Source organism: Canis aureus, chromosome 10 (assembly GCF_053574225.1).
Source record: "Canis aureus isolate CA01 chromosome 10, VMU_Caureus_v.1.0, whole genome shotgun sequence".
In the NCBI taxonomy this organism is placed as follows: domain Eukaryota; kingdom Metazoa; phylum Chordata; class Mammalia; order Carnivora; family Canidae; genus Canis; species Canis aureus.
The window spans coordinates 22,897,033-23,467,892 of NC_135620.1; the positions used below are offsets into that span (position 1 = coordinate 22,897,033).

Genomic DNA, 570,860 nt, shown 5'->3' on the forward strand with positions numbered 1-570,860 from the left:
GTCTCATACTTTCCACCTCTTTATCTTTTTGTGTTGCGTTGGGAGCACTTGTGCTGCCCTTGATTTCGGTGCTGACATGCTGTGGAGTGTATTTATTGAACTTGCTGTTTCTCTATTTCTCATTTATAGAAGTTCCCCTTGGCTCTTTTTCATCTCGGCCCCTTTTTTTGGCAGCCTTTTTTTTTTCTTTTGCGGTTTTTGATTCCTTCTTTTGATTTTAATCATTTTACACATGTTTTTATCTCAAACTATTTTGGTATCTGAAGCTTTTTTGGGGGGGTTTATCCTGCTGTTTCTGAAGTCTGCTGAACCTTGCTCATGGTGGGTTTTTCCTCGTGCATGCTTTATTGTGAGCTCATATTAAACATAGGTTTATCTTTGAGAATCCTGCATGGCCTGGATGGAAGGCATGTCCCTTGAGAGGGGTTTTGTATTTGCTTCTGCTAGGGCCTCCCTGGGGACCCTGGCCCAGCACCAATTGTTAGGCCTCTTTCTCACTTTGGAGATTCCTGAGCCACAAGGGTAGTATAAATTTGAACTCCAAATCCACGTTTGGTAGGGCCATGATTGTGAATCTTCACAGGAGGTTTATACTGCCATCCAGATATGGAGTCAGGTGTTTTTCCTTGTTTCTCTGAGCCAGTGAGTGAACTTTTTCACCTTCTTTCTTTGAGGTGTCCCTTGGAATATCTCCTATTTATTCCAGAGTCTCAGTTCCTTGCCTTGCTTGGCTGCATGGTTTTCTTTCTGTTCCTACTTACAGAACTCCAGCTCCAGGTGGCTTGTAATGAATATATCTTCTGATTTATCTTTCTCTTTTTGGTAGCTTTCAATTCTTTCAGCCCTGCATTCATGAGTATTGATTATATTTTCTCCAGGATCATAGGTGGGACAACATTGTTTCTTTTTGGTAGTACGGTTCCCTATATTGGTGGGAACAGAAGTCTTTTTTAAAAAAATATTTTATTTATTTATTTGAGAGAGGGAGAGAGAGAGAATGAGCAGGAGGAGGGGCAGAGGGAGGGGCAGACTCCCTGCTGAGCTGAGAGCCGAGGTGGGGCTTCGATCCTAGCACCCTGAGATCATGACCTGAGCAGTAGGCAGTTGCTTAACTGACTGAGTCACCCAGGTGCCCTGAATAGGAGTCTTTTAATAAGTATTTTATTTTAAGATTTATTTATTTATTTGAGATGGGGTGGAAGGGGAGGGCAAGAGGAAGGTGAGAGAATCTCAAGGAAAATGCCCTGCTGAGCACAGAGCCCCACGCAGTCTCAATCTCATGACCCTAAGATCCTGACCAGAGCCGAAATCAAGGGTTGGATGCTTATAATCGACTGAGCCACCCAGGTGCCCCTTAATAAATATTTTAATGTAAGACATAACATGATACAGAGAAGTGCAAATAATAAATGCACAGTTTTTAAAGAGATTTTATTTATTCATGAGATACAAAGAGAGAGAAGAAGATACATATAGGCAAAGGGAGAAGCAGGCTCCCCCCAGGGAGCTGATGTGGGACTCAATCCCAGGACCAGGATCATGGCCTGAGCCAAAGGTAGACGCTCAACCACTGAGCCACCCAGGCATCCCAAATGCACAGTTTTTTTTTAAATAATAAATTTATTTTTTATTGGTGTTCAATTTGCCAACATACAGAATAACCCAGTGCTCATCCTGTCAAGTGCACCCCTCAGTGCCCATCACCCAGTCACCCCCTCCCCCTGCCCTCCTCCCCTTCCACCACCTCTAGTTCATTTCCCAGAGTTAGGAGTCTTTATGTTCTGTCTCCCTTTCTGATATTTCCTACCCATTTCTTCTCCCTTCCCTTATATTCCCCTTCACTATTATTTATATTCCCCAAATGAATGAGAACAAAAACGTTCGTCCTTCTCCGATTGACTCATTTCACTCAGCATAATACCCTCCAGTTCCATCCACGTTGAAGAAAATGGTGGGTATTTGTCGTTTCTAATAGCTGAGGAATATTCCATTGTATACATAGACCACATCTTCTTCATCCATTCATCTTTCGATGGACACCGAGGCTCCTTCCACAGTTTGGCTATCGTGGACATTGCTGCTATGAACACTGGGGTGCAGGTGTCCCGGCGTTTCATTGCATCTGAGTCTTTGGGGTAAATCCCCAACAGTGCAATTGCTGGGTCGTAGGGCAGGTATATTTTTTAACTGATTGAGGAACCTCCACACAGTTTTCCAGAGTGGCTGCACCAGTTCACATTCCCGCCAACAGTGTATGAGGGTTCCCTTTTCTCCACATCCTCTCCAACATTTGTTGTTTCCTGCCTTGTTAATTTTCCCCATTCTCACTGGTGTGAGGTGGTATCTCATTGTGGTTTTGATTTGTATTTCCCTGATGGCAAGTGATGCAGAGCATTTTCTCATGTGAGTGTTGGCCATGTCTATGTCTTCCTCTGTGAGATTTCTGTTCATGTCTTTTGCCCATTTCATGATTGGATTGTTTGTTTCTTTGGTGTTGAGTTTAATAAGTTCTTTATAGATCTTGGAAACTAGCCCTTTATCTGATACGTCATTTGCAAATATCTTCTCCCATTCTGTAGGTTGTCTTTTAGTTTTGTTGACTGTATCCTTTGCTGCCAAATGCAGTTTTTAATTAAAAATAATGATCATCACCTGATCAAGGAATAGAACATTGACTTTGTGCTTTTTCTCAGTTGCAGTCTCTTTTCTCATGATTCTGACTTTTGTGACAATCTTTTTTTATTTGCCTCTCTTCATAGTTTTTTTTACTTATCTGTGCCTCTGACAAAGGACAATTTAGTTTAGCTTTGACGGCTTTTAGGCTCTACTTTTGTTCGACATTATGTTTTTAAGACTTAGAATACTGTGTGTAATTGTACTTCAGTTTCATTGCTGTATTCTGTTACCTGAATGTATCATGATGCTGAAAGACATTACAGTTGTTTCTGGTATTTGCTATTACAGCAAATGCTGCATGACTCAAGGAACATATGTCCTGATGCATGTAGGTGTGGGTTTTTATGGCGCATCTACCTAGAAGTAGAATTGCTGGGGCATAGGTAGGACATGTTTTCAACTTTTTAAGATAATGCCTGTTTTCCTTTTTTTTTTTTTTTAATGCCTGTTTTCCAAAGTTCATGTACCACTATATACTCTACCAGCCATGGGCAAGCAGTCCTGTTGCTCTACTTGGTCACTATCCTTTGTTTTTATTAGCAGTTTTAATTTTTCCCTGTTAGATTGGAATGTATTGGCATCTGAAAAACATGTACATTACTTGATTTTATTTCATTGACTTGACAGCTGATGTGAATGAACATCTTTTTATGTGTTGGTTGGCTATCTGGGTTCGCTTTTTGTTCTTGTTGGAAATGCAAGAATATATATATACTCTTATAACTTAAAATTTTTTTTTTTTATCTTGGAGATGCCTAAGTGGCTCAGTCAGTTAAGTGTCTAATTCTTGATTTTGGCTTAGGGCATGTTCTCATGGTTGTGGGATTGGGCTCCATGCTGGGCATGAAGCCTGCTTGAGATTCTCTCTCTCCCTTTTCCCAGGGCCCCTGCTCCTAAGCTCACTTTCTCTCCAAACAAAAACTAACACCCCCCCCCCTTTTTAAAGATTTTTATTTATTTGAGAGAGAGAGAGAGAGAGAGAGAGAGTGCTTGCGCACAATTGGGGAGGCAGGTCAGAGGGAGAGGGAGAAGTAGACTCCCCGCTGAGTACAGAGCCCAACATGGGGCTCCATCTCAGGACCCCGGGATCATGACCTGAGCCAAAGGCAGACACTTGACTGAGACACCCAGGCACCCCCCATAAAACCCTTTTAAGGGATCCCCGGGTGGCTCAGGGGTTTAGCGCCTGCCTTTGGCCCAGGGTATGATCCTGGAGACCCGGGATCGAGTCCCACGTCAGGCTCCCGGCATGGAGCCTGCTTCTCCCTCCTCTGTGTCTCTGCCTCTCTCTCTCTATGTCTATCATAAATAAATAAATATTTAAAAAAAAAAAAAAACCCTTTTAATCTTAATCACCCAGTGCTCATCATGACAAATGCACCCCTTGATCTGCATCACCTGTTTCACCCCCCGCCACTTGTATATATTTACCACATCTTCTTTATCCATCCATCAGTTGGTGGATGCTTGGGATTTTTGCATAATTTGGCTATTGTAGATAATGCTGCTGCAAACAATCAAGGTGCATGTATCCCTTTGAATTATTATTTTGTATTCTTTGTGTAAATACCTAGTAGTGTGATTGCCAGATCTAGGGTACTTCTAGTTTCTCCTCCTCCTCCTCCTCCTCCTCCTTCTCCTCCTTCTTCTCCTCTACTTTCTCTTTCCTCCTCCTCCTCTTCTTCCTCTTCTGACATTTTGAAGAATTTCCATATGGTTTCCTAGAGTGGATGCACTAATTTGCTTTCCCAACAGTGCAAGGGTGTTCTTCCTTCTCTAAATCCTTAACAACACCCATTGTTTCTTGTGTTGTTGATTTTAGCCATTTAGCCATTGTGGTTTGGATTTGTATTTTCCTGATGAGGAGTGATGTTGAGCATCTTTTCATGTGTCTGTTGGCTTATCTGGATGTCTTCCTTGGAGAAATGTCTGTTCATGTCTTCTGCCCATTTTTGATTAGATTATTCACTTTAGGGTGTTGAGTTTTATAGGTTCTGTATATGTTTTGGATATTCTTTATGAGATACATTATTTGCAAATATCTTTTCCCATTCACATAGGCTGCCTTTTAGTTTCATGAATTGTTTCCTTTGCTGTGCAGAAGCTTTTCATTTTGATCAAATTCCAATAGATTATTTTTTATTTTGTTTCCCTGGGCTCAGGAGACATATCTAGAAGGGAGTTGCTATGGCTGATGTCAAAGAGGTTATTGTTTATGTTCTCTGCTAGGATTTTTATGGTTTCAGGTCTCACTTTTGGTCTTTAATCTGTTTTGAATTTATTTTTGTATATTGTGTCAGGAAGTGGTCCAGTTTCATTCTTCTGCATGTTGCTGTCCTGTATTTCTAAAATCATTTTGTTGAAGAGACTTTTTCCCATTGGATATTCTTTCCTGCTTTGTGAAAGATTATTTGACCATATAATTGTGGGTTCATTTCTGGGCTTTCTGTTCTGTTCTTTTGATCATTGTGTCTTGCTGCCAGTAACATGCTGTTTTTGATCACTACACTTTGTAATACAAGTTGAAGTCCAGAACTGTGATGCCTCCAACCTTTTCTTTTTCAAGGTTGCTTTGGTTATTTGGGGTCTTTCGTGGTTCCATACAAATTTTAGGATTGCTTGTTCTAGATCTGTGAAAAGTGCTGTTGGTATTTTGATATGGATTACATTAAATGCGTAGATTGCTTTGGGTAGTACACACATTTTAACAATATTTGTTCTTCCAATTCATGAGCATGGGATGTCTTTCCACTTCTTTGCGTCCTCCAGTTTCCTTCATCATTGTTTTATAGTTTTTAGAGTACAGGTCATTCACCTCATTGTTTAGGTTTATTGCTAGGTAGCTTACTGTTTTTGGTACACTTATAAATGGGATTGATTCCATTTCTCTTTCTGCTGCTTCATTATTGGTGTATAGAAATACAACAGATTTCTGTACATTGATTTTGTATCCTGTGACTGCACTGAATTCGTTTATCAGTTCTAGCAGTTTTTGGGTGAAGTCTTACGGGTTTTCTGTATATAGTATCATGTCATCTGCAAATAATGACAGTTTTATTTCTTCCTTACCTATTTGGATACCTTTTATTTCTTTTTGTTGTCTGATGGCTGTGGCTAGGACTTCTAGTACTATGTGGAATAAAAGTGGTGAGAGTGGATATCCTTGTCTTGTTCCTGACCTAAAGGGAAAGGCTCTTAGTTTTTTGAGGATGATGTTGGCTGTGGGTTTGCAATATATGGCCTTTATTATGTTGAGGTATATTCACTCTAAATCTACTTTGTTGAGAGTTTTTATCACAAATGGATTTGTCAGATGCTTTTTCTGTGTCTCTTGAAATGGTCATATGTTTTTTAAAAAAAGATTTTATTTATTTATTCATGAGAGACTCACGAGAGGCAGAGACACAGACGGAGAAGCAGGCTCCCTGTGGGGAGCCCAAAGTGAAACTCGATGCCAGGACTCTGGGGATCACACCTTGGGCCAAAGACAGATGCTCAACCACTGTACCACCTAGGTGCTCCCGGTCATATGATTCTTATTGATGTGATGTATCACGATTGATTTGTAGTGTGTTTGCACTTTTTTGAAGTGCTTTATTCAAGTTTCCTCTCTCAATTTTCCATTGGATCTGTAAGTCTTTTTATTATTGATTTTTGGGAGTTCTTTATATATTTTGAATATTAGTCATTTGTTATGTGAGTAAAAAATGTCTATGATTTCATGTAAAGAGCATAACTTTTCAATTTTAATGTCACTTTTCAAGTGTATTTATATTTTTTTGGTATCTTTTAAAAGAAATTCTTTCAAAAGATGTTCTTTATTTTCTTCTAAATGTTACTTTGATTTTATTTTATTTATTTTAAATTTTTATTTTTATTTTTTTATTTTTTAAAAAAATTTATTTATGATAGTCACACAGGGAGAGAGAGAGAGAGAGGCAGAGACACAGGCAGAGGGAGAAACAGGCTCCATGCATCGGGAGCCCGATGTGGGACTCGATCCCGGGTCTCCAGGATCACGCCCTGGGCCAAAGGCAGGTGCCAAACCGCTGCGCCACCCAGGGATCCCCTAAATGTTACTTTAAAAATGTACCTGGGAATGATTTTTTTTGTATAGGGCAAGATTTTTTCTTCTTAAGGATATCCAGTTGCCCTCATTCCATTTATTGAAAAAAGTTTCTTTCCCTCACCAATCTGCAATCTGCAATGCTATCTCTGCTACCCCCTAAAATTTCCATATATTTATATATTTATTTCTGATTCCTTCATTCAGTTCCACTGATCTTTGGCTAATGTTGCTCAATTTCACATTGTCTTAGTGACCATACTTTTATATTAAGTCTTGTTATTTGATAGGGAAAATCCCTCCAACCCTTTTTTTTCTTCAAGAGTTTCTTAGCTATTTGTGGCCTTTCAGACTTTGAAATAAATTTTAGAATTGGCTTGTTACAATCACTTCTTGAAATTATGATTGAGATTTTAGTTATTTTGTAAATCAGTTGGGGAAATTTGATATCATTCTATTATTCAGTATTTCAGTTTATTGACATGGTCTCTCCCCTTACTGTCTTTACTGTCTTTCATTTAGAGTTCTCTCCAGAGAAACTTTGTGTATTTTATTGATTTTATTCTTGGGTACTTTGGAAGATGCACTTGTAGAAGTATCTGGGTGACTCAGTCCTTTAAGCATGGAGTCTTGTTTTGGCTCAGGTCATGATCTTAGGGTTGTGAGATAGAGCCCTGCATCCAGCTCCATGCTGGGTGTGGAGCCTGCTTAAGATTCTCTCTCTCCCTCTCCCTCTGTCCCTCCCTGCACCTGCCTACCCCATGTACACTCTTTCTCTCTCTCTCTCTAAAAAAAAAAGAACAAAATAAAAAATGCAATTGTAAGTGGTATTTTTCAAAAAATAACTATTTTTACTGTTTGTGCTGGTATGTAGAAATATAATTGATCTTGTATAATTTTTTTAATCCAGTAACTTTATTGAACCCTCATAAATTTTAATAATGTATCTTACATATTCATTTAAATTTTCTCCCTACATGATGGTATAATCTTCTTTATTTCTTTCAGATCCTTATACCATCTATTTAATTTCTTATCCTATTAATCTGGCTAGGATTACAGTGTACAGTACTGAATTGAAGTGGCAATAGTGGGATCTTTGTCTTATTTATTATATGGAAGGATATCCAGGATATCTTGTTGTTTCTCTTCTTTTCTCTTTTCTTTTCTTCTTTTCTTTTTTCCTGCTGCAGGTTTATTTGTACAAGTAGCACAGGAGAACACTAGCCTCATGCAGACAGAAGAGCAGGGGTCATACCAGTCCTCATATTGGCAGATAGAAGCTTCTACACTGGAGGCTTTGTGGGGGCCTGGGAAACTCTGGGAGCTTGAGCTGCACCAGGGAAGGGGCTGGAGCTAGAATTTGAGCCTTGGCCTTGGCCTTAGCCTTTAGCCCACAGAGTCTGAGATCCTTGGCAATGCAGGCATGAGCACATTTCCTGAGCTTGGCATAATAAATGTAGGCAAGTTGATTGAGCTTGTGGCTGCAAGCCTTTGAGATCTTGGGCTTGACCTCCTTGAGCTTGATGAGGCTCTTGACAGCCTCAGCACATGCACTCATGGCCTTGCTGTTGTTGGCCTGCATCTTACCAGGCTCCTCTTTTTATCATGGTTCTTGGAAAAATGTATGTTCCTCAGAAATGTGGGGTCTACCTCCTTAAGAGATTCATATCTTTGTGACTGGGGTTTCTTGATGGCATTTCTGGGCCATTTTCATGAGCGGTTGTGCATGGTGTTGTTTCTGGACTTGGCCACATCAGCACTGAAGTCCACAGATCCTGAAACGCTTAGGATCAGAATGGAAAGAGCTGAAGAGGAACATTTTCAATGTCTTACCATGAAGAATGTGTTCTGTAGGTTATCATGTCATTTGAGAAAGTTTCTACTTTGCAAAGAGGAAACCATGAATGTGAATGAATTTAGAATTTTTTTTTCAATGCTCTTACTGCATCCCTTAAAATGCTCATATTTTTCCTCCTTTAATCTGATAGTGTAGTAAATCACGTCAATCATTTTTCCTAATGTTGAATCAGCTTTACATTTCTAGGATTAATCCAATGGGGTCATAATGCATTATTCTTTTTCGAAGCTGCTGGATTCAGTTTGCTGATATTTTGTTTAGGATTTTGGTATCTATATTGTCAGTCAACAAGGCTAATGATTTTCCCTCTCTTGACTTGATCGTGTTGAGTTTTGGTCTGAAAAGAGTTATCCTAGCACCACAAAATGAGTTGAGAATTATTTTGCTTTCTTTCTCTTCTTTGGATGTGTTTGTGTAAATTGGTGTTCAGTCTCCCCTAAACGTTTGTTGGCTTTCATTAGTGACACCTTCTGGGCCTCAAAGTTTTGAAATTTTTAAGATGTTGAGGTAATGGTAGTTTCCCTTAGAGCTGTGAGAAATCCTACCGAGAGGTCCTGTGTACTCTTCTTGCCCTAGCTTGCTCCAAAGGGGATCCATTGCAAAAACCACAGTATAATATCACAACCAGGGGACTGACATTGATACGATCAAGACACAGTATTTCCATCACCACAAGGATTGCACGTTGTCCTTTTAAAGCTACTTCCAGTTTCCTCCCACCTTTGTATGCTTTTTAAATCGCTGATGACTGTTCATATGTTCTCCATTTTTGTAATTTTGCCATTTCAGGAAGGTTACATGAACAGAATCATATAGACAGTTGACAACCTCTCGGTATTGACTTTTGTGCTCAGCATAATTCTCTGGAGACTCATTTAGAATTGTTGCATGTGCCGGTAGTGTTTTCATCTATACTGCTGAGTAGAGTTTGCCAATATGGATGTCCCACAGTTTGTTGAATTGTTCACCTGTTGAGGAACATCTGAGCTACTTCCAATTGTGGGCTGTTTTGAATAAAGCTGTTATGAATGTTTGTAAGTGGGTTTTTGTGTGAAGATAAGTCTTCATTTCTGTGGGAGAAATGCCCACGAGTATAGTTATTGGGTCAAATGGTAGCATATGCTGATTTTAAAAAGTGAAACTGCTCAGTTGTATCTGTACCATTTTACATCCCCCCTGCAGTGTATGAGTGAGCCAGTTTTTCTGCATCCCCACTAACATTTGGTTGTCACTAGCTTTTACTTTAGCAGAGTAGGACTTAAGCAATCTCATAATGTATTGTGGTGTTTCATCGTGGTTTCCATTTTGAATTCCCTTTTGGCTAATGATGCCCATATTTTCATGTGCTTGTCTACTATCTGTATATCTTCTGTGGTAAAATGTGTTAGATTTTAGAATTCATTTTCTCTGCATTTTCCAATTGCATTTGCTTACCAGTTTATTTACTATGGATTTTGAGTGTTCTTTGTGTATTCTAGATTCTAGTGTTTTGTTGGAGGGGTGGTTTGCACATGTTTTCTCCCTGTCTATAGCTTGTCTTTTCATTCTTCTAATAGTATGTTTCACACAGTAAAAGTTTGTTATTCTGAAGAGTTCTAGTTTATCATGTTTCCCTTCATGGATCGTGTTTTTGGCATCAAAAAGTCCTGAAGGTACCCCTGATCCTGATGAGTGTCTATGTTTTTTTTTTTTTTAAAGTTTTATAGTTTTATCTTCAATATTTAAGTCCATCATCTGTTTCTAATTAATTTTTCTGTAAGATGTGAGGTGTAAGCTGAGGTAGTTCTTCTCCTCCTCCTCCTTCCTTCTCCTGCCTTCTTCTTCATCTCTTTTCTCTCCTTTTTCTTCCTCTCTTCCTCCTCTTCCTTCTTCCTCCTCTCCTTCTCCTTTTTTCCTCCTCCTCTTCTTCTTCCTCCTCCTCCTATAGAAGTCCAATTATTCTAGAATCATTTGTTGAAAGAGGCTGTCTTTCCTCTGTTGAATGACTTTTGAACCTTTGTCAAAATTCAGTGATGAGAACATTCCCAGTTACGTAGCCTCATTGTCATATCATCCAGGGTCCAGTCAGGAGGCTGAATCTGTACCATTTAAACAGCAGAAATTTATATAAAGAATCCTTAATTAATGTCAAGTGGTTAGCTACTAAGAGATTTAAGAGGATTTTTATGGAATCCCAAAATACCATGTGCAGAGAAGTTGCTCATACCCTCATGCAGAAGAATGGACCGTGAAAGAACTGGGGCTTAGGAAGTCACACCCCATCTCTCCACGAAGGGTAACATTCAAATCATTTCAAGGAGGGTACGGAGACTCTAGGGACACATGGCCTCCCAGTGTTGAAGATGCTTACTAGAGGCAGTGAGCCACCATTGGTTTGCTAGTTGGGGAGACAATTGCCTGAAAGGGTGTGTGGAGCTGTAGCAGAAGGGGCTGCTAAGATGTAGGAGTGTGGGCTGAGGGTGCCCTGATCCAGGTGAGGATATGGCCTGGGGCATACCTGCCAGTGCAGCTGGGCTTGTGTGTGAGGGCTGCTGACATGAGTCCAGCATGTCTTGCCCACACCAGTCCTCTGCTTAAGGAAAAAGAAGTGTAAATGGATTCCAAAAGGACAGTGCCTTCTTGCCACTACTGACTCCTATTGTCCCCCAGAGCTCTCTGTACATAAAGCATAACCCTGAGGCAACCAGCACAGAAGAAGGGTTTCTAGAGTTCGCTCAAGTTTCACAATGCAGAGGAAAGAACAGTGGCAAACAATAAACTGGTCACTGGTATACCAGTTTTAAGGAAAGGTGTATTAAGGCTCTCCAGAGAAACAGAACCAAGAAAATATATGTACGAATGTGGGTAGGTGTCTGTCTCTGCTTTGTCTATCTAAAGGAATGGGTTCACATGGTTGTGGAGGCTGGCAAGTTGAAAACCTGCCAGGTGGGATGGCAGGCTGGAGACCCAGGAAGAGTCTGTGCTGCAGTTTGAGTCCAAAGGCAATTTGCTGGTAGACTTCTCTCTCCTTCTAAGGAGGTCCCTCTTTTTTTTTCTGTTAAAGCTTTCAACTGATTAGATGAGGCCCACCTGTACTATGAAGGGTAATCTGTTTTACTCAGTATTTAAATATTAATTTACTAACAACACAGAAACATCTAAGATAATGTTTGACAAATACCTGGGTACTCTGGCCTAGACAAGTTAACAGTAAAATTAACAATTACAGAAGGCACTTAGCCTTTCACCATGAAATATGCTGCGAGCTCTAAGTTTTTTATAGGTTCCCTTTTTCAGGCTGAGGATGCTCCTTTCTGTTACTTGATTGCTGAGAGGTTTTTTTTTTTTTTTTTTAAATTTTTATTTATTTGTGATAGTCACAGAGAGAGAGAGAGAATGAGGCAGAGACACAGGCAGAGGGAGAAGCAGGCTCCATGCACCGGGAGCCTGACGTGGGATTCGATCCCGGGTCTCCAGGATCACGCCCTGGGCCAAAGGCAGGCGCCAAACCGCTGCGCCACCCAGGGATCCCGAGGTTTTTTTTTTTGATTGTTTTAATCATGGTTAGGTGTGGAATTTTATCAAGTTCTTTTTCTGCTTCTACTGATATGTTCACATGCTTTTTCTGTTTTTACTCTGTTGATATGGTAAATTACATCGATTTTCAAATGTTAATCCAATCTTACATTTTAGGATAAATCCAACTTGATCACGATAGATGTATTATTCTATTAATATATTATTGGATTAGAATTGTTAAAATGTTGCTAAGGAGATTTGTTCTTGTTCTTGAGAGATAACTGTGTGTGTGTGTGTGTGTGTGTGTGTGTGTGTTTTCCTTCTAATGTTTTCTTGTCCAGTTTGATACCTATATATAATGCTTGCCTCATAGAATCAGTTGGGAAATGTTCTTCCCTATTTTTCTGGAATAATTTTTGTAGAGTTGGTACCATTTCTTAAATATTTGGCAGAATGTACCAATTGAAACCATCTGGCCTAGAGTTGTCTTTGTGGAAGTTTTCCCTTTGGGAATTAATTTTCTTCACTAGATTTAGAGCTATACAGGTAGCCTATTTCTTCTTGGGTGAACTTTGGTTGCTTGTCCTTTTTGACTAGAGTGAGAATTTGAAGACCTAAATGTGAATTTATATCAATATTTCCAATATGTATTTGAGTTAATAGGATTTTTCATGAAATTTTTTGAAATAACACTTTTATCTTTCTTCTCTTTTTTTTTTTTTTTTTTTTTTTTGCACTTCTTTTAGCTCTTAGTATGACCCTCCTCCTTCTAGGGATGAGCAGTACACTGTGCCCAAGTACCTTGAAATGATGATTTTCTTTTTGGGATGTCTCCTGTTTTGTATATTGCTGAGACTTTTTTTTTTTTTTTTAAGATTTTATTTATTTATTCATGAGAGACACACACAGAGAGAGGCAGAGACACAGGCAGAGAGAGAAGCAGGCTCCACACAGGGAACTTGATGTGGGACTCGATCCCAGAACTCCAGGACCACGCCCTGGCCCTAAGGCAGGCGCTAAACCTCTGAGCCATCCAGGGATCCCCCTATAGCTGAAACTTTTCTTTTTATTTTTTTGCCGAGACATTTTTAAACTGCATTTGAGGCTTAAGGTTTTCTTTAAAGATTTATTTATTTTTTGTTTGAGGGAGAGAGAGAGAGAGAGAGAGTAAGGAAGGAGGGGCAAAGGGAGAGAGAGAGAGAATCTCAGACTTCCTAGCTGGGTGCAGAGCCCGCCTTGGGACTTGATCCCACAACCCTGCGATCACGACCTGAGCAGAAATCCAGAGTTGGATGCTTAACCAACTGAGCTGCCCAGGCACCCAAGCCTTACGATTTTTGAGTCACATGGGTGGTTTGAGTGTGGTCTGTGGATGTGATTACCAGTTCTCAGGGTCCCCCCACAACTGCTGCCCCCAGCCCCCCTGTGCTGAGGCAGTTTTCCTCCCAGCTCCCTGGGGCTGGGGCAGAGACCAGCCAGTAGACCTCTAGGTCACCCTTGGCCCAGGATGTAGCCCTCTGAAGCCCCAGCCCCTGTGGGAGGTGGGCTCCCGCCAGGCTCCCCGCTGGAGTCAGTGCCCACGTGCCCACCAGGCTGTGGAAGGAAAGCTGGAGTGGGGCCGGACAGATGCGAGCTCTGGGGAAGCTGGTGGCCTCGCGGCCCTGCTCCTCGTGGGTTCTCTCTCTTCTCACCTCCTCATTATCCAAGAAGGTGTTCTCTTTAAACACATTTTCTCTCCTGCATTATTTTATTTTATTTTATTTTTCTCTCCTGCATTTTTAATGCTAGAATTGTTGGGGGGCATCGGATCTGCCATGTGCTCGGGGAGGGAAGCTGACCCAGGTTTGAGGAGGGAGACCACGAGGTCTCCCACCCTCCCACCCTGACCGCCTCTGCGATCTCCTTCCTCCCGAGGCGTGGGACGGAGCGGGCACCCTCGGCCCTGTGTCAGCGGCCACTCCTGGCAGACAGGTCTCCACCCCGGGGGTCCTCCTGGGTCTTGCGGGCCCCGCGGGCGAGGGGGCCTGGGAGGCTGCGCCTGCTCGCGCCTGTGCGCCCCCGAGTGGGTGTCCCCGTTCCCTGTTCCTCCTAATCCGGAACGGGCGCGCTCAGCTTGCTGTCGAGATTTTAGAAAATAAAAACAACAAACAAATGTATAGACCCCCCCCCAGCAACCCAGGTCTGCTTATGGTCCCAGAATTCGGTGGGGACCGCCTGGGCCCGGGGGCTGCTGCCCCTCCCGAGCATTCTTTGACGGAAATGTGAGTGTGCAGCGCGGGTGTCCTGATCCTGGAACAGGGTCGCTGTGGCCACCCGGCAGGGCGTGAGCGAGCGGAGGCGCCCGGGGGCCCTCAGAGGCTGCCCCGCGAGCACCGGAGCACGGGGCGGCGGCTCCTTGCAGGGTCCCCGGGCCTTTCCGGGCGGCCGGCTCTCCCCTGTGCCCCGGGATGGCCAGAGGCTCGCGCGGTCTGCGCGCCGCCCGCGGTGTGGGTCCTGTGGTCGTGCCCCCGCACCGTCCCCGCCGCCGCCGCCGCCGCCACCTCTTGTCCGCGGGCTGCGTTTCACCGGGGCGTGAGGCTCTGGCTCAGGAGAGGGCCAGTGGCCGGGGGAGAAGGGGAGCGGAGGAAGCAAGCTCATGTTCTTTGGGTAGACAAGGTGATAACTTCGTGCACGTAAGGTGCTAACCATCTGGACTTAATAATACAATGTGCTATTTATTGCATAAAATAACATTTAATTTTTCCAACTTTGATAATACTTTGAGATGCAGGCATAGCCAGGCCTGGCTAAGAACTACAGCTCCAGGGCCATCTGCTCGCTACCCTCCAGTTTTCTCTCATGACCCACCGGCCCCTGCCTATTGGGGTATTTGGACCCAAACCTGTCCCAATCTTTCCTCTCAGCCCCCCGGGGGCCTGCCTGTGCCTTATTTCTCAGATCCCTGTTTCCTGTGTGGATATTCCCCTTTCTCCAGAAGCCCATTCTCTATCCTTGTCTGGGTATGTCCTTGTCTCACTACGTGCAGTCCCGGCTTATTTGGGCACCTCATTTGACTTGTCTCCTGCCCCTGAATCCCCTGATAGGAGCTCCTCTCTGGTCCTCACAGTCGCAGGGCTCCTAGGACAGGATCCGGACCATGTCAACCTCTGCCTGCCTCCTCTAGGGGGATCTGCTTTCTCTTTCTTTCCTCTGATGGCTCTTGGTGACGCCCTGTGGACACCTTCCTCTTGAGCAGAGTAGGGTGATCCCAGCTTCAGGAATCTGGGTCCTGGATGCACATTCACTGTATGGCAGCTTCTCTCTTTGCTTCTTCCATGTAGCATGGGCAGCCTCAGCATCCAGGGCCGTGGCTGCAGATGGTCTCCAGAGCGCAAAGGATGCTGTCTCTCCCATAGCCACATGGTGCTGGCCACGCTGCCCCTTCACCGAGCCTCCCGTCATGTGGTTGTCCTGCCTGTGCTGCCAGCATTCTTGCTGTTCTCTCCTGGGCCAGCCCTTTATTTTTGTTGTTTCTGTTGGCAGGCAGGCCCTCACGCTGCTATTGCTCACTTGGGCCTTCCCAGTGACTCCCACTTCACATCATCCAGAAATGGATGGACTTCACGCCAAGTCCACTTGCTTGCATGTCCCATGCAAGCAATCCCATGGATTCTGTGTGTCAGCGGTTTTTCTTGGGTCCATTTGGTTCCTGCAGACCATGGGCTCCACGTGGGCAGGCCATGGGTTCAGAGATGGTGTTTGGAAAATGGTGGTTGAACAAGAGAGTGGCCACACGGTGAAGGCCGTCCGGTGTGCTGGTTGTGGGCAGAGCCGAGGAGTTGGTCCTCCCCCGAGGCCTCCCGAGCAGGGCTGCGTGGGGTGGGTGCACACGTCGTGTACAGAGATATGTATCTCTGAGTGGCCTCCTTACAGCCTGCTCCGGAGGGAGTGGCTGGATCACAGTATAGGATGGAAAGTTCTGCTACCTGTCTGCGGCGGGTCCTGTTGCAGGCTGCACCTTGGCCACCCCCCGCCCCCACCGCCGGCTGGCCTGGGGCTGGAAAGCAGAAAGGACATAACCAGAGTGTGCGTGGTGATAAGCCTGGCCTCTGTGGGCAGCGAGAAGCTGACGACTGCTGTCTGCTCTCTACCCAGAGTTTTGGGCTTTTAATCATGGGCATTTCCTCTTGCTTGAACCCCAAATCTTGAGGGCTATTCTGGGCAGTTGGCTTTCCTGAGGAGGCAGTTAAAGCAGAGCAAGATCCCTCCCACACGTGGGCTGTGCCTCTAGGCGGTGTGTGGGGTAGTGAGGCTAGAGCTGCGCCTCTGACTTGTGTCGTGTGGGTACTGCAGGTGGCAGGTTTCATGGTTAAGAGCACGTGTCTTGGCCATGTAGACTTGAATTTGAATCTGGCTGTGTTGCTCTGAGCTTTCATTTCCTCCTCTGAATTGGAGATCACACCAACAGCTACCTTGCTTGGATAATGGTAAGGTTTATTTACTTTTATTTTTTAAAGATTTTATTTATTTATTTGTGAGAGACACACAGAGAGAGAGAGAGGCAGAGACACATGCAGAGGGAGAAGCAGGCTCCGCACAGGGAGCCTGATGCAGGACTCGATCCTGGGACTCCAGGATCACGTGCTGGGCCAAAGGCAGACATTCAACCACTGAGCCACCCAGGAGTCCCCAGATTTTTTTTTTTTAATTTAATTTTTATTTTTTTAAAGATTTTATTTATTTATGAGAGACACAGAGAGAGAGGCAGAGACATAGGCAGAGGGAGAAGCAGGCTCCATGCAGGGAGCCCGATGTGGGACTTGATCCCAGGACCCCAGGATCATGCCCTGAGTCAAAGGCAGACGCTCAACTGCTAAGACACCCAGGCGTCCCAACAGTAAGGTTTCAGACTTGTTCTTATTAAGTGTTCATTGCAGCACCTGGCACATAACAGAGCATTCCTCCAAGAAAGAGGAGGAGCCGCATCTTGTTTATGTCATTGTGATGATTAATTTTAGTGCCAACTTGGCTGGATCATGGTGCCTAGAGAGATATTTGGTTAAACGCTCTTCTAGGTACTTCTGTGAAAGGAGTTTTTGTCAGTGAGATTACCATTTAAATCAGTAAACTTGGAATAAAGCAGATACCCTCCATGGTGTGGGTGGGCCTCATCTAATCAGTGGAAGGGCTTAAGAAAAAAAGACTGACCTCCTTGGAAGAATTTAGCTAACAAATTGCCTTTGGACTCAAACTACAACCCTTTCCTGGATCTCCAGCTATCAGCCTACCCTATAGACTTTGGACTTGCTGTCGTCCCTAATTGCATGAACTAATTCCTTAAAATCTCCCTCTTCTCCCCACTTAACGCACATGCACATGCACATGCACACACACACACAGGCACACACTCTATTGGTTCCATTTCTTTGGAGAATCTGCACTAATAGTCTTGGTGCCATGGACATGAAGCTCACCAAGGTCAAGGATTGTGTCTGCTTCGTGCAGCCCTCTATCCCCCACACCCTGCACGGTGCTCACACATAGTAGGTGTGCCACACTGGTAACCTGGTGATTACTGAGCACTTTATACATTCTGCAACTTAGCTGGATGGTCTGCCCTGACAAGAATACAGAGTCACTGGAGTTATGCGTCGGTTAGAGCTGGTGCTAGTTAGAGTGTGGTGAATTGTAAGCATCGACCAGGATAGGTGAAGAGAAGTTTTGAACCAGATGTTGGTTGTACATGTTGGGAGCTGAAACTTCAACATGAGGGAAGGGAGTTCTAGGGTCAGATGCTTGCCTTTGTCCACAGCTCTTTGGAGCAGGCGAGAGGAGAGGCCACTTCCCTTTGCCCTTTGAGAACCTGCAGGATGATGGAGAATGAGAAGAAGCACCTGCGTGGTCCTGCCTTAATCCTTTCTCACTTTACCAACTGCACACAGACTGGCAGGAACCGAAGTTCACTTTTCTCAAATTTTATTGTAAAATCCTCAGAAAAAGAGCATTTACAATGACAATACTTTACGATAATTTGTGAATTGTCTTCATATCAAGTGGTACTGCAATTACACGGTGTGTTCAATACTGTGCAATACATCAAAGTAAACATAAACTTATTTCAAATGCCACATACAGTTACTGTGTTGGTACAAATTTCTACTAAAGTTGATGTATTAAAAATAATTTATATATACTTTATAAAGAAAAATTCACATGTATAGTAATTACAGGAGGCCTTTTGAGAAATACTGGTGATTACAGAAAATATATTTTGGTGTCTACACAGCAGCTCAAAATAATGTATCTGCCTTGAAATAAGAAATCTGAAAGAATTCTGAGGCAGGAGAGGATGAGAATCTTAACGGGATGAAGGATGTGCCTGTGACTTTGTATCTTGAGGGCCATTCCACTATCCTAGAGCATGAAACAGTGTGTGTGATCACTCCAGCCACACGCCACTCCCACTGCCATCTGAGATCACTTCATGTGGCCTTCAGAAAGTGTGACACGCAGCAGGGAGAACAGTGGGTGTGATGGGGCCAGGCCAGGCATGGGGGCGGGCCAGCGACAGGAGCCAGCCTGGGTGTGCCGTGGGGTGTGGGGTGGCAGCTTATGGACCTGTTATCCCGCACCTCTTTGAAGCAGCTAAAGTAGCAAGGGACCCGCAATTCTTAAGCCTGTTGCAGATGTCACCCTGGGGAGTGGACAAAGGTTTAGATTTAGGGAAATTTTCTCATGCAAGAGCACTCGGGCCCCATGATCAGCCAAGACTAGTTGCCCTTCCTCAGAAACGAAGCTTCAGTCTTGAAGAGTGTATCCTTAAGAACTCCGATCCTGTCATGGTAACATGTGGTGAGGTCACCATGCTTGGGGTACATGCGAGGCAATAGTTATTGCTTTGTGGAGTGCAGGCTAACCCTTCTAGAGCCCTCTAGGATATGGCTCACATTCTCTAGAGCCACAGAAGAAAGAGATATTTCCACATTAGTCAAGAGGAGCTTGGAAAGAGGGGTGTGTGAATTGTGGGTTTGTCCAAGAACAATAATAAAAAGTACACGGTCAACACTCGCTGCTGGCTAACGAAGCCTTGCTGTCAGTTTTGGAGGCCAATCCCTTCTCTCCCCATATTTCCATAATTTCACATATTGTGTTTGCTTAAATCCCTATTGCTGCCCACAGCTCCAAAGAAGGCGTGAGTCCATGTTTGTTGGGCTCCCGGTGTCAACAGTGTGGCTGGTGCCTAAAGCCTGCAGACTCCCAGTAGATGCTCACATTCTCAAGTGACCTGGCAGGTAATCTGGTGTAGACAAAAGCAGGAAGTGGCTTACACTCCACCAGGGTTTTGGGGTCTTGTAGTCACATCTTGACGACAGGCACCATGTATTTTCTCCTTTGAATCTTCTAAGCCTCTCCCTGTTTTATAATCTCTACAATTTGGGAGAGAAACCACAGCAGCTTGTGACTTTATTGAACAAAACTGCTCTGCCTACATGCTAGTCTGGGAGCAAACTGAAGCCAAGAGCTATGAGTGACTTCTTATTTGGACTTCAAAGCAAGATAGTGGCATAGGTCAAGGCCATTGGGAGGGCTGGTGCGACAGCAGGTCAGTTGCCCCTCACATCGTAGGAGCTGTGGCACGGTTCATGCGCAGGAGGCCTGAGGCATAGGAGGGGAGCCAGAAATGCAGGCAGTAAACTGGGAATGAGAGAGGTATCGCTCGGGCCCCCTAAGGAAGGAGGCTTGGTGTGTGTGGGGGGGCAGGTGGCGGTCATCACTATCTATATTCCTGTCCAATGGTTTCTGTTGACAGCAATCCACTTCCCTGATGATTGTGAGTTGGCTCTGGTCTTGGTCACCTCTTTTGGAAGGGCTGTGAACTAGGGCATGGGGGGGTCATGATTCTGGGTAGAAAAGGGCCATGTCCCTGTGGGTTCTGACTGTACTTGGAGTAAGATGTGGGGTTCTGGGTGGGGGAGGACACCAAAAGACTTCATGTCAGCATTATCATCAGCCTCTGTCACCACTGGGCTCCCTGGGTGGGAGCGGCTTTCAGAGGGCGGGGTGCAGGGAGGAGAAGGTGAGGTAGATCGGTATGAGGGGGTGGGAGTGGCATCAGTAATCCGGAGGCTTCCTTCCAGAGGGGAGGACCTGAGACAGAGTTGTGGGATGTGGTGATGAAGATGGTTCAGCGTCTGCGGTATTTGAAGGAGGCACACAGTGAGAAATGAGTGGATGACATCGTAAGCCCCTGGTAGAAAAATATACCCAGAATGGATCTGTTTCATGTCTCCAATCTGGATTCTCCTTTAGTTCACAGGTTATTGGTCAACAGAAGAGAAGTTGTGGCCGCACAAAGCCAACTTCTTCGGGCTGCTCTCCTAAAGGAAGTCTCAGCAGTTAGGTTGGCCAGGGCAGCAGGCTGGTCTCTGCTTTATTTGGGGTTGAGAGCTGTCCTCCGGGCCCTACCTGGAGCTGGGAGCCCTTGTCTGCACAGAGGAGCAGAAGGGAAGGAGATGGCTGGGGTGCAGTGGGGTGGAGATTGTAAGGGCTGAGTTTCTGTCTTTGCTCATGATGCCTCTAGATCCAAGTTCCTGGAGCTTGGTATTAGTGGTTGGCTCCAGCCAGATTTCACTGGGCTCTTCCAGCTACTTCATGGGCTCAGGGAAGGTAGTAGGATCCTCTAGTGACTGGGAGACTTTGGGAAGAAGCCTAGGCCAGCCCCAGGTGGGGTTTCTGGGGTGAGGATGGTGGGATTTAAAAGGTGTTTGCTCCACACCCAAGCCTCCCATGCAGAAAGTCCATGCAGTTGCCTGGAAACTAACCAATCCCTCTTACCACCATCAATCCGTGGAGGGCTGGGCGGGCTTTTTACACCCAGAGGCTCCACGTGGGGTTCTGCTCATGTGGGCAGAAGGAGCATGCACACTTCTGTTTCCAGTCTTTAATGTCAGCAAAGTTGTCGATTATTTGAGTTGTTACAGGAAAAAAATATACTATGTTAAATTTTTGTGAAATTTTACTTCAAAATTTAGCAATTTTGAAATAGTTCATTATGAAAGTGGCTTTCTTATGTAAGATGAATGCTTCTGTAGTGTGACATATTATTAGTCGTTAGCTGATCTGTGTTCAGCAAAAGGATTGCTGGTGGGATTGGCTGCAAGGCTCAGCTACTGTGGTAGTTTCTTACACCTGTGACTTTCACACAGTGTTCCAGGGAGCCTCTTCTGGGGCTGGAAGAGGCAGGGGGCAACCTGGCCAGCTCTTCGCCTGCCTCCCACCCCAGCAGTTTTGTTGGTTGCCCTGCAGAAAAAGCATGTACTCTCTTGCCTTTGTGACTTTACAGATTTCACAATTTTCAAGTCTGCATTTCCCTGCTCCAATTCAGTAGCGTGCAGAACCCCGGCCATGGCCCTGAGCCAGCATCTCTGGTAAACCACATGGTGAGTTAGCGAGAGGCAGAGACATTTTTCAGACACTTAGAAACGCAAGGAATGGGGCAAAGCAATGGCTGCCACAGAGTCACTCCCAGTGCAAAAGGCCAGTGAGGATTGGATGGGTCTTTGATTTTTCAAACCCTGTGACCCAGAGGGGCTAATGCTTTGGCCTGGCAATTGCTAGGCTCTTCCTCAGGTAGTCTCGGAGACTTTTTTTTTTCTGCTAGGGGCTGCCACCATGTGGATTTTTCCAAAGGGAGAAGTTGATGAAAGTTGGAGAATTTCTGTGATATAAGTGGGAGTTTGGAAGTGAATGTGTCAAGACACTGAGAGAGGAATAAAAAGAAAGGGTGAGTGGTGTTGCCCGTCCATCCCAGCTCTTGTGAGACTGAGTATGTGGCTTTTGAAGTCCATTCCCCTCACCTGTAGCTCCATATTTTACCTGTACCCAAATCTGAAGTATGCCATGTGCACATCTGGACAGGCTCTTGGGAGCTGGAGGGGATGAGTGGTGAACCAAGACACACGGGACATGCCAGGAGACTAGATGATTTCAGGAAATCGGGGCAGGTGGTGGGGAGGCCGGGTGGGGCTGGGCAGTCAGGTGAGTCTGAAAGGGAGCTGTGCATATATAGAGCAAGGCAGGCTCTCCGTCTTCCATCTTCTCCTCCACGGGGCTGGTGATCGGCGGTACAGGAAAAGCATGGCCATGTTGCCAGGTGAAGGGAGCTATGCTGGCTGAGGTGTCTGGGAAGGGACCACCTCTTCCAACTTCAGAGGGCTTGAAATATGATCATTTAAGCCAGAAAGCACGCAAGTGTGTTTTGGCTGCTGCAGTGAGGAGGAAGGAAAGGGGGTTCTGGGACCCAGAGAAGCCTCTTCGTGGCTGACATTCTCTAACACGGGCTGTCTTCCCTGGGCTGGCTGGGTTATAGTTCCTTGGTGCCTCCCTGCTAGCCCGGCAGAGTCTGAGACACTGGGGATCATGCAGCACTGCCAGCCTGTATCCTTCTCCCTACCCACTCCCGGCATCCTTCTGAGTGTGGGCTTTGCAGTGTGTTACTAGGGATAGAAGGGCCCACGTATAAGAGAATCCTGAACTGTACTATCTGTGCCATGTTGATGGAGGGACTGGAGTCCTAGAGCTGAGTGTGAGGGCCACAGGCAGAAAAGAAAAGGATTTTTAAAACAGCCTACAGAACCCACCTGGACCCTACAGGTATCTTTGGGGTGTCTGTGTTGCACCTGGAGGTCACTGTTCTGTAGGCCACCCCCACTCTGCTTGGCAAGCCCAGTCTGCCCTGAAGCTGGAGTACTGGGCCTGGCTAATCAAACCTCCCCCTTCAGTGATAAAAAGCAGGCACGCAGGGTGTGTCCTGGTCTCTTTGCATCCCAACCCGGAACAGTCTTTGCCAAGGTGGTAGCCAGATCTGCGCTTGGGGCGTCCATGGTGTGGAGGGTCCACTATTCTTGGATGATCGTTGTTCTTTCTGGCTGTGGGGTGTCGGGGTGGTGACCCTTAGAGACTTGGCCTAAGGCAGGGAGGAATAGAGCTGGACGGCGGAGAGCATCTTTCTGCTTACTAGCGTTTCAGATTATAAAAAATTATCTTTTAATCAAAATTTCCAAAATAAAGTAAGTGATTTCCCCATCCCCCAAGATGCAAGAAGTCTTGTCGGCTCTCCCGCAGGCTGACACCAAGTCACATGGAAAGAAAAGCACGAAGCAGCTGTGCAGAGAAGAGAGGGTTCAGGACGCGGGCAGACGTGGCTCTCATGCCTGGAGCCGCAGCCCTGCTCCCGGGAGCCTGTTTCTGGGCCGGCCTTCGGGCCGCTCGTCAGGGCGAAGTCTGGCCGGACCCGGCGGTGAGGGGCAATGAGTGCATGAAGGCAACCGACAGAAGTGTCAGCCCGGAAAGCCGGAGCTCTGGTTCCACGGCGTCCCCGGGTGACATGGTGTGGAGCTGGGCACAGACATGATTCCTTTACACAGCAGCATGTGTTCTCACCGTAGCTCAAGGCATAAATCATACTTCCCAATGAAAATCCCCAATCTGGTTAGCAGCGCATACCTTATACTAGGAAACTTGCAGGGAGACCAGTGTTGAACCACGAAGCGAATACAGGTTTTGCTTTTGTCTGTAAAAATGTACAGGGCGCCTGCTTGGGGCTGCGGAGTGAGGACTAGGAGCTCGGGGCCTGGGCTCTGCGCCGGGCGCCTTCATACCTCGCCCACCCACACGGCCGTGGTCCCCCGCCTTACGCCCGACACCTCGCAGTGCAGGGTGCTTTGCCTCCCGTTGATGAGAAACAGCGACTCCTGGGCGGGCGTGAGGAGGTACTGCCCGAAGAGCCCGCTGTCCCTCACGATCCTGCGGGCGCCCCCCCAAGGCTGGGCCGGGCCCGCGGGCGGCTCCTGTAAGTTCTTCAGGGCGCCCATCTGCCCCGTGGACAGCTCCAGGAACAGCAGGTCTGGCTCCATGTCCGCACTGGCATAGACATAATACTGATTGCCCTGCGTGAAGGAGGGCTGGAAGGCCACGTCCGAGACGCCCTGGCTCAGTGGCAGGCTGTAGAGGGTCTGGATGTGGCCCTGCAGCGTGATCTCCTGCACATGCAGCTGGGGGCTGCTGGGGGCGGCACTGACCACGAAGCGCCCATCGGGGGACACATGGGGGGTGCCAGTCACGTCGCCGTTGGGGCCCACCACGGAGTCCGTGACGCTGTCGAGCAGTAGCTGGGCCGCGGAGGCCGGGGGGCTGTCCTCCCGGCACTGGATGAAGAAGTAGCCGCCCAGGTGGCTGTGGGCCATGGCTCGTGGCACGCAGCCGTGGCTCTGGAGGCTGATGGTCTTGAGGAGCACCAGTGTTTCCAGATCAACTTTGTGCACCGCGGGGTCCGACTTGTTGAAGATGAAGCCGAACCTGCCGAGGGAAGGTCTGAGGTCAGAGGTGGGCAGGGCATCTGTCATTCGCCTACAGGATTGCATCTTTTCCCTTCCCTGGACTGTAATCCTTCAGTGATCTAATAGCTTCTTAATTACATGTACCATCCTGCAGGGCATGGCTTCTTCCCTGATTCATCTATGATGTCAAACCAAAGGCAGTTGAGTTACAAATGCTCCTGGATTTATGCTTTCATCTCCAGCAGTGGTAAAGAAGGAGCCTGGAAGTGCCCTCCACAGCTTCTCCCTCTGGGGTGTCTTCAGATCCGCTTCCCTGAGGAGGTGCCAGCTGGGAAGCAGGGGCCCAAGCCTGGCGGGAAAGGCCAGGAGCCCTGATTGCCTGCTGGGAGGATCAGCAGAGGCCAGGGCTCTGCGGTTGTTCCCAGGACTAAATACAGAGTCAGAATGTGAGCAGCCAGTGGGAGCCAACGAGGACACACTTCCCAGGGGGAGCCCTGTGGAGGGGCAGCCTCTCTTGGGGCCCTGTTTACTAGGCCTGTGGGCCGAATCGCCTGCTGCAGGGCGGGCAGCAGACAGCTTTTACCTCTGCAGTCAGACGGCCACAGGCCACGGTGTCACTGCACTGCCCTGCCGGCTGCAGAGCCAGGCTTGGCTGGAGCCTCTGAGACACTAAAAGAGGGCAGTTCCTTCCGAGGGTTGTTGGGAGGACTGGATCAAACAGGGAGCTGGAGGGGAAGGGCTCAGTAGGTGGTAGCTGCTCACATCTGGACTCGGTGAAAGTCTGCTTTGGAGGTGGGTTGCGAGCTGCAGGGAGACCTGACTCCAGGCAGGATTTGGCTTTGATTTGAGAGCCTCTGCCTAAATCCCTGGCTCAGGGGTGCCTTTCGGTGCTTATGGATACCTAACTGAGCCTCAGAGTGGGGGAAATGCCCTCTTTAAAGCATTCTTAAAGAGCCAGAGCATTGGGGGGCACCTGGGTGGCTCAGGGGTTGAGGTCTGCCTTTGGCTCAGGTCATGATCCTGGGGTCCTGGGATGGAGTCCCACATTGGGCTCCCTGCATGGAGCCTGCTTCTTTCTCTGCCTGTGTCTCTGCCTGTGTCTGTCTCTCTCATGGATACATAAATAAATTCTTTAAAAAAAAAAAAGCCAGAGCATGGAAAGAGCAGGAGAGAAGAGCCCACTCTTAAAAGCAGTTTGAATGTAGAAGGCCACACATAGGCAATGTGAAGCCCGTAAGTTTGCTAGACTCCTGGCTGAATTCATGTTCTTTGGGGGGTTTCACCCTTTAGAGCCATCTTAGAAGCTCTTCCCAGGTGCTGTCTATAGGGAGGGGCTCATTAAAGGGCATTTTCATCCTTGGGCCCATAAATGGATGGGCCTAGTTTTAGAAGTCCAGTTTCAGTGTACAAAAAAGAGGTACTACTTGTTGGAGAAAGGGGTTTGATGGCAGACAAAAGAAAGGCATAAATAGTGCCCCCAAGACCTTTGGCGTCTCAGTGATTTTATGAGGGCAGGCTTTGTCTTCAGCAGTGGTGACTTTACAATAAGTGCTAGGGGTTCTCTAAAATGAATAAGCAGGGGGAGTGGCCAGGCTGGGAAGAGGTTTGCAGTTGAGACCATGACTGCCTTTATTAGGCTGTTCTTCTGGATGGTGATAAACAAGACAACTAGGAGGGCCTGTTTCCCCGCCTCTGCATGGCTGCTCTGGGGCCTCCTGGCCAGGGTCTTAGCTTCTCTGAGTCTCTGTTTCCTCATCTGTAAGAAGGGGTCAACACCACTTTTACTAGTCTGTGTGTGTGTGTGTGTCTAGTAGGTAGAGTGTGCTCCATTAAGCACAGTTGATTCCTTTCTTCTATGGTCCTCATGTTGAGAGTGAGACTTCCTGTCCTCAATGGGCCTCTGAAGGTGGTAGGAGCCTGGGTGCCTTCCTTAACTATGACCATCAAGGACTAGGGATGGTCCATTTCTCTGTCCCCTCACGAGGGAGCCCAAGGCCAGCTCAGGAGGAGTGGGAGAGACAGAGACGAAGGTCTTACAGTGGGCAGATGTAGCCACATGTAGGGCTGAGCTGAGTTATGGGGGAGCTTTGGGACACTGCAGGCCCGTCTCACCTGATATGGTTGATGATGAGGTTTGTTGGAGGAATAAAGAAATCGTCCACTCCTGCAAAAGGTGTGCGGATAAGGTGCTGGCCCTGGCCAGTGCTGGCTTCTGTGATCACCTACAACACAGAGCAGAAGTCCTCATGAGGGTCCACCCAAGTAGGGGCGGGAAATCTGGAAACATTTGCATGTGCTAGTAGGGACCCTTAGCAGACAGGCTGCTTGAGAGAGATGGGGGTGGTGGTGGGCAGGAGCAGAGTGGGAGCTACTTGGGAAGATCATACTCAGGGACTCATCCTTCTGGGGAGAGGAAGTGTTGGGACAGATGTGAACGCCTGAATCATGCCTCCTGCTCAGGCAGGCCTGACCCTAACCATAAGGTACACTGTCAGCCCCCTGATAGCATAGCAGGGACCATGTTGGGGCTTTCCAGAGAGGTCTCCAGAATAGAAAGATCAATCTGCTCAGAGATCATCTCCCTTAAAACTCAGAATCCCATCCAGGTCACCCTGGGAAAAGAGGGAGAGAGCTTTTAAATCACGAAAAAGTTAAATGGTGGAGTGATTTACTGGGTGGAGTGATTTACTGGTTCTGTATTTTCCTTTGGTGCCAGGTGCCTGGGCCCGTTTGTTGGGAATCTATCCTGTACTGCTCACAGAGGTGTTTCTCTGGGAAATGTGACTCCAGAATTTACTGGAGAAAGCAGGAATCCTGCAGAAATGCCATTCAAAGATGCTGCTCTTGCCATTTAAGCGCCTTGAAATTAGAATGCTGGGGATCGGGTCCAGTTGCAGAAAGGACCTGCTGTGAGAAATCAAGAACCAGGCACTGGCTTTTGTACAGATTGGGAGTGACAGCACCGTTGCCTCTGTTTCCCTGAAGGTAACACTTGATCCCCTGTGGCGTTGGCAGGAGGTGGCTGCAGCCGCTCTCTGGTGTGTAGAGGCCCTGCTGGGTCTGTGTCGGGGAGGAGCATGCCGGCAATGCAGCACAGAGCCCCGCGCCGTCGGGATGCCAGGTTTGGAGGTCCTGCCAGGAGGCCTCCTGCAGTCGGGCTGAGCATCTGCCCCTCGGCTACCACTGCCTTGGGCATAGGCCAGAGATGTGGGCCGGCCAGCCTGGGTCCCCTTGCCTCCTGCAGGTGCTCATCAGTCCCCAGTTCTAGGCCAGGGTCCTGAAAGGAGGGTGACCTGCAGCCAGATGAGGAGCTTGGCCGGCTGGTGGACCATTCTGGCTGAAAGGCCACAGGTGAAGCAGAAGAGGGGGAGCTAGCGCCTCAACACAGAGCTGAGACACTTTTCCTTATCTTGACATTGTGGCCGATGAGGGGTCTAGCCTGAGGCGGAGGACGGTGTCTCTTGGGGCTTTGTGACCCAGGAGGCCTGGAGTTCTGGACGTTCTTACCTTTTAAGAATAGGACTGCCTTCGGGCTCTTACTTTTATGGGAAAACAAACAACACGTGGCCTGCCTCCTGAGGCAGGGTTGAGGCCTCTCCCAATTGTGGTTCCCTTGCGGGCTGCTAAAGCGGGCAGGATGCTCGATCGGAATGACGAGGCCTGTGATTGTTAGCCTCGGGGCAGCTCCACAGTTGTAACATTGCATTAGGTTATTTTTCTGTGGTTTTTTAAAATGGCCAAATGACACTTCCATGGCAAGTGCATGGGGAAAAAACTCCTAAGTTGGGCATTAATACCAGCCTGAGGAAACAGGGGAAAATGTTAGAGAATTCCAGGAAGCCATATGATCCCTGTTTGAGATCAGGCCTGTCATTTCAGCTTCTAATAGAGATGGAAAATTATAGGCTGTCAGTGGTCAGTGTCATTCACGCTTCACCACGCTGACACCCTATATTCAGAGGTTACTTCATCAAAACGCAGCACTGCGGGCCATTGAACTGATGTGCGCCACCGCCTCATTGCTCTGACAAGTCTTGACTTCCTTCTTGGCCTGGCATCCTGGGACTAGTGGGCAAATGAATGATACGGAGGATTCAAGGGGACACCAAAGTTTCCTAAACTGGCTGCTGAGGGAAGTAGCTTCATTTCTAGAAACACCTTCAAGTGGTCCCAGCAAAGTTTTGTTTAACCAGCTCCTGAGTGTTGGATATTGAGAAACATCCAAGTGTTGGAAACATCCAAGAAATATCCAGTGTTGGATATTATTTTTGGCTTTGCCCGTAGAAACTGTGCAGAAACACATGATGTAGCTAATTTTTTGTCCATGTCCATGATCATGGCCTTTGGGTGGGTTGTGAAAAGTCAGGTTGCTGGATGCAGACTCACTGCTTTGAGGCTTTTGGTTCTCATTTCCAAGTTGGGTACCACAGGGCCGTGCCACTTGACATTCCCAGGAGTGTTTGCAAGTAGCAGTTGCTTTAGCCCTCACCCACAGTGATGAAGGCAGGTTCTTCAATCTGTTCACTCGTCAAGGCCTGGTTTCTAGACTTTGCCCTTGTGACGGTGGACATCGTGGTGTAATTCCCGATAGTAACCAACATGCTTTTTGTGTTTGGCCATTTAGGCAAAATTTGCTCTTGGTTTTGGGGCAAGAGTATTCATTAAGAAATTTCCTTTTTACGCATGTTTTTGGATATTTTTTATTAAGAATGTCTGCTGTATTTAATTAAATGCTTTCTCAGCATTTCTTGAAAATATCAGTTTTTTTTTCTGTTTTCATTTTTTTTTTGTGTTAAGACAATATTGCCTGATTTCCTCAAAGTGAACCATCATTGTATCCCGGGACTTTGTTCCCTGCATTAAGGTGCATTGCTGGACTCTATTTTTAATACCATATTGACCATTTTGCTTCTGTATTCATCAGTGAGCTGAGTCTATAGCTTTATTTTTTTATACAAATTTTTACAGCTTTTATAATTAAAATGAGGGTGGCAATTTAAGACAAAGAAGCTGTACATTTCCCTTCATGGGGTCTGAGACAGTTCAAATAATATTAAAATTATAGTTCGAAGGTTTGATAAAATTCAGCTGTACACTTTTTTGTGGCAGCTCTTTAATCTTTTCAAAAACCTGTAATTATTGTTCTATGTCAGGCTTCTGTTTCCTTAGGTTGGCTTTACTCCCAAGGGTGGGGGTTCGAACTCAAAACCCTGAGATCAAGAGCCTCTGTTTTATTAGGTCAGTTTTTTTTCCTACAATTTGCAAGCAATCATTCACTTCTAGGTTTTAAAACTTTCTGCCTCAGAGTTGTGATGTATTATTTTCCAAGTTTTTCTATCCTCCTTATTTGCAGTGACACTCTCTTCCCACCTCCTCATTATGTCTCCCTTTCTCAAGCTTGTGAAGGATTTCTGTTTATCTCTTTGTCCTGTTTTGTTTTTATTCATTTCCCAGTCTTGTTCCTTCTTACCACTCTCTTCTTATTCTCATTTCTTAACACAAGTACTTCTTCTGTGGGCTTTTAAGACACAGGTACTCTGGGTGCCCACCCTTCTCCATCTCCCATCATTCTAGATGTCTAAGAGTCACTTTATCATTGCTTTTGAGACAGTTTGTAATTTCCCTTGTAATTTCCTTTTTGATCCATAGTTATAAAGGAGTGTTTTCTTACTAGGTCATTTTAATTATTTCTAATTATCAGATACTGCTGCCTATAACGTCTACTTTTACAGGATTTGTTTCCCTTGTGGTTAATGATACACTTGTGTGGATGTGTGAAAAAACAGTTTTGCAGATGCAACGTTTATATTATAAGCAAGTGGTGTCATTACTCAATTTTCCCATATTATTCTTTCATCTTATTTGTACAATTTAAGTGCATTTTAAGTCAAGTTTTCCTTTATTTTTAATCACTCTTGTTTGAGGCATTTCATTGTTAATGGTGCCTGGTATCTCCTGGTGGCTGTTAAGCACATAGTATCTCTCTCTGTTTGCTGTTTCTAGTGCTTTCAACCATAAACCCTACCTTGCCTGATAACGAGGGGCATTGTGAATACATACTTGTTCATCAGTCCTCACTATTCCTGCCCCTTTAAATTCAACCTTTTATTCTCTTTATTGCATGTGTGTTTCTCATAGACAAGTTCTAGTTTGCTTCCTTCCTAACCCAGTCTGATTATCTCTGCTGTTCAGAGGAATCAGTTTGTCATATTTGGAATAATGAGACAGTCTCTTCCCAGCTGCTACTTTCCAACAGCATTCTCTGAACCTTCCCTTATCCCAATAAGGTATTTCTAAGTGGTTTTACTCCCTCTCCTTTCCTCCACTCCCTATGCTTACTTTGACTGAAATAATTTATCTTCCACTGCAGACTGGTATCAGGATTTCTCATTGAGTGTGTCTCTCTTAATCCAGACATCCTTATTTAGCACTTATTACCATTTCCAGAGAGTCTGTCCTCATCTGTCTTACTTCTCTGGGTTCATTCTTTGCAACTGTCTCCTCCTTCTCTTTCTTCATCTCAATGTCTCTGATCTGGTTCATCTGGTGTTTGTCTGGGATCTTTCCTCAATTCTGTTCCTCAGAGAGGGCAGGAGAGTGATGCGCTCTCTGAATTTCTTGCACATAGGGTTTCTTTGGTCCTGCCGGGGCTGGGAATAGGACTCTTGGATTTCAGCCCTGTAGATTCCATGGTCTGCCAGCTGCTGTGGCAGGTGAGAAACCCAGTGCCAATCCAAAGTTTTTTCCTTTATAGATAACCTAGGAAGCCATGCATTTTTTAGCTCATCTGCAGTAAATTAGGAAATTTTTGTCATATTTGGTTTCAGAAAAAAAAAATTTTTTTTGGTGCCTCCTCCCCTTGAATTACTACTGGAGAGGCTTTCCTGGAGCTGCCAGAAGTACCAATAAAAGTTATTTCCCTGGGCTCATGCTCTGCTGTGAATGACCTTTATTCAGGCTCGTAGACTCTCTAATGGGGATTTTTTATCAGCTCACTGGGGCCCAGGCTGATGGCATCCATCAAATGACAATAGTCTCAGCTTATAGGAGGTAAAGCAGTGTCTACCCCCTGGCCCACCAGTGGAGAGGCAGGCAGGCAGGCGGCCAGTCCCCTGGTGGAAGCTTCCGTAGACCCAGATGCCCCTTCCCTCTTCCCAATCTTGAGAACAGAGTGAACTTGGCTCCCTCTGTAGTCCTTCTCAGCTGGGGTTCTGAGATAATGAAGCTCTAATGTCTGGAGGCATCCAGTGTATGAAACAGATTAGCTTCTCTCCTGTGCATCTAGAATGGTTCTATGTAGATCTCTGGGAGAAATCAGGCATTCAAATCACTTTTTAAAGGGCTTAATCCTCTAGCATTAGAGGCTGTCTCATCATCCCTGATGAGAAAGGCAGAGGCAGGCACACTCAGCACAGGAGTGTTGACCTTCTCTGGCTGGTGGACAGGGGAATCCCACAGTGCTCCTGGGCCCAAACTGTTTCCAAGAGGCAGTGCAGTTCAGTGGCTGAATATTGGGCTGCAGAGCTTTGCTGCTGGATTGGACCATGGGCACATTACTGAATGTTTCTGTGCCCTAACGTACTGTAAGCACTCAGTAAAGGTGCTTCCATTTATGAGCACGATTGTGCTACTTTTCCTTCCTTATAGGCCCACATCTAGCATATGCTTTGACACTGTTCCTAGCCTGCTGAGCCTGAGGTGAGGAAAACCTTGGTTCAGGAGACACAGAGCCTGGGAGCCACATTCTGGTTGTCCTGACATCAGAATCTTATCCATCATCAGTATTATTGTCCTTAAAGGTAGGCCTGGCTGAAGATACTCTGGTAATGGTCTGTGAGGGGCTTTGGCTCAAGGCTGTTTCCTACTCCCTCCTCAAGCCATGATGGATACATTTTGGATAAATGTGATTAGCTACCTAGGGAAGCAAGAGACATGTATTAGGGACAGCGTCCTTTGTTTCCATGGGGGTGATGTTGGTCTCCGTGTGTTCAACATACCTGGAGGCTCGGGTGGGACTTGTGTATGTCCCCCCAGCTCAGGACCCACACTTGGTCATGAGACTTGTCATAGGACAGCTTAGCTGGCAGAGGGTCCACACCTATGGACTTGAAAAAAAAATACAAGTGGGTCATCATTATGAGAAGCTGACACGGTCGTTTCTGGGCTTTGTATACAAGACCATCATGCCTCAGGGAGAGGAAAGCCAACCTAGCAGCCGTGGCACTGAGCCTGCTTGGGAACCCAGGGCATAAGCCTCCCTTCTGGGTTTGTCTTTAGGGTCATAAAACTCTTGTCAGTAATTTAATCCCTTTTAAAAAACTTCTTGCATGTTTTACTTAACGGGACCCTGGCCATCTTGGCAAAAGCCCAAACCCAGAGGCTTTACGCTTTCCACTCAAGAATCAGCTGCAGTGTACTCTGGCCACTGCTCCCAGAAGCATCTGGGGCCTCTAGAGCCCTCAATGTCCTTCTCCAGGCTGAGATTCTGGTGAGGTGGCCCTTCCTCCTGTGCCAGCTGAGTCTGACTCTGAGATCATCTCTTAGCTTTGCTTCTACCTGTACATCCTTCCACTGGCGTCTCTGGGACCCACACTCTAGAATCAGGCAGACATTGTTTGTTGTTTTTTTTTTTTTTTTACTGCTATAACTGAAATTCTGCTACCCTTGGAGAAGACAGCCTCCCTGTGGCCCTCTCCAATGCTATTGTTTACTACTTCTTTATAACGTAGCTTTATTAAGTTCCAAAAGTCTCTTCCATTAGGTTCACAGCACTGGACTAGGGCCCCTGCTCATCCTGTCATTCTCTAGCCACTCCCTTTGTTAACCGATGTCAGCCTTCTGGGGGGTAAAACCCATCTGTACCCACTGGTCAAAACCTCTCTGAAGAATTGTCTGTGGAGTCTATGAATCTACTTTCTTTAATATTCCCATCGAGTTTCTGTCTTCATTATTCCACTGACCTGCTCCAGACCTTTGTGTCAGATTCAGAGATCACTTTGTGATCCTCCTTTCGGACATTTTAGCAAGATTCTACATGGTACTGTTCCCTTCCAGAAATGTCTTATTCTCTGAGCCTCTCATACCCCAAGCTTCTCTTCTCATTCTGACTGGTGAATGCTGGCATGTCTCAGGTCTTCATCTTTGACCTTATTCTGTCTACATCCTTTCTCTGGCTGAGTTCATCTAATTCCATGGCCTCAGATAACCTGCTGTACTCTGATGACTTCAGAACTCATTCCCCTGTTCATGACTTCCACAAATACAAAACTGAACTCTTGATCTTGCCCCTCTCTGCTCACATATATTTCTTCTCCATTGATTACCATCTTTGAATTTCCCTTTCACTTTCTTGCTCTAATTAAAAGCCCCTGAAGCCTCTTCCTACATTCATAAACTGCGATGTTCACTGCCTTCAGCTACTCCTCCTTGTTTCCAGCATTTCCTAGCTTCCTGGTTGCTTCCCTTCATTTGCTAGAGGCTTCAGGATCTGGTATGTTCTCCTTGTACCCAGGACTTCTTAACCCCACCAGCAGTAATACCATCTTGACAATGTCTCTAGTTTCTTGGTCTCTCTCTTTTAAAAACCCTCTTGATTACATATTATCTTCTAGCTACCCCATTTGCCTGCCCTCTTCACAGTAAAATTTCCCTAGTGTTTAGACTGTAGCCACCTCTCTCCTTTCTATTTACACTTCTCCTATCATAATTCATATTCTCATTCTGAAGTTGGTGTAGAGTTAGGAGACTGAAGAGCTAAACCAGTAATCTCAAATTCAAAACAGAGTTCTACAGTCTTAATATACTGAGGAGCAAAGAAAGATATGGAGGGGGAAAGATACTGAAGAACATACCAGGCTCTCAGTTAAAAACCTAGGCTGACCTCTAGGTCTAGGAATGAATCAAAGCAGAGTACGCCTTAAAAAACTTCATGTCGTGGGCGGGGGGTGGGGGTGACGGGCACTGAGGTGGGCACTTGACGGGATGAGCACTGGGTGTTATTCTATATGTTGACAAATTGAACACCAATAAAAAATAAATTTATATAAAAAAAAAACTTCATGTCAGGGCATCTGGGTGACTCAGTAGTTGAGCTTCTGCCTTTGGCTTAGGTCATGGTCCTGGGATTGAGTCCCATATCAGGCTCCCTACAGGGAGCCTGCTTCTCCCTCTGCCTCTCCATGTCTCTCATTAATAAATAAATAAAACCTTCAATTTAGTCTTGATTCAACTTAGTACTTGGTTAAAGCGACTCATTGTCTACTCTCTCTGGCTAGCAGAGGAAAGGGTAAAGTCTCTTTGGTGGTTGAGAGCTCTCTCAAGTCTATCTTTTTATATATGGAATGCTAAGCATTTAAAAAATTACTAGGCAGTACAAGATATAGACTATATAACTAAAAACTATTAAAAATACAAAAGAAACAGACCCACAAATGATTCATAAAAAGATAATTCTACTTATGTATATAAATTTGTAATTAAAAATAAATGCAATACCTCAGATTAAGAACTCAATAGGTTAAATCCATATTAGGCATATCAGAAGACAGGACTAGTGAACTGAAAGACAAGTTGATAGAACATACTAACATTGAAGCACAAAGAAACAAAAAAGGATGGAACGAAAGAGTAAAGGAGACATGTAGCACACAATGAAAATGTCTTTTTTTTTTTTAACCAGTTTCCAAAGAAGAGAGAATTCCAATCTGATGAAAGGTATCAGACCACACATTCAAGAACCACTAAAACTTTCAAATCAGAATAAATACAAAGAACATCCCCCTGGGCACATCATCGTAAAATTGCTAAAGATCAAAGAATCTGGAAAGTAGTCAGAAGAAAAACGATACATGACCTTCCAAAGGGTGACTGACAGTTGACCCACTAACAAAACAATGGAAGACAATGGAACCGCATCTTATAATGCTGAGGATAATTGCCACAGTAGAATTCTATATCAGTGAAAACAGTCTTTAAAAGTAAAGGGCAAATAAAGTTCTCTTCAAACAAACAAAAACTGTGAGAATGTGTTACTAGCAGATGTGCAGTAAAAGAACTATTAAAAAAAAGTCCTTAGTCACAGTGAAAATGATCTCAGATGGAACTGTGTACTTTAGGAAGGAATAAGGAGCAGTGAAAAAAGTAAATATGTGGGCGAATATAAATGACTATCAACTGTACAAAGTAATACTAAGCTCATGTGGGATTCAATTATAAACAGACTTAAAATTCATTCCTACAATCATGCAAAAGGCAGGAGAGGAGTTAAAGGAGTTACTGTTGTACTGTTGTTTGATCACTACCGAGGAAGTGAAGTCATAAATTATATGGGACTGTATGGAGGGAAGGAGGCAGGTTATAATCTGAGGTAGTAATAGCAATAATAGAATAAAAATATTGGACTAATCCAAAAGACAGTAAAAAGGAGAAAAAAGAACAGGTAGGTCAAATAAAAAACCCAGTAAGATGATAGATTTATCTATTATCTACATCATTAATTGCATTAAATATAAATGGAGCAAATGATCTAGGTAAAAGATCAAGATTTTTATACTAGATAAAGGCCAAAACCTAAACACATGTAACTTTATAAATGGACATAGAAAAGTTGAAACTGAAAGGATGGCAAAAATACAGCACGCCAACACTAATCAAAAGAAATCTGATCTGTCTAGACTAGTATTAGACAAAAACAGACTTTCAGGCAAGAAGCACTGCCAGAGATAGAGAGATTTTATAAGAATGAAGAAAACTTCGCCCTAGGAATTCACTACATTTTTAAAGCAAAAATGGATAGAATTTAGATAAACCTCTAATCGCAGGGTGAGACTTCAGCACACCTCTCAGCAGCTAATAGTGGACAAAGTGAAAAATCACTTAGAAGATCTGAACAATGCAGTGAACAAACTTGACATAACTGACATATATACAGAATACTGTACCTAACATTGGGACACACCTTCTTTTAAAGTGCAAATGAACATTTTTATCCACATTGATCCTAAGTTGGGTCATAAAGCAAGCTTCAATGAGTTTCAAAGGGTTGAAATTATTCAGAGTATGTTCTCTGGCCAGAAAAATCAATAACAGAAAGTCTTCTGCCCAACTGGCCTGGAGAAGCCACAATCCTGCTTATGTCCCAATTTCCCCTACAATGAGTGTGCACCAACGCATCACTGGGAGGAAAAACCACAACCCTGACAACTGGTCTCACTTTCTATTTATATCCACCATCCTTCAGCAGGCCTTTACATTCACTCAGCAGTCCTATCACCGTGCCCTGCTCAGTTCAGTCTCAAATGCACCCTTCACCTCTCTCCTCAAACCTCCAGGGTTGGGGATAATTTCCCCTCTTATTTCACTGGGAAAATACAAGCAACCACAGGAGATGTTCATCCGTCTACCACCAACTGTAACTGTCACCTCTTTGTAAGTGTACCTGAATATTTTCCATTTCCTTCTGTTTTATGAAAGAATGTGCTTTTATCTACAGCTAGCAGGTCTACTTCTCTGCCCTGGATTCCAATGACTCCTGCTTACTTCAATGATGCAGAAAAAAGGGAACGTGTGGAAGGTTTTTTTTTTTTTTTTTTTTTTTTTTTAATTTTTAATTTGTTTTTTAGCATTACACACATACCTATATACATATAAATGTTGTAATGTCACCTATTCTAAAAAAGCTTCTTCAGTATGCTCTTCTACCCACTGCCTCATTTGACACCCTTTACTTATATTTAGAGCAAACCCCCTCAAATTGGTTGTCTGTATTCACCATCTCTATGACCTCAAGCTTGTATTCCACGATCATTTTATCTACTCCTGCCAAGGTGATCCATGTGATACCAAATCCAGTGACTGACAGTTGACCCACTAACTGGTTGATTCTTAGTCTTCATGACACACAAACGCTCTCAGCTATATCTGACATCACTGACCACAAAGTCTTCCTTAAAACACTTGTTTTTTTGGTTCCTGGAATCCTCAACCCCCTTCCCCTCCCCAATTTTCTTCCTACCTTTCAGACTGCTCTTGCTTGGTCTTTTTGTTGGCTGCTTCTCTCCTTCCGGATCTTTGTGTGTTGGAGTGCTTTAGGGCTCCGACCCTGACCTCTTCTCCATCTGTACTACCTTCAGTGATTTCATCCACTTCTCTGGATCTAAGTTTGTATGGTGATGATACTCACACTGACATCTCTGACCTAGACGTCCTGTTGGACTCCAGATCTGTTTATCCAATTGCTTATTTGATAGCTCTACTTACATTTTTGTTTTCATTTTTTTTAAACATTTATTTAGAAAGAGAGAAAGAGAAACAGTGAGAGTGCAAGCAGAGAGGAAGGGCAGAGGGAGAGCAGCAGACCTCCTGCTGTGCATGGAGCCTGATGCAGGGCTTGATCCCACAACCTTGAGATCATGACGTGAGCTGAAATCAAGAGTTGGATACCCAACTGACTAAGTCACACACGTGGCCCAGCTAACATTTATTTTTATTTTTATTTTTTTCCAGCTAACATTTATAAATAGCAGTTTACACTTGGCAGGTCTAAACCCAAATTCCTAATTTTTCTGTCTTCCTGATCCATGGCCTGCATGTCTCTGCCTTGCCTGAAGTCTCTATACAGTACACTGGTTTCCTATTGCTATGATAACCTATTACCACAAACTTAGTGGCTTAAAACAACACAGATTTAATTCTCCTACAGTTCTGGAGGCTGAAAGTCCAAAATCAATTCCATTGGGCTGAACAAGGGTGTCTGCTGGGCAGTGCTCTTTCCAGAGGTTCTAGGGGAGGTGTTTACTTGACTTTTTCCAGTCCCTATAACCACATTTTTTGGCGTGTGGTCCCTTCCCCATCCTAAAAGCCAGCAGTACCCTAGTGTGCTTCAGTCCTTACACTGCCTCCTGCTCCTACACAGCTACATTTCTCCCTGCCTCCCTCTGATAAGGGTACTTGCATGTTCATCGAGGTAGGGTTCACCCAGGTAATCCCAAGTAACAGTCCATTTAGAAAACCTTAATTTAATCCTATCTGCAGAGTCCTATTTGTCCAAGAAGGTGACGTTCATTGGTTCTGGGCATAAGGAAGTGGGTATCTTGGGGACCATTATTCAATCCACCACTTACAGTAAATGGCATCACCATTCTACAGTTCCTCAAATGAAAAAGCCCCTAAACGACCTGATGTCCCTCTCTCAAAACTTATATTCAACCCAGCAGAGAATCTTTCCACATTTAAAACCTGTCAGGAATCTGATCAGTTCTCACCACCTCCACGGCTGTCTGCATTTCTTGCGTGAATTATTTCAGTAGCCATGACTCTGCTCTGCTTTGCCATCGGTTCTAAACAGAGCCTGACTTTTTAGTAATATAAGTCAGATTAGATCACTCCCTGGATGAAAAGCTTTCAGTGGCTTGGGCTGTGATTTACCTCTACCCTCACCATACCCCGCTCTCCCCGCTTCTCACTGTACTCCAGCCCCCACGGCCAGCCCTCTGCTCTCACACTGGGAGGCCCACTGGGCACTTAGATCTCAGAATCTGTTTACCTCAGAGCAAGAGCCAATTAAAAATAGTCTACCAGGGGCACCTGGGTGGCTCAGAGGTTGGGCATCTGCCTTTGACTCAGAGTGTGACTCTGGGGTCCCGGGACGGAGTCCCACATGCCTGTGTCTCTGCCTCTTTCTCTCTCTTATGAATAAATAAATAAAATCTTAACAAAACAAAACAGTCTTCCAGTTCCTCTCTCACATTTGACCTGTAAATAACTCTTAGAATTTACGGTTCTCTAACACTCTGATTTATGGCCTTTTCGGTCTAGAATCTAAATTCTGGGGCTTTACTGCTCATTCATGGCTGTTTTTCAAGACCCCAGAACAGCGCTTGGCACATAGTAGCTGGACACGAATCTTCTTTGCTCTCCCGGCCCTCAATCTGACTGCCTCTCAGAGGAGCTGGGCAGGGTGCAGAAAGCCAAGAGGAATGTAACAAGCTGTGCCCCAGAACCAGAAGCCCCCCACTGCCCCCTCCCTTAGAGAGATGTACCTGTAGAACTTTCTGAGCTTGCACGTCCACCACGAGGACTCTGTTCAGTGCTGGTTGGGCCACGTAGATGTACCGGTGTCGGATGTTCACTGCCGAGGCCCACTGGCATGGCTGGGTGGCATTTCTTTCCCCTTGGGGACAGATTTCTTCCTATAAAGGAGATAAGCTGCCATATATCTTCCTAATCCCTTGCTCCCCACTGCCATGCCTGAGTTCCCTCTCTCTTCACCCTCCCCTGTCCCTCTGTTCCTTCTCCAGAATCCACAAACCTGACACATGAGCCCTCCAACATCACCTGCTTTTAACATTCACCTTTCACCTGCTCTTACTCGTGAGGCTGTAACTCCCTCTGTGTGATTTTTTACCGGCAGCCACAGGCCTGCTTTCTTCCCCTTTGTGTGCACATTTGCCCCTCTCTGAATCCCCATCAGATAGAAAACTGTTAATGGACAGACTTCCCCAGGAGTGACCTACCCTCTGCTTCCTCACCGCAGGGTCGGCACCGTTCCCACCAAGCTCAATACTCTGTACTTCTCAGTTATTAAATTAAACCTGTGCCACTTCTTTATTTGAACTTGGGGCATCATCTGACACTGTGCTAGTCCTTGCTTCCTTCCCCCTGCCACCCCACCACAGTGGCTGCTCCTTCTCTGTTGCTTGATCCTGCTCAGTTTGCTGATTTCTGTATGTTGGAAAACACAGGGGCCACCGGATGACTTTTCCTCTCCAAAATCCACTCCCGTTGCTGAGCTCATCCAAACCTATCACATCAAATACCATCTATGTGCTTCCCACTCCCAAATTTGTTCCTTTAGTTAGAGCCTCTTCTCTGAACTCCAGACTTATGCAGGCAACCACCTAGCTCTACTTGGCTGTTTGATGTACAACTCCAACTTTAGAGTCCAAAATCATCTCCCAATTTACCTCCTAATCTGGCTCATCCCATTAACAAAATGGCAGCTCTGCTGTTTTACTTCTTTAGACCCAAACCCTTGCAGCCATCTCTGAGTCCTCTTTTTTTTTTTTTTACTCCTATGCTCAGCCCTCATCCACTGCATCAAAATCCATTTCAGCTTTACCTTCAAAAAACATTCAGAATTTGACTTTGCCTCATTGCTCCCTACCTCCAACACCTTGGCTCAAGCCATACTCTCTGTTGCCTGAGTAACTGGTTTGGAGCATCCAGGATGTACTCCCTGATTCCACCCTGGCCACCCCCACCCCCACCTGTTCTCAACACAGAATCCATAGGCATCACTTTAAGTCTGCCCATGTCCCTCTTCTCAACATGGTCCACTCCATTAACATTCCTTCTCACTCAGAATAGGATCCAAGTCTTCCCTGAAGCCTACAAGGTCCTGTCCACTCTGGCTTTTGCTACTCCTCTGACCTTCAGCTTTTCTTGCCCTTACCCACCATGCTCCATGTACATGGCATGCTTGCTTTTCCTTCCTCATGCCCCCCTCCTGCCCTAGGCCTGGGTGTTCATTGGCCTAGCACCACCGACCTACCTCACTCCTGTATCTTGCTGCATTTGTCATTTGCCACCTGACTTTATGCACTGATTTGTCTACCTCTGTTTAGGCTCTCTTCTGTCACTAGATTGCTCTGTGACAGCAGGCTCTGTGTCCATCTCCTTCACCGTTAGCTCCTTAGCACCTAGTAAAGTGCCTGGCACAAAATGAGGGCCTCAAGTATATTTGTTGAATGAATAAATGAGCGAAAAGGGGGACCTTCTTTTCCCTTACCTTCCATGATACACAGTCTCATGTTTTTCATCATGACATTGGCCCCCTCTGTCTCAGTCTCCTCGTGGTTCCTCTTAGTCTGCCTGTCCCTTAATTACTGCCCCCTGCCCCTGCCCTGCAGGGTTCTGTTCAAGTGTTCAACTCAAACCACTCACACACACCCTTGGTGGTCTTGTCTACTGCCCTGGCTTTAGCCAAGACCCATATGTAGATGGCTCCCAGATCTGTGTCTTTAGTTCAGAACCACCTTCTCCAGTTCCTGCCTGGTTCTCCCACAGCCTCCTCAAACGCAGCCACCCACCCCTGAGCTGCTCCTCTCCTCCATACCTGCTCCTTCTGCTGGCTCTTCATCAGCAGCTGGCCAGCCAAGACCAAGCATGACCATCCCCTTGCTGCTTCCTTCTCCCCTACGGTCTGCCACGAGTGAGTCACCAAGGACTATGGAGCCTCCTAAATCCCTGAGTTTATCTACTTTCCAGTTCTTTCCTAAATGACTGTAATCACTTTGGGGCAGAGCTTTTACCTTCTACCCTGGCCACTACCCAGTATCACATTCAATCCTCACCAACTACCTCAATTCATACGTGAGAAAACAGAGGCTTGGAGGGATTAGGTCACTTGTCTAAAGCCACTCAGCCTACTGAGCGACAGAGGTGGGCTATGAACCCAGGGGTGCCCTGCTCAGAAGCCTGTGCCCTTATCTACTACACGTGAGGCTTCCCACTGCACAGAGTGGATGCCTCACCCAGCAGAGATGCCCGAGAGAAGACGTACCAACTTCCTTCTTGCTCAGCGCTTTAACAAGAGGCTTGCTTCATGATAACCCTCTTGGGAGGTGTTTGGGCATTTTCTAGAGAAGAACACTGTTGTTTGGGGTTGTTCTATAGCTAACCGTGGTCCTGTGCTGCCTGAAAGGTCTGCAGGGCCTGTCTTTACTGTGTCTTATTCTAGCTTCTTAGGAAATGTGAGTTGTGGTTAGGATTTTAGAGATTACCCTCGAGCTACAGATTAGGTTATTGCAAATCTATGAGAAATTAGTGCCCATGTGACAGGGTACAATTATTTAAACCTAACTGCTAGAAATTAACTAGAACCACTCTTTCTTGATGGTTTCATGGCTACTGAGTGGAAGAAAAATTCATCAGGGGTAACACATCTAAAAAAATAATTCATATCAAACAGCCCAGAAAACAGCTGTTCCAGAGCTACAAATGTGAGGAATGCAACAGCCTGAGACACGCCAAAAGCCAGCACAGCAATGCAACAAGGTGGCTGCGGGAACTCACTGGGGCCCTACCCACTTCCACCATGAGCTCCAGCTCCATGCTCACCTGTTCATGCACTGTATGTCCCCAAGCAGAGGGCACGTGGGGGCTTGTAGGGGACTCTTCTGGGTTAATGCCATTGTTCTACCATCAAGTAGCTAAGGTTTTTACCTTATGCAAGTGACCACCAACACAAGGCCAAGTGAGAAACCAATGTGAGGGACAGAGCCCTGGGGTGTGGGTGTGGGAGGAAGCACAGTCTGGAGGACACCTCTGGACAGTTGGGTCTTGGGGGCTACAGGGGTGTTCCTGGAACTGCTGCCAGCCATCACCTCTTCAGCCTCTGTTCATGGTGCATTGCCACTGTGCAGTGGGCTTCATACTTTGTAGCACCTGTGACACTCAGGGCATTCTCATGCTTAATGCTCTCTCCCCTGGTTCCTTAGGGGTCACTGAGAACCTCCTCTATCGACTGGTTGAGAACCTCTTCCTTTTGTAAACTCTGTGATCCTTAGGTTCTGTGACACATGTTCTCCAGGCTTCCTTAAAGCTACTTCTTTTGCCTGCCAGAGAGCCGAGGACTCTCCAGCTCACCACTGCCTTTTCCTTCCCACTCCCCATCTTCTGGATGTTTCTATGCTTGTGTCCCATGGGCATCTCAAACTCAGGGCATCATAGGGCACCCTCAACTCCTTGAGGAGGAGACAATCTGCTCTGCTTTTGGGATCCCCAGCCCCAGACAGAGAATGAGCTGTATCCCCCTAACCTGCCTCTCTTCCTCTTCCTGAGTGAAGCGCACTGTGCCCCTCCTAGCAAGACCCTGGATTACGCTTGTGGTGCCCGTTGATGTCACCTGTGAATAACACTAAGATACACTCAACTATCCCCTTTGTCACTCCCCCTGGCTTGGCTAGGTCACTACCCTTTCTCACGTGGATGATCACAACATCCTGTGTACCTGCTTCTTTGCTGGGGCCCTGCACGTGTTCTGAAGCAGCCCCACCATGGCCATGCTTCACTTGAAGGCCTCCAGATGTCCCTAGAACTCTTAAGATAGAACATTAATACTCCTTGGCTTTGACCCCAGTCTATAGTCACCCTAATCTCAGGCACACAGAGTATGTGCAAGTCCCCGGATGTGACGTGACATTTTCTGCTTCTAGTGGCACCTGCTTCTAGTGGCACCTGTTTGGCTGTCTATTCACACTGCTGTCTCCATCCTTTCTCAGTGAACTTGCAGAGCAGAGAAACCCATCTGTAAGCCCTGGGTCTCACCTAGGGCTCTGTGCACGGAAGTCTCAAACAAGGAAGGACACCTTCAACTCTTAGCTTCATGGGTACTTTCTCTGGAGCCTTGGAACACATGTGGAACAACACCACACATAGCAAACAGAATCAGAAATCGAGGGGCACACATGATGTGAGACTGACTTTGAGGATGTTGTCTGTGTCCCAGCACAGACACTTACATAGCTCATGAAGATCTTCTCAGTGGGTTTGAGGTGCCTCTGGATCTCACAGTCCACGGGGTGCAGGATGATGATGCCATCATCGGAGAAGACATAGAACATGTTTCCCACACTGAGGCCTGGGAGGAGCAAACATGGCCATGGTTATGCATCGCCCTCTCAGCAGCTAGACCCCACCCTCCTATCCAGCTGCGCTGCAGGGTCACAGGACCTGCTGGGCACACAAGAAACCTGCGGTTTGGGTGCATGCGGTCCAGGCCCAATGTATAAGTGCAAGTCAAGGTGATGTGAGACGAGCAGGTGGTGTGTGGGCAGCATGAGGACAAAGTGCCGGAGGGCTCTGCAATCCCAGGCTATCCTTCCAGACACGCAACTCTGCCCTAGGGCATCTAGGACTGGCCACCAACACAAGTTTTCAAATATATGACAGTCTTGGCTCTCACATACATTTGATCTTTCCTATTCTGAAGTCAGAGTCTCCCTTGGTTGACTGTTGTCAACTAGTCCAGTCAGATGGCCCAGATCATGCCATAAAAGCAAAGGCTCTTATTTATTTTTTAAAACATGTTTGTCTATAGCACCATTCCCTGGAACATGGCCTAAGAATGCTGTGGCTGGTACTGCTTTGTGCCAGTTAAGTCCTGGCCTGTTGGTGCCAGCAAAGCCCTCCTTAAGGACAGCTGGCTGCCACCTGCCACCTCCACCTCAGCAGTTCCTCTGTGGCAGCCCCACGTCAGACAACAGGGCGGTGGCCTGGTCATGCCCCCTGCCTGCTCCCACCCCTGCCCAGGTGTGGGCCTCGGGGGAGAAATCTCAGACTAGCAGGGAAGTGGCCTTGGGATGAGCCAGTTCTGCCTCCTTATTATAAAGACATAAAAACCCCCGAGGTCCAAGGAAGGGAAGGGGCTTGGTTGAGGCCACCTGCATTTGTGCCAGAGCAGGGGTCCGGCCCCTGGGCTCTGTGGCATCACCGTACACCTCTCTATGAGAGGTAAACATGGCAAAAAAAAAAAAAAATAGGCAAGGTGTGAGTTCTCCCTTTCTCTCTCCCTCCCTTTATTTCTTGGGAAGTTAGAACATGCAACAGATTTCCATAAATGCTAAGAAAATTAAATATATGAAGAACACGCTCCTTCTTAGCATGCTGAGAAGCCTGGTGCATGGACTTGACTATCTGGCTAAGTTTTTAGTGTTAGAAACCAATACAAGAGGAAATAGGAGCCAGCATTCCAGCTGCTTCCAGTGGCTCTGCAGGCAGTTTTCTGGGCCCTGGGCCCCCAGGAAGTACCAGTGCCTGTGGTTCCCAGTGTGGCCCAAGGTCTCTGATTCCCTGACACAGGGATCTGGGCAGGAGGGGCTCTGGGCAGGAGGGGCTCTGGGCAGGAGGGGCTTGGCCACCGGGAACAACTTGACCCCAGCCTCGCAGAAGCTAGTAGGGCCTGGGAGCGCCCTGCCCAGGCTCCAGTGGGGAGTCCTAGGCGGCTGAGTGCTAGCTGAAGCGGCCACCCAGGCAGTTCCTGCCTCGGCTCCTGGGGCATCCTAGCTCCTGGCACTACGTGCTCTGTCCCCGTTTATCCTGTCCCAGTGGGGCCTGCCTGTCGATGCTTACCTGGCAAACGTCTCTTGCTCAGACCTATGGGCTGAAGTCCCTGCCAAACTGGAGACGCCAGGGACGGCCTCCTGGGACGTGGATAGCCGAAAGCTAGCAAGGCAAGCTTGAGAGCTCAGGGACTCGATGTGGGCTTGCCACTGTGGCCACTGGTCAGGCTAAGCACAGTGCCTTCCCCATAGCCAGCCACGGATGTGGGCCTCAACAAACGAGTGGCTTCACAGGAGAGCCAGCCTCAGGATCCAGCCCCCCGGAAGGCTCTGTCTGAGCATGGCTTCTCCGAAGGGGGCACGAAGGAGCTTTCCTTGCTGTGGTGAGCCCCCTCACCTCATTTCTCTTGTAGAGACCAGACAATTCCCTGCGGCCTGCCAGCCTGTTTGCTTCGGCTCCTATTGTTTTCCTGCCCCCAGCTTTGGGTTCTAGCTGTGAAGGGTTCAAGTGGCCGGCTATCTGGGCAGCATGGATTTGTTTGCCACTATGCTGTCCCGTGTGAGCGCAGCACCCGCCAGCACCGAGCCTGAAAGCAGCTGGTGCTGGGGGGGCGGGGGGGGGGGGGGGCGGTTCTCAGGTTGGCCTCAAGGTGGGGCCTCTATGGCTGTATTTCATACACCCCAGGGCCTCCTGCATTCTTTGCTGGTCTCCACTTTTGAAACTTGAGCCTCTTTGTCCTGAACTCCCTTTAGGAAATTATCACTTCTTAAAGATACAGAGGGAAAGCTGTGTACCTCAGGGGCCTAGGAGCTGGATCAGGGGAAAATTGTCCATGATGAGTGGCAGTTGCTACAACTTGTCTTTCCAAGGAATCCTAAAGCCTACTGGCATCAGTTCCTCATTTTTCAGGCTCTGCTTCTGTTTTGCTCTCAGACTTACTGGAAGCAGCAGTGCCTGATGTTCAGGAATTGTTCTGTGTCTGTGTATGCATTCATATGCGAGACTCTAGGCAACGCCAGGGGGAACATTCATGAGGGAAAAATAAGACAGGAAGTAAGCTGGCTTTTAAAGAGGGAGATTTTGTGCTTCACCCTGAAATCACATGGTGCATTCTGCTACTTCTCATACTTCTCCCTGACCCCCCCTGCATCCATGAAACTGCGGAACAGGTTACCTCAAGGGAATCTGAACCCTACTCTGGGCAAATGCACATGCACCCCACATAGTGACTTGGACTCTGTAACCCAGTTCCCATCTGGGCCTGCTATTTTTTGAACCGCATGAAATTGTCAGTACTAGACCATTTTTGATGTATAAAAATGGCAGCTTTTTAAAAGGCCCAACCTAATATCTAAAGATGGTTTGATACATACAAATTTTAAAAGTCTATTCATTTAAAAATATACCTGTAAATATACATTTACAGAAACCATGGCGGCTGTTTCCTTTGCCATTTCCTCAAAGTAATCACTAAACCCCAATACTAGTATCAGCTCCTAGACAAATGTTGAAGGCCCAGTCTGACCAGGAACCCCTGCCAAGTAGTCTGCTTCAGTGACCATTTCAAACAGCTTTAGATGGCAACTTCCTACTTTTAAGTTCTAATGGACTAGTGCCCATTAAAGGCACTAGCAGGGTTTATATCTGCTTCTCACTGTGCCACTTGAGTTTGACATTGACCTGCTCCCTCCCATCTGATCTTGTAGGCGCACCCCACTTGTGGGGACCATTTGGTATCTGGAAAAGCTGATAGCGGCACAAGGAAATATGGCCCATGATGGAAGCATGAACACAGGTGATCACAAGCACAACACAGAAGGAGCAGGCTTGGTACCTTCCTCTCGCCACAGAATGTTTGCAACTACAGCATCAGAGAATCAGAAAAGCAGGAACATGATTGAGAGAAGGAAAAAAGAACAATGCAATGTCAGCATTTTTATCTTAGTGATTCCATTCATGGATGTACTACTACCTAATCCATCATGTGTGGAGTCCCCACCACCCTCTGCCCCAGCAACAGCACTCTGATAGGATTCTGAATGTGGACCAATGTTTCCAGGTCTCAGGACACTTTTGATTTCTAATCAATCTTTGAAATCAGGATCATAGAAATGAATGGGATCCTCCACTTCTGTGGTTGACAAGGAGCAAGCACCATCTCTCCCAGAGCTCTTGGTTCACTTCTAGAAGCCATATTGATTTTCAGCTAGGATTCCCCTAGGAAGACCATCTGAAACACTTTTGACAGTCTCCTTTGATGATGAAGACTCAGAGTGGAGTCTTTGAACAGGGCAAGAGATCACATCTATCACCTGCGTCCATGGAATCACACCTGCAGAGCAGTGGCTACAAGGGAGGGCACACTTGGCACACTAGGCAGGCTATGATCCCTGGAGCAAAGGTTATGTGTGCACGTGTGCCCAGGCCACTTCCTGGGCCCCAGTGGGACGGCAGCATATGATACAATTATTGAACTGGCATCTAGTGTATCATATAGTGAATGTGCATCATTGGCTGCTGGGTGATAGTATGAGGACTGTGGTCTGTGGGTAAGGCCAGAGATTCTAGTCATAGGGCGAGTAGGAGGCAGACCTGGGGCTAGGGTATGCAAGCTTCCTTGTGGTCTTGGGCGCTCTCTGCTGTCCAGTGAGTTTCCCTGTCTCTGTGTTGTCTAGGTTGCCAGGGAAGGTCTGCTCACCTCTGGGCCCCCTCTGCCCCCAGCTGTGAGCACGGAAGAATATAGGAGTTTACCCCTGTCTTCAGGGGCTCATAGATGGTGGCTGCAGCCCCAGTCAGTTGGTCCTCTTGCACCCAACACCCCCCAACCGGTGCAAGAAGCTCAAAGGCAAGAATGGACTCACGGGTTTTTCTAGCCGAGTCTTCGATGAAAAGTGAGGAGATATCCTCGTCCACGCCCACTTCGTTTTTGGCAATGCAGGTATATGCCCCTGTGTCTTCATACCGGACACTGCTGATGTGGAGCTCGCTTCCATTGGCTGTGGGAAGGACAGTGCTCCAGATGGTCTGCTCTCAGTTGGGACCTTCCTCCTCCCTCCCATCTCCCTTCTATTCAGAGTGGAGAGGTTAAAAACACAACCCTTCAGCAGGGCTGGGGGCAGCCAATGCTCTTGTTGGGCTGGAACAGCTGAACTAAACTGTTGACCTGGGACCTGATTGACAGCTTATCATCACTGCATTCAGAAAGCCCACAAGACCTGTGTGAGTCCAGATAGCAGGAGAATTTGGGGAAACATTTGTTCACTCCCAACACATCTGACTTAGAAACACTTCCGCTGCTGGGGGAAGTGTCAGCTTGAACTTGATGAGGATAGCAGAAAGGCACTGAGGGCCGTTCTTACCTAATAGGGAGAGCTGTTTCGACATCTGGGTGGAGACATCCATTCCATTTTTCAGCCAAGTGATTCTGGGCATAGGAATGCCCTCTGCATGGCATCTCAGACTGGCTGCCACCCCGGGCTCCTGTGCCTGGGTCTCTGGATACACGCGGATGACTGGTGGCACTGCGGATGAAGTTGGTGCTGGTCAGAGAGGGCCCACACCTGGCCTCAGGCCTGTGTCTGGCCCTGAGACCTGCTCCAGAGGGTGGACCCGGAGGCAACTCTGCTGTTCTCTCTGTAAATAGCTTACAATCATCCTGTTCAGCAACTCAAGCCCTAAAAGAGAGGGCTATAAAATGGACTGTAAGCAATAAATGTGTCAGGCTGTGTGCCCTGTAATTCATGACTTTCGCCATTATTCTAAATATGATCAGAAAGACATCTAGATATTGAATGCTGTTTAGCTGCTACACATAAAGGGCAATAGCCGCTGCACATTTATTTCTGAATGAATAAAATTCAGATATATTATTTCTGTTATCGGAAAGCCATTGGACAGGGGCTTAATTTTTTGCAGGAAGTGCTTCACAAAGCACTTATGATCACTTTCTGGCAGTGCTACTAATTACATCACCACTCTGGGGAAGTCCATTGATTTTCCAGTGGATCATAGTTATTTCTCTACTTCTCACCCCCAGCACCATGGGTGAAAGGCAAGTGTGCCCTCCTTGGCTCAGCTATGAGCCCTGCCAGTCAAGGTCAGCACTGAGGATGTAACCTGGTCCATTCATGGGAAGAACACAGGTGGGTAAGGTATTGGCATCCACTACAGATGGTGAGATGGGGAGGAATGTGGGAGATGCCTGGAGGAAGTGAAGATTGTCTGGAGTATCTTCCCTCTCATCCCTAGCTCTGGGCCCAGGAAGTAAAATAATTATCATTTTCAATGGGATTGAGGGCTCTTACCTATCTATATATTTTACTTTACATAATTCCAAAATGGCTTCCAATTAGCTTATGTAAAGACCCCTGGATGTTAAACTCAACACACCTATTCTGGAAAGGTGGAAGATGGATTCTTCCTTAAATATGTCGCTACATTTTCCCAAAGGTATCTGGAAGCTCCTATTGTCTGATAAAAGAAAGTGTCCCAGTACTTTAGGACAGGGATTTTTCATGGGACCAGAGGTAGAACATGTTGATGCTTATGTAGAAGGAGGTAACACTGTTAATCCTGGAACATGAGCAAGATTTCTAGTGATCTAGCTTGGGAAGGCTGAGGACAAAGAAAAAACTTCATTCCCTTGTTGTGAGAAATGGACTGTGCAACTCCTCTCAAAACTCCTTAGGAGGCTTCTAATCCAATTAACTCAGTCTGAGTTTCAAATCTTTCCTCTGGTTCACCTATGGGGTAAAGCTGGGGGGCTCAGGAGAAAGCCAAATGGACAATCAGCAAAGGGTATGAACCCACCTTCAGAATAGCTCAGAGCTATTTCTGTAATATTGAACTTAGAGGCATCCTAGGACAAAGCACACAGAGACCCAACAACAACACAACCTAAATCATTTCCTAGGTTTTCTTTGTTGGCAGTTTTGGGGAAAAGTTCCAGGGTACGACAGAAGAGTCTTGTTGTAGATCAGGTCACTGGGATGGAGGAGGTAAATGGGGCTCTAGCTAAGACATATCTAGAGGGCTGCTTAGAACATGGAAGTGGATTGCCTTTCTCAGACTCCCTTTTGTTCAAAAAGAAAAGAAATAATAACTTATCTAGACAACTTCCCTACACTGTGAATTTGGAAGAGGGAGGAATGGGGTTCAAGTTGAATAGATAGTAGAGTTTTGATCAGGAAGGTGTAATTCAAGAGCACAGAGCTAGAACTGGGGGACCTAGGAGCATTGGACCAGTGGGGAATTGGAGAAGGTGGTAGAGCGCCCAGAGTTCTACAGTGTGGGTGGCCATGACCTAGGAGTTAATAAACTTCTGCTCTTGCTATATCACCATTTATTTATACAAGCCTGCCTAGCACACATAAAGTAGATCCAAAGAATGTGAGGGAAGGATCAATAGAGAGGCAGAAATGACTGAATCAGTAAAAAAAGACTAGAACTGATAAATAAATAAAAGATTTGGTTTGTTATATATATTAATAAGATAGCCAAATCTTTGACAAGTTTGATCAATGAAAAAAATAGAGAAAGAACATAGGGAATTAAAAAATATGAAAGCATTATATTTAATGATAGGTAATAAATCTGAAAATCCCAATGAAATAGATCACTTAAAAGGGAACATTAATGAAAAATCTCTCAACAAAGTCGATATAGAAGGAATGTACACCAACATAATAAAGGCCACAGATGACAAACCCATGATGAACATCATACTCAATGGTGAAAAGCTGAGACCTTTTTCTCTAAGATCAGGAATAAGACAAGGATGCCAACTCTTGCAACTTTTATGCAACATAGTACTGGAAGTTCTAGCCATAGCAATTAGGCAAGAAAAAAGAAATAAAATGCAGCAAAATTGGAAAGGAAGAAGTAAACGGTTACTATTTGCAGATGACATGACACTATATGCAGAAAATCCTAAAGACTCCACCAAAAAACTACAAGAACTGATAAATGCCTGTAGTAAACTCAAAGGGTACAAAATCAGTAAACAGAAATTGGTTTCATTTCCATACACTACTAACAGGCAATCAGAAAGAGAAATTAAGAAATTAATCCATTTGTGATTGCATCAAAAAGAATAAAATACCTAGGAATAACCTTAACCAAGGAGGTAAAGGACTTGTACTTTGAGAACTCTAAGGCTTTGATGAAAGAAAGTGAAGATGACACGAACATGCAAAAAATATTCTGTGCTCATGGACTGGAAGAATTACTATTGCTAAAATGTCCATTGTACTCAAAGCAATCCACAGATTGAATGCAATCTCCATCCAGAATTAGAACAAAGAATTCTAAAATTTGTATGGACCACAGAAAACCCAAATAGACCAAGCAATCTTGAGAAAGAAGAAAACTGAAAGTTTCACTCTCCCTGATTTCAAACTATACTATAAAACTATAGTAATCAAAGTAGTCTGGTACTGGCATGAATGCATGTGCGCACATGTGCGCACGCGCACACACACACACACACACACACACACACACACACACACCCCAACCCAAAAAACAAACCCATACAGATCAATGTAACAGCCCACAAAAAAAACTCCACGTATATATTGATCCATATATCCATGACAAAGAAGACAAGAACATACAATGGGTAAAACACAGCCTCTTCAATAAACAGTGTTGGGAAGACTGGACAGCTACATGCAAAAACCCAAACCGCACCACTCTCTTATACCATATACAAAAATAAATTAAAAATGGATTAAAGACTTGAATGTAAGACCTAAAACTAAAAAACTCCTAGAGGAAAATAGCTGGTAAGCTCTCTGACATCAGTCTTGGCAATCTTTTTTTTTTGGACATGTCTCTTCAGGCAAGGGCTACAAAAGCTAAAATAAACAAATGAGACTACATCAAGCTAGAAAGCTTTTGCATGGCAAAGGAAATGATCAACAAATGAAATGGCAACCTACTGAATGGAAGAAGATATTTGCAAATCCTACATCTGCTAAGGAGTTAGTATCCAAAATATGTTTAAAGCACCTACCCAACTTAATATTAAAAATCCACAATTAACCCAATTAAAAAATAGACAGGGGACTTGAATAGACATTTTTACAAAGATGACATACAGATCCAACAGGGATATGAAAAGATGGTCACCATCGCTCATCACCAGGGAAATGCAAATCAAAACCACAATGAGCTCTCACTTCACACCTGTCCGGTTGGCTAGTATCAAAAAGACAGTAACAAGTGTTGGTGAGAAAGTGGAAGTGGAAGAAAGAGAACCCTGAGCACTGCTGGTATGAATATAAATTGATGCAGCCACCGTGAAGAACACTGCAGAGGTTCATCAAAAAGTTGACAGTTACCCTATGATCCAGCCATTTCACTTCTGGGTATTTATCTGAAGAAAACAAAAACACCAACCCAAAGAAATATATGCCTACTGATATCACTACAGCATTATTTACAATAGCCAAGATATGGAAGCAATCTAAAGTGTCCATCCATAGAGGACTGGATAAAGGAGATACGTATCTATACAGTAGAATATCACTCAGCCATAAAAAGAATGAAATATCATTTGTGACATCATCGAAGGACCTGGGGAGTATTATGCTAAGTAAAATCAGACAGTGTGGAATCAAACACAGAAAGACACATGCCATATGATTTCATTCATACCTGGAATCTAAAAAGCAAAACAAATGAGCAAACAAAACAAAGCAGAAACAGATTCACAGATACAGGAAAAACACTGCTGGTGAACAGAGGGTGGAGGGCTTGTGGAGGGAGCAAAACAGGTGAGGGGATGAAGAGGTACACACTTCCAGTTATAAAATAAGTCAAGGGTACGTAATATATAGTGTAGGGAATAGAATAAACAATACTGTGTAACAATTGTGTCTGGTGACAGATGGTGACTAGATTTATCATGGGCATCATTTCATAATGAATACTGAATTACTATGATGCACACTGAAACTAATAGAATACCGTATGTTGATTATACTTCTAGTAAAAAAAAAAATGGAAACTTAAAAGTATTGAGAACTAATCAAGAAGAGAATATTTAAAACATTTTCAAGTGCTACTTTTCAGTTACACAAGATGAAGGAGTCCTAGAGATCTTCTGCATAGCATAAGGTCTATAGTCGACAACATTGTATTGTACATTTAAGAATCGATTAAGAGGGTAGATCTCATGTGACCGGTTTTTACCACAAACAAAAAGATAAGAAAAACAAAAATGAAGGGACACAAGGAAACTTTTGGAGGTGATAGAGACAAGTATTACTTGGATTGTGGTGATGTATCATGGGCATGTCCCATGTATACATGTCTAGTATACAAACTGTATACATTAAGTATGTGTTTTTTTGGTAAATCAATTACACCTCAAAAAAAGGTGTTTTTAAAAAAGTGCTACTAACCCCAAGATACCCTGAGTCGTTTCATAGGAAGTTTCTTTTGTACATTTAAGGAATGGATACTTCCTAGAGAATATGACAGAGAAGATGTTGCAGATTGTATCGTGAAGCCACTATAACCTAGGAACCAAAACATGCCAAAGGGAGCACAAAAAAGATGACTACGGACCTAACTCATGTAGGACTTGATATACCAAAATCCCAGGTGACATATTGGCAAATCAAGGCTAGCATGACCAAATATAATATGTTTCAATGGCTAACTATCAGGAAATCTGTAATTAATCACCTTCCAGATCAAAGCAGTCAAAAAGGAAAAATCATTTGGTTCTCTTGCTAGACAGTGAAAGGGCTTCTGAGAAAAATTCAAAATCAATTCCTTAGAGGAAAAAATCTCAATAAAATAGGAACAGAATGATATTTGTTTCCTACAATGAAGAATATCTCTATAAAAAGAAGAAATAGCACCATTCTTTTCAGAATGATGAAACATTAAGTTGGGAAAAAAAAGCAAAAAGGAAAGAAGGCAATATCAGACTCTCAACTTGAAGCAGTGTGATTGTCAATTGAAGGCAAGAAATGAGAAGTATTAAAAGGATAGAAAAAATTATATTTTACCTGTATATGCTCCAGATAATGAACCCCAAAGTAGTAAGGTTTAGTAAGTGACTGCAGAAAGGGAGCCAGTACCATAGCATATAAGACTAATAGCTTACTTACTTACTGACAGCAATCAGACAGAAAACACATTGGGCCTAAATGAAAAAACTGTAAAACCTCACTGAAGACATAAAAAAGACTTGAATAATTGGAGAGACATGTTCTGGGAGCTGAAGCTTTACTGTGGTTAAGAAACAAGCTACCCCAAACTAAGTCATGCATTTAATCTAATTGCAATTAAAATCAATTGGTGGGGTCTTGACATTTCTAAAACTTACATGGAAAAAAATGTGCAAGAACAGCTGAGAAATTTTTGAAAAATGAGAGTGATGATGGGCATTTTCCCCTACCAGATTTTACAAGTATGACAGCAGCAAATGCTGCAAAGCAGGGGGAGGTGAGGTGAGCAACAGGGGAGGGCTGAAGGAACCCCTACCTCTGAGTCAGGCGACATACTAATGGTCTGGATTGGTTTTACAAAGCTCTGTTGATTCATTCCATGCAGCCAACATTTATTAAATACCACCCAAGGGGCAGGTGTTCCGGACAGAGCAGGGAGTAAGAGCGTAGTAGCGCTTATCCACATGGAGCTTGGTGTCTGGGGGAAGGAGAGTCATCAGTGGATTCCAAGTGTGATGGGCATTACCAGAAGGGAGCTCTGGGGGCTTGCGGACAGGGGTGTGGGAAGATTTGCCAGAATAGAGCAGGATCCACTCTCCAACTCACAAAGGAAATCCCGAGCTTCCTTACACCTGCGCTGCTTGTCCCTTTACTGATGGTAGCTTTGTCTGTAGGACTGGGGACGGTGAACTGGCCTCTTCAGTGAGAGGGCCAGTGGTCAGCACCTCCTTGAAGACTGTCCTTTGTCTCAGCCCCGACCTTTGATAGAATCTGTGGAACCTACCCAGGAAGTTTTCAAACCATAGTGTATATCTGCATCCCCTGGGAGGGGGTATGGTTGTTAAAACAAACACTGGCCCCACACTGTGGTCTCTGATCCCGGAGGTCTGGGATGGGGCTGGAGGATCTACTTTTACCGATCAGGTTCTGAGAGAAACCCGGAGTCAAGTCTCACTTGGAAGCTCTGGAAGACCAATTCAGGGCTAACTCTGAGCTGAAATGCATGGCCCTATTCTAGAACAAAGTGAAACTGAAAGTCAAGGGTATGCAATAAGTCACTCACTTAAAAATATAGGACTATCTACTGGGTAAAGACACCTCCACTGGCAGGAGTTGAAACACTGCTCACAGGTGCTCACAGGGAGGGGTACGCTCTGTTGGCCATGAGGTCTCCATGAGCCATGCTGGGGGCCGAGACCATTCCTCCTTGGATCTCCATCCCTCCAGCAGGACTACAGTGAGGGCCTCAGGCCTCTGCATGCTCCATCTGTCCAAGCCCTCTCTTTCCAGTCTTGTCCTAACTCCACAAATAGGGATCATCAGGACACTTTTCTTTGTGCCCTCCATTCAGGGTCATGTTCATCTTCACAAGACGCCTGGGGCTCTCGGCCATCCCTCATCCCACAAACCTTCGGTGTATCTTCTGGAACTCATGTTCAGTCATGAGCAAAATGTGCTATATCCTCAAACCCTTGTATGAATGTTCCTTCACCTTCTCAAAATGGAAACCTGGCGACATTGCTTCTACTGCAGCCTCTTAAGGGGACGTGGCTCTGAGCCTCACCTCCTCCTGGAGTGGGCTGGGAGGTGGGGCATGTGTCCTCCTCTGTTCTCACCTTCCCTCTTCTGGTTCTGCATCGCCTGCCATGCCCAGCTGCATTCCAGATCCCATCCTTTCCCGCCTGTTCCAGGACATTGCCCTGGCACATCCCTCCTACTCCGGTGCCTTTCCCCCTTCCTAATGAGCATTCTCATCAGTCCATAAAAAGCTTTTAATTTCTATCTTGGAAAAAGCCCCCAGACCTCTCCTTCCCCCAACTTCTCTCCCCAGTGCTGCCCGATTTTTGTCCTTGGAAGCCTCCTAAAGAGTTGCCCATATCTGGGGGCTCTAATTTCTCTCTCCATTGCCTCCTGAGCCAGTTCCAGGCAGACATTTCCCCACCAAACTGTGGAAACGGCTCTTCTCCAGCCACCCCCACATGCCAAACTTGACCCAATGGCCAACTCTCTGTCCTCATCTCCCCCTGAGCTGTCCTCAGCATTGGGCACAGCTGACCACTGCTCCTTGGTCCAACCTGTCTCTTCATCTTCAAACTTAGAAACCCAACTGGCTGCATAACACCCAGCATTTACCATGTCTGCATGAGCTTCTGAGCTTCCTTCCTGAAACCTGCTCCTCTACCCTCCTCTTATTTAAGAATATAGCCAGTGTCCTCTGTCCAGATGTTCAGACCGAGATCCTTTGGAGGGACTAGTGACTTTCCCATTAAGTTGACAAAACATCAACTTTTCAGTAAGGCCTTCATTTGCCATCCCCTCTAGCATTTCTACCTTTTATCTGACTTTCCTTATCCCTTTGTGTTTTCATTTTTCTCCTTAGTCCTTGTTACCTGTAGACTTGCTCCACGAGGATAGATTTGGGTCTGCTCACGGTTTCCAATGAGTGGCCTGCAAGGGGCCTGCAGAACTCAGTACCTATATGTTGAATGTGGATTATGCAGACACTTGACAGATGAAGTGGCAGCAAAGGGGTGGGGAGAGCATTCTCAACTGGGGTCAAGTTCATGGGCTGGAGTATTTGGGGAGGGATGGGGGCCAAGAGATGAGGTTAGCAGGTGGTGGGAACCCAGATCACAGGGACCAGCCTGTATGTATGCATCTATGAACGTGGTCTATGGGCTTTTGCGGCCAAGAAGCTGCTGCCACCCTTCTGTGAATCAGTGACTAGGTCTCCTATCCTATTTGTCCTGATAGGCTTGCATGGAGGAGACTACGGGGGCATAGCCAGGCCAACAGCAACCGGAGGGACCCTGCATGCAGTCCTAGGCCCCCTGGCCTTCCTGGCTCAATGCCCTGCACAAAGGGGGCCTGTGCTGTGGAATGTAACTGCAAGGCACCAAGAAGCTCCACTGAGAGGCCCCTGACTTGACCACTTGCCAACTGGCAAATTGGCAAAAGGATTTTTTTTTTTAAAGCATCATCCCATCAGTAGTGGGGTGGGAGCTCACTCACTGCCCTGAGACCCAACTGTCCTCTTTACGCATGATGACAAGTCTACCAATCCTGCAGCTGGTGTGGCATAGGCCCCTGGCTCTGATGAACACCTGCTTGAGCAGAAGCTGTGACTCCTGCCAGAGCCAGAGCTCTGGATCCAGCTTCCTGCTAGGACAGGCAAGCTCAATAGACATAGGGGGTGTCAGAGACATGCTAGGAGCCCTGGTCCCCACTGGAATGGGGCCCAGTCAGACAAAGTCCTGCATTCCCACTGTGAGAGACCAAGGGGTGGAGCTGGAGACACAGCTTCCTGCTGGCAACGGTGATCCACCTGTTTTCCTTTGGCCTTACAGCTGTATTAACTCACACACTAAAAATCATTTGAAATTAATATATTCTGGGTAAACACATTCATTTTCTTTTAAATTTGCAAAACCCTCCAGTGAAAACATTTGAATATGTATCACAGAGGTCTGTTTTCTTTGGGAAACATGGATCATTTCCAAGGTGAAAGGCAGCATAAATATGTCCTAAGTAAGAGGTGCCTTCACAAAAATACCAAGCTAGAGTAATAAACAGATTTGGGAGAGGATTATTGTGTTTTGGGAAGGAATTGTTACTTGTCTGAACTGTGGGGAGTTCGAGGGTGTTTTTATTTTAATGGGTTCATCATTTATGTCTGAACTTCTCACTCCTTCCTATGAGGGCAATGCAGGAGGTTTGTGTGAAGTTATAAATCATGTCAGTGTTTGGGCCTCCTCTCTGGGAGGCCAGGTCTATGAGGAAGTTACACTAATAATTGGAGAGAAGTAGTTGTCTAGAAGGGCTCCCTTTAGCCGAGCAGGTCAAGGCAGAGTTGTGGACGGAGAAGCCCTCCCAAGATGGTGGCCTGGCCTGTATATGGGGTCTGGCCTGTGCACCAGGAAGTGGGGAAGCTCCAGAAAGAAGCATTTTATTCCTGGTTTGGCCAGTTTCTCTGGGTCTTGATTTTTTCCATCCGTATAATGAGTTGCATGCTCCCTGAGAGGCCACCAGCTCAGGCCATTTGTGTCCACCAACTATAGCTAAATGTGGCTTGAGACAACTGAACATCTCTCCCATATGTGTCCTGCTCTGGACTGTGAACTCACCTGTATCAGGCATTCTCCAAGCATTTTAGACAGATCAGCTGTCATCAGGCCTAGAAGGCAGGAGGTACTAGTGCTATTTCCATTTTACAGGTGAGTCTATTTGCCTTCCTTGTGTATAAAGGACAGATCAGTACAAGCCCTTGAACTCAGGTGTGTCTGGCTCTGAGTTCATGTCTTGACTCTGGGACAGAGCTGTTGCCAGCTCAGGTCTGCACCGGGCCTAGAGCAGAGAAGCCCCCACCCGGCTCCTGCTCCCTGGAGTGCTAGCTCTGGGTCTTGGGCTCCCAGGTCGCACATGAGCTCCCCAGCACATCTGTCATTTGCTTGGAGCCTTCCGAGAAGCAGGTAACTGGGCAGGGCCCTCTCTCTGCCCTTCTGCATTCCCAGCCCCTTCTCTCTGGTTGAGGAGAAGCTATCTGGGGGAACAGACACGAAACATCGCTCGCGGTATGCCCCAGATGATGCCTTAGCTTAGTAGGCCACAGGCCACCTGCCAGGCCAAGTGGGGACCAAACCAGACCTTCAATAGCACCGCTGAGCACCACACCATATCTCACCCTGGCAGCTCAGGGACCTTTTCCATAGTTTTCAATCATGCTTGGGATGAATGGCAAAAGGGAACAAACGCCCCAGGTAACTTTGGCTGCTGATTTCTCTCCCCCTTCTTCAGGAGACTCCTCGGCTAGGCAGCATTCCTTTTGTCCTGAGCACCAACAGTGCCCTCTCAGCCTTCCCAGCAGCTCTGCCTGAAAGCCTTGGCACCAAGCTGCAGCCTGCAGAGCCCCCTGCACCTACCGCCACTGTGGGCTTCCACAGTACGCCGGCCCTCCTGGGACCTGGAGCACCATTGGGATTCTGCACTGGGATGGGCTGAGCCCCACCGGAGCTGGACATCTGAGCCACACGGTTTGCCAACTTCAGTTCCACTGAGGCAGGGGTCACTGCTGTGGCCTGGTCATCATGTGCTCATGATGCCAGCTGTTTCCAGCCAGGCTTGAGTGCAGCACTAGGGGCAGAGGGGAATGAGGCAGGGTGCCCATCCCCTGCCCTCCCTAGGGTGTAGTCTGCTGCAGCCCAATGCTGAGCTGCTGAATGACCACATCTGTATCCGACACCCAGATTCTCCAATAGCAGTAACACTGTGCCCTGGTAAGGATGGGTATGGTAGGGCAGGGCAGGTGTCAGGAGTCTGAGCTCTGGAGTCAAAATCTGCTTGGCAACTGCAGGGCTGGGTCCTGGGATCCTGAGATCACTGCATCTCTCTGAGTGCTAGTTACCTCAACCTTGAAACAGGGATGGCACACAGGAGGTGTTCAGTAGAAGCTATCATAATGGTCTCTTTCATACCATTCTATTTTCAACAACTTCCCATCTTTCTACGTAGGACATTTCCCTTCTCTCTCCCCAACACAGCAACCTAACTTCTAAAATACTTGGAAAGCCTTGCATCTTATTCCGAGGTCAGCAGGCAGTGGACATCTGTCCTTGGGAGGCAACTCCAGGCATACTTTAGTAGGGCGTGCCCTTGAGCGGGCTGGTTAGTGGTCCCCCACGTCACCCCCAAGTGCCTGGGAGTCAGCCTAGCCCAGGAACCTTGTGGGCTACTGGAGCTAGGGCCACCCAAGTGACCTTGTCTGGCTGTCATGGGAGCTAAGCTCAAGGGGCCAAATTAATGACATAGGACACTATCACAAAGTACAGAGGTCCCAGCATGTTCCCTCCGACTGCTGATAGTGCTTCCACTGGAAGAGAAGCCTTCAATCCATCAGCAGTTAAGAAATGGATCTCAAGTGGCCTCTTTTGGTTCCCAATGGGAGGTTTTGATATGTGTGGACTCCCTTGGGTCAAAAGCATCCTCATTGGAGACTGGATAATGGCAGAGCTCCAGGGTGGGGGTGAGGGGTGGCTGGGGATGGTGTGAACAGGACTCTCCAATGCCAGCTGCACAGCCTGCTTCACACCTGGTGGGAGAGGCCCAGCAATCCCTCCTGGTGCTTCTGGGTCCGGGCCTTGCTCTTAGATTCAGAGCTGGGAGTGGCAAACTGGCTCATCCACATCATGACCTCAGTCTCAGAATTCTGGGCAGGATGGGGCAGAAGGGCACCCCGAGCACCATGGACTTGCCACTTAGTGTATGAAGGCACCTAGGACCAGAGTCTCTTCCTGAGGCGAGTATAGACTCTTACCTGTGACATACTCAGGTCCCTCCCCCTCCACAGGTGGCTCCCCTCCCCTGAGAGAGTCATTTGGGGGAAATAAAGGGGACAAGGCTCAAGCCATCTCCCTGTGGCACCTGCCCCCCACTCCCTGCACCCCACCCCCCGCCACACCCACCATTCTTGTGAAGTGAGGGCAGGATGCAAAGGGCAGAATTAAAAATCTGCGAATATTGGTTCATTTCCCTTCTCCAGGCTTGTCTGAGGACCTGAGGGGCCTGGGACAAACCACATAGAGCTGTTTCCCAACCAGTCACCAACACTGTACCATGCTGGGCATCACTTGCCAGTTTCAGATGGAAAAGCCCTCTTCCCACCGCAAAGCACGCGCTCTGCCCCTGCTGGAGGAGAGCCCTGCGCACTGCCTGCTGGCCACACTTCACACTGGCCCTAAACTGAGGTGGGGTTAACTCCCCCAGGGGCTGTCATAACTAGAAACTCCTGGGTTATTTCTGCGGCAATCCAGTGACATTATCACAGGCCTGCATTCAAGCCTGTGAGCACAGCTACAAAACCCCAATTAAATACGTCCCAGGTCAAGGGAAATACGAAGATATGGGTTAGCTGTGTATGGCTATAAAAATCCCTCAAACATCCTGTAGGGTAAATGTAGACTCCAGCTGAGCTCACCCAGGTGTCCTTAATGGCTTGTTACCCTGGTTCCAGAGTTAAGTGAAATTGAGCCTCATTATGTAATTATTCTTAACACCTTGCTCACTTTATCTCAGAGCAGAAGCCCTGAGCACCAGCTGGCACAGATGCTCTAGGGCTGACTTGAAGTTTCCACACTGACACAAGAACACCCTGCTTAGTGCTAGGCGTCCAAGAGCACAGCTGCTGGCCCAAGCCTGGCTGGGCGAGTCTAACTTCTCTCGGGTGTTGATCTGCTTTGCATTGTGATGGCTTATTTGTTCTGAGGGCTAGAGAGGCCAGGATGGGCCAGTCAGCAGTGTGATGCAGAGGTCAAAGCACAGTCCCAGGTCTAGGAAGACACCCACCAGTGGTGTGACTCCAGACCAATGGCCTTACCTAGAGATTTCTCCATAACCTGAGTTGAAACGACATACTGACTAGCAAAGTGCATGTGATGTGTTAGCACAGGGATTGGCTAGACTAAGTGCTTAGAAAACACTATTTTAATCGTTGGTGTTGTCATCAGGAGTTGTCATCAGGAGGGGTTTATTATTCCCAGCCTCTAGGAGTCCTGGCAACTCAGGGGTCCCTGAGAAGCAACGAAAACCTCCTGAGCCTGTTCAGGTTCTGTCTTAGCGGGCCAAGTGGAGGCTTGGTGAGCCTTTTGGGGAGGGAGATGGGAACCAGCCCCTGCTGGAGGAAGTCCTGCCTCCCTGGCCAAGTGATATGGGTGCATAGCACCCAGAAGAGCAGTGGTGTCTTTTAGCGTCTGCTACTCACAGGGTCCAAGAGCACAGCTGCTGGCTGTCACTGTGGCATGGGCAGGGCACATTCTACAGGGTTCTGCTAGAGCCTCAGCTGCTGAACATGACTAGCCCAAATGACTCACCCCCCGCACCACTATCACTTCATCAGAGGTGGCTTCTGGGTGAAGCCAGAGAAACTAGTTGGCTGGTTTTGCCCTTTCTCCACTGCTCCCTTTACTTCTGAGAGAGATGGGTTTTATTGGACTCAGACACATTTTTCAGATAGAATATAGAAGTGGGAAGGGTTGCTGTGAGCAGCATTTTGGGAACGCTTTGAGGGGACGACATGCATGGAGCCATTTACTAACCATTCACCTGCAGGACGTGGGTCTGGAAGAGCTCATCATGGCCGGAGGCATGGCAGGTGTAGTTGCCCATGTGGACGGTGGTCACCTTGGTGATGTAGAGGGAGTTGTCCTCTCCGAAGTCCTGCACAGGGTGAGGAAGACAACGAGGTTGGCCTCTCTACTAAGTAGGCTGGGAAGGAGAGCCAGTTGTCCTGCTTTTGCAGGAAAACAAACCCTGCAGCTGAGCCCCCTTGCTCAGCCAGAGCTGCCTGCAGGGCTGTGCCGGCCTGGGCAACAGGAACTTCATTGGTCTTCCTTATTGTCTGCCTGGAACTTGTATATCCACTTAAGGCCTCATTCACCTCTGTGGCCAGGCTGGAACACCTTCCCTGCTTGCTGCTCTCACTTTTTAAGATTGGAGCTCACCTCTTCCTCCTACTAATCCTGAGCCTGCTTGGCAGGTTTCCTGGGGGTTCTTATCCACCTGCTGAGAAGCTCTGCAGGATGGCCTTGTGTAGGGCTGGCAAGCTTTTTTTTTTTTTTATAAAACTCAACACCCAAAAACCAAATAATCTAATTAAAAAATGGGCAGAAAACATGAACAGACATTTCTCCAAAGAAGACATACAGATGGCTAACAGACACATGAAAAGATGCTCATCACTTATCAGGGAAATGCAAATCAAAGCCATAATGAGATATCACCTCACACCTGTCAGAATGGCTAAAAATCAACAACACAAGAAACAACAGGTGTTGGTAAGGATGTGGAGAAAAATCCTCATGCACTGTTGGTAGGAATGTAGACTGGTATAGCTACTTTGGAAAACAGTATGGAGATTCCTCAAAAACTTAAAACTAGGAACTACCTGCAGACCCAGCAGTGCACTACTAGGTATTTACCCAAAGAATATAAAACTATGAAATGAAAGTAATACACACACCCCTATGTTTATAGCAGCAATGTCCACAATAGCCAAACTATGGAAACAGCCCAAGTATCCGTCAACAAATGAATGGATAAAGAAGATGTGGTATACAGACACAATGGGGTATTTTATTCAGCCATCAAAGAAGAATGAAATTTGCCATTTTCAACAGTAAGGATGGATCTAGAGTAGAAGGCTGAGTGAGGTACATCAGAACAAGACTGATACCATATGATCTCACTCATGTGGAATTTAAGAAACAAACCAAATTAGCAAAGGGGAAAATGAAGAGAAAAAAGCAAACCAAGAAACAGACTCTTAACTCCACAGAACAAATTGATGGTTACTAGAGGGGAGGAGCCTGGGGGGATGAATGAAACAGGTGATGGGGATCCAGTAACCATACTACAGGGTATCTACCCAAAGAACACAGGAACACTAATTCAAAGGGATACATGCACTCCTGTGTGTACTGCAGCATTATTTACTATAGCTAAGTTCTGGAAGCAGCCTAAGTGTCCACTGACTGATGAATGGCTAAAGATGTGCTACATATACAAGGGAATATTATTCAGCAATAAAAAAAGAATGAAATCTTGCCATTTGGAACAACATGGATGGAACTAGAGTAGAATGCTAGGTGAAATAAGTCAGAGAAAGACAAATACCATATGATTTCACTCATGTGGAATTTAAGAAACTAAACAAAAAAGTGTAGGAAAAAAATAAGAAAAGAGGCAAACCAAGAAACAGACTTTTAACTACAGAAGACAAACTGATGATTACCAAGGAGAGGGGAGTGGGTGGTTGGGAGAAATAGGTGTTGGGGATGAAGGAGCTCACGGTGACAAGCACCAGGTGATGTATGGAAGTACCAACTCACAATACCGTACACCTCAAACTAATACAACACTGTGTTAACTAACTGGAATTAAAACAAGAATTTTTTTCCCTAAAGGGACAGATAGCAAATATTTTTGGCCTCATGGGCCATAGGGTTTCTGCTATTTAACTCTGCCTTGAACCACATAGATAACCATAATAATACATAAATTAATGAGCATCCATAAGCTCCAATGAGATTTATTTATTTTTAAGATTTATTTATTAGAGAGAGCGAGCTCATGACCAAATGGGGTGGGGGGGTAGGGAGAGAGAGGGGGGGAGAGGGAGAGAGGAAGAGAGAGAGAGAGAGAGAGAGAGAGAGAGAGAGAGATCCAAGTAGACTTGGGGCTGAGCCAGAGCCAAAGGAGAGACTGGATCTCACTACCCTGATCACGACCCTGAGCCAACACCAAGGGTCAGACGCTTAACTCACTGAGCCGCTCAGGTGCTCCCAGTGAAATTTATTTAAAAGAATAAGTGGTGGGACAGATTGGGCCTGCGGGCATAGATGGCCTACCACTGGGTCAAATCTACCTTCATCCCAAAACAATTCTAAGTGGCTTGCAGAGACCTGGATAACCCACGAAGGGAAACAGAACTCTGAGGAAAATGAAGGCAAACAAAATAGCCAGAGAAGGGAAATAGTTGAGGGGGGCGGAAGCCGGGGGTCAGAGTGCCCTGATAAGCCCCCCGGCTGAGCAGCACTGCCCCAGGGCCTTTCCGGTCAGGTGCATGTGCTCTTGCAGACCTGCACATGGCGTGGGCCCTGGCCAGGTGCCCCCTGCAGACATGCTGGAGAGTGGCATTACCCTGTGTTTCTGGGAGGCTCCTCATCAGGTTTGGGGTTAGCTAGCTCCTTGACATCTTTGAGGGGTGGTGCCCAGAGCCGACAAGGGACAGAGGAGGTCCTGGCTTCCTGGTGAGAAACAGGGCGGTGCACTGCCAGCCACGCTGGCTGAGGGTGAGGGGAAGCCTGGCGTGGGACTCCGGAGACTCAGATTTTAGTTGAACTCTGTCACTGACCAAATGTCCCCTTGTCCCTCTGGGCTCTGGTTCCTCCACCAGCAAGTGGCAGACAGTCCATGTGCCTGCCTGCCTCATGGGGTGCTGAGGAGATCTGGCAAGAGAACACACGTGAATACTTTCCCAGCGAGGGGAGCGTGACATACGTAGGGGTATCACTGGTTATTATTAACAGGACGTGCAAAACTCCTCTTGACCCCCTGGAGCCAACACCAAACCACCCCTCTTACCATTCCCTGTGCCCTTCTCCACAGAAGCCATCTGGTGGCGGGAGGGGGGGAAGGCCACCAGTCACCGCGGCACAAGAGCTGTGCCAGAGCTGCCATGGAGAAGCTCCCTGACCCTCTGCCTTGCTCACATCCTGAAGGGCCTCACTGCCACCATCTTGAGTCCTTTGAAGATGCTTTTTGGCTAATTAGCCCGGTGAGGGAGCGCGGGCCCAGAGAGAAGCTTGGGGAGGGCGCGGGGGTGGTGGCGGTGGTGTTGCAGGCCAAGGTGGAGCGCAGATGCACGCAGCCCGCTTTCATTATCAGGAAAAAGCCACACGACGCACTCCCACCAGAGTAAAGTATCGCAGAGGCTGCCAGAGCCCAGCGGCTTTTCTCTGAAGCATCGCTCTGTTTAAAAAAGCCCCATTCCTATCACTCTGTGGAAGCTTCGATAATAAAAATAAAACACCAGATAGCTGATTTGTCCTGTGTCATAACAGAGTCATAAAGGGTTCATACCTGAGTTGCTTAGGAAAAGTTAATGGTTAGTCAATTCTGGGCTGACATATTTCTGGTCTAAGCTGTTTGTGTGTCAAAACCTAAGTGTGGCGGAAAATAGATTTGGCTTGGAGGCTCCGTGGCGAGGTGGCGTGTCGAGAATAGGGCAGGGAAGTTGGGTGCGGTTCCCGCTTCGGGGACCCCTCTATACCTCACCTGGGTGGTTCCAGGGCCGACTCCATCCCCAGGAGCAATCCCAGAACCGCTAGCGGGGGGCGCCCTGGCACATTCCCTCGACTGCCTCCCCGGGCGTCGCGCCCACAGCCCATCCTCGCCCGAGGCCCCGAAGCCCCGAAGCCCGGCGAGGGTTCTGGCGGCCCCTCGCTCTGGTTGCCTCCTCGCTGAGGTCACGTGGTCACGGGCCCGCACGTTGCTCAGGCTGAGAGGTGCGCCAAGGCCGCGGTCCGCACCGATCAAGGGTCAGAACACCAGCTCCCAGGCTTCCGAGCTAGCCATGAGCTAGGAAGCTTCATATGGATTTGCCTTGGATGATCCTCAGGAAAGAAAACAAAACCCAAGCCAGAAAACGAAACAAAAGCCCAGGCCCATGGGGTGAGGAAGCAGAGCTCTCCTTCACAGCGTATTCAGGATCTGATCTTGTCTGATGACCTCACTGTGACCGGTGGGCCAAGGCTCCATCTTCTTATCTAGGGGACGGTGGGGACCCCCTCCCCTGCCCCTTCGCTCTGTCCTCCACGCAGCGGCCAGACCCTACCCCTGCACCCCGAGTCACAGCCCTAGAGGGTCTCATTGTATCCCCACTCCTTCCACTCTCCCGGCTCATTCCGCTCCAGCGCTGTGGCTCCTTGCTGTTGCTCACGAGCCAGGCATCCTGTGCCCTCCTCCCCAAAGGCTGTCAGTCTGGTTTGCACCCAGGCTCAAATGTCATCTGCCTGCCCTATCTGTAACCCCTACCTCTCACGTCTCATTTTGGGGCACTTACTGCCACTTCGCATACCATTTGTAACTGCCCCCCCCCCCCGCCCCACTAGGACAGGAGCTCCCCAGGGAAGGCAGGGATTGTGGTGCTGCATAGTGCTCACTGCCACGTCCCCAGTGCCTGGGAGGGCCTACCTCCTCATGGGCCGTCAGCAGATACTCTGTGAATGGATCAGATCACACAAGATCCGATCTGCAGGGACTGTGTTCTGGTTCTTTGGGTTTGACAACAGAGGCACCTGCCTCCTGCCTTCCCATCCACCTGAACATTGCCAGCGATATGGGGTCAAAATGAGGTGGTTGGCAGGGAGGCAGAGAACTGATCCCAAGAACGGTGCCCCTGTTTCCCAACCCCGTCTCTTTTTCCATGCTTCATTCCTCAGGCTGGTGCATGCTGGGATTGGCCAAAGAGAAGACTCCACTCTGAGCAGCAGGCAGAGATGGAAAAGCCCTTGCATGTGATCTCAGACTCAGCTGATGACTTTTGGGGAGCCCCTAGCAAAGTCATTTAACCTCTCTGTCTACTTTTCCTCATTGCTGCTGGCGGCAGGAGCATAACTCCTGGGTGATCACTCAGGTGCTAAGGGGTGTGCGTCCATTCTTCAAGGGCACTAGGGGATGCTGGATGCATTACGGGTCTCCTTTGAGCACCTAACTTGTTACCAGCCTATGGCTTAGGCTCTGGGGAGAAGCTGACTGTGGGAATAAATAAAATAATGTCTCTGGGCTAAAACAATAGGCATCATATAATTATAGAACAAAGTGCATATTGTTTTCTGGAACATGAATACTGGCTACTGAAATCAAATTTCCCTCATTGGATGTGAGGAAATTACTTTAAAATTGATTTATAAGAAGCTACATAAGACTAAACCTGTAATCCTTCCTCTCCTGAATGTTCTTTGAGATGTGTCTGAATGCTGCTATCAATGCTTGATTGCATCTCTGTAATTGTCTTTTTATGGATGGCTTTTTTGTTGTTGTTCTGATGCTTAGAAATATATTAGCAAAATCAAGGTTCCTTCCAGAAATAAACAGATGCCATATTAGACTATTCTTTGTACTGATGCACATCTGTCTTTGGGAAAGAGACAATTTTACTAAAAGGCATAGTTTTTGTCTTTTAAAAAGCTCTTTTGTAAGGATCTGCCCTTAATAAAGCAAGTAATTAAATGAGACTTAAGTATTAAACAATATTTAAGCAGAGGCAAGATGGGGGATGTTGTCATAGTGATACATGTGACTCAAGTCTTAAGTAATATTAAAATGAGCCATCAATGCTGAATATTTAGTGACTAAATGTTCAATGCAAGGACTCCAGGGTGATTGTAGAGTTTAGGTTAATGATACTGCCAATGGTACAAGTTAACACTCAGTTTAGAATCATTTATGCTGAGCTTTTCTGACTCAGCCCTTCTCAGGAGCAGTGCTTCTCAGGAGCCCTCTGCCCTGGCTCTCTTTGGGGAGGATGGAGTCTAGGAGAGGGTCTTTTCCCCATGCTGGTTTGATTCCAGCCCCTAGAATTCACTAACCCTAGCATCCCTCCTGCATAAACATTTTAACAGGAAAGCCCAAACACTGAACAATATGCAGCCCCTGGATGATGGCTGGCCTCAGAAATGTCTGCACCTCACATGTCCGATATCCAGACCAAGCAAGGACGAGCTGCATCCCGGGTGGGCACACACAAACATCCACGTGAACACATATAGTACACGTAAGCATGCATGGTATGCGCTCACAGCACCCCTAGCCCCCACCTCATGGCTCTATAGCTTAACCCCACACTGGGGTTCTCGTGCTCTGGCCACTTCCTTTCAGACCCTTAAAGGACATACTTGCCACTCTGCATGTACCTGCTCACAGTCCTTGTAAGAAGTCCCTGCAACTTGAAGTAATCCCTAAGGAGCTGCTGAACATCTAGGGTTCATTGGAGCAACCCGAAGTCGGTCATTTCTCTTGCTCATTCCCAGGCCCAGGCCAGGGAGTCACAGGTGTGAGAGAAGTCACTGTGGGGAGGGCTCCTGGCTTCCCCAGGACTGCAGGGAGTCTGGGGTCACTGGCTGACTCAGGTTAATATGATCATTCTCCCTCATGACTGTGAGTGCCAAAGAGGAGGCACCTCCTCTCTCTGTGTACTACCATATTGTCCCCAGCGTGCAGTTCAGTTGGTATTGCTGAACGAATGGAGGTGTGTCAGCCGACGGTGCTGGCTCTCGGGGAGCCCTAAAGCGAAGGGTAGTGAAGAAGTAACGTTATCCAGAGTGACGCCTGGCCTTCGTTTGCCTGGAGGCTTTGGCCATCAGACTGTCAAATATATGATTTATGATGGGGGCTCTGCCCCGTGCAGTACCAGTTGTGTCTCCTCAGGCGCCAGGGGCTAGAGGTCATCCATGTGAGTAGTACATAATCAAGCTCTAGTGGGAGCTCTGGACACCAGGTTTGGGTGAGCGTCCCTGGCTGGCAGTACCTCATGTGTGTGGTTATATATTGGTGCAGGGAAAGGACAAAGACTGCACCATGACGCACCAGGAGAGAACAACGGAAGCTCTGCGTCTGGACCCCCCTGGGTTCTGTGCCATGGGGCTTCTTCCCTTGGCTGATCTTTTGTTTGTTTGTTTATAAACCACAGAAATTTACTTCTCATAGTTCTGGAGGCTACAAGTCCAAGACCAAGGTGTTGGCAGATTTGGAGTCTGGTGAGAGCCTGCTTCCTGGTTCTCAGAAGGCTGTCTTTTTGCTATAGCTACATGTGCTGGAAGAGGCCAGGACTCTCCCTTTCTTAAAGGCACTAATCCCATTGATGAGGCTTCTACTGTCATGACCTAATCACCTCCCCAAAGTCCCACCACCAGATAGATACCCTTCCAATGGGGGCTAGGCATAAACATATGAATTTTGCTGGGATACAAATATTCAGTCTATGATATCAACAGATGCTTCCACATAAGCAGTAATGTACAAAGAATAAAGGAGCTCACATTCTGGGTAAAACAGAGAAACAGATTTCAGGCTTACACCCAGCCTAACTCTAAAAATAGAGTAAATATAGGACACAACATTTTTAAGCACAGTCTCTGATCTCTGAGAAAAGGAAAACATGAGATGATGGCCACACTCATTCCAGCTCTCTGTTAGAACTGCACACAGAACCAGCACCCAGGGAACTACAACAAGGGGAAAAGAAGTCAGAATACAGGGCCCTTGAGATAGCTGGAATTTGAGAGCTGGAGTAGCAGAGAGGACGGGGCTTTGTAGGAAAGCAGTACCAGGAATTTCCTAGGGCACCCTCGAATCACTAACATCCCGATGCTCAGGCTGAGATTCAAGGCCTCCCAGAGGACACGTCCTGGAGTTTGTGAGCTGAGCAGAGGTTCTAGAGATTGCACACTGTTGAGAGTGTCCAGGAGGGAAAGACCTGGGTGAATATCTTAGGCATTCCCTTGACTGATTGTAACCTACACTTATCCCCTGTAATAAACCGTAAATGTGAGTTGAGTCCTTCTGGCAAATTACTTAACCTGAAGGTAGTTTTGAGTACTTTCCACTCTTGTAATTGATGCCAGAGTGAGAGAGGTCTTGTGTGGACTGCTGTTTCTAACTTTGTACCGGGTTCTACAGTTCAATCAGGGGGATTCTGACCTGGCTGTGTGGATGCTGAGCATTAGGCCTGGGGGCAAATGTGAATGTCCAGGTGCACACAGGTGCCTAGGTACTTGCCCCAGAGAGCTCATGTCAGAGTCACCGCTCTGAGCCCTCAGCTTATCCACCCTCAGAGGCCAGAGGGCAGACACCTCTTGACTCCGGGACCCCAGGATGAGTGGTAGCTTGTGGGGCCCTCTAGGGAGTTTTGGGCCTTGGGTCCTTAGCTCATCAGCCTGGAATGCTCAGCTGGGGCAGGGAGGGACTCAGGTGACACAAGGCAATGCAGAGATCACCTGAAGCTCCAGACCACCTCTAACCTGCCACCTTCACCTGGGCAACATGCAACACTCCCAGGCGGATGCTCGATCAGGAATCTCTACTCTGAGAAGGCCCTATCAGCTCCTCTGACCTGAACCACACTCAGAGCCCTGATAGCCAACTGGCATTCTTGCTGTCCTTGAAACACTCCAGGGAACATTTGATTAAATTTCCTTTCATGGCTCATTTCAGGGACCAAGAAGACCTGCAAACAGGAATTTTCTCCTCATACATGTTTGAAATTCTTATACAGGCATACTTCGTTTTGTCACCCTTTATAGATACTCTTTCTTTATTTCTTTTTTTTTTTTTTTTTTTTAACCAATTAAAGGTTTGTGGCAATGTGTATAGAACAAGTCAGCGCCACTTTCCTGACAGTATTTGCTCATTTCATGTCTCTATCACCTTTGGTAATTCTTGCAATATTTCAAACTCTTCCACTCTTATATTTGTTATGCTGATCTGTGATCAGTGATTGCCACTCATCGAAAGCTCAGATGATGGTCTTTTTTTCCAACAAGAAAGTATTTTTTAATTAAGTAGTTACTTTTTTTAGACATATGTTATGGCATACTTAAGAGACCATACGGCATAAACATAACTTTTATATGTACCAAAAAATTCATTTGGCTCCCTTTATCACAATATTTGCTTTATTGGATAGTCACATTTTTGCAGTGGTTGGAACCAAACCCACAATATCTCCAAGGTATGCCTGGATACTGTTGGATGGAGTATAAACTGGGACAGCTTGTTTTCGAGGGAGATTTGGTGATTTCAATCAAACTGAAATCGTGCTCACCCTTGGATGTAGTCATTCTACTTCTAAGAACTTATCTTATAGACCCATTTACACAAGTGTGCAAGCAGGTGTGTAATGAGGCTGCTTATTGTACTACCAGTTGCAGTTAATAAAGCCTGCCAGTGGGCTGAATGTGAGCTCCCTTGAGTGGGGATGGGGAGGACAGCTGAGACAGGGCAGGCACTTGGGACTCTGCACCTAGGGTCTAGAAGCTAGCTCAGAACTTCCCTGAGGGACCCTATGCCTTTGACATGGGGCCCAATGTGATCACTGAGCACAAGTGAAGCTTTGAAGTCAGGACTATGAGAGAAGAGGGGTGACCCCAAAGAGACCACTGAGAAAGCAAAGGCCCAGTAGAGGCACCTGATGGGAGAGAGCCCTCAGTGAGTTCTACGGTCTGCAGGATCCCGGCTCTGCGCCTGTCTCTTGTGGAGCTCTGGCCAATATTCCTAGTGGCTTGAGCCAGATGTTCGTCTGCAACCAGGGTTTCTGATGTAAGCTGGAAAGAATTGGCCAAAGCCTTTGAGTGCCTCAAGTATAGTGTTTTCCAAGATTTTAAAACAAAATGTACCCAAGCATTTAATGAGATTATTTTAATGCAGAACCTACAACCTGTCTATCGTGTTGCAAACAGCTCTCCATGCTAATCAAACGCCTCTCATCTTTTTACAATGGATTCATGACTGGTTCATATAAAGACAATAAAAAATTAAATGAGTCATGAGCTCCTAAATCATTCTCTTTTGGTCTTTTTAATAAACTCACTTCCAAAGTGGAGCTGGCTGAGAGCATATGCTTCATTAGAGTTATTTGTTCCTCGTTTTATACCATTTAGGCATGGGAAAAAAAGTGAACCTTTTAACACATCCTTCAAACACTACCACAAATACTTTGTTCTAATGGGTTTTGTTTTTCTGCTTTTATCACTGTTCTCCGCCTACTGACATCTGAAAGCCCCAAATAGCAAGATTTGGTGAAGGAAAAAACCCGACAGAAAAGAGTAGCTCTTTCAAGTCATCGGAGATATACTGGGTTTGTTATAGACTCCCTTTTTAAAAAGACGAATACAATGGAAAAATGTTTCCTCTCCCTGAGACTGTCCTGGCCAGGCAGTTCCCTGTGCCATGCTCAGAGCCTCCTGCCTTCTGCTTTTGCTGGGACAGAGGCCAGAGGGCTAATGAAACCCTGCAGCGTGGTCCCTGTGGGGCCACCCCCAGAGTGGACACGTCCCGTGGGGGCCTGGGCACCATAGCGGGGGAGGAAGGGCCAGCTGGCCCCACGGTGAAGCCTTGGCAAGGCTGGGTGCTGGGGGTCATGTCCCCAGAGCAAGATTGACTGCAGCCCCAGCAAGTTCTGAGGCTCTCAGAATTACTTTATCCCCTTTGCTTCATGGAGTTGTGCCAAGAGGTAGATGGCATGCTGCTTGTGAAGAGACTGGCATTACACCTGGCCCCTGGACACGGGTTAGAACTCCTGCATTGACCCTAGCAAGGGTTCAGCACCTCAGCTTGATCTGTCATTGGGGATGTCCTCACGGGCAGGTCCCTTGTCCCTGAGGGTCATAAGGGATCAGGAGGAAGACAGTTATGAGGAGAGGGCAGGTGATACTGTTGAGGAAGGATGTGCAGACTAGCTTTGGGGACGTCACTTCACTTCACCCTGAGTGGTTGCTGAATGGTCTGGGCAGCAGGCTGAGGCCCAAAATGGGTTTGCACATTCAGTCCCTGCAGAAACTGAGTCAGTCTTCCCTCTCAACCCCCAGAATACTTAGTATGGAGGGCAGGGAAGGGGAAGGGGTGTGTGGATCTGCCCCTGAGACAGGCCCCCAAGCCTGGCTGTGAGCCTTCAGGAGACAGGGTCTGCCGGGGCGGCTTGCTGGGGAAGGCCAAGGCTCTGTGGCCCAGGTGCAAAAGCCAGGGGCCCGGTGGGATCAGGGGCGTTCCTCATTTCTCTGTGGGATTCTCATGTCCCATAGATCCCTGTCCTATCACAGGACTGTATGACCTCATATCCTGGAGAGTCCTCAAAGGCTAACCTCTTTGGTCTCCTGTCGGCTTGGGGCAGGCATCTTACTGCCTCCTGGGGGCACAGGGCTTCCTGATGACAGGCTTCCCCCAGGGGCTCTGGGTGTGGCCCCTGAGAGTGATGGAGCGCTCTTCCCCTATATGACAACATGTTGTGTGAGCAGAGCAGGGCCACAGGCGGGGTGAGCAGACCGCAGGCTCACACAGGAGGGCCTGGGGGCGGGGGCCGGTCCTCTGCCACGCCAGCACGGCACGCTCCTGGACACACCTTGGAGCTCCAGCTCTGGCCCAAGGCCTCCTCCACATCCCTTAGCTTCTGAGGTGGGGCAGTGGGCCGCGGGCCCCTGCAGGTGAGGTGGGGGGCCCCACGGCCAGGTCTGAAGGCCCCGGGACCCACGACGGCTTTAGTAAAGAAACCAGCTTGGCCAGGAAGTAAATTACAGGTCATTTCTCGTTAGCTCTGGGGAATGTGTCCTTGGATAGAAACTATTGATTCCTCATCAAACAGACAGAAGGAGGAGCCATAATCCAGGGCTCCCTTGCCTAGAGGCTGCTCCCCATCTCTGAGGGCTCTTGGTCCCAGTGCTGGTCTATCTTGGGGGTGGGGAGGGGGAGGAATTGTTTTCCCAGATGCAGCCAAGGGCCCATCTGTCCGTCCGTCCATCATCAGGCCCTGGGCTGTAGTGAGGCTCAGGCCTCCTGCAAAGGGTTGGCTGAGGCACACCAGGGGCTTGCTGGCAGCCTTAAGAAGTGGAGGGCACTGCGCTGAGCCCGGAGCCCTACACAGCCTGGGGTGCTGCTCCCAGTTCAAAGCCACTAGCCACTAGGGAACCCAGCAGGCTCCTTTCGTTTTGGGGCCTGACAGTATTTGGGGTTCTCCTCGGTTACACATGTAGTCTTAGTCATCATAGGATGACTTATGACTCTTATAGGATAAACTTCTGACCATGTCACTCCCCAGTTAAAAATCTATGGTTCCCATCATTCACAGGGAATGGCCAAGATCCTGTAGGTTAACATTCAAAACCTGTCAGGTTCTGGCCCCACCTTGCCCCTTTAGACCTCTCTCTTGCTTGTCCCTGTTGCTGGAGGCCAGAACTTCTCCCTCTGGCCCCCAGAGCTGGCTCCCTCTTTCTAACCTAGAATATGCCATACTGTATTATAATTCTGTGCTTGTGGATGCCTCAAACCCCTTGGGGCTGGGGAGGGTGTCTTTGCTCTACACTCTGGTTCACGGCTTACGAGTCACCAGCATTTGGTGAATCCAGAGGAGGACTCCCCTGTATGCCATCTGGACAGCCATGCACACGTCGGGTGGCTCATGAGTGCTCCTGACGGTGACACTGCTCAGTGGGGAATCCGAGAGGCTCCTTCACACTTGGCTCCGGGCTAGGGAGGTACATTTACTTTCTGATCAAATATTATTCTGATGCTTGAGGCATCCTTGATGTTTGCAAGTCAGAAAAGTTTAATTACATGTGTCATTAGGATGGCATTCTGTAATAGCTCTGTGACTGAATTCATTAACAGAATTCTTAACAGATAAGACAAGACAAATTAATATTTTGTTGCCCATGAAAGCTTCTCATTAAGAGAGCAGTGAAAAAGTGATTAATATTTTGTTGCCAATCAAGATGTCTCGTACAAATGACAAAGAAAGGAGGCTCACACCTCTTGGCGCTCTCTCATTTGCCTGTCTTGTGTTTTGTGGATGCAGCCCTTCTGTGCCAGGTGCTAATTACGGCGGGGTTGGGGGGTTCCAGCTGTGGCTGCGGTGGGCGGGGTATGTGTGTGTGTGTGTGTGTGTGCACACACCGAGGAGCTCTAGAACTCACCCATCCCCAGTCTTCGTTCCTTCGGGGTCACCTCTCTGTCCCCTACTCCCCACTGGGGCTGTTCTCCCCTGACCTATTCTTTTCTTTTTTTGTATATATTTTTTATTGGAGTTTGATTTGCCAACATATAGTATAACACCCAGTGCTCATCCTGTCAAGTGCCCCCCTCAGTGCCTGTCACCTGCAAAACTGTGTGGAGGTTCCTTCAAAGAGTTAAAAATAGAACTACCCTATGACCCAGCAATTGCGCTGCTGGGGATTTACCCCAAAGATACAGATGCAGTGAAACGCCGGGATACCTGCACCCCGATGTTTCTAGCAGCAATGTCCACAGTAGCCAAACTGTGGAAGGAGCCTCGGTGTCCATCGAAAGATGAATGGATAAAGAAGATGTGGTGTGTGTGTGTGTATATATGAATATAAATATATAATGGAATATATGTATAATGGAATATATATATATACACATATGAATATTACTCAGCCATTAGAAACAACATACCCACCATTTGCCCCTGACCCATTCTTGCTTCAAAGATGGCCCAAGAACCCGCATGCCTTGGGCCTACTTGTCTCCAGCCTGACCTCCCCCTAGGGCAGCTGTCATCACTGACTCCAGAGTGGGGCCACCACTTAGGAACACCTGCTGGGTGCTGGGCACGGGGCTAGGCACCTCACACAGCACATTCACCTGAAAATGCCCGCAGGAGGAGGACATTAGCACCCTCACTCCCACACAGGCTCAGAGAAGTTCACCAGCTTTCCCAGGTCTGCTCTGGCCTTGCTGGAGGCAGCTGGTCAGTGTGTCCCAGGCCGAATGTGAACACCCCAGGGTTGTATCTCCCTGCCTGGGAAGCTTCCTGGGGCTGCTGCTCGTTCCTTATTAGGGACTCAGGCTGCAGGGGCCCGGGAATGTCGTTCAGCAGCAGTAGCAATAATAATACTGATGGTAGTAATATAAGTAATAGTAGTGATGGGAAGGAGAGTGATAATAGCGTGAGACACCGTGTGCTAAGACCATCACATGTGTCTTCTCATTCAGTCCTCACACTGACTTCATGAGGCAGGCACTATTATTCATCCCTATGTCACACAGGAGGACCCGGAGACTTCGAGAAGTCAAGTGCCCTTTCCAAGCTCACTCACCTAAGAAGCCGCAGAGCCGAGGCTTCAACCCAGGTCCCTTTGCCCTCAGAGCCTGTGCTGTGCACCAGTAGGCTGTTCGGTCTCCCTCCTCGCCCACGGCAGAGGGAGGCAGGCGTGCGTGCGCGCGTGTGTATGTTGGGCAGGTGAGCATCCTGGGAGGCTGGCTCACGGGGCTTGTCTCTGGGCAGCACAGGGCTCTGCCTGTTTGCAGGCTGCTGACTTGACCACGAGCAGCAAGTGTTTGCCGGGAGGTAATAAGAGGCCATTAATCTCTAGTTGCACCCACAATTAACCCAAATTGCTAACCTCACTGTGAAAAGTAGAAATGCAATTGAGTTGATGCTGGAGGCATGTTCGAGGGAGGGGAAAAACACTCAAAGTAATTTAATTAAGCGGTGGCAAGTGCATTAAGAGGAGCTCCACCTCCGCCTTTATTTAAGTAGAGCACCAAGTAATGCACATGGATGTTCAGACAGACATGGGCAGACCTGTCCTAATTTTGAATTAATCACCACTGGCCAAATATAGTTTAAAGCTGATGCCCGACCCCAAGAGCTTTTGCACGCACAAAACTGTGCATCCCAACACACACACACACACACGCGCGCGCGCACACACACACACACACACACACACACCAGTCTTTGCAAACAGGACATTACCTCTCCTTGCTAAGATCTCAGACAGGCCCGAGGCATCTCAGGCTCAGAAGACAAAGCACTCTGCCCACCCAGCATCTGTCCATCAAGCACCCACTACGGTGGTACCGGTATTGATACTGGGAGATGGGTAGGATTCAGGCTGTACTCAGCACCGGAAGCTGCAAGGAAATCAATCTGCCCCACGTGACAAGGGTGAGAGAAGGAGACTCCTTGCCTGGCTGTGCCCAAGATAAAATCCCCACAGCAGCCCGCCTCTTGTCATCTGCTTCCCACGTGATCTCCTGGGTGCAGCAAAGGGCCTACTGAGTAGCACAGTCCCAACTTGGTGGTTTCTATAGAAACCACCCTAGGGTGGGCTTTCTCCTTACAAAGCAGTCTAAGAGTTGGAAGGAATCTTCAAGGTTATGGGGTTCAGCTGTCCTCGTCTGGCTAGTGGCATTGCTGACCACTGTCCCGCTTGAGCTTGTATGCCTCTAGAAATGGGGGACTCACTGCTTCTTATGATCGCTCACTCCATTTCAGGGCTGCTGTCATGGCTATCATGGTGTTCCATCTCAGCCGTCCAAATTGATTTCTTTTTGGGGAACACCCTGGCCCTCTGTGCTTATTGAACGTATGGCTCCTGCTGCCCTAGCACCTTCCTCACCATCTTAGAGATGTTAGTGGGAACTGATCACGCATCCCACAGGTCTTCCTTCCCTGGGCCAAGCATCCATTCTGGGCCAGTTTTCCTGTCCTGACCTAAGGAGACCAGGACTGCCCCCTCTTCTGCCTGAAACTTATATGCCTGTTACTCTGGCTAAGACCTGTTAGCTGTCCTGGCAGCGTCCTACATCAGTGACATCACTCTTTCTTCTCAATGAACTTCTGGGAAGCCACCTCACTCCCTGGGCCAAACCTGGGCCAATAAATATACTTGAATTATTCCCTTTTTTCTTCAAGTCCACTGGAAGGGGGGTACTGCCAATATTGGTTTTCTAATAGGATAGGTGGTTTAAGAAGTTGCTCAAGGTCATGAGGTTGGTTTGGGGTGACACTAGGAGCCCAGCCTAGGCTTCATGGACCCTCACAGAATGGAAGGATCCCCGTTGGTCACGTTAGGCTGCATGTGCTCAGCTGTTCTCTCTTCCACTCACCTCATCACCACATTTCCACATCTAGCCAACAAGGCCCCCACAGCAGGCCACTCTGGCCTGATCCCTTTCCTTCCACCTCCTCTTCTGGTGCCTGTCCTCTCGCTGACCCAGCCTGGAGGCTCATCCCAGCCCTCCAGGGAATCCCTGTTCCCTCCCCATGCCTGCCTGCATCCTACCCAGCTGTGGCATCTGGAATCTCCCCTGGCTCTTCCAGCCAGATGTCCTCCCCGCTCCAGTGCCTCCTGCCTGGCCATGTTTCCTGTGGGCTCGTGGTCCTTCCTCGCGGTGGGCTCCCTCACGCAGCCTGAGCCTCTCACCTCCCACTCCCATGCGCACTGCCAGGACTTCGCTGCTGCAGCCTGAGCCTACATGGAGGCCTCCTGCCCTGCCCGCTGTGTCTTCCCAGCAAGTGTGCCCTTGCCCTCTTGCGGGTCTGGCTGGCAGGCTTGCAGCTAACATCCAGTCTGTTCTCTGTCCTCAGTGGGACGTGGATTTTCTGGTACCTCCAGCTATCAGACAACAGACTTGAAAGGCATCAAACTAGGGTGTGAAAATCAAACCCTCCGGCCCTGCCACTGCCACAGGCAGTTTGCAGGCTACTTCCCTGGGGCAGGTGTGCGTTCAGGGTCAGAGCTGAGTGACTTACACTGATGTCTTCCAAGGCCATGAAGTTGAGGGCAAGCCCATTGCGCTTCCAGACGATGGGCGGCCGCAGGTCTCCACGGATAGCGCAGGTCAGCACGATGCTCAGTCCCACGGTCACTGTGGCCACGCTGACCCTCTCCTCGGGGGCGAGGCGGAGCTGAACCACCTCTGCAGGGGGAAAAGGAGAAAGTCGTCAGGGGCACATCTGGCGGGCGGAGTGGGGCCAATGGCCACAGGGGTTTCCTGCAGGGCAGGGGCCTGGAGGCTTTGAGGCTCCCTGAAAACTGTGTTGAACTCACTTAGTGTGCCATCTAAATGTACAGATGGACACTCCTTCGTGACTTATGAGAAACGTTCCAAGGGCTCTGTGAGTCAGAGAAATTAGAGGCTGTAGCTAGTATAGGGAAACCATCTGGGCTACGGATTTAGCAGTTGAGCTGAGAATGTGGGCTGCCACACGGGGACTGGGGAGCCAGATGTGCGGCGGACGCCCTGCTCTGTGCTCTTGGGCCTCATGAAGTCTGAGCCTTGCTTGGTGCAGTCAAGGTCTGCTGGCTGAGCTGACAGGTCTCTCATCCATCTGGGGGTAATTTAAAGGTTGCACTGTCTGAAGTCTGGGGAATGAACTGGCTGACCTTTGAAGGTTTGTTTCTGTCTGAGGATTCTTTGAACTCGGATTTGGATTTCTGTTCAGCAACCATGCAGTGTAGCCTTTAATTTTTTTTGAAGCGTACTTCGGGCTGCACAAATTTTTAATCCTTGCCATTTTATACTTGCTAACCAGCATTAAGACTGATCATTCTTGAGGCAAATGGGAAGGATCTAAAATATTTGCTTGCAGCCACAGGCTTTTAGAAATTTTCAGGATTTATGAGAAAATTAATGAGACTCAAGTTGTTCATGTACCAACATGGGATCAGGCTTGGAGGGAGAGTTACCAGCCTACTGACAGGATTGCCTCTTCCTTACTCTTCCCTCAGATCTACAACTCAGAGCGCTTGGGGCAGCAGCCCAGAGGTGGCATGAGCTGAGGGAGGCAGGCTGGCTGGCTCTGAGGGTCTGTGATTATCCGGGATGCCAACAAAAATGCTGGGAGCCCTACTCACTCTTACTACTCTTTTGGGACCTGGGGACCCTGCCAGGTGTGGAGCAAAGCACAGAGCTGGGAACCAACCTTTTTGAACTGTGTGGCCAGGGAGCATGTCTGTGCTCACACCTTCTTGCTCATGAGCACGGGGAGGAGAAGGTTGGGGGTGGAGGGGGGTGGGGAGGGAGGGGCAGGAATGAAAACAGTGGCAGCTGTGATGTACTGCAAAGTGGGTGAAGTGAGAGCAGGTGCAGTCAGGTCAGATCCTGAGTAGCAAAGCCCCTTCCCTGCCACAAACACTCCACGGCCTGGCCCTGGGCTCACAGAGATGAGCAAGATATACACTAGGTGCTTAATCAGTGCTTGTTGGATGGATGGATGAAAAATGGAGAAAATGGAAATAAGGAAGGAAAGGAGCCAACAGGCCGGTAGAGAGGGGACACTCAAGCACAGGAAAAATGTGACTCCCCGTGAAGGAGCCGCATGGGGAAAGATAAGCACCAAGTGATTGATGCAGACGCAGCCGGCATAATATTTTACAAACATTAAAGTGATGCATTTCAGGTTCCCTCTTAAATCACGTCCTGCTTGCTGCCCTCCCACCTCTGAGTCATGAGGCTTATTGGTTAGGGCAGGAGAGAGAAGGCACGCATCCTCCCTAGCAGGCCCTAGGCTCTGGAGAGTCAGCGCGGGCAGAGAGACGGAGGGAGGAGGACGTGCCACGCTGGTCTGCCTCCTTCTGTGCTGTGCTGACCCTGAGGATTCAGAACCCAGAATTGTCCCCGAGTGAAGAAGAGTATGCCTTCCTCATCAGATGACCCATGAGGCTCTGTGGAAATAGGCAGCAGACCCCCTCCTCTTCCCAGGGTGTTGTGGGGATGAGGGAACCCGTGACAAGGGTGTGGCTCTTGGCCCGTAGGTGAGGGGAGCCAAGGGGGATTCTAGAAGGGAGTTAAGCACCCCTCCCCCTCCCCCCCTGGGGTGAGCACAGGAAGCGAGGCACAGAGCCAAGAGCCGGGATTATGTGCCAGAGGCCCCTGGGCTCCTGAGTGGCGTGGACAAGTCCAACGGTTCCCAGCGCACGCGAGCTGGGCCGTGAGGTGCTGTGTACCTCTGAGCCCGAGGCCCTAAGGGAATGGCCCTGGAGCCTCCGGGGCTGCATCGTGCCAGCAGAGGCTGCGGAGGCCAAGCTGTTAGGGGACATCAGATGCTGAGACAGCCCACACCAAGAGCAGGACCTGAGACAGGGCAACTGGGAGTCTTTGCAGGGGGCACCGATGGTGGCAAAGGACACCTGCTTGCTTCTGTTCCACACTCAGAAGCTAGTGTGGGGGGCAGCTGGGGATGCTGGTGGGAACCAGAGGCATAGGGCCCTTTTCTTAGATAGAGCATTTCTTAATACGGACTTGTTAGAACGACCTGCTCAGACTAAGCTTTGCAGTGGACGGAACGTTCAGGCACGGTGTCCTCCCAGCGCAGGTGGCAGGGGCTGGCGGAGAAGGCATGCGTGTTACAGAAGGAAATCACGTTTTTGCTGCCTGATGGAGCTCTGGTCCAACTACACGGGAAAGGACAACGAAGCACTCAGCCAGCAGCCCCTGGAGGAGGCGGGATGTCCCTGGGCCAGAGCTCCTGTTCTCAAGGTGTGGTCCCCTACTACTGGATCGCATCTTGGGGGCAATGGATAGAAACGCAGATTCCTGCCCCTCCGCCCCAGGCTGAAAGACTCAGGTGACGGAGGGGTGGGGGTACCCTAATTTTAACAAGCATCTCAGGGGCTTCCATGGTACGCTGAGGCCTGACAACCACTGCCTAAAAGACGGAGGGGCGTTTCTGGGTAGATGGAAGGGGAGAGTGCTGGGGGTCCAGGGATGGGGACATGAGGTATTCTGGTTGGTTGGGATCTCATTTGCAACGTAAGACCTATGTGCAATGCAGGATCCTCCCTGTGGCCCCAAAGTCATGTACTTCAATCAGTTTAGCACAGGGCTAAAAACAAACAGGTAAAAACCCGAGTGGGAGGGCTTCTGGGACAGCTGGCTCCAGCATCCTTCCTGAGTGCTTCCCGGATCATTCGTATGTCTGGAGATATGCACTTTGCGTAGGAAAGGCTCATGCAAAATTAGAATGCGTGAATACTGACAGAACCATCATAATGCTGCTCCTGTCAGCTACACAAATATTAACCAAACAGCAAATATTTGGATCACTTAAAGTTTAATTAAATGAATGTTTTATTGGATTTAATTCATGTCAATATTCCCTGACTGGCTTAAAAATTCTGAAGAGATTCATTGCAACCAAAGCTCTCCTTCTGTCCTTCCTCCCAGTTATTTACTGTTCAACACACCTTCCCCAGGCAGGCCCCACTTCCCTGCTAAATGACCTCCCACAGTCATTTCCCAGAGTGAAAAATAGCATCATGGCCTGGGGCTGGAGTGGGCAGGGCAGATTCTGGACTGTGGCTCTGGACATCTACCTCCAGGCCTGGCTCTGCTGGTGACATGCCAATTGGCCTTTGGCAGGTCCCTTCCTGCTACTTGGCCTCAGTTCAGACATCAATAAAATTAGGGATCAGGTTAGGTGGGCTCTGGGGACCCATGTTGCTTTGGGCCCTGGGACTCTGAGTGCATGGTTCTAAGTGTACATGCCTGCAGGCCCTGTTTCACCCTGCCAGGCACTGGCTGGGTGCACCTTCCCTTGCCCCCCAGCACCACCTGCCTTTGCTCTTTGCCCATGTGCCCACACGGGCACACCAGTGACACCTCAAGTGGTAGCACCGACAGTTGCCAAGTCCCATAGGGGCTTCCCTGGGGATTCCCCCGGAATCCTTACTCTCCACCCCAGACGCCAACAGCCCCCTGTGTGCTCACCCCTCCAGATCGCCCCTGTTCCTGTGAGCACGTGATATGTTACCGCCCTGCTCAAAAGCCACCCACAGCTCCCATCACCCACAGAATTTAAAACAGTCCCTGACTGACCGGCCCCTGTCCTCTTCTCTTCCCATGTTACTTAAACATGGTACCCACCAGTCCCCTCCTATTCGTCCATTCTGAGACCCTAGAGATGACCTCAGGGAGGGTCTTTGGGATCTTGAAGTTTTAACACAAGGGGACACTTAGGTATTTGTGGAAGATTGAAAGACACTGTCCTTTTGAGTTTGGTAGGACCTTTTCAGACTTAAGAAACAGAAACTCTCAGAAATGCCGGACCACTTTAAGAAGAAAAAAGCAGGGTGGTCTTAGTTTTCATAACTGGGAAATCCAAGGGGGGGTGGAGGAGGCTGTAGAGACATCGGGGACCCTCAACCAGGCATGCTCTACTCGGCTGCAAGATGCCCAGTGGCGGTCCCACACTCACACTGTCCCTGTGCAGAGATCCCAGAGAAGGGGACCAAATGCTTCCCAAGAGTGCAGGCAACAAGCACAGGAGAGAACTCTGATCGCCAGACATGCCTCCTGTGTTCTTCCATGAAGCCATCCCTGGGGCTGGGTGGAATGGAGTACCATGCTGTCACAGGATTGTCCCACACTCTAGGCCTGGGTGCTGTGGCCACCACGGGGCCAGGTGCCAGGTGGTTGGAAGTGGGGACAGACGCCCTGACAGAAAGAGTACGTTGGGCCGACTGACACCCTATGACGCTCCAGAGGCACAGAGAGGGTCTTCTCTTCCCTCTTTCCCCTTCCCAGTCCCACCTGGAAGGTTTGCCACCGTGCACAGTGAAAAGGGGAAGGTAAGTGGAGCCATGCTGTGAAGACAGGGAGGGCCAGCAGAACTGAAGGTTGGCTCAGGTGGCTGCAGGCTGCCTCCCCTTCTAGGGGAGCTTTTGGGGACAGGTTGGTAGCAGTGCTGTGGCCTAGCACAGAGGACTCCATGGTCCTCTGGAGCCTCATGGTGTGCTGGGCACGAGAGGAGGGCCAGGGGGCCTGCTGTCTGTGGGGATGGCCCTAGCATGGGAGCAGTGACCACACACTTACTACCCCTGCCAGGCACACGTGTAGGCAGGGGACTCCGATCCCTGCACTCTGTTCCGGGGGAGAGGGAAGTGAAGCAGCCGCCCCGCAGCTTTCCAGAGCAGCGGCCTGCAGAGGGACCACTGAGGGATCCATCTGGCTGCTGGCTGTGGTTCTGGTGGTCTGTGGCTCCGTGGGCTGCTCTTTGGGAGGCTTGTCAAGGTTTCCAGGGGACCACGCCACAAGATCTGCCCTGTGCCCAGAGTGTGTGGGGCAGTGAGAGGGGCTGGACTGTGGGGCTCAGGGGCCCCGGTGGGAGCTTGTCTGGTACAGCTGGGCAAAGGCGCCCACAAGAGGGGTGATGCCCCTGCTGTAAGAATTGACACTAGAAGGCCGCCTCGTATGGAATCAGAGGAGAGCAAGGAAGTTGGGGCTTCCTCACAGCTTGGGACATCTGTCTCCCCATGAGCCAGGCCTTCTGGTATCCATGGATTTCCCCTGGATTCCTACCCCTCACCCCGAGATGAAGAGGCACAGGTCACATTGAACCTACTGTCAAGGTCAGCACGGTTGGGTTAGCATGAAAGAGATCCCTCGGGGTACGACCTAGGCCACGTGTCTAGCAGCAGAAACCTAGGGCTGTGCGGGGCTCCCATGCCTAGTAGGTGGGCTTGAGGCCAAGTCTGGCTGACGCAGTCTCCTGGGAGACACCTGCCTCCCTTTCTAGGCCCTTCCAACCAGAGCAGTAAAACACATTGGTTTTCCAGACACCAGACCTCAGCCTCCTCACTGTATACACGCTCTCCCTGTTCCTGGGAGCCCACAGAGATGAGGAGGCCGCAGGGGATTAATGTGCCTACTAGAAGCAGGCTAACACCCTTCCCGAAAAGCAGGTGGCCATAGCATTTCAGGCTCTGGAGAATTGAGTTTTAGATCCTATTACAGCTTTTCCTTAATCTCAGGCACTATTTCTCACACTGACTTGAACTCGATGAGACACTCATAAAACCATCAGCACCCTCTCAAGCAGGATTCTGGTGCTTCACAGCAATAGAAATTAAATTTCTCGAATTATTGTCAAGTTTGCGTTAGTTTTCTTATGTTAGAAATGCACTAATGGAACACATTCCTACCTGGACATTTGCCATTTTTCAAATGATGCTCTTGGTGGAAAGACTCTGTCAAAAGCTCAATCAACCTGCCTGCATGTCAATAGGTTGCACTGAGCCTCCAAGAGCAGAACCCAGGCTCAGGAAGCTGAGGATTAGGACAATCCGGAGAGACACCAGGCTGGGTGCTTAGACACATCTCTGTAGCTGTAGCCTGTTCTCACACTGTTCTCCTTGTAAAGTGAGGTGCTTCTGGTAAGACCTGGGAGCACCCCCACCAGGAGGTGTGGCACCTGTTTGACAAACGCTACCCATCGGGTCTCATTCCTGAGACCAGGATCACGCTATGAAGCTGGCGATCAGGACAGAAACAAGGGTAGAAGGTGTGTGCCTCATGTCTCCGGACCACGTAGGGGATAGGTGACATCTCAACGTCTCCTGGACCCGATAACCGAACCTGGCCCTTACAGGGTGTGGCGGCTTTGGCAGGACTTGGGGGAAGGTGCTGGGGGGATGCTCTGTGTCCCCTGTGTCCCCTTCCACCACAGCCTGCCCCTCAGGGCTCTTTGCACATATCTGCTGACACTTGGTGGCCGCGGGGCCGGGAACAGATTGTCCTAGGGCCCATTCATCCTGACATGTACATTCTGAGCACCGGAGCATGTCTAGCTTGCACAGGTGTCTCTGGACCAGCCAGCATTGCATGTGTCCAAAATGTCCTGTTTCTTTAGGAATCATCTGATTCAATTTTCCTGTCATTGTCATCTTCCCTCTTGCTTACTTCATTTTGGGGATGGCAATAAACTTGTTAATTACCTGCAGATCTGTGGCTAATTTACTTTTTCAATTGAGTCACAGTGCTTGGGGTTGCTGCAACCATTTCTTTTCTTTTTCTTTTTCTTTTTTTTTACAGTTATTAAGTGCTGCTCTTCAGTGTAAATAAACACCTTTGTAAGCTGCAGACAGAGATCATGTCTATATGATATCTTTTGTACTCTCAGCACCTAATATAATTCCTGACACAAAGAGGGGACTTGATAAGTAGTTTTTTTTTTTTTTTTTGATAAGTAGTTTTAAGCAAGTGAACTATTAGGGTAGTGCACGTTCAACAATTGTTTATTGAGCACCTACTATGTGCCAGGATACAGCGGGAATATGCTGGCAAGCAGAGCAGGTCCAGTCCCTGCTAACCTGGAGCTAGCAGGGGGGCCAAGTGTTAGATGTAGGGTGGGGAGAGGAGGCACCAGAGCCTGACCACTCTCTCTGGGTAGAGTCCTTCCTGTGGTCCAGTACTGGGCCTTGTGGATGTGGATGCAGGGGACAGACCCATGCCTCACTCCCACACAGCCTCTGTGTGATGAGGTTTGCAGGAGGGGCCCCTGCAGGGGCTGGGCTAGCTGGGCATGCTCTGACTTCCAGGGCTCTGTTTTGCATCCTCTGGCCAATAAACCCTTCTAGCTTCGGGAAACTACAACACCAGGTGACTGTTGTAGAGGAGCAGGAAGTCAGAGCTGAGCTCAGTGCCCAAGGGTTGTGACATCACTGCCTCGGGGTGCCCTTGCGTGCTGTGTGCCCTTGCCACACAGTAGAGGCAGAAGTTGGAAGCAGAAGGTCAGTCAGCACTGGGGTGGAAAGCCCAGGGTCTCCTGGTCAGCAGGGTGCGTGGCTGCTGGCTTTCCCTCCTGGCTGGTCTCTGTGCCTAGCAGGGGGCCTTGGTCAGGCTGACAGGTCTATGTACCTCCCCTGCCCTACCAAGTCTACCCCCGAAGATAACAAACACCTCTGCTCAAGGTATTTGCAAAGTAAAGTATTTTAACTGCCTGGGTAGCTTTAGGGAAAAGAAAAGAATGTATTACATTATATAATTATCTGCTAGTTACTCAGAATTTGCCCTGTGTTCCCAGATGCTGGTTCATTTTCCAATTCCCAAGCACTCATTAAGATGTTTTCCCAGCCTCTCTGGGAGCCAGGGTATGGTCATATGGCTGGTTCTGACTAGATGGATGTGACCATGCCTGACCATGCAAACCCCACATCACTGCAATGTTTAATTTTATCACATGACTGGCCCAAGGGATGCCCAGATGGTTGGTCAAACCTTCTTCTGTGCGTCCGTGAGAACGTTTCTGGATGAAATTAACATTTGAATCAGTGGACAGACTAAAGCAGATTGCCATTCCCAATGTCCATGGGCCTCCTTCAATCAATGGAAGATCTGAGTAGAACAAGAAGCCTGAGTATTCTTAGTATTTTTAGTATTACTGTACCATTATTAGTATTACTATTTAGTATTCTGAGTATTTGTAGTATTTTGAGGTCCTTCTCCTTGACTGCCTTCCGGATGGGACACAGGTCTTTTCCTGCCTTTGGACTTGAACTGAAACATCATCTCCTCCTGGTCTTAAACCTGCTGGCTTTCAGACTGGAACTTATAACATTGGCTCGTTTGGGTTTCCAGCTTGCCAACTGCAGACTCTGGGATCTTAGCCTCCACAATCATGTGAGCCAATTCCTTATATTATTCTCTCCAACCATCCATGCATCCATGCATCCATCCATGCATCCATCCATCCGTCTGTCCATCCATCCAGGTATCCTATTGGTTCTGGTACTCTGGGAGCTCTGACCCATGCAGTCATCATGCATGCTCTCTTTCTTCTCTCCTCTTAAGAGACTGTGTGGTCGTGCATTTTTTGGGAGCAAAGAACACAGCCTCCTTGTTGCTGCCTGAGCCCACAAATTAGTCTTTGCTGCATCATGCTACTGAGATTTTGGGTCTTTACAGCATTTGGTGTTATCTCATAAACCCCCTTAGAAGACAAAGAAATTCAAGTTAATGTATTTCTACAGAGGAAAGTATAATAAGCTGTGGAACGGACCTTTGAGAGGTCAAGTCATTCAGGTCAGGAACCCTCAGAATCCTCTGATAAGAGGAGATCTGACTTCTGTTCCAAGCCTCCAAACACCTCCTGTCCAGTGAGCTCACTCTGTTATCCCACAGCCATTTCTACTGTTTTCATCATTAGATAGTATCCAAACTCCCTGCTCAAGGGAGAGAGGGGCCTCAGGGTAGGCTGGGAGAGAATGTGTAAATAAGTGACCCAGGGTAACACACACTGTGCATGGGAAGAACAAGAGAGAGAAGAGCAGTGAGACCTAATAAGATGCAAGTTGGGGTGGTGGTGGAAGCCTCTGAGCAGGAGATATTTCAGGAGAAATCTGTAAAGGGAGAAGAAAACACTGATGCCAAGAATAGGAGAAAGGACATTCTAGTCAGAGAAATAGCTCATGCAAAGGCCCTGAGGTAGGACGAGGGCTCACAGCACTCTGGGAACTGAAGAAGGCCAGTGTGGGTCTGCAGCATGAGGAACAACGCAGGTGTGTGTGGTACACATGTAGGCAGAGAGGCGCCAGCTACACAGCCAGGTGGAATAGGCCAAGGCACTGTTTTTTAATGGAAGACTTGATGATTTTAATTGAAGGCAATGGAAAGTAATTGGAGGATTTTAAGTCAAGGAGGGATGTGATCTGATTTGCTAGAAGGATGGCTCCAGCTGTTGTGTGAATAATGGGCCTCTGCGGGAGAGGAGAGGATGCAGGGACCCATTTAGGAGGCTGAGGTTGTCCTTCAGAGAGAGTTAGGGTGTGACTATGGGGGAGGAGAAGAGAAAGGGGTGGGGGAAACAGTTTGCATGAGGAGTCCCATGAAAGGGGATGTCAGGGGTGACACCCTCCTGTGCTCCTTGCTTGACCTCTTGCATAATACGGTGACAGTTCTGGGGGTAGGTGGGCTGGGAGCCTTGCTGTGCCATCTCTGTCTTGACTGATAACCCTCTAAACCTTCCTTGGGCATTCGATCTGAAAAGTAGATTATCATCTTATTCTTGGACTCTTCAGTGAACAAGTCTCAAGAGGATTTCTAAACTATAGCATTCCTGTTACCAAAAAACCTCAGCCCAGGAAGAGGGGCAGATGCAAGTCTCCATCATCCAGGCTGCTCTCCCAGGTCCCTGGGGGCTGGGGAGTGTCTAGCAAGGCAGCCTGAGAGCCGGCAGCAGCCAGACAGGGGGGCTTGTCCCTGATGCGTGCCTCAACCCCCCCCCCCCCCCCCCCGCAGTGCAGGCCTTGGCCTCTCAGAGTGGGGGACCCAGCTTCTCACGTACAATGGGGAGGAGCCCCTGGGCCTTGCAAGAGCATAAATAAGTATAGCTTGTTTTCTGTTTAATTATCCTGTCTCCTGAGAATGCTAAGTCATGCCTGCATTTTGTAAACAAGCATCAGCAAACCATTTTGCAGAACAGCTTGCATCAGTGTATTTGTTTTGTTTCAATTCCAATTTCCTGAGCGTGCCACAGCTCTGATGAACTCCTGAGGAGGGGTCCCCAAGCCTGGCAGAGGGCTTTGCTGCTCCCAGGGCTCACAGAGATCCTGGCAGCTTCTGTATTTAGAGGAAACATTGCTCCATAGCCTCTGTCCCTGACAGCAGGCCTCCTGAGGACCTTGCTTGGCCCACCACTTCCTGGTCCAGGGTGAACTATATTCAGACTCTGTCCTCTCCCCCAGGGAGCCCCAAAGGGTTCTGGTTTTAGGGTCCACCTGAGAGGCACCATAGCTTTGGTCACTGAATATTAACATGACAGGGAGCTCCGGTGAATCCGTCTGTTGAAAGGAGAGGAGGTCAGTGGGGGTTGTTGGCCCCTGGTGGCCTGGTTTGGGCCTTGACAGAGGGGGTTCAAGGCTGGATTTTGGAAGAGCCCTGTCCCTCAGAGGCTAGTGAAGCTATGGCCATAGACAGCAGGGAGAGAGGCCTCTGGGGACAGTGGTCAGCGGTGAGGCTGAAGGTGCATGGTCAGGAGCCAGGCTGGCAGGGCCTTGCAGTGATGCTGAGGAGTTGGGGTTTTACTGCGTGAAAAGCTCTTAGAAAATTTTAAGCAGGAGACCAAACTGGTCTGATTTATGCTTTTAAAGACAATCTGTGCATCGGCTGAGATATCTTCAACTGCGCTAACCCTGCCTGGAAACGGCTGACTAATAAGGAAAAGCTGTCATCTCCCTAAGAGAGAGGCCCTGGTGGGAGTTTCCCGGATAGGTCCCTCTCATGGTGCCAGGATGTCATCGAACCCTCAGGCTCTCTTCCTTCTGCCCTGCCACCCTCAGTGTGTGGCCATACTGCTGGACAGTTCTGGGCATCACAGGCTGGCACTACATCGTATGGCTTGGGAGGGCCTCCTCCTGGTGTGTGAGCTGTAAGGACAAGGAAGTGGTCCCCCCCTGCCCCCCCTCAGTGAGTTCTCTCAGGTTTCATCAGTTAGATTTGAGTCCTGGGCTCACCCCTAGAGCAACTACTGGCAAGTACCACTGTGAATGGCTTGAGGAGGCATAGGGTGGGGGAAGTAGGCCTGCTGGGGCTGGGGGGGGGCAGGGGGGCGCAGAGGTGGTGGAGGGAACAGGCAGCAGAAGAAGCTGGGAGATGTGTTAGGAGCCTGTGTACTGGGGGTTGGTGGCTTGGGCCACAGCAGGGACTGCGAAGGTGCTGGGAGGCAGATGAATTTGGGACACCTGTTGGGGGACAGGGCCAACAGATCTGGCTATCAACTGGAGTACAGGGGCAGGGATTGGGAGAAATGGACAGATCAGGGATGAATACTGGGATTCCTGCCTGGGAAACTGGGCAGGTGCTGCTGCTTCCATTTGCTGATGGGCTGAGGAGGAAAGAGTAGGCATTCCAGGTAAGATCCAGGAATTCTCTTACGGCAGTTGGTGGATGGGGAGGCGGTTGGCTAAATGAGTGTGGGGCTCAAAGACTGGTCCAGCCCAGGGATGCGACGTTGGAATCCATCCATGTCTAAATGATATTTAAAACCATGGGACTGGGCAGCCAGGGTGGCTCAGTGGTTTAGCACCGCTTTCAGCCCAGGGTGTGATCCTGGAGACCCAGGATCGAGTCCCACGTCAGGCTCCCTGCATGGAGCCTGCTTCTCCCTTTGCCTGTGTCTCTGCCTCTCCCTCTCTCTCTCTGTGTCTCATGAGTAAATAAATTAAATCTTAAAAAAAAATTAAAACCATGGGACCAAGTGAGATGTTTGGGGACTGTGTGAAGAGAGGGAAGGGGCTGGAGAACTGAGGCCTGGACCCCCGCCACCCCCACCCCAAGGTTTAGAGGAGGGTTGGAGGAGGAGGATGGGCAGACGTCACTTGGAGTCTGAGCAGGAGCCTGTGAGAGAGGCTGTGGGTTCCCTGTGTCCAGGGCTGCCGGGAGCTCTGGTCAGACCAGGACCGAGGCTTGATCATGGGCTTTGCTAATGGGGAGGGGGCTGGAGCTCTGGGACCTGGACATTTGGAATCTCTAACGTTTCATTAGAGCACTGGGGAATGAAGCCATATCTGGGTTGGACTGAGAGATAACAGGACAGGAGGTGGACAGGCATTCTTTGCAAGAGTTTTGTCATGAAGGGGAGCAGAGAAGTGGATGGCGAGAGGAAGGTCAGGGAAAGATTTTTTTTCAGATGTTGTGTTTGCGAGCGCAGGGGAATGAACAAGCGGAGAAGGAGAACTGCATGATGCAGAAGAGAGAAGGGGCGCTTTGTGAATAAGAGCCTCTGAGTAGGGGAGAGCGGGGAGCCCCCAGGGAATAAATGGAGGCCTGGCTTCTGACCAGGCAGACTTTGTGCTTCAGAACAGAAATTGGATACAGATGGAGATGAGGGGAAGTGCCCCTCGTGGCAGAGGGATGAGAGATGGTCCATTCGGCTCAGGTTAGCAGTTTTCAACCTAGGGTGATTTTGCAAACATCCCTCCCCACACGTCAGGACACTGGGTGATGTCTGGAGATAATTTTGGTTTAATGATTGAGAAAGGGGGAATTTTCCTGCTGGCATCTGGTGGTTACAAGCTGGGGATGCTACTCAACATCCTACAACACGCAGAACAGTCCCCATAACGAAGAATTACCCGGCCCCAAGTGCCAATAGTGGCACCTCTGTGAGCTGTGCTATACATTAAGAACCATGATTAGCAGTAATGAGGGGACTTTTATGGCCCCCAAATACTTATCCTTTACCTATTGACAGTGCCCGTCCTCCCTGCCCTTTCCTAGAAGGGCAGGGCCTGCAGGCACATGAGGAGGCAGCCCTGTCTAGACTAACCCGCATCTGGGGGGGGTGGGTGGGTAACACCATGGCATTAGGGGAAGCCCTTCATCTTTCACCCTGGCCTGACAAGGACAAACCTTACACAGGACCTCAGCCATCATGCTCTCCTGCCAACACCAGCCTTGTGGACTGCCCCCTGCTGCTCCTGATGGTGGTGGGGTCTTGATGCAGGCATGTGACTGGGGAGGGGGACACCTCAAGAGAATGGCTGTTACGATCATCATAGTTGTGATATAGAAACCAACTCATTTGCCTTTGCTGGAACGTTCTCTGTGTCAGGCAAGATGCATGGCACCAAAATATCGGGATGTGAGAAATCTCTTTTCCTTGTATGGGATATTTATCTCTCTCTTTGTCTTGGGTAGGTTCTTTAAATTATCTTTCAGAGAGAACCCTATAATATATGCTTTGTCCAAGGACAGATCTTGGCAAGAAAAATGCCTCTCGTTTCCCCTCCAAAGACTCCTCCGCCATCTGTCAGTTTGGAGATCTCCACATCTGACCCACGGCAAATTGCTTCTCGCTGCACCCGACATGGGGCTTGCCTTGCCAGGCACAGGCGGGGACTGCAGGCTGGCTGAGTGAATGGTCCATTTTAGGGATGAATGAGCCAAAATCTCATCCACCTCTCCTCATCTTTACAATCACAGCCAAATTGCCCCGTACCCCCTCGGAAACCCCGGCTTCCTATCTCCTTCGAGACTGCTTCTGGGCAGGACCTCATTATTGGTGGAAGCAGGAACCTCTTCCCTGGGAAAGTCTCACTGGCCGCCCCTGTGCAGGCCTCCTTCTCCTCCACCAGCCTGGCATCATGCCCCACTGGTACCTCACTTCCAGCCTCCTCTCCTATGGCTCCCACCAAAAGGAACTCCCTGCCATTCTCCTCATGTGTCCTGCTTTCCTTTTTTTTTTTTTTTTTAGAATTATTTATTTATTTATGATAGACATAGAGTGAGAGAGAGAGAGAGAGAGAGAGAGGCAGAGTGTGTCACAGGCAGAGGGAGAAGCAGTCTCCATGCCGGGAGCCCAATGTGGGACTCGATCCCGGGACTCCAGGATCGCGCCCTGGGCCAAAGGCAGGCGCTAAACCGCTGCGCCACCCAGGGATCCCCTGTGTCCTGCTTTCCCATGCTCACTGGCCATGCTGGTATCCCATCACGAGGGAGCTTGGGCTTACGCAAATATGCCCCCTCGCATCTCAACTCAAGCCGTTGGAAATCAGTGTGAATCATCCTAGTCTTTTTTTTTTTTTTTTTTTTAATCATTCTAGTCTTTAATGACATCTCAGGCCTCTGAGGGTCAAGTGGCTGTGGCCACTGCCCTGGACCCAGAGGAGGCATCTGTCTGAGAGCCTCAGAGACAAGGCTGGCCCAGCACATACACCCTCAGAAATAGAGAAGTTCCAACAAGGAATGACAAGGATAGCAAAGAAACACAAGGTTTAAAATCTTACCTTCTAATACTTGATAAAAGCATCATTTGGTGGGTTGATAATGGAGAATGGGCCAATAGTCTACATGCAGAGCACCATTCCCATACTCACCGGGGACTCGAGGCTGGCAGCAGATGCCTGGCAGTCAAGCTACCTGGCATTTCTGCAGGGCTGGCAATCCTGGATCGCATTCCACTGGCAGAGCTATCCCCATGTAGAGGACAGGAAAACTGAGGCCGGAGAGTTATGGTGGCCTGACCAGCACCCTGAAGTTCAGCACACTGCCTTTTACTTCCTGCCACCCCGTTTTCAATGCTCTAGGTTTGGAGAGAGGGCAGCAATTATAAATCCGAGAAAAAAGATCTAGATCTCATCCTCAATCAGCTAAGAAGTTTGTGACAGGTAACTTCAGAGTTAAACATGCCACCTCTGCGCCCTCCTACAGAGCCCTCCAGCCAGGCTGGGGGAGGTGGGCAGGAACAGCCGCCGGACTGGGCGCTCACACTACTGTTCCTAGCAGTGGTGGGGAGCCCCTGATCTCCATCTCGTGTGTGTTTTGATTGTGGAGCCGCGCTGAAGGCCTTTACGGTTACAAATGAACAGTTTCACACAGGCTGGAGCCGCCGCGGGGGTCCGTGCCCCCAGCTGCATCAGGGGACACGTATAGCAGAAGTCAGCATGCCGACAAAGGCTCCCACATCAGGAGGCCTGCAAGCCCAGTGTGGAGACATGTTCAAGGCTCACCTGGGACGCAGCCCAGGTCGGTAACCTGCAGCCAAAGCTGTGCAAGGCTAGGCACCGCTTCTTTTTTTGTGCATTGTAAAAACAGGCTCAGGTTCAAGTTCAAAGGCGGCAGAAGTCTTTGGGATAAAATAATCATCTGCGTTCTAGGGAGTTGAGGCTGTATCTCTTACGCCACACACACACACAAACCACACAGATACCCCAGGACCAGCACTGCCCTGTCCCCACTTCTCCATCCCCAGAAGCCCCAGTTTTACTGCCCAGGGATCCTGCTTCATACTGACCTCCAGCTGCCTGGAGTGTCCTATGAGGCAGTCCTTCCTGCCCACTGTAACCTCATCTGCATCAAGATGACCCTGCATGACCTTACCTCCTCCCTGCCCTTTGACCCATCAGGAAGCAGAGTCTGAAAAACGTAGTTCGTGCAGAGGAGGTGACTGGATGTCCCGGTCCTGGCTGTTTCTGGTCATACCCCACCTGTTTGCATCAGAGCCCTCATCTGCAGAGGTCTTGGGAAGGCTAGAGGTGAGGATGTGACCCTGGCACCAGGTGGCCTCCACCTGCTCTCAGCTCTGCACACACCGCTCACCATGGCCTCCCTGTAGACATGGGGACAGCATGGCAGTCCTTGGGAAGCGCCGCGAGTCATCGGTGGCCACTGACTCCTTCTGTTTGACCTATGGTGCTTCAGGAGAGTGGAATTCCTATCTTGGAACCCAGCTAAGCCCACCTTGGCTACACCCATATGGTATGGTTGGAAAGCAGTCATGAATATGAAAATCTATGCACCTTTTCTTACAGTGGTTCACACTTGGCTGAGTGCCTGTGGGGAGCCAGGCCCTGTGCAGCCCCAGGAGCAGACTGACCCTTGGCTTTCCCAGCTGGGGCTAGCCCGAGTTCTGGTGGCCCTGGCATGATGATGACCATGGGATTGCCTCCCTACATGGCCTGGCCCATCCCTCACCTCACCTTCCCTGGCTTGTCCACCATCCTGGGCCCAACCTCACCATCCCTTCTCATTCCTTCAGCTGGGGACTCTTGTCCCAACACCTGGTCACCTCTTCCTTCTCAAGCTTTTCAGCTCAGCCGCCCTTCCGCTCCCATAGCCACTCTGGAAGCCTGCTCCAGGCCCACGTTGAGGGCACCCACCCTGATGCCTGGTGAAAGTGGGAAGCCCCCCGGGAGCTGGTGCAGAGAGCCGCTTCCCCTGGTAGCCCCTTGTCCTTCCACCCGCTGTGCCAGCCTGAGGCTTCCCTGGCTGCCTGTGTAGCCACGGCCTCCTCTGGAGGCTCATGGCAGAAACATAGCATTATCAGCAAGCTCTGGGCCATGTTCTGTGGAGACCAGGTGAACGACCCCCCAGAAAGCAATGTCAGCTGACAAAGAGCACTCATCGGGGCATGGTGGGGGAGGGGTGAGGCTAGGCAGGTCAAAAGTGGTAGGAACCCTATCTGCTTGGTGTTCACCTGCTCCTCAGCACCCCTGAAAAGACCCCCAGCCAATCCCAATAAACACCAGGTGAGTCAGGAACTCACATACTTGTCCACTGATGCAGGTGCAAGGGGCAGCCTAGATGTAGGGGGACAGGAGAGGCCGGGGGGCGGTGCGCAGCTGGGAGCTCACAGTGCCTGGGCCCCGCATGATGGCAGTGCTGCTTTTCCAAGCCCCCTACCACAGGAGGGCACCTGTCCTAGGCTACCCACCTTGTCAGGTGGGTGGCGGATCCCTGTGGCTCCGTGAGTTGAAGGGAAGGCCTCAGGCATAGTGCTTGAGCTCTGGTTTGCCCACCGTGGGAGCATGCTGCCCTCGACAGGGAGGTTGGGACACACCGAAGCTGAGGCTCCCTCCCGCCTCACACACACCCCTGCCATGGGGGATAGTTTAATGACTTCAAGCAACTCTCCCCAGAGGCTGGCTGCAGCCCTGCCTATCCTGGGCATGTGGGCCTCTGACCCCAGGCCCACGATGGGGCATCTGAACTGTGGTTAAGGGTGCAGCTACCTCACATCGTGTGCGCAACCAGCACTGGCCGGAACTTTCTGAGCACGTGTCAGGTGTGGGGGCTTCTGCGTGCCAGCATGGACTTCACAGATCCCAGCACGTGTGGTCAGTGGGCTGCTGAATGTGGTTTCCACGGCACTGAATGGTGGGCACTGAAAACAAGTTTCATTTGTCCTGGCACTTTGAGAGTGGGAGCTGCGGGTTGGATGGCTTTGTGCGATCCTGAAACCACACTGGCCTGAAGAGCTTCTGCACAGGAGAGGCCATCGCCAGTGAAATGTGCCCATTAAATGTATGGGGTTCACAAGGACGCCTGGCCCTCTCCTGGCTGAAAGGCAGCTGTGGCATAGGGGCCTGGTTGCCTTGGACATGGTCCCTTTAGCCCCCTGGCCTCAGCCCCCTCCCCTGGAGGTGCCCTCCACACTGGCTCCCCTCAGAGAGCAGGTGAGGAGCCAGGAATGGTGTCAGCGGAGCCTGGGAAATTTGGGTCAGGGCTTCAGAACTCAGGGTCAGGCAGGCAGCCACCTGCCCCTGCCTAGCTTCTCACTGACTAAAAAGTTGGGGGGTCCCTGGCAATGCAAAGCAAAGGACACCATCTATCTCTGCCTCCTGCCTGCCTGGAAAGCAGGGACACAGGTGTTCTGGGAGCTAGGCATGTCCCCATCTGGGGCAGGCCGAGGACCCTCTTATGGTCAGCCTGCCGCAGTTGAAGCAGTGCGTGTGGGGGGGTCACTGGCCCAGAGTAGTGGCTAGAGGAGGCCCATGACCTTGTTCACCCACACAGGAACCCAGAAATTGGTGGGCATGCCACTTCCCCCTGGGCCCTTGGAGACTACAGAGGGTGCCAAAAGTCACAAAGGTAAAGGGTCTGACTGGGCATGATGAGTTCCTGTCTCTGTGTTGCCCTAGCCCTGGAGTCTCTGTGACCCCATTCCAGGACCACTCTCCTGGGAGGAGGGATAGTAGGAACAGGAAAAAGGCTGGTGATTCTGGTTCAGCAGGTCATGCTAGGGAGGGCTGGGAAAAGACAAGAGGCTGGGTTGGTGGAGGAGGACAGCCTCAGGGACCCTGGAGCCTAACAGGATTGTGGGGATGGGGTGAGGAGGTGGCCTTAGAGCAAGCATCTGTCAAAGAGCTCTGTGGCTCCAGCTGGCCAACAGGGCCTCAACCTAGCCCAGGCTCAGGAGGGCTACAGGCAGGGTAAGAGGGTGTCCTGGGGGCTGTGCTTAACCAGATGGTGGCACAGGACAGCCCTGCATCACAAAGCATTTTCACATCCACGGCCACATCTCCCCCATGGGGAGGTGGGGTGGAAGGCATGTGCCCCTCTCACAAATGAGGCCAAATGGGGCGAGCTGCTACTGGGTAGAGGTCTTGGAGTGGGCTGTCTTCCTGATGCCTTAGCCAGGCAGTGCCAGGGAGCCACCAGGACCACAGCAAAGCCTTGGACACCTGCACTTGGGAAGCTCTCCTGCCAGCGGCTGTCTGAGTCCCCCACTGAAGGCCCACTTGACAGCTGAAATGTGCTTGGGAAAGTAGACCCTACTGTGGTTATCAATCATTACCACTCAGGAGGCTGCCAGACTGTGTCTAGCTGGTGAGGAGGCGGTTTGCTTAGGGCCGAGGAGGGTCTCTAGAGAACAGAACAGAAGCCTCCAGGAAAACGTCACTGGACACAGGAGCACTTTTCCCAACCTCCAAATTTCACTGGCTTGGTTGGAGTGCGAAGGGCTGGGGCTCCTCTTGGCAAAGAAATTGCATCCAACACTCCTGAGGGCGCATCAAACACCCCGCGCTTCTGCCAAAGCACACCTCAAGTGTCTTGAGCCAGGGATTCCCAAGCGGTGGAACCCCAAATGGGGTTCCAAATAGTGTCAGGGATGACCAGCATTTGCCTTCCTAGATTAGGTCCCGGGCTCTGGAAGCTTTGCCTGTATTTCTAAAAGCTATGCTTGCTGTCATGAACCACCGGATGAAGTGCCGACATTTAATCAAATGATGCTCTAACCCTCCAGAAACCACTTGCCTCTTGTTTGTCTCAGGAGCTCTCCTGACTGTTGTAAAGGTCACGTTGTACTGTCCTAACTCACTGGCCAGCCCACCCGCTGTCCCCGCAGACGCCTGCTGCCATGCCCTGCTCGCTCGGCGAACTGATGAGGACACGCTGAGAGGCCAGGCACTCGCAGCAGGGAGCCAGGCTGGCTGGGATGAGCCAGGCCTTCCTCCCTACTAACTAAACCAGGGGAGATGTCGGTGAGACGGCGGGGGCGTATGTGTGTGTCCGTGTGCACACGTGTGCACTGTGCAGTCTCAGTACCAGCACCTGCCAAGAGCTGAGATATCCACCCAGGCATCCAGATGTCTTCCTCCAGATGTGGTACCCATATCAAACCCTGGTCTGAGGGCTAGTACAGCTCTGTGAAAGATGTTGTCTGCTGTACAGTGAGAGGTAGGTGTGTGTATGTGTTGGTCTTGCTGTTACTATAAGGTTGACAACAGTCCTTCCGTTAGTCTGAAATTATTTCCATTGTAACTGATGTCTTTTACATCTCAATGATAGTGAAAGCTACTAGTCCTTACTTGGCCAAATGAAAAATGGCAGCCCTAGATCAGGTCTCTATATTATCTTTCAATGCAAAAAAATTAAAAACCCATTTTTTTTTTTTTAGATTAAAACAGTTGGTTTGTGAAATGTGGACCATACTTTTTGGTGTGAGATGAGACACCAGCGTTCCCCTCTCTCCTCTTGGTCAGGCCACTGTGCACCAAATTGCATTCGTCATATTGAGAAGGAGTCTGGACCACACCCAGGTCCAGCGCAAAAGAACAGTATCACTGATGTGCTGTGTCTGCCAGCGATGTGGGGAGGAACTTGCTTTTACTAGCGCCAGCCCTCTAGGTAAAAGTGAACACGTTTGCATTAAAAAAATAAAAAAAGAAAAGCCAAAATCAGTTCAGTGGATTCAAATCACATCTTAGCCAATATGCAGCAGTTTCTGTAAAATCCAGTTGGTCATAACTCAAGTTTTAAAGCGGTCTTTACTTTGGGAACAGATGTCAGAGACGGTGGACTTGATAATCAGGCAATCAGAACAGAAGGACAAGTCAGGAAAAATCCACGCAGTGGACCTTAGAAGGAGCTCAGCTCACCAAAAATGGAGGCTGGATTCATTGCTCCTTGGGAGCTTCTTCTGCTGTGGCCTGGGCTCCGACAGCATCAGGGTACAGTGCAGAAAACTGGGCTTTAAGCACCGAGCCAGTCAAAACCGTGCCTTCCCGCACACGTGGGGTGGGGGGTATGGAATCAGCCTGATGCCCTGGTCCAAGCCGTCCCGTCCCAAGAGGCCAGGCCTCTGTCCTGCTGGACCTATCAATGCTGTTTGGCTGTGAGCCGACTTTAGAGTCTCTAGAGTTCTTCAAGGCACGGTGGTGTGTCCTCTCCCATCTTGCTGGGTTGCAGGCTGCAGAGCAGGAGTGCAGCCTGGACTTTCATAAATAATGGTTTGGTGAACACCATGCTTGTAAAGCTGATGGAGAAAGGAGGCTTGCCTTTGATGCCATCTGTCATTCACTAGCGATCTCGGCATGGAATCCTCACTGCCCCCCCACCTGTCTTCTCTCCTCTCTCTCTCTCTCTCTCTCCTTCCCTCTCCAAGTCTTTAAATCAGGTCAACCTTCTTTGGCAGCCCCCAACTCAACAGAGCGTGTGTGCCTAACATGGCTCTTCTTGCGGGGTTCCACTTCATTATCTCAGTGATCCCACACGGACGTGGGGGAGGGAGAACATGGGCACTCGATGAGTGATTTAACAGGATGCTTTAATGATGTATTGAAAATGAACATTGACCCCAGGTAAGAGGTGCTAAACGGATACTTTTAAAGCACACCATCCATTTCGCTCTGATGGACTCTCCTCCTTAAATCACCGTGTTGTCATTTTTACGATGCAGATCCAGCTATTGAGGCCACAGGACTGTGAAATGTCATATAAAAAGCCAATAAGAAAAAAATAAAATTAAGTTGCGGGGAGCGTGCATTAGCATTTCAAAAATGTTCTGTTGCATTATGCTATTATTCTCTCTCTGTCAAGGGGCACCAGGATCCTGTCCTCCCCATAAAAAGACGATGCCACAGAATGTATTAGCGCCTCATTCCTGAAACCGCATGGCAGCTGAAGGGCATAGTTACGATAATGGCGAAATACACTCTGGACTAAATTTGATAGGACACTGGGGCTGTTTGCCTCCTCTGATGACAAAGTCTTGATTGTTTCTCTCCTTGTTGGCCCAGGCCGGTGGCTTTCAGAGTTTTGACAAATTAATGTTTTCAGTACTTCTGCCCTGAAGAAAAGTAAGGCATGAGATCTTGTTGAAGTGAGGGTCCGATTCTTGTACTTAAGGTGACAGTGAGGGTGGGGTTGGCATTCCGTGAGGCACAGGCCAACACCACTCCAAGCTCCCCTGCTTGGCAGCCTATACAACACCCCAGATTACCCAATGTCCAGACCACTTGAATGGCTGGAGCCAGGACTGAGTAGGCGTGGTCAGCTGTGCCATCTGGAAAGTACGAGTTTCATAATGCATAATGGGCCTGGGTCTTCAGGTAGCCCCTGGACAAATTTATTGCCTTCCTTGGAGTTCAAACCCTTAGCGCTCTGAGGGGCGTTTTGAATTCTAACTTGGAGTCCAGTAAGTGCTGCTTCATGAACTGGGCTTTCAGGCCTGAGCTAGGCCAGATGGAGGGACAGTGGCTGCAGAGGGAGGAAGCGCTGCCAACACGGCCGTGAAGAGCCTCCTGGTCTCCCGGGTAATTATGGGAATGCCGTTCCTTTCTATGGCTCTGGATTTGCCAAATTGGGGAAGATGAATCTAGCGCCTCTAATAGTCGATTACACTAAACCACTGAAACAATTGCACTTTATCTGGAACTTTTCAGAAAGCTGACTTGTTCTTTAGGAGCCATCGACTTAATGGAATTCCACTGTATTATTTTCCAACGTGATGTGCTACAAAACGGGTTTGGTCAGCACTTCGGTTTGGGGAATATATTTTCATTTGAGAAGAGGCTTCCGCTGGGCTTCTTGAAACACTGTGTTAGGAAGCACCAGATTCTCAGCCCTGCTGTGGGAAAGGGCCTGGGGTAGACCACCATGGCGGGGTGTGGGCAAGCAGAGTGTTGTGTTTTATTTATTTATTTTTAATACATTCAGCATCAAGTCCAGCAAATGAGAGCCTGCTCTGAATTGAATTTTACCTTTAATGAGATGCCATGTCCCTTCTGTTCCCTGAAACCGAGACCTTGAGAGTCTGTATTAGAGAGCAAAAACAAAACTTTTCACTGTTTTCATGTCTCCTAATAATAGCCTGAGTCGTAACCTGAATTTTTATGCAACTGATTATGAGTGCGACTCGGGCATGAAAGATTTATATGATCAGAAAAGAAATTACCTGCGTGATCTCCGGGCAGGCAGGGGATGAGCCGAGGAGGTAAGTTAATCAGTGTTCTAGGTCACGCAGAAGGTGCCTGCATAGTGCTGGCTGGCCGGCCTGTCGTGTCACAGAGCGAGGGAGGGATGGTCACAGAGTGAGAGACACCCTTCTGGGACACTCCCAGAGCTGCCTGCACCCCCTCCATGCCAGGGAGCACCCAGCTTTGGCCACGAGGCCCCTGGAATCAGCGCTTTCTCCTAACGTGACATTTCTATCCTCTGCTTCCTAAGACCAACGTGTCCAACCAACAATCCCTGGGAAACCACATCGAAGCCCCAGAGATGACTGGGTCAACAGGGAATGAGAGACACGTCCCAACAGGTGGGAGGGTCAGGAAGGTTGAGGCCTATGATCAGAATGGAGGCCGGAATTCTTTTTTTTTTTTTTAAATTTATTTTTTTAAATTTATTTATGATAGTCACAGAGAGAGAGGCAGAGACATAGGCAGAGGGAGAAGCAGGCTCCATGCACCGGGAGCCCGACGTGGGATTCGATCCCGGGTCTCCAGGATTGCGCCCTGGGCCAAAGGCAGGCGCCAAACTGCTGCGCCATCCAGGGATCCCGAGGCCGGAATTCTATCAACTTTTTACCCCTCAAGTTAAGTTTCATTTTAGTTATAAACAGAGACTGAAAATTAATTACGGGGCCGCACCTTGAAGCCTACGGCCGAAGGAACGAGTGTTTGCCAAGAAGCAACAGCTCTCGCAACCATCACACTCACTAAATCACCCGCGTCCTGTTTATCTGCGGAAGGAGCGGCTGGTCCCTGAAGCCGGGCGTCTTTGGGGCTGTAATGCGCATTTAGTTACCCGTTTGCCGAGGCCCACAACTGATTAATATACACAGGCTTGTTCATTTACTCAGCATTACGTTTAATCATTTAATTTTCGCAGGAGTTTTCAGATCTTTTAATCATCCTAATATTCTTCTTATTGCAACATATTACTAAGCTGTTAGTTCAATTCAATTAAAAAGTGTCATCCCAAAGTAATTTATTCCATGTGCGTCGTTAAGCGGATACCCCAGATATGTCTGCATTTTAGAGGAATAATAACTCTGCCGATTTATTAGTCTGCAAACGACCGCGCTGCGTTGGCAGGGAAAGCGATGCCGTGAGTGGTAAACGTCTGTGGGCAGTGGCGTGGCCGCAGATCCCTGGCCGTTTCTCCAGATTTTGTACTAAGACTCAGAAGAGAATGTGAAAACTTGGGCCATCTGTCAGTACTCAGGTGGCCCCCCAAAACCCGGTTTGACTCTCTGATTCTGGTAATACTTGTAACGGCACGGCCTCGGAGTTTCCCTTTGGGGGCCTCTTGGCAAGAGTTTCTATCCCCACTGCCTCTCACTTCGGGCAGGCGCTAGGGGCCTCCACGGGCCCATGTTCTGGGAAGCACCTGCTGTGGGTCTGCCGGCGGAGAATCTAGTCCCCTCTCCCCTCATCAGAATTCTGGGCCTTTCTGAGTGACTTTCTAGTTACTTCCTCTGTTCTCTGGAGCAGTGCTTTCCAGTTGCAATGCAATGCAATGTAATGTAATGCAAGTCACATATCTGATTTAAATTTTCTGACAGTCACATAAGTAAAAAGAAACAGGTGACACTAATTCTAATGATATGCTTTAACTCAATATGTCCAAAATATAATTTCAACATGTAATCAACATAATAGTTAGTGAATGAGATATTTTACCTTCTTTTTCCATGTAAGGCTTCCAAAGCTAGTATGCACATCTCACTCCACACGACTCTCATTTCAGGAACTCAGCAGCCACAGGCAGCTGATGGCTACTGCCTCGGACAGGGCAGCTCCAGACCCCTTAGGCCTGGGCCCCATGCAGCCAGGCTGTGGCTTGCCTGTACCTGTGGCTCCCCTGAATGGCTTGGGTTCCATCAGGGTCACCTGAGGGTCTGTCTGCGGAAGTTGGTAATGCTCCTGTGGGGTTCAGATATAGTCACAGGGGACAATGGCTATGGATGACCTATGAGGCTCATCTTACCCTGAGGCTGTAGGAACCCAGCAGGCTCGGGAAGGGGTGGCTGGTGGGAAGGAACAGCTAGAAAGATGCCCCTGACCACATGTCCTCATCCCTGGGCCTTTGTGAGGCCAAAGGGAAACCCAGGCTTGTGGTGGAAGGAGGAAAGCCGCTCCAGGGAGCGCTGACAGGGAAGGGTCCACATCTGCTTTTTAGCTCCTCTGCCCAGCCAAGCATGAGCCTGGGTGCATACAAGGGGTGCCCACTGCTGGGGGGAGCCCCCCCGCCATCCCTGCCTCCCCATCAGGAGGCCAGCCCTGAGGGCTGATTGCCAAGCTCAGGGAGCAAGTTTTGTCCTCAGCCTGCTGTGTCCCACAGGGCAAGATTTACTTTCCTTGGGGAACAAAGTCCTCCATGATGATGACACTTAGGATATTAATGCCTGCACTTTGAGGCCTAAGTGTTCCTTTTTCTTTGGCAGACTCCTCGCGGTCAGGGCAGTGAACAGGCGCTGATAGAGTGTTGTTTGCAGAGATGGGCTCTGGACAGGCAGGATGTTACTTGAGTCTGGTGACAGCGGCCAAGTGCCACTTCCACATGTTAGAACTTTGAGCAGTTAATTCCCCGGGTCTGTCCCCTATATGAGCTTGCTGAGGAGCCTTGAGAAGTCAGGGACAAATAGAGAGACCGTGCAAACTTTTAATGCCCTTTCCTGTTCTTGCAGAATGCTGTGATTATTAATATCTCATTCTCAGAAAAGGGCTATGTGTGCTGTTTTTTAGGAGAACAGCAATAAAAAAGGGAAATTAAATTAGCAACTCGGTGTGAGCCTCTAATCCATTAAAGTGTCTACAACTCCATAACCTGTTAACTTAAACTCTGGCCACCTACGTAAGTGGTTTCAAGACAATAGCAGTATGCCACCTGGCCCCATTCTGTACCAGTTACAATAAAAGTGATTGAATGTCAGTGAAGCCTGGGGCTCTGCTCCTGAGCAAGAGGGCTCTGCATGGGGTTGATGTGCTCAGCCTACCTACCCGTGTGACCAAAGAGCCGCCCCCACCCCTGCCATCAACACACCTGTGTCCTCACCCCAGTGTGCATACGGGGTGCATACTCTAAGAGTTAGCCAAAGGCACACACACACCCTATCTCTAATCCCTACTAAATAATGTGAAGAGAAAACTGGCTTCAGAGGAAAACATCACAAAGCAGCTAAACCCAGTACCAAGGACAGGGGACCAGGAATAGCAGCTCACGCACGGTTCCCGAGTGCCAGCAGCATGCCCTGCTCTATGCTGTGAAGAGGACCTGCTACATAAATTGTGGGGCCCAGTGCAAAATGAAGAGACAGACCCTTGTTCACAAAAGCACTGAGGATTCCAAGATGGTGACAGCAGAGCATTTAACCAATGACGCCCTGCTGAGCGCAGAGGCCTGCCTAGGTGGCCTGCCCCATGCAGCTAGCTCTGGCCGTGTCCTGTCTGGGTATCGACTGGCTTACTCCTCCTAACGGACACTATTGCTGTCTCCACCCTACGGATGAGCAGACAGGGGCTCAAAGAGGTTTGGAGACTACCGGGTGGTCTGAATGGAGGGCTGACTCCTCCACCTGCACGCGTCAGAGCCGCAGAGGATACCTGAGAAGGGCAGCAGGCTTCCCCAGAATCATGCTGTGAACGCTGATGGGGTTTCAGGGAAACAATATCATTTGTCCCATTAAATTAATGTTGTTAATTTGAAGTTTATTGGTTTTGCAGTTTGTTTTTATTTCATTTATAAATTTGCTTTGGCTTTATGGCTGTAAAAGAGCCCTATGCGTAAGGAACATGTACCTAGTTTTATGTTTGTATGTATTTAACTAACATTATACTAAATGTAATTTAAGCCATCAAAGAGAAACCACAACATTTCCCCTTTACGTGGGGTCTGCACATTATGCAAGGAGGGAAATACATCTCCTGGCCCCCAAGACGGGAGGCACAGAAGGTGCTCCCAGACCAGCCCCTTTGCTACTGCCAACAAGGGCCATCCTGGCTGGATGCTGGACCTCAAGGGACAGAGAGGGGAGGGAAGGGGGTACAGAGGACAGGATGGCAGGTGGCTTCCACACACAGGTAGCCATCTAAAGGCTGGCAGTTGAAGGTCCCTGAAGCTCTGTGTGGGCCTGGCTCCCCTCCTGGCTGCTGCTCCACATCCCTTTGCCTTGACCCGGAGAACTCTCAGCCTTATGAAACAGGCTCCAGGACAGTAGCTCTGGCCCCAACTCAGGGAGAGGCTGGTAGGTTCACCAAGGGGCTCAAGGTCATTGTGGGGGAGGGGGGATGGGAACAGTTATGATGCCTCCAAGCTGCCTTTTTACCAACCCTGAACAAGTGCCTTGAGCTAAAGCCACCCCTCCCCATGTCTAAGTCCCTACTGTTACTACAGGGGCATATTTCAAACTCACATTTTCTTGTTGCTCTATGTGTGCTCTCAATGAGCAACTGCATACCAGGATGTATTTCCAAAAGCGAGGTGTGTCAATGACTTACACGAGAACGTTCACAGAGGCATTGTTCGTAATTGCCCCAAACTGGAAACAACCCAGGTATGTCAACCATGGCATCTTCTTACAGCAGAATATCATACACCAATAAAAGGGTGCAAATCTCTGCTAGAGATGACATTACAATAGAGGAATCTTACAAACATAGTTCTGAGGATGTAGACAGACACAAGAGGGTCCCACTATATGCTTCCATTGATATATGAAGATCAAGAACCAGCAAAATGACTCTATGGTATTAGAAAGGCAGGATAATAGTTACACTTGAAGGGGAGAAGGTTTCTGGGTGCTGTAATGTTCCATTTGTTCCTTGGAATAATAGTTAACAGAGGTGTCCAAGGCTACTTCATTGAACTTATACACTTATGATTTGTGCACAGTCTATGTATAGTATGTCAATTACAATTAAAAAATCTGACAGAAACATTATATGAAACAGTAAATAAAATATATAATGAGAAAAATACACATTGTTATTGTCAGCTGCCACCTACCTTCCCATGGGAAAGTCCCGAGAGGAACCTCCATGGAGGTCAGGGTCCTCTCCCAGGCCTGACTTTTCCTTTGGGGTGAACCCCGATGCTCTGGGTAAAGCAACCCATGAACACAGCTGACTCCCTTGAAGGTTCTAGGGTCCCCGGGTTCCCTGCACCACCATGATCTGAGTGAAGTCTCGTTCTGAACTGTTTCCAGGGATTTGTGCCAAGGACACTTGGTGCTAATGCAAAGCAGAAGATGAGTAGCAAGCCTGGGGAAGGCAGGGCACCCTTTGTGAAGATGAGGATGTGACAAGAGATGTCATCGACCCCTTGCCCATCCCTGTGACCGAAGCTGTGCACCCCTCTGAGTTTGGTCTCTTGGCCTGAGAGCATGTGGTGCTCCACAACTCTTTCCAGGGACCTTAAAAGATTTGCTCCTTAGCAAAGGGCATCTCCAGAATATTGGTGGACACCTGGTCACACAACCTGTCCACAGTGCCGCTGGGCTGATGCCATTAGTGCAGAGATGTTCAGAAGCACTGAGAGGCCTCCATCTCCCACAGGAGGGCCAGGTGCCCACACCCTGTCCAAAGGTCTGTCTGCTCTAGAGCTCCTGGGTCTGACATGTCATGTGTGTTTGCAGAAAAAGGGATTTTGTAAGGCCCTGTGTAATTCTTGCTCTGGGCCCTGCCCACCCTGGCTCACCAGGACTTTTGCTCTGCTTTGGCTGCAGTCTTGGCTCTTGTTCCTAACCCCACCTTCCTGCCAGCCACATGGGCAGTCTTTCTGTTTTTAGATATTTGAGGAGAGCTCTGCCTCTGCTGGAACTTTCTTCCCCACCTTCCATCCAGGCTGGCACAAGCTCATGCTCCCTGCTTTGTCACAACTCAGACGTGTTTTAATAATGACTTGCCTCCAATAGAGTCTAAGGAAACCAGGACCTATGCTCTTACAGGCCCCAGGAGGCCATCCAGCAGAGGAGGCATCAGGACATAGGAAATATGAGGAAATTCTTTGTAAAAGACTGGGCCCCAGGTGCTGGGCTCAGAGGGCATGCTACAGGGGGATGGCCCCCCCTGGAGGGGCGGTTCTGATAGGTCTGTAGGTCACTCTCACCTTGAAAACTCCAGCCATTCCCTGATAGTGGGGCAAGGGCATTGCTATGCTTCAGACCTAGAATGTGAGGGAGGGAAGTGCCCTTGAACACCACCTGGCCCCCTGCTCTTCCTACAGATGAGTAAAGCAAGGGAGCCTCAGGTGTACAAAGCACCAACAGTCTTGCTGAGCTTGAGACTCAGGTCTCTGGGCTCTCAGACCAGAGTGAAGGTACTGGCCACTGTCTCTTGAAGATTCAGCTGCACAGGGTCTAGCCCCCATGCACTGTGGGGCCCAACCCTTCACCAGCCCTGGTTAACCTGCTCATACTGCATGGTGTAATTCAAGTGCTGCTATGTGCTGGGGGTCCATGCAGAAAAATGCTAACTTGTATAGAAAAGTTCTTTAGAGCTATGTGTTCTCTGGACTTCTAGTATCCCAGACAGTAGCCAACACTTGGGTTCTAGGAGCCTGGTGAGGAGGTGCAGGTCAAACATGGGTAGGTGGCCGTGTCGTACATCTTCTAGGAAGTACATATATCCCCTCGAATGGACCCAAGGGAATGTGAGAACATGGTGACAGAGTGGGAGCTACAGAGCATAGGAGTGGTCAGTGGTGGGGCTGCCTCATGATTAGCAAGCATCTGTGAGGGCCAAGGTGGCACACAGCAGGCATCCACCACCAACTCTCTGCCAGGACCATCCTACTTGGGGCCAGAGTGGGATTAATAGTGTCCTCCCCAAATTCATGTCCACTGGAACCTCAGAAGATGACCTTATTTGAAAATTGGATCTCTGGAAATGTACTTTCTTAATGGTCTTGAGATGACATCATCTTGGATTTAGGGTACACTCTAAATCCAATGATTGCTGTCCTTACAAGAGAGGAGACAGAGTAACTAGGAAAAAGGCTGTGTGACGATGAAGACACGGATGAGTTCTACTACTATGAGCCAAGGAGCACCAGAAGCTGGAAGAGGCAGGGGAGGGCCCTCTCTCAGAGCCTTTACAGGGATCATGGCCCTGCCAACACCCAAATTCTGACTTTAGGCCTTTAGACTATGAAAGAACAAATTTGCATTGTCTTGAGCCACCTTGCAGGAGTCTGTTACAGTAATTCCATGAGACTTGTACAAGGCTTTTGTTGAGTTCGGAGGGCAAATCCAGCTGAGACCCATTCTAGGCCTATATGTAGTCACTAGGTCTGATCTCTGGCCAATCATTTCCTTGCCCTGGCCTCTAGCGGCCACATTACTTACAATGGCGCAGTTGGGAAGTGGCAGGTGGGCACGGGGGAGAAGGCACAAGAAGGAGACCTTGAACTCTCAAGCCACTGGCTCAGTCCAGTCCACGCAGCACAGGTGCAGTTAGCTCACAGGCCTCTGTGTTGGAGCTCAAGCATGAATATTCATGAGCTATGTTCCTGAGAGCACCCCAAACTCCCAGCCATGGCCCACACCTCTCAGAAGGTGGACTGGGCCAGGTGATGCAAACAAGGCATGAAAGTCATCTCCCATCTGCTCTGAAAACTCCAGAAATGTGGCTGCACCGAGCCCCCAGCCCCAAAGGAGAGCTCTAAGATAGTCCCCACCATGTGAGAGGCTCCCCAGGGCAGGAACCTTGGCTGCCTGGTCTCATAGGGCCTGGCATCCTATGCTCCCTAATCAGGGCACCTGAGTCAGCAGCTGGGCCTGATGCAGAGTAAACTCTAACCCCCCTTGCTTCTGCACTGACAGCCTCCCACAGCATCACCTTCCAGCCACCGGGGCCTGTCTGAGTTTCTGGGAGCACAGTAAGCTCCTTCAATCCTGGGTCTTTGCAGGTGCCCTGTCCTCTACCAGGACTCACAGCTGGCTGCTTCTCCTCCTTTAGATCTCCTTCCTTACATTATCCCTCACAGGGTGCCCCTTCCCCATAGCTGCCCTATCTAGAGTGGATCTCTACAGTTTTTCTGTTTTTCTCCTCAAAGACTGTAAGTTCCTTGAGGGCAGGAATCACATGCAGTCTTGCTCACCACTGGATTCCAGCAGCCTGCCCTGTGCCTGGCACATGCAGCATGCTGGGTAAACGCTTGGTGGATGAGCAGTGAGGCCTGCACGCTGGTTCCCTGGGGCTAGGACACCTCGGGGATGCTCTGACGCAGGGAGGGGTGGTCATCACTTCAATCCTGCCTCTGCCACCAGGCACCATCCCCACCCCCCGCCCCATCTAGAGCCTCAAGCTGGCTAGTACTCCCATTTGCCTGGTGCAGGTGAGCTGTGTTAATGGCCCTGAGAGCCACTAAAGACCACGAGTTTAGTGGCCCTAAAAGACCCCTATTGCCCGTTGGCTGGAATCCTCTTTCCAGGAAAACACTCCCAAATAGGTTGGATTTAGGAGGCCAATATTAGTAGTAATAAAAGCTAATATCCCTGAACATCTTGTCTTGCACTAGGCTGAACCCTTCACACATACTTCCTTGAGCCTCCAGAATGACCCTACCAAGCATATGCTCTTATGACTCCCCAGGCTCCAAGCGGTGAGGGAGACCAGCTCTGCAGGACTCCCAATCTGAGCACCCCAAAAGCTGCTGCAACCCTGGTCCAGTACCCTCCTGAAGTCTGAGCTGAATGACTGGAACAAGAGAATAAAGTTGGAGCAACACGGTGGCCCTGGATACCGAGGGGTTTTCTTTTCTCATGAGAGACTCAGGCAGCGCGGAAATGCTGGCAGGGCATTGGCTCTGTGTACTCACTGCCACCTTGAGCAGGGGACAATTGAGTTGAGTCTTAAAGGAGTCTGAGCAGAGGATGGGTGAGCATGGTGCCAGGGGAGGGTTTCCAAGCTGAGGAAACAGCATGTGCAAAGGCCCAGTGCTTTGCTGTGAGTGTAGACAAGCAGAGTTGGGAGCACCAAGCCATGCGCTGAGGGCAAGGTGGACGGTCCTTACATTTTGGGGGCCTATGAGGGGTTGTCTGGTGTCTCCTTGTGTATCCCGGGGCAGAGAACCTGTAGCCATTGGGAGGGAAGCTGCCATTTCTGATTTCTTGCCAGCTCACAGTGGCATGGTCAAGTTCCAATTAACATTCATGGAATAAATGAGATATGTAATTGGAAAACTCACAGAGCATTTTAACCCTATTAGCAGCAGGATTGTATTCTGCTCCTATGACTCCTCTTGTGAGAGAAGACTGGAGGCCCAGTAGTGGTTCTGTGGGGGCTCAAGGAGGGCCTTCTGTTCCAGGTGACAACTCTTCATCCTGCCTCAGGGCTACAGCCATCCTGGGGTCCCCCAAGCAGACACCTGGGCCACTGGGTGCATGGGTGCAGCCTGCTGATTCTCCCTGGACTGTGGATGAGCCCTGAACCCTCACTGGGGTTCAGCCTACTGGACCGGGCGTCTGTCACACTCACTCATGTCCTCTGGGTCTCTGGATCCTGCTCTGGAACGGCCTGCACCAACCTAGTTACCGCACGGAACAAACAAGCCCCTTTGCCAGGAAAATAACTCTCTAAACAAACACCACAGTCTTGCAAGGCTTATCGGATCTGACATTTGCCTCTTCTCAGAGAGACAGCAGTTGATACTCACCAAGTTCTGAGAAGTAATTTGGGAGCAGAGGAGCATGGAACACCTGTCAGCGCAAGTTCGGAGCCCTGGGTAGGCAAGGAGCGCCCCACCAAAGCAAAGGTGTGTTTGCACCTGCTGCATGCCTCTGAGGACTGCTCACCATTGACAGATTTGGGAGGGGGGATTCCAAACCATGTGCCCCCTAAAGGCATGTTCCAGAAGTGCCTCCTGGGGGCTTTTGGGTCCTGAGCCCAGCTTGTTGGGATCATGTGTGTGTATGAGGGAGTCCTTCATGGCTCTAACAGGGCCATGCTGTGCCTTGAGGATCCAGCTCTGGGGTTGGCCCTGGGCTGTCCCAGTGGTGGACAGTGACTTGGGCTCTGTCTTGGAAAGCTATGTCCCCTGGGAAAGGAGAGATAGAACAGCCACATCACTGCAGCACAACTCGTGAGAATCCGACTGCAAACCCCAGACCCAGGCGGGTGGACTGCCCCCAACTTCCCTCCTTCCTTCCTGCTCAGTGCAAATCAGGGCAGATGTCTGGCACTTTTCTCTCCATATAGACCCTGGGGGGCAGGTTACCAGGCAAGTAAGTTTCTAGGTGCTGCTTGGGAGGGAAATGAGAGCAGGCCTCAGAGGTGTGCGGCCAAAGGATGCAGATGGAGCTGGTGGACACTCTCGGAGATGCTTGTGGGGACTGCGGACAGTGGGGTGTTGGCTCACAGCCCTGCAGGAGCAGTCTGTGGGGGTCGGATTGGCATGGCAGTGGCTGAGGCCACTAGGGCTGGCCAGCGTCCTGCTCTGACCCACTCACGCCCTGGGGCAGACCATTTGCACACGCTGAACTTCAAGCAGTCATAAGGAGCAAAGCTCCCAAGTCCATGGCCCCAGGTCAGACCGACTAATCAACGTGTTGTTTCCGTTAATGAGAACAGACTCAAGTATAAAAACACTATTCCTTGACTGTTGGGAGTGTGGCATTCTTTTTGATTCTAAGAAGTGTCCCTTGGTGGAAGCTGGGGGAAGGGTGTGGGCAGTGGTCGCTGTGAGCCGAGCAGACTTGGCTTTGGTGTCTCCAGCTGAGGTCCCCACAGATTGGCACAGCTGCCCGCTGGTTCAGCCCCCCCCCACCCCACTCCGCTGACCTGTGCAGACACAGCACCACACGTGGTTCTGCCCAGGGCGTACAGCTCTATAACTGCTCTGAGTCCTAACTCTGCTTTGGGCAGAAGATGTTCCTCTTAGGTCCTTGGCCAATGCTCTTGGAGAGGACTCCAGCATCTGACACCTGGATAAGCCCTCACCTGCCAATCTCCTTCCTACTGCCTGCTTTGGCATGGTTAATCAACCAACACTTAAAATCTGAGAGGCTGTCTAGTGTCAGATGCTAGGGAGGTAGCTAAATCAGGCACAAGGCACAGTCCCTGTGCCCCTCTTGAACAAATTAGCTTTTTTTTGGTGGGTGCCAGAGGGGATGCAAATTGGCCCATGAGAAAAGACAGGCTGGGTGGAGTCAGGGCACCATGAGCAGGGCTGGCAGGGGCATGAGACCCCAGAAGAAGGTGGGGGTGTTCAGACTCAGTGAGGCAGGAAATAGAGAGCCATGGAAGGCTCTGGAGTAGGTGAGAGCAAGGTGAGAGGTGATGCTTTGGGAGCCCTGCCAGGCTGCCTTGAGAGCGGTCAGGGCGTGGCACTGAGTCAGCAGCGGCACCTTGTTGCTGCCCCTACCATGCCAGCCAGTCATGGCTGCTGCTAGCGCCGAGGATTCCCTCTGACCCGGGCAGGAGAGACCTGCCCACTGCCCTGGCTGTGAAGCCTCATCCTTAGAATGACCATGGAGTGGGATGTGAACTCTCCCACTTTCCCCTCAGTGGTTCCAAAGGAATCACTTCCCCGTGTCCCCCAGGGCCCAAGGATGCATGTGCTGTCACCCTAGGGAGCTGCCCTGACCCTCCAACTCACCCGGTCTCCCTCCTCCAGACGTGGCCGGTTGGATGGAGCTCAGCACTGCTGGACACAGCTTGGCGCTGGGATGCTCCAGGCGCAGCAGAAGCAGGAGCTGACATCAAGTGTTCCACAGAGCCTGGGCTGGGCCCATGAGCAGACTCTGTCAAGACGGGCCTTATGGGTTCTTAGCACTTTCAAGGTTGACCACAAGTCCCGTGCACAGGGTCGAGGGACCGCATCAGTGGTCCCATCACCCTGGGTACCAAGAACTTGGCTCTGTACTGAGCCCTCTCCTGAGGGCCAGAGCCCAGCAGAGCACACTGTGGCCCGCCTCCATGGAGCCTGCAGCCTGGGTGTGTGTGACAGGGTCATTAGTGAGGCCTATGGCTGCGCATCCCAGGGTGTGAGGTCAAGCAGTCCTTTAGAGCCTGGGTTCTAATCCCAGCTCTACCATGTACTGACTGTGCGACCTTGGGCAAATTCCTTTGCCCCTCTGGCCCTTGGCTTACTCTTCTCTGATGTAGGAAGCACAGCAGGATCTGCCGCAGACTCTGAGAGGACCTACTATGTGAACATCAGTGAGCATTGTGCCAGGCTCACGATGCACACCTATTAGCTTGTGCAACTATCAGAGGGGGACGGCAGACCTGAGAACTCTGGGAGACCTTCCCAGGTCTCCAAATTAATGTATAAAGACACTTGTACTGAGGTCTGGTTTTTTTCCCAAAGGGATCTATGAAGCACATTCTAGACATACATCTACCCACTACACGTTAATCACCTCCTTAGTCTTGATAGAAAACTTCTTTCTCATCCATAGGCTATGATCCAAAAGGCTTTTAAATCTGTTTTCTATTTAAAAAACATCAACTCAGGCAGCCGGTCCCGCAGGCTCTGCGCGCTCCGGGGGTCTGCGTGGGGCCCCACGGGCAGGGTGGGCCGGCTGCCCTAAAAAGAAAAAACAAAACAAAACAAAACAACAAAAAACCCCCATCAACTCAGAGAAGCCACCATGTGAGGAGAGAACAGCATAGCTTGGTGTGTTATGGAAGCAGGAGGTGGAGCTGGGGGGCGGGAGGGCGCGACACTGAACTGGCCCACAGTGACTGGGAGGACCCTCCCCGGCAGGTGGGCCTTCCTGGCTGCTTTGGAGAAACAATTTTGGTTCTCTTTGTTTTTTGCTCAAACTGTCTGTGCGCGTCTGGAAGTTATAAGACACACTAATCACCTCGATGCTGCCCACAGACCACATTCCTCCTCTGGGCTTCAGTGGAGCATTTTTTAATCCGATAAAAGGAAAACCTAATTCAAGAAGTATTGATTTTAAATTTCTTTCCATCTCTTTCACTTAAAAACAACCCCTCTACTCTGGGCGGCCCCTGCTTTGCCGGGTTGTGTGGACTAGCAATCACATCTTCACATATACGACAAGGCCAAGCACCAGGGCTGCTCAGCTATGAGTCCTCAGCTTCAGGGGTCTCGAGGCTTTACAGAGCGACTATTACACCAGGGAGGGAGGGAGCGCTGCTGCCGCCGCCGCTGGCCTCGGTGACTTCCAGCCCCGAGCACCTTCGTGAATCAGCAGCACTGGTTTGGGAGCACTGCCCTGCTCCAGCCTGTGACGAGGGCAGCTGTGTGGCTCATTTCCTTTCCCTCCACAAGGCACGGGGTAGGGGGGCACCCCACTCATCTCTCACCCCGATCCTCTTCTGTCCAGAAGGTTGTCCCTGGCCTGGTATCCGAGACCTGTATGCTCTGGCTGACCTCACCACCACGGCTCCCACGGCCCCCGTGGCCTGCGCCCTTCACTCCAGGTACAGCAGCAAACGCGTGCTGCGTGCTCCAGCCTCCGTGTCTTCGCTCACACTATTCAGCCTGCCATTTATGTCAATTGCACATATCTTCTGGAGCCATCCAAATGCCAAACACCACCCCCTCCAAGGAGCCTTCCCTGACTGCCACATCACAACACTGGGGTCTCTCCTTGCCCTGCTCCCACTGGGAAGCAGAGTGGCATAGTGGAAAAGCCATGTATTTTGGAGTTGGACTTGTTTGGTTTTAATGCCGCCTCTGCTACTGCCTGACCACACTCGCCTCATCTGTAAAATGGGATTAAGAAAAGTACCTGTCTGAGGAATGAATAACGTAAAACATACGAAGTATTTAGTACAGTGTCTGGCACAAAATAATGGCTCAGTAAAGAATAGTTATTGCCCTTTTCAAAAATCACTGACTCATTTTTAGTATTCTAGCTCCATCTCTTATTGGCTTGGTAGCCCAGAGAACAAGTAGCTTACTCTCTCTGAGGCTGGAGCCTTGCAGAGTCTGTGGACCCTAAATGAGAGTCTTAGGGACAAGCACAGCCAGGTGAGGTGCTGCCCGCCGCTCCCAGGGCCTGTCTGGATCTGCCCAGGTCCTGCTCTGGCTCACTCCCTATCAAGCTGTCCATGGCCAACATTGCTGCATGTCTGCAAATTGTCACCTTCAATACTCACAAGATCAAATGCAGAACCCGCCCAGCTATGAGTGGCTTAAAACCTGGCTCAGGGTCCTACCACAAGAAACTCAAAACAAAGTACCAGGCTTTTGACTAGCCCATACCTCATGCCTTATGGCCCCGGGTGCTGGGACCAAACCATCTTGGAGGGCCTTTTGCTACTCAAGAGCTGAGGTGCACCCAAGGTCTGGGGGTGTCTGTGGGAAGGACTGTGGCTGGGCTCTGCTGACTGACCCACACTCCAGCCATGTTAGGACAGCTGGATAGCACTGAATGGGACTCAGAGGCGCTTTGGCTCTTTGACTCCTATCGTCAACCTGCTAATTGTTCCCAGTTCATAGGAACAACTCCCTGCCCTCCCTCCAAAGACAAATGGGAGGGTCCTTCAGGGGCTGCTCTCCATACCTGAGAGTTGATGCTTTGCCCTCCCCTTCTGGGCTCTGGGAAGCATATCGAGGTCTGCAGGAGGTCCCTGGCTCCAGGGAGCTCCAGGTACTGCCCCTCTTTAAGGGAGCCCCTAACAGGAGCAGGAGCAGCTCAGTGGCGTTGGCCTCCCTGCTACTCTGCCAATGTTTCGGTGGTCCCAGAAATGCCAGTGCCACCAGGCACTGGGACACCCAGGTCCCTCCCTGTCCGTGGGGTGAGCACAGCTTCTATGACTCCGAGGGCTGGGATGACAATAGGGACCTCGGAGGCTGCATCAGCCCGAGGGGAAAGCAGGACAGAGCTAGAGGATGCACGTCTCAGCCTGGCCTTGGAGGCCCAGCTCTGCTGTCCAATTTCAGTCCTGCATCACACAGGTCGAGGGCATGGGAAGCACTTAATTAACATCCAGTATCCACACCTCAACCTCCTCTCCTAATGCCTCCGTGAACTCTTCTCTCACCTCAAGGTAGAGCCCTTTCCTTCTCTATTCGCATCTATCTCATCCCCATTTATCAAGCCCAGCTTAAGTCCTCCTCTTCCAGGAAGTTGGCTAAGACTCTCTACCAGAGGAAAACCCTTCTAAGACTGTGTTTTAGACTCCAGGACTTGAGCAAGACATGACAGGGTGGTAGGGCAGGTGTCCTACAGTTGGGGATACCGATCTCCTGTCATTCCCCACTCCTGGGCCACCCAAAAGCCTGTCCTGGCACAACATAGTCTATCGTTCCGTCTCCAGAGCCTCCCGAAGCCCAGCACCAGCCCTTGGCTGCTGGGGCAACGTGACTGCTCTGTGTCACAGTAAGGAGTGGAGGACTTAGTCCACCCAGCCCAGCCAGGCACAGACCTGTTTGTTTCTAGACTCTTTGGCCGTCAGTTCACTTGATGCAAAACAGAAATGGAACCATGGTTTCAGAAACAAAAAGAATTTCATCTCAATTGCATTTGTATTCAAGTGGGCAAAATAGGTTTCAGTGCTTTCCTGAGTGTGCCAGGAGTGGGGCCTGAATACCTGGGGGTGCTGATGGCACGTCGCCCTGAGAGTGACCAGGATGAAAAACGAGGCTGCAGAGCAAACCCTCGCCATCGGTCTGTTGGCAGTGGCACAGGCACGGCGTTGGGAGGGAAACATTGTCTGGGCCGCTGTGCCCCTTGCAAAGGCAGCTCAGTGATTAATTATCACACCCCGGGCCCGGAATTGTGAGGAGGAGGGCGAATGAATACGATAGAATTTTATCTCTGCATGCGCCGGGTGGGAAGCAGGTGAAACTCTCTGCTGCTCTAAATGAACTCAATGTTTAGAGCTGCATCAATCACAGGGCACATGGAACACCCACACCTGCCACTTAACCCCTCCCACACCAGCATCAGGCCAAGCCCAGGTCACCGAGCTGGAGGGCAGAGCTCCTGGGAACGCATCAGGAAGCCAGTCAGCTTCCTCCAGGTGGAAATAGAAAAAAGCCTTGATCCCAAGAATCTCCCATCATCCAATATGATGCTTCCTGGTGGGGCAGCAGCCCCCAGAGAGGACGGCGCTCAAGGAGTTGTCTTTTTGGCAGAGTCTGCACATGGATGTCTGAAACCCCTGAATTTTAGCTGCAAAGACTGGCTGGGCTTTGGTCACATTGGCTCACTGGGGCAAACCAGTGGCCTGTAGCTTCTGAAAGTCCTCCCCAGAGCACTCAGAACCAAGCCCACCCTCTGCTCAGTGACCATTAGAACACCCAGAGATGGGCAGGCCGTGAGAGGTGCCCATGATACCTGCCTTTCACCTTCTTGTTTGCATCTAGCAAATGCACCCACGGTGACTTCTTTTCCTTCACTATAGCTCTCTGGGACCCCACTGAAATGCTAAGATCCTGGGCTGGTGGGGGGCCACATACAGCAGGCAGCAGCCAGGCCCAGCAAATCCACAATGGTGGCCTTCCCACTCCAGGGCCATGGGCCCCTGCCCTGCAATCCCTCCAGCAGGCCTTCAGTCCCCTCCTCGCCCCCAAGCCTTCTCCCGCTGACTGAAGCTGACCACCCTTCCCGTGGCACTTAGCACTCAGGTTTCAGAGGAAGTGGGTTTAAGGGAGGGAAGGTGGGCTCTGCAAGGGTGGGGTCGAGGGGTGGAGAGTTTGGGCACACTTGGTGTGTGGTGGCCATGAGGGCACCAGGGCGATTGCAACACTGTCTGGAGGCCTGCCTGGGGTGAGACCCTGCTGAGAGCCGTGTGAACGAGGAGGGCAGCGCAGCTAAACATCTCAGGCGGGCCCTGTGCCTCTTCTTGTCAAGTGTGGCTGCTGCACAGCCACACTCATTTGTCTAATTGCTTTTATGCCACAGTGTCAGCACTCCATGGTTGGGACAGACACTGTATGTGTTTCATGGCCTAACAGACCTGCTGCCTGGCCCCCTGAAGAGCTGGAAGGCGCTGGAGGAGGAGAGGCGCTCAGCAGGGAGAGGAGGAAGAGGAGGCTCAAGAAGTGAATGTGTCTGGGAGAGGTCAAATCTGCAGAAGACTGAAGCCCATCCATTGGCTATGGCAGCTGTAGGTCATGGCGACCTTTGCCGACCTCCATTTGCTCGTTGGTACACACTTAAGGGGAGCAGAAAGGCTGCAGAGGGGGAGCCAGGAGGGAGGCTACAGTATGGACGAGAAGGCCCCTTAAGGTGCTTGGCTGCCTTAAAGCACCAGGAGGAGAGAGGGCCCGCAGGTAGGAGGGTGCATGGGGCAACCAGCCAGTCCTTCCACCTCAGACCCAAGCCTTGAAAACTTCTCTGCGCAGATCTGAGTCCACTTGCCTACCTGGGCTATAGCTGCCCAGCCAGCTGCACGCAGCCTTACCAGGCCTTTTGAGTCTCCTCCGCCCAGGCCTGTGGAGAAGGGAGGAGACACACAGCCCCGGGGCCGAACGTCATAGGTTGTGTTGTCCTGGCTCTTGCCTGGGTCAGCTTGCCACTTCTTTTTTAAAATTTTATTTATTCACAAGAGAGAGAGAGAGAGAGAGAGAGAGAGAGAGAGAGAGAGAGGCAGAGTCACAGGCAGAGAGAGAAGCAGGCTCCATGCAGGGAGCCCGACGTGGTACTCGATCCTGGGTCTCTAGGATCAGGCCCTGGGCTGAAGGCGGCACTAAACCGCTGAGCTACCCAGGCTGCCCATCATCTTTTTATTTTTTAAGATTTTATTTTATTCATGAGAGAGGCAGAGACACAGGCAGAAGGAGAAGCAAGCTCCCCGCGGGGAGCCTGATGTGGGACTCGATCCCGGGTCTCTAGGATCAGGCCCTGGGCCAAAGGCAGTGCTAAACTGCTGGGCCACCTGGGCTTCCCTGCCGCTTCTTTCCCCACTGCTCACCCCTTTCCCATACCAGGGCTCAGAAAACAGGTCTACTGAGTTGAGGCTCTGTCATGTGGGCTTTTCTGATCTGTGGCTCCCACCTCTTCCCTCCGGGGCTGCACTGGCCCCTGGGTTCTCTGTAGGACCCGAGAGCTCAGCCTGCCGGGCCTGACCTCAGCTCTCCCTGTGTCTAGGTGCCCCCTCTGAAGACTGCACCTGCCTGCACCACGGCAGACATGGGCTCAGGGGTCTCAGGCCCCAGGAGGGGTTGAGCAGCCCAATGGGGGCCTAGAACATACCATCATGATTCATCACTATGGTGCCCTAGCCAGGCCTGGGGCCCAGCCTGTGAATCCAAAAAGAAAAAAAAAAAGAAAAAAAAAGAAAAAATCGAGTGTGAAGTTAAGTAGCAAACTCATCATTGAAACTCTCACGTTTGCTGAGATGAGATGATTCCCATTAACAAAACACCTTCATTTTCAGAGAATCCATGTTCGCAGCTTGCTCTGTAGAGCCTGCCCCCACAAGTTATGATTTATATTTTATTACAAGGTGAAAAGAGACAAAAAAAAATCCTCACAAGGGAAAAAAATAAAAAGCCCGCTGACTCTCTACAGCAACTCCCAGGGCATTTGATTTAAAGGGACATTGTCATCTTTAATGTTTTCATCCAGAGGAATTAGAGAGCGCCACCACGATAATTTAGAAGCTCCTGATTTAAGGGGCAGCCGCCGTGGTCTGGCTTCACTGTATTTGCCTTTTTATGGTTCCAGAGAGTATTTTCTGAGAGATAATAATGTTGGGTGATATTTCTCCTTTGTCATGTGGAGGCCCAAGAAGAAAATTAAAATAGGTCCTTTTGTCCCTCCTCTCGGCTGCCAGGCTGTGGATCGAGGAGGACTGTCACCGGCCACCTGCAGCCCCTTCATCTTCCCAAGGCCAGGGCCTGCCTTCTGGTGCCCCCGGGGCAGCGGCAGAGAAGCCGTGGCCATAAGGGCCCCCCGTGAAGCCCTTTCGTGGCTGCACCTCTGCCGCAGCCAGTGGTCACGGGAGCCTCTCAGCAGTGTCCCTTTGGGGTCCCTGTCCTGCCTCCTTGTAGATCTCTTTTGCCTCCAGAGTTCCCCCATCCGTGGTCTTCCTTGTGGGCACCTCCAGCTCAGTCCTTCTCCTGCTGGCTTTGATCACAGCCTTCCCTGCTTTCCTAATTCTCCAGACTTGTGTGACGAGCCCAAACCCCGTGGCCTGGACGTGGGGGCCGATGGCAGGAACTGCGATGTGTTCATGGAATCTGGTTCCTTTCCCTGCTGCTGCCATGGCCACATGACATCCTCTAGGCGGCCCCTCGGTCAGGGGTGGGCATGTGACTGAGGCCTTGCCCGTAGAGTAAGCCAGAAGGAATGCACACAGATCCTTGCTGGGCTCCCTACCACCCCCCACCTCCACCCCACCATGGCTCTCCCCCAATTCCCACATGATTTGTACTCTACTCTCTCTGTCCCTCTATACTGGCCAGGTCCAGGGCAGCCAGGAAAGGAATCTGAGGCCCTATGAGATGATGGACCACAAAACTGAAGATGCCTGGGTCCCTGTGTCACCGTACGGCTGCAGACTGAGCCCCAGTGTCACACGTTCCACGGAGGGGAGTAAATCTGTATGGTGTCACGGCTCTGAGATTTGGGGCTGGTTTGGGACTGCATCTTGCCCCCCTGATGAATACAGGTCTCTGCTGCTCTGTGCTAGCCTCCCTCCATCGTCACCTTCTGCTTCTCCCTCACTTGACTGTGACACAGGGGAGAAACTGGCCATCCTAGGTGGGGGGGCGTTGCCAGGGGTGTTGCCCTCTGTGATGGGATGTCTTTCCCTCCTCCCATATCTGCCTGGGACAGCCCAGCCATTCTTCCCGGAAGACTTCTGGCATCTTTTGTGATGAGAGCTGTTACATCCTTCTGTTTCCATGGCGTTCTTCTGGCAAACATCTTACAGCCTTTTGGCCTTGTCTTTGCCCATGTATTCCTTTCTCACTGGAGACTGAACCCCCTGGGGGCAGAGGCCACATCTTACTCAGATCCACCTTGCTGATGTTGCACATAATGATACGGTGCACTTAACAGATTACAGTGTAGTGTGGACATAGCTTCTGTATATTCTGGGAAACCAAAAATTTCCTGTGATTGGCTTCATTGTGATAATCGCTTTCCTGCAGTAGTCTAGAACCAAGCCCCCAGTGTCTCCGAGGTATGTCTGCTGTCCAGTGAGCTCTTTGTCCTCACCGAAACTGACCTCTCAGCTGCATTTGGCACAACCCACCACTTCCTGACTCACTCTTCTCTTGGCTTCCAGGACATCACACCTATCTGGTTTCCCTCCCACCTCTCTGGCATCTTCTTCATACTCTTTTGCTGGCTCCCCTCGTCTCACCTCTCCCCACTGGAGACTCTTCAGGCCTCATCTTGGACATTTTTCTCTGCCTACCCTCACCCACTCAGTGACCTCATCCAACCTCATGGCCACCAACAGGTTGAGGACTTCCACCTTTTCATCTCCAGCCTGAACCTCTCACCTGAGCTCAGTCTTGTGTGGCCAGTTCCCTGTTCAATGCTGCCATTTGGCTGTCTGGTGGGCACCCCAACCTCTGTGTGCTCCCACATTAACAGCTGCTCTTCCCCACCTAACCCTACTTCACCCCCAGTTAATGGCAATCCCAGGCTTCCAGTCCTCATGCCAAAACCCCCTCTTTTCTCGTAACACATCCAGCCTATCAGCAAATCTTTTTGGCACAGTCCTTCCATATGCACCTATAAACTGACCACTTTTCACCACTGTCCTGCCCATTGCCTGCACGCTAGCCATGTATGTCTCCTCTGGACTGTTGCAACAGCCTCCTTAACTTGGCTGCTTGCTTCTACCCTTGCCCTGTAAGTCTTTCCTCAGAATAGCAGCCAGAGTGATTCTTTTAAAATATTAAGTCAGATCACGTCATTCCTTAACTTGAAACCATCCCCCAAAGACTTTCTGTTTCACCCAATGTAAAAGACAAGTCCTTATGCTGCTTCTAGGGTCCCCCGGGATCTCTGAGCTCACCTCCTCCTTCCTGAGCCACTTTAGCCGCCATGCCTATTCTTTTTCTTTTTTAAAGATTTTATTTATTTATTCATGAGACACACAGAGGCAGAGACATAGGCAGAGGGAGAGGTAGGCTCCCTGTGGGGACCCCAATGTGGGCTCCATCCCAGGACCCTGGGATCACGACCTGAGCCAAAGGCAGATGCTCAACCACTGAGCCACCCAGGCGTCCCCACCATGTCTGTTCTTACCTGAGGGCCCAGGATGTGTCTTCCCGAGGTGACCTCATGGCTAGTGCACCTGCCTCCCACTACATCTGATGCAGCAGGCCCCTCTGAGGGGCCCTCCCTGAACTCCTGTATGCCCCTCACTTGCCCCTCATCTTCCTCTAGCTGTTATTCTCAAAATACTTCTCATGTTCTAATCTGTGTTCCTGTTGTGGCTTATCTGCGTCTCTTCCCTGGAGTGAGAGTTTCAGAGAATGAGGATTTTTGACTATTTTGAAACTTGCTGAATCTACACGGCTTGGAGCAGTGTCTGCCAGGGACTATTTGTTGTGTGAATGTGCTCTGCTTCCAGGGCTAAGCACTTTTCATCTGCAGACCCTCCTTGGGGGCTGGCGGTGGTGGGGGTATCATGCAAAGCTAGGCTGTACATTCTACAGTGGCAACCCTGAGGCCACATGGTGGTGGGGAATGAGCCTGCCTGTCTGGACCATGGCAGACTGCCCTCTGCCCGAATCTGTAATTGCCCCCTTTGATGGAAAATATTTTGAAAAAAAAAAAAAAAAAAAAAAGGCTCTATACAGGAGACAAGAGTTCATGCCAAATAGCATCACCAAAAAAACTGTTTTGCACGAATGTGTCCTGTTCCACATGCCAGATCTCAAAAGCACTTTGCAAAACATATTAATTGATTTTTATAACATCTCTGCCAGACAGAGGAGGAATCAGTCCCCTGAGCAAAGAGAGAAAACTCAGTTTTTGTGATTAAATCAGGCACAAAGATGGAGCAGGGGAGCCTCAGGGTTCCAGGAGTGGCGTTGGGTGCTCAGATCTGTCCTCAACTTAAAGCTTAGACTCAGTTGCATGTGACTTTGTCAGAGATGTGCTGGTTGTGGGGAGGGGCTGTGGCCAGAGTGCCTGGTTTTGAATCCCCAGCCTACTGGCTCCCCATTGGGTGATTTAATCCTTCTGTGCCTCAGCTTTCCCAGGTCTAAAAGGGGGATGAATGGTATTCTTTTCATTAGGAACACTGTAACTAGATACTGATAAATGGGTCAACACTCAATAAACGTTATTAGGAATAGCAGTGTCACAGCAGAGCCACTGACCACAGCCTCTTGCTGCCTGCCCGGTATGTGTGACTCCTGTGTGCCTGACTGGCTGCAGCTCCTTTGTCCACTCAGATCCACAGAAGCTCTGGGACTGGACACATGGAGCCTCAGAAAGTATTTGCCAAATTACTCCCGATTGCACTGGGACTAGGGCTCCTGGAGCCCCACAGCAGTCCTTCACAGACTCTAGAAGCAAGAGTGCTTCTCATGGGCTGGTCTTTGTGGGCTAGGAGGCTGGGGAGTGGGGGTGGGGTGGGGGGGCCCAGCAGTGTCCCTCTTTTCTGGATACACCCCCCCTCTCTAACCACCAAGACCAACATTTGCCTCATTTGAGGTGCCACCAGGTCCTGCTGGAATATGTACTGGGGTCAAGTGTCAAGAGTGACATGAGTGGCCATATAGCTTAGCTGGAGCTCTAAAGTCCAATTCTCAGGTCCAGATCCTGGCCTGTAGGTCTGCAGCTTAGAGATGCAGGCAAGTTACTCAGGTGCTTGGTGCCTTTGAGCCTTTTTTGCAGAAAGGGACTAATGATCGTTCGTCCCTCATAGACGGTTGTAAGGATTAATGAACTCACTTAGAGCAGTACTAAGGCACACGGTGAGCACTTAGTAAGCATTGGCTATTAATGCCGTTATTACCCAAGATTAATTATATGGCTTTGGAAGCAAGCTCTACCACACATCATGGGCCCTGTAAGGCTCTGCTTCTGAGCCCTGGTGCCTCTGCAGCACGTGGTGGGTATCCTGCCCACACGTCATGGGAGGGCCTCCCTGTTGTGAGGCCTGAGCTGTTTCCTCAGTAAGCAGCTTAGAGACAAGGTAACAGGGCCAGGCCTGCCATGGTCACCGCCGTCCTCCCAGGGCCTGGCCCAGAAGATGCCTGGAGTGGGCACCGGGCAGGAATGAATACAAGAGCAAACATTTATCTGTTGTTTCAACCTGGGGTATTTCCTTAAACTTATACTTCCTGAGAGCTTCCTAACCTGTTGCTTTTGTGACTTCAAACACCATGGTTGCCACATCTGAAAGCTTCCTCCAGTAAACTAAGACCTGGTGCTGACACATCTGATAGCTGCTGGGGTGTCTTGGCTCGCTTTGGAAGGTTGCTGGCCTCTACAGAGACTGCAGGGGCAGCTGCCTCCTGGCCACCCAGCCTGGGCATGCCCATGCCTCTGAGCATCCCTGTCTGAGTGTTAGGGGCAGGGCCTGGCGTCCAGGAGGCCATCCCTATATATTTGGTGGGCCTGACACCTGGCTGAGGCCCTGTGGCTATGCTATTGTAAGGACCACACTGTCCTCCTGTGATGAAGGCCAACTCCCGTCCCCTGGGTGACCTGGTAGACTGTCTGTTTACAGACATTACAGCGCCTCTGTTCTTCAAAGGGCTGGGCTTGGTGCAGCCAGTTTAATCCAACACAGGCCTTTCCAAGTTGAGCCACCCAGCCTCTGGGCTTGTGAATATTTCATGTGCCCAGCTGCCTAGCCACGGCTGCCCACAGAGGGGCTGGGGCCCGCCTTCTGGAGGCCAGGGATCATGGGCTGGATCTGGGTCTGTGCCCTCACCCCAAAGCCAAGATCAATGCCCTCTCCTTACTTCAAAGGGAAATGGGCACATGAGTGCAGAGGCTTAGGCAGGGCTCACATTGTTAGATGACCGCCCCCCCCCCCCCCCGATCCCATATCCATTTAACCCTGGGTCCCTTCACCTCTCCGAAACCACCACTGCCCACGGCCATTCATCAGCAGCACATCCAGCTGCTGTGAGTTCTGCTTCCCCTTCTCAAGGGCTGCTTTTGAACTCCAACCAGGAGGTGCCTGGCAGATGGGGAGGCAGGGAGGCTGGGAGGCCACTGGGAGTCTGGGCATGAGTAATTCAAAGTGGACAGTCAGCCTGTGAATGATGGAGAGCTGACTCTGGGGGCCTGGGAGTCCTGCTCAGCCCACACCTTCATTGTGAACTCAGAACATGCAGGAAGCACACTGACATGGCCTTCCAACGAGGTGCCTCTGATCACCACCTCTCCATCCAGCAGAAGCTGCTGCCACCCTGAAGGCCACAGCTCCAGCACCTGGACAGTCTCCCCTTGTGGTTCCCTCCTGGGCCCTCCTGGCTGGGAACATGGTGTATGCACATCCTTGACTGGCAGCCAGGGGAGGAAGGGGCTCTGCGATGGCGGGGCTGGGAGGTTAAGGCCCCAGGAAACGTGAACAGAACTCTGGACTGTGTAGGGCAGTCTCAGAACGTCTATAGGGCAGACCTGTGCAGTTAGGTTAGGGCATACTGGGTGCCTCCAAGGCTCCTTTCAGGTGGGAACCCTGCGGCTCTCTTTCCCAGCCGCTACTTCCCTTACAGCCAACCTCCTTGCTGTGGAACATTCCTATTTCTTTCATCGGAGCTCCATCAGGAAGTGCTGGCACCAATGCCCACCGTCCCGTGGGACACTGATTCTGTACACACCCCACACCCGCAAGTCCTCCGGGGTCCCTGGACAGCCACAGGCACGGTCACAACACGGCAGGAGGCTTGATCCAGCCCACATCTCACATGCACCACATTCCCTCCAGGCGGGGTCGTGGCCCAGGAGACATGACGATCACTGTCTCCAGAGTCTAAGTGACACTGGTCCACTGGGTCAGCAACTCCAGGTGTTAGGGGTCAGCTTGGGAACTTGGTCTTGTTTGACCTCTGGTTCATTTGGGTCCAGCTCTCAACTCACTGCCATTTGTCATGTCTGAGCTGGCTGCAGGTGGCCTCCACAGGCTGTTCCATTCCCCACCGTGCCCTGTGCCCTGTGCGCTGAGTGACAGCGACCTCTCCCCCCCACAGTGGCCCGATATGGCTGGTGCGTGGAGGGTGCCTCCTGCCAGGGCTCCCTGGCTGTCAGCCGTTAGTGGTGGCGCGTCAGCGAGTTTCCCCGATTGAGGGGTGCTCTGAGCACTCATGAAGGCGCCCCGTGACTCCTGCTTCCTAGCTGTCCTCTCCCTGACTTTGAGCCTGCTGTCAGGCGCCGGCACACTTCTCGGTGCTGCTGCATGGAGGTGGACTTCGGAAGTTGGGACCAATGCAGGGGCTAGATGGGGCTGAATAGAGGAGTCTCTGCAAGTGCATTTATTTGTGACAGCTGGCAAGGGATGGGTGTTTGATGGGGTTTGTGTTGAAGAGGAAAACATCTCTCCATGGGGGACTTGATCACTCGGGAAGCAGGTGGATGCCCGTTCTATGTGATGGGGGGCTCCTTGGGGTTTCCGTCTCTCGGTAGAGCTGGAGCTTGCTGGTCCTGAGGCACTGTCTTTATGGTTGTCTGAAAGGGATGTAGGGGACTGTCTGAGACACCTGCAGCACATGAACTCGGACATGGGGAACCAGACAGAGAATGCAGGTGCTGGGCTGGGCCCTTGGCAGCCGCACAAGGGGAAGGCCATCAGACAGGGTTCAGCCTCACTGATTCCACACCAGGCCCTACCCTCGGTCACAGACCACAGCGGTCTCTCTGGAACTGGGTCTCTCTAGGGGAAGAAATGGAGGGTCCTGGTTAGAGCAGGACATGTAGCCAGGGCCCTAGAGTCAACAGGACTCAGTTTCCCTGGGCCTCAGTTTCCTTACCTGCAGGACTTGGGGGGTGAGGAAGGAGACCTGGCAGGTGCCTGGTACAGCATCTGGCATGTGGCCAGCACTCAGGTCAGGAGTGGCTCTGCCTGAAGGGCTTGAGAGCTTTGGGAAGACAGGGGAGCCCAGAGTGGCTACTCGAAAGAGCCACCCACCAGCCTATACCTCCCCCTCTGCCACCTGTGGAGAGGACAGAGTCCTCTGGGTCCAATTTCCACTCCCACCTGGATGTGATTTGCAATCCCGACAAGTGTACAAACAGTTGCTATGCCTGAAGCACCTGTCTGAACATGGCCCGTGCCATCTGGAGGGGAATGGTTCTCCGAGGGCTCAGCTTACGGGCTGCCTGGGGCGGCTCCCACACCAGGCTCCTTCCCACGTTCCCTGGGCAGATCACGAACACGTATGCAGCGGGACAAGGAATGGGATGGTGCTGGGGGTGCTGGCATCCAGGCCGAGGCCCGACATGGGAAACCACTGCCAAGGAGCCCCATGTTTTAGAGAGTGACGGTGGGCCACTGTGTAGGGGTGACCCCTGCTGGAGGTCCTCAGCTCAGCCTCCCCCTCAGCCCCCGGGTTCGTTGGAAAGTCACAGAGAGAACAAAACTGATTTTCCTTCACGTGCCTCTGCTGAGTCCAGCCCTTGTTCAACAAACTAGTTTGGCCTGTTTGCTTGTCCCAGTATCAACCTGGCGCCCTCGGGTCTGAGGACGGCAGGAGCTGTCCCAGGCAGAGGCCAACGTCTGAGGCCCCCAGTGATCTACCAAATCCTGGGGGAGCTGACATGGAACTCAGGGCTTTGAGCAGATGGTTGTCAGGAGGCTTGCCTCCTACCCAGAATTGGAACCTATGCTCCTCCGTCAGTGGGCAGCACCTCCCGCCTTCCCAAATCACTGCAGAGAGTGCTTAAATCTCCGTCCTCCTGTTGGCCTTGGGCCTCCTTAACAGAGTCCAGCCTGGGAGCACTGGGGAGGGGGGGAGGCTTGTCAGATGCCAGTGTCATAAGGGGATCTGAGGGTGGCTTTGTACTCTCGGGGGGAAAGCTAGCTCTTGGGCAGAAACAAGTTCCACCAGGAGAGCGTGAGTGGAATGGAGCACGGGGTGGGGCTGTCCAGGCTGAGGGGGTGACTGCAGATTACGTGGCGCCTTTCTGCCAACCTAGCGATCCAGCAAACCCAATACCTCTGTGGAGCTAACCGAGGGTGGGTAATAAGATGACCTCCAGCACTGAAGGGAATCCCCGGCTTGCTGTTCTTCATTCTCAACTGTTACAACCACTCTACCTTTTCTCTTTATTATCAGTAAAAAACATCCATCACGGCCCTTAATAAGCACCTACTATACACCAGGCTGAACATCTGCCTTACGGAAAGCTCCAAGCTTCTCCCTCTCTGCCCCCCCAACTGGAACAAAATGCCCCAGGCAACAACAACCTTGCCCCTCAGAGGCAGCCTCCTTTGTGTCTCCTTCCCTCTTTTCTGCCTCCTGGGTTTGTGGCTGCCCCGATCCTTCTGCTGCAATCTTCACGAAGCCACTCTTGGTGCTCTGACCTCTGCCCATATTTCAACTGTCTACCATCTTCCCTGCCCTCAGCCTGGGGGGAGAGCCTGATGGGGGCTGGGCCCTGGGCCAGGGCAAGGCGCCCTCAGCCTTTGGGGCTGGAGGGTTGCCGAGTCACAGTCACGATAAGGCAAGGACCAGTGAGCCACCTCGGAACACTGAGGGCCCCCCAGTGCTAGGGAGGTAACACCTGCCACCCAGGCCACCCCCACACTGAGACTCCAGTGGGACTGACAGGCCCGGAAGGCGGAGGGCCTGTCAAGTTCAGCCTTGCCCTCTGGGCTCTTGCCTGGAGCCGGGGGAAGTGGCCTCGGCCTCAAGGGGCCCTTTTGAGATCTGGGCTCTGGGCTGCTCTGCCATTCACATCCCAAGGTTTCTCAGCACTCAGTGCCAGGGAGCAAGCTTGGAAATCCGTGATGTGACCTTCAGTGCTTAATTGCACGTTGAAGTCCTTTGAAGTCCTCACAAAAGCTTTGCAGAAACATTGAGATTTACGAGGACAATATGGTGCTATCCTGGTAAGAAGCTGACATTTAAATTGTTCTCATTTTATATCTTTGTAACGAAATTCTTTGTTTCCTCTGCAGCCATTTCTGAGTATTTGCTAACATTCAGAGAGCTCTCCATACCATGCAACATCTCAAGTTTCTCTGGAGCGCTTAATGTCAGGCCGGGCTGTGTGACAGGAGATCAGAGCCTGACCTGCAGACCTGCTGGGAATTCTTACCCAGGGAAAACCCAGGAACAAGGTATACAGCTATCCTGCCCCTGCCTCTCCCTCCAAGCAGAGGGTTTAAAAAAAAAAAAATCACCAAAGCATCATATTTTAATGAGTTTTCTTTGCAATTTGTATATAATAGATTTTCAATAACAACCTGTAATTAGTTCATTTTCTACTATTCAATTGCTCTGCACCGAGGCCATTGACAGCTTCCAGCTGGGATCTTTAAAAATGGAAAGTGCTTGAAGACTCAGCTCCAGACAATGCTGGAAACTGCAGGCTGATAATGCAGCTGTAAGGAGCAAACCAGTGAGGATGGAGATGGGCAAGAGGCAGGAACTGGCGCCAGCACACAGCAGTGCTGGCTCAGAACCGACCCTTCTAGAGTGTGATGAGGGGCGGGATGGCCCCACCCCAGAGCCCTGGTGTATGCACAGGGGTCCCTGTTTGGCAGCCCAGCTCCCCAGTGATCCTCACCGAACATCACCCCCACTCCAGGGGCCGCCAATGGCTTTTCCGGCACAGCTGGGGCAGAGAGGTGTGAGCGCGCCCTCAACTGCGTTTGTGCCCTCAGCAGAGGAGAGCAGCCTGGAAGGACAGAGCTCGGGCACTGGGGAGGCTCCACACACAGCAGCCTTGCTTGCTTTCCTGTCCATCATCAGTGGAGACTGGAAGCCTCCAGTGGTGAGAGCAGCTTCTGAGGCTAAGTGCAGCCCTCCAGCTGGACACCCGGGGCCCGGCCCGGGGACTTCCCTGGGCCTGTACATCTGCAGACCCCTGGAAGGCTGGCTGTGGGCTGGGAGAGGCCGGCGCGGATCCAAGCGAGGTGGGCTTGCTCCTGCCCCAGCCTCTCCCTCCCAGTGCCGCCCCGGCAGCCATCGGCCCCGACAGCCTCCTCTGGCACCCCCGGCCCAGTGCCCCTTCAGGGCTGCACGCGTTACCCACCTGTCCGGCCACCTCTCTCTTCGTCCTCTGCCTGGTCATCTCCAACGTGGCGTTCAGGCCTCAGCTCCCATGTCCCTTCCTAACCTCTCGCTGGAAAGCAGGTCCTCCCAGCAAGCCCCGCACCCAGTTATTCTCTGCCCCAGCTCCCACTTTGTTTCCATGGTTGTCTGTCTGCCATCGTGGTTGTCTGTCTGTAAGCTCCTGGTGGGCAGGGTCTGCCGGCTGGGCTCACAACTCTGGCCCCTGCCAGAGAGCTGCTCTGGGCCTCTTTCCTGATCTTCTCCCTTCCTACCACTCTCAGCCTCTGGTTCTGAACCTGTCCTCATGCGTGGTCTTGCTTCCCTGGCCTGGTGCCTCTGAACTGTACTGGTCAGCTGGCCTGCTCTGCTCTGTCACTAACCTGATCGGGGAGCGGGGCTCTCTGTGTTCAGTGGTTTTGCTCAAGAGGCCTGCCCTCCTACCCTGCCAGGGCCCAGCTTTGGAGGGGGTCCTCCAGGGGCCAGGCTCTCCAGTTTTCCAGAGGGCATCCTGTGTCATCCTCTGTGGGTGTCGCCTTTGCCATTGTGATGTGGCCTCAGGTGGGAGGGAGGGGGCCCTGGGGGCCCAGCAGGGGTTGTGCTGGGTGGGTGTGTTTCAGGTTCTGGAAGCTCCACTCAGAGGAAGCACAACCCCATATTCAATGCTAAGGAATTTTCCTAAGGTGCACTGATATGCACAGAGATGGCAAAGCCAGCCTCCTGGTGGGATGGCAGGAGCCCGAGGGCCTGTGCCTGGTCCTTTCACAGCCAGGGGTGGGGCGGGGCTGGGGCTCAGCTGTGGGCCACTGCGGAGCTGAGCTGCGGCACAGAGCAGGAGCCCTTATCTCCACACACAGTTGTCAGAGGTAGAGGCAATTAAGCAGCGGGCAGGTGGCCTAACAGCCTAACAGAACACTTATCCTGAGGAGGGCTGAATGGCCAATTAGTGGCCCTGGGAGCAGGATGTGAGCTTTATGCGGCAAGGAGCTTTTATCTTCATTAAGGAAGCATTAGGCCAATGTGGGCATCGGGGCTTACCTCGAACCCGTCACTCACCCAGGTGATCAGGGTTGTCTGGGCTGCTAAGGAAGCCACCAGGGTACCCTTGCTGGTCTGCTCCAACTTGGCTGGTGCTCCCCCACCATGGGTCCTGCCTGTGGGACTCCAACAAGGCGCTTCCTCTGCTCCCCCTGGAGATGGGCAAAGACCCTCTGGGACCTCTGGGGGACAGTCACACTGTGTTTGGACCTCTCTGCTTGCCACATGTATTTCTCCTCATACTTCATCCCCTCACTGAACGCACATGTGCCAAGGGTCTCCTGGGTGCCAGACCCCACTCTAGGCATGAGCACACGTTAAGCAAACAGCCTTTGGGATCGTGGAGCGTCTGCACTAATAGGGGCAGGATAACAATAACAGGGCACAGGGTGCTGGGCTGAGATCTGGGGGCTGTGGGAACACATGCAAAATTTTTCATGTCTGTCACTGACCTCCCCTGTTCATGATCACTTAGCACTTACCATATGCAAGGTATCACTCTAATTGTCTTACGTTATTATCTCATTTAATCCTGAGTATGCTTCTGTTGTGGTTTTTATGCCACTTTATAGATGAGGAATTTGAAGTTCAGCTTTAGTGCTGGTAAAGAACTATCCAAGGTCACATAGCTAGTAAGTGGCAGAATGAGGATCTGGACCAGGTTTGATACTTAACCATCAGGCCACAGCCTTGTTATCGTGTAGAGGTGAACCTGAGGATGTGACCACGCAGAAGAAGATGTGTGGGGCTCTGTGGAAGGAAGAGAAATCAAGGATGACTTCCTAGAGGAGGAGACCACTGAGCTGGGACTTGAAATTTAGGGAAACCCATTGTAGGGACAGCGAGATTCTCCTTACTAGAGAATGCTGATGAGTTGTCAAGTACGTTTAAATGCATGAGAAATCTCTGGAATTAGGCATTTGGGTTTGAGCATGGTTCTGCTACCTGCTGGCTGTGTGACTGTGGGTTAGCTACTTAAATGTTCTGAATTCCTATCTCTTCATTTGTAAAATTGGGTCGTAATACTTAGTGCTGACGCATGATTAATGTTAGGTGTTGTTTTACAGGACTCAATATCAAGAGGTCCGCTATCAACTTAAGTCCTAGTAATAAGCAGAATGATTCAGATGGTACCCTGACTTCAGCTTCAGGTGCACATAGCGAGCTCATATGGAATCCTCTTTGGAAGCCCTCTCTCTACGCCTGAGGTGAAGAGAAAGCACCATCCCCTCTGTCCTTGGAGTGGCGGGGAGACTCCCAGTACTGCTTGTGTCCTAATTTTCAATTCCTCCTTTGGCTGCTCCAATTTAACTGTTTTATACCTCTGAGTAAATGAGGGACCAAAGACAGTGAATCAGATTTTTGGACACGTGATTTGCAAGTCTTCTGTGAGGCAACCAGTTTCTCCCTTGGGGGTTAAGGGTGTCATGATAGCTGGGGCGTCTGGGTGGCTCATTTGGTAAAGTATCTGCCTTCAGCTCAGGTCATGGTCCCAGGGTCTTGGGATCAAGCCCCTTGTTGGGCTCCCTGCTCAGCAGGAGTCTGCTTCTTTCTCTCCTGTTGCCCCCTCCCCCCGCTCATGCTCTCTTATGCTCTCTTTCTCTCTCTCAAATAAATAAACAAAATCTTTAAAAAAAAAAAAAAGGGTGTCATGACAGCAATGGTCTGGGCCTCCACCAGCACTGGGACCGGAGCACAGGGATCAGTTGCTCTCCAAACTCAAGAATGGAAGACATAAAGTTCTTGATAGACTCCATGCTCTCTACATTTTGCTACTCACAAGAATTCAGGAACCAAACGGAAGAGGATAAAGCAGCATCCTCGCCATCTGAACGGAGTCTGAACTCATCTCATACAGATAAGGAGCCGGATAGGCTGGATGCTGTTTAGGTTTAGCGCTGTCTCAGCTCGGGGGTGAGGGGTGTGGGGCGAAGGCGGGGGAGGGGTGCTTGGGGGCCGCCTGAGATAGTGGGTCCGGCATGGTGTCTGGCCTGTGGCTGGCATTCCTCATTCCAGAGGATAAAGACATGGAAGGTTAGGTGTGCCTTCCTTCCATTTTGCAGCAGTGATGGCAGAAACGCAGCTATAAATTCGCCAGGTGACCGTTCCATCTGTTTCACGGAGTTGCCCTGGATACAGACTTATTGCCGTAATCAGATGAAATCACCGTTCCCTGCCTGCGTGCCTGGAGCCGAGGGAGGGTGTCCTGCTCCCACACAGGCGGCTCCCCACGGCTCTCTGGCCGCAGGTTCTCCTCCCGGACATGACACATCTGTGGTCTCAGAACATGAACCCGTGAAGCCCTTCATCCCGCACTGCTCGCTGCACAAACCCTTCCTTCCCGTCCAACACATTGCTCTCACAGGATTAATTAAAAGGACAAGTATCTTTCTAAAAAGCAGAAGAAACTTCTAATGAATTTAAAGTGAGAGAAAAATCCTCTTTCAGGAAACATGTTTTCCCCACGATCCCAACCCAAACATTCAGAAAAGTGCAAAAACATGCATTATTGAAAAGCTTTTTGAACGAGCAACTTTTAGATTAATTTATTGTGATGAATGGACAGGGCCGGTGCGCATCTTTCTGGCCAAGGACCCTGGAGCCTGGGCCTCTGCCTCCCAGCAAGGAGCAGTGGTTCTGCTGCCCCTGTGTGTGCAGGTGGAGGGGAGGGTGGAGGACATGTACTCAGAGGGCCCTGTGTCCTTAGTTCTGAGATCCGGAATGCCAAAAGCCACTTGGAGAGAATGTTTAGGTGATAGATGGAAGCCCCCCTCCTATGTCACTCCTGTCACTATACAGAGATGCAGGTGATGGGGAGACTTAGCTCCATGTGACAGTTGGACAGAAGCGACTCCCATGGCTGAGGGACCTGTCCTCTGCACCCCTGCCTGGAGAGGGGTCATCTGTTCTGCAGAGACAGGAGGAGGGTGCAGCCCCACCACAAACCAACTCAGCTGAGTACAACAGCCACCAACCTGGGGTTTCCGGCAATGCCCTCAGCCAGCTGCAGACAATGGCAAACACTGGTCCAGCCTGAGCTAAGCCAGCTGCATGAGAAGACATGATTTAGGAGACCCTCTTCCCCTAATACCAAAAACTTAATACAACCCACTTCTCAGGGAAAAGTCCTCCAAACCCATCCTTCCATAGAGTGGCCAAGTCTTGCCAGGAGTCACCCCAAAGACCCTGTCCTGCTTGGTACCCAAGGACACCAGCAAAAAAAAAAAAAAAAACAATTTCATAGTCTCAGTCTTTGCCAGCCCATCAGCTCTGGTGTTTTAAAATTAAATCCAAAATGTTCTGCCGAAATGTTTGAGATATTACTCTCTGAGTTTTAGTGAGGTTTCCTTAATGTCCATTGATTTCTGGGTAATAAGTTGTACCTATATGTCTCATTTCAATTACCTATTTAACATTTACTGAACCATAAATCCATTCCCAGAGCTATGGGAATTCAGCATAGAGTTCCTATGACTTTGAAAAACCATTGACGCCACATGCTTTGAGTGGCCACATGTCAGGCCTTTAAGGCTGGGTGAACTCATTTTGTGGCTTCCTTAATGGCTGTGAGTTTACATTTTATTGCATATCTATTTTTTTGGGTTGGGTTGTGATGAATGGTTTGGCTGCCTGGTTCAAAACAAGTCCAAGGCGACGGCAGAATTCAATTTGCTTTAAAAAATGATGATTATAAAGCTTTTCAAATAATAATCCAGGAAGGAAGGAAACAGATACCACCTCACTCTGCATGGCCAGAGGCGAAGCAATGACTTCCCTCCTCTCCCACGGGTAGCTCACGTTTATAATGATCTTCATTAGAGAGGCCAGAGAGTCCTCTTTCGTCATGGGCAACTAGGACACTCCATTTCCTCGAGGATAAAGCCAGCAGTTTGCTGTTTGGCCTGGATTGATTCCCAGGAACAGGACTCACGGAGCAGAGGCTTCTGCGGTGCCGGGTACCAGGATTGAGCTAAGCAGTACCATGTTCTGCTTAGTGATGTCATCATGAGACATCTAAATAGTGATGCCTGGTGCAGCCTGCAAGTCCTCGAAGTCCAGCCTTGGCCCCTAGCTCCTAAAATGTGCTGACCTTTCCTTTCCTAGCATCTTTTGCAAAGAGGCCTGAAGCCAGAAAGCATCGCTGGGAATATCTTAGAGCTGTCCTCAGGACATTGGTTGCTGCTTTCCTGACATGGAGAGCTGCTCTCCCTGTCATCTGCCCTGACATCTCCTCTTTTCTTGTTCACGTTCTATGGGATTAGAGTCCTCAGGGGGTCTCCATTTGGGAAAGTGGAGAGAATACTGCAGGAGGCAGTGGTGAGGACAGAAAGGAGGGTCTTGTCCAGGGATGTGCAGGTCAATGCCTAATGACTGGCTCTCCAGAGGAAAAAGCATCCCCGCCCCTTGCAGCATTGGTGTGGTATACATTTCTGCAGTGGAAATATTCCTACCATGGCTGGTTTAAAGCTATCAGTTGTTTAACTACAAAATTCCTGAAAATCTAATAATTGGTTCTCGTGAGCTAGGTCTAGGGAACTGCTGATACTGCCACACATTCTAAAACTTTGAGATTTATTTCAAGGCATAAATTACTCTATCCACAATACAAATACCTCCCACAGCAGGTGAAGCCTACCAGTCATTTACACCTTATTATGAAATACTATACATCGATACAAGTGTCAGGAGCAGGCAGGGAGGAGGAGGACGGGGAGCCTAGCTAGTCACAGGATATCAAGCAGAGCCCTGTAATTGGGGTTAGACTTTGAGCCTTGGCAACAGGGATGCTGTGAACCAGAAAGGCACCTGCCACCACCATCCCATGTCAAGCTCATGGACACTTCCCACAGGGAAGAGTCACATTCCTTTCTCTCCTCCTGTCATATGAGGACCTCTGCCTCCTACCACAAGAGCCCTTCCTGCCAATGAGTCAGGAGGCCTCCTTCCCAGGCCTGGTGAATGTTTGCAATAATAGCACCAAAGGGATGTCAACGCGGAGCAGGAATACTTTTCCGAAAAGCAGAACTCCTGGTAGAGGTTGGGGTTGGGGGAGAGGATGCCGCGATCTGTGGTTCAGAATCCTCACCGCACCCTGAGGCTTTCATATTTACTCCCTACATTCCAGGGCCTGCTGTGGGGAGCAGTGAGCTTGCTGGTCCTGTCCAACGATGCCCCACGCAGGAACACCAATGACCTGCTTTAAGCCGAGGCCGAGTGTTATTTGACATAACAGGGCTTCCTCTCTTTGGGCCCAAGAGTGTCCCCCCTCTTGTCTCACGTTTGGGCCTGGCAGTGCCATCCCCTCTGCTCACTCCTGAACTATGTGAGCTCTCTGCTGAAGCTCCCTACTCCTGCCTGGCCAAGCCTCCAGAACCCTCCTGCAGGATTTGCCCCCGGTGCGGCCAGGCTGCAGTCCGGAGAAAACCCTAAGAGCCACTCCTTCCAGGCGCAGTCATAGACTCCCCCAGACACAGTTCACCATCCAGGGCTTCTCTAACCATACCAAGGAGAGCCTTTCTCCAAAAGGAACAGAGCAAGCACTCCCTCTTCCCACCCATGCTCCTTTTGCCCTTTTCTTAAAGCTCAGGCTTGTTGCAAAACAAATGCAAACTGCTTTCATGTATAAAAGAAACAACTCAAGGGTGACTGCAGAGCCCTGCAGCCCAGAGGCTGATTGCACATGGACCCTGCCCTGGGGCTGACTTACGGAAGGCTGTGTAGAGCTCGTGGAGGGCCAGGGAGCCGTCATTGTTGTAGTCATCAAATCGGAGGAGGTCGCTGGGCGAGCACCCCAGGAAGTCCTCCTCCAGGTCCTGCTCCTTCAGCACGTGCTGTGGGTGAGGAAAGGGATGAGGTCAGAGCAGGGAGTGAGCGCAGGGCTGTGGGTCTGGCTGGGAGATGGCTCAGGTCAAGAGTGGCTGCAGTTGCCGCCTGAGAGGGGGGGGTGAGGGCTCCTGTGATAGCTCCACGGGCCATGGGGAGCACCCCACACTCTGCTTTTTTCTTGCCTGTCTCTCTCTCATTCTAGAGATAAGGCTCATAGAGGGCAAGGAGTTTCCCAAGGTCACCCAGTGGTGGGGGCAGAGTCAGGGCGAGTGTTCAGGCGTTTTCCTCTCCATCTGGGTGGACGGACCCCCAGACAGTCTCAGGCCTGGTCCTTGGAGATCCTGGTCTACCCTTTTCTGCCACAGATGGGAAAACAGAGAAGAGAGGGGCTTGATCAGATCAACTCAGCAAAGAAAGAGCGGCTGAGTTCCCAGAGCATGGGAATCAAGGGCTCACGGTTCCCAGCTGTGTAGGGCGGCGAGGTCACTGGTGCATCAATGATGCCTGGCTGCCTTCCCTTGCGCCTCCCCAAAACCATCCCTCCCAGATCTCAGGACAGCACCTCGGAGCCACAGCACCCTTCCCCCCAGAAAGGGGGCGGCTGCCATCCTATGACTTGGCCTGAGTCCCTGGCCTCTGGCTGCCCTTGGGATTCCGGCATGGTGCTGTGCATGTGTCCTTAGGAACTTTTCTCTGCATGTGGCCTCCTCAGCACCACGGGCCACAGGCCAAAAGGTGATCCGTGTGGAAATTCCAGGCACCCTCTCTCAGCTGGAGCCAGAGGCTGGGGTGTCTGGAACTCAAGCCGTGCAAGGAAAGCGCTCAGGATGAAATCTCAGAAGAAAGGAAATGATTTCACTTTATTTGGGGGGGGGGGGCAGGGGAGGCCGGAGACATTTTCTCTTTATTTAACAGTCTCAGCTTGGCCTGCTATATTAAAGGCAATTTAATGTGATAACATTAAAAAAAAATGACCCTTCACCCAGCAAGTAAGTGTTCAATAAAAGGGAGATGAACCATAGCGCTGGAAATCAATCTTCCAAAGATGGAAATTTCCCCTTGTCTATTTCTGCATTGGAAATTGATTGACTTTTCAGAGGACCCACAAGTTTTTCCCTGATGCCTTTGATTCAGTGTCAAGGAAAGACCCACTTTAGCTGGGCTCCGCTTGGCAGTTTTATGAAATGGACTTTAAATACATTAAATTTCAAAGAGGAAATCATAGCTCAATTACCACGCTTGTTAACGGCTTCAGGTGCCCCGGGGCACTTCCCCGCCAGGTTAGAGCGACATGCCCAGGAAGGTTCTGTTTACTTGTCAGCCACCTGGGAGCCACGCAGGGTTGGGGGTGGCGGGAGCCCACAGGTGCTTCTATCTGAGACAAGCCAAAGCTGCCTGTTCCTGCACAGCCTCTAGCATGGGGAACTGCTAGATGGTTCTTCTTTCAGGTAACTGTAACCGATGGGACCTGGGCTTTTTCCCTGAGTGGCTGGGGTCCTCTGTGGGTGGCTGGGTCTGCTCCTTGGGGTCGTAGCCACAGCTAGGAGCCGAGAACCCCTGCAGCTGGTGGCACGATAGCTGAGAGGGCTGGGGTGATGTGAGCCTGGGAGGCTGTGGGCAGCAGGCCTCCTGGAAGGCAGGCTCGGGATGGACTGGCATGTGTTGCCCAGTGTGGATGAGCAGGGCAGGATCTGCAAGTGCCTTAGGATATGCGGTTCCCAGCTCACACTGCTAAGCGGGCTCCGGGCTGGCTGCAGTAGAGGGCCTTGTGTGGCAAAGCCTCCAGGTGACTGCTCTGTACTCAGGTTTTGTGAGTACTTTCTGGCCTCACAGACCTTGAGAGGACAGGGTGGAGGCTTCTGGTGGGAGCCATGCTGCCCCAGGAGACTCCTATGCTGTGAGGACAACAGGTGCACATGCATCAGCCCACCTGTGTCTGGCCTGAGCACTGTCATGTGCTTGGCAGTGAACACAATGCAGGAGAGGTGCCTCATTTCTCAGAGCTCGGGTTTCCTCATCTAAAAGTATCTGTGAAGTGGAGATAATGGTAGTACTTCCTACGGCAGAGGATGGCTGTAAGGTTTGAGGGGGAAATAATAACAGAGATAATGACGGTGGCATTGACTCTGAGGCTATGCCACGTGCCGGGCACCATGTGGAACACCCCACATGCCTTGGCTCCTTAAGCCGGCCCACTGACCCTGTGAGGGTCACAGACAAGAAGTGGAGGCACAGTGAGGGGAGGTTGGCTCCCAGCACCCACTAGCTAGTAAATGCCGGAGTGGGGGCTTGAGCTCAGGAAGCTTGGCCAGAAAGCCCTTGTGGCCTACCTGGCCTGTCTGCCATCAGCGTCCTACAGGCCCTCCCTGCAGCTGGCAGGGGCTGGTGCCCCAGGATTCCTCCTTCTTCACTTTCTGCTGTAGAAGATAACTGCTCCAGCACCCCACCCCCCACCCCCCAGGGCTGGAGTCAGGGACACGTGTGCCGTGCTTGCGGAGGAAGGCAAACCACAGGGTCCGATCCAAGTCTAGTGCTCAAATGGAAGCACACAGCTTGGGAGTAGACACAGGGTTTCCTGCAAGCAGGCAGCCTGGGCATTGGTTTGTTGATATCTAGACCCCAAAGAATGGCAAGATCTCTGGGGAGAAGACTTGGGGTTGCCCAGGTGATGGCCCCCGAGGTGCTTAGGGGAAGCCAGACCTACTGGCTTTCAACGTTCCTGCTAAGGAAAGCAGACGACTCAAGGAAGAGAAGATTAAATTCCTAACGAGAACATCAGAGACTTGCCCCTCTGAAGTGCGTCTCTTGCCAGCTAGCTGAGAGTGCTTCAAAGCTTGTTTGTAAATATTGGCTGAAGGTGGCTGGTGGGAAAAAGACGTTGACGTCCGTTTGTTTCTAAGATATTCCCAGAGGCTGTGAACACAAGCTCTGTGACTCCCCGGGGAAGGGCTGCTCTTGCAGGAGAGAGGCCCCCTTAGTGTCCCATTAACGAGACAGTTACAAATGATTCTGCTCACAGGGATCTCCCTGGTTCTCTCCATCTATAACGCCCAATGGAAAACTGGGCTCCTTCACGATTCAGTTTTCAGCGAATGCTGCACCCACCTGAGCCAGTTCAGAGCTGCTGAGTTGGCCGTCCCCATCTGCATCCAAATCTGTAAACAGAGATTCCACCAGGAGGCGCTTCTGGGAGGCAGGGTCTTGTCTGCTGTCCCCATCTGGGAGTGGCCGCTGACGGGTCTGGAGGGCCAGAAGGACATTCTTCAGGCGGGCATAGTCAGCCACGGTGCATGGGTCATCTGGAAGAGACCATGAGGTTACTGCAGCAAGGCTCCTCCGTTACTGTGGAGAGAATGTTACCCAACCCTCTCACAGAGAGTTCTTGGGCATTTACTGTGGGTCATGGGGGGAGCACGTGGGGTAGATGGGGCTGGTCTGTCCGTCTGCCTGCCAATCCATCCTCTCGATGTTTACTAAGCACTGAATACAGCTTCACAGGATACACATGCTGGAAGGAGCCACTTTGCTTAGCCCACAAATATTTATTGAGCACCTACTACATGCCAGACATAAGAGCAGCTGCAGTGGGGAAGCTGGCCCAGGGGAATTCACAGTGGCAGCCCACAGCAGCTTTAGGAAAGCCGGCCCCAATTCCATTCTGTAATAGCTCGTCTTTGCCTTAATCCCACCTTAAAGGCTGCTTTTGAATACTTGGCCTCATAGATTAGGGAATTTGAGTTAACAGGACTAATAAGCCCTGCTTGAGTTAATTAAGTACATTCCCAGAGCTGGTTTACTTCAAAACAAACATGTGTACACAAGTCTATGACCAAGAAACAAAAAGAAGCTTTAAGAAATTAAAACCGAAGCACACAGCCTGTGACTCCTTGGTCTTTTATCTCAGGCGTGCTTGCCCAACAGCATCAGAACCACTCAGCGTTTTGGCAAATGAGGCCCGTGATGCACAGTGACATGATGTAGTTTATCTCGCTGGTGATGGGCCAACTGGGGTGAACGCCACACAGGGCTCGGCTCAGAGCTGAGGCTGCGGGGCTATTGGCAGAACAGGGTAGTCCCTCCAGGCCTGCTTTCCTACCTCCTAAGGGACGGAGGGAGCGTTTTGGCACTGGGCTTTGCTATGTCCGGGGCATGGGCGTGGGCTGGTCCATCCCATTGGAGGCCACTGTGCAGCTGGTGGCTCTGCTGGGAAGGGACTGTCGGGTCCAGGGCTCTTCCCTTTAAGTCCAAGTCCAGTGTAGGGCACTAGGTAATAGCTCAGGGTTGGGGAGTCAAGATAAAGCAGTGCTGGAGAGCACTGGCTCTGGAGTCCACTGAGTTTGAGTCCTGGCTTTGCTGATACCCGAATGGGTACCTTGGACGTGGTGCCTCGGTGATTTCATCTGTGAGGTGGGGATGACAGTGTCCTCCCCCTGGGGCTCTTGGGAAAGTTAAATGAAACACCCACATAAAGGGCTCAGTGCTGCCTTGGCACTGAGTCAGGGCCTGTAAAATGATAGCTACTCTCCCCCTCCTCGTTACTGAAGCCACATTTGCTGAGGAGCAACACACAAGGAAGGTATTTGGTGTGGAAAGGCTGATGGGGCATTTGTCTGTCTGTCTCCCTCCCTTCCTCCCTCCCTTGACAAGCCTGGACAGCCCAACCACTTTTTCGTGTGCTTGTTTGTGTTTCTAGATTTTCTTCTAATTTGGGGTCAATTGATTCTCGTCACAAACAGATGCCTGTTACCATTTTCTGCTGCATGTTTATTTAGAAAAAAATCAATTGTTGTGTTCAATATAATCAAATTTATTTGCTCCCTGGGAGTCTCCATGCTCTGACAAGAATGGCTCTCCCATCCCCCTAATGTGGCTGGTATCCCTCTTTGGTCTGGTAGGATGCCCATTCCTGGGAGCTCTTAGGGTCCCCAGTTGACGATTTGGATCCTCAAGCCCATAGAGGCTCACAGTGTGAACAGCAGTGGCCCTATCCCACTACAAACTCACTCCTGCCCTGGGGGAGGTGTGATGGCCTGTGGGCCTTTTCTTCTTCCCGGTCTGGATAAAAGTCTGTTTGGGGCAAGGGAATTAGTTTTGTCCCAACCATACCCCCCACCCCCAGGCCCCAGCCCCCAGCAGGCTGAAACGTAGGCCTGGCAAATGGACCAGAAGTCAGGACACGGTACATGAGCAGTGTGGATGGTGGAGGGAGGTTCCTGGGTAGAGCATGTGCAGGGACCAGGCACAGCTGGGCCCCCGGAGGGCTGCACGAGGCTAAGGAGGATGGGCCAATGCACCTCATTCCTCCTGGTCCCTCCCACCTTCCTCACAGACAGCAGTGGGGCTCAGATCTGCTGGGAGCTTCCTACTGCCCTGGGCAGGGCCCCCACACCGGCAGGCCAGCGAGGCCCAGGGGGTGGGTCCCACCATCTGGGTCCCATCAGGTGCAGCCAACGCTCCGGGCTCTGCTCCTGCTACATCCCGAGAGTTCCCTGTGAGTTCAGGCTTCTCCACCCCGGCACTGCCCAACGCACACCTCCTGCTCAGGAAGGTATGCATGTGTCTATGAATCAACCTGGAGACAAGGTGTCAGGAAGGGTCCGTTCCCTGGACCCCCAGTCTTGCCCCCTGCTAGGGTCCTCCCTGGCCATGAAGCTCCCACCCTCTGCCACCATTCACTTCCAGGGTCTGTGCCAGATGCCCGCGGCATGCTGGGACCCAACGGAGCTTCCAGTCTTGGGCATCAGAGGTGCCCACGGAGGGGGAGCTCGGGAGGCTGGGGTGAAGGTAGCCTCCCTTGGGGAGCGCTGTCCAGTGTGGGCCCTGAGGGACGAAGGACAGGCAGGGTAGATGACACCAGGCATCAGGGAGGATACAGGCAGAAGCAGGCAGCACGGCGTCTGGAGAAAACTGATGTGGAGGCCGAGTGAGTTGAGGAGGAAGGGAATCCTAAATTCTTCTTTGTCCTAGAAGCAGTTGCACTTTACATGAATCTCAGCCTCAAATAATGAAACCATTGGCTCAATGTTCCTGAGCCCCTCTTGTGTCCCTGTGGCTTTGGGGAGTCACGAACACCAGGTGCCATATGTGCACCCACAGAGCTGGCCATTTTAGATGAGTCCCAACCCTCTTGCTGAGACACCTTTTGATGCTTCATTTCCAGCAAGGATGGTCCTCGGGCAATCCCCACCCTGGGCAGGCCTTGGTTTCCAGGATGCTGAGCCGCCTAGCAAGGCCCATAAAAGTCCCACTTGTATTTTTTTCCTTCCCGCCCCCTGGTGTCATCATGGGAGCAGACGACTGTGGCTCACTGAGAGGAGCCGTGGGCGTTTGTGGATCTGCTAGACCTGGCCTTCAGCTAAAAGCTCTTCATGCTGCTGCCAGTTTTAAACAGTTGTCTTATTAGAAAAGAAATATGTGTCCATCAAAGAATGCTTGGAAAGTACAGATGAATATAAAGAAAGAAAAGACATCATTCAAATCCCTCTCCCAGTGGTGGGAAGGAAGTTAAGCAGGACGCTCCGTGCAGGAGATTCTAAGCCCAGGAGCCAAATGAGCTGAGCCCCTGGCTGGCCCTGGTTCACCTCACAGGGTTTTCCCTTACTCAGCTTGGATAAGAGAGGGTCAGTATCCCAGGGTTGGGTTCTTATCTTTAGCTAGGTCATCCCTGACCCTCACCCAGCAAGCCCACACAGGGGACACAAAGAGGTGGGGGTGTGGAGGGACAGGCTGGCCACTAGATCATGCTCCTGCTTGTGGTTGTGGCCCCCCCTCCACCATCTGGAGTGCCCTTCACCCAAATCACCAAGGGGGCTTACTCTTCATTATCCCGGCCCCTGCTGAGACATCACTGCATCTAGGATCCCTGCCCCTATCTGGGGGCAGGCCTGGGGCCCAGGGGGCAAGGGAGATCACTTGTCTCTGAAGCAGAGCAGGGCCCAGTCTTTAACTTTGGCCTCTGGACCCTCGGCCCTTTGGAGGGAAGGTCTCTGAAATGGGTACAGCAGAAGCCTGGGGACCACAATCCTCCTCCCTGGGTCCCTGTGGGTGCTGACCATGATGACAGTGAGAATGGCAATGGCCAGCCCTTCCTGGGAGCCCCGCACCAGGGCCGATTCCTGCTGCCTGTGCAAGTCAGTCTGGAGTAGAGTTGCATTTCCCCACTAACTGATTCACGGCTGCTGGGACTTCCAGAGAGAACTCTGGAGAGTCGGATGCTTGCAGGTGATGCTGAGGTCTGTGCCCAAGCCAGCTCAGCAGGGGCTGTTGAGCTGGGATGTGGAGGGGGTCTGTTGTATGCACCAGTGGGATGGATGCAATCCACCCTGCAGACATTTCTCTCCACGTGCTAGGAAAGTCATTTAAAGGTTTCCTCTGAGTCTAGGTGGTTTCCATGTAAAGAGAGAGATTTGTGTCATAAGGGTGCCCTGGCTGGGCCAAAGCCTATGGTCAGGCTGTGGTCATCAGCTCTGACCACAGCCGATGCACACCTGTCTTGGGGCCTTCTCACAGGCTTTCTCCTCACCTCTTCTGTCTGCTTTCTTCAGGGCCCCAGCCCAGCCTTCTCTGCCAGGAAGCCTTGCTCCTCCTGCTTGCACACGTAGACCTGCCTCCTTGCATCTGGTTTCCTACTCTGCCCAGTGTGGATTGTTTTTTGTGAGGCTTGTGCTCTTAGGTTGGGCTCTGGGCTTATACAGAGCAGCCCATGATGCAAGGATCTAGGCTGAGTAGTATGTTTGGATGTGAACTCAAGAAATGTGCAGAAGGGAAGTGAGACTGGAGAGGGGGGCAGCCAATGAACCATCATGGGTTGCCACTCTGGGTGGCTGGAGCTCGGTCCCACGGAACCTTCTAGGGTCTATGTCCAGCAGGCCTCAGAGCTGCTCCACTCAGATGAGAGGGTGCAAAGCACTCTTCCACCAATTTCTGTCCCTTGTTGGCCGAGGGTTGCTCCTGGGGCACTAATGACCGCTCCATCCAGCACTTCTGGACTCCCCACATGAAGCCCTGGAATACTCCTGAGGACTACAAGGGCCCTGAGGATGGAGATGCAGGTACCCAAGGTGGGAGGCTGTTGGCCAGTGTCATGGGCAGCTATCCCCCAAAGCTACATACAATCTTGGGGGTTGATTGAGGGAATCTGGATGGGATGTTAGCAGTTGGAACTTGGAGGATACTGCAAGTTCCGGGCAGGTGGGACTGGAGTGGACAGCTGCTCATGCAGCGCTCAGGTATGAAAGGTTTACCGAATGAGTTCATTAGGGAATATGGTTGAGAACCGAGTCTTGTGGTTCCAGGGCAGACTGTCTCCTACAGAAGCCATGGTGAGGGGACCCCCTGTAACAACCTTCCTGGTGATTTCACCATAGGTTGTTCCTGTCTGCTTGATACCAACGCCATTAATGACGGTCACCACAAGGCTGGACGGAGCACTGGACAGGGAGCCAGGAGACCATCTGCTTCTGCCCTGACTGGCTCTGAGACCCTAGGAAGGGGGTTCATTCCCCTGCCCTTCCTGCCTCCACTTCCTCCCTCAGAATGGGGGCCACAGTAATCCCTCACTACCGTCCAGGGTCATGACTCAGAAGACAATGTAAAAGGCTTTGGCAAAGTCCAAGTGGTCGGCCAGGCCTGAGGGCTTCTTGGGATGAAGTAGGCTTGATGACCCAAGCAAGCTGCAGCATGGCTCATCTGTCACTGTCCCCTGCACCGATGCCCAGCACCTGGCACAGGTGCCCGCTGACTTGCTATTTGTGGATAAACAGAAGATTTCCTCCCTCCTCTTCCACTACTGCAGACACTCCTCCCTCTGGGAGGGAGGCTTACGTCCCGGTCAGCCCGACAGAGACAAGCATCCCAACAGGCCCTTGGAAGAGCCCGCCACTTTCCCACCAGCCTGGGTGCCCTCTCTATGCAGCGGCCACCTGGGCGGCCCCAAGCCCTGGCCCAGGGCTGCCTGCCAGCCCATGTGTGTGGGGCTCCTCTTGCTCCCGGGCCGGGGCTGCTTTGGCAGATAAAATATTGATCAGCCTGCTGAGAAGCCCAGAGTGTGATCCTATTTTCATGTCAGAACTTGGTAATGAACTACATTTATCAAGCCCATTCTCCATGAGAAAGGTCAGCCACAGATCTAGCTAAGTTGTTATGACACCTCATTAATCTAGTTCCCTCAATAATTGTCCCTCTGTGAAGATTCTAATGTTCTCCCATTCCAGCCACACTCCCTCCACGCCGAGGGAGATTATTATAGCAGGAGCACGGGCACATCCGCATTTAATTTTTTGAGCAAAGAGAGATAGGAAGCAGGTAGCAGCCTCTGGAATTAAATGTCCATCAAAGAAACACTTTCTAGTGCACAACAAAGGGAAGCAAGGGAGACATTGTGAATATTCCATTAGCCACACGTGCCCCTGCCCGACAGGGCCTCACAGGGACTGTCTTCACTCTGAGGCAGGTGAAGCCTCCAGTCCCAGGTGTGGATGGGGCTAGAGGGCCCCCAAGAATCAAGGGGAGCCAGTCTGTACCATGCAGGCAGATGGGGGAGGCACCATCCAGACAGCAGGACGCTCGGATTCTAGCTGAGAGGGAGAGATGGCCCCTGATGGAGGTCCAGGTTCTGTAACTGCTGAGCAGACAGGTCAGTGTTGCCCACACTCAAGCACCCTGGGGGGAGGGGGGTCCTTCCACTGTTACTTAAGCAACAGCTATGGACTTCTCCCCTACCTCCCTGAAGCAGGCCCACAGACTTTACTCCCAGGTGCTTCCTTCCTGAAAGGTCCTTTCTCATAATCTGACTTTTCTGCCAGGGTGGGCACCTGCTGGCAGGTGAGGGTGTGGGCTGGAGACACCTGACACCGGGGAGGGAGGGCGGGTGAGGAAGATGGAAGGGGCCATCCCTGGCTGCCCCTCTGCCTCCCTCACCCCCAGCTATTCCTTCCCCGAGTCCTTTGGCCTTTTTGCCCATCATGCCACTCCGTGTAAAGAGGTCCCCGTGTGCTGCCCCCATGCTCTATCACTATACTTTGTCCAGCCTCCCTCTCTGCTCCTATTCACTCATTGCTGACTGTCAGGCTGCCCTGTGAGAGTGGAAGCCCCCCAAGGCCAGGGTCTTGCCTTGTTGCAGTGCACGCCTTGCACCTGGCCCTAGCACCTACACGGTGACTGTCTGTTGCCTGCACGACTGTAGAGTCCTTGGTGGAGATGGACAGCGGTGGGTTCAGAAATGGCTGTAGCCCTGCCCAGAGGAGAGGACCATCTCAGCCGCCCTGCACCACAGTGACCGAGGTCTGGAACTCTGGAGGGCGCTGGAGCCTGGGTCATCTATCATGCCAGCTCCCATGGGAGGGCCGTGTGTGTGATGTGGGGTGGTGTGACAGCTCCAGCGTGTGGTACATGAAGCCACGCTCACTGGAGTCTGAGCTGCCTTGCACTTGCCAGGGGGCGTGGACTCTATCTCATCCACTGGGGCACCCCAAAGCCTTCAGTGGTGGCCCCACAGAATGAAGTCTGGCCTGGCCAGCCTGGGGGTGGTGGTGGCATCGTGGTGAGCCACAGAGGGACTGTTGCCTCCCTGGACACTAGGTTACATAGAAGTGGCTCCTCTGAGTCCCCTCTTGGGGGTACACACGACTCCCTAGAAGCTGCCTCTGGAGAGGAGGCTAATGTACATTTCTGCCTTCCTGTTCTGCATTGCTGGTCATGGAAGGGCTGGCCAGCCCTGTGAAGAGGCCAGGTGGCTGGAGGGACCTAGACTTGGAAGAGCAGTCCCGGCAGGGTGGGCTGTGGGTGAATCTGGCCACAGCACAGCTTTGGGAAAGATCCAATTCCATACTAGGGTTCTGAACAGTGAGCATAAAGCTGACACCAGGGATTCTCTGTGCTTTATGAACAGGTGGCTTGGGGGGGTCATGGTGGGTGGGGGGAACCCAAGGCCACTGTGAAGACCCCAACCCCTGATGGCTGGCCCTCACTGGGGCAGCCCTGCCCTTTAGGAGTTCCCTACAAAGCCCAAATTTACTGGACAGGGGACGTCAGGCCAGATTACCAGACGTGAGGGAAATGCTCTGCCACTACCAGGAGGAATCCTTTGGGGGATGGGTGTGGGCTAAGGGACAGGGAGATGGGAAGGAAGAAGTGCTGAGGAGAGGGCTGGTGAATTGTGCTCAGGGTCACCAGCATGGGGGCTGTGGCATCTCCCTTCCCAAACCACACCGAGGACATTCCTTCAGAAACTGCATGGTCGTCAGCCATGCCCTTGAGCCACACCCACTGGATGCCAGTCCTTCTTGGACCTGACAGGTGGCCGGGCCCTAGGCTTGGATCCTGAGACTCTAGCCTGGGAACCCCCAGAGGGGCCCAAGGGACAGACTGGATGGGCCTACAACCTTGGCTGCTGTTAGATCTGCTTCTGGGCAGACACACTCCCCACCCCCACCCCCACCCCCACATCAGCGGCCCTAGCTCCCGCACTGTCCGTAGCCTGCCTGGTAAGCAATGCCACTGCTGCCCAACAAAGCTGTGATCCCTCCCACCAAGGCAAAAACTTGACTTAATCGTCTGGCACCAACATCACAGCTAAACGTGGTTGTGTTACATGGGCCTCAGTTGCAATGTGTCATTCTGAGGTCTATTTTGAAACCACTAAGCTGTGCAAAGAGCAAGAAGCATTTTACTCCCAGATCTAATTTATGAGCCGCCATAACTTTACTGGAGTTTAGCTTAAGAGGAACAGATGTTTAACTTGATGTAAATTCATGAACATTAACAATCTTTCTGCTGCCATTTCTGAGAAAATTCAATTAACAATAAATGCCAAAACCAATGGGTTTATCTTTGGGACAGTCTTTTGCCAACATGATGTAGTTTTGCTTATGGTGTTGACCAAGCCTCAAAATTCTGAAAATTCTATGAGATAGTGAAGCACACATGGTACCGTCTCCTCGCCATCCTCAACAAGAACAGGTGTACTCTAAGTCATGCCACCTGGTGACCTCCTGCTGGCTGTCGCCTTGGGCCCGTAACTGCTGAGCAGACAGGTCACTATTGCCCACACTCAAGCACCCTGGGGGGGTCCTTCCACTATTACCTAAGCAACAGCTATGGGCTACTCCCCTACCTTCCTGAAGCAGGCCCACAGACTTTACTCTCAGGTGCTTCCTTCCTGAAAGGTCCTTTCTCATAATCTGACTTTCTGCCAAAGCCTACCTCTAAGGAGCTGCTTTTGTCTGCTCCAAGCCCCACATTCTCATCTTGTCCTTGTTTCCTGCCTGTCCCCTCCTTAGATCATGTTCCAAAGCCTCTGTGTCTGCTGGGTGAAGATCTTCACTCTCTTAGAGAACTAGTCCACGGTGCCCCATGGCGGGCATGGTCACTGGCCCCATGGCACTGGTGGGCTGCTGTCTGCCCATGGTTTGGAGGTGCTCTGCTGGCCTCCTGTCTCTTCCATCCTTCTAAGCTCCACCTTGGTCCCCTCCTCACCCACTAGTCCTACTGCTAGAATTGGCAACGGGCTCACCACATTCATTAGGAACACTTCATCCTTCCAGGTCCCAAAGGCTGGCCAACTGTCCTCTGTCCGTGTCCTCTGTTCTTTTCCCTGAGTGCCCTATTAGTGATCTCAGCTGGCTCTGGATGTTCTGGGTTGAGGGCACAGGGCCCACTTTGGGCAAACAGAATAAGACTAAGACTCCACATGGCCTTTCACCCTGCCAGGGTCCAACCTACATGCTGCATGGACCACATGGTTCTGACCTGCTGCGGCCCCCCTGCACAGCAAGCCTGCTCCAGCGCAGGGGGCGGTACCCACCTCTGTGTGCACCTGAATTGGTGGAGGGACAAGCCTCCTCTGATTTTCGCCCCAGTATCGGGTAATTTAAATTAACAAAACCACCCAGACCTTTGTTAGATAAATGGTACATTTGCTCATGAATGCCTGGTTCAATTGACGTTGCTATACAATCTGCCGTTTGACATTTACAATCCTCTCCTCTACTCCTATTAGAGGAAGCAAAATTGGTTGGATTCCTGGGAGAGGGATCCACAGACACTTTTTATGGTCGACTGGCACATCTATCAGGTGGCCCCGGAGTGAAAGAGTAATGTTTGAAAACTTGAATAAATGCTGAAGCCCTTCTGGCACGAAGAGCCTGAGTTTTCACTCTTGTGTAAGCAGGAAACACACACGCAGCCAGGATCCTTAGCAAGTCCCCAATTCCTTCTGGAAGGAGGGCACCGACGCCCCACAGCCCCCAGCTCTCCCACGGCCCCATCCAGCGCTGGGCGCCTACGTACTGCGGCCCCACCCCTCACACGCAGCGAGAGGAGAGGCAGCAGGTCTGGATAGGGGGACCGCCACCAGGCACGAAGCTGCAGTGGATGAGGGGGAGAGTGTTGGGCACCACCCCTGCTCTTGATAATTGCATTCCTGAGACTCTGTCCCCCCAAACACCTGACCAAGGGGAAGGGTCTTGCTATTGAGAGGGCAAAAATGTCACTTCTCAGGAGTCAGTGATGTCCAGGAATGTCACTGCCTTGAGCCTTTGAGTAGTTATGGAGCTGAGGGGGACCTCAGCAGGGCCTGCGGCTGTCTCTGGCTCAGTGACTGGCCAGGACTAGGGCCGCAAACAACAGAGCGAGCACTTTGCTCTCATGTGGACTCACGACACATGCAGGGCAACTTCGTGTGAGAGCTCAGGAGGGGCAGTGCTGTTCCCAGGAGGTGTGCTGGAATCCTCTAGGGAGGATCTTCAATTCTCATGATGATCACGAGGCTTGGTGGCACTTAATGAGTGGGGTGAGGGACCCCAGGGATCCTAGTGTTTGTAGCCCAGTCTTGTGCAACAAACTTCTGCTGGTCTGGCACCTCGTACAAGTTTTTGAATGTCTCAGCGGACAGTCACTGAAGTGAGGGCTCCTGCTACTATTCTATGAGCCCAGATTCTAACATGATGTTGTAGACAAAGTATTTTGCTCCTTGAGTTTGGCAAGGATTTTCCAAGAAGGTACCTATGCTGTGCACTGTACATTTTGTTTACAACTTTATCAAGAATTGTTCACCATTTTGGAGAATCACACCTCCAAAAGCAATGTCACTTCAGTGCTCAAACTGTCAACATAACATGCCCATCACAGGCGCTGTCTGCAGCTGTTGTGTTCATAGGATCCACGTAATATGTGCTGACATCTGACCACTATGAATCAGTATATGCAGCTGGTGTCCAAACATTTACATACTGAAAGGCATATTTTATTCCTACTACTTTTCCTTCCATCTATCTATCTCTTTTTCTTTCTTTCTTTCTTTCTTTCTTTCCTTTCTTTCTTTCTTTCTTTCTTTCTTTCTTTCTTTCTTTCTTTCTCTTTTTCTTTCTTTCTCTTTTTCTTTCTTCTTTCTTTCTTTCTTTCTTCCTTCCTTCCTTCCTTCCTTCCTTCCTTCTTTTTTTCTTCTCTTTCTTTCTTCCTTCCTTTCTTTTTCTTTCTCTTTCTTTCTTTCTTTCTTTCTTTCTTTCTTTCTTTCTTTCTTTCTTTCTTTTCTTTCCTTCTTTTTCTTTTTTTTTTTTTAAATAGAGATAGAAACAGAGCAAGTGTGAGCAGGGTGGGAGGAGCAGAGGGAGAAGGAGAGAGAATCTTAAGTAGGATCCACATGGACCAGACACAGGGTTCCAGACACAGGGCTCCACGACCCTGAGATCACAACCCTGAGATCACGACCTGAGCCAAAATCAAGAGTCTGACACTTAACTGACTGAGCCACCCAGGTGCCCCTATTTTTAATTATTTTAAACATTTATTTATTTGAGAGAGAATCTCAAGTAGACTCCCTGCTGAGCACAGAGACCCTTTCAGGGGTCTATCTTACTACCCATGAGATCATGACCTGATGACCAAACTCACGAGTTAGATGCTTAACTGAATGAGCCATCCAGGTGCTCCTTTTTTTTTTTATTTTTATTTTTTGAGGAACCACCATACCATTTGAAAAAGTGGCTGTGCCACTTTACATTTCCACCAACACAAAGGTTCAAAATTTTGCACATCCTTGTCAAGATTTTTCTTTCTTTTCTTTTTTTTTTTTTTTGATAAGGGCCATCCTAGTGGGGGTAAGGTGGTGGTCTTACTTTTTTTTTTTACACTCTTTAGTCCTGAGATTTTTAAGATAATTGGAAGAGTGTGAGGGTGCACCTGGGAGTGTTTGTACCTGTGTACAACCCCAGCCTATGAAGGCCGAGCACAGGAGGCAGAGAGCACAGAGCCACACCCTTGGCCATGGGGCCCGCCTGCTCCTAGGGAGGCAGCTTGGCGCACGCCCCCCCAAGGAAAGAGGCCTCACAGAGGCACCAGAGGGGCAAGAGCCAGGACCATCCTCCCCGCCTCTCCTTTCAGCAGAACTGGGCTCTTCCCTGTCCCTGTTTTTCCAGGACACCCCCGGGTAGGGCATGAGTGCTCTGGGCCAGCAGGCGAGGAGCCTGGGGCAAGGGAGGATTCTGAACACCTGCCTCATAGGCCTGGCACGGCCTGTGGTGTTTCTCACCCTGGTGTTGTCTCAGAGGTGTTTGCTCAGACACAGTAATCTTTAGCTTCTGAGCTGAGCCCAAGAGCCCCTTGGTTATGGAGGCAACAAGCACGGATATTCCCCTTCTGCGTGAGGGGTGTGCGGACTACAAATCAATGCCACTGGGCGGCGGTCTCCACGAAAGAACTGCTTGCATGTTAACATGCTCCCCATTTCCAGCTGGAGGAGCTTTGCTGGGCTCATGGGGACATTTACTTTGGAAGGAAAGGCGTTCCAGGAAAACTGCCTGAGAAGGCTCTCCAAAAACGGCGTCTGCTCTGAGCTGGGGATTTGGGCCTGTACGTGGGCTGGGCAGGAAACGGCATTGCAGAGAATTACCTGAGCAGAGATTTGGAGAGCTGACATACCTCAGGGAAGTTTCTGAGGTTTGGAGATTCATCCGAACCCCTCCGACTTGTATGATGGACAGTAAATCCCCGGTCAATGCAACACGAAACAAGACTCTGCAAGGACTCTGAGGGAAACCACACTCTTTGGGGGAGAGTTTTGGATAATTTCCTGTGCTTGAGCTGCTGGGAGGAGAAGGAGAAGGCTCTTCCTCGTGTGTCTGCAGCGCCCTTCTGGGGATTACCCTTCTGGGGATCAGCCACGCTGGGAACCTCACAATTTGGCAGCCCCCCTGGAGGCAGTGGGCAGCTCACCTTCAGCTCTGTGAAAGCTGGTGCCAGGTGGGCCCGCCTGAGAGGGGGCCCTGCTTCTGGGTCCGGAGCCCCGAGCCTGGAGGGCTGGGCAGTGGGATGGTTGGGGGGACCATCCGAAGGCTCCTCCTCCCGCAGCAAGGTGACTTGTTCTAGACCCACTCAGCCTCTGCTGCCATCTGGCCCACTCTCCTTGGGCTGCTGTGGACGGGTGCTCATCAGATGCACATGCTGGCAAATCGCTTTGCCCTCTGGATCCTCCTTATTCTTCAATTGTCAGGTCCCAAGAATGGCCTTGGCATTGCCTCCTACAGTATGAAAATGGATTCCAGAGCTTTAAGAGGGTTGGGGACCCATAGGACAGGGGGATGCCAGCAACACTCCAGGGCTCCTTCCAGGAGAACATGTGCCGCTCGGAGTATCCCTGGGGGTGGACAGGTAGGGCCAGTGGTCTGCAGCTGGAGGCTCTTGGCCCTGAGACTTGAGTCGGGCTGTCACCTGCCTGGCATTTTGCGCCCACACTCTTTGGGGGCCTTTCTTGCTCCTGTTCCAGCTCCCTTCTTTTCAAAGTCTAGCCTTCCACTCTTGCGAAGAGACCCCATGAGCTGTAATCATGGAGAGAACAGGCTGTTCTATAACATGAGGAGGGAGGGAGAAACCGTGCCCAGCAGCCTTTGCTCAGAGATTCAGGGTTTGGGCTGAGCCTCTCACCTAGTGCCTGGAAAAACAGGGGATCCACAGAGATGAGGATTTTCAGGGCCCCCAGCTGGGAGGAGTGACTGGCAACCTCTTCTTGGGGCCAGTGTCCCTTCAGGGGCACCAGAGCCACATTCAGTGAGTGCATTTTCGTGTGACCCATAGCTGACCTGGGTCAGATGGAGGGCAGTGTCTGAGAGTGAGAGGAAAATAAAATCTAGAAAGATCCCCATTGCAGGATGCTCTTCAGGGCTCTGAGACACAGAGCCACCAGAGTACAGCTGCCTTGGGGGGGAAGACAGAGTGGCTGGATGCTGGCCTGAGCCCAGAGGACCAACAGAACTCCATCTTCTACTCCATTAATAATCTTTACTGCTCCCATTCAAAAATCTCTTCTCCTTTCAGTGTAGAGTCTAGAAATGGTCCACATTCCAAGCTGACATGGCAACCATGCTCTTCAGTTCCCAGGGAGTTGTTTGGTCTTCCAAGTGCTGAGCTCAGCCCATACCTGCCACAATGACTGGGTCATTTTCTTCCATATTTACATGGAGCTTTTCTTAACCCTCTAGCCTCCCGTCTCTTCCGTGGTGTCCTCCCCTCTTCCTGGGGCCTCCTCTATGTAGTACTGTTGGCTTTAGCCACCTCTCTGATTTGTCCCATCCTTTCCTCTTCTAAAAGGCAATCTGAGTAGCAGTTATGTTTGCATGGGGACTTGAATAGAGTAGAATGTGTGGCACACTTCTGGGTGCTGGTAAGATTCTCTTTCTTGTTTTGGGAGCTGGTCATAAAGTACATTCTCTCTGAAAATTCATTGAGCTATACACTTGTGATGTATCCGTTTTCTCTGTGTGTTATACCTGAATAATATGCTTATTTATTTAGAGTGTGAGTGAGCAGAGGCAAAGGGAGAGGGAGACAGAGAATCTTAAGCAGGCTCTTCTCTCAGAAGGGAGCCCCATGTGGGGCTCAATCCCACAACCAGGAGATTATGACCTGAGCTGAAATCAAGAGTCAGACACTTAACCAACTGAGACACCCAGGGGTTCCAATGACATGCTTATGTAAAAGAGGCAACCTGGCATTTCTCAACATTTGAAAAATACCAGTTGCTTTGGGTAGGAGCTTTGTCCTTGGCCAGGCCCAGGCCTAGGTACATGGAGGAGGGAGTGGCATGGCAGGGAGTGGTTTATAGGAGATGGTCACTGATGTGGAGAAGCAGTAGCTTCTCTGGTCCCTCTGGTCAACAAATCATCCTGGACTGGGCATCCTTTTTGCTGGGCACCAAGTTGTCCATTTTCCCTGGAGGTGTTGCTTCTTGGCTCTGGGTCTCTGGCGAGGAGGATGGGTGGGTTCTGCTGAGCAGCCTTAGGAGAAGGAATGGAAGAGGCAGAGGGTGAGGAGATCCTTACTGCCCTGTGGCATCCTACCAAACTCAGCTCCAGAGAGGTATCTGATGCATGCTCACCCTAGCACCCTCATAGGCTCTGTGGGCAAGGCTCTGAAATGCCCTCCCATGGAACACTGCCCAATGATGCAGACCTGGCTGGCATTTGGTGGCTTTTGGCGAAGAGGTATTGGTATGGAGGTGACTGTCCAAGTGGTCCATTCTTGGTGACAGTCTGCCATGGGCCCTGGCACCAGAGGGGGCCTCATTGGAGCCCCAGGGATCATAACTCACTGGTAAGACCCTACGAGCCTCTCACAGACCATGTCTGTCCCTGTTCTGTCCCAGTCTGCCCCTCCTGGGCTCCCAAGATTGTGAGGACTGAAATGAGGGTTTGGGTCCAGTTGGAAGTCAACCTCCACAGCCTGGCTGTTTGGCTTACATGATCCAGAAATGGGCATCAAAGGTCACCTGTTCAGAGGGGGGCAGGATGGATCCTTCTGCTACCACACCTCATAGTCCAGTGATGTCTGGCCAGCCAGGACGGATGGCAGGGTTGGGCCTGCAGACCTTGCAGCCAGTCCCCTCCATCTGAAGTCTCTTCTGGGCAGCATCCTCACTGGCCCTTGCAGGCACAGCTCATTTCTCCACTCCTAGGAAGCCATTCCCCTTGCTGTGGTACTCAGGGTCCAGATCCCACACTTGATTTTCAACACTGACTGCCCTATGGCACTAACTTGCTTTCTAATATGTAGCACACACCCACTAAACAGATAGGGCCTGATGGGCCATGGTAGAGACCTCAGGGACAGGGAATGTGGGTACCCTTCCTGCAGTTACTGTACCTGCCACCCCCATGCCCTTAACCATGCTTGCTGACTGGGGATGGACTAATTGATCCTAAGCAACATGACTTTTGGATGATTTACACTGAAGGAGCAGAAGGTACTTCACTACACAGCAGGAGATAATTTATAACCAGTCTGAACACCTGGCTTGGCAGAGGCGGGTAACTTTGGAGCTCACCCCTGCTCTGTGAACTTATGAGCACATGAATTACTGCCAGGCTTACCGTAACTGTAGATCTCAGGATGAACACAGGCCAAAGAGTCACGAGGCAAAGAACTCTGAACCCTAGCTACTTGCTGGCATCCCCCAACATCTGGAGGCTCCAAGAAATACATCTCGATCCTCCCCAGCAAGCTGGGCTGTCCAGCTAGGGGAGGAGATGGAGTGGGGGTAGAGGGGAGCAAGCATAGCCAGCTTCAAATACTCCTAAGGCCCTGTCCCCATTCACTTGGCAGACATATGCTGACACTGTGTTGTACTTGGGGTGTCAGTGCACCAAGCCCTGGGCCAGGCATTGGGGCAGAGAGGGGACTAGGCACGGGCCCTACTCTCCAGGAGGCCAGGCCTAGGACATGGAAAAGTGAGTACTGTGGCGGGCCCCATCCTTTCTTCTTGCAGCTGGGGGCAGGCTTGCACTCAGCGACATGGGTGAGGGGGTGGTGGCTACAGGCCCACGCTGCTCAGTTCAGGGACATGTCCTTCCCAGTAAGGCCCAGATCCCTCAGCCTGACCTTACTTGAGTGTGAGGCTGGGATGGGCACACTGGGTCCTACCTCTGGACTAGCTGTGCACACTTTTCAGGCAGGCCTTTGAGGGAAATCAAGCCTGCATTCCTAGGTGGGGGCTTCTGTCCCCATGAACCATATGACAGGGCCAAAGCTACATTTCCCACCTAAGAAGTGGGCTGTAAAGATTCCTCTGCAACTAATTTGTGCACACATTTTGCCTGTTTTTAAAAGGAGAGGAAGTAAGGGGTGCCCAGATGGCTCAGTTAAGTATCTACCTTCAGCTGAGGTCATGATCCTGGAGTCCCAGGATCGAGTCCCACGTTGGGCTCTCTGCTCAGCGGGGAGTTTGCTTCTCCCTCTGCCTCTGCCTCTCACCCTGTTTGTACGTGTTCTCTGTCTCTCAAATAAATAAATAAAATCTTAAAAAAAAAAAAAAAAGGAGAGAGAGGCGATAAAACTGGCAGCAGGCAGCTTAGCTTGTTGCATTGGGATGCGTTCACACTGAATCAAAGCCCATGGTGAATTCAAGGAGTGGGTCCAGATCCACTTATCAGGATCAAATTCCCCTGAGCAAATGGCTATGATTATAGCTTTTAAATGGCCTAGAAGAACTAATGGATCACAGAAAATAGTGCGGGACTAGAAGGAACCATACAATGGGGGAGTCTGCTGGCTTGGAAGTGGGGCTGCCTCAGGGGAACACCAGCCATAATTCCATTTAAAAAGCCACTCCTTTGGGATCCCTGGGTGGCTCAGCAGTTTGGCGCCTGCCTTTGGCCCAGGGCGTGATCCTGGAGTCCTGGGATCGAGTCCCACATTGGGCTTTCTGCAGGGAGCCTGCTTCTCCCTCCGCCTGTGGCTCTGCCTCTCTCTCTCTCTCTCTGTGTGTGTGTCTCTCACGAATAAATAAATAAAATCTTTAAAAACAATAAAATAAAATGTCACTCCTGTCTTAGGAGACCCTTCTCCTAGCTCACGTGTCTAAGTTTCAGACTGCGTGTGACACCGTTGGGACTGTACATATCTCACAGCTTTACGCACCAGGAGTGGAAGGGTCGGGTCACTGTCCCGTTCATTGGGAAGCAAACCCGAGAGCTGGAGAAGTGTCTTTTTCAAGATGGGCTGGCTCAGTGGAGTTGATTTAACTTCTAAGCAGGGGATACCACTTGAAAAGATGGAGATTTCTTGCCTACAAGTCTCTCAGACTTGTGTGGCCCTAGAGAGTGTGTGGGCGGTTAGTATGTGTGTGGAGGGTATCTGGCAGGGGAGTTGGGAGGGTGTCTGTGTATCACAGGTTGTGTGTGAGTGTGAGGCTGAACCCCGGGATGTGTCTGCCTCCTGGGTCACCTGAGGCCTCTGGCTCTGCCTGCCTGGGGCATGGTGTGATGAGTGCTGGGTGAACCATGCTTCTGCAGGGGCCTGATACACCCTTTCTGCCTCTGTTGCCCGAGCCCACCCCACTCTGTGCACTCTGAAAACTGCTAGCTGCCCAGGGATGGGGCAACCTGTAGCTCTGCCCATGAGTGGCTCCCAGGTGGGTGCTCCCATTGCACGGTTCCTGGAGGCTCAGGTGGGTGCGGTGTGCCAGCCTAGTGAAGCCAGTGCCCTCCTCGGGAGCAGCTCCAGTGGGTGGGACACGAGCACGGCCCCCAGGGTGGCCTCTTTGCGATGCTCCATCTTCTTGCTCTGGCGTCCACAGGCACTGTCACATCTCATCACTGATAAGGGTACCTGGCTGTTCCCCTGCCAGTGCCTTTCTGGCTTCCCAGAGGCTCAGCTTCTTTGGTTTAGGGGGAGACATAAGCTGGATACAGTTTCTGGCTGTTCCCCGGTAGGCTGTTCCCACAATCACAGGCTGGAGCAAGGGAAGACTTTAGAGAGGTCCATGCACTGCCCCGACCAGGCCCTCTGCTAAGCTCCATGCTTCCTACCCCGCTGCTGGCCTGACCTGCAGCTGGCCTGGCTGATGTCCCCACATCAGCCCCCTGGGCTCAGTGTGACCCACTGAACCTGCTAGTGAGACTGCTTCTTCTTTTACATCCCAACGCAGCCAGTGGCCCTCCAGCAAAGCCCCCAGCTTTCCAAACCACACATCAGGCATCATCCCTGAAGTCCAGCCCATTTATGGCCAGTCATGGCTCAGGCCATTTCTGCCTGTTGAGTGTTTCCTGACAGGGCCAGTTGCCCTCACTCCTACCGCCTCAGCTCTAGTTCAAGAAACCATTAACGTTACTTGGATGACCACTACCCTGGGTAGCCCTCAGGCTCTAATCTTGTCCCAACAAATCTCCCCCTACTTGGCAGCTGCAGGGATCCCGACTGCCCTCACAGCAAAGCCAAGTTGCTCCTTTTGGCCTGTAGCTGCCAGGCCTCACCTGGCCTCTCCCAGCTGACAAACCTGAGCCTCCGTCAGCATCTCGTACTGGCCCGGCATCACCTCGGGTCCCTGGCATCACGGTCCTCTCTCGTCCCTCTTGGCAAAATCCTAATCATCTCTGCATCTTGGCTGGTACACGGCTTGCTTACGTGTCACTCCCTAATGCTGCTGGCTGGTTCACAGGCTACTGTGTCCTCGGAGGGCACCGGGCACCCCCTGCACAGTGTTTATTGTCTTGCTGCTTCTACTTGTCCGTTCTGCCCTTCCTGTCAGGGCCTGAGAGCCAGTGATACCCTGGTAAGTGATTAGCATACAGCAAGCGCATGACAAATACACGAAGGAATGACCAAGTGGATGGACATGGAACTTTCATCCAAAATTGCTTCTACGGGGACATACACATGTTTCCTTCTGACCTGAGTCCAGGAAGCCATAGAACAATCCCTGGGTTAACTGAACATAGATACTCTATGCTCACAGGACTTCCTTCTGCTTCTGCCTGGAACCTTCTGCAGCCTATCCCAACTCCTTTGCATAAGTGGGGGCAGGAGAAGAGAATTGGCACAATAAACAAGGCCCTAGCATGAGGTGCTCAGAACTTGTCTCCCTGCGCCCTGCTTCTTCATCTGTGCAATGGGGCCGCTAACCTCTGTCCTTGGGGCTGTTCCAGGAGCCAGGGGCCCAGGATGGCACCTCCCCTGGCAGACAGGAGCAGCACCCTGGGTGGAAGCAAAATACTCTTTGCACTTTCATGGGTAAGATTCCCAAGACCTCTGGAGTGTGGGGCGAGTGTGGGGCCCACGGAAGGTTCTGGGAATCCAACCTCTTTCCAGAGAAAACACCTCCTGGGCAACATCCTTTTCCCTTCTGGCACTGCGGAGGGGACCCATGAAATGGCTGTAATGGAAATATAAACTGTCCTACTTCAAAGCACTTTGATGTTTTATAATGACCATTATAAACCTGTTCTCTGCGTACCACATAAATACTTCAGCCCCATACCACATTTCCCGGTATCTCTAAAGACACCAGGAGAAAAGCAAGGGAGCCATAAAAGAAACATAAAAATACAGTTGCAGAGGAGCCTAAAACACATTTCTTTGAAGCTTAATTGATGGGAAAAGCTTCTGGCCCCAGAGAACTTAAAGGCTCATCATGCAGATATTTGATTAAGTGTCCCTGTATCACGGACCACACTAAACTGGAAATCATGACACCGTAATTGCAAATGCATTAATAAAATGATGATGTGGGTTTGCTCAGGACATAAAGAAAGAATGAAATAATTCACTCAGATAACTCAACGAAAATGTAGGATGTGCCCCTGAGAGGGCTGGAAGCAAGGGCTGTTTGAGTCTCAGTCTCACTGACCCCGTGGATAGGGGGCCTGGCCTCTAGTGAGGGAAGCTCTTGGGTCGATGGAAGCCCAGTCAGGCTTCAGAACCACCGTAAGGGTCCAGGTATGAGACCCCTGAGGGTCCCCAGGAGCTCCTTTCCAGGGGGACCTCCAACCACTGATGTTCCTGCCTGCAGGCAGGGAGGGTGGCCCAGGGTTCTCACAATGGCCATTGTCTCTCCTGGACAAACAACTATAGGAGAAAAAACCACATGTATGAGTTCAGCCACATTTGTGTTAATTACCCATAGTCCAAGACAAAGCCAAGAGGACGGTCCTTAAGCATGAGCTAGCTTCCTATGTGACACTAGCCAGGCTCAGCCCCCGGCTCTCAGACCTCGGAGCACAGCCAAAGGAAGCTTGCCCGCCTCCACCACTACTTCACCTGCAAGTGTTCCCAGGACCCCCTGCCAGGCCTGTGTGTGAGGGTCTGTGTGTGCGTGTGGGGGGGGGGGGTGGGGAAGGGGGTAAGACAAGTGTCATGGAGGCTTCACGGGAAACCTTCCTCTCTCCCCTGTTCTTATCTGCAGGTGGAGCACAGCCACCTCCTAATGCCTTTGCCCATTTTCGGATCCTGTTACCTCTCTGCGCCATTACCCCATGCCCCGCTCTCTGCTCGTCTGTAACCCATCTGTCCTTGCAGCCCTACTGCGAAGCATCCTTCCTCCAGCAAACCCTAGCTACAAACCTGGATGTACCACTGTCAAGCCGTGTGTCCTCAGGTAAGTTGCTTAACCTCTCTGAGCACCTCTCCTAATTGACAAAGCGGAGGCCTTGGGCGCGCTTCAGGCTGCCCCGCCCCCGCCACAAGAGCGCAGGGACCCGTAGCAGGTGCGCCAGAGGGCCTAGTAGAGGCCCCAGCCCTGTCTCTCGGGCCCCTGTGGCTTCCTGTGTGACACCTCCTGAGCTGCCTGCACGGCGCTGTCCCCGAGGCGGCCCACGGGATCCCAGGGCTTGACAGGGAGCTGGGACCAGAGAGCGGGGGACAGGAAGGACGGCGGGTAGGGCCGGCGCAAGGGGAGGCAGGTCTAGGGGGTCTGAGGCAGCATGGCCCGGAGCTCAGGGAACAGCAGGCTTGGAGCCGGAGGGAAGGTGGCCCGGGAGGCTGGCAGGAGCGGGCACGTGCGGGGCGGCCGTGGGGGGGCTCAGGGAGGAGGCCGGCGTGAAGACAGCTCGGAACCGGGGCACCACAAGGCGGTGGCCGAGCAAAGCACACGGCAGGAAAGGCGCGGCGCTCCCCGGCCACCTATCACCGCGCACACCCGAGGGGGCCCTTGGGTTGGCTCCCGCGGCCGCTCTGCGGGGCTGTGTCCCTGCTCATGCGAGCACCCCCGGGGGCCTCTGCGCTTCCAGGCGGGACGCGTGTGTGGAGGTGCACAGGTGCATGCACGCACGCCCAGCGCCGAGGGGGCAGCCCAGCCAGGGCGAGGCGGGAGGCTCCCGCGGCCTGCACGGCCTCCACGTGCCCTCTCCGTGCCTGCCTCGGTGGCTTCTGTCCGTGTGCCTGACCGCAGCCCTGTCCTGGGCGGCAAGTGGCCCGGGGGAGCTCAGCGTCTGAGACAACAGAGTGAAAGTAGTGAAGGGGAATAGAGGGGAAGGGAGAAGAAACGGGTAGGAAATATCAGGGAGGGAGACAGAACATGAGACTCCTAACTCTGGGAAACCAACTAGGGGTGGTGGAAGGGGAGGAGGGCGGGGGTGGGGGTGACTGGGTGGCAGGCACTGAGGGGGGCACTTGATGGGATGAGCACTGGGGGTTATTCTGTATGTTGGCAAATTGAACACCAATACAAAATAAATTTATTATTCAAAAAAAAAGAAAGTGTTCTTTCTCGTGAGGCTGGCTCGTCTTTCTGTGGAGCCTGCCGGTGCTGGGGTGTCCTCCCCTTGGGGAGACGGGGAGAAGGAGAGATGGGGCCCACATCATGTGGCCGAGGCTCCTCCCTAAGCTGCACTGTGGCTCATTTAGTTGTAAAATTAGAAAGAGCCCAAGGTGCTGGGCAAACTTCTTTTAAATTCAAATAACTAAGTCGTAGTGCTCGAAGTTCCTCCTTCATGAGGATCATGAGAAAATATGGAAAAAGGAAAAAATACTCATCGGTAATTCTCAGACCTCGAACAGCAAGGCCACCTCTGTGCCTTTTTGGTCATTTGCCTTGAAGCCGCATGTTTTTGTGTGATGGCCATCACAGGATACCTGGCATCCCGAATTCTGACTTCTTAACCATTTCCCAGAAGACTTTCGTTTGCAGGTACCCACAGAGCTGCTTATTCTCCAAGGGGAGCTGTTCCCACCGTCCCTGGAAAGGCCCAGGGCCTGTCATCACCCTAGCAACTTCGGGGTGGGGGGTGGAGTCTTTCCTTTCTTCTGAGGAGAATTAGGCCAGGGAGCATCCTGCCAGCCCATCAAGGTGAAAGATGCTTCTGTCGTGCATTTTGTGCATTATGATGAAGGCTTAGGCCACAAGTCCTGGAAAAACCAGTTTTATTTCAATTAGCCAGAAGTAAAGTGGGGCAGAGATTTTCCAAGCAACTGCAAAACATAGAGAAAGCTTATGGATCTGTTCTCTGAATCCTCTGTGAGGACAGAGAGAGGGTCGAGGCTGGCTCTGATGTGGGACATCTCCTCTGTGCCAACAGAGGGCTGGATGCTCAGCACAGACGTGGAGGCTGCCCGAAGCTGGCCAGCATCCGGGCTCCCTGGGAGGTTGGCCCGGGAACATGTGAGCAACCCTGGGGCTTCCTACAGAACGTGGAATACAGGGAACTTTTCCATGCCTTGTCATCCTTCTGAATCATGGGGTTTGAGAGTCTCAGATCTTCTAAAAACACATGTGTCAAAAATACATATTTTGGTCAAACTGCTTAGCATGTTCGAAGGACCACTCTGACCCTAAAGTTGAAATATAAAGTTTTTATAACTAGGGGTGGCAGTTTGGTGATATTTGTTTTACTGTGTTCAAGGCAGCAAGAGACATTTTTATTAAGGCTACAGTTTCCATTTACTGGGCCTCCACTCACTCTGCAAGACCTAATTCTGTATTGTTATTCTGAGAGCAATACCACTTGAATTCAGGCGCTAGATTGTGAATTTCCTCCAGCAACTTCTATTTAGTCGAGGCCAGAATCTCAGTGGGTGGTAATAAATATCAAAGTACAAGATGGTTGCGGGGAGCAAAGTAAAAACACCCAAATCAAATATGATTATTGATCAACACTGAACTGCCTTAATCATCTCTATGCTAATTCCAGATATATATACATACATATTGGCATTTTTATTACATAAATACATTGACATTTTCAGCCGAGAAAATATATCGAGCGCGTCAAAATTATCATTTTTGGAGAGCAGCAAATAAATAAAAATACAGTGAAAGGCAAAGAACAGAAAATGCGGTGAATTCTTAGAAGCATGAGATAGTGTGTGAAAATTAGCTGGATAGAAATTTTTCAGATGTGTAATGTGGCATGACTTCTCAAAAAGTCTTGGAAGCAATCTATGCATATCATAAAAGCCAAAGGCCCCAACTTTGGATCAATTAGGCAGTCTTTCTTGCAGCCTTCCCGAGGAAGACATCCCATCCTGGACCTCTCTCTGTTACTTCTAACTTAAATGATTCACAGTACTGATTTTTACCTTGTTACCTTCTGTAACTATATGTATTACTATATTACTTATAGGTAATAAGCTTAAGTTTCTACTCACTGACCCTCAAAATGCAAATGAATGCAGAGCATTCCCAACACTCTAATGACACAACCATCCTCCACAGGAAGACGCAGGGAAGCACGCCTCAGGTAGGGCAGCCCAGCCCAGGAGACCCACCTGCGCTGCCTAAAGGGGATTCTTCTAAGCTTCAGAGTCAGAGTTCTCTTCCCCTTCCTCTGATTACTCAACATCACCTCATGGTTTAGTTTGCTGAATATTTGCCCATGCCCTTCTTGTTTGGCAATTTGATCTTCCTAGAATTTTTAACTGCCTTAAAAAATGTATTAAGGGACGCCTGGGTGGCTCCAGTGGTTGAGCATCTGCCTTTGGCTCAGATCATGATCTGGGGATCCTGGGATCGAGTCCTGCATTGGGCTTCCCGCAGGGAGCCTGCTTCTCCCTCTATGTCTCTGCCTCTGTGTGTCTCTCATGAATAAATAAATCAAACCTTTAAAAAATGTATTGATTTCTTTTTTTCTTTATCATATCACTAAGCCTTAGAGCTACTTAATTTTAATTTTGTAAAATCCACTTTCTTGCTGAGGACCATGTTCTTGGAACCTTGTGCCTTCCTCTTCTCACGTGATGATGGGTCTCCCAGGGATCCTGGATGGCTGGCCCACCTGTCCTGCTGGGACTTCCCTTCATGACATACGTGGATTAGTTCTGTGGTTTCCTGGACTAGCTCTTCTTTTTAGATTACTTTTCTGTTTCACTGCCTCATGCTCCCTCCACTTCTTTTCAGTCAGAAAGAAGATAATTTTCAAGGCCCGTTATGTCTTAAAATGTCTTCATTTGGTATAGGATTTTGGGGAAAAACTATTTTCCCTCAGGGACTGGAAAGCAATTACTTTGCTGCCTTCCAGGGTTGACAATGCCTATATGATAAGAACAGTTCCTGAGTCTTTGTTATTGACATATCTTTCTTCTCTGGAAGCTTTTAGAATCTTCTCTTGATCCTTGATGTTCTGAAATTTCAAGGGGATATGCAGCTATGTATCTTCTTTCATGGCTCTGCTCATATCTCAGGGGGTCTTCCCATCTGAGGGTCTGTCTATGTTAGTTCGGCTCTCAGAACTTTCCTTCTGTTTCTCCTTGGCTGATGTCCCCCTCTCAAGTCTCTCTGGGACGAGTCTGGCTGAGACGGCGGATATTGGCACTCTTGGCTCGGCAGTCTATGGGTCTCAGTTTGTCTTTCTCTGTTCCCTTTTAAATCTTTTAAAATCTTATTATGTGATACTTTCTTTGACTTTTTCTTTGGCTCTTTCTACTGAACTTTAGATCTTAGCAACTATATTTTTAATCTCGGAAAATTATTTCTTGCTCTCTTCTTTTTTTCACAGCAGTCCTTTCTCATTTTATGGAAACACCATCTTCTCAAGTCTAAGGATTTGCTAGAGCAATGTATCTTTGCTTTTGTTTTGTAACCCCCAGAGTGAGTTCTTTCATTCACCTTGGCTCCTCTCTTGGTTTTCCCCAAATGTCTCACAATCCCTGTCTGCCTGTTCCATCTGCATGTGATGAGGCTGGGGAAATCGGCTGGCACCGGATTCCTGTGGTTGTGCAGGTCTGTTTCCCTGGGAGGGCTGGCTGTGAACTCTGTGCATGAAGCCAGGACACACCTAGGATGCTCAGGTAGGGAGTGGGTGGGCACAGGCTACCCTAGACAACCCTCCTTGACTCTTAGTTCCTTGAGACCAGGTCAGCACCATGCACTTTCCTCTTCTTAGTCCTCAAGAGGACCGTCAACAAGATGATGATTAACAAAACAAAAGCGACACAACCCTTATTGTTCATTGAGGGCAGATATTTTCTGAGCCAGATATTTTCTGAGCCAGATATTTTCCAGCTGCTTTATTTCCATTTATCTTACTTAATTCCCCAAACAGCTCTATTTTCCATTTTATTTTTATTTTTTAAAGCTTTTATTTCTTTATTTGAGAGAGAGTAAGTGAGAGAGAGGGAGCATGAGTCAGGAGAGAGCTGAGAGAGACAGAGAAGCAGGCTCTCCCCTGAAGAGGCAGCCTGATGTGGGGCTTGATCCTAGGCTCCTGAGATCATGACCTGAGCTGAAGGCAGACGCTTAACCCACTGAGCCACCCAGGTACCCCCCTATTACCATCCATTTTAGAGATGAGGAAACAGACTCGATTTAGGACACCTGCCCAAGTTCATATACATGGGACGTGGCAGAGACAGAGGAACTCCATTCTTGGCAACCCCAGAGCCTTCTTCGTTACTTCTAGCATTGCCTGCATACTGGTTTGAGGCCATACAGGCCAAACATTATATAACTCTCAGGAAGCTACAGTCACACGAACTGGCCCTCACATTGTCACTTCCAAGCTGTACATTTTCTAAATGCATAGTATAGAAAATGATATGCAACGACATTGCCAGGTCTTATCTTGAGCACAAACAACCTCCTTCTTGGATATGAAGTGCTGTGGCAAGCCTCCCTATAACCTGGCCAGGGAGGTGGGTGTTTTGATTAACCCAATATTCTTGTGGTTAGTAAAGAGCTTCCAAGGGAGACCTTACTAGAAAGAACCGACACTCTGTCCATGGGTCACTCATAAACAGGACCCTAGGCTTCAGGGTCAGGACTTAGCTACCCCATAGGTATGTCTGCTTCTCCAAACACAGAAGACAAAAATACACCCTGCTCGGCAAACACAGCTGGTCTTGCTCTGATGACCCAGTCCAGGGCCATCATTGACAACACCGCAGCGGCAGATAACGTGGCCCAGAGAGGCTGCGCACAGGTGGGCTGGCCAGCCAGCCTCCCACAGCACCAAGCCTGATTCTGCCCTTTGGTCGAAGGCCCTGGAGCTCCTGGAGAAAACCAGCCATTAGAGGCTGAAACACACTGGAGCAGTCAGCCCCTGCCCCTACCCCTACCAGGGACAAACTCCACAGACCCCATCTCTGTTGTCAACCTTCCAAGCCATGGTCCCAGGAACTTTCTGACCAGTAACAAGCAGCACCCCTGTAGGCCAACGAATTAATGCAGAAAACAAAAGAGGGCCTAGTGGGATTTCTCACAGGTGCCGAGCTACCAAAAATAATCCCCCTGGTCATGATGTAGCACCCTTTCTCCCTCCGACACTGTGGATACCCTAAAATCAGTTCATGCATGGATTTACTGTGAATCACAGCAGTCTTGGAGGTGAGTAGAGTGTGGGGCATTACCCCCATCTTCTAGATAAGCAAACTGAGGCTTGGAAGTAATTATATTAGTCAAATTCTTCCAAGGGGCCTAAAAGAGTAGCTTAGGACACCGATTTTCTTTACAAATTCAGTTTTTAAATTCAAATTTCATTTTGATCAAGAAAGTTGCCCTAGGCACCATCTGAAGTATAAAGGCTATTTGATAGAAAAAAGCCTTGTTGCAGAAAAGATGTGATGCCTTCAGCTCCCTCAAAATATGCTGTGACTTGAGTTGAGCCTTGTCTAAAAACAGGGTATGTCGAGGCAGGCAGACGAGGGCACAAGCAGAGACTAGGGTTCGGCCGCAAAACTCCCTCTGCTTTTAAAACTTGGCGAGTGGAGATCCACCCTCCCACCCTCGCCCCCAGGTCTGAGGAAATCCTCCGAGGGTTTCCCCAGGAGAAGGCAGGCAAGAGTGGGCCCTGATGCTCGGCAGCGGCAGGAGACGAGTGGCAAGCTCTGGGTGTGGCGTGTGTGCCCCTCGTGCCCACCCATTGTCCCGCTCCCCATGCCCACCTGTCGTCCTGCTCCCTCGTCCACTGTATTTTAGGAATGCATGGAATGTGAAATCTCCAATTCCAAGGAGATGGAAGATGGAATGTGTTAGCCGCAGCCAGAGACAGCAATGAATTCTACAAATAGCTTTCTAGAAGCCTTCGTTCAAGTTCACAAATCAGGCCCCACACAACCCCAATTCTACATGCTTGCAGACGGAGGTGGCCGTCTTCTCATTTTAGGCAAAACCATTTGTCTTGGGCCTGATCTCTTGAGGTGTGGGAGCCCCGGATCCAACCTGGGTTTCCCAAATTGTCTCGAATTGCGGGACAAACAGACCCTTCTGCATGCAGGTCCCTTTTGAGAGGACTGCAAATATCCGGCTGGAAGGCCAGAGCCATGGGTCCCCAGAGCCGGCAAGGACCAAGAGGCAGCCGTGTTAACTACGACTGTAGGGACAAGGAACTGAGGCCCAGGCTCATCCAAGGCTGTCAGCCAGGGGAGTAGTAGAGTATTTCAAAATGACAGCCAGTGGTTTTTCATTTTCAGCAAATTATTTTTTCTCCTAAGTTCTTCCGCCATTAAAACTAGACATGAGGCTGAGTATTAGGGCCTCAGGGGAGAGTACAGTGAACAGAACAGAAAGGTGTAAAATTCTTGGCTTTTAAAACTCACAGCAGAGACAATTTTCTGGAAACGAAGGCTTTCAATTTGCAGAAGACAGGCTTTTTGAAAAATAATTTATTTCTAAAGCTCTAAATCTTGGGTTTTAATAGAAAGATATAAAGCTGGGGTGTCCATAAACTTCAGGGCATTGGCAGTGGAGTTGGGGACAAAGGATGGGATTTCAGAGCTTGTCCCCCTCTCCTCCCACCTGCAGGAGGAGATCACATTGCTTGGCTAGGAAGGAAGGAGAGAGGGACAGAGGAGAACAGTGAAGGTAACCACTGGCACCCTCTTCCAGAAGGGGTCCAATGACTTCTTTCATCCGAGGAGGTGATCAAAGCCCCATAAAAGTTGGTGGGGACCCCGGAAGAGAGGAGACCTGTAAGAGGGGGGCTGGAAGCTGCTAGCTCAAAGGGGCCCTGAGTCTAAGTGTGAGAGCCTGAGGGCAGAGACAGCTGCACAGTCTCCCTGACAGTGAGTCTTGTGGGGAGCACAGCCTTGGCTGTGCGTCCTCCACCTGGCTTCCTAGGACTTCGGAGTCCCAGAGATCAGAACTCACCCATGGTCTGCTGCCTCCACTTCCTGGGGCAGGGACTGTGGACCCGTTACTTGTTTGTGCATCAGAGTCTCCCTCTGAAAAATGGGGCTAATCACAGAGCTCTACTCACCGGGCAGTCCTGAGGGTTAAGTGGGATGACTCATGGGGAGTCCTTAGCATGGAGCTTGCCGCAGAGACACCGTCTGAATGATGAGGCTCTTATCATCGCTAATGATGAGATGCTGGCTCTGAAATCAACTCACTTAAGTGAGCAGAACCAGGGTCCTCCTACAGACAGGCTAACTGAAACATGTGAGGCATCACCATCTCTTCCATCTTGTCCAGTTAAGTTCAGGACAGGAGGGCTTGTGGGGTTTATAATGGTAGTCTGTGAAATCCTACAATCATTCTCTCAAGTCCACAGGCCAAAAACAAATAAATAAAATAGGTCCCGTGACAACTTCACTTGGTTTTGTAGAGGGAAGGCTGGAATGTGGGCCTCTGCCTCCGTGTGACACTGACACCCCCAGAGAGGAGCCGTGGGTGGTCCTGAAGGGAAAAGAAACACACCGCTCTTCTCATCACTACAAAATCCAGAGCAATGCAGCTCCCCGTCTTGGTTATCTGAGTGTGCATGCATGCACGTGTGTGTGTGTGTGTGTGTGTGTGTGTGTGTGTGCGCCCAGCGGGTCTCCTTCTTCTTGCACCCCTGCTTTCTGAGGAGCTTCAAACAGTGCAAAACCCACTGACCTATAGGGACGCAACCCCATGGCACCAAAGAAGCTAAGGGCACAGCCAGCACAACTCAGGTCTTTGCCAACTCTCAGTTGTCATGGGGTAAAGGACCCACAGGGTGGACTCCATCTTTATTTGCTCTTGGAGAGGGTGTCATGCAGCTACCAAGGGTGACGGTTATTAGAAGCTTTGAGGTGGAACCCTCAATGGTGGTGGTGGGGCATCTCCCACTGCATCCTGCCTTGTGAGGACTCGCTGTTGCAGGAAGGTTCCACACTCAGCACACAGGCAGGTGTTCCCTCCAGCCCAGGCTCTCAGGCCTGAGCACCAACCTTCGTCTGCTACCCCCCACCCCCCGCCACCCCATCTCCTTCTTCTCAAGGTTTCTCTCAAGGTTTGGGTTCCAGTTTTGTTCCTGTAGTTAAAACCTCTTCAGCATCTGAAAGATTAAATTTGCTGGGAGTAACAAGTGGCCCCCAAAGGGTGACTTAAATGAATGATAAGTTTTTGCTATCTTTTCATGTTAAAGAATCCAGAAAGAGGAAATTCAGAGCTGGCCTGGGGTCTCCACCAACTTGTCATAGACCTGGGGTCATCATCCCTGTTCTCCTTTCTGTCATCCTCTGGGTCTAAGATGGAGTTATAGTGCCGCCCAAAATACCCTCCCTCCTTCCGGGCAGCTCTAGGGAGGAGGGGAAGACAGAGAGCATGGCCCCTCTTCTGTAAGGCGGCTTTGCTGCAATCTCACGCAGCACTTCTGCTTCATCTGATTGACAGGAACTTATCTGAGAGGGCAGCTTAGGAATCCTGAAGTCTGGGAGATGCAATCTTTTGTCTGAATGGCAATGTGCCCAGGTAACTTTGAGCTTTTGTGACTTAAGGTGGCGGAGAGATGGATGTCTGAAAGCAACTACCAGCACCTGCCCTATGTCAGTCTTTTATTGTGTATAGTTCTCACCGCTGTGGTCTTTTTCCCTATAATTTCCATTTAACACACTCTCTCTTTTTAAAAGAATATTTAGTTCTTTTAGGATTATTTTTATTTTTTCTTCTATCTTTACATTTTAACATACTTAAAAAGTTCTATTTTAAACAAGGTTACCTAAGCTCATAACTTAAAGGCTCTTACAGTTAAGACTTTTAATTAAACAAAACAAAACAAAACAAAAAACAAGCTTTTGCTCCCTTACTCTCATTTCTGTTGCCTGGAGACAATCTCTTCCACTGTTTCTATTTGATTATTTCTGAATTTACCTAAAAAGCATTCTACTTCCTGTTTTTGTTTGTTTGTTTGTTTTGTGTGTGTGTGTTAGGCATTACTGATGAAGTTCCCAATGTAGAAAAGGAGAATTCAGCTCTCCCTCACACAATTCTTTCCCCCTCCCCATTGCAAACATGCACCACCCACCTCCACCCCGTCTACCACTCCTCTAACCTGGCCTAGTAGAAATAGAATGTATTCGGGTTAGTTCCATGTCTGGGGTTTATGTTTCTGGGCTTTATAAATGCTATTCACAGCCAAGCCATGGAGTGCAGAGTGCTTGCATGCTGGTCTGTGAGAGGAACCATCAGGAACTTTCTGCAATGTTTCCCCTCCCCACTCTAGAAATAATTATGGGTGACAAACAACCCTTCTGCAGAGGAAAAATCCAAGGTCTGTGGGTGGGCTGGAGTCGGACTGTTCCTCAGTCTGAAGGGATGCACAGCAGGTCCCTTCCACATCCCAAAGGGGGCTAGCTTCTATCTCTACCCTCTCTGGGGTCTGGTGGGAGTGTGTTGGGGGCATCATTCCTTAAATGGCAATAGGTTGCAATGAAAACAAGAGATACTTTGAGGGCTTGGTGAGGAGTGGGGTAGGGGCAACCGAAGCCAAAAAGTGATGCGCCGTCCCTTTCTGGAAGGTTTTCCTTAAAAATTCGCCACCTGACAGTTAACAGCGGAGGCTGTGGTGACTGGTACACACAAACCTCACATATGCAAATGCCTGAAAACACACACACACACACACACACACACACACACACACACACGTCCTTCCATGCAGAAGCATGTGTGCTGTCTGGACTTTGCCACAGGCCACAGGGCCACAGGGCCACCTGTTTTACCCTGCATTCCCAGAGTTCACTTCTTCTGAGCAGTAGCAGGAACCCAAACACCCTGGGCAGGGCGGGTGGTGGGGTGGTGGGGAGGGTCCGTCCTTTTGGGCCGTCCCCCTGCTGAGGATCAGAGCTGCTGACCAACAGGGACAGAAGGCTGAGGAGTGGACTTGGGAGAACAGGGACTCCAGGCTATCCTGCACTGTGGGCAAGCTCAGAGCCTGAGTCTGGTCTAGGCTCCCCTCCTGCTCTGTGCCCTCGTGCCGCTCACTCATCCTTCCCGAGCCAGGCTTAACTTGTCCACCTGTAAAATGACCCCAGTTATGTAGGATCATCCTGAGGAATGAGAAAAATGATATTGGTGTGTGTGTGTGTGTGTGTGTGTGTGTGTGTGTGCACAAGGGGAACATGGCAAGTACCCTGGCCTGGGTGGGCCGCCCTTACCAGACTAGAAAGAACAAAGGGGACAGAACAACACACCCATAAACTAGCCTCACTTGGCCCTGGAAGAAAGGGAAGCAAAATCCCTGTTGCTGAAATAGAAACATGATCAATTGTTGCTGACAAGGGCTCCCATGAATGTTTTCAGGGTAGGCTGGATTCTGTAGGATAGATCTTGAGTTTCCCACCTGAGCCCTCCTGGATGAGTACACATCAAATTTCTGAAATGGAGAGGACATATGGAGAACCTTGGTGACCCAGGCAGAGATCTCTCTGCTGTCTGCCTCCAGCAGCCCTGTGGTCACCTGGCAACTGGCCCTGCTGGTTACCCCTGGGGGTAGATTCGTTTTGGGTTCCCAGGGAGACCACACCAGCTCCCTGCGCACAGAGACTCAACTCATCCCTCCTGTGGTCAGAGATGGAGCCCAGGAGAGTGGGCCAGCAAAGGGCTGGGCAATGGGCAGTGATAGAGGCGACTTCCTAAAGATACTGGTATAACCTAAGTGGGCATGGCACTAGCCCTCTAGCTGGTGCCTTTGTGACACTCTGATAATCCAAAGGCCAGGGCTGTGCCTGAGCAGATCTCATGTCCCTGAAGCCCCAGGAGCACTGTTTTCACACCCAGTGGTGAACAGACTGACGGCAGCCAAGTGACGGCAGCGATGTGCATGCCTGTGCAGGTGTGGGAAATATCACTGCCCATGCTGGCATGGGCCTCTTGCCTGCCCTGTGCCTGCTGGCACCTGTCAAGCTGATGTGGGCCCTGTCTGCCGCTAATTGAATTTAGGAAGCCCTACTGCCAGCAGCAGTCTCTGGTCCTGAGCAGCTGGTGGTGAGGAGTCTGCATGTGGAACGACTGCAAAGATGGGACATGTGGTCACAGATGGCAGCAGCCTCCGCTGGATGTATATCCAGAACAGTGGAGGGAGCTGTGCTCTAGATGCCTGGGCATTCTAGTTAACACATACACCCAGATGACTCACCAAGTTTTGAAGAGAGAAAACGAATAAGCAATACCAGGCATGGAACTACATTGAATATAAACTAAATTGGCCTTAGGAGGCACGTCAAGCTCTCACAGACACTTAGAACCAGCAGTGGCAGTACCAAATTTCGTTGTAAAGAAGGTCACAAGGAAAGCCTCTAGCTATTCAGGGCTTCTTGGCCAAGAAAGGGTTCCCAATTCTTTATTTTACACTCAACATTTCCTTTTTTGTGCTGGCCTTTGGATTGCTGAGACCATGAAACTAACAGTGATGGCTGTGCCCTGGTCGGTGGGAAGGAGCACTGGCACTCTCTGATATGCTGTGAGGGTGGATGTCCAGGCCTCTTTGGCCACCCCAGGATGGGGGGCAATTTATCTCTCAAGAGGTAAGAACTTCAAGGCCTCTCACAGATGCATGCGGGCTTGCATCTCAAGGGGCCTTCAAGGGTCACGGAGGGCAGTTAGGACACATTATCCAAATCCTCTCTGCAGCCCAGAGCTGAGGCGGCCCTGCTATAAGAAGTCTTCACGACTAAAAGATAGTCTTGCAAAAAGGGATGTGGGGGAGAATTACTTACCTTGCAAAATAATTCTTTTTTTTTTTTTTTTTGCAAAATAATTCTTACTGACCACAGATTTGATCACAGACACATCGTGTCTACCGTGTGCCAGGCCCCGGGGACATGGTTGGGTCATCACCAGTCACAGCCCCCCAGGGCACTATGGGAATGCCCACATGGGGCCCTGAACCTGGATATGAGATGGGATACCATCCAAGAGGAGGAACCTTGAGGGTGGACCTACGATCAGGAGGAAGAAGCATGTTGTGGAGAGTGTCGGTGACCGAGGCCAGGCTCCTGACCTAAGGTCCAGCCATTTCCTACGGGGAGAGGCCAGGCCAGAGAGGACAGGTTGGAGGCCCTCAGCCATTTCCAGAGAGTTCCCAACCATCTCCAGGTGGCAATAGGTGCCAGAGAGGCCAATGGGGGAATGTGTTGATGGGTAAATGGGCAGCAGAAGACCAGAAAGCTCTTTGTGAGCAGCACCTGTAGGGCCGCCCTGGCTCTGCCCTCCACGCTGCCTTGCACAGACCTTTGGGCTAATGCAGTCTTTTGGACTTTTATGAGGATTCTGGACAGGCAAATATAGGCATGTCACAAAGCCCTTTCTACAAGTCCATTCTCAAGTGCACTCGCTCACAGCTGCGTGAACAAAGGGGCACTCAGTCCCCTTTTCAGATTCGGGTCAGTTTCACAGTCCAGGGTGAAGTTGGAGCTGCATTAGCCCTGGAGTTTCGGGAGCCCAGTGGGTCTGGGATGCACTGGGAACAGGCAGGGACCCACAAGCTGCTGGCCTGATCAGAATCAGCAGGGAGTTGTGGAGGAAAGAGAGTGCACCCGAGATGGGCATTCTGAGCCTCAGGCCAGGGCCAACCAGAGCAAATGTGATGGTTTTGGCAGTTTCTCAGTTTCTTCCAGTTTCTACTTCAAGAATGCCCTGCTTGCTTGTCTCCTCCAGACTGGGCACCCTTGGGGCTGAGTCCGTCCGCTCTCCCCTCTCCTGGCTGGATCCCCGGTGCCTGCTCCCAAGATATGCCAACAAGTAATTAGACAAACAACCAACTGGCACAGTAAGTAAAAAAGGCACGTGGGCCTGGGTGGGAGCCAGGAAACGGATGTCTAGCTGTGTTTGGCCTTTTGCTATTTTATAAAATGCAGTTTAGAAGGTGCTGATTTCAGCTAAGGCTTCAAGGTCTGACATCATCCCTTGTTAAGCAAAAAAGAATTCTTTCCTTGGACTTCACCTTCACAAGTGACCAAAGTAAGAGCTTCTCCCCCCCCCCCCCAACCCCCTGCAACTCCAGTGCCCTCACACTGCCTGCGACTGAGGCTTCCCAGACTCAGCTGCCATCCTGGGGCTCCCTGACAGGCTCATTTTTTAAGACTGGCCTCCTCCGGCCTCACTTGCTAGCACCCTGCTTCCTGGGGATATGGGAGAGCGGGTGTCCTGGGCGCTGAGACACCCACACAGGGGTCCCCCAAGGGGAAGTGTGCTGGGACCGTACCTTGCCTCTGGGCTTTACTGAAGATGTGCCTACCTCCACTGTCCAGCCCACTCCCTGCTGCCAGCGGCGTGCAGGCAGAGACAGCACGCTCGGGGTGTGTTCATGCTTGGGGTGACTGGTCAGCCCTGACTTGGCCTGGAGCCCCCTCCATGCTGGCCAGTCAGGCCTCGTGGCAGCTGCACTTGGTCCGGTGTGCAGCTGACCCAAGCTCCCTCCTGCCTGCCCAGCCTGCCGCGCCTCCCACAGGACACGACCTTGCCCTGCTGCCCGTGGCCATGTCCTTCTCCCTCGTGGCCACTTGGCTGCCTGCAGGAGTTTCCCGCAGCAGCCCAGACAGACTGCCATGTGCTAAAGTGACTTCAAACAACACAAATTTACTACCTTGCAGATCTGGAGGTCAGGAGTCCAAAATACATCTCTCCGGGCTAAGATGAAGATGTTGGCACTGGCTCTTTCTCTTCCACTCCTAAGGACCCCTGTGAGGACACTGGGGATCACCTGGAGAGTTTCTCCATCTTAAAGGCCCTAATCACAACGGCCAAGTTCCCTTTGGTGTGGAAGGCGAGAGAGTCACAGGTTTTGGGGAGGGGCCTTCTTCTGCCTATGGCACTGCCCAATTTGACCTATCAGCACCAACATTAACCAGCAAAGACTGATCACAAGAATCACCTTGTTCGTGTCATTTCCCCAAAGGATCAAACAGCAGGGGCTGGACCCTGACAGCAGAGGAGTCCGTATAACGGAGGAGCCATGTGCCAAGGGCCCTGTCACCCCCCACCTCTGAGGTAGTGCCTACACCCCAGGGGCCCACTCTGGTAACAGCCTGCCCAGCTGGGGTTTCGTCCCTGCCCAGGTCTTGGCCTGACCTGGCTGGCCTTCTCTGAGGACAAGCCCTCAGCAGGGTGTTGGATTTGCAAATGCTCTCAGATGAGGGATTTTTTTTTTTTTTTTTTTTTTTTCTGTTTCAGATGAGAGACTTTTCCTGGCACTATTCTTTTTAATGGGATGTTATGAAATAATATGCCCCTTGAAGACAAGATGGAATGCAAAGGAAAGCACCAAAAATACCTGATATGGGTATTCCAATACCTAGAGTGCTTCCAATACCTAAAGTGAGCATCCAGCTAGGTTCTTTTGAGGGGCTTGTGGGGGGGACCATCCCAGATATGCTGTTCTGCGACCTTTTTGCTCTTAGCCTACTGTCAACATTTCCTTGTGTCACCAGATGCTCTTCTGTCTAGAACACGATCTGTATGAACGCGGCGGGACTGTCCTTTCTTCTACCGTACAATGCTTAGCCCGTGGCTCTGTTAGTTTTTTTCCCGGTATAAGCAGTGCTGCCACCTGAGCCTTTTAACAACACTATGATGGCTTGTATCAGACTCCTGGCTGCGGACAAGTGGAGTCAGAAGGTGGATGGTAAACTCCAAGAAGACGAGGATGCGTCTCTCTGTTTCATGGTGTGTCCATGGTCTGAAACACCGTGGCTGTCTGACGGCCCACAGACCAGAGCACTGACGAATAAATGTGACAACTCTTAAAAAATATTGAGCTAAGTGAAAGAAGCTAGACAGGCGAGAAGACATAGTACGTGATTATGCTTAGAAGGAGTTTGAGAATAGGCACAACTGATCTATGAAATCAGATTAGTGATTGCACGGGGTGGGGGGACAGACTCAAAAGGACCCTGCGGCGGGGATGGGGGAGCTGGTGGGGTGGTAGTGGTGGTGGCAACCTTCTGTCCTGACTGGTGTAGTATTTATAGGTGTGACACATGTGTGAAAATACCCTGAATTTAGTTGCTTATTAACAGTATTGATTCTTTTTTTTTAAAGATTTTATTTATTTATTCATGAGAGACAGAGAGAGAGAGAGAGGCAGAGACAGAGGCAGAGACACAGGCAAAGGGAGAAGCAGGCTCCATGCAGGGAGCCTGATGCGGTACTCGATTCCGGGACTCCAGGATCACGACCTGAGCCAAAGGCAGATGCTTTAACTGCTGAGCCACCCAAGCATCCCTAACAGTATTGATTCTTAAAGATTTCAAGTGCATTTCAGTTAACCACCCCCTGCTCTGTCCCCTCTTTGGTTTTTTCCAGGTCTTTGGCTTGATTAAAACACTTCTCCGGGATCCCTTCCGTCTCTGCTCCCCTGCTGACTGTGCCTCTGTATCCCTCCTAGGAGCACCCCTGAAGAACTAGAGAGAGTAGGACAGTGTATAGGGACTCTCCCTGAGCCAGGAGGGCTGCTGGGTCTTAGATCTGAAACTGCCTCGGACACACAGAGAGCCAGGCGTCCAGAGCTCCAGCTGGAGCCCCGTGCTTTCTGAATCCCGGGAGGCCGGTTCCAAGATCAGATTTCTTGCGGTGCTTACAGGAAACCACCCAACCTTCCAGTGGATGGAGGCATGGGGCGGGGGGCTTCTCTCTTCTACCTTGTCCAAGGGCTTATGGGGCCTCACACGCTTTCCCTTCCTCTTTATCCCTCATCACTTACCCACATCATACTTTTCAAGCAAAATGGTTTCTTAACTCCCTTTCAAAATATGAAGGAGAACCTTTGGGTGATTTCCCTACTAGGAGCACCTAGCTGTTCCCTGACCTTTTAAAACTGGTTTTATGGCGAGAAAGAAAGAACCCATTGTTTTATTCAAAGCTGGCTCCAAGACTTGACCTTAACGCATGGAAATGGGTTTTGGTCCAGTGATCATTTTGCAGAATCTAAATCTGAAAATATTGTCACTTCTGATTTCAAGTTAAAAAACATAAACATTACAATTAGCGTCTCGTCTCTTAGAGTTTGTTTTTCAGGCAATAAAAACTTTTTTTTTTTTTTGCAATAAAAAAGGATCATTCCTCATGAAAAGCTTTCATTCTTTGTGAACAATCTTTGAGTTCACTAGGTGTGATAGGTTGGAAAAAGAAACTAGACAAGGCAATAAAATCCCAATAGGAAAGTCCCCGTTGATGTGATTACAGCTTGAGGGAAATAAGAGATGACACATTTAAAAGTAAACTTCTCTTTACATCATCCAATTATGCTCAGTAAAAATAAAAAGAAGCTCAAAGAAGAGGACATGTTTTCCAAATCTGCTCTAATTTCAGGCAGTTAAGAGCAGCAATGCATTTACCCTTCAAACATAATAAATAAAGTTCCTGAGTAATTGAAAAGGCTCTTCATCTCTTCTGAGATGGCATGTCCCATTGTATGTCATGCTTCCCAATTATCACCATGAGTAATACTCCCTCGCCAGGAAATTTAATTGCCATCTTACCTTGTGTAGCATTTTTTTTTTCCTAAAGCAAAATTTGGGGAATTAAATCTTTGAGAATAAAACTGTTCAATCACAATAACACAATTGTGTATTAACTTTTTTCTCTCCTTGGAGTTTATAAACCTCAAAATTCTGCTCCGAGCAAGAAACCAATTTTAGAAATGAGTTAAATGACTCAGAGTAAGAAGAACATCAGATTGACTTTTTCTGCGTCCTTCCATCCGAGACGGAGTCTGAAACAAAACTCCTGACCTCTTCTTGCTCTAATAAATTTTCCAAGGAGGGGTTGAGATTCCAACTGTGCGGTGCTGGCTTCCTTCCAGAGCTTTCTAATAACTAGATGAAAACCATTATGTCTAGATGAAAACCATGCTGGGAATGGGAGCCCCTTACCTCCAACCCTTTATCTGTCACCTGAGATTTTACGGTTGATTACAGTAATTCTTGCTATTTATTTACGACCCTAATGGAGAAGCTTCCTCTTTCTGTCATCTGCTGTTCCTTTCTACAACAGCAGCAGGCTCTCCTAGTGAGTCCTTTGCTCCTGCTTGAGCTCAGAACTTTTCCTCTCCTCCAGCTTCTCTCTTCTCTCCCCATGAGGTTTGCTTTACTGTTTCTCTGCCCAGCAGCCTCCATGGTGCCCCAGAGCTTCAGACCCAGTGGCCTTGGCCAAAACTCAGAGGGCTCTCTTGCGGGGTTCCCTGCTCTCGCTTCTAAATATCCTCCTTCACCACAAAAACGTCCCTGAAATTTCTGAGCCTTGCAACATGCACCCAGATAGCTATGAGAAGGCCAAGGGGGCTGTCAAATGCCTCCTGGTACAGCCAATTTCTCCCTCAAAGACAGTGGTTCCAGGTTGGGCAGAACTGTCTCTTCGTGGTTGTTGTGGAGTATTTTGGGCTTTCACAATGATTGGCAGTGTGGTGGGCAGGGTGAAGGTTGCCGTGGGGACTGAACAGGCACAAGGGCAAGGATCAGAGGTTCTAGATGTTTCACACTGCAGGGGACAGTTTTTTTTTTTGTTTTGTGTTTTTTTTTTTTTTTTTTTACAACAATGAACTGACATACGTCCCCATTTTGGGGGAATGTCTCATTAGATATTCACGTAGGTAAAAATTCATTATTTGAGCCTGGACCTAACTATACACAAATGCAAAGTATCTCATGTGTGCTTTTCCACATATTGGGGATTTTCCTGGGTACCAGTACTATGAAAACCAAGGGAAGAGTATACATTGTTTTGTTCAGAATTTTATCAAAAGCTGTTCACTGTGGGGTGCCTGGGTGGCTCAGTCAGTTAAAGCATCTGAACCTTGGTTTCAGCTCAGATGTCCATCTCAGGGCTGTGAGCTCAGTGCCATTCTGGGCATGGAGCCTACTTAAAAAAGAAAAGAAGATAAAAAAAAAAAAAAAAGCCGTTCCCATGGTCTCATTGCCAATGGCAACACACTGTTTGTGGTACAAGTTGCCAGTTCAGTACACCTGTATCAGGTGCATTTGTTAGGGTTGCTTTCAAGCCAACATCTGGCTACCTCATTATGAATTCTGTTGTGGTCTCACATGAGCACCCACATATTGAAACACACAGTATTTTACTACCAATTACTTTCTTTGTATTTCTCATTTATATTTCAATTAGGGCATCCTACTTTGAAATTATATGTGTAAGTGGATGATATTATCTATAATTTCCATTTCAGGGCAATAAAGGGGGTATTACAAATCATTTACTGTAAAAAGTGGGCACTGGATCTGAAAGAGTGGAGGACAGAGCACCGGGAAGCCTCTGTTCACTTGCTTGTGTATTTGTTCACTGGTCCTCACTCGCCCAGTACACGCTCGCTGCCTGAGTGCCTTGTAGGTGGGGATGGGGGGCTCACTATGCATTCAGGGTTGCTCTGATGGGCCCAGGGGCTGTGGGGCCTTTGGGTCAGATGTGTGCTTGCGTGTGATGGAAGGACAGTCCTCCCCCACTGAAACTGCGACATGCTGCCCCTCAAGGGGGGGAAAAGTATGGGGTGGGGGCAGGGGGCTGTGCACAGGAGGTGGTCCTGGGGCTGGCAGCCTGCTCTGAGACCTCCTTTGCATGGTCTCCTGCCTGGATACTTCCAGCAGCCTCCTGTCTCTCTCTTCCTAGTTAGTTTATATTATAAAAGCCTTATCTCATACTTCTAACGTCACTACCTTCTATGATTTTACCTTGACTCCTCTTTTAGTACTTACTTTTGATACAGGGTGTGGAGTGTTCTGGGAAGCCCCTGACCTCCAGCGGTAGTCCTGCCTTTCCTTTGGGGCACATAAGGCAGTGGGAGTGATCCACTACAGTCCCCCTCCAACCTTGCTTTCCCTCCAGTAACTCTGGAAACCCCCTCTAGAGATGCTTTCCTGCTTCCACCTGCCCCCTAACCGTGTACCCCCCCAGAGAAGTCTCCCCTAGCCTCACCCAGCCACAGGGATGTGCCCAGGCCTCTATTCTTATGACCAGCCATGACTGAAGTCTTTATCTTAGCTGCCTTTTTGTTTTGCCTCCCTGTGCTTCCTTTTAAAGCAACAGCATTAGCATCCACGTAAGAGGGTGGTTCCTGGACATCCAGCCAGTGTTCTTGGTGTCACGGCCAGGATGTTGGCTATGGGACCATGGACCACAGAGGGGAGCTTCCACTCACTAGCTCGAACCGTCTGCACTTTCACACACCAAGGCAGCCTAAAACGAGGGCCGTCCACACCCTGCCCTACTCCTCCTTCTTCCATCAGCATTCACAGCTGTGTGCAGGCTTCTCACCACTGAGACCACCCCACATGGGGCTAACCCCAGTTTCCTCAGGCTGGGGTTAATCCATAGACAGTGGGATGGAGGGCATTAAATTAACACTCACCACCTGGCAATAACTCAGCTGCCTTCCTGCTGATTTTCGCCCACCTCTGGGCCTTAAGGGTGCTGTTAGGAACAGACCTTGAAATGACCTCTTTAGCCTGAGCAGGGCAACCTGGTGAAGGCCACACACACTGCGTCCCAGCATCAGCAGGCAGAGTGACAGCTTAGGGATAGAGAGCCACTTGTGTCTGTGGCAGGGAGGACTCCATCACTGCCCCGTGGGGACCCAGTCAAAGTGCATCCTGAGCTGGACTCTGAGAGTTGCTGCGGACCTCCAAAGCTGAGTTCTCTTGGACGGGGGAAGGGGCATGCTGGTCACCAGTGATGTCCACTGTCACAAGACCTGCAACCCCAGGGGAGCACCAAGTGTGCTTCCATCAGACAGGGACCCTGTGGGTCTAGGTGGCAGTGGGAAGGGAAGAATCGGGCACTGGGGGGTCTCCAGCTCCTGCTGAGCCCTGATCTAAGGGAGACTCCACTGCCCCCCAGCAGGAGCCATCCCTCCTGATGCCCATTAGCCAACGGCGTTTGGGAAATTGTACAGTTTCAAGACAGGCGCTTAAATGAGTCCTGAGGGAGATGGTACCTTTTTTTTTTTTTTTTTTTTTTTAGCCACTTAATTGAATCTGTGGCAGTAAATCTTTTAGTCTTCTTTTAGCATTTACAATTTCAATTTACTCCATGGATTTTTGTGCTCAACTCCCAGTGAAAATGAGCATTTGTGCCAAAAAGCTTTTAATCAACCGTTCTCAAAATGTCAGTCCCTCTTATCTCCAAAGCCCAATGAAATCTTCGTGCCTATGGTTTAAAAAATATATTCTGTGTATCCCATTTCTCCTTTTAGTTTCTAGCATCCTTTATCATGGTCTAATCAGAGCATGTTTGATGTTCATCCCTCTTAATCTACTCAGATTTCTTCTTATGGTGAGCTTTCTGCTTTGGTCTGGTTTCGCTGGTCTATTAAGATTCTCTGTGGCCACTGCCTCTGGGATGAAGATACGCTTCTGTGGAAAGCCCTCGCAAAGCCCTCTATTTTAGCACACGGAAGGTTAATTGCCCGGTCTTTAATTAAGTCAGTCATTTTTCTTTCGCATTGTTTGTGGAACTCCATAATGAATGAAGCCATAAACCTGTCCTCTTTTTATGAGGGGTCTGAGTTTTGAGCGTGCTTGCTTACTCTTTTTCCAAAGACTGGTCATGGCAAAAGCCAATTTCAAAAAGACTCCTTAATGGAAAGAAATAACTTGAGGGAATTTAATGGCGAGTATTTTATTTAGCGCGTTTTAGGAAAGATGCTTTTTAATACTTTTGTGACAAAGCAGAAGAGGACTTCGGCTAAACCATTGGCCTGGTGGGACGGCCAAGGCAGGATGTCCCTTCCTGAGGGTGAGACAGACAGGTGGTATCAGGCTGCCCCGGGCCTTTCCCCTCATCTCCGGGCACTGCTGTCATGCGAGCGGCCACCAGGGGGCAGCATGCCCCCCACCTACTGATTTGCTAATCACACCCCTGCTGCCCTGACCCCCTGCACAGGGCAGTGATGTTCTCCCATCGATTTCTCCCTGGCCCTCTGATTTCCGATGAGCCTAATCAGCTGGGCAGTCTTCAGCTCTTGCTCCTTGATTTGTCAGGAGGATGAGTTATCTGAGCGGATGCTCTCTGTGATTTGTAGGTTGGAGGCCTCGGCTGTACTGCTGTGACCTTTTCAATATTCTGTTATTAGATGGGCTGGCCATTTCGACTTCCTCCTGAACAAAGTGTCTTCTACATGTGCTGAAGAGGGAGAATGGCCAGTTAATCAGAACACCCAATGCTGAAAAGGTCGAACCAGGGCTGTGGGTATTAACATTCACCATCTGTATTAGCATCTTGCAGCCTGCACAACTCGTAACCTGCAGGGTCCAGTGGGACCAGGTACATGGATGACACTCAGTCCTCAGATCCTCTCGTATCCTACAACAAAAGGACTGCTCCTCCAGTTCTTACTCCAACTTTATGGGCAACTCAGACTCCCTACCATGTTCTACGGGGCCCCATCCATCTGGGCTCCTGGGGCCTTTCCCCGCCTTCACCTCTTGCCCCTATTTGCTTCACTGCTAATGCTCTAGTCACAGTAGCCTTTCTGTCCTTGAGTATGCCAAGCTCCTTCTGGTCTCAGAACCTTTGCACATGCTGAGTCTTGGCTTGGATCTCTCTTTTCCCAGATTTTTGCTGGACTGCCTCCTTCTCAACATTCAGTTCTCAACCCAATGTTATCTCCTTACAGAGGCCTTCCCAGGATACTGTAGCCATGAAACTCCTCATTGAAAGTTAAGAGTCTTTATCATCTACATGTTTGTTCATGTGTCTATTCTCTGTCTTGCTGTACTCGAATACAGGCAACTCAAGGGCAAGGACACTGTATCATGGTCACCACTGTACCCCTAGTGCTTGGCACAGTCACAAGTACACAGCAGGTCTTTAATAAATGCTCATTGACTGTTATGGACTGAATGTCCGTGTCTTCCCCAAATCCATATGTTCAAGTCCTAACCCCATGTGATATAATTTGGAGGTGAGGTCTTTGGGTGACAATTAGGTCATGAAGGTAGAGCCCTCATGAATGGGACTGGTGTCCTTATAAGAATAGACACAAAAACTTGCTCTGTTTTTCATCACCTGAGGATATAATGAGATGGCCATCTGTAAACCAGGTGCCCTCTCGAGTCATAGGATCTGCTGTAACTTTGACCTTGGACTTATAGCCTCTAGAACCATGAGAAATACATGTTGTTGAAGCTACCTAGTCTCTGGAAATTTGTTAAAGTTGCCTGCACTAAAACAGAATGAAAGTAACAGTGCACGTTATTAAAAAATAATCCCATAATTCAGACTCCTCGCTGGTCATGAAAAAGTTTTTTTCTGCCTGTTTTCCCAAGCCTCCTTCCTCACCCCTTCTTGGGAAGTCCCACATGCTCTTGTGACGCAGAGGTCAGGCGGATTCCAGCACCAGAATTTTGACTCATGGCAACTATTCATTCAAAGGAACAAATGATTAATCTAAAATAGAAGTTTCTAATACATGCACAGGGCATCAGTGGCATCTATACCAATGAAACCATTTTAAAGATCCCAGATTTGAACTTAGGCCTACTTCAAGTACACACTCTAGCTTGAAATCTCCTTTTTGCGACCAAAAAAAATCTTACAAGTTGGCTTTACTTAGTTTTTTGGTGCAGGGTCTTTTAACACTGGTCAATGATATGCTTAAACTTGGACTTAAAATGAAATGTTCAAGCCAAATGGTACGAGGATGAGAGGGAACCACTCTGGAAATTCAGCATCCTCCCCTGTAGGCCTGTCCTGAGGGTGACTGTCTCTTTGGGCAGATTCCAGTGGAGCACAGGCATCCGTCTTTCTTGGAAAAGCTCAGCTCATGACTGGAGAGTGATGAGCAGACCTGACTGCACCCCTGTGTAAGGCAGCATGAGAAGAGCAGATGCCAAGATGCCCAGGATCATGGTGACTGTCTGTAGACTCAGTCCAGCCCACCACGCAAGGTCCAAGGGCCCGAGCTACATATCTATATCCCCGGAAGGGGCAGCAAGACTTTTTTTAATACTACCTAAAAATGTGTGAGGTTGGAAGTGTTGTCTCTGAAACAAGGTGAAACCTCTTGGCCCAGGATGTCTCCCTTCAGCCCTATGGTAAACAGAGAAATGGCCACACTGCATGTTTTATTCTTACAAGTTTTTTAAAGGAATCGAACCAAAGTATCGCAGAGAGGCCTGTGTTATTTTGATTCCACTGCAATCAGGCGTGGGTTTGCAGGAGCGCCACAGGTAGCGCCGGCCTGGCCTACGGCGTCTCCCTGGGGTGCTGCCCCAGCAGATTCCCCTGTGCAGTGGGCAGAAGCTTAGGAAGAGCCAAGGCTTAGCTGTCCTACCTTGCCGAGCTCCTCTCACTGTGGGGCAAAAGATGTTACCAAGTGCAAGGAATCACGGCTCCCTGCCACTGCAGGGGTTTTCTTCATGGGCCACACCGGGGGTTCAGAACCTAAGATCAGGCATAGCAGAAGAGGAGATTAAAGCTAATGGTTTTGAAGGACCTGCCAGCCCTGATCCGGGAGAGAGAACAAATCAGAAATAATTCGACAGGTGACCCGGGAGGTACCTGAATAGAAACCTCACTCAAACTTCACTCAGCACCTTGTGTTTGGCTGGCTGGCTGGACTTTGCTCTCCATGCTGTGCTGTAGATAAACTTGGACTCACAGGTGGGATGGAGACCCCAGACCTGAGACCCTGATGGAACCAAGAAACCATCTTGTCGGAACCCCTCATTGAGCAGAGGGAAACTACAGTGAAGGATTAACTTTGTCTGAGAAGAGTCTGGCCTAAGCTACCCCGCTTCTGGGAGGTGATCTCTGAACCCTGAGAATGTCCTGCCTGCTAAGTGTCTTTGTGGACTTGAGGGCTTTGGGCCACACCAGATAGTCCACGTTAGCAATGCAACTTATGGTGTGGCTGGAGAGCAGAGGGGGCGTGTGAGCTACGCACCTATCAGGGCAGCCCCTGATAGGATGGAGATGGGGGTTAGCCATGTGGGCAGTCAGCCATGCCTATGTCACTGAGCCCCAATAAGATCTTTAGATACCGAGACTCAGGTGAGCTTCCCTGGTGGCAATATTCCATGTGTGTCATCACACATCACGGCTAGGAGGGAAGCAAGCATAGTATGTGTGACTCCTTGTGAGGGGACAGTTGGAAGCTCTGCAGCTGGAACTCTCCTGGATCTTGTCCTATGTTCCTCTTCCCTCTGCTGACTTCAATCTGTATTTTTTTTTTTTTTTAGATTTTATTTATTTTGAGAGAGAAAGTGCACATGTGAGACAGTGAGAGAGAGCATGAGCAGAGGGGAGGGAGAAGCAGACTCCCCGCTGATCAGGGAGCCCTATGTGGGGCTTGATCCCAGGACCCTGGGATTATGACCTGGGCCGAAGGCAGACGCTTCATAGACTGAGCCACCCAGGAGCCCAAATCTGTATGTTCTTGCTGTCATAAACTATAACCGTGAGTGTAATGGCTTTTCTGAGTCCTGGGAGCCATGGCAGCAAATTATCAAACATAGGTGTAGTCTTGGGGGCTCCTAAACTTGCAGCTGGTATCAGAAATTAGGGAAGTCTTGAGGATTATCTAGGTCTATAGAAATTGAGACCTAGAGAGCAGAAGGGAGAACCAGGAGAGAACTAAGGCCTCCTGATGCCCAGGTCAGTTCCCTGGCACCAGGAGGGGGATGGCATGCAGATACCTGGGCCAGGGAGCTAATACACACCAGGACAGACCCACTGGCCAGAGTCCCTATAATCTGGCCCTATAGACAGCTATGCCTTGGCCCTGCCATCAGATGTATCTGGACCCTGTAAGCCAATGTCCCCTAGATCCATTCCCTATGCCCCAACTGTGGTCACATCGTTAGGGCTTGTCACCTGGCCCATTCTAATTATTTTATTTCACTGAGTGAAGATCAACTGGCAGGCCAGTGTTGTTCCTGATGCCAACTGGCTTTTTCCGTAAGAGGGGATTTTCTGGCAGACAGTGCTCCAGCAATTGTGTTTTTCTCATAGTAGGAAAAGCAATCTTGAACCAGATATAGGTCGTCATGCCAATAGATGGAGAAGCCATGGACACTGGCTCCCAGGCTGACTTGGGCTCCACACAGGGATCTGGCAAGCATACTTGCATGTGGCCTGCTGAATACCACCAGCCTCCAAGCTACCCAAGACTGCCCTTTCCTTGTTAATGTTAATCTTGTTATATTTTCCTAAGCTCAGTCCTTACCTGGCATTTGAGAATTGGCTCAAGAGAATCATGCCTCTTAATAAAACAAGAGGCCAAATATGCAAGTTGTTGCATATGGCAGCAGTGTCTTGCTCATGTGCTGCAAGCACCATCCCTCCATCAGCCACCTCCCTGGGGCTCGTGGCTCCTGGGGTTCCTCAGCAGAACCTGGCCAAGACCTACACTGAGACATCAAATGCTGCTCACAGCAGGGTCCTGCAATGTCCTGGTGAGAGTGGTTGGACAAAACATGCCAATCCCTCATTGCACAGAAGGAGAAAATGATGCCACGTGCCAAGAGTTGGGTGGGTGTAGATTTGTTCTAAATCATGACCCTGTGAGGTTAGAACACCAAAGCCCAGTATCCAGCCCAGCTCAGCAATCCCCACCATCTTGGAACCTGCTTTCTTATTCTCTACAAACACCTCAGCTTAGGTTGGGGTCCCACTCTGATAGGTGGGTGCCTCCCACCTGGGGAGACTTTGGAGACTCCAATTGGCACACTGGGCCTGAAATGGCACCATCAAGTGGTACTCATGCCATGAAGTTTCCTGGGTAGGCTCTCAGTCACTGAGTCACTTTGCATCAAAAGCAGGGCTTTGTGAACCCATTAGATATGCGCTCCCCCCCACTCACCTTCCACCCCTAGAGAGTCTTAGAGCTGAGGGCAGAGCTGTGGTGGCAAGGACAGAGGACACTAAGTTTTGAGAAGTATGAGGGTGTCACCTCTATCTCCAGGGGAGGGTGAGGCCCTGCTGGTCAGTCTCTTGTTAAGGCGGGTCCCGTCTCTTTGCCTTTCCAACCCAAGACCATCCTGCTGGATTCCAAGCCCACCTCTCCAGGAAGTTTCCCTGGACCTCCTAGTGCTCACTCTTCCATATCCTTTGACTCTCGCTGTGTGTACGGTCAGCACCCTACAACCCTCTCTTGGTAAGCATCCTCTTGAATCATGCCCTAATTATTTTCTGTCTGCCCCAGTGAGGCTCTGAACTTTTCATGCAAAGGAGGAAACTAGTTGCTACCAAAAGTTCTCAGCTTGAGGCCTAGGGAATTACAAGATAACTTGGCCGGTACAGCTGCAGTTGGCAGGCTGGGCAATAGGTAGTGAGACAGGGCTGAGGCTGACTATCCCAGCCCTGCTGCTTGCCAGGGACAGCCCCATCACTTGGCATCAGACTCCAAGGCCAGTCTCACTGGACTGAATCATCCGGAGGATTTAACGGCCAGAGTTTTCATTTTTTGGAACAATAGCCATGGGTCTCACTGAAAGCCTGCTGAAGGATGCCCAAAAGCAGAGAGGGCCTGTCCTAGCCCCAGAGAGATACAGGAGATGTCTGTGTCCAGGGTGAGCTGGGGCTGTCAAGGCTCTGTCTGGGCAGGGTGTGTGAGGACAGGCTGGGGAGGGAGCCTCAGGGGCCTAGGAAGCCTGGCCCGTAGGCAGCATCAGGGTTTGGGCCATGTAGTTTCAACAGCTCCAGCTGGGGGGAAATGTGAAATAAGGCAGTGCTGTGGGAGGCCTAAGAGACTGTAGGGGGGCATGTGCTGAGGCAAGGGGCTAGTGAGGGGCTCCAAGCTCGCTTTGGCCCTCAGAGATGGCAGTGATGGCTCTTGGGATGGGCAGAGGGAAGAAAGCCAGAGGTCAAAGGAAGACCCATCCAAGGCTTAAGTAACAGAGAGAGACAAGTGAGGGATGCCCGAGGAGAGGCTAAGCCAACCCAGTGGTAAGAGGCTGCTCTCTCAGCTGATATGACTGGGTGCACACTGGGACTGCAGCACGGAAGATGCTCCCCTGGTCCAGTACCACACTGGGCTCTCAGGACACCTGGATAGCCTTGGGCAAGTTTCCCAGGCTGGGCCCTTGAAGGACTGGGGCACAGTGGCTTGAGCATCCTAAGGTACTCAGAGGAGCACCATTCCCCAAACCATCAATACAGGCCAGACCTGAGGGTCTTTGTGAGAGGAACCCACCAGGCCTGAACCGCTGCATCTGCTGACCAGGTAAAGCCCTGCCCACATTTCAGGGCTCCTCAGAAGGTGGCCATGCTTCCTGTCTGCCCTCACAGCAGGTGGTACTCCTGGCATTGAACATGTCTGCTCTGAGGAACCACCCCCCTTGTACTTCACATATAATTTAAAGCCAGGGCTGGTTAGTGCCCCAAAAGCCCCTATGAAAAAAAAAAACCATAAACAAAAACAAAATAAAACAAAAAAACCCCAGCACAGCTGAACAGGTCCTCAGGTCTAGGGAGAACATGGGACTCCTGGTGGCAGGTGAGGCCTGTCTGGGAGGTGAGAAGCTGCCCAGGCATCCCGATGGCAGGGCTGCCACAGTCTGCACAACCCAAGAAGTTCCTGGGGAGGGGAGAAGCCTCCCATCCATTTGAGGAGCTGCAGAATAATACAGAAGGTGGCAGATGATTCCTGCCCATGAATGTCAGGGGAAGACAAGGGAATGTGATCTTCCTGTTTGTTCTCAGACCCCTTTGAAGTGTGATGGGAAAAGATGTCCACACATGACACCAGGTTTTGTTTGCTATGGGAGCACAACTTAAATAGACTGATCGGGGCTTGAGAAACACTGAGGTCCAGCTGTGCCGGTTGGAGCAGATGCCTGGTGGCCACCCCTGGCAACAGTGGCAGCCGTCCTTCCTGGTGCAAAAATCCTCCCCCTCTCCCCTGACGGATGTAGCCTTGCAGCCTCCACTCAGGCCTTCCCAGGGACAGGAGGCCCATTCCTGTCATGTGGAGAGCCCCAGTGGTTGGAAGGCTCCCTACTTTACAGTGGAAACTGCCTCCAGGGAAGAGGAGATGAGATTCACACCACTGACAACCATTCCTCGCCACCCTGCCACAGGCCCAAGGCCTGCCTGCTGGGGGCCCAATATCCCGCATCAATCACACTTCCAGGCCAAGGCTCTTCATGCTTAGAGATAGTTTCCTCATGTCTCCTCCCAGGGAGGCAGCACTTCACGGTGAGGTTCTGGGGACTCCTGGGCAAATCTACACTATTGTTTTTCACTGTCCCATAGGATAAAGTTTCCAGACTGTATGCAACACTAGCTCTCCCTCCTGGAGGCCACCTACTTGGTCGAATCTCCCTGGACACAACTCAGCCTGGCCTAGCGGCTGCTCAGTGCAAGGTGCCCCCTGCCCCGAGGTCCCTATGGGGAATGGGTCACCACCCCTATAGGCCGGGCCTGCTGGCCGCCATCCACCAGGCCTTCCAATGACCTCTCCTGGAGCCGGCAGGAACCCAAGCCTCCAGGCTTCCAAGCAGGGACTTTGAAATGTGGGGAAAAAGCCAACAAAGGCAGTAATCAAAATTCCACATAACTTTGGAGCTGTTCCAAGTAACACTTACAGCGGGAATAACACCAGCCGGGAGGAAAGTCAGGCGTTAGAATGTTAACATCACTTACGCTAATGGACGAGGCACTCTCCCCAGACCTCTGGAGGGTTCCAGGAATCTGCATTTCAAATGTGATGAGCTACGGTAGAAAAGGGGGCTTCCAGTGGGGAGAAATGGAAATTCAGGACACTGACAAGCAGGGCACTGTCTCTAATTGTGTCCAGAGGGAGGGTGGCTCCTGGTTTCACATTCTCCCACAGCCTCCCCCACAACATGGAAACAGGGCAGCTGACCTTCCAGGAAGGGATGCAAGTTGTAGGAATTGCTGCTGGGGCTCTGAGGCCAGTGACTTCCTTGCTGCATTCACAAAGTCACGCAGGGAGCTGCCTGTGCCTTAAATTCTGGGCCCTGGGACATTACGGGGATTGGGAGGGGTTGTGCCAGTGGCTAATCCTCCTTGAAACATGTCTTGAGTGATGATGCGATGTCTATGACTTAACAGGGCCATGCAGGAGGGTTCTGGAATGAGCTGTTCATAGACTAAGAGCCCCACTGTGTGTGCACAGGAGAGGGAATCAGTGTGAATAAGCAGCAGTGCCAACGTAAGAAGGGGGTGAGCGGGAATATTCTGCTTCTATGGCCAAGCCAGTTTACACAGTAACAGCCCACTGCACTGGCTCCTCTGCTGTGTCTCCACAGAGAAGCTGAGACATCTGAGTGGTCAGAGGGTGATGCAAAGACAAATCCCATGGGGTCTTAATGACTTCGCTCAGGTTGGAACAGTCCTGACACAGAGCAGCCACGAGTCTGGGAGGCTGGCCCCATGTTGAGCAACCATGAGGGATGGACTGCATGACTCCCACCGTCTCTGTGTGGGAAGCCCTGGTCACAGCCTGTGCCATACCATTCAGGATGGGGATGGTGCCCCTCGGTCCCCTGGGGTGGAGCACCAAGGCAGGTGGCCAGCACCTGAGTAGTAGATGGTCCCTGAAACATTAGCATGAACTTTCATCTGGCTCTGCCTGCCATGGGATCCACTTCTCCATGTTGGCATCAATAAAGCTGTTCACAGAGTTTCAGAGTCCTCCCCCACCCTTTGGGCAACTCAAGAAGTCTCTTCCGTGAAGCTCTATCTGCCTCCTGCAGTAAGCATACCAGCAGCACGGCATCTGCCAGACTCGTAATGGAGGCCTTTGGGCAAGGGAACACTGAGCCTACCCCTGGGTGGTAACGTAGGTACTTCCTAGGCTCTGGGAAGGTGCTCTCATCCTCTCCTCCCCCAACGGCAGCAAGCTCAGGCAGCAAGCTCAGGCTACTGGCGTGGGCACAAATAACTTTACATCATAATTAAAGGCAGTTGTGCAAATTTCTCCTATTCAGTCATTCTGGAGACCATTATTCACACTACATTCTCTTTGGAGGAGGGCCCATGTAAGTGGTAGAGCTGAAGAGAGGAGGGCAGGGTCTGAACAAGGAGCCTGAGTCCTGGGCACATGGATACTTTACCAGGGACAAACTCTGAATCAGCATTCCTCCTCCGTACAAGCAGGGTGTGCAGAAGAAATGGCCTTTCAATATTTTCCCTTCTGGATGGGAATAGTGGCAGCACCACCATCTAGGTTAAATAGGATCCCCGTTTCAACAACTCAGACCTATGGCAGGGCTGGGTAGTGTGGGTCCAGATAGTTTAGCTTCGGAAGAAACTGGGATCCCTGGGTGGCGCAGCGGTTTAGCACCTGCCTTTGGCCCGGGGCGTGATCCTGGAGACCCAGGATCAAATCCCACATCGGGCTCCCAGTGCCTATGTCTCCCTCTACTTATGTCTCTGCCGCTCTCTCTCTCTCTCTCTCTCTCTGTGTGACTATCATAAATAAATTAAAAAAAAAAAAAAGAAAGAAAGAAACTTGGAGGCCATGAAAATCACAAGTCAACCATCAGAAATGAGTAGGGTCACTTTCCTGAGGGAGCTGGCACATAACCTAACCAAGCATGAGATTTTAAAGATGTTTATATGAAAGAGAATGACAGGGTTATTTTGATTTCTGCACCTCTGCCTTTCCTGAAGGAGTTCTCTCCTGACTTGGTGTGCAGTGACCTCCTGCATAACTACGCTCTGTCCTACTTGGGCCACAAGCCTTCTTTTCCCAAGAAAGTGATGGTTTGGCTTATTTAGTGAAGAGATCAGTTTATCAAGTACTGTTCTGGGGGTGTGTGGATATATACACATAAATGAAGAAATAGCCCTAAAGTTATATACCAAAACATAGGATCCTCTCTTATAGTAAATATATTTTATTTTTCTCTCTTGTGTTTTTCTTTATTTCTTAAATTTCCTGCAAATAATGAATACTTTTGTAATGAGAAAAACAACAGTAAAAAGAAAACAACTGTGGTTACTTAACAAAAAAACAAAAAACCCAATCAAGTTTTCCTGCCTTGATTGCAACAGCAAAGCCTCATTCTATTTCCCCATTGTCAGAAAAATAGCTGGAAAGTTGATGGAGGCATGAAAGGAAACAAACTGGTTAGTAAAAATGGATGGGGGAACTTCAAAGTAGGTGCGCCTCTGTGTCAAAAATGTACCTTCTTCTATTCCTGCCCTTGTTGGGTATAGTGGACGCCTCAGAAACAGCTACCCAAAACATCTGGATTTCTGTCATGTCTGGATCAGTAATGGACTCTAAGGTTAATTTCTTTCTCTCATTGACAAAATTTAAAGTGAGATCAATCCTGGGTAGAAAGAAGTGGAGAGAGTAGCAACTGTTACAAGTTTCTGAGAGATCATGGCCTGGGGAGCAGACATACCATTTGTATCAATTGCTATTCAGATCTAAACAAGTGGACATAGATACTATGTTGACACATTAAAATATATAGTTGTGTAAAGATACTAGTTCACCCCAAACTGACCCAAAGATCCAAGGTAATGCAAATCAAATTTCCAAGAGAAAAAAGTGTGTGCATACATGCTTGCGTGCATGTGCCCAAGTGTGCACACAATTGAGAGGCTGATTCCACAATTTATAGATACACGCAAAGAGCCAAGGACAGCTAGAGTGCTCTCGAAGAGGAAGAACAAGGGCTTTCCCAATGAGATATCAAAACTTACTATAAAGCTCTAGTAGTGGGGTACTGGTATAGGAGTAGCTCGATCGAACATAAGAAAGCACGTCAATAGGGCCCTGAAAATATGAGCATTTGCTACAGGGCAGAGGTGTTATTGTAGATCCCTGGGGGAACAGATAAACGTTTTAATAAATAATGTAGGCACAAATTGGGATCCATATAAAAAAAGGCTTGTGCTTTATACCATTCACCAAAAAATTACTTCTAGGTAGACTAAAAAAATAAACAAATAAATGAATTCCACTTCTGTAACGATGGCGCAAGAAGTTCTATAGACATTCTTCTCGGAGAAACAACCACAAGTGGTAAAATGACTAAAAAACCTAAACACCAACCATTTTAAGTGCCTGGAAATTGTCCTAAACACATACAACACATGAACTTTTTTTTTTTCCAAGAATATCTACTAAATTCAGTAAGAACCCTGAGAATTTTACTTGAGCCACAACTTGCTTACTGTCCCCTGCCCACTCTCGTTGGGAGTGGGCCAGGAGACAGAGCCCCTGTGTTCCTATCTCCCAGTGAAAGCCTATAACATCTCCCTATGAGAGTAGGACCTGAACATTTCTCATGAACCCAGAAAGGGCTAAATTACAAGCAAGGGCAGCTAAAGAATGTGAGGGTCTCTGCTTATATTCAGCCTTGGCTCATAGCATGGAAGCCCTACTACTGGCAATGCAGGTGAAAGATACTGGGATCTCAAATGCCCTCCCCACAGCTCACTCCCAGGACAGAGATTTCAGTCCAGGAGAGGCAAGCTGAGAAGATCAGAGGCTGCCATCCTTACCTAGTATTCTGGCTCATAAACCACGGGTGTCACTCTGAGATAACCGGGTCACTATCTCTGCCCCAAGCTCTGGAGCAGTAGTTCAGAGATTTTGTGCAGGGGAGAAGCAGGCTTTATAAATGGAGAGAAACTGACTTTATTTGGAACAGAATATAGAAGTTCAAGCCTAGGGGATCCCTGGGTGGCGCAGCAGTTTGGCGCCTGCCTTTGGCCCAGGGCGCGATCCTGGAGACCCAGGATCGAGTCCCACATCGGGCTCCCGGTGCATGGAGCCTGCTTCTCCCTCTGCCTATGTCTCTGCCTCTCTCTCTCTCTCTCTGTGACTATCATAAATAAATAAAAAAATTAAAAAAAAAAAAAAGAAGTTCAAGCCTAAGGGTGCTCTTGTAACAATGGAGATTTTGGTGATAAACGATTAAGAGGAGGCTCATGGCTCTAGGAAGACAATGAGCTAGACTGCAGGTCATCTAGTTTACAGGGAAGAAAATAAACAAAGCAACAATGAATACAGCCTCAGAGAAATATGGAATACCAGCAAGCCCATCAATGTATGTATGATGGGAGTACCCAGAAACAGGAGACAGAGGAGGGACATAAACAAGATTCAAAGGACTAATGAAAACTTCCTAAATTGGATGATAAACATCAATCTACACATCCAAGAAACTGAACAAGCTTCAAAAAAGATAAACACAAAGAGATCCACACTCAGATGCATCATAGAAAAATGCTGAAAGACAAAGAGAAAAACCTAAAAGCACCAAGAAAAAAAATAACTCCTCAGTCACAGCAGAACCCTCAATATGATTAGCAGCTGACTTCTCACCAGAAGCAACAGAGGCCAGAATGCAAGGGGGTGACGTATTCAAAGTGCTAGAAGAAAAAGGAAACTGTCAACAAAGAAGGCTAAAGCCAACAAAACTATTTTTCAAAAATGAAGGGAAAATAAGGATATTCCCAGACAAACAAAAACTGAGATAACTTGTTGTTAGCATACTCCCATTATAAAAAGTACTAAAGGAAGCTCTTTAGGATGAAAGCAAGTGACCATAGAAGGTAATTTGAATCTACACAAAAAAACCAAAGAGCACTGGTGAAAGTAATCATGTAATTATACAACACAGGGCAAATGTATATTTCTTCTCATTTCTTGTCTTAGCTGATTTAAAAATCAGCTGTATGAAACAGTATGTATATAATTATATTGTTGGGCCAACAAAATATAGAAATATAATACATTTGACAAAAACAACACAGGGGAAGTGGGTGGGTAAGTGGCTGCAAAACTGTATTGGAATAAGAAAAGGATGCCAAATGGTAACTTGAATCCACAGAAACAATGAAGAGAACCAGAAATGATAAATAAAAAGATGTATATAACAAATTCTATAAATACATACTTTTTCTCCTTTTCTTTTCTCTCAGTTTGTTAATTTTTACTTATTTATTTTTAAGGATCTTATATATTTGAGAGAGAGTGAGAGCACAAGCAGGGGAAGGGCAGAGGGAGTGGGAGAAGCAGATTCCCCAGTGAGCAGGGAACCTGACACCAGGCTGGATCCTAGGACCCTGGGATCATGACCTGAGCTGAAGGTAAACACTTAACTAACTGGAGCCACTCTGGTACCCTTCATTGTTTGTATGTTTGTTTGTCTTAGAGAGAGACAGAGAGAGAGAGAGAGAGGGAGTGAGAGAGAGCAAGCACAAGCAGGCAGAGGAGGAGCAGAAGGAGAGGGAGAGAGAGAATCTTAAGGAGGCTCCATGCCCAGTGCAAAGCCTGATATGGGGCTCCATCTCATGACTCTGAGATTATGACCTGAGCCAAAATCAAGAGTCAGATGCTTAACCAACTAAGCCACCCAGGTACCCCCTCTCAGTTTATTTAAAGTAATAATTATGACAACATATTATTGGGTTTGTAACATAGATGTAATATGTACAACAATAATAGTGCAAAATTCAGAAGAGGAAACAGAGGTATATAGGAATAATGTTTCTGTTTCTTACTGGAATTTAGTATGAGTCTGAAGTAGATTCAGATAAATTAAGATGTATACAGTTAGCCCTACAGCAACCACTAAGAAAATAACTACAGAAAAATAGTAATATTTCATTAAAGAACTTAAAATATTACACTAGAATATTCATTTAATGCAAAAGAAAGCAATAAAAGAGGAATTGAGGAACAAAACCTAAAACATAAAAAACAAAGTAAAATGTCAGATGTAAATTTAACTATATCAATGATAATATTAGGTGTAATGGATTAAGCAATCCAATCAAAAGGCAGAGATTGTAAAGTAAACATGCTGCCTAATGGAGACATACCTTAGAATTAAACACACAAAGAAGTTGAAAGAAAAAGAATGACAAAAGAAAGTATAAAAAAGCCAAGTGGCTACACTAATTTCAGACAAAATAAACTTCAGTTCAAAATAAAAGAGGGGCTCCTGGGTTGCTCAGTGTGTTATGCATCTGCTTTCAGCTCACATCATGATCCCAGGGTCCTGGGGTTGAGCCCCACATCGGGCTCCCTGCTCAGTGGGGAGTTGGCTTCTCCCTCTGCCCCTTTATCCCCACTTGTGCTCTCTCACTGTTTCTCTCTCAAATAAATAAACAAAATCCTTAAAAAATAAAACAAAAATCTTTGAAACAAAAGGATGTTACTAGAGGTAAAGAGGAGAATTTTATAATGATAAAAGTATCAGTTCATCTGGAAAATTTCACAGTTATAAACATATGCACCTAACAAGAGAGCCTCAAAATACAAGAAGCAAAAACTGACAGAATTGAAGGGACAATTCAATAGTAATAGTTGGCAACTACAATACTCACTTTTAATAACGGAAAGAACCATGAGGCAAAAGACACACAATGAAACAGAACACTTGGACAACACTGTAAACCAATTAGACCCAGTAGAGCTCTATAAAAAATTCCATCCCAAAACAATGGAACACATATTTTTCTCAAGTGTATGTGGATATTACAGTAGACCATAAAAAAGGCTTAATACATGTAAAAGGACTGAAATAATATATGTTCTTCTACTTCAATAGAATGAAATTAGAAATCAATATAAAAAATAAAATTTGGGAAATTCACAGATACATAAAAATTAAATAAAACACTCCTAAAGAATCAACAGGTCACAGAAGAAATCATGAGGGAAATTAGAAAATACTTTGAGATGAATGAAAATGAAGATGCAACATAACAAAACTTGTGGGATGCAGCTAATGGAGTGCTTACAGGAGAATGACTTTACAGCTGCAAAAGCTGACATTACTAGAGAAACAAATCTCAAATTAATAACCTAACCTTCTACCACAACACACTGGAAAAAGAAGAGTAAACTAAACACAAAGCAAGAAGTAGTAGGAAATAGTCAAGATGAGAGGAGTAGAAATTAGTGGAAAGAAGAATAGAAAAATACAGAAAATCAACAAAATCAAAAGTTATTCCCTAAAAAAGGTCAACAGAACTGACCAAATGTTTAGCTAGATTGGTGAGGACAATACAGAAGGCTCAAATTACTAAAAACAGGAAAAAAAGTTGGGACACTCATACCGACTGCAGAATACAAAGGATAATAAGGTATGGACCCTTGTACGCCAACAGATTAGGTAACTTTGATGTATTGGATGAATTTGTAGAAAACTACAAACTACTGAAAGTAATTTAAGAAGAAACAGAAAATCTACACAAGATATTTAATTATTTTTTTTAACAGATTCCCATGAAGCAATGCCCAGGACCACGTGGATTCATACTGATGAAGTCTACGAACAATTAAGAATACTAGTTCTTTGTAAGCTCATCCACACCACAGAAGAGAAATAAACACTTTCCAACTCATTCTGTAGGACCTGTATCACTCTGACACCCAAACTAGACATCACAAGAAAATAAAATTGCTAACCAATATGTCTTATAATTATACATACAAAAGACTTCCACAAAGTATTATTAATAGATTGAATCCAGCAACATATATGCCATGACCATATATGTACCATAGAATTTAACAGTGGTTTAACTTATGAAAACCAAGGAATGTAATATACAATATCAGTAGAAGAAAAAACAAAACCACATGATCATCTCAGGAGTTGTAGAAAAAGTATTTGATAAAATTTAACACTCCTTTTTGATAAAAATACAAAACAAAGTAGAAATAGAAAGGAACTTCTCAATCTGATAAAGGACATCTATGGAAAACTCAACAGCTAACATAATACTTAATGGTGAAAGACTGAATGCTTTCCCCTAAGATCAGGAACAAGACAAGGATGTCTGCTTTTACCATTATTCTGGAGGTTTGGACATGGCAGTTAGGTAAGAAAATGAAATATAAGGCATCCAGATTAGAAAGAAACAAGTAAAATTCTCTCTATTTACACTGATATTACCTTTATATAGTTAATCCTAAATTATCCAATACAAAAACCTGTATTAGAACTAATAAATGAGTTTAGCAGGGTTGCAGGGTACAAGTTCAATATACAAAAATTAATTGTATTTCTACTGGCAATAAGCATCCTCAAAATGAAATGTGAAACATTTCCATTTACAATGGATTCAAAATAAATAAAATATTTAGGGATGAGTTCAACCAAAGAAGTATAAAAGTTACACTCTCAAAACTACAAAAAGAGTGATAAAATAAATCAAAGATGGCTAAAATAAATGGAAGGTCATGCCGTGGTCATGGATTGGAAGACTTAATACTGTTAAGATGGTAATACTTCCCAAAGCGATCTATATATTCATGCAATACCTATCAAAATCTTACTTGGCTTCTTTACAGAAATTAACAAGCTGATCCAAAAAATTCATATGGAAATGTAAAGGACACAGAATAGCCAAAACAGTGCTGCAGAAGCACAAAATTGGATGACTCATATTTCCTAAATTAAAAAACGTACTACAGTGTTATAGTAATGAAGAAAGTGTGGTACCAGCACACGGACAGACATATAGATTAAAGGAATAGAATTGAAAGTCTAGCAATAAACCTTTACAAGTATGGCTAATTCATTTCCAACAGGTGTGCCAAAACAATTCAAAATGGAAGAGCATGGGCAGCCCCGGTGGCTCAGCAGTTTAGCACCGCCTTCAGCCCAGGACATGATCCTGGAGACCCAGGATCGAGTCCCATGCCAGGCATCCTGCATGGGGCCTGCTTCTCCCTCTGCCTGTGTCTCTGCCTCTCTCTCTCTCTCTGTGTCTGTCATGAATAAATAAATAAAATCTTAAAAAAACAAAACAAAACAAAATGGAAGAGCAGTGTTTAAAATACATGGTGCTGGGACAACTGGATACACACATGTAAAGGGTATGACACTGGACCCCTATATCACAACATATGCAAAAGTTAACTCATGGTGATTTAAGTAGATGTAAGATCTAAATGTAAATGCTAAAACTGTAAGACTCTTAGAAAAAAAATAGGACCAATATTTGTGACCTTAGGTTAGGCAAAGCCATTTTATTATTTTTTAATTTTTAAATTTTATTTAATTTTATTTTTTTTAGGCAAAGCCATTTGAAATCTGACACCAAACACACGAGTGACAAGCAAACAAACAGGTATATTGCACTTCACAAATATATTCTTCTACCAAAGTTAAAACCCTTGTGCTTCAAGGGATAACATAAAGTAAAAAGAGAACCCACAGAACAGGAGAAAATATTTGCAAAGCATATATATGATAAGAGACTTGTATTCAGAATATATAATGAGCTCTTAGAACGCAATAAGAAAAAGACAAGTTGTCCAATTAAAAAATGGATAAAGGTGGCAAAGAGTTCTCCAAAGAAGACATGTAAATGACCAATAATCATATGAAGAGATGCTCATTCTATATCATTATCCACCAAGGAAATGCAAATCAAAACCACACGAGGTATCATTTCACAGCTGCTTGGATAACTAATTAAAAAGACCGATAATAACAACTGCTGGCAAAGATAGGGAGAAAATGTAACCCTCACAGGTTGCTGCTGGGATTGTAAAAAGATCCAGACACTTTGGAAAACAGTCTGGCACTCCCTCCAAAGGTTGAACACAGAGTTAACATATGACTCAGCAGTACTACTCCTACATAAATACACAAAAGACACAATATATATCCACTCAAAAATTTGTACATAAATGTTTATAGGAGCATATTCATAACAGCCCAAAGTGGAAAGGATCCAAAAGTCCATCAACTGATGAATGGATAAAATTTGGTATATCCACACAAGAATATATTTGGCAATAAATAAGAATAAGGTACTGATATATGCTACAACATGGATGAATCTTGAAAACGTCATGCCAAGTGAAAGAAGCTAATCACAAAAGAATGTATATTATCTGAAATGTCTAGAATCAGCAAATCTATGGGAAAAGAAAGTAGATTAGTGTTTGCTAGGACTATAGGCATTAATGAAGAAGGAGTTGTCTGTTAATGGGAGCAAGGGTGCTGTTTAGAGGTAACAAAGAGGTTTTAAAATTTTTTAGAGTGATGGCACAACTTTTTGGATGTACTAAAAACTTTGAATTGTACACTTTAAATGGATGAGTTGGATGGTATGTGAGTTATATACCAATAAAGCTATTATAACATTAAAAAAAAAAAAGGTGAAAAGCAACACTATAAAGTAGATGATGCAGAATGATGTAGGGCTTTGGGCACCAGAAAGGATTTTTTTTTTTAAAGGCACAAAATCCTCTAACCATCAGAGAAAAAATTTTTTTAAAATTGAGATATAACTGACACAGACTATTGTGTAAGTTTAAGGTGTACAACATGTCGATTTGATATTCATATATTGCAACATGAAGGAAAAATCTGATAAATCCAAGTATACTAAAATTAAGAACTTCCACCCTTGAAAAGAAACCAAGATAGAGTGAAAAGTAGTGTTGCCATTGGAAGAATGTTTGTGATAAATATAATCAGCAAAGAATAAGTATCCAGAATATATAAAGAACTCTTACAAATCAATACAAAAAAAAAAAGAAAAAAAAAGACAAACAACTGAATAGAAAAATGTGCAAAAGACCTGGGCAGGTACTTTGGAAAAAAAGAAATCAAACTGACCAATAAACCAATGAAACAATGCTTAAGTCTCAGCAAGCAGGACAATATCAATTAAAACCACAGTAAGTTACTGCATCATACCCAAAAGACTAGCAGAAATGAAAAATGTTTTGCTGTTGCAAGTGTTAGTAATGTGAACTGCAGGCGCTCTACTATGCTGCTGTTTTCTGGGTAAACTGGCTGACGATTTGGGAAAACAGTATGATGGTATGGATTGAGGTTAAAGTAGCACACTGCCCAGGGACATACCCTAGAGAAACTATTGCACATGCTCAGAAGACATACAGGAGAATGATTCCAGCAGCATCACTTGGAATAGCCCCAAACGGGAACTGATGCTGGCTGTCCCCAGTAGAGTGGATACATTATGGTATATTCACATAAGGGGATTTTCAGCGACACAAACCAAGAAGCTTCAGCTATATTTTGTATGGATGAATCCTACAAATATGAAGGCAGCAAATCAAAGAACACCTGCAGCGTGATTCTGTTTGTTCAAAGTTCAAAACTAGAAAAAAAGCCAACCATGTCTCAACTCGTACTTCGGTGAGACAACTAGCAAGAAAAGCCAGAACAGGATGGTGGTGGGAGTCAGAGAAGACAGTGGTCACCTCCAGGGCAGGGAGGAGGGCGTGTGGGGGCAAGGCAGGGCAGGGCGGGAGGGAGGGAGTGTTTCTAAAGTGCAGCTTGATTCCTAAAACATGGCTCTTATCTGAATGGTTCTTCTTCTAATTGCTCATGTACATCTTGTATTCCCTTCTGTGAGTACATCATCTTTTATAACAAAAAAAAGAAAAAAAAAGATTTTGTTTCTAGTAGGTGGCTTCCCTTCCTTGTGGGTCCACAGTGCACATGGGCACATCTCTGTGCAGGGGTTGCTGGGACTCACAGAGTCTGATCTTGGAGGAAGAGGTGAACATGTGAATGGCATGGACTGAGAACACGTCCGTGACACCTGGCACCTCCTGCCATAGGGGTGGTCCGCCATGTGAGCAGCAGAGGCAAGCCCCACTTGCTAGTGTCTGCTCAGCCCCTTCTTGGCCTGGTAGTCATCAACTGCCTTTGGTTCTGCTGACCCAAGTGATCACCATGCTTGCTTTCATCCAGTCCCTTCCCTGCACTCTTCTAAGCAAGTGTTTATTATATTCTTTTTTAAAAAATTTTATTTAAATTCAATTTAGCTAACATAGAGTATATTATTAATTTCAGATGTAGAGTTCGGTGATTCGTCAGTTGCATAGAACACCCAGTGCCCATTCCATCACCTGCCCTCCTTAACGCCCATCACCCAACAACCCCATCCTGTACCCACCTCCCCTCCAGTGACCTTTAGTTTGTTTCCTAGAGTGAAGAGTCTCTTATGGTTTGTCTCCCTCTCCGTTTTCATCTTATTTTATTTTTTTCCTTCCTTTATTCATCTGTTTCGTTTCTTAAATTCTGTATCCTGTATACTGTATCCTGTATTCTGTACCCTGGCAGGCCCGGGGTACAGCGGTGAGCAAGGCAGGTTTGGTCTCTACCGTTCATCGCAGGGATGATGCTACGTATTACTTCCCAATCAACCGAGGACTTTTGCGCAGAGTGATGTAGAGGACAACCAGACATCTGTACACTCACTCTTATGAAGCCAGGCCCATACCCAGGCCCAGCGCAGAAACCCTGGAAACCAGTGTGAAGTCTTTTGTCTATAAAATATTAATTTTGTGGATATTCTTAAACACTTGGAGGCTTCAGGATGTAAAATCTGGTCATTAGGAAGCAATTCGTGTGTGATTGATATAATTGCTTTTGTTAGGCTTGAAAATTTCAAATTGCTCCGATGGAAACTTTCAAAGACCAGTTTCTTTTTGTGGCGTCAACACTCCTGTCTGCATAAGCAGGATACCCTGTGGGCAGAAAGTTCAGTGTAGATACAACAACCCCAGAGGTGCTGAGACCGTATGTAAGGAGACTTTTTTCTTCTGAAGCACACAGAGAAATGAGTTTTAGCCTTAAACTCAGTGGCTCTTGGGTTCCGTTTTGAGGACTTCCAGCCCCACAGAAATCTTTCTTAATACTAGAGAGGGGGGATCCCTGGGTGGCGCAGCGGTTTGGCGCCTGCCTTTGGCCCAGGGCGCGATCCTGGAGACCCGGGATCGAATCCCACATCGGGCTCCCGGTGCATGGAGCCTGCTTCTCCCTCTGCCTGTGTCTCTGCCTCTCTCTCTCTCTGTGACTATCATAAATAAATAAAAATAAAAAAAAATTAAAAAAATACTAGAGAGGGGCCATGATGGAGAATGTGCTCTAATGGAAGCGAACGTGTCTCTCTGCAGAGGGGGCCTTACGTGTGACTTCAAGGGAAGCGTGAGTGGGAACCCCAGAGAGTAGCGCGGCAGGGGTGTCCTCCCCCCCAGAGCCCCTTCCCTGCCAGCGATGGTCTAGGGGCTGAAGCGGGTCTGTGTGGGCCGCCGAGTGGAGGGGCTGTGGCCCGAGGCTGAACAGAGCGACGGAGGGGTCCGCCCTCGCTGGGGTGCTGGGGTGCTGAGCTTGTCACCGCTGCACAACCGCACGCACGCCCCGAGCCGCCTCTGAGGCCCGGGCCCCCTCCTCACGCCCTCGGGACTGTTAGTTCTCATCCCGCCCCTCGCCACCACCCCCTTTAAAGTGGAGGCAGAACAGCGAAGGATGACTCCTTAGTTTGTGAGTCAGTCACTTAATTCCTGCTCCAGACTTGTGACTGAGGTGGGGACAGGGATTTCTCCAGGGCAGACCAGCTTGCGAGCTGGGAGGGGGCGCAGGGTTCGCACAACCTGGGGAAGTCAGAGGGGAGGGCTCCCTGCCTGGCTCACTCCTCCAGCCAGGGCAGCGCGGGTACGGATACGCGCTATCGCAACCGCGTCCAGGGTCAGAGGGACCGGTTAGGCTGTTAAAAAGTCAAAACCAGTGGCATGTGCCACGCAGCAAACACTTCCGGGTCACCAGGAGACAGGCTACTTTTCAGCCTCTGTTTCAGACACGTGTGGGCACCCAGGAGGCAGGCCTCTGGGCTCAGTGCAGAGGGAAGGGCGATGGGTGGCGGGGAGATGGGGGGTGTGCGGTTGGGTCTGCGGCCAGCTCCCCACCCACCCCCGCCCAGGCTGCTGCTTCAGAGACCAGGCCATGCTGACACGTGGCTCCTTGGTCCCTTCAGAAGAGAACCTTACTGTTGGCATGACCGCCTCCTCCCACAGGAGTGAGCCCGCCCGTCCTGCCTTGGCCCTACCCTGGGCTTCCCACGACCTGACCCCCAGGGCCAGCTGCTCTTGTGGAGCACGTCCTGCACCCTCTCCCGGTCAGCCGGCGGCTCCAGGCCCCAGCGGGGCTCAGCAGATCCGCAGGGGTGGGGAGGAGAGCCGCGCCCCCCTCCAGGGCCCCGGACGAGGCCTGCCCAGCACAGCCCCTCCTGCCCCACTTCTCCTGGGGCCTTAGATTCCAGCCTCGTCTTCTGGCTCTGAGGTACTCTGTGGGGGGAACCTCCACCTACAGAGTCCCTGTGGTGGGGTGAGGAGAGGGGAGCCTCTCTGAAGGACACGTTCTTTCTGGGGTCAGACAGGTACTTGCCCAAGGCAAACCTCGGTCCCTTTAAAAGACAAGCCGGTGCTGACTTCCCGGGAATGAGTTTTTCTGCAATTAACTTAAGTCATGTACCTGCCATCCATCTGACCAGAGCCCGGGGGGCCCTGGGAGAAGACCAGGCGTCACCTCCCTTGGCGGGGACACCTCAAACATTTGCTCTGTTAATTGGCCACTGCCTTATTAGGAGGCGCGTCTCCTGCTGGACCTTTGTTACGGATTTCCAGGAGGAAGCACACGTCTCCTGGTCTCTCTCCCCCACGCTCCAGGCAACCAAGGCTGCTGATCAAATACTCTGATTCCGGTCTCTCTGAACGGCTGCAAGTGTTCGGTTCCCAGACAAAGGTATCCTAGGAACAGAGCCACCTTAGGATCTGATCAGCAGCCTCTGTGCCTCGCCGCCGTCTCCCTCCACGTGTGCATCTTTCTTGTGTCCCGAGAAACCTGCTGCCTTGGTTCTCCTTTGATCTTTCTCCCCTCCAGGTTGCATCTTACATCATTTGAGGGGTTCGGTATAATTTCAGGCAGTTACTGTATTTAAACTATCAGGCTGTGGAAGAAAACAACTTTACTGGGCAAACAGCCATTGGCAGAAAGCCCCTTCTCTGGCTGCTGGGGGAGGCAAGTGGGGATGTCTGGGGTTGAGTCACCCCTACACCCTTCTGTGGAACTCCTGGGGGCTTGGTGGGGGGTGAAGTGGGGTGGTTTGCAGCTCAGGGGAGGCAGGTGCAATGACCTCAAGAGCCATCCCCCTACACCCCAGCGCAGGGAGGGACACAGACCAGGCCCCTGGCGTGAAGCATGCACACCTCTGACCTGACATCTGAGCACTTTCCTTCTGGGTTAGCATCCTGCCCTCTAGATGGGACAGCGGTGGTTGGGCCCTGACAAAGTGCCAGCACATCCACAGGACTGCTCAGGGCTCAGTCCAGATGGACACCGGGCTCCTGCAGATCATAGGCCCTCACATAGGCCTACCCTGTGATGGGCTGTACCACTGGTTAGATGAGGTCTGGCCAAGGACCGCGCAAGGCATTTAGAACAATCCTGGGCTGAGTAGCATCCACTTAGCTGGGCCACAGTGCCCGTTGATGTGATCAAACATTATTTGGGGTGTTCATGTGATTGGTGGACTCTGAGTAAAGCAGATTGCTTTCTGGGATGTGGGTGGGCCTCATTCAGTCAGTTGAAGGCCTGAATAGAACAAACAGACCAGCCCTCCCTCAACTAAGACAAATTTTCCAGGAGATGGCCTTCAGACTCCAACAGGAACACTGGCCCCTTCTGAGTCTCTAGCCTGCTGGCCTGGTCTGCAGATTTAGGACTTCCCAGCCTCCATTATCATGTAAGCTGATTCCTTATAATAAATCTCTTTACACACATACACCCACACCCTCCTGACTGCATTTCTCTGGAGAACCCTGATTAATACAGTAGGGATAAGAGGCACAGCTGACTCTGCCAAACCAAAAAGGTTTGGAAGCCTCTTCAGGCAAGACTGGCTGAAGCCTAGAGGCACAGGCTCTTTAGGCACATGAAACTCCTCTCCCCAAGATGGCCCACAGGGCCTCACACCCCCACATCCACAACCGAGGGCAAACCCTAATTTTCCTACCACCCCAAGGTTCCCACTCTTGTGCTTCCACCTCAGTGGTAAAGGCACCCATACTCATCCAGGACAGGAGCCCGGACATCCCGGAGGCTTCAACCTCTTTCTCCCTCCCCTCCCTTCTGGTCAGTCCCTTTTCCTTTCATATTGGACTTTTCCCAAAGAGTTTTCAAGGTTGCCCACTCCCCTAATGCAGCCTTCTGCATGCCTCTGTTGCACGCGTGAAATCCCCCCTCCCTGGGCTCCCTGCCTCCAGGGTCACTCTACTGCCTGCTGTTCCTACTGTGCTGACAATGTGTGATCTTTCTAACCACCACCCAGACTGTTTCAAACCCTAGAGTCCTGCCCATAGGGGAGAACCCTGGGCTTCTTAACCTGACCTTTGAGGTCCAGCCGGGGTTTGGCCAAGAGTTCTTTCTCAGCTCTTGTGGCTTTTTCCTGTCTCACGTTTCATACTGAGGGAAGAAGCATTGGTTGGCTGTGGCTCCCCATTCTGGATTCACACTCTAACCCTTGGCCTAGAAGACCCCTTCCCTTCCTTTTGGCCTAACCCACTTCTACGCATTATTTAATACTCAGCCAGGATGGTACTTCCTCCAGGAGGCCTCCTGTGTTCTTTCCATAACAGACTCATCACCCTGGTTTACATGTTTCTCCATTATGAACTCCCCAAGGGCAGGGAACACATCACACTCTTCTTGAGTCCCAGCTCCTTAACCAAGCTTGGCACACAGTAGGTGCTCAGGATTATTTCTCCAATCAACGAAAGACTCGGTTGTTAAAATTTGCCAAGTCATGAACAGCCAAATATATAAATCCCAGGCTTTTCCAACAAAACCTGAAATATAACCTTGACCCACAAAATGTTGAGGACAGGACCACGACTCTACTTATCCTAGGAATATGAACAAACAAGTAGAGTGAAGTTCAAGGCACATTTGGGTGTTGTTCACAGGTTCCTGCATGATGTTGCCTAGGAGGCCCTTTCTCCGATCACACCAATCTGAGCCCCTTCTCCAGAGCTGCCAGCTTGGGCTGTCCCATTGGCTTCTGGACCCTCAGAACCCAATCTGGTGAGTGGGTCACCCCTAAGCCCATCTGTTCACAGGCTCCTCTCAGGTGAGCCACCTATAGTTTCCAGCCAACCCTGACCAAGGACAGACTGGGTGTTGCTCACTGCAAGGTCTCTTGCATTTTTAAAAAAAGATATTTATTTATTTATTCATGAGAGACGCACAGAGAGAGGCAGAGACACAGACAGTGGGAGAAGCAGGCTCCCTGTGGGGAGCCTGATGCAGGACTCAATCCCAGGACCTCAGGATCACAACCTGAGCCAAAGGCAGATGCTCAACCACTGAGCCACCCAGGTGCCCCACATTTTTGATTTATAAAAATCATTACATAAACAGTAGGCATGGCATAGTGGAAGGAGTAAAGACCACAAAAGAATAAAGGTTTTGAAGAAAACATCACTATTTGTTTGTTGAGGCAAGAGTGGCCAACAGCAAGGTGACAAGCAGCTGCATGTGCCAAAAAATTGCCTTTGAAACAGAAATACGAACATGGACACAATCTGTCAGGTTGGTGAACAACAATCACAGAGTACTTTCAAAATTATTCCAAGGCTTGGCTTTTATTAATTATAAAAATCGTCGTATGTTTAAGAGATATAGCAAGAGCAAGAGGAGAAAAGAGCACATTTTAGATAAGACAGGCATGAGTTTGAGTGACAGCTCTCCCCTGCTTGGTCTTGGGCAAGTCATCAAATCTCTTTGACTTTGGGTCCGCCTCTGCCAAGTCAGGACAATAACAGTCCTGATCCTGAGTGGTTTCAGAAAGTGTCTACAGTACCCAGCACTGGGCCTGGCATGTACCGTGGGCTTTTCATGAGTCGTTAACCTGCCCTCCATTCCCATCCCATCTCTGGTCTCTGAAAAAGCATGAGATGTATAAAATCACAACAAACGCTGCAAATATTGAATTATAATCAGAGCCAACTGAGTCCTCACGGGACTGTACCCAAGGGAAGCCTGGAGGTGCCTCTGCTTGGGGCTATTTCTTCCCCAGCCTTCCAGAGGGGCAAGTTCAAGAGTGCGTCTGTTTCCTGCTGTTTCTCTGAATCAGTGTTGTGTGCTCCTGCTGGCATTCCTCACGGGGCCAGGCCGGGGGTATCCACGTCTCCCAGCAGTGGGCTTTGGCTGCCTTTTCGAGAGAGATCCCTCTCTTCCTTAGGTCTTCCTGATACCCACCACAGTTTGCCCTGAGATCCACAGGACTTTTTAAAATGGAATGTTTATTCCTTTAAAATTGTTAAGAGTGTTTATGGAGACAAGCCTGGCATGTAAATTAGGCCTTCAAGCTGCTGTAATATGGCAGGGAGCCGGAGCAGGGGCCCCGGGTGAGGAGGAGGAGAGGCTGAGGTGTAGAGACAGGCCCAGGAAGAGTGGCAGTCTCCCTTCCTGTGCTAAGGAAGCCGCCTGTCCCCACCTGTCCCCTGGCAGGGAGCAGGCCCTCCGTCTGCAACGTGCCCACAGTGGGGGTCATGTCACACGTGAACATGGTGCTGGTCACTGGGGTTTAAAGACTGGAGTGTGTGAATGGGATGCACTTCATTAAAATGACTAGCTGTGACAATCATGTCCATGGAAAAGTGACATTCCACCCACTTCCTTTCAGGGAAGACCTTTTTCTGGCATGTGTCATTGAGAGGTTGCACGTGGCCAGTCTGAGGCAGGAAGGTGGGGGGGGGGGTGAGGTTACATTAAGTACTTCCACCTGCTGCTGCCTTCCTCTGCACTGTGTAGTTCAAGTCCTGTGCCTTCTGGTAGGTTCACGTGGACCCCTCGGCCCCTAGGAGAGGCACTTCTGCCTGCTGGGAAGGCAGGTCCCAGTTCTCACTGAGCAACTCAGTAACTGGGCAGGCTATTTGGTCTCTGCCCCTAGGTAAAATGCCAACTGGGTGAATTATAGGAGTTAGTGGCCATAAAGCATCTGGTATAGGCTAGGAACCTGACAGATGCTCCATGAATGGTGGCCATCACCATGGTGACCCCAACCCAATGGTTACTCTCTTTCTACCGTGCATGGCTACATCCATGTTGGCTCTGGCTGTCTTAAGGGTCTAATCTCTACCTCCATCTCCCAAGAGGCCATACCTTTTGATTTCTTGGCAACATGCCTCAGCTCTCACTCTTTGCGTGTGAGTCAACCACATACTTCCATTAGAACATTAGAATCAACAGTCTGGGCCACATCACTAGTGCACTGACATGTGCTATTGGGAGTGGCATCGGTGCTCCAGGAGACAGCCTATAATATGCTAGAGTATTCTTCTACTTTAGTTACTGCCCAGGCAAGCTTCCTGGAAGAGGGATTACACTCAAGCCACCATGATGAAGGCACAGGGAGTCCCAACCTTATAGATCACCTGCCAAGGACTGATCCCTATGGCCTCTGAGCTTCTCAGCAAGAGCAGGAGCCTCCCACTGTGGCTGGGAACAACCCAAGACACTTGCCTGGGGGCCAGCACTGGCTTCATTCTGGGAAGAAGGATGAGGTTAATGGAAAATTGCCTACTTGAACTGATGCACACTTTCTAACACACTAAGTCAGGAAATTATGCAGGATCTGTCGAAATCCCCACAAGGGAGTCAAAGAAATGAGCTGCATTTAACTTCTTCATTTACTCTTGGCCATTTGGTTAATGATGTTTAAAAATGGTCATTTAGACAACTTTTTGGGGAAGGAGTCCCTTGCTCACCTCTAGGCTATGAGTACCATGACCTTCCTCTTTCCCAAATTTGATCTGCCCCTAGATTGCTGGGGGTTCTTCTTTCAGTACTTTTTTTTTTTTCCAGCCACGAATACATGGGGGGTAGGTTATCCAAGCCCCTGCCCATCAGAGAATCCTTTCTGTTGTTTCCACACAGGGATCATCATTTGAGGAGTGTAGAATTATCACTTCAAAACTCTACAGATGTTCTTCATTGCTTTTTGGCTTCTTAATGTTGCAGAAAAGCCTAAGACCAGTGGGTTTTCTTTTTTCCTTTATAGAAGACCAGGTTTTTCTCTCTGCCCAATCACTTCAAATATATTTGAAAAAATTTTTGAAATCCTGAAATTTTAGCAGTTACATTTGGACTTATTTTAAGACTCTTTCAGCTCAGGGCAATTTAAAAAACAATCTTTCTTCACTTACTGTGTCCCTTTGATTTGCTCTGGGGTCTTTAAGATGACCGATGACCAAGAGCTAGACTTTTATCCCTGTCCTATATACCTATCATCTTCTCTCACATTATTATTATTATTTTTTACCTTTTCATTTCCTTTTTCTGTATATTCTGGGAGAGGTTTTCAAGTTTGTTCTCCCTGTGGGGGGAATGGTTGTTTGATTTCTGCATTGTTAATCTCGTCCTTCCCTGCTTGAGACGCAGAAGGCACTTCTGCTACAGTAGTCCAGGTCCCATCTAGTCTTGCCTTACCTCCTCTAGCTTCCATTTCATTTTTGGCTGTGGCTCACTCAATTCATGATCCCATTTTTCATCTCATTTCAGGGTTCATGTTTTCTTGATTCAAGAGCAGAACACAGTAGCTATCTACTGGGCTTCTGCTTTTTTGTAATCATATCCCCCTCTCTCTGCATCCCGAGTGACCTATTCCTCTCCTGTGTGACAGAAGCCAACTTCTCTTTAGTTCTAGTTTAGGCAGGTCTGTCTGCTTCACCTCCATTCATTTTTGCCTCAGCCCTGGCAAGACTGTTCAGATCGTTTGTGGTCACTGCCACAAACTACCACCACGTGTGTGTGTGTGTGTGGGGGGGGGGGGTGGTTATAGCTTCCTTGTAACCAGCACTTGTGGTTAAACAGTTGAGAGACTCCCTTCAAAGTCTAGACTTTTGGGTGGAAAGTAGAACTAACAAACTCACTCTGTACATAACTGAGACGACATGTTGCTGATCCTTCCTGCTACTGTGCCTACTGCTACCTGCTATCCCTGGATGGCACCTTCCTTTTTTTTTTTTTTTAAATGAAGATTTTATTTATTTATTTGACAGAGAGCTAGAGAGAGCTAGAGAGTACAACTAGGGGATTGGCAGATGGAGAGGGAGAAGCAGACTCATGCTGAGCAGGGAGCCCAATGCACAGCTCAATCCCAGGACCCTGGGATCGTGACCTGAGCCAAAGGCAGATGCTCAACCGACTGAGCCACCCGAGTGCCCCCAGATGGCCCCTTCCAGACCTTCTCTTCACTCTGGGGTATTCCTTCTGCAGCTTTGCACAGACCTCTTCCTCAAGCCCCTTTTCCTGACCACCACTCCCCATCAGGAAAGATCAGGCTACCAGACACATCACGCCCTCCGTCATGCACCTCTCATCTAGGGTTCCTGAAACCACTGGATAGGGTTGGATGGGGAGAATTTAAAAATCTCAGCTATGTCACGGGCCTACATAGCGCTAGGGAAAAACGAAGCTCTTTGCAAAACCCCACAAAAAAGACCTTCGGTTTATTTCAATGGAAATATAAATTAATTGGTGAGCCACACAATATGTTGAGTGGGAAGAGGGAGGAGGGAGGAAGAGAGAGGTAAGGAGGAAGGGAGACAATGAGGTGTGGGTGGAAACATCAGACAGCTCAAATCAGCAGAATCAGTGGGGCAAGGCCTGACCTCACAGAGGCACCTGCAGGACCTCTGGGGACCAGGCCTGCAGGTCACACCCTTACAATAAAAACTGGTAGGGATGGACTAAAAGACAAGCAAGAGAAGAGGAAACAGAAGTTCCCTAAGGAAGGCAAGCCAATAGATGTGCCCGCCAGGTCCCTGGATGTGTTCCTCCTTCAGCTACAAAGAGAAATGCACCACTCAGACCCCTTGCTTATAGTAAGTGGGCAGAGTTCATTGTGTCTGGTGATTTTAATTTCCTGGCAGGAAAGCAATTTCACTAGTTTCATTTAGAGGAGCTTCTCCAAAGTAGTTTCACTCTAATTACTTTCATTAATGAGCGATCAAAATGCATCGAGGCAGAAGTGAACACAAGAAGAAAGGCAGAGGACAGGACTTGCCAGGACAAGGTCCCCAAACTCTGAGGGAGCTGCCTCTCCCCTCATCAGCATCCTTCATGAGTGTTCTAGCCACAGCACCCAGCGAAGGGCGGGCTTCCCCAGGCCCCAGGATGCTGCAGGGGGCTGGGTGGCAGGTTTCCGAAGCTCTGTCCCTTGGCTCTCCTGGTCGAGGACTCAACTACCCAGGCTAAGTGTTGGATTGTTCAGTGTGGGCGCTTGGTGAGCCTGCTCTGGGATGTTCACCCGTGCTCACGCTCCCTACTGATGAAGAACAGCAGTCACCCACCCCTCCCTGGGCTGCTGTGTGCATCTGCCACCCAACTCCCTTGATTTATTTCAGTTTACATGATGTAATGGTAAGTGCTCCTCCTTCTCTTTGGAGGAAAAAAAAAAGGCCTATATCAGGCCAGTGCTTCCCTGTTCAAAAGAGCAAACAGAGAGTGTGAGCTTAAGGCAGGGAGGGTAGAGAGCCCAGGAGAGGCGGAGCCCCAGGCCTCTGCACCGTCCTCCCTGCCACTTGTCCCCCCAGGAACTTCCATCATCAGGCGAGACAGGAACCTGAAAAGGATTCCATGTGTATTGAAGAGCTTGGAAAACCATTCCCTCAGCCTGTTAGGAAGCAGAAGACACTTGCAGGCGGGGGCCCAGAGTCAACATATTTGAGTTGTGGCTGGGCTGACAGCTGCTGAGTTTGTCACACAGATAATTAGATAAACTGCTTGAGCACAGAGACTCAATATGCAGTGTCATTTAGCGGCTGCTGCACGCGGCCTTGATCTTAATTGAAGGCGCAATAGGGGAGAACCTTAAGGAAGTCCCAAATCAACTTCTTCTCGCTCTAGTAATTAAACATTTGACTTGTGATCATCAGCCAAAGCCTCCCAAGCATTGGCCATGAGCTCCATGGCATGGTTCTAAGCAGCCAGAGCCAATGGCACCCCTTCTTTCCATGCAGGGCCCCCCTCAAACAGCCTGTGTAGAGAGGCTTAACCAACAGGAGGCTCCATGTCACCCCCTCCTCTGCCTCCTTCTGTCCCTTCTTTCCTTGTGTTCCCACAACACCTTGATGACCACCGCCCAACACAGAGGATCCAACATGTCTTGGATCCACCCCCTCCTTTGCTGGGACCCTTTAGTGCAGATGGCAGAGGACCTCTACCTAGAGCTTCCCATTTACCGGGGACCTCTAAGGGATTGCATATGTCCTATTTAACACATAATCATAAATTTGTGCATTCATCCAAAAAATGAATGGAGCATTTCCAACTGCTAGGGCTAGAAAGATAAATCATATTTCCTCGCTCATAAGTATACCTGGTATCGCAGGAAGATCAGCAAGCTGACAAGAAGTTATAAAAGAAGGAGGCCACTACTTGTAGAAGAAATTCTGATGGCACCTTGGTTGGCCTGGGGCTCATAGGAAATCCCCTGGCCTTGCAAGTTTAACTCAGGGAGAGGACACTGGAAATGTTTGGCAGCCCCTGAACAGGTCATCTTTTCTGGTCATAGCACACCCCACACAGCTTCCTACAGTGAGGGTGATGGGTTGGTGCCCTCAAGACCATCCATTGGTGGGCATGGCAGGTTAATTAGAAAGGCAACATAGAACAGTGGTTAACAGCTCGGGCTTCCAGTGGCCATCAAGACCCCTCAGACCTCTCTTGCCTTCCTCATTCTGCTTCAGCTGCCCTGGCCGCCTTCTTGATCCCCAAACTTGCCGGGTGAGCTCTCACCTCAGGGTCTTTGCACCTGCTATTCCTTCCTCCCAGATATTCAAACAGCTCACTCCCCAACCTCCCAACCTCCTTCAGGTAATGGCTCAAATGCCTCTTCTCCTACTAGAAACTCTCGCTAACCCCTCTGCCTGCTGTATTCTCCTCCATGGCGCTCGCCATCGCCTACAACACTTTGTGTCTTATTTATAACAAGAGACCGCACATGCCTTCAGGGCTGGAATCATGTCCATTTTGTGCACTGCTGTATCCCCAGTGCCTGGAAGAGACTTGACTCACAGCAAGTGTATGTTTGCTAAATGAATGGATGGAAACCTTAGGGCAGGGGAGTGCCAGGGTCAGAGTAACCTCTCAAAAAGTTTGCTCTTCAGGCCGTAGAGAAGGTGGGTTTGAAGAAGTATCTGGCCAGGAGCTGGGAGAACAGTGAGGGGGTCACAGACGTCATGCAGGTGAATGGTGATGATGGGATGGAGGCATATGAGAAGAGGGGGCCAGGTTAAGAAATTATAAGGAAGTGAGCTTGGTGTGGAGGAGGCCGGGGTGAAGGTACAGCTGGGCCTTATTTGCACATGAGGCATGGCGGGGATGGTGAGGGGGGTGCAAAGGAAGGAGAGGAGGGCTGAGGGGGGCCTGAATAGAATGTGTAGAAAGTTAGTGGGGAAGGAGGAGCCTGGGGCCAATCACAGGAGCAAGAGTGGGGGCTGCCCGAAGCCCGCCGGCTGTGGGGTGGATGCAGTAAGAGCAGGCCTGTAAAGTGCCACCTGGATGTAGCATCTGCGATACGTTGATCTTCACAGGGATGGGAGCCAGCAGGGACCCCGGGGGCCAGAGTGTGCAGGAGCCAGGCCAGTGGAGGCACCCAGCACGGGTGGTGCTGTGGGTCAGTGGGAGAGCAGGGGAGGCTTCTAGTGGGGTACGGGACCAGGAGGAGACACCCACATAAAAAGGGGGTGCCAGGACAGGGCAGGAAACCATGTGTGGGCCTCAGAGGCTGCAGCTTGTTTACATAAGCAAAATCAAGGCGGTGTGAGGCTTGCTCAGCTCAGTAACTTATTAGCAATTTTTAATTACTGGAATGTAATTAATTCTTCTAAAGTACGGCCGTTCTGTGAAGCACACCACACAGGCTGCAAGGATAACATTCTTGCACATTTGTGAGGTGCACACACCAAGACGTTTTCTTGCATAAAACCTAGGGGCGATACCAGAAGAACGCACATGTTTGTTTGAAGCCATGTTTCTTGATGATGGAAGCAGATTCTAGGAAGGGGATGAGTGAGCTCCAAGGACTGCTGCCCTGGGGGGCTGCTGGGGGACCTGCAGGTCAGTTATCCCCAGTGGCTTGCACTGGTGAGGGCATTGTCTATGCAGAAGACTCTGAAACAGGGGACAGTCCATGAATATCCCCGCTGGCCCTTGAGGTCTTGGGGGTGTCTCTGGCTAGCATGGCCCCCACATGCTAGCCCAGAGAGGGGGAGTGCTTGGGACTGGAGGTGGATCTTTCTTTTGGCTGTCAATTCCATGAGGTCAGGCCTAGGGTCCTGGTCATATGGGTGTCCTCAGGTCCAGTACAGCCTTGGCACCCAGGGGACATTCAATGACTCCTGTGAGGCTGGGCAGCTTGGTAGAGAATGGCCACGCCCTCCTCTGGGGAGTTTACAGCAAAGGGTAGGAAGGGCAGGGAGTGAACAGAGACTGTTCTGCACAGCTGGAGGAGTAGCAGTGGCCTCTGGACAGAATGTGTGTGGGGCCAGGAGTAGAAGGGCAGTCTGAAGATACTGGAAACAGGAAAGGGGTTTTGGAGAGGAAGTGGAGGCCAGTGGCAAAAAGCCAGGCCTGGTGGAAGGGCCTTCAGCTTGGTCTTAGGGGCTCTGTCCTTGGGCTGTTCCAGCAGCCTCTGAGCTATCCCGAGTTCCGTTTCCTTCCTCACTGGGGACAGAGTAGTCCAGTGTTGGGATGTCCAGAGGCCCCATCACTTTGGGAGCCAGCTCTCCCAAAGCAGCTCCCAACTGGCCTGCTGGTGAACCTGGAGGGCAGGCTCCAGCCAAGTGGCAGCCAGGCCTTTCTCACCCACCAAGGCTCCTGACCCCACTACCTCTGCATCGGGAGGTCTCCAAGGGAAAAGGAGAAAGCAACTGCATCTGTTGTGAACATGCCTTGCTGGGACAGTGTCCCAGAGCTGTGGATGCTTCTTAAGGGCAGGCTGCAGGGGCAGAGCCCGTGTAACCTGGACTAGGTACCAGCCCTCTCTGGGCCCCAGGGGAAAGTTAGACTGGCTCATTGGACACAAAGTCAGCTTGGGTGCAAACTGCCCAGCCTGGCATGCAGGCCTCCCCCACGTGCCTGCATGTACCCAGGGCAGGCCCACACTCCCCAGGATCTGGATGTTAGGCCCTTGCTCCTTTCTGAGTTTGCAGGAACCCCCTGCCTGCCTCCCTAAGGACCTGCACTCACCCTGAGAGATGCACCTCACTGTCTTCTCCCTGGACGCGCATGCCCCTTTACATCTTCAAGCAGATGAATCCCTCCCTAAGGCTCGACTGGCAGCTCCCAAGAGCCCTTCATGAATTCTAGAAACTTCCTCTAGATCCAGAATCAGGGGCTATTAGATCTCCTTTTGCATCTCTACTAACTTGCGAGGTAAACTTAAATGACTTGTTACATCTCTTTCTAAAACAGCAAGGCAGGTGGAGAAGGTGAATTTAGTTTGATCATTTGGAGATCAAATTCTAGCCATATATTAAATAAATATGGGGAACCAGAGATCTTGTCTCTCCTCGTTCACATCTCGAGTTCTTAGCTCATACAGAGTGTTGCCCACGGGCAGGCATCTTAAAGTTTCTTGCATCTGCCTTTCAGTTGTGTCCTGATGTTTGCAATGGCATTGTGGTCTTCCTGAGTGCTGCTGACGCTGCTTAGCAAGGGAGCTCGCTACGTGCCAGCCACTGCTCACTTCATACCCACAGCATGCACGCTGTGAGGCAGGCACCGCTCTCACGTTTTACAGACGGGGTAAGAGAGGCACAGAGAGCTTATGTGTCCTTTCCAAGGAGGTGTGATATGCCCCATGACTCACCTCAAACTGTACCTTTGGGCCTGTGCCACACTGCACCCCTCAACCTGGGCCTCCCTGTGACATCAGCTCCTGCTTGAGATGCTCACTTAGGCCTCAGCACCTGCTTGGCGATAGGGTCCTGTTCTACCAGACTGAAAAGAAAGGCAGGGCCCCTAGCTGGGGATGTGCGTAGCTCTCTCTGGCAGGGCAGGAAAGACTTGCAGAAGTATGGAGATGCCCTGGAGGTGGGAGACCTAATTTAAGTTCCTAAAGCAATAACATTCAAAGTAACAACAACAACAACAACAAAGTCTCTGGAGCAGCAAGACCTATCTCTGTTCTGCCTTGCAGCAAAAGGCTGGGTTTTTATTCCCCGGTGGAGTAACACTTAAAAAAGGGATTTGTTACTGAGCGCATAGTATGTTTCTTTTTTGGGGGTTAAAAATCGAGATTATTTCCTCTGATTTCATGAGCCTGCAAACTCTCCTCTGAAGCACCAAAGTGCTCCTAAAAACACATGCAGGATGAGGAAATCTCAGAACTATAGCCCTAACAGCCTTCTTTCTTCCATAATTTCATGGTTTGTTTGGAAAACTGCCCAACTATGACACTGTATCATCTGGGATAATACAATCCTGGTGTAGTGAGTGATGGCTGGAAGCAAGCTTGTCTTCTCAAACAGTGCAGGAGATACAGTGTGAATTCAAAACCGAGACAGAAAAACAATCTTAAAAGTGCCAAGCTCGTACACAGATAGGAATATCATGTCGTGAGGTAACTTTTAAAACACTAAGTCTATAAGAAGTTAAAGTTACAGAGAATTCCACCCACTATCTCAGTCTTCTCTGGTGGTATTTGGTGCTGAGAACAAATGTGACTTTAATTTGGCCACGAGCAGAAAGAGATACGACATCCTACTTCCCTCTGTCCCCCTGATTTTTGGCAAGAGACACCCTGCTTGGGATGTCAGGGGAGCTGGTACCAAAAGCTGCAAATACGAGCTGAAGCAATGCTTTTGAGTTCAGTTTTGCTTTTCTCACATGCTAATAATCCCTAAATGATGTTATATTTCACTCTGCATTCACGAGGAATTCCATTGCCATAGCAACCGCAATGTGATACCAGAAGTTTTCTTGAAACTGGGGATTGGAATATTGCCTTTCCTCCCTTGCAGAGCAAGAGGACTGTGGTCCTCACACAGTGCTCAGGGGAGCCTGCCTCCCAACCCCGCCAAGGGCACAGGAGCAGAGGGGGTGCTCTGAACTGTGGCCCCTTGAATCTAACACCATGTCCCCCGCCTTCTCTCCAAACTCTGGCCCCAGAAAGGAGTGCCCTAATAGTGACTTCTGGGGCAAAGATGAAACCCAAGAATGAAGTCAGAACTTCTCTTTGTAAAGTCTGGTAGGAAAAGAGAATGGAACATGGATGAATTTGGAATTACTCTTTGCATGAAAAAAGAAGGTATTTTTCTATCAATAACTTCCTGGAACTAGGGACAAAAAAAGACAAATTGTCATCAGTGGAGCTGTGGATGGCATTAAATACTCTACTGTTTCTTGGGGTAGGGTTGTAGGATATTGCCCTTCACCCCCACCTTTCTTCTAAGACCTCCCTCTCCAGTCCTCCATTACTGCTTGCTCCTGCTCTGGTGAAGGTGGGGAAGTGCTCACCCAAAGCCCCCTCCCTAGGGCTCACCTGTCCTCCATTGCTGCCAAGCCCCTGTGGTCAGTGGACAGGGCTTCACTGTTTGCTGGGCACTTCCTGTGGCATTGCCGGAAGAGAGCTGGGCTGGCCTTCCTGTGGCCTGTGGCTGGAGCTGATCTGAGCAGGAGGCAGTGAAGGCTCCTCCTTGCCATCCAGACCCACAGAGCTAGGTCTGCAGAAAGGGAGCCCTGGTTCCAGGTGGGCGTCTCAAGAACAATGTTAGGACCTGACCCTCAGGACCTTCCTCCCTGACTCCACCAACCAGTAAGCCAGGTGGGCCCCACACCCGTTGGCTGGGGCCCTTGGTCCTGCCTCTGCATTCCCTGGGGGCATGACCTGTGCCTCTCTGTGCTCTAGGTCCAAGGCCACATTGGATTAAAAGATGATGACCGGCGTCATGAATACACAACACTTGTGATGTGCCCTGCATGTGCTGAGGAGTTTCTGTGTAGCCTCTCATTTACTTTCCTCCACAGAGCAGGTGGTACTGCCAAGAGCCCCATTTCACAGCAAAGGAAGGGTCCAGAGAAGTGGAGTGATGTGCCCCAAGTCACACAGCCAGGACGTCACAGTGCCAGGCTGCAGCCCAAGTTCCCACCAGGAGCCTATAGGGACTGCCATCGCAGGGTGGGCATTTGCAAAATCTGTACAAAGCCTCAATGGATCAGAAGGATTTGGTGGATATGTTCAATCGGCATGAAGCAGAACGGAACCCCAACCTGCTCTCACCGGCGGCCCCCCGGCCTCCCCAGCTCCCTCCACATCATCCCTCACTGAGGCGGTTTTCATGGTGGTTGTTTTTCCCTTGCATGAAATGAGAAATGCTGTTTGAATAACCGATGGTGAGGGAGGCTGGGCACACTCTGAGGCAGAAAGAAAAACCTTTAGAAAAATATAATTTGGGGGATATTGGAAACCAGAGAACGGAACATCAGTCTATAAAATTCAACACGGCCAATAAAGCTGGAGCAACTGGTCAAGTGTTTTAGCGCTCATGGGGGTGGGGAGATCTGCAGGCAGGGGGCTGGGCAGGGCTTTTAGACCAGGGGCTTTTTTCCTGGCCTCATTTCCACAATGTGCCTCTTGATTTCTGAAGCACCTCGTTGTGAACATCATAGGATGGCCACAAATGTGTCCAAAACTATTCCCATCACCGGAAAAATTCGACCTACCAGAGTCTTGCCTGCTCCTGGACTCATCCCTCTTGTACCCTCATTGCCACAGCCCGTACATGAGGGTGGAGCCCTCCACTCTGGAAGCCCAGGTCCAAGTGTCTCTGATGCTCCTTTCCATCACTGCTGCAGGTACTTGGTGGGTTCCGTCCCAACCCTTCACTTCCCCTCCTTGTCCTACCCCAAAGATCTGCCTTGATTTTGCCCTCCAAGGGGCCCTCCTCTAAAGGCAGGGGGGTCTCTGAAGGTGGACACACAATAAATCATTGAAATGCTGCTGTTACCATTTGGCGAAGGCTCCAAGCCTTCCTCTTCCTCTACTGTCTTTACACATTCAACCTGTAGACTCAGCTCCCAGGCCGTTTCTCAAAAGGGCATCAGAAGATCCATCCCCAAACCCAAAAGCATTGAGGCAAGGAGACATCCTCCTACCTTTAAGGAAACAGTCCTTGCTGTGGACAATGAGGATCTTCTTCTCCAGCAGGCAAGCTGCACGGTGGAGCTCGCAGTGGTTCTCATAAAATCTCCCATCAGAGCCACACACGGGCATGTAGCTGGGCCTGCATGCCTCCAGGCACCGGCATTCGGGCTCCCCGGTCTCTCTGCTGAGCATGCACCTGCTTCCACGGCTGCAGAACTTCTTCCCACAGGAGGCTGGCAGCCCATCATGGCCAGAAAGTCCTGCCAAACACACAAACACAGAGGGTGAGCTATAAGCATTCAGTGGTAGGGGTTGAAGGCTTCCTTTGTGGTTCCATTTGCTGACACAGCCAAGGCCTTGGGGGCTTAGGGTACCCAAAAGAGTCTCTGTCCTAATGACAGGAGGTGGCCAGGGGTGCCAAAAGCAGCACCCTGCTGTACAGGGTTCAGGTTTTATGGCTGGCTCACACCAAATATCTCAGGCACAACCCCTGTCCATCCTGGGAGGGAAGCATAAACGGGTGACCACATGGAGGTAGAAAAGTGCCAAAGGACCCTGCTGAATGAGAGAAGGATGGCTTGCCAAAGGCAGAGGCTTGAGCCATGGCTCCCATAACCGCACTGGAGGGACAGACCTGATGGGAGGAGGGGTTTTGTACAGGGGTGGGGTGGGGAGGGTAAGGATACCAAGTGTGATTCCAGGAGACAGAGAACACCAAGCTGAGGAAGTTTGTTCAGATACGTTTGGCCATAGGGAGCCATTGCAGAGTCTAGGGAGTCAGTGTGGGGTATGAAAGGAGAAAGTAGTACTCTAAGTGCTCAGGATGGGGGCAACCACAGCAGGGAGGCTTGAGCTTGACCTTTTTCTCTGGGGAAAATGTGGTTCTCCAGGATACACACCACCCATGGTGGGACCAATAGCCTTTCTCTATCTACTGCCCAGCCCTTTCTAGCACAAAGCAGGAAGCTACAGCCATGGTAGGAAGGCTGAGACCCTGGGAATGGCTGCTGCCACGTTTCTGGGTACCCCCGCACCCAACACATGTGCACAATTGTGTGAAGCAGTGGTGCCCAGAGCTCATACACCCTAGCAGGCCGGGTAGGCGAGAGAACGTCTTATTGCTAGAAGGGCCCAGGTACACAAAAGGCCAAACAAGCACCCCAAAACAACATTTCACTCTACCAGAGGAGTCCAGAAAACGAGATGATAACCACGCAACATTAATAGCAGCAAACACAAGTTGAGAATTAGAAAGGGTTATCAAAATACAAATTAATTAAAACATGAATTCAGGTTTTATGGCCACAAGAGTCTTTGCTTTTGAGTTTTAATTTTATCTTCTTCAAAATACTCAGTGAGATGGAATGACCTGGGTGGTCAACACTGAACCTTCAGCCCCAGGTCTGATCTCAATGGGATTAAAATGTCTGAGGGGGGAAAAAACAACCTTCTTTTTCTTGTTTTTGGTTAAGCCTGCTTTTCATCATTCTAGATTTGAAAGGAAAAAAATCAGTTATCGATAGATTAACTGCTTGATTCAATAATTCATTTAAATTCTTCCAGCCTTGGCAAGCTAAGAAATATTGACTTTTTCTTGAATCATAATAAACTAGAAGGTCAAAATATGTCTGAGCAGTGTAAAAGTGCAGATCCTAAGCAGGCATGTGAATCTCCTTTATCCACTTGGCTGATGCTCACATGTCACAGCGGAGGTTTGGCGGCATTCATCAGCTCCAGCGCACATCTTCCTGTCAAGGTTGACAGGCGGAGGGGAGCGGAGGGCTCTTGGCAGTGGGAGGCTGTGGGCTGGAGCCCCTCCACCCACGGTGTTGATAGCTGCTGTGCCACAGAGTGTGTTTGATTAGCATGACTCTCCTGGGTAGCTGCAAAATGGGTTACCCTGGAAAGTGCTGGCGGCTACTGGAAGAAACTAATACAGCTCTAAAAATACCAGCCTTTGTTTCTTTCCCAAGACGGCCAGAACACAAAGCATTGCCGTTATATCACTGTTTTAATAAACTTCTTGTATGATGGCAAGGGCACCCACTCATCGCTGCAGTTTGAAGAAGCAGAGCCAAAGTTTCTGAGTCTCTGGCCTCAGTTCCTGTTTCAGGGTATATGCCCCGGCTACGCTGCCCAGACTGTGCTCATTTTCCAGCTAACTCAGCTCCAAGTGCTCACTGGCAGCTCAAGTCTCAGCACCCCTCCTCTGATTCCCTTCCTGAGAATGTCTGCCCCACTGTCTGGATGAGAGAGGCCCTAGAGGTATGGGCCTCACATAGCCCTGGACACTCAGGCTTTAGGAAACACAGTCGTTTTAAAAGCTGACCTCTTCAACTCTGATTTGGTGCCACTGCTCAAACGTCAGTTAAGAGGCTGAGACAGGGAAGGTAGTGGGAGCCCCGTGTCCCCATAGGGGGACCTTTTGAGGGGTACATCTCCTCTTGCTTCCTCTGGGCGTGGGGGCAGGAGGGAAGCTGGAAGGATAGAGACACAAAAGGGAGACAAAGATCCATGGAGGTGGGCCTTGTGAGGTAAAGGAGACTGGAATCTGGAGTGGGAGAGTGGACTCCAGTGGACCAGCCTGGGCAGTTCAAGCAAAGCCAGCTCGCAGCTTTGCGAGCAGAGTGGAGGGTGAGGGCATTACCCCCTCCATCTAACCCCTTCTCCCCTCAAATAACAGCAGGTCCCCATTTCAGTGAGTGCCTCTGAAGACCACCACTGGACAACCGTGCCTCCAATACCCGTGTCTGAGTAACTCACAGATCTTATGGAGGCCCCCTCATATACAGGCTGTGCTCTGAGCAGTCAGTGCTAAGAAAACACTTGGGCCAATCTGTGCTCACAGGAGTTGTCAAGAACACTCAGGTTCTCTCTGACATAGAAATGGGCTGTTGGCAAATAATTGATTCCTAATTACTTGGAATTAAGACAAAAGTAGCCCAACAGCCGTGCATCTGCTTTTCTCAGCCTGTGGCCAGCAGGGCAGGGATGAGCTGAGAGCACTCTGCACAGGAGTGAGCCAGAACCCCGTCCCCGGGCACAGAGACACGGACCAAGCAGTGGGTTCCTTGCTAAACAGGGCCCTTGTCACCACTTCCTCCTTGTTATTAAAACAGAATGAATTCCCCAGTCCTAGCAGGACGATGATAAAACAGTAATGGGAAAGGTAACCAAGTGAGACCGTCAGCAACTGCCTACAGTATTTATGAAGATGACCATGATGCATGAAAAAGATATAATATGCTTAATTTATAGTCATAAAGAAAGTCATTTACCCAGGTTAGAAACCGATCATCTTACCAAATAAGTGCCTTTTGACACTAATTAAATTTACTGAACACAGTCAGAAATGGGAATTGTTACATGAAAGTTACAGCACCAGAGAAAAAGTCCATTTGTACCAGTTGGTGCAAGAGGTCCCCTCTGTGACTCAGATTGGGATTCTTGATTTGAACTCACAGACCTGGGCTGCCATCACCTTCTAGTGAAGGTGAAGTGGCGAAGCTTAGCGACAGTGGGAGCTGAGCCCGTGGCATCGCACTGAGGGATCAGACGGAGGAGGTGGTCCTTCTTCATTCATTCCTCTGTTGCAGGGGGCCTGTTTCTCATCACTGACCATAACATGCAGCACTGAAGATTCAGTGATTTTGTTTCCGAACGGACTCAAGTCTCCATAACTGGTTCCCTGGTACAAAGTACATCAGTGAGCACTTCCCTCTTGGGGATGGTGCCGAGCGGCATGTGAGGGGAAACACGCTAGTTTTCTACTTTGGGATGCTAACTGCTGCAGGCAGGTTTGCCCAATACAGTGCTTCTGAGAACCTGTCCCTGGCTTGACGACCAAGGAGAGTCTGCTTCTCATTATGTTATCTCTAGAGGGCTCTAGTTCTCGTCCAGCAAAGGCTAGGGCTGAAATCCTTACTACCTTATCCCACCTCTCCATAAAGCCACACTGAGGTGAAGCTTAGCTCTAAGGCAACCGCCCACTCTGCAGGGCCCCAAGCAGGCCAAGAAGAGTGGGACATGGCCAGAGAAGGTGTGGACAGCACCAAAACCCAGCCTCCCTGCACTGACAGCCTCACTGCTGCCTGCTGTGAGCCCCAGCCTGGCACAGCAGTGGTCTCTGGCAGGTCCCTTATAGGAACTAAGTGCCCACCCGTCAGCAGATACAGCCCTTTACAGATGGATTCAATGTTTTATTTTCTAAGCAAAAATACCCACCCACTGGGGAACTACAACACATAGCCCAGGTTATGGTCAGGTTTTTAAGGACCTGACTTGCCTTTGGGAGCCTGTGGTACATACAGAGGTGTTCAGATATGTGGGGTGTGCCATCCAGGAGCTGTAGTTCATGGTCCCTGGACTCCCCACCCCCACCCTCTCTGTAAAACGTGTCCTCCTGGACATAGGCAAGGTGGTCGGGAGACAGTGTTGCATGAACTTTGACTCCCTCATTACAGAGACTGTGCAAACACCTCATATGGAGCTGCAGAACTTGAGTCTGTGCAGGAGCCAGCAGAGACCCAACTCCCTAGCCAGTGCAGTTCCTGGGCCCTACACAGGTGGTAACAGGGGGGGCGCTGCAGGAGCCCGTGCACCAGCTCTCCATCCATCTGTACAGCCAATGAACAGTCCTGGAGCACCTCCCAGGTGCCTATTCAAGGGGCTGGGGACACAAGGCAGACTAGGATACTGTCCTCAGGGCAGAACACTGCAGTGCAGGGAGACAAACAAGACAGTGAACCGGCAAACAAAAAACAAATATGGGTAATACTATGGGTATATAATGGGTATATAAAAATATGGGTATATACTATGTATATAGTAAATGCTAGCAAGGAGACACAGGTTGCCACAAGGGGCCAATGCTATTGGACTCAGAGAAGCCTTGTTGAGGAGGTGAGATTTGTCCTGAGACCTGAAAGACATGGGGCAGAGCCATGGGGCAGGGGATGGGCAGCAGCCTGGGGGCTTGAGCTCAGTTTGCAGAGCATGGGGCTGACACGGGAAGAAGTTTGGCTCACAAAGCCCTGCTCTGAGACAAAGCTTGCCAGGCAGACCTAGTCTGCAGGCAGCCGGGACTGTAGATGCAAAATTGCCACTTTGCCCAACTGTACCCTTGGGAAAGTGGCGTGACTCTGGTTCTCTGGAAGTCTTTGTCAGCCTCTGAGTACTAAGTATTGAAAAGAGGTCTAATAGCCCTGATGTTCAGCACCCTGGCTCCCTTCCTGGCTGAACGGGGCTCATCCTCAAACACTCCCATAGGCCAGAAGGCTCTTGGCAACTTCCCGGGCTGCTGATGGGGAAGAGAGCAGCCTTCCTGGTCATTCACCAGGAGCCACCTTGGTGGGAACCGATATACCTTCTGGGTGTCCTGGGCACTGGGGCTGGGCCAGGTCCACCTCTGCCCTGGAAAGTCTCATTCACACTCAATGGGAAGAGAATCTATGGTTACCCTTAGGGAGATGAATATTTTAGTAACCAGCCAGAGAAGGCAATGTAAAAGTAACTACTATTTATTCAGGGGTGCCATGCCTAACACTTTGAACATAGGAACTCATCTAATTCTCTAATCCTCACAACAGGCCTCACACTGAGTGTATCTGTGGCATATATACATGCCCATTCTACAGATTAGGAAATATGAGTCAAGATGTGACTTGCCTGTGCTCAGATAACAAGTAGGTTGTAGGTAGCAGAGCCTAGATTTCAATCAGTCTTACCCAAATCCTTCAGACCTGGGACAATCTGCTCAGCTAGGAATATGTTCCTGCCTCAAGGAACTCATGCCAGGAGAGTCCACACATCCACAGTTTGAGCTTCTCCAATATCAGGATACCTCCAAACATCAGCACGCCTGCCATACAGGATCTCTGCTGCTCACACACCAAGAGCATGCAGCTCAGAGGCCCATTTAGCACTTTCTCTATGGGGTGGAGGTCTACAGTGCTATACAAGGAAGCCCCGCTTGGGTCTCTGAGCATCACAGACCCAAACCCACTCTTTATCATGCATGGCACTCTAGCCAGTGGCCCCTTCTCTCTAATGGGATGCCTCTCAGTTTTAGTGCCTTCCTGTCCCCACTTCTCTGGTTTTTCCCACCCCAAGAAATTGTTTAGGTGACTGCTGGGCAGATGTGATTTCCTCTCAGTGACCCCAGAGCAGACCCTAAGCTGAAGCAATTGCGTGCTTCTTAAAAGAAAGATTTTGACGAGCTCTGAAAGATGTGCCAAATTTTCTAGGTCTCCACGCTTAACAGAAATATCTGGTTACCCATTGCTGGAAGCTAATGTAACTTGTTATATATGTTGCTCACAGATTGTAAACTGAGGTCCAGTAAACTGGCTTTAAATACAAACCATTTGGAAAGAGCCCAAATGTCCATCGACAAATGAATGGATAAAGTAGACGTGATAGATGTAGATACAGGTATATAGTGGAATATTATTTAGCCATCAAGAAGAATGAAATCTTGCCATTTGCAAGGATGTGGATGGAACTAGAGGGTATTATGCTAAGTGAAATAAGTCAGCTAGAGAAAGACAAACACCATATGATCTCACTCATATGTGGAATTTAGGAAACAAAATAGAAGAGCATAGGGGAAGGGAGGGAAAAATAAATAAGATAAAAACAGAGAGAGGCAAACCATAAGAGACTCTTAACTCTGGGAAACAAAGAGGGTTGCCGGAGGAGAGGTTGGTGGGGGGATGTGATAACTAGGCGACGGGCATTAAGGAGGGCTTGCGGATGTAATGAGCACTGGGTGTTATTTGATGAATCACTGAATTCTACCTGTGAAACTAATAATACATTATATGTCAATTAAATTGAATTTAAATAAAAAGTTTAATTAAAAACTGAAAATAAACAATTTCATCAAAGTCAGAAATGCCTGGGATGAGGGAAGGGAAGGAAGACTTTCAACTTCCAGCAGGCTCTCAGTTCCGGCCAAAGGGTCTGCATCCAACAGACTGTCAGTTGTTGCATACTCTCCCATGTGTCTGGCAGGGCTTCTGGAGGTGCCCATTTCCAGCCACAGATGAACACAATGCTAAAGTGTACTTTCCAAAAACTTAAAAGCATGCCTCTCATGAGAATATAAAGTGAGCCTGATGTGAAGATTTATTTAATGTGTTAATGAGGGACCTGCATTAATGCGGGAGTGAGAAAGAAGCTGGTTCAGGGGTGCCCAGGCATTGCAGACAGAAAGTGGACTGAGCAGGTCAGGTGAGGCACACAGCTGGTGAACGACATCCAAAGGCAAGAAGACACAACCTTGGGGCTATTTTTTCCACCAGGAGGAAACGGTTTGTATCTTTACTGGAAAGAAATCTACAAGTTAGTGGGTAACTGCAGAGTAAGGGCCTTCAGATAGCAGCACATAGTGAGATACACAGTGATGCATCCTCTGGCCCAGATCATAAATGACCCTGAGCAGGCCTGTTAAACACTCCGCCAGCATGACTGGGGAGGATGTGTCACCTGCCCTTTGCCTTATTCACAAGTTTTGGGTATGGTCCCCAATATCACCGAGTGCCTACAGTGACAGATGTCATTTGAAAAGGCTGCCATGGAGCTTCACCTTTCCCCCTACACTGGACATCTGTCCTTAGAACTTCCAACCTCGCTGAGAGACCCCAGAAGAGAGGACACAAAGCCCCTGGCCACTGAGCTGAGCTTTGCTGTGCTGGAGCACAGCAAGACCGAGCTGGGGTAAGTGTGCATTACCAGATGAAGGGGCCAATCAAACATCAGCCCTGACCCAACACTGCAGTCTGACCCTTGTTACTTATGTGACCCCTGCCAAGTCCCCTACCCTCTTCTCCCTCTAATTTAAAAACGTAGGTAACAACAGTTGGTTGCTTACAGGATTGTTTTGAGGACTAAGTGACATAATTTGTAGAGGTCGGCGCATAGTAGGTGCTCAATTCAGTAAGTAATAGGTTTGACAGAACTGAGAGCCATGAAGCCATGTGCCTTTACTGACGCAAGTGGACACGAGAGCGGGCTGGTGACCATCTTCAGGTGGCCCACCTTCACGAGGAAGTGAGCATCTTTGCCCCAAATAAATACCTTGTACTGACTGGGTTTAAAAGGTAGACTCAAAATAGCAGACTTCAAAATATCTCAAGGGTATGCTTCCTTTTGGAATTTTCCTTGTACTTGGGGTTTGCTCAGCCCATGTAAACTTTGCCCAGCCTCTGAAATCCCACATTCCCAGGGCTCAGAACTGATCTGTAGCTCAAATTCTGCAGGTTCCAGCTGCACACCCCAGGGCCTCTGACCTGCAAGGCGAGGCTGGAGCCCAGTTTCAAAGATAGGACGAGGCCTGGGCCCTTCTGCCTGTGGAGGGGTCAGACCCACTTACCACGATCAAATCCTGGTGTCTCCCTTCCTTCCGGGAGCCCTTTATGCTATCATGCCACCTCGCTCTCTATTTTGTCTGATAACAGTAGACAGGCCTCACTCACCATTTCGATAACATTCTCCCTGAGGCTTCCCATAGGCATATTCCATCTAAGACGGGCTCCCAGGCTATTGGCCAGCACTCAGCACTTCTCACAGCACAAGAATAGCAGGTCACAAAGGAACAACAGGTACTGGGGGCAGGGCGCTAAGCATCGGAATTCAAGGTCACTTACGCTTTGGGGCTGGAGATGGAGATGGGGGTGTCTCTCGGGTTTCAGGGTGAGGGCCAGGTTCTATTTCTTATGTTCAGAGTATAGAACTGGGCTTGACACAGAGCTGCTGCAGGAAATGCCAGAGGGAATGACTGGATCAAGATACTGCCGACACCCAAAATCATTAGCTAGACATCTGAGTCATCAGAAATCTGGTTTTAAAGAAGCAGACATGGTGACACTTTGAGTGGACAATGTGGAAAGTACAGGGTGAGAGTCTGAGACCCGGCTTCTATCACAGCAAGTCTCCTTCCTGAGTGAGCCTCAGTTTCCTTCACAGGAGCATGAGGGGCTTCTATAGAGATCTGGTGAGATGTGAAAAACAACCTCACACCTGTGAATTTAGATCTATAAATTTTTTTTTAATTTTATTTATTTATGATAGTCACAGAGAGAGAGAGAGAGAGAGAGGCAGAGACACAGGCAGAGGGAGAAGCAGGCTCCATGCACTGGGAGCCTGACGTGGGATTCGATCCCGGGTCTCCAGGATCGCGCCCTGGGCCAAAGGCAGGCGCCAAACCGCTGCGCCACCCAGGGATCCCAATTTAGATCTATAAAAACCCAAGTTCTGACTTGCATGTCTTTGCTATACTAAAACTACAAGGGGATCCCTGGGTGGCGCAGCGGTTTGGCGCCTGCCTTTGGCCTAGGGCGTGATCCCGGAGACCCGGGATCGAATCCCACATCGGGCTCCCGGTGCATGGAGCCTGCTTCTCCCTCTCTCTGCCTGTGTCTCTGCCTCTCTCTAACTATCATAAATTAAAAAAAAAAAAAAAAAAAAAAGCTTTAAAAAAAATAAAAATAAAACTACAAGGATCTCTTCCTTTTTGCCTCTGTTCGCCCTATCAAGCTATCTCAACTGGCTTTTGAAGGGTTATTTCAGAGACCTTCTAAAAAAGAGAAGCTGCATGAAAATGTGAAACACAATAGGATTCTTGCCCTTGGGAGAGTTTCTTTTGCAAAATGGTTTTGTTTTAGAGCACTTCCTCCAAATATATTCCCATCCCTAAGTTCCCGTTCTTTGCCTAAAGCCTCTTCAGCTTGCATCTGTCTTATTCTCTGTCACCAGACCCTCATTTTTTCCTCCCGGTACCAAGCCCTCCTGTCACTTTCTCTGGCTCCTCGGGGCTCCCTGCATCTTCCAGCTGAGGGGGCCAGATGTTGCCGCTCTCGATGGGTCTCCACTCTCTTGCTGATACCTCATTACGTGGGTTCTTTCCTGCTTCTCCACCAACTAATGATTCAAGGCCATGACACCACGGGCTGCTTTCAATTATTTCACAGATTATTGTGGAGACACTCAGCGTGAGGCACCGTGGTGCTTCCCAACATTTATACTCCAGACTTATGAGCACGGAGGGTTTGCCACATTCTCCTAGGGCCCTTTACTGGCTGTATAAGAGCTGCCCCCAGGTCAATACTTTACCTTGCAGACCACTTCTCACAGAGGTGTCTCACAAATAGAATAACATGCTCATCTCCTTGATTATTCTGCTCTTTATTTTTTAAATGGAACTCAATTAAAATATCTAATATTAGCACAGAAGAATTTAGTATTACCTAATTGGAGGGGTGTCAATTTCTCTTTTCAAAGATCTGTCCTTTTCTCTCAATGGGATTAGCAGCCATAATATAAAAACAAAGCTTAGTAACAGGATCAAATAGATAACGTCTTTTCTTCTCTTGTCAGCTCCCACCAGCTGGCTTGCCTGAGCCAACCAGCTGCTAAGGCTTCTGACAGGTGAGCACAAAGACTCACGGGAGGCTGGCTTTCTGGGCTGCCTGGTCTACCACTGAGACCAGAGACTAGGAGGCTTCCTCCAGCTCCCTGCAGGAGTCCTACTACCTGTCTCCTCCTACAAGAAGACCCCGAGGTTCAGCCACTCCCATATCAGGCACCTATATTTATGGGACCACTATTGCCTTAAGGTCTTTCAGTGTGTGATTTTGAGCTCCAATCAGCAGGCAGTGGGAAATAACCATTTATGGGAGGGGGCTCAGCCTCCAGAGAGGGGAAGAATGATCAGAACCAGAATAGCCAGAGGAAGAGGATGACAATTCAACAGAGACAACTTGGTATTAGAACTCTGGGAGAACTGAGTACAGTGCAAAGAGGGGTTTTCAAGAGAATTATGACTTTGGAGCCAAAAAGAAAATCAGAGGAATTTAAGGACAGAATGGTCACTATTGAGACTCAAATTACTGGCTTCCATAATCAAGTACAGGACCTATCTTAAAGTTCAGAGAAAAAATAGAAATAACTGATGGGGTGGCTCAGTCAATTAAGCATGAGACTCTAGATATTTGGCTCTGGTCATGATCTCAGGGTTGTGAGATGGAGCCATGTGTCAGGCTCCGTGCTGGGTATGGAGACTGCTTGGGATTCTCTTCTCAAAGGAGAAATAAAAAGTCATTCCAAATATGTAGTCATTCCAAATAGAAACTCTATGGAAAAAGGAATAGAGGAAAATTTAAATATGGTGCCTTAAATGGTCAACCACTGTTTCAGCTAAAATCAGGAGCCAGACAGGAACACCGGTCATCACCATTTTTATTCAAAAAGGGAGTATAATAAGACAAGAAAATGAAATAATCAGTAGGAATTTGGAAAAGGCAACTGACAACTACATCTTTTTGCTGACCATGTATCTGTATACTTAGGAAACAGACTCCAGGGACTATATTAAAATCACAAGAGAATTATGATGAGGTGGTTGAACAGATGATAAATATGCCAAAATTAATCATTCTTCTCTTCATTAGCAATAAATAATTAGAAATGGAAACGGGAAAAGGAGTTCACTCATAATAATGGTAAAAACCATAAAATATTTATGAATAAATTTAACAAGAAAGCCACAGGACCAATACAAAATGGCCATAAAATCTTATTGAAGGTCATAAAATAAGATTTGAACAAATGCAAAGGCATTTCTTATTCTTGGGTGGAAAGACATTACCATAAATTTACAGATTTAATGCAATCCTTTTGGAATTGGATGAAATGATCTTAAGAAGTTCATTTGGAAGAGTAAGTGCCCCCAAATAACCAAGAAAAAAAAAAAAAAAAAAAAAAGAAGAGTGAAGGCCCTAACCTCTACTATCAGAACATCAAACCACAAACTGCCACTGCTGTGATCACACCAATGATACTGACCGAGGAAGAGACAAATCAAGGACTGCAGATGAGGCAGTAAAATAGGAGAAGGGAACCAGAAATACATCCCAATATATATTATATATATAAATTCAATGTGTGACCAGAGTGACCACTGCACTGGGAAAATGAGAGGCATCTGACAAATGATGCTGGGGTAACCATGTCTCCACTTGGAATAAAATTACATTGGAACCCTGTTTCACACCACATAAAAGTCAAATTCAAATATAAATGGTTAAATTATTCTTATTAATCTGAGCTATGAGAGAATACTTATGCACTTTGTGGACAGTGTGAGGACTGTGATACGATGAACAATTACATACTCATGGACCCATTTCAAGAAAAAGAATGGTGTTCTCAGTTTCGAATTTCTCCACATCCCCCTCATCTCTACTCAGAGGTAAACATTAGCCTGAATTTTGTGTTTATTATTGCTTTGCTTTTGCTTGTTGTTCGATTTCTACGCAATATGCTGCTTGTTCTACATGTTTCTGAATTTTATATAAATGAATCAATCATACTGTATTGATTTATCTGAGACTTCATTCTTCTGCTCTGACACTCAGTGGCTTCATGCACATCATATGCCTGCATTCATTCATTTTCCCTTAGGATGTCCACTGTATACACATCTCATTACTCGAGATACTCTAATTAGGTTGTTTACTGCCTTTTTCTATGTTCTTCTTTTACTCTTTTGTTTCCTTATTTCACCTTTCATTTTTTCCCATCTACTCAAATAAAAATTAAATACCCTCCATATAAAGAACCTTGGAACACATAAACACCAAACATTCCTTTTATGACCTGAATACATGACAAGAGTCATGTATTCTTTATCTCTCTTCCATTTTAGGCCTCACATTTTCTTAGTTATGTGTGTCTAAAATATCCATGGTATCCCCATTTTAAAGAACTATTCACACTGTGTAATTAATTTTATTTTTACTGATTTTTCGTCTCAATTCAATAAACATTTTATTCCCCTGCTCTTGGGCTTCCACTATTCTCAAGATGTCAGCTGACAGTCTTTTTATTCCCATGTAGGTATTTAGGATTTCTTCGTTCTTCTGCAGCTTCCCTGTGAAGTAAGCATGCACGTTTCTTTGCATTGGTTCTGCTTGTAATTCATCGGGTTTCCTATGAGTGAGGATTCTTGTCTTTCATCATTTTGTGAAAACTCACAGTCATCTTCCTTTAAATATCATCTCTGCTCCATTGCTTCTCTCCTTTTTCTTCTCCTCGGGTATTCTGATTAGACCTGTGTGGCAAGTTCTCCTTCTGTCTCAACCTTTCCTACCTCGTTCGCATTTCCCATGTGTCATTTTTCTGTGCTGCACTGTGTGTAATTCTTCCAAATTCATCTTCCGGCTGCTGAATTTCCTCTTTGGCTTTTCTAATCTACTTTTATAGTCTCCCATGGAGTGCTTAACTTTGAATTTTTATTTCTAGAGGTTTTATTTAGTTGTGCACAGAGGTGATTGGTCATTTGTATAACCTCTTGATTTTTAATCTCATTTTCAATCTTTTAAAAATATTCGACAGACACATTTTATATGTGTGTCTTTTTGCTCTTTCTGCTGATTCCTACATGGTGCCTTAACCCATGGGGTCTTAAGATTTTTTTAAAAAATAAGCTCACATTTTCTGTAGGTTTCTCTGAAAGATCTTGAGGCATGGTTCGAAGATGGGCTCATCTTGATTGTGCCAGTTACCCAAGGACTCCATCGTTAGAGGTTAAATTAAATATATGCTTGAGATTTTTCAGGTGTTTTGCATCTGCACTATAATTCCTTCTGCAGATCAGCACGTGACTATGCATTATCAGGCATTCTCTCCCACTCTGTCGCCTTGCTACTCTCAACTCGTGCCAAGATTTGTTGCACACTGTCTTTTGCAGTTGCTTGGACAGGTTTCTTTCTCATTTGTCTTTCTACTGCTGATGGAATCCTTAGGTGTCCCTCACGTGTATGTGGAGTGGAGAAAATCTTCCAGATAGGTCTCCCTTGGAAGGCCCCTGGGATTTGTCCCTGGCATCCTGAATTATACAAGGTGTACAAATGAAAGCTAAAGTTGACCCAACTGGGCAAAGCCCTCCAGGGAAAGCCAGCTGCAGGGCTGTTTCAGCTCTCTGGGTTCCTGATTTCACTTGTCTTTTCAGCCTCTAAGTATGTTCTTACCAGCCCATCAGTGCTTTGAAGGATTTAACAAATATTTATCTGCCATATTGCCAGAGGCAAAAGTCAGATAATGATTTTTTTTTAGAAGAGAATGCAACAATTAAAAAACAGTTGGAGATAAATACAGAGATGTTATATTCAATGCACCACCACTCTGCAACTTCGGGGCGTGGGTGAGAAGAGTTTCTGCGGCAGAAGAAACTTAGGAAAGGCTGGGGTCACTGACAGGGGGCCTATTTTAATTTTTCTGAGTTCACCTGAAGGTTTAAAGCAAATTTAAACTCTCCCATCAGCAGGAACTTAAACAATAAGGAGAAGTCTAGTACTGGGGTGCCGTGGAGATAAAGAGGAAACAGGTATCATGAATAACTTGTACCCTATCTTCTACAATGAAACCTGGAGTAGGAGACTCGCAGTAGCACGGTTTTTGGCAATAGACAGATGTGGCTGCTTACAAATACAATGTCATTCACTGACCCCTTTTGGACCATTTCTGATAAAAGAAACAGAAAAGACCGAGCTGAGTTTGAACTACCTTCTGAGTAAGCAAGGCCTTGCTTGAAGAAGGCACAGCCAGTGTGGGTCTCCGGCCTATGATGCCACCTGACCTCTACAAGCCTGTTTTTGACTAGTCCTGTCCTCCTGAGGCAGTAGCATTGCAAAGTAGGGCTTGACGCTCATGGACGTCTGTCTACCTGAAGCCAGGACAGGAATCATTCTGTAATAAGGACTGGCTCGATGTTAGTTATGGTGACAGAATTACACAGAACTAAAAATCAAAATACCCTTCGAAACAAGTCATGTTAAACAAGACAAAATTATTTTTCATTCTTGACAAAAAGCACACTTATCATCTCAACTCTAAACATGCCAGAATGACTTCTCACTTTTTATTCCATGGAAAGTAAATTATAATGATAGCTTAGTGACAAAAATTCATAGTTCACAGGGGTGCCTGGGTGGTGCAGTGGTTGAGCATCTGCCTTTGGCTCAGCTCGTGATCCTGGGGTCCTGGGATCGAGTTCCGCATTGGGCTCCCAGGATGGAGCCTGCTTCTCCCTCTGCCTATGTCTCTGCTTCTCCCTCTGTGTCTGTCATGAATAAATAAATAGAATCCTAAAAAAAAAAAAAAAAAATCATCATTCACAGAAAGGCACCACACTACAGTGGTGACCAAGTTGGGGTCAGGCCCTCAAAAGGAAGGGTACCAAAGGGATGTGGCCTCCTTGGCTCTGGTAGGTATTGCAGCTGGGTGGTGGCAAGGTGGGACAAAGGAAGGTGACTGAGGGAGACAGCAGCCCAGTGGGGGTAAGAAGGTTAGCTTATGTATAGGGAGATCTCGTAACAAATAAATACGCTGAGGATATTGGGAGCTGGGTTTCTCACTGAAGAAGAGAGCTGCAAAAATTGAAAGAGGGGAAGCTAGAATGAATCCTATGGATGGACTGGCAGTGTAGGTACTGATGTGCCGAATCATGGTTTTCAGCATGTATATGTACATACATACATTTCCTATGTCTCTTCTTTGAGAGTTTCTGGGAGCAGCAAAATTCCAGGAGTAAGGAGCACATTTGACTTTCATTTCTAAATGTGATTCACCACTCAAGGGAAACAAGGCTCTTTTGTTTGTGGCAGGGAAAGAATAAGAAGAAGCCCAAATATCTTTTTGTGCCGAAAAGTAAGGAAGCCCTTAAAAAAATCATGGGGCATATCAAAGGACACAGAAGCCAGTTCAAAGAAGCTCTCACTGGCCAAATCTATAACACTCTGAGCCTGAAAATAAATAATGATAGTAACAGAGAATATCCTATTGAATAAGGAGAAATTCACAAACTTACACTGATTTTTGAAAAGAGCAAACAGGGAAGAGAAAATTATTTCTTTTAGAATTTCAACTAATAAATGTAGAAGAAATAATGAATGATTTTAGAAAATTTTCATTCAGGCAAAAAAAATCAATAACTTCTAAAATTAGTGGGTGAAAGGGGAGTAACAGGATATTTGCAGTTTAAGATATCTCATTACAAAACATTCACTATTTTCAAAGGAAAACAGAGCAACTCTACAGTGGAGAAAGCTGGGAGATATTACCTCATTCGAGTGATCAAGGTTAATATTAGCAGTGATGTCGGGACAAGTTGCCATCAATTCCTACTTGATGGGATAGAGAGGAAGAATTCAGCACATCTTCTTGCCTCAAATTCATAACCTCAATGTACTCACAAAGAAGCATCGGACAAAACCAAATTGAGAGACATTATTAAAATGGTCTATAATCTTTAAAAATGTTAAAGATATGAAGAGCAAGAAGGACAGAAGAATTGTTCTGAATTGAAGCAAGCAGGCTGAGGATGGATAATAAATGTCGTGTAATTTGGTTTGAATTCTCTTACTTAAAAAAATAAAACCACTATGATTAGGATAGTTGGCAAAATGCAAATGGGCTTTTTGGGTGAAAAATATATGAGAATTCTTTGTACTATTCCTGTAATTTTCCAGTGAGATGGGAAATATTGGGGAAAAATAGGACATCTAAAATTTCATACACAGAATTCTACCTCTGTCAAGGATATAGAAGTTCACAGAAGATTGTTGCTCTTGTTACAACAACCAGGCAACACCAGATGAAATAAAATTCATACTTTTTTTTTAAAGCCATGGGGTAGAAAAAAGGAATATGTATTTAAGCTAAACTCAAGAAGAACATGTCTTTAATAAAACTGAAATACATAATACCTGAAATAAAGGATTTACCAAATAGACTTTATTAAGGATAAGCTGACTGGACACAGCAGGAAATGGGATGAATAAATTAAGACATGGTAATAACAGAAAAAGCCTAGACTGAAACATAGAGACAAAAATATTGAACAGATGATTAGAGAATTGTGGGATAGGACCCACATAGGTATAACTGGAGTTTTACAAGGAGAGAAGAGAAAGAATGAGGTGGAAGGAATACTTGAAAAGATACTGGTTAAAAACCTACAAAACATACAGACATCAATCCAATATCCAAGAAGGTAGGTGAATTCCAAGTAAAATAAATACAAAGGAAACCACAAAGGCAAATCATCACCAAATTACTAAAAACCAAATGTAACAAGAAAACATAACAAGTAGCCAGAGGAAAAAAGATACATCACCTTCAAGAAAACAACAGTAACAGTGATGCTTTCTCATCAGAAGTGATGGAAGCCAAAAGACAATGAACAAAGCTTCCAGTTCAAGAAAGAAGAAAGAATACTAAAAAGAAGTAGAAAGAAGAAAAGTAAAGGTAAGACAAAAATCATCACAAGAGAAAACATTTCCATTCAGTACTGTATGAGGATTCTGGTTCCCCCATGTCCTTGTCAACACTTGCTATGATCAGTGTTAAGTTTTAGCCATTTGAAGAGATGTGTAATAGTATATCCTTGTGTTTTAAACCTACATTTCCCAATGACTAATGATGGTAATCATCTTTTAATATATTTGTTTGCCATCCTTCAGTATTTATTTTATTCCTCTTTTATTCCAAGAGGAATGAAAGCCTATGTACACAAAAGGGCATAAATATAAAACATTCAGATGAGCTTTATTCTTAATAGGCTCCAAATGGAAACAAACTTTATGTGCATCAAGAGGAATGATTATGTACACTGTGATATACTCAACCAATGAAAATATTACTCAGCCATAAAAAGTACCTGATTTACCAATGATGTGGACAAAACTCTGAAATGCCATAGGAGTGAAAGAAGCCAGAACCAAAAGATCCCTTCTGTATAGTTCCACTTACATGAAGTTCTGACCACCAATCTATCCATAGTGGTCAGAACTAGAACAGTGATGGCCTCTGTGTGTGGAAGGGTCGGCTGGAAAGGGACCTGAGGTCACACTTTCTAGAATGATAGAAAAGTTTCACATCTTGATTTGAGTGACAGTGTATACATTTGTCAAAAATCATTCACAAAGTTCTAGGGATTTTACTGTATGTAAATTATGCTTTAATTAAAAAAAAAATCCATATTCAGATTGTACTTTTTTCCCCCCAGGACAACACTTGAGATTAAATGATCACAAATGGAAATGTAAAAAATCTTTATATTCCATCTGATTCTCACCTAGTAATCCAGGGCTTGCCTCCCATACAGGTTAGATAGAGGGGCTCTGGTCCATTCTAGGCACCAAGAGGCTGGTGGGGCCCCACAGAAAGGGCTCCTCTGCAAGTTCCTTGGTAGACTGTATGATTGCAAATCAGTGTTGCCACACCAGCAGGAGCAGGATCAACAGGAACCAGGCAGGGACCCAGAGCTGCTCACACTGCAGAGGTACTGTTTGGATGCACACCACCAGGCATCTCAGGGCGGGTCACGGTGGGGTCTGTCCTTGCCCCAGGCTGACAGCACCATGGGACCAACAGTGGGGGGCCTCTCACTCATCTCAAGGAAGCCTGGTGTAGAGGGTGCAAACCCGAGGGGGAGGCCCGTCTGCAGTGGGGTGGGTCAGTGGGCCCATGAGGAGGGGAGGCTGGGGCGCCATGGTTTCATTCTGCAGTGGGTCCTACGAATTCTGTAGCCAGTCCTGCAATTTTCCTGCCACCTCTCTGTTTCCTGTGGCAGGACCCAGGCCTATGGTGTATGAACAGTGTCTCGTCTTCCTGTTTGCAGAGCTCTTCATCTGCTGTAGGAGATGGTCATGACTTCAACTCCTAGGGACCCTGGCAAGATGGCCCCAGAGGTGGAGCCATTTCTGACACCTTAGCACTCTCTTCAGAAAGGAAGATTCCTAAATGCTATTCTTGGGGGGATCACAAGTGAGGCTATCTGGTCATCTTGAATGACAGCTCACAGGACACAGGGCTGGGTAGAAGGAGCAGCAAAGTGGATGTTATTCTTTCTTCTTTTATTTTTTTAAAGTATTTTTAATTTATTTAGTCATGAGAGTCCAGAGAGAGAGGCAGAGAGGGGCTCCCTGCGGGGAGCCAGATGCAGGACTCAATCCCAGGACCCCAGGATCATGACCTGAGCCAAAGGCTCAACCACTGAGACATCCAGGTACGCAGCATTATTCTTTCTCATTCATTCATTCATTCATTCATTCATTCATTCATTCATTCCAATTCATTCATTCCAATTTCTCCTGAGCACTATTGCACACTAAGCCCTCTGGCACATACCAGAGATAGCAGTAACCAAAACACAGAAAATCCCTGCCTGAACGGAGCTTCAATTTGAGTGGAGGAGACACACAGGAAGTGATGCTGCTGTGAAGAAAAAGAGAAGAGAGAAAGTGGATGAGGAGTGAAGGGTGAGGGGCTCTTTGGATAACGTGGTCAGGGAGGCCTCTTGGAGGAGGGAGCTTTTCAGCAGAGACTTGTAAGGGAATGCGCCAGAGAGGTTCTGAGGACAGAAGTCCCTGAAGCGGCATGGATTTGGTGTTTTCAAGGAAGAGCGGGAAGAGGCGCTGAAGCAGCAGCAAGGGAGCAAGGTGGGACAGAGCCTACAGGGCCTGTGGGGAGCTCAGACTGTGCACTGACAGGTTGCTGGAGGGTTCTGAGCAGGATGGTGAAACAGCTTGATTTCTGTTTCCAAGATGCATTGTGGCTGCAGGTGGAGGATTGACAGGGATGGTGGCACAGGAGGTGTCAGGGGACTGGCTCAGAGGGAGAGCGGGCTTGTCCAAGCAAGAGACACCAGGGGCCTGGGGTTGATATGCCATCTCAGGCACAGCTGCAGATATGGGGGTGGTGCAGTGAGCGGAAGACGGGCGTCAAGATCGGCGGCGTGGACATCTGTCTGAATAACCAGGGGAACACTGCTTACTGGTCCCAGAGATGGGAAAATGGGGCTGAGGGATTGAGTTGGGGCACACAATCAAGAATGTGTTCCAAGGGGATCTCTGGGTGGCTCAGCGGTTTAGCGCCTGCCTTTGGCCCAAGGCGTGATCCTGGAGTCTCGGGATCGAGTCCCACCTCGGGCTCCCGGCGTGGAGCCTGCTTCTCCCTCCTCCTGTGTCTCTGCCTCTCTGTCTATCATAAATAAATAAATAAATAAATAAATAAATAAATAAATAAATAAATAAATAAATCTTAAAAAAAAAAAAAAGAATGCGTTCCAAGTACACAGGATGGAGACGTCTCTTCAATGCCTCAGGGGAGAAAATCAAGGGGCTGCCTGTCGGCTTTGTGGGCCTGCAGTTTGAGAAAGAGGTGTGGACTGGGGGTCAGGGATTTGAGGTTCCCACATCACGGGACTGGATGACATTACCCAGGGTGTGAGGGAGATAAAGGAGTCAAGAGTGTCATCCTAAAAAAAAAAAAAAAAAAAAAAAAAGTGTAGGATTAAAATCCTACACTAATCTCAAACAATCCTCAAGTGTGGAAATTTGTGAAATTTAACAATTCCACTTCCGCGTTAGACAATCTGTGTTTAATTTGGAAACGATGTATTCAATTAGGTCATTCAGCCTAACTTTAAAAGAAACTCTTGCCAAACTTTTTTTTTCCTTATGTGCTTCAAGTTGTTACGACGCAGAAAGCGCACCTGAGCTTGCAGGGCTGGAGGTTCCTGTGCTAGTGAAGGAGGCCTTGGGGCTCCGGCCCTGGAAGCAGGAGGTGGGGGAACGAGGAGCAGGTGGGAGATGCACTGGATCCCCACAGCCTCCCTTGGGGTTTGAAGTCTCCTCTGCACAGTGGCTGCTCAGGGAAAAACGGAGAAGGAAAGAAAGGTTGTCCCTCCCTCCAGCATCCGCCGCCCAGCAGGTTGGAGCTGGCACACTGGCTTTGCTCTTGGACTGAATGAATGCACGGGCAGCTTGGTGCCCGGCCGGTGCTGCCGCTGCCGGTGAGCCTACTCCACCCTGCTCACCTCGATGCAGAAATGCGCCTGCATTCCTTTCCATGGGCAGAAACTCCAGTGCTAACCTCATCCAGGCTGTACCTCCAGCTGATCTGTTTGCACTGTGGGAGCTGGAGCATGGAGATCTTCCCTCCTGGGGGCAGGCCCTCTACTTGGCTACCCCAGATAACTCCATACACGTGCTCCCTGCAGAGGTGAGGCCCCGGTATATGTCCTGGGACCTTGGAGGCAGGGGTGCTGCCCGATTCTGCTACCACACGAGGAATGGAGCCCCGGCCACACCCCAACAAGAGTCTCCAAATGGACGTTGGCTGGAAAGGGTGGTGAAAGTGGGAAGAATGGTGGTGGAAGGGAGAGAGTGGAACTGGGCAAGGGGGTTGGGCTGGCAGTGACAGTGTGACCTCAAGTTGGCTGCGGTGACTGAGCAGTGACAGATGATGGTAGACGTGCAAAGCAGGTGGCACATGGTGGTGAGGGAGGGTTGGTAGTGTGACATAAAGGGTTAGAGACACAGCCCACTTTGCTCCCCTCTAAAAATGAGGCTACCCTGATGGGTGGTGAGGAGATCATGTGTGCCCTGCAGAGAGCAGGAAGACAGACACAGCTGGGTGTAAACCTCTCATAAGAGGACCGTGGCTGCCTTGTGGGGCCAGGAGGGCTCGCCATGGAGAAAGGGCATCTGTCTGACAGCACCAGCAGGAGCGTCTGTCCCCGATTTCAGGGGCCACTCAGACGTGAGTCAGGCAGCAGCTCTGGGGCAGGTGGCGCCCCTGAACTTCGCAGATCACAAAGTCACTGCCAAGGGATTCTACTACATGCATTCTAGTGGAGACCCTGGGGCAGTGGGGAGGGCATGTCAGGAAATCTTCTGGAATATCATGTCAGGATGATGCAAACACTCTCCTGGCATTGGGTGACAGTTCAGGACGTTTGCTGAGGACTGAAGGGATAAACAGCCTGACATGACAGTTTGCAAATGGGGAGAGAGACACATTTTTAATCCTACACATCAGAGACAAGGAAATGGCATTTTTTGATGAATTTTCCCAGCAGTCACTGGTCCTTGGTCCAGAGGGACCTCTGGCGGGCACATTGGTTAGCAGCAGAGCCAACACACTGCTCTTCACTACCGCCCTTGGCTTCAGCCCCTGGGCTGTGTGCACGGTGGGGCTCACGTGTCAGCCTGTGCAACCCCAGCCTTTAGGTGCATAATCAGTGTGCTCTTACGAGAGGTTTATGAGCAGCATGTCTGTCTTCTTGCTCTCTGCAGGGCACACATGATCTCCATCAGGTTTTGCTATCTAGAACATCCAGGGGCACCTGGGCTCCCTACAACTCCCCTTGGCTTACAGGCCCACTCTGTCTCCCTGTTGGTGATGCTGACATACTAACGATTAGGTGACAGTGTCCTCCGAAGGGCACCCCTGCTCTTAGCAGGCCAGAGGAAGGCTGGTCTACAAAAGGAAACTGGCAGTGACCATGACCATCAATCAGGGTGGCACAGTTTACTATGGAGTGCTCCTATAGCTGCCCTTACAAAAGGGAAAGAACACTTTGGAGTCCAACAATCTTGAGTTCTACAACTGGAAAATTGGAGAATAAACTTTGCCCTGAGGCCAATGGGGGTGAAGACATGCAGGAATGAACACAAAGTACCTAGCAGTCTCTGCTCCTGTGGGTCCAGGAAAAACTAGCATTTAGCCCTGTCCTCCCTTTTTGGTAAAAAGATGATTCAATTAATAGGAAATCTATAAAAACAAAACAAAAGATCTTTTATATAGCAAAGTTTCTACCTATATGAAACTGAATTTTAGATTGTGGATTAATGTACCTCAAGAGAATACTGATATAAAAGACCTCTGGGGGTCACCTGGGTGGCTCGACAGTTGAGTGTCTGCCTTTGGCTCAGGGCATGATCCCGGGATCCTGGGATTAGGTCCCACATCAGGCTCCCTGCAGGGAACCTGCTTCTCCCTCTGCTTGTGTCTCTGCCTCTCTATTTAGTCTCTTATGACTAAATAAATAAAATCTTAAAAAAATAAAGGACCTCTATGCTCTCATTTATTATCTGCTATGTGCCAGACACTGTCAGTGCTTGATGAAGAGTCTTCATGGGGGGTGATGTTATCAATTAAAAAAAAAAAAGCACTTTACTACTTAATTTTTAGTTTGTGCATCTTTTTAGTATGAAGATCTCATTAAAGTCACCAAAAAAGCCATGGTTTGTCCCCAAAGCTATAATTCTTAAGCTATTCAGATAGCCTGTCCCCACACGGTCTCATACTTAAGCAGGAGGCCTGGCACCTTCACTCCAGCACACTCAAGATAAGGCCTTCCCAGGTGGCAATGCCATCCCACTGCCAGGCCGGAGGTTTAAGGACTGTCTACAGCAGGACCTCTGCTGAGATATTAAGAAAGACATAGGAGGGAACACAGTTTGGAATGTGAGTTCAGACCATTCAGCAGAAACGCTGGGAAGATAATCAGCAGACTCCTACAAGGAAAAATTGAAAGCCTAACGGACCTCCCCAGACCCTTGGGACATCTAAGTCTCTTCTGCTGGAGATTAATTTCTTGGAATAGTGTTTCTGGATTTCTCTCTGAAAAAGTACTAATCTGAACTTTACATTGAAGCATTAATTAATGAACGCACTCACTGAATAATTTTGTGATCCTACTATCTAGGTCCTGAGGATACAGCAGAGGGCAAGACAGACACAGACTCTGCCCTCAAAACGCAGGGTCCAGTTCATGGCTGCTGGATGTAGCCACGCAGTCTGTGTGCTGTACATGTCCAGTGGGGAATGGAATCCAGTCCATACTCTGCTTGCCCAGCGATGTACACGAACAGGGGGCTGAATTCGCCTGGATGGAGGGACATCGTTTTCCTCCTACAGAGATGCCATCTACTTGCCAAGAGCCCACAAGGCTATGTTTGCCCACTGAGGGTGATTTTAGTCTAATTTACACCAAGGCTGTGGAGCTGGCAATGGTCCTGGAGAAATGGACGGGAACACACGGTCACAAGGCAGTGACTGTCTCCCCAGCACGTCCACAGCCTGCTGGTGTGGTGGCGATCTTTCCCTGGCCCGTGGCCACGGCCTGGTGGAGGGCAGAGCTGACGTAGAGGAAGGAAAGTCTGTGACTGAAGTCGGGATGAGAGGAAGGGAACCGGGAACAATTCGGCTGGGCTCCAAGACCCCCCTTCCAGTGCTAAGGGCCCCCCGGGTATGACCCTGACCTCGTTGGCCTTGGCGCCCTGCTCTTCTGCAAAAGGGAGGTAGAACCGGACTGGTGTTGATGTCCCCTGTAGCTCTCATCTGCCCTCACTAGTCCAACATTCTTGAGAGGGTTTCCTGATGTCAAAAAAAGCCATCTTTCCCAGCTAGGAATTCTTAAAACCCTGACTGTGTCAGCAGAATAGTAAGTGGTGTCCTTTACGCCTGACCAAAGGGGGGTGTCTCCCCCAGGAAGGGAGGGAGCAAAGAGTAGCTGGGGGCCTGAGGATGAGAGAGGGAGGTCCTGCTTCCCACCCCACAGGAACACGGACTCATGTCTCCCTGCTAAGGGGTCTGTCCCAGCGCCAGGGCTCCGGGCTCCTCTGGGACCCGCGCTCCCTAATCACGGCACGTCCCGAAGGTGGTCTCCTGCCAGCCATCATCGGGCCTGCAGTGCTGATTACTCAGAACACAGCTCCCACGGTCAATTAACAGCAGAGACACTGGGCTGCACCGTGGGTCATGGGGCAATCAGTCCTGGCTTCATGCTGCCGGCGGAGCCAGGCAGTGGGAGGCTAGGGAGCAGAGGTAAAGGTGGCAGCAGCCTTGGCCGCAGGGGTGCTGGGGAAGGGGTGAGCCCCACCCTGCTGCTCCCCAGTCCCCCTGTGGATGGTTCCCTGCCACTCCGTGCTTTAACAACTCATCAGAAGAACCTCTGAGTCCCTTTTGTAGTTTAACAAACTCGGCTGGCACCTCAGGGCAAGGCCTCAAAGCCAGGCTAAGATGTCAGATGTCTCCTTCCAAAAGTTTTGGGAAAATATAAGCTGAGATTTCAGTTCTAAAACAACTTCTCGGTCTCAGAGTGTCCAGTCATGTTCCAGCTCATGGCATCTCCTCCAGAAGATCACAGCAGGGTCACCACCTGGGGAGTCAGCCAGCCCAGGGTCGCAATTCTACTTTTGCTTTTGCCAGCTATGTGGCCTTAGACCAGTCGCATAACCTCTCGGGCCCTCAGTCCACAGCTACAGATAACAACCAGTCCAAGGGTGAGAGATGGCTCACATGCAGTACAGTGTGGGGCCTCTGTTCTCAGTCAAGGGTCCCCTGTCTTACCATTTTCTGAAGCTATACCCTATTCTCAAGGAATAGACACAGAAGCCTGAGAGATAGAGACCCTTCTGGCAGGGGCTTGTCTTTCCACTGCCTCCTCTAGGCCTCCCTAGGTCCTGGGAGACACTGGACTCCTCTTGGTGGGAGTGTGCTGGAAAAAGGGATACACATAGAGAGGAGCTCTTCTTATCAGGGCTTCCAGCCACGAATGTACAGCACAGGGGGGTGAGAGGGGAGTTGGAAACAGGACAGCAGATTCCCAGACTCTACAACCAGTCATTCTGACATAGCAGTTCTTTGGCAGGCCTGGGAATGTGCTTTTTTCACGAGTCCCCTGGCTGAGCTTCGGTCACAAAGCTGGGCCACATGTTGGGAAGTCCCCAGGGCTATAGCTCCTGCAGCCAGGACAGGTGTGGCTCTGAGTTCTGACAGCTCGAGGCATCTCCTCCCACCTGGGGGGCAGCCCTGCTGCTGCAGAGGGTCATGTGTCCTTCTCAGAGGCTTCATCTGGCCACCTGGCTCCAGAGAAGCATGGAGGCCTAGGTCTCCCTGGGGAGGTGCACAGGACAATAGCTTCGGGTGGTGGATCCTTCTGGAAAAGCTATGTAGGCATGAAGGGTGAGGGATAGAGCTGGGGAGGGGGCTATTTCAAGGACTCTCCTGAAGTCTCTAATGGGGGAAGAATCACCCTCTACTCCCAGATGTCAGCTTCCGTTGGCTGTGAGGTTGCAAGTAATGTGTGAATAATAATACCTGAGGTGTGCTAAATTGAGAATAAGTTACTTTTAAGATAATGAATTTTGAGCGGATTTAAATTTATCCCTGTAATAACCTCATTCTCACACACCTGCACCCTGATAGACTGTGGTATACATACAATGGGTCTCAGCCAACACGTGCGCCACTGGGCAGGTCTTCTACACACCACTGGTGTGTCCTGTCTGGGTATGCTACACAGCCGATGTGTGCTGTCCCATGTGTTGAGGCAGAAGGACCTGCTGCACCATCTGGTCTGTGATCTGTGGCTCTCGGGCTTGTCCCAGGGTCCCTGAGCTGGGACTTCACGGACTGCATCCCACTGGACCATAGATGGGGCCTGCCTGGGGCTGTGCCGGATAGGCCGCTGGGCGGCACTGTGTCCAGAGACAACAGAAACGGGAATGACAGAAGATGGGGGTGGGGCAGGCTGTCCTGGTCCCGCGACCACCTTGAGGCCAAGGCATCCTGGTGCGGGAGTGGAGTGAACAGAGGACGCTGAGCCAGTGGCAGGCTTGGCAGCCCTGTGCAGACGGGGGTGACCACCCAGGGTATGCCACAGGCAGGGGCTCAGAGCCACCGCCACATGAGCCCTGTCCGGGACTCTCCACTCGGGCTGCCTTTTGTCCTTGGCCATTTACCTGAACGTGACTCTTAAAAAGGTGTTTTTTTTTTTTTTTTTCTTCCCTTAATTCCTCCATCCCCCAGTCCCCGGGGTATGTCTGGCAGGTGGCACGAGCACCGTACAAGGGGCTGCCCCTGCCCCTGGCTCTGTTGCTGTGTGAAAGGTGAATGCCAGCATTCCAGACAGCCTCCTTAGGTCACAGCCATGGTTTCCAGAAACAAGTGAGCACCTTCTTGCCCCCACAAACCTCCCCAAGGATACCACACGTGGGGTTAAAAGTAAACATGAATGATGCCACAGAACATAAGCTTGTGAAAATGTCTTCTCTGGAGTGGCCTGACCTGGGCCCTGGGTGTGGGGTGACTGATTTGCCCCTGGTGGCCCATATCAGTGAAGATTCGTACCCATCGAGCCCTAATGTGGAGAGCTGCCCCCCTTAATCCTCAATGTGGACACTGGCGATGAAGGCAGCAGTGGGGTGATGACACTGAAGGGAGACATGGGCTGAGCTCTTGGAGTGAAGCCCAGAGAAGGCAGGTCAGGGATGGTTTTTGATCAGGGTCTGCCCTGCCTTGCCCTGCCCTGCTCATAGTGAGGCCTGTTCTCTGAGTGTGTATCTCTAGACTCCCAAGCTCAAAGACATTTTAGGCCATTGGGGTTCACAGCGTTAAGGATTTTTGTACTCCCTGGTCTCCAGCAGGAGGGAGGACAGAGCATGATAAGCTCAGGAATACATCTCCTGTGAGGTACCCGCCTTTGGCCTGAGGTCAGGGTCCCTCGGTGGTTTTCTAGAACCCACTGCACACCCCACACCACAGTGTAATTCGATTAAAGCCTCTTCTTTCCTATTTCAGATTAACTGGGTCTGTACCATAGTTCACATATTCTTGTTTTTCAGATCTCTGGTTATTGATTGATGGCAAATCATTTGTTATAGATGCAAACGGCATATCACCAGCATTTGAGACGTGAGCTGTACATAAATGCCCATGATTAGTAATTGACAAAGACTGCGAGGCCACAAGATACACAGAGCAGTCAGGAAATGCAAGGTAAAGTTTCCCCTTGTTCAGGTAATTTTCAAACTCTAGATGTAAAGCTGTCTGGGTGTGGAAAGTAAGTTGGAAGTGAGATTTTTCACACTAGGGGCAAACTTTACAAGAGAAGAAACAATCACAGAAAACCCAATTTAGTTAATTGTCTTTGTCTCACCTGCTGTTTGTAGGTCCGTGGAGCCAGCCATTCTTTGCCGAAGCCTAGACTTTTGCTCCAGCCACGGTGGCCCGTGGGGTGGGTCTTGCTGCTTCTGCATCCACTCTGCTATCTCCCAGGGGTTGGGCATAATGGGAAAGTGGAGTTAGCAAAGGTTTCAGGGAGTGGCCCTAGGACAGTGATGTTTGTTGCCATGGAAATGAATATAAAGTCTCCAGCTCATCACTGCCATCTCAGCAGGACATGGGAGAGGAATGGACAGGTCAGAACCCTCACATGTTTGGTTATAGATGCATTCATGGGCCAGCAAGAGAACTGTTCAGGCATGCCTTACCTCACCGTGTGTGTGGCTTTGCCAACCTCATCATATCAGAATCTTATGTTACAGAAGAAAAGAGTAAAAATGTGGCTTTCCAAAATAATATGCAGGTTGGCTTACCCCTCCCCCTCCCTCCCTCCCTCCCTCACTCCCTCCCTCCCTCCGTCTCCCTCCATCCGTTCCTCCTTCCCTTCCTTCCTTCCATAAATTGCTGATATGCATTTCAATGTGAGTCTACTTAGTGGAGTTAGAGGTAACACAATCATTTTTGTTTTTCACTATTTATTGAAGGCCATACCCATAATCAGATATGCCTGGTTGGCCTCGCCTAACTTTGACTTGACACAGCTAGAGAGAATGACCAGCAATGTCTTCAGAAAGGGCTCCATGGACAAGCTCAGAGCAAAGGGCATTTGATAAAGACATCAGCCTCTGACATAGATTCTGCAAAGTGGCGGAACAATAAAATATTCTATAAAACTCTCGGTGGACAATAGCTAAATGCAATCAGGATGAATTGTTGATGGGAAGAAAAGATGGCAAGACAAAGGGAGAAAGTTCTAAGTCAGGATGGCAAACATTGGGCACTCATGTCCCCACTCCCAGAGCAGACAGTGGGAATCACCTCACTCCTTCCCACTGAGTCCATGTTGGGCTTCTCATTGCCTCTTATGTCACCCCAGGCAGACACTCCAGATCAGAGTTACCATCTGTGATGGATTCAAGATGGTGACAAATTCTCTGATGCCTCTGAGAGGCACAGTCTAATCTGCCTCCCCTTAGTCTGCTCTGGCCTTAGTGATCTGCTTGACCAGCAGAATGTGACAGACCTAACTGGGACTTCTGAGGCTAAGAAGCCTTGCATGTCCCACAAGGGCCTCTTGGAATGCTGGCTTTTGGAGCCATAGGCACCATGTAAGAGGTCTGACTATCCTGCAGTACAAGTGGTATGGGAATGCTCTAAGAGGACATGGGGAAGGCAATGGGGTCCAATAGACTCCGTCAAGGTGGTAGACACATGAATCACACTGGCTAGGACCCTCTATAGCTCAGCTGGTAGTTGACCACTCTGGGTATAGACAAAAAGTGTGTCCAGGGCCCAGCAGGAGTGCCTGGGGGGCTTTTACAATAATTTACCAGTAATACTAGTATTCACCAAGGGATTACTATGTGCAAGACACTTCAAAACATTTTACAGGGAATAATTCATTTACATGTAACATCTCCCCAAGCACCCGAGGATACCAAACTCCCAAGAAGGGGGCCAAACCCTGATGGACCAACCTCAGGTGAGTAATAAATAACAATTCAACCTAACATAGGGTCTGACAGTTACCTAATAACATCTTTTCTTCCATCTGTGCCTCACTGTATCAGGTATTAGCTGGGAAAGGTTGGGTTTTTATTATTATTATTATTATTATTATTATTATTTTATTATTACTTTTAGTGGGTGAGGAAACTGAGGCTTACCAAGGTTGTGATTTGTGTACATTCCTAATGGTTAGTAAAGGAGATGAGAGGTAAACCCAGAGCTTACAGCTCCCCAGCCCCTGGCTTTTCTGTACCTCACTGCCTCTCTGCATGTTAGCTACTAGAAACAGGTCCTCCTTCCCATGACATTTCTGCCTCTCCCACAGTATCAACTCAACAGCAGAAGCATCAGACAACATCTTTACAGAGGGAACAAACTAACTTTCAAATGGACAGGTGCTGCACACATGATTTGTAGCACCTAATCTCTCAGGTTCTCCTCTGCAAAACTCACCTCATGCAGGTGCTGTGAGGACTAGGAGTTGATGAGGCTGTGACATCTGGGCCACATGAGGCACACAGTGACTGCTAAGTGGGGGCTCATGTTATCACTTGACAATTGCTGAGCATCTACTATGTGCATGTGCTGTTTTAGGCACCAGAGATTCAGCAGTGACAAAAGTCAGCAACATTTGCCTCTTCCAGATCTTACACTCCAGAATTAAGGGGAAGTCTCTGTGAGATGGGGTGCAGTGGGGTTGCCTAGGCCCACTCACTAGCTAAGTGATCGATTTTCACAGAGCAGCTTTGGTTCACACTCACTGCAAATTTATTCTGCAGCCACGTGACAAATCAATGTGCTCTGGGGACCTTTACAATACAGTCAAAACCACACACACTAACTCTGGCAACTCTGTGATATGCTCTTGTGCTGTGGGGTGAGGTCACGGCCCAGTTCTGGTAAGCACTCCTAAGGACTGGCTTACAAAGAGAGCAGAATGCTTCTTAGGGCCTATCTCATTAAAAGGCACCTGGCCTCACTCAACTCTCTATCTTTGGCTTTTTGGGCTGTCATTGGGGGGTGGAGGGGGGGAGAGAAATTCCTGAAGTTCAGAGGCAAAGAAATGACCTGAGCTGCTCCCTTTCAGTGAGCTAGAAGTCAGAGCTGAAATCTTGCATGTTTAGGAATGGAGCTCATTGGAATTCGCCAAAACCTGGACGAGTCCCCCAGAGGGCTACAAAGGCCTAATAGTGCTATTTGTTGCTGAAGCAGGGGACACTGCAAATCCATTCCACCTGCCCCTGCACATTAATGTCATTTCTGGTCCAGGAGGGTTAGAGAGAGAAGGGATTAACCACTCTCCGGCAATGGGGCACCTGTGTGAGGGCAGGACACTTCTCCAAGCCTGCAGATTTTTCTGAGTGTCTTATTTTTTGAAGATTGTTGGCCAAGTTGCCTGCAAGGACTTCTCTGGTTTTGATGAAACACGTTTGGTTTCATTTTCTAGTTCATGCATTCAGTTAGCATTTATTGCCTACGAAGGCAGGGTTCTGAGTGAATGCAGCAGGCTGTGATGGAGTTTATATTCTAGTGGGAGAAGTTTACACAACACACAAAGAAATAGACACATAAGGAAAAATCAGATTGTAATGAGCACTAGGCAGAGAATTAAAATACACTGATGAGATCAGGAGGTCTCTTGGAGGAGGTGACATTTAAGCTGAGACCCAAAAGGAAGGAATCACTATAGAAAGAGTGGGTGGTGGGGGAAGCATCCCAGGCAGAAGGAGAGCTAGTACCAAGTGAAGGTGGGGCAGGTGAGGAGGGCCCAGAGAGGCCAGAACACAGTGGGAGGGGAGCGTGATTTGGGATGAGGTGAGACAGGCAGGTAGTGATCTTGAGGGGCCTGAGGGCTCTAGCAAGGGAAGGAGCTTTGCATCTTATACAAGGTGCGATGGGAAAGCCCTGGAGGATTTTAAGTGGGGGCAATGTGATCTGATTTAGAATGGAAACAGGTATCTCTGGCTGTTGCACAGAGACTGGCCTTGTAACAACAGAGGCAAAAGAGGAGGGAGGGAGGCCAATGAAAGTCTCTCTCTCTCTCTCTCTCTCTCTTTTTTTTTTTTTTTAAGATTTTATTCTATTCATGAGAGACACAGAGAGAGGCAGAGACATAGGCAGAGGGAGAAGTAGGCTCCCTGCAGGGAGCCCCATGCTAGACTTAATCCCAGGATTCTGGGATCACGACCTGAGCTGAAGGCAGATGCTCAAACACTGAGTCAACCAAGTGCCCTGAGGCTTTTGTGTTTATCAAGTTCAGTGATGGTGGCGGCTCTGACTAGGATGCAGCAGTGGGGAAGGAAAAAGTGGACAAGACTTAGGGTATGCTCTGGATGTGGAGGTGATAAGACTCTGCTGATGGATTACCTGTGGAGGTGTGAGGCGATGGTTATAAAGTAGGAATGTTTTTCAGAGAGAATAACTCAACATTTTGGTATATTTTACCCTCGTCTTTTCCAGTTATATAAGCATACATATGTATTTTTATAAAATCGGAATCTGGATGTAGCTTTACATCATGCTTTTAAACTTAACATTCTTTTTGTGAATATTTCTATGAGTCATAATTTTTAATGACTACATAATATCTAATCATACAGGGCATACCATAATTTCTTTAACCAATCACTGGTTGACATTTGGGCTGCTTCCAATAATTCTGCTACCACAAACAAGGCTCTAGTAAACATCCCTGCACATAAATCTTTAGGCGATCTGATTTTTTTTTTTTCCCTTGTGGAATTACTGAATCAAATGGAATTACTGAATCAGAGGCATTTTTAGAAAAAGACTTGATAAATAGGTACTGCTGAACGAGCAGGAGAGGTGGTGAAACCATTTTATATTCCTATTAGCTTGTATTTGATAGTTTCCATTTCACTTTATTTTGCTCAAACTGAATTCTACCCTTAAAAATAACCAATTTAAGAGCCAAAAAATATATGATGTTGTTTCATTTGCCTTATTTTGATTATTAGTGAAATAAACATCTTCTTAATATTTAGTGATCAGGCATATTTGGTGGATGGAAGTGAATATGAGTTTGTATGTGTATGCACTCTCATGCTTTTCACCAATTTTTCTATTTGGATGGCAATTTTTTGTTATTGATTACTAAGAGCTCTTTATATAATGAGGTCATTCCTAACTCTATTTTCCCTCCTCCCCATTTTTTAATTTGCTTTATGATATTCAGAAGACTGAAGATTTTATGTCATCAGCTCTATCAACCATTTCCCTAATTGTGTCTTCCTTTTCTCCTCGGCTTAGGAGAGTCTCCTTCAATTGCATAAAAGCATATAAATATCTGTGTATATTTATTTAAGGTCTCTTATAATCTTATTTACTTTAGAAGCTACTGTTTCCTAAGTGACTTCTGCAGAATATAAAACACCAGTCTTATGAAATATTCTGTGATCCAGTAATTCTGGGAACAGTATGTACTTGACATTATCTACTAGACAATAGCAACAAAGACTTTCCAATGTCTGCAGTGAAGAAATCCGCTTACCTTGGCTTACTGTACTGTTTCCCAAACTTAACTATATAGAATACTTTTCCTGTTCTGGTTATCAATGTCCAAGAAGAGTGTTTGGGACAAGAACTTGAGAAGAGCCATTTTATCCAGCCTGAGTCAAGGAGCAATCCCACTTTTCCTACACAAACACTTAATGATGTGTCTCAGCACCAATTTCTCACAGTTCTGTTAGCATTCTGTATCCTGAGCTTTATTTCTGGCCTTTCTGTTTACTTCCCTTGGTGTGTTCAATCCTCACACTATAACTGCACTCTCAGTTTTCCTTCCGTTTTTCACTATAACAACTGGTGCTATTTGGTACATAAAGCTCTGTGACCACGACATCTTCTTTATGGGTCTTATCACAAGACAATCTCCTTCTTTTCCTCATTTAACGTGTTTACCTTGAATTCTACTTTGCCTCCAAAATGGCTACCTTTGCTATCTTTATTGTGTTATCTCATAGATCTTGGCTCACTCTTTTTCCTTTAACCTCCTCATGCCATTTGATTTCAAGCATCTGTCTTTTCCTTATCTCATCCACCAGGAATGTACTAAGTACTTCCTGTGTGCCAAGCATTAGGCACAGAGGAACACAATAGCAGTCACAGAATAAGCATGGTTCCCACGCTTCTAGAAATGACTACAGTGTGAAAGACAGATTGTAGTTGATAATTTCTGAAGTGTACATAAAATGAGAATGGTGATATATGCTCTATGGTATAGGGCATTGTGAGTCACTAAGGGCTACAAAAGTGTATAATGCAGGGACTTCATTTAGTTTGGGGCAGTTCTCAGGAAAGGCTTTCCTGAGGAAGAGATGTTTAAGCTCAGCTCTAAAGAATGTGTTTGTTAACCAGGTTGTACTGGGAGGCAATGGGAGCATCCTAGACAGAAAATGACCTTGTGGCAGGAAGGAACTTATTACCAGCAAGCAGAGCTAGGAGCAGAGAACTAAGAGAATACAGTATGAGTTGAGGTTGGAAACATTCAATGAGGCCAGACCATGCAGCACTTTTTAGGTGTCCTTCTGAGGATTTGGACCTTTATCCTAGAAGCATGAAAAATCAATAAAGGGTTTTAAGCAGAGGGCTAATGAGTGATGTGTCACAGATTTGTGAGTACAAGAACAAGACCATGCACATCTCTTCTCAACTGTGATGAGTGACATCACTGAACTGATCACTCAAAATCACTCAAGGTTGTAGTACGTACACCATGAAAATTGGCAAATGCCAATTTATTAGGACTTTTTCCCCTGGAGAGCCAGTTGTTAAATATTTACTTGTATAATTACCAATTGCATTTTGGAAAGAAATCATTCTGGTATCTGGGTAGAAAAGAGATTCCAGGAGAGCAAGAAGGGATACAAGGAGATTGGCTAGGATGTGATTAGAAGAGTCTGGCTGAGAAATAACTCTACCTTGAATGAGAGTGGGTGTAGTGAAGATGGAAAGACGTCGATGGGTCTGAGGCACGTAGAGGACATACAACCACAAAGACTCGGTGATAGATTGGACTGAGTAACTACAGGAGAAACAGGTGATGAAGGCGGCTCCCAGATCTCTGGCTCACGTAAATAGATGGGTGGTGGGATCATTTACTGAGATACAAGTATTGGTTGAGGAGTGTTTTGTTTTGTTTTGTTTTGTTTTTTTGCAGGGGGGTTGGTGATGGGGAAAGACCATGAGGTTAGGAGGACACTAGGAGTCTGAGTTGCCTGTGAAACACCCAAGTGCAAGGACCAAGTAGGGAGTTGGACACTATGGGCCTGGATATCAGAGTGGAGGTCTTAGGAGGAGCTATAAATGGGAGTCGCAGCACTTGGGTGGTGCTTGAAGCTGTGGGCCTGAATAAGGTGACTTGAGAATACAGAGTCAGAAGAGGAGACTGTCTAAGGTGAGATGTCTAAGATTAGCACTCAAAGGAAGAACATTTACTAGTCAATATTCAATGCAAACAGCATATAGGTGATGATTGTTTTTTAGTTCCTTTGGAGGTCTTTGCCTTTTTGTTGGAAAGTTGTTCCTTTAACTTTCAAGTTTTTTTCATTATTATTATTATTAATGTTTCCTTGTTTTGTCCTTTTCCTTTTATTTTTTTTCATCTTCAGCTGTATGGGCCAAGTTTTCCACTTTCTCTCTCTCTTTTTCTATTACTAATACAATTTAATATATTACTCTGATTACATGCACTTAATTTTATAATTAACTCATTTGAATTTCATGCCAATTCTTTTAGGACACAATTTGTCTTTTTTTTTAAAAAAAGATTTTATTTATTTGACAGACACAGAGAGAGAAAGCACAAGCAGGAGGAGCAGCAGAGGGAGAGGGAGAAGCAGGCTTTCCATTGAGCAGGGAGCCCAATGCAGGGCTTGATCCCAGGACCATCAGGACTTGAGCCGAAGGCAGATGCTTAACTGATTGAGCCAACCAGGCACTCTGACAATGTCTCTTTCTAAGTTATTTGTTTTGACTCATTTGTCATTGGGGTGGTGAATGACTTGAAGTACAGTTTTTTTTTAAAGTAGGCTCCATGCCCAGCACGGAGCCCGATGTGGAGCTTGAACTCATGATCCTGAGATTAAGACCTGAGCTGAGGGGCAGCCCGGGTGGCTCAGCGGTTTAGCTCCTGCCTTCAGCCCAGGGTGTGATCCTGGAGACCCAGGATCAAGTCCCACGTCGGGCTCCCTGCATGGGGCCTGCTTCTTCCTCTGCCTGTGTCTGTGCCTCTCTCTCTCTCTGTGTGTCTCTCATGAATAAATAAATAAAAATCTAAAAAAAAAAAAAAAAAAAGACCTGAGCTGAGATCAAGAGTTGGATGCTTAACTGACTGAGCCACACAGGTGCCCTGAAGTACATATTTTAAGATAATAAAAAGGAAGATGTCACATATATTTGAATGCTCGTATGTCTGAGAATGTCTTTGTCTTGCTTTCACACATGAACACCATCTAGGCAGGGCACAACAAAGTTGGATCATAATCTTTGGTCCTCAAAATTCTCTAACTGCTGCTCGAATATCTTCTAGCATTAAAAAATTACAGACAAGAGGCCATGAATTGACTTTTCTTCTAGGATGCTAGAATTTTGGTGTATCTATTTCAAAACCATTTTCAGGATGTCTGTGGATTGGTCAGTACCAATCAGAAGAATACATTAGTGGAAAAATATATGATAGGGTTTGTAAACAGAAAAGAATCTGTGGCATCCCTGAAGTCAGAGACATGTGTACAGGTCACTAAAATGTGAAGCAGATATGGGGTTGGGGGAAACAGACTGCAGAATCTTTGCATTCATATGACCACAAAGGTGGGATGAGTGAGGAACCCAGACAGAGTCTAAGGAAAGGTTTCAGCAGAGGCTGGTCTGCAAATCCATCATCCTGATTGTCCTGAGAATGGGACAATCAACCTCACGATGAGGAAAAACCACAGCTGATTAAATTTTACATTAGATGAGGAGGTTGAACACAAGTGGTCTAGTGAGCTCTGCCTTTGGGGAAGTATTCGAGGTGCAGGCAAAGAATACAGTTTTGTGAGAAACAACACTAAATATAAAAGGGTCAGGATAAGCTCAGATGCTCGAAGGCTATGGGAACCCTGCATACCTGCGTACCTTTCTGAGTCCTCCTGCCCACTCTGGAGGTCAGTGGAGGTAGCAGATCATGCACCTGGGAGGTCACATTGTCTCTCTTCTACCACCTGGCAGGACTGCCTAGAAGGAAAGTGAGAGAGGGGCATGGTGGAGAGCACTCCCTGGTGGCCTGTGATGACATCTGGTGGCCTGTGATGACAGGGATACCAAGACAGACCCCTCTTTTCATCCTCTGCTATAATGTCGGGAGGTTTGGATGTGGGGTGGGGATAGAACAAGAAGGGCTAGAAAGTGCTGTCTTTTTTCTTTTTCTAGAATGTTGTGAGCCCTTTCAACCTATTACCTATTGAAAAAGACATTCTTTGAAGCCATTTGACCATTAGAAGCCATTAGAAGCCATTTGACACAACCAGGCCCAGATCTGTCACTATTTGTTTGCTCTTGGGGCCATGACTTTCTACCTTCAATCAGCACAAACATTATTTCAGGCTATAGGTGGAAATGAAGATTGATACCACATGCTACAATTTTCATCTTCTTGTTGTCAGGTGGGAGGTTGACCATCCTTTCCACTGCTACAAACAGCTTAGGACACGAGTCGTTGGGAACGTTAGAGTAGGAAAACACCTGCTCCAGGAATCCTTATGGGCTGTGTCATATGGGGAAGGTCCCTGTCCTCTCAGAGCTATCCTCTTTGTCTCTGACACAAGGACTTAGGAGGAGAGCTGATCCAAGCCCTGGCGCTGATACCTGTGATGGCAAAAATGGTGTGAATGTCCAAGGATGGTCTGTGCCAGATGGCGTGACAGGCCTGGACATGTGCATCTCAGAGCAGCCGCACCATGTGGAGGGCTCTGCTGAAGGTGGCCCACCTCCACCCACCCCCAAGCCTGGCTCCACCAGTAATAGTCTTTCACTGGGAATTCAGCCCTTCAGTCACAAAGATTGTCCCCATCAGGGTGCAGATGTTTGGCAAGAGTGTGATGTTGATCCATCTGTTCCAAGTAGAGGTGACTTCTTGGTCACTCTAAGGACCAGTTCCTGGAGAGCAGAGCTCTGGTGGTGGGGAAGGAGCAGGGGTGATGAGGAGGGAAAGGTAGGGCAATCTTGGTGCACCAGCCCTGGCCTTGGAAGAATGGTGCATTCAGGTGGGCATGGGAAGCTGCCCTGGACATGTAGGGGCCCACCCAGTCACCGAATAACTCCTGGACTTTGACGAGGGAGAAGGGCTCCAGGAGTGAGGTGGAGAGCACAGACACAAGCTCTGTCCATTTTGGTGGTGGCAGGCTGCTCTCGGATGCCTATAAGAAGTCTCACCAGCCCAGGGTAGGGAGAGGTTTGGGCTTCAAGGCACCTGCTTGTGGGAAGGATCGTAGTCTGCCTGTAGCTGCTCTGCAGGCCTGGGTGCAGCCCTAATCAGCCAATCTCCACCTGCCTGGCTGACAAAGCTGCTTGGGGGGAGGTCAGTAACTTCATCTGGGAAGGTGTCAGCATTGCCCTCAGCTGACTGCCTGCAGAGGAGTGGGGTCTAATGGTTCTGTAAGTAGCAAGGCCACCTCCTTGGAGGCACAGCATCAGGGCAGTGGCCTGGGTCATACCCCTGGCAGACACAACCTGCGTGAGGCCAGGGAGAGCTTGGAGAAGAGAGGAAAGGACAGTGGGGACAGGACTACAGAGGGCCCAGCAGCACAGACTTGTCCCACCAGCCTCAGAACCACAGCATGAGAACTGCAGACTCTGAGTGCATGATGTGGTCTCATACCCAGCCACAGGCAGGCTCTAGGGTGGCCAGGCTGGCGGATACGGATCCACACACCGACAGCACGGTCAGTAAAGGTCTGCATGTACCAGGCGAGATCAGCTTCTCTCTTGCATGGATTTCAGTCCAGGCTGGTCCCGGGACTGAAGAATGCTTAAGGGTGGGGTGTCATGTCTCTGAATGGGGGTAGGCAGCCTGCCCGTCAACTGCCAGCATCAGACCCTGATGGTGAGAATCTGGGTTCGTAGGGACAGGGATATGCTTCGTATTTGTCATATGGAGCCCAGAGGAGTCCCATTCCCTAGATTTAAAATTCCAACAAGTGCTCCAGCCATGCACAGCAGAGGCAGGGCCATGCAGTATCCTCCATGAAGACGAGGGAGGCATCTCCATGCCACAGAATCATTTGAAGATCTGAAGTGTCAATAACCTCCCAACAGCTAATTGGCTAAGGACAGCTATATATGTCTGTGCCAGAGGGGAACAAGATTCTAGCTCTCTCTCTCTCTGGTTACAGGAAGAGGCAACAAGACTGCAAATGATAACCGATGTACCCCTTTCAACTCCCCATCCTTTCTCTGGGTTTTTAATTGTACAGTTGTGATCTCTTGCCATTAAGTCATTAGAATGAAAGATGCTAACTAAGTCCATGTAAGTATGGAGTCAGGTCCATGTTTATCGATCATCCTCTTCTGCAGCTGTTCTTGAGAGATACGATGCTGATGTTTTTAATCTACTCCTATTTATCAAGATTAAGGGGGGAAAATCCTCATCTGTTTTTGACCAGAGTCAATAAAAGCATGTTCAGCAAAACCAATACAATACAGCATGGGTGTCATTCTTTGATTTTTTTTTTTTAACTCAAGTGCATCGCCTTGAAATCTGGTGCGAATAAGATAACAAACCGGCACCTGTGCTATGACCCTCACAACCACAAGGCCTCAAAACTCACACTGACCCTCTCCTGAGTCAGAGAGACTCAGGCTTTCAGAGTCCCCAGGACAAAAACCACTGACCAACTAAGTCTTCTTACACCACTGATCCAAAGACTGTTGTCTGTCTTTTTATTATTTTTTTTGTATCTTCTTTAAATCACTATCAGGTACCCCTTATATATTACTCAATGTGAACAAAGCACATTAGGTCAAATCTGATGATTTTTCAGAATATTTTTCAGGATGTTATTTATCAGAAAAATATTACCTCTAAACGTATCTCTGGAAATATCACTCTTGTTCCATACGGACCACCTTTATTTCCACCTATCCCAAACCTCCTCTGTAGAAGGTCTCCAGCACAACACCTCGTGTTCGTAAGGTAAGTATGATTTTCTAATTAGAAATCAAACATGGGTGGTGGAGTCTAAATGTGGAATTTAAATTCACGTAAAGTCCAAAAATATCCAACCGTTCCTATCTGAGATTTTTCCAGGTGCAAGAAAGTGATAAGAGGAGTTTGATTCTTCTAACAGGCTTTAAAGAAGAAATGGCAACATTTAAGGATTCCCATCTGGGAAAGGAGAGGAAAAGCCCAAATGTTCTAAACATTTACCTTTGAAGAGAATTCTCTCATTTTCTGGTGTTGGGGCAACTCTTTTATGGTTTGGGGAGGCCCCCAGCTCCCTCTGCTACTGTATCTACTCCTTAAAACTGCATGGGTGGCTGACCCGTCAGACCCATCCTGTTGGTGAGGAGGAGAGTGAAGCATTTCCAGGACACAACTGCTTTTCTGATAGTGCTCTCCTACCCAGTTGTGTCTACACCTGGGGTGGAGTGGTGATGTGCTGGGTCTTCACAGTTAAGGAATCCAACCCTCTAAGCCCAGCTCCTCCATAAGTTCAACTTGATGTTCTGAAGGGGCCCCTAGCACTGGTAGGTAATTTCTGCCTATAGGGACTCTCCAGACTCATAGGAGGCCCAACCTAGACTCTTCCCCTTCCACCACATTCCACCCAGAATGCACTGCCTATAGCAACCCCCCTCCCTGACTCTGTACCAGCTTCCCTCTGCCCCTGGCTTTTGCACATCCTATCCTCTCTGCTTAGACTACATTCCTCCCTGTGCCTCCTACTCCTCTGCCTTGGGCCCTCACTGGCTTTCAGTTCAGACATCATGTCATCTGAGACACTTCCACTAAGTCTTTATTCTGATGTATGTGCCTACAGCATCCCTTCTCTCCCAGCCCTTGGGCTGGACTGTGGCTATTAGACCAGAGCATGTGGAGGGGAACCATGACTGTGTTGATGATCTCCTCATTGTGTGAGTCAAATTACTCAACAACAGAAAGGAAGCAAGAAAGGGAAAGTGAAAACAGAGACAGGCAGGTAACTTCTTGTGCACAGCCTCTACTATGGTCTGAATGTGTCTCCCCCACCCCCCCAATTTACATGTGGGAACTTAAGCCCCAAGGTGATGGGGTTAGGTGGTAAAGCCTTTGGGAGGTAGTTAGGATTAGTGCCCCTATAAAAGAGGCCCGGGAGAGCTCCCTAGCCCCTTCAGCATGTGAGGACATGGTGAGAGGTGAGAGGTTGGTACAACCTGGAAAAAGCTGTCACTAGACCCCAGCCATGCTGGCACCCTGATCTCAGGCTTCCAGCCTCCAGAGCCTTTAGAAATCACTGCCTGTTGTCTGTAAGCCACCTAGCCTGTGCTATTTTGTTATGGCAGCCCAAACTCACAGAGACAGCCTTCATGGGAGGGTCTACCCACCAGACTGCCTAGGGTGATTAGAAGTGCTGAGCAAAGCTGGGCTAACTGCTTCCCAGGGTCTGCCACCTTCTCCTGGGCCTATCACCAATGAAGGCCAGCCCAGGAGCACTTTGCCTGGTCCCACCTGCAGCCACATTGCAGCCAGGTATTCCTCTTTGTGACCATACTAGTCCCCTATTCCCACTCATGCTCAGCATCAAGTCATGCTCTGCTCACTCTGGGCAAGAAAGGTCTATGCTACATCCTTATATTTTCTCTCTCTTGCTGGACTGTTGTCTGCCCCCTGCTGCTGCCCTGTGTAGGCCCTGGCCAGCCATCAGCCAGCTGGGGCTCCTGGGCCCTGGCTTCCCTTCTATAGCCTATGAACTCAGGGATGAAGGAACTTCCGCAGGGCATGGGGTGGGCTGTCTCCACAGGAGGTCTCAAGCAGCCCCTCCCCTAACTTCACTGAGCCCATAGCATCTTCCTCCCCAGTCACTGTTTCTGGGCCCGAGGGAGGAGGGCATGATGCCTGACTGCCTTTGTCTCTGTCCAACCTCCAACGTTTGCCACTGTGGCTACTGACCTCAGTGCATAGCTGCACAGGATGAGAGGCAGCCCAAAAGTGAGCAAACAAAAAAGTCTCAGGCCCAACTCTGAGCCCTCCTCAAACAGGCTGGACTGAAGGCTCAGCAATATGGGCCTGGTTCTGATCCCATTTAGTCCCCACATCCCAGTGAAAGAGCAAGCCTGCTTTCTTCTGGCATGGGGAATACCATCTACCCTTAAAGAGCTGAGAAGGGGAGGAGCAACTGCCAGTAGCAAGGCCTGCTGGGTGTGGTTCATCCTAGGGGGACGACTGCGTATATGCCATGCATGTGCCATCAGATCACACCCTGGAGCAGCACAGGCCATGGAGGACAGCTCCAGTCCTGTCCCTGTTACCTGCAGTCGGTGGGTTGTCCCCCCACCCCCTGGCTCTACCTGTCCTGACATCTGACATGGTCTTAGCCAGGCCCTTCTGTCCAGGGACTCCTGGGGCCAAAATGTATCACCCGGAGGGAAGCCAGTCACCTCTCTAGGGAAATCTTTTAGACACCAGCTGGGGCAGCATGGTCCCTCAAATACAGACCAGAATGTGCTTCAGCTAGGGCTTTCTTCCCCCCAGAGCCTATGGGCCCTCCCAATCCCTGAGGCTTGCTTGTTCACCTGCCAGAGCTATGGCAGTATTAAAACAGAAGGAAACTGGGGGGATTACTTAACTGAGTTTTGAATTTATGCTTGAGTTTTGAAGGAGGAATAAAAAAGACAACCCTCTTTAAACAACTTCCATGAAAGGTTATAAAACACAGATAATTTACATGTGGGAGCAGATGGCAGGCTGGGTGCTGTTCTAGGCAAACCATGTGTCCCCTGGCAGTTCTCTTTAATGGATACTACAAGTTTATATGTGGTTTATAAACTCAAGGGCCAGCAATTTTCCCCCAAGTGATTGATTGTAGGGCATAAAAATGCTAACAGTTGTGACCTTCATTTCTCCTGAGGAGACTCTCCTCCTCCCCACTCCTATTCTGGGGGTACCCAGAGCCACCGAGCCCCAGCAGGGGGCCCCAGGCCCTCATCCACAGGCTACCTGCTGTAGACTCCACAGCCCTCTCTTGTCCAGACCCAGCCGGCATTCATCTGTCTCAGCCCCAGATCTACAACCTCCTCCTCCCAAGTTTGCTCTGTTCTTTTGAAGAACTCTTATTCCCACCCTGCCTCGCCATATCAGGAGAGTGATGCTGAAACCCCATGTGGGGCCTCCTCTCTCCCAGGGCCTTCGGCAGGTGGGAGTCCTGGGCCCGGTCCTCTCCTGGACAGCCTTCCCTCTCATGGCCCACCCCATTCAGTGTCCTCACTATGGGCCCCTCCCTCTAGCTGAGTCCAGGTTCCAGGCCTGGCCCTGGTCCTCACTAGCCATGTGGCCCAGCCCATCCTATCTCTTCCTTGGCCCTCAGCCACCAGGAGCTAAGACCACCAGTGACTTGGTTGTGGAGCAGCAGAGGTGGGTCAGGAGGCATGAGATGGAGAGCTCAGGTCTAGAGCCTTGGGATCAGTGAGACCATGTAGCTCACCGAGGGGTGAGAGAAAAGAGGGTTCCTATTACAAAAGCTCCATTTCATTTTTCAGGAACCAACTGAGACTGTTCATTTGGGTTCCTCTGTCTGTGCTGGGGAGTCCTGGCATGCTGTGTGCGTGCCAGTGGAGCAGGGCTGTGGCAGAGGTAGCAGGGAGGGCAGTGATGGCCAATGTATAAGAAAGAGGACTTGTGTGCTGGGCATGTGACAAGCCTTATCTATGAGGCCAGTGTCATTACCAGCCCATGGTGTCGTTAGGGAAACCAAAGTGCAGAATGAGGAAAGGACTTGCCCAGGGCTGTATGGGGCCATCTGGTACCCACGACTGCCTCTCAGCCATTGTGCTGTTTTGCCTTTTCTCAAGGTGCACCCTCACTTGATAAATCAAAGTGGTACTTAATGCATGTCCCAGAAATTTCCAAACTTTATGCTTGAGAGAAGCACCCTGACTGGCACAGAGGTAAGGCCAATATGCTCAGCAAGACCCCGGGTCAGATTCCTGGAGCTCAAATTCAACCCTGCTCATGGAAACACATAAGGAATAACAATGTGCACAAGACTATGATTTTTAAAATACCATTTTAGGGAATCCCTGGGTTGGCTCAGCGGTTTGGCGCCTGCCTTTGGCCCACGGCGCGATCCTGGAGTCCTGGGATTGAGTCCCACATCGGGCTCCCAGCATGGAGCCTGCTCCTCCCTCTGCCTGTGTCTCTGCCTCTCTCTCTCTCTCTCGGTGTCTATCATAAATAAATAAATAAATAAATAAATAAATAAATAAATAAATCTTTAAAATAAAATAAAATACCATTTTAGTGTGAGCTACATAATCCCGCCATTCTGGTGGAAACTTCCTAATTTTTCAACAGAACTTTTCTTTTTTCTTTCTTAGAACAGATGGCAAGATTTTTTATCTCAAATAGTTTCAATGAGGAAATTGTTATTTCCACCCCTCGTTGGCATGTGCAAGTACACTGCATGTCATGCATTAGCATGAAAGTAGTGATGTGTCATCTGTACTCACTCTTGAGATGCCTGGTGGACACTTGCACTCTGTGAGCATCTCTCTGCTACCTTGGGCTGCAATGTGCAGTGGCTTCTGGGGAATGTACCAGCTGTGGTCCATCCTTTCTCTCTGCACCCTCTGCCTTCTGCAGGCCCAGCAATCTTCCTCAGTGACCCGGGAGGGCACCTGGCCAGCACCGGCCCAGTCTGGTGTGGCTGGCAGCTCCACAGCCCGGAGCATAGGTGTAGAGATGGCCGTGGGCAGTTAGGCCCTTCGGGTGTCACGGCTGTCCCCACAGGACTTAGGCTCAGCACTGCAGTGCTCATTTCACGCACGGCCTCACAATACACATGTTACATGTCAGGCCCTCCTGGACGCTGGCCTCACACAAGAAAAGGGCCCCTCCTTCATCAAACCTCCCCTGGCTCATGTTAATCCCCTCCCATGACAGCGCTGGGAGCCATGAACACCCCTGCTTCTGAGGCAGACTGCGGACAGCTCCCAAGGTTAGCTGCTCTTCAGGGTTTCCTCACTGGGCAGCCTGGCCTCCTATGGTATTTGCTAAACACTAACCGGGTGACTCAGGATCCTGGGGGTGGGGGCTCTGGAGGCCATGTCTCTAGAGCAAACTCCCCAGCTGTGTGATACAGCTTGCCATCCACTCAAGGTGGCAAGGTAGGGATTTAAATCAGGTCCCCATAGACAGAGCTCTTCTTAAGCCACAGCTGCCAACATTTCAAGCAATTGGTGGACTGATTCACGCCCAGATGTTTAATAACCGATCAACTAATTTAAACTGGGGAGGTAATTCTGACAATGGTTTAATAGGGTTTCCCTTCCAGATAACATTTATATTTTAGTAGTGGCCTCTGGGCATAGAGACAAATACTGGAAAGGGGCAGGGACAGCCCCAAACACCCTGGCCCTCTGATCGCCTTGGCGCGTGGGCCCCGCAGTAGGTATACACGTGGCATCACCTCTCCTAAGCCCATGGCAGTCCTGCAGGGCGAGGCAGTTGTGCTTTTGCTCTATGCTGCTCCAGCGCTTCACCCGGACCAGCCCTGCCAGATGGACCGTTTGTGCTTAGATGATCCCTACCACCCTGTGCAGAGCAGGGGGCCTGAGGCTCTGTTCTGGGCATCCCAACAGCTGGCAGCATCCTGTGGAACCAGGCACCACGTGGAAGCCTTGAGTTGGAGGAAGGTAGAAAATCCAAGTGAACATGCTGCCAAATAATCTAGGACACGTGGGCTTCTTTACAGTTGTGAGTTGTGGGTTGTGTCCTGGAGAGACAGGTTTTTGGGCTCGTTTAGGGTAATGGGGTCAGAAAACAGGAGCCTGGAGATTGTGACCCAGTAAAGTAACCAGGAGTGTTCTCTGCATGGGGAAAAGTGGGCAACAGTTTGGAAAGAATGAGGTCCAGAGAGACCCTTCTACAAACACCCACCCCAGAAGGGGGTCTGGGCTGAGTGGTGACCCTCCCCTCACTTCAGGATCCACATAAATAGTCCCCACATTGCTTTCTGAGATGGTTGATATACCCCACGGTTACACCTTTTTTTATTCCCTCCTTCCAATGTCACTGTGCGATTCACTTTGCCTGCAGGTCTTGTAAGTATTGGCAAACACAGGAAAGTCAAGGAAAAGGAAATGGAGGGTAAATTGGATTTCATCGCCCGTGAAAAGGATCCATAGCTATCGACCCCCAGGCCCTCTGCTCTTGGGGTCCCACTACACCTTTACCAGGGACACATTGTGGTTAGTTGTCCAGCTTCAGTTCCCATCTAGGCTCCCAGGTGGGTTTATCATGTGAAAGTTTTTCTCTGTTTGGCAGCTGCTATGCAAGTGGCTTTGGAATACCCACCTACCAGTGTGCTTTGAAAGAAGAGTTCTTTCTACTGAGAGCCTTGCTCAATTTCTTCACCAAACACAAAGACCAGCCTTTCCTCTATTTCTACACCCAGGGAAAAAAAATCCGGGATGCAAACCCACAACCACTGAGCCAGTTTCTATCAGGGGACACTCTCACAAGTGAGCCAGCTATAGGATCCATCATCTTTCTGACACACAATCTGGATCTCCCCAAGAGGCAGCCACAGAGGAGGTCACCTGAGGGTGAATCTACAGAGCCCAAGAGATGGGGCTGTAATCGCTGGGGGCTCCACCAGGGCTGTGCCTTCAAGGTAAGTATGGGCTCCAGCTGTGCCACCTCCTCCTAACCACATGCACACACCTAAGCAGGGGCTCCTCAGCATGCTCCCAGCCCTAGGGCCTCAGGGAGCCCTGAGAGCCATCACCAGTCTTGTCCATCTTTCATAATTCAGGAGAATCAGGGTTAAAAAAAGTACATGAGCAATCGACATAATTTATATGCTGCAAGTGGACAAGCTGGCAGCCTCTCGCATCATAAAGTTTAAATAAGGGTGGTTTAACACCAGATGTAAGTGCAGCTGTCCTAAGCGGAACGCCATTAACTCCATTAAGACGGGAGATGGTGCTTTCCCCAGTTCAGCATCCCCAGGAAAACATCACACCTGTCATCTCTGTGCCGCAAGCAGCTGACTTGATGCGGGAGCCTACCAGTGCCTTTTCAGATCAGATCCATCAAGGGATGAAAGACGGGAGAGGGGGCCGCAGGCCAACCAAGAGAGGGGCCCACCATGCCCACACTGAGTGCTTGCTGGACAAGATCTTGACTCCAGGTACTCCCAGGTGGCTGGGTTCTTCGTGGCCCAGGAAGGGGGTGGGAGGAGTGGAGGGAAAGATAGTAGAACAGGAGAGGAAGGGAGAGAGATAGGAGGGAAGGGGAGGGACAGGGAGAAGAGAGAGGATAGAGGGAGGAAGAAGAAAGTGAGGAAGGTGACCTTGAATCGGAAGAGAGAATGACTAGAGGACTTGGACTGTCCCTGGAGGGCAGGTATACTGATCCTGGCAGATAGGGAATGTGATTCGGTTGACTTGCACTGGCTAATGGCCAGTGCTTCCATTCTAATCAAGAAATAGTTTGGGGGCTACTGTATACAAAGGGAGAGCTGAGCATGTCAACAGCAGCGCAGGGCCGCCAGGGCTGAAACACAGTCACAAACACACCTGGCGGAGGGGGCTGCCAGCCAGCATCTGCTGAGCACGCTGCTGGGCACAGGGCAGTCTCGTGTTCCAGGCAACAAACAGACCCAGGGAGGGAAGAGGTTTCTCCAACGCTCCTGGGGTAATTCAGAAGGAAGGTGAACTGTCAGTCAGGAAGAATAATTTTGTGTTTTTCTGGCACTGCAATTACCGTAACTCTTCCCTGAGCAAAGAGAACATTGGGAGCACCGTGAGCTACAAACACCAACATGGCCAGAGCCAAAGAGACAAGAACCCATCTGTCCTGCTGTCTGCCTGCCGCATAATTGTCCCTGTGTCAGGAGGCATTGCAGATGCACACATAAGAGACACGAACCTTCTCCCTCCAGGAGCCCACACATGGCTGGGGAGTCAAGCCAGCCGAGTGCCAGGGGCTGCCACGGGCTGCATGCCCAGGCTGCGGGAGAGCAGAGGACAGTGCCTCACTGACCTTGTGGAGGGTGGGGGATGACCATGGAAGTCGAAGGAGGCTCTAGTTCCAGGAGCCAGACCACCTTCCTATCCGGCCTCTTGGGAGCTGCGACCCTCACCCAGGTGACAGTAGCCCCACGGCAGCCCATGAGTATCCAAACACTGGGGCCACAAGACATGACCAGGAGCCATAGGAGCTGCATGCCACCAGCTTTGCACACCCAGGCTGCCAGGAGCCAGAGACAGTGGTGGTCCACAGGACGGCGGCTGGGCCCCAAGCATCCTGGACACATAACTGCAGATGCGCTGCCAAGCACCACTCTTGCTTGTCTGATTGCCCAGGAAGAAGCTTGCCTAAGAAGATGCAGGCTGCTCTTGTGGTCTAATCCTTTGTTCCTGTCTCTCAAGTACCAAACCAAAGAATTGAATTTTTAAAAGACAACAAAGGTCTTTGTGTGGCATTGAGCAACGGGAGGAAAACAACACAGGAACACGTAGCAGGATCCACAGCTGGGGAAGTTTTCCTGAGCTAACAGATTTCTGTGCAGGCAACGTCTATAGACATTTCTCATTTGAGTGGAAATCCCTCCTGAGACACTAAACAATAATGGCTAACACACCCAGTGCTTTAGTACTGCCAAGCACTGTTCTAAGGGTCTTGTGTGTATTTATTCATTTAATCTTCACAATTACCTTATACGGGAGGTATGTCCTTGTATGAGGTGTACTTTACACACAAGGGAATGAGGCTCAGAGAGGTTAAGCGATTAGCCCAGGGTCACTCAGGCTGAAAGCAGCAGAGCCAGGATTTGAACCCAGGCAGTCTGAGCCCAGAGTCCATCTACTTAACTGTGAATATGTCATGAACGGTAGTCTAGTGATGGTGGCAGGGCCTGGCGCAGGGACTGAAGCACATATGTGCTCAAAAATGAACGCATGAATGAATGAACAAATGAAGTAACCAGGATCCAAGCACAGGCCTCACCTCACTATGCTACACTGTATCCCCCACGCTACTCTCCTTCTACATCCGGTGACAGCGCAGCCTGTGAGAAGGCTGAAGAAGACGTCTGATTCTTTTTCTCTCTTATAGGGGCCTCATCCATGGGAGGGAGGGGCTGGAGTGGGGTGAGACCAGCAGTGGACATTCACCTAAGACCTGTTTGTGCAACCCTCTCCTGAAGTCTGTGGTCTTCCATCGTCACCATCATCACCACCCCCTTTGCCTCCATATGACAATATTGTGCCTGTGCACTGCACTACGGCTTTCCAAGTGTTTGTGTAGAGACCAGATGGACTCCTGAAGGTACTCCCAGGTGGTGGCTCCGATCCTTGGGAGCAGCACCGTGCTGCCCCTGGCATAGAAGCCTCAGAGAGGTGACTATACTCCTGTGCCTCTTGGCTGTCTCAAGACAAGGTTCCCCTGGGCCTGGGCCCAACAGTGGGGGAGAGACCCCTGGCTGAGGTCATCCCCGGGGCTGGCCCTGACTCTTGCCCAGTCCAGGCTGCCAAGTTGAGGCGGGAGTAGGAGAGAAGCAACAAACTACCTTCTCAGAGTCCATGGCTGAGACTCCAACATGCCCCCCAGCAGCACCCCCCAGGGGGGCCACCACATGCAGCATGCTGTTAATGCTCAGCAGGGACTTGAAGCTATCTTCTGGCTCATGAGGAAGAGTGGCCAGGGTGAGGATCTGCACGGTGGCCTCCAGCTGCAGAGGAGGCTGTTTGCAGTTCTGAGAGCCACTGCAGCATTTCTGTCTGAAGTGGAAATGCCTAAGCTGGGTCAGGGGGAGGCATACCAGCAACACAGTGGCTGTCAGCAGAGAAGCACGAACGGTTCTCAGTAATAGAAATATCACATTTCTTCCTCAATCAGTGAGTTTTAATTTATTTATCTAGCCAAGCCATGATGGATATAGTCTGCCCAAATATATTACATGGGGATAATGCAATCTCTTATCCAGAAAACCACCATATTATAGATACTATCAAGCTACTTCCTCAAAAGTGTTTGGTACCCTAGCAACCAAAAAAGAAAAAATTTAAAAAACAACAATGAAGACATAAAAATTACACTGCATCTGCAATACTTTGTTGAAATTAGTTTCGCAATAAAGCATATATTGTAAAAACAAAGGTTTAATGATATATCAGTTTGGCAAAAATCTGATTACAAAGCAAAAACACATACATCTAAGCAAACTTGCAGAGCTTTTAAAAATGAAACTTGGCAAGGCAGTCCTAGGCAGGCTCTATCTGAAAGGGTGCAGGACTTTTTTTCCCCTTTCTCCTTAATGGTAGGTCTGCACCAAGGAAGCCCTTCCTCCACACCCAGCTCAGCGACAACAGCCTCAGTCCTGAATCTCAATGCGCAGCCGCAAGCGCCGGAGTTCACGAGCTCACACAGATGGCAGACGCTTGCCCGGACATACAAACCATTCGTCAAGCAAACAAAATCTCTCTGCCCCCAAAGCTGGTATGTGTGTCTCATGCTGTGGAATGACACGTGGCCTGGGAACACGGGGAGGTGCCAGCAAGACGGCTGCTATGTCCCACACGGGCAGCTCTGCCCTGCAATCGGTGGTCAGGAAGCCCACACGGTGGCTGCCACTCACGAGCCGGGGCGTGAAGGTTCTGCTCCGTGAGGAGCCCCTGGGCAGCCAGCACGAGCCTGCAAGTGGCCGAGACCCCGAGACGTGTGGGGCCCCAAACCACTGTCCCATCACCGGGCGCTCAGGGCGTTTTGTTCTGTAATATTCTCTGTTGCTAAGCTCTTCTGCAGGCTGGAGTGCCCTGCGGTCAAGTCCGTGTGTTATCTGACTCGGAGTCCCGGCCCTGGCACGGCGCCTGGCTCGTATCAGCCCTCCCTCTACATGAGCGGCTGAGTTGTGCGAGCGGCGGACTCCAGACCCAGGGAGGAAGGCAGAGATGATCAAGAGACAAGTCCTGCCTTGAGCAGCTTCCGGAGTGGTGCCCGGGGAATCTTCAGCCACCCCCAGGTCTGGCCTCCCTTCTTATTAATTCCTTTACCTTCCCAGGCTCCTCACCTTGGTCCTCCCTCATTTTCCCACTAAAGAAAAAAAGTAAACTCATCATATTAAAATGCCAGGCGTACTATCTTGAGAGGTTTCTTTTTTCATTTCCCAAGAAAATATTAGGCAGGAAATGCTTAACCCACTAAAAACGGGAGAAGGTCAGACTTGGTGAGCTGTGGTTGAAGGTGATACACCACAGCACCCACTGCTAACTCAGCAGAAGATGGGAGAGATCTGTTTTTAAGACATGTATGTACATTTACCTTACTGATTATATTTCTTAACCTGTATTGATTGCCTTTCCAAATAAATTTGGCCTTTTAGAAACGGTCAGGCACGCAGACTTCACTGGCAGAGGCTGAGGGCAGAGGGTCTTTTGAAGGAGGCCTGCAAGAAGAAAAAGTCTATGTGGGGCAACAGAGGAAAATCTCTGGGGAGGCTTTATGTTGGGGAGAAACCAGACTTCAGGAGGCTTCCCTAAGCAGATGATACTCAAGGTTTTGGGAAAGCAGTGAAAAAGCAAAGGCAGAATGAGGTGATGAGGGGTACCTGGCTGGCTCAGTTGGATAACCGTCTACCTTGGGCTCAAGACCCCAGGGTCCTGGGATCAAGCCCTGCATCAGGCTCCCTGCTTTTCCCTCTCTCTCTCCCTTTGCCCCTCCCCCTGCTTGTGAGCATGCTCTCTCCATCAAATAAATAAATAAAATCTTTTAAAAAAATTAACATGGTGATGAGGAATGAGAAACAAGACTTCTGACCCAGTGCCCATGGAGCACAGGGGCTGATGACAAGGGCTCAGGCAGGGAGGTCCCCTTCAGCAAGAAGCTGAGCCAAGCCCCACTCCCTGGGCAGGAAGGGAGAGCTCTGAGACCTGGCTACCCTCCAAAGGCCATGTGTGTGCTTCCCTGAACCTGCAGGGAGGCCCTCAGAGGGCCTCACAGACCCCCAGCACTTCCCCAAAGGACCCCAGCCCTCCTGGCATCCTGCCATCACCAAGTTCCATAGGTGCTGTTTGGGTCAGGAGGGGGTGTTCCTCTGGGGACAGTGATAGTAGTGGCTTGGGCATTTCCTAGAAAGAGCCTCAGACATGTGGATCAGGCTTTTGGAGACAATTTCCTGAATCCATTATGACCCCTGAGGGCTTCAGAGGAGCTCCTTAAGGACTCTTTGTAACTCTGATTTTTGTGTCACATCTTTAGCACATCGTACACATGTACACACACATGCACACATGTGTCTATACCCCAGGCAGACCAAACTTCCTGCTTGGTCAGTGGAAATGAAGCCCACAGGCTGTGAGTAAAGTCCAGCCTACACACGTGGACAAGCAGCTGATCCCTCTGCACCTGCCCCAGACCCAGCTGTAGGCCTTCCCTGCTTAGGCTGATGACACTTCACAGGCACTAACGCTATAGGTTAGGACCCAAGAGTAGGAAGCTCTCCTTTTTGGTTTCCCTGGTAAGGCTTGTCAGTGCTCAAGATACATCACCCAAAGTTTTGTTTCATTTTATTTTTTTAGATTTTATTTATTTATTCATGAGAGACACACACAGGGAGAGAGAGACAGAGAGGCGGAGACACAGGCAGAGGGAGAAGCAGGCTCCATGCAGGGAGCCCGATGTGGGTCTCGATCCCCGGTCTCCAGGATCAGGTCCTGGGCTGAAGGTGGTGCTAAACTGCTGAGCCACCCGGGCTGCCCCAAAGTTTTGTTTTAAAAAGTAAACGGAGACTCTGCAGCACAATGACCAGCCATGGAAGCCTGACCTGCTTCCCTGTAGTAGCTCTGGCCAGCATGGAAACAAGGGCCCACCGTGTCCAACCAGAGACACGAGAGGTTATCAACCGAGGTGCCTCTGCAGCACACACATGCCGGCCTGCTCACACAGGAGGGAGGAGGTGACCACGCTCTTGCCACCTCTGGCTCCAGGCTGTTCTGGTGACTTCCTGCTCTTGCCCTTCAGATCTCTGCACATTGCACGACCTCGCTGACAAGCCTCATGAAATATGACCGGGGAGATTCCATTCCGCAGACCCTTAGCAGGGCTCCAGCTAAATGCACTGGGTGGAATTTACAACCTCCAATTTTCTGTAACATTGTTCCCAGGGCGGGGAGTTAGCCGTGGAACAAAAGGGGGGGGGGGTCGGAAAAAAGAAAAGAAAAAGAGAAAAAGAAAGCTAAGAGAAGGAAATATAATTTCAAAGTCATTCATGATTTATCTGTTCCCTCCAGTGGCGGCGGGGGATTCTAACTCTTGGTACCCAAGCCTGGCCTGGGCTGCAAAGGGCTCAATGGCTCTCTCCAGGGCAACCTTAACCCTTCCTTTGCTGGATGTTTCCAGCCCTTCCAGCTGGCTACCCCCGCCTGGCATTTGGCGGATCTCAGCAACTGGGCAGGACGTGGCGGGATCCCGGGGCATGCAGGCAGGTACACCTGGTTCATAGAGAGACCCGCCTCCCTCTCTGCACAAATGAGAGTCTCTGGAGCCAAACGGAACAGAATAATGTTTGAAATCTGTGTCCTTTCCACTTCTGCTGGTCTCTCCTTTATCCAGTGCCTTCCCTTTGAATTGCTGTAAAGCCCTGAAGGGAGACGCTTGAGCACTGAGAAGGAGCCTCGGTTAGAGCCCAGGCAGCAGGGCCAATCACGCACGCCACAGCCGCCTGCGCAGTTTGCACCCACAGGCTCCATCTACAAAGGACTCATCAACATCCCAAGTCTGCATTTGCCCCCATATGGTTCCTAAAAGCCCTTCCTCCCACATTTTCCCCTTTAATCGGCTTAGGCCATTTAATCAAGGATCTTTAACTTCTAGAAGAAAAGGGGACATAGCGACCTTGGAAGGAGTGGATGAGGCCATTAATCAACGGTCTCCTCGTGCCCATGAGAAGAGGCCCATCCGCACAGCGGAGCATCAGATTCCAATTAGTGCAGGAGACAGAATGAAGGGGTTAATGCCAACATCGCTGGGCAAAGAAACATCGGGAAAATTCATTCCCACGGTCCAGCCTTCGACAAGCACCCATCTATCTATACGTTCAGCCAAGCTTTCCTTTCCCATTCTGCATGGTGAACAGTCATTGTTTAAAAATGTCACGATAATCATCAGCTTCTGCGGCAAAGATATGAAAAATGTATTGCAAGATCAAAAGGATGATATTGTCTTCTAGCAGATTATACATTCCACCCACAGAAAGGGCTAATCTGATGTCCTCAGAGAGGAAATAGGTAAACATTTTCAACATTATCACCATCTGTGTTTCATTTCTTTGGGCCTGCTCAAGAAAATAGTTATTTATGTATAAATAAAAAAGAATGATTTTTGTCCTTAAGAGAATAGTAATGGAAGCCTTAAAATATCTGCCTTGGGTTTTTACAATGCCAGTTGGTGCCCCTGGGGATGAAGCATGCATGCCACCACCTGACCTTGTCAGGTAGAGAGAGCCACACTCTCACTTTCGTTCTGTCTCCACCCCAGCTTGGAGTGAGTTTGGGAACTGGCCAAGTCCCACCCAATGTGTTTCATGAGGGGAGAAGGGCTCTCCTTGATGGGAGCTCCAAGGAGGCACCCTGGGGTTGGGATCCCAGCCCTTCCATGTTGGCATGACATCTACCCCTGAGTCTGTGTCCCAGCTGTAAAATGGGGATGACCAGGCCTCAGAAGTGTGCCTCCGAATTGATGGGCAACTGTTGGTATGTGAGCATCCTCACAAGCAAGAGGGGCTGGCATGACTGTTGTTATCAATAGGGGTATTATTAAACATAAGGAGGAGGTTGGGCACGGAGACATCCAATGCTCTGAAATCTGCAACTTTTTAGATGATTTCAGCAAGTTGTCCCTGAATGTCCTGCCATGTGCTTAGGCCTTGGCCAGCCTCCCAGAAAGGGCATGAAACATGTGAATGGAGCACCAGACCAGCAGAGGCTGGAGGACAGGTTCTCACACTGCCAGGTTCTAAAAAGGGCAGGAGAAACACAGGGGAAATGAGGCATCCCAGCTCCTGTTGCCTTCAAAGATGGGCTAGTGTTGGTAGATAGCTCGATCTCGGCCTTTCTCAGAAGAGATGCATCATCTCTTCCTTTCTCGATGGACCCCCAACCCCCTCCAAGGGGGTGGTACATGGGGCTGAACCCTCCAGGGACCTATCAGCCAGCAGACTTCCAGAAACTGAGGGGATTTAACTATTTTCTCCTGTTTCCTCCTCCTGAGAGGCACAAAGGCACATATGTTTATTCTGAAGCTGAAAACAAAGAGCAAGGCAAACCCACAAACTGTTCTGGAGGCTTTCCCAGAGCCCTGGATCTGGGGAAGGGGCGGGGAGGGAGGCCACCTGCCTGCTAACTGCCCCACCAAGAGCCTGCAGGTGGAATTAGTACCAGAGCAAGAAAGTCACTCCATACTTGGGGCAACCAAATGTGATTAGGATTAGGCCTTACAATTCTAGATTTTAAAGAAAACTTTGTTGAGATTTCAAATCTAAATTCTAAATTTTGTTATTTTAAAAACATTTTCCTGCTCTCAGAAATCTAATCAACAGATATTATCAAACATCTGCTTGAGGGGACTGTAGAGAATTAATGACAAAACAGTTCTTTTTTTTTTTTTGACAAAACAGTTCTTGTCCTCAAGTAGCATGTAGGCTGAGGCAGGGGGCCACATGGGAGAGGAGACAGGTGTGGGCTCCTGGTGCAGGAGGCTGCCTCAAGGACAGAGGGCACGGGGAGGTCATAGGTAGGCCATGCTCTGATGAAGATCAGCTTAGGCTTGGCCTCATGAAATCCTTTTTTTTTTTTTTTTTAACTTCTTGTTTTAGCCTCGATGTCTCTAGGTTACACACACTTGACTAGGGAAGGATATTTCTGGATGACCACATCTCCTTTCCTTTGTTGGGGACTCATGTGACACTTTCCTGCTGGTCACAGACACAGGGGCCCCTATGCCCAGTGCTCTTTGCAAAAAGGGCAGCAACAAAGCAGGGGCAGGTGGCACCATCTACTGGGGAGATGGTCTGCTCTGGGTCTGCCCTGGAGGCAACACCCTCCTCCTCCTTGAGGAGACCAGCCTTCTCCAGTCTCAGGTCCTGGTCTTCTGTAGTCCCTACTCATGTGCTTCTCACAAGAACACATACTTCTCTTTCCATTCTGCCTGTGAGCTCCTGGGCTCTATTCCTAGGGAAGCCTAATAGTAGTGCTAGGCTCCCATCTCCATTTCAAAATGAAAGAAACAGACATATTCATAGTGAAGCTAGCAAAAACAGACATCCACTGGGGCCCAAGACAACCCAAAGGACCCTGAATGTATCTGGTTGTTTCTTTCATTTTTTTAAAGATTTTATTTATTTATTCATGAGAGACAGTGAGACATCCAGAGACACAGGCAGAAGAAGAAGCGGGCTCTGTCTGGGGAGCCCAATATGGGACTCCCAGGACCCCGGGATCACCACCTGAGTCAAAGGCAGACATTCAACCACTGAGCCACCCAAGTGTCTGTATCTGGTCGTTTCCTTGGAAACGTCCCACAGGTGTTATTCACTGGGTCAGGACAGGCCCAGGGTTCTAGTCAGGAGGCTGGCTGTGGGACCTTAGGCCACACACTGCACCTGTCTGAATCTAAGTTTCTTCATCTGACAAATACAGGTTTGAACCCAACTTACAGGCCCAAACCCCTCATGATCCTGCATGCTATGAAGTTAGCTTCTCACCTTACTTCAGGTTATACTAACCAAGGAAAAAAAACCCCCAATTTCCTCTTCAATCTTACTGTTTTACATATAACCCCGAGTTTCCTGATATCACACATGTTGAGTAATTTTAACTGCACTGAGGGTTAAAAAAGGTTTTGGAGACTTGTCTAGAAATCAACCCACATTCCAGGGAATATGCTTGTGGGGGAAAAAAAAAGGCATTTTAGTTTCCAAAGGTCCAAACAACGGGGTGACGAACAGACGTCAGATTGCCAGGAACAAAATCCTCTTGTGAATTGCGGACTGCTTGCACAAATCACTTACTCAAATTCCATCTGTCGACACTACTCTGCTATTAAAATTTCCAATCTAAAGGGAAAATGCCATAACTAGTGTGGGTTTCAATCCCATGTCTCAATATTGGGACCTGCCATCCATCCTCCCCTGTCATAACAGACTGATTACCTCCAGAAGTGGTGCTTTAGGAACAACGAGGTGATTCTCATATTCTCAGCAGTTTGGTCTCTTGCAAGAAACTTAATTCAATTCCTGAGTATTGGGGCATTTACAAATTTCCTGTTCCCTATCTAACTCCACAGTGCTGCAGATCTGTCCTGGAAACACCTTGAGAAAAATGCAGATTTGACTTTTTCCCTCCAAACCAAAAACATCACAAATTTCTGGAAAGATTTTTCTGCAGCTACCAGCTGTGGAGGCTGCTGGTGTCTGAGCAGACAAGTCTGGGAGTTCACGGATTTCACACCAGGGCCTTTGGAGGAGTGTCAGGTGCTCAACCCAATTTGCTAGTAAGCTATTCATATCTAGGTATTTTATACCATTTACATAACTTGTTATGCCATTTGATCAGCCTGAGTAATGAATCTCAGAAATTTTCTTTGAGATCTCCACTGCCCCCCGCAACACATTTAAAAAGATCAAATGACCTAGGATGTTCAACTAAGAAAACAATCACACATTCCCATAACCATACTTCAGAAGCCTCCAGCTCTGAGCTACCATGAGATAAGCTCGAGGCCTGTGAGGGCTTGGATGAAGAGCCCGCCAAGTGCATAAGTCCCATCTGCCAGCCACAGTGTAAGAAGTAAACGAGGATGTTGAGCAACAAGCAGGCCATCGACTTTGACGAACCATCTGGCCCCATCCTGAGTCACTCACAGACGTGATTCAACAAGGGAGCTGTGGGCTTGGAGAAACATGGCCAGCCACATCATTAGTAGGGGCAGAGAACTGGTGACATCTGCTTCTACGACATCCCCTCCTGCCTGTAAGGCTCTGATGGCAGATGGAACCTCAAAGGATGAGCTGGCCAGGTAAGGGGCTCACCAGGTACTCACCCATAGGCCTGGCACACACAACCCTTGGGGGGTAAGTCCTGGAACCTTGGCATTCCCTTCTCTCTGGAAGCTCCTTAAGAAATCCTGCTGAGGGGCACCTGGGTGGCTCAGTGGTTGAGCATCTGCCTTTGGCTCAGGTTGTGATCCTGGGGTCCCAGGATTGAGTCCTACATCGAGCTCCCCATGGGGAACCTGCTTCTCCCTCTGCCTATGTCTCTGCCTCTGTGTGTCTCTCATGAATAAATAAATAAAATACTTAACAAAAAAAAGAAGGAAATCCTGCCGAGCTCTGCACCCCACTAAAGCCAGGACTTTCTCTCACTCACTCACTCCAAGATATAGAACACACCATCCTTATCTTCTACACTATGGACACTCCATGCTGTGGCTCAGAATTCCATTCACCTCCATGGACCCTGTAACTTCTCCTTCCCCTAAAAGATGAAAGATGCTCCCAAAATCCATTCCCAGCCAGTGATTGGTTTGGAAAGGGGTGCATATCCAACCCTGGTTAATGAGTGTGAGGGGCAGTCTTCTGGGCATTGAAGAATGATGAAGAAGAGAGTGGTGGATGTAAATTCCCTGGATGTTGTTTTGTCCACATGTGACTCTGGCAGAGGGCCAGAGAGAGGGCAAAGCCAGCCCTCACACAGCCAGTCTTCATGCAGAGCAGGAAAATATCTTTCCCTGCTGTTTGAGTCAGTCTGAGCGGGGCCTTTTGTAACCTGGGAGCTCGGGATGGGAGACATGCTCCCGTGACCCTTTGTTCCCTGGGAGCTCACAAGTAAATAGAGTCTGGTCTTGACATGTTTCCAAAGCCTGGCTGAGGAATACTACATGAGGTCCTTTCTAGGCCTTGGGAATTAAACCATATTTCCTGTGCATGGGGCACCTGTGAGAAATCACAACAACCAGCAGCCATACCAGCATCTGTAGCCACAATGTGCTAGGCCTTCTGGGTCACTCTCCAGCACGCAAACATCTGGTGACAAAGATGTGACCCAATTTTAGTCAAGTTCCTTTGAGCTCTCTTCTCTCCCAGGCTTTGTCTTTGGGTTACTGAGCCCAGGCACAGCAAAGAATCTTACTAGGCCAGTCTATCCAGAATCCCCCCACTCCTGATATTCTATTGAGCTTCTCTTCCTCACCTTTGACATTTAATCAAGCTTCTCTTTCTCTGTACCCTGGATACCTAACTGAGTCCCCCTTAGTAATCTGCCGTTCTTCCCCTCACTCTTCCTACTGGCTATAAATCAGCCTCTACTTGTCCCTTTGGATCTGGGGTTGAGCTCAATCTCCCTCCCCTATTGCAGTAGTCTTAAATAAAATCTTCCTTGTCGTTTTTAGCAAGTGTTAGAATAATTATTCCTTAATACTGGTCATTCACTCCTCCTCAGCATTCATGCTTCATTTTTCTTAATTATGGTTTAGGCTGCAAAGTAGGGGGAAAGGTCTGTTACCCAAAGCACCCTCTCCTCCCTCCTCTTGTCCTGGCTCCTCAACCTCCTGGTACAAAATCTTTACATCAATAGGGGATAGAACTTTCTACCACAAGGAGGGTTAAGGTTTGTCTCATCTCAAGGTTTTTGACTTTAAAGATTTTTTTAAAAATTTATGATAGACATAGAGAGAAAGGGAGAGAGAGAGAGAGAGGCAGAGACACAGGCAGAGGGAGAAACAGGCCCCATGCCAGGAGCCCAACACAGGACTCGATATGGGGACCCCAGGATCATGCCCTGGGACAAAGGCAGGCGCCAAACCGCTGAGCCACCCAGGGATCCCCAAGGTTTTTGACTTTAGATACACTGAGATGTAAGGGTGGATACTCTCTCCTGACAGGAGATGATGAGAGAGGGAACAGATAGAAGGGATGGCACACATGACTGAGTTCATCAGTCAAGGTGGTGAGCATTTGATGGCAGGTAAGAGGCTAGAAAGGGCCAGAAAAGGTAGGTGAGTGTTGGTAGGCAAGGGCTAACTTCTTTACCTTCATCATCCACTTGCTACAGGGCAACCCCAAGCCTTCATGTGCCCCACATTTTACCAGGTCTGCATCGGTTCATTGCTCTGAAATCAGGTCCCATCTCCTGCCAACAGGATGGTCACTGTCCTTGCAGCATGTGTTCACGGACACATCACAGCTAGATGCTCTCCCTAGAAGCCCTGCTCTACACACAGGTAGCACACCTGCATTGGGGATGCAAAGGCACCATCCCTCAACCTCCACATAAGTAAAGTACAGCACAGAACCTGCCTCTGCTATGAGCACAAATCTCTCAGACCAGGTATGATGGTAGAGACCCCAGAAGAGTCCAAGTCATTGACTTAAAGGCAGCTACATTTCTCCAGTGGCAAAGCTATTCTTCTTTGCTGATTCTACATGCAGGTTTTCCTGGTTAAATAATGAGAAAGATAGTCTCAACCCCACCACCAAATGCCCTGAACAAAACCATAAGACAGGCTTAAAAAGTTCAAGTTGTTCAAAGGAGGTTACTCTCTCTTTTACAGAAGAAAAATGTGTATCAGTTTTACAACAAAGCATCATCAGAGGGGTCAGCTTGCAGAGGTGAGTGCATTTGGTTGCCATGTCTATAGCAACAAGGACGCTCCTCGCCCTTCCCTGGCCAGCAGCCCCCAGCCTCCCCACAGTGGAATATCAGCCATGCATGGATCAGCCATGAAAGAAGAGAAACTTCTGTGCAGGAAGGCAGGGGATGGTGATTTTGTGGCCAGGAGCCAGGGAAAAGGTTAATCTGACTGCAAAGTGTGATGGGGAAATTTTTAAAGGTTATGTGAAAGAGGAGGCCATTTTCTTACATATTTTTATGCCTTTTCTAGAAAATATAGCTGAGTGAACTAGTAATTTACATTGCATCTTTCTATGACCTGCCTTAATTTGGATAGTCTGGGTACTAAACCATGCTTCTAGTCCCCTCCACTAGGAGAAATGATCATTTGCCCACAGGGCATGCTGGCCTCTCACTGCTGGTCCCTGGATAGTGTTGCCATGTTGACCTCCCCTGGCTTCCGCCCATGTAGCGCTGGTTCCCTCCCTGGCATTACCTCCAGCAGAAGCATCCATACCCCTTCCTGCTCTTCAAAGTCTAGCTCAAGTTCTGATTGCTTCTTAAAGCCCTTCTTACCAGGCTTAACCCACAGACGTCTCCTGAGCTTCTTTCTGAGGCCATACGACTATGCCACACAAACATGGAAGCCTGCCTCCCTTCCTCCCTCCCTCCCTCTCTCTGTTGCTTTGATTTACTCACTATTACTTCCTGTGTATTGCATCTGCCCCAAATAGAGAGTGAGCATTGAGGGGAGGCCTCCTGCCACATGTCCTGTGCAGCCCCCAGCAGCATACTGGGCCCACAGTGGTGGATTTAGAGGAAAGGCAAATTAGCCGGGGCAGAGAACCTGCATTCTGAGGGGCATGTGACACAGAACCAGTCTCTCTCTGCTCGAGGAAGGGGGCAGTGAGTCTCAGCCATCTGCCCAGCTCACGGAGGGGAGCACCGAGGGTGGCCCAGCAGTGTTGGTGACAGGAGCCCCCTGCTACTCAAGAGGCATGTCATTTCCAGCCGGCCTCAGCATGGGTCCTGAGAAACAGGCCGGACAAGGTGATAGCAGCTGTGTGAACCGAATTAACGGACGCTGTCTGTGGAAGGTGGGAAGAAAAGAGCCTTCATGGTGAGTCTGACAAAGTGGCATGCAGAGAAACATGACTAACACAAATCTAACCAGGATACTCTAGTTCCAAGTAATTAATATCGATGGTTGAAAACACAAGGTAATGTGGAGAATATGGGGAGCAGAGAGTGTCTCTGCAGAGGCAGGAGAAGGATATCACATAGAAGGGGCTGAGGCCACTCACTCTGCTGGATGGGTTTCCAAGAGGCCTGGGCTGGGGCTCTGATAGGAAGCAGGATGTATGGGGTTTCTGTCCTTTGAAATTCTTCCCCAACTAACTCTGCAATTACTCAGAGAAGGAGTCTAAACTTTCCCTTGCCTAAGGCTCTCCAGGGATGCTGGTTTAAAATACCCATCCTGAATCTTATCCCAGAGATTCTGATTCAGCAGGACTGGGCTGGGACCCCAGATGCTGATTTTTAAGGAATGCTCATGCAGGTGGTCTGTGCTCCAGATCTGAGAGCCATGTGAGCCCTGAGAAAGGAAGAGAACTCCTGGCTACACCTCCTATTAAAACACCTCTGTGTTTTAGAATCTTCCTATGGGGGCAAAGAAGGTTGTGGCTAGCTTTTCAAGAGACTAGACTTCCATCCCTACACCAACCAGGTTCCAGCACCTCAGGGAGAGGCTGAGTTGGGGTTTGCAGCTATTCTGCCTAGCAGGGGAGCAGGAGAAAGACTGATCTGTGGACTTCTCTTGGGTCTGAGTTGAAGGAACTAGGATGAGGCCTCTGTCATCAAACTGCTCACCCACTCTCTGAACTAGTTGCTCACCATGTTCTGCTTCCCACATAGGAACGGGTGGTGCAGGGTGGAGAAGAGCCCTAACTGAATCACTCAATCTGTCTCTCTCTCCCAGGGGTAGTTTCTGACTTGGGGCAAAGTTCCAGCGGAAGGATCACTCGGTGTAAGAGCATTTACCAGTCTTCAGGGCTCCTCATCATTCACCCGTCATCCATCCACCCATCTATCCAACGGGTACTGAATTCTCTGAGTGACAGTTTCTCTGCCACGTGCTAGGAGCATATAATGAACGAGGCAAGGCCCTTCCTCTCTCAGCGCTCACAGTCAGGTGAGTGCAACAGAGAGAAATGAATACAACGCAGCATGAAATTGAGAGAAAGTCCTAGGCCTAGGATTCGCAAAGGAGGAGGTATTCAATTCCTTCCACCAGGACAGGGAAGGCTTCACCAGGCAAGGAGGGCTGGCCTGAAGGCTAAGGAATGGGCAGCAGCCTAGGGTCAGAATGAGTGTGTGTGTGTGTGCACACGTGCGCCTGTTTGTGCACCAGACTCCACTGGGACAAAGGCACAGCGGCATGAGACAGAGTAAAAGCTGGAGGAAACTAGGTTTCCCAAGGCCTGCATGTGGGCGAGCTGAGCTGGGTCTGCAGGTGGAGCCTGGCTCTCTGGCTCCCTGGTGCTGAGAGTTGCCTGGTGGTTTATAGGAGGCCACACAGCTGCTTAAAGTAGCATATTAGGATTGAATTTGTGTTACTTGTGTTTCAGGCAGCTCCTTATGCTGGCTGTGAGGAGGGTAGTGGGGAGGGAGACAGGGAGCTCAGCTGGTGACTACTCTACTGATCCTGGCTAAGTACAGTGCTGGAGGGGAGGAGCAGGACACAGAATCCACAGACCCAGCAGGGAGGGAAGCAAGGGCAGGAGTCCAGGGTGGCTCTCGGGCTTTAGCAGAACCCTGAGTACACTCAGAAATGGCCAGAAGGAGAGTCTTGCCTGACTCCAGTCCTCATGAGGCATGTTGCTCAGCTCATAGCATGCCCATCTCCCGAGTGCCCCGTCCCTTATGCATTTCTTATGCCTACTTTCTGGACATTTGTTCAGACCCTGCTGGCTAAACTAAATGCTCCTGAAACATTTCTTATACATTGCAGGCATCTTCTGCCTTGAAACACTCGGGTGGTTTAATTTGTTTTCTGAAATAACAAAAGCAATTAGACTAATTGTCTTCAGAATGGGGCACTCATAGGGAACAGCCTCTGCATCACACAGGAGGTGCCTAACAGACTTCTTTCAGGTTCATCATTAATGCCCATGCATTAATGCAATTAATGCAATCTGCCCATCCTGTCACAAGCAGGTGTCTCAGCAAGAGAAAGGTGTGCCGGGTGCCAAGCACCTCACTTCGCAGCCCCTTAGCAGCTCCTCCAGCCAGGAAGACAGAAATAAGAGATGGTTACCTCCCACTACTGGGTGAGCCAGGAGCAAAGGCCCACCTACCGGGTGCACCACCTCTAGCAGATTTGCCTCAGTGCCAAGGGGGTGTTTCCACCTAAGGTGTCACTCATGGATTGCAAATGACTCCATCCTGTTGAGCTGGACTGGACCCCAGGGCCCAGAGGGCCAGGACAGCCGGGCATGACCCTCTAGACTTAGCCGATGGCCGCTGGTGTTTGGGAAGTGATTCCATGTCATGTGATAAGCAGTACATGGTGTAAGAGTCAGATAAGCAGATGAACCAGGGATGGATGAGGGTGAACATGGCTCCACCATCTCGTTTCTCATGGAGGCACCCCTGTGGCTTCACAGACAGGCTGGTTAAATTGCCTGCTAAGCTGAGGGCCATTGAGCTGGGGGTCACTGCCCACCCCAGCTCCAGCCACACGAGCACCTGTAGAGCAATGCCCCTCTCAGGCACTCAGTAAATTAGTCAGTAAGCCTTACCTGCAGGCCCCACGTCCCCGACCAACCCCTGAGATCCTATATGTACCAACACTGACCACATGCCCCTCATCTGCTCCTGAGCGGCCACATCCATCAAAGGGCCATCAGTGTGCAGGCTGGCTCTGGTCAAGCTCACCTCATGGATCTACGGTCTTCCAGCCAGGGCCCATGTACAGGGCAGGATGACCTATGAGCTCCAACAAGGCGCACAAGGAAAGGGCTAAGGGTGTATAGAGGGCAACAGCACCCCAACAGTGCAGAGATCCCTGTGGAAGGTCCCCTGTAGGAGAGAGCAGTCTGTGTCCTAAAAGAGGAGTGGGCATTGAAAGGCAAGTCTGGCAGAGAGGGCAGCTCAAGCTGAGAAAATGTGGAGACCTGGCACAGAAGATGTGAGGGTGGCTGGTGGTGTCACTAGGTCAGAGGGCAGGGGCAGAGGACAGCAGAGGGTGTGAGCTGGAAAATGAGCTTGGGATCAGATTGCAAGAAGGCTGAAGGGCAGGCTGGGGAGCTAGGTTCTCCTCCGTGTGCTGGGACAGATAATGTCTCTAGTTTTCAAAACTGTCAGCTGCACCTGCCAGAGATGCAATGGAGGCAGGAAACCTGCCAGAAAGATCCACCCGAGGAGAAGAAAATAGCCCAGGAGCCCATGACCCAAATGTAGGGTTGAGACCCACCTATGCTGAGCATCTGCTGTCTGGTTCCCTCATCCCCCATCAAGCCTTTGTTGAGCACAGCTGCCCAGGCACCATGCAGGGGATATGTACATACCTGAGAAGAAATCCAACATGATTCCTGCCCTCTGGGTACTGGAAGTCCAGTATACCACCCTCCCACCAAAAAAAGAACTGGCAAGCAAATCCATCATTATAAAAACCATTTGCATGTAAACATGTAGTGGGAGAAGGGCCATGATGAAAATGAGTAGGCATGAGGAAAGCAAAGAATGGCCTGGGGGTAACCAAGTGAGAGGGAGTAGACTGGGAGCAGGGCAGGAGGGTGGGTCACTGCAGGAGGAAGCCAGGGCAGTTAGAGCCCAGAGGCAGAGAAGAGTGTGGACATGGAGAGGCTCAGGAGGTAGGTATGAAGGGGCTGGCTCACGCAGAAGGGCCTGGCAGGGATTTGGGTTTTGCTGCCAAGGCCATGGGGGAGTTGAGAGAGCATGAGTTGTTAGGTGCACATGGGAAGATATGTTATGGGGGACCGGCCGCAGGGGATTCATCTGTCAGGTGGGAGGAGGGCAGTGCAACTAGGTTGGTGGCAGTGAGGGTGGGGAGGTGGACAGATGTGAGACACAAATAGTGCAGGCCAAGCCAAGTGGACTCAATGATGGAGGTGGGCAAGGGAGAGATGACAGACAGATGATTCAGTTTTCCACTTTTAAGATGGTGGGTGGATTTCAGTGCTCTTCCCGAAAGTGGGGATGACTGAGGCAGATGCAAATCCTTCTGGGGGCTAGCAGAGGGATAGAACAGCTTTGCTCTGGGCATGTTAAGCTTGAAATGCCAAGCACTGAGACCAGAAAACTGTACTTTCCAAACAGGTAATAAATGAAAGAGGATGGTGCAAAATGACAGTGAAGGTGCACACATTTATTTCCTTCTCCTCCTGAGACTCAAGGAAAATGACCTTAAAAGACTAAATCACAGAAATGAAAAAAAAAAAAAAAAGGGAGAGGTACCCTCAGTGAGCAAGGGATTTAAAGACATTTCTGGAAGGATGTTCAATGGTGGGCAGAGCAAAGGGGGGACAGGGCACCTCAGCCCACAGCCTAGAACGTGTACATGAAAAAGGCGGTAGCTGAAGGACACTTCCCCAGAGACATGGCTGAGATGGGGACAGTAAAACCCAAAACTGGGGTATGAAAAACGGTCTCACATGGAAAACACCCAGTGGGTCCTTCTCTCAGGAAATGGGATAAATTGCCCAAGGAAAACCCTGGTGGTTAATGTGGGTGTGGATGCCTTCCTTACCCCAGCATATAGGGGCTACCCTGCATGGTGTCTGGCTCACTGGCTGCTCATCTGAAAGTGGAAGCTGCCAGCTGGCAAGCCCTATTGCCGTATGCACGCCTCCCGTGAACAGTTGTACCATCCTTCATTCTCACCTTCGGATGGTCAACCAACAATCACCAGACCCACAAAATAAAACAGAACAAGATTGCAAATGGGAAATGGATAAACAAACACTGTCAATTCAAGAAAACCACATACAACTATAATCCCTATGACAAAAGGAAAGTAAAAGCAAAAATTAAATAGAAAACCAAAAATCACTCACTAGCATCCTCAGTTTCAACCAAGATGTTACTTCTCGAAACTGGGGAATGAGAAAGCTGCTTGGAAATTAAAAGCATGGTTCTTGGAATAAAATGTCTGATGCTCAGGGTGGATGACAAAGCCAAGGGATTTCCCAGAATAAAATATAGAAACAGAAACTTTGTGAGAAAAGGTGAGACAGAGGATAATGATCCAGGAAGTTACATATTCCCATTAAGACCTCTAGAAAGACAGGAAAGAAAAAGTGCAAAGAGAATTGTTAAAGAAACCAGAAAGATCATATTTTCTTTTATTTGAGTTGGAAATATATCTTTAGATCGAATGAAGAGCCCAGAGAAGACGCCATAAAGCCAGACATGTCATGGCAAAATGTCACAATCCCAAGGATATGATTATTTTGCTCATCATGGATTCTTTAATAATCTTTTATTTTGTAAAATATTGCATTAAAATATCATTCATCTTGATTCCTGAGTTTTGGGGTTGGCAGGCAAAGGCCTGCATGCCTCTGCCTGATCCCAGCCCTGTCACAGAGACATGGGAGCTACAGTATGAGTAAAACAAAGTCCCTGTCCTCATGGATCTCAAAGGAGATAAAGAGGTCATCCTAACAGCCCCAGATGGGTTAAAATGGGTCACCTACAGGAACAAAAATCACTCTAACATTGGCCTTTTATCGGAGACACTGCTTACTTGACGATGATGCTTTTAATGATATGCGGATGTGATTTTCCTTTCCTGCATACACAAAAGACATTTGCCAGTGCCTAGCATCTGGATGGGGCCATCTGACCCGCTCTCACCAAGAAGGCATGAGTAGAACCATCTATCACCTTTAGGCTGGACCAGTTAAGAGCTGATGGGCCTTCTCCGTACTCTCTCTCTCTCATCTTACCCAACAGTGACCTTGGACGCCACCATGCAGGAGCCTACAGAGGCCCTTCAAGTATTGTACAGACCAGAGAACCTCCACATCCAAGAATTGCAGAGGAATGCACGGGCTGCCATGTGAGTGCATCATAAACTCTATCATGCCATGATATTCAGTTACCCCACCCTGACTAATAAAGAAAAAATCTCCCCGTGGGTTTTCTAGATCCAGCAAATCTGTCAAGTATGAAGACAGAGCAAAAGCCTTTTCAGACATGTGAGAAACAGAAAGTCAGACTCCTGTATACGCTTTCTTAGGAAATCAGCTAGGGTGCACTCCAGCTAGAAGAAAGTGTAAGCCAAGGATGTTCAAGTCAGGATGTCCTGGAAAGAGTGGGACAACCTAAAAAAAAAACATTCTAGATTGGGGCATGAGAGAGAGGCTCCAGAAAGGACAACTCTGGGCAAAAAAACAAACCAAGCTGACGATGAGAGATGACACAAATGCGCACAAGGATACGTGAGAGGTCAGTGATGGGACGGTCCAAAGGCAGACTCTACCTGGCCCTGATGCTGGAACAAAGTCTTTGCTGAGGGACATGAGAGCTCAATGTGCTGGATACGTGAAATAAAAAATGAAACACTACCATAGGGTGTGACTCTCTAGGGTCACACGAATATAGATGTCACGTGCTTGTCTTCAACTGTTAGAAGCTTTCTGGTTTCTGGACAAATGAGGGGAGACCCTCCAGATGCTGGCCTGGTTGGGACAGATCTCGGCCAGGGGGTCCAACCCCAGACTCTACGATGGGCCCACCAGAACTGGTGCAGGCACGTGGTGTCACCTCGGTCCCTTGGGCTGTGGCAAGGAGCAGAGGAATGTGGCGGGGTGGCTCTTGTCCCCCTGCCCCTCTTGGTGCTCACCTGGCCTGCATTCACCACTAACAGCAAGCCAGGTGGAGCTTCTGCCTGCAACCCCATTTTCTCAGCAAAGGCTCTTCTGACTTCGCAGTGTTTATCACCCTGGTCCAGTTCTGACGGGCTCTCCCCTGCCCTCTCCTTGGGACGTGTTTCCTCCGATAAGAGGCAGCTGTCAATTTTCTGTCTTTAGAAGAAAGCCTGGCCTGTCCACTGGGTTCTCATCGAGGGCTCTGTTCCTATCGTTTTCAGGTGCTATTGGGGAGGCTCTAACTTGAAAAGAAAAGAAAAATCAATGGTGTGCTTGGGAGAGGGGATGCATCGAGGCAGGGCAGCCTCGCAGCGGTGGGCCAGGTGAGCAGCCTCTCCCCCTGGTCTGCAGAGCACTTGAGGTGCGGTGAGCGGCAAGGCCTGCCAGTCAGGACAGGACAAAGCAGCTCTCGGCTGGGGGCCACATGCCTGTCCACGGGCCCTGGTGCATCAGAGATGAGAGCTGACCAGTCACGCTGGAGGAAAGGCTGTCCTTGGCAGCCTGAGGTGATGGCTGCCCAAGAGGCAAAGGGGGCAAGAGGTCACCCAAGCCAGTCCTCTGCTGCCAGGCCAGTGCCACTACCCACATGGGCTTCAGTAGGGGCGTCTTTCACATTTAGGGACTTAGGGAAGAGTAATAACCAAGTGAGAATTTCCAGAGAAATCTTGCCTGGGAGTGGACACAATGCACCCTATGAGAAAGAGAACAGGTTCTTGGCTTACCCTGACCTCGGTTCTTTCTGTTACACTTTCTTCTTGGTCTAGGTTCCCAAAGGCTGAGGAGGAGCTAGTGTCCTCTTCAGTGCTAAAACTGAGACACCAGGGGGTGCAGCATCCAGGGTGGCACTTTGTACACAGGCAGTCCCTAATAATTAGGGTGGGGGACGCACAAACATCCACAATGTCCCTGTGCCCTTGCTTTTGGTCCTTGCACTATGCCCGCTCACCATGGTGAACAGCTCCATGCATACCACCTGGGGAGAAAGGGCACAGAGGACAGGGATCCAGTAGGTGCTGAGAAGTGGCAGGTGCTCAGGGCCCAGCCAGAGGACGAGGCACATCTGTCAGCAGGCTCAGACTCTCTGGGGGCAGGCCCTTTCTGCTCCAGCTCACGGGAGGGAGTGTGCCTAGCTTCACCCCTGTCTGGGAAGCACCCAGGCCACCAGGAGATGCCAGCACTGGCTTATCTGAGTTACTAATGCTATTCTGCAGCTGCCATCAAGGGCATTCTGTGCCGAGGGATGTGCAAGCCTTCACAGCTCTCATAACTAATAGGCAGGCAGTGCAACAGTAAGCAGGTGTTTGCGAAGAAGGGCCTTCATTTTCTGCTTTTCTGGCATTAATAAGGAAAGCTCGCCTAATGGCCAAGAGTGGTTGATGCAGTGAGAGAAAACTGAACGCCAGGGTCAGTGGAAAGGGTTGGCACACCAATGATGACTCTTAAATTATCTTTCCTCTGTCTTAGTGGCTTCCTGTAAGGGCAATAAACAAACAGCAATTTCTTTGTAGTTCTGATGGGTAATTGTCTCATTGAATGAGTCCCATAATTTTAATTGCTGGCACTCCCTTACTCCCACCACCTATGGTAGGAAATCAGCCTCACAGGGGCTCCTGGGAACCAAGTTCTCAGTTGTCCCAGGGCCCTGAATCACCCTCACGCTCAGTTCCTAGAACCCATCCTTGATGGGGAGAGACCAGGAGGGATGCTTGCATGTCTCCAGGAGGCCGTGACCCTTCTGTCCAGCCCAGGCTGCTCCCGGGACCTGGCCTCGGCAGACCCTGCTGTTGTGGAGGGATGAGAACATTCTTAGTTAAAAACTAAGGAAACACGGCTCTGGGCTTCACTTCCTGAGAAGTATGCTCAGCCTGGACGACAAGTGCAAGGATTTTCCCAGTTATCAGCCAACAGGTGGGAGAGAAGAGCACACAACAAAATGTCATTTATAATTTAAAAGTCATTATTGAAAAAGGCTCTGCAGTAATAGTCCGACTTCAGTCATTTGAAACATGCCTTCACGTGCGGTACCCGCACCTGGTCTTGGGAGGTCGTGTGGCTTTTCTAGGGCTACTTTCCTTGTCTCCCTCACTGGACCTTGCCCCTTCCCCAGCCACAACCCTCATGTCAGAAAACTATTTTCTCTCTCGTGAAGTTTTATGCCAGGGATATATGACCAGAATACATGAAGGTCTTTTAAATTTATTTTCAATAGCCCTGCTCCTCTCTTCTCTATGAAATATTTAGCATTTAACTCGTTATTTCTGCTGCTGGCAAAGTCTCAGGTGCAGGTGGCTTTGTAGGGATTGCGGAATGTCACACCAAGGTAATTGTTTCTCTTTATTTCCTCTAGATAAAGAATAAGTAATAGGCAAGTCTGAATTATCAGGCGGTGCTTCCATCACGGGCTCCAGCGATAACATAAAGCCGGAGATTGAATTTGGAGTGGTCTGCATAATCAGCTCTCCCCCCCTCACTTCAAAAATTTGCCTGAGAATGAATCCGCATTTGCCAGCCCATCTGCTCTCCCGCTCCTCGCTCTAGAGCCCATGTGACAGTTCCTGCTTTCGAGGAACTCTGAGTGGCAGATACGCCTTTCCGTAGCCACCCTGCAAGAAGAGTCCAGGCCAGCAGGTGGGAACCGCCCCCCAGGGCCCAGGCAGCAGGAGGATGCAGCAGGGGGGAAGCGGAAGCCAAGTTCAGTGATGAAGAAGGAGGCTGGAAGAAGAGGATGTGAGTTGAAGCAGAGGTGGTGCATGAAGTCAGCAAGAAGGTGAGAAAGGATGGGCTCTTGGGAGAAAGCAAAGAGCACAGCATCCAGGCCAGCGTCTGCGTGAGGGTCTGAACCAAATGCGATCCGTCTCCAAAACCCTTGGAAGCTTGGCTACTTAGTTTCAGGTAAATTGTGCGAAGCTCTCTTACAAAAAGATAAAGGAAGCAGCTAGCCACTGATTGGTAACATCGAGGGCACCGTGCTGTGGCCCCTAAATTCCTTATCCGGCAAAGACTTATCATGGTTCAGTGTCAACACAAAGCAGATGTGGGTTTTAAATGAACATTGGTCTAAGCATTTGGGTTAGCAAGACATTGTTACTATTATCTTATACCAATCCTTTTATACCTCTCAGAAAAATTTGAGACTAGAAGAAAGTTTTTTTTCTTCCCCTCCAAGCATTTTAAGCAGACAAGGCATAAATATTCATGAGTGATAGGAAAGCTAGCTAGAGAGTTGTGGTGGAGAAAACGATTCTGTGAAAATTTTATAGCCCAGCCTCTGTGGTAAATTCTCACTCGGAAAAAAAGTGTATCGGATGTCAATTTTGCCCTCCTCACCAATGGATGTCCCATGGATGTTTCCTCCACGTTCTTCTGAGCCCTCTTTCCCCACCTCATCAAATTCCTCTGCTCAGGAGCCAGGGGTTGTCCTTTCTGTGGAGAGTGGATCTCATCGTCAGTGGGACATCCACTAAGCAACCTTAAAATTTACATAAAAATATTATAATTATCATCAGGAAACTGATTTGTAAGTTCCTTCTCAGGTCACAGTGTGAATCCCAGGAAACGGTTGGATGGGGTCAGGGCCCAAGCTAAGCCTGAGTCAGGCACATTGGCTGGTATCATGGGATCCTTCAGGCTAGATGGGGATCCAACAGATGCTCCTGAAGGTTACATGGATGACCCTGACCTCTTTGGCAAAAGGTTTTAATACCTGGGGCTGTGCCTGGCACACAGTACGTGTTTAGTAAATTATTTCATTATTGAAGACTTGTGTGTGTTCTGCTATCACCATTCTGCTCAAAGAGCCAACAGACTATTAGTAATATGGACATGTACATGTTTACCCACTGTGTGTAACCTTTGGCTTAACATACCTGTCCAAGTGACAGGTAATTGTCACTGAGAAAAAATAAATCTAAGAAGAAAGGAAGAAAGGAAGGGAGGGAGGGAAGGAAGGAAAGTGTTAAATGCATTCCTCAAATCTGTAAGTAGCTTAGTTGGTCTATAAGAATATTACTCTGACTTGTCAGGGGAGGGAGTAAAATTTCCCATAATAATCAACAAACAGTTCTACTATCTTCCCCTTATTTTTTCTGCTATTCTAACAACTTCCACCCCTTGCATGTGTTTCCAACAGATTGCCACTGTGTTGGGCATTTACTTTATACTGGTTCCTCTGTTCCATGATTCTCATAGTCTCCTCAAAGCCTCTGAGCAAACCCGTGGATCTTGTAAGGGCTTGTAATGTCACCTCCTTTGCTGATGAGGAAAAGAGGATGTAGAGCACACATGGCTAGCCCAAGGTCACAGAACTGCTGAGCACCAGATCTGGGAATCAAACTGTTATGTATGATTCCCAAACCTTTGCTCTCAGCCAGTTCTTGGTATTTCCCTCTTCAGGAAGATGTGGGGTGATAGACCTGACCCTTTAAGGTCTTCTCTGCTTCTCTTTTCTGAGAGAACAACCTGTGGAAATTTTAATTGGCTTGGGCGACAACTTTTCTGAAAGCATTTTCTTCAAACTTTATCTTTAAAACTATACAAAATCCTTTTTTCCCCCTTTTATTCCTGAGTAGTGCCAGTTTTCCAGAGAATTCAGACAGATATTTGCCCAGATAATTGATAACTCTGTTTGCAAGTACAGAAGGATACCTCTCATTGGGGACATTTCATATTACTTTATGCTTCAATGACTGGAAAGTCCCCACTGTCTGGCCTGTGTCACTTCCATAGTGATGGCATCTGAGGCAGAAGCCAATCTATTAATGCCAGTGGCACAGTTTTCTCTTTCTGACTCTCACTTTGGCACATATTATTGTAGGAGCGAGTTTCATTAGGAAGCAAATTATGGTCTTCCATGGAAGGTCCCTCTTGAACCAAAAACTACTCTTGATGTTCCTCCAAGATTTTCCTAATGAAAGATATGTGGGAGTGAACTGCACAATGTCTTTCCCTTAATAAAATTTATGCTGTAAGAAGGCCCACGTTGTGGCCCCAATTGGATTTAGACTCACGCAGCTACCTTCGTCCTCACGATTTATGATGTGACTGTACACACAAACATTCTAAAAATATCTTGACTGCTCATCTGAAATTCTAACTTTACTGGTGAGCTACAAGTCGTCTGCTTCGGGTCTGCTTCTAAAACTGACTCGGGTTCAAACCACAGGAAGGAGCATCTGTAAGTGTGGGAACAGGCAGGGGATAAATAATGCATTTTCGGGAGAGAGACTTATTTTGCTGCAGTTTTAGAATGCATTCCTGATATTACAAGCTTGCAAATTTAATCTTAATTTCTTCTGTGATGTTCTCTTTAAGATTCTCCATTGATCCCCTGAGTCAAGAAAATGTGCCGTTGATCATCTGGCCGACCAACAGTGGCTGAGTTCAACCAAGATGTCTCATCTGTTCCCTTCCATCAGATCAGGACAAGATTTTAATTTTTCATGAAGAGCAAAACTGTAGCTTTCTACATGGCCAGATAACTGGGGTAATTTGCTCTCACACACTAATGCAATTTCAGCCGGAGTTTCCAGAGCTGCCCCCAACTGCAGAATGGAAAGGAGGCTGCCTCATCAGGTGGCGATATGATGGGGTGTTGGAAAACCTGATGGTGGAGGGTGGATTGTGCATGGACCCTGCCAGGTGGGAAGGAGCCACGCCTCACGCACAAGGCAGCCCACAGGTGTGTCCCCAAAGAATACAGATAAAAATAACGTCTTCTTTCTCAAATCTTTGAACATTTTCCATGTAAAGTGAAATTATTTGCATAATTCTTTACATAAAATAGACATTTCAAGTTCTGGGGGAAAAATCTAGAGGAGTTTAAAATAGAAATGCTGAAAACATACTGAATGCCTTGTTACATGCTCTCATGTTACGTTATTCCATTCACAGTGCTCACCACCAGCTAACACTCTTGCAAGTTTGTTGACTTGATCTCTCCCTCATTAGATTGGGGGTCCCAGGAAAGTAGGGGTCCCTGTGTTTTGTTGATGGCAGGGCTCCCGCGACTTAGCCCAGTGCCAGGCACACAGAAGGAGCTATATAAGTGCTTGGATCAATGAAAGAACTGGCAGTCACTCCCCAGAATCTAGCCCAATTCCAGTGATGACATAACTGTGACAAGGGTGCAAGAATCTTCTGAAACCCGTTTCTTGTTCCAAATGAGGAAGATGATACAACAGGTAAAAAGTAGAAATGTCAACCCATTTACATGACATGCCCCCAGAGGTGATCTATAGAGACGGAGAGTGAATTTGTGCTCACTTTGGGCTGGGGTGGGAAACGCCTGTAAATGGGCATGAGGGCTCTCTGGGAGGTAATGGAAACCTTCTAAAATTAGATGAAGTGATAGTTGCACATTTCTGTGAACACACTAAAAACTATATTTACTAATAAACTAAAAAAAAAGAATGCATTATGCAGTATGTAAATTATTTCCCAATGAGGTTGTTTAGAAATAAATTGCATACAAAACTCAAAACTTTTTTTTTTAAGATTTTATTTATTGAGGATCCCTGGGTGGCTCAGCAGTTTAGCACCTGCCTTTGGCCCAGAGCGTGATCCTGGAGTCCTGGGATCGAGTCCTGTATCGGGCTCCAGCACGGAGCCTGCTTCTCCCTCTGCCTGTGTCTTTGCCTCTCTCTCTGTGTGTCTCTCATAAATAAATAAATAAATAAAATCTTAAGAAAAGATTTTATATATTTATTTATTCATGATAGACAGAGGTGGGGGGGGGCAGAGACATAGGCAGAGGGAGAAGCAGGCTCGAGCCTGACGTGGGACTCGATCCTGGGTATCCAGGATCAGGCCCTGGGCTGAAGGTGGTGCTAAACCGCTGAGCCACCTGGGCTGCCCCAAAACTTCTTTTTAAAAAAGAGGTGATTTGTTCTAACTCTCTGAAGAAAGCCCATGGTATTTTGATAGGGATTGCATTAAATGTGTAAATTGCCCTGGGTAACATTGGCATTTTCACAATATTAATTCTTTCAATTCATGAGCATGGAATATTTTTCCATCTCTTTGTGCCTTCCTCAATTTCTTTCAGAAGTGTTCTGTAGTTTTTAGGGTACAGATCCTTTACCTCTTTGGTTAGGTTTATTCCTAGGTATCTTATGCTTTTGGGTGCAATTGTAAATGGGGTTGAACAAATCATCTTAAGATTTGTATGGTATCAGAAAAGACCCCGAATAGCCAGGGGAATATTAAAAAAGAAAACCAGAGCTGGGGGCATCATAATGCCAGATTTCAGATTGTACTACAAAGCTGTGATCATCAAGACAGTGTGGTACTGGCACAAAAACAGACACATAGATCAATGGAACAGATTAGAGAATCCAGAAATGGCCCCTCAACTCTATGGTCAACTAATATTTGACAAAGCAGGAAAGACTATCCACTGGAAAAAGGACAGTCTCATCAATAAATGGTGCTGGGAAAATTGGACAGCCACATGCAGAAGAATGAAACTAGACCATTCTCTTACATCAGACACAAAGATAAACTCAAAATGGATGAAAGGTCTAAACGTAAGACAAGATTCTATCAAAATCCTAGAGGAGAACACAGGCAACACCCTTTTTGAACTTGGCCACAGTAACTTCTCCAAGATACATCCACAAAGGCAAAGGAAACAAAAGCAAAAATGAACTATTGGGACTTCATCAAGATAAGAAGCTTTTGCACAGCAAAGGATACAGTCAACAAAACTCAAAGACAACCTACAGAATGGGAGAAGATATTTGCAAATGACATATCAGATAAAGGGCTAGTTTCCAAGATCTATAAAGAACTTATTAAACTCAACAGGCAAGAAACAAACAATCCAATCATGAAATGGGCAAAAGACATGAACAGAAATCTCACAGAGGAAGACATAGACATGGCCAACAAACACATGAGAAAATGCTCTGCATCACTTGCCATCAGGGAAATACAAATCAAAACCACAATGAGATACCACCTCACACCAGTGAGAATGGGGAAAATTAACAAGGCAGGAAACCACAAATGTTGGAGAGGATGCGGAGAAAGGGAACCCTCTTGCACTGTTGGTGGGAATGTGAACTGGTGCAGCCACTCTGGAAAACTGTGGAGGTTCCTCAAAGAGTTAAAAATAGATCTGCCCTATGACCCAGCAATTGCACTGCTGGGGATTTACCCCAAAGATACAGATGCAATGAAACGCCGGGACACCCGCACCCCGATGTTTCTAGCAGCAATGTCCACAATAGCCAAAGTGTGTAAGGAGCCTTGGTGTCCATCGAAAGATGAATGGATAGAGAAGATGTGGTCTATGTATACAATGGAATATTACTCAGCCATTAGAAACGACAAATACCCATCATTTGCTTCGACGTGGATGGAACTGGAGGGTATTATATGCTGAGTGAAGTAAGTCAATTGGAGAAGGACAAACATTATATGGTCTCATTCATTTGGGGAATATAAAGAATAGTGAAAGGGATTATAGGGGAAAGGAGAGAAAATGAGTGGGAAATATCAGAGAGGGAGACAGAACATGAGAGACTCCTAACTCTGGGAAACGAACAAGGGGTGGTGGAAGGGGAGGTGGGTGGAGGGTTGGGGTGACTGGGTGACGGGCACTGAGGGGGGCACTTAACAGGATGAGCACTGGGTGTTATGCTATATGTTGGCAAATTGAACTTCAATAAAAAAATAAAAATAAAAATAAATAAATTAATTAATTAATTAAAAAAAAAAGAGGGTAACCCTATCCCATCCGTCTCCAGGAGGATCAAAGGAGACAGTATTTGTAAAAGCATTTAACACAAAAAGCAAGAGGCAAAAGCTGCCACGGATCTCACGGACCGTTGACACTGTATCATAGCCATGCCCCCACACCAGGCACAGAGCACACAGAATGGGAGGTGCACATATGCTAGAGCCACCTGCCTGGGGTCACATCTAAGCTCTTCCACCTACTGGCCCATGACCTTAGGCAAATGACTTTTGCCCTGTGAGCCTCAGTTTATTCAGCTACAAAATGGAGATTCCAATATCAGCCTCATTGTCCTCAGATCCAAGCCTGGTGCAGAGGAAGCCCAGTATAAATATTTCCATTACTTCTATTTGAATTTCTCATTAAATCCAAAAAGCTAACATGCCATCAAAGTGCTCGCATGTTCATCTTCCTGAACCCGGCGTGAAAGGCATTGCTATGGTGGTTGCTGGAACAGCATGGAGCTTTCAAAGGCACCACGGTTTTGCTTTGGGAAGTACCCTCTTATTTGACCTGAACCACCCACGCGTGGCTTCGGTCAAGGTTAAGCACTTGTGTACCTGTGGCTGCAGCTCCTGGAGGGCAGGTGACAGAGCCCTGAGTATGTGAGTACTGGAGGCAGATCCTCCTCTGTCCCCGTGTTTTCCCTAGGGATGCCTCTCTGCAATCCTCTTAGAATAGCATACCTAATGCTTCAATCTCTGCTTGCAGATGATCTTCCGCATGACCCTGAAGAAATGCTTCACTAGATGATGACTCTGGACTTCTAAATGAGATTTCTGTCCCCTGAAGTCTGTGCCCACCTATCAGCAACAGTTCCAAGAAGAGAGCCACTCCCAGCTGGGTGGCAGGCCACGCACACTGCCTCTGAGGCCTGTGTATGCACATGTGCTGGAGGAGGGGTGACGGGCCAGCCCGTGACATGGACACACACCTGGCAACTCCAGACACCTCTGGAGTCCAAGCTAAAGGAGAAGGTGACCGATAGTCAATTAAGCCTAATAAGCTAGCCCACCAGGGGCTGGGGACCTCGCTGTTCGCAGAGGACATGCTGAGAGCAGGCACACATCTGATGCTTCCAAGAGCTGTGGGCATGTGGTTCAAGTCTTTTGGCCTTGAGATGCTTAGCTCCTGTTTGGGTGTTGGGCTGTGGGTTTTCCTTCTCATCCTCATCATTCATGAGCTATCAATCATTACCGTGGAAGGAACCCATCACAGGTTAGTAGCCATGTAGCTCCAAAGAACGTTTTATTTTTTCCATTCACTGAACAAATGTTTACTGAGTACCCACTATGAGCCAGGCTCCATGCCACCGTCCGGGCTCACCACGGTGACGTAGTCTCCTGCCAGGAGGGAGTGACAGGACTGACCCATGGTCCAGAGGAGGAATTCTGCTTCCAGAGGCAGCAGCCTGAAGCAGGGCTAATGCAGGGGCTGTAAGTCATCGAAGAGAGCAGCCCCGCAGCAACAAACCCTGAGAACAGACGAGAAGAGAACTGGGTCTCAGCTCTTGGAGATGCTATGTCCTGAGAAGGCGGGGGAGGGAAGAAAGGAGGGGGTGGAGGGCAGGCAGCTGACTCTAGGTGGAAAAGAAACACATCTGAGACGGATGAGCAGGACTATAGTCAGGCAATGTCTGCTTGCAGACACAGCCCCAGTTTCACTGAAAGCTAATCCTAATTGATGCAAAAGGGAAGCAAATGCCATGCACATGTTTGTTTGAGAAAGAACAGGAATGCCAGACGGCAATGCCAAGAGACACAAAGTCAAATCCAGGCTTCTGGCTGACACTGCTCTGGCCTCAGCGCTGCGGAGCATTACCAAGGGAGGGGGGGGGCTACCCAGGGGTCAGTCTGAGGTCAGCCCAGCTTGTAGACCCTCAAGAAGCCAAAGAAATGCCTGTTTCCAGAGAAAGCTGTAAGGCTATCAGAGGCTGATCCCAAGCCTTGCCCACCAGCACCCATCACTTCCTGTCTGAGAACAAGGGGGCTGCCCAGAGCAAGGCCTCACAGTTCACCCTCCATCCAAGTGTGAACACACACCCTATCATGAGAGCGAGCAGGTGCAAGAGGGCTTTCCCACCGCAGCTCAGGGCTTGCAGGACAGGGAGGTGAGCAAAAGATGTTGGGGTGGATGAGGGGTGGGGGGAAGGCCTCCCTTGAAGGGCAAAGGTTTGGGGGGACCCCTCAACCAGTACAAGGGTCAGCAATGTGATAAGAGGAGGGAGGCTCAGAGCAAGCCCACAGGGGGCTCTGTGTCTCCTAGGAATGATGACCCTCTGCCCCAAGTGGATAATTCACAGGGGCCACACGGGGGCGCTGGCCAGAGCCCTGCAGGCACTCGGGAAGGAAACCACTTGCAGACAGAGCACAAGCAACTGGCAAAAGGGGTGTGCCGCTCACATACACACGCCCCCACCCATGTGCACACTGCGGTGAGCCCCTCCAGGCCCAGCACCCACCCCAGAAGGACTGAGATATTGCTGCCTGGGGCTACCTTCTAAGGCCATTCAAATCCCCTAGGAATGATCCAGCCACCACTGTTCTTCCACTACACACCAGTCCCTGACCCCAGCTTCAGACTGGCTTCATTATTTAGCCTGGAGCTCAAGGTCGGGTCAGCTGCCAGCCTTTTGCTTTTGGGTGCCACTGTTTCACAGAGCTCCTCACTAGCAGATTTTGTGGGTTCAGCGAGGCACACGCGTGGGGCATGGTTGTGGATGGCACCAGTAGGTCTAGGGCAGGTGGGAGCCTCTGGGCAGGGCAGAGCCGTCTGCCCCTGCTATCGGTCCTGCTACCCTGGGCCCCTCCCCGGGCCAGTCTCCTAGGCAGGTGTACGGGAGGTGCTGGCTGTAGCTTCCACCACCTTCGGCCCCCCATCTTCACCCCCCACAGTCTGGCAGGGCACCAAGCAGGAATGCCCACTCCCAGCTTACTTCTGTGCTCCAACTCCATCATTCATCCCTCTCCCAGCCCTGGCTCCAGCCCCACAGCTCCCTCTCAGTGCCCGCAAACTGGGCTATGCATCTCCTGCTCCCCCCCGCCCCCTCCAGCCACCTCCAGATGGGCCTCTGCTTCTCTGTCCTTTGAGTGTAGCGCTACCTCTGCCGCACAGCAAATGGGGCAGCTGCTTCATCCCCTGGGCAGAGACCCTCAAAGCAAATGGAAGGCAGCAGCGGAGGTACTCCCAGAATTATCCCAGGGCCCCCACTTTGCAGAACACTGAAGTGTAGAGAAGAAGAACCATTTTGAGGAGGATGTTTCATTCAAAGCCCTCTTGCAGAGAACTTTGAGGACAGCACTAAAAGAAACACTACTTACACAAATAGGATGTAATTTTTTTTTTTTTTAAGAAATAGGAAGACTTAAAATCCCTGTTTTCATCCTAGCCAAGAAGGAAGAGAAGATACTCATTAGATAATAGGCAAGAAAAACTCTATTTCCCTATGTTTATAAGGACCATTATGTATCCAAGAAAACATATTCCTGTGTAAGGCTTAAAAGAGCTCCCCTGAAAGTTCTCATCCTGCTTTCGCCTGACCAGGGAGACAATCTCCCCTCCTTCCTAGGCCTCCATTGGTTCACCGGCACTTGGCGGTGGTACTTTCTACAGACTGCTCAGCAACACTGACTTCTCTATCTCTTTAAAAAGATTTTATTTATTCATGAAAGACACACACACAGAAAGCCAGAGACAGATAGAGGGAGAAGCAGGCTCCTCGCAGGGAGCCTGATATGGGACTTGATCCCAGGACCCCAGGATCATGCCCTGAGCTGAAGGCAGATGCTCAACCACTAAGCGACCCAGGTGCCCCAAACAACACTGCCTACTGTCTCTCTTTTTTTTTTTAAAGATTTATTTATTTATTTATTTATTTATTTATTTATTTATTTATTCATTCATTCATAGAGACACACACAGAGAGAGAGACAGAGAGAGAGAGAGAGAGAGGCAAAGACACAGGCAGAGAGAGAAGCAGGCTCTGTGCAGGAAGCCTGACGTGGGAGTCGATCCCGGGTCTCCAGGATCACGCCCTGGGCTGCAGGCGGTGCTAAACCACTGTGCCACCGAGGCTGCCCCTGCCTACTGTCTCTTAAGTGACAACATCATGGAGGGATAAGACCTGGTGTCAGCATTCAGGACCCCTCAGATCTGGCCTCATATCTGCAGCTGATGTCAGCATGACGGCCTTGGTGTCCCCTCCTGTAAAATGGGGATGGCTTCCTTCTTACCTTGTGTGATCATTGTCATAAGGATAAATTGAGATCATGAATGTGGCAGCTTAGAGCTATTGAAATGTAAGCACCTTGTGTTTATTTATTAAGTAACAGTTCTTAGGACTGTTGCTGGAGAGACGTGATGCCATTCAGGCTAATCCTCATTTTGGGCATGATTGGAAGGGTAACCTCACCCAAAGAAGTTTCCTGGCTCTTCTCTTGTTTTTATCTCTTTGTCAAAAATTTCAATACATTTATATTACCCTTGACAACAGCTACAAATTTTGGTTTAAAAATGAAATGTGACTGTCCTAGGTAGTGGCATTTCTCTACCCAGAAAACAAAGTATTTATGAGACATTGCAGAGCACTGAGAGTTTCTCCTGATGGCTGCAGGGAGGGCCCTACAGCAGCACCATCTCAGCCCCCACAACTGGAGGAACACTGATTCTGGCACCATGTGCTCTGGAAGAGGTAAGGAGCAGAGTTCACGTTCACAGCCAGCTCCTAGGAACAGATGCTAAGAAATATCTGCCTGGAGATGTGCAGAAAGAGCAGGAGGCAGCCCTTGATGGGCAGGTAATGGGGCAGCTTCTCATGTAGAAAAAACTTTCCCATTGAAGCTAATTGGGAGGATGGCCAGCCCGTGCTAGCAAGGGCTAAATTGGGAACACTGAGAGTGAGATCTAATTTAATTTTAGTTTTGCAGCAACTCAAACTAGAAAGTATGGCCAGGACTTGGGGCTCTGCAGTGGTCCTTTGAACCCGCTTTAGAAGAGGTAAATGATTTAAATCAGCACATATCAGGCAAATACGCAAAGGGAAGGAGCCAGGGAGCTGCATAAAGCTGTTGTCCTGAGTGGCTTGGCCAGCAAGGCCACATGCAGGCTCTACTGCACACCTGCTGACAATGCTCAGGAAACACCCCATCCCTGGAAAACTCAACTAGTTTCCAGCTGTCAGATACCATGAGTGAGGGAGGCTGAATTGCTAAGGTCCACTGTACATGGGCACAAGGTGGTCCTGAACCATAGGTGTCCAAGGAAGTACATCCTTATTAACCCAACCAATTAGTTGTCACAAAGGGCTTCTTACAGAAGACAAACTCTCCTTTATGGGGCAACTGATTATTTTCTCCAGTTCTGAACTAATCTTCCTGTCTTCCTGTTGGTAAATGGACATATTGCCAAGGCAGGCAGGGACTACTTGCCACTGGAGAAACAGCAATCACAGCAGGATGAGAACACACTCAAAACCACATGACCTTTACCGTACCACTAGTAAAACACAGGCCCGCAGGTTAGGGACAGATTGAGCAAGGGGTGTATGCATGTGTGTGAGAAGGAGGCTAAGAGACATAGCAAGACACAGAAAGGAAGGGAGGGAGGGATCCTGAGGGAGAGAATGAAATCAGGAGAGACAGACCATGAGGTTACAACAAAGGAGGAGAGAATAGAGAAGGGTATGGGGAGAGGACAAGAGGGAGCAAGAAAGACCTCACCAAAACCTAGAGAGAGATACAGAGAGATGGAACACATGAGAAAAGGCAGGAGAGACGGGGCGGGGGATAAATGGACAGGGAGCGGCCAAGCCCTCTAGGACACATGCTTCCAGCCAGTACTCCCTCCCCTGCTCAGGCCTCCAGTTTCTTTAAAACTAGCTCAGTTGTCAACAATGTCTGGAAATGCTTTTGAGGAGAGAAGTTGGAGAAAATGTGTTTCCCTATGAAGACTCCATCACCCAACACAAGGTACTCCCACTGGCTTGTACTAAGAAAGCAAGGACAACCCAGGTGACCCTCTAGGGCTAACTGGTGTGGAGTCCAGAGTGGCTCCAGCTCTGGGCCTGCAGGGTGGGTAAGGCCCACAGCCAGGGATGACCATGGATGGGCCCCTGAGCCTGGGAGCTGGCTGGCCGTGGGCGCATGCAGGCGGGGAAGGAGCTTTGGACCACACTCTGGGGCACGACCGTCCCCAGTTGAAGCTGTACAAAAGTTCTCCAAGTAATATTTTCTCTATTTGACTGATGTGGAAGTGGAGGCCCAGGCAGGGTAACTTGCTGGACGTGCAGCAAGGAGGAAGGTCTAGGTCTGGGGCTACCACACCTGCCTCTCTACCACACCTGCCTCTCAGGGACAGAACTGTGGCTTTGGCAAGAATTTCAATACATTTATAGGAGCTGGTGCCCATGTGGCTAACCCTGAACCCAATACACCTGTGAACCATAGAACTGGCAGAGGCTGCACAGAGCAGACAGGCACAAGCATGTTCTAAATGCCTTTCAAAAGCACCCCGTGAGCTCAGGGGGATGCTCCACTGCAGGCATTTTGTCACATGAGCACAGGAAGCCCTGACACAGAGCTCTTGGTCTCACGGTGCCAGACATGCCTTTGTATCTTCACGCAATTGGTGCTTAGCACACGTCACTCCCCGGGCCACCACCTCGGGACAATCACACATGGCGGGCAGGTGTCCACGACTTGTGCTGCTGCCTGTTTGGTATTCTCGTCCCTATGCCATCTCAGCTGTCACCATTTGTCCTCGCTCGCAGATGATGGAGCACAAGCCTCTCTGAGGTTATGCGTCACTCACGGGGGCCCTAGATACATGATGGCAGGGTCCCTGTCTCGAGGAACTATTCTGCTGTTGCTCTATCTCTATAACCTTGGGTATGTGACTGCATCTGAGTCTATGGTTTTTGCTATTCAATGTAAAAGTCCTACCTTATCAGGTGGTTGCCAGCATGTCCTGAGCTGGGAATGTCAATATTTTAGCACTAAGCCTGGTACACGACAAGTCCTCCCTTGGTAAAGGTGAGTCAGCCTCAAGGGAGGAGGCTGCTTCCACCTCTGTAGGTGCCCCCAACATGTGGCAGGATCCTCCCTCACCACTGCCATGGTGCTCACCAGCGCCAGTGCCCCGCTCAGCTGAGCCCTCCACAGAGCTACACAAAGGGCCAGCACCTCAGACTGTCTTTGAGCCCCAGAAACTGCCAGGATACCTGGGTCTGCCTCCAACCCTATTGCTGTGGGCTTCAGATTGTCCATCATTAGGACTCAGTGCAGAGTGTGAGGTTCAAAAGCCATGGTCTAGTCCAGCACTATCATTTTACAGATGGGAAATCTGATGTTCTAAGAGGGAAGGGGTCATGACTCAAACAAGGAGAGTTAAGGAGTTCAAATTCAGGTCTCTTTCCACGTAACTATAAAAAACTGGAAGCTAGAGGATCTATGAATATATATATATACATACATACATACACACACATATACACTCATGTATATAATTTTTTGCACTAGTTTTTTATAATTTTGATTTTGTTGATATAATTATCTTGTGTTATTCAGGATTTTTAAAAAGGCCATGAGAAATGAGACGATCACTGTGGGAGGCTGTCTTTTAAGGAAGAAAGCTATAGGTACTCATGATGGAGGATTGCCCTTCATGCGTAGGGTGGAGATGATGTGTTTGTTTACCTCTGGGTAAGAAATGTTATTAAAAATGTAAATTTGGAAGAAAAACTCCCAAACCATTGCCAATTTCATTCTTAAGGAAAATGAAAACATTAAAGCAAAAACCTCCTTGGGGGTTGGGACTGGGGACTAGGCTGTGAATGAACTTGGTATACTTCAGAGGCCCGTATGCCCCAAGATGTTCCCCACCTCCAAGCCAGGCACTGCAATTCTCCCACTGCCTCTGGACCTCTAACCCTGCTCCTCTGGTGTGTCTGGTCTGCATTCTGGAGACAACCCATCTGCGATTCTCCAGAGCCTGGGGAACACCAAAGCGCCTGCTGTAGGACCTGCCCCAAGGCCATCTCACCAAACAAGCCCTCCCTGGGCAGTGTGGGGACCCTGGGAGGAGCCTAAAGTAGGTGTTTAATAAACACAACTGGTGTGACTGGAAGCCTGAGCTTCCCTTCCTTTGAATCCCGTCCTGACGCTGGGTGCTATTAATCAGGCCCAGCCAGCGTCCAGCACTCTCAAGAGAAATATTAAACTTTAGACTTCTAAAATAGGGTGGGGGGAGTCCCCTTTGTAGCTAGCCTCTGGGGAATATCCATCCAGCTTAGTTTGCTGTAGAAACCTGGTTCCTATACAGAAATTCTTTTTTTTTTTTTTTTTTTTTGAGAAAGCTGGTGTCCATGTGGGCATGTGAGGGGGAGGGGAAGAGCAGAAGGAGAGGGAGAGAATCTTAAGAAGACTCCTTGCAGAGCACAGAGCCCAACGCAGGGCTGTATCTCACAACCCTGAGATCATGATCTGAGCCAAAATTAAGAGTAGGACACTTCACCGACTGAGCCACCCAGGGATCCCTATGCATAAATCCTGATTGCAGTGAGTGCTGGCAAGGGCCAAGTATGTGTGGAGTGAGGGAGAACTTAACATGATCATGAAATAATCATATACATATGGCTGTTTGTGCAAACGGCTTCCACTGCAATGACCTCAGATAGCATGGAGGGAGGGTCTCTACTCTCCAAGTGAGGAACTCTTGAGTGTTTCCAAGGTCCTATCCAAGGGCTCCATCATCCCTGTGGCCCTCTGAAAAGCATTGGGATGACACTCCTGAGAGATCCTCAGAAGAAAAACACAAGCTTTGGAACCAAAGCTGATTCTGGAGAGAAAACTTTCCCTTTAGAGCACACATTGTGTCTGGGCAGTGGATATATAATATGTCACCCCCAGAATAACCCCGAGATCCTCAGCTCCATGTTGTCCAAAGGAGCTCCCTGAGCCTGCCTGCATGGCCCTGAGGCCTTTCCTGGTGGTTGACAAAAGACAAGCAGCCATTCATCACTGACATCTGAATGGATGCTCATGCCCATAAGCCAGGTCAAAGGCTTACCTATGCTCTAAAGCACCAGTCTAGCCTGAATGCTGCAACCAATGACATCATCTCCTACAGCTCATCCCTTCTGCCAGGAAATGCCCTTTCCCATGCTAACCTTGACTGCCAGGAGCTATCACTTCATTCCGTGTTCTTAGTGCAAGACATCCTCCTCCTCCTTGTCAAATTTGTTTTTTCTCTGTTTGAGCTGCCCGAGTTTATGCATATTTCCTAGGTCACCTCCCATCCTTTTTGCCTCTTTCATGTCTTTTTTGGTTTTTGTTTTTTGGCTTAAAAAAATGATATGATGCCTTCAAAAAATGAAGGACTGTCCTACAATGGAAGTGTTTTACACTGGTCTCAAGAGTACCAATAGTGTTGTGGTGAAATAATAAGTTTAGTCCTCTTAGGTTATTCTGACTTTTAAAAGTATTCAAAATAAGGCACACGGGAGTCTTTGGCATGGGAGTATTATTATCATTACTCTTGTTAGAGCTTCATTTATTTTACCAGTTCTTTTTTCTTTCAGGAGGCCAGATTTTGGTTTATGAATCATGACTACTGTTTCTTTGTTTTCTATCCACTTCTGCTCTCATCTTTATTCTTTCCAAAGTTTTTAAGTTGAACTCTTGCCTCCTTCAATATTCAACTTCTCTCATTTTATAAAGCAACAATAGAGGCTATAAATTTCCCTCCAAGAACCACCTTAGCATCACCCTAATATCCCAGATATACAAAAGATGAATTATTATTCAGTTCTAAACATTTGGTAACTTTCATTACTGCCTCTTCTCTCAACCCCAAATTACTGAGAAGGGTATCCTTAAGTTTCTAAATGTATCGATTTCCAGTGGGCTTCTTGCTAAGGATTTATAATTTTACTGCATATCTTTGAAGACTATGGTTCATCAATTACATAGTACTGGCTAAAGCTTTTTTGTGGCCTGGAATGGAGTTCATGTTTTAAATTGGATATGTGAAGGATGTATACCTAGGTACACAGTCTTACATACTGTGATTGCATTAAGCTTATTAGTTATAATTTCCAAATATATATATTTTATCGAATTTCTGATTGTTTAGGTTATTTTATAAAGTACATGTTAAAGGTCCCATCATGATGGTGCATTTGTCAGTTTTCTCCTGTAAGTCTCTAGGCTTTGTGTGTATTTAGCATCTATGTTAAGTGTAGATAGGCTCATAAGTATCATATCTTCTGAGTGAATTATTTCTTTTGTTAGTGGGCAATATGTCACTTAAAATATACATTTGACCTTTGAACCACATGGATGTACTTATATATATATATTTTTTTTTTTACGTATAGTACTACATATATTTTTCTCTTCCTTATGATTTTCTTAATTTTTTCATCTAGCTTTCTTTATTATAAGAATATGGTATATAATACATATAATATAAAAGATATTTATAAAAGAGCCCAGATGTCCATCGACAGATGAATGTATAAAGAAGATGTGATATATATACACAATGGAATATTACCCAGCTATCAATAAGAATGAAATACTGCCATTTGAAATGATGTGGATGGAATTAGAGGGTATAATACTGAGGGAAATAAGTCAGTCAGAGAAAGACAAATACTATATGATTTTACCCATATGTAGAATTTAAGAAACAAAATAGATGAACACAGGGGAAGGGAAGCAAAATTTAAATACGATGAAAAGAGAGAGAAGCAAGCGTTAAGAGATGCTGAACTCTAGGAAACAAACTGAGGGTTGCTGGAGAGTAGATGGATGGAGGAAAGCAGTAACTGAGTGATGGGCACTAAGGAGGGCACTTGATGGAATGAGCACGGAGTATTATATGCAATTGATGAATCACTAAATTCTCCCCCTAAAACTAATAATACAGCATATGTTAACTAAATTGAATTTAAATAAAGAATAAAAAAAGATATTTGTTAATTGACTATGTTACTGGTAAGGTTTCTGGTCAATAGTTAGGCTATAAGTAGTTAGATTTGGGGGGAATCAAAAGTTACACATGAATTTTTGACTGTGCAGGATGGTTGGTGCCCCTAAATCCCGAGTCATTCAAGGGTCAACTGTATTTTGATATTAATGCTACTAACAAAGCATTTTTTTCTCTTAGTATGTGTTACTATACCTTTCCCCATTGATTTCATTTCCAATTTTGTGCCATTATATTTAGATATGTCTCTAGATTTAAAAAATTTAATCTGAGAATTGTAGTTAAGTCCAACTCATTGATAATTATTACTGATATATTCAGACTTATTTTTGCTATCTTATTTTGTGTATTTATGTGTTATTACTATTTATTACTATATTATTATGCTTTTACTTGGCTTCATTTTGTCTACCTTCTGCCTTCCATTGAATTGGTTGAGTGTTATCTATCCAACTGCCCTCTTCTGCTCTTCTGTTTCAGAAGTGATATCCTATTTCTATTCTTTTACAGGTTATCCTATAATTTTTATTATGTGTTTTTACTTAAAATCTGAAGTTTATTAAGACCTGTTATCTTCTAAAATAATACAAAAATCATGAAATGCTTTAGCCCTGGTCATCATTACCACCTCATACCTCATATTTGAACACCCCCAAATTATGTACCTTATTACTGCTATTTTTCTACAAAAAATATTTTTCTATTTTCTATTACTGCTAATTTTTGTCTAAGTCAATGCTTACTTCTATTTACCCTTAAGTTTGCCTACTGGCCTTTCTTGTCTTTGCAGTCCAGTTGTTCATCTTTTTTCCTCTTTATTTGCTTTTTACTTTGGTATTCTGCATTTTACGGTGACATATATATTCACCTGTTTGGAATTTGGTGTGCTTCCTCAGTCTAGGAATTTATATCTTCTTTTAATTCTTAAAAATTCTTAGTCTTTATCTCATCCAATGTTTCCTCTCCTTGTCTTAATATTGTCTTTCAGTATCTGTTTTATATTTTCCATTTTTGTGTCTCTGTTCTTATCTGGATAATTTCCTCCAGAGCTATCTTCCAGTTCAATAATTCCCTTTTCAGTTATGTCTAACATGCTTTTTAACCCACTCATCAACTTTAATATTTTCAATTTCCAGAAACTCTTTTCTAAATTTACCTATGTTTTTCTCTACAATTCTTTATTTATAAGTCTCCTCTTTTTACCACTCTAATCATTTCAAATGCGAATTTTTATTTATTTATTTATTTATTTTCAAACATGAATTTTTAAATAGTCACTTTTACATTGTTTTATTATCTAAAGATTCTGAGGAAGCTAGCCCTCCAGTCTGTTAACTCTTCCTCATGGCAAATTACCATTATGATCTGCAATTTTATATTTTATTTAATTTTTTAAAGATTATATTTATTTATTGAGAGAGCAAGAGAGAACACAAGTGGGGATAGGGGCAGAGGGAGAGAATATCTAAACAGACTCCTGCTGAGCATGGAGCCTGAAGTGGGGCTCAATCTCATGACCCATGAGAATCCATGGTTTTGGAACTAAGCTAAAACCAAGAGCTGGATGCTTAACCAAGTGAGCAACCCAGGCAACTCCTGCAATTTTATATTTTAGGCTCAAGTTTTCTGTTCTCCATGGGCAACCCATAAATTTGGGTGTGGAGATATTCCTTTAAAATGGATTTGCGGGGATCCCTGGGTGGCGCAGCGGTTTAGCGCCTGCCTTTGGCCCAGGGCGCGATCCTGGAGACCCGGGATTGAATCCCACGTCGGGCTCCTGGTGCATGGAGCCTGCTTCTCCCTCTGCCTGTGTCTCTGCCTCTCTCTCTCTGTGACTATCATAAATTAAAAAAAAATGGATTTGCATGTGTTCATCTGGGATCCCTCGTGGTTTTACTGATTTGGGACCTATCTTCCAGTTAATTCCTAGGTTTACAATTTTAGCTCGATGTAAGCAATATAAATTCAGACCCCCACACTGATATGAGGAGCAAACTCCTCACAGGCTATTTGCCACTTTCTTGGCCCAATAGGTAAAATTTTCTTAGTCATTGGCAGTCTCTCAGATTTCAGCCTTATGTAGGGGCTTTTTGTTTTGTGTAGGCCCAGATCACACATGCCATCCTGGCATGGATGTTAAACCCTCTGCTCTCAACCCTGATGGCTTATATCTGAATCTGATACTTTCCCCTGAAACCACAGGGTGTCACGACACTGGCTTTCACTTACTACTCACTGCCTTTGAGAGTTTTTTGTTCATTTGGCATCAGAGAATTTCCCTCACCTTCAGGGTTAGCCATCTATTTAAAAGACAATTTTTTCACAGTAATATTTTATCTAGCATTTATATGCTTGGAGTAGGAACAGTGGAGGGAGGGGTCTGGTGTCAACTCAAATCATCCATCCATCAGAAATTGAATCATCCAGCCCCTTGATCCAGTATTTTTTTTCTTTCTTTAAAATTTAAATTCAATTAGCCAACATATAGTAAATCATTAGTTCCAGATGTAGAGTTCAACAATTCATCAGTTGCAGATAACACCCAGAGCTCATCACATCACGTGCCCTCCTCAATACCCATCACCCAACCACCCCATCCCCCATACCCACCTCCCCTCCAGCAACCCTCAGTTTGTTTCCTATAGTTATGAATGTCTCCTGGTTTGTGTCCCTCTCTGACTTCTTTCCATTCTGTTTTCCCTTCCCCTATGATCCTCTGTGCTGTTTCTTGTGTTCCACACATGAGCGAAACCATATGATAATTGTCTGTCTCTGACTGACTTACTTCACTCAGCATAATACCCTCCAGTTCCATCCACATCGACACTTGGCTAGAGCTTTATTTTCTTCTGAGATAAGAACTAGCCCCCAGCTAAGTGTTGCTTCCAACTATACAAAGTTACAAGAAAGAAAACTCCAACAATGAAGCACAGAGCTCTAGCATGTGTAATAACAGCAGACTGCTATGCTCTGGGCAGGGTTCTTTTTTTTTTTTTTTTTTTTTTTTTTTTATTGGTGTTCAATTTACTAACATACAGAATAACCCCCAGTGCCCGTCACCCATTCACTCCCACCACCCGCCCTCCTCCCCTTCCAACACCCCTAGTTCATTTCCCAGAGTTAGCAGTCTTTACGTTATGTCTCCCTTTCTGATATTTCCCACACATTTCTTCCCCCTTCCCTTATATTCCCTTTCACTATTATTTATATTCCCCAAATGAATGAGAACATATAATGTTTGTCCTTCTCCGACTGACTTACTTCACTCAGCATAATACTCTGGGCAGGGTTCTAAGCCTGTCAGCCACACTACAACATTTTATCTCCCCAAAAACCTTTCTGAGATAGGTGTTATTGGCCATTTTATGGTTAAGAAACTGAGGAACAGAGGGGTGAAACAACCACAGCTATGTGTTTAACATCTAAGCAAGAGAAGAAAAAAAGAAGATATTTCCACTTCCCTAGAGTTCAGATGACAGAGGATTTCACATTATGATGGAATTGAAACTTTAACCTGCCACTCAAGCCTTTCTGTCAGGTTATCCTGCCTAAGAGGATACTGGTGATGATATGTTTTTTTTGCAACATCACGTCCTACAAATGTGTAATTAAACTTCCTTGAAAGCTCTCAGAGTCCAGCATTGTACAGGAGTGAGCTCACAGAATGACTGGCGCTGTTACCGATGCCCCAGCAGACATCAGCACACATGGAATCTCACACTCAAAAGATATTTACAGACTTCTCCGGATACCCTGACAACACAGGATACACAGAGAGGTAGTGGTTTTTGAAGATATAATGTTCGACAACTGTGTCCTTAGACCTGATGGGATTCCTAAGCATGGATTTTGATCAACCGAGTCTGAGTTCCGTGGGGCTCTGCAGTATCTGAAAACTGTGAAATCCTGATGTCCTTTGAAGAGCACTGCCTGGCTTACGTACACATTTATTTCCATTACGACATGTAAAAGGAGGTGGCCTGCCGCCCGTGCCTGGAGGAAACAGGCTGGCACACCTTTTGTGGGAACACATTGTCCCAAGCAGAGGGGCATGGATCTCGCATGTCGGGGTGTCTTACACAGATGCTTTCAGCAACCTGGAGGGTGAACTGTGTTTTTTCTCTCCTCTCTCAGTCCTGGAGGTGTGGGTTACGTTTAGTAAATATTTTGACTGGTGAGGCTGTGAGCAACTGTATCCATTCTGAGGCAGAAAACCAAACATCGCTGTGTTGAACAAACAAGGCGGATGGGATGATTCCTGCCTCGGCCAGAGCATCCTGATGGGGATCCGTCTAGGGAACAAGCAGCCAGAATCATTTATGAGAGAGATCTGCACAGGTGCTAGGCTTCTTACAAACTAGCTGGGACCAAGGGATTGCAACTGAGGGGAGAAAGGGGAGGCACACAAATGAGCAAGGCAGGGGCTTGAGCAGGTCCAGGGAGCCCCCCCACCCACCCGGGAAAGGGCGCTGCTGGGTGCAGGCAGAGGGGGGTCATTCTCAGCACCCAGAAACTCTGCTGCGACCTCTGCCCTGATGGCAGGGGCACAAGCAAGGATCTCCGGGTGGGGGTCCCACCTAAAGGCTCCGTTGCCAGCAGTGAGGGAAGGACATGACTAAAGAGCAGGCCAGGCAAGCCAGTGCTGTCATCACACCCTAATGCTGGCACGTGTGAATCTCTCTCAGGGGATGAGCCAGTAATCCAGATAAAGGAACTGAAGACCTTTACACGACAAAACGTGTTTTGGTCTAAGCGTGATCATTCTAGATAGAGCGCCTTCTCTGGGGTATCATCCGTTTCCAGTGCTCGCAGAGAAAGAGAGCTGAACAGCCTCTGGGCTTCATGGGGAAGTCAGATCACCACAGTACACAGCGATGGTCAGCCCCAGTTCTGCTGCTGGGACCACCCCAGGGCCTAATGAGGCATTATTGGGAAGTTGGAGCCAACTCTGTGTCAACAAGTAACCTTCTGTCTACTTCTGCAGTTTGCTCTTGGGTTGCCATCTGTCTCCTGTACTATGGCCAGAATTTGCCTCTGGCAGCTCCCTTCTTCCATCTAATTGTTCATGGGCTATGAAGCCAGCTCAAGGAGATTAGAATGATGTTTAAAGCAGGAGTCACTAAATAAATAAATAAATAAATAAATAAATAAATAAATAAATAAATAAATAAATAAATAAATAAATAAAATAAAGCAGGAGTCACTAGGATCTGAGTGGTTTTTCTTCTCGAGTCATCGTGAGCATCTGCACAGGATGGCCTCAGGAAGGGCAGCCCAGGGGCCTTCTCGGTTGCTCTGGGTTCCATGATGTCCAGGGGCAGTGCAGGGGCAGATGTGCTATGAAGTAGCTCTGCTGCTGGGAGCAGAAGGACCAGTGCCACCCTAGATGCTCTTAGGATGCTGCCCTCCTGAGTACCCATGTCGATCTGTGCCATCACACAAGTTCCTATCATACAACATATGCCCTGAAATCCAAAACTGCCTATACTTAATTTAATTAAATGGAATGCATATAATTGTGTGAAACAAACTGGGTGGGTGTAGTGCACTTTCTATAAGTGTGCAAAGATTTAAATACACAAAGTAATCATGTGGGTAAATGCAGATTGCTTTCTAGGATGTTAACCTAGAAAGAGAAAAAGCACTGCCCATTCCTATTGTCTGATGCCTGGCTCCATCTCTCATGCTAAGCCTCTTCAGAGCCCTGGTCTACAGAGGTCTATGGTCTAAGACAAAAAGCCTCAGATGATTTAGCTTCTTTTCCAGACAGACTTGGCCACATGGTCCTCCCAATCAAGGCAAACTTAGTGAGCCCTGAGACCTGTGTCATAGGCGAAGATCTACATTTGCTGAGTGAGATGCTGTATTAACCCAGGATGCAGGAATGAGCCTTCCTACCTTCTCTCACATGGTATCTCTGGCCACAGTGTCTACATAGATGCCCCATGATGGAAGTGATGGTGAGGCCTCTAGAAAAAATGCACACTTAAGATTGAGGAACAAGAGGAATCCTATCCCACCTCTGCTGGCTTCTGACTTTCAGATTAGCATTGTTCTAGAGGAGGAGAGGGTTCCAAGGAAACTAAAACCACTTTCAACTGGGTTCCATGATGCCAGACTCTTGCCCTCCCAGCCAGCACATGGCACTGTTCCACTTGTTCCTGCTCAGGATCCAGCCTTGTTCCTATCCACTGCCCGTGGGACCAGCCAAGACAACCTCCACCCCAGCCACTCTGCCCAAAAGGACCTCTCCGTGTCAGCTGGCCTGACTCCTCCTCACTGCCTCTCACATACCCTCTGCCTGCCCACCTGCTTGTCCTGGAGGGCTCTAACCTAACTTTCTTCTCTCACCTGTCTCTAAGGGCCCAGCTCCCACCACCTCCTCCAGGGAGCCTTCGCCAACCACCTCAGTCATGTGTCTCCTGCAGCCCATGGATAGGTACATCTCCTTTGGGGCTACATTCCCCATTCTGTATTGGTTTCCAAGAGCCTCCCTGAAGCCAGGAGCTGTATTTTCTCCTACTCCTATCCCCGGCATCTCACACAGGACAGACAGGCCCAGGAGGTACTCGCTAAAAGGCAGGTGAATCAGCATGGATGAAGGAGGCAGGAAAAGAAGGAAAATGGCCATTTATGGAATTTGAAAAATGCTCTGGAAAGTTGTTAAAGGCCTTACAAGACATGACATGTTGCTTTTAAAAGCGCAACTTTGATGTACAGACTCTAATAATTTCAGCTCTTATCAATCTCTGAGGCAATTCTTACTAAGTAAGACCATGAATATTGAGTCTTGGGGACAGAAAACATTCTCAAACATGACTTCACTGAAACAGAGACAACAGAAGGTGGGATAAACCCACCTTTTGACTGGAAGCTCTAAGGACAGGAGATGGGGGCGGGGCAGTTGACCTGGGGAGGGGGAAGTGCCTGAGGGTTTATCTAGCAGCCCTGGCACTCTAACTGAACATGCATTTTTGAGGGACATGCTGAAGAATATTACGAGAAAGCTGCAGCCTCCGCTTCCCAGCCACCCCTTGGTGCCATCAATGTGTAGATTGGGTGCCATGCCTGGAAACAGATCCAACAGGTCACAGACAAGCCCAGTGCACAGACCACTTAGCATGGGCTCAGCAGAAGTACCTTCTGGATAAATTCTTTCATGCAAACCTCCTTCCTCTAAACTTTCTCTAAATCCTGGCTTTCTTGGGAACATCTACTTAAAAACATAAAATAAATTGTATAACTGTGTTCTCTTCTGCCTTCCATTTAAAGAACAAGGAAAAAAAAAAATCAGGGCCAGAATAGGCAGACCCTGGATACTCCCGGGAGCTGCAAGTCCGTGTGTCTCATTCTGAATCATGTTCTGGGCTTATCAGAGATGCCAGGTGCCAACGCGCTGCAGACCCCAGGCTGTGATGCCAGGGCCGAGGCTCTGGGCTCCAGCTCCCTGCCTGCCTGCATTCCTGGACACCTGACACCACAGATTTGAGGTCTGACAGAGATGCAGCCTGCCTTGTCCTTGGATTGAGGGGACTATGTGCCCCAGGACTGGGATATCAGGGGGAAGAGGCCAAGGAATATGCCTCAGGACTCCCTGGGCTCAGGATGAGGTTTCTCACCCTGCCTCTCAGGCAAACAACAGCCATAATACCATCAGTACCCATAGCTACCATTTGTTGAGTGTGTACTATCAGGCAGTGATCGAAGGGCTTTACATTTATTATTCTCATTCTGTGAGGTTAGTTTTGTTATATCCACCTGACAGGGAGGAAACTTAAGGACAGTGACCACTTCAAGGTCATACAGCTACTTAAGGAGAATAAGGATTGGAACTCACTTCCACCAGAGTCCCAAGTTCTAAGCCTTGCTCTCTCTAGGGACAGCTCATTGTTAGTAGAGCAGGGAGGTCTTGGGTAATTCTATGATGGGCAGATTACATCAACCTGGGATCAGTGCAGTGATTTTGAGGGCTGAGCTCAAGGGGAGACATGTCCATCTTTTCTGCCAACACTTGTCTTCCTTATTTAGAGGAAATGGCTATGATCACCACACATGGATGTCTAACAGGGAATGTAGGAACTCCTCAAAGCCCCAATGCCCAGCATGTTCTTAGCATCAACAAATCACACACATACAAATACACACACACACATACACACACACACTCATACTGCTTGTATCCACAGGTAATTTTCCAAATATATTACTAGTGTGGCCTATACAGTGACCAGTCAGAACGGATTCCAGCCATCACTGACCTGTCCAGCTAAATGGCTGCAAAATGGCCAAGTGTCAGCCCTTAACATGGCCAGGCCATGTTTTACAAACTCCACACAGCAGGTCTGCTAAGCAGCTCTCACATCCTTGTCCAGCCTGGTCCTACAATGACTGGTTTAAAGCTAAGACAATAGCTCCAAGATTAACCAGAAGCCATGCTTTTGCCAAAATCTCTGGAGTCACTTGAACAGAGACTTCTCATGGTTACATGTGTCACTGGATCCTCAAAGGGTCTGGGAGGCATGGGTAGGACTCCTAGTTAACACAGGTGGAAGGAAGACTCATTTTGTTGTGGATCCAAGCAAAAAGTTAGATTTCCTCAATCAGGGCTATGGGGTTGGAGTTTCTAATAACGGCCTGTACACACTGTAATTGCCAACTGCTTCCCTCAAATCCAAACTTAGGAATGAAACAACCTCCCAGGGTTTCAGTTGGGCTTAAAATTTGCTTTTCACAACGTGGCAACTTATATTTGCTTCAGTGAAGCACACTCTTACATGATTTTAAATTCCTTCTGTGACTAAGCACGGGCTCAACGGATTAATCCTGTGTTGGGGCTCTGGGGCCTCTGACACTTGCCCAGGCCATGCCATAACACACCTCTCCCCCATCCCTTTGAAGTCCTTGAGGAGGCAATGATCTCCACTCATCCCTGCCTCCCATGGCACACATTATGGGATTCTAGAAAGGCAGGACCTACATTCTACCTTCTTCCATCTTGTTTGACATTCATTTATTTAATCAACCAATCTGTATTTAGTGCCTACTCCATACAAACCTTATCTTTACAACTAGACCAGAGGGGCTGCAAACCAGGCTGCAAATTTCCTTTTTATCACCTCTCACGAGCCAGCAAAAGGCTGCAGATGTAGAGGGTCCATCATAAACAGAGCATTGAATCAATCTTTATTCTGCTATAGGAATAGGAAAGGAGTCCCAAAGAGCCCATCATGGACTCCATTTTAAATGGAAGAGTCTTATATCCCAAGGCTCTGGCTCTCCATCCTTCTCTTCCCTGCCACCTCTACGCTTCCACTTCCGCAAACTCACGCAACCATCCCAATGTCTGTGCAAGAGAACCTGAGCCCTTACTTTGCAGAGAAAGACACAATGTCCAAGGCAGTTGGCTGGCTTGTCCCCATTTTGTACACCAATGGGCCTCAGAGGAGACACTGTAGTTCACACTTACTGAGCCTTGGTCTTCGGCTGATCATAGTCCATGATTCTGCCACTGAACAAAGTGTTCAGGAGACCAGGTTGTGGATCCAATTCCTTTCTTGGAAGAAGCCCTTCCTCCTTCTATCTTCACAAAACGACCCACAAAGGGTCATCCTAAAAGATCCAGGTGGGAGCATATGTGCCCGCTACTCTGCCTCAGCAGCAAGAAGTCTCAGCCTTCCCGACTCCAGGGGTGCTGTGTCATCTTGGGGTACAGAAGCACAAAATCATGAAGGTGTTCATCTTGCAGGCTTGTGCTCTGAGGCTGTCTCACAAAATAGCCACGTTAAAAAAAATCATACTGATTAACATGTTAACCTTTGAAGATACAAAAGCTGATAAAATAACCAAACCCATTTCCAAAAAGGATTTCCTAATGACTAATTTTCCTCTCTAACCTTTCTGGATTGAGCCCATGATCATATGATAAGTTGGCATAATTAAATTCTCCAGAGGAAATTGCCCAGAAGAGAACACACTGGACACGCAGTGGGAAGTCGCTCAGCTTTCAACATCCCCATAAAACACAGATACTGACAAGACTCCGGGTTTGCTTCACAAAAACGTGTGCTTTAACTTCTGAATTTGCTTGACAGCTAGAGGAGGGGGAGATAAAAGGGAGCCCCGAAGTGCTGGGTAATTTTGGCCATCTCTCCCAGTGGGAAATGTGCTCCTGGGGAAGATGAAAAGAGAGTGCAGACCACAAATGAAGATGAGTCCGGCTGGGCAGAGGCACCTCCGAGCAAGCTGCAGAGGGGGGTGCTGCGGGCGGCTGGAAAAGGAAGGGGTCTTGCAACCAGAATCACATGAGGGGAAAATGGGGAGCAATTCGTGACATGGCTCACAGTCTTAAAAAAAAATTAAAAACAAGAGCAAATTTCCTTTGCTGATGACTGGAGCACAAAATTGGCCAGGTTTGATTCTTTCTTATTACTCCATCTCGTACCAGGCAGTTTCATCAGCTCGGGCAGGAAGGTTCTACGGAACCTGCCCCTTGGGAATGAGAGCAGTACCGGTCCAAGAGACAGTCCCGTGGGACAGGCAGATGACGTGTTCAAGGTTGGAGTGGGGAGGAACAGGTGTGAACTGATGCCATCCAGGGAGGGGCCCCAGACGGCAAGGGATCTCTTAGGTAAGTCTGCCCATTAGCCGGTTCTCTAAGCCCATTAGCCGCTTAGAAAGCGTGGAAGGTAGATTGCCAAAGTGCTCCCTACCTCCCCAACAGTCTGTGCCCCAGTCTCTGGAACCTGTCAATATGATGAGATTCCATTTCTGAGACTGTGTTATGTTACATAGCACTGCTGTGGGCTGAGTTGGGTCCCTCAAAGAGATAATGTTGAAGTATAACTCCTGGTGTTTGTGAATGTGACTTTATGTAGAAACGGGGTCTTTGTGGAGGCAAACAAGTTAAGATGAGGTCATCACAGTGGATTCTAACCCAATCTGACTGGTAACCTTGTAAGACATGAGGAATTTGGACATAGACACACACAGAGGAAAACAGACACAGAGGAAGACTGTCAAGTGTACACAGAACCAAGGATGGGATTGACAGAGCCAAAGACTGACTAGGGCTGCCAGAAACAGGAAAAGACAAGGAAAAATCCTCCTTGAGAGGCTTCAGAAGGAGAACAGCCCTGCTGACACCTTGATTTTGGAATTCTAGCATCTAGAACAGTGAGACAATATATTTCCAATATGTTAAGCCACCCAATTTCTGGTACTTTGTTAGGGCAGCCCTGGGAAACGAAGATAGGGATGGTTATAACCTTAAGGTAGGGATATTATCTGAGTGGAACTAATCCAATACAGGAACCTAAAGGTTCCTGTGGCTGGTGGCAGAGAAATCAGAGATTCAAATCATCAAAAGCACTCAATGTTCTGTTGCTGACCTGAAGATGGCAGTGGGGGGAGAGGGGGGGAGATGGTAGGGAGTGCCATGTGAGAAGCTTTAATAAATGCAGAAATCAAGAATCTCTCTCCACTTCCCCAAGGCACTGAATTCTGCCAACAACCTGAAGGAGCTTGGAAATGGACCTATTTTTTTTTTTCCCTAGAGCCTTCAAAGAGCTCAGACCGGCTAACACCTTGACTTTGGCCCTCTGAGACCCTCAACAGGGAATCCAGCTAAGCTCGTGTGGGCTCCTAACCTAAGCATCTTGAGATAATAAATGTGTATTGTTCCAAATCACTAAGTTGCTAATAGAAAATACAGACAGAGGAAGTTCATGCTCTCAACATGTCACGTGCTTACTCTTTTTAGCAGAAGGGCCAGTAATTTAGAACAAACTCAGCGACTTTCAAGAGAGATATGAAAGTGATCACAGATAACTCTCCTTCTCAGATTCCAATGGGAAAAAGCCACACCACAGCAGAAGAAACAAAGATGGGGGTTGGTTATAAGCAGCGGAGTGCGGGTACATGGTTAACAACCAGCTCTCCTGGAAAGGGTGTGGGGGAGGCCCTGATGTGCAGCGCTTGCCAATTTCCATGGTCTGAGTGTTTCTACGGTGGCCAGGTTTAAACAACTGGCTCACAAAATTCTCGAAAATTTGACAAAAGCTCTCATGAGACAGTACAAGCTGACTTCGGCACTCTATCAGAATTCATAAAACAGAACCGAGAGGAGTTATCCTGAAGGAATACAGATATGCTTGGCCTGTAGGAGACTAGGGGGCTGGCCCTAATGCATCCATCTGGCCACAGAAGAGCCCACAGGCTCGGGCCTGCAGGCCCTGTCCTAGGCCTTCTCTTCACCCCATACTCACGCCACAGACAATTTCAGCCACTCAGGGCTGCTTTGGCTGCCCACATGCTGATGACTCCCTGATCTGTATCTTCAGCCTCAGACCCTCTGCTGTATTCCAGTCCCACCTGGCAAACAGCCTGCATGCTGCCTCCCCTCCCACAGGCACAACCAATATGGTGTGGCTAGACCACAGTCCAGTAGCTAGTCCTGGTCCTCTCCCAGGGTTCTGCATCTCAGTGTCCAGGGCCTCTTCCTAGCAGCAAAAGGCAGAAACCCAGGAAGTGTCTTTGATGCCTTGTTCTTTCTTGCCTGTCATATCCAACAAGTTATTTATTTTTTTTCCAACAAGTTATCATAGGTGATCAACATGCTCCTCAAACACAGGAAAGAACAGATAAAGGCCACCCACTTATTCCATTCCCATGACCATGCCATTCTAGATCACAGGCAGGGCCTTCTACGTGATTGTAGTGATTCAACTTCTTCTAACTCAACTTCTCACAACTACTCCAGTGTCCCCATGCTTTAAAATAGAAAAGTCCTTCCTAACAAGTCACACCCCTGAGTAAAACCACCACTCTGAGGATAAAGCCAGCATGCTTAAACTGGGGCTCTGAGTAGTAGGGTCCCTGCTCGTCTCTCCTGTGTCATCCTGTGCCACCCACTCTGCACCCTCTGAGCCACATTGGCTGCTCTCAGCTCCCCTGAAGCGCCCATCCTCCCTGCACTCTTCCCCAGGCCTTTGCTTAGACAACAATTATTGCTCTGCTGTCAGCAATTAGCCATCATGCTGCTTCCCCCAGGAAAGCCTTCCTGATACCCAGACTAGGTCAGATGTCCATAGTCCCCTGTTCTCCTTCATAGATCTTACTATAGTTGTAATCAAATGATTATTTGTGCAATTATTTGTTTAATGCTTTCTCTTTACCCTTAAATGAACCCTCTCTGAGGGCAAGGTCCCTGTAGATGCAGCCAGTGCTATATCCTCATGATACTCCATTGGTTTCTTTGGGCAGAGATGCAGAACGCATTTTTAAAAATAAGAATAAATGAAAAATATAGTGTTGAGTGAAAAAAAATCATGTTATAGAAGAGAACGTACAGGAAGATTTTGAGGAAACAGCATAAATGCTTTAAGAGAGAAGAAGCTGGGTATAAATCAGAATGATAACAAAGACTGTCTCTGGGTGGTGGGATTACAAGTAATTTTTGCCTTCCTCTCTATATATATTCAGGTGTTTTAACAAAGGACATGTTTTGTTTTTATAATCACAAAAACCTATGAAGCATACCATCTTTAAATATAAGTACACAGCAGAAGGCAAGTCTTGCCTAAAGTTAAAGATCAGAGGAGGGTCTGGGCCCCGGCCCTGATGGTCAGCAAGGAAGGGAGGCAGTGAAGGCCCTACAGCCCACCTTCAGCCAACAGCAGCTTCTCAAAGGCCAATCTCTGTGCCCCAGAAGGCACCTGCCCCCATAAGGACCTGAGACAAGATATTCCTCCTGGGGTCAGATTGGCACAGAAGATGAACAGTAAGAGAAGAAACGCCCATCGCTACAGCTTCATCTTAATCAGAGCCCATGGGGGATTCCTGGCCATTAAGCAGGATTTTTATTTCCATTGGGATGAAGATATTTTAGAATGAATTTTTAAAAGGGAGGATGCTTTCCCTATAGCTGCCGTGGTGGGTTTTTTTTTTTTTTTTTTTATGAGTGGATGAAAAACTGCAACTCTAACATCTATGTGATAAATTAAGGTTCCCACCAGCAGATGAAGCAATGGAGGGTTGTTTATAACGTTAATACTCCCGAGGCCTGAAATCACAGCATCAGGGCTGCATATCAACGTCTGGCAAAAACAAATCAGTTGCAAGATAAAATCCAATAAACTACATCTCTTCTCAATCCCCATCAAAAATACCCATCCCACTTGCTTGGAAATACATTCTTTAAGGAGGTTTATTTAAGGCAAGATAACTGCAGGATCCCAAAAAGTGGGCAAAGGGCTGCTGGCCAATCCCAACAAGGTGGGGCTTCCCCCTGAAGCTGGGGCAGGCGGAGGCCTTTAACTTCAAGAAATGTCCACTGAATGAAAAATATCAAAGCTGTCGCCCAAACCTACCTCTTAGACAAAATACTGATAATGTTTTTGAAAAATAAAAGTTGTGGCAATTCATTTGACTGTCCAGGGATTTGTGACAAGGCAAAAATATGCTCATAACTAGTTACAATGTTTCATCCAGGCATACCCCCAACTCTGGCTAACATAAGAGTCTTTGGGAGCCAAAGATAAGAGATGTACTCAGCAAGTTGCTGACCCTGAGCCAAGGTAAAAGCAAAGACACAGAGGGTGACAGGGAGCCAGTATTAGCTTCCTACCCAGGGGCAGAGAGGAGGTGATCCCATTGGTGTGTCATCCTGAGAAGTCACAAGGTTACAATAGCTCAACCACAAGGAAGGAAGAGAAGGGGCAGGTAAGAGCTGATGAGTGGGGGTGGGAGGGCAGAAAGAAGACTGAAGATTTTACTGGGTGGGTGGTAGGGATGGAGGACAAGAATGAAAATTCTGGTTCCTGATTCACCACTTACCTTTGATAGTTCGTATCAGTTGTCATCACTCAGTCTGCTTCCTCACCTGTGCTGAGCTGTCTCCTGCCCCACCTGGTTCTGAGAGCAGACTGTGACAGAAATATCAATGGAGTTGAGCATGGAATTGGGGCACAGAGGTGAAAATTGAGTGAAAGCATCTCTGTTTCCAGGGCCCAGAACAGCGACTGGCACATGTGTGGTCGTTCAGCAAACATCTGTTGGATAAATGTTTGCTGGGGGAATGGCTGGCTGAATAAATAAGCAGCAATTATTTCTGCAAGGTTCCTGTGATATCAGACTGGGCCTTAAAAAAGCAGGTGATATGAAAACTTGTTTTGTATTGTTTGGATAAAAATGAACAATGCAGCGTGCTGCACCAGCTCTTTATAGTTTTCCCACCCAGACTGCCAATGCCTTTGGCTCATGAGGTCGTTCCTTCGGGTTGACCAGAAGGCTGCTTTGGAATTAGCTCAGAGGCTGCCTTCATCAGCTCAATGATCTAAGGCCCTCTTTTGAAAGTATCTACAACATAGGAGAACAAAAAATCTGGCAATGGTTTTCAAAATGCAGGCATTTTCCTGCCATCCTGTTACAGTCTCATTGTGGTACATGAGCCTCCTTCAAACCATGGCAGAGCTGCCCCCTGCAGGGGCTGGGGAAGCCCTCCTTTGATGGCAATGCCCGTGGCCAGAGGGCTGCCTACCCCTGAAATGTCATTTCCCCTGAGCTTCTGGACTCTTCTGGGACAAAGCCCTCTCCACTTTTGCACACACAGCAAAGACTTGGCCAACCTTCTCACTGTCTCATTTCAACGTTCTGTTCAGATTTGTGCTTCTCCTTATGTCCTCTTCTCTGGTTCTTTATCAAAGAGGAGGCTTTGCCAGCCCAGTGCTTGCCTCCTCCTCACTCATTACAGCCAGCACCCTAAGTACCCTTCCAGAGAAGTTAGTCCCTCAGCAGGCACCAATTTATCCCAAGAAAACCTTTTAAGGGGCTGGTACCACCGAGGGCTCACTCTCGCTATTCAAACGGTTATTGCTCTCAGCCTAGGAACATGGCTGTTGGAGCTTTCACTTGTGTTCTTCTGGAAATGATTCATTTCATAACAACAGAGTCCTTCAGCGAAGGGCTGCAATAGCATCTGGGTTGCTAAACACTCTGAGTGTTTCATTATGGATAATGGGCCTAATACGATAACATATGTAAGCAACCAGGAAAAAGAAAAGACACAAAGACAGCTGTGAAGCTGCACAGTCAGTGTGCCAGCCCCATTTCTCTCACCACCCTGTGCAGTGCTCACTGTCTGAGGGCTGTGACCTTGAAGCACCTGCTCTGACCCTGGGCGTAGACCAGTGAGACTGTGCACACGCTAAAGACCTATGTGGCTTGGGAGACAGATGTCTGGCTTAAGTCCCAGATATGATGGTTCATACATGGAAAGCGGGCAAAAGATCTGGTCCACTCACTCATAATTAATAATGGTAGCTAATTTTGAATGCCTACAAAATGCCAGGCGCTGCATCAAAATATTTATATATATCATCTTCTTTAATCTTGCTAATAACTATGAGGCAGGCAGCAGGATTATCCCCATTTCACACCTAGGGGTAGTGAGGTTCAGTGTGGTTAACAGACTTGTTTGAGGTCAGAGAGTTACTAAGTGGCTTGGCCAGACTATGGACGACGGTGCATGGATATTCCCAGGGTGGGCTACAAGCTCATGTTGCCCAGGTGGTACCTTCCTGCCAGCTGCCTATGATTAATTTATGACTCCAGAGTTTATTATTTGTATCTACCCAGCACTGTCCCCACCCATCCCTAGAACAGGCCACATAGGCTTTCAGCAAGATCAATTTACCCAGCAAAAGAAAAACCACAGACTCAGCTTCCTACCCAGATTTTATCTCTTGTACTGAGAGAACTGGGAAAACAAAACAAAACAAAAATAGTGTGTATGTTACTGAGGCACCATTTTCATGCAACCCTGGGGAAACCTTTCTGGAAGGTGGGAAGCTCTGTGCTCTGTCTTCCTGCCTCTGCTGGTGACTCTTAAAATGGATCCAAGAGCAGGGTCCAAACCAAAGCTGCATCCCACTATCTGAGGGTTCTGACACACATCTCCTCTGGCCCCAGGATCCATCTGTGAAATGGAAACATGAAAGCCAGCTACCCACCAAGAAGGTTTCTGTATAGCTCTTGGGTGGTGCCCTTCGTAGGAGCCATTCTTACAATGCCTCTATAGCAACGGATATTTCTATTGCTCAGTCATGCCTTAGCTTCAGCTCTAGGAGGTTTTGTAACTTAGTTACTAGGCCTGAGATATAACCCTTGAGTTCCATCCAGGTCAGAGAATGTACCTTCAAGGACATCTCAAGCCCTACCAAGGCAGGGGTGGGCCTCTGGACACCCATGGGCTGGGATTGTCTGCAGCATGGGTGGTCTACCAAAGGGCCTACATGCCTGGCATCGGACATGATCAGAAGCTTGAGATGCCCAGCCACAGTCACTGGTATTTTTTCTTTCCAATCAAATCCTTAAGGACAAGAATGTAGACTATTGCATTTATGCCACAGCTCCCTCCCCCTCCTAGGGGCTGGCTCAGTTGCACCAATCCTGTCACTCACTGCTCTTACTACACTCACGGCGTCTTCTAAGGAAAGCTGTCTCAACCACAGACCCAGCAAAAAGGGTAGTTCTAGGCAACCATGCTTTGTGTGCCATGACCTTCCAGGACCACAGGTAATTGGATCTGGAGCACACATGACCCAACAGTAGCAAGCCTCAAGACCCGTCAGTGATGTGTTCGAAGAAGTGAACTGAGTCCACTGGATTCTCTGTTTTATGAATGTATAACTGAAAAAAAAACAATCCCAAGTGCATGGTTCAGCTTGCCCCAGATGTGAGACTTAAAGGAAGCATCAGGGCAGGTCTTGAGGGAGCCCAGGAAGCAGGAGGGCCAGAGGAGACCTGAGTTGTGAGGAGACAAAAGGTGAGAGGACCAGAAAAGACACAGGGCAGAGGAGGACGTGGCTGGCTGGCCATGGCAGTGGCTGGTGTGGAGAAGAGGCCGCAGCAGGAGAGGTGAAGCGGGGTCCAGGAGTGAGGAGGAGTGGCTGCACAGGTCCCAGGAGCCAGGTGCCCCCGCTGCGGCTCCAGGGTATGGGGTGCTACCAAGCTAGTAGACTTGAGCATTCTGCAAGATCCTTGCCTCCCACTTTCCCCCCATGTAACCTCAGAGCAATATTGTTCTTCAAGCTTAACTAAGAAGACTCTGATCAAAAAAAAAAAAAAGAAGACTCTGATCTTGGAGTCTAAATGCCCATAAGACCAGCTGGGAGGGCCTGCATCAGGCAGGGGTGATGCTCCCTCCTCCAAAGCCCCAAGCCCACCAAAGATCTGTGTTCACTGGCTGCCACAGACTCCTTGCCTATGTCCTGCTCACCTCTGTGTCTGCCACACACAGTCCAGCATAGAGCTGACACTCGGCTCTGACCACACAGACCTCCCCCAGCTCACAGGTCTCCATCCCAGGCCCTTCCTAAGTACTGTTGACCGGCAACTGATACTGGGAGCAAGTGATTGCAAATGAACAAAGACCTGTGGTCTTCCTAAGAGGACTCATATCTCAAATAGATGGGAGATCTGTGTTTGAAATCAGCTACCACTCAACATATATTTTCAATTTATTTTTTTAACAGGGAGATAGGACAAAAATAATAGGGGTACTTTTTCCAAGAATCTTACACATCAGACTTTTATGGTACATATCATTCAATTATATATTTTTACATATCCTGAACAGTACTTTAGGCAGTATGCATGTGATTTTAATCCCTTTTTACTCTGTATCATAAATTATGTATCATGTGCTATAAAAAGATAAATATATACATTCACATATACGTATGTATTTAGATACCCTTACACTTAGAAAGAAGAGCAATGGGTTTTGCATATGAGGCCACAGCAACCTTAGCTACCGACAGAGAGGGGGAACTGGATGAAACAGGTGATGCCTAGACACTGGATAATATTTTCTCTTCAGAGAGCTGTACCTTTGCTAGTCCTACTGTGTAATGGGCATTTTACTGTGATAATGCCTACTCCTACACTTTAAGTGCACACACACGTGTACAAATACACACATAAATATACACACACACATATATATATCATATATATTCTCAACAGGAAAAAGTGTTTCTTTCTGTAAAGAAATATCATTTATTCATTAAAATATGACACAGAAGTTCCTGCATCCTTCAGCTGGAGAGAATGCTTACTGGGAACAGAAGCAGTGATACTCTGGACTCACCCATACATGATGGGTGGGAGCCGAGACTCCAGCAGCATAACTCTCTGTGAGGACAGTTAATCCTGGACCCATCCACACCCTCAGCCTGTCAGAGGGGCAGCTAGCCGGGCTAGAACATACATGTGGTAAAAGAGAACTGCACGATCTGAATTCTTCCTATAACCTGCTGGTGGGATGGGATTCTAATGCACCTGTCTCCAGCCACCTAACTAGACAGCCAACAAGGCTAAGGGCATCTATACACTCTGTCTATTGGCAAAGAATAAGTGGGAATAGATTGCTTCTCTTTCCGGGATGAGTGAAGGACTTAAACCCAACAGGAGCCCTGGGGTAAAGGAGTGTGTAGAGTTGTGGAGGCAGAATCTGAACCTCAAGAGGCTATCGTCCTTCAGAGTCACATTTGAAAATGACCTATTTTAGGATTTGGAAGAAAATGGCTGCTTGTCCATACAATTCAAGAAGTCATGGTTTTGAGAGAAAGCAGAAATCCGTAAAGAGGAACAGATTAAAAAAAAAAAAGACAAGAGAACAAATCAAGAACACAATAGAAGAGGATGAAGGGACTACGTGATGATATCAAAAATTAGGTGGCTTAGCAAAAGGGAGATTATAAGAAGCAGAAAATGAATCTGCATGATTCACATCCACATAGGAGCCAGTAAAGAGAAGAACTGAAATGGCACACAACTCAATCAGTGAAATGGAAGATAACCTGAGAAGCTTTCCCAGACTGCAGAGAAGAAAGTACAGAGGTGGAGGGCAGGCAATGGACACCTCACACACTCAGTAATTTCAGAAGGCAAAACAGAATGAATGACTCAAATGTAGCTGAGGAAAATTTTCCTTAAGAACAAAGCAGAGATTAGAAGTACTCATCATGTTCTGGAAGAAAAAACTAAGAAATGTACGCCTATACAAAGCAAACAGTTGAATAACAAAGAGTACAAGTGGTTCCAGCATTGCAGCAAGAAAACAAAAGAAAAATAACAAAGATTTTCTGTAAGGAAACAAAATCAGGCCTCCCTCAGACTTTTATTCTAGAACACAAAATACCAGAAGATGATGGAGCAAGGTCTATAGTCATAAGGGAAAATAATTTAAGAAATATAGCCAGGAAAGTTGTGTTTCATGTATAAAACTGTTATATTCTTGGAGATGTAACATTTCAGGCAATATGACACTCACATAGCCTTCATTCAAAAGCACCACTTGGGAATGTAATATTAATACAATCAATCTAAGAGAAGATTTCTTGAAACTATAAAAGAATCCTCAACAAGACATGCACCTAAATAAATAAGAGACAAAGCTAAATAAATGCTATTATGTTGGTTGATGAACTGAAAAACTGTCAACTTTATTTTTTTTTAAGGTAAGACTCAAAAATTTTTAAAAATTGATTTGGCTCCAAATCCCTAATAATAATAGAAACTGAAAAGTGGTAAAGAACTGGAGAGAGAAACTGGAAACAGAAAGGTGGTAAAAATTCATTAAAATGAGTTATTACTCAAATTCAAAAGACAGTGTTTCAATGAACTTGAGAATGAGAGGAAGACTGATTTAAAATGCTTCAAAAAATTTAAAGGTAACCTGTTGGGGGATTTAGCAACAGGGAACATACTGTTGTGGAAGAAAGGGAGCCCTGTGCACTGTTGGTGGGAATGTAAAGGGGGACAGCTACTGTGGAAGACAATATGGATGGGCCTCAGAAAATTAAAAACAGAACTACTACATGATCCAGCAATTTCACTTCTGGGTATATCTACAAAGAAATTGAAATTAGGATCTCATTAGAGCTATCATATTCATTGCAGGATGGGAGATAGATAGATAGATAGATAGATATGATCTTAAAAAGCTGAACTCAGAGAAACAGAGAGTAGAGTGGTAGTTACCAGGGATCTGGGGTGGGGGGAAATGCGGAGGTATTGATCAAAGGGTACAAACTTCCAAATATAAGGTTAACGAGTTCTGGAGATCATTAATGTACAACATAACGATTCCAGTTAATAATACTGTATCATGTAACTGAAAGTTGCTAAGAGAGTAGATCTTAAATGGCCTCACCACACCAGAGAAATGGTAACAGTGGTGTTAGCTAATATTATACTGGTAATTATTTTAAAATATGGAAATGTATCAAACCGACACTTAAACTATAAAGTAGGAATACAGCGCTTGCTTTATGTAATAAATACTATCTCAAAAAAAACTAGTATTATTTTAAGCTAGCACTCACTCAGTAAGGGGCGTTGCTTTTACTTTTAGAATCAAGACAAAGATACTCACATACTAAATGTCTTTGTTTTATGCAAGGTCTAGTCATTGCAATTAGATACGAAAACCAAATGGTAGTCAAAATACATTAGAGAGAGAAAGGCCTCTTTTCTGGGAAAAAAATCCACAACTTACCTAAATACTATAGAATTTATTAAGAATTCAATAAGGCAACTGATTACAACATAAATCAAAAGAAGAGCAGATAAAATGGCAAAAGAAAAAAAATCCGGCTTACCATAATAATCAAAAATACAACATGTCTATTAAATGTATAAAACATGTATGAAAAAAATCACAAATAACCTTATTACAAATCACCTATAACCTTAATCCAATCCCAATAAGTCTCTAACAGAGTTGCTTTTCAAAATATAACTAATTTTATTCAAATTCATGTAGAAACAATTTCTAGAAAAATATTTGGGAAAGGCCTATGAGACGTTGACTTATCCAACATGAAAACGTGTGGTAGAAGTAGGGAAGCAGTGCCCCGCAGGAGGAGGGACAGATCAAAACAACGGAATAAGAAATCCAGGTAGAAACACTTGTAAATGTTAAAGGTGCTGTTTTAAAGCAAAGAAAAAAAGGATATGTCATTCAATGTAGGCTGTTGGGACAACTAGTTAACCACATGAGAGTTAATTAAATTAGATCTCTGCCTCACAGCAAACATTACATTCTCGACAGACTAAAAAACGTAAAAACTGATACCATGACAGTACGAGAAGAAAGTATAGATAAATATTTATATCGTTCTAAGCCTACAAGCAAATATAGATATTATAAAGGAAAAAAGTGTTGAATTTGACTACGCATCAAAAAAAACCTTCTCTGTGTTAAGCTTATCACATAATTAAAAGGCAAATCACAAACTGGGGAAACATTTGCAAAATCCATGCCGAAAAGCGAACGCCTTTAATATATTAAAATATTATTTTATATGTCAGTAAGAAAAAGAAGAGATATACCAACAGGGAAAAAAGGCAAAGGAACAGTCAAGCCACCAAGAAATCAATACAAGCGCCCAATAAAAGACTAACCCCTGTCCATTATCACCGATAATCAAAGAACGGCACATTAAAACAAGGAAATAGCACTTTCATAATAACAAATTAGCAAAGATTAAAAGGATTATTAACATCCAGCAAAGGACTACTGAGGGAAAAATGGCATGATCTTTAAATTCTGGAGGAGATGAAAGTTAAACTAACCTTTCAAAATGGCAACTTGACACTATGTTTCTCAAGGTCTAAAACCCTGGATATGTTCTCCTCCAAATCCTGACAACTTCACTACTGGAACTTGATGCCAAGAGAGGCATCAGGAATACAGAGGTGGGGCTGTAAGTACGAAGATACGAAACGCTTATTACTCTTACCCATGCACAGGGGATAAACTTGGACGGGACATCATGCAAACAGTAATGGTGTTCAGTGCCCGCATGGCAGTCGAACGATATCTTTTGTGTGCTTTGTGATATTTTCTAAATTGACTAAAATACAGATACCTCAGTTTGGAAACCGAAAACAAATGAAAAGGCTCTCTCAAAACGGAATTACAAAGGCAATTATTACTCCCTGATCACTACAGCACAAAACAAAACTAACAATAATCCTTGTATGTGGCCAGGCCTCTTGAGGCTTTCATCATCCAGCCAGAGAAGAAACACTATTACCCTCACGACTTTATAGATGAAAAGTCCTGAGACCCAGAGGGAAGAAAAAACTTTTGAAAAACCAAGCTCTGGGTTCCAGGGCTCACTTGTCATATGGGGACCAGGGTCCTCTGAGCAAGGATGGGTGTCCCTGTCAACCTCTGCTCCTGGCATTGTTCTATCACTTGTCCTGTTTAAACTTCTTTATGGCACTTTCTCAGAGCTGCCATTTGTTCTGACTGTCGGGAAAGCCACCGAAACTCTCCCCTGAGCCAGCATGTGCCCCCCACTCCCTGGACACACGATACAGCTGTCTGTACAGCTGACTGCCGCCCGGATGTGCAGCCCCCGAGCCAGGGCCTAGGCCCTGTCTGCCCTACCCCAGCACCCAGCGCCCTGCACCTGCAAGGTGCTCAGCTGGCTTCAGGGAGCGTGTGCTGAGTAGCACCCTCACCGAGGGGCATGCCTCTTGCAGTCTGCTCTCCCCAAAGCAGTAAGGCAACATGGACCCCGGAGGCCTGCTGGCCATTTGGAGACAGTGGCGTGGCCGTGTGCCTTTTGGAGGACGGCAGCTGCAGCAATAACAGGTGCCTGCACCCCTCTGGTGTTCTGCATGCAATAACTCGCCACACTTTCCCCACCAGGTATTACCCCTCCCTCCCCAGCACGTTGCCTTTCATAGGGAATTGTGTTGTTTAGCAAGAATCATTTCTGCTCTAACAGGCGCAGTCAGGAACAATGATTCAAAATAAGTCATGTTTAAGATCTTCTAATCAGAGGGAGAGGGCACAAGGCCTTCGACCCCATGAGTCACAGGCATTCATTCTGGCTCTAATTACTACACTTGGGCAGGAGCTGTGGGTGTTCGCCCCAGCAAGGAGAGCTACAGAAGACTGCAAGGAAATTGTGTATCGAAAAAAATGACATGAAATTACTTGTGGTAAACAAGCAGCTAAATTAGACTGTGGGCACCACTGTGTTAAAAAAAAATAATAATAACAACATAAAACAGATGCGCATGAAAAGAACCTGAAAGGAAATCAGCCAAAGTGGCAATAGGGAAGAGGTTTCTATACTTCTTAATTTTTCCTCTCTTACTCTCCTCCTTTCTCTTTTCCCTCTTCCCTCTCCTTCCCTATCCCCTTCCTTCCTTCTTTCTCTTCTTGCAAAGTGGCTGAATTGCTTATGTACACAGAAATACAGGGTTTGAGGGGGAAGAGAGCAGAAAGGCAGGTGGGCTGAGAACACCTCAGAGTGTCACCAGACACCAAAGCAAAGAATCCTGAGCAGCAGTGATGGACGTGTGCTGATCCCTCTGCAATCCTGCACAGCTCTGTATGGCCTCCAGGAAGCGATTCCAGTCATCCAGGACACACTGAACATGGATTATACACTGCAGGGTACTGGGCGCAGGGAGTGCTCTGGGAAACCTCAGGGCTGCCCCTTGAGAGGCTTACTGTTGGGGCAGAGGTGGGGAGGGCTGATGCCAAGGTACCAGGTGACAAGCAGAGCTTCCACAGGGCACAAATGGCTCTCAAGAGGAGCACAGTACTCCAAGAGGAGAAAACAGCCAATTCCATACTCAGCAAAAGAGTCCTGAGGACCTACTGTGTGTCCAGCATGATGCAAAATGCTGGAACTCAGGAGCTGCTTAGTCCCTGCTGTTAGAAAGTTTAACAGAAAGTGTAAGACTGAGCTCAAGCACTGGCAGGAAGGAGGGGAAGGTGGAAAGTATTCACTGAAGGGAGTTTTATTTTTTTATTTTTTTTATTTATTTTTATTTATTTATGATAGTCACACAGAGAGAAAGAGAGAGAGGCAGAGACACAGGCAGAGGGAGAAGCAGGCTCCATGCACCAGGAGCCCGACGTGGGATTTGATCCCGGGTCTCCAGGGTCGCGCCCTGGGCCAAAGGCAGGTGCCAAACCGCTGCGCCACCCAGGGATCCCTGAAGGGAGTTTTAATAAACCCCTGGGACTACACCGAAACAAAAAGCCTGTGCACAGGAAAGGAAACTTCAAAAAATGAATAGGCAACGTCATGAATGGGAGAAGATACTTGCAAATGATACATCTAAAAAGGGGTCAACGTCCAAAATACATAAAGAACTCATACAACTCAACGCCAAAAAACAATCTGATTAAAAGATAGGCAGAGGACTTGAATAGACGTTTTTTCAGAGGACATTCAGATGGTCAGAAGGCACGTGAAACGATGCTCTACATCACTCATCATCAGAGAAATGCAAATCAAAACCACAATGAGATAACACCTCACACCGATTCGGATGGCTAATATCAAAAAGACAAGAAATAATGAGGGTTGATGAGGAGGTGAAAAAAAGGGAACCCTTGGGCAGCCCCAGTGGCCCAGCAGTTTAGCGCCGCTTTCCGCCAGGGGTGTGATCCTGGAGACCCAGGATCAAGTCCCACGTTGGGCTCCCTGCATGGAGCCTGCTTCTCCCTTTGCCTGTGTCTCTGCCTCTCTCTCTCTCTCTCTCTCTCTCTCTGTGTGTGTGTCTGTCATGAATAAATAAATAAAATCTTAAAAAAAAAGGGAACCCTTGTGGACTGTTGGTGGGAATGTAAATACGTGCAGCCACTATGGAAAACAGGTCTGGAGGTTCCTCAAAAAATTAAAAATAGAGATACCATATGATCCAGTAATTCTACTGCTGTGTATTTACCCAAAGAAAACAAAAACACTAATTTGAAAAGATACATGTGCCATGTGTATATTGCAGCATTATTTATGATAGCCAAGATATAGAAGCAACCCAAGTACCCATCCATAAATGAATGGATAAAAATGTTATATGTATACAATATATAAATATATATAACATATATAAAAATATATTATTATAAATATATATTAATATGTATACATGAACAGATAAAGAAAATTTATATATATATATTATATGTATAACACATACATAGAATGGAATATTACTCAGCCATTAAAAAGAATAAGATCTTGCCATTTGCAACAACTTGGATGTATATAGAAAGTATTTTGCTAAATGAAATAAGTCAAAGGAAGACAAATGCTGTCTGATTCCACTTATATGTGGAATATTAAACAAAACAAAACAAAAAACCCAAACCAACTCTTGAATACAAAGAACAAACTGGTGGTTCCCAGAGAGAAGAGGGGTCGAAGGAGGGATGAAATAGATGAGGGGAATTGAGGTACAAACCTCCGGTTAAGAAATAAATAAGTCATGGTGTTGAAAAGTCCAGCAGAAGGAATAAAGTAACATTTTAATAACATGGTATGGTGACAGATGGTGATTACCCTTATCGTGGTGAGCAATGAATAATACAGGAGACTGTCAAATCGGTATGTTGTACCCCCGGAACTAATCTAACGCTACATAAACTATACTTCAACAAATAAACGGCAGGGTTGCTCTTACGAAGAGTTGTATGTGTGTTTATATTATATATCTATCTATATCTTATATATAATAACACACAACCATGCACCATTTTGGAAAATGAAGAGCTAGGCAATGGAGGGTGAGACACAGACAAGTTCTGACGGGATGAAAGGGTGAAGGTGTTCTCTGCCGCATCTGAAGAGCTGACGGGGATGTAAGAAGACTGTTCTGTAGTACTGGGAAACACTGCCCTGCTGCTTCCTGAAGGATTGTGGTGCAGGGAAAGAAAGGGGTTCAACATCCCATGCTACATCTTACTGTGACCAAGTGGATCATTTAAGGTTTCTGGAGTCTGTTTTTCCTTCTGAGGATGGTCTCACGGGAACTAACTGCTCTCCCCCTTTTTTTCCCCCATCAAGCATCCCGAACCTGCTTTAGAGTAACCATTGGGTGGCGCTGATCTCATTCCCAGCACCAGAGCAGAATCAGGGTCTCCACTTGAACTTAGGCGTGTAATCTTTCCTTCTCTCTATAACAGGTTTTCAAGGACAGGCCCAAGACCCAAGGGGGTGTCCAATGAGAGGCGCCCTCAGCTGGGGAGAGACCATCTCATGCTTCCCTACTGAATTCCGAATGCAAGCACATCTGGATCCAGTTGTCACTGGCCTTTTCAGTTACGTGCCTTTTTCTTCTCGCTTAAGACAAGTTTGGTTGGATTTCTGTTCCTTCCAGTTGTAAATCCTCATTAATGAGGAACTGCAAGCTCCATGGGGTCAGGATCTCTGCACTCTTTGCCACCTTCTCCTCAGCACCCGTAAGAGTGCCTAGCATCTAGCTAGCTCTCGGGAAAGCCTGTGGAAACCCTGGATGGATGATACAAGTGGAGACAATAGCATCTCCTTTGTAAATCTGCTCTTTTTAACAGAAAAGTGATTCTTGGTAAACATTATTTTCTTTTCCATTTTGTTGCCATTATCCTATAAACTCTTTCTAAATTAACTCCCTAAGAGGAACCCTAGTAACTCTTTATGGCTTTAATTCTTAGTGGGACTTTTTATTAAGTTCCCTCTCATGGAGAGGCAGAGTAGGTAACTGCCTGTTGCATCCACTGTTAGGTTTTAAGTAAGAAAACCACTAGACGTTTGGCCACAAAGAGGTCACAGGTCATCTGGTTTTACCTCCTACCTCCAGGCAGACAGATTTATAAACTGCAGGGTTGTCCCAAGAACACAGTGATGCGATTGAGGAAAGGTGCCAAGAGGCACAGCTAGACGATGTAAAGCTCCCTTTGTGACAAAGATGGGAAAACTTCAGGAGATTCTACACAAAGTGAGATAGGGAGATAAGTGCAGGTGCCCAGAGCACCCCACAAGGCTGCACAGCTGTGGGGGAAATCAGTAATGAGCATCGACAGAGGCCCGGGTCTACTTGGACAGGAACCATCTGAGACGAAGAGCTGTCAGTGCAGGACCATAGCTTGTGCAATTCTCCTGCTCATCGAATTCGGCATTTAATCATGCTAAAAATCTAGATGATTACTTCTTTGCCTCCTACACCTTTCTATTTCTGGACTTGAGCCCATGACTCCTATTAAATTTTCCAGGAAAATGTTAAACAGCTGGTCAGCATTCTTCCTTTAACCACCTTGGACGACAGCGAATCACCTATTTGCCATCATCTCCTGGGCACTGGAATTTAAAAAATAAAAACACAGCTCTTATCTCTTTCCCTCATAGCATCATTTTCTGTCCCTTGATTCACCCTCATCGTTCATTTCTGGACCCTCTCCAGCTTTTTCCCATTCTGCCTAAATGTTGGAGGCCAAAGCATGACATAATGCTGATGCAGACATCTCTCTGATGTGACTTGCAGCCTAAACAATTTCCAGCAGCGTCTTTCCCATTTCATATTTCAGTGGCTGCCACTCTTAAAATTAAGGGAATCGAGTGACCAACTGACACATTCTTAGCATGTGTCTGTTCCACGTGTGGCCCCTCACAGCCCAAGGGTTTCAATGGGGAGCTTCCAGAATTAATTCATTCTGTCCCTAATCATTAACAGAGTGTGAAATTCAATATTTGATCACTTGAAACTTCAACCTCCTTGAGGGCAGGGACCACATATTTCAATGTTTTGTTCTGAGGCACTTACTGGGAAGCAATCAGCTGGGTATAGGAATTGGAAAAGAATTTTCCATGGAAGGTGCTATGGACTTTGTGATCCCCTCCCCCCTCAGTTCTTATGTTGAAGTCCTAAGCTTCAGTGTGACTATATTTAGAGACAGGACCTTTAAAGCAAGTAAGGCCAGGTGAGGGAGGAGACAACACAGTCACTCACTTGTTCTTTAGAGAGAGTGCATAGGTCTCCAGGCCAGAGAGACATGGGTTTGAATCTTACCCACTATGTTTACTACAAGAGTGAAGATGAACCTAACCTACAAGAATCTTGGTTTCTCATCTATTAAGGGAGGATAAGAGCACCATCACTTGGGGTTGGTGGGATGATTTAATTTGTTGGCCTGACAAGTAATAGGTACTCAGTAAATGGCAGTCATTGAATTGTCATTCAATCATTCATTCATTCCATAGTATTCCAGGCACCTCAAATACAGTGGTAACCAATTGACAGGACATTTTTTTCTTGGAGCTTACAATCTAGTTCACTGGACAGACAGGAAGCTATAAATAAGATCATCTGGGGTAACAAGTGCTATGAAGGAGCTTGACACTATGATGGCAGTAGAGAAAAGAGGAGCCTTCATGAGGTAAGAAAGCCAGGAATGGCCTTTCCAGGGAGTTAACACCTGAGGGGAAAATCCTCAAGGGAGAAGACAGTAGCTATGAAAAACCTGAAGGGAGACTTTCTAGCAGAGGGAGCAGCACATGCAAATGCCCAGGGTGGAATCAAGTTTGTTCTACTTGAAGGGTGGAAGGAAGGTGTGTCACTGTGTCTGAAGCAAAGGGAGCAAAGGGAGAGGCAGACAGAGTGAGATCATCCAGGGTTTTGTAGGCTCTGGAAAGAAATTGGATTTTCTCTTCAGCATAATGGGAGGCCATCGGAGGGCTTATGAAGATAAATCATTACCATTACTCTGGGGCTTCCAAAGTCCGGCAAGACAAAGGGGAAAGACTTTATGATGACTGAAAGGTAAAAAGCCAGAGTCACAGCCTCTGGCAGTGCAAGACCAAAAGGTCGGAGTGAAGTCAACCCTAAGGAGTTTATGAGGAACACACACCATTTGTCGTCTTCTTTTCTCCTAGATGGCTGTAGCTCGGGAAATGGAGGCAGAGAGCCACCTGGCACAGATGAGCCTGCTGCAGACAGTGCTCCATACAACTTGAGCTTTGTCCAACCCACACCACTTTAGACCAGCACTGCCACAATAGCCAGCGCACAGAAGACCCTCCAGAAATGCTCACCAAGTGGGTTATGTGATACTGCGGGGATTTAAATACACAGCTGCTGAGCCCAGGTAGGTCACATCCAACACAAGCCTTCTAGGGCCTCCTACCCGCACTGCCCACCTCACGCAAGAAGCCACCCACTCAGACGTGCTGGTGAACAGGAGATTTCAGGACTGAAAGTGACTTCACTGTACCCAGTAAAGCCCTGCAGAGCCACCTAATCTTTCTATTTTGTCTGCAAATGCTTTAAAGAATCCTTCACCAGGGCCATCTCACACTAACCTCATGGATCAAACAAGACCTATGAAATTTCAGCTTTTTACCCTGCTGTGTGGAGTCTTCTCACAAGACTGGAGTTCTAACCCTTCCGCTGTCCTGGCAAAACAGGTACCCAGGGTCAGTAGGTCCAAATACACTCAATGTCTGGAGGACTTGCGTTAATTATGTATCTCTTAGATTAAAAATGCAAATTCTCCTTGGCCGCCATTTAGATCACCATGTGAACAAGCTTATCTCACAGATTCCAACCCCAGACTGAGCTGGCCAAGTGGGATGTTTGACAATGGCTGGGCTCCCAGGATCTGGATTTCATCTCCCCATGCTGCCCATGTCCATGTCTGGTCAGCCTGCCCTGGCTTCCCCTTCATGGAAATGCAGAACCCCCACACAAAGACGGCTCCTTTATTTCACAACATGAAGGCAAAAATGCTTAGGGAAGATTTAGAACTGGCTAAATTAGGAGCATCTAAAACTTCCTGCCCACGAATGTCCCCCAGCGTTTCATCCACAGCTTTCTCATTTAATCGTGGATGGGGGAAATTTTATTCATCTTAAGCAATCTCCTCACGGTCTTTGATCTCCTGAGACTGGCAAACGGTCATCAGTAATGATACCGGCCTTGGCAATGATGCTATCCTCACTAACAGGCTACGTCTCAGCTGAGTAATTGCCAGCTAAAGAGCACCTCGTCCTAATTAACCTCTTCAGGGAATGAAAATAAAAGCACAAGAATTTCAGAGTTCACAGGACCTGTGCTCAACCCCTTGTCATCCAGATAAGGAAATTGTGTCTGAGGATGATTAGGGCCCAGAGTCCCACTGCCAATTAGCAGAGTGCCAGGACTAGAATCTGGATCTCTAGGCTGACAACTAGAGCACTGGATTACTCCACCAGCCAGTAAGAGTTGTCGATAATGCCTTATCTCTTTAAACATGTCCAGTGATGAGGACTGGGTGATCTATGAAGTTACTGAAATCAGTACATTGTACATTTGAAGCTAATAAAATACTGAATGTTAGCTAACTGGAATTAGAATGCTTTTAAACAATGTTAGTCAAAGATCTATTAGTTGAGTATGTATTACGTGCTCTTTACCATGTCCAGCATTAGGGACCTAGAGAAGACATAATGGCTTATTCCTTCTTTCAGTAACTATCTACTGAGCACCTATGTGCTACACATGGGGAGGGCACAGGTTAAAAGCTTGCTTTTACAGGCAGATGGCTTTGGTCTCTCACAGTGTGATTTACTAACTAAAATGAGATACTGATAATAACCACACAGTTATTAAGTATATTTATTTGAGAAGAGCTTGGCCCAATCTTTGGCCCATTAGTAAGTGATCAATACATCCTAGCTGGGCAGTGTAGGTGGCTCAGTGGTTTCAGCTTAGGGCATGATCCTGGAGACCCAGGATCGAGTCCCGCATCCGGCTCCCTGCATGGAGCCTGCTTCTCCCTCTGCCTGTGTCTCTGCTCTCTCTCTCTCTCTCTCTCTCTCTCTCTGTGTGTGTGTGTGTGTGTGTGTCTCGTGAATAAATAAGTAAAATCTTGAAAAAAAAATACATCCTAGCTATTTTTATTTTCCCTAAATAGCTGGAGGGATAAGGCACCTGTGAAACTAAAGGGTTAGCCTCATCACCAAGCATGGGCCAGTGAGGGGTGGGTGTGGGGTGGAGGAAGAGAGAGAGATGAAGAGAGAGGAGACTCAAGCCTGATCTTCGAGGAAACAGACAATTTCTTTAGCACCAAGAGAGGAAGCCTAAAGGCATAGCCAGAGCAAAGCAAGTATGCTAGAGCAGCGTGGGGCTTGTTGTAGGAGGGGCAGATGAAGATAGGCCAAGGATGACCTCAAAATGTGGGCAGAAAAGCAAGCAAGATTCGCAGCAACCTCCATGTGACAGCCATTTATTTAGGTCTCCATGTGAATTAGCTCCTCCCACAAACTCCAACCTTATACCAGTTGGTCAAGTGTGTGAAAACATGGACAAGTAGGGCATGGTGCTGGGTTCCCACCAGCTGGGGCCAGAGGGGCTTCTGTGGGGAACTGGGGATGTGGACAGCAAGCCAAGGAGGGATGAATGTGAAGCTCAGTGGAAGGAGCACAATATGGCAGCCAACCATGTGGTAGAGGTACGACCAAGGGGAGCTTATGAATGTGCTGGTGTTCTGAGCTCAAGGGGGTGGAGTTGCCAGTTGACTCTCTTTATCTTCAAACACTGTCTCTGAGGCAGTGTTTCCCAGTCCTCCTCCTTCCACCCCACGGAGGGACAGGTGGCAGCAGGCCGCTATGGGTAAGTCCATGAAACCACAGCTGGCATGGACAGACATGAATCCTGAGCATGTCCTCTGTCCAGAGAATATCATCAAGCCCATGCAGCCCTCTCCAAAAGACTGCTAATGTGCTGCTTCTCTGTCACTGTGTGCTCCCACTGGCTCTTGTTTTGTTTCTATACTGCTGGAAAATGAGAGGTTTCAGTGGAAGATAAAAAATTATCCTTTATTTTGATTCTGTGTTTGAATACCTTCCACTTCTCTGTAAATTGAAGGGTGTATTTTTGTACTCCATCTAATGCTTGGCTAACAGAACCAGAGAATCAAAAATTAGTCAAGGTTCCAGGAAGGCTGATGTAGCTTGATGCCTCATAGAGACACAGCACTCTTATCAAGACTGTGTGATTCCTCATGAAAAGCAGGGGTCACCCAAAAACCAGTTGGGCAAGTCAGGACCCATTTTCCCCTCTTTCCTCTCAGTTGTAATCCCCATCTCCTCCAACCATGTGTGCATGGGGGTGGGGGTGTACATGTATGTGAGTGTGTGTTGACTGCAATCCTGACCAACATTATAAACATTCTAGACACATACTGCAGTAAAACAACCAGGAATCATCTCTGAAAATGTAGGCCAGAACTGATCCTGTAAGAGCTGTAAACTGAATAGCTGAGGGAACTCAGAGTAGCAAGAATGATTCACATTTTTATTTCCCCCATATTTTTTCTCATTTGGAAACATCCAAGTGCAAAATTAACACAAGCATAAACAGACTCAGTGGATGGTGGAGTGAAGGCCAGCAGGTGTCAGAGCCCTGACAGGTCCATACAGCTCTGGGCTCGGGCAAGAGGCTCCTAGTGAGGCCTGACGCAGGGTCCAGCCACTTTCCCCACTCGGTATCTGCCCCCCACCCCAAGGAGCACTGGGTCCTGGCCTGCAGGTCTGTTAAAACACCGATCCCATTAAGTTAGCTCCCCCAGATCAGACAGTCTACACTGGGAGTACTGTGACTCCTGGTCATCAGGTTCAGTCCAAGTACCACAACACAACCTTGGTAAAACCTCAGGGATATGGTTAACTGTGTCCATCTTGGCCAGAAAGAACTGTCCTCCTACAACACTGGCTACTGGTGAAATACTACATGTTTTTATGCTGTTTCAGTAATAATTTTCTAGGATCTACCATTGTGACCCCACAAAATGTAACCTTGAAGAAAAGGTGGATTTCCCATAGGGGTATGAGCTGCCCATGAGGCTTTACCGTGGCCTGCAAAGCTCTGCACTCCCCACCAACCAGCTTGGCCTCTTGGCTTCTCTTCATGGACCTGAAATTGGCCACACTGAATTTCAGTTCCTCAATCAGGCTGTCATCTTATTCCTTTGTGGCTTTGCTCCAGGGATTCCCGCTGTCCCCAACACCCTTCCTCCACCTGGTTCTGCTCCCTGCCAGGCCAATCCCTTCTTGTTGTTCAGGAGATGTCCCATCCTTGGGAAAGATGTCTTGACTGCCTCGTCTGAAGTGGATACCCTGTTCATATTCTAAGTCACATCTGATCTTTGTCATGGAATCACTGTGTCCCCAGCACCCAGGGCAGGGCCTGGCATACATGTCTCTGTGAATATTTGGTGGCTGATTTTGTGGGTCAATGCAGAGGTGTTGCTGAGATGCTGGCTAAACTACTCCCACCTTGCTTTCAGACAAGCCAATTAGAACATGGCCAAGGCCGCCATGCCCCAGGCAACAGTTCCCTTTCTCCCCTTGGTGTCTTTCAGCCTAGGTGACATGACACCCAACAACTGGTGTGAGTCAGCCCAGGAGGGAACATCACCTTTCACTTTAAAAATGAACCAACTGAGTAGTCTAGCAAAATCTGTGCTCTTTGGACAAGAGCAGGATGGCACCTCCTAGTCATCCTTACCATTAGATGTGGCGAGAAGTCCTCTCAGTCAGAATGTGCCCAGCAGAGAGAGTGCCACCTTCAGGTGTGACTGGTGAGAAACTCCCAGAGGTGTGCCTCCATGCCACTTCCGGGACTGGCCAGGACTCAGACACCTAGGGCAATCTGTTAGCTGTTGTCAGCCCAGGCACCTGAATAACCACATGGAAGACAACTGCTTTGTCAATCTCAACACTTGCTCAGAACGGTTCCTGGAGCATGAAGTCAACTTTTATTGTCTTAAGGCACTGAAATCTTGAGGCCTATTTGTTACTGTAACCCAGCATACCCTAATAAATACCCGGAAGCTCAGAAAAGATAAAGGACTTGTCTAGAATATGAAGAACCAATGCCAGAACCAGAATCCAGGTTTGTCTGTTTTGAATTCACTACCCTGAGATCAAGACCTGGGCTGAAATCAAGAGTGGGACATTTAGCCAAATGAGCCACCCCGGCACCCCAAGAATCCATGTTTTAATTATGAATCTCCATACAAGTCTATGCTGAACTAGCATTCATCACACAGTATTTCATTCAGCTGTCTCCTCCTTGTTTTCTCCAATAGACATCGGCTACTAGGGACCTACCTAGTGCCACACCCAGTCCATAGCAGGCTGTCGGTATTTTATTTAGCACACACTTACAGAATGCTCACTGTGTGCTCTGCTCCCTTCTAAGATTTTTATGAACCTTTATTTATTTCTCTCACCTCCAGGAGATACATATTATCTTTATCTTCATTGTACAGATGAGGAAATTGAGACACTATTGCCTGCCTAGCACCCAATCAAGCAGCGGGTAACCCCGAAACCCAATCAGAGCTGAACCCATTCTTGAACCCCCAGAAGCTCAGCAAGTGGTAAAGTTCTGCTTCGCTAGAGATCTACTTCTTCAGAGGTGCTGGTTCAGATCTCTGTTGAATGGTTTTTTGTATAACACTATTCATCTATAATAATATTCATTTTCTATAGAAAAGGCAAAGAAAGCAGTAAAATGTATTTTTTTGTGCAGCAGTTCCCCAAACATGGATCCAAACCACTGTGAGGAGACACTGGCTTTGTGTCACCATCTCTCTAAGGCAGCAACTCCAACCTCTGGAGTGTGACACCCAATTTGCTGGTTTGGATTTTGTGGTACTTTCTCCTGCCCCTCCTCCAAACTCAGCTAAAACTGCTGTGTTCTGCATATTTGTTTTTTGTTTGAAGCAAATGGTTTGAGAATTCTGTGCTAGCCCTTGAGACAATGGGAGGCACCCTGGGGTGCTGTAAAACCAAGGGTAGGAATCACTGATCTCACAAAGAAAAAAGGTTCAGGAAAAACTAGCGTATCAGCATCTTCTAAAACCGCAGCACGATCCAGTGAGTGCTGCAGCCCAAGTGCAGTCACTGCTCACGTTAATTTCAAGGTTAGAGCGGGTTAAAAACACCTTGCAGGACTTCCAGCTCACCCCTCTGCACCCTGCCCTTCGCTGGCTGTTCCAGGACAGTGCATACAGCAGCTCTTGAGGCCACCTGTCATGTGACATGTATTTATATACTAGCACTAGTGCACTTTCAAGAGAAAGGTAGGTAAATAAGCACAAATAAAGTAAAAACATCACCCCTGCCTTCTAGGAGATAGTCTAGGCAAGAAGATGCACGCATGGGAAGATCCAACAGCACGCAGAAATAGAATCCCATCTCCTCCTCTTAGAACTCACTGTGTATCTAGTCTATTAGGTGGCCTACAGTTAGGGATTCTGCTGCAACCACAGTGACGCCCCTAAACACCCAAATACACAAGACATCTTAGCAGACAAAGGCCTAGGAATGCTTTGCTAATGGCTGGACCCAGGCCCACACCCCATTGTGGAGATCTGGCAAGATGAGCTGGGCCAAAGATGCAGACTGAAACAGGTCTAAGTGGGGACTGTGCACATCAAATATGAACACCCGCACATTCTGGTCTGGAATCACCATACTTCCTTGGGCTGCAAACAGCAAGGACACAGAAGCAGGGCTTACCCTGGTCCCCAATGCATGGGCTGGGACTACAGCGAGTAGTGCCCAGACCTGGGATACGGGCCTGGAGACAGCGCTGGACCCTGGGTGGTGCCAAAAGTCCCCTTTACCAGGGGTGCTAATGCCAAAAAGGATGGTCTGCCCTCATCCTGACCAACCCCCTCTGAGGGTCTCTCCGGCCACCACTGATGGGACTTTGTCTTCATACTGTTGCTTTTAACATTTCTCTGTCAAAATCTTAACCTTCTGGTTGACACATTCCCACATGCAAATTGTTATAAGGCACTGCTTTTGGAGAAAGAGTGGCCCCTTGGCCTCTGGTATCACCAAAAGAGAGGCATGAAAGGGGAAAGGAGTGGGGTGGGTGGCTGGGGCCTGGACCTCGGTGGTCACCTGGCCAGGGAAGGACCCACATTGTGAGTTTCAGATTTATTCCTCCTGGTCACTCATGAGGCTTCAAGCGTCCTGCTTGTGCAGCTAGAGATCAGCTGGGAAGAAGTGGGGCTTAGCTGGGCATGGTGTGGATCTCCCTGCACAAACCAAAACCCAGCCCCTCCAAGACCACCTAATTCCCAAAAAGGACGTTGTTCCAATCTGGGGAATGTGCAGTGACGAAATGAGCAACAAATCGTCTTAAAGAAATGCCCCATTATCCTTGGTTTTATTTTATTTTTTTATAATAAATTTATTTTTTATTGGTGTTCAATTTGCCAACTTATAGAATAACACCCAGTGCTCATCCCGTCAAGTGCCCCCCTCAGTACCCGTCACCCATTCACCCCCACCCCCCGCCCTCCTCCCCTTCCACCACCCCTAGTTCGTTTCCCAGAGTTAGGAGTCTTTATGTTCTGTCTCCCTTTCTGATATATCCTTGGTTTTAGTTCCCGGTCAACTGCGTCTGGAAGCAGATGATCCTCCTCAGGACTTGTGATCAGAAGGTCAGTAGTGGCTGGATGCTCTATCATGTGCCTGCATCAGTCCCCTCACTCCGTCTCATCACGTAGGCATAGTATCATCTCACATCATCACAAGAAGGGCAAGTGTGGCACAATAAGATATTTTGAGGGGGAGAAACCACATCCACACGACCCTGATTATCGTCTATTGTTAACAATTGTTCTATTTTACTATTGGTGATTATGTTGGTCTCTTACTGTGCCTAATTTATACGTTAAGCTTTATCACAGGTATATATATGTGTAGGAAAAAACACAGTATACACAGGGATTCGGGATGTCTGCGGTTTCAGGTACCTCCTGGGGGTCTTGGAACATACCCCCGTGGATAAGGGGAGGGACTACTGTATTTGCTGTGATTTTGAGCTATGACCTGAAACAAATCAGTGTGAAATGAGAAAATAGAAAGGGAAAGATGATCCTTTTCAAATTGCTAGTCAAATTTTAGTTTATAAAACCACAGGTTAGTGATCAGAATGGCAATCCTCACACTCCTTGGTCACAGTCATATTTGCAAACGAATGATATTAAAAAGCATTCCAGAGAGCTCCTTCCTGGCAGCCATCACTCCTATAGAGAACACTTCAAGAACGTGCATCCTTTCCTCACAGGAAGAAAAACCAAGGACACACCAGAGCAAAGAGCTCAACAGGGAGTGGCTCTTTGGTAGATAGAATACTGCTCCCAAAGATGTCCACTCCTAATTCTTAGGACCTATGTACATGTTCCCTCTTATAGTAAAAGGGACTTCAGAGATGTGATCAAGTGAAGGGTCTTGGGAACAATTATCCAGGTGGGGCCAATGTAATCACCAGGATCCTGGTGAGGAGAAGGCAAGAGGGTCAGAGTCAGGAGGCTGTTAGCCTCAGAAAGTGAGAAAATGCAATGAAACAGATTGTCCCCTTCAGCTTCTAGAAGGAAGCCCTGTCTTTCACTTGTTTGAGGCCACATAGACCAACCATTGTAACTTCCGGGAATCTGCAATCACTACAAACCACGCCACACATTATCACCCCCATGCTTTCTTTGTGTTTTATAATTTCATAGTGAGAGAATCATATGCAATATAATCTCCAGGTCTGATCTTAAGGAGAAACAGCCTCCTTTTTTGGATGTGCAGTCACACACAAGCCTTCATTAGAACATGGCCAAGGAGGTAGGTGTTCTAGTTAACCCAATGTTCTGGTTAATAAAGAGCTCCCAAGGAAGACCTTACTAGAAAGAAAATGAGACCCCCCACCCCCACCTCATGAGCCACTCATGAACAGGACTCTGGGCTTCAGAAGCAGGGCTCCTGGCCTCAGCCTTATCTTCCCCATTTGTACTTCTGAATCTCTCAGCACAAGAGGGCAAAACTACACCCTGCATGGCAAGCAAGAGCGGTCTTGCTCTGATGACCCAGTCCAGGGCCATCATTGACAACACCGCAGTGGCAGATATCGTGGCCCAGAGAGGCTGCGCACAGGTGGGCTGGCCGGCCAGCCTCCCACAGCACCAAGCCTGATTCTGCCCTTTGGTCGAAGGCCCTGGAGCTCCTGGAGAAAACCAGCCGTTAGAGGCCGAAACACACTGGAGCAGTCAGCCCCTGCCCCTACCCCTACCAGGGACAAACTCCATAGACCCCATCTCTGTTGTCAACCTTCCAGGCCATGGTCCCAAGGACTTGCTGTTCAGCAGGCACCTGTGACAGACTAAGGAGTTAGTGCAGGAAACAAGAGAGCTCAGAAGGCTTCATCATGGAATTGAAGCCACCAAGAACAACATGGTCACGACGGGGCTCAACACTCGCACTTTAGCCCAACAAAAATGATTTTGCACTTCTGACTCACGGAGCTGAACCAAGAAAAGTCTATTGTTCTAAGCCACCCAGTCAGTGGCAATGTGTTAGAGGACCAAGAGGAGGTGAACACAAACACAAGTACCTCCACTCTGCTCTGGGTGGGACAGACATCCTGCAGAATCTGCTGAGGAGCCACTGCCCTGCATCATCACCGTCACCCACATCAGCGTCTCCCTGAGTGCACCCCCCAGAGCAGACTGCCTGGAGTCCTCAGGGAGGAAGAGGAGCTGGCATAGTCAGCCCTCAGGAGTCTCTCATTGGCCCCATCAGCCTCCCCCACCCCGGCTTCGCTGACCGAGCTGCGGACCGTCACCCATGTCTCTTCAATGAAGCCACAGGCCAGAGCAAGTCACCTTGCAAGATAAACTGGCTGTTTTTTAAAAACCCCAAACAAAAAAAATTAAAACCTCCTATGAAAGGGAATCTATACATTAAAATTAACTTATCATCCTGAACTCCCGGATGCAAATTATTTTTCTATCACCTGAGCAAAGGTCAGTCAGTAAGCCGCCTGCCACATCCTTCAGCCAAGGCCCACTCCATCTCCTGAAATTTAGTCTTGACGCAAGTGCAGGCAGGCAGGCAGGACCAGGATAAGTTGCAAGGAAAATTTATTGTTGATCTTGCCTAACACACTTAACTGCAGTGATGAGTTCCTTATATGCTGATGCCTTGCTCTCCCTGGCGCACGGCTTTCACTCCTAGTGATGGAGTTCTGCACAACTCCCACCTTCCGCGTATTCCTACTATTCTCGGGGAACCATTACACCCAGACGCATAAGGTCCAGTCTTGGAAGAATAATGCGGTCGAAGGAACACAGCCCCAAGGTTAAAAATAATTTTAACAAATAACACAATTTCTTTACTTTCTTTTTTCTAAAACAGTTACTGAGACACAAATTCGTAATTTATGGTAACATTTGCGCTCCCGCCTCCTGCCCCTCTCACCTGCAGCTGTCCCAGGCATCTCTCCCCACCATAGTCTTTTTTTTTTAAATTTTTATTTATTTATGATAGTCACAGAGAGAGAGAGAGAGACAGAGAGAGAGAGAGAGGCAGAGACACAGGCAGAGGGAGAAGCAGGCTCCATGCACCGGGAGCCCGACGTGGGATTCGATCCCGGGTCTCCAGGATCGCGCCCTGGGCCAAAGGCAGGCGCCAAACCGCTGCGCCACCCAGGGATCCCTCCCCACCATAGTCTTAACCTCTTCACTGCCAGCTGCCCTGGCTGCCCTTGAAGGCCACCTCCTCTTCAACCCTCAGATACGCGGAACAACCCAACCCTTCATGACCAAGGAAGGAGAGCAAAGAGGGGAGAAATTAGGTCAGAAATTACAGGACTTTCTTTGGTTGAATGAATGAAGAGGGAGTGAATACTCTTGTATTAATAAGCGTTGTAATAGTTCATCTGACCTACATTGTTATTTACACATAGACTGTACTCCTCCGAGGCAGGGATGTGCCTTGCTCATCTTTCTTTCCCATGACCACACAGAGGGCTTCACACATATGATAGAGGCAGGCTAAATATACACTGAATGATGAAGGAGAAAGTGAATGAATGAATGACCTAAGCACATGGCTTGGTATGTTTTCCCTCACCAGTCTCTGGGTGGAAGGTGACTTTACCCCCTGACACATGGAGTCTATCTTTGTCCTGGAAAGATATTAGGAAATACAACTAGTCATAAAGAAAAATTAACCAAGTTGACTATTCAGAAATAAACCTCTTGGGGTTTTTTTGTTCTATATACTCCTACATTTATCTCACTTATTTTTTTTTTCAAATTATAATCCAACAGCACATATCCTTATTATGACTTGTTATTTTCATCCTTAAGAGCATATTGTGGGGGCTTCTGGGTGGCTCAGTGAGTTAAGCATCTGCCTTCGGCTCAGGTCATGATTCCAGGGTCCTGGAATAGAGCCCTGTATCAGGCCCCCTACTCAGCAATTACTTACAAATTTACTTATAAATGCAATTATACTTACAAATTCTTCTGTTGCTAGACCTTTATAGTTTTAAAGTATTACAAATAAAGCTTCTATGAAGCTTTATTTCTTGTTCTTGTTCACATCTCCCAGCACAAAGGTGCAAGAAACTCTCTAAAAGTATTTACCTGGGAGTAAAACATCTGGCTCCAGGGGTATGAGCACTATCAGCTATACTGAGTAAGATGAAACTGCTTTTCAAAAGAGTCCTAACACCTGTATTCTCACCAGCAGGGTATTAGAACCTCTATTTTTCTCCAAGATGACCATCATTCTTCCTGGTCCTTTGTTTTCTATGTACATTTAAGAAGTAGTTTGTTAAATTCCACACACATATACACATTTACCTGATAGAGAGTTAATACAACTCATTTGGGGGGAGAATAAACTTCTTTGTAATACTGAGCTTTCTTATCTGTCAATTTAGGCCCTTAATAAATTGTCATAACCTTTTCCTATGAAAGTCTTACATATTTTAATTATGTTGATTCTTAGAAACTTTCTATTTTTGATTCCAGTGATTTTGGTATCTTTAAATTTACAATTTCTCTTTGTTGCTATTATGTACAAATCCAATTGGATTTTGCATGTTAATTTTGTGTTTAATCACCTAATTAAAATGCATTAGCTAAACCCAATAATTTATTCACAAAGTCTTTTGGCTTCTCTATAAAACCATATCATTTGTAAATAACCAGAGTTTTGTTTCTTCCTTTCCAATTCTTATACTTTTTTTTTTTTAACCTTACTGCACTTGCTAGGACCTCCAGTGCAATGTTCAATAGAAGAAACATGGCAGGTACCCTTATCTTACTCATCATCTCAAAGGGAATGCTTTCAATACATACATATGCTTCTTGGGGAACTATTTAGAGCAAATGAAAAGCACTACATGCCTTTAATACTAAAGCATCTATTTCCTAAAATCAAAATATCCTTCTATAGCACACCTGTAAAAGTCAACATTGCTACAATACTATTATTTATTCCACAGTCCATACTCAAACCTTGTCAATTGTCCCAATAGTGTTCTTTATAGCTATTTTTCTTTCCTAGTACAAGATCCAACCTAGGATCACAGATGGCATCTAGTTGTTGTTTCTTTAGTTTCCTTTTATCTGAAACAGTTCTTCAGCCTTTCTGCTTCTTGATCTTTCTATTTTTGAAGAGTACAACCAAGTTATTTTGTAGAATATTTGACTGATGTTTCCTCATGATAAGATTCAAGTTATAAATTTTTCACAAGGATACCACAGAGTTGACATTTTGTCCCTCTCAATATGTCCTATCAAGAGGCACATGATGTTGGCTTGTCCCAGTATTGGTGAATAACTTTAATCTTTTGGTTAAGGGGGTACCGAGAGAGGGTCTCCAAAGTAAAGTCAGTAATTTCCCTTTGTAGTTAAAAACTCATTGCTGAAGAAGTATCTTCAAAATATGTTAATATTTTGTTACTCACCAAATCTTGACTACTAGTTGTCAGTATCCACTGATGACTATTTTAATATCATTATTTGTTCTCTATTTCTTATCTGGTGTTGAACCATAGCGAAGAGCTTTCCTTTATCCCCATTTTTTTTCATTCACTCATTTATATAAGATTGGACTCTCAGATCCCTATTTCATTCAGTATGTTCTAATCCCGTTCCAATTATCTTTTGCTGCTCAACCAATCATTCAAAAATCTAGTGGCTTGAGGCAACAACACATATTTTGTTATCTCTCACAGTTTCTGTGGGCTAAGAACCTGGAAGGATTGACTACGGCTCAAGGACCCTTATGTGGTTGCAGTCAGACGACAAGAGGGACTTGTAGGAGTGGGAGCCAGCCAGCTAAGGGCTTGCTGAGCCTCTCTGGCTGTTCATGCAGTCTCAGAGACTCTTCACGTGGTCTTCCCACTTTGGCTCTTTTGGGTTCCCTCACAGGATGGTGACTTCGGGGCAGTCAGAATGTTTACACAGCACTTCAAGGTTTCAGTGTGAGCAATACAGCCAGCAAGGTAGAAGATTTGTCACTTCTCATGACAAAACCTTTAGAGGCTGTGTACCATCAATCTGTTATGGTCACAAAGCTGCCTAGATTCAAGGTGAAGACATAGATCCCATCTCTCAATGAAAGGAAGGTCAAGGGGCCATCATAAGATATGTAGTGACATATAATGTCACAGTCATCTTTGGAAAATATAATCGGCTACACTCCACTCTCTGACCAGAAGAATGCACATCCCTTCTGTAAGTACATACACAATCCTCTTCCTAATATCCCCTAATCTGTCAGCGCACCAGCACAAACCCCAGGATCTTGAGATCTGCATTAGGTTCAGATAAGGATCCTTAGATCAGGCTCCTTGGGTCCAGTTCCTTGAGTCCACGTGCTGTTCCTCTTAATCTGAAGATGTGTACACTAAGGAAACACATACTGCACTCCCCCCATATACCAATTTATAATCGTGAGACAGGCATAGGATAACATACAGATATTTCCATTTTAAAAAGGTAGAAAATGTGAGGCACGTTTCAATTACTGAACCACAGCAGCTATGGAATCCAACAGAAACTTGTACCCAGTTCCCTGATTAGGACTTAGGTCTACTTTACAGAAATAATTCTCCATGGCTCTTGGCACTAACCCTCTGAACCATCCTTCTTTACCATAAAAAGTAGTCTTTGTTTGTAGTTAAAAGCTGTCTCAGTCTGCTTCCTACACATGGAAGTTAGGGCATCCAGAGGCCTCTTCATTTTATATGGTCTCTGTCCCTTTTATTCCAAACTTGCATAATTCTTTAAAAAAAAAACAACAAACAAGAACACTTGTGGTTTTTTAATGTACCCATGTATAACATACAATATGATGGTTAATTTCATGTGTATCAACCTGGTTGGGCTACAGTGACCAGGTATTTGGTCACATATTCTTCTAGATGCTTCTGTCAAGGTTTATTTTGGATGATATTAACATATAAATTGGTGGACTTTGAGAAAAGCAGATTCTCTTATAAATGTGGGTGGGCCTTGTCCAATCAGTTGAAGGTCAGACTAAAACAAAAACTGATCTCCCCTGAGCAAGAACAAATTCTGTGAGCAAACCCAAACTTTAATTCCTTCCTGTGTCTCCAGCTAGTCAGCCTGCCTACCTACTCAAATTTTGGACTTACCAGACTCCCTAATCACATGATTCAATTCTTTAAAATAGATCTCCTTCAATATAAACCTACTCTGTTGGCTCTGCTTATGCAGAGAAGCCTGAGTAATACATACACTTTCAGACAAAAGCCAAACCCACAATCTTCTTCAAGATAAACTCTGCTGGTCTCGGGCCCCCTGAGAGGCTGTTATGAGCAATCCTCTTAAGATACTATAAGCCGTATTGCTCAACAGAAAGGCACACATCTAAGATCTTTAGAAGACTTTTTTTTTCCCTCCTGGTAGGGAAGGTCTATGATACTTTCAATTTTTCTCAAGTTTTAAAAAAGAATCCTACAGGCGCCTCCATGGATTTGATCTTTGCCCTGAAATCTTTTCTTAATGTGACCAGTTTTTGCCATTTTGAGAGGTTACCAATGAGTAACAGTTTTATTTTCAAAGGCAGTGAGTCCCGGCTCCTTTATATTTAACAGCTTGCTCTGTTGCTGTCTCTCTCTTCTCATGTTGCATCACAGGCAAGCAGCAGCCAGGGGGTCCTTTCAATATTCTGTCTGACGGTCTGTGGAGTTGGATCACTGAGTTCATTTGGCTTATTTCCCATTATTTTAGTGTGACAGGTCACAACATTACCAAACTCTACACTACACCCAATCAAGGGTCCTCTTTCACCTCACTCTTAGTACTGTTTTCCTTCCCTGTCTTCAAGCTCTCACTAGGAGCTTCCCCAAGGTTCCTGAGGTTTCTCCTAACACTCACAGAGACCCTTTAAGCTTCACGAGCAATCTCTTGTGCTGCTCAACCTTTCTGTTCCCTCCCACCTCCCCAAACCGATGTTACAGGCTTTGATTTGTAGTCATGGTGCCAGTGCATGTCCAGGTCCCAAAGTCTATTACTGTGATTATCTATTGCTATGCAACAAATCACAACAAAATGTAGTGACTTAGAACAGCAAGCATTTGGTTACTGCTCAGTATGTCTGTAGGTCAGAAATTTGGGAAGGGAGCAGCTAGGTGGTTTTAATCCAGTAGCTCTAAGGTAGCTATAATCAGATGGTGGCTGAAGCTGCAACAGTGGGGAACTGAGGCAGGTTGGGGTGTGTGCGGCATCATTGTGTGTTCACAGGGTCCCTCCACATCAGCTAATTTGGGCTTCCTCATGGTACAGTGACCTCAGAACAGTTAGACAGTTTGTGTGGTAGCTCAGGGCTCCAGCATGAGTGCTCCACCCAGCAAGGTAGAAGCTACGTTGTATTTATGATCTTGGCATCGGAAGTCACATGCCATCACTTGCAGACCCATCAGCCTGCCCAGCTTCAGGGAGAGGTAACGTCAACTATACTTCTCAACAAGAGTAACCAAGGCACATTGTAAGAATATGTACAATGGTCAGTACCCCTGTGGCTGTCTTTGGAAAACACAATCTGCCATAAATCCATTATTATCTTCTTTATTTCCTTTTCTAAACTCAAAATGTCTGGATGTGGCCCCTTGGAGCCCTTTCAAGCTGGCTCCAACATCCTTTTGACAAGTCACCATGATTGTCTGAGCACTGCCTCACTTTCTGGAACAAAATAATATTCCAGATTTACTGTGTACTCTTTTGGCTCCAGCAATGGAATTAGCCATTTCACCAAGAAGTCTTGGTTCCTTTTAGTGGAGAATCTAGGTGCTAAAAGTTTTCACTGCTGTTGGAGAGTCATACATCTGGCCCATCTCAGCTGACAACGCTAGGGAATGTTATATGCACACTTTGAGTTGGTTACTAATGCTTCCAACTCCAGTCCAACAACAAATGGTACATCCCAGATCTTCTTTGTTCCATATTTGTGACCCCCTTTCCTAAGGGAGTTATCATTATATTCAATATTAGACTCATGAGTCTGCAATTGTGTTTTTTTTAATTATGCTTTATTCAGTTCAATAGTTTCCCTCTATGCTAGTCCTCCTTTTCTCAAAATTTTCTGAAATGATGAGTATTAGATTTTTTAAATGCTTTCCCTACATCTAGCGATATGATCCTATGACTTTTCTACTTAAAATCATTGCTGTCGTGAAAGACATCAAGTCATTTCTGGTGGCAATCAAACTTCTAATTTTGGGATAAGCCCAAATTACTGTTGTTCATTCTCTTTTAATTAATACACAACTAAATTCAGTTTGCTAGTTCTTTCCTTAGGACTTGCACAACTATTTTTAACATCTATCTTTCTTTCATTCCTTCCACGGCAAAATTTGGGTGTCAAGTGTACTGTAGCCTCAGACATATATATACCTTCTCTACATCCTGGAATAGTTACTACTTGAATGTTAGGTAATATCCTATGGATATCTGGATCTGGTATCATCATTGTGGGAATATTTCTAGTTAAAAATATGATCCTGGGGCAGTGGATGGCTCATTCGGTTAAGCATCTGCCTTCGGCTCAGGTCATAATCTCAGGGTCCTGGGATCAAGTTCCGAGTCAGGATCCCTTGCTCAAGGGGAGCCTGCTTCTCCCTCTCCCTCTGCCTGCCACTCCCTCTGCTTGTGCTCTTTCTCCTTCTCTGTCAAATAATAAATAAAATATTTAAAAATAAACAAACAAATAAATAAATAAATATTTCATTCTATTTCTTTAATGATTATAAGGCTAATTGGGTTTTTAATTTCTACTTAAGTTCTGGCAAGTTGTATTTTACCTTTTTTGGGGGGAGGGGCGCGGAATTGGACCGTTAGAGATTCCAAATTTATTGGTAAAAGAGATTCTGGTTTTGTTTTAATGTCTGCAGCTCCAGTGATTACATCTTTTTATTTCTCATATTATGCATTTATTCTCTCTGTCTCCCAGCTACCCTCCCTCCAGCTTTATTCTCTTACAGAGTTTTGTCAGTTTTATTAGTCCTTTCCAAGAATGAGCATCGTTCATCCTTTCTGCTGTGCTGCTTGTTTCAATATCACCCATTTCTTTTTAATGCTGTTATTATTTACTTTCTTCTGCTTTGTTTTGGTTTTACTCCACTATTCTTTACCTACCTTTGTGAGTTGTATGTTTAATTCATTAACTGTGGGCCCTTTCTTCCATTTTAATGGAAATACTTAAGATGATGGATTTCCCTCTAATTTCCACTCTAGCTGCCTCCCACAAATTGCAATATGGACTGTTTGTTATTGTTCAGTTAGATTCCCCCATTTTTTTCTCTTCTACTCATGTATTATTTAGACAAGTAGTTAATCTTCAAAGATATGAGAATATTTCTGGCCCCCTTTATAAAGCTTGTTATGTAACTGCATGGAGGGCAGTAGTCTTAGCACGTCTTCTTAAACTTCCTTTATGCACTCGAGGTACATGGGTGCTCCCCCAATGCTGTGTGCATCCCGACTTCTGTTTCCATTCCTTCTGGGTCTTTTCAGTGACATCTCATTTGCTCTTAAATCCATCCAGTGATTCTGACAATTCTGATTACAATTTTCATTTCTAGGAAATTATGCTTAGCTATTGTCCAAATCATCGAGGTCATTTGTTAGAGTCTTACTCTTTTGTTCATATTTTCAGCTCCCTTTTTTATACCCTTTCAGCTCCCAATATACTTTGTTTTTTGTTTTGTTTATTTTCCATCTATTAAGACCAATATCTGAAGTTCTACTCCTACTGGTTTTCACTTTGGTGTCTTTTTAATTTTATAATGTGTTTTTTTATTTTTGAGTGTGAACTCATGTTCTGTGGAATACAAACTGGTCAAAATTATTTAAGACCTATGTTGAAGATAGATTCTTCTGGATGAGATCTGTATTGGCTTTACTATGTGTCTGAAAGTATGCTACCAACCAGGACCACTTTACACTGAATTCTTGGGGCACCTGGGTGGCTCAGTCAGTTAAGTGTCTGACTTTGGCTCAGGTCATAATCTTAGGGTCCCGGGATTGAGTCACACAACAATAAAATCTTTTAGAGCAGCCCGGGAGGCTCAGCGGTTTAGTGCCGCTTTCAGACCAGGGCCTGATCCTGGAGACCAGGGATCGAGGCCCATGTCAGACTCCCTGCATGGAGCCTGCTTCTCCCTCTGCCTGTGTCTCTGCCTCTCTCTCTGTCTCTCACGAATAAATAAATAAATAAATCTAAAAAAGTAAAAAATAAAATAATAAAATCTTTTAAAAAAATGAACTTGAATTCTTGGTTTGAGGTTTTCTCAGACCAGCTTGCTTATGAATTCAGCTAAAAACCCAAATCATGATTCTAGTTCTCAAAGGAAATATTCTGACCCTCTACCCAGCACCAAGGTTCAGGGAGGCAATTTTCTTCACTCCTCCCTGAGGGAAGACAGGGCACATTTATTTCTAACTCCACCCTTACACTAGAAAAGTGGTTTCGGGATCTCAGTGTAAGTGGAGGGGCTTTCCTAACAAAATGACATGTCCTAGGGTTGGTTTCTATTCCCCATATCTCTTGAGGTCCTAAGAATCAAAAGCCAAGGTCCAAGTCACCTTGGGCAAGTATGTTCAAAAGCAAAAGGCGGCTTTAGAGTCCTGATTTGGAGCTTTCACTGAGTTTTCAGACTCTTAGGAAAGCTTTACTTTCCTGCCTTCTCACTGAGGTCAATCAAAGATTATTTCAATGTTTTGTCCATCATTCTAAATTGTTTTAAGTGAGAGAGTCAGCGAAGGTAACCAGTCTCTCACACAGCCAAAAACCCATACAAATTGTTCTCAAGTTTTCACATTATTGTCAACTCTTCCTGAAGTAGTAGGTACATCTAATTATGTAGTTTTGATGAAAAAAAAAAAAACCTTGGTTCACTAAATCCAAGGCTTTCTAACCCAATTCATTTCAGCAAGCATTCACTGAACATCTCCTACTTCTCCATACTACAGACCCACTGAGAACACACAACTGCAGCCAACTCCAGCCCCAACAGGGCTGAATCATAGCTAACATTAATGGCTAACACTGGCTCTGCTTGGAAGGTTGGCCAGTGCTATGCCAATTTTTTTTTTTTTGTATTTAATCTATGTAACTGCCATATTGGATGGCATTATTACTACCATATTGTAGGTAACAAAACCAAGGCACAGAACTTCAGGAATGTGCCCAGACTAACACAACTGGTTAAGTTAGATCATACTCACAAGGTCTGGATATCTCAATTTGCAAAACCACAGAGATTTTAGAGAACACAAGAATAGGTGGTGTGAGATTCTAGAGGAAGGCAAGAAGGATAAAGTCCCTAGGTAATGGCGGCTGGAAACGTTATAGAACAGTCAACTTAGGAGTTGAATGGACTGTGGGTTTCTTTGCATGACACAGTGATGATTTTCTTGTTCTTTTCTACAGTTCCCCATGTTCTGTGGTCAGTGCATGCTTACGATGCCTGACCCTCACTGGCGGGGTACGTCTCATCTCCCACAAGGAGGGAGCTCACTATCCCCACGCAGACCCTATTGGTCCTGCCATCTCACTGTTATACTAATGATGTTTTTCTACTAAGTCTTCTGGGTGTCTGGGTATCAGACGGCCTCTCATGGCACAGCACCCAACAAACTGGGCATTACTGCTCCTGAACACAAGGGGCAAGCCACAAGGAGCTGCTTGTAGCATCCACTCCACGAGAGGCGAGCTATGTTTGCCACCTCTCCGCCTCTGCTGATGACATGTGGGTGAAAGCACGTGTGGGAGGGATGCTAAATCACAAGATAGTTTTTATAAAATGACTAATAAAGAAATAACGAGAACCCAATAACTACCAATTACGGAGGCAAGAGAAATAATAAAAATAATAAAGCAGAAAAAGTACAAAGCAAACAATTAAGACTATTTTATTAAAATAATACTTGCTATTCAGCAAGCATTAATTCTCCCTACACAAGGGTAGTAACTGTTTATCATCTGAATTTTGCATATTAAGAACATGACACAGAGAGAGTTAATATGCTCCTGCAGGTTCTAGGACACTTTGGAGCCTAGATTAAAAGTTAGCCATGTTCCACGGTTAGGCTGAGATGTCATTTCTCATTAAATTCTAAACCAGCTCAGAAAACACACCATGTTTATTAGTTTCCTAATACTATGGCTGATTCTGGAGGGGCTAAGAAAATCCTTGGAATAAATACACTGATTAAAAAGATACTTTAAAAAAAAATTTTTTTTTAGCTCAGTGGACCAAAATATATAAATCAGAACTATTCTGGTCTAGTGAGTACTGTAAATGTATATTTAGATGTAACAAATATCAGTGGGAAATATCTTTGGAAAGTAATTACTTTATAATATATGTGGAATGTCTTTTAGATACTTAAAGCAACTGATCCATTTTAAAGATATAACTTACATAAAGAGGCACAAATATTAATTACGAAGCTGGAAACTCACTTGCAAACTTGTAGCCTAAAGTGAATGTGTGCAGATCAAAGCATAAATATCAGAAAAGCAGATATTTTAATGGAACACTTAACTGCCTAAACCATTGGCCTTTGTCTACACACCAGAGTTCTCAAGGAGGGCTGACTATGAAGGATTACTTCAGCTTTTACACTAAATCCCTCTCTGTCTTTGACCCCCTGCCCACCTGCCGACATCTGACTCTACGGTGCTGTGATTAATAATAAATCTGAGCATAAAACAGGCTGAAAACTCAAACACCTACAAAGGCCACTAGGTAATTTAATGTGTAAGGTTCTTCTGGTATTTCACCTTTTTCCTATTTATTTTTCAAAACGGCATCTGACAGCCTCAGCATCAAGGAGGCACTAGGGAATAGTGTGGACTATGGCAAATAGGAGAACACGTGCACTCTCTAAGGACATAGCTAATCACTCCAGCCCATTGTTGCCATGAAGTCATGTAGGCCCAGAGTGAATGAAGCATTTCACTTTCACTAAATCCCTCTATTTAGATCTGTATGTACCAGGTCCTTGATTTTAAATGTTGGCAAATTATTCAACTTAAAATGGAAAAATTAAAAAAAAAAAAAACCCTATGAATGTCAACATTATGTAAGTGAAACAAAACAGGACCATGAACTGAATCTGGCCCCTGGACCACCAGCTTGAGACTTGTCAAACAATAGAAATACAGAACAGACACTGGGCACAGGGGTCTTAGGAGAAGCCCTACAAAGAGACAGACAGGCTCTGAGTTCCCCAGGTAGGGTATGAAGTGGCTTGGTGGAAGCTCTGTGGCTTGTTTGGGATCCAAAATGACTCTGAGGGGGCTCATGAGGAATAGTAGTTTGAATCAGTAACAGTGGGTTTAGGCATAAAACAGTAGGTGGGTGTGGAAGAGGCAGGTGTGGACAAAAGTGCTCCCCAGCCCCTTGAACATGGGAGTGGAGCCCCAGAGCCACCAGCATACACAGGGTACAGGGTGAGGCAGCCTATGGGCAGAGTCGCCTGCTCTGGCCATTCTCTGGACACCAACCACAGTGGCCATGTGGTCTTTGCCATTGTGTCTCCTAGCTCACCAAATGGCCCCCCCTCTGAATTCCATGGGAGTGTGGGACAGGGAGAGCCTCACAGTGCCTGTAGCTCACAGTCTGATCAAGAGTTGGAACCAGCACTGTAACCTCTGTTCCAAGGAGTACCCATAGCTTCCCAGTATCTGGCCTCTGACTTACCCTCTCCATCAATCCTTCCCACTGCTCCCATTCCCATCACAAATGGGCCACAGGGACACCTGCTCTTCCCAAACTTTTAAGAGCAGACCATTTAGAAAAGACCTCAGAGCTCTGCCTTAGAGCTGAGAGTCCTGAGGATGGGTTTGGGGGAGGGATGTGCCTAAGGAGGCCACACCAGTGACATACAGAAGACACTGAATATTTCATTACAGTAAGGGCCACTATAAGGACTGCCCACTAGCTGAAGCACCCAACCAGCCAGATCGATGATCCTTCAAAAGCACATGCTTCTTCCTCTGTAAAACAGATCATACTACCTGGTCACACTGGACAATGGAGAGGGTTGGAACAAGTCAACTCAGCAAAGCTGATGGTGTGGCTTTCATGACGGCATTTGTCACCATGTGCCCCCTCCCGCTTGGTCCCTTCCCTTCAACAAGAAAACAATATATGGAGAAGTATTTTAAACAAATGTCAAGGTAAAAAAAAAAAAATTAACTAGAAAATTCAGCCAGAAGATCCACAGGTAGGGGATGCCTGGGCGGCTCAGAGGTTGAGCGTCTGCCTTCAGCTCAAGGTGTGATCCCAGGGTCCTGGGATTGAGTCCTGCATCAGGCTCCCTGCATGGAGCCTGCTTCTCCCTCTGCCTGTGTCTCTGCCTCTCTGTGTGTCTCATGAATAAATAAATAAAATCTTAAGAAAAAAGTATACGTAACTAGGAAATGATGGCTGAGCATCTAGGCATGCTACTCACTGTGCCTCCCTCCAGAGAAGGGAAAACATGGCCCCAGGAATAGGATGAAAAGGAAGGTACTGCAGAAATCCAACCATGCAGAGCTTAGACGTTTATGGACCCTGGCTCAGTCCTCCTGTCTCACCTCTGCCACCCACTAGCTACAGTGCTTCAGACCACTCACTCCACTTGTTCAAGCCTGTGCCTCCACCTGTGAAAATGAGCAATCCTGCAGGGACCTTCCAGATCTGCAGTTAGAGCACAAGGATGATTCCATGAATGGCCACACCAAGAAGCAAGCCAGACATCTCAAGAAGGGCATGACCTCCACCAGGCACAGTATTCAGGCAGGTTGCTTGGTGGCAGGGCTGCAGCCATGAAGGCTGGCTGGAGGCCTGGACCTGGAAACCAGAGAATGAGATTCAGGGGTGAAGTGGTGCCCAGGCCAGAGTGCCAGGCACATCCAGAGGGCTCTCAGATCATGTCACTGGGGCTCAGCCAGTGGCAGCGTGGCTCTCATCGTATTCTGACTGTCTCTGATCCATGACACTGGCATCCTAATGGATCTGCCTGTCAGCTATGGATAAGCATTGAGCTAATAGACGTCAAACAGCATTTGCATTTCTGAGATGGCTTCATCTGCTCCCTCTCCCGGGGCCTCTCCAAACTGGTTTTTGAAATTTGGACAGACGGGTCTGCTCTTGGACAGCTCCTCTTCCAGAATTTCACAGGAAAGAGACAATTATTTAATTATTTCCTAAACAAACAGACAGCACTGAGCTTGTTAAACCACTAGCACAATCACAACCACAACCAGAAGCTGCTTCTCAGCCTTCTCCATCTTGGGAAGGCATGTAAATCCCTGAGAGACACATGCTCCTTGTGGTTTCAATAGCTTTCATTCATTCATTCATTTAGAGCCCACTTCACAATGAATATCTTGTTCATCAGCAGTGCTGCAGAAGGCCATGAGAGATCTGGATGTGGGAGGGCGTCGAGTAGGTTAGCATCTAAAACAGGCGCCAGAATCAACCCATGCTGCTGCCTTTCACCAGAGCTCCGTCTAAGTGATGACGGCAGGGTCAGGATGCAGTTCTTAGTTTGGATTTGAATTCCTGGGACATCTATAGCTAACAGAAAATGCTGCAGAACTGTCTGTCTGGGGAACATCTGCATTTGGGGGTTACTCCAATACAGTACCCGACACAAGGTAATGACTGTATTTTCTGGCTTTCTCTGGCTCTATTTTAAACTGTCATCATTTTAAACCGTGAAATATGTCAAGTGATAATTAAACCTCACCACAGACAGGTACTGTGAAAATGATTAACTTTTACCATTTCCCCCACATACATTTTGAATATTCTGAATCCCCACGGTACAAGATCATTACATTGACAGATGAGAAAAGTTGTCTTTATAATAATTTATTTTTAAAAGAACCAAAACAGGACTAAAAACTCCATACTTTTCCACTGGGTTTTCATTAGAAAACTCCTGCTATAAACTCACATTGAGAGAGGCAGCCTGGTGGGAGGATCTCAGACGAATGATCATCATCTCCAGCCCTGCCCCATGGGCTGCAGGACCTGGGACACACCCCTGGCCACCTCTGAGGATCAATTTCCTCATCTGTCAGATACCAATGCTAATATCCTCCTCTACCTAACGTAGAGGTTTTTATGAATGAGGAAATAAGATGACAAAGAGCAAAAAGCAGCCTAATACTACCCAAATATAAGATGCTATTATTCTAAATTCTGTATATGGAGAAAGTGATTTGTTAGCACAGCTTTACACAACTGCAGCCTTAAAAAAAAACAAAAAAACAAAAAAACAAAAAAACAACTCGTTTTATTTTCACCTGAAGTTTCTAAGTGTGAGATTAGATCTGACCCTATCAGATAAACATCCCCTCTTAGCCACAGGACTCCCATTTTGTGCCCAAATAGTCAGCGACTCACACAAATGATAAAAATTCAAATGCAGCAGCCAAGCAGCTGGATGGGAATGCTGCTTCCAGCAAAAAAAAAAAAAAAAAAAAGAGAGAGAGAGAGCAAATAACTGTTAAAATTAGTAAAACAAACAGATTGAAATGTATTTTTACTCTGACAACTCATTTTCCAGACCTGCGATTATTTTTTTTCTTTAAGGCACATTTCTTCTGAACGTAGAGGCCTTTCTCCCTGACGGCAGCGGACACACACAGGGTCCAGCGACCTGGACCCTGGAGCACTTCAACTGCAGAGCGATAATTCCACATACGTGAATATGAGCATTTCAATCACAGCTAGACAAACAATGCTGAATTTCCACGGAGAATGTGCTCTCCTGACAGACCTCAGTGAAGCCCATTTAAATTCTTTGATCATTTTCCTATTGTGTTCAAAAGAGTCCCCCATCTTTCTCTATTTATAAAATACAACTGCAATGCCTATGTCAGGGGTGCTCATGAGAATTAAGTAAAACACTCGAAGTAAAAATACGTCTATTAAGAACTCTTCCAATCCAGGGAATTCCTATGAAGGCAGTGAAGTAAGACTTTGACCCTAAATTAAAGTATGGGCAATTGAGAAGCTGCCCTAGTAAAAGATGGCTTCTGAACAAGAGCGCTGGTTCCCTGTGAAGCCCAGGTCCTTCATCTGGGTCCCCCGCCCCACCACAAACAGCCAGCACAGTGAGTGCCCCTTCTCCCCATCCCCACCTCCTTCCCACGGAAGAAGGACGGGGGTTTTTAATGAAAAATAAAAAAATAAAGCTTCTGAGAAGCCTCACAGAAGCAAACAATGAAGTCATTTTCAGGGAAGAATCTGAACCTGTGCTTTTGATCCTTATGCCCTCTGGCTAAAAGGCTCAAGAAAGTAGGGTATGTTGGGGGCTCCGAAAGACTAGTTACACTCCCACAGTCTGGGCCAGGGGAGGCTCCATGCACCCCAGCAGGTCACTGCATCTAGCACTGTGGGAGGGGGTGAAGGAGCAAGACACCTCATGGTTGGAGACAGCTGAAATTAAAAAACAAACAAACAATGCAAATGGGCCCTGCTGTCAGGAATCTGGGGTCCTATGCTTACTCCCTCACAAGCTCCTGGTCAGCAGCGTCCAGACCTGGGAGGACCCTGGTTTCCTTCTCCACAAGTTAAGAGGGAAGCCTTCCCCAGAAATGCTGGGGGAATGCTGACTAAGCTCATCTTAACTGTGAGACACTCCAAATCCCTTGGGAGTAGATAACAGACTAGACGATCAGATGTGGAATAACTGAGTAAACGCTAATATGCAGAGTGGACTTTTTTTTTTTTACCTTCCCGTATCCAGGTACCTTAACTGGGCAGAGCCCCAGTTGTCCTTTGGGCCTCCACCTACCTCTCACTCTCTCATGCCATCTTGACTGCAGGGGCTTGGCCTGTGACCTGTGCAGAACCCAGAAACATGCAGCAGCCCACCAGGATCATCACGGATTCAGGATCGGGCACATGATCTTAGCTCTTCTGCAGGAAACACCAGATCAGAAGCTCTCTTTCTTCCACAGGATATGGAGTCCTAAATGGGGAGGCTGGCACTTACCATGTAGAGGAGTCAACCATAAGGGGGTGAATTGAGAAACCAGGTTCTTGTGCCCTATACCAAGGATGCCTGAAGCTAGCACCCTCACCCCTCTACCCTATTCCCAACTGTCCAGTTGCATAAGCCAATAAGGTCCTCTATTTGTTTGAGCTTGTTGGGTTGAGTTTTGCTATTTGAAACAACATGTCCCCTTTGGTAGGGTATGCCATTAAGAACCAAAAGGAAACCCTTTGTCAATATAACCATCCTCTGGAGAAAAGACCCTGAGACTTCACCTCATCCAAAACATTCAGTGAGTTGTTCTCTGGGGCCCCCATATTGGTCTACACCAAGCAAATACTTTCATACATGGTCGTTGGCCCATCTGTGAGATGCCTGGCCAGGGGCAGGCACACCCAGGTGGCCTTTCTGTCAAAAGGACTCTTGTATATCTCCTCAACTGACACATTCACTGATGCACATGCTATGTAAGGCAAGAACCACACCCTGTCATCACTGCACACCAAGTAAACTCCAATCCACCCAAGGAAACTTCCATTAGCACCCAATGAACCTTAAAGAAACCCTAAGAATGGAATTACTTTCCACAGGAAGTTATTTCTCCTTAAGAAGTAATAATCATCAAATGAGTTTCCCAGATGTTGCTTCAGAAGCACTGCAGGGATGACAGGGTAGCTGAGAGGCTGAGAACTCCCCACTGGCCTCCAGAGAACAAGACACGTGGGTGATGGCCTGCCTACATGCCCAGGGGAAGAGCACCAGAGGCCATCTGACCATGGTGACTGTACCTGGGTCTCCATGGCTGCAGGTTACTGTCAACATCCCATGGAGCCAGAGGCCCATCAGAATCTGCTCGTTTTGGGGGCACATGTTCTCTGACTTCTTGGAGAGCACAATGCAAGCTCATAAACTTCCCTCCTGCAACAGTCAACATTTTGCAAAATGCAAACCCCGAAGCATTTCTTGGATTCTAGCGGCAGCCCTGGCCAAGAAGAAATGTGAGTGAAAGAGTGTGTAGAGACCCATGGGACCTCCTGACCCTGCCTGCCTGATGAGCAAGTGCCCTCTCTGAACACTGTGGCTCACTGACCCAGCACAAGCACCAGAGGGCACAGCATGCAGCCCTCAGCATAGCCACAGGAGGCCACCAGGCCGATGGCGGGGCAGCACAGAGCCCCCAGAAGTGAGTGGGACCAGAAAAGAGAGCCCTGGTAGGCCTCATTCATTTTGATGGGATGTCTCACCTTGCAGATTATTTCTAGCTTTGGCTCTGTTCCCACTGAAGTGGAGAGATTAGACATTTGTTAAGAGACAACACAATCTGAAAATAGGAAGGCAGGTTTGTTTTGTTTTGTTTTGTTTTGTTTTTTTTGGAAGAGGGTTTTAAAAAGATGAATTAATTCTCACGACAAGAAGAGAATTAGAACATAATGGCCAGTTGGACTCTGTACCTCATTTTCTAATAAAGAAAGACAGCTGAACCGCAATGAGACAAAAGAGGCAGAAACAAATGCCTTTCAAGTCACAGATAATTAACCCCAGAGGCTTGCCGATGGCACAAGAATATTGCTAGGGCAAATGGCTCAGCAAGTCCAGAAAAGAGCTTCCATGTTTATACAGAGAAGACAACTTCAAGGTTTCCTGAAAAGCAGGGCCATTCCTTCTGGCTGATGGCCAGGCACCAGGTGAAGATGGCAAATGTCGACCCTCACCATGGGCTCTCAGAGAAAGGGGCAGGCCTGCAGGGCAGAGACAGGCCATGGTAAGTCTACAGGGAGTGCGGTCTCCCCATCTCTGGGCCACAGCGGGCAGGCTCAAGGCACCGCAGGGCACGGCTGTCTCATGAAGGGTTCACCTCACTGTCCCTATATGGTGGCCATCTATTCAGGTGTTAGGACTCCTTAGACAACAGAGCTCTTCCCCTACAAGTTCCAGATAGGGACCCATGCACAGTGTGTGGTGACAGCCCCAAAGAGACTTCGTGACAGGCACAGCTCCCTGCACAGGCGTCAGCCACCCTGCCCAGACCTCCCAAGGCCCTATGGTTCGCCACCAGTACCACAGAGCCTAGCTCACCTGCACCAGCAGCTTGTCAGTACCCATTAGCTGAGGGCCCCCCAAGTCCTCAGAAAGAGCATAGCAGCTCTCTGACCATGCTTGTGAGGAACGCAAGCCTTCCTAGGGCTCCAGGGAGAATAAGTGCAACAGGTCGGATGGATGGGGTAGGGGCAGTCCCGGAGCCACGGGACCTAGGCCAAATAACCCAGCAGCTCCTTTAGCTGTGATTTTGCCTTATGACAAGTGGAGATATGAAATCAAGGAAGGTTGGCCCTGGGATGTACCAGGCAACTAAGGCTTCAGTGCTTGCTGTGTGTAAGGGGAGGAGAGGCCACAAAGAGCCTTGTTCCCTGCTCTCCCAGGGCTCACCCTACACGGCACCATGAGAGCTTCCCCTAGAGCACAGGCCATAAATGCCCACAATGGGTCCTGCAGTGCTGAGGCCCTGGGCAAAGAGTCACCCACGTGCAGTTCTAACAGCAGCATGAGCAGCTGCCATCATCAGCCCAGAGCCATAGCCAGCAAGGTCCTGCTTCTTCCAAATCACAGGGGAGGGCTGAAATGGCCCAGGGGCTAGGAGGGAACAGCCGCTAACCCAGAGCCTGGCAGACATCTGATCAAGGCAGATCGTGTGCAGGGACCAGAATGAGAACTCAGGCTCATTCAGGCTGTCTTAGCCACTACTAATCTTTCCAGGCCCAGGCTTTCAGAATGACCTCAGGTAAGCTCAGGGAACAGAAGCCTGGGGAGACCCACAGCCTGAGACTCCTCTGGCTAATGCTGGGCATGATCCCTGGCAAATGCCCTTGTGTTCACTCCCTCCAGTTTATTCCAGTGCAGTAATTGAAGGGTGGGTAACTGTCATGCTCAAGTATAATTCTGACCCCGCTGCCCAGGGAAACTTGAATCTGGGAAGAGAAATTTTGCATGTGTTGTCCTTAAGCTCTTAAAGACATCACCAAGAGAAAGTTGTTTGGTTCTTTTGATTGTGAAATCGAAGAATTTGAGCAAAAAGTTCAAGACTCTGACAGAAGAAAGGATGGAAAATGGACTAATTTCCAGATAATTCTTCATGGTCAATAGGCCACATGATGCAAAGTAACACTCAGTCAGCTTAGAAACAGAGGGATGGACTTGGTGACCTGAGACATTCCTCACTCTATGTCTAAGGCCAGATCTACACATGCAAGATAGGAAGAGACATCATAGAGATTACCAACCTCCAACCTCACCATGCCTTGATGCCACTGCTCACGCTGTGCCAAGGGCTCTCCACACCCAACCTCTCCCCACGACATCTCCACGAGCCCATGAGGCACAATGGTTGCATGCTGCTCAGCATCCTTTCTCTGAGGCCCAAATATGTACCTATTCCCTGGCATTTGAGCAAAGGTGATTTTACAGACGCCAAAGAGAGCCCATGTAATGTCACCCGGCCAATCACAGTATCCCAACCCCTCCCTGCCGCAGGTGATTGGTTTGTGGCTTGAGTCGTGACACAAAGCCCGACCAATCAGCATCCTTGAGGGGAGCTTTCCAGTGTCATTCTGAGGGTAACAGTTGCACCTCAGGGTTGGTGAGCAGTCAGGACTGAATTGGGACGCTTGTAGCGGTCCTGCTAGGCTTCATGGAAGAGGCCAGCAAGCCAAGGGTGGGAAAGAGAGGGAGAAGCCTTTTATTAGCTGACCTTTTATCCAGGTCCTCCTTTGGATTCTGAAGTCTCATGAGACTTTCAGGCTTTAGCCAGGGGCGAACTGGCTCACTGACTGTAATCCAGACTTGGGACTAATGGTCTGGACTATTACAATGCCTTTGTTTTCAATAAGACTGTGTAACACACCTAAAGCCCAAAAGTGAGCAAGGAGAGAGGTGGGACTCTACTGCCTGCCAATTGGTCATGATCAAAACTGGGTATCAAATCACTGTACTCAACCAGAACACACCAGCCAGCTATGTCATCCACTCCTCATCCACTCAAGCCGGGGCAAGTAGGTAAAATATAGTTTTCCAGTGACTGCAAAATGGCAGCAGTACCCAGAAGAGTCCATTTCTGTGGGGCCAGAAGTAGAAAGACAGAGATGTCCCTCTTACCTTTTTTGAGGCCCAGGGGCTGTAAGAGAGAACTAGCAAGCTCCACCGTATGTGACGGAGGGCAGAATGGTGAAGGAAACTGCAACTCTTTCCCCAGATTGCAGCCTTGATTCAAAAAAGACCTACTACTCCAGGCACTGTCAAATTTGGATGGCTCCCTTCTAAACTCCCTGCCTCTGCAGCCATTAAAGAAGTTACCTCAAAAGAAGCTAGGAGTTTATTAATCTGTTTTATGGAAGAGAGTCAGCCAGTTTACATTATACCAAGACAGATTATGGAGGCAACTAAGAGATCCAGAAAACATCTGCTAAACAAAATCAGAATTAATGGTAAACAGAATGCAATTCTTGATAGCTGAAGTTCACCCAGATGCAGAGGACTATAAAGGGGCTATTAGAGGCAGCTCCAATTAGGAACTAATTCCAAGGGTTTTCAGAAAGGGAGGCTCTAGTCACACGGTGGGTACTGGCAGGTGATGTTTATTTAGGAGATATCCATTGCTAAGGAGTCACAGCCACCCAGGCTGTGAGACTATCCCTCCCCTCTCTCTTTTTCTGGGAAGACAGCAGCAGCCCTGCTCTCAGGTCTCCCTCACAGTCCTGCTAGAAGCCAGGCCAGGCTGCTCTAGACTAGAAGGTATGAGTGAGCCATCCCTGGGAGGGTGGATAATACAATATGACGTTGGTTCCCACCCCAAAACTCACAGCCTCTAATCATAACACAATCGCAGACATCTGGAATAGTTTCTAGCTCACCCCATGTTCCTGAGAGATGGCTGACAAGGGCTGAATTATCCCGGCCACTTGCTCAGCTCACTCAAGTGTCCTCTCCTGGCTGTAATTCAATGTGATGGACTCAGTTAGAGAAAAGTACTGGTTTGAGCAGATGAGTTCTGGCAGTCACAATCAGCACCAGCCCTCGGAGTGGACAGGGGAGTGTCTTGGAGAGGTGAGGTTGGCCCCTTTGGCTGAAGCCTTAAAAGTTGAAATTAAATTGTAGGTATCTACAGGGAAGTGTAAAAACACACGCAATGGGAAGCAGATGAAGATGCAGCCACCTCTCCTTCCCTATGCAGCTAGCAAAGGTGGGTCCCAGGGCACAAGGTCAATACAGGACTTGCCTTGTCAGCTGGGATAGGCATGTGCCCTTCCCAGAAGACAGCCTACCAGTCCCGCAGTCCTGCCACACTTACTGATACTATATATTTCCCTCCAGGTTCTCCTGAGAGCCCTGCCCCATATCTAACTTGGAATCAAAGAACCCCTGGAGAGTTTTCTTCCAAGAGTCCTTCTCAGCTCTCTGGCCTTGGCAGTGGGCATGAATGTACAGAAAACTGTACAGGAGAGAGGATCAGCACAAGAAAGAAACACTGGTTCAGGGGGAGTCCTTGTTCCCACAAATTAGAATGGAAAGGAAGGAAGGAGTCTCATGTGTGAGGTCCTCTCTGCTCTCCTCCTATCATGGGTTGCTGAGGGTCACAGGAGGGAAAGAATGTAAATGCTCTCTGAAAACTCGAGAACTGAGGAGTCATCATCATTATTACTAGGTCACCATTCTGTCCATGCAAAGCCCTTGGAAGTTACTGGTGCCGAGTCCTAGGCTCATCCTGGGCATTGAGGAAGCCTTCCCTCTGCCTGAACTCTCTAGAGCAGGATTTGCAAAGGACATTGCATGGAACACCAGCCCTGAGATGATCAAATACAACAAAAGTAAGACACCATGGGAAACTAAGTTTGGGAAATGCTCCCTTTTGAGAGTCATATTTAGCATCTTATAAGTCTAAGAGGTTCTGCAGTGAAAAAAAAATCTCAACAACTAGCTCAATATTGAGTCCAGCACTCAAGAGTATTATTTTCCTAGGGCTGCCACAACTAAGTTCTACAAACTGGGTGGTTTACAACAAGAGAAATTTATTTTCTCATAGTTCTTAAGGCCAGAGGTCAGAAATCTAGGGGTTGGCAGAGCCATGCTCCCTCTGAAGGCTTAGAGAATTCTTCCTTGCTTCTTTCTAGCTTCTGGTGGTTGCCAGGCATCCTGGCATTCCCTGGTCCATAGACTCATCACTCCCATCTCTACTCCATCATTACATGGTGCTCTCCCATGTTTTCTTCTTCTGATATTACTTATTGGATTAAGTCCCCTCCTAAAAACCTGGATAATCTCATCTTAACTTGATTGTACATCTGCCAAGACACTATTTCCAAATAAGGTCACATCCACAGGTTCTGAGTTAGGATGTCAACATATCTTTTGAGGGGGACACATGAAGCTTATCTGAAGATGGAGCACTTTGATCAATTAGGAATATCCAATGGATATCCACAGAACACTCCATAAAAAGTGCCTTTCTAGAGTCAAGGCACTCAGTGTTTCACTTGTATATCACTGGAACAGAATCAGAGTGAAAAGATCAAGCTACACAATTTAGCAGTGTGTAGCTTGCACTTAATTCAGAAAACAATTGTTGAGCAACTAGAATCTTGGACTAAGGCCATGAAGAATCTGGAATGAATAAGGTGAGGCTCTCTGTTCTTAGGAAATGACCTGATAGGATCCCTTAACTCCAAGAAAAGGTAGGGTAAGCTAAACAATTTAAGAAAAAGTTGGAAGGTATGAGGGAGAGGTGGCATTCAACAAAGATGAGGGACTAAGAGCACTTGGGGTGCACATATAGTATGATTAAAGCTAGAGGCCAGAGAATGGGCCACAGTCTAGGAATCATGACAAGGCTGGAAATCAGGCAGGGAGAAGGTCTAAGACACAGAGTACATTCAAGTTTCACTAAAGATCCTCAACACCCCCAGGACTTATCCTCGACTCCATTCACACTGCTCATCTTCTTCCCTCTCACTTCTTACTTCACAGACTTAGTCAACAGTTTCCAAAGATCATGTAGCATGGACTTGAGGTTGGTCACCCACTTGTACCACTGAACCTGGGATGGAGAAGGAACTCCTCAGTCAGATGTATGATTAAAACAAAAAAATAGGAAGACATCTTGGATCGTGTGACCCAGAGTCTACCTTCCCCAGACCTCTCCAACATGCCCCTGGCTTGCTGTATTGGGCAGAACAATTCAGTGTCACTTACTTGCTCCTCTTTCATTTCCAACTATGAAACAACCTTAAGTGTTTATTATGAGACAATAATGTCTTATTTTTGTCTGTAGGAATAATAATTTATTGAAATATTCAGAGCATTTCTATAATTTTTCTACTTCTATACTCTTCTGGAAAAGACTAACAATCCCACCATTCAAGCAAGTGAATTCTCATGCCTGAAAATACTTGGAAACAACCTGTAAGGTCCTTCCACAACCCTCCCCCTCCCCGGGCGCCCCGGCCGCCACCAGGTTATAAGCATTGGCATCAAGGCCTAAGCTATTTCAGGAACTCTCAAACACTCAACTTTGACAGAAACAATCAAGAAAGACATCAGTTCACAATGGGGGGAAAAAGTTTATGTGATGTCAGGACGAATTTGTCAGTACAATCAAACCATATGCTCCCAGTCAGCCAGTTGTGAGAGCTGCTACTGCCAAAGAGAAGGAGGTTATGGATGAGGAGAGCACAACTCAACCACCCCTCTGCTCATCCTTCAACAATGTCAATCTTCCTGTGGATTTGGAGCCTGGGGTTCAATCAAGCCCTTCAATGCCTCTGAGCAAAAATATACATGGTTCTCTCATGTCCTAGCCTTACTATTTAGAGACATTTTTAACACAAGGCAGGTGACATTCCAGAGCAGTTAGGTTTATGTGTGATTCTATAGCACAAATTAATTCCTAACATCCATACTCTGGGCTACTGACATGAATTAAATAACATTCAGAACCAAGTTTCATGCTGATTTCTCTGCTTAAGGCTAGTTCTTTCCAAAATTTACATGGTCATCAATAAGAAACATGTCCTTTTGGATCCACCCATGTCCATGCAATTTCATTTGTTTTTGATACCGAAACAACGCAGTCCACCCTACAGATGCAGTTCAGAGGACACTGAGCCCAAAACCAGAGCCAATGGCAAATGGGAATGGAAGCCACAAAGTTCATCCTAGAGCCACATTACCCAGATCCTTTGAATCCAGGGTTCCAGCCCCATGGGTAGCAGCAAACAACCAGTTAGGTTAGTTTACCAATACAGATTATAGAAGGTTTAGGTCTCCAAGCTCTAGAAACATACTGATAACATGGCCATTCTAGGTCTTTCATTATGGTGCTTAAAATAAGAACTAATTAGGAGCCAGCCAAGGATACATTACATTTAGGAGTCAGAATGCAATTTGCTCACACCTTTTAGATTGCCACTCTTTTGGAGACAGTGCTATGGAGAAGTTTGTCGTTAAGGCTAAAACCAAAGGCCAGACCCTAGAGCAAGAATTCAGTTTGATTTCTGACTTCCTCCTCCTATCCCTGCAATAAAGAGATGACTGGCAAAGATTACACAAACCGTAGAAAAGACATCTTATTAGACAGTAGGTATTGCTGAAAGTGAGTAAGGGCAACTTCAATTTTCACTAAAAGATTTCAGAAATTACCACCCATACATACTTACCTCAGAGACTGGAAAACAAATGTGCCAGGAGAATTGGCGAGGAAAATGAACATAATGGAATTGTTTCAAAGGGGAAATTAATTGGTTACTTCTCTTTCAGCTTAACTAAAGCTGTAAAAATCTAATCACAAATATTTTTCACAGTGGGATATTCTCCCAGTTACTGAAATACTTCAAATCATAAACCATTTTTTATTGTTGATATTGTTTTTGCCAGGTGAAACCAAATAATTACTTCAAACTCCACTCAAAAATGAAGCTTCTCTCAAGACTGCAAACATGATTGTGAATAAGACAGTTCCCCAGATCCCACTTCTGATATTTAGAAGTCGAAGACATAGTTCTCTCAAGAAATTCTGGCTTTCAGTTCTTACAGTCCTTAGAGGCCAGTGCCAGGCAGCACCCAGAAAAGGCCACATGAAATTTCAAAGAACAGGCTGACCACAGTATGAAGTTCATCCTAGCTTCAACAAACTACTTCCAAAATGTCAACACTGAGAATGAAATGGGTATGAATGAATTTTCCCTACCTTCTCTTCTTGTGACTTCAAAGCTTCTGGACTCCTGCAAGAAAAGAAAGACTTATGTTTTTGAAGAATAATTCATATGTATAGATACTTGCAAATATCTCACCTCTGCTAGCCATTAATTCACAAAAAGAAGAACAAGTTCATAAGAACATGGCATTCAGCAACATTGGGTCTACTAAACTCTCAACATACACACTTGTAAAAGGAAACAACTTGTTGCTTTGGGGCCTTAATCAAAAAATATATTAATTATTCAAATTATTTTTTAAGAGAGGGAGGGGAGCGGGCTAGAGGGAGAGGGAGAAAGAGAATCTTCAGCAGGTCCGTGCCTAGTGGGGAGCCAGTCTTGGGATTCCATCTCACAAGCCTGAGATCATGACCTGAGCTGAAATCAAGTTGGATGCTCAACCAAATGAGACACCCAGGTGCCCCAATCATTCAGTTTTTAATGAACAGAGACAACTCTCATGGTCTTTCTTATGTGGAATCTGGACTGGTACCAAGCATCAAGGAAGACCCTGTCCCAGACTGATACTACATCTTCCAACTAGACTGTAGGTTCTATAGGGCCTGGGGCAAACAGAAGCAGACAGAAGCTAGAATTATCTGATCTGAAGTAGGCTGTGATTTGTGGTTTCATAATGAATACCATCATTGCTCCTGAGTGGGTCAGTGGCATGATCTAGTTGACTGTGCTCAACTTAGTAGTCTCCAAAGGGTTGAATCTTACAGACAATTTGGACAGGCAGTCCATGCCACTGGACTCAATTAAGTCCATGCCTTGGGTATTTTTTTTTATTCAATTTCATCTTCCCACTATGCATACAGCAGTAAGCAAAGTGTTTGAGAGGAGGTTACATAAGCCAAACAGAATTACTGCACTGAAAACATTCATAGCTGGAAAAAAAAAGAGAGAGAGAGAGAGAAAAAACATTCATAGTTGAACAGGAGGCTACAGAACAAACACAAATTACTGAGAAGTAAAGGGGTGGTTTTACCTTGAAAAATACCAGTATATTCATGTTCAGGCAGATACATAAAGAAAAGGGTTTTTTAAAAGAACCTTTGAAATAGCACTGCAGAATGGGCAGGCTTTCAGACAGAGGTAAGGGAGGGAGGGTACAGCAGAGAGAGAGAAAGGCTTAAGAAAAGGCAAGGTAATGGGTATGCTCAGGAAGCAGAAAAGGTCCGGTGAGAAGTAATACGGGGGAAAGCCTGGAAACATATACTGTAGTTTCACAATGAATAAAAAGTACCTACAAGTCATCATAAATAACTGGTTTAGGGTAAAAAGTCTAATATTGAGAGTAAGTTGAAAATCCATGCTAGTAACCAAAGAAGAGAAAATAAAATATCTAACTTGGGCCAACTTCTTGCCATTATGACCAAGAAGACCATTTAGCACCAGCACTTTTTTTTTTTAGCAAATGGCATTTTCTTTCACACCTTAGCATTCTTGTCTAGCATCCTTTGGGGTCAAAAAGCAGAGGCAATAGGAGGGATGAAACGGAGGAGGCACTTGAACATTTATCTCCCACCCCCTAAACCCCCACAACTTATATTCTATGACTGCCATCTCTGTAATGAGTCAAAGGCCTAAGTGGAAACCAATGGAACCAGTGGCCCAACAACACAGCACAGTTAACCAAATTAGCTTCTATAATGATGGTTCTTGAGGAGGTACTCACTAGGTCAGGGTTCAGAAGAGGGACCATGGAGAGTGGTGTTAGAAGAGTAAGGCACATCATGCAAAAAGCTAACCCAGCCCTTCCCACACTGCTCCTCAGCTCTCTGTGCAGGGCCCAGCACCACACCCCTGGAAATAACAAGTATTTTCAGAAGAGGGGAAACTCATGAGCAACTTGTATATATCAAGAAGAAGACTTTACGGATGTTTTATTGCAATTGTACAAAACATAAATTCAGGGAAAGCTGACATCTGCATAATGTTGTATCTTTTTATCTAACAACATGGTATTTTTAATCATTTGCTCAAGTAGACTTCTATTTCTTTCAAGAGTATTTTATAATTTTCCTGTGTGTCTCCTGAATATTTGTTTTGTATATATTTTGTTATCATAAATAGAATTTCTCTTTCACTTTATCTTGTAATTGCTTTTTGTGTGTATGATTACAATTGATTTTTATATATGGATTTTTAACCAGCCACTTGACTAAACTTCCTATTGTTTGTCATAGTTATTCCATGGAGTCCTCTGGGGTTTCCTTTTATATATTTATGTAATCTTTAAATAGCTATGATTTTTCTCTCTTTCAATTCTTAGGTCTCTCGTCTTTCTCTTGTCTTATTGCTTTAGCTAATTCTTCAATCTAATATTAAGTGTTGTGGAAACTTGGCACATCCACGGGAATTCTGGTCTTATTTTTGACTTCAGGAAGAAAACCTTTAGTGTTTTAGTGTTTAGTGTTTTCCTATTAAGGGAAACAAAATGTTGGCTTTTGGCCCAAGGTAGGTTAATCATATTAATGAAATCCATGCACATTTTACTGAGTCTTTGAAATAAATGGATGTTCTAACTTGTCCTTTTACTTGTTTATTTATTGACTATTTCCCTCCACTGGAATGTGAGTTGGGATGGCGCCAGGATCTTTTTCATTCTTGTATCCTCAGTGCTATCTGACAGAGATATTACTATATCAGTAATACAATAGAGCAGACATTCAATGCATATTTGTTGACTAAAAAATAAAATATGTGTTGAATTTTATCAAAAACTGTTTCTGAATTTGGGGAGATTATCATGATTCTTTTTCTCCTTAGCTCTAGTAGAATTCATGGTATTCACCTATCTCTGTATTTCTGGAATAAGTATTTCTTAATCATGATACACTTTTTAAAAAATATTGATGGATTCTGTTTGTTAGAATTTTAAATATGTTTTGCATTAATATTAATAAATGAGATTGCTTTATTATTTTTAGGTGCAATTTTTTTCTCAGATTTAGGAATTAAAATGATACCAGCTTCCTATAATCAATTCAGAAGTTTCCCTTTTATTATGCTATGAAATAGTTTAAATAAGTGGAATTAACTGATCTTTAAAGGTCTCTTCAACTTCATTTCTCACATATTGATTAAAAGGTGAGGAAATAAAAGGTCAAAAAGGTTAAGATTGTCCAAGTTCTCACTTAGAGGTTAGTGGCCAGCTGGGATTTAAATTTCAAAGCTTATGCACATAACAAAGCTTATGCACATCTCCACTTAATTCATAGAGGTAGTGTGAAATTAGATGAGAGATACTTCTACTTCAGGCTATGAAAGAAGAACAAGCATTAGACCAATCCTGCTAAAAGCAACTATAAAAGTTGGATTTTAAATAAGTTTTTGAAGGTGTGTCAGAGAAACAAATGCAGCCAGAACTTAAAGAGCCAATATTCAGAGAACAGAAAGGTCCACTGAGGTGCTAATCTTCCCCTTGGGGCATTGGTCCTTTTGCATAGAAGCCAAAAAAAAAAAAAAAAAGAGCTGAAAGAAATTTCACTGAGTTGGGAAGATACCAGAGTCAGGGCTACCAAAGCATCTAGAACTTAAGGGTATGAAATCTTAGAAAAGGGAACCAGAAATAAGTGAGCCCAATAATCTGTACTCAGCTGCCTCTTGAATTATATGATTATGTCTGAGCTGTACATATAAAGTGCAAGAGGATGAGAAATAAGAAAAAAAAATCAGCCTCAAATGAGCTGAAAAACTAAGCATAGATTTTGGTACTTATCATGGTGCTAGGGGAATAAAAATTAGGCTTTCCAAGAAAAAGTGGCCCTGGTATATGCATCTGACTTTTAATTGGTATCATATACTCTCTAAGAATTTCTATTCTTAGCAGATCAAGATGATTTGCCAGTATTCTATGTCTAACAAAGAAAAAGTAAATCCTCTCTGGAAGACAAAATTATTCACAGATTTATAAGCTTTCAAACATAATGTCCAACACTCAATCCACAATTACTAGGTATGGCAGAAAATGAGATCAAATGACTAAAATTCAATAAAAAAATACAGGACAGTGAGACCCACACTTTAATCAGATCTTAGAATTATCAAACACAAGTTCTAGAATAACGATGACTCATTTGTTCAGGAAAATAAAAGTTGCTGAGTTTCAACATAAAATTGCAATCCATTAAAAAGGAATCAAGTGAAATTTCTAGAACTTAAACACAAAGAATTCAACAGATGGATTTGAAAGAAGATTAAACACAAAGTGAAGAATAATAATATGGGAACTAGATCAGCAGAAAAACAGACTAAAGATCTGAAAGGAGAAAATAAAAAGTGAAAAATAAAGAGTATAAGAGACATTAGAGGAAACAGGGAAAACATCCAACAAGCATGTAATTTAAGTTTCAAAGTGAAAGGAGGGAGAAAATAAGGCAAAATAAGTATTTGAAGAGATGTCGATTGAGGATTTCTCTGAAATTAATGAAAAACATTAAGCAAAAGATTTAGCAATCTCAAAAAAAAAAGATTTAGCAATCTCTACAAACCACAAGAAAGACAATACACAAAGAAAACTAATGCTTGGTAGTCATAGAGAAATAGTCTAATATTCAATGACAAAAAGAAAATCTCAAAACTAGGCACTGGGTGGGTGGTGGGGATGGAGAGGACTTATCATCCACAAAGGAGCAACAATAAGACCACAGATGACTTTGCAGAAGAAAATAATCAAACTGATAACAGAAATGAAAATAATGGAATGATACCTTCACAATTCCAAAACCTAGAATTCTATCTCCGGTGAAAATATGGGTATACACAGGGCAAAATAAAGATATACCTAGATAAACAAAAACTGAAAAAATATACTGCCAGCAGATCACCACTAAGAGCAACATAAGGGAACACTTTGGACAAAAAGAAATTTTTTTCAAATGAATGCATACTTATGCAAGAAGGAATAAAGAGCATTGGTATGGGTTAAAAATGGATAAATCTATTTTTGGCTGCTTAGCACAACAATAATGCTCTTTAAGGTAATATATTTTGTAGAAAATGCATGACAATATGATCACAAAAGGTTAGGAAGTCAAACATAACTGAAATATCAGAATGGCTTTTTACTGTTCAAAAAGTGGTAAAATTAGTGCTATGAGACCAAAGGAGTTGGATAACAAAAAAATCTGATCCAAAGGAAGACAAGAAAGGGTAGGAAAAAACAGAATAAAGAATATAGATAATAACGTGCTAGATTTAATTCCATTTAAATAAAAGTAGACTAACAATTCAACTAAAATACAAAGATTGACATAATACATAAACTAAAACCCAACAATATGCTGCTTACAAGAAACATACCATAAATAAAAGGATACAAAAATGCCAAATGTAAAAAGATAGAAAAGATAAACATTATTAATTCCAACCAGGAGAAAGCTGGTGTTGATAAGAGACTCCAAAAGGAAGAATTATTATTAGTGACAAAAAGGGATGGTTCATAATAATAGACAATTTAACAGGAATATATATAGCAATTCTAAACTTGTAGAAGACCAATAGCATAGCTTAAACATCAAAAAGTCAAAACTAAAAGTAGAAATGGAAAAATCTACAGAAATGGTCCAAGAATTGAGGAAACATCTGTCACTAAGTGACAGACTAAGTAGACGAAATAAATCAGCAAGGATCTACAAAATTTGAACCTCGCCATTAACAAACTTGACCTACATCTATCTCTGAAATAAAGAGAGGAAAGAAGGAAGGAAAAAAAGAAAGGAAAGGAAGAAAGAAAATGTACACAGAATTTGAAATGGAGCAGGAAACCACACATACTCAGTTTCTGGGTTGGTGACAAAGACATACATCAAACACTCACCAACAACTGCACATTCACCTCAACTGTCTGTTCAACATTTATAAAAACTGATCATATGCTGAGCCATCAAGAAGTACCGGCAAGTTTCAAATTACTAAAATCATAGAGTACAAATAGAGTTTTGTGACTATAGTGAAATTAAATTGGAAGTCAATAATAGGAGGAGATGGAGAAAAATCTCCAAATATCTGACCCATTGATTTAGAAGTATATCACATAATTTCCAAAAGAAAGTCACAAAAAGAAGTAAGGTATTTTGGCATGAGGGACAATTGAATTATTGCATCTAAAAAACCGTGGGATGTGGATAAAGCAGGACTTCTAGGGAAATATAACCTGAAAAGCATATGTTAGAAAACAATAAAGGCTAGAAATCGATGACCTAAGCCAACTGTCTCTGAAAGCTAGGAGAAGGACAATTTAAGCCCACAAAAAGTAGTAGGAAACAAATATGATAGGAGCAGAAATCAATGAAATAGGGGAAAACATATATCATAAAACTTTAAAGCCAAAAGTTGGTTCTTTGAAAAGATGAATAAACTTGATGGATCCCTAAGAAGCCTAAGGAAGGAAAGAAGGAAGGCAGGCAGGCAGATGAGAAAGGAGGGAGGGAAGGAGGGAGGAGAACAGGAAGCAAAGGAGGACACAGAATTTGAAAATGAGCAGCTAATCACACATACTCAGTTTCTGGGAGGATGACAAAGGTGTCAATAAAATATGATGGGGGAAAGGATGGCTTTTTCAACAGAGGGTGCTAAATCAATTGGATATCCATATGGAAAAAAAAAATGAATCTCAACCTCCTGTCTTGCAACATACATAAAAGTCACTTCCAGGTGAACTGTAGATGTAAATGTGAAATGTAAAATAATTATGTCCCCAGAAGATACCTTAAGAGAGTATCTTCATGACTTCTAAAGCAAGTGAATATTTCCTAAATGGGATATATGAAAGGTAGCACCATAAAGGAAAAGAACGATAGGCTGGACTTTATTAAATGAAGACTTCTATTCATTAGAAGACGGGATTAAGACAGTGAAAAGCCAAGCCACCAGGGGAATGTGTTTACAATACACAGACCTGACAAAGCATTTGTGCAGAATATAGAAAATACTTGTGCAAATAAACAAAACAAATACAAGTCATATACTTGAAAAATGAGCAAAGCACTTGTAAAAGAACTTCACAAGTTAAGACCACAGTATGAAACTGCTATATACCACAGGAAAAAAATGTTTAAAAACAACAGTAACATCAAATGTTTACAAGGATAGGGAGCAACTATAATTTTGTACTCTTGAGGAACCAGCCCCAGCAAGACTCTCCTCACTGGTCTGAGTGTTTACCAGGCTCCCTGCTGTGGGCACTCTTTGTTATCTCAGGGGTTCCTTTTTTGCCTTTTTAATCCTTTAATACCTGTTTAACCAATTCCTTCTATTAATTTTTTTTAAACCAGTGTGAATTATTTATTCCCTGACTCAGTGGTTCCTCTCCTGGGTGACTCCCCAACAGAGGCTGGTCTGCATGAGCATCAGTGTACACAACTCAGCATGGCACCTAACAGACAAGAACAGGGACTCAGCCAGATGCCCCCCAAAAGAAGCACGTATAGATAAATGTTGGCACATCCATACAATGGAAAACTTCACAGCTATGACAAGCAACAGAGGCAGTAACTTAAATCAGTCTCACAGATGGGACTTTAACTTTCATGTGGAGTGAAGGAAAGCAGAAACAGAACAGTACAGTTTGTAGGATTTTATTTTTATAATGTGCAGAAACAAAGAAAAACCATCTCAGGTGAGAGGTTGGTGGTCACCTCTGAGAGGACAATGACTAAGGGGACACCAAGGAGGTTTCTGGGGTTCTGGGAATGTTCTTGGTTATGACACTGATGGAGGTCACATGGGTGTGTCCACCCTGTAAAGATCCATTGAGCTCTACACAGAAGATGCGTACTCTTTCCTGTCTGATATGCTTCCATTAAAATTAAAAGATGAAACAGAACAAAGTACCCAACTGTACAACTCAGAAGTCTGGTTTTTTTTTAAAGATTTTATTTATTTATTCATTAGACAGAGAGAGAGAGATAGAGAGAGAGAGAGGGGCAAAGACACAGGCAGAAGAAGAAGTAAGCTCCCTGTGGGGAGCTGGATGTGGGACTCAATCCCAGGACCCCAGGATCACGCCCTGAGCCAAAGGCAGATGCTCAACCAATGAGCCACCCAGGCATTCCAGGAGTCGGTTTAATGGACTAAATCACACTCCCTAATATAAGATGAGGAAGTTTCTACTGAGGGAAAGGCCGAAGTGTGCTCACCATAATGAGTGTTAAGTGGCCAAGTCAGGTCGACACCTAAGTCTCATGAATCCTAGCACCACACTCTGCTGCCTTAGAGCAAATGCTCCGCCAGTACTCGGGAGCTCTATGACAGGGATTGAAAGGTGAGACTCTGAAGTTGGAGGTATGTAGGCTGGATCTTGGCTTATTCTGGCCAGCCATGCCCCTACCACCTTCAGTCAATGCCTTCATCTGCCTAAGCCTCAGTGTGTTCACCTATAATAAAGGTAGGTGTGGTACTTTCTCCTCATAAGAGCCGTGCTGGTCACCAGGGGAAATAATAAGGAGCCGGACCATGCTTAGCATGGTAAGTGACACACAGGTGTCCTCACATGGTGACCATCATCACTGCTATGACCACTAATGGAGGTAACCAAGGGGAGATAGGACAGGGTCATTTGGGGAAGGCAAATTAGCTCAATGGCTCCATCAATTATTGAAGCTAAACAACAACCTGCTCTCTAGTACTTGAGAAAGCAACCCCCCAAAAGCTATAGCAGAATGGTGCAGAACAAAATTCACTGGCATAAATAACACCACAGTCCTGGATACATTGCCTAAGGAAGAGATTATTTGCTGCCGAACCTTCAAACCAGATGGTTATAAATGAGAGTTAGCGCATGGGCATTACTTAATGACTACATTTCTTTAACTAAAAATCTAATTTTATTATGGTATAAATCACACTTTCTTGAAGTAGGGAATTAATTTTAGATTTTTCATTCACTGTTCATAACCTTTCCATGAATTTGACAGCCAAATCATTTTAAATGTCATTTAACCAATACAATACAACAGCTTTATTCCTCATTGTACCCTTCCTGAATCCATTATCTTCCACTATAATGGAGAAGAACTTAAGTAAAAAATTACCATTCCATAAAGCTGTATTTTACTGTGCAGTTCAACTGCATAATCTTTATTTTTGAATCAATATAATATGAGTGCTGAGTAATACTTTTCATAATCCAAAAATCTATTACAGATTCTCAGCTACCAAAAAGTAGTCTGAGAGCAGCTCAAAGAATATAAAATGAGGATCCTCAGATTCCATCCCTGGATACTTGTCGCATTCATCTGAGGCCATGTTCAGGAGCCTGAGGCTGTGTGTCAGGCTCAGGAAAAGGATGGTGGAGCCCAGCCACAGACCAAAGGTATGCCTCCTCATTCACGGGTCCTGCCATCTTCAGGTAGAGGGAAAGCCCCAGTCTGTCACTGAGAACATGAATGGGATTTGGTGGCTTCTGGGAAAATGTTGGCTCTGGGGGTTAGGAAGATGGGCATCAAAAGCAACCACTACCAGGAAGAGAATGACACAAAAGCACCAAGCGGAGTGGAGCTCAGCAGGGCCAGGTCTTCACACATGAAACAGATGTGAATCTGGTGCAGATGTGGCATAGCCCGCTGAGGCGGCCAGCTGCTGGCCCTCTGCCCACGCCACTGTCCTGACACGGATTCCAGGACACATAGTGTCTTGGTCTGGCATCAGAGGAGCGGGAGAGGCCCCCTGCTTCAGAGAGCCTCAGGCCCAAATGCCTGAAGAAGCTACACAAGGAAGTCCGCGAGTTCGATTTATAAACCATAAACCAGTTGAGATCAAAGCTTTGCTAACATTGAGCACTAATCATTGCTGAAATTCTGACATCTACATTCTAAGTTTTTCTTATCTGAGATGCTCTTAAAACTAATGCTTCTTTAACAACCTTTCTTACAGTTTTTCATTTATTCATTTGAATTTTAAAAACTTTAACCACTTTCATTTTTGCTAGCAAGACACCATTCTGCAATTAAAGTCTTCACTTGGACTGACAAAATACAGCTAAATAAAGTGATGCCTTATGTAGCATGTATTCCATTACCGGCTCCCATTTACTGAGCACAAATCAACCGTTTTGTACACTTTATCTCATTTATATGGTTCAGTAAAAGGCGGGAGGAAAACTGCTGCATTGTTAGATTTCTCAGCACATCATGTCTGGTCTTCAAAGCCAGATGACAAGAGGATTAGGGGATTAACCCTAAACTCAAGGGCTAGTGTGAAAGCCAAGCTGAATTATCCAGCAAACAACAGGATTTTGGAGGGTGGGGGGTATAATCTGAACATCTGCTGCCTCCCACCATAAGTGTGGAACCTGTGGCAAGCTCTCTAGGAAAGGTCCAACCAAGGAGGTGCGGGCTCTTGAGAAATACCCCCTAGTCGAGGGGTCAGAGCTCATCTTTGAACCTTGCATAGAACAGAATCACATGCCCAGGAGCCCTGGAGGGTAGAAAATGTGTGTCCTCTCTAGTAAACTGCCTTAATGCCTTCAAGGTGCATTAAAGGGGGCAGAGGAGCAGCCAACAGCTGTAAGCCTCAATAATGCTCAGGGAACTAAGGAAGTTGGGCACAGGGCATGGGCCCTTCCACCTTCAGCCAGCCCTGCCCACATGCTGCCTTATCAGGTGAGGCCTCACTTGCCCTTCTCAGGAGACTGGGAAAGGAAAGGGTGGCTGGCCCTGGGCATGGCCACACAGGCAAAGGAAGTGACCTTCTCCAACATTCTGGGGCTGAACCATGGAGATACATTTAGCAAGCTCTTTCTGTGTCCTATCCAACAAGAAATTGGCCAGTGTAAGGAAACTGGTATTTACATAGGAACAGAAGGTTTATAAAGACAGAAGGCAGAGACGATGTATGAGTGATTTTGAAAAAAAAAAATGGTAAAGAAATCTCTGTACAATTAAGGCACAAGGCACTGGTTAAAAAATTTAAAAAGCATAATTATGAACCTGCAAATACTTCCCTTGTGGCCCACTTAGGAGGAACATCAGTTTTATTATGCCCACAAGGGACAATGTGAAACAAGACCCTCACAGCCTCCAGGGGATCTGAGGGACTCCCTGATTTTACTAGTAACTGCTCCACCAGCTCCAGCCTTGAAGGAATCACCCAGATACTCCCACTTCAGTTGACCCATCTGTAAAATGGGAGACCAGACAAGCCAGTCAGGATCAATTAGGGGACATCTCAGAACCAGGGGTTGAGTCTAACAGGCAGCTCCACTCGGTGCTTTCCGATGGGGAGCACAGAGTGACCCATACAGGAGAAAGCTGTGATACTCTGAAGAGAAAAGGTATTAATAGTGGTTACAAGACACCAGAGAGAAAATAAAGTATGAGGATATTTCCCGTTTTGGGAATAATTGCCTTCAGAATTTAAGATAATTTGGACGACAGTTTTCTTGGTTTTATTACTAAGGCATGAATAGAATATCATATGAGGATTTAGGGATTTTAAATTTGAAGTATTATTTAAAGCTATATGTTAAAGGTTATTCATGTACAATTAAAAAAGAGAAGTTGGCTCTGAATTTAAGGCTGTCTTCTGTGGTGAATCTACCAAAGCGACAACACAAGTAAACACGAAATCACATCTGAAGGATTAAATGTCAATGACTCATCGATCAGTCCACCTTGTTCAACATCATCACCAGCACACAGACTGAGACCAAGGAAGAAAGAGGGGGCACTTGCCAGTTTTCTCTGACAACTCAACAAATTAAAAACTAATTGACTTTTTGATTTAGAAAGTAATCCAGTAATCCAGTAATCCAGGCAGTAATTTCTGCCTCAGAAAAAGCAATCACGGTGTGTAAGACCATCCTGGCAGCATGGGGCTCTAACTCCCCACCTGAGGGTACGATTCATGAACAGCTGATGTCATCTCCAAGGAACACCAGCCGGCTTGACAAAGCCCAGCCTGTTTTGTACAGAGCTAGTTAACCACAACAAGTGATAGTCGGACTAGATTGCCATTAAGAGAGTGGCATCTGTCTCCCCCACTGCCCATGCTCATTCATCTCTTACCCCCACACAGAGCCTGGCATATCATAGATCCTAAAACAAACTTATTGTAAGAATGGAATCAGATTATTTCAAGATCTCCTGGTGAGAACAGGGGGCAAGTGAGGTTCTCCACGAGGGTCATGGAACACATTGGTTGTCATGGAAGCCTGGCTTTCTAGACTTTTCCTTTTTCAGATAAGTTTACACAGAAACAGGGACACCCTAGGACGCCTTCCTCATTCTGAGAGGCTTCATGTCCACTAGTTGTCCTACCAAATAAGCCTCTCCCCTGTGCTGGCTCAGTTCCAGCAGACCACATGCTGTAGGAAAATCAAGAGCACTTTGTGGGTGTTTGGGAAGACAGATGGGAGTGAAGACAGATGGCCTTTGGGAGCAAAGGGGACAGAAGTTCACATTTTAATTATTCATTATACCCTCCAGGTACCAGCCAATAGATGATGTAACTTAATATCAACCTGTTTAAGATGATATTCAAATCTGCCACTTTTTTTTTTCCGTGCCAGCTGTAAGACCAAGATGAGATTTAGAATAACCTCTACCTAAACAAACCAACCAGAAAAAGGAGCCAGAAAAAGAACAACCACAAAACCCCAAACCAGTGGAAGGAAGAAAAAAATAAAGATCAAAGCAGAAATAAGATAGAAATTTAAAAAACAAAAGAACAGATCAATAAAACCAGAAGCTACTTCTTTGAAAAGATCAACAAAATCCATAAACCTTTACCCAGATTCATCAAAAAGAGAGAAAGGACTCAAATAAAATCAGAAATGAAAGAGAAGAAAAAACAAACAGTAGCAAAGAAATACAAACAATTATGAGAGAATAATATGAAAAATTATATATCAACAAATTGGACAACCTGGAAGAAATGGATAAATCCTAGAAACATAAAACCTGTCAAAACTGAAGCAAGGAGAAATACACAATCTGAACTGACTGGTTACCAGCAATGAAATTGAATTAATAATGAAAAAAAAAAATCCCAACAAATGAAAGTCCAGGACCAGCTGGTTTCACAGGTGAATTCTACCAAACATTTAATGAAGAGTTAATACTTATTCTTCTCAAACTATTCCAAAAAATAGAAGAGAAAGGAAAATATCCAAATTCATTCTATGAGGCCACCATTATCCTGATACCAAAACCAGACAAAGACCTCACAAAAAGAACAGAACTAGAGACCAGTATCTCCGATCAATATAGATGGAAAAATTCTCAACAAATTAGCAAACTGAAATCAGCAATACATTTTTAAAAATCATTCACCACAATCACGTGGGATTTATTCCTGGGATGTAAGGGTGATTCAGTATTCACAAATCAATCAACATGGTACATCACATCAATAAGAGAAAGGATAAAAATCATAGGATCATTTCAACAGATGCAGAAAAAGCATTTGACAAACTATGACATCCATCATGATAAAAACCCTCAACAAAGTAGGTTAAGAGGGAACATAACTCAGCATAATAAAGGCTGAGTTATAAATAAATATATGATAATATATGACAAACCCACATCATACAAGCCAACATCATACTCAATGGTGAAAAGCTGAGAGCTTCTCTCTAAGATCAGTAATGAGACAAGGATATCCACTCTCACCATTTTTATTCAGCACAGTACTCAAGTCCTAGTCACAGCAATCAGACAAGAAAAAGAAATAAAAGGAGTCCAAACTGGTAAGGAAGAAGTAAAACTTTCAGTATTTGCAGAAGACATGATACTATATATAGAAAACCCTAAAGACCCCACCAAGATACTAAAGACCCCACCAAGATACTATTAGAACTAGTAAACGAATTCAGTAGGGCCACAGGACACAAAATCAATGTACAGAAATCTGCTGCATTTCTATACATTAGTAATGAAGAATCGGAGTGAAATGAAGAATCCCCTATATAACTGCACCAAAGATAATAAAATATCTGGGAATAAACTTAACCAAGGAGGTGAAAGACCTGCACTCTGAAAACTATTAAAAACAAACAAACAGGGGATCCCTAGGTGGCTCAGTGGTTTAGCGCCTGCCTTCTGCCCAGGGCATTGTCCTGGGGTCCTGGGGTCCTGGGATCAAGTCCCACGTCGGGCTCCCTGCATGGAACCTTCTTCTTCCTCTGCCTGTGTCTCTGCCTCTCTCTCCGTGTGTCTCTCATAAATAAATAAAATCTTTAAAAACAAACAAATAACCTATGTCTAGAAAATAAAAAGATAAAAAAGGCTACCCTAGCCCCACCCCAGCACCGTCCTTGGGTCCCTGTTTCATTCATCTTTCTTAACAAGGAGCATGGCGGTAGGGGTGTCACAGATATGATCTGACATAAAGGTGCAAAAAGTTCCAAAGCCACAGTAGGGCTGGGGGTGAGTGACCTGGGGTAGGAGGTGGGGGGACAAGTGGGCAATGGGGGCCTACAGGCCAGCTTGGGTGGAGCCTGATGGGAATCGGGTTGAACATCCCTAAAGTGGCAGATGTGTAAGGATGGGCAAAGTTCTCACCCTTGAAAGGACAGCAAAGCCTCCTCCATCTCAGAATCTCTCCTTCTGCCCAGAAACAGGTCCCGCTCCTCCCACCCTCCTGCCTGGCCAGGGGCCCCCTCCAGCCTCCTGGGCATCACCTTCTACTTTCTCTTCACCTCTCCTTCCTCATTCCCAGCCTCTGAGGGAGGCCTTATCCTGCTATTCCCACCACCGTGAGTCCCCCCAAAACACTCAGCTCCCCTCACCCAGGGCTCTTGGCAATGTTTCTGTTGGTCTCCTGACATTTATTCACTCCTTCATTCCTTCATGTGTTCATTCATTCAATAAATATAAATAAATAACTGTCCTGGGGATATAGCAGTGCCCGGAGAGCCACAGTCTCCAGTCTCTGTCCCCATGAAACTTATTAATGTGCAGAGACAGACAACAAGCAAGTGAAATTTACAGAACACGTCAGGGTAAGAAGCACCAGCGTCACAAACGACATAGGCGAGGGGCAGGCACAGAATGAAGAAGGTGAAAGGGCTAGCGACTTTAGATGGGCAGTCAGAGCCCATAGGGGGCTGTGACTACAGTCGAAACGAGTCCCTTCAGAGCAGGACTGTTCCATCCTCCCTTCTGACCAAGAAGCCAGTCCCACTCTGCATCACCTCCCGCCTCCACAGCTGAGGTAGCAGCAGGGAGAAGTGGAAGCATTTGTCCCAGAAATGGCAGTGAGCATCACAAAGACAGCTTGCATGTGCTGACCTGGCTCCGTCAACCCTCGGAACCCCCAGGAGGAACCTCTCTGATGCCTCCTCACTCCCACGAGCTTCCACCACCATGCCCTCCACTCAGTACTTGCTGATTTTTGATTGCTGTCTGAATAAATAATTGGCTGGGGCTCCCAGGGGTATCTGCTTTTGTACAGGGAGATAAATCTCCAAACACACTTTGATTAGAAGGCACTTTCATTGTACCACTATAAAACTTGTATTAAAAATGGAACTTAGAGTAGTTTAAATTAAGTGAGTTATATATAATTAAAAAGCCTTTAAGGCACAATAAGGCTCTTTTTCAATTTTCTTTTATAACAGAGTCAAAAAGAAAGAAAGAAAGGTGCCCATGGTCAGCATAGCTGGATTGCTGTTCGCCTGTAACTACCCTGTCTGAGAGTTCCAGGTAGAAACAACAGCGTTTTTCCCACATCCTTCCCCTGCTCCTTAGTTGGGCAGCTCCATGAGCTTTAGTTTGCTCAGCTGTAAGATGAGATTCAGGGCAGTTCCCACGAGACACTGGTGAGAACAGAACAGGGGTGATCCAATGACACTGAACATCAATCCTCGGCTGGAGAAATGCCTGACCTATATCTACCAGGTCAGGAGCCAGGCCAGCCTGTGACACTTACACCTCCCAGAAGAGGCTCAGGCTTAGGGCAAAGGCACGTGAAAGATCTGTCTCCACAAGCCTGAATCCTCTCTCTACCTGAAGAACAGATGCCCGGAAGGACAGTGAGGGGAGAAGTAGTTGTTCTGTCTGCGTTTCTTCCACAGGCAAGCCCAGGGGCTCCCAAATAGGGATAAGTACACAATCCAGAACTCAGGCTATATCCCAGACCAATTAAATTGACAGTCTCTGGGGCTGGGACCCAGCCATCAGGATTTTTTGGAAACTATACAGATGATTCCAATATGAGGACATGTATGGGAACTACTGGGCAAACTAAATCCCTTACAAACTCTCTCCCCCACGTTAGGCTCACACTTCCCATGTCACTGCTACTTATGGTGACACTCAGCAGGTGATACTCTGATGGACCAGCATAGCTTACCCAGGTGCTCACAGAGCTCTCCCCCGGGGAGATGGTGACACTTGCACACGAGCTGGACACAGTGGTGCCAGTTTCCCTTTCTCAGCAAGATTTCCAAAAGCCAGAGAGATGGCTCAGGCAGGTTGCATTCTGTCTCCACAGGGAGTGATGCCACCTCACCATACAGGTCTCAGCAGCATCTGGGTATGGGGCAGGGGGAGGGCAGCTCAGCACCCATAATGGAGAGGCCTCGCCAAAGAGGGGGAGAATGGCTTGTCTGGTCTAGAGCGCATAAGCTGGTTTTGCACAAGGGGTATAGGGCTATCAGGTGCTATACCTGATAGCTTCAGTTTCTTTTGCTTCAAGAGGAGACTCAGCACAGTGGCTAGGAGATGGTGGTAAGAAGTGAGAGAGGAGGGGAGCCAAGAGCACTCAGATCAGGTGGCTGCTGTAGCTCTCAGGGTCCACCCACAGACAGCATCTTGGGAACGTCAGGTATCACTGTGCCCTGGCACTGAATATGGTGCCCAGAATGCTCGGCAATGTCTTAGAGCGTCTGGAGTTGGGGAGGGGCTGGGAGTTCGCCGAGGCAGGTTGGCAATGAGGACAATGGACAGGATGGTAGAAAGGCTACAGTGGTTGGTAGTGTCAACTGTAAATCATCAGCTCCCATCACCAGCCACCTCACACCTCTTCTTACACCCCGCCCCCCAGGCTGTCCTGCCTGTCTTTCTCTCAGCCTCCTGGCTACCCAGTGGCTCCAACACAATTAAATCCCAGGATTCCTTCCCCTTAACATCCTTCATATAACATGCATTGCCTACAGAGCTGACCCTCCCTCGTCATTCACAGGTAGCCCTGACCAGTTGTCAGCTATGGCCAGCCCAAGGGGCAGGGGCTGTAACCTCCTGGGGTATATATGCCCATCTAGATGAGGTAGGCATACCTGTGAAGAATCATCACCCACTACCACAGCGTGACCAAGCTTCATGCCTTAGGTGCCTGGGGCTACCCTACCACTCCCACCTCTGAGAATGACAGGCCCTCCTTCCATGACAGCCCCTCCACAGCAGGTATGGGGCTTGCCTCTGGCTGAACCCAGTGCTGATCCCTGTTGCTCTCTCCCAGCATTGGTGGAAGACTGGGCAACACCAACATTTTCCCACTGGGCAACCTTTATCTAACAGTCACCACTTTGGTCACCACAGCGGGGAATCTTGCCTCCTCGCTTAGGTTCCAGAGCCCAGCTTTCGGAAGGGAGACTGCTTTCATCAACCCTTAGCAACTTCCCAAGGCCAATTCTCAGAAGCAGAAACAGAGACCACCACACATCACCACGCTTATGTCTCCACCCAGAGCCCAGACACCCACTGCCCCATATGCATGAGCACAGTAATGGGCCGGGTCAGGCCCTGTCACACATGAGGGCAGATCCCCAGGGATACACACTATGTGTGCACATATGGCTACAAAGGGCAATGGCTAAAAAGTCCCACCAGACCCCCTTGTAGAACTGGAAGGTAATAGTCAAAGATATGGTCATTCTGCAAGCGTCAACGGCTTTCCTGTAGGCCCTTTCCCACAGTAGGAGTAGGTAAGAAAAAGGTGTACGTGTTGGGGAGACAGGGGTGAGCAGAGAGGCAGGACATGCTCTGCTACTCCCCACAGGGTACATCAAGAAACTGCCCACAGCCCAGTCCCCGGAGGCTACCTCAAGCTCTGCTGTCCTCTGGGAGGTGGGGATGCATTATCTGATGTGATAGGGCCTGCTTCGGCTTTCAAAGCTCAGTGTCATCAAAAGTCCTTTTCTTAGCCTCAAAAATATGTGTAAAGGGGGGGTGGTAACAGCCCAGAGCTGTGGTTAAGAGTGTAAGTGGGACAGTCAGAATGCCAGGTTCAAGTCCCAGCTCCACCATGTAATATTGGAGAGACTTCAAATAGCTCACCTACCATCCTGAAGCTTCAGTTTCCAGATCTTTAAAGCAAGTTAATAGTACCTCACAGAATCTCTTTAAGAAGTCAATGAAGTAATCCACTTAAAGCTTTGACAAAATGGTAGCCATTTATTAATGTTATCATCATTAAAAGCTATGGAATTCAGAGAATTGTGTATCAGGAGTCAGAATTCCTACCAAGAATCTCCTTATTCCTGTAAGAAGGGGTTGAGAAGGGTCATTCAGACTCCCAGAGGCCACCTTTCCCTGTCATCCCCATCCGTGACTTATCTCTGGTTCCCTAACACTCCATAATTCTTGGTTACGCAGAAACAGACATCATTGGGGGAAAAGAAAAAAAAAAAAAAAAGGTTCCTAATGCAACAAACTTTGCACCTGGCTGGGAGCAAAGCCTAGCCCCACAACTGGGAGATCATTTATCAGATCTTGTCTTCCATGATGACTGGCCTAATTATTCTACAACAGCTCAATTGTGATGTTGTTTACTAGATTCCATAGGGCAGCAGATTCTCTTAGAAGAGACATCTGGAAAAGCCAGGACTCTCCCCGCATAGAGCCCTTTCTTCCCAAAAACAATTCCAAATAAACCTCAAAGCAACTGTACTAAGCAGTTCCCTGTAGCCACAAGTGATGTGACTCTGGAGTCACAGGGCCACATCCGAGCCACAAAGCCTACTCTCATTCAGTCAACTTGGTGACAGGGTGTGGATACAGACCCTGGGTGTTAGGAGCACAGGCCCCAGGAGGGAGAGGAGGGTCAGGTGGTGCCTGGTGAGATGTGAGTCAACCCTTGGAGGAGGTCAAGCATTCTTGATAGCATGTCTGCTGGGATAAACCAGGGGTGCGTAGGCTGAGCTTCAGAGCTGCCTCGTGCACACAGGCCAGGTTGGTGTGGTGGTGGGTGGGGAGGGAGGGCACCAATGAGTCAGAAGAAAATATGGGGAAGAAAGCACAAGAACAAAGAATTAAGACCATGTGGTCCTCTTACCTCCCTTCCAGCTATCAAGATTGGAAAGCTCAACCTCATAAATTGCCTACACTTCTAAAAATCTCAGCTCCTGTTGCTCAGAGTGCTGAGAGGATGGAGGCAGGCTCCTCAGCCTCACCACCTCTCTCCCCACTTTAACCTGCCTTCTCCCTCCTTTACTAGAGCCTCCCAGGCCAGTGCCCGCACCCTTGTTCAGAACCTCCAAATGTCACCCTACAGGTAGGGACTTGTCCCCTGGCTTCGCCAAGTGGAGCCAATTAGGTTCTCAGAGACTAGACCTGGGCTAAGTGGTCCAGGGCGCTGAAGCTGTAGGTTTGAGTGGTAGCAGGGCCAGGACTATAGGGCTAAGGTTCCAGGGTGAGGGCTGTAGGAAGGGATCTGTAGATCCATGGGAAGGCCAGCCCCCAGAGAAAACAGGTAAGGAAGAGAAAAACAGAAGTGGGAGAAGCTGTGGCTGGCAGTAGCAAGATGACAGGCAGCCTGCAGCAGGCTTCAGGACTTTTCTGGGGCCCCAGGATAACCCTTACTTAGATATACGCACTTTGGAAGGTGATTCTGCTCCTGGCCATCCAAGAGTCCCTAATCAATCACTCGGAGAAGATGCCTGGATATCCACCCTCGCATCTCTTCTCTCTCCCTTTCCACCCAGATAGGGTCTTATTCTAATCCCCATCTATACTCAAGGATTCCTCCTCCTAACATACTTAAGTACTCTACCCACACACATCTCCACAGTCCTCTCCAAAGCTCTCTGGCTCCATGAGGTCCTTCCCAACCCCATCTCCTCCCAGTGCCTCTCCACTTTAAACTCTCATGTCACCCACAGTTTGGCCCACACTGCTAACTGAACATGATTTGTTCTGTATTCATTGCTCAGCATACTGTGAGTATACAGGTGAGTTCTTCAAGTACTCTCTCTGATTATTCTTTCCCCTTTCTCATAAGCCCACAGTGAGACATCGGCCCACACATATAGGAATTTCCTGTAGAATGTAGCTCATGACCATCTTTTCTTGTAACATAAGAACAGTCACTTTGAATGAGATTAAGTTTAAATTTTATTATACATATTCATCTAGAATGTAAAATGAGTCACAGATAATTTTGTGCTAGTCAGCATGGCCACAGAAGTGTTGCCATTACCAAAAATTACCAAACCAATTGGTGCAACAAGGATGGACAGATCAACGTGGGGCTCTAATGCAAGAGTGAAGTCTTCCAGTGTAACTGTTCAGGCTCTGGGTGGTAATGCCACACCCTGCAGCGCCAGGAGCTCAATGACGCCACCTCATCTTCCAGGTGGGATCCAGGAAGCCCTGAGCCAACAAGAAGGACACGGTCACATCAGGCAGGACCACCTTAGGAATGAAAGGGTACAGAGGAGCCCTGTTCTGGTGAACACGTTCTGGATGCTTGTAGGGCTGGGGGTGCTCTGGTTGAAATTCTGAGCCTGGACACCATGGGGCTACTGCAGTCAATGCTATGTCCAATCTACAGGGAGGACACTCTGACCCTCCAGCCCACCCTCTGAGGGCTCAGGAGCATCAAGTCATGGGCCAGGACCAACCTGTGACACTTGACCTGCCATCAGTCACATCCCCTCAAGTGAAGGGTGTGTGGACAAGAACAAGCATCCTGCTCTGGCTGGATTCAGGGATGAAGGAATGGGATCAGGGAAGGCAGGAGCTATGTTCCCCTTTATTACTTAATCTACCTATTTTTCTTTAGGCTATAGTTGAAAAATTAACTTAATCACTATACACAGGTAATATAAGATCAACAAGTGACAGAAGTATTTAATTCCTGCTGACACAGATTCTGTTCAGCAATAGTCAACTGCTCCATCCCCCTCCCAATTCCAGGCCCACCCCACACCTGGATAGTCCCAACAGACACAGATCCCATTTCTCCTCAAACACCTGACCATAGCTGGCTGCTCAGTGGATATCTGATTCCTAGATTTAAGACCACCAAATGCCCTGGGTGACCCAGATGGCCCAGGACACAGAGACCCATAATGGGTAGCCACACAGCATCCTGAGAAGGTCAGGTGGGAAGTTCTGTTATGGGGCACAAAGACATATTCCTAAACTATACTGCCAGAGGGTGAACACCCAAGCATGAGGCAGAGAATCCCGTCTTCACAGCCAAATGCTGGAGGGAAAACAACAGCATATGTAACAACCAAACAGAAGGGAATGGAGGAGGAGGAACAGTGGGGCATATTCTAGAAGCACTCCAATTAGAACATCTGCCTGGCAGGCCTCTCCCATTTGACATCTCCCAGTGTGCTCACATCAAAGCCTATTTCACTGCACTGGACACACAAAATGTGGCATCAGCAGAACCATGGAGACCTGAGGTCTTTACTAAAGAGGAAGTATCTAAGCATGTTTTAAATGCAAGGCTAGAAATAAATAGGAAAGAGCTGTTTTCTTTATTTAGAGAGCAAGATATGAATGAGAAAACAGCTTCAACAAGTTTTTATTTCAACTGTCCTAAGACTAGTGTCAAGAAAAGCCATCTAGAATTTTACACCTATTTCATGACATCTCCGAAGAGAATTTTGTTCCCACTGCCCTCAATCCTTTCCTGTCTTTGTAGGGACATTTGGCAGCTACCCTCCCTGGAGCCCCGGGCTATTTCTGCTGACCCTCAAAATTCTAAGCACAAACAGAATATCCTGCATTTGTTGGAGTTCATATTTCACTCTCTGGGTTCCATTTGGGGCACATCTCTCTGATGTGCCTGCCACATTGATGCTGGCTTCTTGGCAGAAGGGACAGCCAGGCAGGCGTCAACAACCACTGTAGGGAGGGGACAGCCATGAGTCAGGCATTTCATGCCCTCCCACACTCAGAGCCCATAGAACTCTCTTAAGCCTCTGCTAATTCAATGAGGATGTTGGAAATTGTGACAAGATTCTAATCTAAGTGGAAACTGAAGACAATCAGGTCTTTCCTGGGGCTGCTTCTGTAAGGAGTCCTAGAAAGTCAAGTCACCTGGTCCAAATCCCTACATGATGCCAAACTGATTAAGATACCAGTAACTCATTTAAGTCCCTTAAAATATCTGAACATGCTACTGAGTCCCAGGCTGCCGTGGGATTCCCCCTCAGGGATTCTAGGGGGTCCAGACCCAAGGGGACCTGCCATTCCACCAGAAAGAGGACCCGCGAGGGTCTGAACACTGAGTGGCAGTTACTGCGGCTAAGACCAACATGCCAGGCCATGGCGAGGAAGAGGTGTACAGTCTTCCTGATGGATACTTAGTGGGACACAAAACCACAGCTGTGACTGCCAAGTTCTGTGCCAGGTAGTACATGTACCACCTTAGTCATGGCAACTCTGAAACCAGCTCTATTATCACCTGCATTTTACTTACTGCTAACCTGAAGGTCAGAGAGAGTAAGTGACTTTCCTCAGCTACCTAGCTGAGAAAAAGCAGATTGGAACCACTGGGCCCTCTGACTTGAGGGGCCCCTGAGGCAAAGTTAGGACTAGAGATACTTTAGGAGCAGAGCACACAGGCAGCAATTCAAGCAAGTGATTCGGCCTCACCAGGAAAAACCAACTATTGGGTTTTAAAACAATAACTATCCTGGAGGAGAAAGGGGAAAGGTTGAACATACAGAGTTTGGTGGAACAGAACAAGGCAGGGAGGACAGCAGCCATTTTTCCTGAGACCACAGAGGGCTACCTGCAGCAGGAACTGCCCCACTGCCAGCCAAGCCACCAAGATTGCAGAGCAGGACTCAGCCTGAGCAAGGAGAGAGGTATTATCAGAAAAGCAAGCTGTGCTTCAAAAGCTCAGGCCCTTGTCAGGTTGGCAGCTCTCACTTCTGTTGCTGGGCCAGGCTGCCAATACCCTCATGGATGAGTAGGTGGCCAGGATAAGTGGTTTCTTAAGCCACTACGTACTCCATGAGTGGCTCACTGGTGATCAGTGGTGTTCTCTGGAAAGGACTTCTGTGAGAAACAGGGGGATCTGCTTCCCTTCTCAACTCTGAAAACACACACTCACTGAGTGCAGATCCAGAATAACTAAAAACTCAAACTTTACAGGTTTTGTTTGTTTGTTTTTAGCTAATACCTCCAGAAAGATTTCACCTTGAACTCAACACCCTCTTAAAACAGTCAGGAGAGGGGAAAATCAAGGACTCAGTCTCCAGATGAACCATCAAGCAATTACACAGATACCTTCTTAGATTTTCTTACAGGGCACCTGTGTGGCTCAGCAGTTGAGTGTCTGCCTTCAACTCAGGTTGTGATCCCAGGGTCCTGGGATCGAGTCTTGCATCAGGTTCCCCACAGGGAGCCTGCTTTTCCCTCTGCCTATGTCTCTGCCTCTCTCTGTGTGTTACTCATGAATAAATAATAAAATCTTAAAAAAAAAACAAACTTCTTACAGATGGAGGGAAGCCATTGGTCTCTAAGGTGATTCCCTTTTGGCCAACACCAGCCTCCCATCTGTACCAGCTTATCCTCATCCCTCCTCTATGTGTAGTTGAGGTGAAACACATCCTTTGATTCAGGGAATATCTGAATCCCACAGGCCACTCATCCTCCATTCTCTAATCCATCTCTAGTATGAATAAAATAATACTGCCTTTTATTAGAAGGAAGATACCATCAACCAAATAACAGTGCTGTGCCATTTTTCACGAGCCAAGTCCATTAAAGAGATGGCAAAGGAACTTTAAAAACCAGGAACAAGAGACCCTGTACCCTACTTTTCCTTTACGACTCAGACACACCTGTCACTTGAACATAGAGTAGTACCTGGATGTGATACTGAACACCTAGATGCAGGTGGGCCCTCTCCCCCACTCCATGCACAGGGCACAAGGGCCTCTTTCTGGGTTGAGTACTCATCTTCCATATCTTGGAGCTATGTCTTTCCAGCCATGAAATTCACACAGATACCACAGAGAGCAACACTGGACCTCCATCTGGGAACCTAGTATCTCGGCGTGGCTTGGGCTCCAGCTCACCAGGAAGTTCCAGGCCACACAAGCATATGCTTCTATGGACCTCAATTTGCAATAATCTTTAGATAAACCTTTACGTGATCCGCAACTGCACTGTGACAGGTCTTCAGACACAACACACCTACACAGGCAAATGCAGAAGGTGCCAGTGGAAGGCTCCTATGGGATTCATTGTTCTTGCTTCTGTGAGTATGGCCTTTCATTCCTTTTATCAATAAAAAAGTATAAATAAAAGCATAAATAAGGAGGTAAAGGGAATTCTAGGTAGTAGCTTTAGCTTTAAAAATAGAATTTCATTTTTCTGTTCTGTGAGATCAGGAAGTCTTGGGGCCACTTCTCTAGGTGCAATTCCCAGAATTCAGCAGATATTCACACAATGAAGAAGAGAGTCCATCCAAGCTCCCCTCCAGCTCAGTATTCCAGGACTGTCTCCTCCTCTTGGTGACACCTGCAGAGCACCAGAGTCTTTGCCATCAGTATACACTGCAGCAAAGCTTTCTTTGAAGTCAGATGTGTACAGAGGGATGGGAGAGCTGTGGTGTCTAAAAAGACCCCAAGTGGACACCCTCTGGTCAAGTGACTGAGAATTCTTTACTGCTATCTATCCCTTCGCAGGAGGGAACACACAAGGTGACTTTTGACACCACAGGGATGGGTCAAATCTTCAGATTTAACACGTGCTATATAGCTGTACAAGAATAAATAAGTAACACTTAAAATGTTCATCATATGGACTAAAAGGGCCCAGTCAGTAGTCCTAGAATTAAGATGTGTGGACAACCCGAAAGGGATCTGAGCTGGCATCCTGGCTACCCTCTCACTTTCCACATGAGCAAACTGAGGCTGGAGAGGACAAGGAATGCAAATCCACAGAGCTAATCTGTGCCAGGCTGGACCTGGAACGCAGAGCCAAAACAAGTTTCTGTGTGCTCTCACCCAGAAATTAGCAGCCTTGGGCAGACCGCACTTCTGAGTTAGAAGGTGTCCACAGTGCTTACAGAACTCTGCTTGGTTCTCCCCAGTGGGTCATCTTTCAAGTCTTGGAAGTGGATAAGAGGACTAATAGGCTTTACTTTGGACTGCAGAGAGGTGGCCATCCCATAAAACAAGTGGATCACTAGCATTTGGGAGAAAGCAGATGTCATCCCCAGCTTGAGTGCCAGAGCTGTGCACTTCTACTCACTTAGTGACCCAACAAACGTACTTCAGAGCCCTCTGCCTCTACCTTCCCCTTCCATCCCCACTGCCTGACCTCACTGTAACACAGATCTTCCCCTTGGGGGCTGCTTCCTCCAAAACATGACAGTATGATGCCATCCTTGGGAGAAAAGGATGAAGGCCCAAATAAACCACTAGCTGCCCCTCTCCTCCATGCCCCCACCAGAATTCTATTCCCCTCTCCACTCTGCAGGGGTCCATTCACAGCTGGATTCTGCATCACAACTCCCTACTAAGCCCAGAAGTGTTGTCAGGGAAGCAGACTGTAAAATTAAACTAAAGTGAAGTTAATTTTATTTTCTGAATTTTATGATACTCCTTGCAACACTCCAGCACAGCATGAGGCTGCCAGTCTCCAGGGTCAGCCAGGGGCTCCACCTAGACCAAGTATTAAATAGGTCCAGGTCTCCTGACTCAAGGGAAGACCTAAGGCCAAAAAAGCAAATACACGTCGCCACCCGTCAAGGGAGAGAGAAAGGCAGTATGGACAGATGGCTTCCTGGCCAGAGAGGCATGCTTCCTCTCCTCCCAACACCAGCAGACCTGGGTCTCACTGCAGTCTTCTCAGGTGCTACTTGCTTAGAGTACAGGGCCCACGTCATCCTATCCCCTCCATTGCTGGGACCAGTGCCCTCCATCTCTCCAGCGGCTACAGACAAGACAAAGCCCAGGGGACTCGTAGCAAAAACCACAGTGGTAGAAGCAGAAGGACAATGGCCCTGGCTTGGCGGGACCAAAGAGTAGATTCCATTCACATGGGGCAACTTAGAGTCTGTCTGACAACATCATGGCAGTTACTTCTCTCGAAATGGTAAACAAGAGAGATAACCCACGAGTCATAGAGAATAAATCAAGCAGATGATTGGGGCCTGGCAGGTTTGATGCTGCCAACTCCCCGAAAAATGGAAATCAGAGCCCCATTTACAATGCATGGCCTGATGTCCTGATTACAAGGGCGGAAAGTTTCCTACAGAAGTATAGATTATTTAGCAGCAGAGGCATAAAAAAAAGTAGATGAGTAAATGCTAAATTAAGAGGAAGAAGAATAATGGTGTTCTGTGAACTCATAAATGTTCATTTTCCTGGGTCATAGAACTTTTCAGAGCCAATTAAAACTCTATTAACTATGATGTCAAAATATGAAAGGGGCATGCAGTGTACCAACTTAGTACAGGGTAGGAGGCTTGCCTCGAGCAGCACAAAGACAAAGACACTGACTTCTCCTGTCCGAGAATAAAAATAAAAACCCTCTAACACCACACCAACTTGGCAAGTGCATCCCCAGAAAAGCCTAGCTGGGCCCTGGGGACAGGAACTGGGCAGGACACCAGCATGGGGGACAGTACGGGGTGGGAGTATGGGAGTGTGGGCTGACCCTCAGGATTTAAATCACTGGCACACAAGCCAGTGAGGAGCCCTGCACACAGAGGGAAGTTTACCTGTGCACTTGTTCACTTCAGAATAGGTGAAAAAGACTCTCAAACCCAGGCTACTTCACTTTGCCGCTCCCCTCCCCTTGCCCACATGCCTGCCCCATCTAGTGTGCAGCTATTTCCCAGCAGGTCTGCAGCCTGTACATGCCTCTTCTTTTGCTGCTGACAGTCAGCCTCATCATACAGACAAAAGCTAAAAAAAAAAAAAAAAAAAAAAAGGGGGCTGGGGTTCATCACCAAATGCAATCTCCTTCTTGGATGTGTGCAGGCTGGGAGGTGGCCAGTGGTATTCTTCTAGGGCTTTTCTGCCCAGTGTCCCCTGAGACCAGGAGGGTCAGCATGACCTGGAGCTGATGAGAAATGCAGAATCTCAGGACCCCACCCTAGATCTATGCATCAGCATTTTAACAGGACCTCCTGACTCTTTGCAAGCCCACTGAAGTTCAAGAGAGGCTGGTACAGGGCAGAGCCCACACTAACTCTGAAGGTGGGAAATGGCTCGTCCAACTCCTCCCGGAACATGGAGTACTTGCCACCATCTTTCACCTAAAATGTTATGGATTTACTCACGTACCTCCAGATGGGAGGTTGTGTTCTCCCAACCTAAGCTGAGAAACTAAAAATCCACATCCTCTGACAGAGAATTATCACTAGAGAGTCATGCCTGAATATTCCAGAACCTGAGTGTCTAGGAATGGGAGCTCCATAGAAAACATCCATAAGTGGGAATCCCTGGGTGGCTCAGTGGCTAAGCACCTGCCTTCAGCCCAGGGCATGATCCTGGAGACCCGGGATCAAGTCCCACATCAGGCTCCCTGCGTGGAGCCTGCTTCTCCCTCTGCCTGTGTCTCTGCCTGTGTGTGTGTGTGTGTGTGTGTGTGTGTGTGTGTGTGTCTCATGAATAAATAAATAAAATCTTTTAAAAAAAGAAAAAAAGGAAACATCCATAAGAGATGCATACTGGTCTGCAGATGAGGTTCAAAAAATGCCAGCCTAGGCCCCATCTGTTCACAGGGAGAAGGAAGGTGGTTTCCCCACACCCACAGACTCAGAGGCGAGAGTAAGGAGAAGTGAATGGTAGAGGCCTCAAAGCCCACCAGATCAGCTACTCTTTCCCAGTCAGCCATCAGAAGAGTGGGGCATGGGTTGGGGTTGGGGAGGAGAGAGACTAGAAAGAGTGCAGTCTTAAATTCAGTCAACACTTAAATTCAATGTAAGAACAAGGACACTGATTAAAGCAAAGAAGTATTTTTTAAAAAATTAGTGCCCAGTCTCCGCAGCCCCCATCTTCCTCAACACCCGACCAATGCAGAAGGGAGCCAGGGCACTCCGGCTCTCTGCATTAGAGCCCATCCTCAGCCAGAGACAGGAGCGCCCCTGAGTGCAGTCAGCAGCATCAGGACCAACACTTGCAGGAAGGACCAAGGGCCATTCTGTGCTTTCTTAGGCCTACTTCTGGGATTAGGGAGGTGGGCAACCACCCTGATTATTGATACCCTAGATACATGTATCCCTCGAAGGCTTGCCTGTGAGAGTGCATCGAAAACATAGGGTATCTGACCTCAAAGCCTTTCCCTGGTCTGTAAGCACTGAGGCATATGAAGCTAACAATTTTAAAAGGAGCCTCCATATTTATGGTTATTTAGTGCAGGACTAGAAACTGTGGGTCAGAGCAATGTAAAGAAGTTACAACAGAACACATAAGGGGTGCATATGGTGGTGTAATGGCCACCAGCCAACCCCAGAGCCCCGCAAATGGTGGGAACACAGACAGCATCCAGGGCCCAAAGGTGGGGGGGGACCCTCCCACAAATGTCCACCCCTTGGGAGGGGGTGGATCCTTGAGGCTGCCCCCCTCTCACTTTCCTGATCTCCCCAAATATAAAATTCTACCACTACTGATTTTAGTACCAAATTGGTCTTGGCCAGAGTACAGGGGAAAAGGGGCAATTTTAATTATTTTAGAATTTCAGTGAGCTGCAGCTCTCAGAATTCAGAATTTCATTAGTATTCTAGGCCACATTCTGCCACTCAGGTCTTATTAGAGAGGCACTCCACCCAGCTACGTTTCTTTTTCATCACATTTGTAAAATGATAAACTCCTTGAAGCTATTTCAAGTGCAGTCTTTGTACATAAAACAATAATTTAACAAAATTTACATTTGCCATCATTGCTTTAAAAATGCGTGAACACACACATGCACTGGTCATTTAATCCTTATTTACCCTTAGGACAACTCGAGTAATTGGTGTAATAACTTTAAAGGGAAGTCAAATCTTATTAATGCTTTCCAAGTACTTTAAAAATCTCATCAATGAATGTTGTGTAAAGTAGCTGGAAGAAAACACAGAAACAGTTCACCATCTAGGTCCTGAAAATACATATATTTTTAATTTATTTACGAAGTCTCGACAAACTCGGTTGATTATGATTCTTCCAGAAAGTAAGACTGAGGAAATGGCTAGAGGAGTGTGGTATAGTTTGGACCATCAGTTATGGATATATGAACAGCTACAATTCAAAGAAGAAACTGCCCAGATCCTTTAACATATAAGGACTACCCTGGACGTCAGTGAGCCTCAAGCCTGGCCTGCCTGCAGGCTGCTCACAGGTCAGCTGGGGGCACCATTCATGTCCTTACTGGACAGGAAGGGCTGCACAGGGAGGGCTGTCATTCATTGAAATGACTGTCTGGTCTCAATTTTGAAAGCACTAGGAGGACTTCACAACTAGTACTAAGTGTTGAGTACCCACTGCTCAGAAAAACAATGAGTCTCTACTTTGCTCTGAAAATTATTAGACATTGTAAGGAAGAGAAATGTAAATAAGACGGGCTTCATCCAATCAGAGAGAGAGACAAACCATGAGAAACTCCTAACTCTGGGAAATGAACAAAGGGTTGCAGAACAGGAGGTGGGCAGGGGGTTGGGGTCACTGGGGGATGAGCACTGAGGAAGGCACTTGATGGGAAGAGCACTGGGTGTTATACTACATGTTGGCAAATCGAACTTCGATAAAAATAAATGAAAAAAAAAGATAGGCTTAATCTGTATGCTCAAATAAAAATATAGTTGTTAAAAACAAGAAGGACTGGTTCAGAACTAGACAGCAAAGGTGACCAAAGTATGCTCAAAGAAGGTTCCAGAGAACCAGTAAGAACAAGAGCTAGGCCATGGAGGAGAGGAGTCAGCCATGTGGAGAGAAGGGACAGTATCCCAGACATGAGGACGGTAGCAAGGAAGGGCACAGAGAGGCCATGCATAAAGAGGGGTCAAAACGAGCAAACAAATCAGGTACATATACATGTTCTCCTCTACTGGAACATTTGCTGAGGCTGTCCGAGACCCTAGGCCCACTCATACTATAATCATCTCCTTTCCACATTGATAAAAGCAGACTCCACGAGAGAAATTATTACAGTTTGCAAAAACGCAAGCCACAGCCACAAGCGCTGGATGGATAGGGCAGCCGTTCCTGCATTTGGGAGTCTGTAGAGGCATCGCTTCCTTTTCCCAAAGCAGCACAAGGCTTGGAACTGGGAGACATTCTCATCTCCTGGGCTCTGTCCTAATGGGAGGAGAAAAACCACATCCCCAAAACCAACCATCAAGAAGCCTTACTTCCTCAGAATGAGCTGTAACTGTTTTTTCAGAGTGTTTGGATGTTAGCAGCGAAGATAAAGATGCCCTCGGTTGATATTAACTTACCTTCACTTTTACCTCCAGCTAAAATCCCATCTTAATTGGTTTGACTCATTTAATTGAAATAAGCAATTTAAAACAGTGGGCCAATGAGCCCCAATAGTAAGAAGACTAAATAAGCTTATCTGTGTGTTTGCCTGTTTGCTTTGCTATTAAATATTCAACAATATATTTGTAGGGTTTAAGCGATCCTTTTCCCTCTGTGTGGATATGAGCACAATGATTAAGCCATCCCACATGGGAAATGCTGTGCTGGCTAGCAAGTCAGCCTCCAGGCTCTTTCAAAAGAGCATTAAGTTGCATGGACTGCGATGGGAAAGAGAGTGATGCTCTTCAATCATCTGCTTACCACAAAAGAAGCCACACGAACTTCAGCCAACATGTGCATCTGACTACTTCTGAAGCTCCCTTGAGATTAAGGTTTGTAGGTCTGGGATTCCATCATGATTAAGTAATAATGAGGAAAAAATCGTGACTTCTGATCAAATAATGCATTAATTCTACCTTCCCACACTGTGTGTCATTATTCACTCTCTGGCAATGTTGACTTCTGGAGATAATTTTTCTTCTCTCATATACAGGGCAGGAAGCGAGAACAGAGACAAGAGGCAGGCATGCATCAGGGAGGACAATGCAAGCTGAAAGGATCTGAGGAGCTCTTAGATAGGAATGTGCATGCCCCACGTCATCAAGGAAATCCCAGGGAGCTTTAATGGAAGGATGCAGTTGTTGCTTAGGGCTTGGCACACACACATGCATGCATGCGCACACACACACACACACACACAGCATTTTCTTCAGAAAAACTGCTCCCCTCATAAGCCCCATATTCCTCCGGCCTACCACCTGAGCAGGGCTAGGGTGCAGCTTATGAATCCTCCCCAGTACTTAAGACCAAGTTCACTAAGCAATTAGCAGTGTATCGAGACTCTCCAGGGAGGCGTTCGAGAATAAGTTTTTCAAGCACTTTAGAAGCATTTATATATACCTAACATGCCATTAATCATTCTTATCTGTTCATTAAGACAGTCTCCCTTAGGACCCTTACTTGCCAATTCTTCCTCAGCCTGGTTCTTTTTATCTGTATACGTGAAAAGGAGTCTCTCTCGCTCTTTTAAAACACATTCTATAATTAAAAGACTTCATTAATTCACATGGGTGTGCTCCACCATTGAGTCTGCATTTTCAGAGTTTTATTAAATATACAAAAAGGCCATTCTCTTGAGGGTCGTTGTGGAAGACAAACCATACAACTGAAGCTTGGTTTTGGAATACATTTTCAGCATTGCAGAGATTTTAGACTATTATTTACAGCATGATATAAATCTCCTGTCCAGATCAACACATGTTGTTTCCTTCTGCCTCTTACCAAAAAGGGGGCACATTTTTAATTCACACTGCAATCTTACTGATATAAAGGTAGAGAAGAAATCAGATATGTTGACACTGAAAAGCGGCACGTTTTAAGGGTCATATCAGGTGTTATGTGACAATACCTCTGCTTGTGCATCACCCACACCCACGTTCAGGCCTCTGCTGGGTCCTGGGTCCATCCATCCCAGCGCAGCTGGAAGGGAGGCCCCAAGCAGTGCAAGACGCAGCCATAAGTGTCCTGGTTTCATTTTGTTGAGTCTGTTGAGAAAATGACAAATGTTCAGAATTAAGAATTGCAAAATATAAGCACATCACAGGGTGGGTAGGTGGGACTTGTACTCCAGAATTAGATAGACCAGAGTTTAAACCCTACCACCAATACTTCTGTTCCCCCAGAGAGAAGTTTCAAGTACTTCCGAGCCTTAGTTTATTCACCTCTAAAATGGAGTTGATGATATGTACTCCATAGGCTTGCTGTGAGGGTTGAAGAAGTGTCAGACACGTAGTAACAGCTCTACAAATGCTAGCTGTTATGTGAAAACCCACCCAACATGCCAGCCACCACTATATTTACAAGAACAAATGAGGGTGAAGAAGCTGTGTCACTTCTGTTCAGTTACCGCATAACCATGCTTCAGTCACTTCAGAGACATTTGGGGCTGGGCACACAATTAGTGTTCAATAAACACTGATGAGGAATTATGTTAAATGTATGGTACCCTGTTTGTGGGTGGTGCCTCAGTTTACAAGACAGTGAGCTTCAAAATTCCATGATAAGGCTCATTAGTTTCCTTTCAAAACTATTCCTTCGTGTAGAGGAATTCAAGCACCCAATGGATAATGGAATTTCAATAACCTTTAAGGTGGTTCCTCAGACTCACATGATAAGATATCACATGACAAGTTCTAGAAGACAAGAAATGGGCAATTTAAAGTAATCAAAGAATTACATGGATGAAAAAATGAAGGATCAGCTACAACAGATAATCAACTCCCTATCATGTGCTGGGCATGATGTTAATGGGCCAAGGACAGAGGTTAGGACGTGTGTGCCATAAGCTCTACCTTTTTCTTTTTTTTTTCTTTTTTTTTTTTAAGGTTTCCACTGTAAACATTCCAATCTTGATTTCAGTAGCTCCCTCTAAGCAATGCAGCCAGGAAGCTAGAACTCATTGTGCAGTATTTACAACTCGTACTCAAGGAAACCGGAGGGGTTATTGATTTCTGTGAGCACTACACAATTTAGTGCTTAATTGCATGTGGTGCACACGGCATCATGATTATGGCTGGGGAGATGAAAACACAGAGCTCCTTAGGAGGCCAGCACCCCATGCAATCTGGCCTTGAACTGGGGTCGAGCAGGTGACCCAGTCAGCAATGATGAGCTACTGAGGGACATTAGAGTCTGAAGGAGGAATCCACTCCTATCCAGCCCCATGGCAACAGCTCTGGAGGATGCCTTGTTTGAACAAGAAGGGTTGGAGGTATCCCACAATTGCTAGTGCTGATGCCAGGGCTACCAAACAAATTCACTCCTATCAACTCCAAGTTTCCTTTGGCTGCCTTTCCAGATATGCTTTATGTCCCTCACTTGAGACTGAAATGCCCACAGGAAGGAGAAGTCAGGCTAAAAATTATGGCATCTAACACTGGCCTATGAAAAGGCAAGGTTATAAGTTACGACTGTCTTTTTAAGAAAATGTGTCTCTTGTCTTACAAACGATCCACAGGCTTCCATTCCTCTATCTGTTTCTTCGTCTTTGACATCTGTTGGCAAAGCTGGAGCGACTGGGGCAGGAGAAGTCCGAGAAGACTCGGACTTCTTTATATTATTAAATATTATATTATATTATATTATATATTATATATATTATATTATTTATATTATACTTTATTATTATTATTTATTATTATACTTTATTATTATTATACTTTATTATATTTATTATACTTTATATTATTAAATATAATGTGAAGGTCAAACTCTCATCACCACTGGCACCTGCTCTGCACTCTGAAGAGGGCTACCTGAGACAGAACCAGAGCAACCCCAGCAGACCTCAAGCTCACACTCCATATCCGGGGCTCTAGCTTCAGGGTGTAAGTCCTTCATAGGAATTGAGGAGTATGGAGGGGGAAAAAAAAATCACATTCAGGACTAAAAGAAAATAAAAAGGCCTTTCCCAACTGCTACCAGTTCTTCTGAAAATAAATAAGGCAACTCCCTACTCTCCATAAATTATGTTTTCTGAATGCAGCCATGTGCCTGAAACCACAGAGAGCAGTTACTAGATTTTTGGAAAATATATATACCAATCCTGAGGGGTGCCTGGGTGGCTCAGTGGATTAAGTAGTCGACTCCTGGTTTCAGATCAGGTCATGACATCGAGGTTATGAGATTGAGCCCCTTGTTGGGCTCTGCACTCAGCCTGGAGTCTGCCAGAGACTCTCCCTTCTCCCTCAGTCCCTCCCACTCATGTACATGTGCTCTCTCTCTCTAAAATAAATCTTTTAAAAACAATACCAATACTCAAACCAGAACTAGAAAGACACTACTTCCTACTTTATTTTTGGTAATTCTTCCCTACTTATCCACTATCAAACAGCACTCATGGGGCAAGCATATGTACAAAAGGTCTTCTTTTCTCCCTTTTCATGTTTTTGAGCCTGAATAAACCAAAAGCAACAAAATAACCAAAATGTATTCTACTTAACATATAAATGTCAATTTCTGGAGTTATGAAATATTCAAGGCACAAAACCTACTATTTAGTTTTCAATTTGCCTAGTAATCCAAGACCAATTATGTTTGATGTTTTATTATTAATGGACAGCATCAAAATAAAATCCATTCATTTCAATTGTGGCAAACTCAAACTGTTTTAGAGGGTGCACCTAGACCTGTGCTATTAACCCAGTTGTTTTGAGTTGTGCTTCAAGAAATCTGGGCTTCAGCCCTACAGCACCTGGACTTGTCTCCGGTTTGTGATGAGGTTCCCCTGAAGATTTAAAGATGAAGAAACACAATAGCCAGTCTAATTACTGTAATATTTCCAGACAGCTTCTTTGTAACATTTTGCTCAGCTTGGCCACCACCAAATCAGACTTCATTTGCAAGGTGGACACATGTTTGATGTCATTTTATACTCACTATGATTGACAATTCATTTTATCTACAGGAGCAACAGCCTAAAAATTTACAACTCAAGTTTTATGATGGTTTGGTTCATAAAAAAATTAATATTGCGTCTAAATCAATTTTGATGATCTATCTAATAACCAAACAGAGGCCATCTATTTGGTTAGTACTTACATGGCAATTATTACGTGTCAGGCACTATTTTAAACACCTTACAGGTATTAATTCATAATCCTCACTTCTACTCTATGAGGAGGGCATTCATTATGCCCTTGTCAGAAGACACAGCAGACAGGTCACAGAGAGGGTAAGTACCCTGCCAAAGCCACGTGGCAAATAAATGGCAGAGCTGGGACTCCAAGCCACATAGTGGAACTTGGCATGAAATCTATGCTCTTCACATCCACCCTCTGTGCGTCTCAATACATAGCAATATTTTGTTTCAATCAAAAGTTGTTTTGGGGTGCCTGGATGGCTCAGTGGTTGAGCATCTGCCTTGGGCTCAGGGTGTGATCCTGTGTCTGGGGAACGAGTCTCCCATCAGGCTCCCTGTGAGGAGCCTGCTTCTCCCTCTATGTCTCTGCCTCTGGGTCTCATGAATAAATAATTTTTAAAAAATCTTTTTAAAAAATGGTTGTTTTTAGTAAGGTAGGGAAAACCTAGGTAGAGCAAGATAGGAAATTCTGAGTCTGTGGCAGCTGCCAAGAGCTATACTCCTCTACAGGAACAGGAAAAGAATGAGGAAAGAACCAAGCTGATCCTCTCTGCATCCCTCCCCGGAATGGGGCCACTTGGCACACGGTCCTCAGCTCCCATAGCTGCTGTCTTTATTGGACAAGAAGAAATGTAGTTGAAAAGAAAGAAATCACGAGGCAATGCACAGAATGCTGGGGAGCAAGGATGTCTGTCAACTGATAGGGGAGTGCCAGCATGTTGAAGACAGTCACTTTGAGGGAAGTAGATCTGTTGACTCATTACTCCTCACCTTCAAATAGCCCTATCGATCTTCAGACAGAAGAAAATACCAGAATTTCCTCATTAGAGAAATGGGCAGGTACCATCTATAATATCACAAACTCTCTTTTTCAACCTTGAGTTCCTTTTTGAGATCAATTTAGGTTTATAAGCTTCATTCAATCCATGTTAGAGTCCTAAGACTGGCTATAAATCTATCTGAGATTGTTCTCATAAAAGAGCTGGGACTGCCTTTTCTTTCAAACAACTCATAAAGCACAATCACTTGATATTTAAGAGCTGGTTCCTCTGAGGTTTTCTACCCAAGCCTCACTTTCCCCCATGCTCAAGGGAATCATGTGCTAGTGTGGCTGCTGCACAGACAGGACACCAGAAGCCTGGAAGATCAGAGAATTCACCCAATGTGTCATCCAAGTCAGGAGCCAGATCTAGACTGAAACCAGGCATCTGACCCCTACGCAATAATTTTGCTTCTTACATAGTCACGAACACATATACAATGTTTGCATTCTGTTTAGATCAGACTACTTTTGCTTTTCTTAGTGCTGGATAGGCCCTACTAGATCACCTACCTGCTTTGTGTATAAAGCACAGGATTTTCTGGGCTTTTAATTATAAGCCAATATCTACACAATTACTTGCATTTAAAATTATAGAGGTACCATACAAACTTGTATAATGTAACATTTGGGAAACTGACTCACTTTTCCAAGAAAGTTGAAAAATATGACATAAGAAGGCAAATGGTTAAGGAGAAATAGGTATGAATAAGTCCATTCCAAATCTGCCCCACCACAGAAGACACACCAGCATGCAAGTGGTCTTTATTGAACAGGGTCAGAGGCCAGAGAGAAACACTGACACTAAACTGGCAGTGGTTCTAATACAAACTTCTCTTTTCTCCTCTGAGAGCCAGCCTTGTTTGGAAAGAATGGGAATTCAGACCTTCAGAGCTTTCAGAGACATTATTCATTAGTACTCTTGCAGCAACTCTCCCAGAACATTGGGAATATTACCAAAGTAGACATTATAGATTAGCTACATGGAAATCATTTCTCTTTGTAACCACCAAGATCAGAAATTATGAAGATGCTTTGGTAGAACCAAGCAATACCACCCCAACCTTAAAGAGAACAAACAGTAAAGTGTGTGGCCCTGAATTTCCAACCTTTCCAACTAAGTGTATGCATTAGTCAATTAACTTCAGGTACATAGCATTTTGCACAGATGTCAGTCAACAAATGGAAACCACCTGGAGACCACCAGACTCCTGTAGCCTCCGGTATGTCTACCCAATGTTAAAAGGAAAAAAAAAAAAAAAAAGCCATATTGACCCTAACCTAACACCATGAGACTATACATTAATTTCTTCTCAAATGCTCAGGACCCTAGTTTTGACATCCAAGTGTTTTTAAAAAAAGCAAGGGTTTCAAACTTTCTAAGATAGCCCCTAAAATACCAACCCAGGGAAATCAGGCATGGAAATATATCAGGCTAACCCTGCAGCAAGTCATAATGAAGTTACACTGCATTTCGCATTAATTATCTGCTCTTTATCCTTGGTTAATTCTTCCAACATTTGATAAATTGGATGCCTAAATTAGTCTTGTGCAACGTGTCAATCTACGACACTCCTATATACCATGAAGTTTAACCCACACACCTGTGAGTTCCAGAAACCCTCAGAGTTTCAACATTTGGACTATACTAAAGTACCATGTTCTCTCAACAGGAGTTCTATTTTACTTGAAGTTCCATGCCTTGTGTTAGGCATTAAGAGAAAGAAAATGTAAGGACATATGTGCTCTTGAAATAACTTCCTAATTTCATCAAGTTAGTAAGCACACAATAGACCACACATAAGCAACACAAGAAGGTTGAATTTTCAGAAAAATACCAAGAAAGGTAAAGTAGGAATTAAAAATATAAGAAATTCTGACTAGTCAATGACCTGTTTCTGGACTATAGTATTAAGTCAAACAGAAGATCACAACATGAAGATCACTTGAAAAAGAAAAAAAATCCTGCAACTCTGAGAAGAAAAGGAGAATCCTGAGCTACTGATGATGGTCAAGGGAGAAAAATCCAACCTACCCCTCATGCACCCACTTCCAGGACAGCGCAGAAGGGATAAAAATTCTCCCAAGGCCCATGGGAATAAGTTCCTGTCTCAGAAATAAAAATAGATTTCCTGAAATTAATGAAAATTTAAGGTGGTCAATAATGTCTAAGACAGGAAAAGCCACTGGAACAACTTTAATACAGTCCAGTATACATAAGGTAGGCTATCATCTCGCCTGCCCTTTGGCTCAGTCTCAAGTCTTGGGGGAGGGGGTGTCTGTTTTCCTAGGATAGAAAGAAAACTAACATTCAGCTAAGTGTGTCTGAACAGAAGTGGTGTAGTAACGCTGCAGTGTTTTACAAAACCAGGGAGGGAAGCAGGCATGGGCTCTGTGGGGCATCGGTTCAAGGCTTTGCTCTGAGCTACTGCCTTAGGATTGCTGGGGCTCTGCTGATCTAAAAGCGCCATCCTTCACTCCCCTGACCAAATACCACCACCACCCCACCACCCCCACCCCCGTTGAGCCCTCCACCTGCCCACCACCCAGATCAGAGCCTGTCCTGGGAGCCAGCAGGAGCAAGCACAGGAGCCCATCCACTCCCGGACTGACAGGACACTGTTAGAAGTCGGGTCTGACTTTCCCCTAAGCCCGGTGATGGAAAAATAACTTCAGACCTTCGAGAAACGTCTGAATTTCTTCCCGATGCCTGACAGATCGCAACACAGGCCCATGCCCGGTGCACGTTTGGTTAAGAGTGTGACGGTGCCACCTCCTAATGGAATTCCGTTGATGTGAGGCCCAGAGAACGTGGACGAATGTCTGCATCTCGGGGACCATCCAGCACAGTTCCCGGTGCACAGGCAGGCAACACATTTAGGAAGGGAACGGATCAAAGCGACGGGCGCTGTTTTTCACTCGGGGGAAGCGACACCTAGAGGAGAGCGGAGGAGGGAGCGACCCGAGCGCGATTCCTCAATGTCGGCGACAGTCCTCCGGAGCCAGGGCGGCTGCAGCGCGCCAGCGGCCCGACCCGCGGTGCGAGGCGCAGCCCGGCGGGGTCCGGCCCCGCGGGGCCCCGCGCGCTCTGCACCTGCCGGAGTCGCCGCCTGCGGCGGGCGTCTGCCCTTGCCAGAGGGGCGGGAGCCCAAGTCCTCAGGTGGCAGGCGGCGGGCGAGCACCCCGGGGCGCCGCTCCGTCCGCTCCAGAGGGCCCCGAAGGCTCGCGCCGCGCTCGGCCGCCCACTCCCGACGGCCGGAGCCCGAGTGCCGCGCTCGGTCCGCGCCGCCCGGGTGCCCCCCAAACTTGAAGCAGGCCTCCTGTGCTGGCGCAGGGGGGCGCAGGGGGGCGCAGGCGGGCGCAGGGGGGCGCAGGTCCCCCGCTGCACGCGCTGCCTTAGGACCAAGCTCCCTGCCCGAGCGTCCCCCAAACTGCTCCCTAGCGGCTCCGCAGCGGGAAGCCCAGGTCGCTCCCTCGGAAGGACCCGGGCCGCGGGCTTCGCGGGGGCAGGGCGCGCCCCGGGGCCCCCTCCTCAGCCTCCGCCGAGCCCCCGCGGGCGGACGCGGCGGACCTCGGGGGAGCGACGGCCAGGCGGGGCGCAGCGGGCCCTTCCGGCTGCGGCGGGGACACGCAAGTTTGCCCGCAAAGCCGGCGCGGGGAGGCAGCGAGGACGCCCGCTCCGCACCCCAGCCCGGCCAAGGGCGCGCGGCTCGCCGAGGCCGCCCGGGGGCCCGAGCGGGGAGCGGCGCCTGCGGGGTCCCGGAGCGGTTCCGCTGCGCGCGCCGGCCGGCTCGCCCTGGCACCGGCTGCGGCCCCGGCCACCCCTCCGCGCCCCAGCCCGCCCCCCGAGTCCTGGCCGGGGCCGGGGAGCCCGGGCGCGCCCGAGTCCCGCGGTCCCGAGCCCGCCGCCCGCCAGGCGGGCAAACTTGGCTCTCCCGGCGAGCGCCCGCGCGGGTCCTGCGGGGAGGGGCGGCGCGGGGGGCGCGGGGGGCGCGGGGGGCGCGGGGGGCGCGGGGGGACGCGGGGGGCGCGGGGGGGCGCGGGCGCCGGGACCCCAGCGGCGCGCGGCGGGACCGGCTGGCGGCGGCGGCGGCGGCGGCTCGGCACCCTCCCCGCGCCCGCGTACCTGAGGTGGCCGGGGCCGCGGCGAGACCAGGTAGCCGGCCCACGCGAGCGCCCGTGGCGGCGGCGGCGGCGGCGGCGGCGGTGGCGGCGACCCGGCCGCGCGTCCCTCGGTCGGTCTCCGCGGCTGTCGGCGGGTCCCGGGCGCGCCGGAGGCTGCCTCGGCTCCAGCTCCGCGAGCCGCCGCTGCCGTACCGCCGCCGCCGCGGCTGCCCTATTTCTGCCGCCGGGACCCGAGCCCGTGACGTCACCCTGCCGGCCCCGCCTGCCCAATCGCCGCCACCTGTGCGCGCCGCCCGCCCGCCCGCCCGCCGCTCACCCCCGCGCGGGGCCCGAGGCAGGTGCGCGGAGCAGCCGGGCGCGCTCGCGGGGCGCGGGGACTCCGGGCGCCCCAGGGCGAGCTCCGGCCCCGCGGGGGAAGGCGGCGCGCTTCCGCAGCTGGCTCTCCTAGGGCTCCGCGGGCGGCCGCCCCCTTCCGCTCCCCTCCCCGCCCCTCCCCTCCCCTCCCCTCCCGTCCCCTCCTCGGGCTCCTGCCCGGGCCGAGTTTCCCGCCGGTGCTCTCGAGATGGTCAGCGGCCACAGCTGTGGAGCCCGGCGGGCCCGGACACCTCACCCGCGCCCGTGGCCCTGGACGCCGAGCCTAGGGACACTCCCCCTCGCTGAGAGCCGACAACCTGCCGACAAGCAAAGTTTTTCTCTCTCTTGGCTGGCTCTGCCCGCTACCAGCTGGAGAATCTTACAAAATCCTGTGCATACGAGGGCAGTCCCAGGTGACGCTGGCTTAGCCCGGCCAAGCTGCGACGAGAGGGTCCCCTAGCCCCCCTTCCAACGAGACAGTTTCACTGCCCTGACTTCATCCCCAAGCCTGGAGCTCCCAAACCTTTCTGGATCCCTATTCAACATCCAGAACTCCTGGAGACTCCCACCCTGGCTGTCGGTATTGGTGCCCAAATAAATTGTAAACACCTCTGTAACAGCTAGCAACCCCCCCCCCCGACACACACACACACACACACACACACACACACACACACACCATCTGTCTGTAGTCCAAGTCTGACATCAGACTTAGGAGTGAGACCCTACCTAAGCCAGGCTGGTGGTAACTAACCGGCAAGAGCCTTTCTGGGGAGCTGCTCCCTGCTCTGTGTGGGCACCAGGTAACTTGTTGGCGTGGTGAACAGTAGTGTCTTGTCCATGCCCCTGTGGTCTCTTCTCGTCTGGAGAAGGGGACAGAGGGGATTTTCTGAGAATAAGTTTAGTTAAATATCAAGAGAAGAGGAAGAATAAAATGCTGGCATGGAGGAAAAGGTGTTACATTTGCTCTTTCCTTTAACAGATGTTTACTGGGTGCCTCCTATATACCAGGCACCGTGCTAGGTGCTGGGAAGACAGCAGTGGATGGACCAGAATAGTCCCTGCCTTCACATAGAATTCTATCTGGGATCCAGCTCTCCCCCTACCACTGCCCAGGGTATACCCCAGGCCAGTCATATCAGTTTCTCCATCTGCAAAACGAGGAGTTCATGAGACCCTGGGTGACTTCCAGGTCTCCAGCACTGTGACTTTCCACCTGGAAACTGTGATGTGGGCTCAGAAGGACAAAAGCCATTCCATCCTCAGTGCCCTAGGGCCTTGGCAGGAATGATGCTCTCTCATATTTGACCATAAATCTTTGCCAAGGCCATCCGTGACTGAACCCCCAAGGCTGGCTTGAGGCCAGGTTCTCTGCAGCTGGACTGGGGAAAAGATGGCACTTTTCCATCCTGGGAAAAAGAGAAGAAGGACTGGACATAAAAGGAAGCAGGGGAATTGGAAATGTGCTATGCGTCCCTCTGAAATTTAATTCTAAGTCCGTGGACAAGATGGAGCCCCACAGCTCAGAGACTGGGTTTAGCTCCCCTCCCACACTTTGAGGTGTTTGGAAAAGCAGATTTCTGTTCTCAGCTCTGAGCACAAAGTCCCTGAGTCAGCCTAGTGGCCCTATTACATAATCAAGGCGGGCCTTGGGGTTTATATTTTTAATAACTCTGGGTCATACATAAGCCAAGGTCTGTAGATTGACCAAGATCCAAAATAGCTCTGTTTAGTGTGGTGAACAGGGACTGGACTTCCACAGACTTCCTTTGCTTCCCAAAGAAGGGGGGAATGTAGCTGCTACAAACCAGATGTACAGAATATCCCTTGGAGATAATACTAACACCTGAAGTGAGCTATTGTGACTACTGTGCATAAAATAAGCGTGGAATTAAAGTCACCTTGGAATAAAAAAGGTGAAGTGTGAATGACGAAATAAAAACAAGCCTTCAGGGAAGCGGCATCAGATGCCAGTAGACCTTGACACCGCTCTGAATTGCTCTGTGCTTTGACCTCTCAGGGCAAATCTTGGCTTAACACTACTCCACCAACATGGAAAATAGGCTAGATTCCACACAATGAATTTGCTTGAAACCCTATTTCAGAATTTGCAAGCATACTGATGATTCTCAGTAACCAGCTGGGATGCTTGGCCACAAAAAGGGAGGGGGACTAAGTTTCGAATTCACATAATTCAGTAAGTTTGGAAGGGGGAAGTTAAAGGAAACATAGTTCAGATGACTGCCTCCAACCTCCAGCGTAGGTGATCGGTGAGCAATTTCACGAGAGACTCAGAGACACATTTAAGGGAGTAAGTGCTGTGCTGTATTTTTGCAAGATCGGGATATTTAAAAATTTCCTATAGATATTTACCAGTTTTAAAACTTTTTTTCTGTTTCCATTCTTATCCAAGACACAACAATATGATCAAAAACTACAGCCAAACAATGGGTCTCCTACATGTCATTTCAGCATGGAGCGGCAAGTACATCAGGCCACGCAGAGACCACAGAGCCATGGGATCGGGAAGAGGCAGGAGTACCTCCTGCAGGTTCAGCAACAAGTTTCCATCACTAGCTGTGGGTCAGGTCTCCCTGGGCTGGTCAGACAGTGCTCAGAAACACCTGTTAGAAGCCAGACTGAAAGGTCATGTGAGAAGGTGGGAAAAGGCAGGAAAGGATCTTCCTGGTCTAGCATAATTGAACATTCTGCTACCCGTTCAAAGAATGTTTTATAAAAATTTTAAACCAAACCATGCAGCCGACTAAAGAAGCAGTCTGGATCTTTGGAGAGCCCCAGACAGAAAGGCACACAGAGCGGGTGCCTCTCCTGCCTCTGCCCCACTTTGACTGGGCAAGACTGTCCAGGCCTAGTTTCTTCACGTCTCCAGGGGGAGGTGGAGGTGTAGGCAGGGTGGGAGGCATTCATACTCAATCAGCTTCTGAGGTCATTTTCAATTCTAGAAGCCCATGCCTTTGTTTTGCTAGGATTTATGGAAGTGAGGGCCACTCTGATGTAAACAGAGCTATGATGTTAAGGGTTTCTTCAAGATTTCTTAAATCACGGTTCACTTAGTCATCTAGAAATTAAGGGAATGCAGGCAATAAATTCAAAACCCTAGACCTAAAATCACACTCGGAAATAATTGTCTAACTTTGATTTAGGGTGAAAAGTAGCCAGCATGGAGATTAAGTAAGGTATTCCTTCAAGAGGTGTGATTTGGGAAAATTTTCAAGGCAAAAAAGAAGTGCTAAGGAATGCGGATTTTAATTAAGAAGCTAGGAGAAATGAAAATCCACAGCGAAGGGGAGGGAACTGTGAATGGGTAAAGGTGGAGGGCGTGGAAAATAAACCCCTTCCCTGTGGTAGCAATCCTGAGACAGCAGTCCCATCCGGCTCCCAAGGCCTAGGCTGATGGTACGATGGGCGATGGGCGTGCGGAAGGCTGCCAAATAGGAGGAAATGAAGCTCAGCCACTCACGGAATTCCACATGCACAGGGAGAATGTGGGCTGACAAGGACAACCTCCAAGCCACAAAGTACTACCTCCTAGAGGGGACAGGGGAGAGAGATGAAGCAGGAGGATGGGAGGAAGAGAAGGGCAAAGAGAGAGCCAACCTTTACTCAACCTTATTTATTTAAACTCACACATTTTTGCCACGCCACTGTTTTCCAGCTCATCAATATAGAGTGGTAAATAACATGCCCATCTTATATATATATATAAAAAGATCATTCAAAAAGATGAATGCTTACCTTATGGACACTCCATTCCTGTGAATATACGCTCCATTTGAATGCATAGGCAGTACTGTGGCAGGTCATCTTAAGTCTTGTAAAGAGCACCAAGCCAGACGAGGATCTGTGAGGTGGTACTGGACTTAGCTCATATGCCACCCCAAATCTGAGTCACCACACTGATGTCTCTGCCCCCACCCCTACTCCCTCCACTCTGTCCCTCCCCTCAACCCTATTTATCCTGCCTACTGGCCCCTCTGAGCTGTTCCCACAGAGACAGATCCCTCTGCTGTTACTGCCACTACCCAATCCAAGAAGCCCCCTGCACGTGGCACAAACTGACACAGAGACTCTGGGCTCCATCCATGCCTGTGCACTGGTCAGACTAGACCTCTGGGGGCTCGGCTTCCCCAGAAGATGGGGAGCAGAGGCATGAAGAAATGATGGGACAAGATATGACAAGACCTGGTGGGGTGAACATGCAGGCACAAGGCACGACAGGTGAAGACCTGAATGGATGTGAGTGAGGCCAATGTGGCTCAGCAGAGGGACCAGGCAGACATTTGTTGAAGAAGGCAAGAAGTGGCTGGGGCCAGATCTCTTAGGCCCTGTAAGCTCAGATAAACAAGGATTTCAGATCTAATTTGATGTGTAATGGAAGCCAGTGGAAGGTTTCGAGCAAGAGAATGACATGATCTCCTGTACATTTTGAACGTCCCTCCAGGTGCTGTATGGAGAACAGATTAGGCGGATGGCAGAGTGTCTGGTGGAGTGAAAGCAGTTAGCAGCTGTTCAGCTGTTGCGAGGTAAAGGCGTGTTTAGCTCACACTCATTGCTGGCACCACACCAGCACTTTACGTTTATTGATTGCTAACTATGCATTGGGCGCTGGGCCTAACCCCTTTGTATGGATTGTATCACCTAATTTGCTTAGCACCCTTATAAGGTCCCCATTTAATAAGTTAAGCTCAGAAAAGTCACACAATTTATCTAAGGCAGTTTGTCTCACAAAAGGCAGAGCTAGGATTTGACTCAGAGCCTGCACCCAGAATCACTATGCAATTCTACATCACTTACACAGAGTGAGTGTATGCACGTGGCAGCTAATACGTATCTCAAAATACACATCGTACGAATAGGTGCCCAGAGAACCTTTTGCTCTGAATCTTTTGGTGTATTGGCTTAATTGTCCTCATCCTGATCCCTTGTCATATCAACACCCAACACGTATTCTCTCTCTCTGCCGATAGAATGTCAATTCTGTTCAGCGTGCTCTGAGCCAACCATGGGGCTTCTGTTCTCTTTGCCAGGAACTGGCTAAGGGGAGAGCAGGGAGCCCCGTCTGGCCAAGGAGAGGTGACGGAAAGTCAGCTGAGGGCAGATAAAGAGATGCACAGGGGAGGCGGGCAAAGGTGCCTGTGTGGCTCAGTGGGTTAAGTGTCCAGCTCTTGGCTTCAGCTCATATCATGATTTCATGAGTAGTGGGATTGAGCCCCCTGTCCGGCTCTGCACTCATCGGGGAGTGTGTTTAAAGATTCTCTACCTCTGCCCCTCCCCTCATCCATGCAAGCATGTGTTTTCTCTCTTTCTCTCTCTCTAAAATAAATGAATCTTTAAAAAAAATTTTTTTAAATATCCACAGGAAGAGATGATGTCTCTTTCCCCTCTTGATACTATCATTAACTACAAGGGTCCCCTGGGCCCACAGTTGATGTCCTGTGACCTGAAGAGCAGCCAAGTTGACCCAAGAAAGATGGCACAACAGGAAAAGAAGCTAAGACCTTACTGATGTCACTGAGCTGCTGAAATAACCAATTCTGAAGGTGCCCTATCTCGGGTTCTTATTTTCCTCATGACTTAAATCAGCTGGGTTTGGATTTTTTGTTACTTGAAGTAGAAAACATAGCAAATGAGAAAGAAGCCCAAATGTAAATAAAAACCTGATCCATTATTTGACTGCCTTTAGACATACAACATGAAAGATTAATACTGTCATCATCCCACTTTATTTGTCTAAGGACCCCAGGCTAGTCAAAGGTTGAAGTCCCTGGACTCTTATCCAGTGCTCACATGGAGAGGATTTTCATTTATGGAGAACATTTAATTAAGCAGGACCCTCCGTTTCCTAATTGCCCTAGATAAAAGGCAGCAGACACATAAGAAGGGACACGTACAGGATACTTTAAATCTGACAAATGCGAACACACACATCTGTCACCGCTGCCTAGCCGTATGTGACTCACAAACACTTTTCACTATGACTATCCTCAAAAAATGTTTAACTGGCTTTGCCATTTCTGTGCAGTCTGTGATGAGTCCGTGATTTGAAATCTTAAACAAGAGTATCATATTGAATATTGTATTCTAAAGTCTGTTTTAATGGAATCAATAATCACAATACAGTCATTTAAAAAATTCTTCTTTACATCATTTAACGAGGAATGCACAATATATAGTTTTTATTAAATTATATAAAAGGAAATATAATTTTCAGATAAATGTGCTAAAAAAATGATATGTCCTATCTGGTTTGGAGACTGAATGTATCCTAAAAAGTACTTTTGGATTTTACTCCATAATATAGCATCAAGTATAGGAAAAACTGGTTTCCAAGAACGGATGTCTGAAACTCTGGAATTTTATGCTTAAAAAAGCTACGGTTTTATTTTTATAATTTCCATGTTTTGTTTATAAATGACAGGAGGGGAAAGATTTCAGGCCGCTATTTGCAAGCACTCTGCAAATAGCACATTGTGGGTGTGGATAGAGCCTTTATTCTCAATAAATGAAAAGCCAAATTGGACATAATTGTCACTCTATTTTCTCTCCTTAACGCTGTTTTTGAAGTACCAAAGACATCTTGATGTTCCGTAGAAGGGTTTTTATCAGATGAATGTGATTTACAGATTGGCGAAGGTAATTTTGCAGTAAGATTGTAGTGTTCCCTTTTTTTGCTCTTAATTATCTTGTATTTCATTATCAGGTTCCTTATGTTTCTCGTCTTTAAACACAATCTATTATGAGCATAAATCAAACATATGTCTAAGAAGAAAAACAATTTAAAATATAACAGTCTCAACCATTTCTGCAGTATTGTGCAGCCAAGAAATAAGCCGAGCGATCAAGCCATGAGTGTCCTCATTTGAACTCCACCTTAACCACTGTGTGTGCCCCCTTGTTACACACCGACAGGCCTGCTGTCTTTTCTTACAAATGTGAAAGGAAAATTTTTTAATTAAACCTTTCATTCTGAAATCATTAGAGATTTCGCATACAGTTGTAAGATACACCAGGGCACTTGAGTGTACCACTTACCCAGTGTCTTCCGGTGATAGCATCTTGTAAAACTATAGTGTCATAGCACAACCAGAATATTGACATTGATGTAGTCAAGGTACAGAACCTCTCGTTCACCACTAGGATCCTTCCCGTGACCCTCTTACAGCCACACCTATCTTCCTTCCCTCTGCCCCTCCCTACTCATCCCGAATGCCTGGTGATGGCGAACCTGTTCTTATTTCTGCAATGTTGTCATTTCAACAGTGCTCTGTAAAGGGGATCATACACTATGTAGTCTTTGGGGGTGGGCTTTTTCCACTCAGCATAATTACCTCAAGACTGATTCAAGTTGTTTCCCTTGTCAATGGTTTGTTCCTTGGTGTTACTGAGTAGTATTCCGTGGTATGCAAGAAACACATTGGTTAAACCACCTGGCTTATTTCCATTTTGGGCTCTTCCAAATAAAGTTGCTATCAACATTCCTGTACAGGTTTTTTACAAACATAAATTGTCATTTCTCTAGGATAAATACCCATGAGTGCAATCGCTGGTTTGTACGATGGTCTCATGCTTAGTTTTCAAAGAAAGAGCCAAACCATTTTTCTGGATGTCTGTACCATCTGACATTTCCACCAGTGAGGCACGAGCGATTCTATTTCTCAGCATCCTTGCCTGCATTTGCTGGGGTCACTATTTTTTATTGTAGTTATTCTGATACACGTGTAGTGATAGCTTATTGTAATTTTATTTTTTTTATTATTTTTTAAAGATTTTAGTTATACATTCATGAGAGACCCAGAGAGAGAGGCAGAGACATAGGCAGAGGGAGAAGCAGGTTCCCTGTGGGGAACCCAATGCAGGACTTGATTCCAGGACCCTGGGATCACGACCTGAGCCAAAGGCAGACATTCAGCCACTGAGCCAACCAGGTGTCCTACCCACTGTGATTTTAATTTGCATTTCCCTAACAGCTAATCACAATGAACACCTTTTCACATGTTTATTTGTGATCTGTATAGTCTCTTTGGTGCAATACCTCTTCTTGTCTTCTGGCCATTTCCTATTTGGATTGCTTGGGGTTTCTTTCTTGTATGTTTGTTTTTTTCTGTTGTTGAGTTTTGAGAATTCTTTATACATTCTAGATACCAGTCCTTCCTGGGTTTGTGGTTTGCAAATATTTTCCTTCAGTCCATGGCTTCTTTTTTCATCCTCTTAATAGGGTCCCTTCTAGGACAAAAGTTTTAAATTTTGATATAGTCAAATTTGTTCATTTTTCCTTCCATAGATCTTACTTTTGATGTCAAATCTAAATCCAAGATCCCAAAGACTTTTTTGAAATGAAAGCTTAAGAGTTTTACATTTTACATTTAAGTCTGTCACCCCTTTTGAGTGAAATTTGTACAGGGTTTGAGACTTTAAGGTTCACTTGTTTTCCCTTAGAATGTCTAATTGTCCCACATCATTTTTTTTGAAAAGGCTATCTTTTCTCCATTGAATTGCTTTGCACCTTTGTAAAAAATCAGGAATTGCCAACCTCCTAAAAATTCGAAACGGTCTAAAAAAGAAGAGCAAGATTGAAGACTCACACTTCCTGATCTTAAAACTTGCCACAAAACTACATTAATCAAAACAGTGTGATACTGACATAAGGACAGATATACAAACCAATGGAAGAGAATTGAAATTCCAGAAATATACTTCAATGGCCAATTGACTTGCAAAAAGGGGCCATGACTATTCAATGCAGAAAGAATGATCTCTTGAACAAGAAGCACTGGATCAACTGCATATCTTCATGTAAAATAATTAATTTGGACCCCTACCTCACATCATTTATAAAAATTAACTCAAAACCGATCAACAACCTTAATGTAAGAATTAAAACTATAAACTCTTAGAAGAAACACAGGGACCTTGGCTTTGGCAATGGATTCTTAGATCTGACACCAAAAGCATGAGAATTAACAAAAAATAAATAAACTGGATTTTATAAAAATTTAACATTTTTATACATTTAATGCAAGAGCATTATCAAGAAAATGGAAAGACAACTTAGAGAATGGGAGACAATATTTGGAATTCATATCTGATAAGGGATTAATATCACAAATATATAAATAACTCTTACAACTCAACAGCAAAAAGACAAATAACCCAATTTAAAAAATAGACAAAGGATTTGAATAGATGTTTCACTAGAGAAGATATTACAAATGGCCTGAAAGTACATGAAATCTTGCTCAATATTCTTAGTCATTAGGAAAATGTAAATCACAACCACAGTGAAATACCACTTCATACCCAATAGGATGGCTATAAAAATATTTTGTAAAAAGGAGAATAACAAGTTATGGCAAGGACTTGGCTAATTGGAAACCTTGTACACTGCCAATGGGAATGTAAAAAGGTTTAGTTGCTGTGGAAAACAGTGTAGTCAGTCATTCTTCAAAAAGTTAAACACTGAATGACCCTATGACCCAGCAATTCCAATCCTACTTACATGCTCCAAAACACTGAAAACAAGCTCTCAAAGATTTGTACGTGAATGTTCATAGCAACACTACTCATAACAGCCAAAATTAGAAACAACACAAATGTCCATCAATGGATGGATGGATAAAAAAATTGTGGTAAACAGACAGAATGAAGTATTATTCAACCATAGAAAGGAATGAAGTACTGATACATGTTACAACATGGATAAACCTCAAAAGTAAAATGTTAAGTGAAGGAAGCCAGACACAAAAGGTCACATATTGTATTTTCCACTCATATGAAATATTAAGAATAGGAAAATCATAGAAAGCAAATTGGTGTTTGGAGGGAGGAACAAGGAGAAAGTATTAATGGCTATGGGGTTTTACTTTGGAATGATGAAAGTGTTTTGGAGTTAGATAGAAATATTATTTCCACAACATTGTAAATATACTAAATGCTATTGATTTGTTCCTTTTAAAATGGTTAATTTTGTGTTATATGAATTTCAACTCATAAAAATACAATAAAATATTCAGTGAAGCATATTTTCTGAGTCTATTCTGTGTTCCTTATTCTTCTCCATTGATTTATGTGTCTATTCCTCTACCAATATTTTATAATCTTGATTACAATAGATACAAAAGTCTGAAATTGGATATATGTATTGGGTAATTGCATCATGATCTTGTATATATTTACAAAAAACACCTACTTCAATTTTGGTAGGAATTATGTTAAGCTTGTCTTTAAATTTGGAGAGAATTAACATCTTTACTATGTTGAGTATGCCTCTCCATTTATTTAGATCTGTTTTTATTTCTTTCAGCTTTGATTTCTTTAATCAGCATTTTATAATCTTCTATTTCTCTCTTTTTTAGTAATTGTAAATGGTATTTTAATTTTGGTGTTCGTGTGTTAATGTTAGGAATATAGAAATACCATTGATTTTGGTACATTATCTGATATCCTATAATTTTTCTGAACAAACTTATTATTTCTAAGTTTGTGTAAATAATCATGCCATCTTCAAATAGGGGCTATTTTATTTATTTATGTTTGTCTTTTATTTCCTTTTCTTATCTCATTGTATGCGCTAAAACTTCTGACACTATGTTGAATAAGAGTAGTGAGAAGAGACATCCTGCCTTGTTCCTGATCTTAGGGAGTACGTGTTCATTTTTTGATAAGGTTAGCAGTAGATATTTTGTAGATGTTCTTTATGAATTTGAAGTTCTTCTGTATTCGTATTTTTAAAGATTTTTTTTATTATGAATGGATTGAATTTTGTCAAATGCTTTTTCTGAATTGATTCATTCATGTGATTTTTCTTCTTTAGCCATTAATTGGTAGATTACATTGATTTTTTTTTTAAATACTGAACTAGTTTCACATCTCTGCAATAAACCCCATTTGGTCATAGTATATAATCTCTTTATATTTTGCTGAATTTTCTGTTAGTACTTTGTTAAGATTTTTGTGTCTATATTCATGAGGAAAATGGATCTTTCATTTTCTTTTTTGTAGTGTTTTTGTCTGGTTCTGGTATCAAGGTAACATCGCAAAATGAATTAAGACATGTTCCCTTCTCTTCTACTTTCTAGAAGAGAAGGTGTTCTATTTTCTAGAACACCATAGAATTGGTGTTAAGTTTCTCAGTAGAATTTTCCAGCAAAACCATCTGGGCCTGAACATTTCCTGTGGGACAAGTTTTTTTATTATTAATTCAGTTTTCTTAATAGTTTAGAACTATTCTAAGAATCAGTTTGATTTTGGGTGAGTTGTGGAAGTGTGTGTTTTTTGAAAAATTGGTCCATTTCCTCTAAGTTGTAAAATTTAGGCATGTAGAGTTGTTTATACTATTACTTTATTCCCCATTTGATGTCTGCAGGATCTGCAGTGATACCCTTACTTTATTTCTGATGTTGGCAATTAGTGTTTTCTCCCTTTTATTCTTTCTCAGGCTTGATAGAGGCTCACTTATTTTATTGATTGATCTTTTCAAAACACATCTCTTTGTTTCACTGATTCTTCTCTATCAGTTTCTTGGTTTCTCTTGCTACCTTTATTTTTTTTTTTACTTCTGCTTGCTTTATGTTTATTTGGCTCCCCACTTTTTTTTGAGTTCTCGAAGTATAAACTTTGATTATTTATTTCAGACTTTTTTCCCTTTTCTAGTGTATGCACTTAGTACTATAAAATTTCCTTCTCATCATTGCATTGTGTCCCATAAATTTTGATATGCTATGTTTTTATTCTCATTCAGTTTAATGTATTATTTTTACTTCTCTGAGAGTTCCTCTTTGACCCATGGCTATTCAGGAATCTGTTGTTTTGTTTCCAAGTGTTGAAATTTTTCCCATTACCTTTCTGTTATGGATTTCTAGTATGATTCCATGGTGATTGGAGAACACACCCTGTATTATTTAAATTCTTTTAAATTTGTTAGGGTTTATTTTTGGGGCAAGATATGGTCTACCTTGGTATATGTTTTGTGCCACACCTGGAAAGAATGCCAATTCTGTTGTTGTTGGGTAGAGGGTCCTATAAACGTTCATTAGATTCTCTTGGTTGATGTTGCTATTGAGTTTTTTCTAACCTTGGTGATTTTCTATCTAGTTGTTTCATCACTTGTTGAGAGAGGGGTGTTGGAGTTTCCAACTATAATTAAGGAGTTGTCTGTTTTCCTTTTCTGTTCTCTCCGTTTCTCTTTCACATATTTTATACCTCTGTTGCTTGATGCACACCTATTTAGGATTGCTATGTGTTCTTCAAACCAAACCTCTTATTATATGATGATTCCATCTTGAGGATTTTCTATGCTCTGAAATCTATATTATCTGCTGTTAAAATAGCCAGTCCGGCTTTCTTTTCACTAGTATTTGCATCCTTTTACACTTAACCTCCCCATATCATCATATTTTAAGTGAATTCCTTAAAGATGGCATATAGTAGATCATTTTTTTAATTCACTCTGAGAATCTCTGTTTTGTAATTGGTATAGTTAGAGCATTGAAATTTAACTGATATGTTAATGCTTAAGCCTGTCATTTTCTTTTTTGTTGCCTGTTCTGTTTTCTGTTTCTCTTTTTTTCCTGGCTTCTTGTGAAGAAGATGTTTTAGAGTTCCATTTTGATTTATCTGTAGTGTTTTTGAGCATATCTCTCTATATAGATTTTGTGCCTGAAGTATTACAACATTTATACATAACTTATGTAGTTTACTGGTTTAGCAATTTTACCAGTTCAAGTGCGGGAGCTTTACCTTCCTTTATATCCCTATACATTTCAGACATTTATAATTGTCTTAAATCTTTTTTCTACAGACACTTAGAATTATATCAGATGGTATAACAATTCTGCTTCAAACATGAAACACAATTTAGAAAATTCAAGAAGGAAAATCTGTTGTATTTACCCATGTTTTTTCTCACATATTCTTTCTTCTTGATGTCTAAGATTACTTTTTATTATTTCTTTTCCTTCTAGAAAACTTTCTTTAGATTTCTTAATAGTAGCTCCTCTGGAGGCAAATTTTCTTATTTTTTATTTTCCTGAGAATGCTTTGATTATTCCTTCATTCCTGAAGGATATTTTCTCTGGATATAGGATTCTGGGTTGACAGGTTTCTTTGATTGGTTAAAAATGTTGTGCCATTTCCCTCTGGCCTCTATAATCTCTGATAGGAAATCCTCTGTCATTCAAATTGTGTTTGGACATACAAAGTGTTTCTCTTGCTGCTTTCAAGATTTTCTGTTTGTCTTTAGTTTTCAGAAGTTTGACTACAACATGTCTTGGTGTGGATTTATTTGGATTTATCCTCTTTGTAGCTGCTAACCTTCTTGAATTTATAAATTAAGTCTTTTACTCTATGTTTCCCACCATTATTTCTGTGAGAACATTTTTAGCCTGCCCTCTTTCTCCTCTCCTTCCAGAATTCTGATAATACAAATGTTAGAGCTTTTTTCATAGTCCCACAGGTTCCTGAGACTCTAATTGCAATCTATTTTCTAGATATTGTTCAAATTGGGGGTTTTGTTGTTGTCTCTTCAAGTTCATCATGATTTCTTCTGTCCCCTCCATTAAATTCTGAGCCCATTCATGATGAATACCCACCATATGCTTCAACGTGGATAGAACTGGAGGGTATTATGCTGAGTGAAGTAAGTCAATCAGACAAGAACAAACATTATATGGTTTCATTCATGCAGAGAATATAAAAACTAGTGAAAGGAATTAAAGGAGAAAGGAGAGAAAATGAGTGGGAAATATCAGAGAGGGTGACAGAACATGAAAGGCTCCTAACTCTGGGAAATGAACAAGGGGTGATGGAAGGGGAAGTGGGCAGGGGATGGGGTGACTGGGTGACGGGCACTGAGGGGGGCACTTGATGGGATGAGCACTGGTGTTATGCTATATATTGGCAAATTGAACTCCAATAAGAAATATACAAAAAAAAAACACAATATGCTGTACTGCATTTTAGAGATTACAAAAAAAATAATAAAAAATAAATTCTGAGCCCATTCATTAAATTTTTTAGATCAGTTGCTATATTTCTCAGTTTTGAAATCTTCATTTGGTTCTTTTTTATATTTTCTATTTAGACTTTCTATTTTTCCTTTTGTATGCTCAAGTATGCTCATAAATGCTCATTGAAACATTATTACGACAATTGCCTTAAAACCTTGTCAGATAATTCTAACATGCCTGTCATATCATTATAGGCATCTATGATTTTCTTTCATTTGCTTGAGATTTTCTTGGTTCTTTGTATGATGAATGATTTTGGAATGGAACCTGTACATTTTGGATACTATGTTTTGAGACTCTGGATCTTATTTGTCTGTTTTTCACCTTTACTGAGGTATAATTGACAAATGGAATACTAGGTTTTTAAAAGTACAATGTGATTATTTGACATATGTATACTTTGTGAAATGACTACACAGTCAGGTTAATCAATACTCCTCATCTTATTGAAACCTGTTTTAACTGGCTTCTTCTGATACTGCTCCAATAAAGAAGGTGGAGGGATGTCATTTTATTACTGCCAAGTGAGTATAGAAGTCTAGGTTCCCTACTCAACTGCTACTGACACCTAAGGGGAAGACTCCCTATTACTGCTGAGGAGAGGTAGAAATTCCACTTCCCTCCTAGGCTTCCACTGAAACATCCCAGAAGGATAGGATTGCCACATTCCTGCCCATCACATGACTACTATTGACATCATGGGGTGAGAAGAGGTGGAGACAAAGTGACCTTGTTACCAAGGGAGAGGCAGTGATGGTAAGTCCTAAATCCACTAGACCTCCTCTGACACCACCTCAGCATAAAGAACATGGGTTCTTTGTTCTTGCCAGGTGAAGCAGAAGTCCAGGCTCCCTACTCAGCCTTCTCTGAAGCCATTCTGGTAGGGGGACTGGGACACCTTGTCAAAATTTGGATTTACCTCCTTGAACTTATTGGTATGAACAGAAGTGGGACTAGTGTTTATTTCTATGCTACTTGCCTGCAGTATAATGGTTACAGTCTAAACGTTTTCTCAGTAGGTTTCCCCTTTCCTAGTTCTATGCTACAGAAAGCAAGCTTTTGCTGGGGTTTTCCAGTCTGTACTTGTTGGAAGTTCCAGGTTGCTGGCCTCTTTAGATTCAAGTCTGGAACATATGAGGCAAAAAGAAAACCCAGAGAACTCACTGCTGTGATGTTCCTTGGGTCCTGAAGTCCTATGGATCTGCCTTCTCTTCACTTTTCAGTCTTCTTATGTTTGTCTCATATATAATGTCCAGGGTTACTAGGTTGTACTTAGTGGGAAGAATATGGAAAAAAATATGTCTTCTCTATATTCCCAGAAGTGGAAATCCAGTCATTGATTTCTTTAAGTGTCCATATGGATCCTCTGGAATACCACCAGTTGAGAGGTACTGATACATGATATTGGCTAAGATGTGTGATATGTCAGACATGTTACTAAGAAAATAACTAGAGTGGTGTTCTCATGTCCTGTTCCTCTTCCATTTTTGGTCTGACTTTCTGCAGAGAGGACCTTCATATTCCACAGAAAGCAGCCTGAATATGGATTTTCCCTAGGCAATATTGATTACGGAGCATTGACGTGTTCACTAAGAGCTTAACTTAACTTTATATATACATATACATGGTTTACATATAATTCTATATATATATGTATGTGTGTGTGTGTGTGTACGTACACACATATGTATGTATGTATATATGGTTGTATATATGATTTACAGTTTTAAAAACAAACTACAGACAATAGGATCTCCTTGGTAGAGGATAAAGGAATAAATAGTTCCTCTACTCGGCATATTATTATCTCTTGACTATTTTATTCTTTAAAAAAAAAAACACAGGAAGGAGACCATGGACATCTTACTGCCATCCCATCTGTTCTTTACATCGAAGTTGGAGTGGAAAGCAGCCCCCTGCTATTTCACATATGAAGGTAGTTAGGAAGCAAGGATGCATTGGTTTTAGGAGGTTTTAATGATGAGTCAAATGTGTGAGGTATTCTGAGGATCATAATTCCTCAAGGGGGTTAATGAATTAAAACTCAACAGGACTCCCATGGTCAGGGAGGACAAGGTGACCTGCAGACAGTACTGCAGACATGTTTGTATGCTTGATAATGGCGGTTTTGAAGTAAAGTAATCTAACTGCTTCCACAATCTGGAAAGACATGTCCCTGTTGTTCATATACGAAAGGTGTGTGAACTTTAAAATTTTCCTGACTCCTCCTTCTTGAGTTTGCAAAACTAGCGTGAATATCACCACTTCTTCTTTCCCCAACAAAATCCAAGTGGGTCCAATTTAAGTCATGTAGTGAGGGAAGAAGCCCTACTGTGGGCATGAATGACCCTGCAAGAGGGAAGGAGGCAGTAAACTCCTGAAGTACAGTGCCATGTCTAAGTGCCAGGACCCACATTAGCACCTGGCTCATGACAGTCCCTCAATAAATAAGTGTCAAATCAATGAATAAACAACTGGAGAGGCTGTTGGGACAAATGGCCATTTCATGGAAGATACTTACTGAGTCCTGGTGATATGCAAGACAAGATTTGGATTCAAAGACTCAGAGGTCCCAGAACAGAAACCCAAGCTGAAGGAGCTTACAGGGTAAATCATCAGGGGAACACTCAGCACCCTGAGCACTCTACGAGTGGCACAAACAGTAAGGGCTGTGGGAGTTCAAAAGATATGCCTTGGCCCTAAGCGGTCAGAAAGGCCAGGCAGTAGGCTCCTCAGGGACATAGACAGAATCTACATTTCTAAACTCCCGGGATCTAGGGCAGGGTCTGGCTCACAACAACCACTCAGTAAAGGCTTACTGAATAGCTGAAGAATGAAACAACCTGGCTCTCTCCTACCCATAAGCTATGCAACCTGAGACAAGGCATCTAACTACTCTGTGTCTCAGTTTCCTTTCCAAAGAACGAGAATGATAATAGAACCTACCATTTAGGGTTGATCCAAGAATTAAATGAATTCACATATGTAAAGTATTCACATACTTTAGTGAATTTAGTGCAGAGCAAGTGCTATAGAAATATTAGCTGCTACTACATTTTTATCACTATGCAAAAATGAATGGACAGTCTTGAATAGGATCATAGAAAGGACTGTGATAGATGGACTATGGGGAGATTGAAACCAGCACCGGCAAATGCGCCAAAACCAGGGACATTGCTGCTATTTATTAAACACCAGTTGAATTAATTCCCTTAATAGCTGCATGGGGAAAATACTGTGATCATCCATCCCCAAAACAAGGTTGAGAGAGGTGAAGCAACTTGCTCATAGTTGCACAGCTAGTAACCAGAACAGCTGTGACCTACACTGTTCAGCTGGAATGGAAAGGTGAGCAAAAGGACAGCAAAAAGCAAAGCCAGACGATGGATAGTGGCTGGATTGTAGCAGAAGAGTTTGGAATTCATGCTGTGGAGGTGCAGCACCAACAGGATGAAAGCCGGCTCGTGGAAGGTGACGCCATTAATGATGTGATAGGACAGCCTGGATTTGATGCCTTACGTCCTCCAGCTACAAGCTCATTTCTCTGTCCCATGCTGGCACATCCGCACCCCGGGAGCTCACCTCAAACAGACTTTTCGTCCTCACCAGTCTTCTGAAACTGCTCTCATAAGGTCACACACAACCTCCAAGTGGCTACATCCAGGGAAAACTCCCAGGTCTCATCTTGCCTGACTTGCTTTTTCATTCAACAATGTTCTTTCACTGAGCAGCTTCTAGGTGCCAGGTCCTACTTCAGGGACTGGAGATCAAGCATAGAATAAAACAGAATAAGGTCCCTATGCATGTGAACTTACAGTCTAGTGATCAGTCCAACATGACCCGTGTTAGCAATGTTGCCTTCACTCTTTCTGGGACATCACTCTCTCTGGGCTTCTTTCTCCCCACCACCCTGGTCATTCTTGCTCAGTCTGCTAGGTCGGTTCCCACTTATGTCTCCTTCCTCTAAATGGTGGGGAGCTCTAGTTCCTAGTCCTGGGATCTCTTTTCTTCACTCACTACATTGGAAAGTGCTTCCAACTCTATAGCCTCATCCCCTTTTGTAAGATGAAAGCTCAGACTTGTGTCTCTAGACCAAATTCTATCCTGAGCCATAGTATCCAATCAAGCTAAGCATCTTCTCTCAAAGAGTTAATGGGTATCTTGGGCTTAGGGGGCTCAATCCTGAATTCCTGACCTGGCTATATCCCCAAAGCTGCACGTGTAATCTTCTTCTGATCAGGTGGCGAAAGGAAGCTCCATCTTTCTAGTTGCTCAGTCCAAAACCTTAAAGCCAGCCTCAGCTCTTTTATTCCCTCACATCTCAATCCAAAATACCAGCCAATCTCCTTAGCTCCTCCAGTCTGACAGATCCCAAATCAGACAGCTTATCACTGCCTTTGCAGTAACCCCTCCACTGTTGCCAGCCACTGTCTACTCAGCTGTGTCACTGAGCTCCTGCTCCACCCACCCACCCAGAACTATTCTCAGAACAGAAGTCAGAGCAGTCCTCGTCAACATCAGTTGGACCATGTTATTCTTATTCCTGACTCCTCCACCCCTAAGGACTTCTAATTTCACTCCAAGGAAAACCCCAACTCCTCACAAAAGCCTATATGACCCTACACAATGAGGCCCTGCATTGCTCTGACTTGTATCCTCCTCTCTCCCCCTTGTTCACTCTGCTGTAGCCACATTGACCTCCTTGCAATTCCTGAATGATTCAGGCACACTGCTGCCTGAGGATACTCTTGGCTCAGAAACACACTGGGCTTACTCCCTTCTCTGTAAGGTTCTGCTTCCCCACAAGGCCTTTCCTGACCAGCCTACTTAAAACTTCCTCTCCTCCCCACCCTACCATGATCTGTCCTCTTTCCCTACTTTATTCTTCTCTCATGATACTTACTTTCTTTCAACAACTCTATATTTTGCTTTTTGTTTATCTCTCCCCACTGAAATAAGCTCCCTGAGGGCTGGACTTTAATCTATTTAGTCCTGCCTGATGTCAATCCTGACATCAGTATGGCAATAGGTCCACAAGTATTTATTGATTAGATGATTTAATACATGAATGGGGACAGTGAGATTCAGAGAGGGGAGGGTCTGTGGATAGCCCACCAGGTTCTGTCTAATCCCAAGTTAACAGAAAAGATGCAGGAATCTCATATAGACTAATCCTGGAGAGCACTGGGATTATAAACAGTGTCAGCCCTTTCTCTGAGAGAGACCCTCATCCTGTCCTAAGAGCTTGCCTCACTTCCAAAACAAACCCAGAGCTCTAAGGCAAGTTGGAGGGTTCCAGGCAGAGCAGGGGCTCTGCAGGAGGAAAGAGAGAGCCCACTGGGGGCAGGGAAGGGCAGTGCATGGGAAGAGTCCACAAGGAGCCTCCAGCCAGGCCTTCCTTAAGGGGAATGCCTTCTTCTACATTACCTCTCATAGCCCAGCTTCAGGAGGTCCCACAACAAGGAGAACAAGCAAACTTTTATCTACTATCTCTGTGCTATCTGCCCAGGGCTAAGTCTGAGTGGGAGACAAATGGCCATCCCCAGCCATAGTGATCTTTCCCACAGATGCACCAGGGACAGAGACATTTCCTAGCCTCATTCTCCTTGCCCAGACTCACTGTGAACCAGGAAAAAGAGCAGAACTGACTTTTTAGAACAGAAAGAAAGCACCTGCACCCCAATGTTTATAGCAGCAATGTCCATAGTAGCCAAACTGTGGAAGGAGCCTTGGTGACCATCGAAAGATGAATGGATAAAGAAGATGTGGTCTATGTATACAATGGAATATTACTCAGCCATTAGAAACAACAAATACCCACCATTTGCTTCGACGTGGATGGAACTGGAGGGTATTAAGCTGAGTGAAATGCGTCAATCGGAGAAGGACAAACGTTATATGTTCTCATTCATTTGGGGATATAAAAACTAGTGAAAGGGATTAAAGGGGAAAAGAGAGAAAATGAGTGGGAAATATCAGAGAGGGTGTCAGAACATGAGAGAAATGAACAAGAGGTAGTGAAAGGGGAGGTGGGCGGGGGGTTGGGGTGACTGGGTGATGGGCACTAAGGGGGGGCACTTGATGGGGTGAGCACTGGGTGTTATGCTATATGTTGGCAAATCAAACTCCAATAAAAAATACACACACAAAAAAAACAAAGAAGATATACAAGTAACCAATAAACGTATGAAAAGATAAAAAAAAAAAAAGAATCTGCACTGGTTCAGATTAACATTAAAATGCAGACCCCATTCACATCCACCACAGATATGTTAAGCAAACACCAAAGTGACAACAGGCATAGTACAATGACAGAGGAGCCAATGGTTTACACCATGACAAGGTGTGCCTTGCCCACATGCCATTCATTAAGGCTTTTCACTCTGATGATGCATGAAATTATCCACCCTGACAGTGTGGCGCCTACTTTATGCCAACTAGCAACATGGCATCCTCTCATTATCCCCTTGGTCACAAATCCACCTGGAGGGGTGTGATTAATGAGAATCTCATAAAACCTAGGAGAACGGGCCATCCCTGGTGCCCTCTAAGAGTGAAATGGCCATTCACAGCCACATAAATTACCGTGTGTCGATCCCCACTTCTTCACTGTCACACCTTGGTGAGCCATCTCACGGCCTCTAAGATGTGACAAAGTTTCCAGGACAGCAGAATCTGCTGCTCTCAGGGACACCTTGTATCTAAATCCAAAGCAAGGTCAGCTCTGATGATCCCAGCACCCTCTAGGCTCTGGGACCTCTTAACAGGGCACAGAAAGGATCAGGGTGTTTACATCAAGGGAAATGCTAAACGTGGAGCAATGGCCTGATTCATTTTACAGCTGTAGTCTTTTCTGATTTGTTCATAATTTTCTACACTACTGCTTCCAATTTGATACTGTCTGGGCCGAGGATGACAATGAGAACGGGATAACAGATGATGAGCTCAAAATACTGAGCACAATATAGTCACCTTGCATGTATGTACAATCAATATGTCACTTGCAGGAAGGAGCCATTGGCCGCTGGGCAAAGCTGGGAATGTAAAATGTCACAGAATTCAAGATGCATTTCTTATGTACTTAGGAGCTGTCACCATAGCTGCCTTGCTGCTCTGGAAGGGAAACGGGCTTAATGTTTCATCATCAGTTACCTTAGATAAATGAATTAGACATCCACAAAGAGTCTGGAAGGACTTCCAAGTGACCCCTTTTGCTTGGCTTGGCAAAGGTGCTATGTACTGGGGTACAGGTTACTCTACACAACTCCAAGGGCACAATTTCCCTAGACTACAGTATGATGGGATCATTACTGTGCAACCATATGCAGCAACCCTGTGGTTATTTGAGCAACTTGGAGTCAATATTCCTAAGGGCTTATGGGAGCATCACAAAAATGGATGACAAAGAACCAGCCACACAGTGCTGTGTTGATAGACCGGAAAATCCATGTATAGACCTCTGACTTGCTAGTACAGTTAACTGTCTGTAACCAGGCTCAGTAGGGCAAGGGGCCATTCCATTTATTCAAGATATTCTGGTTATAATAATTAATTTTCAATTATATTATGATAATATCTCATTTCTACCATACAGACATATGTGTTAACCATTTTATTATTTGAATATTATTAAAACTCCCTAAACTTGGCAACTCCTTTAAAACATGATATATCTTTGCTGAGAGCCACTTCAGCAAGCTTTTAGGAAGACAATGCTATAAAATATATGAAGTATAAGGTTTTTTGGTTTTATAGGTTTATTTTCAAAGGGCAAAACAGACAATTTAAATACAAATCTAAACAGAATTATTCTGTCAAAGGCAGCAATAACGTCAAAATGTGTTCGCACTTCCAGACACTTACCCCCATCTTTCGACTCTTGTCTCAGGGAAAAAATGGGGTCTGATATTTTATTCATATACATCCTTCTTCTCTGTAATGTAATCTACAATTTCTTGTGGACACATTAACTTTTCCGCATCTGGATCAGGGATTTCAAACCCAAATTCGTCCTCCAGGGCCATGATAATATCCACTTGGTCCAAACTGTCTAAGCCCAGGTCTTTCATTAAGTAGGAACTTACTGAAAGGTTCTCTGGGTCAACCTTGTCATATAGTTTCAAGATGCAAAGAACACAGTCCTTGATTCCCTTTAACATCAAAGGGGTACATCACCATGCTGGTGGCACGACTGTATAACCAGAAACTGTGTAAGCATGGAGATGGGCTGGGGAGCCCCAGACCTCCAACTGGCCCCAGTGGGGCACAGGGTGATGTGGAGGGACCAGGCATGGCCAGCATGGGGACCCAGGGCAGCAGTGCAAAGAGGCAGTGGACAGACACAGGCAGAAAGGACATGAGCTGCCATGGTTACGCTGGCCCAGGACGCTCTCAAAATATAAGGTCTTAAAATATCCTGTGACCAGGGCTTCTAATCCTGAGAATTAATCCTATAAAAATAAGTCAAGGTATATAAATACATTGCATGTTTGCATATGTGTGTGTGTGTGTGTGTGCGCGCGCACAGATACACAAAGATGTTTATTGTAGCATGGCTTTTAATTTTTTTATAGCAAATGAAATTATTTGAATGTATGCTGATAAGGGATATGCTCGATGAATTATAGTATATGCATAAAATGCAATGCCACAAAGCATTCAAAATCATCCACTATAGCTGTTTCTATTTGTAGATGTATTTTTTTTCTGCATTCTCAACAGCTTCCCATCTTTCTAATGTTTGGAGAATTAGCTGTCATATGATGCCCTCTCCCTAGACCAGAGTAGAAGCCAGAAGTCCCACTTCCCAGCCACCAGGATCCAGGTATGTAACCTATTCCTCCAATGAGCCACATCATACAACACTTCAAGAAGGAAGCGAGGAAGAGGTTCAGAGAGAGTAGCATTTTGCCGGCGATGAGCACAGTCCGGCTGGCCTGCTTTAGGACCTGCAAGGCTGAGCTTCTGACACAGAAGTGGTATCAGTGCCAGTGGCAGGAGCGATTTCAGCAAGGCTGAGTTCCCAGCAAAGCCAGCTGCAGCACCTTGGGCTTCCCGGGCATATACCCTCAACAGGGCAATTGTGCAGTGTGGGTTTGCCTGTAGTTCCTCAGAGCAGAACTCCAAACCCAGTTCTCTGGCCCCCAACATGTCCGTGAGCTGCCTGACCTGCTTGTAGTAAGCTCCTTTCTTCTTAAGGAGCAGACTTAGGTTGTACTGCCTAGAAAAGAAATCTAGGATAGAGGTATCCTTGACTTTATAACTTCAACTTGGGAATAGCCTACACTTCTTTTTTTTTTTTTTTTTTTTTCAAATTTTATTCATTTATTTGAGCAAGAGTGCATAGCAGAGTGCAGGGGCAGGCAGACAGAGAGGGTAAAGCAGACTTCACTCTGAACAGGGAGCGCAACACAGAGCTCGATCCCAGGACCCTGAGATGGGGGCCTAAGCTAAAGGCAGATGCCCAAACCACTGAGCCACCAGGCACCCCAAGGAAACAGCACACACTTCTGAATACCACACATGGAGACCCTGAAGCTGCCACTCAAGTGCCAAATTTTGACCTTCAGAACTCAACAGAAGGAGGCACATTTGAAGTCTGCAGGGTGGCAGCGACTGCCAGCCGCGGACCCAGGTTAAAGAGCTGGTTTGCACAATTATTCCTGAATGTTTTATTGCATCATGCCCTTGTTACCTTATAAAAGTGAATAAGAAGAAGAGAAATTAAATTAAAATGTTGATATTTACAACAAGATGACATGGTTTTAGAGGCTTCATAAAATTGAAAGAAATCGATGGGGCATCACAAGGAGAAAGTCTTTAGCCCTGATCTGTTGCTCATCGGACTCAGGCTTACAGACTTCATAGTCAACTGCAAAGTAGAACAGATTGTGAGAACACGAACAGGACGACAGAATAATTGAGATCTCTGCGATTGCAATCACCTGAGAAAATGAATGTCGATTATTCACTTTTGCATATTTCACTTCTGAACATCATTTCAGAAACAGATTCTGTATAAAAGCAGGAGACTGCCCATACATTCTAAGGTAAAATAAGTAGGATACAGGAAAGTAGGTGTAGGTTTGACCCCAGCATTAAAGCATGCATGTACGCATGTATGTGATGGAGACATTTAAAAACCTGGACATATCCCCTTCAAGCACTGAAAAGTTAACTCTGTGGGTTGAGACGGTAAAGGAATCTAATTGGCTATTCCACGTAGCCTTGAACTGTTTGAAATCTTGCAATGAGAATGAGAAGTTTTACTTACTCTTATAACCACCAAAACCTTAAAAGTATTTCTACCATAAAAAAAAGTATGCTGGTTCTTCAGAGCTTTCCAAGACCTGGGACCATTGTTTCTTGATCAAGAGACCTCTGTTCTGTCCTGAATGTTCCTTCAGGCCTTGTGCCTGCCAGGTCACCCCTCTGTGCCTGGTATCTTGACTCCCCAAATTAGGGGCTTGGCACACACCATCATGGCAGCCCTCTGGAGTTCTTCACAATGAAAAAGAGGGCTCAACCTGCAATCCAGGGCAGAGCAGGTTGCTCACTAGAAGGCACGCCTCTGAGAGAGTGGTCAGTAGACACAAGAACCAAACCCTTCTTAAGAGAAACTGCTCAATGATGTAGTACAGCATGAACAAGACTAATTGATTGTCCTGTCTAATAAAGTGAGATCCTGCCCCAGAGGCAGCATAGGCCACAGAGCTCACAAGGATCACAGAGAAAACAGAGCAAAGCCAGCATTACCTCATGCTTACAGGGAAGGAGGGGGGCCTTCACAGCAATTCACAAAGACCCAAAACAGCGTGCAGAGAAGACCCCAGAACCCAACAAAGCTTTTCTTACTCTAGCGCTTCATGGGGAGACAACACATCCTTTCTAACATTTCCAAAGCTTATTTTAATCTTCCAGCAAATTTTTAAAAAATTCCTTAAATTCAACTTGCCAAACTAAAATGATGGTGCGAGAAGGATAAAGGTGACATACTTTGTAAAATGCATCATTCCCAGGGCCACAGGGATGTGCTCTGCTAGGAGGAGTGTGCATTCAGCTTGGATGCCAGGCGGTACAGGGGAGACACATAATCTGTGTTTTCAGCTGGACAGCTCTCTGGTCACTTAAATTCAAGCTTGCTGAGAATGATCATTCTAGTTCTCATCCTCTCCTTTAGTCCGATAGGCAAGTAAAGTTATACTTTTCTTTTTCTTTATAATCCTGTATTGAACCCATGAAACCCACAGTGGAATTAAAATTCCTACTGAAGTCCACCCTCCCCCGAGCCCACTCACTGGTTCCATCTGGGTGGGCTTCAGTCCCTACTGTCCACAAGCCTCTCCCTCTGCTGTTGCCCCATCTTTGCATTCTCCAGAGACTTTGCAGACATGGCTCAGTGGCTAGCCTCTTCCTGGTCCCAACACCCAGAGTGACAACAACAGTAATGCCACTATTAGAACCACTGAGGCAGACTCCCTGCCTACATGAGATGGCAATGGCACAGGAAGGAGGAAAAGAGAGGTTGACCCTACATTTCTTACTTACTGCTCACTTATACTGGACCAGGTGACAGCCCCTCCTGCCTCCTGCCTCTCTGATCTCTGGAACAGACTTGTTGCTAGTAATCCACCTTGTTAGTTATTTTCCACTTGCCTCTCCCCCAAACCCATGCCCTGTCTTCTTCCTGGCTTTGTGCTCCAGGAGGCTGACCTCTATGGACCATGGGCAACACCTATCAAGTCCCTTTTCCCCTGGCTCTGGTTGGGTTCTGCCCATGGGAAGCGCCAGTGGATCAGAAGGTGGAGGAGAGACAGGTTGGGTATTTTTCTACTTACTCCCTGCTTTTCCATCATCTCTCTGTGACTATAGCTCCTGCCAGGTAGCTCTGCTCCATAGCTTACCTCTCATGGGGCTCTCTCAACATTATGTTCTCTCTCTGTCCCTTGGGTCCTAAGGGTGGTAATAAGTTACCATTGGGGAGCTCATCATGCCGGTTTGTCCCCTTTGCCCTTCTTACACTACAATTTAAGTAGTCTTCTTATTAAAATCTCTTTACTTGATCCATCTGGCTGAAAAACTGTTTCCTTTCAAGATTCTGACATATCTGTCCCTCTTTTGCGTTATAGAATCTTCTTTTTCCTCCTCAGTGGGTGATACAGAGCATCTCTGAACAAAGAGAAGGCCTAAGACACACCCATGGTGCTAGAATGTTGAGCGAAGCACACCCCCTCAGGTGTGAAGGCAAACACTAATGCAGCACGGCAAGCACCTACTTGGAAAGGATGCCTAAGGGCAAATATTCCTAGTCACGGGTGACAGTCAATGAGGCAAGCTGGCTAGATTCTCTGATCACAGAAGCCCTCTCTGTGATGATTTATTCATTCATTCAACATTTTTTTGGAGTGCCTACTAGGTACCAAGCACTTCACCAAGTACAGTGAGCTGACTTGTGGCCCCCGAAAAGATATGTCCACATTGAATCCCTAGAACCTGTGAATATGACCTTAAAAGGCAAGAGATGTGACTAACAATTTTGAGAGGAGAGGTTGATCCTGAATGACCTAGGTGGGTCCTAAATCCAATGATAAGTGTCCTTAAAACAGTGAGGGACAGGAAAATTTGATAGGACAAAGAGGAAAAAGCAATGTAACCATGGGGGCAGAGTCTGGAGTGACTCAGCCAAAAGCCAAGGAGGGCCTGGAGCCATCAGAAGCTGGATGAAGCAAGGAAGGATCCTCCTCTAGAGCCTTAGAAGGGAGTCTGGCCCTGCTGACACCTTAATTTTGTACTTCTGACCTTTAGAGCTGTGTGAGTACAAATTCCTGCTATTTTAAGCTACCTAGTTTGGGTATTTTGTCACAGCACCCTAGGACACTCATACATTAGGTTCTGAAGATACAGCAGTAATCAAGACTTAGGTGGTCCCTACCCTCCTAGGGTGTATGGCCTAGGAAAAAACAGATCATGAAAAAGTGAACAAAGATAAATCGTTACAAGCTGTGGGGAGTTCAGTGATCTACTTAGAGAAAAATGTAGAGTACTTTATTTGGATTGGAGGTCAGGGTAAGCATCTTTGAGTGGTGACCTTTCAGCTTAGACTTGAAGGATGAGAAAAAGTCAGCCAAAAGAAGCTCTCAAGGAAGAACAGCCAGGCAGAGGAGATAAACAATAGGTCCAGAAGTGTCACTGGAATGAGGTCACAGAGGTAAGGAGGGCCAGGACACACAGACTTACGGGCCATGGTAAGGTCTTGGGCTTTTCATCCTGTGGCAAAAAAGCATCTGACGGTTGAGGCTGGAATGCTGTGAGATACTTTAAGGGTTTATGTTAATCCCTCCTGTAATTGGTGAGAAATAGTTGGAGCAGGGATTTCAGGAGACAATTAAAAGATGACTGCAGTCTTCTAGGCAAGCAATGAAGATGGACTGTGGTGACCCCTCAGAGATGGAGAGAAGAAGATGGATTGAAGATACATTTTGGAGATAGAAGTGATCAGAATTGATGGATATGGGGTATGAGAGAAAGACATGAGTTAAGAATGATGCTTAGATAGTATGCTTGAGCAACCAAGTGGATGTGGTACCATCTACTGAGATGAGAAGATGGGCATGGCGAGGAAGACAGTGGGACAGAGAACCCAGAAATGTCCTCTCATGCCCTTTGCCATGTCAGTAAAATCTTTCGAGATATGGAAAGCTATCCCAATTTCAGTTGTTTGAGGGACCCAAGTAAAAATATTCTGGCTCCTGCAAAGGTGGTACTAGAACCAATGGGCACCTAGATCTAATCGCCCCAACACTATACACCATGACACAACAGTGCACAAGGAAGACCCACAGAGGCAGGGAGTGGCATCTTCTAAAGGAGACCTTTGTTCTATATCTCATGTGGCATCAAGAGTCTCCTATAATTGGAGGCTTCCACTGAGTGGGATCTAATTTGATAACATCTACTCCCCACCCAGTTGGCTCTACCATCTGTTTACCATGGGCCTAACTCTGTTGGAGTCACCATGAGAAGCTATGGGGGAGGCAATGTTTGAGAGAGATGTTTCAAATACCTGAACAACCCACTAATTACTACCAAAAACTCTACCACAATGACTTGCTTTAGGTCAATGTCACTTCGGTATATTGAGCTCTGTAGGTTGACTACCACTCCCAACACCCCTCACTTGCCCCGTACCCCTCAGAAGTATTATATGAAAGTGACCCTAGAAAAGAATAGAATGTCCACAGGTCTAGGGGCACCTGGGTGGTTCACTTAAGCTTTTGACTCTTGGTTTCAGCTCAGGTCATGATCTCCGGGTCATGGGATCAAGCCCTGCATCAGGTTCTGTGCTGAGTATGAGTCTGCTTGGGATTTTCTCTCTCCCTCTCCCTCTGTTTCTTCTCACAACATGTTCTCTCTCTCTCTCTCTCTCTCTAAAATAAAATAAAATAAAATAAAAAAATAAAATAAAATAAAATAAATAAAATAAAATAAAATAAATAAAATAAAATAAAATAAAATAAAATAAAATAAAATAAAATAAAATAAAATAAAATAAAATAGAGATGCCTGGGTGGCTCAGTGGTTGAGTGTCTGCCTTTGGCTCAGGTTGTGATCCCAGGGTCATTGGATCAAGTCCTGCATCAGGCTCCCCACAGGGAACCTGCTTCTCCCTCTGCCTATGTCTCTGCCTCTCTCTGTGTGTCTCTCATGAATGAATAAATAAAATCTTTAAAAATAAATACATAAATCTTTAAAAAAAATGAATGACCACAAGTCTAAACCTTTGTCAACTACTCACCTACATTCCAGGGAGCAGAAGGAAAGAAACCTGTGGTGACAGAACACACACAATGCCTGCAAGACAACTGAAGTCTTGTACTGAAATCCTAGGTGGCAATCTTTCCAGGGGGGAGGCATCTGAAGAATTACCTCCTGAATCCATGGTCATTTCTTTATTCCTCTGTAGGTTACAGCACACAGCTAAGAATTGAGAAGAAGGCAAACATACATGCATAGCCTTGTGCCAGTGGCCAAAGTTTTATGCATATTTCTCATAAGAAATCCAAAAATCCATTTCCCTGAGCCTCATTCTGCCCTCTGCAGTATTTATATAATCTCCTATTTTAAGGCCATGCCCAATTCTAACACCCTTAATGATCTAATTTTCCAACTCACAAGAAATCAGCTGCAGTAACTATGAAGGGATGAGGGGTAATTCTAGAACCAGGTACATGCCAATGAGTGGCAGCTAAAAGCAAGAGAATAAAGGAGATGATAAATAGAAGTTAAAGAGCAGAAATAAGAATTGGAAAAGTCTGGGCCAAGTATTGCCAGGGCAAACATTCCCATTCCGTTCAGTAGCCCTAGGGAGTCACTATGTGGTTTAATAAATTGGTGGTCCCAATTTCTGGGCAAAAAGTTGTCAGGATCAACCTTTACTAAGGTGAACTATTCCTTTCTGGGCTAATACCCTCCCCCTCAAGAAAGATGGGCCACATATCAACTCAATAAAGGAGGCATTGATTAACCACCTATGGTGTACCCAGCATAATTTCAAGCCTGGAAGAAGCTAAAGATAGCCACCTCCTGAGTCACAGGATGCTCATTATCCTTGTTTCTTCTGGCCTCAAAGGGTCTGCTGGACACTAACGCTGCAGGCCAGAGAAAAGGACTCAGCACTTACTTTTAAAAATTAGAAACAAGGGCACCTGGGTGGCTCAGTGGTTGAGCATCTGTCTTTGGCTCAGAGCGTGACCCTGGAGTCCCGAGATCGAGTCCCACATCAGGCTCCCTGCATGGAGCCTGCTTCTCCCCCTGCCTGTGTCTCTGCCTCTCTGTGTGTCTCTCATGAATGAATAAATACAATTTTTTTTAAAAAAATAAAAAATTTTAAAAATAAAATAGAATAAAAATTAGAAACAAAAATTCCCACTCCTGATTAACATTGATATCCAAACAACATTTCAATAGATGTATTAATTAAACATAAATGTGACAAAGACATGACTGATTAGAAGTTATCATGGCGGGATCCCTGGGTGGCGCAGCGGTTTGGCGCCTGCCTTTGGCCCAGGGTGCGATCCTGGAGACCCGGGATCGAATCCCACGTCGGGCTCCCGGTGCATGGGGCCTGCTTCTCCCTCGGCCTGTGTCTCTGCCTCTCTCTCTCTGTGTGTGACTATCATAAGTAAATAAAAATTTAAAAAAAAAAGAAGTTATCATGGCAACAACGGGCACCTTGCCCACATTCCATCTTTTAGGTGTTTCATTTTGATTATAAAATTATCCACAGTCCATGCCAGGTGTGGGTTCATATACCCAGAAATTACCCTACATATACGTGCTCACTCCCTGTGAGTGTCAAGTAGCTGCCTTAGGCATTAGACAAAACAAGGCACACACCCACACGTGCATGTTCATACCCCAGAGCACCCGAGTATGGAGTCAAGGTGTGGGTTGTTAGTGCAAAAGGCCCTTAGCAATGATGTAGCTCAGCCTCCTCCTTCTGTGGGTGGGAAACTAACACGAGGGGGAGTGGCAGGAAGTCTGAAATCCCCTCTAGCTCAAGCATGTCCTCACCCCCGACTTGCACCTTACAGCGACCACACAGTGTTTTGTCCCTGTGGCCCTGTCTCCTCAGCAGACAAACCTTCTCAGGGGAAGCTCATCCCACAAGGCATCCCGGCCAAATCAGAGCCCTCCAAAGAACCCCAAATTCTTTGAATTCCAAGGTGGCACCCGAGTTTGAACATGAGTTCTGGAGATCTCTTTCTCAGGAAAGGGCCCCTCCCCGCTCCAACCCGGGCCCCTGCCTAGAATCTATTCTCTCCTGCTGAGGATTAGCTGCTCTGCTTCTTGGACAGGAAATGAGTTCTTCCCTGTTTATTGTGGTCAAATCCTAAAATAAAGCCGATAGAGCAGTAAGGGCTGAATATGCGGAGATGTCTCTTTATTAATTCATGAGACACTTTGCAATCCCCGACTGTCCATGCTGAGATGGATGGAAACCAAAAAAAAAAAAAAGAAGAAGTACAAGTTAAATGATGCCTTTGATAACTTCTGCTTAACTGGCCCATCAGAGACCAAGAAGATGAAACATTGGGGATTTATTCCCATGTGACTCAACACACACACACTCTCTCTCTCTCTCTCTCTCTCTCTCTCTCTCTCTCTCTCGCGCGCGCGCACACACACACACACTCACACACATGCACACATGCAGCCAACAAGAGACCTCCCTAGACTGCCTTCCAAATGCGCCCCCTACATGCTGCAGTGTGAAATTAGGGAAAGGTCAGCACCAAAGGCTCATTATTCTTTGTTGACTTCCTTCGTTCCTTCACTCACATGCTTATTTGACCTCTCCTCGTCAGCTTCTGTACTTGCCAAGAAGTCTTGCTCTAGGCAGGAAGAAGATTCCAGGGGGGCTCAGTTTACTCATTTCCAGGCAAATAGTCACTTCCTAAGAGCTCCCACTGCGCCACTCCACCCTGGGCCTTACCCACCTTGTCCCCTAGCTCCAGGCTCGCTTTCCTGGGGGGAAAAACATGCTTCGTAATAGTCGTCACAGCCACATTGACCAAGGCATGTCATATAGGGAGTCCTTTACATCACTTATGTAATCCTTGCCACAGCCCTCTGGAGCATAATTCATTTGCTCGTTTTACATACTAGAATTCTGAAGCTCAAAGAAGTTATACAAACTGCTGGAAGACACCAGGCTACAAAATCGAGATTCAAAGCCAAGGTGACCGGACTTCGGCACCCATGTCTTTAACCACCCCCTCGAACCCTGGGGATGTCCTCATACCCCAGCATCCTATCCAGTCAGTGATTTTACCGATCCCCGACTGCTCTGGATTACAAATGGTCAGAGCTTGCATTCCCAGGGGTTTGCCGAGGATCGTTTCGTTGGTGCCTCTGGGCAAAGTCTTCTTGCTATCTTTTCTTTTAGACCTCTGCTGAGGGTGCTGGCCTAACGTGGCCCTCAGTCCTCCCTGCGCTGAGCGCAAAGCCCTGGGGATTCCAGGCAAAGGAGAGAAAAAAGGGGGGAAATATCATATGCCCTTGAGGCAGAGTTCCTGGTGCAAGTGCAAAGGAATCCACAGAGGAACAGGGGTTCAGGCCCTTTCCAATGGGAAGACAGGTCTCAGGGCTGCCCTGGCCTCATCTAGATCTTCCAAGGGCTGTCTGGTATTCTCTCCAGAGGGGGAAGCCCAGAAGGCTGCTCTCTTTACACATGGTGATCATATCCCCTTGCCCTGCATCAGCCTCTTCCATGTGGTAACATATCCACGAACTTGTGCCTCCACACCTCACCTCAGTCCTAAGCTGCAGAGCAGTCTTTCTAACTGGCCACCAACATCTGTCCCCACCAGGTGATCCAGAGACTTTACAAACCCAACATGATTCAAACTAGATTCACCATTGCTTCCCCACATCCACTTCCTCCTGTGTTTCCTATGGATCTACATCCAGTCTGGAAGCAGGCTCCAGACCTCAGAAACTCCCTCCTTCCTCCCTCACACATCAGGCCTGCCCCTTCCTCCCCACAACAGCTACCTGTGTTCAGGATTTCAGCACTGCTTGTCTCTTCACTTCTCATCTGCCTGAGACTAAGCCAGAGCCTCCAACAGGCCTCCTGTGCCCAGCCTCTAGCTCCCCAGGTCCATCCACACATACAACCAGAGTCAAGTACAACACTCAAAGGAGCCGCTGCCCAGATCTAAGCCTGAGATGCCTGCCCCTCTCCCAACACATGATGCTTTCAACAGCAATTTTTAAACCATGCCATCTTGTTGTCTGGCAAGAGGTACACAGTGGGGGACTCTTCGAGGGCCTTTTAAGAATGGTGTTGATTAAGAGTCATTTACTGAACAAATGTGCCTTGAGTACTACTACTGTGAGCCAGGCCACTTTCTTCTAGAAGCTAGGCATACAGTGGTCAACTACACAATGAGTCCTTATGCTTGTGGACCAAGGGCCCTTTTGAGAGAGCAGTAAGCAAAGAATGAACAAAGGGAATGGAATATAGTACCAGATCGTGATATGTTGCTAGGAGGATTAAAAGCATGAATCAATATGTTACACTTAGAACACAGCTCGGCGTGTAGTAAGCACTTAATTAACGTTATCTTATAACCTCTCAACACTCCAACTGAAATAGCTCTAGGCCTCATTCCTCCAATTACTTCTCATTCTACAGATGTGAAAATAGAGCACAAGAGCCTAAGTTCACAAAATGATTGAGCAGTGGGTCCAGACTTCAAGCACTGGCAATTTGACCCCAGGATCCACCCTCCTAACCGCTGTGCTATGCCACTGCTCCAGGAGACCCGTTGGAGTTGGTGCTGTGTTGGTTTGGGTTCTCCTGGAAGCAGAACTGAGACAAAGATTCATAGACAGGCAGTTTAAGAGATGATTCTGGGAATCCCTGGTAGGAGTGTGGGAAAATGAAACTGAGAAAAGAAGGCAGCCTTGGATGGGTGTATCATCAAGCCAGTGAGCCCTTGGTGTAGATGGAACCTCATCTTACTGGGCCCTTTGGGATCCAGGATAAAAATAATGCCTCTAAACTCTTTCTCATCCTTCAGCCCTCAAAGGGCTAATGGAGCTGGGGATTTATACACCAACTCTCCTCTCATTGGTGGAGGGCTACTTTCAAGGGCATTAATTCTCTGCCACTTCTGAGTTGTATTTGCACAAGCAGAGGACATTGTCCTAAGAGAAACCACCTGGGCAAGGAGATGTAGCTGCTGGCAGGCTGAAGTCAGACTGCACACCCAGAAATGTGGAGTCCCAAGGGGGATGTAGTCAAAGCACCTATGGTAGCTGTTAGAGCATTCAAGGTGGAGGGGACACCTATGAGAAGGCTACCAGGTGAGAGCAGCCTGTGGGCTCAAGCAACAAAGGAGACATGGCTGGGATTCATCCAGGCACTGTAGTGAGAAGAGCAGCCGGATGGGGTGCTAAGGCTAGACCAGGTAGGGACATGTGGATCATGATAAGGAGGTTGCATTTTAATCTAAATATGATGGGGATGCCATGGAGGTTTTATCTCAGGAGTATGACTTTATTGTCTTTAAAACATCATTATGGTCACTGGGTGGAAAATAGACCCAAGGGGACAAGAACAGAAGAAGGAAGGCCAATTAGGAGGCCATAAGAGTACTTTAGGTGACAGATAAGTTGGCTTAGACTAGGGTGGCATTTTATCTTATTTTATTTTAAAGATTAATTAATTAATTTATTTATTTATGATATACATAGAGAGAGAGAGAGAGAGAGAGGCAGAGACACAGGAGGAGGGAGAAGCAGGCTCCATGCTGGGAGCCTGATGTGGGATTCAATCCCGGGACTCCAGGATCGTGCCCTGGGCCAAAGGCAGGCGCTAAACCACTGAGCCACCCAGGGATCCCCGGCATTTTATTTTCGTGTGTGTGTTCCATTCTGTTTTCTTAATTTTAATTCCAATATAGTTAACACAGTGTTATATTAGCTTCAGGTGTACAATATAGTGATTCACCCATTCCATACATCACCTGGGGCTCATTATGACAAGGCACTCCTTGATCCCCACCACCTATTTCACCCATCCTACCACCCCCCCCCTTCCAGTAATTTTCAGTTTGTTCTCTGGAGTTGAGAGTCTGTTTCTTAGTTTCTCTCTCTCTCTCTTTTTCTCCCCCCTTTGCTCATTGGTTTTGTTTCTTAAATTCCACATATGTGTGAAATCATATGCTATTTTCCTTCTCTTATTTCACTTAGCATTATACTCACAGGGTGGCATTTTAAGTGGATTGGATTCAGGCTAGTGTTTGAAAGTACAGTTGATAAGGACTCACAATGGAATAGTCATGGGGTACGAGTGAAAGAGAAGAGTCATTTACTGACATGGAAAGATTAGGGGAGACACAAGTTCAGAGCAGTGGGTGGGAAATCCAAAAGTCAGTCATTGGACATTTAATAGTTGAGATACCTATTACTGGCCTGCTGGATCTATGAGTCTAGAGCTCGATGGAGAACTTGGTTGAGTTTGCTGGGCTATGACCACACCACCTTCCCTTGCCTGTCCAGTGCTCCAAGCCTTCAGGAGAGCCTGTCCAGAATGCCTTGGGCAGTGTCAGGTGTGTATGGGTGTGGAGGGTTGGCCCAGCCTGGAGGAGGGGACAGTGGATGCAGGAGCATGGTAGGGAGCTGGAATGTAGCAAGATGGTAACTCTGAGCCTGAGTGGCCTGGACAGAAGTTAGCTCCCATTGATACTGGGGTGGACCCAGGTCAGCAGCTTCAATGGGATAGACAGGAGATTTTTTATTTTTTCTTTTGGTCCTCAGTGCACAAAGTTGAATGAGTCATAGTATTCAATTTAATTACATACAACCTTTAGTGATCCATGCAGGACTCATCTTTGTTTTTATTTTTCTCCCCTGTCTCCTATTTCCATAGCTATACTTCCCTGTGCATAGGAACTGTCTCTATCATACTTATTAATGCCATGAGACATGTGTGTGTCCAACAAAAATAGGTCACACTGTTTTCTGTACATTTGCTTTGATAATTCAATGCTACATTAAGATCTATTTGCATTACCATATATAAATCTAGTGGGTTTTTTTAACCAATTACTACGAAGTAAGTTTCATAAAACACACACACACACACACACACACACACACACAAATGCATAGACTGCATTATCTTTTCTATTCTCCTAAAGAGACACACTTGGGCTGCCTCAAACTCCTTCATAAACTATGCTGTAAGAAATAGCACTTAAAAAAATAAGTTGTTAGTAAATAGCCTTTAAGATGGGAAATTGTCCTTTTATTCAGATTTTCTCAGAGTATTTTTTAAATGAAGAAATGTTGAACATTATCAAATGCTTCACGTGCATCTACTGAAGTCATTATGAGATTTTTCTCCTTTATTCCATTAATATATTAAATCACATTGATAGATTTTCTAAAGCTTAAGCTTTCTTGAATTCCTTGGATAAACTCAATTTAAACTGCATGTGTTTTCAAAAATAAACCATTACTCTAATTAGCTAATATATTTAGGATTTTCACACGGATGTTTATAGTGAAATTGGCCTATAATTTTCTTTTCCTGAATTGCTTTCCTTCTGTTTTGGAATCAAGATCACAGTGATTTGATGAAATTATGTGAACAGTTTTCCCTCTATTCCTGTTTTTTTTCTTTTTTGGTAGCAACTTTATAAGATTGGGATTATCTCTTCCTTGAAAGATTGAACACAGCTGTACAACTATCTGGAGCTGGGACTTTTTTTGAAAGGATGATGACAAACTCTATGCAGTTTCTTTTTTTTTTTCTATTCAGTTTCTTTAAGAGTTACACTTCTAAGATCTTGGGCCACTTTTAGCATTTTTGCATTTTTCTGCAATGTTATGTAGTTCATCAGAACATTCAATTTACTGGCACATAGCTATACATACATTCTTTCACTTATATTTTGGTTTTCATATTTTCTTCTTCCTCTCCCTCTTCTTGCCAGAGGCTTATCTATTTCATTAGTCTTTCTAAAGAACAATTTCAGTTTTGTTCATTTCCTATTTATTTTTATTCTCTAGATTTATTTATTTCTGCCTATATTCTTATGTATGTCCTTCCTTCTTGTTTATTTGGGTTTACCTTGTTTTTCTCTGGAATGTTCTGAGTCAAAAGCTTAACTCTCTTGTTTTCATTCTTACTGAACTTCTGCAATATTTAAAGGTACAGATACATTTCTGAGTAAATTTGAATATGATTCACAAAATTTGACTTGTGGTGTTTTCATTGTCATTCACCTCTCTAAGTATTTAAAAGCTTCTCTTTGATTACTTGCATAGCCCAATGATATTTGGTAGTATTTTTCAAATGTATAGACACATAGGATTTTTCAAATTAATGGCATCATGGTCAGCAACATTATGTTGTGTATATCATGTTGATTCCTTTACATTTACTAAAGCTTCTTTTGTAACCTAGCACATAAACTGTGTTCCATGTGTGTATGAAAATATTTTGTGTTTTGGAGATAGATTGGGACAGACTGCATTACTATAATCTTCTATCTTTGCCTATTTTTACATACTTCAACTGCTAGTGTTGGAGAGGATGTATTAAAATCTTCAACTATGCTTTTTGACTTATTATTTCTCATCCTACATCTGTCAGCTGTTGCTTTCTGTATTTTGACTTTATATTGTATGGGACTTACATGTTCATGTTCACTATATTTCTTGATATATTATTTGTTTTACCAATATATAACATCTTTATTTTCCACTTCTAACCTTTGATATCTTCAATTATTATTTCTTTTTCATCTTTATCAGGGCTTATTTTTGGTAAATCTTTTTCTATCTAATCTTTCTGTATATTTTTGTTTTTAGTATGTATTTTACAGGCAATAATACACTGCTTGATTTTATCTTTTTAATTCAATTAGAGTGTCTTTATACTTTGGTTAATAAGTTTTAATTCTTTATATTTATTATAATTCCTCTTACATTAATATTTATTTATGCCTTTTTTATGCTTCCAAATTTCCATACCTGCTTTCTCCCCCCTAACTTTGGTATATTCTGCTGGGTGGATATAAGTTTCTTCGGCTGGCTTGGAAGTTATACATTCTGTTTTTATTGTCTTAATAGTTGTTCCTAAGTGATTAAGAATAGTAGCTTTTACCCCTGTCAATTTCTTAAGCTATCAATATGTATTTTTGCCCTCCAGAGAAAGAATTTCAGAGAAATAGATAGACAAAACCAAACCAAAGACACAGAGAAAAGGAAGGATACAGGAAGGAAATAAATGAGAGAGTAAGAGGTCAGCAAGGAATAGAAAGAAAGAGAGAGAGAGAGAAACAGAAAAAAAATCCACAAAAAGAGTGAGGGTCTGAGGGAATAAAGCTGAGAGTCCTACCTACCCAGTAAGCTCAAATTCAGAGAGCAAGAAAAACTCTAGGTTTCATTTGCTCCTTGCAAATGAAAAGTCTCCAGAGCATTTCTTTTTCCCTTGGTTGCGAAAGCATTACAGATTATTTCATGATTATTTAGTAAGCAGTCACCGTGTTCAAGGCCCTCTTTCAGTCTTGAGGACAAAGCTATGAACAAACAGACCATCTCCTTGCACTCCTAGAGTTCAAGGTCAAGATAAATAGTTTAAAAAGCAATGACACGGCAAACCATAAGAGACTCTTCACACTAGGAAACAAACCAAGGGTTGCTGGAGGGGAACTGGGTCAGGGGATAGGATGATTGGGTGATGGGCATTAAGGAGGGCACTTGATGAAATGAGCACTGGGTATTATATGCAACTGATGAATCATTAAATTCTGCCACTGAAACTAATAATACACTATATGTTAACTAAATTGAACTTAAATAAAAATTAATCCATTAATTAATTAATTAAAAAATAAAGAGCAATAATGAGAGTGGGGGAAGTACGAGGCACCTCAGGAATACCCAATAAGGGAAATCCTCCCATCTGAAGTGATATCTAAGCTGAGGTTGGAAGAATATAGCTTCTTTGCCAGTGGGTGCCAAGAGCAGAGGCTGGCCATAACTACTGCCATGCTGCTGGCCACTGGTCTGTGTCCTGCATGTCAAGATGTGGTCAAGGCCACAGGGCTTGCACTTGGCATAGAGCCAGGCACCTATAAACAGCCCATTTTCTCTGGGCATAAGCCCAGACTTCGCACTCGAACAACACCTTGGTTGTTACACGCTTAGCACAGGTACTCAACACGGGCTCAAAAAAGTAGTTGCCTCACATTAGTGTGAGTATAACTGATATGGTACTAGTGCTGGCATTGGTGTTAGTCTTACTTTTTACAGACCAACTTGAGAGTACTCATGAATGAGAGCATCCTTGTTTTTTCTGGTGAGAAAACATGGGAAGTGGTTTCCAACAGATGTATACCTCATTTATGCTATTACCAGTCATTTCTTAGGATGTATTTATTTATTTTAAATATTTTACTTATTTATTCATGAGACACAGAGAGAGGCAGAGACATAGGCAGAGAGAGAAGCAGGCTCCCTGCAGGGAGCTCAATGCGGGACTTGATCCCAGGGCCCCAGGATCATGACCTGAGCTGAAGGCAGACGCTTAACCACTGACCCACCCAGGTGCCCTGTCTTAGAATGGAGTTAAACAAAATACAAAGCTCTGGTCCATAAAGACAACTTTGCAGTTAAGTAAGTGAATCATAACAGATTCTTCATGGACTCCTGTGTTATCCTGAAGTTTGTATCATTTGCTTCATTTAAAAAGCCAAGTATCTATGACCCAGCAATTGCACTACTGGGGATTTACCCCAAAGATACAGATGCAGTGAAACGGCAGGACACCTGCACCCCAATGTTTATAGCAGCAATGTCCACAAGAGCCAAACTGTGGAAGGAGCCTCAGTGTCCATCGAAAGATGAGTGGATAAAGAAGATGTGGTCTATGTATACAATGGAATATTACTCAGCCATTAGAAATGACAAGTACCCACCATTTGCTTCAACGTGGATGGAACTAGAGGGTATTATGCTGAGTGAAGTAAGTCAATCGGAGAAGGACAAACATTATATGGTCTCATTCATTTGGGGAATATAAAAAATAGTGAAAGGAATTATAGGGGAAAGGATTGAAATGAGTGGGAAATATCAGAGAGGGTGTCAGAACATGAGAGAATCCTAACTCTGAGAAATGAACAAGGGGTGGTGGAAGGGAAGGTGGGTGGGGGGTGGGAGTGACTGGGTGATGGGCACTGAGGGGGGCACTTGATGGGATGAGCACTGGTGTTATGCTATATGTTGGCAAATCAAACTCCAATAAAACACACACACACACACACACACACACACACACACACACAAAGCCAAGGTATCTGGTCACATTCTTATTAACTTGTCCTTGTATTTCCTTCCTTCCTTCCTTCCTTCCTTCCTTCCTTCCTTCCTTCCTTCCTTCCTTCCTTCCTTCTTTCCTTCCTTCCTTCCTTCAACAGATATTTATTGGATGCCTAGCAGAGAGGCATTTCATAAAGTAGGCATTCAATAAATATTTGTTGAATTTAAAAAACAATTATGTCAATAGAATCCAACCATATACATATACTTGATTTTTATCTGTAAAATGTCTTGAGTCTTATGGTGCTTCACCTATGAAACACATTAGTTGATCTAGAGCCAAGGAATACGTACTTTTTGAGGATTGCTTTAGAAAACTCGCATTCTATTAAACTTCCCAGATTTCTCAGAAGGTGAGGGAAAAAACCCAAATTCCTTGCAGAGTGCAAAGCTGTAAATAGGTAAGCTCACTAGATAATCATTTACATTCCTAAAACATGAGCATTTCTCTTTTCCATCTAATCCTCAATTTTTACATACTTTTTCATTTATAGTGGAAACGCTCAGCAGTGATATTATTATTTGTCAAATCACTGTGGGTATTTTCACTCTGTGGCTAATCACTTCTGAGTTGAACAAAGTCAGGTTAGAATCTGAATTTGTGTAACTTTTCTCCAGATCAGACAATTACAGAATACAGACGCCCTTTGAAGGCATGTACCACGGAGGGAGTAGGAAATATGACAGCCCATTGTCCCTGCCAAAATGCTTCCCTGAAAAAAACCTATAGGGTGACAGGTTTAATTACTCCTGATTTCTATGCCTGCCTTCTCAAAATACTGAAATCTTCAGGCTATGAACAATGTCAGTGTTTTAAAGCACAGAGACAGAGGAGAGGTGAAAGTTCGGGTTATGCCATTCATGGTCCCAGAGCCCCCGGGATCTCACAAGCCAGGCCAGGAGAGCTTCACGGGGTCACCCAGCTCATGCCCCAGGTACTAGCCATGGGGGCATGAGTCACTCTCCTACCCTTAACTCAATGGCTTATTTACTTAACTATAGGCATTGAGAAGGCCTTGTTGCATTGTTCAGAATACAAATATGAAACGAGACAATTCTTTATGATCATGAGTATCTGTAAGCAAAAGACACCCTTGGGCATTATGCTGAATGGAGGGGAAAAGCCAATCACAAAGGCTTACATACCATATGATTTCATTGATACCGCATTCTCAAAGTGACAAAACTATAGTGCTAGAGAACAGATCTGAGGTTGCCAGGGGTCAGAGCTGGGGGAAGTTTGTGATTACTGGGAGTAAGGTGAGAGAGTTTCTTTGTGGTGGCAAAAGTTTTGTGCCTGGTTACGGTAAGTTTCTCAATCTACAAGTGTGATAAAACATCACAGAACTACACATGCATGCATACGTGGGTGCACACACAGGAATGCTGGTAAAGTCCCAGGAAGGTCTGTAATTGAGCTATATTGTGTCAACACCATTTTTCCAGTTTTGACATTGCACTATGGTAGCATAATTATCACCGGAGGCAGCTTCATGGAGGATGCATGCCTACTCTATGCACTAGTTTTGCAGGCACTTGTGGGCCTTAAAGTATTTTTTTAAAAATTTTTAAGGTATCAATATCCTTCACCAATACCGTTACATGCGGCCAAGCTTCCTTACATAAGGACAGAAGTGTTAACACAGGTCTTGTCTATATTACTGACAGCAGGAGGAAAGTGAGTTTAACTGTCACCCACATAGTGTTAATGGCACAGCCCCCCTTCCTGCCATGTTTGAACACTGGATGAGTTAGGTCAGAAAGAGGAGTTTTCGAGTAACTTCACTCCAGGAGAGAGAAGTTTGAGCAATGAGACCGTTAAAGCCAGAAGTGCTCCACCACCTGCTGTGGGCAAGAGCTGTGCTGAGTGAGCACAGCAGCCAGGGCAGATGTAAGCAGTGGGGCTCTCACTATGCCCTGTGACAACTGTAACAAGTGACACAAGCCAAGGAGGCCATCAAGGAGGGGAGGCATCTAGAAGCCAGGTTGTTTCTGAATAATGCTGGGAGCTCAGCCTGGAGTGAAGGTGTGTAGATCCATATGTCTGTGTGGGAAGGCAGGCCTGTTCACCGGGAGCAGGGTTGTTGTGAAACAGGTGCAACTTGCACTAAATTAATCCTGAGGGCAGGCATTATATTCGTAGGTAGAAGCCAGATGAATGCAATATAAAGAATTGTCCAAAACACCTGCTTTTGACAGGTAATAAGTTCTCAGACACTGGAGATGCCTGAATATAGATCAAATGACCATCTCCAGAATGCTGTAAGGGGTTCCAATCAAGGACTCCTATCCTGCTCTGAGAAAATGATACAGACGAGGAGAACAGTGGTGGTAGGGGACTCTGGTATTTTCATTGGAGTAGAGCCCCCTCCTTTTTTTTTTTAAGATTTATTTATTTGAGAAAGAAAGAACAAAAAAAGAGCAGAGGGAGAGGGAGAATCTCAAGCAGACTCCCCATTGAGGGCGGAGTCCATTGTGGCGCTCACTCCCAATGATCCTGAGACTATGACCTGAGCCGAAATCAAGAGTCAGACGCTCAACTGACTGAACCACCCAGGTGCCCCAGCCCATCCTTTTAATTTAACTCAATTTGCATGCATCTGCTTCCCTGAACCTATTAACCTTTCTGCAGTTCATCATGTCCCCAAATAAATCTCACCTCCCTAGCAGATCTTCAGGCCTCTTATTAAGAGACTCAGCCTCCACTGCTCCCTTAGCCCCCGAGGAGCCTGGCACGAGGTGGGTGCCAAAGAGAAGCTCTGGGAACATGCAAAGCCAAGTGAATGATGGCTGTGGCATGCCCAAGGCAAGAAGCCAACCTTGGTGCCTGCTTGAAGTCTTCTTGCATTGTGAGTCCATATACTTTATGACCTCAGAGTGCTTCCTGGCATAGACTTCCCCCATTGGTGATCCATTTATCTTTTGCTGCTTTGTCAGTGTTTGGGTTTTCTGCTTAGTTCTCAATGAACTAGCTATCATAGTTATAGCTCCCTAGGAAGTGCCATCCAGTAACTCTGTCAGAGTTTTTATTTGCTTGGACAGACCATTTTATTTCAGCAAGGTGTTTTATTAGCTTAGAGAGTCATGAATCACTTAAAAGTAGATGAAAGATGATCCAATACACACAATTTTATATGAGATGTTGTTATTTCTACAGAAGATCTTGCCTCCTTGATTATGGATGGAGACCAATTCCATTTCAGGCAAATGACAAAAACCAAATCACATCAGCATACCCATGCACTCACCTGGCCAGAGCTAAGAGGCTGACTCCCAACACTCACCTGGTTACCACCACTCAGGGAATCTTGTCATCAATACACAGTGTTGCAACAGCCTAAAACAGACCCCGTTGAGGCTCCTCAATCAGGCATGCGTCCTTTCAGACCCAAACCACTAAGACTCCACAGAGTGTGATAGTGGCTTTGAGAAAGGAATTTTATTAGTTAGGATAGACTCTGCTATGCTGCGGTATGCCTAAATCCTTAAATCTCAGTGGCTGAGCCCAACACTTTATTTCTCATTCTCATCAGGGTTTCAATGAGGTAGGTCAGGCCACATCTCACCATGACTCAGAAATCAACCCTATCCCCTTTCATCTTGTCACAGTGGGAAGAGGAGAGGGAATAAAGAATTCTTCCTTCTTCTCTTCTTTCTTCTTCCTTCCTTCCTTCCTTCCTTCCTTCCTTCCTTCCTTCCTTCCTTCCTTCCTTCTTCCCTTTTTTATTAAGACTTTTTCAGAACAGTTGTAGGTTCACAGCAAAATTGAAAGGACGATATAGAGATTTCCCATATACCCCCTGCCCTCCCATGCATAATTTCCCCCATTACCAACATCCCCCACCAGAGTGATATCTTTGTTACAACTGATGAACCCATATGGACACATCATAATTATCCCCACTCCAGAGCTAAAATTGGGGCTCACTCTTGATACTGTACATCCTATGGGTTTGGACAAATGCATCATTATGGTATCACACAGAGTATTCTTACTGCCCTAAAACTCCTTTGCACTCCCCCTACTCATGTCTCCGTGCTCTCCCCCAACCCCTAGCAGCCACTGATCCTTTTATTGTTTCCAGGGTTTTGCCTTTGCTGGAATGTCATATAGCTGGGATCATACAGTATGTAAATCTTTTCAGATTTCAGTAAGATTCATTTAAGGCTCTTCTATGTCTTTTCATAGCCTGATAGCTCATCTCATTTTAGTGCTGAATAATATTCTATTGCCTGGATGTACCACAGTTTATATATTCATTCACCTACAGAAGGATATCTTGGTTGCTTCCAAGTTTTGGCAATTATGGATAAAGCCTCTATAAACATCTTGTGCAGGTTTTTGTGAGGACGTAAGTTTTCATCTCCTTTGGGTAACTACCAAGGAGTATGATTGCTGGATTCCATGGTAAGAATATGTCCCGGTTTATAAGAAACTGTCAACCCATTCTATATGTCATATTTCTTGCCAATTAAAAAAAAGATAATCACTAAAGGAAAAGCTTGTAAGATCCAACACAATCTCATCTGCAAGTGAACCAGCCAAGCTGCTCAGATATTATATTACACTATTATGAAACTCATGTTACAGCATCTTCAAATGTAAAGAATCATATCAGTGAGCAAAACACTTTCTTCCCAAATCCTGTTTTAATTAGAAAATTGATGGAAAATATGGAACTTCATTCTCATAACTACTTTTTAAAAATGTATTTGGGAGCCTTGAAAATACTGAATTATAAAAGAAATTGAACTCTGATATTTTTCTTCTATTTTACTGTTCTCTATTCCCTGAAAAGCCTCCAACATTGTATTTCTATAGCTCAGAATAGGATGTATTTTCCCCTTAAAATCTGTAGGTATTCTAATTATATGTAAATCAGTTCACAGAAATAAATATCCATGGTTAAGGGATATTGAAAATGTTAAAAGCTTCTTCTCAACGTTCACTGTTTAAAAAGAAAAAAAAATAGCCTATTTCCAGAACCCTGGTAGCTCTAAACACCATTTTCGCTTTTCATGACTGCACAGAAGACCCTTCCAGTGCAATGCTCTGTTCTCCTGGGCTGTTCTCCTCTCTGAAACACCTCAAGTGGGGATCACAGTTTGAATCTGATTTTGAAGCAATTCCATGCTAATCTCCCTTCCTTAACAGTGAAAACTTTTTTCCCTTTTATTCAGAATCAAAACACACCACTGAACAAAGAAACTGAACAGAATTTAAGAAAGTTGTTTCCACTCTGAAAAGCATTTCTTTCATGCTGTCCTTTCCTTGCTGAAAACATGGCTACAGTTGTATGTTAAAAAAAAAAAAAAATATTTCCCTGGTATCTGAATTCTGATCTGTTATAATCCCCTGGCCATAAAGAAGCTGATGATTCTCAAATTCCTATCTCTACTCCTGTGTTCTCAGCTCACAGAGCCGAATGCCTATTTGGCATCTGCACTTGGTTGTCTCCTAGGCACTCCAAACTGAGCATGTCCACAACCTAATTCCTGATGGGCTGCAGGCCTGCTCTGCCCCAACTCCTCTGTCCCAACAAAGGGCAGCTCTGTGCTTCTGGTTTCTCAAGGCAAAGCTGTTGCCACTCCCTTGATTCTGCTCTTTTTCTTACATTCCACTTCTAACCTATCAGCTAAGCTCTGTTGGCCTCACCTTCATAATACGTCCAGAAATGTAACCCTCTGTTACCCCTTCCACCATTATTACCCTAGTCCAAGCTACCACCATCACCCGCCTAAAGTTTTCAACTTGATCTTAGTCAAAAAGGAGAAGAAGCGATACTTACCTAAATTTTTGTGATGGTTTTCTTCCTAAGTCTGACCTTGTCCTCATATAGTCTCATTTTAACACCACAGACTGAATGGTCCTATTAAAACAAAGAGGATCATGCCTCTTAAATGCTCTAAATCCCCTATGTCTTCCCATATCACCCAGCCTCAAAGCAAAGTCCTTAAAATGGCCCATAAAACTCTCTTCAACCTCATCCCCTACCATTCTCCCTCACTAGGCTCTAGCTAAATGAGTTTGCTCCTCAGGTACACCAGGCCTGTTTCCACCCCAGGACCTTTGCACTGGCTATCCCTCTGCTTGGAGTGCTCTTGCCCAGACATCTTCAAGGCTCTCTCAACTCACAAAGTCTCTGCTCCAACATCATCCTAACTACTTATAGGCCTAACATCCTCGCTCCTAACCCTTGTCCTTTCTCTGCTGTGTCTTTCCCTATATTACTCATCATCATCTGACATACTTCACATTGAACTTGTTTCGTATCTTTTTTTTCTACTAGAATATAAACCCAAAGGGAGGGGTAGAGATCTTTATCTGTTTTGCTCACTGCTATGTCCACTCACTTGAAATGGTGCCAGTCACACAGTAGATACTTAATAAATATATGCTGAATGAATGAACAAAATTCTATTCAGTTGTGAATCATGATGCCCAGATTAATTAGTGACTTATTTCACAGTCCATGCCTGACTTCTCTTCTTACTTTTATATTTGTGGTGAGTGAACCAATAACTGGCCAAGAGGTTCCTTGTGCCAGCACTACCCAAACTTGTCTTAACTCAATTGACCTAACATTAAGGAAGATTTTCAACATCTAAATGTATTTATGAGCTGTGTGCTACATACTGGAATTTACTCCTGAGCTGGGCTCACTTACCTGGGTCAGCCACTGCAGGCACCTTTATGGACTGGGGTGGGGGTCAGCACAAGCCTATCACACCAGGGACAGAGGTATTCCCTGGAAGGCCACTCATCCTGTAGGAACATGAGGCAATAAGAGTCAGTGGGTAACAGGGTGCCTGGGTGGCTCAGTCAGTTGAGCATCTGCCTTTGGCTCGGGTCATGATCTCAGTTCCTGGGATTGAGCCCTACATACCCCCTGCTCAGTGGGAAGCCTGCTTCTCCCTCTCCCTTTGCCACTCCCCCTGCTTGTGTTCTTGCTCTCTCTCAAAATCTTTAAAAACAAAACAAAAAAGAATCAGAGGATAGGAGTGATTCCAAATAGAGGCATGTAGATACCATAGAAATCAGACCTTCTCCAATTCCTTTGCCTGACCAGGAGAGGGTTGTAATAAAAATGTAGATTTGCTTCATTAATGGCTGGCATTCGAGTACCTGCAGACAAATGTATAAAGGAGACAGAAGTGACTTCTCTCCTCTGCCACAGATGCCACTTAGCTTTGTCTCCTTCAGGCTCGGCCAGCTGTTGGCATGAGCTAATCTGGAAGCCCAAGAGGTACATCCAGGGACCTGCCAAAACAAGCAGGAAAGGCCAAAAACCTGAGTGGCCAGTGGCGTGCAAGACCTTCTGACATTTGGGTTTTGCTAACATGACCTTATGAGTAGCTAAAGACTGGCTGGGCCTGGGGATACTTGGGCCCCTCTTCAGTGACATCCCTAGCTCTGACCGAGTACTATATGCTCTGCCTTGTGGCAACCTCAGCTGGAAAGGAGGCTGTGACTCTTGGGGGTGGTGTCAGCTGACACTAAGACAAATGAGCAGGAGCCCACTGGGCATGCTGCTCTTAGGCAAGTCCCCCCAAATTCTAAGATGTAATCAAATCTAACTAAATATGTCACAAACAGAAAGGGCAAGAACTGCTTCTAAGACTCATTCACTGATAAAATGACATCTAGAAAGAAAATGAATCAGATGAAAAGCAAAAGGCAAATTATGACATTAAAAATTCATTTCCATTTAACAAATTTGCTATTAGCATCACAATTCAGGATATTTTAATAATTAGAGCCTCATATAGGTGGCATAATTGGATGCCTCACTGATAGGAGTTAAGCAGCACCAGAAAAATTCCTTTTCCAAAATTGCTTCTTCAACAGCCTAAGCTCACTCACTAGAGCTGGACACCATTGACCCTTCCCTGGTTCCCCTTCTAAATACACATTCCTGGGGAGGAGGGTGAGCCACTGAGGCCTGGGTCTTCCTGGCAAGTGGGTGGGGCAGAAGAAGGCCCCAAATCAGAGACTGAGTGTGGGGAGTGAGGCTCCAGGCAGCTTCCCTGCTCACAAGAGTCTCATCCTCCTTGTGAAGAAGAGGGCTTCTTCACAGCCTGCCCTGTTTCCACTGAAAGCCAAAGTGCTCAAGAGGACTATGTTTTTGTGATTTCACAGGCCGGATGGCAGAAAGGTGTGACAGTCCTGCCATGGTCTGGCGTGAGGAACAGCTGGAGTGTGTCCTGTCCTCTGAGCAGCTCTGCCTGACAGCACTGGCCTGGGGCCTCCCTTGAGCCGGGTTCCTACAGAGCCTCTGGAAGATGTGAAGGATCTTGTTATTATGTTATCCCAAATACCCACCCTCACACTTTGACACCGAGGCATGTCCAGAAGAAAGAATCCCCAGATGAAGCAATAATTCTGAGGATCTGATTCCACCAGCCTGTCTCCAGGAAAACACAGGTATTCCCAGGACTAGAGTCCTACCCATTCCATGCTCCAGGCTGATCTCCCTGCTATACACAGAAGGACTCTGAGGCTAGGCTGAGCTTCTCTGCTCTCAGCTAAGAGTCAGCAAAAGCTTCTCGTTGACCTCTAGATAAAGGGATACTTCTGGACCTGGTATTTCTAGTTGTACAAGACCTGGGACCAGTCCATTCTTAGGCCTCCTCCCAACTGCTGCCCATGAGCTACACACAGCTCCTGAGATGCCCGGGTATGGAATAAGGATCTATATGCACTCCTTGGCCAGGCACCCTTTCTCCATCTCAGGTCCCTTGTCACTGGAGCTACAGCTTAAATCCTGCTCCCAAAGGACAAAATGCAAATAGAAAAAGAAGGGGATGGGGATAAAGTAGGTTAAAAAGCAGCAAAGATTGATATTTACTCAGATTTGGCTGTTTTTCTTTAGAAAACACTCCTCATATCATTGCAAGCTTTGGGTCACTTTCCAGAGTTCAGAAAGAGTTAATTTTGACAATTTGTACCCATGTTCTCATTGATTTTATGGAGAAATAAATCTCCAGAAGTCCTTGTCAAGAAGTACTCTTGCCAGTGAATTGATTTTTGACAAAAGTATGAAGGCAATACGTTGGGTGAGGAGTAGTCTGTCCACAAATAGGCTGGAACAATTGGATATCCACATGTAATTATTCAGCCAATAAAAAAAAAAAATAGAACTTCGGTCCATATTTTGCACCATACAAAAAATCTTTAAGCCAAGTGGATCACAGATCCATAAATGTTAAACCTTAAGCTGTAAAACTTCTAGTAGAAAACGTGGCACAAATTTTCCACGATCTTGAGTAAAGATCATATAAATACAATGGTAAAAATATTATCCTTAAAAGAATCAATTGACATATTGGGCACCATCAAAACTAAGAGCTTCTGTTCTTCTAAAACACTGTTAAAAGAATCAAAAGACAAGCCACAGACTGGGAGAAAACATGTGCAAATCATATATTTGATAAAGAACTCATATCCACAATATAATAAAGAATTCTCAGTACAAACTCTTCAACAATTCCACTTTAAAATGGGCAAAAAAAATGACCGGACATTTTCTGGAAGAAGACACATGGATGGCAATTAAGTGTTTGAAAAAAATATTCAACATTTTTAGTCATTAAGGAACTACAAACCCAAAACCACCATGAGATACATTACATACCCACAGAATGCCTAAAATTTACACGACTGCCATACTGAGTGTCAGAGAGGATGGACAGCCACTGGATCTCTTCGGCTACAGTTAGGAATGTTAAATTATACAGCTACTTTGGAAAACAGTTTAGAAGTTTCTTAAAAATTTAACTATATACCTATCGTGTGTCCCAGCCACTCCACGCCCAGGTATTTAACCAGGAGAAATAAAAAGGCTGCACATAAATGTTCACTGCAGCTTTATAGGTAATGGCCCCAAACCAGATCTAACCAGAATATTTGTCAATAGATGAATGGATGAACAAATGTCGCTGTATCTATACAACAGACTACTACTCAGCAATAAAAAGGAATAAAGTAGTGGTAAATGCAGCAATGAGGATGATCTCAAAATAAATATACTAAGCAAAAGAATCTAAACAAAACAAAAAGCTATGCAAACTGTATGATTCCATTTATATGAAAGCCTAGAAAAGGCAACCACATTCTATTTGCTCAATACGAACTAACCTCCAGTGGCTGAGAGCAGGAGGTACTTGCACAGGATGGGGCAGGGGTGAGGGGTCGGGGAGAGAGAAGTGATACAAAAGGCCCCCAAAATGTTCTGGGGTATGATGCCTACATTCATTATCTTGACCATGGTAATGATGCCACAGGTATACACATATGTCAAAACTTAGATTTTTAAAGATGTACACTTTATTGTATGTCAAGTATTCCCAACAAAGCTGTGAAAAATAATGAAGCTTGAGGCCGTTGTTCAAATTGGTGTGCAGCTATAAGATCTCTTGTTACGACCGTGAAAGAATAAGCGCGCTTCCCAGTAGAATAGTCCAGATGAACAAATGGGCTTTAGAAAGCTTAAAGGCAAGATCCTACAGAAACCTAATCTCAACGTAGCAGTAACTCTAGAGAGAGAGGCATATAGTGAAATAATTGTGAGTGTGGCTTCCGAGTGTGAAGGAAGCTATCATAAAATATATAGAAACTCCATGATGTTGTTAACATGAGTTGTACCGTAAAGTGCTGCCAGCCTGGGCCAAAAAGAAGCAAGGTTCTTCTGAATGCAAAAAGGCTTCTGGTTCCCTGACCTTCTATGGCCAGGAGACATGCTGAGAAAACTCCTCTGGAACCAACAGAGACCATTTCTTCCCAAGTAACCGTGGAATGCAAGGTTTCTTTCTTGCAAAGAAAGCAAGCCTCAGAACACAGTGCCCAGGGCCCAGATGGTGGAGCCTAGAGCTGTGGGAAACAATGAACTCAGGCAGCATTGCCACAGAGCAGCACCATGGTCTAATCCAGGAACACTCCCTGCCCCAGAGTGGGGAGCCTGGGCGACATTTCTACCCAGGATTTTAGAACTCTTGCAGACTAGTGGCTAGTCTGTTTCAAATGGGACGATTCCTGGCTATTGTGTCATCATGCTTTGCTGTCCCTGTTTCATCAGCTTACGTTGGGTACATGGGAGACAGATCACTTGTCTTTTTTGTTCATTAGGTCTCCAGATCAAAAGTGTGACCTCTGAGTTTTATGTAGATTCCAGATCCTGGATTTTGAGCATTATGACATACCTGGATAACACAGGGAATGAGTATATTTTGCGTGTAAAGGGATGTGAATAATTGTGCCCAGAGGGAAGACTGTGGCGGATTGATTACATAAATGGCCCCAACTCTATCCACAAAGCTTTTTAGCGTGGCTTTTTAGTGTGGCTTCATAGCTCTACCATCAAGATGAAGAGTATCTCCAGACCTTTTCAATCTAGACTGACTTTGTGAACTTTTTTTGCCAACTGACAGGATGTAGAAGACGTGATGGTGTGCTGATTCCAAGCCTTGACTTCAAGACTCCTTCTATTCTTTTTCTCTCTTCCATGGTTGCCTGACTGTACCATGAGAAGAAACCTGAGCTAGCCTGCTAAGGAGTGAAAGACGTCGTGAAAGACAACAGACAGGCAGACAACCTCCAGAAACAGTCACTGGGATGACCTAGAGTCAGTCACAGGAAATGGAGAGAGCCCAGCTCAGACCAGAAAAACTGTCCAGATGAACCCTAAGTAAGTACTTGCTTAAGCCACCACTGTTTGTACACAGTACTAGCTAACTGTTACACATGCATCAATCTTTTAAATCCTCACAACCAAAGAGATGATTGCTGCTAGGACTATCTTGGATAGTACTGAAACACAGATAAAACTAAGGCTGAGAACAAGTTTCATGACTATCTAAGGCCATACAGATATTGCAAGTGGCTTTTTAGCCATCAGAGCTCTGGGCTAATGTGCCAGTTCTCCTTTCAGGCACTTAGTGGGACTGCAGTCTTGGGACCTGATTTGGACAGTAAAACTCAGTTGGAAGCAATGTGTGTCACTTCCAGGAGAAAGACCATCAAAGAAATGCATGATTGGCCACCTTCTCTCCTTCTTGCTTAGTACCCAATAATGCACCGAGGGGAGAATGGCCTGTTAGTCAAGGTCCTGTGACCTGGAGGACAGCCCCAAGCCAGACACAATGAACATTCCACAAGATGATGAAATAAACCTTTTCTGGGAGTCAGCCACCGAGATTTGGGATTATCACCACAGTGTAGCCTAGCCCAACCTGACCCAATTAAACCTCATATCTGGGTAACCCCAAAGCCCATGCTCTCATCCATGAATGAGTGGGTGAATAAATGATTTTTGTCCAAAGGACAAGACCGACAGTGCTAAATGAAATAGAAAAGGGAGAGAAAAAGATGAAAGACAACAAATCGATGCAATTTAGTCAGCAGAGGTCAGAGGAACAAATCTCCCATCCAGATTTCAAAGAGAAAGCAAAGCACCTAGGGAGACACGTGGAGTTGAGGTTCCTCCTACCGCAGCCCTCCAGAGCCGTGGGGTAGAGCTGAGGGGAGAACTGGCTTCTGCCTTCCATCTGCAGGAAGAGCCAGCTGGGAAAAGCAGCTCACAGCAGGCCCTACAGGCCTCACCATGAGCTCAGGTGTGGCACCTCCAGCCCGTCTGTCTGTGCTTCAGGAGCCCTAGCAAGGCACCCGGGCAGCAGAGCAGCACCAGATCACTGGGGCCATCGGGGTCCCCCCGTCCATGGTAGGGGTGTCTCCTCCCAGCTCAGCCACCCTGGCAGCTGCTCACAGCTGGATCTTTCTCCTCTAGAATTAGGATAGCTGCCTGGCCTTCCAGCCACTGGAGCCCCTCAAACTCAAAAGTCATGAAGAAATCCTGATGAACCAACTCAGGTCCTTAACTTGACATCTCACAACATCCAACAGCAACTGGGAATTCGAAATTCAATGCATCGACCCCCACTCAGAATTCTCCAATTTAAGTGACTTTTCCAGATACCAAACTTTATTTAATTCCATGCAAATCAACAAATGCTTATCTGGGGCCTATTAATGTGCACAAAGCTATGGCCAGGACATAAATAAAACATCCTCTCTGCCTCCAGGGACTCGCAATCTAGTGAGAGAGGAAGATATAAGTAAAAGGGCCATAATTCACGGCCAAGTTTGATAAGGGCTGGAATGGAGGGACAAAAGCAATAAGAAAACAGGGCAGGCAAGATTCAAACTCCCAAGTTCCTCTCAGAGCCAGAACTTTCTTGTTCATGTGTGCTCTTGCTATCATTTTTCTACAATGCAATTCTTATTGTTTTCTCAGTAACAGTCTTGGGAACATAAGAGAACTTTTATAATCACTGTCACGATAATTACAGTGCAAGACAGGGATACAGCAACAAGAGGCCCCGCCAGGGCAAGGTGGTACCTGCCCCGAAGCCCCGGGGGCTATGCCGTGTGGGCCTTCCCTCCCCCTGTGTGAGTCAAAGGTGACCGTGGCCTGCTCCTCCCCGCCTGCTGCCTCTGTCACACACGGTGCCTCCTTACTCAGGTCCTGCCTGGGCACGGAGCGCACGCAGTATCTGCACAAGGATACTTTGCCCCTCCCTGGGACAGTCACCCTCGCACACTTCAAAGCTTCCAGCCGTCTTCTCCACCATGGAGGTCACTGCAATTCTGGCCTCCAGATAAAAGGGGGCTGTAGTACTATCATTTCACCTACTTCTGGCAACCATGAGGGTGCACCCCTCACACAGAGTAAGCAGCTGAGGAAAATGCCCCCCACATGCTGTAATAACTAAGGAAAGCAGGAATTTATTAGTTCAGACCCCATGAAGACAAGAGAAATCTTGACACATCACCTGGAGAAGGAAGCAGAAAAGACCAAGGAGCGTCATCTGTGTGCATGTGAGTTAATAAAAACCAGAAAGGGGGACACCTGGGTGGCTCAGTTGGTTTAGCACCTGCCTGTAGCTCAGATCATGATCCCAGGGTCCTGGGATTGAGCCCTGCATCGGGCTCCCTGCTCAGCAGTGTGCCTGCATCTGCCCCTCCTCGTGCTCTGTCTCACTAGTTGGGTCACTATCTCTGTCTCTCTCAAATAAATAAACAAATATCTTTAAAACAAACAAACCAGCTAACGAAGTAGATATGAAATAACATAGGCCTTTCTCCTTAACTACCTGGAGATAGAGATGATACACACCAAAATGCCCAGCCCAGCACACAGTAGGTGCTCAGCAAACTCAGACTGGATATAATTAGAGCAGTCACAGGAGCTGCATGGGTAAAGAGAAGGGAACTCTCTCATAGGCATCAGGGTAGAAAATTGAATATTCTTCTTGACATAAGCTTGTGGATTTCTCATTATAATCACATATTCATTAATTTAGTCAAGAAATCTCTTCAATACACGTTTATTGAGCCCCTGGAATGTTTTGGGCACGAGTCTAGGTGCTGGGCTCAGGGCAGTGAAGAAGCCCTCCTGTATTCTGCTGGCGACACAGCCAATGAGCCAGCAAACTTAAACATCAGACTGTGGTTTCTTCTGAGAAAAAAAAAACAAAAAACAAAAACGGGGGGCAGTGGGTTCGATTGGGGCTGGGGTGGGGGGCAGTCCAGGAGGGGCCTCTCAGAGCAATGACATCGAAGCAGAGACCTGAATGATTAGTAGGTTCTTTGCATGAGTTCTAAAGGGAAGGCATTAGGGCAGAAGGAACAGCTCGCATGAAGCCTCTAATGGGAGAAAGCTCAGAATGAAAAGGGAAATGCGAAATACTTTAGAATGGAGGAAGTATGCTTTTAAACTGATGCCTGCCCCAAAGTGTTATTTGTGCCAGCGTCTCACAATTGCTATGTGAAGGACCAAATAGAAGCCACCCATTGTAAAGCCACATGTTCACTGCAACCCAGGTGGTGGTGACACTGTGTGGGTGGGACACCCTGAGCTCCTGCTCATGCTCAACCTCAGGAAAGTCACTCACCTCTGTCCCACGTTTCTCTCTAAAGAAGGCCAGTGCCACTGCCCCACTGGAGTGTTGCTGAGGATCACAGGAGGGGATTTGCTGTATCAGTGTTAGAGCCGGTTGCTGTGCACAATGCCTAGCACTGTGCAGAGCTCGGTGACAGGAAGAAGAGGGTCACAGGTACCTCCTTTACTGGGCCGAGAGCGAACCCTTTGCCAAATATATCCCCAGGATTTGACCCCCAGAGGGTGGTTTGCAAAATAAGCCCATAACCCTCACTCTTAATTGGCTGGGGCTGAGAATGCATGAAAAGGAGAAATACAGGAGGCCCCTGGGTGGCTCAGTGGTTGAGTGTCTGCTTTTGGCTCAGGTCATGCTCAAGGGGTCCTGGAATGAAGTCTTATGTAGGCTCCCCACTGGAAGCCTGCTTCTCCCTCTGCCTATGTCTCCATCTCTCTGTGTCTCTCATGAATAAATAAATGAAATCTTTTTTTTTTTTAAAAAAGGAGAAATACAGAAAAATTGAAGGGGGGCCAGTCGGTGAAAAGATACTCCTTATCTCACTGAGCAGATCTCAGGGAGTATCTCAAGTGACTGCAGAGGGGCAGGAGGAGCGCCACCCTCACTCCCGACAGCCTCTATGGTAGGGAGCCCTGCTGTCTGGCCTCAAGGCCTGGCAGGACCACAGAGTCAGGCTCAGGGAGTCTGATCAGCCCTGGGACCAGCTGGGATGCTCCTGAGCCCTGCCCACCGTGACTTCCCCATCCAGATACAACTCCTCCCAGCCCCAGATTTCATGACTAGGCCTCAGTGGAGGGGGCGGGGGGGGGGGGCTCAAATGTATGAATGGATTAATCAGCATGTTTAATTTCTACTTGTCCACAGGATATGAGGCATTTAGAGACCACAGCAAGATATAATAGTGGGGGAGGGTATTAGAATCTGCTCATCATATTTGTTTTCCAAGAAATATCTGATCCTAAGGATTTCTAAAAAATATTCTAATGCTGAAATTAGTATGAAAAAATGAGGTTTACATTTTTTTTTTCACTATCTTATAACCCTGTGGACTAACATTCCCTCTGGGATTTTTCTGGTTACTCTTCAATCACTTTCAGACAGATAGAAAAACCTTGTAACAATACCTTTTGTTAAAAACACTTTAAATTGCATGTATTCTTAGCTCTCTGAAAGTAATCCTGCTTTTAACAGGACTTTTTTATTAATTAGTTTCTCCTTTCAAGATTCTCAGCTCTTCAAAAATGCTTTGAAATGTAACTGTTCTCCTCAAATTTTTCCTTTTCTTAGAAAAGCCTTCTCCTCAGCCTCCGAAAGAGTTGGATAATAAGCAATTTGGAGCCTAACAGCAAAAAACATTAGTATTAATACTGCCAATTTTCTATTACATGAAGATGCAAGAACACCATGAGGTTTGGATTTTGACTAAATCTACAGGCTCAGATGTTTAAAAGACAGATTGTTCTTTTGGGCTGCTTCAGATAAAACTGAGTCAAGTGTGTGTCAACCCAAAAATTAAATTGTGAATATTGCCATAATGGGAATTTCTTATACTGGCAAGTCGGTCCATTATCAGAAACTGGAAGGGGGAAAGAATATCTATCTATCCCTTGACTTCTCCCATCTAATTCTGTATTCTGTTTAGACTTCTGATGTTAATAGTTTAAATTACTCTGAGTACTTTTCCGCCATGAGGGCTTTAGTCCTGCTTTCAAACATCTATAGATATAATGATGTGCTTTCCCAAATGCCATGAGAAGTTTTATGAACTCTTTTAAAACCCTTCCCTGGAGAAGGTGCATTTCATAGAGGAAAATGTCATGTTTCATTAGTACATTCGTGCTCACACAAATTTAGTCTTCAGGAAAGATAGTGCTTGTAAAACTAAAACCAAAATTGACAAATTGTGCCTCTGTTTAAAAGCTGAAATCCTCAAATAGAGAATCATTCTCACACACGTCAGCCTGAATCTATAAAACATTTACTTTGCCCTCAAATAAAAATTCTTCTGCTAAGACTCTTTTGCAGGGAGGCAAATCTAGAGACCTACGTCCTGAGTCTTAGAGGTCACTGAGCTGAAGTCCTTGGGATCTGAGCAGCTTTATCTACGACTTGACCCCTGCACAGACATGGATAGGGAATTAGGAACGCTTTCCACCCTAGCTGCCCACACGCCTGCATATTAATGATATCTACCCTTTGTGCTATGTGTGGCCCTCAGAGGGAGCAGCCCATCTAGAAACCAGAGAGGTCTAGTGTGGAAAGACCAGTACCTAAAGAGTGAGGTGGATCCCCACCCACTGGAGACACCAACCACAGGCTTGTGAAAAGCATCCTCCCAGTGAATAAAGTAAAGCTTCATAATTAGAGGTTTACATCCTTCATTTCTGATCCTGGGGAAATATACTCTTTGGGCCCGAGCAGCCTGGGTAGTAAACACAAATAAGGAAGAGCCTCGCAGAACATTAAGACCTACAATGCTGGACTCAAAAGACAACTGAAATCCTGAATCTGCCCCTTAATAGCTCAGTGCATCCAGTCAAGTTACTTACTCATGATGAGTTTTCATGTCCTCAAAGGGCTATTGTAAGGAGTGAAGAAGATGTTGTGTTTCTTCATTTATTTCTTCAACAAATAACTACCAAAAACCTACGCCGGGCCAGGGACAATTCAAGATGCTGGGAAGACAGCAGTGAACAAAGAAAAAAGTCCTGACTCTCATAGGGCTTATGTTCTAACGCAAGGAGATATTTTATTGCAATACACAGATGAACGTAGATTATGTCGGGTGGGGAGAGATACAAGAAAGAAACCTTTTTAAAGGATCCCCCTGCTGTCGTGTTGAGAGCAAACTCTACGCAGGCAGAGGTGGGAGACCAGTTCAAGGGCTGTTGCAATAAATGATTCAAACAAAAGAAATGATGCCTTGTGGGGGTGAAGGGTGGCAGCAGAGCACCAAGAACTAGTCGGACTCTGGATTTATTTTGAAGATGAAGATAATAGTACTTGCTGAGGGCTTGGAGGTAGAGGATAAGAAAGAAAGCAAGGATAATCCCAAGATTATAGATCTGAGTGCAACTGTATGAGCGTCCCCACCGGTAACTGGGGGAGGGGCAGGGCTCTGCATCAGCATCGGGGTGGGGGGCGGTGGTCGTCCAGAGATGCTCAAGAGCCCAGTTTCGGGCATGTTCATTTTGAAAAGTCTATCTGAAATTTGAGGGGAGCTCTTTGTTTTGTTTTGATTTGAGAGAGAGAGAGAGAGCTCTAGCGGAGGCGGAACTGAGCAGAGAGCAGAGAGCCCCATGCGGGGCTTGATCTCGGGATTCTGGGATCATGACCTGAGATGAAGACAGATGCTTAACTGATTGAGCCACCCAGGTGCCCCAAGGGGAGCTGTGGGGGTAGAGGTTGTATACATCTCTAGGCTTGGATTTCAGGGTGAGAAGGCAGGGCTGGAGATATAAATTTGGGAATTGTCACTGTATATAAGGTATTTAAAGTGCTGAGACTAGATGAGATCACCCAGGGATGGAGTGTAGATATGGAAGAAAAGAGAACCAGGGACTAAGGCTTTCATGAGTCAATATTCGGAGGCTGGTGAAAATAGAAGGAGCCAGCAAAAGAGACCATGAAGAAGTGGCAGGGTGGGATCAGGTTAGAGGGAAAAGGTGGAAAACAAAAAGTTACGGCATTTGCTAAGACAATGGCCAGAAAGGCCAGGATCCTGACTTACAGGCTGCAGTGTATACTTTGGATCAGTAAGTAGTACACGGTATTGGTCCCCTGCAGCTAGGATAGATGGGTCTGGAATCAAGGGGTGGGAATGAAGTGGCTCTTCCCATTACAGTGAATAGTTAACTCACAGAATTTTTCTTTCCACCCTTGTAGATTTGACCTTTGCTGTTCAGAAGTCATGGTACTCAAGGGAAGAACGTCCACCGGGAGGCTCAATGAGAATGCCGCTGAACTGGAAGGTGAGACAGGAGGCAGCTCCTTGGCCACGGAGGCTCTCCTGGAACTGAGCTATCCTAAGAGGACTGGTGTGCTGGGATCACTGATCCTGCTTGCCAAGGGGAAACTGCATTACAACTGCATAAAAAGGCAGGAAGCATGGTCTGGAATCAGGGGATTCTTGGCAGCACTTGTTCATACTTCCATGGCCACCCCAAGTTAATGGAAAATTACTGCAACCAAAAAACATAGCACGCTTGTGGATTAAGGTCTTCAGAAATAAAGGTTTGGAATACCCATCAGTAAAGAAGCCCGACTAGATAAAAGCAAGGGAATATCAAGAAGACAGCAAGAGAGAGGAATCCTATTTATCAACTGTGGAGTTGTGACTGGTTACAGACCACTTTGCTGTTTTCTTCCCTGTTTATATGAATATATAATGATGTATATGCATACATTTATATGTATATATAATAACTAATTTCATGTTTCTTTGCTCCTCTTTCCCATATTTTATATGCAGAATTATTGGTGGTAATTAACTTTAAAATTTCATCTCTACATTGCAGATAGGTGAAATCATACCTGAATTAAAAGAACACTTAGTTTCAAGGCACTGAATACTTAGTCCAGCATGTGACTCTTGATCTTGGGGCTAGAAGTTCGAGCCCTATGCTGGGTGTAAAGATTTACTTAAAAAAAAAATAAAAATATATTTTAAAAATAAAAGAATGATTAGCGTTGCCAGGTGTGGATACAGCAACTGTTGAGCTTTTGTATCTCTCCCTTTTGGGAAGAGAGCACCTCCGTTTGTACTGAGAACAACTACATCTTGTTAGGGGAACACACAAGTTTACAGAAGTTCACAAATGTGTATGGCAGGGTGTGTATGGATGCTGAATTACCAAAGGGGTGGACTGTGCCAGGGCCTGGCAGAGCTATGACTCTCACCCCCAAACTTCTATTCCATATCCTGCTCTGTGGTGCAAGCACTTGGACCAGAGTCTAAAGGGGTCCTGTGTGACTTGGACTCCCATTAGGTTTTGCCAGTGGAGGCGCTAAGAGGAAGAAAGAAGGCAGAAGGAGGGAGTCTTGTTTCTGTCAGCCTCACCCTGGTAATGGCCTTCACGTTGGCCGTGGCTGTTGATTCCAGTATCACGTGGGCAGTGCCCCTCCTCAGACGTGTGAGCTCCAGGTTCTGTGAGAACAGAATTTATCTGTGAGACACATTTTGCCTGGCCTCCCCCTCACAGCACCATCAAACTGACCTTCAGCAATCAGCATCCATCATTCATGATGGGTGGTGGCCTGTGTGGCCCAGGAGAAGAGAAGCAGGTACAGACACCACAGCAGGGCAGGCTCCTTGTCCTCAGACACACACAGCCCGGGAAAGGGAGAAGCTGGTGGTGGCAGGTCAGGCAGGGGTCCCCTCTTCAGAGATCCACTAGACCACTCAGCACAGAGCTGTGCTCAGAGCTAAGGTTTATCAGGACAGGATGGTCGGGATACACTGCTGGATCTCCCCCGGGGAACAGATGCAGGCCAAGTCCGGAGGAATCCTAGCTAGACTTCCTCATGTGCTCTCCCTCCCTCCAGGGCTCACAGAGCTCACTCCTCCCACATTCAGGAAGACACGCATCCTGTGTGATGTCTGCCCTAGGAATCTCATCAAGACCAAGGTTTTTAATGGGGACAGGTCCCACAGACTCCCCTTGTCTAGTTTGTACCAAAATTCCACACTCTTAAGAGGAACGCAGGGTTCAGCGCAAACCACAGGGAGTCACTTTATCATTTAAGGAAAGTTCTAGATGTGTGTAGGAAAGTGCTGACCAGCCAAGGTCCCAGACGCCAGCCAAGCACGAAAACCAAAAACGCAAGCTGGCCTTTCAGCCTTTCAAAGGATAGCAGGGTCAAATCTGCCGTGTTGACTCTTTGCTGCAGTGGGAGCTGTGGTCCCTAGAGCATCTGAGGGCTAGAATCTATTCTTGAGGTGCTTCTCAGTCACCTGGGCACCTGGACTCTTGAAAAGGCCCGGAAGATGGGCCTGTCACTTGGGCAGCTGGGAGGGGACCGCCTGGGCTCAAGCCCAGAGATCAAGAAAGTGGTTGGATTAGTTCCAGGCCTCACGTGGGAATCTCAGAAAGTAAACTGTGAGAGTGTCTGCAGGAAGGCCCCTGGGTCGGTTGCCTATTTGCAGAACAGGTGTCTGCTCAGGTCCCTGGTGAGTGGGAGCTATTCTCTGCACCTAGGCCCCTGCCTGCCCCTTAGCCCTGCTGACCCCCTCTGGCCTCAGGTGCATCCAGACTCTAGCCCCTGTTTCCCTGGACAATAGTGACAGCCTCTCCTCTCCACCCCAGACACCCTGCCTCCCTCACCCCCCCACCCAGTAGTTTCCTGCCTCCAGCCTCCCAAGGGTCTGCCGCAAGATGACCACAGCTAAGTAGGATACATGTATAGTCATGGAAACGACTCAAGAGAACTCAGAAAAAAGTCAAAAGGGTGAAATGAGCTGGGATGTCAGAATAACAGCTCCTCTTTTATTTTGATTCCATTAATTGTAAGTTTGATCATTTCCAAAAACCTTTACCAGCTCTCCAAAATCTTCATAGTAAATCCCAGAATGCATTCCACGAAATGGCACATTCTTTTCATGCCTTCTTATCCATTCATTCACTAATTCATTCACTCACATTTTCATTCATTTATTCAACATTGCACCTGCTCTGAGGCCTTGTGCGGGATCCTGGATAGCACACCATCCTCTCCCAGCCCCCACCCAGGAAACAAGGTTTACCACCAGGTCTGTAACACCTGAGTGTGGGGGTGGGAAGAACAGCTCAAACACAGGCTCCTCCTCAAGGAGGTGGCCCTCATCCTTCCAGCTTTACCTGGTGCCACTTCCTCCAGGCAGACTTCTGGAAGACTCTCCACCTAGGTGAGCATGCCCTGTCCAGGGTTCCCATAACATGTGGCCCCACATCTTATCAGATTACCAGAGCTTTTCTCACCCAGAGTCTTCCTGAGGACAAGAAACAACTGAGGATTACAGGCAAGCTCGACTCCCAGGGAGCCCTCAACACAAAACGAATGAAAACCTCTTATCAGCCCCAGGGAAGAAGGCCCCATCTTCTAGGCCCCCGTCCCACCTTCTGGCTGAGAGGAAGGGTGAACCCAAAGTAACTAAGCAATCTGGTTAGAGCAGAATCAATACTGGCATCATGACAGCCACCTAGACTCACAGAATTCCAGGACCTCTGCTGATAACGTCGCATGCATTATTTCCCTTTATCCTCATAATAGCTCCTATTCATCGCCTCTATTTTAAGCCGAGGAAACCGAAGCTCAGTGAGGGGAATGGCTTGTTGAAGGTGACAGAGCCGGGCATGGGGAGAGTCAGAACTGAACCCAGATCTGTGGGACTCAAGTTAGAGTGCTTCCTTGCTGGGGCTGTGGCCTCTCTCCGAAGGACTGCATGTCTGGAGAAAGCCAAGGCAGTAGAGGTGAGCTTGGCATGGGTACACCCCTAATGAGTGGGACTGGCTAGCCCCCTAAAGTAATTTTCATACTCTGACAATTTGCTCCTTGTGGGGTAGTACCGGTCACCCAGAGCAGGGCAGAGGCGGGAGGGCTAGGCAGCAGGCAGGTGCACCAGCACCAGCCCCCAACCTCAGCCTCCCTCTGGCTGTGTTTCTACCTGTCGAGCTGTCCAGGGAGGGCAGAGCCCAGGCAGACCATGGCAAGTGGTCGCCCATCCCCTGCTTCCAAGAGCTACCCCTAAATGACAGAAGGCTGGGGCCAGGAATGGTAACAAAAGCCGGGTCAACCTCTGCCCCACCAGCCTATGTTGTCCAACCTCAGTGGACTAGAAGGTGCCTGTTGCAGGCTTTCCTGACTCCTGTAGCCCTAAGTCAGATGCTTCCCATCTAGAGCCACAAGGACTCAGCTACAGCCCCCACTGAGTCTGTGATCATTCCCGGAGATGTTAATACATAGTAAAGCCCAACGTAAGAGTGATCTACTCTTTGAAAATCAAAGGCAAAACTGTCTGATCTCCCTGTTACTGAGGGAAGTAAAAAAAAAAAAATCTTGATACGACAATTGTCATTGATAATGTGATATACTTGACTTGGTGTTCCTGGGGCTGATTATTACAAAATGTGATTTTGGAAATACTGCTAATCAGAAGGAGGAATCGGCCTCCCTGAGAGAGGAGCAGGGCCAGGGGGATATTCCAGCTGCTGGTAGCCCCCGTGTTAGAAAACAATCTGTTTAACAAATGACCATGATCCCCCACAGGATAGTCTGGGTCTCTGATGGAACCAGAATTCAAGACTTGGCCTTGGGTTCCTTTGATAGCGAAGAGACTGCTAGGAGCTACCTTGGCCCCGTGGAAGTAAAGGCCAGGACTGGAGCGACCCTTGACTCAGACTCTGGGGATGAGCTCAGTACACTGTGCACAAGAAATGAACTCCCAACATGGAGAAAGTGGCCATTTGCTAATGATTTCATGGCAGAGAGGGCTTAGCCCTGCTTGCAGAGGAGACAGTGGGCACATGAGACTCTATACTTTGTGGTACAGTGAAAGGACACACACACACTCCTCCTGGCCTAACCACCATGCACTGCACACAAAGGCCCACCCACACCCCTCTGTCTGGGAGTGAGGGGATATGGCAATTCAGCCCTTATATTGACATGACCATCATCATCGCGGACCTAAGAAACTCTCAGTGCAGTGGAAACCCTTGAGAGGCAGTGTCAGTCCAGCCACCCCATTAGCTGGCAGCCTGCCAAGTAGGAACAGAGGTCTTCACCATTCTTGCTCCCAACTCCCCTCATCTGGCCCTGATCACAGCACCCATCACACTGCATTGTCACTGACTATTTTGCTCTGAGGGCAGGGACTGCCTCACATTAATAGCAAAAAAAAAAAAAAAAAAAAAAAATTGAATAAGCCCAAGTACAACCCGATGGGTATGCAAAGTCCTCACATAGTGGACACTGGTGCTGGCAATGTGTACATCCACCTACCAAAGGAAAGCCTTTATAGCTAACTGTGCTGCCCTGTTCTAGGCACCTGGGTGATGAGAAGTCACAGCTGGCTGCCCCAGGGACAGAGCTCCTGAGAACAACACATCTACAGCACCACTAGTCACCTCAGCCACGTGACAGGAGCCCTGGGCTTCGTGCCCCCCAAGAAGCACTGTGTCCTGACTGGCCATGGCTGCCCTATAGCCTGCAACAGCTGGCACCTACAGCCCAGGCCAGGAAACATAGGCTAATGGGGGTGGCCTCCTGCAGAAGAAGAACAGGGGGATGCAGAGTCCAAGGTTTAACCCAAAGCACTGGTGCTCTGGTGGAGAGACTGGGTGACAGCCTCCCTTCCCTACCAAGCATGTATTAATGCTGAGGCCACCAACAATTCCACCCAAGTGGCTAGTGTCAAGGTATCCTTTGAAGAAATGTTTGTTTAGCCTTTGGGATATGGTTGAAGTCTTTGCACATCACAGAGAAGCAGAAAAAAAGAGATTTGACACGGTCCATACTTCCCAAGTATTTCCTAAGCGTGTCTACTGAGGGTGGTTGGAAGCGCCGGATACAGAAACGTAGCAAGGTTTGCATATCTTGAGACCAGGCACGGGAAAACCCTAATGAGGAAAGATGAATGTTATGTTTGTTATGCAGGGAGGGCACCAGCGGACAGTTACATCTGCCATCCTCTAAATTAGAGCTATTTGTTCTCATAGAATTAATTGCAGGAATAAATAAAATTTATCTTCGGTATTTGGCATGTGATCTCAAAAATTAGAATTCACTAGCTCACATTTTCGAAAGCTCACATATAAATATAGACAAACGGATGTTTTAATGCAAATTTAATATACAGTAGTTAAATTAATGATTTTTCTCAGTTCATTTTTAATTGGGAACAAAACCTCACAGCCACACCATATAAATCACACTTGCCCAGTGTGTTTGTGTGACAGAGGAGTCCGCACGTTCACGGCCCATGTATCAAGATCCGATTTGCTTAAAATAAATGGCTCCTGCCTCCAGCTCCAAAGGCAGCATCCTGTTAATGCATATTCATAACTAGGCATTTCTCTCTCTTTTTTTTTTTTTCCCTCCTCTTTCGTGTTTTATACTTTCTGGATTGAAAACATAACCAAGGACGTGTGTTCCCAAGGGCCACCTGGGTCAGGAATGCTGCGTTCAATTGGATTAAAACGTGACAAAGCATCTTCCAGTGCCCAGAAAGCAGACAGCAACGGGGTAGCGCCTACTTGAGGACTTGACTCGGGCTGCTGAATTGCAGGGTGGGAGCCCTCCCCACTGGGCAGGGTGGCGGGTGCGCACAAGGAGATGGTGAAGGACGGCACCCAGGCCATGGGCTCCCCTAATTGCTCCCGCACAGAGCTCATCTTGCCTCATCCGCGGTGATTGCCTCTTGATTTCATGCTGGATGGCTATACTGCTACCAGGAGCCTCTTGGTGAGTTTGTGGACCATACCAAAAAGGCATTTTTATCACCGGTTTAATGCCCCATGGCTGACAGGGAACAGGCGCGCGCGAGAAGTGATGCTACGGCTCGGGCATTAAAGGGATCATTAAGCTCCGCGTTAGGGAAAGGTCTTGTTTTCAGCTACATGCCAAGCGTGGGGCTGAAAGTGACGGGTAAGCAAAAGGCAGTAGGAGGGGGCTCACCTTGCCTGGCCTGCTGCTGCCCTGCAGCCCCACCTCCCCACCTCAGGTCCTCTCCCACCCTCCCCGTCCACCCAGGGTGTTTGCAGAGAGGGGGCATCTCCCCGGAGCCAGGCTTTGCGGTTGCATGCCCCCGGGAAGGGACTCGACCCTCATGTCCTTCCCCAGCTCAGCCACCTCCATCCTCCTAAGCTCAGAGAGGCAACCTGGCACTGACCTTCTCCTTCACCCAGGTGGCTGCTCCAACTGAGCCTTTAAAATTCTCTCCCCCACCTACCCAGAGAAGCCTTTCATGGATGTTTGGCAGAGAGAGGCGTGCACTCTATCGAGACAATCCCTGGTTTCTCTTTCTGCCTCCGAGTATCCAGGGACTCATCATTGAGATGGAGAGTTTGTGGAACATAAGCAGTCAGCCAAGGGACTCGAAGCATTTAAGAAATGGGAAACTGCCCTCATGGTACAATTAGCGGGTGCATGGATATCACCCACAGTGATAGCAGTCTGGAGAGATGGCTCCATGGAAGGAAGAAATCAAGCATAATTGAGGGCTGCATAATTTACGAATGACCTGGGGCAGCTGTAAATAATGAACATCCCCAAATTATTATTCATTGTTTTATTAGGCATCCTGCTTCTTCCCAAAGAGAAGCTCCAGGGATTGAGATATACTTGTGACAAGATTTAAATGGCAGCCGCATTGCTTTAGTCTACACCCGGAGGACCGGTTCCGAAGAGCCTATAAATTCTTCTCCAACAAACAGTTGGCAGCACTGAACCCTTGACCAACTGTACAGAGCCTGTCTAGCCCTAGCAAGGTCAGCCAACGGGTGCCCGCAGCAACCCACAGTTCTAATTTTCAAAGGGGCAGCAACTTCTCTGGTGGCAGGCACCTGCCCCAGGGACATAGCACCTCTCCTGGGATGGGGGCCGCCAAGGCTGCTGCACGGCAGTATGGCCTCTTCTGCTAGAAATCTGATAAGGATGACAAGCCCTAACCCCTCCCCACTCAGCCCAAAGTTGGTGGGCTCTCAGTATGGTACCTCAGAAGGAATGTGGCAACGTACCCTGGAGCCAAGTTCCTGGCTGACTGAGTTTGAAAGCAGAAGCTAAAATGGCCCAAAGAAGGAAACTCCTGACCAACAGCAATGGTTGCCAAGGGCCCGGCACCTGCTGTGTCTACACAGAGATGTGGAATATGGTAGATGAAATGAGACGGTGTGTACTTGGAAACGGTGAAGTGCTGTGCTATCCCAAGGGGCACCGTGAGGCCTCGCTGCTGCCCCTATATGGCAAAGCCAGGACACTCGTGCTTTCTGCACGGTCCGCTCACGGGGATTATCCAAGCCCTATTAGGCACCCAAGGTGGTCAGAACTGTAAAGGAAGTCTAGAACAACTAGCCTGGTATGAGCCAGAGGATGTGGGCTCACAACCAGCCCTGCAAGAGGCAGCCGGCTACGATTCCCCGGTGATGGATGCGTGGGAAACCAGTCCCAACGGTTCTGCCAGCAGCTGCTTTAAAAAAGCCCATCCTCACTTTGTTCCAGCCATGCCCCTGAGGCTTATCAGCTCTGACATACTCCCGACTCATTTATTTTTCTTATTCTCCCCGCAATCACTTCTAGAGGGGCATAATTTCCCTGGCAAATGGCACAGTTGTCAGATCACCTGATTAAGAGGTCTGCATTTATTACTGTGAAATTGCCCAGCACCGCATCTGTAGGGAGCCTCCCGGACAGCACTGGGGACTCTGTTTGGGGGCTTCTGTTTTCTCCTGTGATGCCAAATAAAAATCACAATTGTGACCACCCTTCACATATGCCATGATGCAGCTACCACGCCTGCGGCCCTGGCGAGTTTCGGAAAGGTCGTAGGTAGAAAGGTTAACAGCCTGGACTGCGCAGCCTGACCACCAGTGTTCACAGTCTGCTCTTCTCCTCACTAACTCTGCCTCAAGCAACGTTTTTCAATATCTCCTCAGTTTCCCCCATCTGGAAAATGGGGAGAAGAGAAGAACCCACCCCAGAGAGTGGCAGGCAAGATTACATGACATAATACTGTAAAACATTTAACCAGCATCTGGCACAGTAAGTGCTTTGTGTTTCCACAAATAAATGAGAACCTCCTCTGGGTGATTCAGTTGGTTCAGTGTCAGAACTGATGTTGGATGTGGCTCAGAAGCCATCCTAGTCACACAGCTTGGAGCAGTGATGCCCGTTCCAGACAGAAGATGACACTTGCCCAAGTACATTCCTCAGTACTCATGCCAGACAAGATGGGCAAAAGGACTATTATTATTCCCATTTCATACACAAAGAGACTGAGGCCGGAAGGAGGAGAGAAATGACTTACTCAGGATTACTTTCATTGTTATCCACTCTGACCCAGGGGCCAGGAATTGAGATGGAGGTAACCAGGGCTCTGCTCTCAGGCAGCTGTGGGGACAGATGGACAGAGTCCAGAGAAGTGACTTCAATGGAAGAAAACTTTGCAGTGGAAATGTGACCATGTCATGGGGCAGCAAGATAGGGTGGGCCACTCTGCAGGATAACGATGGGTGATAAGAGGCCACCGAGGATCGAGGCTTGGGGGATGAGAAGTTGCCCAGGGAAAGGAATGGCACCATGAGGAGAGGCCACACCCGCATAGACACAGATGTAGGAAATGGTGCCATGGCCTGAAAGCTGTCCCAGGGACTGAGCCCATGGCCCAGCAGCACATTTAGGAGGACCTGATATCCATGTGTCACAACTCAAGGAGTATGGCCTCTATCCTGCAGGGAGCCAAAGACAGACTGGGGCAAGAGCAGGATGGTAAGATCTGTATAATTGCAAGATTAAGAAAAATGATTGCATAGACTAGACTGGGGCAAGAAAGCAGTGAGCCTAGAGGCTGGAAGGGAAAGTTTGACTTCTATGTAATACTAGTTCGAGCAGCCTTTATTGAGCACCTATTACCTGCAAGGTGCTCTCTGTAGTGGTGAGCTGAGTCCTGAACAAAAAGCCCTGTCCTCTTGGAGTTTACATTTCAATCCAGCAAGAGATGATAAACCAGGGTAGTGGTCTTTGGAAGCAGACAGGAGGGATGAAGTTAGGGAATATCCAAGGCATGCTTCCCAGGATGGTGAGTTTCCAAAACTCATTGCAAACTGGCAGGTCTTTAGAAAACCTTTCACTCCCTCCGTGTCATGAAAGAATGCCCCCAGACAGAAAATCCAGACATCTTTGAGTTGCCAAAACCTTAGGGAGGTTTGTTTATACACGTTCCTTACTCCCCAACTGTACACATTCAACTTTCAAATGAAAGAATTATAAATGAGGATATAGTTGTGGTTGCTGTGAAGAGAGACCCAAAATAACCGTAGCACAGGAAGGGAGACATCTGTTTTCCCTTGAACAACAATTTGGACCTAACCAGCCCAGGCTGTCACAGTGGCTTCATCGTGCTGGAGACTTAGGCTCCTCCCATGCGACTGCCCAGCCACCCTCTGTCCTGTCCTCGGGTCCTGACGGCTCACCCCACCACGCCTGCATTACAGACAAAATGGAAGGAGAAAAGGAGGAAATATATGGCCCACAGTTTCAGACCACATCTGGGCCACTCACATCACTGTACTCACCTCCCATGGGCCAGGACTGAGTAAATGGCCAAAGGTAGATGGTATGAAGCTGGGAAAAGAGACCATGGGCCCAAGTTGAAAATTGATGATTCTAGAAACAAGAAGAATGAATGTTGGGAGACAACTAGTTCTCTTCTGAAGAAAAAAAAGAAAGGTTCCTGTGCTTTGTCATTGACTTGAAAATGCTTTATGACTTTGCCTCAAAACAGTGGTGGTTCACTTTTCTCATCCCTGCCATTCTGAGGACAGAACAAAGATTCTGTCCACAGAGCTCGTACAAAAGTCAGACAACTGGATTTAACCTTCAAGAGGAATAAACAGGTCTGACCTGGGACTCATTTTAACAAAATTCAGTTACTCTGACTTTCTCAGTGAATAGAGAAATATCTCCTTTGATAGGAAATATTACAGGGCCACAGTTCCTATGGCTGCAGCATGGAAACCTGAGCTTGGCAGATCGCTCCCCTTGACCTTCTGTGTTGTTCCCCAAGAGGCCTCAGTAGCTGCATGCTGGGCCCCCAACACGGTGCTGAGATGCCTAAGGTGGATGAAGGGGAACCCCATTGCAGAGCCTGGAAAACAAAGTCCTGTCGACCCATCACACAGCTCAGTCCTTCAGCTCCTGGTGTGGGCGACAGGGGCCCCAGCTGGACAAAGATGCCACCCAGAAAGAAAAGGGGTGCTGATATTCTTGCTCATCTTCCTAAGCAGAGCACGGGAGCCACACACCTGCCACCTGCCCCTCGCCACAGCACGACCTTTGGGGTCTTTCCCCTTCTCTAGCCACCTTTCTAGCCCCTCCTATGCCGCTCCCTCCTGAGTGGCCAGCCAGTCTCCTCCCCTCCCTCCCACCTCTCCAATGTGCCCTGGACCCAGCTCCAGAACCATAGCACCTGAGAGCCCACCTTGGACTGCCCCCCTTCCTAGTCCAAACACCCCCCCCACGCCAACTCCACCTGAAGCAGCACTGCCCTCCCTTGAGGCAAAACAGAGTCCTCAACTTGGAAGTGATTACATGTGTTTGGAAAACATTGCTCAAGACAATCCAGGGTGCCAAACAGCTAGTCCAAATTTAGTGAATCTTTCCAATAAAATTACATTCTCTTCACAACAGCCTCCACGGATTCAAGTACAGGTGTGGGCACATGCGTGAAAACTTATTTATTCCAACTGTAGACAGTGCTGTGATTATGGATGGGAGGATCCCCTGCACAAGCTCTGAACTGCTCACTGGGAACCACAGTCCCCTGAAGAAAGGAAATACATTGTTCTTTAGGGATTCAGGTCCCTCTCCATCTGGCCACACCCTCATTCCTTATTCCCCCCAAATTCAACTACAGCCATAGTGAGGCTAGTGATCTCATGCTCTAACATCCCCACTCACATTTCCCCTCCTCTCTGTGCCCTGCTTCCCAGCATGCCCATCTTCCCTGCTTCATGCCCATCTTCGTCCCCTAACATAAAGGGAACACCCCCTTCCATTCATTATCTTCAATTCCATTCATAAGGTCAGATACAAATCCAGTTGTCCTCCTTCAAAAAAACCAGGCTTTCCTGATTCCTACCAGATGGCCAGAAGGGACACCATGGTTAAGACAGACAGAACTGAATGTGAAGTAGGCCATGCTTACTGATTTTGTCTTTCAAACAAGATGCCACTTTTCTTAAGAGGAGGATCATGACATATGTCTCTCTTACCGTGCATATGCCTAGCATAAGAGATCAATAACTACCTGATGGTTGATGGCAGCTACTGAAAACCTGGTGGTTGATTACAGTTATTAGAAAAAGAATAAATCATTTTCAATTCCCACTTGTGAGCATACAGCTGGCTGCATGTAGGGAATATAAAGCATCTGGGGGAATGATAAATTCCAATGATGATCCAGATGTTTCCAAACATAAAGATGCAAGGCAAACAATAGTGGGGCAAACTGAATTTTCGACTGTCCATATGAATGTTTTCGGGCTATGCATGGACAGCTTAAAATCCTTTTTGTAAACCTTTGCCCATAGAGATGGTAATTTGCATATTGTCCTCTCCAGCAATTTCTAAACTCTAACCCTCCTATCTGCTTCTTCTAATAATTTTCCTCTGAACACCTGTGTGCTGCTCCATTACTGTGGGATGACTCAGAAAGAACAGGCCATCCTTTGCTGTCACATTTTCTCCACCCCAGCAGGGTCAGCTCAGGATTTATGCCATCTTCCAGGGAGCTGTGAAAGATGAGGTAACTATCCAGAAGTGCTGGGGAAGCTCTGAGCCCCATGTACCCTGAGCTTGCTGGTCATTACCATGCCATGCTTGGGTCAGATGCCTCTAATCTAGACCTTTCTTCCCCTTAACCATGTTGTTTTTCCACAATTTTTCTGAAAAATCAATTTGGAAAGGCATTTTTGGGAGAAAGCAAATAAAATTTTGTTACTGAATTTTATTTAGAGAAAAATGTAGTGCTTTCCATAAAAATGCAATTTGATTATATTACAATTTCTTTCCTAATCTGTATTTCCTATGCCAAAGCATTCTTTAATGGATCAGAAATACATAATTGCCAGCCATATACTCCGTCGCAGCCTCCAGAAACAATGTGTGTCTGATGTCTCTCCCAGGGGTCTGCACTGCTGGCAAACCCCGGGCCAGGCTCCCGCCAGATGGATGGCCCATCCAGCTGGCGTTGTCCTGCCAGCGAGTCAGCTGTGACTGTGGAGGTGACTGTGACTCACATCTAAGTTCTGAGATGGCCAGCGCTGAGAACCTGGGGGAACGGATGCCTCGCGCCTTCCTACTGATTTCTGAATTCCTCACCTCTGTCCCGGAGGGGATTCAAGGCAGAGCCGCCCGTGACCTCCCTTGCAGGCCCAAGCCTCCTTCTGAAACTTGCTCACCCCTATCCCGGTGAGGCTAACCTCTCGGCTGCGGTCAACGCAGGGACGGCTGTCAGGCCACAGACCCACTGGCTCCCCAAAGAAATGGTGCACCAGGGATGCTCCGCCAAGCCGGAGCCTGTGGAGGGATGAGGGGCTGCAGTAAGCCCCCGGGGAGGGGAGGCAGGACGCGGCCGGGCTGTACCCCCAGCACTCACTCATTTACTCAGAGCCTACCCTGTGGCAGGCACTGCGTGGACACGGAAGACAAACCATCCGGGGGAAGACGTCTGCTCGGTCTCGCGGAAACAAGTCCAGAGGGAAAGGCGATACTGACAGTCCCCTGCGGCCAAAGGCAGCGGACAACTAGAGCTGGGAGCTGGCAAGGGGCAAGCGCAGGGAAGTCTCCGCCCAGAGGTGACTTTAAGCTACAAAGGGAAGGGTGGGAGGGAGTTTGCCACCCTGTGGGGGTCCAGCGGGAGATCGTTCCAGGGGGAGGAAAGGGCACAGGCGGAGGCGCCGGGAGAGGGGAGGCGGCTCACCCCAGTCGCCGGCCGGGCTGGGTGAGCGGAGCGGGAGCTGCACAGCTGGCAGCATCCGTCCAGGGGAGGCAGGAGGCCGGTGCGAGACGTGAGCAGCGCCACGCTGCCATCAGGTCCGCGCTGCCGGAGGACGCCTCTGGCCGTGCAGGACGGTGAGGAGGTGGCTGTCAATGCCGCTGACTGGTGAGCCAGGGTGGCCCGGGCTTGTTCGGCAATAGCTTGATTCGGGCCCCAGAGCCCGGGCTTCAGGCGAGGCAGGGAGGCTGACCGAGAGGCCCTCCTGGAGGATGCTGATGGAAGAGGCTGCTGCAGGTTCTGACCTCCCCAGCAGGGGCACGAGCTCCATGCGCTTCAAGAGGAGATCTTTGCTGCTCCGGCCACAGGAGGGGAGGACACAAGGACTGGTGTCCCACTTGAGGCGAGAAGACAGCAGGTCAGACTCCCTCCCACCTCATGCTTCTCCCGTAGCTTGGAGGGCTCCTGGTGACCCTTTATTTGGTTAACCCCTACTCATTCTTCACAGCTCAATTCAAATATCACTCCCTCAAGGGCCTTCTCTGACTTTGCCGATTAGGTCAGGCCCACCATCATCTGCTTTGGTTTCACTGTGCGCCTCACACCACAGCTACATCGTCACATTCCTTAGAATGATTATAATGGTCCAGACCTTGTTTGCCCTCACAAGGGGAATGCCACGATGGCAGACCTACAACAGTGCCTGACACACAGTAAGTGCCCAGTAAGTGTTTTTGCCTACTGGATATAGAATCGAGTCAGCCACTTTGTTTGTACTTTGTTTCAGGTGATAGTATTTCTGGCTGATATGGAAAGATTTCCAATTATGAGAAAGTCCTCTCATTCTTGGCCCCTCCTCCTGGGTGATGGGACCATGGGCTAGACAAGACCATCTCCCCTTTCCCAAAAAGATCTGGACCCACTGGAAAGCATATGCAAGCTCGCAGAATCCAAATTTGACAGCAACTCTCATTTAAAAAAAAAAAAAAAAAAGATGTAAAATAAAAGGAAAACTTTTAAAGAGGGCCCATTCTGGAGCCCCGAAAACATCCTTTCATAATTAGAAGATTAGGGAGCCTTTTATGAGAACAGAGCTATAATCATCACACTTTATTACAAGAAATTATATACAAATTATACAATTATTAAAAAAAATTGTTGCATCCTCCCAAATGATAATACCCTATGTACCTCCTGAGGAAAATTGCATTTCTTTCTACCCAGAGGGAGAGGGGGTTCTGGTTTGATCATTTCAGTGGGATCAGCGGGGGTTAATGTCAGCAACCATGTTTTATTGATAAATTAACTGATTGCCTTGGTTGCTCTGGCTCTGTCCTCCCAAGGGTTGTGATGGCCACCGGGCAGTAAATAAATGCTTCCTGGACCAGACATCATGTGCTCTACTAGAGTTGAGTGTCTATGGAGGCCAGAAGACTCCAAACCCCTGACATGAGCCTCTTCTGACCCTGAGCAAGGCCATAGAAACCATCAACTGCTGCTCTGTGCCAGGATGTGGGGGGTTGATCTGTAAAGGAAAATGTGGAACTGCCCTCCAAAGGGTGTCACATTCATAACAGTGTCCCGGCACTGTCCCCTAGTCCCATGGCAGGTCTCATCTTGAGTGCTACAAAGGTCTGGACACACCTTAGAACCTAAGGCTGCCTGTGCCTCAGTGACCTGCAATGTCTCCACCCCCACCTTGTAGAAATTCCTTGGTCTCCTCCCCTCCCTCAATATTCATTCACAAGACATGAACTCAGCAAGTGCTGTGGACCAAGCACTTCCCTAGGTGCAGGGGACACAGTGGAAAATAAAACTGCAGCTGGCTCCCATCCTCTTAAAGCTTACAGTCTAGCAGGGGCGACAGGTGCTCACAGTCTAGCAGGGGCGAATTATCGTGTTCTCCCACAAACATAGACTCATGGGCCCTGTGAAAGGGAGGCACACAGGGCCCCCCTCTTGCTCCGTGCCCCACTCCTTTCTCAGCATCTGTTACCATTTGTCTTGTCCTGAGCCATCTGTGCAGTGGCATCGGGTGACTGCTGGGAGCCCCAAATCCCTGCCATCAGCAGTGGGGAGTGAACTTGGCAGCCCGGCCATGACGCTGCACTTGACCCACTGAAGTCCTCTTCAGTCAGCCTCTTGAGGACTCCTCATGAGAATCACCATCCACATCATCATAGCTACCAGCTCCTGAGCACCCACCGGCAATGGAGCTTCGCCAGCACATTCTCATCTTCCCCTCTGGTTTCCAAAGCATTCTCACCACAGCGCCCTGCAGGTTCTGGCACTCAGCACCACAGCCAGCACCCTCACCTTGCACTGCAAGTTCAGAGCACAGGGAGGTGTGCCCCTGCTGTCACATGTCAGGGGGGAAGGTGGGCTTCCCAGATATCACAGCAGATAGGACTTGTATTTGCCTTAAGTCAGCACTCTTTTCAAGAGATTTGTACGTCGTCAATATAGCTCCCATCCAAGGGGTCCTCTTCCGTCAGATGAAGGAGCCCAGAGGCAGAGGCCCCATGCCAACATCCCATAATGTACAGGGCAGTGGCCACAGTACAGAGGCTGCTGGGTGTCCCCACACCTGACACTTAGGTCCAGCACCCACCTCAGCCACACCCTCTGTAGCCGTCATGGGCAGGAGCCCCAAGCACAGCTCAGGCCCAGGATATAGCCAGGACAGCCCAGATCATAGACATCCCCTCCCGGCAAACCAGGAGGGAGCAAAGAATGTGGGAAGGGCAATATGGAAGTCAATGCTGTGCGTGGCCTCCATGGAGGTCAGCCTTGGGAGGGTTTGTCCTTCCTACAGAATGAAGCCAGGAGTCCCATGCTGGCTTTGGATGGCAATATCCATGATCCGACCCAGAGTCCCTGTTCCCATCTTTTCTCCTCAGAGATAAAGCTTCAACCCAAGCTCCACCTTCGCTGAAATACTGTGGCAGAGTCTATGCCCTGAGTTCTGTATATATTATCTAATTTAATCTTCATGCACACAAATGCTGTGAGGTGGCCCTTACCCTCACTCTGAGGACACAGCTGGCATGTGGGGAGTAGGACCCGGATCTGTCTACCTCCAAAGGCTCTTGTCTTCCCCACTGTTGCTCTGCCCCTTCCCACCTGCTCTGTCCACTCCTGCTTCCGGGGGCTAGAGGGAAGAAGATGTCTTTGGTCTTTTGCTATCCTGACGCTGGGGCCTCTGAGGACAGGACTGGGGCCCAGCTCTGAGCTGTGCCTCAAGGACCTGCTGATGTCCTGGTGACTGTCCTTCTGGGGGTCTGCTCCCCTACTGGCCCCTGCATAGGAACACGAACAGGCCCAGCTTCCCGGTGCCGTACCTCTGCTAGGATTCCCTTGCTTCACCTCGGCTCTTGCAGGTGGGCCTCTCTCCTCTGGGTGCCGCGGCTCCCAGTGTGCAGTGTCCTAATAGCATGCTGCGCTGCTAGTTTTCATTACTCATGTCCAGCTCCTCTGTTGGAAAGTCCACTGTGACCACTGCTGTGTAATAGACTTGCCCGGCATGGGGCCACCTTCAAAAAAGTACCCGTTGAGTAAAGGGATCTGTTGCGTATCTGTTATGCATGGAAGAGCAGACAGATGGGCAGACGGATAGGTTTCCCACATGGCTCTCATTTATCTGGAATAGGCAAGAAGGACCACATGGGGGAGGAGGATGAGACCCCAGCTAGGCAGCCCCCTTGGGGACAAGAAGCTCCCTCGCTATTTCTGCACTGGGTACGTGAGTGTGTATGTGTGTGTGTATACACGCACCTGTGTGTGTGCATGTGCATGCATGTGTGTGCATTGAGAGGCAGCCCTTCCTGAGTCACAGCCTGGGGCCCCAGAAGCCCAATCTGACCTGAAGCTTGCCTCTGAGGGCCTTCTGAAGGAAACGACTTCTGACAACCTAGTGTGAGGCTCTGAGGCTGAACAACATGGCACCTCAGCTGTGATGCTCCAAACACAGGACAATTAGGGGGAATTAGTAGAGGGCAGTGAGGGGGGGCTCAGCGACTGCCATGGCAACTGTGGGCACATCTTTTGTGTGCGGCACTCCTCTTTGTCCCTGCCAGTGAATAGCGAAGGCATTACATAAGCAGCAAATGTGTTTCCTGTCGTCTGAGCCCATGTCACTGGCGGGCTGAGGGCTAGGAGGGACCACATGAGAATCCTCTTCTCCCCATCCATCACCACCAGGAGGGACTCGGGGAGCCCAGCCTGCCCGATCAAGCACCTCCTCCCAGAGCAGCCTCTCGGCCGGCCACAACGTACAACCTCCCACCTTGCCCCCGCCTGGACCCCAGGATGGCTCTCCCCCAGAGCACACACGGTCACCCTCTGTGCTCAGAGGCTACGGGACTAGACAGTCTCCACTCCCCTCCCCTGTTCACATGAATTTACCAAGAAAACCCGAGGCACATCAACAGCTAATGAGGAGTGAAAACTGAAGTCCCACTTGTCAGAATCTCTTTCTTTTCCAGGGGCTGAATTTATAAACTCCGTCTGAAAGACACCCCCTCTGGCATGACGCAGTGCCTCTCTCCACAGCGCTGGCAGGCCTGGCCCTTGGACACGCCGGGAAGTGGAAGCCAGCTGCCTGTGGCCCCTGCTCCACACCGCACGCGGAGGCCAGCCACCAGCTGAGCCTCGCAAAGTCACCGAGACACCAGAACAAACTGAGATTCTCACCCGCTCCTTCCCTGCTTGAGAATGAGGGCCTCATCACACCCTCCCAGCATCTGTCCCTGTCACCAGGGGAAGAGAAGTTTTCAAAAAAGGACAAGTCCAAGCCTTTCTTTTCAGTGTGACAGCTGGAGTTCTATCACTTTCTGGAGGACAATCTCTTTCCTGTCGACTCAACAGGCACTTATAAGCACCCACTTGTGCCTGGTTCTATGGAAGAAACCAAACAGTGGGGGAGCAGTATGTGACCACGGACTGTCAAAGTCAAAGCCACAGAGAGAAAGCAGTGATCTTATACCCTTACTATAACTCACACCCTGCTTGCTTCCAGAAAGCATGCAGGCAATATTAAGGAGAACCCCAAGGGAATGAAAGGGGCATTGTTCCAAAAGTCAGAAACTTCCACAGATAGCAGAGAGCATCCATACTGACATCCTGGACCCTAACAGATACAAGGAAAGAAAGAGAGACAGGCACACACAGAGATAATCACTGTGGCAATGAAGAGCAGCGCATAAAGTCATAAACCTTGGTCCAAATCTCAGCTCTACCACGTATCAGCCAGGTGATCCTGGGCAAGGCACCTTCCCTCTCTTAGCCTCCTTTCCCTCTTCTAAAAAATAGTCATCAAAACAGTATTTCATGCTGGAGGGGTTGTGACTGTCACAAGCAATCACGCCTGTAGCCTGTGTGGTACACACCCACAGAGACAACACTTAGTATGTGGGAGGTAGTTTCACTATTAGAAAGGACGGAAGGCCCCAGGTCTGTCCCAGAAAGCTCCCGGAGAACCCTGAGCTCTAGACCTCCTCAAGGAGATGTCCAAAATTCCTTCCCTGGCTGGAGGGACCGAGGCTTACAAGGTAGACTGGGGCCTACGGAGGCCAGGCTGCATTTTTCTTTTTTTTTTACAAGATCTGGTGGGTCTCCCTCAAAGACAAATCCATAGCATGCAGACACAGAGCCTTTGCCTTCTCTTCAGAGGGAGAGACTTATTCCTGGGGCATGGCATCAACAGCTCTGACCTCTCCCATCCAGGGTGATTGGTGACAAGATCAGGGCCTTGAGGGACAGAATCTCAGTGCAGCTAGGAGGAAAGGCAGCTCGTAGTCTCCTAGAGGAGAATGGTGACTTATATCTTGCTGTCTAGTTGAAGGAATTTGGAGTACATGTGCATGAACCTTGAACATCAAATATAGGGTAATATTCAAATTTGTAATGTATTATTTTTTTTTAAGATTTTATGTTTGAGGGGATCCCTGGGTGGCTCAGCGGTTTAGCACCTGCCTTTGGCCCAAGGCGCGATCCTGGAGTCCCGGGATCGAGTCCCCCGTCGGGCTCCTGGTGTGCAGCCTGCTTCTTCCTCCTCCTGTGTCTCTGCCTCTCTCTATGTCTATCATAAAAATAAATAAATATTTTTAAAAAAATAAAGATTTTATGTTTGAGCGCAAAAAAAAAAAAAAAAAAAAAAATCCGCTCCCCTGATCCCCTGGATCAGCCTTTTCCTCTCCAAGGGGAGGGTACAACCCTCAGATCAACTAAGAGGAATGGAAATGGATCCACCATCATGTCACTCAGGTTAACCAGAGTACCAGGCATGGCCTGAAGAATCCATACTAGGTTCTAATTGCTTCAGCGAGCCAGGCCCCCTGGAGGCTGAGAAGGAACTAAATCTACTGGAGTCAGATTCTACCCAAAAGTCCGGGATCTCCCTCTGCTACCAACAGTGCTAGCACCAAAAACCAGCCCAGAGAAAACTTTGCCTATACAGAAGACAAACCTCTGAGTGATAACCAAATGCCAGGAACTGTGCTGCTTTCATCTAACCCTCCCCACTACTCTGCAAGGCTGCTATTACTGCTTCTATTTGCTTCACAAAGAAACGGAGGCCCAAAGGGTAGTTATTTTGACCAAGGACATTGTGCTAGTCAGTTCCTGCTGCATAACAAATAACTTCAAAAATCTCAGGGCCTTATATAATAAAGACTTGTTTTTCCAGTCTGCAGGTTGACTACAATTTGGTTAATTTAGTCCAGACTTGTCCAGACTTGTCCAACGGCTAGGAGCACAGGTCCTTGACTATAATTTGGTTAATTTAGTCCAGACTGGACTCCAGACTCCTTGCCAAATTCACATCTACCCATGGGTCTTCATTTCTGTGGCCCATGCTAAAGGATCAACATCTCCAAGTGAACTTTCTAAAGGATAAATCAAGTAGCATGAGAGAGCAAGCCAAACCAAAGGAGCACACTGAAAGCTTCTGCTAATACCCTGTTCACTGGCCATGTAAGGGCCAGACCAAGTATCCCTAATGTGGCCAGGGAAGTATGCACTCTGATTATGCCATGGACACAGACATGTAATTCTGTCCCAGGATGAAGTGCAGACCCCAGACAATACCGCCGTCTACGATGGGGCAAACCCAGGGTGCCCATTCCCTTCACTACTCTGCTATCACGGTGACCACACAATCTCTGTTAAATCACTTCACCTCTTTGGGCTTCAGTTTTCTCATCTATATGGTGGGTACAGCATGACCTGCCCTGCTGGGCTTTAGAAGGATCCAAATGAGACAGTGTGTGAAGACTCCCCGAAGGCTCCAGTGGTACATTAGGAAGAAGTCACTCCAGCACTCATTTGGAAATTTGACAGGGTTCTGACTCTCTTCCAGACATAGACAGTGTCAATATGACAAAATGGCAGAGCTGCCTCACAACCTGGAGGAGGATGGGCCTCTCTTGACAGTTCAGACACAGACTGATCCTTAGGCACATTTCGTGTGAATGAGAAATGCCCATGTCTCCATCATGATTATGACAACTGTCAAGACTTGGCTTTATGGAGGACATTCTGAGCTGAATAGGAAAGTCACATGAGAGCCTGGTCAGAGAAACACAGACAGGTACAGAGAGCAGCCCCAGGCTCCCCTTGGCACTGGCCTAGCCAGGGAGCACAGCCCCTCAAGGCAGAATATGGGCTCAGGAGGGCACAGGAAGCTGTTAGTCTTTGTTACCCACCATTGGCTCTACAGAGCATATCCTCTGATTAGCACATTTTGGTGTTCTGTCTCCAGATCAAAATAACAGCAGGGACCAAACACATAAATGGGAATGACAGCAGAAACACAAAAAACACACGGCTGGTCACCAAGTGCACACAGTGGAACATGTCTGCTGTTTTTATCAACAGAATGCCTGAGCTCACCCCACTTAATTCCATAGACAACAGCTAGGAGCACAGGTCCTGTGACATCACTGTCTGGGTTCAAGGGCTGCCTCCAACTCCTACCACTTTAGCCACTTGGAGCCTCAGTTTCCTTATCTGTTAAAGTAGAACAATCACAGTACCTGTGTCACAGACACTGTGAGTATTTAATAAGGACATGTATGTAAACCACTTAGCACATGGCCTGGCATCCAGGAAATGCTCAGGAAACTCTACCACTGTCATTAATATGCCTCCATACCTTGACAGGCATCCCCTAAACCATCTCTCCCAGGGACTCTTCTCTGGCTCTTGCAGAGATTCTGGGAAACAGATATCCACATGTCCCTCAGGAGTCCATTTTAGTACTGAGCACACATCACTGCAATCTGATTTTAGGCAGCACTGTGTAAACATATGACCCTTTAATTCTATTTCAATTAAATTATGCAAATCTAATCACACATTCAGCATTAAACCGTTCTTCTTCCATCTCAAAATCTCTCCACCAATGGCCAACTCAACCTGCTACTACCAATTCCATGCTTAGAGGAGTAGAGTCCTAGTATCCTTTTTTCTTTTTCTTAGGGGAGGGGGAGGGGCACTGGGACAGGGAGCAAGAGAATCCCAAGAGGCTCCTCCATCCAGTGTAGAACCCAACATGGGGCTCGATCCCACAACCCTGAGATTATGACCTGAGCCAGCATTAAGAGTTGGATATTCAATCGGCTGAGCCACCCGGGCGCCCCAGAGTCTCGGCGTCTTAAGTGTGAGAGCTGGAAAATGAAATCACTCTCCAGCCTAAGCACAGAAGCATGCCAACAGGAGGTGCCGAGCATGTATGCTGATACCCTGGGAGCCTCAGAGTGTCAGGGCAGAAGGCGACCCCAACAACATTTACCAGACACCCTCCCCCTAGGTTCCACGGGGCGTCAAGGGGCCAGGAGGTCCCCCAGGGGCTTGTGTTTACGAGGATACAAGACAGGTCAGTAGAAATAGGCCCGAATACAGGACCTCATTCTCCATTTATCCCCACAACACAGCTCATCACTTGCCTATTCTATATATCAGGGTTTCACTGAAATCTTAGCATGGAAGTAAAGGTGCTGGTGTTTTCATTTATTTATTTATTTAATGAGTAATTAACCCCATGCTGGGATCCTTGTTCTCAAAGTAGGAGAATGGAGTTCCAGTGCAGGGAAGCAGTTAGGTAAAAATCTCGGAGACTGAGAGCCAGGGCCACAAGGCGAATCCAGAGCCCAGCTCCCACCTGAGGAGACCTGGGTTCCCAGAACTTCCGCTGAAGCCACAAACTGGGGAACGACACACCGTGGCTCCATGCTCTGCCCCGGGGAACAGGAGTGGAAGGGGCCGTAGACAGAGCAGCTGCCACGGAGCCAGGCGCAGCCCTGGTTCTCCAGCCTGCTGCCCCGGCAGAGTGGCCCCGGGGGCAGGAGAGCCAGGCTGATGCGGGGCACAGGAGGCCCGCCGTCTCAGCACGACCTGTCTTAGCTTATTAACAGGAGATGGATAATATCTGACAAATGACAGGAGATAAATTGTTAAGCAATATGCAAATATGCCTGCAGCAGAAATAGGAAAATCACTATACAGTAAAAGCTTTTATAGCTGCAAGAAAATTCAGAGGTAATTTGTCTCTGCATCTCCTCAAATTCCAATCTCGCTGTTCACTGTGTCAGAATGCTACATCCGTTACCGGTCCAATTAGATCATTATAAAGGGGCTCCCGCATAGACATCAACTTTGAGGTGCTGGGGGAGGAAAAAGCATTTAGGAAGCCACGGTCAGGCTCAGCCACAGCTTCCCAGGGCTCTACCCCTCTGCCCTCGGACTGTCACTTAGACAGGAGCCAGGATTCCACACCCAGGACCATCCCCACCAATTGAGCGCCCTTCCATGTACTATCACTGGGCAGCCTCTGCTGACCATCCGTCACCAGACACTTCTGTGTGACAAGGGGTGCAAATGACCACAGCCTGGCCTGGCCAAAGACAGGGGCCAGCAGGATGGACGAGGCCTTTAGGCTTAGAGAAACCTCCAGAGAGGAGATGGAAGCATATGTGAAAGAAGATCTCATGGGAACCCTCACACATGGCCTGACAGTACAGAAAAGGAGATGGGGGAGGCTCTGCAGAATTGGGGCAGGAAGAGAAGGTCAGGAAGTTAACGAGGGCACAGGTGTGGGCACTTGGGCTGCAAGCCTGCTGGACTTCCTGAGGAGGAGGCCCCAGAGAGAAAGGGATGCAGCTTGGGGCAAGGGAAGCTCCCTGGGGCCCAGCAGAGGCTCTGCTTCTCCAGGACACACTGCCAGCAGAAGGTGAGATCTTTTTACTCAATTCAGGCTCCTGGTTCTTCCAGTGAAGGACAAGATAGGAACAAAGTATCAAGCCAAATCACTGTGTTTGAAACACCCCTGGAGACAGTTGCTGCCTACACCAGAGATGTGGGGCTGGACCTTGGCAGCTGTGGGGGTCTGCAGGGGTGGGGGGCAAGACAGCAAAGGCTCTCCTCCACCACCACCACCACCACCACCAGAGCAGAGCCTTCCACGAGCAGAGGAAGGGGCCTCTCTGCCTCCCTGGGCTACTTACAGACACATCACTCTGGAGAGGGAGGCAGGTGACAGGTTAGAGCTATAGGGCCCATTTGTCCTGTTCAGCAGGATGAGAAAATGACCCTGAGAAAAGAGCCCCAAGCCCAGGCTGAGGTGGGCTGTACTGGCTGAGGGTGGTGAAACCAGGCAAAGCACACAGAGGAGGCTCATGAATGGAAATATGAGGAAAGCTCAGAAATAGCTCCCTCTGTATGAGGAAGGGGCAAATAGGGGAATTCGGTCCCATAGCTAAATTATTGGAAAGCATTCATTCATTCACTCTTGCATTTGATTTTCTGGCTAACCATGCCAAGAAATTGATTTAACCAACACTGTCAATGGGCAATTCCGAGATCCTGTCAGCACAGCACTAGTGACAGATCTAGAGCAAGCAAGTAGAGAACCCAGAGCCCAACTTCATGACTATTACCTCTCCCAACAAGTAAAGGCCGGACTAGGGGTACAGAATGCCAGTCCTGAATCCTGGGTCCCCAGCAAAAGGGCCACAGGAGCAAGGCTATTCATGATCCACAGCAAGAAGCATCCAGGTAATCCCCAGATATAGCCAGGGGAATTTCTTGATCCAAATTCACAGCAGTTTGGGATGCCCTTCCTCCACGAAGCACCTCAGCTTGGCATGGTCACACACTGTCACCAATGCCACAATTACCCCAGGCCAGGCATAGTGTCAGGCAGGTAGTATACTGAATCTCAATGGCATACCCACTGCTGTCCTGAGATGAGAGGCAAACATAATCAGAGTTTGTCTGTGATCTGGGAAGACAGAAAGGCATCTGCTCACTCCCTAGGAGTCATAACTTCAGGTGACATTGCAACCTTTCTATGGGGCTAAACAGCACAGGCATCCAGATACTTGCCAAAGCACCAGAAGCCTGAGATGGGATGTGAAGGTTAGTGGAGTGTGTGCTTTACATAGTAACTCTAGCCATGTTCGTAGAAGTGACAAAGAGGCTGCCTCTAGGCTTGACATATCTCCTTCTCCAACAGGGGCCTTGTCTCCTACCTGCCTGGGCCACCATCAGGCTTCTGTGCAGAACCCACTCTCCTCCTGCCTCTGGAGCTGCCTCAGTTGGATCACAAGTACTTCTAACAGGATCCAGGCTCACCTTGTGAATCCCTCTGATCCTACCGGGATCCTGCTGGGAGGCTCATCAGAAGCAAGCCAAGTACATGGGGTTGCAGCCACAGAACCCAGCAACTGTCTGAGCAACATGCTCTGTCTTTTCCCTGCACCTATTCTCAGGCCCCACCAGGAAGCCCACCAGAGCTTTCCCCATGTCGTGACCATCTCCTTCACATTTTTGAGGGTCCAAATCAAGTTTCCTTTCTCCTCTGTGTGCTCCTATCTCACATGTGACCTGAAGGCAGGGCCTGAGCCCCCTTCAATCATGAAGTCTGCCGACAGAGTAGGGATCCAGTAACACTGTAATAGGAAGACAGTGTGCCTACCAGTTAAAAGCAGAGATTTTGCAGTCGCCTTCACTGGATGATCTTGTATGTCTTATCTAACCACTCCAAACCCTATCTGCTCAATAGGAATAATAATACCTACTTAATAGGACCTGGAGTGATTAAAGAAAATATATACAAAATATTTAGCACACAGGGCCAGGTTTACATCCAGCATTCAAGAAATGGTATCTAGCATTGTGCTTATAAGGACTTGTGCACCATCATTATAATCAATAATGGAAAGTTGCTAACAGAGAACATGGTCAGGGAGAGTGTTCTAGTTAACAGTGTTGGTTAAAAGAAAGTTATCAGAGTTGCCACACTAGAATTACCAATTTTTTTTTAGGAATAAAGTAACATATACAGCATGCTAATTGATTAATCTGAAGACATTTAAGATTCTCCTAAGGCTTTCAGTTATCACTGAAAATCACGATGATCTTTTGCGCTGGGAAATTTCACAAATGTCACCTAACAGAGCTTTCTGGTTGCTCGAAAATTTCACCCAACCTTTACTGTACAAACTACAGACATGTATGTACATAAATACTCATGAGCATGTACTTCCAGCCAGCCCCCTTCTGCGTGGCTCTTCCACCTGCCACCAACCAACACAGCAGCAGTGGGATGGTTTACTCCCATCCCTCCCTCCTGGGGTGCCACAGCCCTCAAGTTTAGAATCCATGCTGCACGGCTCAGGGGAAGGAGGACATGGAGGAGTAAGCTCCAAACAGTGCAGAGAGGCCCCCAATGATCCTCTAGGCAACTGCCACGTCTCCTGGGAGGCCACAGCCCACCTTGGAGAGCCAAGTCACCCCCCGCAGGTGAGAAGGTGCAGTGACCTGGGAGTGGGGAACATGAAAAGGCACAGCCTCCTGCCTCATCATCATGAGCTCATAAACACACTGTCATTCCTTCTAGCAGGAGCTAAGCCTCCATGACATCCCAGAGCTTGGGTGGACTTCCCTCTTCACAGAGAGAGAAGGGTATCAGGACTACCTCAGCGTCCACTCAGTAACAGATCTGGGCAATGTGTCGACTCACCCTGAATCCTCCTGTCGCTCTACCATTTCCTAACCCGATCCTGGTTTGTTTCAATGACAGGGGTGACCCGGCGCCCCCCTTCCTCCTGGATCCTGTCCACGAGCAGCTGCCATGCTCCCCGGCCTGAGAGAGCGCCCCTCTCACTGATGCCTTGTCTGTCACAGCAGAGGTTTGCTCACAGGGCCCAGGAGGCGAGGGCTAATGAAGCCCACAAAATCCCCTAGAGCCGGGGAGCTGCTGCTGACATTTCAAAAGGTCAATCAATCACGCTACCTCATGGAACGTAATCATCTCCCAGGACCTAAATGCAACAATAAAACCAACTAATGCCAAACATTCAGGGAAAATGAATGATACACACCCGGGAGAAAAACTACACAGAGTTGGCTTGGAAGATTCCCAGCCTGGTCCAGGGGGAAGACCCTGGAGCTGTGAGCTCTGGGCTCGATCCCTGCCTCTGCTGTTAGCTGAGAGGCCGCCTTTCCTCCCTCCACACCTCGAGGATGAAGTGAGCTGGCTTTGGGATTCTGTACTGTAAGGACTGAACATACGTTTCTTTAGAGGAGAAAATAGGAGATGACTGAAGGAACGCCCCAGAAGTCACCCCACACCACGAGGGACCAAGGGGTCCCTGAGGACAGCTCCCAGGGGCGCTCCACCTACTGCGGGGTAGGGAACCACCTCATACCACATGAGGAGCCATTAGGCTGTGTTTTCCACGAGCCTAAGAGCCAAGGACTGCCTCCCAGGCAGGGGAAAGGGATTGTTTGCTTCAGGAAATACAACCATCAAAGCCCCTGCCAATTCCCCCTTTCTTCTGGGCTTCTCCTGAGACAGGAACGAAGCCTGGGCCCATGCCCTTCAGACAGCGGTCACCTCCCAGGAACCTGCAACAGGCCGGGGTGGGCAGGCCTTCAGCCAGGGCCTGCCCTGCCCGTGGGCCTGACACCAAGCTGAGGGTTCCTGACTGGTCTTCGGGGCCTGGCCGGGGCTCACCAGAGACCCTGGCCGTCTTCACCTCGCCTCACCAAGGCTGCCTCCCCTGCCCCTCCTTCCTCACCCTACTTCTGAGACTGAGAGCCAGGGCCACAAGGCGAATCCAGAGCCCAGCTCCCACCTGAGGAGACCTGGGTTCCCAGAACTTCCAGTTACTTCATTGTAACCCCCTCGTCCATGCACAGTGCTCTCACCTGGCAGTCCTCACCTGCCTCCTGGACTGAGGGGTGACTGCCCCAGACCTCTGGTCTCTCCCCAAAGCTCACATAAAGCTACTCTCCTCCTAGATCAATGGCTCTCACCTGGGCAACTCGTTAGACTCACTCAAGGAGCTTTTGAAACCCTCAGGGCACAGGCCACATCCCAGATCCATTGCAGCAACCTCTCCAGGTGGGGTCAGGGGTCTGAGTTCCTAAAGCTCCACAGGTGGGGAGGGTGGGCCCAGCACCTTCCACCACAGGTTCTGCCATCTCTCAAGTGACAGAATGGGCCCCATTTGCTTCCTCCTAAGAGCCCTTGAGTGCCCAGCCCTCCCCCAGTTCCAGCCTTCAGGAACGACCACAGGCTGGGCAGGGGGGAGGGGATGGGGGGGGCACCCCTGCTTAGAGCACCGCATTCACAGCTTGCCCTGTCTGCACTCCCTTAAGGCCTATTAGAGTGTCAGGTTAGAAACCAGTCTTTGGGCTCCTTGAAAGCTGGAAATGTGTATCCTTAATGCACAGAACAGAGCCTGCTGTGCGATATGCCAGTAAGTACCTGTGGGGTAGAAAGAAAAGAGGGAAGGAAGAGGGTAAGGGAGAAATTCATTGAAGATGTGAGTGTGTTGACCAGGTGGTCTCCCTGCCCTGGAAATGCCCCTTTCGCCTCCTCAGTGCCCTGCGCTGCCACCCCTCCATCTGTGAGTGGGTCTCTCCTCTGTTTGGGTGCTTGGGGCTACAGGAGGGCCACATCCCTGGTGGCCTGTCCTTGGATATTTGCTCCGATTACCCAACAGCCAAGTCATTGCTGGGCTGAGACACTGACCCAGACCCAGAGACCTGACCCCTGCCCATCCCAGGCCCAGGCACTTCCCTGCTCCACTGCAGCCACACTCCTTGCTCCACAGGCTGCTTGCTGCACCTGGCACATAGCAGAGGCCACAGGAGCACAGAAGAGGGACCAGTCATGACCCTGGCCTCTGCTGCCCAAGCACACAGCCCAAGGAGCTGCAGCTCTCAGTCCTGACATTACCATCATCTCTGGTTATTCTCACCTTTTAAAATTTGGGAACTGATCCATCTGGCCCAAACATGGGGGTGCACAAGTCAGGGTTCACCTTAGTCTGGGTTTCCTGGAGATAGGATTCAGGGAGAACTGGAGGCAGCCTTCATTTCCAGAAGAAAAGAAAGCTGGCTTTTTGATGGAAAACCAGTTCCATGAAACCAAGGGTCTGGGTGGTGGTGTCCACCATTATACGACCCCCAGCAGTCCCTGGCACTCCATAAACATCACCTATCATTATTGATTATAGTATCAATCCATAACAAACTTCCCAGAGCATTAAAAAGGGCTATGACTTACAAGTCATTCTGTACACAAAATTTTAGACACATGGCCAACCAGTATCAGAGTGAAATACAGCTATTAAAAACAGATGGGAGGGAAATCTTTCCAGATTATAGGCCATCCATGTCAACCCCCTTCTGACCACATTAGGAGGAACTGAAAAGACAGGGGAGGAAATAGGAGATTTTACAGTGATTGAACCAAATATTCCCCCAAAATAAGAGCCCATTTATTCATGAAAATCAGCTCCAATCTTGAGACACCAGCTGGCAGTTTTGTCAGATAAACCAGAGTCTCTCCCTGTGTACAAACTCCACATTTGACTTCTACTTGAGATATGAGCTCTACAAGGACCGGCTTCACTTACTCTAAAAACACTAGCTCCTTTAGTGTATTTTCCTCAGTACATTTTTTCCTGCCTCAGCAGCAGGAAGGGCGCTTTCAGAGATGTTTATTTTCCCTAATGAAAGATAGCGATGCAGCCATCAGCCACAGCTGGTACCACTGAGTGAGGGTTCGCACCACTCAGGAGCATTCAGAGCTGGCATAAGCTACCGTGTCCTCCTTCCTGGAACACTGACTTGCCCTGATCATGCCATCCCTTCATTCTGCTCCTTCCTCACTACCCAGAGGTCCCGTCCCAAGCCACCTTGAAGGCCAGAGACCCCCTTGTGAATAGGTTCCAGATGTAATGGCCTCACCCAGAATGCTCATGGCCCCCAGCCAGCTCAGAAGGACCCATCTGAGAGAATGGCTATCTAGTCTCTTTTATGTGGGCCAATTTTATTTTTATTGGCTTGGAGATGAAGGGGCTGTGACACATCTCAGCAAATTTGTGCAAGCGATGTGCTCTCCCTGGGACCTTTGTAGCAAGAGGACAAGAAAGGCATTGAGTTGAAGAAACAACATTGCAGAGTCTGGGGACTTTTCTTAACCTTCTCTGCAACCCAAGAAGACCTGCATCCCGAGCCTTGGGTCAGAATCGAGGTGGATGTGGAGGGGCCCAGAGAGGAGTACCCAGAGGGAGGGGTTCCTTAGTACTCCAACCCAACACTCAGGAAGGCGGTGCTCGTGTCTGCCTCAGATGTCAGTCACCAGTCCTCCCAGATGCCTATTCCTTGGAAAAAGAGAAAAGCAGATCCTCCAAATGTTCACCTTTAGGAGAGTTGGTCACATCTGCCCAAACCATGGCTTCCTGGGAAATTGTGATCTAAACACCAAATGCTGCCTTCCATCGGGCTCAGCCCAGCCCCTTCTCCTCATGAAGCCTTCCCTCACCTCTCAGCCTGACATGATGGGGAGGCCAGATGTCCCAGTTTGCCTGAGCCAATCCTGGTTTATACCTCCTGTCCACGTATTTATTAAGAGTGCCCATGTCACACAAGTGTCCCATTTGGATAAGATATATAGGCCCCACTTCTCTCATTCTCCTTATCCTGGACCCTTACAGGCCTCTGTCAGATACTCATCAACTTGTATGCTGCTCTAGGAGCACAAATCCACCTTCTCAGGGTGGTGGCCACACCTTCTTCTTCCTCATCTGCTGTCTGTAGCACAGTCTTCTGCCCCAGCCTGACCATGCAGAGGTGTGCAGGGAGCTGGTTAAAAAGCATGACTTGGACCTGGGCAGCTGGCTGTACAAAGAAATGCTAAATGTACAAGCAAATAGGTAAAGAGCCAACTTTAAGGACTGGTTGCAAGACAGTTGAGTGGCTCAGGACAATCCAGTACAATAAGAGCGGAGTAACCTCTAAGTTTTCATACCATCAGGTGACTACTACCTCACTTTTGTCCCCAAATTTAAAATAAATACCATTAGGAACAATAAAAATTTGCCATACTAACGAATGAATGAATACAGGCACAAATGAGCAAGTGAAGAGAAGAACTCCTTGCCTCTAACCACACTGTGTGGACACTGAGCCCTTCTCTCTTCTGAGCTGGATAGCCTCTCTGGGTCTGGGTCAGCATGCCCACCTGGAAGCCCTCCCAGCTGGAGAAGTAGGTACCAAAAGCCACACAAGCTCTCCTGGGTCCCCTGCACTGAGAGGAAAATCTGTGGAAGAAAAGGGAGTGTTCACATTTGCTGGGGTTGGGGCTTTTTAACTCTTCCCAAAACAGCATACCAAAGCCCTCGCTTCAAGTTAGGGTGAGAAAACAGGACGGCTCAGAGAGGGGATGTCACTTACCCAAGGTCACACAGCTACAAAATATCCAGCCTAGGGTTTTGACACTCTTCTCCCCAAACCTGAGGTCTCTCCAAGAAAACTAACAACTGAGATACAGAGCGATACGTGATAACTAGAGAGGGTGAACATTCCCATTCAGAGCCGGCAGTTAAAATGCATTGAGAGCAGTTCAGAGATGGTAACTTCCCATCGCCATTCATGATTTATACAGACGTTCCCCCATTAGCTCTAATGGATGTGGGGAGCATAAATCTCAGGGCACAGCTCCAGACAGGCTCTTGTGATCTAAATGCCACTAAAATCAATGCATTGTCCCACCACTGATATGGCAATTGTGGTGCTTCATAAATAGGCCTGGTGGGGTCGGAAGGGGAGTGGGAGTGGTGTAGACTGTCCTCAATGCTCCTGCGGGTGGGAATGGTGCCCCCAGAGTGAGCCAAAGCACAGATTCCAGAGCCAGCTACAGGATCCAAAGGTCCCCGTCTCACCAGCTGTGTGACCTGGCAAGTACTTCAGGAGAAGTGTCCCAAGGCTCAGTCTCAATGTCTGCAAAACTGGGGTCAAGTGAGCTGTCATGCAAAAAGCCCTGGGAACATTGCCTGGCAGTGAGGTCAAGCTGCTTGCTGAGAAACTACAGAAGGCCTGTGAAGACCGTTTAGGAGGGAACCGCTTCCTTTGATACAAGGATAAGCTGAGCCTAAAAGTCATTAGGTTTGTCTTGGATTTGTCCTGGAGACTGTCCAGGCAGATTGCAACATGGGGGCCCAGCCAGCATGAGGGCAGTGATTCTGACATGGCCACTTGGAAGGCCAATACCTATGAGATTGTGCAGATGCCCAGAAAGCTGGGTGGAAGGCTGGACCTCAGCAGCAGGGTACAGCCAAGCTTCTAGCCCAGCAGGGCATGGCTGCACACAAGACTTCATAGGCACATGACACAACCCCTGCAGGAGGCCCCACAAGTTCCACATGGTTCTCACAGCCATCCCACCTCTTTCTCTCCCCCTGGCTCATATAAGAACCGGTATCTGAGACTCACTGGGAGGCTGGAATTACATGCTACTCTAAACATCAACATTTCAATCCATGAGAACATCTGTGCTCTCCAAGGATAACAGATACCAGAGACAAAGCCCTCTTTTAATCCACTCAAAACAGGGACAAAATATAGTGAAGAGTGAAGAAAGCTTGCATTGAGACTTTATCTTGAAAATTAAAACTAAAAACTATAAAGATATGTTTATTTTTAGCTTATCTTTTTAAATTGATGTGATCATTGCAACTCTGCTAATTATTAGAATTGAACAAAGAATAAACTGTGACCTCACAAAGTCATTCCAACAAACCCAGAATAAAAGCCAAGCAAAGTGCATGATCTGATGGGAAGTAAGTGGCTCAGGACCTTCCTAGCTTTGTCCTAAGCCTGCCAGGCCACCCCTTCCTACACCCAGCACAAAATGGTGATGCAGGGAACCTGGAATTTAAAAAGTAAATGAATAAATAAGCAAAAAAGAGCTCACAGGATTCCCAAGAAAGCAGGATAGATACACTGACTCAAGGAACCATGTGCTCAAGCTAGCTACCAGGCAGCTTCTGGGAATCCTTCCATCTTCCCCAGATACCCCCTGTTTGGGCCGGTACAACCCCCACCCCAGCCCCACCCCCACAGGCTTCTGGGTCCTACATTGAGGGGAGAGGTAGGAGGGGGAAGGGAGTCCAGGCCTTATTCTCCCAGCCTCAGGAAGATCTGAGCACCTCAGACAAGAGAAATGACCTAAGAATGATGGGATGCTAGTTTTCTTCCAACACTGAAATCAGGGAAGTGGCCAGGATAAAGCCATTTCAGCCCTCCTCCTCCACCATGGAGGACTGTGCCCACCACGAGCCTGGCTGGGCTCCAGGTCTGCATCAGACAATAATAACATGGTCAGAGGCAGCTCCACGAGGACGATCCTCCCGCTCGGCCCTGACACAGGAGATGCACACACACACAATCGTGGCTCTTGTCCAACCAAGCTGCCCCCTGTTCTCTGGGCATATCAAGTAACCATGACTTACTCAAGCCCCTTCTACCTGCCAGGCACGTAACTCTCAGGCAACTCAATGACTCAGTTACTCACACATGGGAGAGACAAGATGCAGGCCTGAGAAGTGGTGTAGACTGGGTTCTAACTCATGCCCTCCTAGCCTGGAAGGCCATGCTCTGAGTGACCAGACTGGGCCACTCTCCAGTGATCCCCCTGGAGGCCGACAGCCCTGCATATCTGGTGGCTGGAACAGTGTGCAGCAGAGGTTGGTGCTCAAAAATAAACACCTCTGTGTTATGCAATGTACTCTATGCAAGTTATTCACAATAATCTAGAGAACTGGAAAAACCTGGCAGATAATTTAAGCTTCATGAAACTTCTGGCGAGCCACAACTATGTGAGTAAATCTTGACTATGAGCCCCTGAAGGTAGGAACTTAGATCCTTGCTTCACGTTCCCAGCACCCCATTGCTGCTTTGATTTCCATGACCAGCACACAGTAGGCACACAGTGAATATTCCTGGAGGAGAGAGACGGATGACTAGCTAGGAGGTTGGAACAGCTGGACCATGGCCAGCAAGGTCGAGAGCGGAGAGTGGGGTGGGAGGGGTGTGCTCCAGAAACAAGGCCGCCACGACAACGGGGAACCCCAGATGTGTCCGAGCTTCCCTCCAGCTCTGAACTTTTCTGTCCCCTTCAGGATCTCTGCGTGGGCCCAGGGCAGCCAGGGCCCCTGGTCTGACACCTTCAGCAGAGGTTTGACTCAGTCACATCCTCCAAATGTTTCCCAGCCATTTTAAATATGGAAATTTTTGTCCTGAATAGAAGAAAATGCTCTGAAAAATTATGTTTTGCCTTTCAAATGAGCAAAGAGTCCCTGAATTTTGGAAGTAAACAAATTAGGGTAGAAGATCTCCAAATAATCGCATAAACTCCAATTTCCTATGTTTTAACATAAACATCAAAATAAAAAACTCAGGCATATATGAGGGGGGAAAAATCCCGCCTGATGCTGTTGCATTCTTTAGAAGCCGAAACCTAAACGACTAAATTGGCAGTTTATTAACAGGAAAATTATGCTAAGTAGCTTCATGTTGATGTCAAGAATTTTATGCAGCCAGTTATGGTGCAGTACCCTGAGTGTCTCATTTGCATTTTCTCATTTAGGGAGAACAATGGCTCTAAATGAGTGCAGCATGTTCACATTACACACCCAAGAACATTTGCACAGACGGGAAGGAATATCTTGATACCAGAGTGACTGAGGCTTTTGTTCATTCTGCTCCAGCCTAGACTCACGGGGCAGGGGGCAGATTAACGGCACTTCGAATGGTAGCGACGGGACGGAGGCCAGAGCCCTTCAACGTCTCAGAGGACAAGCTGCCACGGCCCACGAGGCTCCTCATTCTTCAGACCTCACCTGGTTTGTTTTGGTTCAGTGAGAAGTGGGAGGTGCGTGACGGACAAATAAATACCTGCTCCAGGTGCTCATGGGCCAAGCTTCAGGAGGCGGAGAGGGAGCCGCGCACAAGCCCCCCCCCCCACTCGGTAACTCCCAGTGGGTGCCTCCCCCCCCCCCCCCCGCCTCGGTTCAGCCCACGGCTGCTGAAAACATGAACCTGCCGAGCATCCCCCCTGCACGTAGCCCTCTGCTGGGTAAGGGAGCGAGCAGAAGAAAGGACAGGGCCGTTGAGTTCATAGCAGCAACGTCCACAGTGGCCAAACTGTGGAAGGAGCCTCGGTGTCCATCGAAAGATGAATGGATAAAGAAGATGTGGTCTATGCATACAATGGAATATTACTCAGTCATTAGAAATGACAAATACCCACCATTTGCTTCGACGTGGATGGAACTGGAGGGTATTATGCTGAGTGAAGTAAGTCAGTCGGAGAAGGACAAACATGATATGGTTTCATTCATTTGGGGAATATAAAAAATAGTGAAAGGGAATAAAGGGGAAAGGAAAGAAAATGAGTGAAAACATCAGTGAGGGAGACAGTACATGAGAGACTCCTAACTCTGGGAAACGAACAAGGGGTGGTAGAAAGGGAGGTGGGCAGGGGCTTGGGGTGCCTGAGTGACAGGCACTGAGGGGGGCACTTGATGGGATGAGCACTGGGTGTTATTCTATATGTTGGCAAATAGAACTCCAATAAAAAAATAATAATAAAAAAATAAAAAGAAAGGACCATGCCTGCGCTCCAGCAGCTTGTGGACTAAGTGAGAAGACAGTCCTTAGAAACCATGTAATTAGTTATATCCAAGCGCTGGATCACAGCCATGGACTGGGAACGGATCACTAGAAGGAGGTACTCGTGGGTGTCTGGGAATGGACCAGAATTTTAGCACACCCAACCAGAAAACGGACAGCATTCCAGGAGAAGGAGCCGTACCAGCTAAAGTGTGAGGGCACTAGCAAGCTTGGCTTCTGAGAGAGACCATCAGAAAGACTTGTGTTCTTCTGTGCAAGGCTCACTCTTCCAAAAGAGCTTCAGGCCATCAGCAGAGGATTGCCTCAAGTGGGAAATGTCACCCAATCTAGACTTAATACAGCAGAAACAATGCTATGTGTTTTCTAATCTCCTTTCATATCCGTCCTTTTCTGAGAACATGGAAAACCGTGCTTCCCAGGCCCCTACCGTCGGGCTGGACCAGGTAACTAGTTCCCTGCGAAAGATAAACTTGCGTCTCAATCACACCCAGCTTTAGGGGGTATTTGCCACTGCCACACAAACTATTTTATCTTGACTAATACATTGGATAAATTGATTCATTACTGAATCCTGACTTCATATACTCAGGCAATCATTTACAGAATATTTATTAAGGACCAATGATAGGCTAGACAGTCCATTCAGCATAGGGAACATGGTAGTAAGCGAGAACAGCAGTCTCTTCCTTCATGAGCTTATAGTCGAATAGAAATCAATCCCACATATTAATGGTTAGGGATCACAAAATCTAATTTCTTTCTAAAAAAAAAAAAAAGAAGAAGAAGAAAGAAAACTTAGAGCATTTTCTTAAATTATTAAATTGAAATAAGATCCTCTGATCCAGAATTTCTTTTCTTTTTTTTTTTTTTTTGATCCAGAATTTCATTCAGTCTAAGTTTCTATCACTGGCCAGTTGGCTTTTTAGCAAATCCTTTACCTGATTCCTGAAAATCAGAGTCTGTCTGCACCCGGAGACAGTTGCCCTCTGGTTTATAAATGTTTTTTTTCTGACTCACATCTGGAGAGTAAGCCCTAGAGGTTCATTATCACAGACCACACTCCTGATAGGGCTCTAACTTCAGAAATACAAAGAGGTCTATGAGAGAAATACCTTCTTGTCTTCAGGACAATACTAGGTTGTGATAGAATGATAGAAATACATTGATTTTTTTAATGTGCTTCGGGGCCACCTTTGTGGCTCAGTTGAGTGCCTAACTCTTGATTTCAGCTCAGGTCATAATCTCAGGGTTGTGGGATCAAGCCCCGCTTGTCCTTTTCCCTCTGCTCTTCCCCTTTTCTCACACACTCATGCTCTCTCTTATTCTCCACCCCCCTCTCAAATAAATAAAATCTTTTTTTTTAAAATGTGCTTTGTATTTTTTTAATTATCTATACTGAGGTATAACTTACATGAATTAAAATGCACCCATTATAAACATAATTGTGATGAACCTTGACTAACGTGTGTGTTTGTGTAACCACCAACTACAATAAAAACATAGAAAGTTTCCATCACAGTGAAAAGTTCCCTAGTTCCCCATCCCAGTCAATCCCACCAACCCTAGGCAAATACTGATATGCTTTCTATGACCATAGATTAGATTAGTCTAATCTACAGTTTCAATTAAATAATATCACACAATATGTACTTTTTCACCTTGGCTCCTTTCACCCAATGTAATTTTTTTGAGTACCATCTGTGTTGTTACATATTATCACTAATTCGTTCCTTTTTATTGCTGAATAGTATTCCACCATGTGGATTTACCTGTGTCTATCCATTCACCTATTGGACATTTGGATTATTTCCACCATCTGTCTGTTATGAATAAAGCTTCTGTGAACTTCCATGCACAAGTTTTAGGATGAATGAGTTTTCATTTCACATCAGTAAATACTTAGGAATGGAAGTGATGGGTCTATCAATGTATCTCTATAGGAAAATGCCGAAAAAATAAAAAAATAAAAAAAAATTTTAAAAAATGCCAAAGTATTTTACAAATTGTTGTACCATTGCATGTTTGATGAGGCATAAGAAGGGTCCAGTTGCTCCATATTCTCTCCCACCAGGTATTTTGTTAATTGTAGCCATTCTAATGGCATGTGGTAGTATCTCGCTCCTTGTCATTTCAATTTTCATTTTCCTAGTGACAAATAAGGTGAAACATCTTTTCATGTGTTCATTGACCGCTCATATTTGTGTGTGTGTGATATCCATTCAAATATTTGCCCTTTTTAAAATTAGGTTGTTTGTCTTTGTATCACTGACTTATAGGTGTTCTTTATACATTCTGGATACTGCTTCTTCATCAGAAACTTACATTGAGGGACACATGGGTGGCTCAGTGGCTGAGCATCTGCCTTCAGCTCAGGTCAGGATCCCAGGGTCCTAGGATCAAGTCCTGCAATGGGCTCCCCAAGGGGAGCCTGCTTCTCCCTCTGTGTCTCTTCCTCTCTCTCTCTGTGCCTCTCATGAATAAATAAATAAAACCTTTAGAAAAAAAAGAAACTTACATTGAATTATTTTCTCTCAATCTGATGTTTGGCTTTTCATTTCATTCACAGTGTCTTCAAAAGAGCAGAATATTTTACTTTTGATGGAATCAAACTTAACAATTTTATCTTCTCAAATTTGTGCTTTCTGGATACTACCAATCTTTGCCCATCTCAAGCTCATGATTTTTCTCTCATGTTTTTCTGGAGGTTTTGTAGTTTCAGCATTTATATTTAGGTTTGTGATCCAATTTGAGTTAATTTTTATGTATAATAAGGTTGAGGATCATTTTTTTCCATATGAGTATCCAGGTGTTCCAGCACCATTTGTTGAACAGACTACCATTTCTCCATCAAATTACCCTGGTATCTCTCTTGCAAATCACTTCCCCATCTATCTGAGGGACTACCTCCAGCTTCTATTCTAGTCCTTGATCTCTGTGTCTACAGCTACATTACCACACCATCTTGACTATTGGAACTTGATGGCAAGTAGTTCAATCAGGCAGTGTACATCCTCTACCATCTTTCTTCTCTTTTTAACTTCTTTTAGCTGTTCTAGGTCATTTCCATGTTCATATAAAATTTAGAACTCCATCTTCAGAGGGTATTTCAAAGTACGGTAAAGTTTCACGGCATTGGCTTTGCCAGAAAAAAAAACTCAAACTAGATCCAGAGATGAAAACTGAGATGCAGCTCAGAGCTTGGTTAGTTCTGTGCAGTGATGGGGAAAATGGCCTATTACGGAGACACAGCATTAGTCTGTCAGTAAATGATTGTTCTACCCAGAGATGTGTGCTCCAGGAGCCACCCACTCCTCAGATCTGTGATTTGTTTTGTTTAGGAGAGGAATAGCTTTTAGACACACATGCCCTGCTTTTAAATTGTTAATCATGGAGACAATCAACCCTCAAAGTCCTGCCTCTGGCTTTCTCCTGCCTTTTACCAAATCCTGGCCAACAGCTTGGGGTTACCAGTTGGAATCTTCTGAACTCAAGGTGAGTTGGCCAGGGCCACTCACTGACACTCACAGGGGTGTGAATAGTGATAACAAAACACCATGATGTATGTGGAAATTTGGAAAGGTTGAAGTTGTGCACCACTGCTGATATGAATAGCACCCTTCATAATGAATACTTGAGAGAGAGTGTAGGACAGAAGCTCTCTTCATGACTTTATGACTTTGGTTGGGTATCAGAGCGACCTCCATTTGTCGACACTGGGGCAACTCATTTTAAGAAAAACAAGAGGACAGGTCTAGATCAGGAATTCTGACAGCACCTGAATCTTATTGAGATAAAACTTTAAAATATAATCAGCCCCACCCCTATGATCTCCCTCCCTTGGTCTTTGTCCTAAAATCAAGAATCCAGATCAAACCAGATGAATATACGTTATCATCAGCTGATCTTTATACTTTTACTTTTTCTCAAAGACTGCGTGATTATATTCACTACTAGCTGAGAAAACTTCTGGGAGTGGCTAATGTCATCCCCCCTGTGGAATTCATACCCACATGAGGTGGTCAGTATCCCTATGCCTGACCCCTGGGCCTGAGCCCACCTCACCCACGCATAAGGGGAAGCCAGGCTAAAAAGCAATTGCAAGCATTCACCCATCAAGACTTTACTGAGAACCCCTGCAGTACTCAGCCCTTCTGGGTACTGGTGTACTTGGTATCCAGAGATGGCCACCACCCCCGAGCACAACATAGATGATAATGCTTGAAAACAATCTTTTTACAAAGGTGATCCTGAAGCTAGTGGGTTCCTATCCACGAGGAAGAGCAGCCTCTCATCTATGGCCTTTATGGGGAGCTTCACACACACACACACACACACACACACACACACACATGTCATGGCACCACAGTCTTCATTCTTCCCCAGGAAATGTTCCTGTTATGGAAATTATCCCGATTTCCCTTACCCCATAGATAAGTCAAAAGAAGAAGAAAAGGTGTTTTGTTTTTTTTTTTTTGCGATTCTAGGGGTATTTCTTTCAGTTGTGAGGTTTAACATATTTTAGCATTGTGTGTGCTGGATATAATGAAGGGATAGATTCAAGTGAGGCAGGGCAGCCAGCTCCAAATGGAGCTCCTTGCACAGGAAGACGATCCTAGCTGCATAATGCACTTTCGGCTTCAAAAAAGTTTGAAGGGATTCAATTTGTAAAAACCAATCAGACTTCAAATATTGAAAATAAAGCCAGTTTGAACAATTCTCTCTCTTACTCCCATCCTTTGAGAATGAAATTAAGAAAGGCATATCACCATTTCACATGCAAGATAAAGCACTGTTTCATATAAAAGGTGGTTTCATTTTTTTTTTCAAAGTCTGGAGCCTCCTATGTTAATGTGGGAATTATTACCGAGCCACGCATGGGAGCTGGTGGCATGTCAGTGTGTTAACTATACCTTCGAAAACCGGATGGCAAGTGGGCAACCATCACTTTATCCTCAATCATGGTTTCACGTTACACAAACCACATCCTACATCCAGAACTAACTATACGCCAGACAAAGAGAAGACACAGGGACCCAGAGACCCATCAGCTTTCAGAAGAACAGAAAATGAAACTGAAGAGCTCCAACAGGCAGCAAACTTGGCAAAAGGCATTTTAATGACTATAAAGAGTTTAGGTTCAATCCTCATGGAAGCTGAAATAGAAATGGCTATCCCCCTAGGGGGCTGAGAAGTGTAGCAGACAGATCAGAACATTAGTTTCAACTTAACAAAAGCCACCAGGACCGCTGCTTCCATGCCTGAAGCGGTCCTCTTGCTGAGGCTGGACCTACACGGTACAGGTGTCCCCATCGTTGGTACAAGAAAGTCATGCACATCTCACTGGGCTCCCTGCCAGATGGAGCTGGGCAGCAGTCACCAACGGCTGGGGGGGTAAGGCTAGCTATGGAGGCACAGTCTGGTGGATGCTCTCTTCAAGAGCCCATGGACCAGGGGAGGCTGCCCCACAAGGTAGAGGTAGAACAAGGAGGCCTCGTGGGGCCCCTAGGTGGCTTAGTTAGTTAAGCAGCTGACTCTTGCTTTTAGCTCAGGTTATGATCTCAGAGTTGTGAGATTGAGCCCCGCATTGGGCTCTGCACTCAGTGGGGCGTCTGTTTGGGATTCTCTCTCCCTCTGCCCCTCCCACGCTCATTCTTTCTTTCTCTCTCAAATCAATCAATCAATCTTTAAAAAAAAAAAAAAAAAAAAAAAAAACAACGGATACAGAGGCCTTCTCTGGGCCCAAGAGGTGAAAACCAGCCAACATCTCAGCTTTTGAGGCCAGGAAGAAAATTGCAAAGCAGGACATAACTTCTTCTCCAAATCCCCCATTCCACACTAGTTTTTGTTTTTTTTTTTAAGATTTTATTTATTTATTCATGAGAGACAGAGAGAGAGAGAGGCAGAGACACAGGCAGAGGGAGAAGCAGGCTCCATGCAGGAGCCCAACGTGGAACTCAATCCTGGGTCTCTAGGGTCAGGCCCTGAGCTGAAGGCAGCACTAAACCACTGAGCCACCTGGGCTGCCCCCTCACACTAGTTTTGAAAGGGCAGTCTCAGGACAAATCAGAGGCCATCCTGTTTCATCCTGCTGAAATAAACCCCTGGAGCACAGCACCATGAGACAGTGAGGAGGTTAGGAACCGACAGAGGCTGGAGAAGTGGTCAGAGAACTCCAGGTCAGCATCAGGGGAATCTAGAGGTTGGGGCAGGTACTCTCAGGTCCAGAGAAGTCTCCTTATCCTTTTTTCTTTTTTAAGATTGATTGATTGACTGATTGATTTGAGAGAGAGAGAGAAAGAAAGAAAGAATGAGCATGGGAGGAGCAGAGGAAGAGAGAATCCCAAGTAGACGCCCCACTGAGTGCAGAGTCCAATGAGGGGCAAATAAAGAAAGAGTGGGGAGGTAAAGAGGGCCAAGGGGAGGGTAGCAGGTGCCACAGAACTAGGCAGTTCTGTCCCCAGCCTGAACCTGGGTGGTGGAGAGAGCCTGCATGCACAGGAAATGGCTTTCCGGCCTGGTGAAGGGAGCGGCACCATTCACTCAACATATTGGTACTGTTCCAAGCCTGGCAGCAGCCCTGTGAGTTGAAAGAGTGGATAAGTGGAGGACTCCTCACTAGCACTTAGCAGATCATGAGTGTTCTAAACAGCTGTTGCATAGCCAAATGGCCCTCCCTGCTCAAAGATCTCAGGATGAGAGCCCATGGAAGCAAAATTCTCCCAGATGCAGGTGCAGAGCCCCCGGGGTGTCCCATTAGAGCCTGTACATCTTGCATGCCTGGGAATCTCCATCCCTTCAGTTGGGAAACCTTCCCAGAAGAGACCCATCTACTGTATGACTTGGCGCTAGAGTAAGTAAGCGCCCCCAACTTTATCATTGGAAGCAGCACCTTCTGTTCCCCTAGAAGCAAGACACCTCCAGACAGTGAGAGGTAGGATTGAAAAGAGGTCACAGAAAAGGGTCCCTGAAGGCAAACTCCTTTGTGAAAGGGAACTGGAAGCAGCTGACAAGACACACAACTGCCCTCAAGGAGATAATTTTCCTCTTAGGAGTTGCAACATGATCTAAAGTGCCAGAGACAAAATGGGCTGAGACCAGATGGAACCATGGGAGAGGGGAGAAACCAGAGAAGTGGGTAAACTATCAGAGAAGGTTCTTCAGCCCTAAGCAATTTATATCAGAAGGAAGCAAGCAAGGAAGGAAGGGAGAAAGCAAGAGGGAAAGAAAAGAAAAGACAAGGAAAGAGGAAAAAGGGGAAGTAAGAAAGAAAGAGGAGTTGATCAGACCAATAAAGGGAAACTCAGAGAATCCAAAATCCTGGGAAGGACAGGAATCCAATGGGCCCAGGACCTGCCCTGGGAGGAGAGAGGGGCAGGAGCTTCCAGGCCACCTCCTCAGGGCACAGTGCAAGGACAACTCTATTCCAGATTCAACATCCAGAGGAGAGGTCTGAGAGGCCCAATGTGCCATGGCGCCCAGGACTCTGAGCAACAAGCCCTGAAGTCACGTAGAAGAAGGTCCCCCAAAGACAAGAGGGCTGCTTACCAAGCGAGAAAAGGAGATGCCACATGGCTGAAATAAAAAACACCCATCACTACCACCTCTGAGCTGCCAGGCGGCACATGCATACCTACATATGTAGATTCATGAACATGTGTATACACACACACACACACACACACACACACACACACACACACACCTGTCCAGACAGCCATATACTACTGGGCTTTGGAGCTAGACTGTCAGAGTTTGAATCCTGGCTTGGCCAACACATGACACTGGAAGAGATATTTAAACTTTCTATGGTTATTTCCTCATTCATAAAACAGGGATAATATCCCTAATTAAGGTTCACTGGGAGGATTAAATTACTAATGCTGTGAACCTTTCACCCAGTGCATGGCACCTACTAAATGACCAGTAAGTGTTAACTGTGGAGGTTTCCCTCCATATGCTCAAAAAAATCTCCCCCTCACCCCCCATCTAACATGCTGCTACCACCACATCCCTCTCAATAGGAAATAGCCCAGACTCAATCTAGTCACTGCATCCAACTTCAAGCCCTAGAGAATGTTCTGGGTAACATTCATCCTTCCTACCTCAATATTCTATGACCTACAGACTAAATGGTCAACATACCCACCACCAACACACCTTACTACGTCATGGAAGAAGGGAATAAGAAAAAGAAAGAACGTTTCAAGATTATATGATCCACAAACCAAAGAACTAGAGAGAGAATCCTGTTGTTCGCTATATTACCCCTTTGCCTAATCCAAAGGGATGGATGTCAGATTCCAATAAGACCTGGCCCTGGCTATTTGGAGGGATCTCAGGAGCAAAGGCATGAACTCAGTAGTAACATCCCTAAGAACACCCAACACTCCTGGCTCTCATTCTGGGCTTGCTTGACAACCTTCTGATGATTAGAACAGTTCCATAGCCTCCAAGAGCCTCTACTAGAGCAACTGACCATCTAGTCATCTGCTAGACCCCTTGTCCACTTAGAACCTAGGAAATTGACTTTTATAGGACAAACCTGAGGAAGTTTGTATAAGGTTAGCCTGAAGGAAGCAGTCTCTTTTAGGACTTGATTCTCCTTTATATGAGCTGAGGCCTTGGGGCATACAACTGAAGAACAGCTATTTATTAAGATATAACTTTATCTAGGTCTTATTTCTAAGGCAACAGTTGGAAAGTTCCAAAATAGAGAGTAGGAGACATCTCTCAACCCTATTCTCCTCACCAATACTTCTAATATTCCTCTTGATGAGAATCATTCATTCATTTATTCTTTTTTTTTTTTTAATTTAGATTTTGGTTTCTGGAGTCAAGCTGTCTTCCAACAAGATTGTATTAAGCCACTTCTCTGTGACAGGCTCCATGATGTGAAAGAAAGGGAGCTAAACCAGAAGCTGGGAGATCTAGTTTTTCCTACCAGCTGTGTCATCCTACCAGCTGCATTGTTCTCCAAGGCTGCAGGTCCCACTGTCACACAATCGACATGTGACATGGGACAGAATGATCTGGCATGCCTTACTCAGACTGAATCACCCCCAATTCTACACAAGTTGGAGAACTCACATTCCAGCTGGTCATCTCTGGCCAACAGTGTCCTTTGCCAAGTCCAGCAAAGCTGCTAGACGCCTTCTGGAGGGAGGTATGGCCGGGCCCAGATGGCTTATTAAAACAAGAAGTCCTTGTGATGGCAAACTAGCCATTGAGAAGAGGCGTGCAAGTTAGCTAAAACATCTGAGCCTCCCATTTACTTTGGATGATTTTTAAATTTCATTTTGGCTAAAGAAATCAGCCCATCTGTCTGGCTTCTGGAACAATTAGAGAACAGAGTAGAACTTAAAAAAGCAGAAAATGAAACAAATAAACAAAGGTGGGAAATACAACCAAGAAAGAGAGGCTTAATTCCTTGGAAGTGCCCAGAGAAGAGAGACGGGAACTGGACCCCCGCAGTGGGTGTGCAGATGCTGGGCCTGGGCAGGACATGTTCATGCCAGGGGCTGCTCACCCCCTAATTTGCCTTGAAAACCCCCTGGCAGTTTGTGTGAGAGGAGGGCAAAGAGCTGACCATACTTTCCCTCAACATAAGCAGCAGAGAGAAGGTTTGGAGAAATAGCACACAACAGCACAATGTAGCGTTCCTTGCCTGATGCAGGGGCTCACACGGGAAGTTCTCCTCAGGGAAGTTGAGGTCAAGTGGTCTGTGTCCGTGGTCCTCCAACAGTAGCCCGTTCACATTTCAGGCTGGGTTGGGTTGGGCTGGACTGGGTGAGCCAAGGCCTGAAAGCAGTCATGTCACAAAGCAAGTCATCCACACTCCAGAGAAGATTCAAAGCATTGTTACAATCAGCACTGGGGCACAGGGCACAGGAGAGAGGGCAGGCTGAAATTGAGAACATCACAAGAAACCAGAGAGGTCAAGAGACACCCCTAGGCCACATAGTAAACATAAACACTCTGATACCCGGTCTAATGTCATTTTGCATGGCATCTAGAAGGTGGAAGGGAAGTTTCTCAGAGAGCTGATAGGCTGAGAATTTACACATATGCAGGGGGAAAAAATGAAAACCACCAACAGACTGGGGATTTGGAGTTTGGTTAGGGTGAGAGGCCAAGCAAAGGGAGTTATGGGGTCAGTTATTTTTACACTTGTCTCCTGAAAGGAGCAATAAAGAAAAAAGGAACTGAGATAAGGCAGGACAAGAGGAATGCTAGGGGCAGTAGGGTGTTTATGGAGTTACAGAGCATTGCCCGTTGGTGCATGAAGAAGTTCACCCATTCATCTGTTGAAGGACATCTCGGCTCCTTCATAGTTTGGCTATTGTGAGCACTGCTGCTATGAACATTGGGGTGCAAGTGTCCCGGCGTTTCACTACATCTGAATCTTTGGGGTAAATCCCCACTAGTGCAATTGCTGGGTCATAGGGTAGCTCTAACTTCTTGAGGAACCTCCACACCGTTTTCCAGAGTGGCTCCAGCTTGCATTCCCACCAACAGTACAAGAGGGTTCCCATTTCTCCGCATCCTCACTGGCAAGATGTGGTGTACATATGCAATGGAATACTATTCAGCCATCAGAAACATCAACATGGATGGAACTGGAGGGTATTGTGCTGAGTGAAATGAGACAGTCGGAGAAATACAATTACCATATGGTTTCATTCATACATGGAATTTAAGAAATAGTGAAAGGGGCCATAGGAGAAGGAAAGGAAACTGAGAGGGGAAAAATTAGAGAGGAAGACAAACCATGAGAGACTCTTGACTCTGGGAAACAAACAAAGGGTTACAGAAGGGGAGGTGGGTGGGGGTTGGGGTAACTGGGTGACGGGCACTGAGGAGGGCACAGGATGTGACAAGCACGGGGTGTTATACTATATGTTGGCAAACTGAATTTAAATTAAAAAAAGAAGAAGGGCAGTCCCGGTGGCTTAGCTGTTTAGCGCCACCGTCAGCCCGAGGTGTGATCCTGGAGACCTGGGATCGAGTCCCGCATCGGGCTCCCTGTGTGGAGCCTGCTTCTCCCTCTGCCTGTGTCTCTGCTTCTCTCTCTGTGTCTCTCATGAATAAATAAATAAAATCTTAAAAAAAAAAAAAAAGGCAGCAGCAGAAGCAGCTCAACCAGAGAGAAAGCAGAAATAGTCCACCTACGAGGGTCCTAGTAACTTCCTTTACATCCATTCAGAGATTTACCCTCAGAGAAATAAGGCACCCGCTAATTACCTCTAAGGTTGGTGCCCCTTCTTCCCCCTCATTCTATGATTCTGGCTTCTCTAAAGCTTTTCCAGGCCCCTTCCCAGAGGGCAGGATGGGCCTCGCTCTGGTATCATCTGATAAGCTCCTTTCAGTTGCCGCTGGGGCACTGAGGGATTCATGCACAACCAACCATATGCTCCCCACAGGGCATCTGAACCCCCCAGGGTCAATGCAGAGCCAGTTGTGAGAGGAGCAGGAAATTTGTGACAGGCAGTCTGTGACTCTCCCTGCCACTAGCCACCACCACCCCCGCCCCATGCCTGTTTACTAATTTAAGAGGGAGGGCACACTTGTGGGAAAGGCTGCAACCTGTGCCTGTGACCTGCGACCTTGTGAGCAAGTATCAGATGGTCCTGTAAGGCCTTGAACTCCAGTGACAGCGAAGCCCTAGAGCTCCGGGCAGAAGAGACAGGAGGCAGATACAGGGGACTTGGGGGTGCCATCTCTACTGCTACCTGCACATCTCTGCAGCCTGTCTGCTCCATAGCTGTTTTTTTTTAATGAATTTATTTTTTATTGGTGTTCAATTTGTCAACATACAGAAAAACACCCAGTGCTCATCCCATCAAGTGCCCCCCTCAGTGCCTGTCACCCAGTCACCCCCACCCCCCGCCCTCCTCCCCTTCCACCACCCCTAGTTTGTTTCCCAGAGTTAGGAGTCTTTCATGTTCTGTCTCCCTTTCTGATATTTCCCACTTATTTTTCTCCTTTCCCCTTTATTCCCTTTCACTATTTTTTATATTCCCCAAATGAATGAGACCATATAATGTTTGTCCTTCTCCGATTGACTTATTTCACTCAGCATAATACCCTCCAGTTCCATCCACGTCGAAGCAAATGGTGGGTATTTGTCGTTTCTAATGGCTGAGTAATATTCCATTATATGGCAGCAATGTCCACAATTGCCAAACTGTGGAAGGAGCCTTGGTGTCCATCAAAAGATGAATGGATAAAGATGTGGTTTATGTATGCTCCATAGCTTTTTAATGCCCTTTCACATCCCTAGCCCAGCCACAGGGCTAGAAGCTTCTAGAAGGCCCACCCATCAGCTATCAACAGGCTCCATCTCCCACCTCAGCAGAGACTGCACATGAGCATAGTGAGCTTGTCTTTGCACAGCCTTCCTCCTGGGCTCCCCCTTCCTGCCTACCTGGGATCAGCTCCTCATCTGCTGCTCCTGCTCAGCTCTGCAGCCCATGCTTTTCCACAGTAAGGCTTTTTTTTTTTTTTTTCAGTTTTTAATTTTTTTGAAGATTTATTTGACACAGAATGAGAGAGAGAGAGCGCGCGCAAGCAGAGGGGAGCAGCTGAGGGAGAGGGAGAAGCAGACTCCTTGCTGAGCAGGGAGCCCACAATAGGGCTCCATCCCAGGACCCCGGGATCATGACCTGAGCTGAAGGCAGATGCTTAACTGACTGAGCCATCCAGGTGCCCCAGTGATGCTTTTTCCTTTTCTAAATTCCCAGACCCTCAGGCAGTACTGACCACAGCTCAGGGGCTCTCTAGCTCTCCAGCCCCACTCACAATCACATATCCCTGCAGGAGGGGGCCATCTGAGCTGGCTGGGAACCATAGCACAGTGATGGTGATTGTGTGGGCATCTCACCATGGCCCCTGGTTCAGCCTCACCACGTGGCCCTCATCCCACTCATGGCTTCTCCATCCTCACATCCTTAACTTGCACAGTTCAAGTTCTAGCCCCTATGTAGGCACATATTCTCAAATATTAGTTGGGTTAACAAATAAATGCAGGAATAAATGACATACATCCTCAGGATGGCCTGAGGATTTTCCCCCAGGAGGCCTCCGTGGTTGGTATGTATTTCTGAACTTTTGCATTCATTCATCTGTAGTCTAGACTCACACATAAAAACCAACTTGCTTGGTTATAAAATTCTTAAATTCCAGCTACATCCCAGGATTACAAACCCAGTTTTCCTAACTACAAGCTTACACATAGGACTTTTCCCTTTTGTTCTTGAAGTTAAAAAATGTTGCCAGACCCTCTGAACCCACGGTCAGTCTTAATGTCACTAAGTGTGATACACCCAGACCAGGGTACTTCCTGACACTCAGCATTTCATGCACAAACCACCACCTATGAAATATTCTTGCCAAGAATAGTAAACCAAAATGAAGGTGCTAGATCTAATTTCCATTTGCAATAAGTACAGAGAACAGAAGAACAAGTTAAATGATAAAGTTAACAGATAAATCCAGATGGTAGGACATTCTGTAAAACAACTGAATCCGCTTCTATACCATGAAAAAAATATATTTAAAAAGGCAGCATGCTCTAGGTTAAAATAAACCTTTTTTTTTACTTTTTAAAATAAACCTTTTTTAAAAGATTTTATTTATTCAATTTTGTGTATGAAGGGGGTGGAGGGGCAGAGGGAGAGGAAGAGAGAATCCCAAGCAGACTCCTTGCTGAGCACAGAGCCTGATGAGGGGCTCAATCACACAACCTTGATATCATGACCTGAGCCAAAATCAAGAGTCAGACATTCAAACAACTGAACCACGTAGGCACCCCTAAAACAGACTTTTAAACATAGCAACTCTTGTTAAATATCACTGCATAATAAATTATTCCAAAATTGAGTGACTTAAACAATGATAAACATTTGTTATTTCAAAGTTTCTATGGATCAGGAACTGGGAAGTGAACTGGGTAGATGGTGGGAGTTCAGAGTCTCTCATGAGGCTGCAGTTAGGACAGGAGCTGGGGCTGTAGACTCCCCTGAAGGTCTGGCTGGAAGTGAGGACGTACCTCTGAGTCTTCTCCCTCACATGGCCAGTGAGTGTACAGTCAATGTTGGCAGGAGGTGTCATTGAATCCCCACATGAACTTTCTACAGGCTACTGAGGGTCCTCATGGACATGATACCTGGCTTCCTCACAGTGAACTCTCCAAGGGAGAACAGGATGGAAGATCCACTATCTTGATGGCCCAGCCTTGGAAATCAGATATCATTACTTCTACCACATTCCTTGTTAAAAGAAAACCACTAAATTCAGCCCACATTCAAGGCAAGGGGAATTAGTGTCCATCTTTCATCTTTTGAAAAAAGGGGTGTGAAAAAATTTGAGGACACAGCTTAAAAAAACCGTAGCAAATAAAGATGACATACAAACTTGGTTTTTGGATTATAATGAGGAAAAATCAACTGTAAAGACATTTTTATAAACATTCAGGGACATTTGATTATGGGTAGGTATGAGACAATGCCAAAGATTATTGTTAATTTTAGTAGGTATGATCACCTCATTGTAGCTGTATGAGAAAATATCTGTGTTTTTAGAGATGTATACCAAATATGTAGAGAGGATGAGGTGATGTCTGAGATTTGCTTTAGAATGCTTCAACAATGTACTGCATATTTGAAAGTTGCTGAAAGAGTAAATCTTAAAAGTTCTCATCACAAAGAAAACAATTTGCAACTTTGTATGGCAGATGTTAATTATACTTGTTAGGGTGAGCACTTTGCAATATACACAAATATCAAATCACTATGAAACAGATATGATGTTATATGTCAACTATACCTCAGGTTAAACAAATAAAATACTTCAGCAAAAATTAAGAGAGGAAACAAAAAGAAAGAAGAAAGAAGAACAATATTTTAAAAGGGGATAAATGGGGGTGCTCAGATAAGCATCTGACTTAGGCTCAGGTTTATGATCTCAGGGTTGTGGGATCAAGCCCCATGTCAGGCTCCACACTCATTGGGAAGTCTGCTTCTCCCTCTCCTTCGGCCCCTTCCCCCACTCATGTGCCCTCTCTCTCTTTCAGATATATATTTTAAAAAATAAATAAAAGGGAATAAATGAAGCAAACAGAACAAAAGTTTCATGATTGTCAAAATCTGGGTGGTAGGTACCTGAGGGCAATTTATTATATTAACTCTCCATTTCTGTGTATACTTGAAAATTTTTCATAATACAAATTTGCTTTTGAATGCTACCAGGCTATATAGTTAGATGTAGCACTCATTTCACTTAGGTTGCCTGGAGCATGTGCGCCCTTTCAATTTGCAGACATGTCTTCTATCAGCTCAATGTTTTCTTCTATAATATCTTTATATCTTCTATTTCACCTTCTCTGTGCTCTCTTCTCCAAGAGCCCCAGTTAACCATGTGTCAGACCTCACCCTCTGCCCTCCATGTCTGTCATCTTTTCCCTCTGGATTCCATCGTGTCTTATGTGTATGCTCATTGCCATCCTAGGTAAACCAGCCAGAGAGTGTGATGGACCTCATGTGTCCAGAGGGTGTGGCACAGAACCACAAAGAGGTCAGGGACCCTGCAGGGCTGTCAGAAGTCAGTCTTATCAAGAAGTGCTCCTCGGGAACTCCCTCTCCCACTGACAGCCCTAATAGGATCCAAAGAGTCCCTCTTTACCAGCATCCATCAGAAGTAAGTCCCCTGGCAAAGCTCCAGAAGCACCTCCCCCTGACTCCCCCCTATAATCAACATGAGTTTAAAAAGGCCATAGCATATTCCATGCTTATTTTGTTATTTTTATTATTTCTTTGTCTTTTCCTTTGCCAAAACACATACCCGTCCCCAAATAACTTTTGCCATTTTTAATCTCTGCTGCTCCTTTCCTGCCTCTGAGTCAGGGTCTGAAATATTTCTTTGCAACTACAGCAACAGAAAAGTGTATTTGCCAACCTGCCAGCATAGGTCTATTTTGTCACAAGCAAACCAAGGCCACTGCAAGCTGAGGAAGGATCCCATATCTTCATAATGGAGTGCACTTAATTTTTACAACCCCTCATTTTGTAAGGTTCTAAGCATGAGAGCAGTATTTCATGAAGACTTACCCTAGCACTCCAGCTCAACTGAAAGAGGGAAAGAGAAAATAAAGCTAAATCATGACACAATCACCAAAGCTAGCATTCATTTCTCCACCACCAATTTCCAGACTCTGTGAGATAGGATGTTGGTCCCTGGTGCTAGAAATGTAGAGAAAGACAGCCCGTGGGTAGAATCACTTGTGATCCAGACTCTACCGCCCTTGACCTTAACATTTCAGGGGCCAGGGGGATAGTCCTGGACTGTGCCTGGAGGTGGCAGGAGTAGGATCCCTCAGGCAAGATCTTGCCAGCCATGTCAAGGAGGCTTCCAGGGAGTGTGAGCTTTGTCCTTTGGGAAAAGGAAATCATTGAGGACACAGTCAGTTGCCTTCTGGAAAAAATCTTTCTGTCCACAGTATGGAGGATGAAATGGAAGAGGTAAGACTGAAGTCAAGAAGACCTCTAGACCCCTTATTTTAAGACTAGAACACCAGTGATTAATTCCAGCTTAATTGTTTGTATGACTGACCCACTTCTGTAGGCATTTCTGGACCACAGGTTCGGACCTAGGTAAGAGAAATGACCAGTCACATGCAACTCTGCAAAGTCTTTCTGTAACGGTGCTTCTGTCTTCTACCAAAATTACAGCAGAAGGGAAGTGAGATTTAAAGCAACAACCTTGGGATGCCTGGGTGCCTCAGTGGTTGAGCGTCTGCCTTTGGCTCAGGTTGTGATCCTGGAGTCCCAGGATGGAGTCCCACATCTGGCTCCCTGCAGGAAGCCTGCTTCTCCCTCTGCCTATGTCTCTGCCTCTTTCCGTGTGTCTCTCATGAATAAATAAAGTCTTAAAGAAATAAAGCAACAATCTTGAATCTGCTAGTGGAGAAAAAAGTCATTTTGAAACCTCAGTGCTTCAGTTGTCAGTCATATTACTTGTAACACTGTCATCATCCACCTGGATGTACAGTGAGTGGGCCACAGCATCATAGTCCACAAGAGATGCCACTTGTGTGTGAGCTAGGGAAACTGGAGGAGAGGGAAAGGAGGGAACAGACAGGGAACAAGCTCAGGAAGTAGAGCTGAAGCTCTCAGTACTCCTGCTTTTGCCAAGCAATCTCTCAACTGCACCTGCACCTTGCTGGTGTCCACCCTGTGGTGTGGCTCCCAGACTTTGGATGAAGTTAGGGATCCAGCAAGGGGACACACAGATTCTGGGAGAAGTCAGCAGCCTCACACTGGAAATATGCCTATAATGTATGTGGAGGTTGCACTGTCCTTGGAAAGGAGGTGCTGAGGATATCCTTGTGGCATTCTTAGGCAGTGTCTACATTTCTCGGGGCTCAGAGTAACCAGAAGGCTCTAGGATGTGCTCATCCCGCCTATGGTTCACCGACTAAAAGCATTCCATCAACATCCCAACCAGGCTGCCTCACCCAGGGCTCCCACCAAGCCAAATGGAAAGAGCCCCTGGACTTCCGCCTCTGGTGGCTCCCTCTCCCTTTCCCTCTTCTCTCTCTCTCTCTCTCTCTCTCTCTCTCTCTCTGATACACAGTCCCAGAGCACAGAGACTTATTGGATTACAGGCTTCCTAATTAGATTTGCCTGGAGTTTTCTCTCTAAAGAGTTTAGTCTATGAACTGTGAACTTACTGGGGTCTGCTTGTTTGTGGGTTTTCTTATAAGGCAAAGGACGTTTCACATTGCAGACCTGGGACTCCACCAGTGAAGGACATGGGATATGGATGAGGTCTGAGCTTTTCTTCTCCCCTCCTGTGACCCGGACAGTTTGGCCAAGGCCACAGCTGTGACTCTATGCCTGAGAATGGATCACAATGGATGAAGCTTTGTGGGCTTGAAAAGACTCCTGATTCCCTCCTCTGCCTGCACCACCCTGATGTGCTTGGCCATGGTGATGGAGAGGAGAGTAGCTGTTACTATGAAAGAACTTACCTTGCTTCTCCAAATGGACAGCTTGGCCCTGGTGCCGTGTTATGGCTATCCCTTACCTGCCCCTCCTTTTTTCTAGAAGAGGGAACACTGTTGCCCAAAAATGGATAAGGTTCTCAGTGGGAGATGGAAGAAAGGATTCTTGATGACAGGAGTACATGGCCACAACATGGACAGCCAAAGATATCTCAGAGTTACGAGCATGGTATATAACAGTCAGCAACACCACTCCAAACCCAAGGCTACTGATAGCTGGAGCTTTTACATCAATGTTGTGGGGCTCCAGAGCCTAGGCTGGGGTCCCATAGATCTTACTACCACCCCTCTTCTTTCTCACTCCTGCCCAGAAGTTTGTAGGTATCCTCAGTTGGGAGGTGCAGCAACCTCAGGGCAAAGAGAAGTTGCTGTCATGGGACTGTGTTGGAGTTCACGGTTCAATGGCCCTTACAAGCACCATCCCAGTACAGAGGCAGCTGTGCCTCTCAGAGCTCACTGCCGGGCAACAGGAGGGCCACATCATGGCCACCAAAACATCGATTATTTTTATACACCCACCAACAGACTTGAGGTTCCACCAGGCTGGCCCTTTCAGAGAACTCACAGGTTTATCTTGTCCACTCAGAGGAAGAGCCAAATCCAAAGAATAATTAATAAATAAAGGATATAAATTAAATAAATAGATAAAAAGAACTCCTGAGAAGAGCAGACATCATGCATTTAGGTCTTTATTGTTTATTAAACCAGCCATTCCACAATCTAATCTGGGAACTCTTATAAATTTCCAAGTGCCTGAAGGAAAGATAAATGGCTTTTGGGAGGAAGAGCTCACATCTATAGAGCTGCAAGTATGAGCCAGGCGCTATGCTGAACACTTTGCATACATGTTCACTTTGATCCCCACAAACGCTGTGTGAGGAAGGTACAATTATCAGCCCCATCTTCCAAATGAGAAAATTGGGGATTGGAGAGGATAAGTAGCCTGCCAAAGGGCAGTCAACCATTAAGGAGTAGAACTGAGATTTGGATCAGAACATAAGCTCTTAAGTCCTGAGCAATACCACCTTTAAAAGGTAGAAGAGAGTTGTTTCAATCTGCTTATACTAGGGATTGACACATGTCCAATCTCTAAGAAAGAGAGAGGCACTCTCTCCTGTAAGCACATGCTTGAAGTCTTGCCCCTGCCCCGCATTAATCCATAAAGCAATCCAGATCCATTTTGTTAATGCCTCAATCTTGATATTAAAATACGTGTGACATTCAAACCCATATCCTCAGCCTGGCCCAGACAGTGCATGTCAACCCACCCCCATTTCCCACCCCCATGCCAACCTCCCACCCCCACCAAATCCCACCGCAGGCCATGCAATGTTCACCCACTGATTGAAATAATGCAATTAGGGGATATAGAAAATCCATTCCACATGGTGCCATCTGCATTCTCCTCTGACAGCTAATTTGATTGGCGCTCTCTAATCAATAAAGCACTCACGAAGCAGCCGGATAATTCACCTCAATTTTTCCTACACCATTTATAAGTGAAAAAACACTCCTATCCTGCTTCTGCCAGGGACCCAGAGCCAGGTGGTAAGCCTCTATGAAAGGGAAAACAAAAAAAAAAAAAGAAAAAAACCTCATGAAATGGTAGAGAATGTACTATAAAGGTGAGTCATGCTGGCTTCACAAGGCCAGTTGCCCCTTGTGGATGGGTGTCCTTAGCTGGAAGCAAAGGCATCTGCCCTTCAGCTTCCCAGCCCTACTCATCCTCTAGAGGAACAGAAAGAAGCCCAGCTTAGGAGCTATAGGATACCCCAAGCAGTCTCCATCTGGAACGAACCTGAATTGTGATCTTTTCACCATACAAGAGAGTTTGAAGGTCAGTCTATAGATGGCTGGATGAATGGACAGATGGGCAGAAAAGTGAATGGATGGGTATATGGGTGGGTAGGCCCGTATATGCAGGCATATGAAACAGCAAAAAAAGGATAAAGAGAGAAATGGTTGCAGGAGGCAAAGAAGGAGAAGGGGCTGGCATGACTGGAATAAATAGAGGACAGTGCACTATGAATCCTATGCTGATGACACAGTCCTGGTCAGTGGTGACCAGAGGCCTTAGGTCAGATTCCCTAGAGACAAGAACTAAGACAGGGATTTGGATCAATGTGACCTACTGAGCAAATACTCTCAGAAATATTTATTAGATGCAACAAATAGTATTACGAAGAGGGCAAGGTAGAGGAAGGAGCAAGCGAGGAGTGCTTGCAGCTGGGGTCTGACCTCAGCCGGACATGGTGGCAGGCTCTGCAGCACAAATTGCCCCCACGAAGTTGATCTTATCTTGAGGCAAGTGGGCTGCCCTTTCATACCCCTTTGTGCCCCTCTGCCTGTTAATCACTGGCCTGGGAGGAAGCAGGAGCAGGGAGGGGACTTCCTGGGACAAGGTAGCTCCCATTTGGCAGAAGGCAATTCCTAGAGAAGTCACAGCACACAGCAGCCACGGAGCAGGAACACTGGTAGGAAAGGCAGTCAGGACAGGAACCAGTGGCCACCACCATATCATGTCATATACTGTAATAGTCAGAAAGCCCAGAGAAATACAGAGCCCTGGCTCCCCTGGGAGATGCTCAGGCTGTCACAAAGCTACTCAGGTACCCATACCCCCTGCTCTGTTGGGCGGCCTCAAGCATTCCTCTTTCCATGGGTCATTCTTTAAAAAGCTAACCCAGGAGGTACCTGTGTGGCTCAGTTGACTAAGCATCTGCCTGTGGTCAGGTCATGATCCTGGGGACCTGGGATTGAGCCCTGCTTCAGGCTCCCTGCTTAGGGGGGTCTGCTTCTCCCTCCCCTTGCTCTTGTGCTCTTGCTTGCTCTCACTCTCTCTCTCTTTTGTTCTCTCCCTCTCAAATACATAAAACCTTTAAAAATAATTAATTAATTTAAAAACCCAGAATGGCACAAGTCAGTATGACCTCTCTCTGTCAGCCCTTGTGACTGAAGGCAGGTGTAAGATGTGGCTTAGAAGGGTCCATCTTTAAGAAGAATTTCAGCACCACACTTCTCAACTCAGAGTTGGCTTCTGACATATTTGGAAGACTCTGGTACTCTCTGTCCCCTGGAACCATCACCTACCTCTCTAGGACAAACAGCCCTGCATCATGACAGACCCTCCCATGAAATGCTGCCTCTGGACCCAGAAGGGAAGTGTGAACATGACATTTTGCCTACATAACCTTCTTGCATGGGGGAGGGAGGGTGTCACCACATCAGTGCTGGGGACACCTGCACTCTCTTATCTCAGGCAGTCCAGGTGGTGAGAAAGCAGCTCATTAATTTGAACACAAATACGGTCATTCGTCTTAGTGCTTGGTCCACAAGATGCCAAGGAATAAGCAAGGCTGCCCTGTGGGGTGGAATGAGCACACAGACATTGTGGGGCTGCACACCCAGCCATCATCAGGGGTGCCATCTTGTGCTCCCAAACCTCAGCTCCCCAAGGCCTGATGGCTCACAGACACTGGTTGAGCACAACTGTCACCAGCCCAAGAGGAGTCAGTAGCCCAAAGGGAAAGGGTCATGATATACAAAGAAACAAAAGTTGTTTTCAAGGTGACAAAGATACCTCCACAGCGGAGGTAAGGGAAATCTCAGATATAACCGCTATCCAGCAGACTTTTATACAAAGTCGGTGCACGAAGAGGAGTGGTAGGAGTGCCACACTGTGTGGGCACATGTTATGTCTGGATGATGAGAGTCCCTCAGCCCTCAAAGGGGTGGCCCTAAGGAGACAGAGGCATGGAAAGGACATTTTGAAGGCAAAAACCAGTTGAAAAGCTCAATGAGCTCCTGGAAATTGTTTCCTCCTCTGGGGACTCATGGCTCTTCCATTGGGACCCTATGAATTAGAGATCCGTGTAGGCCCTGCAGTCTCCCTGGAGGAACACAGTACACACCAGGGTAGGAGACAAGGGTATCTAGGCAGAGAGCTGCCTAAGTGGCAACAGGAGTGCACCAGGAGCAGCGATGAAAGTCCACAGGCTGACCCATGATGCACCTGGGGGTATGATTTGTTTGCTGCTTTTAGATTCTATGAGACTAGCAAAGAAAACATTTGAATATTCCTTTTATTTAGAAGAAAAACAAGAGCCTTTTAAAGAATTCTTCTCTCCCAAGAAATATACTGGGGACGGGGGGAGAATCCTTCCTGCCACCCAAAAGCAAAAGAAAATCCAAGTGCAGCTCAGACTCAGAGAGCCCTGGCTGAGTTAGAAATGGCCGAGAAACAAACTCTCATTTTCACTAGTGAGGTGGCCCAGGCTCAGACGAAGGCAGAGACCCAAGGTTTCAGGGCAGGTCAGTGGCAAGAACAGCCCCAGAAAGCAGCAATCTGGAGAACACTTCCCTAGAAAGGGCAGAGGGTCTAGAAAAAGACTCAAACCTTCTGTTGATAGGAAATCCTTACCCTGCAATATTTATAAGGTAGCACTTCTGGCATCCTGCCTTCAAATGCATGAACATCGGAGTCTCAGACATGAGTTCAAATGCTATCTCTACAATTTACTGCCTTTGTGACCTTGGGAAAGTCACTTCACTCGTCTGTACCTTGGTTTCCCCACCTGTATGAAGGGATTGAGGATAATGCATGATCACAATCTCAGGGGTCTGTATAAGGATTAAACAATGCAATTCATGGGAAGCGCTCAGCAAATTAAATTCTATTACACCTAATAGTGAATTCCCAAATAAACAGTGGCTGCTGACATTTATGAATCAGAGTAATTTGTAATTATCTTTAAACAGATACTAGCAGGCAAAGGCAGGAGTAAATTTAAGTAATATCCTTTGTGAAATTGTGGTAAATATTGTTTGCCTTCCTGAATTTGCTCCCCTCAAAAGTTCATCATTTCCATCTGGGTCTCCTAAAAGCCAGCTCTGTATCCCAAAGGTAGGTCTTGTGAGCTCCCACTGTCCAAGAGTGATTGGTTCAAGAGTGGTCACGTGAGCCAAGCCAGCCCAATCAGGGTGAATCTCAGGGATTGCCAGAAAAGTTGATGCAAGGGTGTTTCTACTTCCTGCTCCGCGGGTAAGGGAGCCCCAGGATCTATGGCAACCAGCTGGGGCCCATCTAGGAAGCTACCCCCAAAGAAGTGCAGAGAAATGGAAAGAAGCTGTGTCCTTGACATTACTGAGTTCCTGGATCAATCCTTACCTGAAGTCACATCCAGACTTTTCTTATTAACTGAACCAGCAGCTTTTCTCCCCAATTTAAGCGAGTTTTTTTTTCTTTTTTTCTTTTCCTTTTTTTCTTCTTTCCTTCCTTTTTTTTTTTTTAATCACTTGCAATGCAAAGATTCATAATCATTACAATGATCTTAAATGTCAAACTCCATCTTGCCCTTTCCTAAGTTGAAACTTTTCTAAGCACAGTTGGAACCACTGTTTTCTTGGAAATAAGTGGCATGATGTCTTCTGGCTTCTCTAAAAGCCCTGTCAGGATCTCGTTTCTGTGGTTTCTAGCCCAATGTCAGAGACAAGCCCTGCTCTCGCTATGTGACAAGTGCCTCACATAATTGAGGCTTTGATCTTCCAAAGCCTATGGCCCCCGCTGTGCTGCAGGGCCCACAGATGAGGCTGTCACCAGGCACCAAGACAGACATGCCTTTGTAGGTCCTGGCCTGATGCAGAGTGTGTGGGCGGTGACACTATCGAGCAGAGGCAGCTGTAACTGAACCTAGCTCTTCGCTCCAACAGAAATCAAAGCCCTGGCTCTTCACCCCTCTTCCCTGGGAGCCCAACGTTACACCACCAGGGACAAAAAGCCATATTATCGGCTTTACACATTTTCCTCCATCTGTCTCCCCTTTTCTGCTGTTTGGACTGAATGCAAGCATACAACTTGGCACAGGTTGGCCCAGGATGCACCCTTGCCGCTCGCTGAAGAATGGATGGATGTGGGAACTGAACGATTCCCCCAGAGGATTTTAAAGACTCCACTTGGGTTTCCATGGTAATTTTACAGAGCCAGCGCTCAATAAGTGTTTGTTAAATTGAATTTATTGAAGAGTAAAGTGAATCGGATATCCCTATACCTGTACTGCACTGCCATAGAAAATTCTCTGGCCTGGCAAAGGGACAATCTGGGAATTGGAGGCAGGGAAATTCTACCCTCTGTGGGGTCAGGGCTCTTTGTTCTCAGGAATGAGGACTCAGCGCTGACCTACCTTCTTCCTCCCTCTGTACCAGGAAGATGGCACTCTTTAAGAAACCAGGACAGTTTAGGTCAAAAATAAAAACTCAGTTTTATTTTACTCACTTCTGGCCCCTTCTGCCATAACCAGAAAGGTCTGCAGAGTGAGAATATTGCTCCTCCGGACAGGCTAAGGCCTTCTCGTGGATGTACCCCAAGGGCCTTCTATGGATCTAGCTTCCCTTCCAACTAGATGATCCTCAAGCTTTGTCTTTATTGGAAAACGTCTTAAACCCAGATTAGAATTTAACAGGCAAAATTGCTGAATAAGAACAAAAAAGTCACTGGCCCCAATAGGGAATCAATAATATGCAAGTCAATAAACATATAAGAAGACAAGCCCATGGAGGCTTTTGGTGGGACAGGGGGAATGGTTACAATTTTTAAGTTTTTATTTTTTAGTGATCTTTACATCCCACATGCGGCTTGAACTCACAATCCCAAGATCAAGAGTTGTATGCTCTTCCGACTGAGCTAGCCAGGTGCCCCTAGTTATAACTTTTAAACCCACATAATATATACACAGATTAATGTTCCTTTCACCAGAGACCCGAACAAATATAAACCCCATCTTTCCTAAGCAGGCCAAGCCCAGGGCCGCTGGGCTGCATTGCTAATAAGTCACCTCCTGGGCTGAAACAGAATTAAATGTCAATTTCAAGGTGCCCTGCCCTTTGACCCCTCTGGCTCATCAGCCTCATCCACAAAAACTTTGCTCAGGGCGGAAGCTGCCGTGGCAGATTCATGACTCCTATTCCATTTGCTAAAACTGCCACTAGTCAGCTTTGCTAAAACTACCAACTGTCATTTTATCAATAGGTACAGCCCATTTCAGAGGTCAGATCGATTCCAGAACAAAGTTTTGAGTGACAACATTATCCCTGGAGGGGTTCCAGGAGCCTCTGCTTTTGCATCCCCCTCACGTTAATGACAAACAAGTTCCTCATGATGGATATACCTGCAATTAATATTGAAGGGACAGTTAATGATTTCAAGGCACTGCTATACAGGCCTCATATTTCAAATTTAAAACTCTCCTTTCAAAGTAGGATTAGTTTTCAAAGCCTAGAAATGAATGCTAATATATTAAGCAAAACAAGTTTTTTGACGCCTCAAAAAAATAAAGCAAAGAAAATTAATAGTAAGGACTCCACTCAGTTGAGACAACCCAATTATCCTTGAAGAATTCACAATGACGCTTTGGACTAAAGGCCGGTCTTTATCACTCCTTGTTTCAAATGATTTGAGATCTACAAATCAGGAATTCAAACATGTCCAACATATATGTCATCCTGAAGAGCACATCAGTTAGCAAACAGGCCGTAAGCGTGTGTGATTCTCGCTCTCTCTCATTTAGAGGCCACTGGAGAGGAATAAATGAAAGTTCATGAACCTACATGGCTCAGTCCTTCTTTCAGACAGACATATGCACACAGTTATTCATCTATTTCTTCCAAAAGAATATTAGAAACTTGCAAAGCAAAAAAAAAAATTTCATTTAGTTTCTGAACCACAAAAATTAGTTTGGCTCCCGAATCTGAGGAAATTGCTTTCTAAATATGTGACAGGTTTTTTTCCCCAGGTAGAAAAAAAAAAAAAAATAATGTCTGGCCCAAAAAGCCAGACAAACTGTGAGCAGTGATCAAATGAAACACCAATTCCAAACTAAATGAACAAGAACCAGTGTAGAAGGAAGACTAGTATTGCAAAAAAGACATTGACAGTGTGCAAAGAGCTGTGTTCTATCTGCACCAAAGAAAAAAAGAGAGAAACTGAATAGATATTTAGGTGATACAATGACTAAATTAGCCACTAAAGATAACATGGGAGACCAAGACCAGCTGCTGTGCTTCCTAAGCCAGCTGGGAGACTATAAAGCACATGAGAAAAGCCCCCGCCCCTGGCTGACACCTGGAGTAAATGCTCCAATAAGTCCCTGGCCATCAGGGGTGCTGTGAGGAGAGATGCTTTTCTTTGACTATAATGCACATGGCTGAGGCCATATCTGAGCCCTATCCTGTTCCCCCTGTTGTTCATCTTGCCTAACGTGTGACTTCTTCCCACAGGTGTCGTCTGGGGACTGGGGCTTCCTGCCATTTGCTGCAGTGGGAGCAGAGAAAGCAAGACCTACGAGACTGAGGCACAGGGGTAGTCCAATGCACTGAATCTGCCTCCAACCCCCATTAGTCTATAAAAACGTAAGATTTCCCCTTCCCAACTTTCTCTAGCCAGCTTTGGCAGGCCCGTGGATGCTAAGGGACCAGCCCAGAGAACCCAAACCCAGGGATTCTATCCAAGCGGTAGCACCTGCTAATTTAGTGGCCCTTTATTGCAATGCCCATCAATCCTAATCGCAATTCCCACAACACAAAGCAACCACTGTTAATAACGACCTCTCGTCTGTGCAGAGACCTCTGGTTCTCCAGAATTATGTTTACAACAAATTGGTTCAATCTGCCCACCCCTGCCAGATGTATGAGTCCAACATGAGGCTCTCAAGGTCTATTGCCACCAATTAAAAAAAAAAAAAAAAAAAAAAAACACACGGTTAAGAGAGAATGTAAACCAAGATAGATTATGTAACCAGGGTCTAATAAGATCTAGTGATTAGAGAATGAATCTAGGTTAATTTTTTGTTTTTATTAGCACCTAAAGAGCTGCTGGCAAATTTCCATGTGTCCTTGACTGTGTGTTCCTCATGCCCCAACCCTGCCGGCTTCTTCCTGGCCTCAGACCTGGCCTGGGTCCTAAGATAGGTTAGAAGTGAGGCTGGTATTGGGCTGAAGCAGGAGGATGACTTAGAGAGGTTACTCTGCTGGGTAGTGGGTAGGGAGTCCCAAGAGCAGTTAAAAGGCTGAGCTAGTCCATTTTGAGCCTCTAAACACTTCCTTCAACCAAGGACTCCCTGGCCCCGTGAAGTCTCTGGGAGAAATTTATGCATGCAAGACAAAAGGCAGTTTCTGACTTGCTAACTGGGGATTTGCATGTCTTCCTTAAGAGTTGCTCAGGCAGATGGACCAGACAGAAAGGCCCTTTGCTCTGAGGCAAAGACAGCAGAGTTAGCCAAGCGCTTCTTAAACACAGACAAACCCAACATCGCAGCCCAGGCAGGCCTTCTGAAAGGGGGGGCGGGGGAGGGCGGGGGGCAGCACCAGGCCCTGCTGGCTCAGCTACATGCGGAACAGGCAGGAGGCAGGGGGAGAGAGGGGAGACCACAGGTAAAAGATTTTCAAGAGCTGCTCTCTTGTAATAGAGCTGGAGAAGCAAACATGGAGCCCACGGTCAAGAGCAGACATGAGACTGTGGGAACCCACAGGCCTCTCTGGAGGTGCCAGGGCCAGGCCTCGGAACAGGAGGAGACAGGGCCAGAGGTGGAGGAGCCTCTGGCTGTGGGTGGATAAGGCGTCAGAGGAGCTCATGCTGGTCACTCAGCACTCTTTGGCAGAGGCCCCTGGCTATGCTCCAGGCCCTTCAAAGATGCAAAGAGGATGAACTTCAGAGGACTTGCACCGGGGAGAGCAGAATGTTGGTGGCGGTGGGCAAACGAGAACCAGAGGGCATGGCTGAGGCATAGGTGCTCTTTCCTGGAGGGATTCACCAGGTGAGGACTTGTGAGTGACCAGGCCCTGCTCTGAGACCAGCCTAAGGGTTCCTGGCCAGGGCTGCCACCAGCCTATTCTTTGGTATGAGTCAGAAAACATGCCCCCTAGGCAGACACAACCCCAAGGACACACAGGTTGGTATCACAGTGCAGACCAGATTTCAGGTCCCATTCGCTCCCTCAGCTGTGCACCTTTGAACAGTGCACAACCTGCTCAAGCACCCAGCTATTAAGTGAACAAAACAGCCACAGGCTGAAATCGAAGGACAGGGGCCCTTCCACAGCATGCCAGCACTTAACAACGTATTCACATCTTGCCCCTTCTAGAGCCCCACCCACTCTCTCGTGTGGATGGGATAAAGCAGAGATCGCTGGCCTATTTAACTGATGAGGGGACACGACTGGGAGCTGGGCTTGCAGGGTGTATGTGACAGTCCAGCAGTCCAGCAGTTCTCTCCCACAATATCTGCCAGTCTCTGTTGCAAGGTAGAAGTATCAAAAACAAAAGCATCACTAAATCATAAATCGCCCTGAGCCTTAGAAATGACTTGAGTAGAGTTTAAGCTAGAAATATTTAAGGCTAGTATTAAAACAGCTCCAGAGATATGGTGAAAATCTCTTAAGAAAGGTTATTTAATCCACCATTTTCTTCTTAAGAATGTGCTGTGAAGGGAAATAGGTCACAAAATCCTATTCTCTCTGGGAGTTCCCAATCCAGATCTGTAGGGATTTGCACCACCACAGGGTGAGCTGACCAAGATTACTAGAAGGTGTGGGGTGTGGGGTGTGGGGACAGAATCCTATTTTCATCCAAGAAGCAAGTTGAAGCCAGGTGGGTTTTTCAAAAGCAATGCCAGGAGGGGGACAGTACTGCAAAGACACAGGACCCAGAGGGATCCCAAGAAATCCTCTTTTCTAGTAGGTCCCTGACCTACTAATTACCTAAAAAAATCCAGGGCAGGTGCTTGCTCCACCAATTAATTATTCAGAAAAGCCCAAAGCAGTGGGGAATTGAAGCAAAATGTTGGTGGAAAGTGCTTTTTTGGAGAATCACTGCACACTTCCTGTGCCTATTTCTCACTGCTTTAGTCTCTGAGGATGACTGCCGGATCACAAGGTTAAAAGATTTCCTGATTCCAGCCTTCCCTTCCTCCCATCACCACCCAGGACTCCGATGTGGAAGACAGGAGCATCATGGGCAGGCGGGGTGGCTGTACCTCTCTGGATTACAGGGCCGGACACTGGCTCATGGGAAGAGAGAAGCATGAAGGAAAAGAAGTCTCTAGAATAGGAGCAAGAACCCCACCCTCAGAGGGCTCTGAGGAGCCTGGCCACCCCCCACCCCATCCCAGGCTCCTATCGTGCCAAATGGCCTTTGTGATTCCTCTGCTAACACCCCTAAGGTGATAGGCCAATGCCTAGCACAAAAGTATGCCTCAATCATGACAGTCTTGTTAGCCTGTCTGGATTCTCTCCCTTCATGGCCACAAAGTTGAAGCAGAAGGCATATCTTCCCTCTGCTTACATGCCTGACCATGACCTGTCCATCTCAGCAAAGAGCAGAAGACCATGGCCCTGAGACTCATCCATGATCCTTTCCCTACCCACAGAGCTGCACCCTTCACATAGGTTCCCAACTGACCATCCATCATTTTTTTCTGGATATCTTTGCTGACCCTGTCCTTCCAACTGCCACTTACCAAGGCCCTTCTCATCCTTCACCACCCTATGGGGGCACCTCACTTCTACATGAAGACCAGCCCTCAGGGATCTCCTTCCCTTGGTGCTCCTACTTACCACTCATGGATGGCCCAGAGGCCTTCACCCAAGCGCTCTCTCTTCCAATCCAAGAAGGCCCCAGAAACAGGACTCAGGCCCTTGCTTCTCACTAAGACGTTTACTGGCCCTTCAGGCTGAGAACAAGACACTCTCTGGAAGAATTCCATCTCTCAGAAGGCAGTGCACGTTCATCAACATCAATACACAGTGTATTTTAGAACCATCTGTCATTCTAGTGGCCTGGTTATCAACTTTCTGTCTTGTAAATATATTCCTCTGGGAGTAAGAACTGTTTCTTTTTTGTTATCGAAGGAAATTGTGAAATACTAGTGTTCAATGGAACAGTTGTCAAATCTGGCTTTGGAGTGCCCCACATAGTAGAAATTAAATGTTTTCTTCATCTAGCCATATTGAACAGCGAAGATTGCCATGGCCGGTCATTAGAAAGACAGATGCTCCCCCATTCTGTGGGGCGGCTGTGGCGAGAAGCGCAGGCTTGGGAGGCAGATGGAAGGGGAGGACACAAGGATAATCATAAACAAACTGGAATTATTGACTGTCTGAGAGGTGCTGGGCAAAATAGACTGAACCTAGAATAAATAGTCCTTTTATAAAATGCTTTTGGGAGATGCCACAGCAATTTCTGCTTCCTCCGCCCAGAGCTATCTGCAAGAGGAACATAGACCAACTGTTTCTGCTGAAAGCTGTTTAGATTGCAGGTGGGTTCTGGAATCTTCTTCTTGCAAAGTCTAATAGGTCAGTTACTAATGGAGTCAAACAAAGGAAGACTCGCTGGCAGGTCAGGGATGTCAGACTCTCTCGACGTCTCTGCTGCTAATGGAGGCTGGGGTCTCCAGGGTGGCGCGGGCTGCCAGAATGCGGGTGGGCGGCGGGCACGCTCCTCAGACAGCTGGCCACCTGAGATGCTAAGCCAAGGAAAAGCCCACGTTATTCCCAGAAAGGGCAACAAAGAAGACAGACCAGGAAAGAAGGCTTGGGGCTGCCTTTGCTTGACCGGCTAAAATCATTGTCAGAACAGGATGTTTGAATGTGCGGCCTCATCTGGGGTGGAATATTGGAAACAGAAGGAGCATCTCCAGCTTCAAAGAATGAAGTCATCACCCTAGGATTAACTTAGCATCAGTGTAGGCCCCTAGCCAGACTTCTGGGGGCAGAGGAAGGGCAGCAAAGCAAGTACCCTCCGGATGAGACCCCTCCAAGTTTCCTTAGTAACCTTCCAGCTACAACCCGCCCCCCCCCATCCTAACAGGCTTGCTATCCTAGCATTAGTGGAGAATATGTGAGATGCAGAGTTTTGAAAACCCTCTTCCCTGCATATGTAATTGTGACCAGTTGTCAAGACTCAGGGGTGGTGGAGGACAATGGGATTGAGGGTTGGAGCTGCTAGCACAGATCCCCCAGAATTCCACATGGAGAAAAGGCACCCCAGCCTGTTAGCAGCCAGTCAGCTTCCTCTCCATCTAATTAGGTCAAGGGTGCCGTCATTTGCTCATCCTCTGAGCCCCATACTTCCTTTCTTTGTGTGACTGTGGGCTTTCGAGAAAAGGAGGAAAAAAACAAGCCTTCTTTCTCATCACATACTATTATGATTCGAACTATGATGGTCCTTATGAAATAGAAAAACTGTAGCACAATGAACCGGCATTCCTTATATAATCAGAAAAAGGAAATAGGTTATAACAGCACAAAGAAAAAGGCTTCTCTGTGATTGTTTCAAGATTAGAAGTCCCTGAGTGCATTATTCACAGTGGAGGTGGGAAATGCAACTGAGGTGTGGCCCCAGACTGAAATGGCAGCGTCCTCCCCGGCCACCAGCTCAGCCTCACACAGAGGACGCAGGTCTGGAGGTCCCACTGGGCTCCCTCTGATGAGGAAACCAGACCCTGCTAAGAGCCACAAGGACCTGGGAGGGCCATGGAGCAACTACAGACATGGTCCCTAAAGATTGGCCAAAGATTTAAGAGTCCCCATCACTGGGACATTTTCTCCCAGCTTCCTGGACATAAAGGAAAATTGTGATCCAAGAATCCCCAGTCTCAAGCTACTTGCACTGCCTGCCTCCCCCATCACACTGGCCACAAGATTCAAAGACGCTCGCGCAGGCTGCTGAGTGGAGAGGCACCCACTGCCGGAGGTGGGCTCAGGGTTGAAAATCTGGGCCATAGCCATCCATGCCACCCAATAACTGTTTGACCTTGGAACTATCCCTTCTCTCCCCTGGGCCTTTGTTTCCACATTTGGAGCGTGTGTGTGTGTGTGTGTGTGTGTGTGTGTGTGTGTTTAACAGTAGTGAAGATCTGGACCAGATATTCTCTGTCCATAACTCACCCCTAACCCCCTGCTCAAACAGCATTAGGAAGTGAGTGGTTGTCCGCTGAGCACACAGATACTGTCAGACACGGTGTAGCCCTGTGGTTTAAAGTGTGGGCTTGGGACTCCAACCAACCTCAGATCTGATTCCAATTAGGCCTCTTAACATTGCTATTCTAGTTTCCACTTCTGTAAAATGGGATGAGAATGGAGACGTGGGAGGGATATCTGTGAAGTGTTGGCACAGTGAGGGCTCACGGGGAGGGCTCCATGCTGGTACCATGGCTTGTGCACAGGTACTGGTCCTCAGGGCATCTGACTTCCCCATCCTGCCCGCAGAGGAGGAGATTTACACACAGCCCACCAAGAAATCAGAGACTTACCATTCAATCACCCAGTCCTGGACAAGACAGCAAACCGGCAGCATCCCACAGGCCTACTCATCATTCTGTAATGAATTAGTGAAGCAATAAATATAAACTATCAACCTTTCATCCTGGTCATAATGAATTGTATTAGAAGGAATAATCTCCTCCAAAGAGAACTGATAACAGTTAAAATTTCACATTGTAAAATTTGTTAGAGATTATATATGTATATATAAAGATCAAATTGTCTTGTTAAAATTTAGATCTTCAAATATTTGTCCAGGAAAATTGGTTTTCTTAGAAACAGTGGTCACACAAAAAATTCAGAATGTCAGAAGTTATCATGGATACAATTTGATAGCTGTATTAAACCCTTCCTATATAATTTACATAAAACAGAATTAAATTCTTTGAAAATAATTTTATTAAAGTTTTTTAAAAAGTAAAAATTTGAAACAATTTTACTAGGCAGGATAGGAAACTGATCAAGGCATTCAACTGGCTTAATGGAACTCCTTTCAGAAAATTCATTACATCTGCATTTATAACCATGGAGTCCTTGGACCATGGTCAAAACATCCATGTGAACAGCCAGGTCCATCCTCTGGGGAGAGTCCCCAGTGCCTACTAGAGAACAGTATCCTGAACCCAAGAACTTGCACATGCATGAAGACTGGCTGAATCTGCTCTAACTCCAGAGCCTACCATTTAAGATGACCATACCTGGACCATACCATCCACTTTTCCAGCCATCCCTTCCACCCTCTCCCACTCTCCAGTCATACTAGGTGGCTTCTCCAGCCTGGGTTCCTTCACTTATATCATCCCCTCTTCCTGGCAAGTATTCCTATGCCCTTCTTCTTACCTTTCCTTCAAGACTCAGCCCAGCTCCTCCTCCCATGTGGTCTTCATGCCCCTACAACCTATACCTACCCGTCATCCTCTTCTTGCTGAAGTCGCTGGTAATCTCAATGTTGCCAAATCCAGCAGAAATTCTCACTCCCATCCTTCTGGTAACCATTTCTTCCAAGTTTCCATGACTCCTTGGGCAATGAAGCTCCTTTGAGCCAAGGGAAGAAAGGGATCCAGGTGTGGGCCATTATGAACATACATCCAGGTCAGCTGGGGGAATGAGGGCCTCGATCCTAAAGGGAGCTGTACTGGGTGTTATTCTGTACGTTGGCAAATTGAACACCAATAAAAATACATTTATTAAAAAAAAAAAAAAGAAGAAGGGAGCTGTGCGGTGTCCACCATATTCTTTAAACACAGCAGGCCCAAAGCCAAGCTCATTTGGTCCCAATCATTCTACTTTGAAAATGTGTCTTGCTTGTCACTGCCCTGTTTAGAGTTCTCATCACCTTCTGACCAGATTAATGTACCAATCTCCTTCCTGGTCTACTTGGTCTATTCTACCTCAACCTCACAGGGTCACCAGTCAGCTAGCTTTTAAAAAAAACAGATCAGATTATGTCATCCCAGGCTGGAAGTAAGGAGAGGATGGAGGAAGGAGGGAGGGAAGAAGTTGGAAGACTCCATATTTTCTTGGATCAGGTTCTAAATCTCTAGCATATGTGGTGGTGGTGGTGAAGTGGTGGCCAAGTCTTCCCCAGGTAGACAGCTCTTGAGCCATTCACCCAAGCAGTCCTCCTTTCTTCATCCATTGTCCACCATAGCTAAGATGGTACATTAAACATTACCTCCAGGTGTGTATATAGTTGGCAAAGTAGTAAGGCTACTAGCATCCATAACCTAATAAGGTTTTAAGTTCATGCCAACAAGGAGAAAGAAAAATATGACAAATCACCCATCATGAACAGAGGAGAATGGATGAGCTGCCATTCCTTGAGAGACTACATGATCCCACATTTGCAGCAGGAGGAGGGAAGCTGCACATAAGAGCAAGAGAGCATACTTGTACAGTGCCACCTGGGAGAAAATGCTAACCCCTCTCACCTGCACAGAGCCCAACATATTCTACCACACTGTCACAGGATTTTCAGGATTTTGTCTGGATCTTCAAGGTTTGGAGTCTGTTGAAAGTTACTGAAATTCATGTGCTTTAAAAATTACTCACAAAGTTTACATTAAAAAAATTAAACAATACAAGTTTATTCTCCTAATAGTTCTGGAGGTCAGAAGAAAAGCATCTTCCAGAGCTAAACTCTCTAAGGGCTAGTTGAACAAGCAGGATTGGTTCCTTCTGGAAGCACCAGGGGAAAATCCACATCTTTGCCAACTTCCAGAGGCTGCCCACACTCCTTGGCTGATGGCCCCTTCCTCCTTCTTTAAAACCAGCACAGAGCTACATCTCTTTCCAGTTCAGCTCTGTCACCACATGGTCACACAGCCTTCTGACTCCTGCCTCCTCTTATAAAGGCCCTTATATCAGGCTCATGAAAATAATCCAGGATAGTATCTTCACATTTCAAGATCCTCACCTTAATCCCAACTGCCATGTAACTCAAGGGATTGGGACAAGGACAACTTTGGGAGGCTCTCATTCAGCCTAGCACAGTCTCTGAAAGACTTATAGTGCCTGAGGCAAGAACTAATCTCCAAACTTTGTGATACTTTTCCCTGAGTTGCAGCCTCAGAGAAATCTGGACATTCGTTTCCTCCCCTCCAATGCAGGCAGAGCATACTTCCCTGCCTCACTGGTGTTGGACTTGGTCATATGACTTGCTTCGCCCAAGAAAAAATTAGCAGAAGCGACCAAATCTGAGACCTTAATTAAATATATAAATATGGCTTAGCTTGGCTCATGTGTCTGGTAATCCACTAGGAGAAGAGACTGCTCAGGGCAACCACTGCCCCTTGAGTCTGGGCCCTAGGAGCATGAATGGAGTAGACCTGGATCCAATCTGCTGTCTAGAGTACCCCCACCCTCACTCAGCCATGTGCCGCCTACATGAGCTGAATCACATTTAACCTGAAGATTTCAAAGCCTGTGAGTGTTTGTTGTTGCCAACCACCGAGTCTGCACAAGTTTGGTTATAAAGCTCTATTACGGCAACAGCTAACTAACACTCAGCCCCAATCCCATTTTTCTTACTCCATATTGAGAAGGTGCCACGAGAGTATCAGCATCTACAAATAGGACGAATATGCTAATAAGGGTTTGGGTGCCTGCTACCATTGAGAATCTGAATACAAGGAAAAGCTGATCACCTACAGCATATGCCAGTAAGAGGTCATGGCTGTCATTACTTGGCCACCAAAAGTCAGACTCTCACAGGTTCACCATCGAGCCACAGCACATCCACTGAGGGAATGAAAACATCCCACCACCAGGGGGACCTCCATTTAGTGCTAACTGTGATTATAGGTCTTCATTCCTAGGGATGGCGTGTCCTCACCAGATTAGCCCTCTCCCTCTGTCCCAGGTGCCTATAGGTATATCATTTTTATTCCCTTTAAACATTCTAATGACCAAGAGCTGGTCCTGGGACCACAGCAGCAGTGAACCTGTCCTCTCTACCTACTAAACTGTGGATGCCCTCGTTATATGCCCTACCAGCTTTCTGGGCTCAGAAATGGCTCTGAACCAAAAGCTGCCAAATACAATCCCTCTTCCACCAGACCCCATGCACTCTCCTCCCACTGCCCACCTGCCTCTCACACTCTCTAGACCCACACATTCCACATCTCAGCACACCTCAAATCTGAGCACACATCCTTGTCTAAATTGTGGGCTCCCTTTTTCCTGCCTGATGTACCTCTGCTTGCTTCTTCAAAATCCAATCCCAATGTCACAGCCCAAAGCACCCTTCCCAGCCTGGGTCATAGCGCTTACTGCTTACATGTTGACTAGATTATGAACACCTGCAGAGCTCAGACTCCATTTCCAGGATGATTTGGACCCCACAAGGAGCATCTGACAGGGTACAAGCATAGAACAATATTATTCTTTCTCATGTTGATTCCTTTAAAAAAAAAAGATTTTATTTATTTATTCATGAGATACACAGAGAAGGATAGAGAGAGAGAGGCAGAGACACAGGCAGAGGGAGAAGCAGGTTCCATGCAGGGAGCCCGACGTGGGACTCAATCCCGGGGCTCCAGGATCAGGCCCTGTGAAGAAGGCGGCGCTAAACCGCTGAGCCACCAGAGCTGCCCCTCACATTGATTCCTTAAATCATCTCTCCTGCCCTGGGAGGAAGCCTCTGGCCAATCTCATAACTATTTGTCCACTATCATTCCACCTACTCACAAATATTATTGAACACCTGCTATGTCCCACATTGCATCAATGCATCAACGAACAAAACAGGCAGCAAAACACAACAAAACAACCTTGCTGCCCTCATAGAGCTTATATTCTAGGGACTAGAAAGGTAATAAACAATGAAACAATAGCATGTTAGTTGAGGGGGGTGGGTAGCTGGGAAAGTAGAGTTATCATTTCAGCAGGTTGAGAGAGTCAAGATCCGAAGAAGGAAAGGAAGCATGTTGTGCAGATCATGAGGTAAGAGCACTTCAGGCAGAGGGAAGAGCAAGTACCTGAAACACCAGGGAGCCTGTGTGGCAGCCATGGGTTGGAGGGCATGGCAGTAAAGGATGTGGCAGAGAAGAGTTGCAGGGCTAGCTCACATTGAGCCCTTCAGACTGTTACAGGACTGTGACTTTTACTCAGAGTGAGAGGGAAGCTTCTGGAGAGCTCTGAGCAGAGGAGGGACCTGTTTTGAGCCATATTAGCAGGTTCACTGGAGACTGAAAGTTCACGGAGTTAAAAGATCACAGGATAATAAGTGAATAGGCCTTTTACAAAACAAAACAAAAAGCCAGTGTGACCATAAAACTTTAAAGTCACCCAATTTAAGTGTCCCCCTTCACCTAGCTCTGGTCCATCATGGGAAAGGAGTTATCAGGGCCTTCTCCCTACCTCACCTGGCTCCCCTCCCACACCCAGTGAATACATAGGCCCTCCGGATTGGAGGGTGGGACAAGGGAGTGTAGGCTAGAGGCAGAAATGGCAGATTGTGACTTGTTGGTGCTGTCTGGATAAAGCAAGTCCTAAATGTTGAGCTCCCCTGCAGGGATAGTGAGGGCAGAGTTACTTTTCTTCTTCAAAAATACCTTTGCCTAGGGGATCCCTGGGTGGCTCAGCGGTTTCGCGCCTGCCTTTGGCCCAGGGCGCAATCCTGGAGTCCCGGAATCGAGTCCCACGTCGGGCTCCCAGCATGGAGCCTGCTTCTCCCTCTGCCTGTGTCTCTGCCTCTCTCTATGTCTATCATAAATAAATAAAAATAAATCTTTAAAAAAAAATACCTTTGCCTATCACTGGAGGGAGAAGGGATCTGTCAGCTGCAGTCCCCTGGTATGGCCAATGCCTCCTCCTGCTGTCCGCATCCAACCCCTCCTCCAGCAGGCAGTCTCTGGGAGTCTACCCACAGGCTTGGGATTCAGCTCTCCCCTCCCAGACGATGCTCTTGCACGTGGCCCTCTCAAGCTGCCCCACTTCCAACTCCTTTCTTATTATGGGCAACTTGCCCCAACAAACTCTAGAACCTCCAGCCCCTTCTCCACGCAACCCCCTCTTTGGCAAGTCCTGCACAAATGGTCTAACCCATAATGTGAGTCTTACATATAATTTTAAATTTTCTAATAGCCACATTAAAATGGTAAAAAGAAACAGGTGAAACTAATTTTACTAATTTATTTTATTTAGCTCAATATAGCTTCGTTAACATTTCAATGTGTAATCAATATAAAAACTTACTAATGGGCTATTTACAACCATTTTTTTTTCATACTAAGTCTTCAGAATCCAGTGTAGTTTACACTCACCATGCCCATCAGTCTGGACTAACCCACATTCAGTGTTCGGTAGCCACATGCAACATGCTGGCCGCCATACTGGCTTCAGCATGTGAGGTACTTGGTGCTAAGGTTTTATTCTCCACTTTTAGGGGCCTTAGCTAAACCCAGAGGAAAGAGGAAAGCACTTACCTACTGTTGTGTGCTGAGCTAACTGAGCCCAGCGGCCCCACCCTCAGGGAGCACTCAGAATGGTGGGGAGGATGGTTGAGTGCCCTGAGCTTTCCCTGAGGAACACACAGAGCGTGGCGTGCAAGGCAGTGGAGAAGTGGAGACATCAGACAAAGACATCCCAGGCTCCATTTGATTCAGGGAAGCATCATTTGCATGATTTTCACATAAATCTGAATGTTAAAGTCAAGAGGTGGTAACTCCATGTGTACAGTATAAAATAAAGCTAACTAATTTGTACAGCATACAAGGGATTGCAAATCCAAGGGCTTGACACATCAGAAAGGCAGTGGAATCTCACTGCTATGGAATGAGGGCAGCCTGGAGCTCTGTCAATGCTGATAAAACATCTCATTAGGTGTACTGTATGCATATCCTCTTAACAGTTTGGTTACTCTGAGTCAAGGAAGTCAATAAAGACTTTATTTCCTCCTTTGTTATAAATAAAAACAAAAGCTGACATGCTTACCGTGGGTCAGGCACGGCACTGAACCCTTTACTGAGATTATCTGAGTCCATCCTCATAACCCACCCACAGAGGCATGGACTATTATCACCCCCATTTACAGACAGGGCTGCTAAAATTCAAAGAATTTAACCCAAGCAGGCTGAAAATCAGTATATCACTGATTTCATCCATTTTTAGTTACTGTTAAAATAGTCTTATCAAGTACAAAGTAATGAGTATATACTACATTTATGAATATCACATTTTACTGGACCCTATTGCCGCACTTACATTATTCAGCCCAATATAATTAAGATATTATCATTTCAATGTGCAAATAATATAAAATTTTACTAATGGGGGACACCTGGGTGGCTCAGCAGTTGAGTGTCTGCCTTCACTCAGGGCATGATCCCAGATTCCTGGGATTGAGTCCCGCATGGGGCTCCCTGCGTGGAGCCTGCTTCTCCTCCCTCTGCCTGTGTCTTCTGCCTCTCTTTCTGTGACTCTCATGAATAAATAAAATCTTTGAAAACAATTTTTTTTAATTTATTAATGGGATAGTCTATAACCATCTTCCTCAGACTACATCTCTGGAATCCAGTGTGCATTTTACACTTAAACTTTATACTTACAGTGTCTCTCAAATCGGACTAGCCACATCGGCTGCTCAGTAGCCACGTGGGGCTGGTGGCTATTGTACTAGACATTGCAGTCCTAACTCCTGGCTTCGGAATGTGAGGTTCCTGGAAGCTAAGGTTTTGCTCTCCACCTCTGGGGCCTTAGGTAAACTCATCTCCCGTGACGGTGTAGTTAAGTGTCAGCCAGGGCTGCGGTCATCTGACGGCTTGGCTAGGGGGGCTAGAGGACCTGCCTCCAAGACGGCTGCCTCACATGTCTGGCAGGTTGATGATGTTTTCTTGATAGGAAACTTCGTCTCCTCTCCATGTAGGTTTTGCTACTTACCAGAGGGCTGCTGGTATGTCCTCACAACTGGCTTCCTCTGGAGCAAACCATTTCAAGAGAATGAAAACTACAACATCTTTTCCGGTCCAGACTTGGAAGTCACACATCATCACCTCTGCTACTTCTGCCATTCTGTTCTTTAGCAGTGAGTCACTAAGCCCAGCCACATTTGAGAGGCTGGGATCCAGACTCCACCTTTTGAAAAAAGAATGACATAGAATGTGCAGGCATATTTTAAAACTATGATATGGGATGCCTGGTTGGCTCAGCGGCTGAGCGCCTGCCTTCCGCCCAGGGTGTGATCCTGGAGTCCGAGAATCAAGTCCTGCATCAGGCTCCCCACAGGATCCTATTTCTCCCTCTGCCTATGTCTCTGCCTCTCTCTGTGTCTCATGAATAAATAAATAAAATCTTTTAAAAACAAAGTTTCAAAAAATGAATAAAAATAAAACCATGATATAATCTAATAGGAAAATGAACAAAAGATATAAACAGAAAATTTGGAAAAGGTTAACACACATATGAAAAAGTCCAAGCCTCCTCATAACCAAAGAAATACAAATTAGGCAAGTGGTTGCCATCAGACTGGCAAAGATGAAAAAGAAAAATACGTAGTGTTGGTGATAGTATGGAAAAGAGGCCCCCCTGAACATGCATAGTGTGAATATAAATTGGCACAAACTCTTCAGACAAATGTGATGATTTACATAAATAGCCCTAAACACGTGATTATTGTTGACCTAGGCACAATAGGTCAATTCATCCAACTAAAAAATCAGCACCATGTTCAACCATGATGGCTTGGTGCATTAGCAAACCAGAGCCACAGTGAAGAGGTATTTCATCCACTGGCCTCCAGATTCAAGTCACCTCATAAAACAAGGAAGAGCGTGGCCGGCTTCAAGCAGAGGGATGCCGAAAAGTGACCTTCAGGCTCAGCATGGCGGAAGCTCCTTGCACACCAGCTTCAGCCCGTTAGAGCTGAGCTATAATTGATCACCGCAGCAAATCAATGTGAGTGAGGTCCTTTCCAAAGCTCTGTACAAACTGACTTCATAATGAAATATGAGCTTGTGAAGTTTCTCATTTTGTACTATTCTGACATTTCTTGCAATGTGATTAAAATATAATAAGATCAAATAGAAAATACTATTTGCTCAATCACCTCCAAACCTAACACAGTCAATAGTCCAATTCCATCCAGGAAGAAAAGTCATTTTCAAGACTCCATAAAGAAGCCTACATTTAAATTTCATGTTCTCTGCTGTTACTGTGAAAAATTACATGTTTTAAATATAGGACAAATACAGGGCAGGCCAATTCTTGTTATAATAAATTTTATTCCAACATTCTCAGTAAATAAAATCTCCAAGCCCCAGCCAATGAATGGCTGCTTCAAGGTTCATTCGATAATACATAATTCCAGTCCAAATAATAATTTGCTCAATTCCTTTGAAGTCTAATTCAAGCCCCATTTCCCCTGAGAAAGCCCAGATCTCAACAATTGTTTCCTTCTTCAGACTTCTGAGAACACATACAGCTGCAAGCATGCCCTGGCTGTTAGGTATGTGTGCCTTCTCTTTCTCGCTCAGCCAGGCAGGTCCTCAAGGTCAAGGGGTGCTTTCCTCCTTCAGCATCATCTATCGTGCCTGGATGCTGGGTCCCCAGCCCAGGATTAGGCAGGCTGCAGGTTCTTTCCAGCACTTTCTGATTGAAAGAGCCTATAATGATGGCATTTAACCCATGGCAGGCTTTCTACCCATCCATCTCCTGCATTACTAGCCCACATCACACTAGTCGTTTCTAGTGAAGACATTATGTTATCCTCTGAGACCTCGACACACATGATCATTTTACACACTGTCAGCTGCATCTATTAATTTTCTTACTGTCAGAGACAGTTAAGAGACCCTTTGTGGAAATGTCTGAGGGTTTGTAAAACAGAAGCCTGTTTGTTTCACTTCCTCTGACATACAGGCTTAGGAACTGTGCAATTTTAAGTACCAGAGTGAGCTCTAAGACTTACGGATAATTGACTCTGGAAGGCAAGAACACGACTTAGAAGGGATCATTTTCTCAACTCACTAGCAGTTTCAAACCCAGAGACCATTTGAAGAACAAAACTAAATCATCAGGTTGGATTCTTCTAGAGCTAGACCATCGCCAGCCCCCAACAAGCCACAGGCTGGACCAGCCTCGAAACCTCAGTGCCCCAACAATGTAAAGAGCTTCCCTCCAAGCTTTTAGAGCTATCTTTGACTAGATCAAAGAAGTGTCAACACTGGTCAGCTTCCAGCATTCCAACCTCCGATGCAAAGCCCCAGTGTCCAAGAACATTAGCCCTATATGCTCATTTCCACCTGCTTTTGGCCCTAGCCCAGGAAATTAAAATATAAAATTAAATCATTGACTTTCAGGATTGAGAAGAGACAGAACCCAACATGTCCATGTATGTCAGTTAGAAAGCACTTGATGCAAGAGTCAGAAAAGCCAATTCTAATTGACTTGAATGATAAAGGTGCTTTATTGATTCATGTCTCCAGGAAGTCCAGCTCCATTTTCTTGTGATCCTCTGGGCTCTGCTGCCCTCCACATGTTAATTTTGTCTTCAGATCAGCTTTCCTCATAATTACAAAATGGCTGCCAATAGCAACGAGGATTCCATGCTTCACCTTTCACACTCAGAGGGGAAGAGAGTGCCATTTCTCAGGCCACCAAACTAAAGCCCTAAGCTTTGTTCTGTTTGGATCATTTCTCTATCTCTCCAGCAAGGCGGGGACTGGGTTTTCTCTGACTCACTTGGACTAGTTAGAACCACCCAACCCATGAGACTGCTAGACCCAGGGGAGGCTGGGATGGATGCTGGCAAGGCAATCACAATGTCTATTTCCTCCTGCATCTCAGCAGGACTGTACTAAACTTCTAACATCTAACACTAAACAACTCAGTGAGACCTCATCCCATTCCTGACAGTGCTGTCCTCCCCCTTGGAAATAGCCTCAGGGTTGAGGAACACTATTTACAGTGTCATTCAGTCTAAACCAAACCTCAGGAGTCCTAGAAATGCTGAGAATTACTCATCTCCCATCCAGGATTCTGAATAAGACAATTCCCAGGTACTCTGGGCACAAATCTCTCTATTAACTAGAAGATGGCCATGGCTCTGGAATGGGCCACTGGCCATGTTTGCCCTCGAGAGGAGTTAGCACTTGCTCTGTAATCATGAGAGGGCTAAGCCAGTCTTGCTCAGCTCAGCATCTTGGAATTAATTAAGAGGCTCTAGTAACTAACTCTTATTCTCTAAAAAGGGCCAGATCATCAGCTGTGGACACAGATGGAGCCCTAGCTCCATTTACCTCAGTAACCGATGAGTCTCTCATGACATCCCCTCTGTGCATCCTTCCTGTATTCCCAGACTCCTGCCAACTTTGATCTCCATTCATTTCCCACACAGGTCTAGCTCACCAGGAGCATCTGCTTGACTGGCTGACTATGACGTGTGACCCAGTGACCCACAGTGACCCAGACCCCAGACAAGAGGACCCCTGCCCAACACAGTTAGCTAGTTCCCTGTTTCCCCAAGTGTCTTCTGTCTTTTGCATTTTTTCGTTTATAAAACCCAGTATCAACTCCTGCCTACTTCCCGCAGCTAAGCCTGGGAAGAATAAAAACAGACACTGCTAATCCTTCTACAGAAAAGGAGACTGAAATCCAGAGGGGGAAGCAGGTGATCCAAGGTCTGCCAAGAGCCAGAGTCAGACCTGGAGGCCAGACCCTGTGACCCTTGGTTCTGCGCTTCTTCTACCTCAGCAGATTGCTTCCTTCAGTGTACAAGGTAGCCCTTGGCAGTGCTTCTGGGATGGAAGCACATGGTATCAGCCTGGCCTGTGGTCTTTTCACCAGAGTTAGAGTCCAAACCAGCCCGAGGCAGCCGCTTCCCAGTACAGTCACCTCAGAAGTGCTCTGCACTAGGTAGGTTCCCTGTCGCCAGTATCAGGGCTGGCTGAAGCCCAAACTCTCCCCCAGCTCACAGGGAACTGTGAGTCTCAGAAAATCCAATTTGTCTTTCCTCTTGCATTCTTTACTTTGGTTATTGCTTTGAGATTTCTTTTGTGGCAGTTTGGGTCTTTGATTCACACTTTGGGTCTTTGGTGAACACAGCCTTTCCTTTCTCCTCTGTGCAAAGCTACCAGCCCAGCTTTCCTGGGAAAACAAAATAGCCTGTTTCCTTTGGGTGGATACAGGGCAAAGTGCTCTGGGATCACAGAGCAGCCCACATTCACATCCTAGTGCTGCCATTTTATTCATTTATTTATCGAATCACTCAACCCACATATGCACATTGAGCACCAACAACGCACCAAGCACTGTTCCAAGAACTGGGACCGAGCACAGAATAAGCCAAAGGATCCAACCTCACGGAGCACCTCATCTCCTGAGACTCTGCCACATGTGAGGTATTTTTAGGGTCCTAAATCCTTTGCAAATCCCAAAGAAGCCTTAGACTCTCCCCAAAAGAATTCATATAAACAGGCACTGAAAACTGAATGTCTTTTTGGATGGTTGGTGGATCCCTGAAGCCCACATGTAGACCACTTGGGATCCGAGAACACCAGGTTAGAAACCTCTGAGCAAAGAGAAATCAGATACAAGTTCTTCTTCAGTGGGTAGAGCTCTCTAAGGGGTCTGTTCATATACCACCGTGATCTATTGAATTCCTTCAATGGATCATAATCACATTCAGCCTGAATCCTCAGATCTTGACTTTCCTGCATTCCAAAGACAGATTCTTACAGGTGAGCTTCTTAAGATAAAAGAGTAGGAGAAATCTGCATTCTGGAATGTGAACTAACTGCCCTGTGGGATTTGGGGTAGAACATTCACATCAGACTTGCAAATGATCTTTTCCTCACATACACGGGGTAACAATTTTCTCCAGGTGAGCATGAATATGCCTCGTTTTATGCACTCCCTGTGCTCCCGAAAAGTTATACCTGAATCAAAACCTTGCAAATAAAACCACTTAAAATGCACTAAGGGAGCTCAATACTTTTTAAATGCTGGCAATGAATTCTCTGGCAAACCAATGGAAACTTTGGAATGTGCAAATCCATCTCTCCTCTTTGTTAGAATGGATTTCTGTAGAATGGGTAACTATAAGTGAAGAAAGCCAGTGGGTAGGGCGGATTTAAGACATAAGGTTTCTACTTATCAGGCATCTGTGCCTCTAAAAAGAGCTTTTTGGAGAAAATGTTATCTTTGATTACCTATTACAAAGACCAAATGAAAAGAAAAAAAAAAAAAGAAAAACAAAGACCAAATGAACCAGTGCATGACTAACTCCTCTGTGGTGCAGCGGGCAAGGACACTCAGGGATATCATTCATCACAAAGCCATCTGCCATGATGGATAGGGCAGGGCAAGGTGGGCCTCCAACATCTGGGGAACTTTGAGGCTCAAACCACACTGGGTGGCAGTCAACAAATGGACCCCTCATCACCCACTGACCAGCTGTGATCCTAGGCTGACTTTGGGGCCTGTGACATCGCAGAGCCTCGGGACCAGCAGTGGAAGAAAAGGACTATAAACATGAGAGACAGAAAGGCCATCAGTGGGAGGGCTCCTGATCAGCAGGAAGGGAGGGGCACTGGACAAAACCAAAGGTGGAGAACAGTGGAGGAGGAAGCAAATCTCAATAGGACAAATGCACATAGTCAACATGGCCAGGAAGAGGTAAAGGATTGGGACCTGGTAGGGAGTTACCACAGTCAGTCTCTCAAGTAAAAGCAGAGATAAGATCAAACAGAAAATTCAGTCAGATGAGGAAGCCATTTAGTAATGAGGGGACAGCTGACCTCCAGCTGAAATTACACTCACAGCGACTGTCATGGCACTCACAGCCAGCCATGCTGCCAGAAAGCAGTCATGCAAAGAACAGGGATGGTGCAGGGAAGGAGATCCTCCCCACATCCCCAGCTAGGGTACAGTGGGCACTGTAGTCAACTCATTTAAGCTTCTCAGGGCTCTTGCCATCCCCCCCTGCCAGGTATGTACTCAGCCTCAGGGGGAATATCTCAGAAGGCCTAATTTCCCCAAAACAAACCCAAGCACAGAGTAGGCACTCAATAAATGCTGCCTAGATGAGTCATTAAACTATGCAGGGCTCAGCCCACAGCCTGTTTTTGCACTGCCTGAGAACTAAGAATGGTTTTTAAATGCTTAAAGAGTTGTCAGGAAGAAGGAGGAAGAGGAGGAGGAGGTAGAGGAGAAGAAGAAGAGACAGAGATTCCTACGGGTCCCACAAAGCCCATGCTTTTTACTCCCTGACCCTTTACAGAAAAAGTTTGCCAACCCCCAAATGAGTGAGTTTACTATAAGCATTTTGAATTTGAGACTCACTCTTGTGTTTTCTTATCCTCTCAGCCTGTCTGCCTAACGCATAGTTAGCTCACTGTCTGAGGAGACTGGGAGCCTCCAGTCTGGAGGATGGTTCAGAACGGAAGACTTAACTTGCCTCCAAAGAAAAAACGCAGGGCATCCTGCCAATGAGACTCAGAATGCGTGTCTCACTAGTGTGGGTGTACGGAGAGGGTCATAATGATTTGGGGGAGCTAAGGAGTTTAATTCAACAAGCATTTGTTGAAGGTCTAGGTGCCAGGCTCCGGATGAATAAAAACTTTTTTAAAGATTTTATTTATTTATTTACTTACTTACTTGAGAGAGAGGTACAGCATGAGCAGGGCTGAGGGGCAGAGGAAGAGGGAGAGAGAGAAGCAGACACTGAGCAAGGAGCCCTATGCGAGGCTCAATCCCTGAGATCATGACCTGAGCCGAAAGTAGATCATGACCTGAGCCGAAGGCAGATGCTTCACCAACAAAGCCACCCAGGTACCCCTAAAAACATTTTTTTCAAATCCTCGTTCCTACAGAGAAGACAGACATCAAAGCCAACAAACAACAGTATAATGGAGAGAAGAGTCAACAGTACATGTGGCAAGAATGCTCAGGGCTAGAGTCCTTGGGAAGGCTTCCTGGAAGACTCCACCTTCAGATGAACTAAAGAATGGCAGGATTCCAGAAGGTAGAAGCAGGAATACATCCTAAGTGGAGGATCTGTCTGGAGAAAAGATACAAAGACAAATGGAACTAAAACATGGCCAGGGAATGGCAGAGACTTTGTGAGGGGTGGTTAGGAAAAGGCCAGCTAGTGACTTAATTTGGGTCCCACTGCCATCACCAAAGCAGATCCTGAAATAAGAACTTGAGCATAAGGAGTCTATTTGGAAGGTCCCAGGGAACACCAGCCCTGAAGGCAACTGGAGCTTAGCTCTGTTAGCGGGGAGCCGATGCAGAACATGCACCTCAGCCATCCCACCCACCCAGCTAAGGAAGCTGGGGTATTTATACGTCAACTCCCTTCCATCATTTATTTGTTGAGGATTGCTCTGGGGGGTGAAGGATGCACTAGTTCCCTGACACTGCTAGCCTCCTGCTGCTGCCAGAGCCACTGTCTCAATCTGCACATTTATGCAGTGGCCCTGAGACAAGGAACACACAGACTGGCAGGTGGAGGGTGCTGCACGTGATGATAGGCTGAGACACAAGTACCAGCACGGTGTCCACAGCATCTGCTATGGTGGGTCCCAATCGCGGAGATCCCTGGGTACATACACCTCTGCTCGGCAACTCCCGCTCTCCAGAGAATGGAGCGCACACAAGATTTTGAAGCATGGAGGTAGCAGGGCTGCAATTCAGAATATGATTCAAAGGACAAGCCGGCTAAGGGGTGTGTGGAAGAACTCTGTAGCTTTCCGGAGGGTGAGAGTGGGATGGGAACCAGGCCATGATACTGAGGCAGAGAGAAGGGAGCACCTGCACATGGAGCTGCCCAGGAGGGCGTCAGGGTGACTCCCGGGGTCCCGCAGGCCCGGACCAGGGAGAAGCAGTTCAGAGAAAGAACAGGGTGGGGGCGCAGCAGGAGGCCCGGGAGCTCAAGAGGCGGTCGGCTATAGGAGGCATCTTTGTGGCAAGGGGAAGTGGCCTGGAGCTCAAGAGAACACGTGGGACTGAAGGCTTACTGAGAAGTCACTGAGAAAAAAAGAGAGGATTTAGGAGAGAAGGGACACAGTCCACCACCAGAACTTTGAAAAATACTCGTGTTGACAGAAGAGGAGGAAGAACATGAGTCAGTGAAGCAGGAGAAAAGTTGGGAGCCCAAAAAAAGAAACACCAAGTAGAGGATTTTTAACAGCCAAATCTTGCCGACATAAGGCAATCCTCCACATGGGGCCCACATCCGGCCTAGAAGCCGTCCGTCCTCAGGCAGCTGGTGGTGGCCCACCCCCTAGGGCAGGCACAGCCCTGTGCCACCCACGACACGGATGTCATCAACCCCAGGATCTCCAACCCTAAGTGTATGAATGGCTGGAGAGTTGGCAAGAACTGGCCTCCCATCGCCAAAGTGTTCACAGAACCCAGTGCACCCGTGCCATGAGCATCTCGTGGAGGAGACGCTCCGTCACCTCAGTGATTCCCAGAGGCTCTGTGAACCCACAAAGGGCAGAAACCATAGCTCTAAGTGACCCATAAAACAGCAGCTACGCTGAGCTCACATTCAGCCTGAGCCCAAAGTGGGAGAGCAAGAGTGAGACCAGAGATGTCCCTGCATGTGTAAGAGTAGAATTTTCTCTACACTTTGCAGAAGGAAACTGTCAGAATTCAACACTTGACCTGCCATTGCTACAGGCACATGTGCAGAGAGAGTTTCATCCTTGTGCAAAGTTTGTTCTTGCTCCTGCCCCACTGCTATCTGGCTTATCTGCTATGCAGGGTTGCAGGCAGAGCCACCCGCCAGCAAAAAGATTACTCTGAACCTTCCCTCAAAGTACAGAGAGCCTTCTGTTTGGGGTGGGGGGAAGAAAAAGAATAAAGATTCAATTGGAAAGGCTTTGAAAAGTGTTTCAATGCAAGAAAGTTTTAGCTCCACTGCCGGGGCATCTTGACGCTGGCAAAAGATAGCCATTGTTGCCTGCATTTGAGGCTCTCTGGCCCTGTCCTCTCGATCCCAAAGATTGTTGTGTCAAAAGCCACACTGTTCCTTCAAATAGGATACAGAGTCTGCTCATCTCAGTTCCTGCTTATTGGTCTTACCAGCAGCTCTTGACTTCAAAGAAGGTTCTTTGAGTATTACTGTCTAAATCCACAAGAAAACAGCATGTACCTAAATCAACCCAATAGGCCCCCGGAACACATCAGAGGTCAGCATATGAAATCACTCCTGGACTCCAGAGACAAGTGCCCACCTTTGCCATCCACCCAGCCTCGGCAGACCATGGGGCACACTGACCAGGACAGACCTCATGCCTAACACAGGAAATGAGCCTCTGTGATCCCCAGGGAAGGTGGGAAATATACTAAACAGCAAATATTTTCTGGAATCCTTTACAAGGAGAGAATAGAGAGTGCTTGCTCTCATCACAGCCCTGACACTGAAATCTCCGGGACTGCTTTCTCCTCAATACAGAATATTGAGGCAATATGGACCCTATGACCCCAGTGCCTCTCCTGGCTCTGACATGCTGGATGCCTGGTCCCTGGAGAACTGGTCCCCACCTCCCCGCCATGGAGCCTTGTCATCCCTGCCTTGCCTCCTGCAAAGCTTGTGCAGCCCACAGCATTTTCTGAAGCAAAACCAGAGCAGACCCAGAGATGTCCCTTGAGCTGCCTGACACAAAAAGTCATCTACAAACCTTTCAGGGGTTACAAATAGTAGCAAGGGTTCATGTTCATCAACAAGGATTTCCACTTCCATTCTAAAAATAATAATTCCATAAAATAATCAAGAACTCCTTAATACGCCCTAAGGAGCAAGAATGGCCCATAGTGGAGGTCAGATGAACCTGCTAACAAATCAGTTTCTCCATTGATTTGTAACTTAGCTAAAAAAGTGCTAACTGCCACAGTGGGTTCGATCATTCTACCTTTTTAAATGTCCTATTCTCAGCCATACGTTATTTCATTACACTCACAATGGGCCATTGGTTAAAGTCAGGAAGCATAGGAAACACTGATGTTGAAATACAACAAATTAATGAAGACTGTAAAAAATGGTAATAATTCTACAAAATCACCGTGGGATGGTTTTTGCCAGGTAAGTAAGTTGCAGCCATCTGATCAGAAATCACATATAGTACATCAAGCTATCTTTGGTACTTCAAAATGTGACCATTTGAAAAGGAAATGTACTGACAATTATATCCATTCTGACTTTCACTTGTTGAGAATAAAGACTGCCCATACACACAACATGTTATTAGTGGCAAAGTGCTTACATGTAACAGCATGATGCCATCTCTCCTTTCTTGTCCTTTTAACACATAAACACAAACACTGTCAAAATAAACCACTGGCTTATTTGTTTAGGGAAAAATGCAAGAATCCAAACACGAGGTCACAAAAGCAGCTTTTGTCTGTTGGATGTTGAATCACATATTTAAATTTCAATCTGCACTTCAATACATATCCAGTCCCCAACAAACATGATAGATGTCATAATTTATTTGTTGGCAGAGCATACTTTTCCTTATTTAACTAATTTAAAAAATCAATTAAAGCCTGGAAAGTACTTATGATGGCACCTAATAGATAGAAAGTACAAAATGAATGCTAGCCATTATTTTTATTATTATTAAATTATGATCAGTTGTTAAATGGGTAAAAAGTTTAAATTCCTGATATATAATTAATATTATTCAAAGCCATTTGTGGAATAAACATGATATAAACTTTAATAATGCTTCTTTAAGTTAAAATCACATCTTTATTACATGCTACTCAAAGACAATTAAGTAATTTTTAAAATTCTTTTGGGGGCTGAGAGATTAAATTACTGCAAAAAAAATGGTCCTATGAAAGAACAGATTGATGGCTAGGCAAAATGGCTGAAGGGAAGAAGGAGATATAGTTTTCTAGGTATGGAATGAATAAGTCATGGGAATAAAAGGCACAGCATAGGGAATATAGTCAATGACATTGCAATAGTGTTGTACGGTGACAGATGACAGTAGCTACACTTGTGGTAAGCACAACAGAACATATAAACTTATCAAATGATTATTCTGTATATCTGAAACTAACGTAACATTGTGTATCAGCTATACTCAAAAGTTTTAATGTTCATATGAAAAAAAAAACCACCCTACTGAGTCACATTCTTGGTTGGTCCTTTATATTCCTTTCTAGTCTTCTCTACTCTTGCTCTGTGCCCTGGGAGGCTGACTTGCCAAAATTGCATAAAGACATTTCATTCCCCACTGGCTTCCAGTCCAGCTAGTAGGAGTCACCATGAGATGAGAGGGGAGGAAAGGAAAGACGTTAGAGCATTTTTCCCCTATATCCTCTCCTTCCAGGCAGCAATTTTCTAGCGCCACATGTCTACCTAAGGCTGCAGGCAGAGACCGTCCCCCTTGCCCACAGCTTTCCTTGGCTCCAGGACAGCTCCTCCTTCTCCTTCTCAGTCCAGGGACATAATGGCTTCTGCTCTTTTTTTTTTTTTTAAGTTTTTTTAATTTTTTATTTATTTATGATAGTCACAGAGAGAGAGAGAGAGAGAGAGAGAGAGGCAGAGACATAGGCAGAGGGAGAAGCAGGCTCCATGCACCGGGGGCCCGACATGGGATTCGATCGTGGGTCTCCAGGATCGCGCCCTGGGCCAAAGGCAGGCGCTAAACTGCTGCGCCACCCAGGGATCCCGCTTCTGCTCTTATTAGCTATTGTTTCACCATCCTTTTTTTTGATTCCCTGCATCCTGCTCCCACCCTTACAAAACAGTCCTTTTGTTAACCACTCTTTAGGTGCTTTTTTGAGTGTACCGTTTTTCTCTTACTTGGTTCTGGAAGTGGCCCCAGAAAATAGGCCCTAAAAATAGGATATGGTGATTGCATTACTCACCTATTTGACGAGAGCATGGATAAGCTTCTTTCTAAGGGTAGATGAGATAATCTGTGGTAAGCAATGCCATTAAGATTATTCAGATCACTGAGATGACACATGATGGGGTGCAGATAGAAGACAGAGTGCTGGGAACAGACAACTCTGGTACTCTGTCACTAAGTGACAATGGTGATCACAAAGATCCTAGGATGAGCAAACTGCTTCTGACTGCTTAGGGAGAATACACCTGCAGAAGGACAAAATGAAAACCTTGAATCCTTGAGTAAAAGAACAGGTAGACATTCAGGAAGACTCCATGGCAGGTATAGAAGGAGTGTCTCATCATCTGTGTTGCAGGGCAGATATGGTTGAGGAGCAGGCATAAAGCCTAAGCATAAGCATTAGAGAGTTGGATACCAATTAATAAGAATCTTTGCCAGGCCACTTATGCTAAGTCAATGGTTCTCATCTGGGAGCAATCTGCCTCTCAGAAAACATTCGGTAGTGTCTGGAGACATTTTGCATTACCATGCTGGTATCTGGTGGAAAGAGACCACAGAGGCTGAAAATATCCCACCAAGCACAGAAGAGCCATAGACAAACACAACAATCACCTTTCCCAGAATCTTAGTAGTGTTGAGGTTATGAAACACTGTCCTAAGGTAAAGGTGCTCTTGGAGAAGACAAGATCCCAGGACATGGAATGGGGATGCTTAGGGGGGTGAGAACTTTGAACCCCTATATTCTCTTGAAATTTCCTCTCTGGTTGAGGCAGATCCTCATCTTTATAAAAGGGAACTTGATTTCCCTAGTATGGAAGTCTGGTGTGCAGTTACTGATGCAAATCCTAGTTCCTAAAAAACAAAACAAAACAAAACAAAACAACAACAACAAAAAAAACAGAACCCCCTTGCTTTTACATGGCAGGGATAGCAGTGCACCTTCACGATTTTATCCCAAAGTTCCGCCAACTCTCCTGTTCTAACAGTCTGTTCTCTATCACAATTCAGTCTTAATTTATGTCTTGCTATACCATAGAAAATCACAGTAGTCTATTATGTTAATATAGTTATGCTAATTGGACCTGTTGAGAAGGCATGAGTGAGCACCATGCATATTTTAGCAAGACATATGCATGCCAGAAAACAAGTGATAAATTCTACAAAAATTTAAGGGCCTGATACATAAGTTTCTAAGGGTGCAACAGTCTAGAATATCTAGGTATAACCCCTCTAAAATGGCAAAATGCTGCTTTTCTTTTTGCCACTCACCACAGAAAAAGAACATAGCACCTGAGTGGGTCACTGGATTGAGGAGGAAACATATAACACATTTAGACATCTTGTTCTGACCTCTTGCTTAATATCTGGTAAGTCTTCCAGTTTTGAGAGCAGTCTGGATCAAGAGAAGTTTCTACAGAAGATCCTGGCTATAAACTGCTCTGTTGCTCTGTGACGTGGTAACCCAGCATATTCAATTGTACTAGAAATATCTGTGGCAAACAAAGATGTCATATAGGGTATAGAGCCTCTGGCAAGCCCTAAAAGGAAAATTATAGTACAGGTCCCAAGGTTTTAGAATAAGAATTCTGCTAATAACAGTATTTCATGTGTAAAGCAGCTTCTGGCTTCCTATGGAAGCCATGGAAAAGATTCAACACCACACCATGGGACACCAGGTAACTATATGTCACTTCCTCCAGAAGTAAGAATAGATTTTATAGCAGATAGCTCAGACTCCCATGGTACTTACTCCTTCTGCTTCACTATGTCTGCCTCAAACCACACCTATGCTCAGAGGGAGCTCTCTATAGTCAGTGAAGAGTGGGCCAGGGGTGAGCATGGCCTGGTTTATTGATGGCTTGCCCAGTAGGCTGAGTATGCTGAAACAAGTCAGAAGTGAATGGAGAATGTCCTGCAATCCCACTCACGGGTGATCCTGGAAGACAATGGTGAGTGGAAGTCTTCCCTGTGGGCAGAAATTCAGGAGATGTATGCAGTGGCCCACATCACACAGAAGGAGAGCGAGCCCGATACATCTGTACTGATTAGTCAGTCACTAACCGGTAGACAGCTGGTCAGAAACAAAGAACAAATAAGATTGACATATTGGTGACAAAGAGTGAGCCTCTCAGAGTGAGTTCGGAGAAGGTTTGAAGACATCCATGTCTCACAGGGATGCTCACCAAAGGGCATTCGTGGCACAAAAGGCCCTCAATCATCAGATGGATGAAATGACCTTTCTTTGTGTATGCCAGTCACTGATGTCCTCAAACACCCCACGCTTGATCAATAGGCCCATGTAAAAAGTAGTCATGGTGACAGGAACAAAGGCTCTTACTCATGCACTCAACAATACCATGATCCTGTATGAACAAAGGTTTTAGGTCACACAAGCAGGTTAAAAAATAGAAGCCGACCAGCCCAGGTGTTGACAGAGGATCAATGATGCATGGAACGGATGGTGAACCATCAAAACTATGATTATCGTCTTATGCCTCACAATCAGCTGCAGAGCAGACCACAGCACCTACGTTTTATGTTGTTTACTTTTTTTCCCACCACCTTACAGAAAGGTCACCAGTAGACAGTGACATTTTCATTAGATTCCTGGCAAAAATATAAGGAAATGGACCTCCTCATGCTAAGATCCCATAGCTAATGTGACTTTGTGTTTCCATTGTGTTGGGCCTGGAGTGTTTCCCCTGACAAAGGAGTAGAATGGGGACTGAATGTGCCAGATTTTCTCCATTTGCCCACCCAATCTGTTCTTCCGCTTGCTCCACTTCACTCTGGGTCCTGGTCACTGGCCTAGGCAGACTACCCAGGCTCCCTCATTGCCTCTGGCTCTTGGTTGGGTTTGCCACTGGGCATACTGGCAGGAGATTGGCAAATGGGAAAAATAGAGGCTGTAGGGTTTATTTGCCCAGTGCCCTCTATGCCAAATCTCAGGGTACAGCCATAGCTTATGGCCAGATTCCACCCAGCGGCTTCTCTCCTATGACTGCAGCTCTCCCTGCAGGGGTTTCTAACAGTCCCCTCCTCACTGTCTTACAGCCCAGGGTACTAATGGTCTCTGTGCCCTGGGTGCATCATCTTATCTTGCTGCTCATGTCATTGTAAACAGTCACTTCTCTAACCTGTCTTGCATTGCCCATCTGGGTTCTCTATTCCTTTCCAGCTGAGATCCTAAGTGACATAGGAAAATTCATTTCTCAGAGCAAAAAACTAAGGTCTAGGGGTGGGAAGGGCAAGCTGCTCCTTGCCTGCCCATGGGGGCCCCCTCTGGGGAGCAAACCACGGGCTCTGCCTGGAACTGGTCATCCAGAGAACACACCTCCAGAAACCTCCTCTCCTGTATTCAGATCATAACATGATCTGCAGGCTGGTTTAAAGGTTTTCCAGATAGGGGGGTGGAGGTGATATCAAGATAGGTCTCCCACCCAGGACTTTAGGGCCCCACTACAGGATACTTCCATGTCATCTACTATCAGTCATTTCAAAGGAGGCACTTGTGCATCCAAAAGGTGCTACTGACCTGAACCACCAACCTTTGGCTTGAATGTGTAGCTCCACCTCTTCTGCCTCAATTACCTCAGGGAGAGCCATGGCGAGTCCACCTCTCAGACAGTGTCTCAGCTTCCCATCATACTCACGCACACGCACACACATGCATGCGCACGCATACACATCCACGTGCATGCCCACACGCACCAGTGGCATTTCATGCACCAGCCCTGTAACAGGCATGGGGAGAGAAGCGATTTTAGTTGTCTCACCAGACTGGTGGAAAATTTCCTAAGCAAACAGAGACACTTTTAAAACGGGAAGGAAAAAATGGGAAACAGCGAACCAACACACAATGGAAAATTATGCAGCTATTAAAGGTATTTATAGAGTTTGAAACAGCACAGAAAGTATTCACAACAAAATATTAAAAGGAAAGAGTAAGGTACAAAATTACATAGGATTATACAAATACACACACAATATGCTTAACACTATGTAAAAATGCATAAGGGAAAAATGGACTGGACATAAATGTACCAAAATGCTAACAGTGGGGCACAGGGGGACATTTCTCTGTATTTAAAATTTTCTCCTAATAGACATCAATGACTTTACATCCTATTATAACCTTCTTAATTATACATGTAGTTTTGAAAAATATTCTCATTTTAAAAATACTCAAACTGGAGGTACAAAACAAAAGTCCCCTTGAGGCTACCATCCCCAGTCCTGTCCCAAGACTATACTGCCTTCGGCTGGCTTCTTACGTATATAGAGAAATAAAGTTATTATGGAGGGAAGGGTTTTTTTTTAAGATTTTATGTATTTATTCATGAGAGACACAGAGAGAGAGGCAGAGACACAGGCAGAGGGAGAAGCAGGCTCCATGCAGGGAGCCCGACGTGGGACTTGATCCCAGGACCCCAGGATGAGACTCTGAATCGAAAGCAGCTGCCCAACCACTGAGCCACCCAGGCGCCCCACGGGAGGTTTTCAACATAAATGGTATGTTACGTAAATTATTCTGTGAATTACTCTCTCCACTGAGTAACGAAACTTGGGGGGTCTTTCCACAACACTGTAGACTCATCTAGCTTAAGGATGTTTAACCTTAAATAGTAGGTCCTGGCATGGCTATTCTGCCGTTTATTTAATATTCAGGACATTTAAGGTTATTTCCATTTTGTCCCTGTTAAAAGAAATTGCACTGAACAGTTGCATAAATGATTCTTTGAGATATTTGGACTGACTGTGTCTCTCGACTAGACACAAGGAAGTGGAATTTCTGATTGGAGGTGTAGATATTTTAGTTTTAAAAGTTCCCATAGATAGATCAGATCTCCCCAAATGCCACTGATTACTTCTAGGGAGTAGAGGCTGGTCTGGGCTCTAGAGGCTCTGGAGGTGGGGTTTCCTAGCCTCCGTGGGGTCTTGGGGTCTCTGACTAGGGACCTGCCTAGCATCTGGCAACTTTCCATGTCTGCCCGCTAGATGTGCCCCAAGGACCAAGCCATAGACCTGCAGCATCCTATATATATTCAGATCATGAAAAGATGTATTGCCTAGGAAAAAAGGTTTCTCAAAAACAGTCCACCTCCCACTGAAGCTCACCACAGACCTCTAGGTCTCATGCAGAAAGGAGTTTATGGTTTTCTAAAGAACTGTCCCCTGGGGCCTCAAAGAGCCAAGCATTTTAACATTTCAGATACTTAATTTATGGAAGAAACAAAACTTAGAACAACTGTCTTGATTTCTGTCAAAATGGTGTCTTTACTTGAAGAAGCAATATGGATTCCAAGTCAACCCAATCTCAGCTCAGGTGGGCTCTGTCTGGCCCTTGCCCTCAAAGGAGTGTCCCCAGGAAAGCCACAGGAATGCCAAGCTCGTGGGAGGCTGGGTTGCACGTTGGATCCAGTCTGTCCATCTTTACAGAGGCTGCATCTCGGCACATGCCACTGAGGGAGACGAAACCCTTGACCTTTCACAACCCAGGCAAAGCACTCTCTAAAACATCCCTTTGCAAAGCCCCTGAATTGGCCTCCGAGGGGCCTCAGCACTCCCACCTCTGACTCCCGTCAGCCCAAGGCAAGGAGACAGGTCCAGAGAGAGGCAGGATCTGCCCACGTCCTCACATCCTGCCCATGGCTCTCCCACATGACCCTTCCTCAAGGTCTGGCAGGCACAGCCCAGCAGCTGGGACAACGTACGAGTGATGCCATAGAAAGGCTCCAACAGCACCTTTGGGGCTCAGGAGAAGGAGAGGCATCTGCTTGTATCTGTGTTGGGGTTAGGGAAAGGGCCCATGGAGCAGGACCATCACAGGACTAGCACAGACCCACAGTCATCACTTGGAACTCTTGCTATGACTTTGGGAAAACATAGGTGTCTAAACATTATAGTCATTGATCACCTACCAATCCTCAGAACAAATCAAAAATCTGTCCCTTTGACTGCCCTCCTAGCTTGGGCCCACTGTCTCTGTCCTGCTAGAAGGTCTGCCTACTTCTACTCTTGCCTCTTAATGATCTACTCTATACAGTGACTAGAGGTCTTTTCTATAAAACAAATTATATAACCTATCCCCTTGCCTAGAAACTTCTAATAACCTCCCATTGCTCTTGGAAAGATTCAAGTCTATCACAGCCAACAAGGCCTCCATGAGCCAGCTCTGGCCACTTCTCTGGCCTCCCCCACATTCAACCGCTCCCAGCTCTCAGCCCTTCTTCCCATTCATTGTCCTTCAACATGACACACTCGATCCTGACCCAGGGTCTGTCTTAGGTTCCCCAGAAGCAGAAGCCAAGAGGAGGTTCGTGTGAGAGTGATTTATTAGGGAAGCTTTCCCACAAGAAGCCAGGGGGAAAGTGAGCAAGAAGGAGAAGGGGACAAGGCCAGGAGAGTGAGCTCTATGTAGCAAAATCCTGCCAAGGGTGGCTGTGCTACGATACCTCTGGAGAGCCCTGGAAATGGTGTGGGCTACCCCTCATCACGGGTGAAGAAGCTGGTGCCCATCAGTCATCAGTAAGGGCTGCCCCCAAGGGGGAATGCCAGTCCCCAAGTACCTCCTGCTCTCCGTGTAGAGGGAAAGCACTTCCAGTAGCCTGAGGTCAGTTTGCCAACAAAGAGCCATAGGCCTGGGCGAGAGACAGGGAACACAGAGGAGAAGGTGGGCACAGCATAGGAAGGGACCCACAAGAACATGGGCAGAGAAGCCACAGCACCAGCAAAGGGTCTCTGTCCCTGCTTTTTCCTCCATCTCCTGCCAGGACTCACACCTTCCTTTCATTAAGGTGGCCACTCAGATGTTACCTACCTAAAATAATCTTCCCTCCCGCCACCTTCCCTGATCTAGTGTTAGTTTTCTCTGTGGCACAAACCACCATCTGTGACTATCTCATACATTTGCCTCCCACTAGACAGGAAAGGAAGGGACCTGGTCTGGCTCATTGCCACCTCGTGTCCCCAGCACCAACACAGTGGGTATTTTGAGCACTCCATTAGTGCTGCCCAGCACATCTCAGGCAACTTATGTAACTTACCACCAACAGCAGGTCCCCTCGGCCGCAGGGGATACGTTCCAAGACCCCCCAGGGGTTGCCTGACCCTATCAATAGTGCTGAATCCCACATATACTGTTTTTTCCTACACATACATGGCTATAAGGTTTGATTTATAAATTAGGCATCGTAAGAGATTTACGACAATAACTACTAATAAAATAGGATGATTATAACAACACGGTGTAATAAAAGTTACGTGAGTATGGTCGGTCTCTGTCTCTCTCTCAAAATATCTTATTGTACTGTACTCTCCCTTCTTCTTGTGATGATGTGAGTGGATGAAATGCCTGCATGCTGAGGTGAAGTGAGGGGAATGATGGAGGTGTGGTGACACAGTGTCAGGCTACTGATGACCTTCTGACCTTCTGATGATTTCTCAGAAGGAGGGTCATGTGTTTTTCAGCCCACAGTCGATCTCGGATCATCGAAACAGCAGATAAGGGAGGGCTACCATATTTATAGTTCATCAGCACTCGTGCAGTTCACACTTTGCTAAATTCCTTACTACTCATTTAATCCTTCAAATAACCCAAAGGGGTACATATGTTAGTGTCCTCATTTTAAATGTTAGGAAGCTGAGACTCAGAGGTTAAGTAGCATGGTCACAGTCGCACAGTGGAGCAGAGGTGTGGGCAGGGAGTCCGGCTGGCTGAGTGGCCCCAGAGCCCTTGCTGTCTGTCTCATGACCTGCTGCGAGGAAAGCCATCATTACCCGACCTTGAGGCGCCTCCCCGAGAGGTGCCATGACTATTCCAAAGCCCCAGGACTGGAGGGGAGTGGGGCTGGGATTCTGACTGTTCCCCACTGAGGCGTCGCTGTAAGAGGCTGCGCATGGGTGGCCTGAGTGGTTCCTCCTCCTGTGACCACCCCCTGCACTTTCTCAGCCTTCACCACCGGTCCTGGGTGACTGTTTCTAGCCCACCTCCCAGGGAGGAAGGAACTGCTGTCCCCTGGCTGAAGAAGTCCCTTCAGGAGGGACTCCCACTGAGACATGGGGCCCAAGGG

The 570,860-nt window shown here is 47.2% G+C and overlaps 1 protein-coding gene and 2 long non-coding RNA genes across 7 annotated transcripts; all 3 read right to left on the reverse strand.

Annotated features, from left to right (window-relative positions):
- Positions 1-18,039: 18,039 nt before the first annotated feature.
- FSTL4 (follistatin like 4) lies at positions 18,040-416,648 on the reverse strand. Of its 5 annotated transcripts, none has more exons than XM_077911664.1 (17): positions 414,751-414,994; positions 414,108-414,178; positions 408,022-408,157; positions 375,949-375,982; positions 222,655-222,903; positions 141,499-141,692; positions 138,275-138,398; positions 79,487-79,653; positions 62,751-62,871; positions 48,838-48,999; positions 48,340-48,474; positions 47,313-47,339; positions 43,939-44,057; positions 39,457-39,606; positions 32,416-32,523; positions 26,531-26,640; positions 18,040-24,437 (listed from the first exon to the last, which is right to left on the reverse strand). In XM_077911664.1, the coding sequence occupies exons 1-17, from the start codon at positions 414,805-414,807 to the stop codon at positions 23,735-23,737; spliced, it is 2,667 nt and encodes an 888-aa protein (XP_077767790.1). In that variant the 5' UTR covers positions 414,808-414,994; the 3' UTR covers positions 18,040-23,734. The 5 variants fall into 5 exon arrangements, with proteins under 5 accessions (XP_077767790.1, XP_077767794.1, XP_077767793.1 ...); XM_077911668.1 differs by having other exon boundaries at positions 18,040-19,507; positions 414,751-414,993; XM_077911667.1 differs by lacking the exons at positions 414,108-414,178; positions 414,751-414,994 and adding an exon at positions 416,514-416,648.
- LOC144322098 (uncharacterized) lies at positions 127,766-132,311 on the reverse strand. The gene is made up of 2 exons (XR_013387663.1): positions 131,513-132,311; positions 127,766-127,981 (listed from the first exon to the last, which is right to left on the reverse strand). It is a non-coding gene; the product is annotated as an uncharacterized LOC144322098 (long non-coding RNA).
- A 124,127-nt stretch (positions 416,649-540,775) lies between the features above and the next one.
- On the reverse strand, positions 540,776-547,059 carry LOC144321611 (uncharacterized). The gene is made up of 3 exons (XR_013387213.1): positions 544,384-547,059; positions 543,466-543,530; positions 540,776-541,677 (listed from the first exon to the last, which is right to left on the reverse strand). It is a non-coding gene; the product is annotated as an uncharacterized LOC144321611 (long non-coding RNA).
- Between the last annotated feature and the right edge of the window lie 23,801 nt (positions 547,060-570,860).

What these genes read in the sequence shown, in the direction of transcription:
- FSTL4 (XM_077911664.1), bottom strand. Translation starts at nt 414,807, where the DNA reads ATGGGCCTGTGTTGCGATCTGTCAGGCATCGGGAAGAAATTCAGACGT. An exon ending in TGAAGTCACAAGAAGAGAAG is followed by an intron (nt 222,904 to 375,948) that starts GTAGGGAAAATT and finishes TGTGTTTGGCAG; the next exon opens with GACTTTCTGGCCATGATGGG. An exon ending in CTCATCATCAACCATATCAG is followed by an intron (nt 24,438 to 26,530) that starts GTGAGACGGGCC and finishes TTCCCTCGGCAG; the next exon opens with GTTCGGCTTCATCTTCAACA.